This window comes from Fringilla coelebs (assembly GCF_963513975.1).
Source record: "Fringilla coelebs genome assembly, chromosome: 2".
Taxonomy (NCBI): Eukaryota; Metazoa; Chordata; class Aves; order Passeriformes; family Fringillidae; genus Fringilla; species Fringilla coelebs.
The window spans coordinates 58,853,727-59,430,442 of NC_140029.1; positions in this window are offsets into that span (position 1 = coordinate 58,853,727).

A 576,716-nucleotide genomic window follows, 5' to 3' on the forward strand; every position below is an offset into this window, starting at 1 on the left:
CACCTGCATCATATTCTGTCTGTTTCTCAAATGCAGTTTCAAACACAACTGGTCAGCCTTTTGTATCTTCTACAACACAGCTCTATATATTTAGTTAATTTATTGACATGAAACGCAATATTCCTTCATTTTCTTCTCTGACTCTTCTTCCAATATGAACCCATGATAACATGCCCCACATTCCACTAGCACCTGACTGCAAATTTAGCAAGATTTGTAATAACATTAGAACTAACTTTGTTCCTAGATTATCCATCTGCCACAAAATCTGTTTGTCTCTCCTGTTTTCCCTTTAACTACAGTAACTTCCATTACCATTCTGCATTTGCTGCAAGTAAGGTTTTCTCTCTGAAGATGAATCCAGCACAGCTCCATCATGTACTTCCTGAGAATAAGAATATAATTATTACATTTTCTGAAATTTGCCCAGAGTTGTGTATTTGTGTGTGTGTGTGTGTGTGTGTTTTTGTTTCTTTGTGTTTTTTTTCTTTTTTTAAATTTTTTCTTGCTCACATATTCACATCCTCAGAAAATTGTGCCTCAATAGCACAGTATGTTACAATACTAAGCTGTCTTTTTACTACAATTTATCAGCAAAAATGCATTAGATTTCCAATATTGCTGTGTTCAGGCTTGCATTTCAACTATTCTTTAAGCAAGAATTGTACATTATAATTTATACTTGTGCATAAAGTGAAGAATAAGCTGTTACACCATGACTTCATGCATGTAAATTAATTACATGCTTGATATCTAAAAGAAAAATAATGTTAAAATACCACTCCTCCTGTGTCTTTGAAAACTTCTAACTGAAGCCCCTTAAAAAATTTATGTATTTCTTGTTTTCATTGTATTCCTATAGTGATCCCTGCATCTTTTTGGTACATCCAACTTGACATTCCAAGGCAATTTGTTTGTGTGATGCATCAGTCAATATGGCTGGGGGACCATTCCCAATCAACAGTTTGGATGTTGACATTTTTAGAGGATAAAAGAGTTTAAAAGTATCAACACAGTCGAATCTGTACCAGTTGGCCTGAGGGACAAATATGGACTATGTACATTTTCTCTCCTGGTATACTCACATGTAGTGGACAGTTCATTTTTACTTATCACACATAATGAATCTTAAATTCAAAAATTCTTTATCATGTATTGTAAAAAGTCTAAAGATCAGGTATTTTATAAATACAGTGTAGGAAGTTAGTTTTTCATGTGAGAGGAATTACTCATAAGTAGAAACACAACATAAATACAAATAAATTACAATGGCACTGCAGACAAATATTTGTTCTTACTACTTTTCTGTCACATTGATTTACAAGGCTTCTTCTTCTAGCCTTAGATTTAAAGACATCTCAATTATTGTCAGTTTAGACCAATAACTTGATTTTGAGAATTAATTACAACTATCTTCTAAAAGTGTTTTTTAAAATCACATGTTTTATGATGTAGAGTACTGATTTGTGTCATGGAGAGGTTTTATTGCCTTGATGTTAACTCTCATTGAAAGATTATTAACTGGATCTAGGATACTCTTCAGCCATTCAGATCACAGCTTTCTTCCAAGTCATTACATATTTTCCTTTTGTCAATTCAATGTTTCCATTCAATTTATGAAATTGTACAGGCTGTCACACATTATTAATTTAACATATTCACAATCTATTCTATCTTTAAATCCAAATGTTTTAAGCTAGACTGGTGGTTAACAAGACTGAAATTAATTAAAAGATGGCAAGATTGGTGTGTTATGCTTTTATTTTCATTAGAAACCTATTGGAATGGCTACAAAGAAGGGATCCACAAATGAGGGAAATTAGGTGCTAGCTTCTCTGATCTAAGATACATGGACATGAAACTTTACATTAAATTCTATCTACCTAAAACAATAACTTCCTATTTTTCTTCTCATGTCTGCTTAACACTTAAACTGCTTTTATTCTTTATACAGCTATTATAGCCTATGTCTAGTTTGAGAATTCATTATAGTCCATGTAGCTGCATTGCCTGGCTCATTGGAGAGACAATATCAATTTTACTTTCATTATCTTAATTTTTTTAATTCCACTCCAATCTTAAGGTAAAGATGAAACAAAAGTGTGGGGTTTTTTTCCATATACATGTATTGTGTGATGCAGGCCAGCAGTGGAAGATTATAGGGTCCCCTTAGACTTCCTGAAAATAACACAGGAGATAGACAAATCTCACCTTCAAAAATTAAAGTTCATATTCTGACTTACCCTAACTTGGTAATCTAACAGTTCAATGTCTACCAGATGTCTGTCACATGACCTTTTTGCAGTCAGTAAGACACAATTATCAACCTCCAGAAGGTATTTCATGTCATGTTAGGGTGGGCAACAAAAATTACGGTAATATACTTCTGGAGGTTCCTGCATTTTTTACTAGGATATGAAAGAAGACAGAAAATGACTACAGTATAGATATCTAACTTTTAGACATACAAAATAAGGCTAAATTAATTTCACTTTATGTTTAACACATGGTAAAATTGTATTATACATGGTAAAAATTATGTTTAGACAAATCCTACCCTTGAAACACAAGTCATGGACAGCAGTTTTGTATCAAAACTCCTGGGATTATTTTTAGAACAAATTTGAAAGCCAGATTTTCTGACCAAAAAAAAAAGGCAATCCATACAAGTTTATAATATTATTTGTATTGGTTTTTTTTTCCTAGTAGAATGAAATTTTAATCCAGACTCATGACTCTTCTAAAAAAATCTGTGTTTGGCAATGTTAATTACAGAGAGTCAAAAATACATAAAATCTTGACCTTCAGCACAAATCCTGTTAAAGCACTCTTTATAACCAGTCAGGCACTTAACAGATGAAATACCAGCAGATTGTATCACAACTACTGCTGCTATCTATGACATTTTACTGAACAAGTTTCTGATTGCCAAACAGAGAAACAGTGGAACTGATAGTGCTGCAGTAGGTACAGTACTAGCCGTATCAACTCAGGGCAGAAAAAAAGAGAGATAAAAATCAGAGGTAGATAATACTATCTTATTAATTGGTGTGTTATAGAAGGATCTAGGAGGCAGTCCATGCTCCCTGAACAGTTTTCTAAAACTTGAATGGTTTAAAAAAAACCAAACAGGCTGCCGAAGCAGGTTTTAATTGGAGTTTGATATGACACCATTTGAAATTCCACCAGCATACATGCATAAACACTTACATACTTTTAAGATGCAAGCATTCAGCAATTCAGAGCAGATTTAACACAAGTATACGTGATGAGGTTCTATACATGGTAGTGGCAGCGTGGACTTCTATCTTTAATAGAAAGGTTCTATAGGTTAAAACCCTATCAAAAAGGTCGTTTGGCAGAATATGATAAATATATGGTATATGTTAAGTGAAATCATATCCTTACTCTTTTAAACATTAAACTGGAGTCTACATAAAACTCTGCCAGTGCTGTTCCATGTTCTCACCATCTCTGCCTCTTTTATCCTGAGCCCCTTAAGTGCTCTGCAATTTACATTTTTATTTCAGATTTTGAGCTTCCCTTAACAATCATCTATGGCCCATGTACATATGCAAAAAGGAATGTTAAAAATCATCTTGTCTATTTTGAATGAGTGCCTGCATGTATTTAGAGAAAATGCAAAGATCGCAACCATGACACCAGGGTTCTTTTGGTCAGAAAATCCGTTTATGGCTATCTAATCCTAACAGAGGTGTCTTAAACCTTCATTGCAGGAGAGGAAGAGGTTAAATGTTAAAACCCAATCTCTTAAACTTTGACATCCATATTGGCAAAAACATTATCACACGAAGATCTAAGGTTGTCTCTTTACCTCTGTAAAATGCAGATAAATATGCTTAGCTGCTCTGTAAAAGCACGGTAAAATATCTGGATAGACATACAAACAATCTATGGAGGGTTTTTATGTTATGACTTTTTCAAAATGATATCTTAGTATATGTTGAACCTGTCCAAGAATATAGTAATTTCTAGCAATATGGCTAAAAGTGTATTTTTCATGTTGAATGTAAGGAAATTTAACGCTGTAGAGTGGTTTATCAGGGAAAGGCCTGCTTCCACTTCCTCAAAAAAAGGACCTTAAACATCAACACATGTCAGAATCACTCAGAATCAGGAAAATTAACTCTATTATTCTTACTCACATAGTCTGTGACCTGAAAGGATATTTTCATTGCTTTAACAAGCAAAGAAATAGCCTGTCTTTTGGTTTATGCCTCCACCTGAATTTTTCACTTCATTCTTCACCTGTATGCCTACAGGATAGAAAGGAAACTGATAGTATTTCAGATTAGAACAGAAAAATACAAAATGCACAAGAAATTCTTTAGACAGATACGTCACAAAATGAAAACCATAAGAAAGAATAACATGGACTTCATAGTGCTGTACCTTCCCTTATGTTTCATCACTTTTTATTCAAGCAGTTTCACAACTGAAAATTCCTACATGGCTGAAGAATGGACTGAAGATTTTACGTCTGGAGTTTGGAATAACTTTAGAATATATATGTACAGTTCTCTATGTTATAACTGAAAATCTAGCCAGAAATAGCTGTGCTAATGAAATCAGTAGTCATTACAAGGTATTGCCAGTCTATATTTTGACACTGCTTTCTTAACTTTCACCTTTTCTAGATGTTTGGTGTATAAAGTCTCTGACAAATCAGTGGAGAAGGTGCCCCACTTGTGAGCATTTTGCTTAGTTCTTCTTTAGATTCAGAGTTATAAATCATGATGATGAGTTTCCTCCTTAAAAAAATTATTTATTCCTCGGACAGAAACTTTAACAATAGGGCTCTTACTTTGATAAAAAAAAAGAAAAAGGTAACCTTCAGAAACATCCATATTTGCTATCTCTCCAGTAGGACTGGGATAATTCCTGCTTTTTGTAGGTTGCCTGCTGAGTTGCTTCCATGGTCTTTCCTCTCTGGGCATGGGATTTGCATGCTGGTATTAATAACAGCAGCCATATTTTGAACAATTTTGTCATCTACAGCTGCTGGAGGTAATGGGACTGTTTATATGCCCAAAAGCATAACGGTGCTGAATCAGTGTCTTTAATGATGAATTCTATTGATTAAGTGAGAAATGATGACATACATCATGGCAGAGGAATTTCTCACGATCATTCTCCAAGTGCAAACTGTCATCTCCAAATGTTACAGTAACATTCATTCACTGGAAAAACACTGACTCTTTATTTCAAATTTCTTAAAATCAATTATTTGCTGAAGTTATGATAGGAAAATTATGCTTATTTTCTCTTCAAAACAGAAACTTATACAAATACTTCCCCATCAAAATAAATTTTTTTTCCCAAAAGGAATCCTGCGTTTCACAAACATTTGTCTCAAAACTAATTATCAATGAATCTTATACACATAAACCCCTCCAAAGTATCATGGCAAAGAAATAAGACATTCATACTTACATGATATTAGAAGTTTAGCAAGAAAGCTTAAAGCAGAGTGCTTTCCTCTGGGAAGAGGTTGTAGACCAAAGGAGAGGCTGATATTTGCTTTTTTTTTTTTTTTTTAATGCAAGGCAATTTTAGTTGTGGATTGTTTCTTTTCCTTTTTTTTTTCCTTTTTTTCTTCCTACCTTTGTAGTTTGGAAAGATTAATCTTCATCTCTCTGCAGTCGGCTATTTAGACTGAAAAAAGAACCAGATAGAGAATAGTGGCTGAAGCAGATAATCTAGCTAAAAATGTTGTGTACACTAGCTTGGATTGTAGACAATGCGTTGCATTTATTTTATTTTCTGGACTGAGAGAACAATAAGATTCTTCAATGAACAGTGCAAAATTGTGATGCGTAATGTAAATAGGTCAGCAAGTTGGATACAGATGGCAATAAAAATAAACAAACAAATAAAAAGAATAATTCAGTCTGAGTTCCTTGTAAAAATTGGGATTGTAAGCTTTTAAACTAACAAACACAAATTATTTTTTCTCCAGGAGGTAAAAGGAAAAAAACCCAAAAACCCAAAACTAAGTGGAAGCTTTACTGAAAGTATCAATGTTAAGTTGCTCTATCTGAATTAGAAACAGGCAAATTGCTTTTTTAGAGTCTTTCCAAAGTGTATTTCTTACAAAATATTGACTGTATGATAATTTTTAGAAAACATTGACTGTATATTTGTTAGAACTGAGCAAAATTCTCATAACCTTACAGTGAAGTCAAAGGTCCCCAGCAAAGGAAGGACATCGACCTGTTGGACTGAGTCCCAAGAAGGGCCACTGCTTTGATCAGAGGGAGGGAACAATGTTTCTATGAGCAAACACTAAGGGAATTGAGATTGTTCACCCTGGAAAAGAGAAGGCTTCAAAGTGACCTAATTGCAGCCTTTCAGTACCTGAGGGAGCCAGAAGAAAGATGGAGAGAGACTTTTTACAAGGACATATAGTGACAGAAATAGTGGAAATACCTTCAAAATGAGACAGAACAGTTTTAAAGTAGATGTTAGGAAGAAATTCTTTACTATGAGGTTTAATGAGGCACAGGAAAAGGTTGCCTATATAAGTTGTGGCTACCACATCCCTGAGAGTGTTCAAAGTCAGGTTGGAGGAGGCTTTGAGCAACCTGGTCTAGTCGAAGGTGTCCCTGCCCACTGCAAGTTGGAACTAGACAGTCTTTAAGGGCCCTTCCAACTCAAGCCATTCCATAAATCTGTGATTCTGATATTTAAATTACATTCATGGAATAAAGAGTTTTCACTGTTTAAATAAAGATCTGGAGAAAGTAACATATTCCAGCCTCAGTGGCTCTGTAATTCTGAAACTCTGTTATTTGGCAAATCTTGCTTGCAACACTTCTTGTCAAACTCAGTACCTCTTGTTCTGTTTATTTGTTTGTTTGTTTGCTTATTGCAAACATTTAGAAGACAGATTTTGTTCTGTACAAACATTTCAAAAAGAGCTTTAATTAATAGAAGTGCACAGACTGATGTGTAAATGAGTGTTCTTGTGTTTGATTACACATTCTTGAGTGCAATTATGGGTATTCACTTCAAAAGTGCTATCATAGCCCTCCACAATGTATATTCATGTCCACTGGTATAACTCCTATTTCAAACCTTTGAGCTGATCTAATCAGCCCAAATTTAAAAACAAATTTTTCTTCCTGCACATGAAGCCTATTATCATAACCAGAATCCAATCCTTAAACCTATAAATCTATAAATTATGCAACAAACTGCAGTCCAGTTGTGTTTTCCACCAGCTTGCCTTCACTTCCCAAGGTTGCTTTTACTGTGGTCTGAACACTGGCTGTTGGCTACCATCTTTCTCTATTAATATGAATGAATGACCCTTAATAAATCACAATAAGCTACAATAAATCTCACAAGTCCAAAAGAAGCTGAACACCAATAAAAGTTTTCCAGATAAATATTAGCCATACAGTTAGTGATTAAATTCCAATTTCAATTAGAGTGAAATGAAAGAAGCAAAAAGGAATCCAGTCCACCTATTAATTACAGACATGTAATTAATAATTGTATTTTGTGCTGTCTTTAAACCAGTGTGCCTAAAAGTCATGTGTTTCATGAGCACAATAAATGAAGGTTCCTCCCAAATGGCCATGGGGCAGTATGTTCTGTGGGGGTGAAAACTGTTTCTGACCCCACTAATTTTAACCTTAAAATCAGAAAAAGTTATGGAAACTTTTTGAAAACCTAAGGTAAGATGAAATTCACTTCTTTAAAAAAAAAAAAAAGGATTTCTGAGTTTGTCTCTATAAGCTTCCTTCATAGTCAGTACAAATAAGTAGTTCCTTTTATAGAGCAATCAATCTAATTCTGAGACAAGAAACTATAATAGGTCAGATGGGTCACCTTTAAGGATTCATGGGACTGCTCTGTCGTACAGTTCTACAGCTGTAAAGAGAAACTGGGAAGTCGTCTTACATTAGATGGCTAGATGGCAAAAGTTAGGTAAGATTAGTCCTTCCCTTAGTACTTATTGTTTTATATGCTTCCCAAATAATTCCAAAGCCTGATACAACAAATACAGCCTGAAAATTGTGGCTACAGTCCATATTTTTTCCAATACTGATTTAAATTTTAGATGGTGTTTATGCTATTTTTTAAGCAAGGGCAGGTCATTAAAATTATTGAAGGAGAAAACAATTAGATTTGCAAACTGTAAAGATTTATCCCCACACCTCTCTAGAGTGTACCATATATTAGAACTGCCTTAGCAAGAGAGGCATAAAATTGCTGAGTTGCAGCTCTGACCTATGCTGGTAAGAGCAATGTACAACTCTCATGCTCTTTAATTCACTTTAGTTAGAGACTTGCTCCTCTTGGTCTGAGAATTTTAATAAGGAGACTGTGGGATGGAAATACAGAAATAATTTTAAAATAAAAGGGAGCAGTTAATAAAGTCTGAATGGATAGATAAGAGAATACTGGTGAACCTGTGACTTTGTTTTTAATGACTTGCTGCAAAATTTAAGTAACAGTTTAATATAGACCATTCAAATAAGATGCCTGGTGAATAAGATGACAAGAGACTTTTCTTACCCTTGTGTTTAATTTTTATTTTATTTCTCATCCTAATTAGAAAAAAATTCTTTAATAATCAAGTCATCACAATGAGCAAAGAGTACGCTGTAATCTTGATAGTTTGGGAACACTGCTAAAAACACTTAACAAGAAGCAGGTATAATTCCTTTTTAAAATGCAAGACTGATTTGCTGACCATAAGGGTCACCAAGTTGCATAAAGTATGTCAAAGGATTGTCCCTATCACACACTGCATGAACAGAACACTTATTGGATATTTTCCTTGGGAGGATGTAGATTAAAAATTTAGAATACCGTTCTTTTGAAAACAAAAACAAGTGTTTCTGAACTTTGAGATATTTGGAAATCCATTCCATTTATGGAAGGCTGGTGGCAAATTTACTATGAAAAGTACTTGATTTTCCTTAATCAAACTCTGAAAAGTGTTACTGCTTCCTGAAAAATTAGAAACTTATATGTAATGGTTATTCTCATTCTTACAGAATATAACGCATACCTTATTTAGATCTCTTGACTCTAAATATCTGTGTATATGTCAGAACCATAAAGGAGCAATAGGTTTTATTGCCTCTGCCCAGCCTCACCAAGGACCTCTCTACACCCTACCCACAGACTCAGGAGTTGCAGCTCAGCTTAGCCCAGGGCTGCTCGCCCCAGCACCAGCAGTGTCACAGGAGTGTTGGTCTCCAGCTGTGCCACAGCCTTACCCTGTCTCATCATGGAATCTCTTGACCTGAACTTCCACTCCTGGGCTGAGTTCCTGACCTGATCCCAGCCACCACTGTCACTATACACCTGCCTGGTCACTACAAGAGCTGGTCTCAACTCTGACCTATGGATTGGCTTTCCCACCTGACTCCAGACCTGCCTCCTCACTATGGCATTCCCCTATGATCCAGACATTTCTTTGGCTCTGACCATCCTCCCTGAGTCTACCCTGCTCTCCTCACTGGGTCCTGTGGGACAATGTCTGCTGGTCTTGGGATTTTCCCCTGGGTGCCTGGTTAAGCTTTTGTGGCATCATATCAGCAGTATTGATATTAGGATGAAGGAATTTTTTGTTGGCTTTCAAGAAGCATTAAGAAACAAAGGATTGAATTACATCCTTGTAGGGACACCCCCTGGAATTCCAGAGTAACATATCCCCGAGTTGCACGGGAGCATTCAAAAGAAAGCATGGAAGTGACATGAAATAAAAGGCCTTGCTGTCCAGTTTCACTATTTTTTTTCTGATAAATGGATAAATAAACAAAAATTTCCAGATGGTCAAATCCTCTTTGGAAATATTCTTGTCCCAGTGTCAAAAAATAACAAATCCATAGTTGTTGTTTATAGTCTAGAAGGAAATCCATAAATATCCCTAAACAAATACAAGATGAAAACAAACAATGCTAAAGTTGACATATTGATTTTATTCAAAATTCAGAGAAAAATCAGACTGGAAATATGACCTCGTATTTTTATGATTGTTTTCTACATTGGTATATGAGCAATAAAAGATCTGAAAGATTTCACCAAGATTTCCAGAAAGCCACAGACCAAAGAAACACATTTTATATTTTTTCTTATTGAATTTGCATTCACCTTCTCTGAGATCTACTGTATGCATCCTCTTCTTGGCTAAACAGACCTTAAAGATAGTTTCTGCTTTCTGTTACCCTGGCAAAAGTACATCTATGTCTACAATCCAGCCATTAAGTAGTCATAGCATATCAAAAGTAGTTTCACCTATAAAAGAAATAAAACTTAGGATTGTGGCACAATAATATGTTTAGACAAGTAGATTCTTGGGGTTTGTGTTATTTTTTATCTACTTTGACAAGCTCATTTGGGAAATATAAACTTCCTGCACTTTCTACTTTTAGAAAATACAGAGAGAATTGATTCAGGTCATAAAAGTCAGTGCATTAAGAACATTAACCAAGAAAAGAACTCTTGGAGATTTATAAATTAATGTGTGCCCTACTGACCATTAAAAACCATGAACCTTGCTTTTATCCTGTTTATAAGGTTGCTGTGAGGTTGAACAGAACAAAGTTGCCATATCTGTACTCTCCACTGGTCTAATAACCTCTCATCCTGCTTCTGTCTGAACATTAACCTGTGACATGACTTGAGATGAGGCTCTCATCAATGCCAAATATCTGGCAGGTACAGGACATCTATTGTATAAAAGTGAACAAAGGTTTATAATTTTTAATACAAATCCTGCAACTTTTGTATTTATATTCCATATGTTAATGTGGGCAATCTTTTGACTCATAATGTTGAGCTCAAATACATTTTCTTCTGAGCTCCTAAATTCTTAAAAGATTAAACCAAAGGGGATTTGTCCATCACAGCAAATTACATATTTTATATGATAGACAAAGAGAATTTACTAGGATATATTGATTTTTAAGGCTTTTGCCTCTGTAAATCAGGTTTTCTGGTTTTGAGAATAATGAAATATAGGATAACTGATAAAATATTGCCATTTGCTTCTATTAGTATATAAAGACTTTGTTCCTATTAGTATATAAAGCAAAATGTAATTGCCATAAACCATAAAATATAATAGTGATTTCAAACCCCTAGTGACTTCTTTCACCATTCCTTTGATTTTATTGCTTTTATTATTCAACAAAGTTTGGAGTGGAATGGAAATTCTGGATTAAATGCTTTAAACCAGTGCCCTTCAAATCCCAGTGACAGTGGAGTTGAAAATGAGGGGCTGGGGGAACACAGGGCTGGGGGACATGGGGTGACACAGCTAACAAAACTATCCCTCCCAGACATGTGTTCACATATTAAAGGCCTGCATTCAGTAGGGAAAACTCCTCTCCAGATCATGACCCTTCACTGGTAGGTGCAGTGAACCACCTAAAGAAAAGCAGTTACTTTAGATAAACTAATGCATCATAAAACTCAGGAGAGAGATATTAAAGGCAATGAAGGAATAGATGTTGGTGAGCCGTAAATGAAGATGTAAAATAGAATTGCGTAGGAAAGGCTATGATCTATTTTCTTCATGACCTGTGCTAGGAAGCAAGTCTGAAAGATGCCAGTAATTGTATTTTTGTATGTGGAGTTGGACATGTTTTATTATCAGAGGGTGAAATTAATCAGGAAGGAAAAAAAAAAAGCGAGTCCAGAACAATGACAGCAAAATTGAGTTTTACTCTTCTCCCTGCCAATTTTATCATTGACTTTGTAATTAAAGCTTGGAGATTTTCCTGCTTTATTTCTCTAGATTTCTTTAGAAGAGAGTAAAAAAAGAGGCAGACTTAAAATGCAAAGTTCATTCTCTCCTGCTACATGCACTAGAACTGTATATTCAGGACAAAAATGTTTTGTTTGAGTTATCTCAGGCTTCACTAACCTTCAATAAATCCAAGCCCCAGTAGAGCAAAAGTGTGTACCTCGACCTTAAAATCTGAATCTGCGACTTTTGTGTGGCATCTTCCTCTCTACGCGATGAGAAAAGTTACTTTAGGAATAACGCTGCCAGCACTCTCTTTTGGTCTATCTCTGTTTGGAACATTGTCAGCAGCTTGAATAGGGGCCACTCTGCTGGTTGTGTTCTTCTGGAACACAGCCGCCCAAAGAAATAATGCCAAAGGTGGATTGTAACATAACTCTCTACATGAACAATTTTCTTTTTCATCTTATGCATCTGGTCTGCATAACCTGTTTGTTGGAGTACTTGAACGAGTACTTAACATACATATGAGAGTGTTCATCTAAGGTTTCTGGATGCAGACACTCATGTCTGTAGCGTCTTCATAATTGTGAAAGCACCACTGCCTTTCCCTAGCAAACCCGATCTTAGTTTTTTCTAGAGCTTTTAATTCTTTTATAATATAGATTTACAGATTATGCCAACTAAATTCTAAATTTATTTATTCTTTTGGGAAATGTATCAATATAAGTAAAGGAACATAGAGGCTTTGAAAGGCTGTCAAAAAATTTGCGTCTTATTTTATACAGAACAAAAATAAGACTATGTGTATTAGATATATAACACCTATTCATGCCACAACACTTAAATTAATTTCTGTCTACTGTTGCTGTTGAACCACTATTTTTTATAATAGGAAGTCATCTTCTTTTGAGTTTTTTTGATTATTTATATTTTCTTCTTTTTCTCTGACTTGTATCACAAAATGCAATTTTTCTTCCTGCTCCCTACCCTCCCTTCTATCTGTAGCAACATTCCTTTCATTCCATTTTTCTAAAAGCAATTTATGAGTGTTGTGTTTCATAATTTCCAGGACTCCTACCAAAGAAAGTCCTTGCTGGTTCATCCTTCCTATGTGAACTCACTGGTTCATGTGATTTGGTCTCTTCATTTTTCCTTGATAAAGCTAATAACATGCCACGTATGTCTACATGAAAGACCTGTGAAGGCCACAGGTACCAGGGCTGAACAGTTGATTAGATGTGTATTTCTTACATAAAGTATTTCTGAACAGAAAACAACCTCACTAAAACAAATAGCTGAACTAATAAATACTATATTTAATAACATTGGGGTTTTGAAAAACCACATTTGATAAAGTTTAAATTTATTTTTAATTTTTGAGGAGAGGCTATATGACAAAGTAAAATATCATCCACTATTTCTTACTTGGTACTGCTTTCAGAATTGGATTACCCATAACTTGAGTTTTCTTTTACCCTTAAATTTGAGATGTTCATAATTGGCATTAAAATTTGAACCTGTCCAAACAAGAAAGCAATGAAAAGCATTCAAGATAGCAATAAGAGCACACCAGAATATGGGTGAAAATCACTACAAATCAGAAAAAAGAGTAGAGGAAGAAAAGCTCACAGAGGCCCAGAAACAACACTATTTTCTGTACTCATTTTCAATAGGTTATATTCAATCTAGATGCAATAAGATTTCCTGGCATATTCTAAAACAGATGTGGTTCTGCCCCCCAAAAATAAATCAGTTCTTTAAAATGGACATTCAGAAGAGTGGAAGAAGGTTGTGATGCCTTGTAAGCATTGTATTCTTGTAGAGTGTAAGTCAGTGGTACTGTTCAGTCAACAGAATTAAAGGAAAAAACCAACACTACCATTCTGCACATTAAGCTGGTTTGGCTTAGGTCAGTACCAGTTGTCCTTGGAGAAGATGAATCTTCTGCAGAATGTGATGTTATGAGATGTAGTGCTGTTTCAAGGTCTTTGAAATAAAAGAGAAAACTAGTGTTCCTTCTTTCTCCTTTCTTTTTAGGAAAAAACACTGCAGTGACCTTCACTTCCCTTCACCTTCATGTTTTAACATAGGAAAAAACTGTAATTTCCTTGATAATAGTGCTACTTTCAAAGTCCATTATAGATATTGTAAAAGGTAATCATTCTACAGTACTAGGACCTTACAATTATTTCTAAAGACCTCCAGTACAATTAGTCTCAAGGCCATTGTATATTTTGAGGTCTCTTCTGACAGTGATGGGAAAGCTTCATTTTATCTTACAGGTCTGATGCTCACTTCTGGTTTTAGTTTGTTAATTTTGTCTCATAAACTCCCCAGTTATCCAACTGTCCAAATACCTTTGAGTGTATCATGAGCGGTGTCAAATAATAAAAAAACAGGATTGTATTACTGTTCTTGGATTGTCATGGCTACCTACAAGGACCTGCCCTTCACAGACATCCAGTCCCATCATACTCAGCAACTCAGTTAAGAAACTCACATCTAAAATTGATGGCAAGTATCTGATTCAAAGTAGGTTTTCTTCTAAATTGCAACCACATAATAAATAAAATCATATTATGTTGTGTCACATTCTTATACTACATGCTATTTAAGTCCAGGTAGACAACAATCACAGCCTTTCCCTCATCCACCAAGTCAGTCACACTGCCATGGAAGAAGATCAGGTTAGTCAAGCAGAATCTGCCTTTCATAAGCCCTTGCTGGTTGGATCTGATCCCTCAGTTGTTCTGCAAATGTTACAGGATGACCCTTAGATTGGTCTGCTCCATGATGTTCCCTGGCACTGAGGTCAGGCTGCCAGAACACAGTGGTAAAAAAGCATACATTAGAAAAGTATCTTCTAACTGTTTCTGGGAATCACCTGTGATTGTTCTGGTTGCCCTGTGGGTCTGTGTAAAAACTGTGAAAAAAAAAAAATCTATCAAATTAATAATATGGATCACTAGTTTTAGTTTCAGGAACATTTACAGGCTCTGTTCAATATTCTAACAGAGCTGTAACATGTATTTGGTGAGAAAATGTTTGTCTATAAAACCAAGGGACAATTCAGGATGGTGAATCTTAATTATAGACAGTCACATTTTACTAGAAGACGTAGAAAAAGAAGAGAACTGTGAGGACAAAGTTGCATGTGCACAGACTTTACTGCCTTCCATGATACCAGACACACAACTCTAGCTGAATCTAATGGAAGTTTGCTCTCATATTCTTGTCTTTTTCAGGTAGATCCACATTCCTAGCATCTGTGAAGGCCTTGGTTTCTTATAAATCTAAACATTAAGTGAGAAAAAGGATCAGGTTTCTTTCACTAAGGCACTCAGGTTATTCCATCTAAATCAGACTTTTACTCTCAACATGTTTACTTTACACTCAGTCACCACAGTCACTCAGAGCAGAATTCCAAACTATGTGATTTAAGGCTTCTTTGGAAGGACATGACTCTCCCTCATTACTGAAAACAGAGACCTTTAGGGGACCAGCTGGTAACATCTTTTGCATAAATCAAGTATCTGCAATTGAGTTTAAAAATTCTTGTTTACCATAAACTTGTTTTTATTGAATGTCATTAAAATCAAAATCTTGGAAGCACTTAAAAAATGTTGAGATTCACTAAATTTAGTTGTATACCTAGAAAAAACCTGAATGGGATTATTTGCCAATCTGCCAGTAGTTCCAGCGCTGAATGGTTGTAACTGTCATTAATTGCTGAAAAATCTGAATAATATCAAATACTTGACTTGCAGTTAAATCTACATTCAATGATATTTTCAAAAAGTAAAATAAATTCAATTACAAGAAGAAAAATAAAAGAAAATGCATTTCTTTAAAGATGCAAAAAAGCATGAAGATCAGATTGCATGAAAGAGGAGGACTGGGCTTCCCAGGAATAATATTTAGGAGAAAACAACTTCAGAACCTTATTCTCAGGAAAGCAGATGCTTTCTGTCCTATTTTAAAAATTAAGTTTATATTTATGATATCTTTATAATATAATTTGAGGTTAAAACACTGTAATGTGACTCATGATATTTAGTCTAGTCTTAGTCTTCCAAGATTCATGGTGTAGTCTTGGCAAGATGTGATTTCTGTGGTTTTTAGCCTAGTATGGAGAATGCAGAAATAATGAATTGTCTATGAAAAAAGAAGGAACTACCATAGTAACTACTTTTATTCTGCTGTGTAATAAAACCTGTTATTTGACTCTTAATCAGTCCCTCCTTTACCTAAAATACTTATTTTTAAAGAAGAGACATCTAATCTTACTTGAGAAATTACTACTTATATAAAATTCACTATAGCCATTGATTAGTAAAATTTTCATTCATATTTCATAAATCACTAACTCAAAGGTTAACAATTATGTATTTTTTCTAGATGGGTCTATGTTGTTACTTCATTGTCTATTTTTATGTAAAAACTGTAGTGACAGAGCCCAAGATCAGAAAAGAAATTTCTGATTCTGAATTATTCTCTACCAATGAGATAAAGTTTAAAAAGTTATGTTGAACCCTGTTGACTAGAGTCTCAAATATTTGAACAACTTGGGTACTTCAAAGCAGTTTTGTGAAGTATAAAATATTGAAGAAAAAATGGTTTATTATCTAACCTTCCTTGATTTCAAGAAGAGTTTGGTATCTAGATCCTTGTTCACTTGCAACAAGATTCTATTCTTCTGTGAGAAAAGAATTAAGTTAAGACCCAGTAAGATGTGGGAAAAAAAGTTAGCTGTGTAAAACTTATTTTCAGTATTCTAAAAATAAGATACATGTAGAAATCGTTAAGACACCAAGGCCCTTATGAAATTTATACAAAAATAAGACTATTAGCAATAAGTATATTAGGAGCATGTGCATACATTTCCTGAATCAGGGCTCTATGTTTATAGATATTAAAATTTCTTTGCATCAATTTTCAAATAAAATAAAAATCTCTTCTCATGCCCTTCGTGTATTACTCCTATTATACTGATGCCTTGTGAAGGCTGACCTAGAACAGAGACTAGATGGAGTCAAAGTAGAGCAAGGTGTATCCACTGAAGCCAAGAAGGCTTCAGTGGATACACCTTGGGCAGTACAAGAGCCCTGCCAGGGCTACACCCAAGATGAACCAAAATGGTCACAAAATGGATTACTGGTCATGGGGGTCTCTCTCACTTTTATAAGTTCTGGTCCATTAGCATATTGGAGTTAATTGTCCAGTTATAGATTTAGGTTATGAAGTCCCATCCTTCTTGTTTTTCTCTCTTCATTCCACCATTGTTTATACTCTTGGGCCTGAGATTCAGGTCAGTTGTCCTTGGTCCCCAGCTAGAGAAGGAATTGTTTTGTCTAGCTAGCTACTCCGTGAAGAGAGCTTACTATCCCCTAATAGGAAGCTCAGAAGTACACACTAAAGCAGTACAGAATATGAAAAATATAAAAGCTAAAACCTGAATCTGAAGCATCAATACTCTGTCCATCTACCAAGTGTTCTTTTTGCCTTCACTTATATACATACAAACCCAAAATTCTATGTGCCTGTAGGTAAGTATTTTTTAACTACTGATCTGTAACTAACAAATTTGAGGAAGAAAAATATCAGAAATTAAATGCAGCAGGAATTTTTTAGTTGAATAAAGAAGAAAAATTCAAATTAGTAACTCCTATTCCTTTTAAATCTACATTGGAAGGGACACTAAGAGATCTGAGCTATAATGTAATACATTTGGCAGAGTTCAGATATCCAGCAGGCATACATACTATTACAGACATGGTGAAGACATGGCATATTTTATTGTTGAAAGTGACATATGTGAAAGTAGAAAGAAAAAGGCTTAGAGATATTTACAGTGGAAGATGAACGTGAAGGACACAGATGTGTAGAAAACCAGGTTTCATTAACTCTATTCTTTGCAGAAACAAACCCTGCACTTGAAGAACTACTCCCATGAAATAAATAGGAATAATAGATAGTACTAATCACATGAAAAAAATCCACCAAAATCCTTTTCTACTTCTGAGTTTTCCTGTGATGAAAAAGACAGCTGTGTGTTGAAGTACCTTAGACATGAAGTCAAAGAGCATTTTGATAGCTTCAGTCACTTGAAATACAATTCTCATAATAAGAGGACTTTTTTCCAGGATACAGAGACCTCAAAAGAAAGAATATAATCAGGCAGAAGTAGGGAAGCATCAGAAAGAGAAAGAGCAAGCAGCTACATAAAGTAAGCTGAAGTTGCTTATTTGATTCTAGTCTCCAATCTGCAAATTCAGCTGTTCTCATAATAAAATACTTAAAAATAAATAAATATATTGTCTATTTTTTATTAAAGAAAAATAACAAGCTAATGGAATTTTTATAAGATAATTTTTGAAAAACGGTTGATATTTTTTCTAATAGGGTATTGGAGGAACTTGATCCAGAATGGAAACCAAAACAGGTGATAAAGACCAATTAAGTAATGAAATCATCAATTATTATCATCTATACTACCACTGGGATCAGTTTAAGAATATAGAATTACTGTCATTTCTTATTCACCTTTCTTTTAAATTAGAAATATCTTCTGTATTCAAGTGATTCTACTGTTGATATTAATAATGAAATTATTAATTTTTCTCAGCGTATAAAATTTTAAAGTGACAAAGAGGATCAGAATTTGTCTGTCACTGAACATCACATCATCTGTCAGCCACATGTTGCCCAAGGAAATAGGCAAGCTGTTAGCCTGTTACTAATTTTAGTTTGTCTTTATTCAGCTTGGGTTGTTCTCTTGGGTCACTAATTAAAGTTCATGTGCTATGATTCAAAATAAAAAGTTCTCCTTCCTGAAAATATCTGCTATAATGAAAAGTGACCTCACTTTCTTATCAAAACATTTATTATTTAGAGTGGAAGGTCTTGCATTTTGCCTTTACAGAAACAGAGAAAAGCACAATATTTTGTAATTTTGATTGATCTAATATTTCCCATCGTAATTACTATTGTAAAATAGTAGCTCCTGATAAGATTGTATTTATGTGCTCCCAAAAACTTTGAAAAAATAATGAACTGTGGGGGTGAATTTTTCACTTAGAGCAAAGTGAAGAAAAACATGATGTGGAATTCCATGAAGAATAAATTACAGCTTCACACTGTTTTCAAACTGCTATTCAAAAAGCCATTCTGAGACACCGTGGAAAATTGACCAACATAAAATTAAAGGCAGACTCGACACTGAATGCAAATATTTTCAACTCTTTTCTTGGTTGTACTATTTTTTGTTCTGATAACCAACGGCATGATTTGGGAAGTTCATATGAATTTTAATGAAAAGTTATTGTTAGCTTTTTTCTCCTTCTTTTAAGCCTTGATTGCAAATCACAGGATAATTTAAGTCTGAAGGAACCTCAGGGGGTCATCTGATCCAACCTCAATAAGACTTGTCACTGTAAACTGTTCAAATAGTATGGAGGATCCAGTGTAGTATTCCGTGCATAATGCCATGTAATAACATTGCTAACATAAACCCCCCCAACTCCTAATGTAATAAAAAAAAAATCAAAGAATAATGATCAAACCCCGAATATTCTCAGTCAGAAACATGGTGATACATATTTGCTACCAATGGGTATCTTTTTGAGTGTACAGATTCACACAGACTTTTTCACATGAAGTTACAACATAGTTTAAGTCTTCTATCCAAACTATCTATCTGGAGTAAAAGGCTAAAAGTAAATAGATTACCATAAGGTTTATTAATCTGATATCTTGGTGAGCCGAGGTCCTTGCTTGTCAAGTTTATTAAAAATGGCCTCAAGGTACTGCTATTCTCTGATGTGAGTACAAAGGAGAACTTGACAAAAGTTCCCAGGAGGTTCAAAACCAAACTTTACTGGCAAACTTTAGAACATCAAGAATTTGGCAAAATTCAAAACAAATATTCAATCAAAATAAAGAATTTCACAAAGCTTCGATTTAGCAAACTCTACCTGTTTGACCTAATTTGCCCATATTTCAAGAAGAGGAAATTAGGAGTAGAAAATAAGTGAAAGAAAGAATGAGAGTAAAGCAAGGTATAGCTACTGCCTGAGATCCTAGAGTACTCTCAGCTATTGTACAAACCAAGGACAAGAGGGACATGACCACTTGCATCTCAGGGCAAAGGGTTTTACCTGCACTGACCTCCTGTGGCCCGCTGGGACTTCTGGTCATCCAGCTACTCTGGGGCTAGACTGAAGCTCAAGGGGAGAGGTGTGGGCATTGCTTCCACTATCCCAGGTGTGCCCAGTGACTGACAACCACTCTGGGCTCCCCTAGAGGCTCCAGAGGGGCAGGGTGTGGAGCAGTGTATCAGTGTATGTCCCACTTTCCATAGAATTTGCCTTGCCCCTCCCTTATTCCATTTTTTTTTTTTTTTGAGCCAGTAATCTTCTCCAGTCTCACACCTTTACTTCATACTCACGTTCTTACTCATCTTCTCATACATGGCAACCGGAGGAGGAGGAGGAGTTAGGGTTGTTACTCCTGTACTAATCTGTTCTACCATTAAGAGAGAGGAGTCATTGATGGGATGGGAAAGTCAGCATTTTTTACTCTGTCTACAAAAATGGATAGCTTTTGTTTCAGTCAATAACTCTTTCAAGAACAAGATAGTTTTCCTAATGTCTCTGAAGACCGTAAACAGAAAACCATAAAAAGAATAACCATGGAATCATAGAATACATTGCGTTGAAGGGGACCCTCAAGGATCATGGAGTCCATCTGCTGGCGCTACACATCATTCCCAAGAGTCACACCATGTGCCTGAGAGCTTTGTCCAAATGCTTCTTGAGCTCTGCCAGGCTAGTGCTGTGACCACTTCCCTGGGGAGCCTGTTCCAGTGCTCAACCACCCTCTGGCTGAAGAACCTTTTCCTGATATCCAACCTAAACCTCCTCTGACACAGCTACAGGCCATTCCCCAGGGTCCTGTCACTGTCACCACAGAGCAGAGATCAGTGCCTGTCCTTCCTCTTCCTCTCATGAGGAAGCTGTAACTGCAAGGAGGGCTCCTCTCAGTCTCCTCCAGGCTAAACAGACCAAGTGACCTCAGCTGCTCCTCACAGAGCTTTCCTTCAAGGCCCTTCACCATCCGCACCAATATCAACACAAACAATATTGCTCCATTTTAGACCCAAAGAGCATTTTACCTGCATTTTACCTTCATAAAGCTGATGGTTGGGTTTTGGTTTTTAAAATACCGTGGAATTAATATGCTATATATATGGCCAAGACTGCTTTAGAGTTTAAATACTAAGAAAATAACAATGTGGGACACAATCATCAATTATATCAATTTCAGGAAAATCACATGACTAAATGCTATACTGGAACTTAGTTATGTGCAGCCAGTATAATAGGAAGGAATTAATCTGGTTAATTTTTATTCTGGAGTTTTTAATTATATTTTTCTGGAGTTTTTAATTATTTTTGTTCACTTGTGTAGACTTGACTTCAATCCATGATTCAGGAAAACATTTTTTTTTTCACACTGGCCCATATGATATGCTTGAACTTCAACTTAAATGGGAATTTACTTGTGCATCATGACTTCTTACTCTTTTATTAAACTCATTAACATCATATTCTAAATTATTACTACCATGAGAGGGTTTATTTTGGATTTTTTGTTATTTTTTTCTGACAATATTTTTAATGTAAGTGATCAGATGCACAGATAATATTTAATGAAACATATTGAATTTCAACAAAATAATTTGCATTCTTTTTTAAGAGATATGACTTGAATTTACTTAACAACATACAGGAAATTTGAAATAGTGGAACCACTGGAAACTAATGGTAATCTTTTGGCAGAAGTAGGTTTTCAATAGGCCACTATTAAAGAAAAAAAAAAGGAATAAAGTTGTATCAATAGCAAGCACAAATTAATGTTGTATTCTGCTGAATTTGAAAAAATAAATTATGTAGATATTAGTTTTGGGGTTTCGGTGGATTTGAGAATAAGGAAAATATGTAGCGCGCCTAAGAAATATCCAGAAGTTTGCACCCCCCAAATATATAAAATAAAAGCTGAAATAAAAGCAAAAAACCCATCCAGTATTTTCTCTGGGATCTTCAGTCATCTTTCTGGTTCCTATTTTACCAATTCCAACCACACCCATCCAGAAACTCTGAGTACTGTAGTTCTGCAAAATGAAGTTTACAGAGATGAAGCAAAAAGATGAAAATTCTTTTCTATGGGAACAGAGAATATTATTTGCATTTTTACCAAATGTCCTGCCACTTTTTACCAAAATCATCTTTGGACAAAGGTATAGAAAAAGAAAATACAAGCTTTACTCTAAAGAACCATATTCTAAGGATAAAGAAATAGTGTGCATGATTCCTATGTATAAGGACAAAGTAGGTGATTTTCTCTGATTAATTTTTATATGATTCTACAAAGTGAGAAAAAGATAAATACCCAAGAACAAATTTATTTTGTTTCTCTCCATAAATAGATTTATTGTTCTTTGCTTTGTTTTACATGTTTTTTTTTTTTTGAAAGAGGGGGTTTAAGAGACAATCTCACTAGTGTGATCTTTGAGAAGTCTGGCTTTTTTGTACTTCTGCAGTCATAAAATCACAAAACATAAGAGAATATGAGGCTAATGATTTTAAATCAATTTTAGAGTGAAGGATAGAATGCATAAAGGAAGGGAGCACACCTCCAAAAATACCTTTACAAAGGTTTGTCTTCCTTAAGTTGATATCCTGTGAAACAAAGCCCTTTATTAACTTTCTTGTAAGTATGGCTCTTAGTTTTGCTAGGAAGAGTATTGCAACCATTTTACAAAGTCATAAATTAGTGGCTGTAAACTTCTCAACACTGGTGTTTTGACCAATTTTCTGACTATATAAAATTTTACTTGGCCAAGGAATATCCTTCAGTGAAGACTTGCATATTTAATAATATGTTTTCTCTATGGATTGCTGTTAAAAAAACAAGGGAAAAGTGAGCAACTTAAAATTTTTTCTAATTATATTTAGGTTCATGCAGAGCTGTCTCTAAGAGATTCAGCTGAATGAAAAGCCAAGAGTTTGAAATAATCTTAGAACATACATATATGTGCAGGAATCTTTGCTATGTCTTCTTGAGCTGATGTACTTGAATTCTGAGCAAAGCTAAGGATTTTTTTTTTCTGATTCATGATTATAACTAGAACCCATAGATTAAAGCATATCCCTAAGGCAAAAAGAACTAATTGTGAGAATGGCCCAGATTAGATTTCTCATAAGTATTAATTGAAAACAAATAAGTTAGGAGACTAATGCAATCTCATAATTCATGCAGATATCTTTCAGAATCCAAAAATTACTTAGCTAATCTTCTTAAACTTGCTGAAGATCCTTGATATTGTTGTAAAAGGGTATAGTGTTATTTCAGGTCCTACAGAAGTTCCCTAAAAGACAACAAAAATCTTTAAGCCTGAAGTAAAGGACTAGACCTCTGTGTGACATTGGACTTGTACACAAATAAGGAGAAGACTGGTTTTCTGGGGGAGAAATTTTTTTTTCAGTAATTGGAAATCAAGGAGGAATGGAAATTATGTCTGTTATTAACCTCTGCTTGTTGTTACTGCGTAGTGTCTCCTCACTTTTGCTTTAACAAGATCAGTCACTTAAATGAGCAAAAATAAAACCCCAAGAACACAAAAACACAAGTAAAAGATCTCTCCCAGGTATGTCTCTGAATACTGAAAAGTGAGTAAATAAGATGTGAAACCTACTAATTCTATTGCTTTATGCTTTAATGGAAATATTTAAAGGAACAGCAAATGCAGTAAACGCCCTACAGATAAAGTAACATAGAAAAAGAAACTAAATGCTGAAAATAGATGATAGAATATGGTTGTTCAAGATAAGTTGAAGCTAAAAAGTAAATTATTTAGGTTGCTTACTAAAAGCTTTATTTGTAAAGCTTAGTAGTTCTCAAAACAGTCTATGTAAGGGTCCATTTTCAGTGCAGACTTGTACCAAAAGTTTTTACTTCAGCTCTACTTTATGTGTCACTCCTAGCAGTTACACTGCCACTTTATTTGTTATAAGACCTGTGTCATTTATCTAATAAATTTACTGCTCTGGAAAGATCTTGTCTCTTTCCAAGCTATGTTTTTGTATTAATCATCTGCTCTCAAAAACAGTACTGTTTTTTCGGTTTCTATCTAGACTACTAGAACCTACTATTTCAAAGTGAATAAGAAGCAAAAGAGACATCAAAAATCGAGTTTAACTGTAAATCAAAGGAGAGAAAAGATAGGAAGAAGGGCTCAAGATTGTCCCTAAGAGTTCTTCAGAAGTACTGCCAGGTCAGCTGCAGGAAAAAAATATTTTCATGATACAAAGTCAGAATAATTTACTTATAAACACAGAACATAATTAAAAAAAAAAAAAAAAGAGGAGCTGATATAGCTGGTGGGCAAATATAAACTGTAAACTCCATCTAGACAAAAAGAGTTTGTTATTTTCATGTTTTATTATTTTTTCACAAGACTAAGCTTCTCAATAACTTAGTTTTCTACATGTTTAAGCAATAAAGAAACCTAGGATAGATTATGCAATTTAGCTGGGCATTTGCCTCTTGAAAAAAAGAGTTCTGCCCATAATGTGTAATCTTGATGCAGTATAAGCAGGAGTGTAATTGGGTTTTGTTTATCCAATATGCATGCCAATACGTGGACAGCACAACAGTCTATTGTATTTGCTGGCAGGTAAATTTCTCATTTAGTGAGAAGATAGCTCTTCTAAAAAAGCAAACACAGAACTTAATTGATAGTGAATGTTTAATTCATTTTCATAAAAATCAATAGTGTTTCTCAAGGGGATAAAGGTGAATTAATTCATTTATCTAGATCTTTAAAACTGATGCATAGTAAATATGAGGCATTTAACAAAGGTTAAAGAGTGCTTGTTGATAGGCCTTCAAAGTAGCAACATTATTTTGATTTGTTTGGTTTCTTAACACCAGGAGGATTATTTATATTAAATTAACACTATATCATTCCACAGTAAAATGGGTGCTTCTTCATGTCATATTCCTCTTATAAGTAAATTCATAACACATGAAGCACAATCAAAACAGGAAAACCACATTTTTTTTTATGAACATGAGTGAAGACAATTGTTTTGATATGACAACCATTTTAAAATAGATATATATAGGGTACGAAATGCCAGTAAAAGTCTCAGAAATGTAAAGAAAAAAAACACTTTTACAAGCTTATTAGACTTCCTGTTACTTGAGCATTTTAGAGTCTCAGTAATAATTAAAAGAATGAAGGATGGGAAAAAAGGTAGATGTCTGATAATTGCAAGGCTTTCATACTAGTCCATTATTATTTATTCTATTTTCTATTCCCTCCTTTGATGATTCCATCACATGGGGCTTGGGGTGGGTTGTTTTGGTTTGCTTTTTCCCCACAATCTTTATTGTCTGCTAGAAATCTCAAAATTTAAAGAGTCATAAATCAGCCAAGCAAATAAAGAAACAAGCTTTAGAAAGAAATAAGCCTGTTTTGGTGGATTTAAACTTTGTTTAAAAATATGTACTAAATTTCAATGTATTGAGACCTATATTTTGCATATTTGTTTGCACAAGCATAATTCTCCCCTGCAGGACATTTCTGGAGTTTCCTGTTGATAAAATTGGTACCGAAGAATTGTAAAATTATTACCAGGAGAGGAGATGACCTTGTTGAGAGTGAAGAGTTGAAGATATAACAATAAAGATATGTTTTTTCTTCATATTTATAATAAAATAAAATTAATACCTCAGTCACTGGCATTTCTTTTATTATAAAGCCCTATTTGATCTGCTTCCCCTTGAGATAAGAATCTAACAACTTATTAACAATGGTCATGCAAATCCTGGTTTTGAACAGAAATAAGTGCCCATTGCATTTCTAACTTCAGTCTGCTTCCTCCAAAACTGGCAAAAAGGAAACAGAACTCCTGGTTCAGATAGGTCCAGCTGCACATTTAAAAGACACAAAAATTCAACTTCCCATATAAGCACTTAGTCACTCAGTCACACTGGGATTTATCTGCTGATGGACATTTCCAACGACAAAGTTGCTTTAAAGACTATTGATTATAAAAAGCTTGTGTCTTATTTTTATCAAGAATTGACAGGAATCTTAGAGTAGGAGAAGACTAAAAATTTCATCAACTGAAAATCCACCGAAAAGTGGCATAGCTACCAGACCTTAATGAAACTCAGTAATCAAGAAAAAAACTGTAACCCCAGTTCTCTCCTTCTGTCCAACACTGCAAACTAGGGAAACCTTGGAGTGTTTTACATTCAGCCTGGTAAATTGGGTATGATGCCATTTAGTCAGGTTTATGATGATTGATCCAAACATAATGGCCAGTCAATAAGATATCCAGGAATAGATTGCAAGTTGTATATGAAGGTCTATTCAAGGTCTCACTTTTAGCATGCAGCTACTATAATAGCATGAGGTAAGCAAAAGTCCAAATCAATTGCAAATTAACTATGTGCTATATCTAATACAAATAAAGGAAGCTATAGGCAAATCCAACCAAATAGCAAATGTGATAGAGTTTATTTATCTATGCTCATGCGTCAGCTACATTAAAGAGGGTAAAAAAGTGCATCTGGATGCTGTTAAAGAGTAGTTAGCTATCTGACATGTTATCTTATCTTTTGCTATTAACTACACAGACAGCTCCAAGATATCTTGTTTATATGCCCATACTTTTATTCACAATATGTAGCCTTGGCTGGTGTTTTTTTTATCACTGCAGTAAAATGGTCTGCATGTGGTTTTACTCAGAATTTCCCCCCCCTAAGGAATGCTATTATTGCAGTTGTTCTAGGGGGAGAAAAAGAAGTGAAAACTTTTAATCAGCTTCCACCCCAAATAATAAACAAAAAAGCATGCAATAGTTAACAGATATAGCCATAGATTACAAGAAATGCTTTCCTTAATTTGTTTTAATTTTTAAAGTAAATGAGGAATTAACTCACATTCATTTGTTCAGTGTTGTATTCTGATAAATATTTCTAATGAAGTTGATGTTTGGGTGAAACATTCATTCTCAGAGGTTTTTGCTGGAAACTAATTATCAGTCACCACATAATAAATAATTTCAGTTTGTATAAATAAATATGTTAAAATCAGGTGCAGTCTAATAGCAAAAATGTTACATCACTTAAAAAGCTGCACTTAGATAAACAAGAAATCAAGAGTTGATTCATGATGTATACAGATCTACACTGCATCACTCAGTCCCATACAGAGATATTCAAGCTAGCCCAGCACAAGACAGATCTGGAACAAGAAGCAGCACTGTTGTGCCAACATCGTGCTGTGCCAGAGCCAAATAATCCTGTTAGGAGACTGTGCTGCTGCCAAGACCCAAGTGTATATCTCTATCCGATACTGCACAGTTTGTTATATACCTACTAGGTTGTTTGGACATTCATTACATGGAATTGCATTGCATGGTGCAGGAATACACAGATATCCTTATTTACCTTGCAAAACACAATGGGCCTTGATATGCAGCATTCAGCATTTATTCCCCTACTGTTATGGAAAAGACTTACATTTTAAAAACTCATTATCTGGCAACAGGATTTCACAGCATCTAAAATTAGGATTGTTCTAACTCTACTTCAGAGAAAGGCTGGCACTATTCCAGGCTAGAGGGGGTTTTTTGCACTTCAAAAGTGCAACAGAGGTTCATGTAAATCTATGAGGAAAAAGTCAAACCAGGTAACCTTCCAAACCTTGGAACTTCTGGCAGCCTATCTATGACAACATAGATGGTGGAGTAAGTGTGCTATGAAATACTGGATAAGTATTCAGAGGATAATGTCTGATGCATTATAGTCTCAAGGTGAAAAAGTTACATTTGTTCAAGGAAATTAGGAGGGTAAAGCAGCTATTCTTGTATACTGCCATTAGTTTCTAAACTGACTGTTTTCAAGAGGCCTCATGTTTGCCTACACAAGCTGCAGTTGCACATTTAAACACAAATGTGTTTGTACAGAGGTGTGAATTACGTGCATGCCTTAATTATAAAATTAGCCCCATCCTTGTTAATAAAGAAACATTTGTTTCTCTGCATCAGAAAACAAAACAAAAGTCATTTAGTGGAGTTCTTGTCTGCTCTGAATATGTGGGCTCTGAATGTTCTCTTTTCCATAAGATGTTGATTCAATGTGTTGTTGATCCCTCAAGCTGTTAAACTGTACTACTGTTCTCTTTAGATATGTATATTAGAATACATTCTACATGTACACTTTAAAAAGATCCTGTTAGACAGAAGACCAAGCACCATTAAGCTAAAATATCATCAAATACAATGTAGAGTATGCACAGCTTGGGTTTGAATTGGGCCCGTTGCTTGCTGATATTGAAAATACACCAGAAACTTCCTTGTTTGATGGAAGGAAATAAGGTACAGTTTTTCTTTGAACTTCATCCACACCCTAGAAGGAATATAGTTTCATACCTATACCACTGCAATAGTAACTGTAGATGCATGAAATCAGTTAAAGGAAACTAAGGCAATAACAAGGTAAATGCTGAGTGTCAAAAAGGATCCAGATCACCTTCATGGTGGAACCACCTGCAGCTTTGTTTAATATTTTTCCAGCTGTTTCATTATTGTCTGCAATATTTAAATGTTCAAAAAGCAAATGTTGCCCAATTCAATAGACTGACAAAGTACCATTACTTGCTCAAATTGCAATAAGATAGAACATGCTTTATGCATGCACCAAGTTTTATGACCCTGTGCCTGAGTATCTTGTTAAGCAACTTTGCCTACTCACAGTGTGAAACATGATGTATTTTTACAGTAAAAAGAATAGTGGTCTAAACAGTGTAATTAGGTATATTACAAAGACTGATACCTGATTGAGTCACCTTAGAAAGTGACTAAATTCTAATTGAAGATAATGTTTATATTAAAAATCTTGGTAAAACATTTATTGCAAAGTTTTGTTTGTTTTCTGACTATCATTTCTTATCTCCTTTCAGAAAAGCAACAGGAAAAGTAGATTTCACTGCACTTTAGTCTTTTCTTAATAAAATATTTCCTCTTGTCAGAATTTTAACTCACTTTTATGATTTCTCTAAGGTAAGGAATATAAATAAAAGAGCTAGTACATTATCAAATATGGTTAATTGGAGAAAAAACTATTTTTTTCTGTGTCTAGTCATATAGGGGAAATATAGACTAGGGAACCAAAAAATAAGCTTGGAAAATTTTTTTTAATGCCAAGACCCTTCATTTCCAAGTGTCTGTTCTATCTCAGTTTGCTTCCCCATAGTTTTCAAATCAATATTGATCTTGAAGCTTTGTAGAAACCCATGTTGATAACACTGCAATTACTGTCTTTTCACCTTAATTTCTTCAAGCAAGTTGAACTTTAACATTTTCAAACTGAATGTGAATAGCCCCATCACAACAAGCACATGTTTAGAACATATTGGCGTTTCTGGAGAAGCACCTTAGATCCTTTAACTAATCAGTGATGTAGCAGTTATTACATATGCCAGTACCTATTTTACATCAGCAGAAAAAATGTGGCTGTCTAAGGCAAAGAAACCAGTTATTAAAAAAATAAAAGAAAGAAAGCCAAATATAAAGCAACATATAAATCAAATATACTTCAGTACAGAGAGATATATCAAGTATTTGTTTGCAGCATATACTGCATTCCTAAGCACAGTTTTTTTCTGGGTCTATTTGTAGTCAATAAGCATTCAAAAGATCCCAATAATCTGGGGCGAGGAAAGGGTAGGTGTTGCAGACTACCTTGCTCAAAAATGTGATTTTCTTGGTGGGGGAGTGGACAGAGTGGGAAATGGAGGTGGGAAGAGATTAATAGAAAATTGTTTTCTTATTTCAAAGTATTATGGAGATGTGAGCATTTAGGCTTCCCATTAAAATTATAGGAACCTTGAAAATCATAACCGGTGCTTCTCTCTTTTGAAATGGTAGAATTAATCAAGCTAATGTGTTGAATTTTTTTTCTTTTTTTAAAATTTGTTAATTATAATCAATATGTTTAAAGATGGCTTTCTTAAGATGAGCAGTTTGCTTTTATCCTTAGCAAGATGTTAAAATGTGCTGCTTCAATAATTTTAAAGCTGTCTTTAAAAATGCTTTTGAAATGCAAAATTCATTTAAACAATCTTTTTTCATAAATTGTTGCAATTTTAATACAGAAATATATATAGGAAGATGGAAGGTGGGAAACTTTTTTCAAAAACATGACAAATTTTTTAATCTGATTTCTAAAATCACAGCTAGTCTGCATCTCTGCAGTGCATGAAGGGGCATTTTCAGAGGCAGGTGAAAGATGACATTCTGATTAAGGCATGAGTCTGTGTCAGAAGACTAGTAAACATGGGAGTTTAGCTACAAGGTTCCACTGTGATATTTAGCAATTTATTTCCTCTCTATTGCAGTCAGCTCTTCTCTTTGAAACAGGTGTACCTTGCAGAGGCATTGTAAGAGTAAAGGTATTAACGTCAAGCTGCTGTGATGATAAAGGTTCTGTAAGTGCCCACATAAAAATAGTGAATGGACTTGGACTGCAGTTCATTCAACAATTAATGAAAAGGTGTATTTCCTTGAATATGACTATGGTGGAACTATTCAATGCAGTGACTCATTATTATAATTTATTATTTATTAAAGAATCACTTTTATCTTTAAAGGGAAATAGTCCCTGCAAATTTGTCCTTTGTGTCCTTAGCTCTCCTGTTAAGGATTATTTGGAGGAGTATTTTAAACACACTTGAGTTTCTTTAGAATTTAGAAAAAATATAGAGCCCCTGTAAAATCTTTCAAAGTACTGCAGTTATGCAGAATCAATATAATTGTGTGATTTAGATGGATATGTAGATCAGCACTATTCCACCTCCCTTACAATTCAAGGTTCTCAAAAGATCAGTTTTATATTTCCCTTTCCATATAGATAAAAATACCTATTATGTATAAATACAAGTTAAATATATAATTCGACATTTAAAGCATCAAAGAGGTGATTTGAAAATAAAAAAATTTATGCATCTTACACTAAATATTGTCAATTCTAAACCATTCTGCATTTAACTGACTGAAGGTAGGAGTAGTATTGACCAGGTCTTGTCCCATCACAGCATAGCTTATTTTATTTTGAAAATTCTTCTGCTGTTTCCAGATAGGATATTGAGATATGAAACCAAAAGTAACTACCAATTAAAAAACAAAAGTAGGCATCGAATATGAAGAAAAAAAAAAAGGTAGAGTTTTTGCACCAAGATTTGAAAATTAATATTGTTACTGCAATAAGGTTTAAGATGGCTTAGTGTCACTACTGCAGTCTCCTTATTAAGTAAACTAGAAATTTGAAATATGCCATTGAAATCTAAGTCCTATATCTTGCAAAGAAATATGAATAAAATACACCTCTGTAGATTAATCTTTATTAAAACAGAATGCAGAAAAATATTTTTCCTAAATCTTTTTTCCTAAAGTACTCCTTATTTCCTAACAAAGTTATATAGAGGAGAAAGCAAAAAGCAAGAATGCAAACCAGTAAGGAAACAAAACAAGTAAGAGAAAGCAAGAAAACAATACAGGGAAGCAAAAAATTACTTGCTTATGTCCACTGAAATTTATTTTCAAAGCAACATAAATTTAAAAATTTGAATTCCACAAAACTTCCTGAACTTTACTTTGCTTTATTTTTCATGTCAAGAAAGATGTGTCCCTGTCTTATATAAAATAGTTACAATATTTAATAATTTTATTGTAGAATATTTAAATAATGCTTTTAAAGTATACTTTGGAGCTTTTCTACTTTAAAAAAAATTGGAAAATTAGACAAAGAAAATTTTTAAAAATCAAATTTTCCATATAAGAAAATATGATTGTTCATGTCTTGGCAAAAGTCCTTTTTAACATTTAAGATATATGGTTTATTTAAAGAGATTTCTTTGAAAACTATGCCATTGAGCATTTTAAGTCTAGTGTAGCTGAAGATTATATTCTTTTACATTCAAATGAACAACATTTGTTCCTGTTAGCATTTGTAACTATACGTACTGCATACATTACTGACTTGAATTCTTAATTTTCTAGCTTCTTTCGTATTTTCAAAATATTTCATGAAGGTATTTTTTCAAGTAATTGGTAATATTCCTCTTCTCAAAGCTGCTATAAACTTCTTTGTTTGTTACTATTGCTTTATTCTAATCATGATTGATTTGATTTGTTTTCCCTGGTAAGAAATATTTTCCTTCAGAATAGGCATTAAGACAGACACATATGATTAGCAGCATACCATAGAAATTAAAAGGCCATCTTTTAAATAAAAAAACTTGACTCACTAAGTCAGAAGCTTTTTTTCGACTCCCCCCCACTCCTATGCTGTCAAATTCTAATTTGTCACAGTTGCCATAAACAGCATTTGGGAATTCAGTTAGTGTCTAGGGTGGAAACCAGACTTCTATGTCTCCTTTAGTTCATGCCCTGCTAGATGCCCTCTGAATAGGCACTTATGTTACCTTGAGCTTTGAAAATGATGAGGCAGAGAAAGGATAGTAGAAGCGAATTTAGTTTCTCTGTCATGTTCTAACAATTGTGGCGTACATCAGCATGGGAAGTTACAGATATTGCCAGCAAAATTTATCATCAAGACTGAGCATAGCCCATGGGTACACCACCAGTCAAAAGTATAAACTTTAAAACTATAAAAGTGCTAAAATAGTCATGCATTATTTCTTACATTCAGACTTACTTATTTGTTCTGCTTACCCTTCACTGTCATCGTTTGTGTGTAATGTGCAGTATGATCTGAAAGTTAAGGTTTATGGCCACACTTTAAATTTTGATCTACTTATTCTAATTCTTTTATGTTGTTATATTGTGAATGAAAATACTTTGGAGTCAGTACAAATAAAAATGTGCTTTCCCCACAATTTTCCAATGATTAAAAGAGATAGTAATAATTTTTAATTTCTGCATGTAAGCATTTCTTAATTCTACAAGGCTGGGGGAGCATAGAATTTTATGATCCTTAGAGGTCCCTTCTGTCTCTAACCATTCTGTGATTCTGTGATTCTCTAATTCCTTTTCATAGAAACAATCTGCTTTTTGGGTCACAATATTTCCCCTAATCCTTGGGCTTGCTATCTTCCCTAATTCCACAGGGGAACACTCTGCCGAAAGTGTGACTGGGTTAATTTGTATATTATCAAGAATTCTCTTGCTTTAGAGAGGCCAGATATGACCCAGAGACCACATGAATATCAGATAGATTATAAAACTTGAGCCACGTAAATGGTGACATTTATGGCTGTGTTTAATGTATTTGATGAGGCAGAAACATTAAACAGAAACATTAAACTCATCTCTGTATCTCAGCATTTTTCTCTTTCCATAGATTCCAAAGTGAAACCTGCCATCAAATATTAAAAAAATAAATTTTTCTTGCAAATGTAGCAAATTACCCTTAACTGGAATGATCAAAGCTGGGTATATTCACATGGTTTCTCTGCTGAAATTATTTATTCAATAAAATCCACAAACTCATAACCAAGGGCTCTCATACTTGAATTCTCTTCATTAAGCATTGCATTTTATGGCCTAAAAATGTTTTCAGCTGAATTTGTATAAAATGACTACATGTACGTGGCTAGTCAAGTAGATCTAGTTTGAAAAAACAACAAAAGCCACAACATTTCCTGTGGTCACCAGCAGAGTTATTAAAGGCTTGTCTTCTGCTAGAAAAAGACTTGTTTTAATGGAATTAATTATAATATTTCATCAAAGTTTAAAAAATTCCAAAATACATTGTTCTTAAGTTTACATTTTTCTTTCAACTTGCATAAATCTTGAATTTTCTTCCACTCCCTTAATTGTCTACTGTCTACTGCCTTGCCAAATTAGTTTTGGTTTGTTTTTTTTTTTTTTTTTTTTTTTTTTGATAGTTCCTCCAGGTTATAACTTCCATTAACTTCAGACTCTTCTCAAATCAGTTCTCTTTCTCCTACTGATATCCTAACCAACTGCTTTGGCCTTACACTTCATGTTTTTTTCTCTCATCTTCTGAGAGAAAACATGACCTAGCAGTAGTCAACAATATTCTTCCAGTTATTGCTCTCTGTGAGAACATGCTCCAAGATTGTGTCATTCAATTAGGCAAAAATGGTTCCTTTCACATGTAACAATTTTGGGAGTTTATCCAAAATGTTAATAGTTAGATTAGAAGCATAGAATAATGAAGGTTGTAAAATAACTCCAAGGTCATCAGTTCAAATCTTTGGCTGAATACCTCCTTGTCACCTGGAACATAGCACAAAGACAAAACTAAGCATTAAGCATAGCACTTCCAATCATTTCTTGAATGCTTTCAGATGACTCAATCATTTCCCTGGGCACTGTTCCAATGCTTAATCACTCTTTCAGTGATTCTGTTTTTTTCCTAGTATGGAATCTGTGCTTTCCCTGGTGTAACTTGAGTCCATTTCCTCTTGCCACTTGTTATCTTAAAGAAGACGCTGCCCTTAATCTTCCAACAAACTCCTTTCAGGTAGTTGTTGAGAGCAATAAGGTCCCTTCTGAGCCTCCTTTTCTCCAGGCTAAACAAGCCCAGTTCCCTCAGGCACTCCTTGCAAGGCTGGTGCAGACCCTTCACCAGTTTTGTTGGCCTCCTCTGGACCTGCTCCAGCACCTCCATATTTTCCTTGTGGTGAGAGGCCAGAACTTAACACAGGACTTGAGGTGTGGCCTCACGAGTGCCAAGTACAACAGGACAATGACTTTCCTCGTCCTGCTGGACACACTATTGCTGATGCCGGCCAGGGAGCCATTGGCGTTCTATCTCTCCTGGCTCGTATTCGACCACGGTTAACCAGAACCACCAGGCTCTATTCTGCCAGGCAGAATTCCAACAGCTCTTCCACAAGTCTGTAGCCTTGCATGGGGTCACTGTGACTCGAGTTTAAGACCCAGCTGCTCACCTTATTGAACTTGATACTTGTTGGCCTTGACCTGTTAATCCAGAGTGCCGAGATCCGTCTGCAGAGACTTCCTACTCCCTAGCAGATCAGCACTGCCACCCAACCAGGTGTTGTCTGTAAAATAACTGAGGGTAAACTTCATACAGTTGACCATTTGATGATTTTGAGTCAAAAGATAATCAGGAAGGACCTTGTCTCAGCTGTGTTCCCAGGGATCTGTGTCTATGCATGCAATCACCATGCATAAATTTCTCATGTGTACGGTTGTGATTGCAATGCCCCATATTTCACAGATGTGTTGTTATGGTAACTGAATTAAGAAGAAAACTTAGATGGGTAGAAGGAGAGTACAAGTAGGTATCTTAAATTAAAAATAAAAAAATAAAGCGGATTTATTTCTCCAGATAAAGACAGGGGGTTAATAAATGAATGGCAAGGAAAGGACAGAAACAGATACGATGTGTCATGTGAACAAAAGAAACGCTGATTCAGGAAAGAAAAGGTTTCAGAAAACTATGTGGGCAGCTTAGGCTAGCCCCTACGGCGAAACTAATTTGCCTGAGTGATACTTGTACAGCAGAAAATGTAACCTGATGTTGACCTTGTCAGTATTGCAGTCACAATGTTTTTACAAGGAAAAAAACTCCTTGAAATATGGATTTCAATAGAATGAAAACACATGGTATCCTTCCACAAAGTGCAATTTTCTTCTTTTTCTGCACAAACTCGGCATGAGAAACAAAGGGGATTTCCATTTTTCAGTTTTCTGCTTTCTTTATAAGAGTGGAGAATCGATGAATACACTTTTATAATGTTTTTTCAAGGTTTTTATATAGCAGAGGCTTAGTCAACTTTTATCAGAGTAAAGTAACCTCCCACACCTATTTTTTAGTCTCATATAGTAGGGACTCAAATTTTTGCCTTTTCTTATTGCTACAATACACTTTTAAAATAGAAGAGACAGAAAAAAACAAACAAAAATAGCATCAACAAAAGAAATAAAACCCCCCAAAACCCACAAATAAAACAACAAAAAAGTCCCCAGAATCCTCAAGAATCTTGAGGATAAAGTTACAGTACTCTGACAGCACAACCACCATGGTGAAACTGACTGCAAAGCAAAACATTATTCCTGCACAGGGTACTGAAAAAGATAAGCATTCTTCTTGCAAATGAGGTGGAGATAGTAAAAGATAGTAAATCCTGTTCAACTGCAGTCCCTTTGTTCTTCCTGTCTTTGCTTCTCCATCAGAAACCTTTTCAAAATTTTTCATTATGAGAGTATGTATTTCAGACCATGACACTAGAGGAGCATGGCTCCTTGTGTAAGGTCTTGGGGAAATGTACAAACACACCAAGTGCAGATTTGCTCCCATTGTTCACATAACCATGCTTTGAGGGTCAAAGAGAAGAACTGCAAATGGGAAATAGCTGAAGAAACTGTCTTTGTACTCCAAATAGGATGAATAGGATGGTATTGTCACTAGATATTTGACATGACAAGACAGATCCTTGTATCCACATCAGCTTATAGGGTTCAAAGAGAGAAACACAATGTTTTTCTTCATGATTATGCCTAGAAGTATAATTATCTTCTGAATTTTTTTATATTGATCTGGTAGCCACACCACTTTTATACTATTAGGCATTAGGTTTGTGTTGCAAGGAATGGAGGGGTCATTTCTGTGAAAAGTCATCAGAAACCTCCCCCATGTCTGAAAAATCCAAAATGCCATCTGGCTTCAAGGCTGAGCTGATCAGTGATGGTGGCAGCACCTCTGAGATGATAGAGTGAGAAAAAACAGAGCTGTTAAAAATTGAAGAAAAAAGAACAGCTTGAAGAGAGTGTGAATATGTGAAAGAAGCAACCCTGCAGACATCAAGGTTAGTGAAACAAGAGGGAGAGAAGGTGCTTCAGTGCCTGATAAAAGACTTCCCTGGTGTGGTGAAGACTGTGGTGAAACAGACTGTCCCTCTGCAGCCCATGCAAGTCCATGGGGGAGTAGATACCCATCTGCATGGATATCCATCTGCATCCATCTCCATCACATGGAGGATCCCATGTTAGAGCAGATGGATGCCTGAAGAAGGCTGTGACCTGATGGGAAGCCTACACTGGAGTAGATTCCCAGCAAGACCTCTGGCCCTGTGGAGGGAGGAAGGCACACTGGAGTAGGTTTGCTGGAAGGTCCCTGAGTGGGACCCATGGTAGAACAGTTCACAGAGAAGGAAAGGATCCAGGTTGGAGAACTTCAGGGAGGACTATCTCCCATGGGAGGGACCCAACAGTAGAGTGGAAGAAGGGTTTGAGGAGTCCTCCCCTGGAGGAGGAAGGACTGGAAGGGACGGATGATGGCCTGATTGATGACTGCAACTGTGATGAACTGACTGCAACCTCCATTTCCCATCCCCCTGTACCACTGAGAGAGACAGAGCAGATAGAGAAATTGGGAGTGAAGTTAACTCGAGAAGAAAGGAGGATTGGAGGAAAGTGATCTAATATTTACCTTTTATTTTTCATTATTTTTGTCTTGATTGGTGATAAAATTAAACTAATTTCTCCAAGGCAAGTGTGTTTTGCCTGTGACAGTGATTGATGTGGGATCTCTCCTTGTCCTTAGCTCATGACCCTTTTGTTATGTTTTCTGTCCCCTGTCCAGCTGAAGAGGGGAGTCACAGAGTGGCTTTGATGGGCACCAGATTGAGCCAAGGTTAATCCAGCACACTGTGTCAACATATTCAGGGTCAATGAGCAGAAAAATGGCTCTGAAATTCCTTAACCAGTATTACTTATAGAAGTAAAATTAAAACTCCCCATACTCACATAAACTTCTACACTTGCCTCTGAGCTCCTTTAGGTTGATATTTGTGGTTTTGTATTTAAAGCTTTAAGTTTATAGCAGAAAGAAAACACAGTATGAGATAAAAATTACTTTCTATAGAAAGAATTATTTTTCCACATCTCAGTAATAGTAAATGTTGATTGCCAAAGAGGTTCAGCAATTCTTACTTTTAGCTTTAAGGGAGTTGATTTGACCCAATTTTATTTAGTTATTTACTAAATTATCCACATCATTTACCTGTTTAAAGAGCTTGTTTCCTTGGATAAAATTCCTCTGGCCTAATTTTGCATTTAAAAAAGCTTAAGACTTCCAAAAGGTGGTTTGTATGATTCTACAATAACTATTCAAATTAGAACATCTAAATCATGCTTCAGCCATGATTATTTTTCTTCATTGACTTAAAGTGGACATTTGATGACTTAGTGACATATTAATGACTAACTTTTAGACTTCTGAGACTAGGTAAGATGAATAGCATGTGCAGTATATAACCAATGCATTTTACAATGAATGCATACTAAATATGTGTGTAATCAATCCAATCCAACAGAAATTGCAATAACACAGGTGATATGTCTTATAGTATCATGGTTCTCTGTATTCACTTTTAAGTACTGCCTATGATTATTACCCTCTTCTTCTACCCAGTGGTAATCTTGTTCATTCAACTAGCTCCTGTGAACTAGCATCTTCCCCTTTCCCAACCTTCCCTACATCTTCAACCATCACATTACTGAAAATCTGCAGGTTACTTTTGACCCCTACACAGGTTCCATGACCTGTCTATCATGGAGTCTATAGGTGCTCTAACTTTACCAAATTCCTTGTTCTTTTTACCTTTCCCTAGGGTCCCTCTTTACTTCCTTTAATTAATCTGCTTCTCTCAGTCATAAGGCTCAAGTGCAAGAGCAAGACAGATAACTAAAGAGACGTCTTCCTTATTTTATCAAGTGCACTGTTGTAGGGGGTAGCTTCAGGCACTGTATGAAATAAGCTTCCCAGTGGGAGGTGGGAAAAACCTACCATTGCATTTGAACCTTCAAACAACTGAGTGGTGCTGCAGTCTTGAGCAAGGCTTAAGTCTGCAGTCACTTAAATAGTGTCTCTGTCGGGGAGTTCACTTGAACAACTCTGTCCAAGAGTAAGAGTGTTCAAGAGTGCATTTTGCTTAAACATACAGGTTTTTATCTCAGTGACTTATGTCACTATTTATTGAAACTGTGTGCACAAATTTCAATTTTATTACATGTGACATAAAAAAAACAAAAACAAAAACACCAGAAGACCAAACCTGTATCAAAATTTTATGTTTTAAATGGTATTGAAAGATACCTTGGTTTTTTTCAGCTGCCATCTTGCAAAGTAACATATAGGCAAAGCAGAAATTTTCTACTGAAGGGCAAACCACATGAAAAAGTCTGTTACTGTTGCTAGAGCTTTTGCCTTGCATATGCCAAAAACATTCATCTGACACTTGAAAATAATTCAACTGACAACTGCTGGATTATGGAGGAAAAAGTAGTGCTCAAAACCCACAAAAGTAGCAATATTTGAATTCAAACATCTGATAGTTTTGTACTAGGTAAAAAAGGTATTATTAGTCCCAATATTTAGGAAATATGATGCTCTGATGAGAGAGGCAACAGACCCATTTTATTGACTTTAAGATGGATGACAGTAGTGCTAAATCGGGCATTTGACCATTTAAAAATTTAACTAACATGACCCCAGCATTTTCAGTCTTATATGACTTATTTTTCACACAGAACTTCCTCCTAACAAAAACTCAACCCCAAACAAAAAAACCTAAACACCACTAACTTATTTTTTAAGAAATTTTGAAGGGTATTTTCCTTATATGTTTATGAAGTAGGAATATTTATTGAGTCTACTTCTAGGAACATTAAATAAAAATACATATTTCCTTTTTTAATGCCTTGTTTATTTTTTTGTTACTTTTATGCATATAAAACTCAGAATCTTCATTCCTACATCTTCTACTGCACCCATGTCTTATCTTGTCTATATGAAATTACTTCTTCCATTCACCATTTTCCAGCCTAAATTCTTAGTCATTACAATGGGTTTATCCATGGGTTTCTCAATATATTTCTTCCTCTGTTTGATCTGAGAATAGTGAAACTTTTTCCAGTTCTTTCTATTGTTATTGAATTAATGGGTTACATCCATTAATTTCTATATTCCTATAAGCTCATTATGCTGAACAGTTTTCATGGTTTATTTGAATGCAACCATGCTATTGATCATACAGATAGGCAGATATTTATAAAGCACTAATTCTAAAAACTTGAAATAAGAAAATAACTTATAGTTACATTTTTAAAAAATAAACTATTTTATTCCAGTATTTTTCTTCAATCTCAGATGATTTCAGATTATGTTTGAGAAAGTTTCATTTCTTATTATAGTCTTGGACAATATAATAGCTATATCTCTGCACGCTTGGTTTAGCTAAATTACACCTTAAGACCAGAATAAAATTTGAAGGATTAAATATGTGAATTCTAAACCACCCAAGAAATAAAAAATAAAAAATGAGAGTTGTGAGGAAAATTAAAAAGCTTGTGATTCCTCTTCTTCCTCCTTGTAAGGCTAGCAAATTTTTTAAGTTAATGGTAGTTCTCAGCAGGATAAAATCAATCTGTCAATCATAGAAACAAAATAGTTTAAGGGGTTTCTTTATAGAGTCTAACATTATTCTTGAAACTCTCCAATGATCTTTGTTAACTTGTTTTACTTTTAAGATATTTTCCCCTTTTTATTTTCATTAGATTTAGCTCTGAGTTTGATCGTCTTAGAAAAGCAAAATTTCAGTGTAACACTGGAATTCAAAAGGATACAGAGAAGAATAGTTTTGCTGTTTCCTTTTAATGTTTTTCCTGTTAATCATAATTGTATTTCATATTACAAGTACTTATTTTGGTACTTTTTTACCTATAGCGGTTTTCCCAGGGTCAAAGGCAGAATATCAGTTATTCAGAGTGATCATCTCAACTGACATGTTGAAATATATTTTCATTAAAAATCACTTATCATAAAAACAGTGGCAGATTTCAAAATCAGACTCCTGTCACTATCATTCCTGCTGCCCTTGTCTCCAAATATTCTTCCAAGTTTTTTTGCAATTAATTTTAAATCATTCATTGATTTAAGTTCTTTTTTCGCTAAAATTTCAGATGCCAGAAAAGCTTTCTATCTACATCTTTAAGCTGTCCCAAATTTATTTTCTTTGTTCATATGCAACCTCACACTTTATAGGCTAAATCTGTAGCTAGTGCTATATCCAGCAGAGAAGGCAGGCATAGGAAGATTTTGATTCCCCCGCCTGCAAGTCTTTCCTCATCTTAGTCTCATGTTTTGATAAACTTCAGTATTCAGACAAAAGGGCTGTTAAATATCTGCTTCATATTAGTAATTTTGATTTTCTTTGTTCTTTTGTTTCTCAAAGTTCCATTGTAATTTTTCTTTTAACATATCTCTGAAGTATCTCTTTCTTCTGAGGATTATGGCAAACACTAATCCAACTTGGGTATTGAAAATGACCTAATATATCAGTCTGGAATGCTTCCAGCTGAAGAAAATCTCATTCTTTTAGTCTCTATATTTTCCTTTCAGAATGTTATCTGTCACAAAAGAGGCCTTTGATCCACCAGTTAGAGCTGCATTTTTGTTTTGCTTGCTGATTTTTGCAGATAATTTTATCATTTATTCTGTCATTTGTCATTTTTCCCATACAGTATACTGCAGCCAGTAGGTATGTATAAAAACACCTAGCTATCTTCTCTGTCTCAGAGACATGTACTTGTAGCTGGTCAGATTTAATGGAAATTAGTTTTGTCATAAAGAACCCAAATATTTTCAAAGCAAAGGAACTTTTCAGAGGTTTGATAGCAAACAAACCAAACCCACTAACCGAACAAACCCCAAATTGCCTGAAGTTTTGTAGAATCACAGTAAGAATCACAGAATGGTTTGGGTTGGAAGGGACCTAAAAGGTCCCTGTCCCATCTGCCAGGGATAGGGACATCTTTCAAAAGATGGGGTTTCTCAAAGTCCCATTCAACATGGTCTTCAACACCTCCAGAGGCTGGACATCCACAAGTTCTCTGGGCAACCCATTCCAGCACCTCACAACCCTCATCATAAAAATGTCTTCCTTATTTCCAGTATAAATCTATCCAGTTTCATACTAAAACCACTGAGAGTTATTCTGCCATCTGGTTTTCGTGTGACTACAAAACCCTATGTCATAAACTTGAATGTTCAGTTTGTATCTATGCTCATCTTCATGCATATAAATTTTTGTGTCATATAATCAGTTAAGCAGGAAAGCAGATATCTGTCCCACCACCAAAATTTTGCTTTAGGTGGTAGTGACCAGATTTGCCACTGCTTAACTGATTGAGATCAGCAATTTTCAGGCAAGATCACCTCTCTAGCAATTCACTACTTTCATATATCATCTCATATGATTCCTGTAGGTAGTTAACTTGGATGCATAAGGCCTTAGGCTGCTTCTGAAGAACCTCAAATTTAGGTGTATTCATCACATGCATTATCTCTTTTATTATTATTATTATTATTATTATTATTATTATTATTATTATTATTATTATTATTATTATTACTCCTCACATGTACATTACAAGAATAAATTGGGTGGAGGGGAGGTGGCTGTTTTTGGTTTGGTCTTTTTCTTGTCTTATTTCACAAGGCAGCTGCTGACTCTTTGCAGATTCCATGCTTTCTGTTTGAATCACCTGAAGATCCCATCCCAGCAATGGCTAGGACTCCCAGGTTTCAGATAGACATGGAGAGACATGGATATTTCTATTTTTGGATAGAAAGTTCTTCATGTCTAGACAACTGCAGGACAGTTTGCCTGTGAGGATGATTTCTTCATTGATGATGAAAGATTTAAGCCCTAATTCATCTTTTGTTTGTTTAGCTCTTTACTGACTTCAGTGTCTGCAAAGCTCTTTCTCTCATATGGTCTCACTCCTCTCTCTATGAGCTGTTGAAAGACAGTTTTTTACCCTTTCTTAAATATTTTGTTACAGAGGCACTGAGTGATTCAACTTTGGCCAGTGGCAGGTTCATCTTAGAGCCATCTGGAGCTGGCTTTCTCCAAGATAGGGGCAGCTTCTGTTCTCTTCTCATAGGTGCCACCTCTGCAGGACCTCCACTACTAACACTTTGACATGTAAACATCATATCCACCTACCCATGTGCCACTAAACTTCACCTCTGCCCCTGAGAAGGTGAGGGAGAAAATCTTCTAAAAGCTGTTATCTGGCACCTGAAAAAGAGTAAGGTGATTGCAAACAGTCGCCATAGATTTACCAATAAAAAGTTGTGCTTCAGTAACAGCATAGTCTTTGATGATGAGACTTTGGTGACATGGATAAACATGGGCTGGTAATCACAATCCAGAGGTAGCAATCAGCAGGTACAAAGTCCAGCTGGAGGTTAGTTAACAGTGTTTTCCCTTGACTATCAATAATGGGGCCAAACTTCTTAACTATCCTGTGTGAGATGTGAGTGTTTCCAGGAAGGAACACCAAATTTCGCAGATAGTCAATATGGGAGGGCATGAATGTTACTCGGAGGGACCTGAGCAGGCTAGAAAATGGACTTACAGAAACCTTGTGACATTTAATAGTCATTAAGTCATGCATATGGGATGTACTAACTTTATGCACTTGTACAGCAAGTGGGTGTCATGTTTTCAGTGAGGACAAATGCAATATATTTGACAAATGCAATTATTTAGAGGCTGATGAAGTTCAAAGAAGCTGTTAGAAAATAAAAAATGGAAATACAATGGAAAATTTTGAGAAATACTAAGCCATTACTCATAAAGGGAAAATATCAGAAGTCATTCTCTAAAGTATTTTGTTTATTTGATTTTTGAGGTTAAATGGTGAGGCATTTAATTAAATCAATTAAAAGAAAAAAAAGTGTTTTTCTTTTTTATTGATTCCAAGCAGTAAGAAAACATCCTAAATTATCTCATTCATAAAGATGTTAAATTGGCTGTATAATTAGTTATAGAGCAAATATCTAGACAGAAGAACATCAGCATGGGTTTGGCCAGGGATAATGTTATTTAGCTGTGCATTTGATATATGGTTAGTGATACTGTTTTATTATTTCCCTTGAGTATCAAGAGTGATTAACAAAGGAGGCAGGATGCAGGTTTCATTATTGATTACATTGTCTCCAACTCTGCACACAGATTTCTTTTTCCCAGTTTATAATAGCAATAATTACCTTATTAAAAGAATTTAAGAAGGATTAATGTAATTGAATGGCAAGGCTTGATAAGCCTTTTCAACTAAGATTTTGGTTGCCAGCTCACCTCCAAGAAATGCTCTAACTTTCTTTTTTGTGAATATTTAGGTTCATGTTCTAGATTGGTTAAAAAGCGGCCTTACAACTTCTGCCAGCACCTTCATTTAAACAGGGCAAAAAAATGACAGAGACTGATCTCAAACACATTTTACCTCTAGCCCCAGTTTCCTGACTATTCACAAAAATGCTATTTCCCACGGCAATATGTATAATTTACCATGAGGAAATGATGAAATTTTCATTCCACCTCTCAAATAAGTAATTTTCTGTTTAAATAGAACTGAAAGCAACATTGGACTAATACTAGTGAAAGAAAAGAGAATTGTTACATTTTCTGGAAAATAAGGGATCATTCGTGTGGAATCCAGCACAAACTTTCAAAGAGGAAGCAAGGGGAAGATGGATATATTTCCTTAAGGATATTACTTATAGGAATCAGTGCTGAGGAAGAGGAAGCTTCCCAAGGATGAAATTCTAGAAGAACATGTCTTGCTCTGCTACTCTGCTGTAAACCTGTAGGCAATTGTTCTATAAATACACATAGAATCATAGAATATCCTAAGTCAGAAGGTAGCCACAAGGATCATCAAAACCCAGCTCCTGGGTCTGCATGGGACAGCCCCAAGAATCACACCATAGGCATGAAAAAGTTGCCTAAAAGCATCTTGAATTCTGTCAGGCTTGGTGGTCTGACCAATTTTATCAGGCATACTTTTTTTTTTTTTTTGCCTTAGCTACAAAAGACCCCTGCTCAGCCAAGCCAGCCTTCTCCTTCAACTGCTTGACTTCTGGCGTTTTGGAATTGCCTATTCCTGTGTCCTTTGGAAGTAGTGCTTAAAATGACTGATAGATGCCAGAACCTTCAAAAGAACTTTCCCAGGGGTCTTTACTCACTAGTTTCCTAAGCAGCCCAAAGTCTACATTCTTCATATCCAGACTTGAAGCTTTGCTGTCACTTTTCCTCCTCTCAACAAAGATTTTAAATTAGTTTTCTTCATAGTCACTCTGTTCAAGACAGCCAGGAAGCACCTCTCCACTCATGAGGCCACCCTCTGCTGTGAAGCAACAAATCAAGGAGGCTATTTTCCCTTGTCAGCTCCCTGTACAAAGTTTTCATACAAGTGTTTCAGGAACCTTCTGGGCCTGTTTGTGTGAGCTGTGTTAACAGCTGTTTACATTCAGCAAGTTGAAAACCCCTGTAAGGACAAGGGCAGTTGATTTTGATGTGCCTCAGTTCTTCAAAGACTAACTCACTGACATCATTGTCCTGGCTGAGTTATCTTTGTTAGACTCCCATATATATAGGGCTCCTGTATATATAGAATTTGTGATTTCATGGAAAAATACATCTTCAACCTCAGATTTAGGTTATTTACTTTTAACAGGGCATGTCTTTTGTTCTTTTTATACATAAAACCTCAGATCTCAGAAAAAAAATGCAGAAAGAATGCATGTGAATACATTCCATTATGAATATCAATAAGTTTTGGATTATTCTAGTTTATTCGTCATTAAAACAGTATAATATTTTTCAACTAATATATTTGGATTAGAAAAAAACAAAGGACAGAAACACTTTTTCTATTTAATTCTAGGGACAGATAAGAAAGCAATACTGTTCTGTAGTTGCCTCCAAAGAAAGCTGTAATATTTACTTTTCCCAAACAAACAAAGATTGGGTACAACATAGTTACTGACTTGTATGACAGCTACATGGCATGAGGGGTCTGAGTATTAGCTGCAAGCAGTGAATATAGACAAAATTTCAAAACTGAAAAAAATTCTTGGAAGGATATACACATTAGAATGATATACACATCTGCTTGTTCTGTTTGTTAGCTGGTCACACACATTGCTGAAATTGGAAATTCTGAGTTGTACACGGAATTCTTTGAAGACTGCAGTGGCTTCCACCATGCTTTTTTTTCCATGGAAACTAGGGCAGGGTAGAAAAGATTGTCCCATGCTCAGATCTCATTCAGTATACAACCAAGAGTCAGTAAACCAAAGAGTGAAGCAGACAAGCATAAAAATATCCATCCAGTAAGCAGGTGGAGCTGAGCACTGGGAACGAAACTTGAAATGAAAGGAAGGAGAAAGAAGCATGAAAATTTAATAGACGTGATCTTTAAAATAAATAAATAAAAGTATAAAAATAATTTAAAAGACAAAGCTCAGAAAAGCAGGCTATTGTTTTTTGAACTCTTTGACATAACCTTCCTAAATTTTGCAATTTTTCTAGGTCTGCTTAGCTTTTTTCATTAATAACTTTGAATTTAGATATTGACTAAGTAGAGGTGGTTAGTTACTTTTAAACCCCATATGCAAAGTTCTGTCAAAGATCTTCCTCTGAATAGTTAACAAGTTGTAAAAGCTGCCACATTATTTGATTAAATGTGCTGCTTGACACAGGTAGTACATCCTGCCTCAGAAATTCTCATGTTATATGTAAATAGTTTTAAAACAGCAGCTGGACCAATGAAATATGGGTAATAAACAATGGTGTGTGTATGAGAAAAGACACAAGAAAAAATATTAAGTTATCTTTAATACCTCAATATAACTGTGTTCACCTCCATATTCTGGCTCTTTTTTTTTTCCAGAGCTTCCTAGGAACAGCTGTAGCCTGAAGTGAAAGGGCATCACAGGTGGCTCTTCCTGCTGTGCCAGTCAGAGCAAGAGGTGACCATAACTCCATTCCATCAACTGATGAGTGAAAATATGCAAGTAGAGCTCCCCACAAGACAGGTACATTCTTCCCTGCTGTTTTGGGAGTGGTTTTTAAATGGGATTTGCTCTTAATATGGATTTTGGCGTGTGACTTTTGGGAACCAGAGCTAAGAAAGATAGTGGGGAGTTGGGTGAAAGAGAGATAATCCTTCATTATCTCCTCCAGGAATACCTGCAGCTGGGTGTTTAGTCTATTTGTATTAATTGTAACATATAATGTCATGTTGTCTTTGAGCTCCTATAACTTGCATTTTACTTTGAGGGGTTAGTTCACTTGACTAAATATGGAATTATATTGCTATATTTTATCCCTTTGCAAATTAGGTATATTTCTGGCAATAAGGCGAAAACTTTAGCACTAATATGACCGTTTACGCAAGAAATGTTTTTGCACAGATAGATATTCCTTTCATGAAGAAAAGTCAGATAAGTGTGGATAAGTACTTTGGTACACAAAATTCCCAAAGATATAAATCACAGAAAAAAGGAGGAATTAATTTGGCTAAACATACACATTAAGGCTGTCTGCACCTGAGCTAATCACTTCAGGCTCCCTAGAAGTCAGAGAAGAGAAACAGGCACTTCTAGGTCACAATTCTTCTTATCCTAAAATAGGCATCTGAAGTAGGTCAGATGAACTGCGCCCTGAGAGTGCCTATTATCCTCTACCAACTATAAAGAGAGCCCTGGCTTATTAATTCAGATTCAATGTAGATGTTTAAGGAAGATGAGATGAGTCCCATTCAGGGAATCCAGAATGACTATTCAGAGACCAATAGGAAGAAGTGATAATTCTTGTTTTCCAGATCAATATAGGGTTCAAGATAATAACATACATCTAAACACTAATTTTAGGTTCCTAAATCATTTAGGTATTTTGGAATATTTAATCTTATTTCATGCCTTATTTTCTTTTGGCTTAGAGAAACTACTATCAACTTTTTATTACTGTATTTCAGTCTAATGATCCATGACTCATATTCTCTATCACTAAGAAAGATGAAAACCTTCCTCAACCTTAACAGACTTTTATGAACAAAAACTTAACAAAGCAAAGAAATTCAGCTTTTCATCTATTAGAAAAGTCCTGTACTACCAATAGCTTGGGAAATATAACAATAAGGACAGATCTGCTACTAGGCTCGCTAGTATAGCTTGATTTCAGCAGGAGTGCTATGAACGCTTTGTCAAATGAATATCTGAGTTTCAAATCAAGCCAAAATGCCTTGGATTTTCTCTTCCAAATTTATTTCAAGAAATAATGGAGTCCAAATATATTTCTCCTCCATAACTGTGAATCTGTTTCAGCAGTGAAAATACTGCCTTATTTAGGAAGTTTTTGGTTCAAATGAAAGAACAAAACAGTAGCTAACATAAAAGGATTTTTAATGAAAAATATTTTGAGGCTAATATACCAATATCTTAACTACAGGGCACCATTCAGACCATTACCCACTTAAAGTATATATGGATAGTTTATAACGCCTCTAATCAGTAAATAAGTAAATTTTACAGTGTCATTGAAAAATTTCTGATCTAAAAGGTTATTTTTGAGTCTCTATTTATCATAGTAAAGAAAGTATTCCATTACATTTTATCACTGTCAATGTGGGTATATTATGTTCATCTTAAAAAGAAAATCTAAATGAAAAAGAAACCTAACTCATAAATTTTATCATTTTTCAAGTTATTTGTTGGAGAGGAACTGAAATAGTAGTTTCAGATAACATTTTTTTCCCAGTCTTTGGTATCCCAAATAAGAGAAAAAGCAATGAGGATAATAGAGGAAATATTAATAGGATTTATAGCCCATTGAATTATCAGCATGCCTTCAACTGACTTTGGGCTTTTGATCAGATTCTAAAGTAAAGAAATACATTGAATTACTTTGAGTGCTTGGAGCTTGCTAACAATAGGGGTTTGAAAAATAAAGTAGGAATGCTGTAGCTTGTGAGATTTCTTCTAGTTCTGTCATTCTACATAAGGATACTTGTAACAAGCAAGATATATCTAAGCAGAAAGTAATAATCAGATAAATATTATTTAACTTCTATCATCTTAAAGTCTTGCTACCATCTAAAAATAAAGCATTTAAGTAGTTTATAAAGGCTTTTTCTACACAAAATAAGAACCTCTAGAAATTATTTTGAAATACAGAACTTCTACACTGATTTTAAGTTAATTTCACTCTGGTTGGTGGCTCTATTTACTGACCATAAATGAAATTTAGACATCTAGCAAATAAAAGTTACTGGCTTCTAAACAGAATTTTTTGTACCTCACCCTTCCTGAAACCCTTGAAACCTTGAACAGAATACAATATTAATACTTGTGTGTGTGTATTCTGGTGGGAGAGACAACCAGCAAGAAATCATTTTGTCAAGAGGAGAGAAAAAAATATCTCCTTCACTTCCTTTTGAGAATTCAATAAGAAATACACTTATTTAAGCCATATAAAAATACATTTGTTTAGCAATGTATTTAGGGTATTTCATACTTAAATCCTTTGGAATTTTGGTTTGATTGGGTTTTGGCGTTTTTTTTTTTTTAAAGATGTCCCTACAGTAAGAATATTCCTAATGTTTAACTTTCTTGTGTGGATTACTTTGGTTCTGAGCATATTAAAGCCCAGATTTCAACCTTTGCTTCCATGGAGGCATAATGGAGATTTAACAGCTTTTTTTTTCATAACTGAGAGCTGATTTTTAGGAACAGCACATTAATTTCATACCTTAACCTTTTGCCATTTATCTTAACTGAAACGTTACAGGAGTGTTGTGGTCATTAAGTGGTTTACTGGAAACAGACACACAATAATAAGAAAATGTGCATGTAATGGAACACATGGATGCAGAGTAGCACCCACATAGAAGTTTTATCTTCATTCCAAGCGCTTGAAATAACGCAAGGATGTATTCTGCCCCATGACATTGGTGTTTTAATAAAGCTGGGGTATGTAATTCGCACCATGACACCTTGTCTGTGCGTATTCTCTACCCAGGGCTGCTGAAGACACACCTAATCCAGTTCTGAGCTCCTTAGTCCAAGAGAAGCGTGGCTGTATGGGAAAAAGGAGAGCAATGGGCTGCAAAAAGCCATGAAGGGACTGGAGCACCTGACATATGAAGGAAGGCTGAGAGAAGCTGTGACTCTCTAATCTGAAGAAAAGAAGGCTTGGGGGCAATCTTATCAATGTGCTCAAGTGCTTTAAGGGGTGGTGTGAAGATAGAGCCAGGATCTCTTCAGTGATGCCCAGTGGGAGGACCTGAGGCAATAAACTGTCACTGAAATACAGGAAGTTGCACCTGAACATCAGGAAACACCTTGCACAGGAAACACCTGTGAAAAAATAACTGAGGTCCGGGTGGCTGAGCACTGGCACAGATTGCCCCAGGAGGCTGTGGACGTGTTCCAACACCCATCTGGACATTGCTCTGGGCAGCCTCATCTAGGTGGCCCTGCTTGAGCAGGGTGGCTGGACCTGGCAACCTCCAGAAGTCCCTTCCAACCTCAGCCATCCTGTGATACTGATATCAAAACCAATGCATTGTAACAATGTGCTGAACCAATATAATGAGTCTCAAACTTAGTCAGGAAAGCTAGTTTATTTGTACTGCTCTAATAATACAGCAGTGTGGTCTCTCATTCTATGTCAGCACAGCAAAATGCTTTTTTTTTTTTAATCAAACACAGATAATCAGGACCACAGATTTATATCTAAGTATTTTAATATGACACAACACACCCATAGCGAAAATTACAGAATGAAATTGGATACTCTTAGCTAGACAGCAGATTGTTACTTTTAGGTGTTATTAAAAGAAGTGAATAAGCAGTTGGCAGAGTTATCAGATCATCTGTTTGCATGTCTGTTTCTCCTTCTCTCCTTCTGTTTAACTAAAGTGTCTGTACAGTCTAGCATAGTAGTCACTGAAAATTGTGCCGTTTGTCCAAAAAAAAAATCTTTTATATGAAAACCGAAAATTTTAATTCTCTATTTGACTTAGTCTCAAGTGTTCATCCTTTTTTCATACCTGAAAAAATTGATTGCAATTTAATCCCAATAGTGTATTAAACTTTGAAAAATTTCTACTCTATAAAAAGAAGTAGACATCTGTAAGTTCCTGAAAGAGTTCATATAATTTCTTGAAGGGCTGTAAAGGAATGCAAAGGTTTCTTGCAGTCTTTTGGAAAAGCTGGATTTAGGACATGCTTGTGGAATGCATATTTTCCACGATTTTTCTTGTGCTCAGATCAGTCTAAAACTGTATCAATGAGGAAGAACAGTGCATGGAGACAAGGCTGGATTAGAAAACATAGAAAACAGATTGAGAAACATTTGATTAACACATCTAAGGCTTAAATTTTAAGGGGTTAATCTTATTCCTCCTAAAACACTCCCATTGCTACAGTTTTAGTCTAGGAAAGTTTACCTTCTAAAGAATCAAGCTTGTGATGCTTTGTCTTTAATATTCTAGTCTTGGGTTTAGTACCAGTCTTCATTTGGAAGCAAGTTACAGTTTCAGAATTTGAGGTACCAGTTTCAAGATCCTTAATTTGTAAGAGGACTTTGTATTACTAGCAGGAACCTAGGGGGGGAAAAATGAAATCATTGACTAATCAGTAATCTTAAAAAATAAAAAAATTAAAATATTTTTCCTTTTTTTTTCCAAATCAATTTTAGATAATAATTCCATAGATATTAAAGCACAAGAAGTTATCTTTATTTTTAGTTTGCTTTCTTGTATTCCTTAGTCTTCTATTGCTCCCCCACTGTTAAAACAAAAGGAATGTAATCTGTTTGAAAGGTAGCAAGAATTTCTAGCACACTTAAGCAAACTGCTTGGCGGAGAAGTACCAAGGTTACTAATAATTTGAACAAAAATAAACTACCAGCTAGTGGGGAGAGTACGAAATATGAAAATTCTTCAAAGGAAGCAGAGAATGAATCTCCATATTTTGAACAAGATGAATAAAGCATATATTCACACCTTCAGAGTATCCTGTTCAAAGGCTATTGAAAATTTCTCTTTCTTTTAAACCTGTCCAACTCATCTCCACAGGATATAATTTAATCCTAGTATATACGTATATTTTGTGCATTCCCATCTGTGTGGGCTGGAATATCACACTATGCAATCTGAAACAGAAGTGGGCTTTCTTTTTTTTTGGACAATCACATCACTTATGTTACTGACAGGGCAAAGAATGTACCTCAGTCATTGAATATTTAAGTTCTTCAAAATCTATGGAATAATGAAGACATGTCCTTCCAAGTGAACAATTGCTTCATGGGGAGCCTGTGAGTCTCAAATTAGTTAATTTCTGGACTTTAAACTGGCCCCTTTTCCTGTTGTTTAAAGCCAGCAAAGAGTAGCACTGGCAGGAAAGCTGTCTGCCAGAAAAGGGCATTTTCAAAGTCACACAGCATGAACATCTTCTTGTCAAGAGCCATTACAAGAAAAAAGTAAGTGGCATTTCAGTGAAATTGTAAGGAGGGGGGTGGGGGTGAGGTTGGTGTTTGGGGTTTTTTTGTCTCTTTTTTTTTTTTTTTTAATATTATTTGTAACCCTCTGGGTATGAAGTACCTGCTACCTACTCTGAGAATATAGGGGCGTCTCTCTGTGACAAGAAAGCAGAGGTATGTTTGGAATAATGAAATATAAGTATTATATTTCTTACTTTCTTTCACTTCTTTTAAATTTTATTTTAAATTACTCCTTTAAATTTTGATGCAGACATTTCACTTTTATTGCATTACATTAGGTTAAACATATTCTGTGATGCGACATAATTTGATGTGACTTGACCAAACCAGATGAAAATGTCTTGTTGCATCACTTATTCAAAGAGAAAAAACTGTCTGTATTTTAATTTGCTTTTAAAGCTATTCAAAAATTATTTATGAAAAGTTAAATAGGTCCTCTTATATGTCAATTTCTTATAGTCCTGTGACAAAGTAGTCTACTCTAAGGTTCAGATGTAGAAATAAAGAACAATCAAAATCACTGACATTATTTATAAAATTTGAATTTCCACTTAGTTCATAGGCATTCTATAGGATATTACATTATTTCTACTTGTGCAACTATTTTCTAAGTTAATAATCAGTGCCCATTTTAAGAAGACTTATCAACTGACAAAAAATTTTGCAAATACAAATTCCCAGTTGGAGTTCTTGTGGCAATATCAACTCCTGTATAAAGATCTTTTCCCATATTTTTCTGCCCATATTATATAAGTGCAGAGTTAGGATTGTAATCTTTCCTCTCTAGCTCTGGAAAACTCTATTATGACTCTGTTGTTTGAGTTTTTGCTTATAGATCTTCTTAGCAATTAGGAAGGTGTTTTACAAATTACCACAAGCCATGTACTTTTCTGTCTACCATTTTAAATCATCCATCAATTATTTGAGAAGAAAAATGCTGAAAAAAATGAGGAATTGGTGGCTGACACCTTACTGGCAATTAGCAGTATTGTTTCCTGGTCTTTCATATGTAGGTCCTTGAGCATCAAAACAATTGTAGTTTCTATCCTTGTGGCTGTCCAGAGACCAGGACTGCAGTTGCTAGTATTTTTTCAGACAGCTTGATGGAAACACAGGATTTTTACAAGGCATGCTGGCAATAAATAGTGATTTATAAGTGACCAGTTATTCCATCTACTGCCCAGATATGGGCATGGTCCTTCAGCTGCTCACTTTGAAAGGTAATTTGGAAGAAAAACACATCCTAGTGCTGTGTATGTACAGACCCACATCTGTCTATACAGATAGGTAAAAACAGATGACTCTCTGATAAAGGAATACCATTCAGCCCTAGTATGGGAGATTTACACCTTTGTAGTGAAATTCTTTGGATTTCCTTGGCATTCATATATTCTGAATTTGCTGCCATTAACTACAGCACTCCACTGAGGAAGACACAAATCTTTGAATCTTCAAGTTATGTACAAGCAGAGGAATTAATGTTTATCTTCACCCATCCATGCAGGTGTGTTTTCTAAAGGCCATAGCGCAGCAGGGAATACAGCCTCCATACAGTGCATGGAGAAGTTTATAAAGCATGAGGATATAGGGGGAAAAGTTAGGAGATTTCAGAAATTCTTTGTATATCACAAAGCAGTGCTCTGAGAGTCCCTAGGTTGGAAAGCCATGAATAGCTGATTACTCAGTTAGAAGTTTTTCCAGAGCGTGTATCCAAAAGGGTGTTACTGAGTGATGTGGACTGAAAGATGTGGTTTGGATAACTGGACCCCCATGTTCCTGATTGCTTTACTGTGATGAAGTTCAACCAGGTAGCCTCATAATACAGTATTGCCAGTGTAAGTAACAGGAAGTAAACTGAGTCTACCCAGGCTCAGGAAAAAGGCTTGTCAAGTCTGTTCTGAGTGTGTTTCTCTTGACCTGTCTCCAGGTCTTACTTGATTTCACTGCAGAAGCATCTCCCTAAATATGGATTATCCATTTATAATCTGGTTCACTGTTGTTTATATTTGTGTGGTAATATTCTTTGATATATAGGTAACAAGCATTTTTTCCATGTAGAAAGAGATATTTCTGCCTGGAAGGACAGTGGAAGTTTTCAGAATCAGAGGCACAGGATGCAGCACAGACAGTGAAACTGTGTGGTGATAAGGAATGGGGTCACAAGATGGTGAGATTGTGTAGAAAAAGATTGTGTAGAAAAATATGTAAAAGGCATCACACTAAGTAAACTTGGACACAGTCTGTAACTTCAGATCACCAAAGAAAAGCAAGTTGTAAAAGGCCCTATATGTGGAAAAAGAATACAAAAATGAATTGTGGAAGAGAAAATCATCAACATGAGCACCATGTTCTTTCCAACACAGGGACTTCAGATGTTGGCAGCTTGTGGTAACTCCCTCACCACCATGAATACCATGGTGAAACCACTGACCAAAGTCAGTCTGTTTGCTTGAAATTCAGAGAACATGAGTGGTTAAAAAAAAGAAGTGGTTAAAGTGTTTCTGGTTGAAGAAGGCTTTTGAACACATCCAAGGAGGCAGCCTCCATGATAATCTGTGTCAATGCTCAGTCAACCTGACCTTAATTTTTTTCACAGTGAAAAATGTTTCCTGATGTTCAGGTAGAACTTCCTGTATTACAGTGAGAGTCCATTGTCTCTGGTCGTCTCAGTGGGCATCACTGAAAGCTGTGTTGCCCTTCCACCTACTGGTACTCTTTACCTACCTTACATTATTATGAAGGGCTAAAGGCACACACATTCTGCTCTTGAGTAGAGAGAATATGATTTTTTTTTATTTCACTATATTTAACTATCACAAGAGTGGTATGATTATAAGTGGGTACTAACTCAGATTCCTTTCGTTCCTGAGTTATGATTCCACTGGGCTCCATGTAGACACAGGGCTATAAGCTTTGGACTTACGTGTGTTTCAGTTTGAAAATTTGCTGACCTAGAATGAAATACGTCAATTTGTATTTCATTTCATTTCAAAGCTCATATGTGAAACCCAGTGGCACAGCAAGCCCTCAGATACTACTGGATATAAGAATTTGATCTTTTGAAATTGGTGGCTAACTGTCCAAGAGATCTTCTCATGACAAAAAAGAATTTACAGTTATATCAAAGACAGAACAAAAATCACCCATGTTAACTGTATGTAGAAGGGAAATAGTAATTGAATGAATGTGTCCAAAATAATATATTAATGCCTTTTTCTGATAGTAGAAACTCAGATGTGTTAAAACTTGAGAAGCAGGCGTGCAAAGTGCCTTTATTCATCCTAATGGTGGGAAACTCTGGTAACTGCTGACCCATGGAGAGCATTAAGAATTATTTTACTGTAGGCTCCAGGTAGCTTCTTCTGAAATACAGCATTTCTTTAAGGTGAATCTGACAGAATTTGACATGCATAAAAAATGAGTAAACAGTATGAATGTAGCATGCATCACTGTGACATTCATACAGTCTGGGTTTGGCAACAGTTTGGTTTTGTAGGCTACTTTTGACATTTAAACAGAAGCAAAGAATCTTTCCAGAAGAAGCTGTGTTTTCTTGCCAGGTATGAATATAAAGATATATATAACGTAGCAAAGGCCATCCTCAGGCAAAAAATTCTGTAGAATTGTTGTTGGAGGTGACACATTGCAGTTGAGGTATTTTGAGGAAAAATAGCTTGAATACGACCTGAGAAGAATATACTTTGGTCTAAAGGTGAATGTTTCAATTATATGAACATGACCGTCACCTAGCATAAACCATCAGAAGCCCCCTTGACTCTGTTTTATCATTTTCATTTCACTTTTTTTATTATGTTTATTTATCAGGCTATTACACCTTCTGCTTTGTACTGAGAGCTCTGAAGAACTTTTTGTACTTTGGGAATTTTCTGCTTCTGGAAATGGTGTTCAAATTTACATTCATAATGCATACTACTCCCCCTGCCCAAAAAAATAGCTTTTCTACTCTAATCACATTTTTTTTCCTTAAGTTGAGATGAGGCGTGGATTTTTTGTTTTCTATTTCTATATTATTTGTTCTCTAGTAATATAGTACTGTGTGAAACCTCCTGGAAATGGACCTTGAGCAGCTAAAGCTTTTTACAGCTGTGTAATAGATATAAAGGTCAGACTCTCAAGAATTTAAAATACTCATAATTCAATAAACCAGCTCTGCGTGAGTTAGCATGTTGCTGCATTCATATAAATCACCTCCACATGTGCAATGAACACTAACATCCATATTGCATTTAGGTAGCAAGGTTTTTGTGTCATGGAGTGCAGAGGTGGCCCTTCATGATGATCTAAGATAAAGTCCATCATTGCTTGGAAGGTCAGCACATCTTCTAGCACCGGGGAATTTTGGGTCTTGCTCATTAAGGCATTCACTGCATGTGCTGGCTGGGTGTGCTTAACCTTCTTGATGGAAGAAGTTTAGGAGGAGTTGGCCTCTACATCTTTTCTGTTTTCCAGCCTTGAAGGTAGAAGAAATGGTCCTTTTGGCATGTGTATGTACATGGGTGGATGGATGGATGGATGGACAGACAGATGGATGGGTGGATGTTCTTTGGGGTTCTGTTCAAAATGTTTTCTTTTGTTCAGTTTTGCCTATAATGATTAGTGGGTTTGGATATTCTATTTATCCTTTTCCTCATTCTATGACTACAAAAACAATCAACGTTTTCTTTCTTCTTCCTAAGAGTAGGAAAACCTTTCCCAGAGGCATAAAGCGTATGTCTGTTGGGTATTTCTAGTTCTTTTGAGAGATTTGTTTCCCCTGGAGACATCATCACCTGCTTCCTCAAGTCCTCTGCTGCTCCAATTGGTAGCACACCTTATAAAACCAAAATTTTGGAAGAGTTTTGGCTTGACAATGGGTAATTTTTTCCCTCTTGTTCTTTTCAGATGCAACATACATCTAATTTATCTGCTTCTTCTAGGAATACAGCTAATATATTGAGTTGTATTTATTCCTCCTAATTCTTCTTCACTTTTTTGTCAATGTGCTCACTAATAGTATCTTTTCTTGTTATCCAGTAGCCAGCTCGATATTAACCAGGGTAGCCAGGGGATTAAATTGTCATTTGGGGATTTCTGTGGTGACCACAGTGAATGTTCACAGGGTAATGATACTTCAGGGAAGTGTCAGACCTAACACTTATGCCCAGAGCAAGTTGTGCATCTTTCAAAAAGCATCAGTTCACTAGCATTTGTGCTATGCATTTGTAGATCATGTGTGAAACTTTGTTGTCAGCTTACTTCTGTATTGTCTTGAAAAGAGATGCATGATTTACGGATTTCATTTTCCCCTGAAATAGCATACTTCTGAATTTTCTGCAGAATAGAGGATTCACAGGAGTCCGAGTAAACAATCTGAGTTAAAGAAAAGCTGCATAAAACTCAAGCATCGTAAATAGGTTAATTCAAGCAAGAAAATCTTCTGAGACAGCTTTATTTTGGGGTGTGAATTTTAAAATCAGACTGAAAGTGTGTCAAAATCTTTGTTTTTCCTCCACATATTTTTACATGGGTTCTAAACAACCAGGTCCGTATTCAGATGTGTGAGTTGTTTTCCTGAATTTTGGTCATCAGTGTGAGCTGAGAAGAATGAGAGAGGTTTTCTGTGGCTGGAGTCGATCAGCACTGTATAATTGCTGGTGCTGCAGTGGGCAGCAACAACAAAAACGTGCCTGTTTCACTGCTGTAGCTCCACTCTTTGTCAGCTCACCTACAAGAAGATATAACCGTGCAATTGACTGGGCTTATACATTAGCTCCAAGCCAGAATTCGTACTGAAGGATCCCTCGTGTGGAAGAAATATATGTGTAATCAGGTATATGCTTCTCTCTTTAGCTTTCTATATGCAATTGTGTGTGTAAATACAATCTTTTTATCCATGTTTCACTCCTGATTCAGGCAGTCTCTGCCCAGTGGGCTCTGTGCGGGAACCTGGTTTCCTTGAGTGGTGACTTCTTCAGCAGTTGGCTAGAGTTTTGTGTGATGATTTGACTATACAAAATCTCTGCAACTCCACAGATTCGGACCAGAGCTATTGCTGACATCCTGTGATGTCCTGTCATACAGCTGAGTCAGACAAGAATGTATTTGAGAAACTATTGTAAATATCATAGGTAGCATGTACATGTGTTCAGGAGTTTGTACTCATTGAGCTTGGAATGGGTTTGCAAATGTTCTTGCAACTAGGGGAGTAAAACAAGAGATTTTTAAAAATAAACACATACTAACATACATGCATAAGTATTTCTTAACTATCCATTAGTTATCCATCTTTTAGTTGGGCATCCAAAAACATACATATATTTGATGAGCAACACCATCTAAGCCTCACACATTAATGGAATCAGAATTACTATCTCAATATTAGAAAGTATTGTGGTACTAATTAGAGTGTTGTTTGAAAGAGAAGTGTAATCTGAGTTCTGTATTTTCTGGCTGCCTCTTTCTCTGCAGGTAATCTGATCTCATAGGGGAGCTGGAGTTCTTGCTGGAGGCCTCCATCCTGTGTTGCAGGCTGCCTCACACATTGACACTGCTGGTGCTGAAATTCCCTTTTCCTTTCCTGTCAACATCTGGGATTAAAAGGAGATATCCCCAGCACAGACACCACTACTACTTAAGCCAAGTGCTCTGGTCTGCTGCTTTGAAACAGAAAACAAACAAGCAAACAAACAAACCAGCTTCAGGGACAGAAGGGGAAGGTTTCCTAGTTTATTCTTTTAAGAGCACTAGAGTAAAAAGAAACACAGCTCTACCAAATGGGTTTAGAAAGCCAGAGGCTATACAGAGCATAACAGGTGATGGCAAAATTCAGAATCAATCATTTTTTGTATTGCATTTAGCATTGAATTTCATACATTTATAATCATTCTCTCTTCGGTACCAGCATCTTGCCCAGTATTGATATACTGGCAGGTATTATAAATTAAGCATGATAACCCCACTATTCAATGTCTACAGAAAAAACAAAATTTTTAAAAATGGACGTATAATTTATGTGATTTTTTTTTTCTTTACTGAGTTCATGGGGCTTATTTTTTCTTATTTTCATTGTCACTTAATATGTTCAACAACTTTGCATTACAGAACACGTGATTTTATTTACTTCTTGGAAATTACATTAGAGATTTTACTCAGAATAAAATATTGTTGTATGTTATTGTTCATTTCAGATCAAGTAGCATTTAACATGTGCTTGTGTTCACGTAATAAATTCTACCACCTCAAAAAAAATAAAGGTGGCTATTTTACTTCAAATTTTTAGACCATTGTTACACAGGACAAACAGATCCCATTCAAGTCTTTTTCAAATGTTTTTTTCAGGCTGATCAAATTTTTAGATACAATGCATAAATTCAAATCTTCACTGTGAAATTTTTCAGAATATGTACTGAGTGATACCCCCATTTTTAGTGGTTTAACGCTGAGAAAAAAATTTATTTCGTTTAAAATTTACACTTATGTGCTTATTTGGCTCTATTTTATTGTGAGAAATCTAATGGTATTCTTTTATTGTAAAAAAAACTTGCATGTTACTTCAGGTAAAAGGATTATATAAACTATGCATGTGTGTGGACCTACTGCCCCCACCAGACTCTTATATGTTGAAACAAGATGGAACACCTTCAGGTATAGTATTGGTGAGGGTGGAGATATTAATCCCAAGACTTAAGTTTATAGAATATTTACTAGAGATGCCTTTCAAAAGATAAATAATTTGACACTGTTAACTTGTGCTCTTTCTAAACTGGTGTTTACATTTCTGTGCTGGAGTGCATTCCCTGGCTCTCAGGGATGTCAGTAAAAGTCATGAAAGGTAAATGTCTGTAAATTACTTTCAGAGTCATGTCTAACATATGTTTTGTCTCTCCTTCAGCTGATTTTTTAATTTTGTTTTCCTTCTCAGTTAAGCAGAAGTATCTACTCTGAGGAATATTTCAGTCAAAGGCATAACCTTTACTCATCTCTATTTTTTCCCCTTCTTTCAGATAGGCAACTTGAAGGCATAATTGTTAGAGAAGCAGAAATTTCAAATCCTCACATGGTTCATTAAATAGCTAACATTCTGTTCTTATGTATAAAGAACAATGTTTTAAAAATAATTTAATTGTCCTAGCCAGATAAAATTTATTCGGCATTACTGCTGTATCATACAATTTTACAGACATGGCAAGACATTACAATGCTATTGAAAGTAAATTAAACCCTGTGTTATAGATATATATTTTTTTAAAAAAACCAGGAATATAAGGCTTTCCATTAAATTCTGCTTATCTTGAAATGCAGAAGCTTAGCATAGGGGCTAAGACACAGATAACTTGGCCTGCTACAATTTTAATCTTCACTCCATTCAGTGGATGTTACCATACATTTTTGACCTTTTATCTCTCACCCAAGATGTACATTTGATATTGAATGGTACTCTTTATTGTCAACAGCTGCTAAAGAAGTAGAAAATGAGTATTAAGGCCTGCCTTAAAAAAAATTAAATATTGAACAGAGTTCTGTAATAATATTATGCACATCCTGGGGAACACAATTGAAAGCAAACATGGATTCCAATGTGCTATGTATTTGACAACAGCCTCTTAAATTTTAATGTATATTTTTTGTGCCAAATTTTCTGAAGGGTGTAAATATGTACTATCTGTCTTTCCACACCTAACCCATACTGCTCAGTACTCAGGAGCTCTTAGTGCACATCAGCAGTGACAAGAGTTATTGACTGAATATTCATGGGATTCCTTTCATTTTAATAGACTTTCTCATTCTGGGTCACCGTAATCTTTCCCCTTTCATAAGACTTTTTACAATGCAGAATCCCTCGACATATGTTATTCCTTCTTGATTTTCAAACATATGTTGGGCAAAGTTGTAAGGCTCATAAAACAATAGTTGTTCCTATCCTGAGCAATTGCCAGATTGCAGATTTCCTATGAATAAAATATTACATTTTTAAGTACTGAAAAAATACAAAACTAACCTCACTATTGAAGAATCCCACAACAGACAGATAGCAAGTAAGCAGCTCACTCAGATGTGGTTATTACACAACAGTCCCTAAAATTATCATGCTTTTAGTGCTGCTTTCTGATTTAATCCAATTGCTATTCCAGAACAAGTGCAAGCACTAGAACTCTGTGCACCTGAGAGGGGCTGCCAACAACCTTAAATGTCCATAAGAAAAGCAGCAACACTGACCTCCATATTCCCAGGTGCTTCAGAATGTAATTAGGGGTGAAATCTTGCACACAGGATCCTGCTGCAAAATTGTTGCTCACCTCATGGGTGCTGCGTTTGATTCAAGGCTGCTGTTTGTGACTTCCTTTATTTGTACATATTCATTATATAGTGGAACCTGAATATGTATACTTTCCTTTTAATTTTCTTCATAACTAATCAGAAACTCCACCATCCTCACCCTGCCTTGACGTGTCTTTCCTCAGACACACCATACTCCTGTTCATCAGAACACTGAGATGGGTGCTGTGAATCCCTGTCAGTGCCAAGAGACACCACAAATAGCAGAGTTGACATTGGCACACTCTTTTAAAGCAGTTTTCTATTTATAAACTACACATCAGTGGCTAAGCTCACTCAAAACCCCTGTGAGCTTTAGGCAGAGACCTTTTCTTTTTACAAACAGCACTGTGTTCTGCTCAGAAAACTGATGGTGTCAAAAGCAAATGCAGAAATCATCCTGCATCTTCCACCTGACATCAGTATTCCTCACAGCTAAATTCAGTTTTAGTTCCAAAAGATTACATTTTGCTATTGTCCCTCTTTGTTAGGTACAAGCACACAGCAATTATCTGGCTTCCTATCTCTGTCTGTTTTACAGAAAGAGACAAGAATTTTTTCTTTTTTTCCATCAGAATGGAAATGTAAATATTATTATTGAAAGCAACAAATGAAAACTTTGAGGATGAAAAATGAGTTTTATCGATTAACATTTCAGTGATTCCAAATATGGGATTGTGACCTTTCCAAATTACAGTTTTACATTATAATGCAAGACTTTCTCAAAAAGAAAATAATTTTAATACTATTAGTCTAAAATAAATGTGTGCCTTCACATAATCAAAGGAAAAAGTGGATGTATTTTGCTCCTGCTGTATACATCAGAAAAAAAATGTGGGGATAGACATCAAAAGTTGCAGTTATCCTTAAGGTTCATGAAACCTGTACATTTGTAGTGTTCTTTACACATATTTCTATACTGTTTTACAGCAGGCCTGCTTCTGTACAGTCGCAGTAACTGGATTTACAGGGGCTTATTTTTATTCATAGCTAGATAAAAAAAAATATATATATATACATTCCCTGAATCAAAGTGAATTAAAAGGAAATGACATGCAAGGGGGAAGGTAGCTCAGATTTCTCGTCAGCAGTCCAATCATGAGTGACCCACAGGCAACTTGAAAGCTGCCCACACAATTACTCATGGAGTCTGCTTAGAAAAAGGCATTGCTGCCAGGAAAGTCTTTGTTACCTTGAATCCAAGTTTAGTGATGACCACCTATAATAGGAATTGGAGGGAGGAATGCAAAGTGCAAAGCACTGCATTAAACTGACACTATACATCATTTTAGGGCAGGCTGTACATTTTTATGTGATGCATTTTACAGACATAAAGAAATATATGCACTAAGTATGAGCAACAGGGTAAGTGTGAGCAACAGGGTAAGTGTGAGCAACAGGGTAAATCCTAGTCTGGTTTCTCTTTCCAGTTGTGCCAGTCTCACTGAAGGTAACAGAGCTGCCTCAGCATGAGAGACAAAACTTTTTGAATGTGCTGGATGAGAGTGGTACTTTCTCTCTCGTACCATGCTAGAGGCACACTAAACACTGTGAACTTCCAAGTAATGAAAAGCTGTGAGATCAAAGCACAACTGCTTCTGTAGCCACCATGGCTAAAACCTGATCACGGTTTAAGTGACTTCAAAAGCATTAGGTGAGGGATGACTTCAGCATTTGAACTTAACCTAGAGTGATACTTCAGCAACCTATAAAGGAGGTTTTTCTGCTGGCTATCCTTCTGCTAGGGACAGATGTAATCAGTGTTCAACCATTAGAAGGGAAGTATTTATTATTTTTTCACAAAATACTTTTTTCACTGCAATAAATCCATGTTGGGGTGCATGGAAGGTAGGATTCAAGTAATTTCCAATATCATACAAAGTTCTTTCAGTGATTTCAACAAAAGAAGTTTGGGTGTGAAGAAAAATTATTTAATGTTTTGATGGTTTAGTTGTTGGCTTTTAATGAAGTAAATACAAAATAATGACATGAAAACAACATAAAAACAACATTAAAAAGGATTAAAAGTAACACAAAATGAATAAAATATTTTCAGCCTAAGAAATATGTCTCTGTACCAGAAATAAGCTTTTACTTCTTGTTAATCCTTGAGAAAAATGTCACATTAACTAACTCTGCCAGCACTGTTTTATGATGAAATGAAATTATTCTTCCCACTTATTTGAGAGCTGATCTGAAATAATTGATTCACTTATTCATTTGCACATACACAGAATGCTGCTTTTGAACAGACTACATTAATGTATTTTAATAGTACATTGTTACGTATCGACATGTGATGTTTTTAAGTTTCCATATTCAGCACGAACACTGACTAATGTTACTGTACAATATATTACATATTAAAAACAAAACATTCCAGGCTGGTAGGAAAATCCAGAAGAAAGGAACAAGGCTGATTAAATGATTGAGCTGGAAGATGGCCTCTTCTCATCACATAAATTTTCTCAACTTTTTGCTATCTAATTATTTCCTTCAAGCGACAGGCAGATATTTTTCTTATTAATTCCACCACCAAACAACTTTTAAAAAACAGCAGTTTATATATGGCAAATCAGAGCCAATAGAATCTTTTTTTAATTAATCTGAAAAAAGTGGGATGCTTATGTATTGCTGTTTATTATACTAATTGTGTTTCATGTAACATTAAGTGTTTTCTACTAATTACTTAATTACTGAACATATTCAGGGTTATTTCTCTAAAGAATCTGTGAAGTCACCTTTTTTACTATTCTCCCATAAAACTGAAAGATGTTACTTTAAAAGTTATGCACTTGAAGAAGGACATTACAACATCAGTGCTTTTTAATAGTTAAGTATATTATAAAATCTGAGATCCTTAGCTGGACAGATTTGCACACTCTGAGAATTTCCACTAAAATTAACTTTTACCTTTCAATTGATAAACCTCTCTTGATTGTTTCCCAGCAGTCTTGGGAAACCAGAGAGGTCCCAGGAGGCTGGCAAATATTGTCCTGATTGACAAGAAGGGCAAGAAGGAGGATCCTGGAAACTACAGCCCTGTCAGTCTCTCACTTCAGTGCCTGGCAAAGTTATGGAGAAGATTATCTTGAGAGATGTTGAAAACACCTGAAAGACAACAGAGTCATTGGTCACAGACAGCACAGCTTCATGAGAGAAAAGTCCTGCTTATCAAAACTAATTTCCTTTTATGACAATGAAATTCGCCTGATTGATTAAGAGAAGTCAGTTGATGTGATAATTTTGGATTTCAGTAAAGTTTTTGATGAAGTCTTTCACAGGATCCTGATGAACAAACTGTCCAGCTCACAGCTGGATAAATACATCATGCAAAGAGCAAAATAGTTGTAGTGAATGGGGTGACATCAGAGTGGTGTCACTAGTGAGTGGTGTCACAGTGCTCCATCCTTGCTCCTGTGCTCTTTAATATCCTCATAAATGATTTGGACACAGGATTGGAAGGGATACTAAGCCTTGAGGGCAGGGAGTCAAATCAGAGGGCTGGGGAATCATCACCCATATGAAGTTTAATAAAGACAGGTGCTGGATTCTGCTCCTGGAATGGGGCAACCCTGGATGTACAGACAGACTGGGGAATGAGAGGCTGGGGAGCAGAGGCATGGAAAGGGACATGGGGGTCCTGGTCCATGGCAAGTTAAACATGAGTCAGCGGTGCCCTGGCAGCCAGGAGGGCCAACCCTGTCCTGGGGCCATCAGGTATTGATATTAGTTTGAATCAGCATCACCAGCAGGCAAGGGAGGGGATTGTCCTGCTCTGCTCTGAGCTGGGGCAGCCACAGCTGGAACACAACTTCTTGGTGAGGCAAAAAGGACGGGGAGACACTGATCTCTTCTCTGTCGTGCCCAGGGACAAGACCTGGGAGAATGGCCTGAAGTCGTGCTAGTGGAGGTTTAGGTTGGATATCAGGAAAAGGTTCTTCACCCAGAGAGTGGTTGGGCACAGGAACAGCTCACCAGGGAAGTGGTCACAGCACCAAGCCTGACAGAGCTCAAGAAGCATTTGGACAATGCTCTCAGGCATATGGTGTGACTCATGGGGATGGTGATGTGCAGGACCAGGAGCTGGAATGGATGATCCTTGAGGGTCCCTTCCAATCCTTCTGCGATTCCATGATTTTTTGATCCCCAAATGTGTGATTCCCAGTATGAAATTGGCTAATAATAAGCTTCCTTAAGGGATGTAATTCTCCAAAAGCAAATATAAAAGGCCCTGCATATTAGAGTATTATATGTGGAGGAAAGAGAAGAGGTTGCTATGTGGACATTCTTCTCTGTTCAAGTGAAAGCATTTGTTGGACTGAGATAGTAAAGTTATCCCAAATTGATGAGACAAAGCAAAGTCTTCATTCAAACTAATATCAAACTCCTATAGACTCAGACTCACTATTGTGTTTAAGAAAAGGAATTCAGGAAACTCACAATATTGTCTGAGAAAAATGTGTAGACTTGGGCTATCTCTTTGAGAACTGTAGGTAATGATATGAGAGCTACTGTAATAAGTGAAATAAAAAGGAGACATGAGAATGGTGATCTACTATCTAATTTAGATGTATGGATACTTTGCAGCTTATTTTTCAAGACTGACTCATTTACCCATTCTGAACGCATGGAAGAGGTTTCAATAAAAAGTAAGTGTAGCCATTTGATTTTGAACTCTGGTCTCCTTTGCCCTTCATTGCAAAGAGCTTCTTCCAGCTTTCTTAAGTGAATTAGTGCTAAATCCAAAAGGTTTTCAGTAATATTGAAAGAAGGGTGGTCATTTTCAAGCCCAAGTTTGTCATTATTGCTTTGAGTGTGAAATTTTTCAGAACCCTACACAGAGCATGAATTATAATTTTGGAAAATCATGAAAAAAAGAAAAGTCTCAGTGTTACTGAGAAAACCTCTGGGATCTCAGATGTCAGTTTGAGGAGAGAGATTGCTCTACCTATAAATTCATCTCTCCCAGAACTGACATCCAAGGTCCCAGAGCCTTTTCCATATTGCTAAAGAATTTTTTCATGTAATTCCAGCAATGTCGTGCATTCAATTCTTCACAAGAAATGTTCAGTTATTTATGTTGCAGACAGCCAGATATCTTGCTGACTGTCTAATAATATTAGAGCTATTGGGAGCAGATACACCAAAATGCCATATTGTTATAACTTTTCAATAAGATTTCATAAATTAAAATCCACTATATATTTTGAAAGAAAAATATCATCTGGGAAAAGAAAACAAAATAATCCTAACAACATCACAAACAAAAGTGAGTGAAGTATAACCTGTTAAAAATACTGGATGTTCACATTTTAATATTTTGTGAGTGTGTGTGCCTGTGTCTGTATGTGTGTGTCCTTCATGAGCATAAGGTAGGAGAAGTGCAAACATATCTATTTTTGGCTATCAGTCTCACTTTGGTGTTACAGCAACTTCCTCTGTGTACTGAAAGCACTCTATGATTTCAGGGGAGGGGAAAGGAGAGGAGAGAAGGGGAGAAAAAAGAAGATAAAAAAAGAAAAAAGAAAAAAGACAAGAAAAATAAAAAACTAAAAAAGAAAATAAGAAAAAGAAAAAATAAGAAAAAAAGAAAAAAGAAACAAAGAAAAGAAAAGAAAAGAAAAGAAAAGAAAAGAAAAGAAAAGAAAAGAAAAGAAAAGAAAAGAAAAGAAAAGAAAAGAAAAGAAAAGAAAAGAAAAGAAAAGAAAAGAAAAGAAAAGAAAAGAAAAGAAGAAACAGTAAAGAAGGAAATTGGAGGGTAGGAGGGAGGAAAAGCCTTCATTTGCTCCATTTTCAGACGTTCCTCTGAAAAGCTGTACAGATGGCCCTAAGGACACGAATCTGTGCAGCACAGCAAATCCCAGCTGAGGTCAGGGAACTTCATGGAGACTAAAACATCTGTTGTTGTGTAGTCAGGTGGGTAACTAGTATTTCAACTGAGAGGAATTCTAAAGGCAGCTGAGATTCTGATAATTATTATTTTTATACATTTCCAGCTGCAGTTTTGGAAGCTTAAGGGATCCAAAGAATCGTTTTCAATATATATTCTAGGATCAGAATTTTTGAAGGATAGGCTTTCTTGACTAAGGTATTTTTGTTCTGATATTATGCTTTTTGGGATTTTTTTTCTTTTGCCTGCCTTTCAGAATCACATGGCCTTATTTCAGTCATTGTCATGACTGCAGCACAATAGCTGCATCAGCCATCATTTTTGAGCAGATGCATGATTTCTGGCTGAACTGCAAAAATACTTGTTATTGTTGACAACCACTTAACATCCAGAACAAATAGTTTTTCACACTGAAAACAAAAATATTAATTGATTTTAGATACAGTTACAGCAGATTGGACAGCTCTGCAGTCTGGGAAGCAGCTAAATTGTGTTTTGTTTTCTTTGTACCAGACATGCATAAAAATCTGGGAAGTGTATTATATCTGTCACTTATGCTAGCAGCAGACTAAATTTGCCCACATCTGGCTTCATGCCCTAAAAAGAAAGTGTCTCTCCCTTTAAGCTCTGTCTTGTTTGGATTGTAATTACACAAAGGATAAAAGGGTAAGGAGTCTGTGAAGTTCTTATTTAGACATAAGTTGGGTGCATTCCCCCCTTCACCCCTCTAAAATCCCAGAAGGAAAGATGGGGAAGCATATTGCACCTGCACAGTGCAATATTTCCCTGACAGGGTTTCCTTGAATACTACAGAGGTCCCAGCACTGGGCAAGTGGCAATCTTAGCTCAGCAAAAAAGGGACACTGAATCATAGGATTATTTGGGTTGGAAGGGACCTTGAAGATCATCTAGTTTCAACCATAGGCAGAGAAGCCACCCACTTAATCAGGGGCTCATCCAACCTGACCTTGAACACTTCCAAGTTTGAAACATCTGCAACATCTCTGGGCAATGTGTTCCAGTGCCTCAACAACTTCACAGCAAAGATTCTCTTTTTTAATTTAAAACTGTTCCTGCTTTTCTTATCACTATCTGCTGTGTAAAAAGTTACTCTCCCTCCTTTTTATAAGCCACTTTAAGTACTGGAAGGCTGCAATGAGATCACTCTAGAGTTTTCTCCATGCTGAGCAATTCCCTGCTGTCTTAGCCTGTTTTCATAGCCCTCTGGTCAACTTCCACCCCTCTGACCAACTTGAGGTTGCTACTCAAGAGGTAGCAGATCCTCATCTTTATTTTGCTGATGACCCCAGAGCTGGACATATTACTCCCTGGTAGATTCTCACCAGAGCAGAGAGACAGAATCATCTCTCTCAACCTGCTGATCAGCCCCTCTTCTGATGCAGCCCAGCATGCAGTTTTCCTTCTTGGCTGCAGGAAGGCTGCACGCTGCTGCCCCATGTCCAGCTTTTCATTCACCAGAAATCATGAGTCTTTCTTCACAGAACTGTTTTTCAATGAGCTCACCTCCCAGTCTATACTCATACCTGGAATTGCTGTGACCCCAGGTGCAGCACCATGCTCTTGGACTTGTTGAACTTCATGAGGTTTCTCTGAGCCCAGTTCTCATGGTAGTCCATTTCTCCCTGGATGGCATCACATCCTGTTTTTCCAACCGCACTCTTCTCTGTTTTCTGACATCTGCAAACTTGCTGAGGGTTCACTTGATGCTGCTGTCCATGTCATTGATGAAGACACTGAAAATCACCAGTCCCAAGACCAAGCCCTGGTAGACTTGAGCACCTGATGAGGGAAACCACCCATGATCAGCCTCCACATTGACCCAAATACTTTTGCTCCATCCATCCATCCATCCATCCATCCATCCATCCATCCATCCATCCATCCATCCATCCATCCATCCATCCATCCCTTCCTCCCCGTGTCCACAGAATAGTCCACCTTTCAAACCCATATCTCTCCAATTAAGAGATAAGGATGTTGTGTGGGACTGTGTTAAAATCCTTACAGAAGTCCATGTAGCTGACCTCACCCTGTCGTCCCTTGTCAGCTGTTGCGGTCACTCCCTCACAGAAGGTCACCAGATTGGTCAAGAATGATTTATCTTACTTAAGCCAGGCTGGCTGTCTCAGACCATCTTCTTGTCTTGCATATGCCCCAGTATTGCTTCCATGAGGATCCTATCCTAACACAGAAAGAGTTACAAAAGTGTTATACAAAGATGGCCATTTCTTTAACATGTAAGATTTAAATGCTCTCATCTAGCTAGTGTCTCCTTGTTGATGATTATGATTCTTCCTTGTATGATACTGTACTTTTAGACTTTAGTGTCTTACATGTGTTCATGCCCACACAGATAAAGAAGCAACAAGCAACTGATAAGGACTCATCAGAGGTTTGTAACTTAGAAACCAGTTAATTCCCTCTCTATTAAAGTAAATTTATTAATGTAAAGAAAAAGACAACATAAGAGAGCAGGGACAGCTCTAGACTAATTGCTGTTCATATGGCAATATTCTGCTATTCAAAGATATTGCCATAGTCTTGTAGGTAAAATACAATTACTTTTTTGCCTGATCAAAGATCTTACCCTAGCCACAGCCTCATACATCTGCTGCATCTGGTTCTGGGCTCTTTGTAGCATCTGCAAGCTGTACAAAGGCATCCCTTGAAACTTTTCACATGATGGTTAAGTAGTGGTGATACAAATAAAATACTTTATTTGGGACACCATATGGTGGAGGGGATGGCTGTAAAATAGCTACATGGCAAGAGAAATTCATCCATTTCATATAGACCTACTCACAGCTTAAAAATATCTTACTTAGGTAAGACATATAGCCTCTGTTCTGCCACGCCTCTGTTCTGCCACCCTTCTGCCTAGAGATTTGAAAAACCCCTCAAAGAGTAATGAAGTTGGTTAAAATCAAAGTAATTAAGATTTTATAGGAGTAATGCCATTGGCTTTACCTGTTCCTTTTCCTCATCTGTAGAGGATTGCTTGTTTTGGCTTTCCTCAAAATTCTCTAAAACTTTTCAAAATTTCTTCAGCCAGAAATCAACTCCTCTGTATCAGTTTTCCATAAGCAGAAGTCTCAGAGTCTGAATGCAATTGTGGAGACACCCATTAAAGAATAAAGAAGGAAATGCAAGGGAAAAATCCCAACAAACCAAAGTCAATTTAGGCCTAATTTCTAAGTTGCTTTCACTGTTCACAGAAATGTAGCAAACTAGAGGAAAATAATTCTTTTTTCTTTTTGTTTCTTTAGTCATGAGTGTAGGTGTGTAGGAGAATACCATGTCAAGGTTTTGATTTTCCAACTTAAAGTTGTACAAAAGGTTAACAAGCAGAGAAAAAGAAAAAAAAAAACCAAAAAAAACCCAAAAATAAAAAAAAAACAAACAAAAAACAAAACAAAAAAGGAACAGAGAAGCATAGACAGGGGAAAAAGATTTTAGATCAGGAGAAAATGAAAAGTTACAAGGCAGCTGCTTTCAAAGACATAAAGGAGGAGCAGCAGAGGTACAACTGAGAGAAGTAGAATCCAAAGGCCCATGAAGACAAAGGCAATAACAATGGTCATGGCTTCAGGCTCATCCCTTTTCCACAGTTTTAATAATCTAACATCTCTGGAGTATATATCCATCATCTTTCAGTACCTCCAAGACAGTCCACCAGTGAACATTGAGGGAACTAGCGTTTTACTTAGGAAATAAAAGCATTAAATTATAAAAATTTAAACCTACGTTTTGCTATTTAGGATATAGAGTAAATGATTGGAGTTTATTAATTAATCTGGGCTTTTATAAACCACCAATGTATTTGAGCAGATTTTTTTCACTCTTTTTTAGAAGAATAAGTAGCATGCAGACATTTTAATAACCTCATGTCTCAAGTGTATATATTTCTAATACCTACAAAAGGCATGCTTCATCTGTCGACCACTCAATTTCTAACTTGAAGGATAGTAAGCTATTTAAACAGAAGGCAGGAAATGTATGATGAGAAATAAAGAGGTCGTTCTATTTTTAAGAACTTCGCCTGCATCTCCTGGTTTTACTTGTTAAATGTTCTCATCCTTGATAAAATTATAGGCTACCTGCTGTCAAGCAGAAATGAAGATCATATGAGTAAGTATAACCAGGTAAAATGAAACCAGGCAGCTGATCTGATTCTTGCATCTTCATAGCTTATAGGATTAAAGCATAACAAGCAGAAAAGTACAGGGATCACAGCTGTACAGATCAATCTTCACTTAGGATTGTTACTTTGACGTGATCCAAGTAAATTCCTTTTAAGATGTAAGGATGTGGTTGCCACTTATGGTGATTAAGTGTAATCTAGTTTGATTCAATATATTACAATATAACTTTCTTTCCATGTTCTTTTCTGAAGATTCAGGAAATTTTACACTTACATGTTTCTGCTCACTGGGAGCCTCTTTCTAGAAAATTATTAAAGCAATAAATTGAGTGGGGGAGAAAGGTTCCCAGGTTTCCTTCTTCAAAAGTATCAGACAAATGCTATTATAAATAAATTTAAATATTCTGCATCTCTCTCATCTGAACTAGTGAGAAGGTTGATAAAGTCCTTCGCCTAGTTTGTCTTTCTGAAGGCTTGACATCTCCTCTTGACTAGACTCCCACAAGCATGGCTGGTAGGTCAATATGAAATAGACCCAAAGCCAGACAGCATCAAAGCAGAACTCTTTGATCTTTTCCTCTGAGGTAAGAACATTAAAATGAATGACAAAGTTTAGAAAATAAAATTTAGTTTAAAAATCAAATTAACTAATACCATATTTTTTTAAATAAAGGAACCACAGGATGATATATATCATAAATGGAAAATAGAAACAATAATATAAATATAAATAATTTATTAAGAAATATTTCTCAGAGAAGCCTTTAATCAAAGCTGACTACCTGAAACCAGTGAAGCTTATATAAATATCCAAATTTCTCAGCAGGGGATAAATTAGAATGTTAAGATTAGACAATTAGTTAGGAAGCGGGCTGTTATGTCACGGCTTTTCCCTTTTTCCAGTAGAAAAAGTAGAATGCTCTTTTCTCGAAGGCTCTGATGGCCATAGTGCTCAGTTTGCACTAATGAAAACTGTCTACAAAGAAGAAAAAATTAAAGATCCCATATTATTGCACTCAGCATGGCTAATCAAATAAGATACATGAATTTACCCTTTGCAAATTGCACTGCACATATAAATTCAATTGATGACTGTGGTAAACAGTTTGTGAATTATATCATGATTAATGGAAACTGGGAAATTTCAATTCATGCTCTTGCCAGAGATATGAAATAGTGTGTGCTGTTGTATATGCCTGCCTGGCTGAAGTCTTGACACTCAGGCAAATAAATGAGTCTGGCAAGCATCAGGCCACTGCCTTTGCAAAGGAGCCTGCACATGTCTTTGCAAGTGAAATTACTTGCAAGAAAAGCATGTAAAATCTGTTGATTAGCTCATAAATTTGTACTCTCCCATTATCCCCCCACCTAAGTCAGGGAGATACACAGATAGATTTAAGCTGGGGAGGCTTACATCCTCCTCTTTAAGTTCTGAGCTTTCTAAGTCTGTCTAGTAGGAAGTACCCTCCAGGCTCCTCCCTTTTTCAGTCTGCTACTTAATCTTATCATTTTGTTGAGAAAATTATAATTTTTAGTGCATCTCCTTGCACTGAAAATCCCCACTCTAATGTTTGAGTGTTTTCCAAATAATATCAGCAATGTAAGCTCACACACCCCATGAAATCTCTCTCTCTAATTTTAAGACAAAATTCTGCTTGGGGTAAGTGAGAAGAGAGCATAAAAGACAGAACATGCAAAGGAAAAGGAGTACTATCAATGCTTTTTCTCAATTACAATCAAAGTCCAGCTATATCTCACCTCCCCTATCGTTGATCTTTGGTCAGTCTCTGAGTCCTTTCTCCCCCTGCAGACTTATTCTTTCTTAACTCTCACATCTTTGCCTCCGTTAAGTCTTAACACTTTATAGCTGGAAGCTTTTTCTTCGTGGCCTCTCCCCATGATATCACTCCATTACATGAGTCCCACACTGGCTTCTGACTTCCTTCCACAATCACTCTTGAAATCCTTTTTCTTGTCTTCAAGGTCCTATTCCTTCCTCTCTCTCTCATCTCTCTCTTATTTTGATGCCTGTGTGTATCTTATATTCTTTCAACCCAGAAGCATGACTTTCTCTAGCTTAGCTGTGAAATCTGTGCTGAAATATCATACACACATCCCCCATATTTCAGCTTCTGGGATTTGGTAGAGAACACACCAAAAAAAAAAAAAAAGAAAAAACATTCAATCCTCAACATTGCTGTAATCAAACTTAGATAAAAACATTCAGTAATTGGCTTTATCATAATAAAATTGAATAGAGCTCCTGGCAGTATTTTAACTTCAAGATAACAAACCACATAAAAGTAGTGATGGCAAAGACTAGGAGACTGAAACCCACTATTGTTTGCCAGCATATAGACCTTCCTCTCAAGCAAGCCTAATGATGTATCACACCTCCCACATCAGTTATTTTCTGAAGTTGTTTCCTAAAATTAATGAAAATGGGACCAATGCCATGCTCATCATCCCCACTGGATCATTAAGAAACAAAAAGCTTCTCCTATCTTCAGGACCTGTTGAGGTGGTCTTTGGCCTGGATTAGATATGTATTTTCCTGCCAGATCAGAAAGACACTCACAAAACCACTCAGTGAAGCTGCACAAAAATCACGTATCTTTACAAAGGTAATAGGGGAACCCCCAGAATTAAAGCAACAGGGCATGAAAAAGATTGAACAAAAAATATGGGCTTTTAAAAATATATTTGAAGAGAACACATTACTAAAAGTAGTTCCTCTAAAAATAAAAAATAATTTTGATTTCCTGTTCAAAATCTGGGGGAAGAAGGTAGAGCTAATAAAACTTCCGTTTTTGAAATTCCAGCCTGTAAACAATCTAATCTGAAATTCAAGTGCCCCATAGAAACCTTCCCAAAATCTCCATGGGCATCAGGACAGTGAGGATGTAATATCAGCTAGTGATGGAAATTTCACCAAAAACAAATGTTTTGTCCAAGAGACTGAAGATACAAACCTTGACTTTCTTAAAGTCAGCAACAAAGTAACCATGAATTTCTCAAGGGCCACAATTTCAAACTGAACTTTTGTAAGAAATATGACCGTGAAGATAAGCAAATTGTCAAAATTTTGCACTGAACATGGTATATATATATTTAATATATATATAAATATATATATATATTCTCAGGTAAGTGCATACTCAAATTTCTTTCAGCATTTGAAGAGCTAAAAAATATACGGGGGAAGTAGAAAGGTGATACATGAAAAACAATCTAAAAGTCTCATATCTCTATGTCTGTTCTACTATATACTTTCAAACCTCAGTAATAAACTGTGGATAAACAACCCAGACATTTAAAATTCATATTTTCCATTTTTTTTTTTTTTTGCTGTTTATCCCCCTAAAGCTGCCTTCCTTTGGAAAGGACACTGAGGCCTTGCTGAAAAGCACTGTGTTCTATCTCATTTTCAGCAAAAGCTTGAAAAAACACATACAGATAAATCTTAAAAGCCTTCTTCAGAGAAAAGTTGACCCTGAAGACAAAGGCCATTTCAAATGGAATAAAAGGTTTTTAAACAAGCCCATGAATATTGATCAACTCTCTTTATAAACCCCTTGTAGTGAAGAAAAGCCAATATGCTGCCTTGTTTGCTGCTAATACAGCTCTGTCCAAAATGCAGGAGTAACACAGGAAGGAGATAAGGGATTACACAGTCTAATAGACAGAGTGATGAAGTCTTCCATTGTTTCATCTCTATCCAAGCAATGGATGGCCTTCAGTATAAGAGCCTTGAGCATGCTGGTGTCCTGGCAAGGGGAGCTTTCTTCCCAGGGCAGTAGGAAGGCACACCTCACTCGGACAATCTGTCTTTGTTCAGACCTTTCTGCAGCTGTGCATGATGTGTCTGCTGCTGTGTGCTTCCTCAGGCACCTGGAGAAGGAAACAGACCAGACCTTTCATAAACATTGCTGTCCTCATTGCCCAACCTGGGAAGCAGAAAGCAACACCCAGGAAAGAGTCTGGTCCCAAGCTGTCCCTGGAATGTTCAGTAATCATGTAGCTGGTACAGGCAGCTGAACCTGGGAGCTGAGACAGCTCTGGGGTCCCACACTGTGTACATGGGTCCACCCCATTCCCTCTACTAACACTACCCTAAAAAATGGAAGTATTTATATGTGATGAGGCCATTCATCTTCAAGGGCAGACCCAGAGATCTGCTTTCTTGAAATTAAAGTACCTGCAGTAATTAACAACTTTTGCTGCTACTGAACTCTGGTGGGATGCAGTTGTGAGCCTGAAAAGATTTCAGGTGTCATTACCAATCCCTTGTGTCGTCATTCTTTCAGTTGCTCATTGACACACTCTTTCAAGAAAACACACTTGCAGGAATAATTGAACTGTGCCTTACACTCAAATTCAATACAACTTTTCCTTCAGTTGCTTTTTGTAATTCATGCCAAGGAAAGATTCAAAAAAGTTAAGAATACAGAAAATTTCTTGTTGTTTCGGAATTGAAGAGACTAATACCTCAAAATGATCTGCTGCAGCACTTCATGAAAATCAGATTTCAGTTGTCCTTGAGAGGAAGATGGAATTGGAAATGTTCAGAGCAGCAATTTATAATAAACTGCTTTGGAAACAAATGTGACAGTAACAATTTTAATGAAAAGGAGTAAGGCTAGAAAACTCAGGTTATGTTTTCAAAGTCTCTGAAGCCTCCAAATGAGCTGTTTGCTGCCTCAATAACAAATGCAAGACCTACACTTTGCAAAGAAAATGTAAAAAGTAAAAAATTATGATTGACCTGACAAAAATCAGAAGGCAAAATCATGAACTGCTTATCCAGAGAACTTATCCCACTGTACAATGCAAGTTTTTCACCATCACATATTTATTTTTCTTGTTCTATTTTTGTATATTTGTTTTTGTTTTGTTTTTCTTATTTCCCCCTTGAACTTTAGTTCTCATGGACAGAGACTTTCATTTCCATTCCTGTATAATCAGTGTCTTGCTCATTAGGGACATGGTATAACATTGCAGATTTTAAATGCTCCTGACAGAACAAGAGAGAACCTGTAAAAATTATACAGCCTGGAAGTTATTTGTTGATGTTCCATGCAATGAAGCGACTCTTTGCTGATTTCATCATTCCTGTTGCAAACCCTTCAACCTGTATGAGATATGTGTCCATTTTGTATTACTGCCATTTTTGCTAATTTTCTTGTTTTACTCCCTTGCAGTCATTGTTACTGTTGCTGCTGCTACTACTGTGATTATTATTCATGTATTTAATATTATTGATTATATTTGTCTCAAATCAGTTGACAAATTAGTGAGCTAATAATTGTTTTAGATACTGCTTAAAAAAAAGTAATAGAAAAAATTTCAAAAATTAACTTAAAGCCAAACAAACCATAAAAGGATCAAAAGTTCAGTTAATGCCTTAGTCCTATGAATGTCTTTATTTATATGAATTGTGATTCTCTGGACACAAGAGATGGTAATATATTTGGGTCTTACGGGTCCAAAAAAGAGAACAGAGAAGAAAATGAGAGAAAGGATTAAATATGAGCTAGGCTGCCATATATATGAAATGATAAAAAGGCAACCAAATCTTACATAGCTATGACTGACTATGTTTTACCTCTGATATTCTCTTGAAAGTAATGAAAACAAATGCTCTTCCATGAGATGCAGTTTCCTAATTTGCAAAGGCCACAACCCTCTACTAAGGATAGATGCTGCTAAGGATCTTCTCAAAACATAACTCAGGTTTTTTCCATTTGAACATTTAATTGTATAAACAGTAAGTAAAAGACCTCCTATTCTGACTTGGTATTGTTAGCATTTACATTTCGCAGTATTAAGAAATATGAATTCAAAACATTAATGAAGTTAAGAAAAAGAAAAATAACAGTAACTACAATGGTTTTTGAGAAAGTTAATCTTTATCTCAGAGAGCGATTCCTATTTGGATAATCTCTGTAATGACACAGCTATTGCTTAAAAAAGCATTAATAAGTGTATTTAAAAACTTAAACTGACAATGCATAAATACTTTAATAACCACTTCCACATTACAAAACTGAGTAGAATCAGAGTACAGCATATGAAAAACACTGCATCAAGATATCTGTAGTGGGTTGATCATCACTGGACATCAAGTGCCCACCAAAGCTGTTCTACCAGTCCCCTCCTCAGCTGGGCAGGTGAGAGAAATTACAATGAAAGGCTCATGTATGGAGATAAGGACAGGGAGAGGTCACTCACCAGTTACCATCACAGGTGAAACAGACCTGACATGAGGAAATTTGTTTAATTTACTAGCAATGAATTCAGAGGAGGGTGATGAGAAACAAAAATTATATCTTAAAACGCCTTCCCCCTATCATTCCCTTCTTCCTGGGTTTCCTTCAACTTCACTCTCAATTTCTCTACCTTGTCTGCCCCAGTGGCACAGGGGAAATGGAAAAGGGGATTGCAATCAGTTCATCACACATTTTCTTTGCTGCTCCTTCTCCCTTGGGGGAGGGCTCCTCACTCTCTTCCCCTGCTCTAGTGTGGGATCCCTCCCATGGAAGACAGCTCTCCATGAATTTCCCCAGTGTCAGTGTTTCCCACTGGCTGCAGTTTTTTCACAAACCACTCCATCATGGGTCCCTTCCAGAGGGTCATCATTCCTTCCAGCAAACCTGCTCCAGTGTGAGCTCCACTCTGCATGGGTCCACAGGTCTTGCCAGGAGCCTGCTCAAGCACAAGCTTCCATGAGGTCACAACCTCCTTTGAGCATCAACCTGCTATGGTGTGGTGGATCCTCCACAGGCTGCAGGTGGATCCCTTCTTTCAATGAACTTCCATGGGCTGCAGGGGAACAGCCAAACTCACTGTGGTCTGCACCAAGGCTCGCAGGGGAATCTCAACTCCAGCACCTGGAACAGCTCCTTCCTCCCCTTCCTCACTGACCTTGGCGACTGCAGGGCTATTTCTCTCACGTGTTCTCACTCCTCTTTTCTGGCTGCTCCTTTTTGTCACAAGATTTCCCCCTCTTTCTTTTCTTTTTCCCATTTGTTCTCCCACAGGTGTTACCAACATTGCTTGGCCTTGGCCAGCAGTGAGTTTTTTCTTGGAGTCAACTGGCATTGACTCGGTTGAACATGAGGGAAGCTTCTGGCAGCTCCTCACAGAAGCCATGTCTTTGGTAGCTCCCTGTGCTACCAAAAACCTTGTCATGAAAAGCCAATGCAATATCTCTGAGATGAATGCATGAGAACAGCATAGCCTCTGATACTTCTTGCTTAAAAAATAGTGAGTTATTTTCCTGGAAGCAAAAGAAAAGCTAATAATTTCTTCTCAAGTGCTTGATTATATAGAACTGGCAGAGATGGTACAAAGTCAAAATTAATGTCTTTTTTGAAGAGCTAAATTTTTTTTCACATATTTATTCTTCATTATTTTGCCTGGCTGTATGTGTGCACAACTGAGCTCATCTACACTTCCTAATAAAGTTCCCACCATCAGTCCTCATACCTTACAGCCTTGTGGGAAACTTTTGTCATTAAATCAAATAAATAATGAATTAAGAAGTCATTGACACAAGTAAGAGTAGCTGGTAAGGAAGCAAATAAAGGAATCCTGCTCTGAGTATTTTATTAGCAAAACAAAAATCAGAGAAGACAACAAAAAAGAAAAACACTCCATCTAACACTTGACATCAGAGAATTGTTACCTTTGAGCTTAAATGTTAACATTTAACACATTTGAATTGCATTTTTTAAATAATTTTGCTAAGGCACAGGGATCCTGAAATGCATGTGTAAGTCAAAAAGCTCTGCATTGGCCTGGGTCTTGCTCAAGTAATTCATTGCCTATCCACACATAGATCTTCTTTCTCCAGACTTTGTCTGAACACTGCCCTTCTGCTTTCCTGTTCTGTCAACATACATTTTTTGCCTACAGCCACTGGTCTCCACCCTGTCGAGTGCCACTCACAGACTCTAGACCTTTGCCAGCACAAGGTAATCTTACTTGCTACACTCCCTCCCATATTGTTCCTTTGTCACTTTTGAAGCACACTGCCAACAACACAGTATGAGTAATAAACATCTGAGTGCACTCTTGCATGTCTCAGTTACCACCTCTTGGTTCATTTCACTAGCACCTTACAAAACCAATAAATTAAAACCAACAAAAACAAAACAAATCCCTAAAACCTAGAACTAGACATAATCTTTTTTTCTTCTTTTTTTCTGAGTCTTCTGAAACAGAAAATCAATTTATCAACCCTTGAACTAATTCCTATGGGTCAGAAGAACATCAATGAAAACTGTGTCCACCAAAGGAAGCCATATGTGTCGTATATATACTCCTATAAACCATTGTAACTGCACAAATTAAAGATAAATGAACAGTGGGTCATCCCATAATATTTTTTTTCACTGAGTTACTGTAATTCATGTTAATATTTAATGATAATTTCCCTCATGTCTGGTTTGCAAAGGAAACCGTCTTGGGCTGCCCACAATTTGCCTGTGCTTCCAGAGTAGAGTGAAAAAGGTAATGCAGTGATACTGAATCCCTATATCAGTGGCTGATTTAACTAAAGGATTGGCACAATATTAAAAGTTCTGAAGAAGATAGGCACTATGGCAACTTGAACCTTTCCACTCAGAAGTACACAGGTGAGGGAAAAACATCTCTTGTTTTAGGGAATATAGAAACAATAAAAGAGACACCATCTATTCCCAAGCTCCATTTGACTTCCATTAGGAAAACTGAAAGGTGAGAAACATATATCACTATCAATATCTCTAAAAAGACTTTGCTTCTGTCTGCTTATCCATGCTAATATAATCATGCAGGAATTACTCAAGTTAGAGATGAAAGCGTTGAGAATTTACAGTAAAGGAGCTTTTAATCAAGATGTTTAATATCTTAGTGAAGGTTGTTGTTTTTTTTTTGAATGAAAATAACTTTCATTTTCTAACCAAGCAAGAAAAAAGGAGTATAGTAAAAAAAGTTTGCGAAATTGTTCTAATTTTCTACAAATATAACTGTACCTTTATGACTAGAAGGAAATTTTTTAAAGTGAGTTGTCCTTTTGTCCCTGCATATTATGGAAAGTAAGAAAATATGAAGTAACTTTTAACCATCCTGTGTACTCCATATTTCTAACACTACCAATCTTTATGAGAAATATTTTTTTTTTCTTCCAAATGATAAAGAAATAATGTGTGCTCAATATTTACAATGCCCTATAGCCTTGCACACTAAATTGACTTGCATGTTCACCGCTAATATCATCCATGGAACTGAATAGTTGACCAATCAATGAAGGACCTTATGTTATATAACCCCTAATTTGGCAATAATGAATATCTGTGACAAAATCTGAAAGTGAAATTCACTGTTAGTGAATTATTGAGAGTCTCAATTCAATGTATAGTTAAAAATACATTCACAGCAGTCAGTGTGTGAAGCTTAAAGCCATTAAATGTGGCCAAGAAAACTTCCAGGCTTCATCAAGGGTTTCTGAGAGGTGAATTTTTTATTCAATAGAGATTGAAGAAGCCAAGATCTCACATCTTCCTGTTTATTCTCTAATATAGCCAAATTTTAAAACTTCTACAAGGAAAATATTTCTTTCATGCTTTCTGCACCCTAATTTTTGACAATTTCAGGACTTAAACTTCTCATCAATTACTACCAATCATTTGTGGTGCATCAAAATGCTGAACAGTGGATGCTGACATTATCCCTTCAATTTTGTGCTGCAGAAGTGCATCTCATCAGACAAGATATTTCTATTATTTAGATCAAGTTTGTGCACTGAGTCCAGCTGGGAAGGCCTGCCAGTTAAGGTGGAGGAATATAAAAGTGCACTAACATATATCATGTTTCATGGTGAGATGAAATGCAACTTTGGAAACAGGTTTGACATTTGAGATTTCCCTGTGTTGGAAAGGTAGAATTTGTTGCAGACATGAAAATGCTCAGTATGTGCATCTGGAGGAAGCTGTGCACAGTTCTTGCAAGCACCCCTGGCAGCTGATAATGGAGAGCTGTTGGCAGTGTTTAGAGAGGCAGATGCTTACCTGGGCTCCTACAGTGTGCAGTCTTGGCTTGATGACAAGGTGAGAAAAAGGACAAGCCATCACAGAGTGGGGGCAATTGGCAGCTGGTACCCTGTTGGGGAAGGGTAAACGGGTCACCTAGGGCTTCTTACTCATCTGTAGCAGAGTCATCAATCTGTGCCAGAAATATGTGCTTTTCAAGAGATAAAGGAATTCCTTATAGAGAAGAATGGACAGAAATTAAAAAGTTGATAATTTAATGAGAATTAAACAAATTGTTTTCAGCTTAACATGTGCTATATTGCAGACTGATAAATATCATCTCTACCATAAAATTGCATCCAAGCTTATCTGCGTACTAAATAAAAAATGCAGGGCTTGTTGAGACAAGTAGCGGGTGTCGCACTGGCAGTGTTCAATGTCAAATGGATGTTACTGAAACTCTGTAGAGGGCACTCCCCTAAAAAGTGCTTCTTCATGTCTTTCTCTTGTTCAAGGTGTAGGGCAGGTTGTCTTATTTCCCCTTCTTATGAAAACAGATTATAGTTCATGAGTTGTTCATCATGACTCACTGATAGTGTGGAAGGTCAAAACCAAGAATGAGTACAGTAAGCCAGAAAACAAAGAATCAATTTACACACAAAGAAACCCCAAACAAAAACCAAGAAAAAACAAATGGATCACCTGAACCCTTTCCTCTTAGCAGTGTGATTTTTTGTTATCTTGCTGTGGTTGGGTGTATTTCCATCAAAGGTACCACAGCAGATCATGATATTCTGAAGTTGAAAGATCAGTGGCAAAGAACATACAGGGCATACTTAAGCATATTTAGTTCATGCTTAGTCAGCTAATTTATTCAGGAGTTAATTGTCAATTTTAATAGTGGCATACATTTTTTTTTAAACATATTTAAAAACTCAGAGTACTAAATACTGAAGCATCTTATGATTTACATTTATTTAAAACGCAATGATAGTGGAAACTTTAGGCAAGAAGGACACATGAGGTATCACTTTTCTTGTCCTTGGCTGAAGATGAAACCACCTCAGGCACTGGTATTCAATATGTGTTTAAATTTGAGAATGGCCATTCATGGATAGTGAGACAGATGTCGTTTGAATAAATTAACAGAGCCGGTGATGCACGGGTTGCATAAGATGTGACAGCACAAAGACCATTCCTTTGCCATATCCATAGGATAGTTTCCTACCCTCTTCATTAGAAAAAGGTGTCCAGGTGTTTTGATCAAAAGACTAGAGTTTTTAGGCACATCATAAGCATTTGTGAAGTCAAAAAATTTGATTAATCTGTTAAGTTTTTCTGAAAATAATTTTCATCAACAGACGTTTACTAATTTGCTCTCAGTAAGCAAACCTTTATTTAAAATCAGTGTACTTTCCAGGCTAAGCAGTGTTTTCAATCATATTCACTGAGAATTATGTATTCTGGTATCTTAAAACATTCTGAGGTCGTTGATATTGGCCAATGGGTTAGTGAATGATAGAGGTTTTTCTCCTAGTAAAATTAAAGCATGGCATCTGATGAAGCATTTAGTGAACTGGCCAATATTTTGTGTCATCATCTGGATAAAGTGTCTACAGACAGGTGAAATTTGCCCCCTGGAGAGATGGAGCACCTTGCCATTAATGAAAATTAAAGCAAACCTTCTAGATGCAAAATCCAGTGATTCCCCTCTGTATAATGGTTGTGGACATCCCAAAGCAGCACTCTAGCCAAAGCAGCACTATGGCTATTATTTTCACATTGTTCACATAAACTTATGATTGGAGCGGTATGAGCAGCATTTACTCCTGTCAGTTAACATATGAAAGCTTGGTCAGACTTACAGTCAGAATAACCCAGATCTATATGGCTTTACAAAACCTGTTACAATGAGAAACCCAGACCATTACAGAAAATGTTAATGATAATCAAAAATTACAGGTCTTGTAGTTTTTTGGACATCTACTCTAGATTTTCCAAGTGATCCTCAGAGGTTTTGTTTCCATTTAGCCAATGTCTTTCTATAGCCATTATTTTTTCGTTTTTTACCTTTCCATGGTAATAACTCACTGAATGAGTCAAAGCTAGCTTTGATCAAAATGATGAGGTATTCACCACTCATGAAAATGACTTTACCCCATAATAATACCTAACACAGAACCAAAAAAGTTACTAAATCTGAGAAAGCTTTTCTACAGACTTCTGCCTCATTTTCCCTTGATCAGTTTTGATCAGTTTCTTCTTTTTACACTACTTTGGAAGAAAGCTTAGACTGTAATGTTGCAAAGGCTGCATCTAGAAATGTACCTAAGACTGTCTATGGGAATTGCAGCAAACAGACAAACATGTGGAGGGGTGTCTTTCTTGTTTGTGTTCCAGAACAACCGATGACATTATAAGAAAAGGGTTAACAGAGGAATATATATATTTTTTTTACTTTGGATAAGTGCAAAAATAGGTTCCTATGTTTGGGAAGATCAAGCTGGACATGCATACCAAAGAAGAAATAAAAAAATATTTCAATGCATAATATGTTTAAGGTATTCCTGAAAGGGAGATGTTTGCACTCAATCCATTATATTATTTTTTATTTGGCATAGCTGTTCTCATATATTAATTTTCTCCACCTCTCAATGCTTAGTCCATAACATGTAAGTGTTTTGTGGACAGTTCTAGAATTTTAAATGATGTCAATCATCTCTTCGAAAAATGCAGTCATTTTTTGTAACTTCAAAAATTTACCATTTCTTCATTAAACATATTCCTTGTAATGACCAACACTTCTCTAAATTGCATTCTCCTATTGTAAGATTTGGAAGAGCAGAAAAAAAAAAAGAAAATAAACCCACACGTTGTTAACCATCATGGAAAAGGAGCATCAGGTTTCACTGAAGGATTGTTCCTCTTCATCGTTACATTAATATCTAATCTGCAATATTTCATATTAGTTCTTTCAAGCTTATGGAGATCAGGTAGCTTCCACACTATAGGTATATGTCATAGTCATCTCAGATTCCTGACGCCCCTAAACCTCTTGTTGAGATTCAGCACAAGTGTAAGACAACCATGATTTTTAAAGTGAGAGAGCTATTCAACATCTTTAGCATTTTCAACAAATTTCACATTCTGTTTCAAGTTACCTTCTAATATGCAAAGTGAAAAGTGTCAGTATTTTTGAGGGTCATTCATGTGTCCAAAACATAAGGGTAGATATGTATGTAGGGCCTTCACATAAGCCGGCCTTTCTTGCTAATTACTGCACTATGTTTGATCTCAAAATCATATATCTCTTGTCTTACACAAGCGGTTATGACATAAAACAGGACTACTGTGGCTTGGCTTTTCACTGCCACACATGAAATCCCTCTTTAATTAATTAGTGTTGTTATAGCAACACCTTTTATGACATTGCTTGACACTCAAGGGAGGGAGTGACACAAGGGCGAACTGTATGAGAAATCATGTGATCATGTAGTAAATTTCATTCTTGAACTCCCTGACTACATTTTTTTTCTTTTTTTTTTTTTTTTTTTTTGCTAGAATGATTTTCCTTCTCAAGTTTGTTCCCTGCTGTATTGAAGTCATTGAGCAATCAAATCACAGTGTTTATCTTATATTGGTCTTGCTCATGTGAATCCTGGGAGGAACATGCTAAAACCTGCTGTCAAAAAGTACAAACAAAGGATGTCTTTTATTTCAAAGTAGTTGCTTTTTATATTATTTTTGTTTCCAGTGATTGCACTCAAGGATAGAAAGTTTTTTCTATATTTCACTGTCAGTAATGGATATCACTCACTTAAATGGACAGTATTAAAGAGGTTTTCTTTGAAAATAGAGCTTCTGTCCCAGAAAAGGCTCTCCACTATGCATCACTTGTTGCTATGGAAAACTTTTTAACCCTCATTAATTATTAGAAGTAACTAAAACATTGAATTAAAAAAAGGAAAAAGGAAAAAAAGGTTGAAGGTCAGGCTTCATGCCAGTTTTGCTAAAGGAGGTCCCATCCTTTTACTGATGAGTTATACACAACACTGATCTTTTGCTTTCAGCTGTCAAACAGAGCTTTGTGTAAAGGAACATTCTCTAGCTCCCATGACTCTGCATGTCTATTGCTGGGGTGAAAAAAACCCCATATATGTGTGAATGATCTCTCCAATGTTGTAAAAGCCTCAGCAGTGACTCAGCTGTAGGTGCAGTTCCACTGGGACACAACAGGCTCCTGTCACCACAACTCAGTTGAATTCCCCAAAAGTTTGCTGCTAACACAGCAGTTACACTGCTAGAACAGGCAGTTCCTGTACTGCCCCATTCCCTGTCTCTTCCCCACATCCCACCACAAACACACAGTTTACCAGCTTGTTCTTTCTTTCCTCCTGGAGCCAACACATTTATGCAGCAGATATTGCCAGTTCTTTGATCAAGATGAGCAATTTGGATGTTGTTCATCTTCTCTGAAAAGGAGTGGTTAGGAGCTCCTGCTGCTGCATCTGCAGCATGGAGCCCTCTGGGCTTCATTCTGTGATGCTCTTGTACCATTAGTGAGACAATACAGCAAAAGGAGAGATGAAAGACATCCTAAAACAAATGGTCATTGAGAGCCAAAAAAAATCCAATGTTTTGCTATATATTAATTACACACATTATAAATAATTAACACTGTTGCTGTGTTTATTATTATTATTATTATTATTATTATTATTATTATTATTATTATTATTATTAAATATTGTATTTAATACAAAAGTATCTTATTTCATAAGGGATAAGGTAAAAGAAGTATATCTCCCATAGTTCATAGTGCAGGAGCAAACACTCATAAAATCTTAAGTGATTTTTGAAACTAATTCCCCATGTCATTAAAACCTTAAAAAAAAAAAGAAGGTGCCACTTCAATGCTTAAGAGAGAGCAAAACTAAGTTGTTTCTTCAGAGAAATCAACTGTGAGGCCAGGAAAGTCTAATCCAAAGTGTTAAACAATTTCTTGAAAACAGGGATTCACACTGACAGTAACTGTTAGTCTGTAGGTTCTTTTATTCCTTCTTTCTGGCCAAATGAAACCAAGTCTGAATTTTGGCACAGCTTCTACATAGAAAAGGATAAGGTGATCTTCCCACCTGCTGTGCTATCTAGTGGTTTAAATCTGCTTCACTAAGCTGAGAAATGGAAATACAAAGCCTGTCAGGGACAATGGGGAACAAAGCAGCCTAATGAAATTTCTGATCAGTATATAAAAACTAAGAGTTTCTTTCTCTTCCAAAGGAAAGTGGAAAGTGTTAAATAACAAGACAGTTTGAAAGATGTCAGTTCTGTGTCCTCTGTATTATGCATATTCTGAGATTGTCTCCAAAAATCAGCTCCAGAAGGATTTAGACAGAGGAATACCTAATTTCTGCATCTCAAGAAAACTCAAATGCAGAACTCAAGTGTGTGAGGATTTAGGAACCTCTGGGTATGTATTTCTAGTCTCCAGAAAACTTTGCATTTGATTAACAACATGCCTACAGAGATTGTTCAGGGCTGTTCTGTACCATACTCTTCCTTACAGGTATCTGCAGAGTAAGTCCCACTTCACATTACTCAGTCCTTTTTTAAATATGGCTGGTAGGCACTTTTGAAAATTTCATGTTATATGTCAAAAGCTGACAAGAAAAGAAAAAAAAAAAAGAATTGAATGGAAGTGGAAAGGGAAACTAACAAAATTGTTTAGCAAAAATGTCTCATTGCTCTTTTGTTCTACCTTCCACAGTTTTGCTGGAAATGAAATTACTATAAGCAGGGCTGAGATCCTGATTACATTTGATATTCAAATGGACATCAGACAGTTATCTTTCTGTACCAATATTACATTCACCAGTGTGTTGTCACCATAAGTGCTGACAAAGATGTGTGCTGGAAACCTCAATTAGAAAACTACAGATCTATTACAAAAATACCATAAAAACAAATTCCTGTTCTAGTCTGAACTTCCTTTCTCCAGTGGGGAAAAAAAAAGTATACAATGGTACAAGCAGCCATTTTTTGGCTGTACAGTTCATAAGTGGAACTAGATCCACATTTTTTTCCTCGGGCTGTATTAAAATGTCTCAATTAAAATTAGCCTTTTTTAATATTCTGTAAATACTACATAACATAGGAGATGTCAGTGGCAGATATTCTTTTGAATGCCACGAAATACTAAAATGGAGAGTAACTGCCATGTCTGTGATCCCTTGAAAATGAGAATAAGTATGTAGGGGAGCACCACAGATATGAAGAAATGCCAAACATGATGATAGGAGTTGTAGCTTAGCAGGGTGATTTTCTTACTTCCCCAAAAAATTGATATAAATGATTATGTATTTTAGAAAAATTGTAAGCTTGGCGTATCACTATGACACAGAAATATGTATATCAATGTTTTAAGTTAAAAGAAAAACCCAGAAACAAACCAAAACAAAAAAACCAACAAGCAACCAAAACCAAACCAAAACAAAACAACCCAACAACAAAATAAATTTTAAAATAATAAATGAAAACATGAAAACTGAAGTACTTCTGATTTGAACTCTGTCAATAAAGCACACATTGATTCCAGACAGTGGAGGTAGGGGAAAAAAATCTATATTTTCCTTTAAAGAGCATTTTAATCTGTCTTTTAACTCTTAATTTTAATTTTTTTCGTCAAAAGAATATTCATGTGTACACTACTAAAAAAAAGCAGACTGGCACGATATTTTGTACAGTTTGTTCCTTGAGCTTATCTACTTCAAGAAAACAAATAAAGCATCAGGAGTTAAAGATTTCTGCATAAAGATGAGTTTGTCTGAAATAATTCATAACAACAAGCAGTACAGAAACAAGACCTTGTGTGACATAGGCATTTCAAGTTTGAAAATAAGTGATGTTGCTTTCAATGAGATAAAGAAAGGTCTTCCATCGCTTCTCTTTAGAACACAGCACTAAGAATTTACAGGGATTAAGGTCACCTGCAGCTGACTGATTCCATCCCCATGCTTCCTACAAAGCCAAGAGAAGATGGTCACCTCTGCAAAGAACCTCGTTCTCAACACCTAAGCCTTTTTGTCCTTGATCTCCATAACATTAGTTTGGTCCACCTCTCTTATGACTGTGGAAAGAGTGCTTTCAAGATTTCTCAAGTGTTCCTACTCTTTTCCATTTGGGGCCCTTTTACATTTTAGATTCTGAAGCTGAAACAATATTCTCATCCAAATTCAGCAAGTCCACTGTTGTTCTGTTTCTGGTCTAATTATAACATCTTCCAAATTTCTTGAAAGAGCAGTATCCTTTCTTCACTCCTTATAATTTCTTTGGTGGAAAAGAAGGAAATTAATGTCAGTATAATGGTTGAATAAACATACAGCTAGATTATTTTTAAACATTTGGAAAGAGAAATACCCCTTCATATGTAAGGTTACTAAAAAGTACTGAAAATAGTATGTGAATTTTGATATTCTTGTTTTCTTCTCACAAGTCAGAAAGAAAGCTTCTCAGTCTTCAAGAAGGATTAAATGAGGTGTATGCTCAAAAAAAATGTGCAAGGATTTGGTTTCATTGTGAGTATCTGAAAGATTTTGAAAGGGCCAAATTCACGCAATGAATAATCCTATTAAATTAATATCTGAAACCAAGTGGAAATATATCAGGCTATTACTATGCTACTATAGTCCCACAGTATTCTGTTACCAGCCCAAACTGAACAGAAGACTTCATCAGGTAGTAAAACTTAGGACCACTCTCCGAGGCAGTTGCCTGCCGAGTGGGACATGTGAACTCCCTGGGGTGTGCAAGACAATCTATTGGGGTGTGGGAACAAAGGGGATTTTGTACCATTAATAAGTCAAATTAATTAAAATTTTAAAACTGATAGTAATTTTATTTCATTTATTTATTTTAACTGATTTTGACGTACATTTTTCCATATGTTTTTAAATGTACATAATATATTGGTGATGGATTAATTTTGGAACCTGCTAGAACCAGCTGTGTCATACAAGGGGAGGGACCCATGCTTCACCTCAGAGAGGCCACTTGTGGGGCTCACTCTCCTGCTGCCAAAACCTTACTGGGTAAACCTAAGACATTTGTGCATAATTTATAAATAAGCTAATATGCATATACTGAGGATGAATGCTAATATTTTTTTCCTCTTAAAGATGTGCAATCAAAAATTGAGGGACCACTGCTGTCCAGTTATTAGTTATCCTGTTTTTACACACTGCCTGGTCATCGTGAAGCTTGAGCTGATTATTCCTATCTCTGCATAGGTGATGTAGGTACTACTCTGAAACCTTCATCTATTTCTCAGTCAGGCAAATTAAGCTAAAAAGTGTTCTAAAGGACCTTCTTTCTTTTCATTGACTACCAATGCACCTGCAGGACGATTAGTTCAGATGTTGACAGCTGAACAGTAGAAGTCTAAAGATATGTTAGAGGAACCCTCCCACTTGAATCTATCTGGAACATATTCTTAATGAAGAATCAGAAACTCTGATTCTTCTACACATGGTAAGAGAGATAAGCATTTTCTCATGCTTTCATTTGTGACATACAGCATTCAGACCAGCTTTCAAGAATTTGTAATGAATAAAATTTCTCTGATGGAAGTCTTACTAGTTGCTTCCTTCAGATTAATTTAATTTAATTTAATGAATCCCCTAATAAAGCTGGTCCTTATTGGGTTGCTGTTTTTTCTACTTTTTTCATTACAAACATTTTAGTAGTAAGAAAAGGAGAGGTGCGCTCAGTAAAACCAGAAGGAAATAATTAAAATTTTTATTACTATATTAATTTTAAATGCCTTATTCACAAAGGACTAGTCAACATACTCTCTGTCATGACCAGACATCTGTAGTAAAGAAATTAATGAAAAATCCATCAGGATTTAGTGAACATTATTGACTCAGTACAATTCTAAAATTGTTTACATATTATCAAAGAAGTAGCAGTGCAAGGGCAGAGTTGCATGATTATTGCTGATATTTTTCTCTGCATACTAAATGGACACAGACAGGCGTATAAGTAGAATACATTTCAGTTCACCAAAACATCATGTTCCTTTTTCATAAAAATATATATCTTTAATATTAGCTCTGCAAAATACTTTATATTTATTTGTTTTGGTTTTTTTTTTTTTATAGTGGCTGATCTATGGCTTCTGTAAAGACTTGCTAGGAGTTGTAAGTTGTTCTGTAAAGGAATGAAAATCATAATTTGTTTCTTTGGTTTTATTTCCTTAGCACATGTATTTCCTACCCATTTTCTGTCTTTGAGGAATCAAAAGAATATAATGGAAGAATTTTCTATACTGCCTTTTTTTTTCCATTGTCTTTCAAACTGGAATTAGAAATATAGGATATTCTAGGGATTCAGGGAACAGCATGCTGAACTGATTTAGCATGCTGAGCTGATTTAGCATTCGTGGCAAACACAGGATTTCTTACATTTAAAATAGCTTTTTGTTTTAGCAGTTTGATGTAAGAAGCTGTCTGGGTCACCACTGGCTGTTCACTAGCATGTCTATGTCCAATGAGCCAAGCCATCAAAACTATAAATGCTCTGTCATATAAAGAGTAACTAGTTTTAAGGGAAATCATGATAAAATATTGTCCTAAAGGTAGATCATTTACTGAGATACGGATAAAATGCCTGAAGCCTGGGACTGAAGACTATTATTACGCAATAAAAGTAACAACTCTCTCCAGGGGAAATATTTTTATACAGCTATAGCTCAGAAAAGTCACCACCTCATTTATTACAATTTTCTCTTTCTTTCTTTTAAAATGAATGGTGTAAATCTTTCCCGGACAATTCTCTTAAACAGACTTGGTTGAATTATTCATTCTGAGTAATATTTGTTGTCAATTTAGACTTTATTTTATTCACCAACTTCTGCAAGCTGATGTGGAAATGAAAGCTTGGCCTGAGTGAAGTCAGTGAGAAATTTTCTATGGACTTCAAAAAAGGCCAAACTTCATCTTTTATATTTATGATATGCTCAAATTTTAAAATCCTGTTGATGTATATGAGACCTTGAGAAGGTACAGAGTTTGAGTCTAACCCTTAATTAGAGGGGGTTTTAATGTGGTTTTTCTTTAAAAAAATTCCAAAATTATATCAGTTTGATTACTCTAAAATAATGAAAATATTAGGGAATGACTCACACAGACAAATCTTCAGCCCACTATCACACAAACATATTGTAGCTGAAGGTGATAAAATACTAGAGAAAAAAATGTTAAAAGCTTTGTGCAGGTTAAAATCAACTCTCCAGATTTTAGTGTTGATGCCTAAATTGCTATTGTGAATTTGTCACAATTGTCTAAATTTTAGCAGACAGCAAAAAAAGGTCAAATTTAAAAGCAAAGATCATCAGTAAAAGGAATGTGATCATTAACAGCAAACAAGAGCTAGTGATTTTAATGCACCATTATCTAGCATGAAAAAAACCCCCTAACACCCAAACCACACAATTGATTAGGACGAAATATCACAGCCCAAAACAGAGGGGATTACCAACACTATTGGTAATTACCATTAGAGAACTTGATGTAAGCAAGGCTATGCATGAGATGCAGTTTTAACCTCATGTGCCCTGAGAAAAGTAAAGGCAAAAAGGGCAGAAAGCAGGACATCATCTCAGGGTGTCAGAGAAGAGCAGTGGTAATTCTTCTCCTTAATGAGACCACGATGGTATGAATACAAACTTCAAGTTATCTGGAATCTGTTGTCATACAGGATACTTCTAGTAATAATAATAGCAATGCTCTCCTCCACCCCGTAAAGAAAACCCGAACAACTTCTTTTTAAGTGGATATGCAAAATTTCCGTTGATGAATAGTCAACTGTAAAAAGTCAGTTTTAATTTTCTAAAAGATCTCTAACTTAATCTTTAATCAGTTTTCTTAGGACATTATGTGTCAGCAACAGTCATATGAGCCATCTAAAGTATTGTTTCACCAATTTATTCTTTAAAAACCATCACAAGCTCTTGGGGTTTTGTGTTTCTTTTCAAGATGCAGTGAAAATATATCTTCTGAACTATCACCCAGAATAAATGTAAATGGAAGAACTATGCCTCACCACCTGCTTATCATGAGCAATATATGTAATTAGATAGATTAGTAAAACTTACAGTATTATTTTTTAATTTTGTAAACATTCATTTTCAGATAATTTTATTTTTCTTTTTAAAAAACCCAACGCAACAGCAAAAATATCCACCTGCAACCAGTGATATTCTTTATAAAGATATATATAAATCCACAAAAGCACATAATTTCTTGTATGAAATTCTTTCTTTGACATTAAATAATGTCAAAGAAAGAATTTAGGCCACATTAAAAGGACTTGTCAATGGTGAGTTTAAAACTAAAGAAGCCACAGAAAAGAATTTTTTTTTATTTTCCCTTAAATGATGAGATATTAATGAAGCAAATAAAATACTGCTGACATTTAATTTGTAACGAACGGATGATTAGTGGATCTGTTCTTCCCTTTAGGTTGTATCAGATAAGGACAGATTCAGTACCACAGTATTTGGCAAAGCAATAATGTTTGTAAAAAGGCAGCCCACCTTTGGACTTCAGAGCATAACTGGGTGTGTGATCCAACTGAAAATCACTTGAACCTGAACATCTTGACTGCTGGTGCAGTGACATTTTTCCAGAATTCAGCATAAGGAGAAACCTATTAATGATAGAAATCTTAAGAGAAATCTGGTGGTTGCTCAAAATAAATCTCAGTATGATCTTGAAAACCTCATATTTGATGATGGAAGCATTTGGGGCATGCTGCTTAAATGAGCATAAGTTCATTCAGCCTGTTTAGCTGCCACTTTTCAATTTAGCCATATGGGAGGTTTCCAGTCGAGACATTTAATAGACCTAACAACTTGCTGTTCTAGAGAAATTTGATTACAGTGAATACAGCTCTGGCATGCTTCTTACATAGCTGGCAAGGATTTGAAACATAGGAAAGCTGTCAGAGGCTGAACTTTTCATCTTGGCTTATCACCTCACAACCATCAAGATTACATAAGTGGATACTGTTTTACTTCTATGGTTCTACTTCACCGAGTCAAGTTGTTATTATAGACACAAAATACTCTACATTCTGAAGTGGAAAATTAAGTTCTTGTCTTTGAAGATAATGGTTTATTTACCACTGTCATATGAAAAATAGCATGGTATATATCATGACATGATATGCACTTATGTAAAAGCTGGAGGAAATACTTTGGACTACAAAAAAAAAAAAAGAACCCCAAACCTGGCTTCACACAGAAATTTTCAAGATTTGAGTATTTTGTTTAATTATTTTGCATATCATAACATATTTTTTTAATAGTTCTGGCTTTGTGTTTCTTCATATGTTCATTAGTGACTATCCAATTACCTCATACAGTATCTAAAAGGGGTCAGTATGTTACAGGTAGGAACAAATTATTTGGTCTTCCTTTGGTAAGCCTATTCATAAAGTGAGTAAAGTAAAGAAAAGAAAGGTATCCTTTCTGTCTTTAAGGTATAAAGTAAGGTATTTACTAAGTTATTTTTATTTTCACCTTAATAGTTTTCAATTAATTCTTTCAGTTGACCTTTGCTACTTTATCAGCTTCAGACCTACATTGTTTGCAATATTTTGGCATTGTTTATGGTTCTAACAGTCAGACTCAATTACGAAAAAATCAGAAATAAGCAGGGAAATACAAATGCAAAAAGTTTAGGCTTAATCTGTAGAACTCTGTAGCAATTTATTAGGCAACAGTTCTAAAAGAATTGACAGCATGATCAGTTCTGATACTGACAGTTCCACTGTCATCAAACAGCCACATTCTTCTCCATTGTCATTTTTAATTATTATTTGGATATTACAAAGAGAAAGTGACAAAGTTCTGTGGCATTTTAGGAGCAGCTGCTCCTGGCATCCTTCTCTCTTCACTTTTGTGTTGGGTTTTTTGCCTTTTTTTTTCTCTTTTTTCTGTTTGGTTTTTTTTTTTTTACTTTGCCTATTTATTTCTCCATAATATTTTGTCATATTTTTTCAACTGTAAGATTAAATATTTTCTTCCTGGGATCAAAAAATATATTTTATTCATTATACATTTGAAAAAATTCCACCATAACAACAGTACCCAATTCAACATCAGAAGTGTACTTCTTATTTTAGGACAAAGAATGATCCAGAAATAACTTTTAAATTGAAATTCATGTCATGCAGCTTTAGCTGAGAACTAGTTGGTGATGAGGCTAAGTTGGCTGGGTAAGGCTTCTTGATAGTCAGCAATAAATAGGCATCTCTAGAGGGCAATTCATCCCATTACCTTAAATGTCTTGTAATGTCTGTTAATTGCTCTATCCTAGAGGCTTTTTCCCAAAGACTAAAGGAGCTCCTGCCAACGGTCCATTCACTAATTTTACTCAAGATATGATTCCTTCAAAAAATTATTGACAAACTAAGAGAAGAAGAAATAAAAGACAGAGAAGATGAAATGTGTTTTTAAGGCAGACTAGGGGAGTAGTTTTCTGTTGATTTTTAAATACACTCTACTTTTTGATTATTATCTTGAGAAAAACAGTTCAGAGAATACTCGCACTTAATTAATACTTTAAGAGAGTGATTTTACAAGATATCTCCACACCATCACTGTTTCTGCAAAAAAAAAGTTTTCTGCAAGCACAGCACATGAGAAAATGAGCTGCATTCTTGATAGGGTTATTTTTTTATGTGTTTACATGGTCTTATCCCCTTACAACACCTACATACATTTAACCTCACAGAGACACCCAGGGCAAAACAGGAAAGAATTAGGCATTTCCAGGTTTAATTAAAATGGAAAAACACTTCCAGCATAGAGGGCAGAACATCTAATATACTTGTATATACATCTGGCCTGAGGAAATGTAGCTAAACATAAATTATTCCATTGTATCAAAGAGGTTTTCATTTAGATGCAAGCGAGGGCCATGAGGGGCTATATTATTGCTGCAGTTCCTAAGACATCACTAAAAGCAGAAGAAAATTATGTTGGCAAACTGTGGATTAAGGATGGGTGAGCCAGTTTCAGAAAACAATTTGTGTCTACCCTGGAGAGAGAAACCCTAGAGGAAGTTTATTAAGGCTGAAACATTTAGGGGACTTAAATATACATTTTTCTCCTTATTTAGTATGCTTTCCAGCACGATAGAAAAAAATCTTTTCTTCTCTCATGAGGGGGAGAAACAAATTTTGTCTAATTAATTTGTTAATTAATGCCTCTTATTGACAACATCATATTCCTGGTCACGCATCATTTTATATCATTATTTTTATCTAAGACAAAAAGAGAAAGGAATTCTACAGGGGCCAAAAATATGAAATGTTAATAAATATTTTTGTTTGAGAACATAATTTATAAAGAAAGGAGGAAAGTGGAATAGGTTGCTCTGTCTTGTTATGTGTAAAAAAAAGTCCAGTAATTACATGAACTACTCTAAGTACTGCATTTTTTTGTAACTGACTGAATGCATTAATTTCTGAAAAAACAGAGGAATCCTATGATATAGTAAAAGATAGTAAAGGCAAGAAGAGGATCTTGAGATATTTTCTTCATACTTTTGCAGCACCATCACTGTCATATAACATTTAGGCAGTATTAAAATTTTGGGGGATACCTTTTTTCTATCCATACCACAGCCTCAGAAAAATGCAGCTACCTATACCATTATAATCATCCCCATTTAAATTACTCTCCTCCCCTTGAAAAAAACAGTAGCAAATGAAGTCAGAAGTCTTGAGCAATGGGATACCATTGGCCCATAGTCAGAACCCTACACTGTCCAAAGTTTTCATGTATTTTAAATTACTAGGAAAGTAAAAATTAAATCTATGTTTTGCAAAGCTTGAAAGTGCCAAAATGCATAGGTGTGGTCTACCCAGACATTCTGAAAAAAATCTGCTGTGATCTCACACCTGAAATTGTATAAAAATCTAGAGAAGAAAGAATGGGTGCTGCAATTGTGCAAGGTCCAATGAATGAGGTAAGTGAGAAGTAAAAGAGGATTGTGTTGAAAATATCTGTGGTAAAAGCCAGAGCAACATTTTCATGCAAAACTCTTCAGGGCCATGCCAGGTCTAGAATCATTTATCTGTGACCTATTGCAGGTAAAATTTATAGACACTGAAACAATTTTAGGGCTATGAAGAGTCCATGATTAAGGATGTAAATTTAAATGGATTTACTGCTCATAGCAGCAGGTTTTGCAACAGAAACAGGAAAAAGCACAATGCACTTTTTTTGAAGTCAGAGCTTGATCAATCTACACAATAAGCTATGTGATGCTGTTACCTGTTTTACCAGGGCCCTGGGGCTGATGACTCATATTGACTTTTCAAGACATTTACTTAGTCTTACTTAGAAAATACACTCGCCCACTCCGTTCCTCTTTGTGATTTACTGGAGGACTGGACACTCCGTGAGTATTTATCTTCTTTGATTGTTCGCTATATCACAGCAAAAGGATTTTAAAGTGTCAGCTTTTTAGTTGAAGCAGAAAGGTAAAAAAATCCACTGTGCCCCTTTTAAGTGGCAATTAAGTAAAGGCCTAAAAAGAGTTTGACAGGATAATATTGTAAATGTTAAACCAATCTTGAAATAACCACTTGAATACATAATATCACAAAAAATAAAAATATAGAGAGTCATAAAGCTTTCATTGTACAAGAAGTCTAGGATAAGCATTAACCTTATGCTGCATGCATCTTTCAAATATCCTCTTTATCTTCTTTTACACCCCTCTGTTAACTTCCAGTTCAAATATCCATTAGCAGTAAGTTAAGGGTTAGGAAGGTCCAAGTGACAACAAGGAATTCTTCCAGGAATGAAGGTACCAAGAGCTATGTGAAAGACCTTTCCTCACAGGACACTCAGCAGTGCAGATCACATTCCACCTACTGACAGCATGGTGCAGCTGCTGTGAGATACGGGGTCTGTTTTGTAAAACGTGAAGCATGGAAAGCTGTAAAACTAAAAATAAAACAAAAAAAAATCCCCCCCAAAAAAACAAAAACCAAAACAAAAAACAAAACAAAACAAAACAAAACAAAAAAAAAGCAAACAAAAAAAGTAAAAGAAAAATGTACCATAAAACAAAGAAAATAAAAAGAAGACCAAATAAACAAAACCATCAAAACCCCCACCACAAAACAAACAAAACCAACCAAAACCCCACAAAAACAACAACAAAACACAACCCCTAAAAAAGAAAGGACAACCAACCAGAGAAAGACTGAACATAAGTTTTGTGAGTCTGTATAGTATTCTACTGTGGCTAGAATCTCTCACCTTGCCATCTGTTTTTGGATTTTCTTTTCCTTTCCTACCTTCTTATATTATGGCACTTTTTTCATTCAACAGCACAGTTGTAGAGAAGTGGCAAAATATTCTCAAAATATTGCTGCAGATAGGCAAAAGAGATTAATTTAGTTTTCCTTTGAGATATAGTGAGATTGAGAAAAAATTTAGCACAGTACTACACAGTCCCCATTATGAACATTTATTTTAAAGGCTCACATGAATTCCCTAGAGAGACCTGGGAGGAAGAAACCCAAGATATGACTGTGGAGATGTCTGAGGTCTGTAGAGAATACAGTGAAATCAAACAGATGTATTATAAATCTTCTGAAGTAAGGAACTAAGGAATTTATTTCTTTAAATTCATTTCTAAATAAATCTGCATCTGCATCTTCTTTCTGTTTTGTATACCTCTGCCTTCTTCAGACATGCAAAAATTTTCTTCTACAAGAAGAAAAGCTTGAAGTCAAACATAGGTTCTGACTGTAGAACGAAGATATTTTGGTTGGTGAAACAGTAGTTTGAAATTTAGCTTTCCTCTCATTACAAATGGAAACAAGCAAGAAAATGTTGAAATCTGCCATTACAGGGTGATGACTGCATCAGGCTGCTTGGTTGTTGAATATGGATGTGGCAGTCCTTGAGACTGGACTATGCTTCAGGAGTACAATGCCAACAACAGAATAATATTCCCAATAACTTCTGTGGGCTTCATGAGAATAGCCTGTGTGACTGGCTGACTTGGAAGCTGAGTTATGCTGGACTTGGCAAGCTGGTGACGAATGACAGAAATTTGCTTGGCAGGAACTGCTTGTAGATGTGCATTGATTGGATATTTGGCTTTAGCTGTTTGGTCATTGTCTAGTGCTCCGATTTCTTTAAACGCAGCAAAACCTTACTTGTCCCTTTCACACCACTTCAAATACTTCATGATTATTTACTTGCAAAGTCTTTCTTCTTCTTGAGGGTAGAGGATTCTACTTCTCATGCACATCCCCATAGACATGTCAGGGTAAATCCAGGAGGGCTGGGGACAGCTGAGGCCCAGTCTGTTTCAATTGGATTTATCCCAGATGTCTCTCAATTTGAATGAATGAGACTAATGGGTTCATGAACAAAGCCAGCTCCATTGTGACAATTCGCCAACAGCCACAAACAAACAGAGAAATGAGGAAAAAGTTTCTGCAATTTCTGGAGATGGGAGCATCTCCCCTATGAAAGCAGGAACTGCCATTCACTCTTCCATTATTAACATCTCCACTGTAGTGTTATTGATATTAGGAAAGCTGTTATTTACCCCTGAAATCTGAAGGAACTACAGTATAAAACTCCTGAATGTCTGTTATGTAACTTGTTTAAAAATAAGAAAAAAGAAAAAGGATATAATAAGAAATAATCTAGCGAATTTCAGATTTGTCTATTTCACCTTAATAAATGTCAAATGTATAGAAATTATAGATAACCGTACAATTAGTAGAGGAATACAAAATAAAGCAGAAGTATGGACATGAGGAGGAATGAACAAAAGAGCTATCTTTCAGGAGGAAATTATTTTTCAGAAATCTATTAGAATTATTTTAAAGTACTCAAGAAGCATGATGAGGGTATTCATGTGGATTTAGTGCACTTGGATTTTCAAAAGCTTTCTAGAGATCTGTTATAATAAGCTTTTAAAGAAATTAAGCTGTCTCAAAATAAAAGGAAAAATCCTCTCAAGCACTAAGCAATGGTTAAGGGAGAGAAAATAAATTATAAGGACAATCTGTTATTTCATCAATGAAGGGTGACAGCCACTGTCAGGTATCCGGGCTGCTATTTGCATTGTTCAGAGTATTCTAAATGGTTGGGATAGCAAGGAAACAGACTTTGCTGATAATAAAAAATTTTCATGAGGCAAAATCTATTTCTGATTGAAAAGTTATGACTGGACATCACAACACTTACTGACTAGGTTGTTAGAAGGCAAACTAAACTGCATATCTATAAAATCAAGGTAGCAGTTATGAAGAAGAAATCACCACTCACATAAATTTAATGCTACTTATTTGCCATTTGCAATCAGAAGTTGCCAAAGATAACTAATAAAATTGGGCCAGAGATGTATCTGACACAGACATATTGGGATGTGATAATGGTGCTTCCCTGGAGCAGACACAAATAATATGGTATAAATGAGTGTGAAGATAAAACATGAGAAAATAATAAGATGCACATAGATAAAAGAAGAATTAGGAAGTCCGTTGAAAGTGAGAGGTTCTAGAGGAAATTCCTGCTATGTGAGGACAAGAGAAAACAAATACTGTAACCCTCAGTACTTATTTATTTGTCACTAGAAAAGGTTGTGAAACCTGACAGGAAAAATGAATTTTGAAAGGGATTAGACAAATTAATGAGGCAGAGGACAATAAATGTCTTTTGAAGACAGCAATTTGAAAACAAATCTCAAGCTAGGCAGACCTCAACAGATAATTGTTGGAAGCTGAGAAGGTATGCCAGGGAGCGATTATATATTATCTAGGTTTTAGTTTAAGATAAAAATGAAACTGCCGCCTAATTTAGCAAAATGGGATCCATATAAGATGTAATAAGGCATCTTAATGAACTCCCCCTTTTTATTTTTGCACCCAGAAAATAGCTGCAAAAATTGCACTGTATAAATCATATCTGTCCCTCTGTTCGCAATAATAAATGTGAACTCCTGACCAAAACAACTTTTAAAATCTGTGGTTCGTGGACAAAATAAGCAGATAAAAATTTAGTATATTAAACTGAGACCTGGAGATATCCACTTTGGTTACTTTTTGTTCATAGTAAGTAAACTACTGCTGTCATAAATTTTTTATAAAATGTGTTTAAAAAATATGGTTGAGATAAACATGAGTCATAGTGTTTATGGAACCACAGTACTTATGGAATTTTTATTTGATTTACACTATTACTCCATTTTGAGTTGATAGCTTAAAATTACCTTTGACAAGAAGGAAAATTTCAAGTTAATTCCTTGCAGCAATGCAACATTTTTAGGTTTCACTTAGGTCCAAATATTTTTCTACAAATTCTATAATTAATGTGAAGAACCTTCTGTAGTAAAAACCCCATAATATTTATTTTATATTTGGCAAAAATAATAAATTAAAATAATAGATGCAATATTTTCTGAAATATTATTTAATTTCTTATATTTCAAGAACTGTCATCATATTGAAAAGTGTTTTTATCACAGTCTTCCAGTAAGAAATCTCTCTTTGTCTAAGTTTATATCTAAATTTAAAAATTCCCAGTTGTTAGTCTTAGTAATTTGATTAATTAGATACAATTAGTCCCATAATATATTAATTAGATGTCCAGTTCTATGTATAATTATACTTGTAAATATATATTACAATAATTATATATTTTAATAAGTACGTATGTGATTTCATGTTGCATATTATAAATGTACTAAAGAAATCCCTTCCAAGAAAATTTAAAAAGTGAACTTGGGATCACACTGATTTTTATTTTTCTTTGCTTAACATATATAGCACATGTAGGGGTTTGATATTAAATAGTTCAGCTCCTCTCAAAAAATTCTGAAAACTATAGTGCCAGCAGAAACACTGATTTAATTTGTGTTCTCTGCAGGATGATACTGAACTTTGAGGTAATTTTGATATGTCAATGTTTTCCAGATACTTCCTGAAAATGTGCCATCATCTAAAGTGTTTGCATTTACTTGAAAAATATTATGTTCTTAGAGAACTAATTAAGAAGCAGGCTTACTTTTCCAACAGAGATCTGCCTAAAATGGATTTCTTGAAAATTCATATTTAGAAGACAAGGATAAAACAACTCAGTATTTGTGGTGTGATACAATACTGAGGATATAAGCACACTCTTTTACAAAGAACATTTATATAATTAGTCAAAAACAACTCCTAAAACTTAGGCAATGTGATTTTTTCTCAGATGGCTTCAGGGGCAGATGTCTGAACATCCCTGCACTCTGATGTGTGTGGAATGAATTTTTCTGGGATATCTGAGACCTGTCTGCTATGTCCCAAAATAGAGCAGAACTCACGTTCCTCAACAGAGACCTGTTCCTTAGAGAAGGCTTGAAAGCTGATGTGGAGCTGGGACAGCCTACCTTAGGAAATTCCAGTGAGGATCGTTCAAGCCATGAACACTAATACACTTGGAAAATCAGGTAATTTCTTCCTGCCTTTAAAAGAGGAAACTTGTAGATAGCAAAAGGAAAACATGGTGGAAGTTGGACTAACACCTTGCTTCTTCTGAGACAAGAGAAGGCAAGAAGGAATATGATCAGCAGTACATCTCTACCTGGCCTTAAATGGGTTCCTTGCCTTGAGAGAGCCCATGAAGACCATCATCATTGCCTACATTTATATTGTGGTTTTTCAAAACAACATCTCTTGTCTCTTTGTCTTCCTGATGAATAAGCATTTTGGTTTTGCTTTACTCAATAGATATTTCCATTAAGGAGGATGTAAATTTTGAGCAGATATTGCAATACACAGTAAAAAAATGTGTTTTGTAGGTCATCAAGAGTGCCTGTGACTCCTTTCAATGCATACATACATTTTCAACTCCAACTTGATATAAGCAACCCAGCAATTTTTGCAGGACTGATTTTAATTTAAGGAAAAGCACTTTTGACAATGAAATTGTTATTTTAAGTTCATTTTTAAATGAGGAACTAAATCAATTTTCTTATCAGCACTTTCCAACAAACACACTCACACACGTGCATGTATATACATACAGACCTATCAACATGCATATAGTTATGTGGAAGTAAAAGATAGCAAAAGTTATATATAAAACATGTAATCTGCTCCCTATGTGATTCTACTGTCCCAAATGAAATATTTTTCCCTTCACATTATACTTTTCATAATGCAAGGATATCAGTATTTTTAACTGTAGCTCTATGTATAGTTGTTATACAACTTGTCATTTTGATGAACTTTCCTGGTGAGTCAAATAACATTTTCCAAAATCAACTTTAATTACTCTTTTGTGAGATAGAAACATAAACCAAACACACCTTATTTTCTTCTTGCTTCCCCTAATATAAACTAGTAGATTAAATGAAATAATTTCACTATTTTAAGTGTGATCATTTCCTCTGTAATGAAAAAGACACAACCCATATTGTCATGTACCACAGCTAAGAAAACCATTAGGAATTCAAGATGAAGGACATGACTTTCACCTCGGCTTCAGTTTGGAAGTTAGGGAATGAGAGAAAAACTGACTTCAATACACAGTATGCTAAGTATCTTATACTTCACCAGCTCAGATGTTTAAGGATTGTAGAACTATTTTCACATTAGGTTTTTTTGGGTTTTGTTTTTTTTTGTTTGTTTTCTAAACAGGTTTTTGTTTGCAGTTTCTGTCAGACTTTTCTGATATCTGTAGATTCCATTTAATATTGCTCCCTTTTTATCTACATGTATTCATGACATGTTTAAAGGGTAGATATTTTTATAGCTATATGAAATGTGCATAAATGTTTTGAAAAAGCCATAAATAAGCCCTTTCTAAAGGATGCATTTTTCTTCTTTAATTACTCATTAATTGTCTCATAATATTTGATGATCTTGCTGCTTAAGAGACACTGTGCAAACAGTGAAGCCCAGAGACTATAAAAACTCTATTAGTGTTCATTACCACAGTGCATCTCCTAGAAGTCTAAAGAAGACATCTGGATTAAAGCTAGGAAATGACTCAATGCAGATTACAAATCAGACCAGCAGAGCAGTGTTTATGAATTCTCATCTACACAGAATATCTATTATGTTAATACTGAAATACATTTAAGGCAGCACAACTTCAAACTCATCCTTCAATGACTCATTTAGGAAAGAAAAAGGAAAGTGAAAGAAACATAAATTTTTAAAATCACTTTAATATAAGCTGGGAGAACAAACTATTATGCTGTAGCCAGAACTGCCACTAAGGAGCAAAATTAGTGATGTTTGTCTTCCCTAGTTGTTCATTGTCATAGTTAACACCATATCTAATTCTTTTAAATTTAACTTAAATATTATGTGGTTTGCAATGATTGGTGATGAGGGATTATTGTCGAATTCCTATTTTTTTTGGTCTTAGCAAATGAATGCATAGGAAACCTGAGAACATTTTTTTTGTTTGTTTTAGCTGGAAAAAATTACTGGTATAGCACTTTGCATACACTAGGGAGGCATATTTGTTTCTCAAGCTGACTATAAAAATTTACTCTACGAGGTATTAAAAACCTCTAAATTTTTAGGACCTTCTGGTCTCAAAAAAACCTCACCACTGTCCATGGTGAATAAAAAGAGAAGAATACAGAAATAAACACTTATTTGTCTTTTTTTGTGTCACAATGGTTGGTGATGGAGGGCACTTTCTCAGAGGAAAATAACCTGTTTCACAACAACAATAGCACCTTTTAACACTTAAGTCTGGAAAAAGCTAATTCTGATAAAAGCTAGCCATTTTATGAAAAAAACTACATTAGCAGTACAATTAATAAGTGCTTGGGCTCCTGAGAGCATGATCACAGCATCTGAAGATATGAAGTAAAGAAATCCAAACTGTGAACCACTGAAGCATAGACTGCAAAATAGAAGTACTTACTTTTTTTCCCTCTTTTTCTCACCGCATGTGTATTTCCCAGTGTGTGTACTACACACTTCCTTAAGGCACTGCTAAAGCTGCTTCAGGGATAATTTTTGTGAGCCACCAGGACCTATGTTAAATTTACTATGCAAACTCGGTTTGAAAGGCGTGAGGCACCTTCACTACAGATTTCAAAGTGAATTAGCATAATAAATACAGTATAGGCTTAAAATCTTCCTTTTAGGTGAATATGACAGATGTGTAAGCCATTTCTACAGTAAGTCTACTCTGAATAATTAGAAATGCTCTGGAGATAAAATTTGAGGTCATAGAAGGACATATAACAGCTAAAGGAAATGTATAAACAAAATCTGTCTATATCTGTCTATATCTTTTGTCATTTTACATATTAAAAATTTAAATTATACATTCTTCATGTTTTAGACTTAGAGTTGCTATAAGTTCCTTGGAAATCAATAAAAACTTTACCACTGCCAGGTTTTCACTCTAAGCATTCTATCTTGTGACATTTTGTTTGGAACTCTTCCCAGTGTTTGGAGTATCCACCTGGTTATTACACAGAGGGATCAAATTTTAATCTGATATTCTTCTATGATTCTTCATAAGAAACAATGTGAGACACACGGAAATAACATCATGGGTTATCTCGATGCTTAGTTTCCTAGGTTCAGTTTCTTGTATTATCATCCAAGTTATCCCCATTCAGAATCTTTTAATTATTTTGCAATTAAAAAAAAAAAACAAAAAACCCCCCACAAACAAACAAGCAAAATCCTAAACATCCAAACACACAATTATAAGGGCTTATAAGGAGCTAAATGAAAATCAGCAGGCAAATACAGGTTAAGATCTTGAATATTGATTGTGCTGGAAAAACTAACACAGTATGAGGATATACACAGATATCAGCATTCATGTTATCTTGCACTTCTCATGTAAGTAGGAAAACATGCTTTACAGTTTCCTTTGCTTTAACTATTGTTTGAGTTTAGCTCAAGAAGACATTAAGAATTTTCACTGTGAAAAACTATATTTGCATTTTCATTCTGTAACTAATAAAACAAGATTTTGTGGTTTTCTCAGTCTACTTCATCTTATGATTCTAATAAAATATATGAGAGGATTTATAAAATTCAACTTTTGCCTGTCTAGTGTAGGCCAGTCTTGACACGAAGTTAATGCAAGAAGAGGGATCATCATATTTAACCCAGAAGCCTTAAAGAGACAGGGTAAATTTCCCTTTGGTGATGTCCAGCCCCCTATTGACTATAAATAATTCTGAGATTAATTCCATCTTGAGTACATAATGATGAAGATAGATGTTCACTACAAGTTCTCAAATTTGTAAAATGATTTGATGTCCAAACCTCCAGTGAAAACAATAAAACAAATAATTTAATCTGATAATATAAACCATAAACTTGAACTGTCTTTAAATACCCAAATATCTTCTGATATCTACATTCTAACTTTCCCAATACTGTTTTTTCTTATCGCCATTAAATTTTTGTTTACAGCCAATGAATTGTCTTTGTCTTACCCCTCACTAGAGAACTAAATTTTATTTTAATGGAATATTAAATTGCATGCTGAGGTACATTTTTGAAATGCAATATTGACTGAGATACTTGAAATTCACACCACCGATTAGTTATGCAATTCAGATTTTGCTTTTGTCAAGTGAGCATTCAGGCTGAAGGTATCTTTCATGAATTTTATCACTAGTAAAGCTTGATCACTGCAATATTGACAGGAAGTAAGCACAAAGCAGGCATGAAAACAGTTGAAGTGAACCTACTCAAGAAGAGGAATTCATATTCTTGTAAATGTTTTACAGTATTCTCCCACCTTTCTTTGGTACAAAAAAAAAGGGAGTATCTGAAGATGAGTTATACATTTTTTATTGGATTAAGAATGAAGCACAAAGTACATGGGAAATTTTCAGTGACACAGGGGAAGTCACACTCCCACCTTTTTTATTTTCAGTGGCAATCTGGAGCTAAAAATCAGGGACAGGCTTTTGGAAAGCTTCCCTAAAACACATAAGCTGTTCATGTTTCTGACGTAGGAAAAAAAGCAAATTAAATAGCTATGTTTGTCAGATAAACTTTTTGTTTGCTTCTTTGACAGTGATTGATAATACTGAGCCATTTTGTCCTATTCAGTGTCATCAGCATTATTTATATTGCAGTAGACAGTATTATGCCTTTCTAGATGCACAACAAAATATCAGTTTCTCAAAGCACACAGTGCCTTACAAGCTGGATAAAAACTGACACTTGAACAGCTTGAACTCAGATGGTGAATGAAAATGCTGGAAAAGATTTTTGGTCCAATATGGATTAAATTTGGGACCTCAGCAGTGGAAAATCCTGGTTCTTTTTCCTTAGCTACAGGAGCCAGCCAACCAAGGAGAAAACAATCTATTACTTGCCCTAACACAATATATTTCAACAGAACAGTAATTTTCTTGCTACCTTTTCCTACCTCAAGATAATAGACAAGTCTTGTGTTTTGTTCAGCTCCCAATTTGAAAGAAGTTTAAAAAATGCCTTTCAGTATCTTTCAATCAGCCTTCAGCCTTCTTGTCATTCAGCTCCCACTTTATGTAACCTTCTGAAACACTTTCGTAGTAATCTCTAGAGAGATGTCATGGTTAGGACTATTATCAATGGAGTTGGCAATTCCTCCTCAAGTGTGAACACTCTTGAATGGTGATAGAAGGGAGGCCTGTTTTAGTTTACCTTGTAAACTTTAACAAAATCTGTTTGTTTTCTTGTTGTATGTCAGCCACAAAATTTCATGCAATGGCACCTCTAGCAGCGTCAACGTCACCATTTCATGTTGACAAGTTAGGTGTGTCAAGAGATACTCTTCTGATTCAGTTTGAATGACTTATAAAGTCCCACTGAAATGGAATAGAAATCCCCATTCTCCCAATGAGTTGTGATATTTGAATAAATCAGCTCTGTTAGCTGTTTTAGTGAAAATTGAAATAATTTATCTGATGTAATATGCTTTACACTGGAGAACTGTAGAAGCACTCAGGATCCACTGGGGAAGTAGTGACTTGTGAATGAAGTATTAATTTCACTAAAGACTCAAGTCTGAATGGAAGATCTCATCTAATTATGTCTTTCCTCATCTGTTCAACATAAGGGCTTAACACATTTAGGGAAAGGAAAAATAGCGCATTTGCCCTAGGAAAAAAAGGAAATAAAAGTTACATATAGCACAGGTTCTGCAACATATATGTACTATGTGTCATAGTGTTACAAAATTCAAAAGCTTCTTTTTTCACCCCTGAAAATAATTAGATTTCTGACATAATGAAAATAATCCTTCTAAATTACTTGAAATTATAGCCTGAGTGTGGAAAGAAAGGAGAGTAATTCGTGATTGGCACAGATAGATGAAAGTGGGTGGTGTGAAACAACATGTACATTCTGCTTTGGTGAACAATGCAAACACATCAGCAATTTCAAAGAACACCAAAGGAAGTAAAAAGGTGAGAAGCAACATAAAGATGCAGTTCCAGCAAAGAAATAGAGAAGTGGCCTAAAACTTTGGAGGAGAAACTCGCTAAGTCACGTATATATTACGATAGTCTAGTAACAGTCAAGTGTAATTTTTGTGGGGAAGCAGACATTAGTGAAACCAATTGGAACATAAAATAAGACAGTTCTGAAGTTCACACGCATTGTCAAAGAACTACAGGTAAATAAATATCACACATCACATAAATCATGATAGTTCTTCATATGTGAGCATTTTTAGTTCTTGAAAAACATAAGGTATTTTCATGTCATTTTTACTCTTTCAGTTGTGCTACAGCCAATTGAATTACATTGCATTTGTTTCAGGCTTGCAACATATACATAAGCAATTCCTGCACTTGAGCAGGTCATCAGTAACTTCAGAAACCAAAACAATGTGATTATGGATCCACAGTCTATAAAGACAGGAAAGAAAACCAGTAGAGGGAAGGAAAAATTAACAAAATTACAAAAGAATTATGCAAGAAAAAAGAAAAAGGCTGGGGGGGGGGGGGATGGTGTGCTTTCTTTTATTAACCTCTTTTTTTTTTTTTTTATTCTGTTTGTGATAAATTAAAGCCACTGACATAGCATTGACCTTGTTAAAATTTTCTGGTACATGGATCTGAAGAGGAAGGCTGATTCCACTTTCACTGTAGGGCTTCAGTGTAGGAAGATATTCCTTGACTTCCTCAGTGGTGTTCATCATATAAAAGTAACTTTGCAAGACTGAAGCACAGATGTGTTATATATTGAGACATAGATTTTGCTTGCTTTAAAGAACATACACCACTGTTTATCTTGAATCTGATGACATGAGACCTACTGTGAAACCATGGGGAACTTTACATTGTTTTTTGCTTGTAAAGGGTTGTAAACTGACAAAGTCAACTCTAGAAGTTTACCCAAGACCAGTAAGAAGAGGGTGGCAAGAAAAGATTTTATATTAAAAAGAAGAGCTGACATCTCTCATGGAGTTTGAAAATAACTTGTGTAAGTTTTTCAAAGCATTTATAATGTTTAGAACATTATTCTGAGCATATTTTTTCTGTTAGCTAACACAAGATGCGTCACTGAACCATAGCATTTGAAGGTGGGGTTTTGGTTGGTATTCTTCTTTTGTTGTTGTGTTGTTGGCTTTTTGTTTGTCGGCTGATTTTTCTGAAAACCCTAGAAGCTTTTGCATTTCAACAAAGAGCTGTTAAGTTACAGAGGAACAAAAGAAGGCAGACATTATCCATGGTATTAAACAAGGTTGAGTCAGTTCATTTTATTTGCAGAAAAGTATAAGAAAACATTTTTCCTCGTTACTTAGATGGCAGAAAGGTGTGCAGTTGCAAGTGCAGTGTTGTGCACAGAGGTACAGCCTCTATTTAGGTTGGCTCTTCAGCATATGAATGGACTGCGGTTGCTAAATGGACACTGCACCACTGGTGAGAGCAGATTAATTATGGGCTAGACTTACTTTTTTCCCTACTGACTAAAAAAAACATCTAGACAATTTGTTCGCGTGTTTGATCTGCAGTGTGAGTTTCTAAAGTGAGCATAGAAATTATTTAGTTGTTTAAGACAGGTATGCACCACTCATTCCTTCCATAGACATGTCCTAGCACCAACAGACACTGGCAATGGCTGCAATAGGTTACACAGAATCGTAGATGTGTTCATGGACAGCCTGCTGTTCACCAGGATCCCCAGGTCCTTCTCTGCAGAGCTGCTTTCCAGCAGGTCAGACCCCACCTGTGCTGATGCATGGGGCTGTTTCTCCCCAGGTGTAAGACCCTTGCCTTTGTTGAAGTTCAGACAGCTTTTCGCTGCCCATCTCTCCAGCCTGTCAAGGTCCTTCTGAAGGGCCACAGAGCACTCTGGGGTACCAGACACTCCTCCCAGCTTTGTGTCATCAACAAACTGGACAACATGGCATCTGTAAGAGCTTGATAATAAGAGAAAGGCTTCAAAAAGTGTTTCGTCATTGTGTCTGCTTATCACAATCACTCTTGAACACCTGAAAACTGTGTGCGGGATGGGCTGTGAGCATCCCGCCTTGAGGCACACAAAAGGAAGGCGAAACTGGTGCAAAACGCGGAGGGGAAAGCAAGCGGCAGAATCCCTGAACTTTGCCTTCCCCCCACCACCGTGCCTTGCTGCGAGCCCCCCTGAGGCCTCCGGGAGGTGCCGTGGCCCGCCCGGGGAGATCGCCCCGGCCCTGCAGCCCCGGCCGGAGCCGCAGCGAGCCGCGGGACCCCCGCCCGCTCCTGGACCGCGGGGAGAGCGCCGCCAGCGCCCCGGGGTGCGGCCGCAGCCCCGCGCCTGCATCCCGGGGAGGGGCTGCTGCATCCCAGCCCAACTGCTCCTGGGATCGGAAAGGCACCTAAGACACTCCCAACAGCAGAACAAAAGGGCAAAAACTGCTCTGCTCCCCGCTCCCCATCTCAGCAGTAACAAAAGCAGCACAGCGTGGTGGTGACCTATCCTATGCTTTTTAAAGTAACCTTATCTTTTCTAACTTTTCTCTATTTTAGTCTTTCTTTGCCTCTCTTACTGTTTAATAAAAACATATCAAATTTTTTGCCTTAAGATTTAATCTTGTTTGGATTTATCTCGGGTTTTTTTTGGGGAATATTTCAAACCTTCAAAGTTCTCTCTGTTTTATTCACTGAGTTCTCTTTACTCCTTTGTGACTAAACTGGTTCCTATCAGCATCTGCCCCTTCATCCAAGTCATTGATGGATAAGTTAAACAGTACTGGATGCAGTGTTGAAACTTGGGGTACACCATTAGTAACAGGCATTTTAGATCCTGCACCACTGACTACAACCCTCTGGGATCTGCTGCTCAGCGGTTCTTGATTGGTTGAGAATGTTTTGTGTGAATCTGATATTTTGAAGAAGTGGAGCTACTTAAAATGTTTTCTTCTTCAGATTTTTGGCTGCATGCTGAGAACCAATCTTTTAAAACCTTCCATTTAATAACTACTGACTAGAAAGAAAAGCATCCATGACAAGGAACTAAAAAAAAATAGAATACAATAAAGCGTTATGACATAAGCTGGAGAAAAGAGCATTAGTATAAGGATGCAAGGTAAAGGTTCATTTTTGATTTCCTAGCTGCCACAGAAGATAAACAAGAAAATGATGTCATATGGGGCCATTGGAACTTTTTCCAAGGTCAAATCCACAGAGACAATGATGAAGTTGCTTGAATTCCTTCATCAGCTCTTTTCTGCTTGTTCTGAAACATCCAAAAGTTATTTCCCTCCAATTGTTCTCCACTGATGTAACATTTGTTAGATTCTGGTAGAGTTTGCAGGTCACTACTGTTATTATACAAAAGCAATACATGCCCATATATCTTTCCAGAAAATTATTTTAAAACTGAGGAACTTGTTTTGCTTTGTTTTTTGGGGTTTTGTTTGTTTGTTTGAGGTTTTGTTTTGTTTTGTTTTGTTTTTTAATATTTACCTTTTTTTGCTTTAGGTTTCATAGAATCACAGAAGCATCCAGCTTAGATGAGGCCTTCAAAATCATCTAGTCCACAGTACTCTTAGCACCACCATGACCACCCCTAAACGATATCCACACCCAGTACCACATCCAGATGCGTCTTGAACACTTCCAGAGGTGGTGACTCCATCATCTTTCTAGGCAACTTATTCAAATGCCTAAACACTCTTTTAGTGACTTTTTATCCTCTAGTATTTAATCTGAATTTTGTCTGATCCCCTTTTTCCTCAAACTTAACAGCCCCAGTTCTCTCAGCCACTCCTCATAAGACTGGCACTGCAGCTCCTTCACCAGATTCATTGGCCTTCTCTGAACTTGTTCCAGCACCTCGCTGTTCTTTTTGAGCTGAAGATTCCAAAACTGAACACAGTGCTCTCTACATGTGGCCTCACCAGTGCTGAGCAGAGGGACAACCACTTTCCTCATCCTGCTGGCCACACTCTTCCTGATACAAGCCAAGGTATCATTGACTCTCCTGGTCACCTGGGCACACTGCAGACTCATGTACAGCCAGCAACCCCACAAGTCTGGTGTTGCATGGGGTTGTTGAAATGCAGTGCAGGACCTGACACTTGACCTAACTGAACATCATCCTGTTGTTCTCAGTCCATTGGTTTGGTCTGTCTGGTCCTCTCTGGAGAGCCTTCCTCTTCTCAAGCAGATCAACACTTTGTTTGCATTTCACAAACTAAATTTAAATTAGGCCAGATTGTCATTAGCACCTGCTATTACATTTCACTCTACTCACTGTGACCCTCAGTTGGTCTCACCCTTTCAAACTCAGAGGTCTCACCCTCTTCAAACTCAGAATGTCTTAGCATCTGCCTATAGAGCACTAGTGCAGTGATCATTATTGAAATGTCACTTTGTATAATTGCTATATTTATATAATTGTTTCATATAAGCCACATGTGGGGTTTGTGCAGCTTTTTTTTTCCCCAAAGAAAAATACAGCTGCAGTATAACAAGTACTCTGTTGGCAAATTTTGACATTTTTGTGAAGAGAATCTTCTCTTTCCTGCACTGCACAGGCCAGGGACAGTTCAACGTCTCTGCAATTCCAGTCTGATTTATTTGCTCAGCTTAATCAGCTTAGGGCATAAGACTGGACTTATGTACAGTGATATACCTTCCTTTCCTCACAACATCGTTTGGAATTGTGTATTTCTCTAAATAACAATTTCAAAGCCTCAGAAGCTGTATACATAAAATATCAGCATTGCCTCAGATGGCTGGACATTTCACACACTTGACTTTTCATGTCTACAAATGAATTCTCCTTTTTTTTTCCCTTTCACCCTCCATTGTCTTTGCAATATGTTGAGTCAGCTTAGCCACAAGATGCTTATAGATCTATTTGGAAATTAATGATAAAAACATTTAAAAGTCATAATTCCCTAAAAGTTTTGGTGTGTTTTCTCATTAATTATGTTCCAGGATACCTTTATTAATTTTATGTAAGTAACCATATATATAAAGGAGAGTCCCATCTGTTCAAATCAAGCAAATATGTTACACCCCTGTTTTTTGTACCTTGGAATACACTACTAAATCCTCTATGGGACAAGGGGAAAAGACAGATATCCACAAGGACTCCCAGCAGGTATCTGCTGATCACATAGATTGTGAGGATAAATACTCACAAGTCTAAAGGAAGTGATAGTTAATTAAGAAATAAAGATAACATTTTGAAGATTAAATCCTTGAGGATTTATCAGCACTCTTACATTCTTGCATATTTTGAGAAAGTGAAACTTTAGTTTGTCTATCCTTCCATTTGAATTTAACTATTGTTTGAGTGCTACTGACCTGAGCTTCTGGCTAAAGCTTCTGGCTTCATGTTCCTAAAGTTTAATGAATACACTATAAAAAAGTAATTTTAAACAATGGATTACAACAGTACACTTTATCTGGGAAGGTATTTAATAATTTCTGAAAACAAGTATTATAGCCACATCCTGACATACAAGATAATTCATCTGACCTTTCCTAAAGGAGCCCAGAGTAATTCAAATATTGAGTTGTAGATGAATTGTTCAGCTGATTAGGGACCTTATCTCAGGTGCTAGCTAGAAGTAGGGAAAGATTTATGTTGTATGTTCTTGCTGTAGAAAATGCCCTTGTACTTCTGGTAAATGTTTGGCTTACAACACATGGGTCTATCTGCTGTAGGCATGTGTGGCAGGTTGACCCCAACTAGCAGCCAAACACCTACCATGCATTTTGCTTATGGAGCTCTCTCAGAGGATGAAGGTAGAAGAATGGTGAGAAGATCTGAGGAGCAGAATAATAAAAGCATAGCAGGGAAAGCAAAGCAAAAAGAGAAATTTATTAACTTCTTCCCATCAGCAGACAGATGTCCAACTGCTTCCTGGGAAGCAGGGCCTCAGCATGTGAAATGGTTACTTGAGAAGACAAATGGCACAACTGAGAACATTTCCCCTCCTTCCTCATTTCTCTGAGGTCTTATTGTTAGACATAAAGGTCATATAATATGTGGCTTTGGCTTTTTTGGATCAGCTGTCACTATATCAATTCTTTGCCCCTTGAGCTCAACAGCATATTAAGATTTAGCAAGGTAACAGGGCAGAAAGATGGAGATCTTGATTCTGTGCAATGGCTGTTCAGCAATAACCAAAGAACTGTTGCAATTTAGCCACAAATGCAAAAACACAGCACCATATGGGGTAGTATAGAAATAAAGTTATCCCCATTTCAACCAAACTCTGTAAAATATGCAAGCCTTTGAAAATGTAAAAGAGAAGGTACCCTAGCCAAAATTTCTTGTTTGCCTGCAGAAGGGATAATGAGATCTGCTAAAACAGGAACCCTGATCAGGGGAAGTCTATCTTATAGCATGACAAAACTTTCTACAGAATAACTCAGTACATTGCAGTTATGAACATTTCAGCAACTACTATGGGAACAATAATGAGAATATCTGGGTATGCTTTAATTTGTGGAAACATATGACAAGGTGCTTAATGTCTCTTATTCAGACATCCAGGAGTCTGGGTTTCAATGTCACTCTTTTGTCTTTTTGAGGACTGCTCTTGCCTGATCCATTTATAAGTGGATACTAAACCATTTCATAATGAAGTTAAAGGAAACATCATGTTAAACATCCAGTCACCTTTTGTGCAGCTGGCTTCAGAACTGGAGGTATTGCATATGAGATGTAATGCCTTACTACCTCCCCTGCTAGCAATAAAAGACGCCTGACCTGGTTTTCACCCTTTTATATTTTATATATATTTTTATGCCTTATGCTGTTTCCCTTGAGATCATGATCTGGTGGATTAACTTTAGAGGAGGGTAAGGCTCAGAACAGTCTCAGCAGAACTATGTGGAGGGCAGGAGGAATGTGGAAATAGGACGAGAAAAGAACAAGGAGATTGCTTATCAGCTACTGTCTGGAACAAAACTCAATTCAGAGAAAATAAATTCAATTTATTGCCATGTAAAATAGATTTGGATAGTGAGAAGCAAATATACAAATGTTAAAATGACACTTTTCATCCCCCTTTTCCAAGCTCAGCTTTGCTCCTTCTCTTCCTATATCTCCAATCCCCCTCCTTAATGGCTCAGGCGGGGGTGGGGCTGTAATAATTATGTGACACTTCTTCTGCAGTGCTCCTTTATGCTCAGACCTCCCTTCTGCTCTCACCTCTATGAGCTGAACTTCTTCAGGAAATATCTACCTTCAATGTTCTCAATGAGCTGCAGTGGCTGGTACCTTTTCTTCCCCCACCTTGGTGTTCCCTCTGCTGTTTCTCACCCCCTTTTGTTCTCTCCATCTGCCTCCACCTTGCATTTTTTGCCCTTTCTTAAGTATGTTTTCCACAAGAAGCCATCATCTTGGCTGAGGGGCTCAGATGTGTTCTGCAGTGCATTAGTTTGAGCTGGCATGAACCTGCAGGACAGAGCCCCACCCTGTAGCCCCTGATGTTGACATCTGGGCACCCGAGCCCAATACACAGTGAAAAACTGAAATTATGGTCTCCAGAAATAGGTGTGGTAATTTAGTCCTCCCACCTGTGCAAGATCAGGGAAAGAATCAGTCACATTTAGTTTGTCTATGGGACACTTCTGGATAGCAGCAATCTCTGATAATGGTTTCTACTTCATATCCAGTAAGCCTTCACTTCTTCTTCCAGTTTTTGCTAATATTGTTTTGATATTATGTATTTTCATAGGTAGGATATGACAAATAATAATATTTCGGTATTAAAATTGCTAACTTCAAAACAAGTTGGTAACATAAGGTTATGCCTTTGGTACTAGTTTTCTCCAGTTGTCTCCCTTCAAGAAGTGGATGGAATGCCAACCATCTAACTAAGTTTGTATAAATTCAGTCTCTAACAAACAGAATTTCAATAATACCATTGTTCTTTCAGTCTTAAATGCAAAACAAATCTCATTAACCAACATGAAAGCCATTATACAAGAAAAAACTTTTATTTGTATTGCTTTCAGGGTCCTCTGGGTCCTGATGTTTAGTTCAGATAAGCATGAGAAACACTATGAAAGTTGTCAGCACTTGGAGGAATAAGATGACAATGACAGGGCGTCTCATGTTGATGGTGATAGTTCCTTCTTCCTCCAAAGTTTTATTGGGTCCATTATTATGTTTTCCATCATGCTTTACTCCTTGATCTTTTTCTCACTGATATAAAACTCCACAAACTACATATGGTGCTTTGTACGTGTAAGACACCTATTCTTTGTCCTTATTTTTATCCCCCAAAACATCTTTTAATTTTGCATACCTACCATTAACTTTCTGCTGTTCAGTTGCTGATAGTCCTGGAGCTTCTAGAATTATCTTGAACCAATACCTTAATGCAACATATTCAAGGAGTCTGCTGCTACCCCAACAAAGTCTTCCTTTACACTGCATCTCACTGACAATTCAGAAATAATTTGCTCTTACACAGAATTAAAACTGTCATTTTATATTCACCATTTTTAGCAATGCATGTCACACCATGCATGCATATAAGACTTAGTAAAAGTAAAACAAACTAGGTAATAGTCACCTACTCATTAAGAAATTATTGTTGCAGCTAGCCAAGCTAGGTTAAAGGTCTAATGCAGACAAGACAAATCTGGATAAAGCCGGACAATACATGATCTGAGATCTGTGTTGTAGCTTACTACTTACTAGAAATCTGTACTCCATTACTAGCAAAGGTGATCTCATATTTACTAGGAAACAGAGCTATGTTTAAGAGATTTAACTTGTGCATCACATCAATAATCATGGAAGAAAATAAAGCCAGACCAGATTTTGTCTCTAAAGGCAGCTGAATTGATAGATCTTTGTAGTAACAGGAATATAAAGGTATGGAAATTATTTTAGTAAGAAGAAAAAAATATTTTGCACATCAAAAGCCTAAGAGTAGGACATGACTTCAGCACTAGAAATTGTGCACGTTCTTCATAAATAAACTGAGGACAAAGATAGTTAGCAATCATACACATGCTTCTATGATTGCTGCAAAAATATCGTCTGATCTGTCAGCATTAGACATTGTGGTAGTGTGATCAATGCCAACAACAGATGCATGTGAGTGCTTTAATAAGGTTTTAAGGAGCAAAAGATAAGCAACTCTTTAACTGTGAGAGATGTTAAAAATTGTTTATGGAGAAAATAAGAATTTTTTAATATTTTTAATGGAATGTATACAAATCTTCAATCAGCTTAAAATAAAAACTTGAAATTGTGACCTATAGAAATCAACAAGATAAATTTATTTCCAGGGAGAAAGGTCGGTATTGACCACTTCATAACACATAACACAGACAAAGCAAATCTGAAGCAATACTTTTAGGGTATAGAATTTACCAGTATGACAAGAAAGAGAAAAAGGGTTAGGGTTTTGTCTGCTTCATAAATTAATTATATACATGAAGAACTATATCAGGGATGCTGTGGACTGGTTAGCCTATAGCTGGTATGAGCAACCATTATTATAAATAATTCACAACTGAACCTTTCTAACAAAATAAAAAGAAAACTAGCCATTATTTTATTTGAAACTCCCTATGTATTATGGAGGAAGATGAGGAAATCTGAGAAAAATATCCTTAGATATAAAAATGAAATCTTACCCAGGGGCAGCAGCTTGAAAACCACAGGTAGAGATAATGAAGTCACAAATAAAGAACTGGGAAACTGACAAAACTCGAAAAGAGCCATAAGTGGACAAAAATTTGGATGTGTGAACAATGTGTACTTTGTTCTTAGGATACTGAAACTACCAATGAGCATTGCAGTACAGTGTCTCCAAGCTCTCAACATTCCCAGGGTGTTTGGTGAGACTAGGTATCTTGGGCATCCCTTCCTGGTTTTTCATAAATTGTAGATATATAAAGCAAAGCTTTTTGTTAAACAGTTGTTTTCTTGGGTTTTGACTGTTCATCTAACTGATTCAGAGAGATGCTTCATGAAAAATACATTATGTATGAAAGATAAATATTCCAACAGTAATAGTCTACAGGTATTAAAGCCACAGAAGGAAAACTAAAGAATTATGGGAATATGTTCAGACCTAAAATAAAAATCAGAGGTACTCAGACAAAGGAATTACAGGCAAGCTGAGTGAAAATGTAAGGAAAATGATCTAGACATACTTGTTATCAACTCAACATTACTATCATCATTTTAATTAAAAATTAAACTATATGTTTCTTTAATTAAGTCCCTTTTAAATCAGTCTGTCAATCAATTGGTAAACCTATATATCTAATTATTTTAGTAGGTTTTATTTTGTCAACTGAATTATGTGAATAGTCACACTACACAAAGCCCAAGAAAGAACTTAACTCTTTGTAGTCCCTGTATTAAAGAAGAGCGATCACAGTAGTGCTCAGGTTATTGTCTGCAACAAATAGAAAAAAAGCTTCAGGACACTCACTATGATTTTCAGCAATAGCCAGAAAACTTGTTTAAGCTAGGAAAAAACTCCATCCTTCCAGACAGAGAGTTATTATGCAGCTCAATAATATCAGATAACGCATTTTTTATGTTATTATAATAACTGTCTTGGGACTTATTTTTCCTAAATCGGGCTCCTAAAAGATAGTCACACTTAATTTCATTGGTAATCATTGAAATAGTTCAGATGAGACATTCTTTGAAGCAATTTTTTAATGTTTGTTAACTATAAACAAAGCCTAGAATTATTAGATGAGAAATAGACATCACATTTTGAGACATCCACAGTTAATTTCACCCACACACTGGAAGCAAGTATATAACACAACCTTATTTAGCAAATCTGCTCTGTGGTAACAAAATGCAATCAGGCTATCTTTACACAGAATTGGACAAAAGGCAGAATGGAAATCAGTTCCTTTCCTTGTCCATTTCAAATTCAACGATATTCAGTTTGACATAATCTTTTAATGAATAATCCTTAGCATTCAGGATGGTATTCATCTCACCTAACTTGCTATATCTGAGCTTGTCATGCTAGGCCTCTGGACTGTGTCCACCTTAGTCACTGTATCTTTATCTTAGGATAGAAACAGAATGGTATATTTCGTAAATATGCCTATACATTGACTTATGATGATGTGCTGAAAAATTTCTGTTACTCTCTATGAGCTATTAAATGAGATCATAGCAGCAACTTGGAAATATGTTCTCTGCATGCATCTAAATCTGTTTTAAGAATTCCAAGCCCAGCTCGAATTAGATATTTTTTACTTATTAATTACTGAATTCATTTTGTAAGATTTGACCAAACATGAAGCAACTACTCTTATTTAAAAATCTCCTAAATAGCAATAAAAAACCCCTACAACCTCCTACAACCAACAACAAAATCTTTGTCATATAATCTCTACTCGTCTTTAATCATTCGAAAATGTTCCCATTGAAGATATGGAGAAATCTCTCTTGGCTTTGGGAGGATCATTTGGCCCAAGTTATTATAGACAGATTGAAAAGTCTTCAATGAGAAAAGAAGAAACCATAAATCCAAGTGAAAGATCTGTGTACAGAATAAAATGACACAAAAGCAGCTCATTAAGACTGACTTTGCACCTAGTTTTCGTGCTGTATGTCAAGTAAAATGTAAGGCAAAAATTACTCAGTTCTGTTTGCTGTTGCTTGCCAAAATGCAGATAGTTAGTTAAAGGAACAGCTGTTGTTGCTGCAGACAAGCTGGTCTGTAGAAATTAATTATGATTATTAAGAATAATCCTAACCCGGGTCACAGATGCATTGACATAAGTTCCATTGTAGACAGTGATCAGAAAAGTAATTTCTTCTTGTAAAATCAAGAAGCCTCCTTAGTTTGGTGAAAATCTCAATGATTTTTTTTTCATGATAAAGCTGTTTAAGAGAGATGTTTGTTTATAGTTTATGTGGTAGCGGGTGGGTTTTGACCTGTATCATCAATGTAGGAGGCAGTTCAAATGTTTTTCAAAGCAGAATGAAATTCCAAATTGCTTCAGGACAAAATCAGGGTGTAGGCCAGTATATTTCCAATTATATATAGCAAAATAATTTTGCTTTGACAAAATACCTTTGGAAAGTGCTGAGTAGTGTGGACAAAAATTATGTATTCTGAGGGGTTTTCTTATTTGGTTGAGGGGTATGATTAACAATCGTGTTGCTGTTATGTCCAAGTTAATTGCTACGTTGTATATATATACATATATGTATATTTGTGTAGATTTGCATAGATTTGTGTAGATCTAGGCACCTGGTATAAATTTTGACCCAGAAAATATTTCTAAGGTTTAAGAAGATCAAACCACTTCAAGTTTCAATACTCATATTAACATAGAGATATCAAAATAATTTCTTTGTGAACTGCAAACTGAATAAATGCCAGTATCAGTTTTTAACATATTTTCTGGCCTGTAACAGTTTGGAAATTAATTTCTGTAAGACTAGTTCCATCACTACCTGATTTTGTTTTTATTTGCTCTTTCTTCAGAGTCATCCCCATCAATCTAAGAGGTTAAGTCTTGTCACAAAATTTGAAGAGACAGACATTGGTTTTATCCTTATAAAATTACAGGTACACAGACACACAAAAAAAAGTGACTTCAGCTGGAATTTACTAGTGAGATTATTACAAGACATGAGAGTAGAAGAAAATATCCTTTATATTAGACAAGAGAGAAAAAGTGTGAAACATTTCTCTTTAACTTTACATTTGTGTCTCAGATTTCAGGTTTCCTGAGTGCCACTTTCTTTACTGCTATTTCTTTTTTCTTTCTCTTTAGCTTTCCTATTCTTTTAATTTGTTATTTCAGAGCAGACTTATAAGTTTTTCCCATGGATTCAATTTTTAAAAATAAACTGGATTAATAAACCTTGCTAAATAAGAATCAATTAAAATAGGAAACCCTGTGAAAGATTATCTTGTAACCTTTAGGATGATAGAAGTGTCTAGTGCTCTCAAATTTCCCTGTTTTAATGATCAGGTTGTTCTACATATTTTCTCAAACCAATCTCAGTTGCACAGTTTCTGAGCACTTTTCAGAAATGCTTTTAAAAATGTGATGGTCATATGTGGATACTTTTTACTTTGGCCCCTTACTCAGATGACTTCTGTACACATTTGGTAGAACTTCTGCCTCTCAGACAGCTGTATTACTCATTTTAATCTTATTAAACTTTTTTTTTCTTTTAATTTTGGGTTGAGATTTTTTTTTCCAGCTAAAATAAAATCAAGTTAAAGAAATCACAGCTTAATGGTCAGAGAGCTGATTCATTGAATATTAACTTCCATTGACTGGTTCTCTAAAACTGTCTGTACTGGACATATTCTTACCTAGTACAGAAATATGGTTATTTATTTTGGGCTATATAATCAACAGCTACAATTCTTTCAGAAATGTCTGTGTGTTTCCAAACAAAAGAGTGTTTCTACAGATTTTATGAGCTTTAAAATTGCTCCAGATTTATTAACAATGATAACAAATATAATTCAACACTGTATTCTACAGTGCAACACAGAAAAATCCAGTTTTATGTTTTGTATTCACAAGCAAAGAGAAATTTGCATTCAAATAGACTGGCAGGAAGCTTAAACTTCATTTTAGTTTTTTGGCCACAAGATATCACCCTCCTCTCTTAAGACTACTGCCTTTCAACTTGTACAGTCTGCATTATATTTGGGTTGGTTGGTTTGTGGTTTGATGAGAAGTGGGAGATAACTTTTAGTTTAACACATAATGCACATCTATAATTTTAAATAAACCACTGTAAAATTAGATATCATTAAAATCTTGCTGTGAGTAGACAGATAATGCACAGTACTCATCCAAGAAATATTCTCTAACAGACTGACACCTTTATCTAAGCACACAGACAAGAAAGGTAAAAACATTTGCTTGAATATAACTTCATATCAGTTCTCAAGGTTAAGTAAAAAATGGTTTCACCTAGATTTGGACAAAGGAATATGAGAACAGTGATAGAGCAATAATGCATTTCAGCTTAACATTAAAAAAATATGCTGAAACGACTAGTTATTCTGGCAAAGCAGACTCACTTATCCATGGATATAATTGGAAATCATTGACTAAACTATTCAAATATTCACAGGTGTTTCTAAACTGTGGGCTGGATGACTGCACAAATAACTGTCATACTTTGCAGTTCTGTGACATTTCTTCTGTGTCTCTAAATCCCCCTGAAGTAGTAACAAACCTTCTCTGTACATTTTAGACAGTTACAAGTTAATTCAACCCTCCTTAAGTGAAACAAAGGAGATTGTTTAACTGACAATGCCAGAAGAAAATGAGAATAGCAATAGAAAAGAGCTTTACCTATATCTATTATCTGCACCTATCTATATATATATCTACATCCATCTATCTATCTATCTATCTATCTATCATCTATATCTATGTATCTATCTATATCTATCTATCATCTATATCTATCTATTTATCTATCTATCCATATCTATCTATCTATCCATATCTATCTATCTATCTATCTATCTATCTATCTATCTATCTATCTATAGCTGTTACACCTAAGGATGCATCAGGATGTATCAGCAATGGCTCAAGATCCAAGTGGAAACCAGTAATGAGTGATGTCCCTCAAGGGTCTATTCTGGGACCAGTACTATTTAGTGTCTTCATCAATGACATAGGTGAGATTGAGTGCACCCTCAGCAAGTTTGAGGGTAAAACCAAACTGAGTGGTGCAGTTGATTTGTGGGAGGGAAGGGATGCCATCCAGATCAGACCTTGATAGACCTGAGGATTGAGTGCATATGAACCTCATGAAGTTTGCTAAAGCCAAGTGAAAAATCCCACACCTGAGTGAGGACAACCAGCAACATGGGCACAGACTGGGAGTCAGATGGATGGGGAGCAGTCTCGAGAAGGACTGGGGAATACTGGTGCACAAGAAATTAATTCTAAGCCGGTCATGTGTGCTTGTAGCTCAGAAAGAGAACCATGAGGACTGCATCAAAAGAGGGGTGGCCCGTGGGTTGAAAGAGGTGATTCTGTCCCTCTGCTCTGGCGAGATCCCACTTGGAGTGCTGTATTCAGCTCTGGGGCTCCAAGCACAAGAAAGATATTCTAAAGAAGCCTTTAGAACATGTCTAGAGGAGGTCCAGGAAAATGGTCAGGGGTGTGGAGTACCTCTCCTGTGAAGGCAGACTGAGAGAGTCGGGGTTGTCCAGCCAAAAGAAGTATCCAGGGAGACTGTTTTGCAGTCTTTCATCATATAAAGTATGCTTTTAAAAAAGTAAAGCCACATGGTAGTAACAGGAGAAGTACCATTAGTTTTTTGAGCAGGATACAACAGTGTAGCATCTTTGTTTTTCCACCTCTCTTTACAGTTTCATTCCAGTAACAGCTTTCTGGAGAGGACAGCAAAACTAGTCAAGAGTATATTATTGGAAAAGAGATGGATGTCAGGATGTCATATTAAAAGCATAGAGAAAGACCAAGCACATTAGACAGTCACAGGAGAACAATTTAGTTAAACATACAGTCTCTCAGATAAAGGCCATGATTATGATCTGACTGAAAAATTTGTATCATTTTCAGGTGGAAGGGGAATTAGGACCACTGAAGTTGTTTTTGACATACAACAGTGCAACTCTTGAACAGAAGTTCTAAGTTTTTATTAGAAATGTGTTTTTTTTTTTAATTCTCAGTCCTCATTGACACAGTTTTCATGTGGCGTTTCGTAACATAAATGGATTAATCAGGGGCAGAAAGGAGTCTTGTTCTGCACTGAAAGGGGAGTTACAGGTACAAGCTGAAAGCAAGTACATAAGATTCCAATTAACCTACTTTGAGAAATAAAGTTTTTAAACCTCAATTGTATATCAGTTTTTGCCACCACATAATCAGAGGTCTATGTCATTTGACAGAAAAGAGTAGTGGTATAGCACAGTTCCTGTATCTAAATTCCAAGAGGATCTCCCACACCTGATTGATTCCGTGCACTTCTCTGTATCTCAGCTGCTCCATAATCAGTAGACACACTTCATGGGTGTATGTTAACCTGCAACAGCTACTGCAAAATATCTTCACTTAGCAATTATTTCAAGTGTCTTTTTAATTGGCCCCTCTGTGTGTGCAGAATCACTGCTATCAGAAAGAACTGCCAAGGTGTTAACTATGGACATTGAAAACTGCTGCTTTGTTGTTGATTGGAAGCACAATGAACATATAAATTATAAATACTTCAAATTTCAAAAGTCTTAAGAAAAAAGCTCTAAATAATAATAAGGATTTCAGCTTCACACTTGAAAATTAAAGTAGTCATCTTAGAAATAACTGCGATGGTTGTAAAATAAAAGATATGTATTGGGACCAATAAAAAAATTAAACTAATCTACTAAGTTCATAAAATCATAGAACTGCAGAATAAGCTGAGTTAGGAGAGATGCATCAGGATCATACAGTCCAACCACTGGTCCTTCACAGGATACCCCAAGGGTCAGACCATGTGCCTGGGAGCATTGAGGAAACACTTTTGGACCCAGAGAGGCTGGTGTTGTGACTACTTCCACAGGGAGCTTGTTCAGTGTTCAGCCACCCTCTGGGTGAAAAATTGATAGCTTGATATCAGCCTGATATCAGTCTGATATCATATCCTGATAGCCAACCTGAACCTCCCCTGTCTCAACTTCATTCTGTTTCCTTGACTCCCATTACTAATCTCAAGAGTGAAGAGGCAGTAACAACTCTTCACTCTTGTGATTAGTGGTGAAGCACCTGCCTCACCCCTCCCCATCATGAGGGTGTTGAAGACAGTGATGAGATGTCCTGTCAGACTGCTCTAGGCTGTGATATGTCCAACACTGCCAAACACCATACAGAGATCAATTCCAAAACAGAGGAATCTAACACAAACATCTGGAAATCCATGTAGAATCATACACATGCCTGGTGAATTTCCTAAAAATCTTACTATGTGCACAACTTCAGTCATTGGACTTGTTTGTAGAGGAGTTCTCAAGTGCTCTATATTTGCCTAGGTAGATATAAAAGAATGGTGTTAACAGATTTTCAGTGCTCCAAATCCAATTCATCTTATTAGGTTCAGCAGAACTTGCCATCTTTGGCTTGTTGCCTCAGAACACTTAATTAATTTGGCCCCTATTTGTGATTTTCAAGGGAAAGATGCCTAACTTGCTATCTCTACAAATTCATGAACATGATACCTAAATATGGGGACAGAATCTTGAATTTTCTCCTAGGCACTGTTGTGACAGTGCAAAAGGGATGAAAAGAGACCCTTTGATCCTTTATTGTGATTTATCCAGAAACATATAATAGGAAGCACAAAAAACAATTGGATTGACTTTTCCACTTTTTAGTTTTGGTTTTGTATCCTTCTTATCCCTACCTGATACACAGTTCTTTGAGGAATTCATGTGCTTGATATTGATTAGATCTCACGATAGGCAGCACTAATCTGCTTAGAAGATCACAAAGCCAGAAGAGAACCTGAGCACAGGAGGCAATCCTGGTATGACAGGAAAAGTGTGTGCAACTAAAACTGGGACAGATGAGGGAATGAACAGAACAAGAATTTTGTATATCTTTTGGTCCCCCCTCTACAAATTCTTCATACTTTATGTCAATGCCGTGATGCTTTATGTTCTTGTTGATTGTTGTTGAAATAACTAAATAGCATTATTTTCAAATAAATATATTATAATTATTAATTATTAAATAAAATAGCTTTAATAACTTTTGGTCTACATTTGTCATCAGGAGACAGTTAAAATACATTTTCTGTTGGATAATCTATACCCAGAGAAGTTAGGCACAATCTTTCTCTGGCATACAAGAAATCCAAAGCACGAAATATTTTTTTGTGAAACTTGCCTTTCTTATATCCAGACATGATATGACTCTTGCAAACAATGTAAATGCCAAATGTCAACATTCTTATCATCGTGGGGATATCCAATAATGTTGTCCATTGGGTTATCTATGGTCTGTGGAGGAAGGAAGTGAAAAGCTCTTAATCTCTCTTGCAACCATAGCACTGAAGTAAAACATAGGAGCCCTGTGATAGGAAACCAATCAAGAATAAGTAAATATAAACCTGTAACTATAAAACTGCAACTGCAGTGTTTTCTTAGTCATGCTTGAAACCTATAGCAACCTGATAGGACTACATTTTTTTTTTCATACAATGAAAATGATACTAAAATGATACTTAAAATGGAGAAGGGGAAATCCAGTTTTTTTCAACCCGGGTTTCCTCCTAGGTGCGCTAAAGAAATGGTCCCCTGTTCATGTTCCTTTTGGCTCCATAACTGTTGCACCCCTGGTTACTTAGGGGTAACAAAAGAAAAAGGAACAACATTTGTGTTTTCACCTCATTACATTTCTCGCAGTTTCTGCTTTAATCAGAATCCCAAGTACTTCTGCTTCACTTCTGCTTCTGCTTCACACAACAGGTTGTTACCAAATTATCAAATCCATTCAACTCCCTTTCTTTTCCATGTCAGGGTAGAAATACTTCTCTTCTACAACTTTCTTCTTTGACATTCCTAATGTATGCTTGTGGCCATATTCAGTCCATCTAGTGTCTGTAGCATGATTCAGCACAGGAGCTGAAGCTGACTCAGACTGACAGCACTTGATTGATGATGCATTGCTAAGTACGCAGAAGCAGCTTGATGGAAATTACTTTAATGAGTGATTTGAATATGCCTGATGCTTGTAGACTACATAAATGTGAGATACTGAACTTGAATCAAGACAAATTAAACAGAGTTGGTGGCTGAGGTAGTATAAGGAAAAGCAGTTGATTTAGCTTGTACTGAATCATGTGCTTTCATTATTTGTAGCTGTTCTAGTAATATTTTTGCTCCACCTCAAGCATAACACAAATTAGGAGACAGATAAGGAAAAATGATCAATGTATTTATATATGGATATAGAGACTTTCCTACTCTCTGGCTGTCCTTTTTCATCAATTTTGTCTTCAGATCTCCTATGTTCTTTATCATAATTCAACTTTAAGCCCTCCAACTAGTAAAAAACCCAAACAAACAAACAAAAAAAAACCCCACAATACTTCCAGAAGCAATTTACCTTGTAAATAAGTTCAAATTAAAACCCCTACCCTCAAATTGGCAGCACGTTGTGAGCTAATGAACCAACACAGAGCCCCACTGTTTTGAGATAGAATAACATTCAGGCCCCAGTTTTAAATAGTCAGCCTGTGGGCAAACTGTTTTAACCATATGGAGCTCCACTGACTTCACAAGGGTAAAGCTGAGAGCCTAATCCTGCACAGCGTTGTCACACAATACTGACAATCCCAATTGCCAAATACAAGGTCCAGATTGTTCTCACCAAGCTTTAGGGATCTGAGGCATTAGATTCATGAGTAGCCTCCCCTTATGCTACAAAGACTCTCCAGAGAAGAAATAAGACCTGAGGTCCCCACTGGTTATAGGAGAAGACAACAGCTCCATAGATCCTAAATCAAAAACATAAATTAAAATGAAACAAATTTAGACTCTGCTTTATAAACTTCTTCTGGGGAGCAACCATAATTTGTTTTGTTTGTGTGATGCATTTGATAATTTTAAACAGAATAAATGCATATGGATACAAATGTGTGGATTTCTAGAACATTCAGAGTAGCCACTCTGAACTAATGTTATTCTTTTATCCAAAAGCTTCTCCACAACCTATTTCTGTGAGCATAGGTGTAAACATTTCATTGATGTTGTTCATTGTATCACCATAATTACTTTTGCAAATATAGAAAGCATCCTGTAGATATATATATATATATAAATATAAAAATATAGAAAGCCCACTGAAATCTAAACTCTGTTTATGCAAGCTACTATGGTGACATAATTGTAAAACACACAAAAATCAAAATTTACTTTGATCTAAATAGCCCGATCTAAATAGATAATGTTGCAACATAAGAAAACTATAAAGCATCCATAGCTCCTTCTGTCTTCCTTCTGACAACACATAAAACCCTGCTGTGGTGAGATTTTCACAGAAAAATGCAGCATTTTCTGATTAGAAAGTATCTTTTTTGTTTAGGCAAAACTCTGCCAACAACAATCGCTTTCAAGAGGGGCTTTTGTTTGTTCATTTGAAAACAAGATGGAGAAACAAAATGTAAATAATGTGCCTATAATGAAAGATAGCATAGATCAAATGATGGGATGCAATAACCAACTGGATGAGACTCATTCAAGAGTACACTTCAGCCATTCAAAAAAAAAAAAAAAAATTAAGAAAGATTCCTTTCCTGCCCTACATAGCATGTGAAATAGTCATCCTGATTCAGGAAGAAATAATTTCTTTCACATAAATACATAATTGAGATGGAGAGAATCTTTTAAGAGTGAGGGATACATGCTGACATTATTTCATTTGATTCTTGTCACTGAATAGCTAGCATGGAAAGAGAAAAAGTTATATTTTTAATAGAAAACATGTTGTTCACAATCTATCTTGAGCCCAAATTTTAAAGTAATAAAAAACATTCAAACTGTACTATTTTTCCAGCACCCACAGTCCTACACAATAGAAATACTTGTAATAGTAGCATTGTTTTTGGGGTTAAACTGCCAGGAAACACAGTGTTGCTGGATGGGGGCCAGTGGAGAGGAGCAACACCTCCAGATGGATAGACCAGGCTTTCATCTGATTCCCAGATACCTCCTTGGGTGTCAAGGGATGCATAAACTCTTTCAAAAGTCTTTCAGTCAAAACCTAATAAACACACAGTGAAAAATTTATACAGGATAGTCAGAGACAACCCCACAGAATGCATCACAGGTGTGTAAACACATAACACCACCCTTTCACCCCTAAATGCTAGTGAGCAACAGCTAGAAGAAAAGAGAAAAATCATTGATTCTGAAATCTGTGGGGTTGGTTTGGGGTATATACATCAATCCTTCTGAAAGCCAAACTCTTTCTGGATGTTATTGTTTGTGGTCCATATGTTCACAGTGTCATGGAGTCCCAGAAGGATCTGTCATTTTCAGTGCAGACAATCTTCAGGAGGTTACAAACAGCAGTGCATTAGGTCAGATTCACAACAACACAAAGATCTCTTTACGGCAGTTTTACTACTTAAAAAATCTTTAAGGGAAATTAATGTAATTAATTGCAACTTGATTGTCCTTCTCTACTGCCAAGAATTTGCTAAATCTTGCAAAAAATATCTATGACTGAAATAATTCATCATATCAATAGACAGAGGAAGTATAATGAAATCCAGACTTAAAAAGAAAAAAATATGTCTGAGCATTTTTAGACCGTATAAAAGAAAGATTTTTTTCCTGTCCTATTTCTGTTCACATGAAATTGGCACAGTATTAAGAATTATAAATAGAACAGGACCTACACCAATCATTTGCTTTTACTCTAAACTTTGTTTTTCTTTAATTTATCTACATTGTATAATTAGAGATTGCTGTAAGGAAGCAATTTATCTCACAAACACCTGACATTTCTAAATTTTCATGAGTTCTACTGATCAGTGAACTCCTTAAATGAGTAACTGCCTTAAAACCATCTCTCTGTTTCAAGGAACAACTTTACAAATGCTGAAACTTCTGCTTCTTGGCAACTGTGGTTGCACTTGAAATGTCTGTGTCTCTGGGCACTTTAAACTAATATTTCATTAGATGTTAAAACAGGGTAAGGTCTATGCTCTCTATCGATTGCCAAATGAATTGTTGTGAGACCTTATTTTTCCCCTCTAGTACATCACTTTTTCTTGCTTGCTTGTTTTCTGCCTCTCATTCTGTACAAGGGGTTTGCTACATCAGAGATTAATAATATTACTGCTATATATCATTTTCCTTTTGTGTTTTTTTTTAATTTGCGGTCGCTTTTTACATGTATTGAAATTTGACTTTTAATGTTGACGTTAATTGGGCCATCAGCTAATCCTGACTCTCCTTGACAATAAAACCAAAGGTAAGAATTTTGGAAATAAATACGACTGTAATATTAACATTCATAAAAAGTAGTTTGTTGAATTACAAGTTAGTAGTAAGAGCATGTTGAAGAGTTGTGGAAACATCCCAAATTCTCATTGCATCCTGATGTTCACAACCTTTCTTCCCAGTTAAAGGTTGTTCATGATATGGCATCAGTCATTCACATGGTAAATGAGATGGACTTCCAAGGGTGAGCAAAACTCTCAGCAGTAAAAACTGGATCTGCAGCATTTTTTTTCTATTCTTCAGCTCAGTTTCATTAACTATTGCAGAGATCAATCTCCCTCACCTAGTGCATTTCTAATCACATTTGTGCTAGATGAGAATTCATTAGGATCTGTAAATTGCACAGAAAAAGCACTGAGACCTAGCCACTGCTACTTTTATATTAAGCTACTTTAAAAGGATGATTTCTACTATCCTTTAGATTTTGGTAACCCAAGACAGAGAAAGATATGGTGATGTCATATTTCTAAAACTCAGGGGATTGTTCACAGAGACTGGAACACATTTGATGAATTTAGCTTTCATTTTGCTAAAGAGTTACTTACTAATAGCTCTCACTTTGAAATATATGAACAATTTATAAAAATGGATTGTGCATATATTTTAGTATGAGAGCAGTCTTGAACCATCCCATTTACTGACATCTATAGCAATGGGTTATATATTCTCGACATGATGGACGCAACTTTCATGGTTATGGAAGGAAGAGAAATTTAATTCATTGATGTAAGTGCTTATTCTGGCAAAAACACATTATTATGATTTTTTTTTCTAATAAGTATTCTTACAAGCATATAAATATTCATAATGTGTTCATAAGCATAAGGTGTTCTTTATATAAAGAAGATCTCATAAACTATTCTGAATTCCAGTAAAAAAATACCCCACATTTAATGAGTTCCCACATATATCACAATATTTTTTCTATTGTATAAACTTGAACATTTTTAAAGTATACACTTCTCAATATAATACATATGTAAATGGCTATACTTACATATGTATGTAGTTATATCTGGCTGAAATGGAGTAAATTTATTTCTTAAAAGTTCATTGTCATGGCATTTTGCATGAAAGTTTCACTGATCAGAAAACTAATTGTGAGAAATTCCCTAAGTTTATTCTGACTGATTAAAGAATAATTATTCCTGTCTCTGCTCTTAGGACTGGTGTAGTTTTTATTGCACAGGGGATAATCTCATATCATAAGAGTACTTTCAAGTGGGTGATGGTAGTGGGAGACTTGACTATTAGATATGGACAGGTGGGTTTGTAATGTCTCAGAAAACTGGATGGTAATTTTCCTGCTGGATGCAAATGCAGTGAACTTCACAAGATGTTCAGAAAAGCAGGTGAGGGTCCTGCACTGTGGTCCTTATTGTTAATGATATAGGGGGCCATAGGAAAAAACATTCTAGAGGCTAAATCTGGCTCCAAGCCAGATCCTTGAGCTCCACCATAGGCTTCTGTGAAATAATTCCAGTCCCACATGTGAGGTCCAGGAGGAAAAGGAGAGGAATGAAATGTCTCAATGAATGAATGAATGAGATTGTGATAGGGAGATGAGGCATTTAGAATGTTAGGAAGGGAAACAAAATAACCTACAGAGGATGAAAAACTTTCCCCTTAATCAAAGTGGAACAAGATTGCTGGCACTAAAAACTAAAAGATAACAGAGGAATATTTGAAACAAAACCCAGGCAGACAGCTAGGTGTTGGGGGATTTCCATGCCTGATATTTGTTAATGTGTAACCAGGACTGCCTGACATTCACCACAGAGTTTTGAAGGAACCCAAGTGTGAAGTTGTAGAAGCAGAAGCCAAAATGTGTAAGACATCATCACAAACTGCAGCTGTGCCAGAGGACTGGCAGGTCACCAATGTAACTCACAGGTATGGACAGGGCTCTGAGGGGAATCCTAGGAACTGCAGACATATGAACCTGGCTTCTTTCCTGAGTATCCATCTGGCAGACTCAGTAATAAAAGTTACAACCACTGAAATAACAAAAATGTGGAAAAACATAGTCTGATAGGAAAGATCAGAAAGGAAATCACCCCCAAAGCCCCTATTGTTATTTGAGGAAGTTTGGAAGAGCAAACAGATAAGAAAGATAGGATGGTAACAAAATATTTGGAATTTGAAAAATTCTCTGAATAAAATTCAGTAACAAAAATAAGTTATAACAGGAAAAGTTGTTTTTCTGATTTGAAATGAGATTAAAGAGAGCAAAGCAAGTTCACTTTCTGGGTGGAAAAGGATCACTAATAGATTCTCCATAAATCACTGTGAGGATTCATTTTATTCAACGTTTTCAGCAATGACTTGGAGTAGAATTCTGCAGTAAAACCTTTAAGTTTTTCAGGTGACAACAAATCCTTGCGTTTAAATGTAAATAAATGTAGAACAATATGTCATGGGAAAAGATTTCTAAATCATATCTGCTGAACTCTGAATTGGAGCTCAGAACCTGGAATAGAAATGTTGAAGTCAAAGTCACTGTTTTCTAGAAACATCAGCTCATTATGCAATCAAAGCATTAAAAAAAAAATTCTTGAGCACCATCACAAAGGGATGGAAAACAACGTAGAAGATGTTTTCTTAGAAAATAATAGAATCATTTAGGTTGGAAAAAACCACTAAGATCACAGACTCTAGTGGCTTTCCAGCCACTCTGTCCCCCACCTGTAGCGCTGCCTGGGGTGGTTGTGGTGCAAGGGCCAGACCCAGCATTGGCCTTATTCAACCTTGTACCACTGAGCTCAGCCTACCACTACAGGCTGTACCAATACAGGGCTCTGTGTGGAGACTTCCTGACCTCCAGCAGATTAACGCTCCTGCCCAAATTGTTGTCATCTGTGAATTTACTGAGGGTACACTGAATCGCCTCATCCAAATAACTGATCAAAGTATTTACAGGTCTGGCCTCAATACTGAGCCCTGCGGAACGCCACTTGTGACTGGGCACCAAATGGATTTAATTCCATTCACCACCACTCCTTTGACAGACCATGCAGGGAGTTTTCATGCAGTGAACAGTCACCTGCCCAAACCATGAGCAGCCATGAGCAGCCAGTTTCTCCAGGAGGAGGTGTCAAAAGCTTTACTGAAATCTAGAGAGACAACATTCACAACCTTTCACTCATCCACTAAAAGTGTTGCCCTGCCACAGAAGGGGATCAGGCTGGTCAAGCAGGACTTCCCTTTCATAAACCCATTCTGGCTGTGCCTGATCCTCTCACTGTCCTTTACACGCCACATGATGGCACTGAAAATGATCTGCTCCTATAGAATATCTTGGAGTGTATTCATCTTGGCTACTGCGCAGCTGGGTTTTCTCTACATTTCAAAGACAGAGTGGAGTTAGAAAGGGCACAAAAAAGGGCAACTGCAGCAATTATGGAGCTTCAATAGAAGCAATCCTGCCTTTTAAAATACCTTTTTTCAAGAAAAAGAGTAAGACTGAGTGTATCCTAGGTGGGTACATCCCTAGAAGGCTGACCCCTTAGTCACTTGCTGAAGAGAAGTGTTTAAGTCAAAGGCTTTTTTAAGACATGCAGTATATCAAAGAAGTTTTAGGGTATCTTGATTGGGAATTTAAATTTAATTCAGGGCCATGTCTTTGGGGCCAGAAACCTGAAAACTGAGTATTATCTTCAGCAAAACTGAGTTAATTTTCAGATTCAGAAACCAAGGGCGTGAATTACTTGCCTAAACAAGAGCAAAGTCCTTACACCACCAACATTTTTAGAATATCTGATACATCTGCACAGGTACTGTACCATATCCTCTGGAGCAGCAGATGGAGGACAAAACCGAAAAATTTGTGCATTTTAAAATTATGTACAGGAAATTAAACTGCACACACTATATCTTATCTGCAATTAAAAAACAAAACAAAACAGTACAACATATAAAAACAGGCAAAAATGCAAACAATCCCCCTCCAAACAATGCATAACCCCCCCCCAAAAAAAAGCACCAAAAAACCCCAAAAATGCACACACAAAAAGAAAAAATCAGACAAAAGAAAAATCACCTGAAAAATACAGGAGCAAATAATATTAGGGGGCTAAATATTATGTCTGTAGTCTTACTCATGTAATAGCAAATAGCAGCTTTCTCAGTTCTTAGTGATGTGGAAATGATGATGGATTTGAAACAGATGAATGCAAGTTCTACTCAGCCCAAATATGTAGATAATTATCTATGTGTTCTCCTATAGCATCTAAGCTTTACACAATATCCACTTTTACCCTTTGAATTTCTTGCTGGCTGCAGGTCTAAAGCTTTATACAATGAAGTATAGTTTACCTGACAGCTGACAAATAAAAATAGAAAATATCTTAAGCAGTATCAAACTTACTTAGAACGTGCAGTTCACCAATTTCTACAGAAGAAAATCAAATGCCATATCTCAGTTTGCTCTAGTAACATGGCTTTTAGTCAGTATGATTTCACTTTAAAATGTTACTTTGTCTCCCTTGAAAAATAAGACAACTGAATGTGCATTAAAATTGAATTAAAATTATGATAGTAATAAAAGTAAGGGATTGCTGGATAAGAAACTTCTCTTGACTACCAAATAGTTGAGCTCTCATTGGAGTTTCTGTTGTGCAACATTGTTCCACAAATTTTTCTTAAATGTTGGCAGAGTGCATCTGCATAATTCAGACTGAGAATTCATCTCCTCTCTAGGCAACTGAGGGGGAAAGGAAAAGGAGAAAGAAAAGAAAATAACAAGGCAAGACTTTGGGACAATGCCTGGGGCTTTGTAAAATGCTGTTGATTGTGTTGATTGTATTTTCTTTCTAAAAAAATGCACACAAGAAAAGAAAGGTGGAAACCTTCATCACTGACTGAACGTAATATTTTGATATTGCTTGTGCTGAATGTTTTGATTTTTATTTCCAATTTTATTTTCAGTTAGACTACTCTGTTAAATTAAAATAAAACAAACTGTCAACGCTGAGAAAGAGTCATGTTGACACGAAATGTTTTCACTAGGATTTTAATCTCTAATTTCATGGAATATTCAAGTTTATTTCAAATTTAGAATTAAACCAGACATTGATATACTTCAGTAACAGAATCCATACAACTTTTCCCCAATTCAAACAGTACAGCTAAATGGATTTAAATAAGGATGCGAGGAAAGGTAAACTTATTAAAACATTGATGAGAAAAAAATCTCCTCAAAAATATTTATCAAACCAGTGATAGTAAGAACACGTTTAATAATTCTCATGCATTTCATAAATTGTATTTAGTGTTTTGATGATAAGAGGTCTCACAATTTTACATGTCTTTTTGATATTGTTCAGATAGCTGTATTCTATGTATATTTTAGACTTCACTTCAGTGGACTCTAATTGACTTCATCTGGGGGACTAAAAGATCTGACCAAGAATTAAGATAGCAAGTAGGATTCACTTATCAGTTCAGGATGCTTGTTCCGTACAAGTAATAAAATTTATTTTTGCATTAATATTTAGTATTCTTCCATTGTTTATCTGAATGATAATGATTATCATTGCCTAAGAATAATAAAATGTTTCTTAAATGGAACTATAACACATTTAACAATAAACTCAGCCTTTGTGATTGCTCATTTCCCAATTAAGCTATTCAATTGAATATCACAAAATACTATTGAAGAAGGGAAATTGACTTTTTTTTTTTTAAATTTATACATCTCTACATATTCAGACAGAGAAAAAGAAGAATAGTGTTTGTATGGATGTATACTGATCTCAACCATAGTTTGTCTACAGAAAATTTAAAATGTTTTGTTTGTTTAGAAATGTAGAAAGTGACAAAGTAAGAGGTAACCTTTAAATGAACATGGAGAATGAATGCATGAATGAATGAATGAATGAACAAACTTCTGAGTAGCACACTTTGTAATTGGTGGTTTGCTTGTCTCCCACTAAAGGTTTTGATACTGGCTGTGGAAGAAAAATAAAAATAAAACACACAGTGGTTCTCATGTTACTGCAACCAATAGCTCTAAACCTGAGTGCTATAATTCTTGGAGAAGATGTAAAAGAGGTTCTTAAAATAACAGAGACAAATTTTGGTCTCAAATGGGAAAAAGATGCCCATAAAATTTGCACAAAACTTCATGTGTTCCTCCCAGATATTTCTATAACATATTCTATCTTTTTCTGCTTTTTCAGCCTCATTTAATTTTGAAAGCAGTTGTGATTGGTTCTGCACCTAGACTAGAAGGTACAATGCCAACATTTCCATCATTTTATTATAAATATTATATCAAAAACAAGTGACCTGTTGTTTATCGCTTTCAACTACAGTTGGACTGAAGAAAAACACAAAGGACTAATAATATTTTGCTATTCTGGGAACTTGTGCTGATACAAGGAATGCTGAATCATTTTCCAATTCCTCTTTTTCTTCTTTTTAATGTTTATTTTCCACAAATAATTGTTAGAATTTCTGCAAACAAAGAGAAATGAGAAATTCCAGATACATTACAAAACCCTTTTTAGGGGAGAAGGATTTTTTTTTCCGTTTTGTTATTTCTTAGACTTTTTGGACTATGATTCTTAAGTTTTACTGTTTTTCACTTTGCAAGTGTGTCTTTTGTGTTGATAATAGATGCATTGTTGTTTCTGCAAAGCATTCAGGGAAAAAGAATTATCTTTACATATTTTGTTACTACGTTGGGGTTTTCTTTATGAACTTTTCAAGCAGCACACCATTTTTAGAAAGAAGAATTTTGCCCTCTAAAACACTGTCAGAGTGTGAACTTCTGTATTACAGGTAATTTTTGAAAAAGTAAATTATGGACTCTCCTTAAGATTGTGTGGCATGTAATATAAAATCAAACATGATAGTTACTTAGTTGAAGGTCTGCATATGAGTGACTGTTTCTCACTTTAGAATATTCTAGGTACAGAAGAGTAAATCAGGCATAAAAAAAGGGAGATGTAAAGCAAGTTGACAAAATTTACAACATAGATCATGTATTATATGGTCAGTTATTTGTTAATTGGGACAAAATATGCAGTTCCACACAAGGCAAAAGGCCACATCTAAATGGCAAAAGGACATCTTACCAAACCTAACCTAATAATATCCAAGGCCATTTAGAGTGATTGCATAGGCCTGATTAATTTTGCCATTGAATAATGTATTGGAACTGCCTTGCAATATTTTAATTAATTGATGAGTATGTGGTTTCCTTATCCATATTTTAGCATTAGATGACCAATCATTGTCTTCCAGTCAATTAGACAAAGAATCTTTCCATAGTTCTTGTTTCTCAGTGCTAGCAATTTCCTACTGTAAGATGCGACACAATGTAAAGAATTTTACATTTGCAGTATTTGTATTTCAGCTGCTAATCTGATGAAAATATCCAGTAAATAATTCACTAGTTTATGTAAAAACCAAGCGGTATTTGGAATGAAGGAGAAAAGAAAGATACAAGGATAAAATTTCATTAATTTTTAATGCTTACTTTGGGGTCTTTTGCTTATAACTGGAATCAGACAAACATCATGACATAAGGATTATTTAGAAAAGCTATATCTCCATGATAGTGTGAACAGTAGTTGACTCACTTTCCTTGATAAATTCTAGATTTCAGGAGCCTTTGACAAAGTCTTTATTTTATACTAAGCCACACAAATATTGGTAAGAGGAGTTTGAAAATGGTTTGTTGTGGTTGTTCGACAAGATACAGTGGCCTTCAATCAGAAAGCTAAACAGTTATATATGTCTGAAAAGGCTGAAAAGACTTTTACTTTACAATGCAGGCAAACACTCAACTTAATGCAGTGATTCAGTACTGCACAGGCAGGTATTTAAAACATGGAGACTGTGTGAGAACTGATTTTTGATGCACTAATAATATAACACAAAATATTACACATTTTTTATTTTTGTAAAAGAAAACCAATCACTTGGTAAGCCATAACCATTTTTCCACGAGGAAGAAAAAGCTATCAAATCATTAAAAGAAGAAAACTATCTGTTTTATTTAAGCATCAACTCTTTTCTCTCATTTCAGAAGGCTATTCAACAATAAATTTCAGTTCTATTTCTTACCCTGATTGTCTCACCTTTCTGAAACGTAGATTATAGATGTCCTCCTTCCAGCTAGGTCAGATAATTGCTATTCTTTCAGACAGTGGCTTTGGTATAAGGAAAGGTTACAATCATGCTGTACCAGACACTAGAATTTCAATCACTCTTTTCCTGGTTTCCTTAAATACTACTCCTAACTCCGCTTAGAATGTCAGTGTTTTGGGGTGTTTCCTCCCACTCTGATAACAGATTCTGTAGATGGCAACTGCAACATGAAATCAGCAGCAACTAATTTACTTAACTCTTCCCCATTATTTTCTCAGTAGTTTATTAATTAAAAAATGTCTAGTGAATCAGTATGGACAAAAAAATTGCACACTACTGCCTATAAATAATCCTATTTCTCAAAAAATTATACTTTCTGGTTATATTCAAAAAACTTTATCAGCAAAGCAGACAGTAGAAGTGGCACCAAAATAATTTTTATATTAAATTTATTGCCATATGTCTTAATTACATTAACATATAAAACTAACTGGTGGTGAGCCAGTTTCTTTCTGAGGTTGTTTCAGCTTTCTTCCTTATTCAAATGATCCACAAATTTTGTTTTGAATATAGGTGTAAGTACTTAATATTTACTTGCATATGATTGATATTGCTAGACAAACATGCCTTGTTACTCAGAGCTGAAATATTTTTTTCTACATTACTTGGGTGCAGAGAAAGAAAGCATTTTTCCATGCCTTGCTAGGTAGAGGTGACACATATGCTTCAGCTGTTACTGTCTTGATGATTCACTTTATTCCAAAGGTTAATACAGTTTCTGAATGTCATTGACTCTATAGTATGCATGAATTTATGATAAAATTACAGGTCAATATAATATGCCTTTCCATTTTTCACTTTATGCAGAATTTAGTGATAACACAGATGAACTACTTAGGATACTAATTAATAGAAGGTATTATATTATACAAATTAATGGAGAATTTTTTCTTGAGCCTAATTTTCATTGAAAAAGAATACTGCTCAAATATCATGAAAGTGCGTCACTATTAACAGAGGAAAACTCTGTGAAGACCCTGCCCTGAAGTGACTCTCATAAAACAAATTCCAATAAAACCCCTAAACTTTACAAGCTCTCCTGCAATTAGCTGAGTGACAGACTCTCACATTTCCCCCCTTCACTGGCCACTAAAATTTTAGTATTCATCCATATTTACATATGCCAGCCTCTTTTTTCCCCTACATTTTTGTAAGAAAAAGAAACAGTGTGAATCAAACCTACACATCTCCTACCTTCCTTTCCTCTGAGTTTAATTCAGTTGTGTTATTCTTAGTACTCAGTCCAAGCAATACAAAATGAATGGCAGAAGGAGGATTATTACAGTATTATTCCAAGCATTCTTATTCAAAATTTTTTTGCTTTCCATTTTCTTGCTTTATTTGATTGTCCCAAGAATGTATAGCCTCCTGTTACTTGTTCAAAATGCAATTAAAACAATTTTTTTATTAGAGGGAAGATACTCAAAAATGTAGGGAAGACCTGTATGTCTTCAGGGTAGAAATCACAGTATATGATAGCATGCCACTAAATTTAAAAAATTCTTTATCGTACAAGGACTTAGGACATTATCATTACTCAGACAATTAGGATTTTGGGGAAAGAACTAAGTGTGATCTCTACTTGATTCTGTTCTGAGAGTGCCAAATTTGAGTCATCCTTTAGGACATTCCCTTTGCTCATGACTATGGATACATTTCTGAGTATTTCTTCTGCTGTGGCACATTTGTTCTACTGAATTATTATACTCTTCTCACATGGTGACAATAAGCTAACAGGAATTCTGTCTATGGCTAGACTCTGAAATGCATGTTTCAATATAGAGAATAATATATCTTAGACATTTCTAATAATACTGGTCTAAGATTTCTGCAATAAAGATATTTATATGGAATATATTTGTTTTAGGAATGAAACAGCATACAGGATTCCTGTGTTTAATAAATTGGCGTGAAGAAGCAATCATAGCAGTCTACAGAATCACTGTAATCTCCTGCACATAGATGACTTAAAAAAAGATCACCTGGGTTGAGTTTATTATATGAAATGGTCAACTGAATAAAGACACTGTCAAGAATTCTACTACTCTTCTTCAATGATTAAGAACCGTTGATTAATACTTGCATGATTTTGCAAATAATCCAGTTCGATTTCTTTTCAGTTTGCTGCTATGTCATGATGGGAGATGATTATTACAGTAAGTAGTAATTTTGCTTCCCATCATGATTTAGCATTATTCTTATGATTTCATACTTGGTTTCAATTATTAGCCACAAAGGAAACCAACAATATATTATTTATGGTAATGGACATCAATTTGGATTTCAGGTGTTTTGCTTTTGGTAACTTTACTGTGATAAAAATTAAAAATGTATCCTCTTTGGCCAAGTATTCAAATTCATGGAATGACTAAATTTGTCCTAAATAATTGAATGCTAGTTACTACAATTGAAAAAATACATCAGGAAAACAATTATTACTTTTCATCAGTATAATGGGAAAACTATTGACAAATAAGAAGAGTAAAGTCTCATTTTGAAACTTTTAATGTATGTAAAACAAGAATATACCAAATCATATTGGGTAGCTGTTATATACTCTGTTATTGATTTTTACTTGTCTGAGTAAGACAAAAAGAAATTCCAGGGCAGTGAAATAGAAATATGTAGAATAATGATTTTCAGCAACAAGTCTACTAGACATTGGTTAGTGAAACATAAAAGACACTCAGCAAGACCAAAAAAGAAGTCGGTTTAAGACATGAGAGTTTGAGAGTTTGTAGGATCATTGTGTTCATACTTCTCTTATCCCAGTTCACGGAACAATATGAAAATTTGCATAACAGAGTGAATGAAGGAACCTGAACACAGTAATGAATATGCTAATTGTATTGGATCATTATAGATGTTGGAAGGTTATGCCCATTTGAAACCTATTGAATAAAACATTGTACAGAAGTTACTAATCAAAATATTCTAATAGTATTATACACCTTCTATTTTTAGTTTAAGTGCAGATGGATCATGTATGCTCTGATTATACTTGGTGATAGCTGCAGAATTTCAGTGTGACCCTGACCTTGTTGTACACACAAGTTATGCACAACCAAATTTACTCTAGATGAAAGATGGGTGGCGTAGGGAGACAAACATTACTCAAGACTTGATCTTCTCTGCTAAAAAATGTCCCTAGCAGAAGAATTGTCACAAAAAATAAAAAATAAAAAAAAAAATCTAACATAATATTTGTTATGTGTGGAGAAAGGAAGAATTTTAAAGTAAATGGGGTTTAGATGATACAGGTGTAACTTATCTACACCAAGGTACCCCCATGAAATCCAGGCAAACACACATCAAGGACCCTAGATTGGCACTGGGACCAGAACTAGTGATCTTTCTTTATTTCTCCCTGTCTTCCTATTTTTCTCTCTCCTTTTCTAATTTCCTTCTCTATCTTACCTTTCACCCTGCCCATTAAACAAAACCCGCTACCATAGGGTGCTTATGCTAGAAGGTAAGGGACTACCAATACCAATTTCCATGCAATAATAAAAGTCTTTAAGCTTCTTTTATGGACCCTTTGACTTTGTCATTCTTTTTCGAGCACAAACATCTGTGAATCTTGAGTGCTCCCCTCTTCTTGAGTACAGTCTGTATTAATAGGAGCTTTGAAGCATTATTGCTTCTCTCCTACCACTTCCATAACACATAGCCTAAAGTTTCTTTCTCTCTTTCAAAACTGATTTGTATGTTTTTGTTTTGTTTTGACTCTGTCAGTCACTCTTCCCTTTACTATTCTGGTAGTACAAAAGTGAACACAGTAGCCTCATTGAGATTTCATTATTGTTTAAATGTGACTTCGTAAAACCATCATTAAATGCTTTTAAAACAACAAAAAAATATAACCTCAACCCAAAATACAGTATGGCCTGAAAGCAATAAGTGGAAGACCAAGTCAGTTTTCTCTCTCATACAGTGTTAACAGATCACGATGGCTAATAGCTTCACTCATGAGGGTTCAGCAGTGTGGAAGGAGAGAATTGGAGCACAACAACATCTTGGAAGATGGTAATGCAGACGAGTTGGAAAAAAAATCACACACCACCTCATCACTTTTATTTACTAGATAACCAGTGACCGAGAAAGGTGAAAGACAACTTTATTAGAGGGTGAAAAACAAAGAACAAGTTGCTAGTTTTACTGGAATAAGAAGGCAAGTAGTACACTTTTCAATCACTGACAAAATTTACCTTTGTACTTGCAGGTGTTGGAAAAGTTGCATAATTATTTGAAGTATACATATCATTATACATTTAAGCCATTTTGAAAAGCAACTCCAATGTAAATTTTCACCAATTTTACTCAGTATTGTGCAGGCCACTTGTTCCCATTTAAAAGAGAACAAGAACATTTTCTACCTTGTTTATGAAGACGTGAAAGGACAAGAACAATATTATTCTATGGGAAAAACACAAAGTTTTCACTCCTCTTTCCCTTCCACTCCCAACAGAAAGTAGAAGGACACTGTAGCAAAGAGTGGAGTGAAAGATCATAGCTCTCAGCAATGTCAGTGGCTCATTATTGCTTTGCATTTATGTCCCAGTACCATCTAATTAGCTAGCTTTGTGATTTACTGACCTAGCTTCATTTGGCATCTTACATCACAGAGAAATAGAGGCCCCAGTGCTATTCTGCAACGGGGCACAGCAGTCTGACATCTACACAGGCTTTATTACAGAGTAAGGCAGAACCTTCCATGCATCAGAGGGCTTCATTTGAGGGGGTTGGTTATTTGGAAGACATCTCCATTGTAACAGATACTATCACCCCTGAGTTAAAAAAAAGAGAAAAGAAAGGAGGAATTAGAAAACTAAATCAGCCAGTATTGCAAGTGGGGAAGCTTAGCTAATACACTGTCCATACACTCTTCTGGTTCATAGGTTACAGCTCAGACTTTGTCCATTTGCTTCAACAATGAAATCATAGCAATGAAATCATAACAGTGAGCTATAAATCCATGGTTATTTCCACACGAAAAAGAGGAATGTAAGGAAATATGCAAGAAGGACATAAACTATACAGCAACCACACTTTTTGTTTCTTTCATTTGCATCCTAGCAAAACCAATCATCACAGAATCACAGAGTCAGTTGGGTTGGAAGGGCACCTTATTGAGCAACTACTTCAACTCCCTGCCATGGCAAGGGGCACCAACTAGACCAGGTTGGTCAGAGCCCCATCCAACCTGCCCTTAAACACTTCCAGGGATGGGGAACTCACAACATCTTAGGACAACAACCTGTTTCTCTGTCTCACCATCCTCACAATAAAGAATTTTTTTCCTAATATCTGAAATAAACATATTCTCATTCAGTTTGAACCCATTCCCTTTGTCTTGTCATTACATGCTCTTGCAAACAGTCTTTCTCCATCTTCCTGTTAGCTCTCTTCAGGTACTGGAAGACTGCAATTAGGTCACCCCAAAGCCTTGTCTTTAACAGTCTCACAGTCCCAATTCTCTCAGCCTTTCCTAATATGAGAGGTGCTACATCCATCTTTCTGCACACAAAAACATTGTTTTTCATTTTGCCTAGACTAAATACATCTTCCAAGTCCCTTCTAAAGTGCTAATTTAAAAATATTCAATGTACAATAATATGAACAAATTAATAGATATTACATAAATATCTAAAATATTACATAAGTCAATACATGTCAGTTGTATATAACTTCTTGTCATGGTATGGGAATGGTATTCTCCAATTTAGTGTTTCCACTGAAACCACTCCAAACTATGAACCCCTCAGTCATTCTCCCTGTCCTTCCCCTGGCAGCAAGTCAGAAAGGAGAATTAAAGGCACAATAGTGAAAAGTCACAGAGTGTGATAAGAAAAATTAACTGGAAAGAGCAGTAAGATAAGAAAATGAACAGTAACAACAATATTAATGACAGAGTGTAAAAGAAAAGAAACTGTTTCTCACCCTGTGTAAATATCCAACAATACCCCACCACTCCCTCCATCACCCTACTCCAACTGGGAAGTGAGCCTTCCCACTGTCTCTAGAAAATTATGACAGGTGATACAGAATAGCCTCTGTGTCCTGGCCAGAGGTGTCCTGCCCCTCCTGGCTACTACAAAAATTAACTCTGGAACTGGGACATCACTTAAACCAAAATTCCAGGTAAAGTGTTCTGAACAAGGTATTTCTCTGTAACAGGCCTTTAATCCTCTAACATAAGATATAAGAATTTATTTAAAAAAAAAAAAAAGGAAGCTGGGTCACAATGGGATAGTTATGAGGAGTATAAGCTAAGTATAAGCAAAAAAAGTATAAGCAAAGATGACAGACTGCTGGGGGCAAAATTTTGACCTATTGAAGTCAGTGAAAAAGCTCTCATTAACTTCTGCAGACTGAGGATTTCCCTCCAGCTGTTTAACCATTACAGTGTTTTGTAGTCATCATCACATCAGTGTAATCATTTCTAAAATAAGTCTTTTCCAAGCTCTACTAACTTTGGGCGATGGGATCTGTAGAATTTAAAGGATTTTGCTTTAATTAAGGTGTAAACTGTATAAGAAAAAAATGCAAGTGACATGTTTGTTTACAATTTTTTGAGACCTATAAGAAAAGACAAAATAAACGTGAACTGAAGGAAAGAGAAGATTCCTTGTTATCCTGTATTATATCCTTCTGAGAGAGAAAAACCCCAAACCTGTTTTCCTCCTTTCTTACATGGTGGTAATTCTCCATCCTTTCCATTTTCACTGGTATTGGAGTCAGATGTCCTGTTTTCCAGATAGTCCTTACTGGGAGCCTTATCTATGGGGCTGTAAGACCTCGATTGCAGCATATGGTCCAAGATTTCTCTATTCTGGAATGTAATAAAGAGGAGCTTTCTATTTCCTGGCCTTCCTTGCATGTGGGGTTATGTCCCATTTGAGTACATGCACAGGCCTTCTTCCCATTGAAATTAAGACATTAGAAAAAATGTCAGGCTCTAATCAAGTTTTGGCCAATGTCAGGTTAATAAAGAGTCATCAAATGGCTCAGAGATGCTCTATTCAACCAAGGCACAGTCTTTTTCATTTTGCTACACAGAACACAAACTGTATATGTGAACTGCCATGCTGGAAAATGATAACCTTAGAAATTTTTATTCTTAAACCATTCTCCTAAGGAAATTAGTAGTATTTTCTCTCTGTATCCTCTCATTTGTGAAAACCTTTATTATAATGGGGCAGTTCCAAGAAAATTTCATAAAGGAAAAAAGATTTTAAAGAGATCATGTTTCAATGAATTTTTGAGAAAAAATTAGGAGATGGGTAGAGATAGAGAATCTATTAATGTCTTCCCTAAGGGACATCTGGGAATTGACCAGCTGCGCTCTTTGCTAGCCAGACACAACAGCTGTAGCTCTTAACCAGATGTGAATGTGCTTTCATTTGCCCAATTAGCAGCAGACACAAAAAGAAACTCAGGATACTGTTTGAAGGCTTATGAGGCCTCATATGAAACATGATTGGACTATTGCAATGCATGCCAGAGACATGAAATGGAAAGGAAAACATTTTGGGTTTGGTGCAGCTAAGGAAGCCAGAGGAGACCACAATAAGTTTTCTTTCAAATTAATTAACAAGGGGTATGCCAGTAGTGGAATAAAAATGTTTATAGAGACAGGACACAGATACTCAAGGAAAAAGGTTTCTTTGGTCCTTATGAGAAAACTGCTTTGAATGATGGTAGCTACCAAATGGTTTGAAATGGAATATTAGCAGAATGTTTGGAAATTTTTACTACATCTGTTTTCTGGCAAAGGTTATTGATAGATTTACAAGTGATTGTCTCAAGTGATAATCTGTCACAATTATGTGATTGAGCACTGACCACTTAGCCCTTATTGCAGGAAAGGGAAGGACATGGTTCAGTGCTTGTGCATCTTCATTCCATGGAATTTTTAATCAATTATTCATTTTAGTGTGACCAGTTATCTCAGTTATTACCTGATAGTTCATTTTATCGGGGGGATTCTAATGAGATGTCTGTTTTGCTGATGCTTTAGAGTGACTCTAATAGGTTACAAACTAATGTGAAGATGACAGGGTACAAATGAAGACACAAGAAAAGTGAGGATAATGTTTACAATAGTTGTAGTGAGGCAAAATGAATCTTTAATGATAGATTTCAAATGGAAGTGCTAAATGGGTGATTGTTAAATACTACTGAAATATTCAAGTAACTTTGTCTGCAGACTAATAAAATGCAGTTTTTAGAAAATTGTATTGATTTTATGATGAAAAAACCACTTGGTGTGTTGGATAATTTATATGAAAGTAAAATCATGCTTAAATTAGAAATCTATTGGATGCTGGTCATAACAAATCCAGCTTTTTTTGATTACAACTGTTACTATTTATGCTAGCTAAAAACTGATTTCAGAAATATATTGTATACGTATTTTTTAATTTTCTTGTCTGCAGGAGGAACTATACCGGCTGAAACTCTTAACTTATGAAGATATTTAACAATGTTTCTATTTTATCAACCAATAGTTTTCAGACTTCATAAAAAGTGAGCCTCTGTCGCTTTACAACAAAAGGTTTAGTGGAAATACATGCAAATCAAAATGTAGTAGCCATCTCTTTTGTACCACAAAGCATATTGAGGCATTTTCACATTGTTCACAAGATGTTCAGAAGATATATATTTTTGGTAGTTCAGAGCATTTAACTCTTAGGGATAACCTCCTGTGAGGCTTTTCTACAAGCTTTTTGACTCAGACTCACCACATTCTATGCACATCTAAATCTTTTAATTACCAGATGTTATTTTATTCAACATAATGGTAAATTTATATCAGGTAGTTTAAAATCCAAAGCAAAGGTATGGGCTGTTTCAATATATATAACAAAAATTTAGCTTCAAGGAGAATGATCATGTTATTTTCAAGGCAACTTGCAGAGCACAGTTTGGAGAAAAATGTTTTAACAATACTTTTAAAACAATTTTAAACGGATGACCACAAAAGGGCAGAGAATGTACAAATATACAGAGAGAAATTAATTCAAACTAAAGTAAAATATTCAGGATAGTATACTGATTCTTGTAGAAATTTATTTCTATGAATAAATTAAAGAGAATGCTTAAGTATTCTTCATGCCTCTCTTATGTGTATACAAGCATGTAAACAAATCTAAAACATGTAGGAGGCACTTTGAACTAAACTGAAGCACAGTGGGAAATTAAACTGAGGACGTTAAAGCAGATGAGAAAAAAACAGAAGAGGATAGTGTAGCTTTCTAAGAAAAAAAGAAATTTGCAGGAAAAAAAAACAAAGGAACAAACATCAAGTCTCTAAATATGATAAAATCTTGGGACCCAAGGATACTACTGAATTCCAGACACAGTTAAGAGTCCAGGGAATGTAAGGAAGAGGCCTAGGAAAAACAGATGGACAAAGTAATAAGTAACCCCCCTGTAATAAGTATTTTCTTTTAATTTAAAGTCTGAAGTGATAAATAAATAAATAAGTCACAGCATTCTTTAAAAAAAACATAGTGAGTTTAATGTATATTGCTTCATATATAAAAAGCCATCTTATTAATCTGTAGTTATAGGAGTAGTTTACAAGAAAAATATGTTTATACTCAAATATTATATTTTATTTTAAAGACCATTAGAAAGTGAGCAACATAGGCCTGAAACCTTGTCTAATTTCCTTTATTCAATGACTGTATTCCAATGATGTTCTCAGGATGTCTCCAGATGGGTATTTTGGCATAAATACAAGTTCTGCAACAGGGGAAGAAAATTTTAGTATAAACTTCAATAGGTATGGTATTGGTAATATAAAGTCACGTTATCTAAAACAATAGGACATTCTAATTATGAAGTTATTCTAATTTGTGTATGGAAAGATCTACGCTTCAGTCATGTTATTCTATTAAACTGTGTGATGTATAACTAAGCTGGTCTGTTGACCTCTGTCTTGCTCATTTCTCATTTGTGACTCTTGTAACATGTCCCAGTTACTTAACCGTAACTAAAGTCAATCTGTTCTTATATTTTCTATCATTTTTATTATGCTTTGCTATGCTGCTGTCTGTATTGATGTAAAGTTATTTTTAAGGTTACCTTGCACTAGGTGATATGCTGATACCTACCAGATGAGCTATAGCTGTATGATAACTATAGCTATATGGTAGATCTTTAGGTTATCAGGGATTGTGGTCCATCTAAGGATAGCAGCTGAACACAAGAATCAAGAGAAAAAGAGTATTCCTTCGTGTTCTGAAACTTTGCCATTCCTGACTGTCACATGAAAGGGAGGTTTCCTTGAACCCTTTTTGTTTGATCCATCTGTCAACACCTCGGGAAAGCTGACACCCTTATGCCCAACCAGTCTGTCACTGTCCCATTATTGGGACTCCACTGATCAGTCTGCTTTATTGGAGTGCAGTTCAACTAACTTGTTCTGGGACACGTGCCAACAGCATATCGGAGTCAAATCCTTTAAAGAGGCACCCCCTCCTGGAACTCTTCAATTTTAGTTGGGTATGTCATCTGTTGCTGATGAGTGCTGTCACCCTTGAAACACTCAGACTTAACAGTTTAGGGAATAATACACTTTATTAATAAACACACTGATAATAAAAAATTGTGACAGGTTAAGGTTCAAAGACTGCTGATCATTAAATCTGGCTGTAAAAATGTAATTGAAATAACATACAGAAAAGCTCTAATCACCAATGAAATCTATTTCAAGACAATCATTCAGCACACATAGAGTGTGGTTTTTAATTAATAGGCATCACTATGGGGGAGAAGAAAAGTTCAGTCCATTAACCTGATGCCTTACGTTTTCAGCTTTTATATTTTTCAGATTCTCTACTGCACTAGTGTATAACTCTGAACACCATTGACTGCCCAAGGTGTATCTATTGAAGGTCTCTAATGAATACCCACTCTCTTAACTCTGTCTAACCTCTGTTCTTGGTAGCCATTCCAAGGCACTAAACCAATCCCAGAAGTTACAGCAGAGTCTTCTCCAAATTTCCCCCAACCCTAACTGATTTTGTACAATTTCTTTACATTTAAGTAGAGCTTGAGTGACTTTAGTGACTTTTTTTTTATTATTACTGATTAGTGTAAAATTATCTTGCTCCTCTCTTAAAGATATAGTTGATAAAATATCAACTCTTGCTCAGTGAGGGGTGGTCGTACCTTGGTGGCTGGTAGCTTTGGGTTGGAAATATAATCAGGTTATAGTGAACCAAATTCATCAACAGTTTGTGGCTTAGCAGCAAGATATTTTCTCCTATCCCCCTTAGCTGGCAGCTGCTGTGAAGTTTATCAGCTACAGGATATCATTGACTTCCCATCCCTGCAAAAATTTCAACATAGCCTGGCCACAGTATGTTCACTCTGCTTTACCCTCCATTTAGCCCCACTTAACATGTACTTAGAGTTGCTGGCTGTGTGTGAAGAATCATCGTGAAATAGATTCTGTGTATGCCAACCGTCTTCCATACAGGGAGCAGCAACTGCATTTCACCCTGTATTTTCTGTACTGTTTTAATCTCTGTTATAACGTGAATAAAAATTTCCAATTTTCTCTAATTTTACTGCAGGTCATCTTCCAACACTGTTGCAGTCTTGCAGCAAAAGATGTACCAAGGATGCTGAATGATACTCATTTCCTGGCATTTGGCTGAAGATATCTGATAAATGCATGTTGAGATCAAGCATTTGCAAACAACCATGGAGAAGAAAATACTCAAACGGAATCTAGAAGGAATAAGACCATTCCTTTGTCATGGCAAAACTGGCAGGACAAATATTTATCTGGTGAACAAGCCACAGCCCTGAGTTAGGATCCTTAAACCAAATCTCTTTTCAAGTAAAGAGGAGGCACATATTTTTTATGAAAAGTGCTCCAGCACATTGTCAAGCAAAGGAAATCAGCCTCTTCCAAATTTTGGCAAGAGTAGTTTCCTTTAGCTATTAGTTTGTTAGCCAAGAGGGAAGACAAATGCTGAGATTCCTCTTCTAATGTCTTATGATCCAAGGGAAATTTCATCACCTCCCTTTTCCTCCCCACAGTCACTCCTTCTCCCCTGGATGCAGCTGTGTGATCAAAGAAAGCCTCACAAAAAGTGACCTTATCCTTCACAAACACTGCTGGGTGCAAGGCCCTTGGTGGCACCGGCTCACACAACACAACAGGCAGTAAAGTAACTGCCAGTCCCAAACTCAGAACATAAATCTTGTTTAAACACTATGGGAAAAGCTTGGCTTTGGGCAGCTCAGAAGCTAAATGCTGGGGTGTTGGCTGAAATCACAGTACCTCCTCCCACATGAAAGGACAAGAACAGCCTGCACTATACACCCACTCAACACCAGCTCCAGAAATGATGCCAGAAGAAAACCAATTATCAGAGACACATGCTGGTTAAAGGCAGTGAACTGCAAGGCATAAGACTGCAGATGAGGCTGTGAGGGAAATGTAATCATCAGTTATGTATTTATAAAACCCGGCTCAGTGATTTTGCTCAATATATGCCTGATCACTGAGTAGCATAGCAAAAAAATCTGTCACAACCAAAGGGTGCAGTGCTGCAGTACAATGTATGTGAAACCATTGCCTGCAACAGCATTGCTTAATGTTAACAATAAGAGTCTTGGCTGTAATGTTGTAAATCAAATGCTACTGAAGCCTTGTAATATATCAAGTTCAAGCAGCATAACAAAATATAAAAAAAAAAAACAACCAGCATTTTTTCAGCTTAGAGAAAGGCATTCTTTGTTATGAAATAATGTCATGGTTTAGCTATTTGGTGCATGGGTTAATGGAGAAAGGGGCAAGTGTATGCTACATCCAGTAGGTGAGAACACTATCAGTTATCAGTCTTGATCACAGAAGAGTTTCAGCACACTCCCAGCACTGTAGTGATAACACAGTGAATGCAGACTTTAGCAGTGAAGGGTCAGCATTCACCATGCATATGTCATAACAATTACTTAGGGTTCAGGGGCAGAAAAGTCAAACAACAAATATCAAGCATGACCCTAAGAGATGCATAGTAATTCAGGGTTAAAGTGCAGGCAATGTATTAATGAACTTTTATTTCTTTCTATCACTGCTTCCATAATCTCCAATTGCCAAAAGTGCCATCCCTCTCAAGTAGTAGGGGAAAACTATGGTCCTGTAAGCCCCTCTCCTATCTGCTTCTTTTCCTGTCTGCATCCAGTCCTGCTCTGTCAGTCAGTTTATGGATGAGTTCCTACACATGGTCCACATACTCCCTTTGGGGAAGCAACCAAAAAGCCCACCATCATCACCCTCCCCAACACTTAGAATAATTTGTCATGAATCAATGAAAGGAAGTTTTCATAATTATAAAGCTGAATGCAAGAGAATTCTCTCATTTCACTAAGCACAAAATATATCAACAGGGCATAAAAACATGTGAATCCAGCCAGCATAATGTGCAGCACCAGTAAAATTGAGCACCTCAAACACTATTACATGGTAGCAAAGTGGATGTCCTTCAAGATTCTCCCATGCAAACTGGGATTTCAAGTTTTTAAAAAATTCCTGAGAGTGGATTTTGATGCTACTTTTTTGTACTCTGTGGATAAAATATCAAAAGTGTGCTACCACATGCTCTAACCACATCTTCTGGCAGCTGTGTTGGCAAATTTTTAAAGACATGGAAAATAACATCTTTCTCCAAATTACATGCTGTGGGAAGTAATATTAGGGCAGCATGTGAAATATGAAGCACAGAAATGAAGCCATCCACATTGGTGTTCAGTGTCAAATCCCTAAAGGTATGCTGTGTGTCTCACAGCAGAAATAAAATATGTCTTGTGTTCCCAAGAGGTTGCAATCCAAATTATAAATGAGTTACTGGGCTAAAAAGAATAAAAAATAAGACTAAAGCATAAGAGACATCTGTATCTCTGTGACAATTGTTACGTATGTGTATAAATATTTGTGTAGAAAAATAATTTCACTTATTAGCCTCCTCTCCACCTCCCTCACTTGATTTCTTTTTTTTTTTTTTTTTACTTATCTTCTGTAAACCTTGGCATTCTGCAGAAATGAGTTTTCAGAATTTATTTATAGAAGCCATTTAGGTTTTATCTGTTGATATATAAATATATAGAAGCTATGTGCATATGCCTTTTAGGAGCTTACATATAATACAAGGTTAAAACAGGGAACTACCTTAGTTTAGGACCAATTATTAGATATGAAAATGTATATAAAAAATTAGAGACATGCAAGTATTTCAGTATCTGGTTTATTTAGAGATATGAATATTAATAGGTCTGAATATTTATTCTTCAGAATATGAATAGACAGATCAGGGGACGAAAACAGCTATACGTAAAGCAAAGTAGAATAAATCTTTAGATTATACTGGAAAGAGAGATAGAACTGGGGAGGAAAAAAAGTGGGTGTTGGGAAAAATAGGAAGTGTTTGGGGACTAAACTGATGTATTCACTAGAATTACATAACGATCTGTGCCTAAAGTGTGCCTCTATCAATATTTTCAATTAAGCCATTTTATTTGTTTCAATAAAGAAAGCAACTTTCCCTTATTTATTTTGGAAATTTTCTAAGTCCTAGAAGTGAAATTAAAGGCCTTTCATCAACATTATGTGGTGTTTTGCTATAATTAAAACTGTAAAGAATAATTATATGACAGCTTTGGATATAGACAAAAATAGAGTAAGATGTTAATACATGATATGCAGAAATAAATTATATGCTTAGTCATTACCAGTCAGGGAGAAAAAATCTTAATATCAACTGGTCATTTAGAAATGCTATTGAAAGCATTTTTTATACCATTGTGAGCAAAGGACTCAAAAAAGAAAAAGAGCAAAAGTGCCTCCATTTGCCTGTTTCCAGCAGTGAAGACAAGCTGCAGTATAAAAATGCCACTTGTTACCAGCTGCATGGAAATGCTGCGTCATCCTAGATTCAGACATCCTTGATTATACTGGTTAGGTGCTGAAAACTCATTGGATTTCAATATCAACTGGCAAAGTCAAATAACATCACCTGCTCCTTCAGCTCTAGCAATTTCAGGGTGCTCTCAATTGAGTCTAGAACTTCAGTTTAACCTCCTTTGCTATTTGGAGTGGTCAGAAAACAGGTATATATTTGAAACGATGTGTCACTTAAATGTAAGGATAGGTTTCACTCATCCTTTCAGCCTGAAGGGGAAAAAAATCTGTAGGCAAATAGAAGGCCAATTGAGATGTCCTGCACTTTTTGTTGGGTAAACCAAGTTGGCTTCTTAATTGGAAAGGAGCAGAAAAAAAGCCTTTCTAAATTCTGAAGTAGGAACCTGCCTACTGTTGCTAAGATTTTAATTGCTGATGACTGGTGCTTTCTACTGATCCCATTACCTGATTAATGGTTATTATTATTATTTGTTACTTGCAAAGAGCCTGAGGTGCTGAAGGTACTTCAAAAAGAAAATAAATGATGTGGTTCCTTCCCCAAGGAGCCTACAGTCTAGCAATATGAAAGATGACACAATAAGTGAGAGCAATAAAGAGCAGTGGCAATAGAGTGAGAATAATTACATGGTTACTTAGGTTCAGTTTATACACAACTTGATGGTACTGCTGTTTGCTTGATTTGTTTCTGCTTTTTTGAGTGGAAAGGAGTATATGGGTATAAGAGCATAGGGGAAATAAAGCAAATTAGAGAAGCAATGTCTTTTAATTCTTTGTGTGTGCTTTATATGTATGAACATGTGTGTATGTCTGTGTGTGTATAGGGTGAGAGGTACAGTAAACAGAAATGAGATTTGACTGTAGCAGCTACAAAGACAGAGAAAACAGGTGAGATACATTGTGAGAATGAAGAAATAAAAGAAGGTGAAGAAATAACAAAATGGAGATCATTGTCTTCTCAAGGTATCTTCAATGACTGCTCATATTGCATGGCCAAATTAATTCAACAGAAAGTCAGGATGGATTCTTGCCTCTGATCTGGAAAAGAGGCTTTTGGATAATGTGAAAGGTAGGTATAACATATATTAGGAGATTTAAGGCTGGTTTAAGATGCAAGTTCCTCTAAAGAACAACAGTGAAGGACCACCAGAATTTATACCTTCTGCTTACAGCTCTGTCCTTTTTTTGCGAAACTTCAGTATGCTGTTAGTTACTATAGGACAGGTAGCTTATCCAGCTGGACACTGTATCTACTCCATTACACTTACTGATTTTCAAGTGAATTTCTTTCTTGAATTTTTCAGCCAGTTTTTACTTCTTGCCTCCTGTAGCAGTAAATTTCATATCGTGTTGAAAAGAAAATTTTATTTTTAAACATTGCTGATGCAGTAAGCTTTGAGTCCATCACAGTGTTTCTCTCAGGCTCAGTTCCGGTGCTCCAGCTAAGTATAGAATCCCAGAATCATAAAGTTTAGAAAAGAGCCCTAATATCACTGAATACAAGCATTGACCAGCACCAGAATGTTCTCCACTAATTCATATCCCCAGATTCCACTTCCACACAGGTGGAAAGCTTAAATACTTCCATCTAATGTCATTTGAAATTGCTCAGCTTATTCCACATAGCTGCTGCTCCACATCATGTGTCAGATGTCCTAGAGTTTCTTAAATTGCACTGCTCTTATGTGTGGGTTAGGAGTGGCACTTCTAAAGGCTTTGGCCTTAAAAGCTCCCTAAGATCCATTCACTGTACTGGATAAATCTCTATAGATCTCTCAGGCAACTTAGACAACTAGCTTATGTACAGAAATTTACATATAAACACCTAAGTATAGGTGTTCTGAACTTGAAGTCTACCTTGAAAGGTTCCTTTACTGCCTAAATTTAAGTCTTCCAAGTACTGCACAAGATCGCACTTTGCATAGCTTGTTTTAAAAGGCAAATTTCAGTAAAGCAAATTTAAACCTGCCGTACCAGTTCTCAATATTATTAATTATTGTGTATAATTTATGTTTGTAATGAAATTACAGTATGAAATAAAAAGCTATTAAAACATAACTTGAAAATCCTACTTATTAGCAAACATGTTCAATATTTACTAATTAGTATTTCAACTTAGGGTAAAATATAATTAAACAATTAATGTGAAAATAACTTTTCATTATAAAAGATAGCAATCATGTTTTTTAATTAGGAATGGGACTAAATCATAAAGCTTCTCTTCCACCTTTCTTTTAGAATGTGAATGCTCCCAAAATTTGATAACGTTATAGGTTTTCATCAAATTTATAGCTAAGTTTGTCACTTTTTCTCTACTTAAGATTGTTCCTGAGCCACTAGTGTTTGCAAAACAATTTTTACACCTTGTCTCTGCAGGTACTGATTTTTACTTGCTGAAATATTTTACAAAACAATACTTTCCTCTATACAATATCAGAGACTTTAACAGGATTGGACTTCTTGGACTATCAAGTCAATTGTATATACTATTATCCATTTCATAAACTGAAAAATTTTCACATATGAATTTTTCCTGATCTAACTATACTTCTGGTCATGGATATCCTGTTCAGAGTATTTCAGATAAAATCTCATCTGTGTATTTGATAAGCTCAATATTACTCTTTCTACCGCCTTTTTCAATACTTCCTTAGTTTTCATTTGCCATTTTCACTGTCACATCTGATGGCATGTTGTAGTTAATTAAGGTAGTACTCTCTTGACTGCAAGAAGACTGCAATTTTTTTTTCCCTAAGCTTACTTAGAAGTGTATTCTTCCTTCACAGGGGGAAAGAAAGTCTCACTCAGGATGCAATTCATCTCATCCCAAGGCAGATGCTCAAAACTGGTTAAAATTTTCACTTCCTAAAAGTGCGTATTTCTCTTTGCTGCCTGCAAAAGAGATTGGGATGATCAATTCTGGCATAAATATCTAAAATGTGCTATCCAAGAGTTGAAGTAAATTTCACTCTGTAATAAGAGATGGGTAGATTGAGTCTTTTCTCCTCACCATCTTTTTCAATTGAAAATCCCATAATTTCTAAGTGAAATCCAATTTTCAGATAATTTTTAGTTCATGCTCTTAAATTAATTCTGATTTACCCCTCAAGATTATTCACATTTTTCTGATGCATTTATTTAGTCCTCTGCTTTCACAATGGTTTCTTAACTTCCAGTTGGTAAGTGATGTAATTCAATAAAAGGTAAAAATTTAAAAAAAGAAAGCCCCCACATATAAAAGCATTAAATAATAGCTGTCTGTCTTCCTCATGTCAACTTTTCCACAGTTAGCCTCATTCGATTCTGTTAGCTTCCTCTCTGTCCTTACACATGGAGAAAAACATCTCAAACTGTTCTTTAAATAATCAATTATCTTTGTAAAAATCTTCATTTTGTTCACATAGGCTGATAATTTCCATCTGGTACTGTTTCTATTGAAGTCCAAGATACATGAATCCTAATACAATTCTCTTGTCTAGAAAATAACTTATCAAGAAGAATGATCTATCTTATTCCATTGCTTTAATATTTTTCAACAAACTTCAGCAAATCCATGCTGCATTCAATCCCATTTTCAGTTTTTTTTTTATTTCAAAGACTATAGAAACATAAAATTGGTAAGAACCCTAACAGGCTTAAGTGAAACAAGGCAATATAATGAGAGTTTTAAAAACAGAGTTACATAATTTTTCTTTTAATTTCCAAATTGGTAAGGTTATTCCGTTTGGAGCTTAACACTACTCTTATCTGGTATTTTCAGCTAGAAATATAGTATCATTACTTTTTGGTATTAAAGAGAAAAGGAAATCACGTTTCAATCTTCCATACTTTTCTTCTTGGTGTTATTAGTCTATCAGCTTTGATATTTTTCTAACCTTTGTATTATTTTTGACCAAGCATTAGTTCATGGACTTGTCTCTGTCATCACCACATGGCTTATCTTCTACTTTCATGACTATATACCTGCTGAAAACTTAAACAATACCTTTATTGCTAATCCTTTTTAACGTTGCAGCTGCTCTCTTTAGCCTTCCATAATTTCACAACATCTAGAACACACATATGCTTATATGATCATTATGGTCAACTCCACAGGTTGCCCATTTCTTTCAAAATCAATTGAAATATTTCCTTTTTTCAATCCTGTACATGAAATTCCTAACAGATCTGAATTTAGTGTCACATGCTCCCTCACTTATTCTTCAGGATTTATTCACCTCTTTAATAGTACTCGTTAATTCTAGCTCTATTTTATCCAATCAAATAACTTAGCCTTGAAACAAATCTTTTGCATAATCAAATGCTGTTCTGACCTTGATCAGCAAAGAGTAGCCACAACTTTTTCTACCACCCAGGATTTTACTGACCAGGTACAATTTGGATCTGATGAGAAGAGCACCCATCTCATTCCTTCTTAGCTGCCAGTGTCTGCTGACAGACACTCCTTTGATGTGTTAGTAGTTAACTCATATTTTCAGACTACCACTTTGAGTAAGATTTCAAATGATTTCCTGTAATCTCCTCACTCCTTATCCACCAGCAAGGATTGCTTGGTTTTTGCTTTCATTAGATTACAAGCGATAAAAAATAAATGACTTAGACATCACACACCCAGTCTTATATGCATTAGGGTTTCTAAAGCAGAAAATATTTTAAATAATTTTATCTATGTCTGATTTGGCTGACTGCTGTGTTAATATAAGGTCATTGGTTGTCATTAATCTACCCTACCTTAGGAATCCACAACGTGTCTAAACACCACTGCAGAGGAGGCACATGCATTTAGTCCGAGTTCAATAGTCCAGTACCAGGTAGCTGATTGTCTGTCATCACTGTAGATTGCATGGACCTTTTCCTGAGGAATACACACTTTTGACTAGTATCCATATTGAGAAACCAGCTCATAAGAAACATTCCTGGAAGAGACTGCAATATGTTCTTGGAGCACAGCCCAGGTAAGGCTAATGTCTGTATCACCCCGTGACTATTCTCATAGTTTTCTAAAATATTCAAATATTCATAGTTTCATAAAAATATTCAAAAATAAGAAGAAACCTGATCAACAGGAGGAAACATGCTGTTAGTCTGGCCAATGTATTTTTTGTATTTTTGAAATATAGAGAAATATTCTGATGTGTTTAGTTGGCCAAAATCTGGAGCAGTTTGTAGTAGTAGGTGTTTCATCTCATTGCCATTCTCCAATTCTGTCATTCTTACATTATTTAAGTAAATTCCAAACATGTATGTTGTCAGTGGTTTAGAGTTCTGACTGTTACCACCAATTAAAAGTTAGTTGCCTCAAATCAAAAGACAATTCAATGGGATTTTGTTGCTATAAAATTTATTAACTTTCCTCTATCCCACTGAGGCTGGCTTTGTACAATCAGTGACTTCAACATGATAGTTAAAAAATTCCAACTACACTCTGTGGCATTTCAGTTAATTTCTCTATTAGAGAAATTTCTTTTTTTTCCAGTCCCTAATGATTAGTTGACATTCAGTTATGATGTGACTACCTGTACCAGGAGAATTATTAATGAACATTTCATAAGAGTTGCTTGGTATAATTTTGTTGGTGTTTAATTAGTCCAAAGTTAAATGATAGAATGAAGTTTGGAAGTTGAAGACTCCTTCTGAATTTGCAACATTTCTACATAATCTATAATGATAATTAAAATGTTTTTCCTACATGTGTGTTTTTATGCCTGACAACTTAAGTCGGACAGAGTCTACAATGATTTTGGCGCCTAAATCCTTCTTTCCTCCTAGAAAATCTTCCTTGTTGATGCTCATGCTATGTATTCTTTACAAATTAACAGCACTTTCATCTGGTGTTCAATACTTCTGCAACATAATGGCTGCATGCTAATAGCAGGCTGTGGTTGTCAACGGCAACAACGCAGCTTCTGCATGGGAAAACAAGTACCCTTAGTGAGAGCAGGCACACAGATCCCAGTCTGCTGGACTCCACCGTAAATTTTACCATGGCAGGAGTTGAATAAACAATAACTCTTCTGCTGGATGCCATAAGCAGACAGTAGTCAAACAGACCACACGTAAAACTGAAATGTCAGGGGCTTTGCTCCTTGGAACTAAGCAGAGGGCTGAGGAGGGGTCATCAGGACAGCTTGTCTCAGAATTAGCTACCACAGCATTGACACAGGCACCTGAAATCCTTGATGTAGTGAGAGAAAAAAGAGGGTCAGTCAGTTAATAGTCACAAACGAAAAGCTAGCAAATGAAAAAACCCTTGTCAAATCACCATTTTTTTCTGAAGCCCATATAATTTCAGTAATTTCTCCTTTGTTAGGAAACCATAGCAACTTTAAGCTCTGGTTTTGTTCTGCAGTGCAAATGCACAATTGGATTTCAAGTGTTGGGATTAAATGCTGTTTGATGAAGAAGTAAGAAAATATTTCAGTCCAGAGTCTATTGTATTGAAAGTTGAGCTCCATTTTGTGATACATTGATATGACTTATTTATTTAATTGGTTTAAACTATGTTTACAGGGAAATTAACTCTACTTGGGATTCACACATAAAAGCCAAAGGAGCTGACTGACATCATTGCAAGGCCACTCTCAGTTATTTATGAAATGCCATGGTGATTAGCTGAGATTCCTAAGGCTAGAAGAAAGCAAATATCATTACTATTTTCATGAAGAGGAAGAAGGAAGATGGGGGGAACCACAAGCCAGTTGGCTTCGCCGAAGTCTTTGGGTGGATGATAAAGCAAATAAACCTGAAAAACCTATCTAGACACACAAGGGACATGACAGTGATTGGAAACAATAAACATGGGTTTACAAAGGGGCAATCGTGCCTGAGCAGCCTGGTAATATTCCGTGATGAAATTACAAGCTTGGGGGATGAACTCAATGCAGTGCAAGGCAATGTGGACAGGCTGTCCTGCCCCAGGTTTATGCATCTCTGGGACAGGATGGGATGGGCTGGACAGGGCACAGGATGCTCTGGGATGGGTGGGGACAGCACAGGTGTCCCCAGGGTGGAGACCTCATTGCACAGCTCAGTGAGATTGTTTCTGCCTTGGCTCCTGAGCACTGCCTGGCAATGCCAGGGAAACTGCCCTGGGGAAAGAGCAGGAGGGAGGCCTGGGCTGGCTGCTTTCCCTGCTGGAGCCAGCGAGGCCCTGGCTGGAGGATGAGGACATCCAAAAGGGCAGCGAGGCGCCCTGGCCTTGGGGGAACCATGCCTGGGCTGTGCAGTGTGGGGGCTCGGGCAGGTGTCTGGGGCTCCCGTGGGAAGGGAAGGGAAGGGAAGGGAAGGGAAGGGAAGGGAAGGGAAGGGAAGGGAAGGGAAGGGAAGGGAAGGGAAGGGAAGGGAAGGGAAGGGAAGGGAAGGGAAGGGAAGGGAAGGGAAGGGAAGGGAAGGGAAGGGAAGGGAAGGGAAGGGAAGGGAAGGGAAGGGAAGGGAAGGGAAGGGAAGGGAAGGGAAGGGAAGGGAAGGGAAGGGAAGGGAAGGGAAGGGAAGGGAAGGGAAGGGAAGGGAAGGGAAGGGAAGGGAAGGGAAGGGAAGGGAAGGGAAGGGAAGGGAAGGGAAGGGAAGGGAAGGGAAGGGAAGGGAAGGGAAGGGAAGGGAAGGGTGTGAGCCCGGTGAGATGCAGGAAGAGCTGCCATTCCTGGCCATGGGATCCTGTGTGCTGCAGCCTTGCAGAGCACAAAGGGACAGAAAGGTAGGGGAGCGCAAGGCTTGGTGCCATGGTACAGGTCACAGAATCATCTGAGCTGGAAGGGATCTGGAAACATCCAGTCTCCGGCAGCCATTGGAAGGTTCTGGAAGGCTTTCCACAGTTTTGGCAGTTGCCACAGCAGTTGCTGTGGTCAAAGGCTGCACTTCCAGCCTGGCACCTGTGCTCTGGCTCTTAGAGTACCCTCTTATTCCATTCCGCCAGCCCACACCAGCTGTACTGGTGAGGCCAGGGTTTGACCCCAAACCTGAGAAGGTGATGTGGCTGTACCTGGCCCAGTATGGCAGCTGAGGAAAGAGGCCAAACAGGGAATGGTGCAAAGCTCCCAAATCCTGGAGGCACTTGCTTGGAAGAACACTTCCCATAGTGGGATCAGCCACAGCTGAGTCAGACTAGCTGGAAGGATGAGGCTGGGACCTTATTGACTAGAAATCAACTTTGCAGGAATGACTTACGAGTCGTGGTGTATAACAAGCTGATGGAGCAAAAAGCCAAGAAGATTAAAAAAAAAGATTGGTATTGCACTGGAGTTTAACTGTGGTGTTGAATTTAACAACTGGACTTTCAGATTGGATTTTTTGCTTGTAAATTTACAGGCTGTTGGTGTTTTTGAGGTGTGGGACCATACCAATATGGAAAACGTCCTTTCCTAGAAAGAACTGTAATAGAGTGAGGTATAACACAGTGAAATACAGAGCTTCATCAATCATTGGTTGGTTATGCTTTTGCTTTTTTTCCTGTTCTTTTATTGTTGTATGCTTTGTTTCATTTTCTTTGACTTGCTGCTTTCAAGTGATCACCAATTTGTAAATCAGAAACATTATCTTAAATGCCATACTGCTATACTAGGCTATGCTAGCCTAGATCCAAAAGGCCTCATGATGCCCATGAAAATTGCTCTCTATATGAATTTTTGAACATTTCTGAAAAACAGAAGTAGATATGTGTTATGTTGTTGCACAAAATATGGATACCTCTAAGTGAGGAAGTATAGAAGGTATAGATATTTGGGGTTTATATATTTATCTTTAATTTTGTCTGAACTTTGTAGCCTAGTACAGAGCCATTTGCCTCCTTGCTTTTCCTTTAACTTATCCTCCCCTTAAACTATTGCTGGAATTTATGAAAATGTGATTTTCAGGTAGAAATTAAGTCACCTAGAATGAAGCACTGTACTACACTGTTGACCTCATGCATGGTATGACTACCACTAGAGAAGGAAATAAAATAGAAATTTTTTCTTGTTTTATTTACATTTGCTTCTCACACAAGTCTCACAAGTAGTGACTCAATAAAAAGGTAAAATTAATGTAAATTATATATATATACACAAATGTGTATATAAATGCGCACTTGATTCTGGTTCACAATCATTTGCTCCCATAAAAATTCAAACTAAATAAAATCAAAATAGTAGATATAGAAGTAATTTACTTTGGAGAGTAAACCCAATATAATTGTGTGATCCTTGCTGTCTAATTTTCCCATCAAAACCTGTTCCCTCATGTGATGGAGTGCACCATTCACCAGACTCATTGTGACAATGTTCTCCAGACCAATCTATGTGAGTTGAACAGGCTGGTGTGTGTCTGTCCTGGTTTCAGCTGGAAAAAAAGTTTATTTCTTCTCAGTTCAGTTAAAGTGTTGTTGTTCTTCTCCATTACAGGGTTGTGTTTTGGACCTGTAATGACGATGGTGTTGATGACATGCTAATGTTTTTGCTTTTTGTTATGTTGTGTTTATCTTAAGTCAAGGATGTTTTTCTGTTGTCTCACCCTCTGCCAGTGGGAGGGATGCAAAAGAAACTGGGAGGGAGCGCAGCTGGGACAGGTGACCCAAACTGACCAAAGGGATATTCCACACCACAGAACGTCCTGCCTAGTATGTAGACTGGGGGGAGTTTCCCAGAAGGGCAGCCTACCCAGGTTCAGGAAAGGGACTCTGATATTGGTCAGCAGGTGGTGAGCAATTACATTCTGCATCCACTTGGTTTTCCCTTTTTATTAGGATTTACCATAACTAGTGTATTTTATTTAATTTTAAATTATTAATCTGTTCTTATCTCAACATACAATTTTTGCTTTGATTCCCATCCCCATTCCCCTGGGGTAGAGGGGGAGAGAGTGAGGAGTTGAGCAAGCAGCTGTGCTTAATTCTCAGCTGGGTTTAAAACCATGATAGTGTCACAGAGGGTTCAGTGGTTTAGTGGCCCACTAGTTTACAGTTTATAGAGAATTGCTTTTAGGTCCAAGCCTGGGTAGGTCTGTCAGCCAGGGGAAAGGAAAAAAAGGGTACTAGGGTGGATTACAAGTGTTCCAGAGACCACAACAAGGCTGTACAAAGATTACATTTACAGGATAGGTATGGAATATACTTACAGATATGTTATATTCTGTGTGTGTTACCCATGAAAATTTATATTCAAACACCATTGCTTCTCTAGGTTATTGTAGAAAATTCAATCTAGGTAAGAATATATAGCTTTTGAAATATACCTTGTCTTTCAAAGAATGGATTTTTTTTTCAGAACTTGAAGATACTCTATATTCAAACTGGTAAATTTTTAGTATTTCTGAAAATAACAAGCTTTTGACTTTTGAATATCAAATCTGATTTCAGGTGTTTATTTTTAAATTTGTGAAGCAATTTCATAAACTGTGGTCCCATTTTATTATACTTTCTATGAAAGATCAGATGGGTTTTTACCACCTGGAATTCCAATAATATGAAAGTCAATTTGTCTGTTTAAGCATGTCAGGATTAACAGAGATCAAGGGAGAATGACTCTGCTCTATATTAGTTTAATAAGTATTTAAAAAGAGCAGGGTAAAACATCAAATGTTAGAAACTGCAGCAATGTGAAGACCTTGACTGCAGGTGATAATGCTATAAACCTTTGTACACTGTGAAGTAGAGGTGCCAAAGCTGATTCCCACATTTATTCAGAGGTATAAGATTTGGTATGGGAATCAAATTTTACAGTTTAATTGAGTAAAAAGAAAGTGTGAATTTTTCTTTAAGAAAGAAATATAAAATCTCAGTAGCAAGATGAAAATCTGGAAAATATTTTTTCTTTAAATGTAAGTTGAAGGATGAGGTTTATGTTACTTCTTTATACACAAGAAGATACAAAAAAGTAATGAACTTGCATCTGTACACTCACTTTTGAGTATATATTGGATTCATCATGGCAGACATTTAGAAATGTGATTTTTTGTGAACTTTGAGTACGGATCAGCTGACTATTCAATAAAGCTGCTGCATAACACTAATACTATTTAATAAAGCTGCGGCATAATGCTCATACTATTTCTTAAAAAAATAAATGGTTACCATATTTTCCACAATTTTCACAAATTTATTTCCATTAGTTTTGCTTATTGCTATTAAAAAGAAACAGTTCTTTATTTATAACTGTAACAAAACTTCTTCTCTATATTATATGCAGGACCACAGACCACATCATAAAGACCTGTTTCCTTCTTAAAAGACCTGTTTCCTTCTTAAAACCATGTCCAGGATCCATGTCCAGAAATTAATATAGAAACTGTTAATCTTTTCACATCTAAAGAATATTTTGAAATCTTTTTTTTTCTCATAGAGGATCATGGCCCAAAATATCATTCTTAATCTGTATATATAGAAAAAAAAATACAAATATATGTATATAGATATATACAGATACAAGTATGTACAAATTCTTTAAAATTTCTGCTTTTTAGTTACTTCATGAAAAGTCCTCTTCATCGTCACTTTGTGAACAGAAAATACTGTCAGTAATTTACTTATATAATTGGTATTATAAACATTCCATTTGACTGTCTGATTTTTCCATTTGGTTGCTACAAGGGATGTCTGAATTTTCATAATGAAGAGGATGGCAAAGTTCCCAGAGGAAAGAGCCATCAGTCCATCCCTCTCCTACCAGGGCCAAGAAATGAGGAGAGACTGGGGAGAAGTTGCAAGTCAGCAGGAGAGCATGTGAAGAGAAGCACAAAGGAATTCCAGCCGCTCTAGCCAGCAGGAAGATGCCCAACTTGCCTCTAGGAAAATGTCATGGGGAATAAACATGAGGAATTAGAGACACATGCATGCCTGTAGGCCTGTGATCTTATTGACATCACAGAGATATGGTGGAATGATCCAGCTCTTGGAATGAAAGGCTCTTTAGGAAAGATATACAGGGAAGACAAGGTGAGGGTGATACCTCCAAATAAATTGCATCACCAGCATCATGCTGAACTTAATTACTTCCCTTGGCAAGCAGGTCTTGACAAAAATTCTCCTATTTCAAAACACCTTCAAAAGAACAGTGATGTCCTAATAGAACCTCAGTCAATAATCAAAGTTTCAATTTAAACTTTTTCAATATTTGTTTTTTCTAACTATACTTATCACATTCCTTAATATAACCAGAACTAATTGTACCATGGATGGATGCAAATTGTTAGCCTCATCTTTCCCTGGGTCATGGAATATCAAAACACTCATGACAAGAGGCAATTGAAACATATCTGTAGGTTTACAAAGGATCTACTTCTAGTGGACAGGCATTAGATTTATCTGATTTTTTTTTAATCGAATTAATTGAGCAAATGCATTTGCATATCATTTATACATAATGGTCCATTTAAAAATATTTTCTCTCTCTATCTATCTATCTATCTATCTATCTATCTATCTATCTATCTTCATCATTATCATCATCATCATTGCAATTCAACCAGTTTGCTGTTAGTGGATATTATTCTTGTAAGAAAAAAAAAAGCCTCAAAACCCCCCCCACAAACACAACTCAGCATTTTCAAGATTGATTGCAGAATCACTAAGATTAGCTAGTTGACACTATAACCTCGAAAGGGAGGCACAATGAATATTAAAAAAATATGTCAAGCTGTCAAGCCAATAGACTTTTTTCTTAGAATGCAAGAGCAACAATATAATGAGTATTTAGAGAGTTTGCCCTTGACTGAATCTTTGCCTGAGTGTTTACTTGGAGTGCTGTTGCATTTGAGGAATATAATTTTTTCAATTAATTTCTTGAGGTATCTAACAGTAAGTTAAAAAAGGAAGAAATGGACTATTCAATATAGTTAATCTTTAGCACTCATCTTTTTGACTGCACTCATTAAACATCATTGAGTTTATATTTGTCATCTTGAAAAATCAGGTAGCATAAAGTAGGCACTCAAAAAGTGATTGTTATATCATGAATCACTTCATACAGATAGACCATGAATGCATTTAGGATCATTATTAGAAGAATGCTTATAACATTAAACTAGTAAGGTTCTGGAATTGTCTTTTAACTAGAGTGTAGACAGCAAGAAACCTAAAAAGCTCATGTGAGCACAAGTCTCATGTGAGTTTAAAAGACCACTACATGCTGTAGTGCAAGGGGTGGCACATCCTGCATACTTAGGAACAATTTTGCCCTATGATTTCATGACACACAAATACCAGGCACGACTATTTTGATTCCCAGTTGAGCTCTGTTACTTACATATACACCCTTCTAAAAGTCTTTGAAATTCAGTTTATGTGCAAGGTTTTGGTGGCAGGGGAGCTTCAGGGGTGGCTAGTGAGAAAACATGTCAGAATTTGCCACTATGTCTGACAGACCCCGTGCAGGCCAGATCCAAAACAGACCCGCTGACAGCCAAAGCTGACCCTCCCCCGGTGGTGGAGTAAAAACTTCTGTGTGACAGAAAATGTGAGAGAAGACTATGTGACAGAAACAACCCTGCAGAACCAAGATCTGTGAAGGTAGGGAAGGAGGTTCTCCAGGCACTGGAGAAGGTGTCCACGGGCAGCCCACGGAGGATCCTTGTCAGAGCAGGCAGATGTGCCCTGAGGAAGTTGAGACCTTGTGGAGATCCGAGACCAGAACGAGCTCCTATTTAATGGTTTGACTGTACAGCTAAATGGAAGGGGACCAAGAGCTAAATTCAAGAAGTGGCTCCCTGATCATTCAGTGTCTTACTGGGAGTTTACTACTCACCTGATGTTCTGATGGCTCCAGGGTGTTCTGTCTGAAACAAAAGCACCAAAGGGAATGGGATCCAAGTAGTGATGGGAATTGCTCTGTGCTGCATGGTTTGGAAGAAAGGTGTTCTCCCTGCACCTCTTTAAGCCATGTAGACACATCAAGCAATTATTTACACCATTGGCAGTAATTAAGTTACCCCCATACTATTTGCTATATTCAGTTACTAAGAGGTATAAGTTTTCTTACCCCGCTGATTAAAAATGAAGCTGTTGATATGATACTACATGATGCAATTTCTCTGTTCCTACTTTGTTATCAATAAATACAAAATAAAAGCATTAAAATGTTAGAAAATGACAAAATTGAGGTTGTTGCCATTGGTTGGATATGTTGGAACCTTGGCGAGATTTGAGATAAAGAATTTTCAAATAGCAATGCTATTTCTAAGACTTTTTTTTTCTAACAGATTGATAATTAAGATAGTGAATATTGATTTGATATTCCTGCTTTTACAGAATAATGTATAATGTGAAATTAATCACTTACACAAACTTTTCACAAATGCTTTTTAATCTCTTGGTGAATGCCTGACTTCAAACTATGGCAAGTACTCATGAAAGGTTCTGTAGAGAAAAGAACAAAACAGCAATGTACAGAACAACATTCTGAGCTTTCAGAGTAAAGCTGGAAAATGTTGTCCATCAAATGTTTAAGTCAATCTGAACTGAATTAATCTTTTTAGTATTGTTTTTCTACCTGAACGACCCCCCCCCCCCCCAAAAAAAAAGTGTTCCTTATAGGTTAAAGAAAGGAAGGATAGGAAGATATTTGAATGTTTAATACTTGTGCCACATCTGCTTCTTGTCATGGGCCAACACCTGGTCCATATACCAGGCAAGCAAAGTAGCTTGTAGATTGTTTTAGTGTGTACTGCCCTATTCTGTTAGTATCTCTTCTCCTTTCCTTCTTTCAGTGAGAAGAGACAGAACAACTACTTTGTAAGGCATTGATTCTCTCTTTTCAACTGGAAAAGTGTAGTTCACTAAGTATCCAGTCAGTTTAATTTAATTTCCTTGTGTTTCTGTTTGAACACTTGAGATGAATTTTTAGTAACTGAAATTTTTAGTAAGTCTTTATGCTGCCAGTCAAGGCCTGGCAGAGATATTACTCATGCTACTGGATTAAGGTTAACAGTTTTATCAGTTCTGGGATCCCTTTGTGGTTTTGTCTTTTTTTGTCTTTTCACTCATATTTTATCACTTGAGGCTTGGCAAACTTATTCAATTTTGTATCAGAACTGAAATGGGATGTTCCAGTAACTTCTGAGTTGTGGGACAGATTTTGTCCACTTCTGTTTATTTGAGTGAGTTCTCCTCTACATTTATCTCTATCTAGGCAGATAGAATTCCATATACATTTCTTCATTTCTATTTTCCTTGTTTTGGTTTACCTCTTTAGCACAAAATTAGAAGAAAATTATAGGAGCAAATTGTAGGTTTAGGTTTTAAGATGCAATATATTTGTTTAACCTCATTCCAGTTTTCACAAGAGCTAGGTTCCACTTCTGCTTTCCTTTTTTAGTTTAAATGTCTGAAGAAAATTAGCAGTTTAATTTCATTAACAATGTTTAGTACTGGAATTTTTGTCTTTCTTCCTTCATTCCATTATATTCTGATCTGACTTCACCCTCAGGAAGGTTAGCTTCCTAAGCAAGTGAGAGGATTTTCCATTTTTTACTACCTATTTACCAATGCTACTTTTTAAAAGTATTTGCATCTCTTGGATGTTTTATTTTACATTTTCCAGGGAATTTAAAAACCGGGAAATTCCTGTAAGTTTCAAGAACAAAATTTTTTAATGTCCTCACATCGGGTAACTTGGCAACATAAATCCAAAACTTATTCAAATAAAGAAGTACATACTGGTACTTTTACTTCTGTGATTCTTTTTTGCTGTCTGATATCATGTTTAAAGTGTTTATTCAGAAAGCTGATGTGCACCCCTACCTTTTAAGAATTTTGTCAGGGCTAAAAAATACCAGATCATTTTTCACATCTTTTAGTTAAAAGCATTCCAAGATTTTTCTACATATCCTTTCATTGTTTGCAGTCTAATTGGATTAACAGATTACTTCCTTTGCTTTCCAAAGTATACCCTTTGTCAACTGGATATTTGTTTATTCCTCACTTTAATTAAAACTGGTGAACCTTGATTACTGGCATTATTTTGTTTTATGCACCAGACTATGCCTTCACAGCTTTGACAAACCAATACCAAAATAATTTAATTTCTCATTGGTAAGGCAAGTATCTGGTGGGGAGCCAGTGTAGCTATCACATCCAGAACATAAGCTGTTATATTTGCCATCTTCTGCTTTTAATAATTTCCTCTCAGAATTCAATAACCATGCACACGTGTGTACATTAGAGACCTGCACCTGAAATGGCCATATGTTCCAGCAATTTAATCTCTCCCTGAGCAGCCATGACAGTGACTGAAAATATGGCCTCTGTTTTGGGCCACATGCAATGAATCAAGCCCTTGATCTGCCAGTGGTAGCAGCTCTGCCCTGGCCTGCTCTGCCGTCACAAGTCTCCAGTGTATCACATTTGTTCGCTTTGACATCACACACAGCTTCTTCCTCAGTGTTTATGGCGCGTATACACATCCAGAGATGATTTTTTCCTACTTGTCCTGTTATTAAGCCTCTGCAACTTTTAAGAGGTTTTATATTACTTTCATGTTTTCATCTGAACTGTTTCATCATTGAGACTTGTGTTTGAAATTGTCCCATAAATTTCCAAAAACAGAAATTCACATTGCTTCTTTCCAAAACATGTCTGAGACTAAGATGCAGACATGGGTTGCACATCCTCTCTTTTTTTTTCTGTTTCTTCTGTTCTGGAGAACAAATGACTGAGAAATCCTCCTGTAAATTTTAACTCATTTCTGTGTTATTTCCATCATAGTATGCTGGTTGTTTTTATTTTAAACTCCCCTTTTTTGATGCCAACCAAATGAATGGGAAGTGGTCCTAAATTAGGGGTCCCTGAGAGACAGTTTTTCCAAGTTATGAGCAAATAACTACACAATCCTAAGATGCATGCAACTTTATGCCTTTTACCTTTTCAAGGTGTCATGTTTTAGGAGTGCTGTTCTTTGTTGTAGTACTCCAGCTAAAACCATGTGAAGCACTCACCCTCCAGACAGAGGCAAAAATGCAAAGATCATGCATAGAAATAAGAAAAATTTATTGGAAACAGCAATGAAATGAGAAAAAATTAGTAACAACAATATTCATACCAGAAGGTATAAGAAAAGAAAACCATTTGCACAAGGAAATTATTTACACAAAATCCCGTACCACAGACAAATATTGGACTGCTCTGTCCACCATGTTTTTTTGACCCTTCTCCCCACTGGCACTGACACGAAGTAGTTCAGAATTACATCCAGACCATGGCCAAAACCCCTCCCAGCTACTGCAAGAAATTAACCCTGCCCTGGCCAAAGCCATGACACGAGGTAATGGTATATTTTTATTTTATTTGGTTTTTAGATTAAGAAAAAAATATCCAGAAAATGAGATAGTTTTACCCTTTTTAAAGAAATAACTCTTAAACTTGTTCATTCAAAAATATTTTCCAATTTACTTAAATTTATGAATGATATGGAATGTGAATTCTACCTTTTTGAAACCTATTTTGCACACAAAAAAATTAAATATAAAAACCACACATTCTAAATATATTTGTGAATGCTATCACAAGAAGTTAGACGCTATTTGACTAATTATAGTGTGATCAAAAATACTTTGTACTGTACTGTTAATACTGGTGTTTTGTACATGTAATTGTATTCTTCCATTATCTGGGATATATCTTGTGTAGTTAAATTGTTATTTATCTTATGGAACATTTTTTCCCGAGGTTTATTAAAAGCTTGTGTTTCCAATTATGATTTTCAGCACATTCTAGCCATTCAATTTTTTAGCATGCAATGCGTACTGAAACTTCAGCCCAGCCTATCTGCCTCCTTACTAACACATGCCAATAATTGCTGGTGACCATTTATAGCTCTGAATAATCTGGCTTTCCAAGACTGTTAATCATTTGTCATTGATATTAATTTCTTTGTCTCGTTTTTTGCTTTCAACACATCACAAGTTGAAGTCAAATATGATCACACTCCAAAAAAGGTGGTCAGTTATGATCTATTTTCCTAAGTCTTTCTATTTAAACTGGTTGGTAAGCCTTCACAAGGTCATCTGCAGGACAGCAACGACGTGGTTGCTTAAAAGCAACCCACAGTTTCACAATTTCTTTGTATGACTGGAAGGGCTAATTTTGATGTCCTCAAAAGGAAGTAGAAGCCATAAAGATAACACTTATCTATAGGATGAGTATATGGATAGTTGTACAAAGCCACTTGGTTCGTGCATGTACGGTGGTTCACTCAGACTACAGGTTCAGGACAGCCAGCATTGCTTCAGCAAGGGAAAATCCTGTCTGATGAACCTGGTAGCTTTTTATGATGGAGCAACTACATCAGTTGATGATGTAAGAGCTACAGATTTAATTTACCTGGGCTTCTGAATAGCCTTTGATGAAGGAAAAAATCATTACAGTGAGGGTGGTAAGACACTGGAGCAGGTTGTCCAGAGAAGCTGGGAACGCCCAACCTCTGAAGGTGTTCAAAGGCCAGGATTGATGGGGCCCTGAGCAACATGGTTGAGTGGAAGATGTCCCTGTCTATGGCAGAGGGATTGGAACTAGGTGATCTTCAAAATCCCTTTCCAACTCAAACTATTTTATGTATGCATGATTATTGGCATGAAAAAGTTGTTTTCATTTTTGTACTTCATTAGACTGACACCCTTAACTGGTATGCAATTGCTTTTCTCTCAAAAAAAATTAAAATCTTCCAAATGTCATCATTTTAATAAGATATTTAACAACTCTTAATTTCTCATTTATTTTTGGAACAGAAGCCTACACATTTGCTGAAAACAGAGCTTAGGATTGAAGCCCTCATTAGTCCTAGGTAAATATTTCAAAAATGCTGTTGTTTTTAGGCAAGAGTGTGTTAGAAGCTGATGAGTAAGCCAGTCATAAAATCATTTTTAAAGAGCTGTGATCATGAATACATTAGTAACAGGCTGGGGATAATAAAACTATCATAAGGTGGAATTTATGGTTCCTTTTAAGGAAGGTGTGATTCTTCAAAATGTAATTGAGTGCTTAGCTGAACTTGTGTTGTACATCAGGGGTTGCTTCAATCTAAAGACTTGAGTGTTTCCTAAAGGAAGATTTTGGAACATGTCAAGAGTGGGGGAAAAAAACCCAAACAAACCAGAAAACAAAAAGAAAGGGTTCATAGTAGAATTCAGAAATTATGTCCCATAAATTTTAGTTTGTATTCCTCAGACAGCTTTTCTCGTATAGTTTGAGCTGCATCTCTGAATCAATATCACAATAATATCTCTTTGTGATGAAAAGAATGTATCATGAAATATTTGGCTAACTGTGCAAGATAAAAACCAGTTTCGGTGAGTATCCTATTCTATGGAAGAGACTGGTGTATGATCTCCAATTATGTTTTTCCAAATAACAATATTTTCCCTTACAGAAATTTGTTTTTTTCCATATAAACTGGGATTATCAAACTAGGTCTTTTTAATAAAAATGCTATATTGTAACAAAATCTTCCCAGGATTGAAAAATGGTTTGAGCAGAAATTTTCCACCTAGATATAATCATTACTTCAAGGACAGGGTATATTACAGAAAAATATTAAGACGAATGTTTATAAAATTACATTTTAACATAAATTTTATGCAAGAAATGCACTTGTTTCCCAAAAACTTCAGATTTTAGGTATTTAAGTCAAAAGGAGTCCCATAACTTTTTTTCAGAAGCTGCATAAGATTAGTACCCTGTATACCTGCCAGGGTAGGGTTTTATGCAAATATAAACAGCACATTTGCCTATTTACAAATGCATATTAGGTCTTGTGTTGTACATTATAACTAAAGTTAAACAGAATTATTTCCCTCATAAAAATATCAGATTTAGGAGGAAAAAACCAACTCATATCCCAAATAATTTTGGATCTGAAGTGCAATCAGAGTGCTTTATGGAATCAGTACCTCACAGATAAATCATTCTTAAAAAAAAAGATAAAATAAATTATACCTGACAAAATCAAATATTGCTAATATGATTTCAAACCAACCAAGCAAAACCCACCCAATGCTTTCATTTAACCCAAATATATATTGACCCCACCTGAGCTTTTGGAAATAGTCACAGGACTTAAATGATAACTAATATTGACAAAAAAAAGGTTCATTCTTCAGTTCAAATTAGAAAGTTGGTAGCATCAGGGCTGCAACCATGTGCACGTGCAGCACACTTCAGTTCCTAATTCTCCATATGATCCAGGAACTTCACAGTCAGTCATTTACACGGCAGGTGCAACTATCTTGAGGTACAAGGTATTTCACTGAACCTTCACAATTAAATGTTTGACTATCACAGGAAGCTCCTGGTTAAGAATTCTAGGCAGTTCTATTTGCTCTCTGTTGCACATTTTCATCTTTATATTTGTGGATGAACATCCTGAGCATAGCATCCAAGAGGATTCCTATGTGATTCTTGTTGCAGAGTTGACCAAATTGCGCACAGATATAAGTGGCCACTTTTGCTAGTGGTCAATAGAAACTGTAAAAAAAGCCACTTAGAATGTTAGTAAGATATTAAAGAGATGTTTCATATCTAACAAGATATAAAGCCAGCAGAACAATAGCGTTAAATGCTCCATATGTTGAGATGGTCATCTGGGAACTGAGTAAAACAGTAATTTTGAAGACTTTGCCCAACTTACCTAAAAATTTCATTGTAATGACGCTTACAGCAGTGAATCCAATTGCTGCCAGCTAGTGAATGACCACCTCCTTTAGAGATTTGATTCTCTTTATGAACATTGCCCTCTGCTAAAATCCTAATTCATTAGTGTTTGTTTGATTCTTTTTTCTCTTCCCCCTTTCAGCAAACATTCTGTCCTGAGTAACTGCACAATAACTTTAAATGTCAGGGTTAAGAAACATATTGCAATCTTCGTACATATGGAAAAAGATAATTTGAGGACAAGCTCATTTTGCAGAGTTCTCACAATAAAATCATTGTTTAACCATTAGGATGCTGGTTACAATTTTGGTGTTCTTCAGATGCATTGTCTCAAGACCCGCAAGTTTTTGCAAATATAAAACAGCTGAACCCCCCTACCCCCCACCATGGTGACACGTAAGGCTTGCTAGAAGTTGCCATTTGCTTTCATTATTTGTCTTTGAGTTTTTGTCCATCCTGACCATATGTGTCCATATTTTATCCAGGTAAATTTGTATCCTTACCTTTGTTTCCATGCTCTTTCCTTAAAACTGTTTTTCAAAAGCCTTGTTTCTTAGCTTTAGCACATTTAACCTCTTATTTTGGTTTCCTGCCATCTTTCTTTGATCTTTCATCTCTGCCAAAAGTTTGGCACATGCTTCCTACCCACATGCAAGGGGCTTTGAGACACAAAAAATATTTTTAATCCTCATCTCTTTCCTGAATGGCTCCCATATTATTTTCAGGTTTAAATAATTTATTATCCTTAGTTGATTAATAATAATATATAAAAACTTTTTCTCTTGAACTTCAGATGATATTCAGCCTGAACTACATGACTCATGGTAATTACACTCATTATGTGTAGCAGTTTATAAGACAGACTACTTGGCTTATTTGCATTTAGTGAGAAGATGAAGAAAGACAAAAGGGATAAAGTCATCCTCAATTTTTAAAATTTCACAATTGCAAGATTTATTTGTTTATTTGTTTGTTTTCATTAATATTAGTGGAAAGAGGGACCTAATATGATAAAAATCTGATGATAATTTAGTTTTCAATGCAGTAAAATTCCAGGTTAGGATAGGCAGGTAAAGTGGTGGTGGTAGTGCTGCTGCTGCTACATTTGCCACCTGTGAGCCTGCATCTGAAGAACTGTCCTCCATACATGGATGACACTAGGAAACTGGAATGAGTCCATCCTATGGAGAGTGACCAGGATAGGGTAATTGGCTGCAGCAGCTGATGCTCAAGGCTGGAAGAACTTAGTTTGATTAGCATAGAGGCAAGAAAGGTAAGGGAAAATTTTAATTTCTATCTCCAGCCTTCTGCACAAACAGGGGAAGATTCTTCCCAAAGCTGCATGGTGAAAGGAGAAGACACAGCAATCAGAAGTTGCAGTAAGGGCAGTTCCTGCTAAATATGAGAGAAGAAATATTTCTCAGTGAGACTAACTAAGCATGGGAACAAGTTGCCCAGAGAGGCAGTCCAGTCTCAGAACACTGAGATTTCAAAAACGTGCTTTGACAAGGCCCTGAGCAACATGACCTAACCATGAGACTAGTTCTTCTTTGAACAAGTGATTGGATTGCATCATTTCTAAAGGTCGTTCCCAACCAAAATTATTCCATGCATCACTAGACAGAAACAATTCATTCTGAAAATTACAAACTGCCTATCTAATTTTTCCTTTAGTCATGGAGGTAATTGACCATTCAAGTACAGATGGTTTCAAAAAGCAGTATATGCATCTCTACATAAATGAAATTATCAATTTATATTTTGGAAACATATTAATTCAATTGATTTATTAATGTTAAATAATTGGTGGAATGAGAGGATGGATGTAGGGGGGTGATGTAAACAAGTTACAAGTTTAAGGAGAGAAGATGAATTATCCTGGGAAAAAAAAAAATAGCCCTAAATGTAATATGTAATAGCAAAAATAAAAAGGAAAAAATATCTGGAAGGAAAGTGAGTTCTACAAGTCACTCACTGTACGAAGTGAACTTTTCAGTTTAAATTAATTACGGTATAAATAGATCAAGAACTTGTTTTCCCTTTCTCTTTTCTTTTCCTTTTTTTAACATAAAGAAATAATGTAGCTGCTTTGTCAATTTTGGATTAATGTCCTTTTTTTTCCCCCTTTGGCCTGCCTAGTAATGCTTAGAATATTTCTAAACAAGCAGTTAACCAGATGCCTTTACCTCAAAAACACCCCTAGCCAAGAATTAGTTTGTAAAGATACTTTGATAAGTGTCAAAACCCCTCCCAATTGTTATTCATAATAAGTAAAATGAGATTCAAGTTCCAGTTGCAAAGGCTATCTTGAGAGCTAATACCATACTGTGCACCAGAGAAGGAATCTCTCAATAACAGGTGATTGACAAGGAGAGCTATCCAGAATATCTCAAGTAAGAGAAGACCTGAAATTTGAAACCTTTGAGACACCTGAGACTTGAACATCCTGCTGAAATTTATGAAGGGATTTTTATACACCAGATACTGTATGCACAGCCTTTGCCAGATAAATTCCTCACCTCTGTAGTATTATTGAGCTGTTTGCTTCTCTGGCAAATTAATTTCAAATGACTGGAAATACCCACAGACACAAACTGTACTTTCATTAAAGTTCAAATTAATAATGACAGGCTGTGAAGGTTAAAATAGGCATTAACTACTAAAAGCTAGGGCAAAAATGAAGATTGTGGAAAATCCACCATGTACTCAGATGTGATGATCATTTTAAAAACCAGTTCATCTTGGGAGAAGAAAATTCAGTCTTAAACCAGTATACTATATATAGGTCACCCATCCACTCAGATTAAAATACAGAGTGGTTCACCAAACAACATAGCATAGAATTATCAAATTATTTAAGTATATTTTTTTCTCTTTAACTAAAAAGAGCTTCATATAATATGTGTACACAAATGCACAAGTTTGCCTACATGAAGTTGTGATATATGTGTATAAATGTGTTTGTATCTTTGCTTTCAGTTGCTGGTGCTTTCTCTAGGTTTCTATTTGTTTATTTTTAATTTTCTGTTTTGTGTGGAAAACCAACATACTGCCAGTTCCTGGATGGCCTAGGGATTGTGTGTCAACTGGAAATCCATACTGAATTTGATATTTAATGCTATATATTACAGGTGCTTTCTGAAGCTATAAACAAAATGCAGTCGGTGAGAACATAGCTTTAGCACCTGGTTTATTGTTGGCACTTGATAGAATAACTGTATTTAAAGACAGCTGCATTTGTTACACAACATGTTTTGCAATCATTGGTAAATAACATTTACAATGCTTAGAGATGAAAACTTAAAAACCTGAAAAGTTTATTTTATGTTTTCAACCTAAACAGAAAGACTGAAAATATCAGTCTGAATTATTCTAAAATGCCAAGTCTGTGACTAATAGAATAAGCTATGAAGACAACTGTTATTTATTTATATGTTGTAACACATTTAGAATAAATGTTCCAGAATAAAATCCTGATAAATCTGTAAACCCATTCCTAGTCAGAAGGCCTAGTCAGAACAGCAATCTGTAACAACTATTTAAAAAATGAAGAAATATTTGGAATTCTTACTTTGCATAGGATAAAAATGTTAGAGATATAGATATTGATATGGAAATAGATTTTATAAATAAAATACACATAGATATTATAGGTATAGGTATGGATAGATAACTCACATGGAAATAATGAAATATTTCCAGTTTTAAGGGAATCATTAAATAACATCTTTGTATAAACAATATTGAGATAGAAAACATCAAATAAATTTCACCTTATCCTCAATTCAGGAGTGGGATATGGGGATTGTAAGACATTAATTATAATATTTGAAAATGAGATAAATTCTAGAAAAATTATTAGTGTTATTCTAGTGTTTAGAAAGAGAAAGTGACATGATCAAAAATTTTGAGCAAGTAATATAGAAAGTCTGAGATGGTGTTCATATTTATATTTGTACTAGAGGTTAGAAAAATAATGAATCTGACAATTCATGTGTTTTTTATAGGAAAATGCAATTGCTCTGATTCCATTAAGATTTTTGTGAGCAATTTTTCAATGTATTGTATGTTTAAAATATCATATACTGTTTGACAAAATGCATTTGTTCTATTTTCTACATGCTAAATAGATTAAAAAGATTGCTAAGTCCTGGATAAGCCCTAGTTTAACTTTACATCTTCCAACAAAATTAAAGGTTCTCTATCTACAGGGGAACCAGGTTGATATGGTCTACATCCACATTAATGAGAAATGAAGCCTAAAGTGAGTGTATTTGTATAGTGAAAGCATCAGGGCTGCCGACTGCCTGCCCACGCACTTTGGGGAAAAGGATGACTTTTTGAGGTGTTTTATTTCCTCCATGGTTAAACAATTCTGGACAGAAAGCACATTGATAATAAATCAGAAATGGAAGTGTGGTTCTCCAAATTTAGAAGGCTTAAATTAAAGGCTAGAAACTTAGTGATGTAAAAATTACACCCTGGTACTCCAAAGTGTGGGTTAAAAACATTTGTATCTGGGTAAAATGTAATTGTCATCATCATATACAGCAAACTATGTTGGTTGACAAAAAATGCTTATTGATCTGGATGTCCATAAATAATAAGTCCCCATTTTCATTAGTTCCTGCACAAAATAATAATTTGAATATCTAATAGAAATCTCAGTTGAGATTAATAATAAGATGCTGCAGGTTAAAAAGTTTGGAAAATAAGTTAAGTGCAGTAAATCAAGATAAGTTTATTTGCATAAGAAATCATTATCACAGCACAATACTTGTATGACAATGCTGGATTGCAAATATCTTTCTCAGACAATAAACTTTGCATCTCTTATAGTATTAATAATAAAAAGCATGCCACTGTAATATAGATTTTCAAACACTTGTCACATCTGAAAATAAATTAATTAGTATGATTGCATACTGACTTACTTCTCTGGAGGAGGATGGAAGAGTCAAAAATAATCTTTTCTGAAGAAGAGTATAATTTTTTGAAAGACAGCTTAATATTCAGGGGTCTTGACACTCAACTAACTAAAAAAATTATTATAAAAGATGAAGCTTGAAAATCCAGTAATCCTTAATGAGTATTAATCTTTTAACTACTTTAAAAAAGAGTGTTTTATACTCATGGGGAAATCCTGCATAAGAAATTATATCCTGAGCATGTGCTGTTCAACATTAAAGTATCACTGGAATTAGTTTCAATTAAGAAAATTAATCTGAAATTGATTAGTGAGCATTCTGACACTGCTGAAATTTGATTTTAATATACTAAACAGTTAATATAATTTTTTTATATGCAAATATTGAAGATGTGTTTCTATTCTTATCTAATATGGATGATTACTTTCATCAGAGTTGGGAAATTGTTTTTTCCTCATTTTTATGCTGACATGAAAATAATAATAATGATGTTTTTTCTCCATTTGAAAAATTACTACACTTTTTTTTTAGGGTTTTTTTTTCCACTAAGAACAAAAAAGGTCAATAGTCTTTCATATTACATTTAATTTCTATGCACATCGGAGAAATTATTTTAAAACATGTACTTGAGAATCCTCCTTGTTCCATCAAAATTACACAAAATCTTCTTCACCTGCATGGCCAGTAGTAAAACAAAGACAATGAATAGCAGATGTCTTACTGCTTTAGGATCAATAAATTATGCAAATGCACAATGCCACAGTTTAAACTCTGTAAAGTTTTTCTTGTAGAACAAGTAGCCTCAAAGATAACATCAGACGAGCCTTTGTGACTTTGTTTTTCAGGATTAGGATGGATGCCTGAATAAAAGAAGTAAAGGGTTTAAAGATAGGTTCTAAAAATATAATAATATCAATTTGAATAAAAATGTAAAGAAGTATACATAAAGAGTGTGCGTACTTGTGTAGATTTGTGTATGTTGGTGTATGTGCCATTGATGCCACAAGTACAGCTGACATTATAAGTCATTGCAATGCTTATAGTAAATGATCATGTCATTCCTGGCTCACCCCTTAAAGTCTGATAGTCTTTAAGAAACTTTACCAGCATGACATGTCTGTGCTGGGTTTGCATGGCAAAGTTATTGTTATAAACGATCAAATCGGCAGCCAAATTATAAAAAAAAAATTAACAAAGATTTATTAGATCAATAACAAAATAGAATTTTGAAAAACCCACCACAGCCAAGGCAGCATCAACTCCAGAATTTGGCGCTGGCTGAACCTGGATCTGACTGACAGAGTGCCAGCGTCTCCCCAGGGGTTCACACCGACTGTCTCACACAGCCAGCTTATATCCCGTATATTCTGCCTGGGGCAGAAATGACAGAATGTCCTTTGTGTCCCTTCACCTGTAGAACTGGGACCATATGGATACAAAAGCCAGTCCAGGTGTCCAAATGGCTGTCTGAGCTTCTCCGGAATAGCCTTCTTTCCCATGTATCACTGGGACCATACGGATACAAAGCCAGTCCAGGTGTCAGGATGGTTGTCTGAATTTCTCTTTCACATGTAACCGAGTGGTGCCAGTACTCGAGATGACAGATGCAATCTGCTCCAGGTGCAGGTCCTCCTGAAAGGCTCAGACATTCCTGGGAAGTCGACGCTCATGGCCCAGGAAAGGTTCATTCTTAAGCTAACAGACTCGATATTATCTTAAACGTTGTCCGGGAACTAATTGAATAGAAATAAGACTCTGCTCCCAGCCAGAGTGGTCAGAGACATGAGTTGGATTTTTACAATATTTTATATAGACATATATATAAATAGCACGAATTGACTTTATATATATAACACTTATGAAAATGGAAGGGCTACAGGGGCAGCTTCCATGAAAAACTGCCAGAGGCTTCCCCCTGGTTCGTGAAGAAATGCAGTCTGTGGGAAAGACTGATATTGGAGAAGTTCACAGAGGACTATTTGCCATGGGAGAGAACTCCTTTGCTGGAGCAGAGGGACAGTGTGGGGAGTCCTCTCCTGAGGATGAAGGAGCAGCAGAGAAAATGTGTGATTAACTGACCACAACCACCTTTTCTGTCCCCCTGTGCCACTGGGAGGGAGGAGACAGAGAATCAGGAAGAAAGTCCAGCCTGGGAAGTATGGAGGGGTGGGGGAAAGGTACTTTGATATTTGAATTCACTTCTCTTTAATCTGTTCTGATTTGATTGGCAATAGATTCAATTCTTTTTTCCCACGTTGAATCAGTTTTACTCTTGAGGGTAATCTCTGAGGTGTCTCTCCGTGGCCTTACTTTGACCCATAAGCTTTTAGCCATATTTTTTCTTCCTTGTCCTGCTGAGGAGGGGAATAATGGAGTTTTAGTGGGCACCTGGCATGAAATCAGGATCAACCCACCACAATATCTTTTTGTCTTTTTTTCCTGTGTTCCTGATTTGGTAATTGTAAACCCCGTGACAGACTGAAAGCAGATGGTTTTGAGCTAATGAGCAGCTTTTGGATGCATTGGGAGTGCAGAAAGAAGAGGGTAAAGATTAACATATATTCTAGGAGTCTCACACATTTGGACTCAATGTCCTATTTCTGGCAGCTTATGTTTATGAAGTATTCTAGAAAAAAAAGACACATTCCTGTAGCTTAATCACAGACCAGGAAAATTAGAAAAGAGATATATAAAGAAATAGGTCCAGACATGCTGATGGTTGTCCAGACTATTCCAAAATTTTGTGAAATTGTTTTCTAGGAGATTATAGCCTTGATTTTCTGAAGTAAAGATTTTTCTTGTTTCAAGGGCAAAACTTACCTAAAGATCAGTGTAAATATTCCAACCTTCTCTGTTCAGTTCCTGCATCTCAATATCTAAGAAACTAATGAGAAAAAAAAACCTGAGTTATTATTTGGGCAATTAGTTTCACTTTAGCCATGCTCTTTCATAGCAGTTTAAACCTTTATGCATGCTCCTAATGTAGGAGTGCAAATGTTAAGTAATAGAGCACCCCTGTAAGCCTTTTAATGTGATAACTGGCAAACGTGACCTCCAAGTATTTCAGTCAACATCTTGGGAACCACAACGTTTGTATTGGTTTGTATTCTAATTTTACTGATTAATTTGATTCCCCTCAGCTGTTAAAACCAGATAATTTGATCTGAAAATGATGTGACACTTCCATTAAGACCTGAGCGTTACTCACATACTGTACAGTACAACATAAAAAATAGACCTGTCTTGCACAGGTTTGCAATACACAATGACAATGGAGAAATGAAATAGGAAATAAACTTGCTGTAATGCAATGAGCATGTAATGAACATAAAAGAGCAATATTATAGAAGTGTTAATAACTGTTTATTAAATATGAATGTTTACGATTTCCATCAGACAAATCTATTTCATTTATCACAGTGTACTTTGGTGACAATGAAAGCACAAAGATGAAGACAATTTATTTGACTTCATTATCTAAACTTCTGTGCTTTAATACCCCTACTATTCTAGCTTTCCTAACCTATCCTCTCAAGGATACCGTTATGTGCCTGCTATTTTCCTGGGGATTTTTTTTTTCTCTTTTTATTGTTGTGTTTGCATAGTAATAAACCACTGGCAACACCTAAACAATTTCTTAATTTATATTCCACATGTTCCTCTGAACACTTACAATTATATATCACTGCAAGGACAAAGTAGGTCTGTTCTTTACAGATATTCCCTGCTACTTTTATTGTTATATTTATTTATTAAGCAAAAGTCACAAAATGTATTTGGATTCAGAGAATGAAACATGAAGGTTCATATAAAGTTAAAAAATAGCCATGTAGAAAAGGTATAATATTTCTGTGGATATAAGGACAGTGATGCATTATGGAAAATAACATGAATAGGAGAAGGTAAGAAAACCTAAGATAAAATGCAGAAGTTTTATTCTCTTTATTCTAGATCTTTCAGATTCTTTTATACTCATTTCTTTTCCCTGTAGAAGGCCATCCTACTGTCCCCTGATAAATGCTGAATTATCATTAACAGAAATTATTTTCACTGCCTTAAAGTGGCTCTACTCCATGCTTGTCAGGACGCACCTGGAATAGTGTGTCCAGTTCTGGTCGCCACTATTCAAGAAGAATTTGCATAGAATGGAAATGGTCCAAAGAAGGGCCATTAGGAAAGGCTGAGGGAGCCAGTTCTTTTGTCCCTGGATAAGAGAAGGCTCAGGGGGCACCTCATCACAGTATTCCAGTGATCAAAGGGCGGCCATACAGAGGATTGAGGCTCTCTCCAGAAGGAACAACTGGAGAAGACAAGGAAGAAACACTGCAGGTTGCTCTGGGAGAGGTTTCATTTCAATGTAAGAAAGAAATTTTTTACAGTAAATACAATAATTTGTTGGAAATAATTATTGTTTGTGGGGTGTGGTAGGGTGCTCATTGTTGGATGTGGTAAGGTGCTCATTGTTGGATGTTTTTAAGATGCAATTGGACAAAATGCTACAAAATCTCATCTATCTCCCTTTCCCCGTGGAAAGTTGAATCAGATTGTGAGGTCCCTTCAAACTTAGCTGCTCTATGTTTCTGTGAAATGACCAACACTTTACAGATTTTCGCTTTTCTTTGTCATGACATTCAGGAGATAAATTCTTGATACTATTTGTTTTAGCTGTTGTTACTAATTTTTTTTCAGAGGCAACTGTTCCCTACAGGAGCAAACAAAGTTAAAAGCATTTTTAACTTGACAAATTATCATAGGAAGCCTCAGACAGAAAGTTTTTTCTTTTTATGTCTTACAATCATTGGACTTCTTGATGAAGATATTTCCCCCCAAAAAATTTTTGGGGGACTTTTCCACAAAATACCACTGCATTGTCTCATATGATATTGACATCATAGTGCAGTTCCCTTATGTTTCTTTGGCCTCCAGGCTCTATTGCAGGCACCAGCCTGCAATATAGTCTCTTATTTATATTTTTCTTTCCTTTCTTTTTTTTTTTAATAAGTGATTTTCTTTGGGTACAGGAAAACTTAACACTGTAAATCTTGATAGATATCCATAAGATATGATAAGATAGAAAACGTAAGTACTTCAAACAGACATCAAAAGACAACAGCTTATCTTTATGATACTCGTGTTCATCTTAAAAAATTTAAACTGTAACTGCAGGTACCATATGTTCATTCTGGCCAAAAATTACAGTGTCTTAGAGAGGAGAAATGTCTTCTTATAAAACCCAATTTATGGCTGATAAGCAATTAGAATATTTTATCAACCTTACTTGTGGTCAGAGCCTGTCATACTGATGCTCTTCTTAGAGAGAGATTGGTTAAATTGCAAGTCACAAATATGTTTAATAAATGAGGATTTTAGATTAGGACTAGAAGCACAAAAGTACTTGTAGGTAGAGGTTTGTATATGTTGCTGGCAAGAGAATGCAGATCTTCAAACAAACCTCCAAGGAATTCACCAGATATTTTTGTGTTTAGAATAAGGACAACTGTTGGGACTACAGTTAATGCACCTAAAATCAGAAAGCTTTGAATTGAAAGGGGGTCAAAGGGATGCCTGAAGAAGGTTTAAGGGGAACGAGGTGCAGATGTTTGCACACATACAGAGGAATGACAAGATTTTTCACACATAAGGTGTGAGGTTCAGACTTGCTTCCAGAAACAGTCCTATTAAGGTACTATTAATCAGGGGAAGAAGAGTGAGTTCAAAAGTACTGACATAAAACCTAACTTGTAGAATAAATTCTGAAGAGCTGGCAATGAAAGGGAGAGAGGAAATGTTTAAAGAGTAAAATGTACAAAAAAACCCAACAAACCAAACCTCAAAACAAAAATGAAAGAGACAATGGGGTAGATACTGCAGCTAGAGAAGTAATGAGGTGACTGAGACAAGGTTCAGTGAGCAATGCTAGAAGAAAGAAGGGAAAGCTTTCCTCCTAAACAGTTTATCTACCCAGCAGGACAATTAGCAGCATGGTGGCAAGAACCATGAGGCAGAAACTGGACTTTTTTTTTTATATTTTCAAGCAGAAAGAAATTTACTGACACTTTCTGCTTATTTCTGTACATTTATCTCAAGGAATACAGCCACCTAGCCCAAGCCTCACATTTTAGACAAAATAATATAATTTAATTAATCTTAATTCACACATGTTGGTTCATCAGAAAGCTCCACTGCTTGTATGACTGATGAGTTAAGATGAGAAACTTCCCAGTCTGACCATCCACGAGACTCCCTGGCAGTCACATCCCAAGGCCAGAGACTGCCACTGCTGGGTGAAATCTCCTTCACAGCAGGCGGCTCCTGTGACCAACGTGTCCCCCTTGGCTCCCCACACACCCATCCACAGTCAGACCAGGTTTCCTTGCCAGTTCAGCCCTGGGTTTCCCACAGCAGAGCCTCAGATGTCTCATTCCATAAAGCCATTCATTCACAGCACAGTAGTAACACAGGAACAGCCCAAGTTGGTACCCCCAAGGTGCACCCTTCTCAAGGAAGCCCTGGGGTTTTATACCCTCATAGTCCACTCATGAGAAAGGTTCCCTCTTTCTCAGAAGTCTTCAGCTCCTGTCCCCTCTCTTTGTCCCTCCACCTGATTCGCATCACCCATCTCATCTCCTTTATCCAAAGGGTCAGTCATTCCCAGCTCCTGCTGTCCATTCCCCTGACTGATGTCACTCACCTTGGTGGCCTTTGTTATCCCAAAGGTTGGCAGTTCACAGCCTCTCGTGTCTGGCTCCCACCCAGAGCTCCATCTGGATCTCACTCTGCAGCTTCCCAGCAGAGCTACCCAGACCAGGAGTATTCCTCAATAGATGCATGACTGCATCTTATACATTAATAAATTACTCATAAGCATTTGGGATCGGCCAAGTGAATCTATCTCAGCCCGTGAAAGAGGTCCTACAATCCTCTCTGTGAACACAGACCTTTCAGTGAGATGATGAAAGTAAGAAGTGAACATTTCTAAGGTAAGGTGAGTGGAATTGTTTTGAATGAGAACATGTGAAAAACTTTCCCCAAATCACAAAATTAATTTTTCAGCAAAACTCAAAACTCTGAAATGTGTGATTATTTCTTCAGAAGTGATTATGTTTATACAATTTTCACAGTGAGGAATTAATTTTTCCTGTAGGAATTTTTTTCCCATGTGTGCTTACACTGCCTGTGCTAATATCATTTAGAAATGAAAACAGTGAAAAAGCCCACAGTAAAAGGTGCCCTTGACTCCTTAAAATAAGCAAACTTCAGAAACACTAGAGAAGCTAACATACAGTTTAATTTACAAATATCTAACTTCCACTGAATGTTCAATTTTATCTACATACCTTTTTATGGCAAAAAATAGTGGAAGCAGTTTCCAAAGAAGTTGAAATAATCTGAGACTACCAACTTCAAGCTCTTTTTTTAACTAGTTAATAAGTTAATTATTTAGGTGTAGTTAAGATTTTTTTTTAAATCTTTGTTTTTAAGTTTTTCAACTTCTTAAACTTTAAAAGCTAGACCAGTTGGCAGAGACCTTTCTGGTGAAATCAATTCACTCTTGTGAATAGCGGTGAATAATATCCTCAGCTTTTCAAAATACTGTAGAGAACTTTGAGGGGGATTCCAGAGCTATTATATATACAAGCATGATAGGCCAGTTCCCCTTCAACAAGGGCAGCTGAGTATTCACTCAAGGTACGAGTTTCTTGTATGATAGTGGTGAATGGGGAAAGAAAAATTACCTCTCTAACTGATGTTTAGAGGAGTAGAAAAATAATCAAAATCTCTGCCTTATAAACAGAACTTTCTTGTTCCAGATCTCTACAGAACTTTGCAAATTTAAATTCCATTTCCCCTACCAAGGTCACTAATAAACATCATTGTCTAATTCCTGTTGTGACACTTTGTATCTAGGATAGTTCCACAGAGCCAGATGATGTGACTGACTTTCCAGAGAGTCACATCTAAAATTAGATGTGATGCCCTACAGAGTCTGAAATTATTCTAAATGGCAGTGCTCAGGCAACCAGATCTTCTCCACTTTGTCTAATGAGTTTTCTGAACAGATTATTTTGAGACTTTGTCCAAGGTCTTGTTGAATTTTACAAGACCAATTTAAACACATCACACAACATTAATTTTTCTGCTACTATCTTGGTGTGTAGAAATAATACAGACAAAACATGGTAACATTTTTCTTTTCTTCAAATGTTTTAGCGTTGGGAGTGGTATTGTTTGTTTGTTTTCTTTGTTCTGTTTGTTGTTGTTGAGTTTTTGGGGGGATTTTTTGGGGCTTTTTTGACATGTTCATATTTAAGGTTAAAGTATTCTGAACCATTATGAACAAAATCTGAAACCAATCAATTTTCTCTCACATACTGTCTTGAAGAAAAGTCTGCAACTGAAAATGCTCAAGAACTGCACTTGAATCTGGAGGTAAAATTCATTGCTCAAGCCCACCTCTGGTTTAGACTGTTTCTCCCTCTCTGTGAGAGACAGGCTCCATATGAAACACTGGTCATCTGGGATGCTGACTGCTTCGTATATCCCAGTCCCCCTGCATGTAATTTGTGGAAACAAGGTTTCACAGACTTACCATAAGAATCCCCTGGCTTGGAATCAGTGGCCAGAACTTCTTTTTGGAGTGTGAATATGAAAGAGAAAGGGAAGAAATTTACAAACAGAATTGAGACAATGAAACCATCAACAATAATCTGTCTGATCTTAAAAGGAGAAAAAAAAATATGCCAGATAAACTTGTTCATTCTTCTGACTAGAACTACAAAGCTAATGAACAAAGAGAATACAACAGATGTAATAAAGCTTTAATTTGTGAAAATATTTTAGATCATATTTTATGACAAAATATTTCCAGAAAAGTCATTTAAGTTGGTGGGGATAGAGAAGCCCCTACAGTGTCCTCCATAAAATATAATTATTCCACCAGGCAGAAGGAAGGGCCTAAAATATGGAGGGGGCATGGAAAGAAGTGCCTTCTTGGGATAGCAGGAGAACCCCCTGCTGGACTCCCTGACCGTTCCAGATGCCCTTACACAATTAGTATGAGGCTCTGGAATTTGAGAGTTGGGCAAATGTGTAAATTAAAAAAATCTCAGTCATGTATAGGTAATTTTATACAGTTCCTCACATATAGTCCTTTCCTTGACTGTTTTACCTGCTTAGCCAAAAAAAACAGTACTGCTGTGTACCTAGTAAAGTATTCTCTATGAAAAGCTAAACCCAAGGATGTATGCATTTATAAATATACATATAACGGGACTGTTCTCACCTTCTTCGCCTTGACAATCATATACTGATATCTAAAAGGAAAATTAGAATTTTTCTGTTTCCTTTCTTTTCATATACTGATACAACTAGTCACATACAACTTACAGCATGATACTTTGTCATCAATATCATTGAATCATGGTTTCAGCTCCTTATGAGTGAAACCTGTCTAAGTTTGGGGTTTTTTTTCCCCTTCCAGACCTGAGAGATTTGTTATTAGAGAGGAAATTCTCTTATGAATCCTTTCAAACACTTGAGGCAAAAATCTTAAACAAGTGAATATAAAATATATTTTTGGGCTTTCTAAACTAACTAATGTAAAACTTCTAAGAAATTAATATATTCACAGATGAAGAATAACTGTAACATTTAGGGAAGACAAAAATAATTTTGTTCTCTTTTTTATGTCCTAAAATTTATCTGATTATTCTAAACTTTCTGATGCTGATAATTGCTTGCCTTCAAAATTACAAATTTCTGTCCTATATTAAGAAAAACAAACCAACAAACCATGTAGGCATGTGTAGCATTCACCATATCTACATCCTGGTATTTTGAGCCCAGTCATCTCTGCTTATGCCTATAGACACTTTGAAATTGATGTGCCTTGTCTAGAATCTGGACTTCAAAGTGAAACTGGTGTCATAAAAAACCTCACTGCTTCAGATCAGGTAAAGTTTTAAACTCTGCTCTGAAAGGAAAAAAAAAAAGAAGCTTTATTTTTTAACTCACTTTCCTCTTTGAAGTCTGGCTTCAATCCAGTTTTAAAGAATCTGTCAGCAAAGTCAGCAAGGTTTGTGCTGGAGTCTCGATTTCTGCAGGCGAGTCTGTCCTCAGCTCAGCCCATAGAGATTTACTTGGATGTGGCCCATAAACAGTAGATCACTGCTGTTCCTCCTCCTCAGGAGCACACTCAGGGAGTCTGCTGCCTAGGATGGGGAGAAATAGGAAAGAATAGAACTAAACTTGATGATTTTGTTGTAGGGACTTCAGGCATTCTTTTGGCCTTGCTTCACTCTCCTTCATCCATATTAAAAGGCAGGAGGAAAGGGAAAAAAAAAAAGGAGATATCTTTGAAATCTGAACAAGGGTCTTGTCTTCAAGATGCGTTTGTAACAAGCACTTCGTGATAGTTCCTTGCTCGCTGCATTACCTCCCGCTGCTGAGTGATTCCCAGCTCCTGGAGTTCTAGTCTGAGCACATGAGAAAATTCACTGAAAGATCTACAGCTAAAGCCTGTGATGTGAGAATGTAAAGCTCTTACTCCTGCACCTATAAAAAAAAATTCAATGCTACAGGAGAGCCGCACTAGAAATGTTTTGAATTATTTTGGTCACAAAAAGAAAGCAAAATGAGGTGGGTGGATTTTTTGTGGGTTGGTTTGTTTTGGGGTTTTTTTTGGTTGTTTTTTTGTTTTTTTTTTTTTTTTTTTTTGTTGTTTGTTTGGTTTGGTTGGGTTTTTTCTGTTGTTACCAAAGCAAGCTTGAAGCATAAGCTTTATGAAGTAGCAGAACTTTTTATTTTACACTGGCCTCACCCCCATACTCTGCATATTATTCCTCTTATGATATAAAGTTCAATTGCCTTAGTTTTTAATTGTTTTTGGTAAACCAGAATTTCTTCGTGGAGTGCCTGTGGCATGATGGTGGCTGAGGGAGATAGAAGACTGCAACATGTGAGGGAGGATGCAGAGCAAGCAGGCCCACAGGAGAATGGAAGTGTCATGGAGGGACTGGACTCTTGCAGGGTACCAGATACGTCAACATTGACCTGAACAGTGTAGTATTCAAAATGCTTTGGAGCAGGATGAAGGCAAAGATTACACCAATTTTTATAACTGATTTTTCCCATTATCCTTTTTTTGAAGAAAAAGAAAATAATTTTTAAAAGTTTCTAAGACAAGACTTTTGTTCGGAAATTGCTCTTTCTACAAATTAAAAATTTTAAAAAAATAAATTAAAAATAAAAATAATTTAAAAATAAAAAATAAAAATAATTAAAAAATAAAATGAAGCAACAGCAGCATTAAAGAATAGGAATAATCAGAGTTCTTTGATAACATTAAAATTTAAAGTATTCAAGGACTCCATGTAATACCTTTTAAAAACTCCTAACCTAAATATATGTTTTCTGCTTTATCTACATGATAGAGAGCTAACTTACCATATATAATGTTATAAAGATAATAATATATGTATATTATATATGTTAAGGTGTAAGGGTATAAAGTGTAATAAAACCAGTAGAATTTGGAGTGAATTTCAAACAGAACATGGTTCAAATGCTCTTTGCTATAGAAGTGATGGATTTTAATTTTTAATGTTTACAATTCATGACTAGATTAAGGGTAAATAAGCATTAATCAAATACAATTCTTAGGTCAGTAGCAAAAAAGTTATCTGAAGCTTATTGCAATTTTCAAGGAGCCCCAAAAAATTAAACACAGGTTTTTCTTTACCTGATAGTAGCTGAATATTCAGAGAGAATGACATTTAAAAAATATTACTTATGAGACAAGGAATGCAAAAGAAGATTATCAGTAGTCAGGACTCATTAGTTTAAAGTGTCATAGATTTTCCTTTGTTCTTAAATAACCAATCCTATTTGTTTGGACTTTTTTCAGTATTATGATGATAAATTTGGGTAATCAGTTTGGAGGAACAAGATGTGGCATCTTATTTAAAAGTTTGGAATGAGTGCCAGTACCTCTCGTTTCCATGAAAAAAGATCCTCACTTAATTGTTGCAGAACACAACATGCATAAATGTTGCTTTTGCTTCTTCTACTACAGGATTCACATATATGTTTGCATTTTTTTTGAAATCTAAATTTTTACTTTAATTTAAATTGTAGGAAAAGCATATTATCTTCCAAAATTAAGGAACAGAAGATCTCACATAATTTGCTAATATTTTCTATAAATTGAAAAAAAAAAGTTGGCTTTGAATATATCTATTTTTTCTTGACTGGACATAAGTATTACATAAAAATCCAAAATATTTCTGGGGTTTGCTGATAAATTTTGTGATTAAGACCTTTTCACAATTCTAATACACAAGTAGCAGTTGAATTCACTGGGTTTTAGGGAGCAATTAATTTTAAGATTCCATTTCATTGTTCTGGGATTTTACAGCATGCCTAAATTTAAATACGTTCAGAAGGCCTGTTCTGCACTTATCTTCCACCTAAAGCCATCCTCAGTCCAGATCTAGAGAGTCCTCTTGCTCACATTCCATCTAAATGACATTTAAAGGAGCAACCAAAGATAGCCTAATAAAAAACCTGAGCCTCTGTCCTCAGATGAATCTTGAAGGTCTGAGTCTGAAGTGTAAATTCCAAGATTTCTCTTCAGTTCCCTCTGGAACTAATGATAACAAGCTTAAAGGAAGCATCCTTTACTTCTGTGGAGGGCTCCTGGGCTGAGCTGGTGGTAAAGGCGGTTTCTTAAATTTAAGCCATATGCAGCAGGTACCTAAGATACAGGAACACATTTCCACCTTTCAAGTGGGGTTTTTTGATACATTGCAATTTTTAGGCTAACATAAAAATGTTAGCAAAGTTTCATAAACAGTGTAAAACTAATGCAAGTCTTAAATCTTTTCAAGTGGTTATGGAACTTAATCATTCAAGAAGGTTAAAAAGTAACACTGCTGATAACCTGTACAAATCTTGCAAAAAAAAAAAAAAAAAGGGATAATTGTGTAGTAAGTTCTGTCCCAGCACGCCTCCTTCCTGCTCGTACCACAGCGTACTGAAGGCTGTTTGCAAGGTTCAGACTGTGCTGGGCTCCTGATTTAGCTGAGGGTGCATCTACAGTTCAAGTGTACCGTGCTGGGAGGCAAACCAGCTATCCTAGGGTACCTACTGCTTACTCATCTAATTCTCTTACACTCTTCCTCCTCCACTCTCAGGAAAGAGCAGTGCTTCTGAACCTTCCCAGAGGGTGAGTCAGTCTTTCTTAATTAGGTTCCTACATTCATCGTGTTGGTTATGAGCTGAAGCCTTCATCTATATCATGCAGAAGAGAGAATACGACATCCAGCTAAATGAGATTTTAGGGTTTTTTAAGGGAATGAGATACAGTTAGATTATACAGTAACCCAAAGTTCAAACAGTATATTTCAGTGTTTCGGCTCTCACAGTTTTTTGTGATTTTTTGTTTTCCATGGGTGCCTAAGTATTAATTCAACAAAGTCCTTTTGTATGCAATTGTATAACATAACTGTTCTCATAGAGTACAAAATTATTGTTGTGGTAATAAGTGAGTCCAGTGCCTGCCAAAAAAGGAAAAAGGGAGGGTGCGATTTTTGAATTCTCTATTCAACATAAAATGCAGAGGTTTCAATCTCTCAGTGGTCCAAAAGGGAAATGAAAGCACAAGTTGATTTTCAAAAACTCTTAATCCATTCTTACTTTTTTTAGTGGAAGGTGGATACGTAAACACCTCTAAAACTTTTATCTGTTATAGCTGTTCATCCTTTATTTACAAGATTGGTTGCATAACTAGTTACCAAAAAAAAAAAAAAAAAAAGGGAGAAGAAAGAGTAACAAACAAGAAGATTAAAGTTTTGACCTTCAACGAGTTTCTAAATATTTGCTTGTCTCTAAACATGTGAATAATCACATGCAGTTCTTAGGACTCTGGGTGAAGCATAAAAAACCATTTATTTAACACCTTATTATATGAGAATTTATTTGCTACTACATGAACAAATAGTTTAGTTCTGAACCTTTTTGAATGATATTATTTATCACTGTAATAGTGTTTTCATAGATATATATTCTTAGTATATTATGAGAACATTTCTCCTTTTGCATTAATGAAAAGCAGTGAGTGAGAAATTCAGTGGTAAATGTGAGGGATGCTTTTTAGTGCAAAAAGAGGGGGTTTAAGGATTAAGGTTTTGTGAGACCTTATAAGTTTATAGAATTTAAAGATATTTTCTTTTCCATGTTAGGATTTAGAAATCCAAGACACTGAAAGAAAAATGACAAGAAACAGTCCTTATCCTGTCATGTCCCTGTGGGTTTGAATTTTTACCATCTCTGTTCTCAGTCCCTTACATCAGGGGGAGGAGAATGAGTTAGCCAGAAAATCAGAGTAATAACACATAACTTTTATCTATGGCACTACAGTAAGAATAAATGCACTTTAATAATGTCTATACTTTTAGCTTCACACATTTCTTGACATCATTGGTGGAAGTTTTCATCCTATTCTGAACTGACAACACTAGCATTTCAGCTCTTGAAAAAATAGTAAAGTCAAAGAGGGAAGATACAGCTGAAGAAAATGATCATTAACATCCACAAGATTCCATCTTCTCTTCCTTTTACTTAAGTTAACAGTGAGGTGCTTAGTATATCACTAAACCAGTGATATATGGGAATTTGCCAGAAAACTCCATAAAAAGAGAAACATCTCTAAGAATTTTTATAACGAACAGTAAAGGGTACCTCAATGTCTATTTCAAAGCTGATTTGATGAATACAGAAAAGGTCAAACTAAAAATAACCAGACTGAATCAGTTATAAGTGTAGTAACATATGCCTCATTTAATAATGAACTCTAAATTTGCTCTGCAGTTTAAGTAGTATCATGAATGCTAATTCTGATAGTAAAGGGTTATGAACTACCTGTCTGCTTGAGTCTGGCACAAGGTCAGGCAGTTATAGAACTAATGAAAACCCTGATGTACCAAAAGGTGGATGATTGACACGAGTCTGCTAGCTGAAGAAAGTGCTGAGGAACTCTGGTGCATTCAAAATGACAGTGTCCTGAAACACAATTTACAGCACTCCATTTGTTTTGCCCAAGTGTAGCATTAAGCCCAGGTGCTTATTGCCTACATAACCATGGCAGAATTCAGTGTGTATTATACTGAACTTTTACACTTCAATCACCAGAGGAATTTTTCTGGTATGGTCAACCTAAGGCTGTTATTCTCTCAATGTGTGATTATGCCTAGAAAGGCTTTTCCACATATAATTCAGAGTATCCTGAAAAGATGAAAAGGAATTATTATTAAATCTTTGTAAGTGAAAGAAAGCATAAAACTGTAAAATCGTTAGCTAATAATTTTACTATTGATTATTTAAAATTGTTTGAAAAGCCTGTGTTCTTCTATATACTAGAAAACCCTTTGTTCCTTTCACCTTCTGGCTGTGCATTTCTCTCCCAGATTGTTGCATACCATAGGATTAATTTTCATCAATTTATTTCCTTTTTAGCAAAATCTACAATGCTATGATTATTTTTAGTTAATTCTCAGATTTATGAGAATTCCAGGATATGGAAATACTGGACAACAAAGAATATAATAGGTATCAGAATAGAAAGTGTCAGAAAATAATTAAACAGCAAAAGATTATTCAGAAATCTTGAGATTATCTAATAGATAAAACAAACAACTTTCTCCCTGGAGTACTTTTCTGAGAGGATTCATTCAGCCATGCAGGAATTTGGCCAAACAGAAAATTTTTAAAGGATGAATCCCAGCAACAAAATTGAGATGATAAACTGGAATATAAAGATTTAATTATTTAGAGCTATTCTGAACTAATTTTCAGAAGTGCAGCAGATCAGAAAAAATTGATTCAGTTCACTTAGGATTCTGATTTTAAGAGATGTTAGTAGCTGTAGTAGATAACTGGAAAGAATTTTTTCTCTATTTTCATCTATTATCTCCATATTTTGTCTCCTATCCCTCCTTACATCATTTTTCTTCTAGGTTTCTCAAAAAATTTCCACAAAACTTACTCTAAGTAAACACATACTTTCTTTAGAGCTGTAAAGTTCATGTTGGACAAAGCAGACCTTTCTAGACCTCCAGAAATCATCTTCAGTTACTCCATATAGAACAATGTGTCAAGTTTTGAATCTCCCAATTTGTCAAGTGATCAACATGAAAAAGGGGTAACTCACCAAATTAGGTGTCTAGAAGATAGGATGCACATGGAGAGGCTGAGAGAATTGAGCTTGCCTAGACTCAGAAAGAAAGTCTATGGAGGGATGCGATGGCAGTCTCTCTCCCCTTCCTAATGGGGTTTAAAAAGAACATGGAGGCAGGTTCTTCTCAGAGTGTCACAGAGAAATTACATAAGGCGATGGCCACTGTTTACAGCAATGGAAATTCCAGAAACAGTCACTATCATTGCACAAAGAATGATTAAATCAATAACAAGTAGCATGGCCAAAGGCTGGACAAAAGCTGAAGTAACCTGATATCATTTCACAGCTAATACTTGAGCAGGACGTCAGACTAAATAAACTCCATGGGTCCCTGGTAACCCAATTAATTCTAGGAATCTTAATGCTAATTGTGATGGAATTATTGGTCTATAATGCTGGAAAACCATCTGTATGACCTTTTTAATGGGGTAAAGATATAACTGAAGGTTAAGAAATTAAAATAGAAGAAGTAATTTAAAAATTAAGTTTAAGAAAGCAAGTAAAGCATTCTTTGTATTTTGTCTCTGTGTGGCCTGTGACCTACAATTCATATAATTCATACATTCTCCTGTGGTTTTCAAATATGAATCTGTTGCTGCTGGATGTCACTATAGTAAATCTATTATACCAACAGGTTTTGACCATTAAATAGAAAAAGGAAAATGGATTTTCACATAAAGGTTAGACACCAGGTTCACGGTGGTCATACAATCTCACAAGAACTGAAACAGAAAAACAACACTCATTACTGTTACAGCACGTGCAAGAATCAGACATGTACAAAGCTGCTGAATAGAGCAATTTTCACAGTGATTCAAGGCAAAGTCATTTAGCACAGATGTTTCTGTAATTGTGATAGACTCAGAAAATTCAGTGTTTAGTGGTCCTTGAACATACATTTCCCAGCTATATGGTGTATCGAGTAATTAATATAGGAAAATGGAAGAAGCCTAGCCTGGGTAAAGTATATCTCCTGGAAAGTTATGGGGAGCAGGGAAGAGGATGGCAAGGATTTATCTGGTGTATTTTCACTCTTATATGATTGGTTTACTACTAGCTTTATTATGTGGTTCGGGATTTTGTTTTTGGTTTTTTGCTTGATTGATTTTTAGGATAGGGATTATTTAGCACATGGTACTTCTTTCCAGCTTAAGTGAATCAAAACAGCTGTGATCAACCATGTTGGAATTCTGTTTCATTTCATCATTCAGCAATATGAAGAGCACCTCGGATCTGCTCAAAATAATAGGCATTGCTTACCAGTCATGTAGATATTTGCAACAACCTGAATGGCAGACCTGGCTTTCCATTAAAGTCTGACAGTATGTCTAATTTTTCCTTTGAAATCACAAACACTGGATTATGACAGAATGAGGAATATATGGAATATTCTTGAAAGAAGAGTAGGAAAAGAAGAGAAACTGTAGGAGATCACAAAAAACTAGCAATCCACAGAAACATAATAGAGGGCTTTGAACAGGACTTTACCCATCCTGGTCCAGGGGAAGGTGTTGCTGCCCATGTCAAGGGAGGATGGAGGTAGGTGATCTTTCAGGTCTCTTCCAACCAAAACTATTTTTTGATTCTATGATTTATCCTACAGGAATGTATTATATAAAATAGCAACATATGACATAAAGATAATGTGAGGTAACCCTGCATATCAACTGGGATTATGAGACTAAGTATTCAGTTTAGAACAAAGAGACTGAAACAGAAGCCAGTGGAGGAATTAGCCATTGTTGGACTATGTTAGTGGTTGTAACCAAGTGAAACAAAAAAATATACAAGACATTGTGTGGCCTAGTACTAGAAGAGGAAAGGTTATGCATAGAATCTCTACATTAATTCAATTAATGATCCCCTTTCACCATTACGTACAGACATTCTTGTTCTGTCTATACCTCCAGGTACAGTAGCAGGCTCCCATACTAGAAGTAGCACTGGTCTCACTCTCTGCAGAACTAGGAATTGCAATGTGCCATCATATCTGCCTTCTTGTCTTAAAAAATCAAGTTGTCTTACTTTTTCCATTTCTTTACCTGCCAAACAGTATTTTTCTGAGTATGTGTCACAGTCTTCAGTCATATACATAGCTGATACCAAAAAGGACTACACAAAAGAGAGCTCCTAAAGCTTCCTATTCTTTTCCTTTTTAGCTGTTAACAATAAAACTGAGAACAGTGATGTTGGAAGTGGAAAATCACAGATCATTCATCTTTTCCCCTTCCCGATCTGAACTTTCCATGTGACTGAGAAGAGCAGAATCCTCATTCATGATCCAGAGAAAGCTTTCCCTAAATATATCTATTGATAAAAGTATATGAAAGGAGGCTGTTCCTTCTTCATCACATACACTGAGGCTTGTCATGAGGTCAGAGTGACACACTCTTGTGCTGTCTCAGGGACCATTTACTCCGTAATCACTGGCATGAAGTGGAACTACTGCAGCAATAGAAATGGAGACTGACCTACTGCAGACGTCCCAGAGACTGATCTTCAAACCTCTGCTGCGGGATGTATAGATGTTACACATGAAGATGCTGAAGCCCCCTAGTACTAGATAAAAGGTACAGACCTCTCTTTTCCACAGCCTATTGTGAGATGAGGAATATATAAGTATCACAGTCTAAAACAGAGTTCAAAGTTCTGAACCCTGCTCAGGTACTCCCAGTAGTGCAGACTGTTCCTGTGTACCTAATTAATCTTTAAACATATATGGCATGGGGAAAAGGCTGTTAGGGTATAAGTGAAGAGTTTCTCCTCATGTCATTCCCAGGTAGTACTTTAAGGTTTTTCTGCAAAATAGACTTCGTGGCGTTCAATGCCCCTGAGCCAAAACCAAAATTTAGGGCAATGATGACTCATATTCTGTGTAAATGGTCACATTCAGCTGGCTGTAAAGTAGCCAGGAACTACTGGATAAAGAAAATTAACTTTTTTAAAAGTTACTTTAGAAGTAGTGACCACAATCCTGACTTGAAAGAAAAAGCTTAGTCACTTCTTTTGGGAAAAATTTCATGGTTGAAAAGTTATTCAGGGGTAAAATATATCAATTTCTCCAGTAATATCATAACCCACTGAAGCAAATAGATTATCCATTGGGTAGTCTTTTCTGCAGCACTTGGCCCTCCTGAAGTGTAAGGGATTTTTGCACAGAAATCTCCATTAAAAGACCAAATTTGCCAAACTCAGGGCATTTTCAGGGCTAGACAGTGTGTCAGATGCTTTGCTCTGTATAACAGAGCATCTGTTATTACCCTGCAGTCTTTACAGATGTTATCCAAACTCACCCTTTGATGGTTTGTAGGGTAAAATGGCATGAGATAAAGGACAGTGTTTTACAGCTCACGATAATGTCACTGTAGAATAATCCCATTGATTTGGATGTGATTTGGATGAAGTTTTACAAGTACATGGCTGTAGTAGCTGAAAGGATAGTCAGACCAGTAGTATCAGGTGTTGAATGGTGGAGCTGAGCTCAGTTTGAGCTACCAGATGGGTGGAGTGACCTGACTACCTGCATATAATAGCAAGAGAGGTTGGAGAGGTCAGTCTCACTTCCAGCATGATACATGTTATGTCAAAATGGTTTGTGACAGCTCCCACTGGCTCAAGAATGACTCCTGCTGACTGAGAAATACTTATGACAGCTCCTACTGACCCAACCAGTGGGAAACACCTCTTTAACTCAACTGGGATAGATGGTACTGACAAAATACAAGAGGTCCAGGTCAGATATCAAATCGTTGTCAGTACATTGCAGTCAGAAAATAAAGTCGTATAGTCTGCTCCTCTCCCAAGTACTTAATACAAACTGGAGTATCATAGCTTGCCTAATATGCTTAATAATGCATTGGGTAAAGATCCAAAGTGATTAATCTTCTTTTTTCTTTCTCTCTTGCTCAGCTTTCATTGGTTATAATCCTCATTATTCATTATATTTATATATTTGTATATATGAAAAATATATGAACATATATTTTCTATTTTACATAATTATTTATATAAATACATACAATTATGCTTTACTGAAACAAGCCCAGAAAAAATATTGGTACAGGAAAATACTCAACCATGAGTATTAAAATAAACCTGTGCACAACCAAATTGGAGTTACATATTCCAGGTGCTACATGAATGTGTTTTAAAAGAATGCCATGGTTCTGTTCTGCCTTAAAGAATGTTGGGTCTCTATCCCATCATTCTTTGCAAAAACTCTGAACATAGAGTAGCAGCCATAACACAGAGAAAAAAGTTCAAGCTGTTCAAACTGGTTGCCACTGAGACAGAGAGCTGAAAGTGAATGATGTGCTGAAACACAAAGCTGCAGGATGAGATCAATAGTTCTGCCTTTAAATTTTGCCTCCTCACCTTCCCTGCTTGCAAGCTTTAAAAATATGCTGCTCACAATGCTGACCAGTAATAATCACCATATTTGTAATGGAATTCATCTCCTTTTCATCTGTTGGCATATGGCTTTCAAGATGTTCCATCCTTTTTTGTCAAGAATGTATAACTTCAGGGTCAATCAAGCACAATCATTTGTGTTTTACATCAGCAGAGTTCATTTATATATGGAAACAATACCTAATGAGTTATGGTGAATCATATAATAAGGATCTCTCCTGACTTATGCAAATTTCTCACATAATTTTGATCCAAATAAGATACAAAACAGGCTTAAAATATAAAGTGAAGTCTCCTGTTGGTGACATATACTTGATCTTTGTGTGTCTTTATCAGTCATTTCTGTGTTAATAATTTGCATTTATCCCTGAAAGTTTTTCCTTTGAGAAGCTTAGAGTTGAACAGACATTAGTATTGAAAAATTTAAATCACTTTTCTGATAGAATGCATTGCAAGAATGGCTTATTGAAGTAAAATATTATCTATTTGCTCAGTCCTAGTTGTTATATATAATTGATTATACAAATACAAATTCATCCTGCTAGGATTGCTGAACCATAAAATAGCCAACAGAGACACCTGCTTACAGTAAGAACTGAACAAACTTTTTAAAGCCAAAAATATTTTTAGCACCCTTATATTTCTGCTTTATCTTGTGTGCATAACTGCCTAAGCAGCAAATTGGCTGGTCTCCTATGTTCACCCAAATCAGGACCTGGAATCCAATCCATGAATAAGATACCAGCTGGATCAGTCTTACCTGCATTGATCTTACCAATCATGTGAAGTGTCCTACCAGTCTCTGCTTCTTTCCATTCAATGAAAATGAAGCGCAAAGCATCTAGTGCAGAGAGAGCCCTCTCTGATATCAGGTTTTTGTCTCCACAGAAATCTGACCAATTTTCTGCCTCTAGGCTGAACCTGTCTGGCAGTTAAGCCCCCATTCAGTCATTGACTCCCCCCACCAGGATGCAGGAGAGACTTTGAAGGGAAGATGTGAAACAAAACCAAACCAAACCAAACGAAAACATTTGTTGAGAAAATTATACTTTTATAAGTAAAGAAAAAATAGAAAAATGTAGCTGGCTCAAAGGCAGTCACTCATTATCACCTACTAACAGGGCAATGAGCAATAACTACCTTGGAAAAAATCCTGTCTGTTTTATTGCTGAGGCCAGTGTTTATGGAATGGGATATCCCTTGGGTCAGTTGTCATTAGCTGTCCTGGCTGTGCTGTATCTCCTCCAAACCTCTTGCTAAGCACAAGACTGCTCTTTGGGGCAGCAGAGTAAGAAATGGAGAAAAATTTAAAGCCGCAAGAGCTAAAATACTGATGAATTTTAACACTTCTTTGGTCACAAAGCAAAACCACAGCATGATAAAGTCTACTAATTAGCAAACCAACTCCATAACAGCTGGACTCAGTACAAAAGTCCTATCTACAAAGACATTCCTCAAATGTCATTTGGCCCTATGTTTCATGGATCATGTCTATAGAAAAGAGTAAAAGCAGAGTTCCACCCTATTTCAGCTGAAGCAGTACAGAAGCTGATAAAATAGGCATGTTTTATTTGCCAGTGGCACCTGTAACACCATAAAACTCTCAGGGGCAGGTGCTCAGCCATCAGCAGGCAAGGGCTGCAGGGGTGACATCTTTAAGGAGAGATTGGGGTGGTTCCCCATCTGCCCAGCTGGTTCCAGCCATCTCCAGCAGACACACCCCAGGACACAGCAGAGCCCCTCAGCAGACACGGCGGCACTTCTAAAACACTTAGAAGTGTTTTCCTTTCTAAGAGAAAGCACCTTCCCTTCCCTTAGAAGGGAAAACATTTCTAAGAAAGGGCAAAACACTGCATGACAGTGGTGTGAGGGCAAAAGTGAGAGTCCTGTGGACACCAAGTTGAGAGAAGAAAGGAGGAGGAGTTGCTCCAGCAGCTGGAGCAGAGATTCCCCTCAGCCTGTGAAGAGGACTAAGGTAAAGTAGATATTTCTATGCAGCCCATGGAGGACCCTATGCTAAAACAGGTAAACATGCTTTGAAGGAAGTTGAAGCCCATGCAGAAGAACACACTGGAACAAGGGAAAAGTGTGGAGGAGAAAGAAATGACAGCAAAGAGCTGTTATGGGTTGACCCCCAACCTCACATTCCTCATCCTTCTGTGCCACCTGAGAAGCAGGGTCATGTGAGTAGAGCAAATTGAGGTGGGAAAAAGCGAAGAGGGGTGGTTTAGTTTTCATTTTTCACCTAGATCTATTTTAATTGTCAATAAGTTAAATATCTTTTTCCCCACATCGAGTCTGTTTTGCCTGTGATCATAACTGGTGGATGATCTCCCTACCCTTAATCTATGAAATTTTTCATTGCATTTTCTCCCCCCATCCTGTGGGAGAAGGAGAGTGAGACAGCTGCTGGGTGGTACAAGTAAAACATTCATGTCCATCCTCTTTATTCAAACTTTAATTCATATCCCACAGAAAGGTCCTTGTGCTAGGGGTGAACCTACTTCCTTTCTGAAATATTCAGAATTACTCAGGATCACTGTATCCTACATCTCAGGTGAGTTTATCTGTGCAACACATGCAATGAAAAGTGTATGCTATCAATGAGATGCTTTTTGCCCAATGAAAGTAGAAATTGTGGTTATACAATATGGCTGCACCAGCAGCAGCCCTACATTTCAACACAACAGAACATAGGAAGAAAACCAGCATTACAAGCTTTTAATCAATCTTCTTCCTGGACAAATAAGTATTAAAAAATAGTCTGTATCACAAGGGATGCCTAACCCAGTAAAATCTAATATTTGGAAAACAAACCCAAAAAATGTTATGTTTGTGTTCGAGATCTTGCTTCATGTAAGAAAGTGAACATGTCTTTATAACAATATCCAAAATCCTGTCTTGGGAGTTATCCTTTTGGGTCAGCCTGAAGCACATAAGCCTGCTCTCATATTCAGGCTTCAACACAGAAAATGTGAACAAAAGATAAGCTTAGACTCAACCGAAGGTTAGGGCCAGTACTTATAATATAGGGTAGAAATTGCTATTGATTTTCCTTTTGCCATTTAATCAAAATCCTCTCAAATTTGGTTTGGTCACATAATTTTGAAAAATAAAATGTAGCCCACTCATATGCTCAAAATACGCCTTTTCAGACCTTAACTAGATACACTATAGAATACCTTGTACAAACATATTTTTGTTCCTTTTGTCAACACTGCCTGGCATTACTTCATTATTACATTTTCAACACACAGAGGCAATTATAAGACTTTCTCTGAAGATTTTAATCTCTTAAAAGAATATGAAAAGATAAAAATGTCTCTAATGATTAAGACCAATGTCTATCTACTTCAGCCTCCTGCCTCTGAAGTAGTCAGTACGGGACATTAAAGAAAATAATTTAAACACAAGCAACTAAAAGCAAGACAAAACAGAAATCCACGGTGCTAAAGTGGAATAAACTCTCTCTTTGTTATGTCCTTTCAGCTTCTGGCAATATATCCTTTAAAGATTTCCTGAGCTAGAGAGTCACTTCATCATGTTTAATAGCTCTTGACGCTTTTCTTTCATTAATTTATATAATCACTTTTTAAAAGCCATTTATGCACGTGGCCTCCACAATATTTTGTGACAATCAGTTCCACAATCAAATTATGTGACCTGTGAATTTTTTTTTTTCTGTCACTTGTAGACTTGTCACCTCATAATTTAATCATCTGCCGGTAATTCTGATTGCTGGCATGGGATATATTCCCCCTTTCTGTGATGTTCTTGCCTTTATGTATTTTTATTGTGGTCTTCCTTAGTTATTCTTTTATTTTATTTTGCTTCCTTCTTTTTTTTTCTTTCATTCTCTCTCCTAAGACTCTGAGTGCATTTAAATTGTCCTTGGACATAAGCTATTCTCTACCTCTGATCATTGTTGTCAGCCTTCTCTGTACCTTTCTTAGTTCTCATATATCCTTTTGAAATGAGGGATTAGAAGTTTATATTGTATTCCAGATGCAAGTGAATTTCTATGGATCTCTATGGTTATATAGTATTTCATATTTTCTTCTAAAATCCCTCCTTAATAATTGCTAACATTCTGCTTGCCTTTGCAACCACTTCAGGGTATTGATCTGATGTTTTTTGAGAAATATCCAATGACTACAAAATCCTTTTCTTGGACTGGAGTAATGAATTTAGAGTCCATCACAGTGTTTGAGCATTTACTGCTGTTTTAACCATGCTGATTGCTTTATACTTGTTGACATGAAATTCCATACTACATTATATCACACAGTCGGTGAGTCTCATAAGTTTTTTTCTGAAGCTCTTTGCAGTCAGCTTCAGTTTAGTGTTTCTTGAATAATTGAAGAAGTAATTAATAACTGTAGCATAACATATACACTAGAGAACCGAAAAAAGATAGGACAGACATTTCTTAACATTTCACTGCTCAGCTTTGCAGGCTTAATGTTCTTTTAGTATTTTAAATCTAAGGTTTAAAAATTTAGTTATATTGTCACAAGTGAACATCAGTAAATAATTATGTGTACATACATATAATACACAAGTATCATCACTACAATGAAAAAGACTAACGTTTATCAAGGTATTCAAAATGCCAATCAGACCTATAGAAATACCTTAAAGAAGAAGAAAAGAGCACAACTTATCCATAAAAATGCAAATAAGGACACAGAGAAGCGCCTACTCAGTTTCAAAAGATCTTGTACTGCAATTTCTCCTAGACCTTGTAGCATACAAGGAAAATGTCTGAGTAGCAGTGAGTATTCTTCCGTTAAACATGACTAACAGTTGTATTGTAGTCAACACCTCTTTATTTCAAGGTGCGTTTTCAAAACCCCTGACCTTTACTGTAAAAAAAAAATATCAAAGAAAGGAAAAGTAAATTCTTTTATTCAGGCTTGGAGATTTGCAGTGTTGTATGATTGACACAGAAAAAAAATTATGTTGTACAATTCTGTGGCAGACAGGCCCAGGGCTATTCAGATGAGAGAACTAATAACCATGCTGGCAAAAGAAATTTCTTATTAAAACCTTGTTAAGGAACTACAATAATTCATTAAGGGTTATATCATTATAAAAATCCATCATTGTTATAGACTGTTTCCTGGGGCTTCAGTTTAGTAAAGTTTGACGTGCCCTTTATGCTCCAAAATTAGGTAAAGCTAAAAATGATTTATGCACCAAAAATGTTAAAGATTTTATAAAGCACAAAAATAACTACGCACAGATTCCTAACCTTGGCATAGTACCTCAGGGGTTCATAGCATAAGAAAAAAATGTCTTTTAAAATGAACTGTTTAAAGCCTTGTGTATTTAATGGGTCAAAACCTGCTTACATTAAAAACAGTGGGACTGCAAATGTCTTCAGTGGAAATAAGCTATTTCACATGGAAAAAATAATTTGAGGATAACTAAAGGTAACATCCAAATGGGCTTATGAGATGAGACCAAATTAATTTAAAAAATGAAGAAAAGAAGAAAAAAAAAGAAGAAAAAAACCCATCAAATATGAGCAACTGTGATTTAAAAAATATCATGGGCTAAAGCTCAATGGGTATTTTTCAGGATTAGTTTCTGTCCTTGTTCCATGCATATTTTCACTTCTAGCTAAAATTATGGAAATCATCTCCTCCAAGCAAAAAACCTGTTATATTATTTAAAATGAAATTAGGAAAACTGTATCAAATGAAAAGATTATTTAAGATTCCCTCCAAGAAGTAATGGGTAAACAACGTGTAAATTTTTGCCCAAATAACAGTTTGAGGATAACACCACATTATCCATTGAGGTCACCAGTAGCGCCATAGTGATGCTGGCTGCAGAGCTCAAATTCCATCCAGGACAAACTGCTCTGAACAGAGCTGCAGAAGAATGTCTGTCAGTGGCATTGGTTCATGATGAAATGGGTTGTTTGGACCTCATCTGATAGTGAGCAGTGTTACAAATGAACACTGGCCAGTCCCTCACCGGTCATCAGCCAGATGTTTATATCCAAAGTTACGCGCTTTTTCATATGCATCATTAAGATCCATTTCGTTTAATTCAATGCTCGGTTTTATTACATCTTCAAGTCACAGTACTTCCACAATATCCACACTAGCAATTTTTGCAGTTAATGCTGAAATTAATAGAAGTATATCACGCTAATTGGCACGATTCTTGGCTTTGATGCTGGCAGGCCAAGTGATGAATGGGCTGTGGAAACTGAAATAACCTCTCACTTTTGAGATGATCCTTGTCAACTGGAATTGAATCACACTGGAAAGAGAGCACTGCTGTTGCTTTAGCTGCACTATCCTTTTGGAAGATGTCTGGATTTTTTCTCTCCACAGGCAGGACATTGAAAGATATTCTTTGTGAATACTAAATTTACACATGGCCCCTTTTGCATGCTCTTGATGAAAATGTAAAGGTGATGCCATGCATCTACATCTACAAAACCTTACTTTGAGCAAATATGCACATATAAAGGCAATAATTTCTTGTTAAAGTAACCAAAATTTAAATAACAACATCATTATTAATCAGGGTCTAATTTTAATGGAAAAGGAAATAATAGAAATATAGTTGAAATTTCTGTATGTGCACTTCCTATTTTCTAGCTCTTTTCCTGGTGGTGCTGTCACTTTCCCCATGCTCTTGGAAATCCTAAAGCTGATGGTGTTATGCCACTGAATCATCAACAGCTCATCCTTTTTCAGAAAAAATGTGATCTTCCTGCTGATTGTGTCTAGAGTCCACTTGGGGTAATTTTTCTATGTTTGGGAATATGCTTTAACACCTTTCCTCTTCCTTTATTGCTCCACAGTTGGATTTACCATCTTTGCTACATCTAAATTCAATTTTACATGGCTTCAGGTCTACCTTTCTGTAACTGACTGAATTGTTTATTCGTTTGGGATCTCCAGTGCCAGTCTGAACTCAATGCCTTATCATCCCATTCCTGTGGTCCTCTACTCTGGGGTAACAGGGTAACAGTGCATCCTGTCTGTATTCCATACAAGGAGCCTTCAAACAAAAAATCAGTTCTCAGAAGTTAGTGTTTCCTCTGTGAGGGCAAAATACATCTATGAATGTTCCCATAAACACACAGATCCCGACCCTTTAAAGTGTAATTTCAACCCCATGATTGTTTGTAATATGTGTTTAATTGGCAGGAGGAATTTTTTTTTTTTTTCATTTTAACCAGGAAGCAAAACAGCTGACATTTCATATTTAGAGAGAAGTAGGCAATAAAAAAAAAAAAAAGGAGGCATGTAGGCATGTAAAAAAAAAAAAACCTCCCTTCTTCCTCTGACATTTACCCTAGAAAAGATATTTGACATCAGGGTCAGGACGTATGGAAGGATGACACTGGAACAAAAGGGAATAGGTTACCAGTCAGGTCTGAATGTAAATGAAATGTAGATACTGGGGTCTTTCTGGTTTCTTTGAAGGTCCAAAGTTGATAGCAGATGTAATATTCCTAATAACCCATTCCTGACATTAGACTCTTCTTTTCCCTGGCAATATTTTTAGATGAAATAGGCAGTGCCACCTGCTGTGAATGTTTAAACCTTTCTCTCTCAAACCTCTCTGAAAATGAATAGGCTCATTTATTTTAATGAAACTCCTTTTGGTATGCACTTCAGGTGTGTAATCTAAGCTACCCAACTCATCAGCAGAATGGTAGGTAAAACAATGTATAGAATTATCACACATAAGGAATACAGGAAAATTTGTCTGTCCAGTTTGAAAAATACAGACTTCCTGCTTTTTCATAATTATATGGGAATAATTCTTATTTCTGCTCAACTGCTGTTTTGCTCTCTTTGCTGGTTGCCAGCTGGTGTGGACTCGGTTCAATGTATTCAGTGTTAAATGTTAAGGCCCTGTGTGGTTGCATCCTAGTTATTTAGTTCAGTTAAGTTTCCAGATGAATAAATGCAATAAGAAGGTTGTGGCACTTCAACCTCCACAGCATGTTTTGTCTCACCTGTGCAAAATGAAGAAATAGTTAGGACATGCTGCAGTCTGAATTGCACTGGCTCCATGGAGGGAAGGTGTGTAAACCTGAGCAAATGCACATTTTATGCAGCTTTACAAACAGGGGACAACAATAAGAAAAAGTTAACAAAGTTTATGACTTTAACCACTGTTATTCCAGAAAAGGTCCACACCTTAATTCTGAGCAATGGAAAAATTGATACAAGATATTTTTCAAAGGACTTAGATATGGCAGAAATGGGAAACAGATGTTTATTGTACTTTGCTATGGCTGAACTTAATATTGTATTGCTATAATATAGATAGGGCAGATATGGTAACCACTCAAATGGTGTTATCTCATATTAAGATCTTCCTCAAAAGAGATGATTTTCTATTCTGTTGTAGGCATTTCACTGTAAATATAGTGAACTATAAATCAGGTTGCTCAGCATAATCTGTATAGGATTATTTTTCTCTAACTGACCCTTGTGTTACGCATCTTCCAAATAGGCTTGATGCTGCTCCCCTAAACAGTGTTGTATTCCAAGAATATTTAGGCCAATGTTTACTTTAAATAGGTCGACTACACTTGTTTTTGTTTTTTATATTACTGTCTCAGCCAAATACATCCACAGTCTGAACCGGACTAGCTGCTCAGACTTATGGCTGTCACCATTTCGTGTAGCTGCATCACACGTAGGCCATGATTCAGAGCTAAAAGGCCACAGGGCAGCATATCTCAGATGCATTAGCCATCCCAGTAAATCTGTGACTCACTGAGTTGTTTCACCTTCCTGTGGTATTGCTGGCATCTTGAGCTCTGCCTATGTGATTTGTTGTCGTTCATGACAGAAAACTGTCAAAATGAATATACAGTTAACCACCAAAGTCTAACTGACCTGAGTCACTCTTTGTCCTTATTAGCACCTCCTCCTTCCATCAATGGCTAAGTCTCTGCTTTCACTAAGCTCACTTCCTTAAAGACCAAATTGTTTCCACAAACCATCTGTCACCAGCTGAATGCCTGTTTTTCCCCAGTTAACAGCAACGAGTGCTTTTCTCCAGCTATAAATCCCTGATGTGGTTTCAAAGAATTTTGTCTTTAATTCTTTCTTCTGCTTCTATCAATTCATCATAGGAGTATATTTTTTTGAAGTCAGGGGAAATTTCAGTCCACTGGGAGATTAACAGATCAGCTTTCCCCATTCCAATTTAAAACAAATGAACAACTTCTTACCTTCCTTTCTTCTTTGTGTTAATGATCTGAGCTGTGAGTGACTCTTGAAGAGTATCTGCAATCATAGACTTGTCTAGTTCTACAGTTCCCTTCATTTTCTCTTTCTTATTCTCTTTGGTCTTGTTTCCCTTGATTATTACCACAAGGGGTGTATTTGGTATGGGCAGGAAAGAAAGAGAAGCACAACATCCTCCAGCAACAACACCTTCCTGTACTTAAGTTCTTGATTGTTTCAAAACAAAAAACACCAAAACAAGTCCAGAGGAACAGAAAATGTTTGATTTGTTTGTTAGAGCCAGAAGCTATGCTTCTTTGCAAAACAAATACACATCTGTCTTGCTGAGCCAAAAGCAAACTCAGTAGGAGGGAAGTCCAGATTTACTGATAGGACCGTAATTGCTCTGCAAATATGAATTATCACAAAACCGTTTAGAGCTGATTTGATATACTGACCTAATAATTGATTTGAATTCTGGGAATGGTATAAAAATCAGTCATGTCTCAAAGGGGATTCTGGCTTCCTTTTGTTTTCTGCGTCATCTTTAGGAACGTGCTGCATGTACCTCATACCAAAGGATTTTTTTTTTTTTTAATGTCACAGGGCAGAAAATAAGGAAAATATAAAGAAGGGAAGCAAAAAAAAAAAAAAACTAAAACAAAACCAATAACAAGAAAAAAACCAAAACAAAAAAAACCCAAACAAACAAACAAAAAAAAAAACTAAACCAAAAAAAGAAGAAAAACCTAAAAAAACCCCAAAAAAACCAAAAAAAAAGAGATCCCAGACAGTGTTTATGATCACCTTCTTTTGTAAAATTGCCTTAAACAGACAAAGTTGAAATTGGACAAAAGCAAATACTATGATCATAGATAGCTGCAGTCACACAGCAGGCATGTAGCAGTGGAGTTCACAGCTGCTTCTTTCTCTGGAGTAAGACATGCAGCACGAGAAACAGCAATGAGCTTTTAGCAAAGATGCCACAGATCAGCAATTTTATCAAAGGGACAGACTAGCTGCAGAGAATTTCCCATCCCACCTCCCCATTTCAAAGAACACACATAGAAGCATCTAGTGAATCAGAGACTACATTCCCATAGAGCTTCTTATGACAAGTGCTGTCAAAACCACATGGAAATGTATCCTCTTCGATTTATCTTCATGCTAGTTTGTTGGTGTTTTTGAAAAGTCTTTTCTTGTGGGGTTTTTGCGTGTTTGGTTGGTGGGCTGCTTGGTTTTTGTTTGTTTTTGGGTTTGTTTTGTTTTGTTTTGGTTTGTTTTTGTTTTGTTTTTGTTTTTGTTTTTGTTTTTGTTTTTTGTTTTTGTTTTTGTTTTTGTTTTTGTTTTTGTTTTTAACTAAAGAACCCCTTTACTGATAAGTTTCAGGTAAAAAACTGTGGAAATAAGTTGAATAAAAGAAACTAGAAATAAAAAACAAATGCGTTTTAATTTAAATTATTTGTCCTCTAACCTAAACACAGAAAAATTCCAGTTAGACAAATCAGTTCTTGAAATTAAATTTGACATATGGTATTTCATAAAAAAACTTGCCCTTTTCTTAACATCCGAAACAACAAAAATTATCTCTTTGACCATAGCTTGTAGAATTTGTTAAAATTAAAATCCAGTGTTTACTACACTTCCTGACTGGAGATTCTGCATCTAAAAAACAAAAAAAAAAGCAAAATGAAAACCAAACCAACCAAACCAACCCTAAACCAACCAAACAACCAAACCAAAAAAACCCCAAAAAACCCAACACACAAAACCCCCAAAACAAACAAAAAATCCAAAACCAGAATAACAGAAAAAATTGAAAGGAAGAAGGTTGTTTCTCACTTTTCTGTACCCCTAAACCAGTCTCTAGAAAGACAATATTGACTTGCCATGGAATTTTTTAAAAGAACAACAGACAGTTAATTAAAGTGGCTGTCTCAGGCCTGAACAGCAAAAATGCTTCATGTGGGAGCTGCTGGCATTTCCAGCCTGCAATGGGAAGGGAGCTTTGTTATCCTGTTTCTATCATCTATCTTTACAGAGTTTTGATTACTTGCCCTGTCAGGACAGCTGCTGGTGAACTAAAAAATACCTCTGCATGTCCAAGTGCAGGTGGGATGAGGTCCCACAAAAAAACAAGCATTCTATTTGTTTCTTAGGAATTTTTGATTTTGTTATTCATTTTTCTGTTTGAAGAAGTGCCCATCCAATGCCTAAGGTAAATGTGCATGAAACTTGAAACAATCCCATCAGTGTTTTCTGAGGACTAACCAAGCAGCTGGTCTGAACAGAAAGAGCTTTCACTGGGATCCTGATTGCTCCCCAAGCAGCTCCTTTCCTCCCACAAAGGTGCATTTCAGCAGACCTGCTGGAAGTCTTATGTGACATATAGACTCCCAGGGCAAGCCAGTCTTTAAAATCTGCTTTTAGCTCCTCTGGCAGCTCTGCTACCCCAGAGATTTCTGAGCTTCTGTTCTTTGCTCTCATGCAGAGAGGGATGGTGGTCAGGATAAACATGTAGAAAAATAGAACAATGGCACATTTCAATGTGGAAGTGAAGATGAGCAGAAAGGGAGTCAAAAGGTGAATATTTTTAGGAGATAGGAGGGCACAGGTGTCCTTTTGTATTAAGTAAAAATAAGTTCTTTAAAAGGTGTTTTTGCCTTCATTCTGCCAATCAGCATGCATGGGAATTAAACATCTGGAGCTATGGTGTGTCTGAAGTTTGAAGTTTATCTCAAAAGAAACCAACTTTTTAAAGTCCATCCCCTTGTGTCTGATTTGAATGCTTTCTGAAAAATAAGCAATAAGACAGCTAAGGACAAGCTGGCTGCTCTTTGCTAGAGAGGATTATCCACGTGTTTTGAGGCTCATACAGGGATAGAAGCCATTTGCGTCTTCACATTATAAAAGCCAAGTCAGTCCTGATTGTAGTAGTGATTTAGCAGCAGGTTTCCTTATCATAATATTCAATACTTATATTGATATAAGCTTGGTAAGAATAGTTTGGGGGAATGGAATTTAGATCCAGATTTAATTTCCCTGAATGTCTAAAAGAAAGATAAATATATACATTTCCTATGTACTTAACAGAGATTTAATCAATACAGCCAATGAAGCCTGGAGAGCAAATCAAAGGTCCAGCCTTTAAAAGTCTACCTAAGCTAAGAATGAGTTGAATTACTCTCCAGGATCTTCAGATTGTCCTGATCTACAGCCTCCTCCAAAACTGCTAGGGGACCACAGGATGCTCTTGTCCCAGCTTTCAGCAATGCACTTGCATATGAACACAAAATCCTTTGCCTGTAAAGTCCTTTCTTTGTGCTCTTGGTGTAGTGAGAGGGGGACAAGGCTACTGGTAAAATATAGAGTTAGAGGTAGCCTGGCTTCAGCCTTTGGTTTAAGGGCTACCCTCCAACACCGACCTCCCTATTTAAGCTTCAAAAGAAATTAATGATATTTTCAGAAGGCCTGAGTACTGTCAGTTCTGGCTGAAGTCAGCATTCTCACAGGATAGAGGAAGTTTTAAAATTTATTTGGGCAGCAAGTCTAAATTTAAAAATGTAGCCATATTTATTTAAAATTTAAAAGAATTGTATTTGTGAGTCATACTGACACCCAATGGTGTGAATTGGACAATGGGAAATTTTCAACACTACAAAACTGCATAAAATTTATAATCAGAGCAATATTTTTAAAAACCGTAAAAAATTCCTATGAAAGAATCAATAATCTATTTCAGGAACAAGAAGACAAAATTAGAGTTTTACACAAATTGAAGGAATGGTAACAGATGAGAAATTTCATGAGAGAACTTTAAACCTCAAAGATTTAATTCCAGAAGCACCTTAAATTCAGCATGTTGATGTCAGAGCACTCAATGCCCTACATAACATCAGCAAGTGAACTTCAGGACAGCCTTGGGATTTTTTCTGTGCTACGGCAAAGAGAAGACTGGAGAACCATTTTGTGTGTATCTAAGGCAAAGGAAACAGTAGTATACAAATGTGGACAGAGAGGAAGGGAATGCCTGGAAAAGAAAATGTATGGCTATGAGGTTTTCCAAAATTATATTTGTGGCTCTACATGTAGATAAAGAATCACACCACAAGTGTCTCATTATTTTGTTAAAAAACTCTGGAAATATATATCTGCCCACTTATCAAGACTGCTATTAATAGTGAACAAAAAATGGTCTGGAGATTCTGTAATCATACTTACATACACATACAACATTTACACAAACACATGCAAGTATTAATTACAGTTAGAAGTGTATTTAATTTGGTTCTTCTCTTGTTCTGGTATAAGCCAGAATTACCTCGTAAAGTCATTGGAGCTCTAAATGTCAATGGGATGAGAAGAAAGGGGGTTTATTCCTCGTTAGGAGGCTTTTCCTTCCTTCCTTCCTTCCGTCCTTCCGTCCTTCCGTCCTTCCGTCCTTCCGTCCTTTTTCCTGTTATGAAGCTGAACCTAAATGCTGCAAAAATTTGTGATTTGTATAATGAAAAGTAAGAAGTTCTAGCACATAATTGTTCTTTTCCTTCAGCTGTGAAGTAAATGTTGCCAAACTCCTTGTGATCTTAACTTCAATGTTCCTTACAATGGTACCATTTATTATTTATTTAATTTCATAAAAACAAGTGGAGTTAATAGGAACCACATTGGTATAAATAAAAGGAGAATCAGATTTTGAAAGGTAACATCTTGCTGTCTGTTACATAGCTGTCAAAATGGATGAAAAAACCCTGTTATGTTCCTCCAGACCATGTACCTTTAAAAGCAGAACTGTCAGTGATTGATGGAGTTCCAATGAAAGATGCAACAATTATAATGCTGTTACATATGTGAACGTCTCTCTGTACATCAATGTCATTTAGGCACGAATGATGTAAGTTGACCCAAGCAGGTTTCTTCTGCCAAAAGAAAAAACCCAAAAACAAGGAGACAAAAGCCCCTTTGAACCCTGCTGAAAACCACAAACAAACAAGAAAGAATTGCATGTCAAATACATTTAAATATAAAATATAGCAGGTATCTATAGGAGATTGTGCTGGTTTTAAAAACTGAGAGTCGAAATTAAGACTGCTCAAGCCACTCCAAAGGGTGTGGCTCAAGCCAAATAGGAGTTTTGATAGTGCCTATTACTAGGACAGATATTTCATTTTGAATTCACAAAAGAGTTTCTGGGAAAAACAGGGGGAATTTGATTATTGCCTCAAGGAGTCCATCAAATAAAAAAAAAAAAAAAGCCAAAAAATCCCATGCAAACCAAACAAAAGCAGTGAGAAAAAAAGTTTCTAAAATCTTTGAAAGAGATTTTATCTAGCAGTTCAGGAATTTACCCAGGATGACATAGACTCAAGTAAAATCTGCACTCCTTCTAAGGTGTTTTGAGTCTACAACATTCAAAAGAAGAACCTCATGAATAGTCCTTCCTGAATACTTTTTCGGCATAAGCTAACACAGGACATATTCAGTACTTCTTGCTTTTAGAGAAGCCATAAAAAGTCTTTGAAACTTAAGCTGGAAATTTTGTTGGAGCTGAACTTGTAATCAAAGTGAAAAAAACCCTCATTTCATAGCAATTACTTTAAATTTTCACTCACTCCTTGCATTCAATGTAGTATGACAAATGATGGAATGACTGCCTCTAAATATTTTCCATGCTGATGGCTAAAATATTCTTCAGTGCTAGGACTCAGTGACAACATTGTCTCTAGCTTTTTAACCTTCAAGGGAATTAGTGAAGCATTTCTTATGGCATAACTTGCTATTCATCTTGTGCAGGTAAACAAGAATGGAAGAGAGTGAGCATGGGCACCCAAAAAAAAAAAAAAAAATTGAAGTTAAAAACAAAAGGAAAAAGATGGAATAGGAATTGGACAGCATGAGCAAAACTGGTGCCCTGATTTTCCTTTTTGCCTGTTAACAACAATTACCCCCATCCTTATCTGTCACAAAGCAAACAAACAGACTTCTGGAAAGAGGGAGCAAAAGGCAGAGTTGACAGTTCTGCAGCCAGCTCAGCAGCAGTAGAATCTTCACTGGGTGCCATCTGCAGCACACAAACTGAGCTGTGTTTCTCTTTTATGACCTCTCATAGAAACAACTTGAAACTAGTAATGATTGATGCGTCTTTTATCAAACACACACAGCTAATCCAGTTACTGGATCTTTCACATTTATGTGGCATTTTCAGGCTAATGAGCAACAATTAAAGCTAGACACTGGGACATTCCCTTTTTTATCATAATTTGCTAAGGGCTGGAGCTTCAGCCGTTGCATCATCTAAAGATTTAAATTTTTTTTTCTATGACTATAAATGAGTTTTTTATTCTGCAGATTTTAAGACTTTGGTAGAATTCTTTTTGTTGCTATTGTTCACAGCTGAAGGAGAAGGTTATTTGTTTTACTAAGATAAGGTTTCTAAAACATCCTGCTTAAAAAAATGGAGCAAAAACAGATGATGTTTTCTCTCTTTTTCTAGTTATCTATTATTTTCTAAAGAAACTGAAATGCCATCTTGCCTCCTGGATAAATTATCTCTTTGTTTAAAACACAGGCAGAAAGCCTCCAAGATATAAATAAAGGTCAGTTTAGCACAGGCGTTGCTAAACACAAAGTTGTTTAGCTGGACTTTCAAAAACTTGTACATTTTCCTTTTCTTTCATTGAACACTCTCATTACTTTTACACTGTGCTGGTTTGCAGTAAAATCACCCAGGCCAGAGCAGGGACCCAAGCACTAGCACTACAGTTGCCCTTCTTGTTATTCCTTAGCACAGCTCTGTCCTCTGAGAGCTCAGACAATTGAGCATCTCAAACAAAGCCCAATTACAGACAGGGAGTTAACTCAAACACCATCCTCAGTAATCAGTTTGTTTGGAGTTCTATTATGTGTTAGAGCACCTAACAATCGGCTATCAACTATACTGTGCCAACTAAGTACAGATGTAATCTTATGATCAGACCAAAACTTCACTCATTTCATTCATCACCTGATGTTTTTTGGAGCAACTTCAAAATTAATATTAAAATTGGAAATAATTTCATTTTTATTCATACACCGTATTGAAGATGTGATTTCAAATTTCTTCAATGACAGATAATTATGATGTAGTCCTGGATATTTTGTACAGATTGGGAAAGAGATGCTGGAGAGCAGTGCCGTGGGAAGGGATCTGGGGGTCCTGGTCCATGGCAAGTTAAACATCGGTCAGCAGTGCCCGGGCAGCCAGGAGGGCCAACCCTGTCCTGGGGGCATCAGGCACAGCAGGCAAGGGAGGGGACTGTCCTGCTCTGCTCTGAGCTGGGGCAGCCTCACCTCAAGGGCTGTGTGCAGTTTTGGGTGCCACAATATAAACAAGACATTAAACTGCTAGAGAGTGTCCAAAGGACAGCAACAATGATGGTGAAGGTCCTTGAGGAGAAGCCATATGAGAGCAGCTGAGGTCACTTGGTCTGTTCAGCCTGGTGGAGACTGAGAGGAGACCACATAACAATCTGCAACTTCCTTGTGGGGGGAAGAGGAGGGGCAGGCCTGGATCTCTTCTCTGTGACAGGACCCCAGGAGTGCTCTGTAGCTGTGTGCGGGGAGGTTTGGATTGGGTATCAGGAAAAGGTTCTTCACCCAGAGGGTGGCTGGGCACTGGAACAGGCTCCCCAGGGAAGCAGTCACAGCTCCAGCCTGACAGAGTTCAAGAAGTGTTTGGACAATGCTCTCAGGCACATGGGGTGACTCTTGGTGCTTTGTAGGGCCAGGAGTTGGACTCTATGTCTGTGGTCCCTTCCAGCTCAACATATTCTGGGATTCTGTATCTAAGCTTTCAACATTATAAGAAACATTTTTCTTGTGTTCAATGAACCCATTTGTTGTGGTTTAACCCCAGGCAGCAACCAAGCCCCACACAGCCACTCACCCACTCCCCACCAGCAGGATCAGAGAACACTGGAAGGGTAAAAGCCAGAAAACTCATGGGTTAAGATAAAGACAATTTAATAGGGAAAGCAAAAGCTGCACCCACAAGATGAGGAATTGGCAGGAAGGTGTTCATCCATGCCAAAGAGAGCAGGGCCCCATCACATGTAATGGTTACTTGGAATAACAAATGCCATCCCCCCAAACATCCCCTCCCCTCCTCCTTCTCTCCCCCATTTTATATACTCAGCATGAGGTCACATGGTCAGCAATACTGCTCTGGCCAGTTTGTGTCACCTGTCCCAGCTGTGTCTTCTCCCAAACTCCCATACACACCCAGTCCACCCTTTGCCAGTGTGGCAGCAGGAAAAGCTGAAAAGGCCTTGGCTCTGTGCTAGCCCTGTTTAGCAATAACAAAAATGTATCTCTATTTTCAGCCTTGCAATCAAAACAAATCCAAACCACAACCCCATGCCAGCCACTGTGAAAAAAATTAACTCTACCCCAGCCAAAACCAGCGCATCCATGAACAAAGAGAACCAAGAAGTTCCACCTGAACATAAAAAAGAACTTTCCTGTGAGATGATGGAGCACTTGTGCAAGTTCCCCAGAGATTCTGGAACTATCTCCTTCCCTGGAGAAATCCAAAGCAAAATCCTGAGTGATGTACTTTAGGGAGCTGTACTTGAGCAGTGGGGTTGGACTGGACTGACCTGCAGTGGTCCCTTCTAATCTTAAGCATTATGTGATTCTGTCACCATTATCTCAGATGGAATTGATGCTTATCACAAGTTTTAACCCTTGAAGAGAGTTATTTTAAGAGACCAAACCAAAATCTTCCACCTTTTTTTACATTATAATTCTAGTTTGAGCAGGAGATGCCTTTGAATCAGCAGCATAACTACCAGCTCTCAAGCATAACTCTCATATTGAATTTTGTTCTAGGGTGAGGTATTATTAGGGAACAGGACATGTCTTCTTCCCCCTTTTCCTTCTAAATTTGGCAGATAGAGAAAGCCTCTTATTGGTAGCTAAAAGTCCAGTATATGTTATGACTTGACATAATAGCTTAGTGAATTAAACAAACTTCAAGTATGGAAAATTAAAAAAAATCTTTTCTTCTTTGATTTATTAATTAAGAAAAACTTTAAATTCCAGACAAAGAAAAAATGTTACTTTAAGGAAATTAAAGTAATATAGAACACAAGTTTTTGCACATGGAAACTGATTTTGCACATGGAAACATGCAATCTACTGAAATAAACTAACTGTAACAGAAACAAAATTCCAACCAAATATCTTTAACATCTCTTTAGTTTCAGTAGAATAAAATAAGCTCACATTAATGGATAAATGCACTACATTATGTAAGTAAGATTAGATATTTAGATAAATAGTATGTTCTCCCTGGATTACACAGTTACTTAAAAAGAAAAATCCAGATTTCATGTAAACAAATACCCAAATGAAAGCTGAGCTGCAGTCTCTGAAATAATTTTCAGTGACACAGATTTCTAAGACTATTTATATTTCCAAAATGAAGTGCTTTAGTGGATGTTTGAAGACTTTGGCCTTAAAAGTGTGATTTGAGAATAATGCTGCTTTAAAAAAATCTGTGTAGCTAGAAATGTGCATTATTTAGAAGCCTAAATATATAAAAATCCCAAATTATTTCACTATTTCCTGAACTTTGACATCTTCTTTATATGCACATATTGCTGCTGCCTATTTTACCCAACAAGGAAAATCACATAGTCAAGGTCACAGAATTGAAGAATGTAGTAGTCTTATTTGTCCAGGTGAGACTAAGATCCATCTTTTCTTTCCCTTTCATCGAGAAGGTAGAAGTCTCAAAGGACTGTAGTGCTAGGTCAAAAGTTAAGAGCAATAGCTTTAGATCCTTTCTTCTGCTAAGGCATCAGAAGTCTCTTTTGAGCACTCTCTTTTTTTTTTCTCTCTACATGAACTCCGGGTAGAATTTCCCTTCCTTTGGGGCACTTTTAGTTTTGCTACTTTCTAGGCTTTGAGAAAACTTACTCACTGTTCTACCTGCCTGGATCTAGTCCTTTGGTTTAAACTGAGTGGTGTTGTCATTTTTCTGATTGTACTTGGACTGCGAGCTTCATCATTTTTAGACAAACTGAACCAGGAATAAGGCAGGGGCTTTAGAGGTTTTGTGAAACTTCATAAATAACAAGTCTTGGATTGTTACCACAAAGTCACATATACTTGAACATAAGCTAAAATACTCACAAATTCCCTCTCTCCTTGCCTCTTAGAACACCTTCATCTCTTGGGCTTGACAAAGGTCCATCATAATGGGCCTCTGTATTTAGTGTTGGGTCTAACAGAAATACAAAGCCCTTCATCTTCACACCTTGTTATGGCTTTCTAATTCATTATCAATGTTCATAAAATTGTTCTAATTTGGAACGGTGAGCTTTATCTGTCAGTATAAGCATACTTTTAAGAATAAACTGAAGATATTAATAAATATTATCCTATCACCTTTTGTCCTTTTAGGAGTTCTGCAAGACATTTTATATTCATTCTGTCTGTTTCCTAAGAAATTATAAGAAAGCATGTAATGTTTGCCTTCAATATTATGAGAAACCAGAAAGCACTCAAAAATTCCAAGAAAGGTTTCTGAGCTTTGCCGATTTCCAGGTAAAAGCAAATGATTAAATGGAATTTAAACTAACTTACAGTAAACCAGAGTCAGAAAATGTGCATAATATATCAAGGTCAAAAGGTGGGTGATTCTTTGAGACAGTAGCTCTGAGAGCTGGGAGTAACTTTATTTATTTATTTATTTTTAATTGCAAAACCTTTGTGTGCAGTTATGTATCCTTTACCAGTTTTAATTAAGACAGTCTCCTGGTGGGTGCCCAAAGTAGATACATGTGGATATAGCACTCTGTCTTTTAAGAAATGTCTGAGACATGCAGTGTTTAAAATTTTTATGCCTTTGTGACTCTATGTATCCTTTATTTCATCACTCCCTTGGTAGTGTAGCTTATTTTCCAAGTTAAACAAAGGCATTGGCAGAGAAGCTACAAAGTGTTCTAATCTCCTGACCCTCACACTGACAGTTCAATATATTTTAGAACAACTAAAGATATGGAAGTGGAATTATGAAACAAGCAGGCACTTTAGAAGAATGTTCTATAAATTTATAGCTTTACTACATAGTGGAACTGCTGTAGTTTTAAAAGAGCAAGGACATACATCTGGAAAATAAAACATAATGGTAGTGGCTCACTGCAAGAAAAAGATAAAAAGATCTGTCAAATAAAATTGTACAGAAAATGTGAGATTATTGGTTTCATTGGGATTTATTAATTTGATAAATTTCAATTCATGTTTGCTAAATGAGGGAGGAGAGACTGTAACACAGGCTGATGACTTGAAATCATTTTATAACATGTTCTGGTTTTATTTTTCACCTATATCTAAAATTCATGCAGTTAGCTAGGGAAAGGTTCTCTCCCCTCAGTGGGTCGGTTCTTGCAGTAACTCAAAGCAAACATATTCTAGCATCAAATGTCACCACATTGCCATCTTACTGTGACTGACTGGAATTTACTTCCTATTGTTAGTGGGGCTGAAAATTTCTAGTAGATACTACAGAGTTCATAATGTGTTGTCTAAACTGAAAACATTTTCAGGCACTGAACTGACCTTTTAGAAAACTGCACTTTCATCCTTAAAGTGCTGGACTATTGCAATATTTCATTTAAAAGGTTATTTGAACTTTTTTCATCTTTTTGTGGAAAAGGGTAAGGATTATTTTGTGAAAGTATCTTCATATAACTCTTCTATGTCAAAAACCAAGGAAGAATACCACACATTACTCTAAAATTGCTTCAAGAAAACTAGGGAGAAAAGACCACGGCTGCTATTCTCCCTGAGAAATGAGCAGATAATTGTAATTAATATTTAATACTTGCTTTTTAGTTCTAGCTAATAGTTATTAGAGATAAAGTGGGGGTTTTTCTATGAACATTCTGAGAAAAGATGAGAAGAAGAAAATGTTTTTCTTCTATCTTATTGACTTGGAACTGAGGTAAAAAGAAATGATGAGCTGCTCACAGTCAGTCAGAAAAATCTGCAACTAAATGTCTACTTCTCCAATACCAGTTAAAAGTCCAGACAAAAAATATCTTCCCCTACCAATTTGGCTGAAAAGGGATTGATTGCTTGTAGAGCCTAACCATAATACAGCACCTGTGCATTTAAAAGAAGGAAAAAGAAATTGAACCAGATTGCAGAGTTGCCAGCCTGAGGAGTGCTGACCACAAACAGCCTTTCCCCCTACAATTTATCAGAGGAAGGGAAAAGAAGTATTAAAGATAGGATTAATCCTCTTTAGAGGGGAGAATGTGGGAAATGATTACTGCAAGAACTGGTTGGCTGTAGTGCTAAGGGATCAGATTTTAGAAAAAAAAAATAACAGCCTGCTTCCAAATGATAAATGAATATGTGAGCTTCCGTGATGGCACACATGACTGTTTTTAGACTTAGAAGAAGTGACAGAGGAAGATGAGCAGTCATGTAAGTGGCAGGGTAAGTGTATTAAAGGCATAGCATAAGAGAAACGAGCTGACATAAAGACCAGTGACCGTAAGGAGAGGTGATAAAAAAAGAGAAGGGAATATATTAAGGAAATGAGTTAACTCTTCTTGTTCTGAATCTTTTATAACTCTTAGGTCAATGAAGAAAACAGCATTGTCCCAGGAAATAAGTGGAGAAATGGGGAATTAAGAATGGAAAGAAATACAGAAGATTTAGCTGTATGTTTTGCTGGCATCATCTTCTTAGAAAACTTGATATGTATTTGATACTTTTTTTCGTTAACACAAACATGAACTTTGAATGGGTATTTGGCATTTCCAGAAGGCTCAAACACATGTGATTAAATAAAGCAGACATAACAGAGTAAGGTACAGCCCAGCCAATTATTCCTGGCCTAGCTATGTTGCCAAATAATGCAGATTACATGTAAATTTTTCCTTTGAAATTTACAATAAATTGTGTTGTCTTGCAGTCGGCTGGGTTAGGAATGAACATACATTAATGGAGAATCAGCTGCTGTATGTAATTTATTAAGCTGGTATAGCTTATATATTTCAGACATAAATCTCAAACAAAAATGAACTAAATAAAATGAAATTAAGCTTTTAGGGACTACCATAGAAATATTGGACCAACATAAAGTATTTTCTTCTAAAGAAAGTATCTTCTAAAGAAGTATCTATCATATTTCAGAAGAGAGTGTGAGACCAAGGACCATTTAAAAATGGACCACCCTTTTATGGAGGCAAGAAGCCAATGCACAAAGATGCTCTATAGTTGCAAGCTTCTGGAAGCAGCAGGTTTTACTTATTTTTGTAACTGGTACAGAGGTTGAAACAGCTGCAAGTAGATCCTGAGGGAGGAAACAGAAGCTCGGTCCACACTTTAACCCAAGCCCTGGCACAAGCAGGAAGCTGCATCTGCAAGAGGATTCATCTACTAACTAAGCAGCCAGTGTGATCTTTGTTGAAGTTGGAGCTGTTCCTACTGCATAAACATGAGGTTTTCCGCAACAGAACACCATAGGGAAGTAATTCTTTGGGCCTTATTGCCTTGCAGTTGTTGTAGCTGCTTACATCTTCTTTGTCTAGGTGCAGAATATTTATAGGATCACAGAATGAATGGTGTGGGTTGAAAGGGACCTTTAAATGCCCTCTGGTCCAACCCCACTCAATGAACAGGGATGTCTTCAGCTACATTGCATTGCTCAGAACCCAGTATAGCCTAACCTTGAAAGTTTACAGGGATGGGGCACCCACCATCTCTATGGGCACCCTATTGTTCTTTTGCATGTCTTTTTAACTCACTTTTTATGGGTATTAAGGACTGTGCATAACATAAACAAATGGAATAGTCAACCTAAAATACCTTTTTTTCCTTGATGAAATTGTATTAGAAATTATAATTTTTCTTTTTTGCTGAAAAAGTACTTGCCTCAGAAAAGGGTAGTAAGTATAATGATGTTGACGTAAAAAGCTGAAAAAGGTACCACTTTTCCACGTTGCCTTTTTTTTTTTTCTAAGAGACCTTTAGCATAGAATTATAAATAGCTGTGGAAAGTAAGAGGCCATGCAGCAGTAAATATGGAGATAAATGTTTACATTTAATAGTCAGTAATATATTTATGTTGCTGCATCAGAGCATGCATCTTATGGTTGCTGTTTTACTCCCCCAGGTCAAATACATTGCAGATGTTCAATGTATTAAATTATAGGCACCTCTATATTGAACAAAACCAAATCCAACTATAAGAGATACTTCAAAATAATAATTAAAAATCCCCCTGAAACTGACAATTACTTCCCATCCTGAGGAAATATCCTAGCAGTATGTTACCAATACTCAGTGAAAAATTGAGGATGGCAATCCTTGCACACTAATTTGAGACATTAAAAGAGATGTGAAATTAGATGAGAGAACCAAGTTTTTCTGGGAAACAATAAATTTTTATTTAATATAGTAAAGCATTGCTCTTGTTTTTCATACATACTGGTTTTGCATATTTTTAAAATAAACCTATCTGGTTGGAAGTTTTACTCTCTCCTTTTAAGAACATTTTAATGTATTGAGATTCTTAATAGATAATCTTGTTAATAAATTTCCATCAAAATCCAGTGAATGTGGAATGTGTGTTTTCCTTGATATTGACATTTTTCATGGGCAAATGTCAATTGTCATCTTTATTTTTTTCCCCAACTTTTCTTTTAGGGAATGTATATAGTACATTTTCTTTCAGATCAACATCATGGCAATACTTCCCTCCACTGAAGCGCTTAAGTTCCTCATAAGTACTGTAGATTGCAAGATTCTGGGGTCTTGTGATGATGAGACTTTATCACCAAAACAACCATAGGATTTGAAGGAACAGGTTCTTAGCAATCCTTCGCATTTCATAACTCATTGCAAATTTATGAGATGCTGAGTTTTGTTCACACATATTTAAATATCATAGAGAAACTTGTATCTGTCCTATTGGTTGTTATTACAGCAAACAGGAATAACAAGCTATTTAGGGACAACTATTCTAATTTTCATTGATTTCACCAGGGGCTCAGGCACCAAAATCCTATTCAGCCAGGCACCTACGGACAGTTGTGAAACCAGCGATCGTTATTCATATTGTTGAGCACTCACCCATTAATCAGGCTAAAACTTAAAAATTGAGAATGACATATTTGTCAGTCCTCCTCACTTCCCATAAACACTTTTGTTGATTTTCACTTATATGTACAATACTAAATGAGTGGAACAGTGCACTTTACTGAATCAATACAGAGCATGATGATTTAAAGTGTCAGGATATAAGGCACAGATAAGAAAAAACAGGAGGCAAGAATAGCAACATTACTGAGAAATGAAATAGAATCTGCTGAGAAAAATGGCATAAACGCTTGGAATGACAGTAGAGAAAGTTTTGATAGAAATTTGGATAATAAAGGCAGTCAGGTAATTCACTGATGTAGCTACAGATCTCTTGGGCAGTTAGAGCAGATATGGCAGTACACTCAGCATGGTGTCTAAGAGCTTGGCTTTAATCTTTATCAAAGGAAAAGTAATTACCTTGATACAGATTTTGAAGGAAACTAAGGAAAAACTAAAGAGGATTTTTTTTTTCCCAAGGAACTATAAATTGTTGGGAGGGAGGGATGGGGAAAGAGTGCTTGTTTTTATTTAGTTCTTTTGGTTTTCTTTTTCTGCTAAATAGCCTACATGGTTAGAGGCAGCTCTGTATATAATGCAATGACTTGAGACAGGTATGAACACAATTGATATTGAGAACACGCACTATGAAGCAAATAAAAAATCTTCAGATTTGGTGTACTTATAAGACTTCTTAGCAGAGAAAGGAGTGCACTAGATTTGATGTCAGAAAGTTTGACTATGAGGGAATGTGAAATACCCAGTGAAACTTTGGCTGATATTTTATAGCACAGAAGAAATATACTAGGGAGACTGAAATAATTGAAAAACTGACAATTAAAATTTACTCTGATATAATCCATCCAGGGAAATAGAGAGCAAAGTAAGTTAACAATGAATGTAAATAATATTGATATAAAAAAAGAGGAAAAAAAAAACCTTTAAAGAAATATGAAAATTCTAGAAATAATAGGGAGAAAGTAAGGTAAAAAGTGGAAGTAGTAAAAAACAGGAGATAGAGGATTAAATCTTATTTTGCATGGAAACAATTTAATTCCTGAATTCAGAAGCTGCATAAATAATATTAGCAGTAGTAATTCAATGCAGATTTGCAGTGCACATGCCACAAACACTTGGTTTAGGGTGGGAAAGATACAATTCTGGGATTGATTCTTTTTTTGTAGAAGCTGCTACTGGTCTGTTTTTAGATCTATGCTGAAAACTGTTGATGCAGAGGTTTTCCTTACTGCTGAGCAGTGCTGACATAGGGCCAAGGCCTTTTCTGCCTCCCATCCCACCCCTCCAGTGATATGGTTGGGGGTGCACAAGGAGCTGGGAAGGAGCACAGCCAGGACAGGTGACCCCAAATGACCAAAATGATACTATATGACATCGTTCCTACCATATGGCATCGTGCTCAGGAATAAAAATCGTGATGTGAGGAGAGGTTTGTGAGGGCTACAGATGCTTGGACACTGGCTGGGCATCAGTTGGCTGATAAGGAACAATTGCATTTTCTTCACTTATTTGGTTTTTCTTGGCTTTGATTGTTTGTGGGTTTTTTTCATTTGGTTGGGTTTTTTGTGGGGCTTTTTCTTTGGTGGTTTTTGTTTGTGGGCTTTAGGGGCTTTTTATTTTTGTTTGGGGAGGACTGGGGGAGAAGTGACTTTTTTCTTGGGCTTTTTTGGTTGGTTTTGCAGGGGGAGAAGGTTGTAAGGTTGTGAACAAGTAGTTTTGTGGTTCTTAGCTGCCTAACACAGTTGAACAATGACAGCACTGAAGGTGTTGGATGGTAACAAGGAACAATGAACCACATGAATTAAGGCACAATAAAAGGGGCTTTCTTACCTGCTTTTTTTTGGTCACACTTTTCCCCATCTCTCCTATTTGCAAAAAAACTCCAACAAACAGCTTTGTGTTTGCTCTAGACAGTTGAAAAAGAAAACTGGTGGGTTGAAAACGCTACTGTCAAATTCTGGCCTACTTAAACCATATAAACCTCTTCAATTTAAAGCCTCTTATGACCCAAGTCTTCACAAATATGGGAATTTCCATTTCACAAATGTCATTGCAGATAAACTTTGGGTGCCCTAAGTTCATACTTTATATACTTTATAACAACAATCATCCTGACCTGACGTTGGAATCCATTGCCTAAAAGTAGGTGGCTAGAAACAGGCTAGGAACCTTCTGTCATCCTTTCAGGCTTCCAGCTGCATCTCTAGAAAGATGTAGATTTCCTGCAGTTCTGTGTTGCCTCTGCCAAGATCATGCATGTCTCAAGTTTCCTCGGGCATCTAGTACCGTATTTGTGCACTCAAAGCACCCTTTGGTAAAACAGTTTATTTCAACAATTTTATTTAGAACATGCTGAAAGATACAACAGTTAAAGAAAGAAGAGAAATAATGAGGTGCATAATTAAACTGGGCTTTTTGATCAGTGCTTTCTAAAACCTAACTAGACATTTGTTATACTTGCAAGCTGTCTTGTTCCCAGTCTTCAGCTCATTTAATCAGATGTAGCTTAACTGCATCTAATACCAACAGCTACATGGTGATTTTTAAAATAAAAGATCTCAAATTCAGTTTGTAGAGTCTGTCTATACACTTCTTTGAAATCTGTTTCTAGTGAAAAGAAATTTGGCAGAACTATTTTTTTGTTTGCATGCTTAATTTAGCAAAGTTAAAATTTTCAGGATTTGATTGTCATTACTACATTCAGCAGTTATAGAAGCGTGTCAACAGAGGATGGAAAGGCTGTGTAAAACCTTGTTTCCTACATTTCTCTAGGGTTTCTGACTCAGAGTTGTAAAAACCCAGGAGTAAGCTAGTAAACAGACAGTGAGTCAGCCATGACCGTTTGCTCCTCTTTTTTATCTGTTTTATTTCCTTTCACAAAGCAGTTTATTCCCGTTTTTTCCCGGTCAAAGATGTGATCATTCCCTGAACTTCTCCAGATGCTTGTCTACTCTTTTGCTTACAAGAGGGATTATTATGTCAGCCTCCCTTGCTTTCTCTTTCATACACCATGTCATAGGCTGCTTTCCCCTGCATGGTAGCCTTAAATCAATTTCTAACAGTCTGCTTACTTGTTTTTTTGGGTTTTTTTTTGCCAAATTTAAATCAAGTCCCATCTTCCTTTGTTGAATATTCCCCTAGTTTTCTGAAAGAATGATTAAGACCATGAAAACAGGGGCTTTACAATGGATACCTGTGAGAAACACCTGGTATATTTTAGGGCAGCCACAACTCCCTTTCACCAAGCAGTCAGGGGCCATCCAGAAGTGGGTACCAGTCCAGAAAAGATTGTTTAAGCAAGGTGTCTATTTAAAGCATTGCCTTAGCAAGCCTAGCCTGTGGCTGCTTCTCAAGTCAGTGTTCAACTCTGGCCCTCAGGCAGAGGAAGGGACAAGACTTTGTTTCCCACAGCAATGCAAACGGCAAATGCAACTGGCCACCCACTTGCCAATGTGTACTGGAGCTGGAGTAGTCCAAGGGATTTCACAAAGAAGTACATTCACACAGATGGTGCTTGAAAAACATTTAGGGATAATACTTCCTCATGGAAGGACAAATGCTAGAATGTGAGATGCCCATTTAGGATTTACTGGCATCACTCTATTTAACCTCTGCTGCAGATCAACTTGGCAGCTTTAGTTTAATCTCAGATATTTTACTGCTCTCCTAAATCTACCCAGTAAGGGTATAAGTATCCCTTACTAAAAAACACTAAAGTCCAAAAATATCACAGGATTGGAGTAGATTACTGTGGAAACCAGATTTCTCATTTAAACTGAGGAAATGTTAAATGAGAAAAAGTTAAATATAGAAGCAACTGAAAGGAAATACCATTGCTGTTATTCTACAACTAAAAGATTGTAAAAAATTATTCCTATATTCTAAAAATATTACCATTTAATTATTAAACCTCTGCAGACTTTTTTCTAAAAATCAAGTGTTGAAGGACTGCATATTTTATATTTCTGAAAAAAATCCATTTTCCATATTTTCATGAAGAATATCTGTTTCTTTTGTATCTTTTAAATACTGCAAAGCATTCAACAAATAGCAAGAAAGCAACAGTTTATTTCAAGCTAGTGCTGTCTCAGTCACATGAATCCTGATATTTAAAGTATTTTAATCAATATGAAAAAATAACAGATGCTAAGCTCTCCAAATACAATTATATTTACTATATAAATCATCTTTGATACAAGCTAAAAAAAAATACTTACAGGGCTTCTCTTTGCAAACTAAGATTTTTTTCCTCAATGGCTTCATTTATTTTCTAATCTCTCTTTTCTGCAAAACCTCATGCAACACAAAGATTCCATTCCTGTCCACTTTCTAGCACAACTGTTCAGTCACTCATTCGGCCTTGTATGAATTCCACATTGGCTGCAAATGTACAAAAAAAATTTAAAAATAATTTGGAAATAGGGAAATCCTTCAGTTATCCACACCATTTCTTACACCATCATAAGTCTTTTCCTTACAGTATATTTCAAAGAGTGCTGGTCAGTCTACTTTAAGTGAGCCGGATTGTGGAAACTCCCATGCTTTGATGGACACGGTCCCGTCAACTACAAAATTTTGCTGTTAAGAAACATTATTATGGATTATGTCTTCCAATGATCCTTTTTTTTCACCACAGTATTGGTTTTAGATATTAATTTGATTTGGAGACAATTGTATATATTGTACTGCAAATAAGCGACCATTAATGCCCTTACAGAAGGCCCTATTGAATCATACATGGGATTTCTGAATGTGCACCCTGTGCTGGCTAAAATACAGCTCACTGGAAAGCACCCACTTCTGACTTTACCAGAAAAAACTGGCCAGAAAGGATAAAGGAAAAAGAAAAGTTTGGGGGCTGAAAGAAACAGAACCAGCCACTACGGTTGAATTGATGAAAAAGCTGGATAGCTGTTAGTTTAAAATCAATAGTATGTTCAGTCATGTGGTAAGTAGAATTCCACGTGGTTGAATGAGTTATTGATATGGGAGTTTATTTGTTTTGCTGTATGCAAGGTATCACAAGCCAAACGTCAGTTGAGTGATTAATGTGGCTGAAACAAAACCTTGTAGCATCAACTGGGACTTCTGTTTCAGGATGTTGTCTCTGTCCACCTATGATGGCAATGAAATAGTGTTAGCAAGAAGCACTCTTGAATACCTTGTCTTTTCAGACTAACCACCAGCAACTGGGGATGAAAGAGAAGCTCTGTAAAAGGAGCCTCTACAGTGGAGACTTTTACTTAACCCTTTCAGACAAAATATTTTTTAATTTGGTTCTTTTTAATCTTTCCTGTGATACTAGGGTTTTGCAGTTATATAACACATGACAACTACTAGATACTCATGAGTTATGCTGGAGAATGCTTTCTGAGGCATCCAGGTGCCAGTTTGAAATAGTGAAGAGGGATTTGTCTGAAGTCTGGACTCTCAGAACTCATGCACACAGGAGACAGAGCTTTCTTTTGTGAGAAGCTGATGGCACCTCTTTGTCAGTAGCATGGTCTGTACTTTCAATAGAGATGAAACAGAACTAATTCTGAGCCCTTGTTCTGAATAAAGCAAAGACAAGGCTGTATTTAAACTCAGCTGAGAAGTGAGTGTTGTCCTCCTGCTCAGGTGACACAGAGTGGTTTGCATTCCCATGGCTGAGGACCAGCCCACAACACAGTGCACTTGGTCTCTCTGTGAATGACAGATGGTGCTCCCATGTCCCTTGAGCATAGATAATTTTATGGTTAGCATTAATTAAAGATTAATTAAAGATGAGTATAATATACAGAACAATCAGAATGATGCTTTGCAGCATGCTTCCAACAGCCTGTTGCATGTCTTTGGGTATCGTGCTCAGAAATGTCAATTTTCTAGAGGCACTGAACAGGAGTTGATGATGTAGTTTCCATGAAGAACTGAAAGAGTTGATCTAACATAATTCACACTTCCTGTAGAGAGCAGATTCTCAGAGCTGCAGTCTGACTCAGTTGGAAGACACTATTTAATCTTCTCTAAAGAAGATTCCAAGAATGAATTAGGATGTGTTGTGTACCTGCTCAGAGGACAGGGCTGATGCATGTATCAGGGAGTCAAGTTATTTCACATTAATATACATCCAAAGAACATTCTGCACCTCTACTCTTGGAACCCCACTAAAGAATTATCAGCTATTTGCACTCTTTTTTTTCTCAGTATGAGACAGAGGCAAGGCTTCATAATGGCTTTCAAAATGAGTTAGGGCACTCACTTGCAATGTAGAAGGCAAAGATTCAAGTCCCACATTTGCACTAGGCAAAGCAGAAATTGGAATTGAAGTGTCATGTTGCCTATTAAGTGTTCAATGCCCTACCCACTCTTTGCTTTCCTGAGGTTGGTTCTCTATTGGGAATGGAAATTTTAGTGCTGCTTGTAAGGCAGACTTTCTAATATGTGTTTCATTAAAAGCAGTATAAAAATCAGTTCCACAACAATGTGAAAGAAAAATATTATTTTGGAAAATGCAGCATTTTTACACATATTTTTCCAACTTATTCTTTGAGATACACTTGAGTTATTAGTGAAAAACTGAAATTAAAAAATTTTAAAAAAGTTAATTTGATTTGAATTCTAATTTGAGTGAAATAATTGTCTTGCCCTTCTCCTTTACTGAGTGTATAAATAGCTAGGTCCCCAGAAGCAAGACCTTAAAGGAAAAGTTTGACTTCTGTAGCAGCCAGATATTTTACAATCCATAAATAATTCTTTGCCTGTCTAGTGAACCACTATACACAGACTCACTAGAAAAAAAATAGTATAAATTAATGCCATCCAGCAACGGAGAAATACATGAGATCCCATCTCCTCTTCTATTATCAGAAAAGCATAACATGTAACAGGCAAATGTGACACCAGTTTCAGAACTTCATAGTTATTTACAGCATATTCTAAACTTTTTTGACAATTTTAGGATACTGTCTAAACAGAGGTTGGAAAGAAATGTGATGGAAAGAGGTATTCTGAGCCAACTATGACCCATTTTAAACTTCAGTATATTTTCCAGGTGTGCTAGTAAGAAAAAAATTATTATTCCTACCCAAAACCCCACCAAATTCAGCCAAACCTTTTCTAGCCTAATTAGTTAATCAAAGGATTATGAGTTCATTTAAGAGTCCTCATTTCTAGATAATTATAAACAACTTTATCTGTTTCCTTGTTGTTTATACCATTTAAGGGCAGATTTTTGAGGAGAATGCTGTTACAGCCTCCATAAATTTCAATATATTTCATGAGGAAGGATAATAAAATCTATTTTTTGATGTTACTCTGAAATATTTCAGATTTCTGCCTCTCATTTTCTAATTTTGAGAACTTTTGTATGCCCTTTTCTCTTCACAGCTTGTGACAGAATTTTCTAATCAAACATTTATAATGATATAAAAAAAGTGTATTATTGTTTAATCATTATTATTATTAGGGTATTATTTTTACCCTAATACTAAATAATTAGTATAGTGGGCTTGATCCTCTTCCTGACTACAATTTATCAAGTATTTGTTTACAATACACTACACATTACAAAAAAAGCCTTTCTTCTGAATTGATTAGATTCTAGTTACCTTAGTTTTAATTTTTACTTTCTTTTATGTCTTTCCAATGGAAAATGTTCATCAGAATTTCAAAGTTGTCATGAGCACTTAACAGACAAAAAACAAAACCAGATCAGTCCCTTATTGTGGTGACTATCAAGTTGATTTCTTTTGTTTCCCATTATAAGTTGTTCCTCAGAGTTATGGGCACAGTTTGCTAGTCAAAAATACATCTAGCAATTATGGTACTTGAGAAGGAGCTTTTAGAAAAAAAAAACTTTCTAAAATACCAAGTTTTTATTCTGATACTTTTCCTATATATGTTCTAGAGAAAGTTATGCTTAAAAACATCAAAATGTTTCTCCAATTATTGCACTAAACTCCAGGTGAAATTGAGTAATTGTAGTGGTCCTTGATTAAAAGCCTGTAAATATTTTTTATCTATTCTTTACTGTCTACCCCATATACCTCAAAGACCTGGGAGATACTAATTTAAAGGCTTTCTGGGTTTGCTGGTTTTTGTTTGGTTGGGGTTGTGTTGTTTCCCTAACAATTTACATTTCCCTAGTGCTTTTGAATTAGACAACAAGATTCTTCACAGAAATATATAATTCCCAGTAACACTATGTTCTCTTTCAACCCTTTCTATCCTCTTCTCTTCATACTAGCAGATCTCCTTAGCAGAGTTTTCAACAATACTTGGACAAATGCAAGAATAATTTTTACTTGCTCCACTCTGACTCTCAAGTGGTGCTAAGCACTGCTAAGAACACCTGTCTCCTTGCTTTAATAGTATATATTAGTTAGTCACTGACTACCCTCTTCCCACCACTGAAAGCATTTCGCAGAAGTGTAACCTGTGCTATTCCCATCATACACTGTGGGATATCACTGTTTGGACATGGAGTACCAAAGCAGTATTTCACATCCCTCTTAGAGCACATATGTGTTTCCATCATATCACAAACCTTCCCTATGATTTCTCATAGATAGTTCCTCACAGCACCAACTCCCTCTTCTTCACAGCAGACCCAGCAAACTCCAACTCTCTTCTCAGCCAGCTAACCCACTTTTATAGCACTCATCCTTATTGGACACAGCTGTGGCCCATTAAGGACAGTCCTGTTTCTAATCTTTGGTGATTAGTACAGCTGCAACTCCTCAGGGGTGAGATTGCCTTCTGCACTATCTCTATTCTTTTACATTCTCTCTCCCCACTCATATTATATTCTCCAAAATTTAAACACTTCCTCTTAAAACTTCCTCCTATCACTCAGCAATTCTCTAATTAAATACTATCTCATTAATAAAGTAGTTGTACCATAAACAAGAACACTTTTGTAAACCAAATTAATAGATCACAGACTCACAAAATGGTTGAGGTTGGAAGGCAGCTCTGTTGGTCAGCAGGTCCAGCCTCTCTGCTCAAGCAGTGCCCCATTGAGCCCGTTGCCTTCCAGAGGCTCATATCCAGACAGCATTTTTAATAATCCCAAGGATGGAGAATCCATAACTTCCCTGGGAAACTTGTACCTTGGTCAAGGTGCTTGGTCACCTGTTTTTCTTCACACAAGAGAAAAAAGTCTTTCAGTACATTCAGACTGAACATCCTGTTTCAGTTTGTGCCCAGTGTTCTTTGCCTTGTTAACGAGCACCCTGTGAAAACCCTGGGTGTGCCTTATTTAGACTCTCCCCTGACACTCTCCCTGAACCTTATCAGCTCCAGACTGAACACTTCCAACTCTCCAGCCTTTCCATGTCTCTTCTGTACTGGTGAGCCTAGTTCTGAGCAGAGAACTCCAAGTGTGGCCTCAACAGTGCTGAGGAGAGGGTTGGCAACTCTCCTTCTAATGAAGCCCAGAATCCCACCAGCCTTCTTTGCATTGCAGGCACATGGATGGCTTATATTCAACTAGACGTCCACTAGGACCCCCAAACCTTTTTTTGACATGCATTTTCCAGCTTGGTGGCCAGAAGCATGGGATTATTTCTTCCCAAGGTACGGGACTCTGCACTTCTTTTTGAACTCCATGAAGCCTGAGAACCTGTCAAGGACTGTGGTGGTGTTCGAGGGTCCCCAGGACAAGGGAAGAAATGAGAATCTTGATTCCATGTTTCAGAAGGCTGATTTATTATTTTATGATATATAAGAAAATTATATACTAAAACTATACTAAAGAAATAAAAAGGAGATATCAAAAGGCTAGCAAAGAAAAGAAGGAATGAATAATAAAATCTTGTGACTGCTCGCAGCCTTCACACAGGTGGTTGTCATTGGGCATGAAGTAAAAACAATTCACATGCTGGGTAAACAATTCTCCAAATCACATTCCAAAGCAGCAAAACTTGGAGAAGCTGAATTTTCCCAGTTTCTCAGGAGAAAAGATCCTAGCAAAGGTATTTTTCAGAAAATATGTCAGTGACAAAGGACCCTCTAGACAGCAGCAGAAGCCCCTATCAGATCTACCACTCCCCCCAGTTTTATATTATGCTCATCCCCATCTCAAATTCCTATTACCAGGCATTTCATTGGTATTTTATTAGAGGAGCAGGCCTGGTACTTTTATCACCATGCTCATGAATATCAATATATCAAATACATGAAGTTACTTTAATCTCTGTTTGTCTCTTTGAATTTGATGAGAGTGTATACACCTGGCAGATGATACAGTTCTGGGGTTAGCAAATGTCTGTGTCTGTGTGGATGATAAGTGGCTGCATACTCTGAATGCTGCTCAGATGCTGTTAATTAAGTTTGGTTTTGTAACAGCTCCCCTTTCCTGCAGGATTTACATTACAGCATGTGGCTCTCATAATGTCTTCTTCAAATTTGACATAAGGGTATATTTTAAGGACTCTGACTAAACTTTTGCATTTTACATCGTAAACAATAAACATCCCCACAACCCATTTACAAAATAGAAGAGGGAGTGAGACAAAGAGGAAAAGAAGGAGGAGTGATGTCTTGTTTTTAACTAACTCTAGCCTTTGGGGGGGGGGGGGGAAGCATATTTCAATTTATAAGTGTAACAAGGCAAAAAAAAATTTTTGTAATTATAGTAGCAGTACTTCAAACTATTCGTGTGTTTGGGATCATATTTATAGATCAAGCAGAATTATCCATTGTAAATAAAAGAAATAGCTCCCAAGGTAGAAAAAGTGAAAGAAAAAGAATAAATAAAAGATCTTCCTAATTTATGGTGCTTTGCTACTGATGCTAACTTGTTTACATGTCACAGTATAGGACTCTGAAATATTCAACACAAAAAGAAAAAGTAAATAATCTGGCATTGGGAAATCCTCAAGTATTTCAGTTGGGAATGATTAGGGAACTTTGCACCTCAGTCCTCTGCAGTTCTTTCTTGACATAACTCTGTTGTGTAGATTTTTCTGCCGAAGTACAATCTTTAAACTTAGTTTTTACCTCTTACCCCTTACTTGGGCTATCATGGACAAAAACATCCAAGTGACCTGTCATTCACTTGGACCTCTGACATTCACTGTGTCAGCTGGCTGCAAACACAACTTAAGGCCTGGAACCAGGGAAAACCTTAGGGATCTCAATTGCAGGATAGCAGAACAGACTTCGTAGGATGGAGACAATACTAAAATTAGTACTTTTTACACAGGGTTTCCAAAGAAATGCACCATCGTAAAGTAAGTTTGCTGTCAATGATTACTGAAATTTGTTGGAATTTTTCTTTTAAATTATTCTATTTTGTTACATTAAAACAATCAGAATAATGAAATTTAAACAACCATACAAATAATTGAACAAACAAATAATTAGGAAACTTTACTTTCAAGGATGCAAGATAAGTTACAGCTGATTTTGATTTTTAAACTTCTCCATATCTGAGTTAAGAAAACTGAACAAGAAATATTTTTGTGAGGCCAGAAACTCAAAATTTTTACAATGTATGCCCATATTCTCTTTCTCACTTTCTTAAGGTTCTCACTAAGGCATTTTCAATTGTGACTTAAATTTTTTGTAACTTAATACCCTAGTCTTGAAATTGGTCTGGTAGCCATAGCTTCCAGGAAATGTCCTTTTCTCTTGGCAACATCTGGATTTTGTAAGGACAGATTTCACAGAAAGCATTTCTGCTGTGACTTTATGGTCTTACATTCTCTTCCTGCTGCCCAAAAGGGAAAGTCCTCATCCACGCTCCAAATGCAGTCACATGGTGGCGGATCTCCAGGATTACATCTCTGTCACATTTATGTTGTTGGTTTTGTTGTGTGACAAAAGCAATGGGATGTCATTATGCTTGGTAGGTCAGCTTATTTTATGTGCAGCTGAGACGCAAAGGGATGAATCCGGACTTTTAAAATATCACTTTAGGACCTTTTATAACCTGTGGGTGTGAATAGACATTTCTTGTGCGTAGTTCATTTTGTCTGAGGAACTATTTCTAAAGTTAGAAGACATTCACTTACTGTTCAATATTTTCTGAGGTAGACTCTGTGTTGGGGAAGATACCTGTTGCCATGGCCACTCTGACAAATTCTGTCATGCAAGATATCTCCTGAAGAAAAAAACAAAACAAAACAAAACCAACACAAAATTGATGGAGCTTAGTTTGTGATAAGCACTTCTCACCTTGCAGGTGCCATGTTTTGTTGAAATTTCAAGTACCATACTTCCACAATATCACTTTAAGGACCATCTTTGAGTAATACATGCTGTTATAATGCTGATTATGAAATATTTTCTCTCAGGTGTTACCAGTTATCCATAACATGTCATATAAAATCTCCATCTACACAATCTTAAGAAATATAAACATGCACTCCTACAAATAAGTGCATAATATGTGTACATGTACATATATGTATGTATATATACACATGTATGTATATGCACATATATCTTACATCCTAAAGCCTATACAAATCCAAAATGTGTGTTCATACTCAAAGCATAATTGCTTAATTTTAAAACTGAAGCAAGCAAATAATTTAAAAAATCAATGTCATAAAACCTTTTTATTTTTAATTGAATAATGTCAGCTAAATATTACCTCATAGCTATCATTCAAGTTTACAGCAGAACTCTTTTTTAATGTGTCTTATCTGATTGTTTATGTTTGCTTTTATTGCACATATCTCTTTGATCTCTCACCAGCTATAATTATGATGTTTTCAACATGTTTTATGTTTTTATAACTGCTGTGCTCCATCAGATTTGGTACTTACACTGTCAACTTCAGGCTTTTTATGTTCTTTCATCTTTGTTGTGGGTGGCCTTTGTTTATGGAATCTAATATTAGCATTTAAGTGCATATTTCAAAGGAAATGGACCACAAGATGTCAAACATGCATTCATTTTATAATTCATCCATATAAAGCATTTTTTGCTACAGAAGTGCACACTAAGTACCTAATTGATATGTTCTGTTGTTTTGCTTTTTTTTTTTTTTTTTTTTTTTTTTTGCTAATGGCTGTTATTTACTGCTGTACTTAGATGGGCATGCAGTAATCATACAGGGGAGTCTTTGCACCTACAAACATGATCATAAATTCAGTTTTCTTTTTGAGTATTTGGTTTTCTTTGTATCCTATTTGTTTTTTTTGTTTCCGTGTTTGTTTTCTTTACTGTACTCAAGAGGTAGACATCAGGAGGTAGAATTTAGAGCCCGTCATGTTCCTTGGATTGGTCTTGGAAGGATGCTTTTGCTTTCTGTCTGTCCATTTGCTTTTGCTCTCTGTCTGTTTATTTGCCTTCTTTTTTCCCTATCTCTCAGTGTGCAACATCTCAATAGTGAAAAAGGACATTTAATTAAATCTTTTAAACCCAATTTCAATAAAGTATACTGTCCCCTAAAATATGGGCAGTAACCTAGAGTCTCATAGGTGTGGAGTCGAATAATTGCTTGAAAGAAAATTCATCACCATAAGTAAGAAAAAACATATTACTTAGTATGCATATTCAATATGTATGTTATTTTCTAGCTAAAGAAAGCTGTTATTACAAATAGACAAGTCTGATTCCAACCCAAATTGTCGGGAAGAAATGTATTTCACTCACCAAATATGAAGGTCAAGGAGTCTTTTATGCCAAAATTAGTATGTGGGGTCAATGACAGTCATAATCATGCCTGAGCTTATTGAGGAATTCCATTAAATGTAGAGTAGCAGCACGGGCGTCGTGAGGAAGAACTTGAAAACAGACATATAAAATGGTAACTGTAATTATATACAGAACTTCAACATGATTATGAGTAGTGTTGAATGAAAACTTCAGTGAGATGTGTTAAGAGAACAAATCTCAGAGGAAAAAAGAACAGTGTAAATACAGGGTTGATTCAGCAGCCCCTCCTGAAAGACCTTACTGATTCCCAGATGAACAAGTTTCACTTTTCCTAGTAATTAAAAGAGGAATCTATGTAGAATCTTTTTAGTCATACTTTTGTCTCACAGAATCATGTGATATTGGAGGTAAAGCGCAGAGGCTACAAGGAATACCCTCAATTCTTTACATGTAAATTCAGGACTTCCTGCAAACACACATACTAATTTAAACACTCTCTTCTCTACAACAAGGGAAGTGAAGAAAATTCAATTATAGTCCCTATTTTACAAACATATATATATTTTTTTTTATCTATACTTTTTTATGTACTTTATAAGCAAAACTCAGGATGCTCCTTTTTCACTCAAGAGAGAATATAAAACAATCATTAGTAATGATAATATATAAAAGATACTGAGACAGCATAATGGACTAGAACAATACTGTAGATGGAGTATGCAGTGTTAACGTCTCAAATTTAATTTGATCTTTTTTATGTAATTTTGAAAATTGATAAAATTCAAGATACAGAACATTGCTTTTAAAGTAACTTATTTTTTAATACCATTTTGTCTGCCGGTATTTTTCTTCTCTCTCTTTATTTTTCCCCACAAAACTGGTAGATCTCCCTTTAAAAATAATTTAGCAGAGCCTGGACATCTTTTTTGTAGCTATTTTCTGCCCAAATATAGTAAGGATTTTCTTAGTATATTCTTCCATTTTGCTGTTTTATTCGGCATCCAAACCTTTTCTTCAATATTTAAATGGTATTTTAGGAACCTCACAAGGGTCAGCAAAAAGTGTAATGTTTCAAACTCAGATCATGCTGTGCAAGCAGAGAAATTATATCTTTTCTGATATGGAAACTGAGGCAAGGAGAGTGTTTAATAAAAAAAAATCACTTCAAGAGTTGCTCATATGCTTAAGAGAAACTGTGTATTTCTTCTCCCCATCACTTTCCTGTAAGCATTAGACCTTTTCTTAGAAGCTATTCAATTCTGAAATGGCCTGTAAAGAACCAAAATTATGAACAGAGAAATCAGAAAATTTTTAAAGAAAGGATGTAGTGGGTAATCAAACTTCAAACAGCTCTATTCATTTTTGGCATTGTCCTATCTGTGTTGTCTCTCACATGATGTAAAACGTTTTATTATTTTGCAGAATTAACACTGGGAAATGTCTTAATAGCCAATCAGATTGTATTTAGTGATCATCTCTAAATTTAATGAGGGTATCATTCTGTAGATCTGAAAGTCTAGTTTAGTTCCTTTTACTACTTTTATCATAGCAATTACATCAACCTAAACAACAGTTGGGTGACTCAACACACAGTAGACAAATTAGTAACTTCTGTTAAACTAGGTTTATGGCTCTCTTGAGCAGGACTTTTGAGTAGCAAACTGTACAGAGACCAAATTCCGTGACTTTATTCTAGAAAATTTTATTGTACACTCTCTCTGGTATTTCTCTCTATGCTACAAACATAAACCGAAATAATTTTTTGATATTCTGTGATAATCCAGTTTCTGACATGGGTATTAATTTGAGGCCTGATTCCTTTCAACTCTTCTTTTTTATTAAGATTGCAATGTAGACTGACAGTTTACCCTGAGGATTTTTTTTTTTCTTTTCAGGAATTGCTACTAGAGAATATAATTTTTGGTTTTTTTTTTTTTCCAGTTTACAAACACTAAACTGATTTTATCTGAATCTGTGTGCATTATATTGCAGAACATAAGGCAATCCCTTATGTACCAGAGCAAGTGTTTGCATATGTTCTTTCAGAACCTTTAATTCAGCACTATGTTCTTTTATCCTAGGGTGAATTTCAGTGTTATATTTCCCCTCTGGGATTTTAGAGTCCCAAATTTGTCTCTTTCTGGCTGGTCTCTTCCAGTTGAATATCCCAGTTTGCTGCTGCCTTAGTTGCACTTACAGAACTGTTGGCAGTTGTTGCTGTAAATAAGCTCACTGAAATTATTTGGGTTAAAAAGGAAAAAAAAAAGTCAGATATTATTTTAAAACACAGATCATTTAGGGATTTTGGAGCAAAGGTCTACAAATTTCAGCATAACAAGGGGCACTGAGCTACTTTGGGGAGGAGAAAAGGTCTGAGGTAGAACGGTAGGCAGAAATTTGTTATATATTTTTTTCAGCTAAGAAACAGTAAAATATCTGCTTGTGGCAAAGGAGGAGGAAGGCTGTAGGCCATTTTAGAAGGTATTGAACAAGAACATTTCCTTTACATCCTTATTTTTAGTGAAATGGATAATGCAATTTCCATTTGTTATGCTCAGAAACACAACTCAATGCAGCAGTAGCACAAGACTTGCCAAGAGACTCACACCACATACATAGACAAGTCATTTATCTGTTTCAGAATTAGTACAGTCTTTAAATATAATATGATGAAGAGCATACTTTGAGCAAGTAAAATTCTTTTACTTTTTAGCTTTCAAGAAAGTCATCAGGAGTATCTAGAACAGGAATTACCCATCACTAGGGTGTTTTTTTTCTCTCTGTGGTCATCTCAAAGGAAATAGGGGGTCTGGAGCGTTAAAAGTAGTGCAGCACCCCCTAGCACTTGTAGGCATCTTAACTCATAGCTGACAGTTTTCAAAACTGATGAGTGCACCCCAGCAGTGGAGTTATTAATCTGTGCAACAAATCAATTTAATAGCTTATGCAACTGAATTACATACTACAGCTATTACACAGATAGCAAGTGTTTCAAATTTCCTACTCAGAATCGTGGTGTACAATTGCTACAACTTCCAAATGAGATGAAGCACGGTCTTCGCTGGCCAGGTTCATCATGACTAGGTTCTTACTTCCATGTCCATTTTGAGTCTCTCTGTTTGTCTACTAAAAAAAGACTTTTGGTTAAGGGATCCGGGAGCCCTGGATCCCTTATCATCAACCCTGTTCTAATGTTTGCTTACTTAGTTCTTTAGGATTACTCCTTTTTGCCCTCTCCAAGCCACATGTCCTTTAGAAGAGACTAGTACAAGGAAGTATAAATATAAGCTAACCTCATTAGGATGCTAATTTTTTGTTATTTTGATTTTTGTTTTTGCTTTAGCTGTTTTTTTTTTGTTTTGTTTTGTTTAAAATGTAACAGCATAGGCAGAGACTGTTAGGCTTCTGTTTTCTGCCAATCCTTGCTTTACAATGAAGACTGCTATTCAGTGACTAAAGTATGACTTGCTGTAGTGAACAATTTACTCTATATGCCTAATAGTAGGAAAGGATTCCCAGTCCAGGCTTGTGAGAAAGCTGTATTGCCTTGGGTCTGAATAAAGAACACTAGCTTGAATCCCTTCAGTCTTTCTGGATTTTTTATGTCCTGCTCTGGTCCTGGCTAGCTTAGCTGTCTTCCTGGCTCTGCTGACAGTCTTCTAAAAACACATTTCTAAACACTTCATGAAAAGTCTGTGTGCTCATATTGAAAAAGAAGATTCTCTGGTGACAGAGACTGCTTAGAGAAAGTGTAGAAAACATTCAGCAAAAAAAGCATCTCCTGCAGACTTTAAAAATAAATATCTCCTTTGCATGACATCAGGTTTCCAGGCATCCTTTACATATTCTCTTGCATTTTTTGGTTTTGATTTCTTTAATCAAAATTAGTCATTACAATTACAATGAGCCAGGCATAAATCAATCCTTTCACTATTTCTTACCCAAGAACTTATTTCTTAAGTAAAACAAAAGATATTAATCCCATATATTTTAAGGACCAAATGAAAACCACATGGTAGAAAGGTGGCCTCCTTTAGGTCTCTCTTTAGGAGTGAGAATTTGTAATTTCTCCTGTTGTGAAACTCCTTCAGAGATCATGTAAAATATAGAACTGCTCTTCACTTAGGCATGGCATTTGAAGACAGTACTAAGGTTCCTCCTATTCCATAACCACATTTCCAGATCTTTAAAAGAAATGAAGCAAAATGTAGTGAAGCATGAATTTTTTTCCGCTTTAATATTTTCAATTCACAATGGTATGTCTGGCCTTGGAACTAATGAATAAGGGAAAAAAAAAAGCTTAAGGACACCTGGATTTATTTCAAAGAAGTAGAGGATTAAAAATACATGAAGAAATACTGGAAAAAATGTGAAACCATCTGGACATCATCCTGGATAACTGGCTCTTGGTGGCCCTACTTGAACAAAGGTGTTGGACAAGATGATCTCCAGAGGTCCCTTACAAACTCAACTGTTCTATGATTCTGTGCCATCAATTAAAAAATGAATTAGTGTGAGAGACAAATAGCACAGTCCAAGGACATGGAGTCAAATTAACTCTCATACTCCGTAAAAATATCTTGAAATGCAAATGAATTTAGAGTGTGTTTAAACTGATTTAGAGGTGTCCTGCCCACCTCATCCCTACTTAATGTTGATAGAAAATAGTTTATGTAGAGATGGTTGTCAAATCTGAAATGTAAAGCAAAACTATCTATTTGGGTAAAATTATATAGTGAAAAAACTCTTAGCTCAAGGATGAAATTTCTATTTAAACCCAAAGAGAAATGTATCCCTCAACCACTTTGTCAGTTCAGAACATCTATTAATCTGGTGGTCATTTACATTCACCTGAGATAAAAGCAACTCAGATTCAAGTCCCAGCTCTAATTAATGACTAACTCAATCAAATAGAACACCTACAAAGCCAAAATTAAGAGAGATCACACAAAGAGTCTTACATCAGTATAATTTTGCAGACTCCAAGAAAAGTAATTCTTCATTTTACTGATGCATGATGAAATATAGCTTGTTGATCATCTTAAAAAGTGTGTTAGCATGCACTATTTGCATGATTAAGGCAGGGAATAGCATCACCACAGATTGTAGTAATAAATAAATATATAAATATGTGCTCTGTTTCAATTGAAAACATAACACTTTGTAAAAAATGTCCTTAAAAATTGCATAATCAAAAATAAAAGCCAATGTTCTTGTGATCTTTCAACTTGTGAATTTCTATTTCTGGCTGTGAATATTGTGTCAGGTAGGCCCTGTGACTGTGGCTAATCATGTACATATTTTTTTTTTCATTATTAACCATTTCACTAATGATCAGGTACCTCATGAGAGACTGTTTCTCTATGTGCTTCTCATTCACTTTGCATATGAATTTTTCAGAAAACATTTATTTCATTTTAGTACAGGAAAAAAATAAAATATTCATAAGGCTGGAGAACTTTTTGACAACTTATGACTATGTGGCAACAGTCTCCTTTACAAGTTACCTGTAATAATTACTACTCCTTTTATTGAAATGTTCTTTAAAAGCAATTTTCTATTCAACACCTTGGGTAATTACAGTGGGAAATGATTGATAACATCAGTTGATATTAAATATTGTACTGCTAATCACCATGCAATCTTGCATGCACTTATTCATTAGTTACTTCTTTAATTTGAATGGCTGACAATTTACACAGAATGCTTCAGTTATATGAATTATCATATTTTTATTCCCAAGAGAAGGCCTGCACTTCATTAAAACAGAATCATTCACATTGCTTTTCTTTCATTTTCAAGAGTGAAGTACTTTGATTTGAAAGTTCTGTAGCTGTAGTCAGGCAAGATATTAAGCTCTTCACCGTCAAATAACACTATGCAATGCTTGTACAGTACAAAGGCACTTCTAGAATAAACAAAGTCACATTGTTACACACTGACACTAATAAACAGCTGATTGTGGTCTCCAGGAGAACTTTATGCTTCTGTGTCACATTCTAGGAAACGATGTCATGCCCCCAAATGAGTTCATGCTATTAGCTGAGTGCTAGAGTGGCTGTAGATGTCATTTACTTTGTAAACGGCTTCCCTTCATCACCCGGGACAGACCATAATGTTTTAACACTGAGACTTAGATGTGATTCACACATTTAAATCTGATGAGTCTTCCAAAAAGAGCATAAATACTAAATCTAGTAAATCAGATTTATTAATGGGAGTTAAAATTATTTTGGAAGTAACTCCTAGTAATTTGGTGGAGACAGTATATTCCTCGTGAAATATGGAACCATCTGTTGTATGGAATCTCATTATGTGATAATGCAGTGATACACACTGTATAAAATCTGAGCTTAAAAATCTTTTTTCTATTCCAGGGTCAATGTGAAGGTATTTCCTCACGAACACAAGTATGCATAAAACATAGGAAATACTTACAGACTTGCGTTATAACTTTCTTACAAAAAATTTTTTCTCTAGGAACATTAGTTTTATGGTCCCCTGAAATTAACCTTTTTAACCTCCCCCCGCTTCCCCACAGTGCCAACTGCTCTTTTCTCTCTACACTCACTCACTAATTAACAAAATTAAGTCAGACTCAGAATATTTGTTCCGAACGTGGATTTAGCTCAAAGTTTTCTCCCCCTATTTTCTATCAGCTTTGTTTCAAAGGCTTCTGTGTGGGCCTGGTTTTTCTGTTACCTGTTCCTACCAACTTTACATGTCTTAGCAAGAGAAACTCATCAAGAGTTTCTGAGAGTAATGACATGAAAGATATTTTGGAGAAATATGCTTTGTTCAGCTATGACAATAACAGTTCCAACTTAGGCCAACTTCAGACTCTTCACACTCAAATAGGAACCCATTTTTTAATATTTTCATGTCACAGTTTATATATATATGTGTGTGGTTTACACAATCAAAAGTTTACAGTGATGAGGTAACTATTTCAGAGAAGTCAATATGAGGTATCGATTCAATGCCTTCTGAGAAATACCAAGATTTTTTACATATTTATATGAGCATACCTATATCTGAGATGTAAAGGTGATATTAGCATGATAAATTTAATTTCTTTTGTTATTCTGAACCATGTTCTACCTATACACAATGAAACTATTATTGAGACTAAACTCTCAGGGTAGTATTAAATATATCCCTCGTTAAAATAACTTAATTTATTTTATTCTTTCATTCAAATTTGGCAACAGAATTTTACTCTGTCACACAATGTGGCAGAAATCCCCTGACTATTAGCAAGTTCAGTGCTGTAAAATCACATGATCCATCAGAAATAAAAATGGAAATTTCATTTTAGTGAAAGGCTTAGATTTTTATTTTTATGGAGAAACATAAAACTTCTCACTAGTTCTGTTACTTCATGGAACTTCATTTAAAAATCCGTATTCTTATGGGCACAGATAGAACTTTATGGACTTTTTAATTAATTTTTACCATTTCTCATTAGTGTCTTCTCCTCCTATACATTTGGAATCACTAGCATTGAGACTAAAGTGGCACTACTAGAATAGTAGCAGAAGGATCTGGTACTAAGTCTGCTTCTCCACACACATTAGCATTTAGAAGCAATAGCTCCCCCAGGATCTCAGCAGAACCACAGCGATGTACCCAGAGGCACAATCTGTGACTCCATCCTACATCCCTTGCTTATCAGTCTCTGATGAATTCCTTTTATAAGAAAACTTTAGTGCAGTTATATGAATTTTTGTTCTAAAAGTTGCTTAGCTTTTGGTTTGTTTTGCTTCCTTGACTCACATTTCTCTAAATGCAAACTTTGGGGTTTGTGAGCCTACACTCTCTTAGTTCTCAGTCAGCTCCGGTATCTCCTTCAGCCTCTCTTAAAAGGATCTTTTTTTCTCAGTCCTCATTTCCTGTGTAGTTGTGCACAGGACAGCTTTTTCCAGATAGAAGCTACCCCTTTAGGACTTTAAAAAATGTAAATCTCTAAAAAAGTTGTTATGCAAACACTCCAGGTAAATTGCCTCATTTTATATTTTACAGTGAACCTCCTGAAGAAAATTGTACTTCTTTCAAATAGCTGGACTTCTGACCCTCAAGAGTTTGTATAAATAGTGAAAGTTCAACTTATGAACTTTTCCTGAAACAGGAGAGTGTAGACACTACTTTGAGTGTCCTCAAATCTGAAATAAAATTTTCCAGAAATATCATTCAAGTTTGGATTGAAACATACGTTTTTTGTCTTAGAAGCACTGTGCAAAGAACTCTCCCTGGGAAAAAAAATAAAAAGAAAAGTACCAGAAATAAAATAAATTTAAAAGTCCAGTCTGAGTGATTACAATTGATTTATCTGAGAAAAGCAACACTTTACATTTGGGCACAATGAGAAGTTAAATTTGAAATATTTCACAGGCCATTTGACATTAAAAAATATTTTATGCTACTAAAATAATTTAATATTTTAAGGAACTCTTTTCAATATAAATACTTTTAATTTGTTCATAAATATTTTCCTATTTTTTAATCTGCTTTTGATAGCACTAGGAAGAAGAATAAATGATGTGTTCAGGTGACTATGGTTATTTCGGTTGAAATAGGTAATAAAAGTAAGGAGAAGTGCAAAATAACATAAACTTTAAAAATCACACATTTAAATATTACTCAATTGTTTTGGGGGTTGCTTGTTGGTATTTTGTTGTTTTTTTTTTTCCTGGCAGTTTTTTGCTTGCTTCTGTTTGCAAAATTCTTCACAACTCTCAGTCATAAGATCCACCAATATATATATAATTAAAATAAAAGTTTCTTTTTATTAGTAACAAACAAGAAATTCAATATAGGAATTCCAGGACAATGTGACTTCTACTTTAAAATGATGTTTTTTCTCTCTGTCTCCTAGTGATTAAGTGCTATCAACAAGAACAGTCAAATTTTGTTATATTATAGCTAAGCCACATTTCCAAAATTCCTGTTCTTCTTCTAAACAAGTAGCTGCAGCAGTATCTTCCAGGGGACTATTGTTTCTTTCATTCTATTGTTCTGTTTGGATTGTATCACAAATCTGACAAATCAAACCTCGTACTGTCCTCCACATTTTAGGATTATTAGGAGACAAGTATCATAAAATTTAACTGTAGACTCCTCTCACAATTTTCTGGTGAGTAAGTTCAATTGTAAAACATGACTGGGAAAGTTTCCTGAGAAATCATGGACCAAAATCACTACCTCAGCAGGAAAGGAAATTTGAGTGTGGTCTGAAAAGTGTATGTGGTTTATGCCATCTCTGGCCTGTTCTACTCTGATAAGTGAGTTATATGACTTTTACATATTAACCCAATTTACAAAACTTTAAAAACTTTTGTTTCTGCTTGACCTGTACAGTGCTCTTTCTGTCCCCGTCCTTCTGTCCTTGTATCATTCTGTTGATCTTGATATTGATGGTGCTTGGGCTATTTTTTATTTTTGTGTTTGCTTAGAACTTAGGATTATTAAATGCTTCTGTAAAACGTGCTCATAGATATAAATACATAAAAAGAAGAAGACCTTTTTCTACTAGCAGAACTATGAGTTCAGTCTGAGAAGAAAAACAGCTAAGGATTATCATGGTGAAATCATTTTTCATCATCTTTTTTTTCCCCTAAAACAGAAATAGAATCTTTTTTTTTTTCCTATGTGATAGGGAGCACTCAGTGAAAAATTGGCACCATCCAATTAATGTAGAATCATTAGTGCTTTTTATGTGTTTTACTAGACAAAGTGAATGGCATACTGTCCCTGACATGTTTCAACTTTAAGATTATGAGATAAAATACTCTTTTTTTTAATATAAATTTAAAACAGTTCATTGAGTTTACATTTCCTTCCTAAACTTTCATTAAATTCCAGATATTTCTACAACTATGTTCAACACTGGAGAGAAATAATAAAAGGGGAATAAAAAGGAAGAAAACTAAAGAACATCAGAAATCAGCGACAAATTCTTATGATCTGGAATTGCATTGCCTCAGAAGTATTTCAGGAAACCTTACACTTGACCAAATATAACTTGTCACTGCTGCAAGCTTGGTATATATGCTCTGATTCTTTACTTCTGCGGTGTTATAAATGTATTTTCTTCTCTGCATCTTGACAGCTTTTTGAAAATTTATGTCTCCTCATTTTCTTATTCTAAATTGCTCTCTATGTTTTCAGGCAGCTCTTTGGTATCACTAACATACCAAAGCATGGAAGAGATTCAAACCCCTCTACATATTTGCATCTTTTCTTCTTTTCTCAATAATGTATGAGTGATTATAGTGCTCAGGAAATGGAGATGCTAATAACTCGTCTTTGAACCAGAGCTAACAGGACCAGGTGTATACCTGTTTCCAGAGAACTGCTGGCAATCCACTTCTTACATGCCTTGGTAGGGGTCTCTCTAGTCCTGAAGTTCTTATGAAGAAGATTGTTAATCCCTTCACCAACAGCTGGTATGAAAAAACCGAGGAAAAATATTAGGCTTGACTAGTTCTAATTTATAAGTGTCATTTTCTCTTGTGATCCGTTCATGATCTGAGTGTGAATTAAAGGGTAATATATTGACCTACGGCATGAGCAAGATCCTGGTGCTTGCTGCTCTGAAGTTTTACAACTAAACATCAAGCTATTCATTTGAATTCAGTCTCACAGCTCTAAAGCTTTCTTTCTTTGGGCTCCAGACTTAACAATTGTTTGAGAATTTCTAAATGCTGAATAATTGATATCTATTGGCACATGAATAAAAACACATTCTTGGTTTTATCCCAAGATATTCTTCTATCTGGGTTAAACACAATCTTAGCTATACAAGCAATCCTATTAAAAAAATCTTTCCTTTTCTTATCTTATTTATTCTATCTTATTTTAGTAAGCAGTAACTTCCTCTTTTCTCTTCTCTTCTCTTCTCTTCTCTTCTCTTCTCTTCTCTTCTCTTCTCTTCTCTTCTCTTCTCTTCTCTTCTCTGAAAATCTCACAGCATCCACAAGCATAAATAGCAAAAAAGAAATTAGAATCTTTCTATGATATTTCTGTATACCATTATTTTCTTCTTTTTTTTAAAATTTCTTTCCATCAGAAAAGGAATTTACTTAACACACTTAAAATATCTCCAGTGACAGATTTTCTTCTCTCGTGAAAGAGTTTGTCTTCCAGGAACAGGATTCATGGGGCCTGATTCCCTATTGACAGGACTGTCCTTTTCATAATATTAAAACAGGTGGAAAAAAGAGGAAGAATTCTCTAAGAGTATTATTTTATAACAACTACTCAAATACTGATTATCTAAGTGTAGTTTACTTTGCTGGTAAATATTAAAGTTGGCCAATAGGAATGTTTTCAATGAAAAGTAGGATGCAATCAAGCAAAAATCAAGCAGAAATATCAAATATCCAAAGCACCATCAATTGTCTTATTCTTGATGGATGCTGTTAATTAATGAACATACAATTTCTTTTTGTTGAACTCCACTGACTGCCCCACTGATTTCAAAATCACAGACTCAGAAAAACTCTTTAATACTAGGCTACACAAACTTGCTCTAAACATTCTAAAAAATGATTGTGGCTATGCAACTATTCAGAGAGAGTCCAACTTCTCCAGCTGATTTACACTTAAATCAATTATCTTTCACTTCTGTCCATACTTTATACTGTACAAAATTTGGACTTTTGAGTACTTTACCTAAGGAAAAACTGGAAAGTTTTGCAAACTTGCCAAGGCAGATATTTATAGCAGAAGACCTACAACCATTCAGAAAAGTAAAACCCACAAAGGATTAAGGTTATAGGTGTAAAAAGTATGCTTATCTAATGTGTTTCCTTTCATCATTCTTATTTAATAGTTTTTATCATTATCTTATATTCACTATTGATTTTTTAAACTAAACTTTGACCTTTGTAGGTTAAATGAGCTCTTAGTGTGGGCTTATAATTGGCATGTTAATGAGCACTGTTTCACAGTCTCTAAGAGTAAAAAAGTAAAGGTAGCTAGAAACTAATGAAAAAAATCTTGATTTGTTGAAATAACTGTGTCTCTAGTATTAAAAATTATGAACCCTAGAATAAAATAATATTTGACATAGAGAAGCCATTGGCAAAGTTCTCAAATGACTGATTGTCATCTTTGAAAAAATCACAATAATACAATTTGACTAATTACAAAAACAGCTGGGTGGAACTATACAAGTTTAATCTTGACTGACTGCATGAGTCAGAATCGAAACTATTTCAGTCAAACACTCCTGCGCTTTGAGATCTGTCCTCCAGGAAGAAATCATTCTTTGTAATAAGATCTGTGTACATCAGCGACACCCCATCTGGTGACTTACTTTGCTCTGTACAGCTGGAAGAAGGAAACAGAATTTTTACTTTAACACAAATCTGTGTTTGAATCATGCTGGAAAATTGAAGAAATCCCTTGTCCACTCTAATTTCCATTACAATGAATAGAACCTATTTGTCATGCATCTTCTCAACTTGAGCAACTGTTGGGTTGATGCCACCTATACTATAACTGTTCCCCTTGTGTCACAATCTTTCCAAGGACTTTGCAAAATACTTCCCATACACTTACAGTGAACCCACAATAAAGTCTTCACATTATAGAAAACTTTGATGAAAACATAAAGTAACAACTCAATCTCTATAAAAATGCAATTTGTTTCTGTGTAGTAAGTTTCATGTAAAAGTTTGTATTTGCCAAATATTTGCAAATTCTCTGGTTGGACTATGAAAACTAAACCACCCAGCTTTTCAAGAATCACACTATTGGAGCCGTTTGAGGAAGTGAAGTGATAGTTAAGCATGATGTATAACAGGCAATCAGGTACTTACACTTACTCCCTGGCTCCCTTCCTAGTTTAGGAAGCAGCCTAGACATATATTGACCTATGTAAGACCCTGGAAATGCATTATTTAGTTTCCATATAATGATTAATTTTGGCTTCTTGAAAACCGTATAAAGATATATATCGATAGAGATAGATAGATAGATAGATAGATAGATAGATAGACACATATATATATATATATATATATATATATATATATATATATATTAGAGAGCTTGAGGATAACTTCATAACTTCCATATTTATATCCAGATGGTCATCAAGGCAGTGGGAGATGCTGTGGTCATCTGTCAGCCCTGAGTCACTCGTTTTCTTAGACTTTTCAGCTTTGGACTGGGGGAAAAGACACCTCATTTTCTGCTAATTTCTCTGCTCCTTTGTTTGCTTTGAACTAATGTATCCCACCCTTGACCTGCTATGGATAAAAGAAACCTCATTATTACAACATCATGATTTTCATTCCTTCTGCAATCACTTTGCATGATGTTCTATGCCACTTACACCACTCTGGCCAACTTCTACCTTTCATTGTAAACACAAGTGAGGAATATTTGTTGAGGGAAGAGGAGCAGAAGAATTTAGTTACTGGTTTTTAAAAATAGCCTGAATATCTATCAAAGCTACCAGAATGCTCACTATCATAGGTAAGAATTTTAAAATAATGGATCTCATCTGTGCACAAATTGCATCAAAATTTGTAGATAATATGCAGATGCTGAACAAATAAGTTTGACTGAAGGTCATAATTCTGAGAGGATTGAATTTCATCAAATTTAATAGGTTCCATAAACAAAACTTCACTAAGAACATATAATACAAAAGCAATGATCTTAATTTTAATTTTAATTCTCTTTAAAATGGAAAAAAATACCCCAAATATTCACAGTATAGAGGAAGGAAGGAGAATAAAGGTTTCTTCAGGAAACTCCTTCCACTGAATTAATAATTTGATTAATTAAAAATTTTTTTCTGCTGATTAGGAACAGTGATATTTTCCCCTGGTTTGTTTTTTATTTTTTCTCACTGAATTTATTTTCTCTAATTAATTACTTAAAATAAGTACCATTTTTGTCTTAATTCAGCATACAGATATGATGATTTTCTTTCAAAAGTTTGCATTAACTTTACAAAATATGTAATCTAATCTATCATTACACAGGCTCAAAAGTTCCATGAGTTCTTAGTTGGATGTGGGGGTTTTGTGCTTCTGGGTCTTTTCTTGCGAAAAAATTAAACATTTCCCTAAAAATTATCTTGAGCTCCCTCATAATTTCAGACATTTCTTGGACTTTCTTTACTTCTCTTTTACTCTCTGTTTCCTATGATATAGCACGGTACAAAAATGTATGTATTAAAAATTCGGGGAGGCCAGAAAAAAGTTGGTTATGGTCAAAGATTATTCTGGGAAGGTGTACTGTCAAACACAGTGGAGTGCTAGGCAAGAAAGCACATGGCATTCCTATCCATTTTGATCCACAAATAAAACTGTGTATCTTAATATGATTCTATGGGCTCCCAGAGAAATCTTAGAAAATGTGCATTGAGGGAAGATTTAGAGGTAAGGATATCATAAATCATGCCATTCCTGTTTGTATATGTCTGTACTCTGTTGTGACCAACCCACAACTTTTCTAAAGACAAATTGCCAGGATCTGATGAGAACTAAATTACTTTCTGAAAACTAACCTTTTTTTTTCCTAAGAATTTTTGTCAATGTCTACAAACAACTACTTAGTGTGTAAGAAGGAGATTGAAATTCACATTTTACCAGCAATCTTTACCAAGTGAAACTAGCCTGCATGATCAGAAATAACTTCAATCATGTCATTGAAGACAAAAGACAATAAGACAGAAGATACAGTACATCATGGTTCCAAAACAGAACTGCAGTTTCCTAGCTCTGTTGTGCAAGCCTCGCGCTCTGTTTGGCTGCTCACACCCTTCAGTACGGCAGGGAGCTGGTATCTGCATAATGACTGTGTGACTATGCTAAATATCTGCCTGGCTACCCTAGCTAAAAACACATTTTATAAACAAGTGCACACAGGAGGGTGAAGACAGATTCAAACTCTTTGGATGTCTCCAAGTTAACTGGAACCATGCCAGCCCTGTTTCAGGAAACTCTGTTATTGAACAGTGTGCCCAAGGAAACACCTCCTCTTAGCAGAACCTGTTGCCTTCAGCACAGCTCCATCTCCACCCTATCATACAGCACTGGCCTGTCACAGACATATTTTATGAAAAATCCTTTTGTTAGGATCTTTTCTCCTGAGAAGCTTCCACTTCTCCATGTTTTGCTACTTTGGAATGTGATTTGGAGAATGGTTTACCCAGCATGTGAATTGTTTTTACTTGATGACCAATGACAGCCACCTATGTCAAGGCTATAAGCAGTCACGAGATTTTATTATAATTCCATTCCTTACCTTCTTTTGCTAGCCTTCTGATAAAATCCTTTCTTCTATTGTTTTTAGTATAGTTTTAATACATCATCTTCTTTTAATATAATATATATCATAAAATAATAAATCAGCCTTCTGAAACATGGAGTCAAGATTCTCATCTCTTCTCTCGTCCTGGGACCCCTGTGAACACCACCACACTGGCCTAATTCACACTGCTCTTTTACTGCATTTTCCAGTTTTTTGGAAGAGGTGAGGATTTTCCATTCATGACTGTGCAAAAAAACATACCAAAGATAAATAGAATAATTAATGGAAAAGGCAAAGAATGAAAACTATTCTACCAGTGTTTGCTTAGTGAAAGCAAAATGGTCCAACTAACATAATTTTTCTCTCTTTATATTTTGAGCCATATTGCATATGCATGTTTCATTCCAAACCAGAGACTGGCAGGATTTGAACAGTGTCTGTGAACTGGCATTACTTTGCATGTAATGAATAGATACCTCTGTTTACCTTATTAATATAACAAATGGTCCATTTCAACAAATGTGCCACCACCTGCTGCCTAATCAAACACGTAGTTGCAAATTCATCTGAAATAAAGTTATCTTTGTTGATGAGAGCACCCTCCCATGAATTGTATTTGCCTGCATCTTAAAATAAATGGTGACTGGAGCAACATAGGAGATATGTTTAGAAAAATAAATGACCTATACCCTTATATACAACTTTTTCTTTTAAAGAAAGAAAAGGAGGAAAGAATAAAGCTAAGAATCAGATGGATAAAATCAATATGAAATTAAATACCAGCCAAAAATGATAAATTAGAAATATTTCCTTCATATACACATATATCTCAGTGGGTTTCTTTTCAAAATTAAAGTCCAAATCAAAAAAATACTAAAACAGAGAAGAAAAATGAATACCTTGTGAGCAGTAAAAACTATGATCTGACATATCATCTCAGAAGGAAACAATAACTATATATTCATGTGATAAGAACAATATCCTTATATTTATGAACTGAGAAAAATGATTGAAAACAATGTCTTACCATGTTTTCAATAGGCAACCGTCATCTTGCATAAAAGTATAATTTGTGACAGTTGCAATACATTTTTTATTTATTTGGAAAAAAAAATCTACAGAATAAAGCACAGCTATGATTTGCTGCCTACCTGTTCTTAATTATAATACCAAGCTCCATAATAAATCACAGGGAAAAAGAATGAATACCCTAAGGCAGATTTTAGCAGTCTCTGCTTCTTTCACACATTTATATGGTGGAAAATTGAGAGGATCACAGAATGGTTGTGGTTTTCTTAGACGTCTGGAAATTGTATAGTTCAACTTCCCTGCGCAAGCAGGGTCAACTTGAGCAGTTTCTCAGAGCTTTGCCCAGTCAAGTTTTCAACACCTCCAAGGATGAACACTTAAACCTGATGTCTGGGCAACATGTCTCAGAGTTTAATCACCTGCACCCAACACAATGCTCACTATGTCCTAACCCACAGCATGTATATTTGAATAATCTAACTCAAAGGCACTGAAGGTCACTTATGCTAGTTCTTGGGTGATACTTATCCCTTTGGAACAAAACTGGTGTTAATTTATAATCACAAAACTTCTGAGTGACATAAAAAATAACTGTATAAAGATAATTCTAATAATTACATTCCTGTTTTTTTAAAGTTGTAATACATGTCTATCCATTTACTTCCCTACTCTTTCCCAAGCTTTCTTTTTTCTCAGTGTCCTCTTCTGTCCTCATTCTTCAGTGTACCTTATCACTCTCTCTCTTTGTTGAACAGTCCTCTGTCTTTCAATTGTCATTGTCATGATGGGCATTTGGAAAGCATTTTAGAGAAAGGATTTGCTTCACAGTATTTCCTAAGCTGTGTGGACACATACATGTCAGAATAATGTCTCTTGCTGTCATTCCTCTGCCACTAGTGTGTCCTATACCTTAAGATTTTATTCCTTCAAACTGGGTTTTCCTATTTATTCCATTCATGGTCTATTATTGCATCTCCTTGATATTTTTTCCTAACTTTTTTCTGCTTTGTGCATATTTTAATGAAAAATTAATGTAAAATTTCCTTGCTCATATCATAGTTCTTCAATTGATTGTGTTCTCTTCTCACCACTTTCATTGCACATCAAACGTTAAAAGCACAGCAAGGAAATCTATTTCTTACAGATACATCAAATGATTCAAACTAACTCTTCCATTTAATATACAGTGCAGAGGGTTTGAACTCTTCAGCTCCCCCAGGAGAACTATGCAGAAACTCTGCATAATCCTTCACAAGTGTGGAAGTACAAATAATGTAGCAGTTCTCAGCTCCTTAAAGTTTCTAAATGTTCTGTTTCTCTCCCAAGTCTTATTCCAGAAAAACAGTTGTAGTTTGGCTGATACTTTCCTTTTCAGTTGGAGGGGAATATGGGGGCAGGGGAGTGTGTAGAGAAGGAGAAAAATAGCTTTTGTTTTTTTCTGTATGCACAAATGTACTTTGGGCATATTTTTTGACCTTAGAGAGATTTTCACTCTTTGCTTTTTGTTCCACAATGACCTTTCTTCTATCTACCCTATTCCTCTTCAGTCCATCCTTTCTTTCCTCATTGTAAAAGAAATTCAGATTGTATGGGATAAAATTTGGCTGATTCCAATTAGTACCTTGAACTTAAGGTACTAATTAAATTAAATTGTTGAAATGGGCTCCTCTACAGTTGTCTGTGCGCGACAAGGGCAGATGCAGCAATTGCAAAGTTTACAAAGCAAATTACAGTTTTTCTGCGCTTCCACACAAAACACAGGTTTATCCCTCACACAAAAATACCATTAGTTGCCTAAAAGGATTTATTGCATTTACTTAATTTCCCAAAAGCTGTGCACTGAATCTGAACAAACTATCCTGTACCCCTCTGTAATTTGTAAAAAAAATTCATACATCCTTTGGTATTGAGATAACAATCCCTGCAATAGTTTCTCTACTCTTCATTAAATACCTGGCCTAGCTTGACTGTGATGTTGAACTACTACCTGGCCAAAGCTAAATGAAGTAAATTTTATGTTTATTATCTCCAGACACAATATTGCCATTCATCACTTCCTGTGTTTTACACTGTGAGTCTAGGTCATTCCTCAGCAAATTTCGGTGCATACTATCCATTGAGAGAAAAAAATAAAAAAGGAAATAGATAGATAGACAGATAGATACAAAATATACGTGTGTAAAAGCCCAAGAGAAATGCAATCCATTTTTCATTCCATCTTTTTCTTGCAAAACTGGACTTTAGACTTGTTTAAATACAACAAAACAAACTTAACAACCTTCTCGTTGTTGTCCTAATGCTACAATCCTTACAGACGTCAAACTGATAGTTCCAATCAGCTAAGGTATTGCAAATAAGAAGATGGAAGGCATCCTGTCTTATCAGAGTCTACTGACTGTCTCACAGAGCAGTAGGTGTAGTTTATTGCATGTTATTTTTTTGTTTTATATTGTAGTTCAATCAATTTGGTATAAGATCATGGACTAAAATGAAAACTTCTAGCTTAAGTGGACACAAATCTGAGACAACCTCCTATAAACAGCATTTAATCCACTGGAAAACTTTGTTTCAGTATGTTTTTTTCCTCCATAAACAGAGAGTTGTTTTGGATTAAGTGTTGTAAAACAGCCCAGTTTACTCCAACAGATAATCTGCGATGCATATCTTATCTATAAAAATAAGCACCTGTATGGGACCTTAGTAATAACTGTCATCCAAAAATCTCTCCATGAAAAAAATTACTGCTTTATTGAGACATGTAGAAGTGGACAAAAAAGGGAAGAAGCAACTTCTCATGCATGAAATTAAATTTTTCTGCAAGAAATAAATAATGTGTCCTATGTGCAATATCTCAATTTAATTATCTAGTCATAATCAAACCAAACAGGAAAAAATGCTGTAGCTTTGTATTCTTTACAGAGAATTCAGCTTTATAAAGACATTTTACTTAGACTGAGTTAACTCTTTAACAGTGAAATACTGGGAGTTTACAATTTAATTAAAGAAGAAATCTTGAAAGTAAGTGGGAAATATATAATGCCTTGTAAAGCAGACAATGGTTCCCAAAATATTCATGACACTTTGCAATGCCTTAGCAGTGCCCTATCCGTCATGTTGCCTTTATACCATTCTTAAAAGGAAAGTATTGGGTTTTTAATGAGAATAATACATTTTGCTTCTGTTGCATCTTCTTCTAACATAATCAACACATTTTACTCCAGATGCAAACAAAAGATCATCCCGTAGGTGTCAATGTTATTTTGTAAGGAAGTGACACTTGAGAGGATGTGAGGGTTTTTTTCTAATTTTTCTGAGACACCTGTGAATTCTGAAATTTATGTAGTTTGAGAGACCATATACTGGGGATTTTGCATTGAACATTTACTATTAAAGCATTAGAGGCAGTGGAGATCATTCATTTACTACAGTGATGCATTTACTTTGAAACATTTTGAATGTCATCTATGCTTTCCATATTTGTCCTATGCATAAATTTTGAAGGTTGATGATATAAAAATACCGGGAGCTTTAGATTATAGACACTGAAAGAGTCCATGCCCTTTATTTTGCAATGTATTTCTTTTTATGCTTTGATCAAGATCTGAAAAGATGAAAACATATGTAATCCTATTCTTTTAAAAGAAATGAAAATTTTTCTACATAGCTTAGAAAAATTCCACTAAATCCATATAATTACACAACCAAAAGAGACCCTGTAGATGAAAAAAAGACCATTTCACTTTTTTTAAAGCCAGATGTATAGAATATAATATGTGAAATATTCAGTATTTCAGAGATATTTCAGTATCTCACACAGCAAAACACGAATCTCTTTAAAGGGCTATAGGAACTGAATGAATGCTGGCATTAATTTAAATTCTCTTACTCTGAGAGTATCTATATTTCCACTGGCTAGGATAAAAATATCTAGGAGATATTAACTTTGATTCTGATATATAAGAGGGCTGATAATGGTCTGGGATTATCAAGACTTTTACCATGGGTATTTTATTGCTTAATTGCCAACCAAAGGCATTTTATAACCCACAGTGCAGTATTTGGTTCTCACCACTGTCAGAAATACACTTGATTCTGGTGTATTCCCTGTGCTGTGTTCCTTTATTCTCATTTAGATTTATTTTTCCACAGGATGATACCAGGTGATAAGTTACTGCACAGTCACATACTAACCCTACTAAACTTTTATTACTCTTTATGCCTGTCTTCTGCCAACAAATGATACTCAAAGGTCTGGCAATAGCAACCATCATCTTCGTATTTCTAAAACAATGATGACTCCTTCATGGTTATATGAGAAATACAGTTTGTACCTGCTTCCAGTATGTTAATATATTTCACTGCTACCATGTTAGCTTTGTCATTTGTTTACTGCTATATAAAGAATCATTCCATTAAGGCAGGGCCTTCAACATGAAGGCAGTTTGACAGTGAAGTTGGGGGTTCTGAAAGAATAAGTCACCACTAATTTTAATTTCTTTACAGTAACCAATAAACCATCAGGTGTTAAACAGATATAAGAAACTCATCCAAGGAGGAAGTAGTAATAACAAAGCTTTCCTCCTAATACTTCTACCTTTGGGATGCTATTTTATTTCTGTGTTTTAGCTTAATGACTGCTAAAGTACTTGGGCACCAGTCCTAAAGAATACCAGCAAGCAATAGTGTCTGGATCCCTTCCATTTAATTGCAAGAACCCCACTCTTTTCATTTCTCTTCATAGAAATAAATATCTACTACCACTTTGGAAACAATACTTATTCTCCTAAAAATGCCCTTGGGAAAAAGCAACTCGAAAACATGACAGAGAAAACATTTTTTGGCTTTCACCGTAAAAAGACTCAGGGTTGATCAGAGCCTGGAGGTAGGTCTGCCTACAGTTTCTCCTTATAAAATTTCCAGAGGGGGGAAAAAAACAGCTTTAAAGGTCCAGAAAGTGAGGTCTCACTAGACAATAAACTAAGATCATTAACTTATTTTAAGCAGAGAAATCTCCAGGTCTTGTTTCAGTTGCCTAAAGGCAGCTAAGCAGCTAAGCAACTTGAGCATACAGAGCATATCCAAGTTTTCTTGGTTAACTTCAGATGTTCTGGGCCATTTTACCTAGGCCCCCCCCTGTTCTTTGAGGCTGGGTATCCTGGAGCCCTTGTGAGTTCTTAAATATGGAATAGCAAGCAGAACTAAAGACTGATGCCAGCTGAATTATGCCTAAACTGAATAATTAAAAAAAAAAAAAAACCAAAACAAAGTAGCATTTTCTCTCCTCAGACCCATTTTTTTCAAACAAATCTTTGTTCCAGTACAAGTGTCTGCCATCTCAGTGATTTTCCTAGGCATAATAAGTTTTTCCGTGCCCTGAGAAGTCGCCAGGAAGGCTCTTTGCAACAGCTTGAGTCCTGTATGCCCAGCCTCTGCTAGGGCCATCCAAGGCCACCGCTCATCTCAAATTTCTCAGCTTCTGCATGAGCTCTGAATTCCTAGATCTTCCTAGAACAAGTCTGCATGCTCTTTACCTGTACTTCCACAAGGATCTTTGACTGAAGAAGCTGAGTTACACGGGAAGCGGCCCTCTATTCATTTGGATCTACCCTTAATTAATATCATATTCAAATTTCAAAGGAGCCTATCATACATGCTTCCTCTCACTTTTTCCCTTTTCTTCTTTGCAGAACATACAGCTTCCAGAAAAAGCTCATTATAGATTGAGAGCTACTGAGATGCTCCAGTGGTGAAGTGAAAACCTAGGGAAGCTGAAGCTGGATTGCAATATTGTTGAGATATTAGTAAATCAATGGTGTCTGTATCCAGCAGCAGAGGAGGAGGCATCCATACTGATCAACATCAGACAGCTTTTGAAAAAGAGATTATGAAGCTGGAAATGATGTAATTCCTGAACTAAGAGCAAGGACTTGCATTTGAGTAATTCATTTTGAAAGGAAGATTTTGCCTGACAAAGCAGTCCCAATTATTTTATGTGATACAAAGTGAGAGCTAATTAGATGCCCAAATTATTTATACAAATTAAGCAAAAGCCAAAACTCTGAAAGGGGTAATTAAATTTATTTGAAATTAGTATTTCATTGAAGAGGCCTGGAGAGTTGCCAACGGCAGGATGCCTCCCTCAGAAAGCCTGTTCTGCGCTATTCTGTGAATCTGATGGATGCTGAAATGGTTCAGAAGGTACAAGTTTCCTGGAGCAAAAAAATATCAAAACACCAAGGACTCACAGTTTGAATAGTATTTCCTATATTTGTTCAAGTAGCAACAAATGCTATTAAGGGATTATGGAGAGAAAAAAAAATGTAACTGAAGAAACAAGATGAAAAAATTCACCTCTTTCTCAATGGAGGTTTAATTTTAATGTTAAAGACACCATTTTAATGGTACAGCTATATTGAGGCCTAGACAGAGTGGATAGACACAAAGGATGTGTCTATCACACTCCTCTTCAGGGATGTATCTAATAGCCACTATAGCTCAAGAGGGAGCTACTTATCCTTTTTCCTAGTTGATGCAAACAACTTCACTTGTGCTAACTTGTTTGTAGTAAACTATAGCAATTTTTTACCTTTAGTCCATCAGAAGTCAGGCCAAAACATTATTTATCCTTTTTTCCTTCTCAAAGATCACTCTTCTTTTATTTTTCTCACAGCAAAATGTTTGAAGTAACAATTTTGATCAGCTCTCATGCTCGTGCATAAGCAGCCAGTGTGGGTTATGTACACATTCACACCAAGGCAAACATCAGCCAGCTTTGTGACTCTCAAGTCTTGTCACTGCAGTGATGTGAAGTATTTCTGGAATTTTCTAGAGAAATGAGCACTTAACTGTTTCATGACTTCATAAAATGCTACCTTGTTAAATCAGAAAGTAATCAGTAATTTTTTAATTGTCTCAATATTAAATTCATAAGAATACATTTATTACTGTAATGAGAAAGTGTGAAAACTGCTTTTCACCATTTTGTGTGGAAAGAATAAAGAAAAGGAACCTTTTCCTTCAGACTTGGGATTGCATAAGAGAAAAAGTAGTACTTTTGAAAAATCAGAAACTATTTTTTGCAGTCTAACAGAAGCTAGAATATCTTCATCTTTTGGATAAAATCAAAGCACAAATGCACTCAAGTATTGGGGTTTACCCAAACCAGTGCCTAATTGTTGAGATATATTCAAAATTAGGAATTTCTATACTGAGTTTACCTAAGGTACTTATTGTGGTTTAGGAATGGTAGTCAATAATTTAAAGTTCCTCCTTACACTCTCCAAACCACATTGCCACTTGCTCACTCCTCTTCCTCTCCATCTTCTTCCTGCAGCAGGATGGAGAGGAGAATTGAAGGCACAAAAGATAAGAACAAATTTCTGGAATTTTCCCTGTGGTTCCCAGTGCTCTCCCTCCAGCTAGGAATCAGCTCCACGCTTACTTGACCAGAAGGAAACCCTCTTCACAGAGATTTCCTTCCCCACACCGTCAGCAGTGACATAACATATACTGTTTTGCCAATTTGTATCATGGTTAAGTCCTAGAAATCCCACTGCATGACTTCCTCAAATCCTTTGCTCAAAGTCAGAGCAAGAAAAAGTCAGTTCTTGCTCCATTTCCTTTTTATTTCATTATTGACTATAGTACCTATATGTGGTGGATCTCTTTAAAATCTGTAAAGCCTTTCATGGAATCTTGGACTATGCAACCCAAACAGATTATTTTTAGGTTATTTTTGAATGAAGAATAAAATTTACCTAACTTCTGGAAATCATCCCAAATCCACTGAAAATTATTCCATGTTTATATAAGGATGCTTTTTCTTTTCCCCAGCAAAGTCAAAAGAAATAATTATGAAAAGGATAAGACTATGTTTGTAAATAGTTTCTTTTTACCTTTGTAAGCATTTTACTCAACACTGAAAATGTATATATGAATATGTACATGCACATCTTTGTATGTGTGAACCATATTTTTAGGCCAGGGGTTCTTTCTTTTTGTACATTTTATTATGCTGCTCTTTGAAGCAGTAAAATTAGTTATGGTACTTTTATTGATGTTGATTACAGGGATGTCTGATTTCATTTAGTGTTCGTATTGCACAGTAAGTGTCTTTTATAACCACCTTACTTTCACAGATGATTTGTCCCACTGTAAAATCATTAAGGACATTCATTAGAATTTGTCACCCTGTTCCAGCAAACTAATACTTTTCAAAATAAAGGTTCAATTGTTTGCATTTAATTTCAGTCATGTTTTCTTTTGGGCTTTAAGCCATTTTGTATTTAACATACTGCTAAGTGACTCTGGCATTGCTTAGCATTGTAAGAAGTCTTTCATTAGTATTCCCGGCTGCTGATCAGAGTAAGATTTAGAACTACCTTGTTCTCAGTATCTTCAATGCCACAACCTCTTCTTCTTGGTTTGTAAATAATTCACTGGAGTTTGTTTTCTAGGTGTAGGGGAACCCTTGGGAAAGTCTATTCTTTCCTTACTGAAAAGGTGCTTTGGAGTACTCATGTCCTTCAGATGTCATTGACCCACTTTTGGGCCAAATGGGATATAGTGGGTGAAAATCTGTATGAAGTTGAAAACTCAGAAGATAATGGTCAGTGGATTAATCTGGCAATCAGCTAAAAAGAATTTTTTTCAGGACTTGATGCAAGGCCTCATCAATCCTCTCAATGATGGAACATAATGGAGTTTTAAAGACCTCACAGATGACATCAAACAAGGGAAGGAGGTAATATGATAGAAAGATGGATGCCATTTGCTGTAACTTCAACAAGCTGGAGGAATGGACTGAAAACATTTATGAAGGTTAAGCAAGACAAATGCAAATCCCACACCTGAACTGAAATAACTCTATGCTACTGCAAAGTTAGGAACTGACTGGATAGAATGCAGAAGGGTACTGGAGAATTCCAGGGGACAACATCTTAAACGCGAGTCAGCAGTGCACCTCCTAGGATTTTGTGGTGTTATTGACCATTTTTCCACTAAATCTTATAAGACACCAGCCACCCATGCTAGATTGGACACTTATTGTTAGGTGCCTACAGATTAGAGCATCTACCTTTGAGCGATAACTTGGTGTCCCCCACCTTTTTTATAGAACTTGAAGGGAGCACTCCTGGGGAACAATTCATCCCACCTAAACTAGATTTCAAAAAAATCTAGATCTCAACTCTGCTTGTTTCATCTACTACTTCAAAATACATCTCAGAGCTGCTTATTTATATCTGCTCATTAATGAAAGAGCTAATAGGATTAAATGATGTAGACATTAGTAATAAAATAAGATGAAAAATGCCTAGGGTTTTTTATTAAGTTGCAAGCCATGGAAGTAGCACTCATTGAAAGTATTAAGTAAGTTAAAGAAAACATCTTTTTCCCATGCTGCATCAAGCGCATGCACCTTTCCAAAGGATGTTTCTGCTGTTAAGAATAACCTGAAGCAATTATACAAATTTTACTTTACTGGAAGACAGAATTAAAATGTGAGTCTTCCTGGAAGTGGCTGAAGGGCACAGCTACAAGCCAACAGATGGCAACTTCAGTTCCTCTCCCATTCCCTTACCAGAGTACAGTAGTAGCTGTAATCTGTACTACCAGGGTACAGGAACTAGCTGTACTTACTGTGTAAAAAGAACCAGAAAATGTCAGTGAACAAAGCAGCACTAGAAACCCTAGAGATGATAAATGTAAAAAATGGAAAAGGGGAAATCAAAATATGCATATGGCAAGAAAATAAACTTTAGAAATTCAAGGGAAAAAGTCTTGGTCCAGAAAACTCTGCATTCAAAGCAATCTATAGACTTGAGAAAAGTTTAGATAGAAGACAAAACAAGCAAGGTTTCCAGTAAAGACATCTCACATAAGTCACTCAACAATGGGGACATGTTGTGCTTACTGTTCAGCTCACAATTAAACAATATCTTCTTCTTTTAAAAAGTGTAAAATCTAATGTCAGAACACACAGAGGAGATGGCATTTGAGAAAAAAATATATTCTGAGAAAGGAAACTCAAGAGGAAGAGTATTTTTAAGCACATGACATATCTTTTTATCCTCATACCAACACACTAAAGTACCTTCAGGCCCTAGAAACCTGTTCCTGCTAGTACACAACAGGAGTTTGCCTGGCTCACACTGACTCACTGTATTGCTGACAAAACATCCATATGCTCATTTGTACTCAAAATGCTGTGTTGGATTTGGCAGGGACGCTGTTGCTGGTTGTCACTGCAGTGGTGAGTTCTGCCCTGACAGTGTTTCTCAATAGTTATGGCGCCCTATTCTGTCCTAAATATGCAATGTTATTATTTTTCTTCCTCCTTTTCTAGTCCACTAGTAACTGGAAGAAGCCTTTGATTTTGTGTCAGATATTACTTTTCATCAGTGTTTGCATTTGATTAAAGAAAAGAAGAACGAATGTACTCATCTGCAGTGTGCTGGAAGGCTAAAGCACTAATTAATCACAGGGCAAGGACGGCAGGATTTATCAATAGCTAACTGGAGTGTTCAGCTAACTAGGGTGTCTAGGCTGAATAAAGCCACCCAGCTGCTGCATACACACAGGACCACAAGGATTGCAATGCAGCTTTTCTTTCTTCATAGCATGTATATTCATACAACATCTGAAAATTTACTAATTGCTCTTAGGGTGTAATTTGGATTTATATTAGTATTTTTAGGACATAAGTATTTTAGGGTTATTGCGTTAGGGTATTATATATGTACATGTTTTTCTTATTCACCATGCAGATCCACTATTACTGTCATGATCTCTTTTGCCTGAATTTAACTGCATCCCCTCCATCCAAAGCTTCACTTTCAAAATATGTCAGACGAACTTCATTTACTTTCTGTTCATTTTCATCAGAGTTACTGCAAACTAGTTTTCCCTTAAAATTTGAATGAAAGTAAGACCTTTCTTCATTGCTGATTCATGAAAACTTGCAGCAGGGATGAGATTGTTTTAGTCAATTGAGTCCTGATAAATTGAGCACTTCAGTTTTTCATTATTCACACATTTATCCTGAAAGCTTTTGTACTGCATCTTTCCACAACTAATTTACAATAACAGTGAAGTGTGTGAGTTCAAAAAAGTTCCCTTAACGGAACTGGTCTATAATAATTAATAGAATAAAACTGATGGAACCAAGATATTTATATAAGAATTGCTCAAGCATATCAATTGACCAAGGGTATAAATGCCTTCATTTTTAGTCCATATAATATAATGGGAACATGTAATCCTGCAAAGGAATTCTATAGATTGACTTTTTATAGGTTTTTAATTTGCGATATAATTCTATAAGGCTATTTTGTCAATAGGAGGAAAAAATCAGTTACTATGAAAGCCTTCCACCTTCTATTTTTACTCTGTTTTTTTTTTTTTTTTAACTTCAGGCACTCTCCATGTGAGTGAATTATATATACTTTTAGAATGGCAACGTCAACTGATGTCAGGAACAGCCACTTTCTCAAGTCCCGGTGTCTCTGGCTGATGGATGTGGCTGCCACTTTCCCCTTTTCCCTTTGTGATGTCCACAAGCAGCAGCAATGCTGAGCACACAGTCCAGAGACACAGTCACAGCCACCTTGCACAGTCATGGACACGTACGACAGAGACTCGTAGGACACAGACATGTCTGGTCACACAGAGGGCCACAGATAAGGTGCTGCCCCCTCCTTCAAGACTCACACCCCACACAGCAGACAGGCTCACCTCCCTTCCTCCTCTTGGGCTGGCAGAGGAGAAAGTCACTAGTGCAGCACACACCCCTCACTGCCCAGGTTCGAAGTACACACACATCCATGAGTTATCCCAGCACGGGCATGTTCCCTGTGCCAGCCTAGCACTGCTAGGAGGATTCTAGCACCCCTTACCTGCCTCGTGGGTCCCTGACTCACTGCTGGGTGCTCACTGCACACACACAGCACTCACACATTCATCCTACAGGCACCCAATGCTCACAGGTTCCTCTGAATATCAGCACAGACCCTCCACCCTGACACCTCTGCCTGGACAAGGGACACTCTCCTCACTTGGCTTCTAAAACTGAGGTCACTCTTTTACCTGTGAATGGCCCATTTTACGCCCTTTTCTGTTTACCTCTTATTGTTCCTCCCTAATCTGCTTCCTCTGCACAGTTGCCCCCCACTGTTTTAGTCCCACTGACCCCCTCCAACACCCAGGACCCTCAGGGTTGCATGGTTGTCAATTGCAAACCCCAGTTTGCCTGCAGCTTCTCAACAGCTCATCGGATACGTGGCTGACCAAGTTTGGTTTTTATCTTTGTCTGCATTATGCTCACCTGTCAGCTTTGTGTATTTTTTTCCTGCTTCCCCTCTTTTCCTTATTTTCCCTTTTGACAAGATCTCAGATCAGATAACTGTGATGGAAGAAGTTCTCTCACACTCCCAGAGATCCTATTCAATTAGTGTGACAGACCAGGTCTGACTTCCTCTGTTTTCATTTGCCAGTCAGGTTTGTATCTCTGAATGCCGTTCTTTATGTCTTCCTCCTTTTATTGTTCTCTCCTTTTACACTGAAAAGTGCTTGGCTGGACACCTCAGAGGAGCTGAGGATTCTTATTTCCACAAACCCCATACAGGCAATAGCTGAACAAACATACCTTTAGCCTTATAACAGTAGGACTATTGCTGTGGTCATAGAAGCCAGAGACATGGTGAAGGCAGGTCTGTGGTCCCTATTGTTAAAGTAATTTATGCAGTTGAAAAATAAAAAAAACTCCAGAGCAAATCTTCTTACTGAATGAAAATCAACCATGTCCCAGCAGCATATGTGCATTTCTCAATGTATTTTCACAGCGTCTGCAAGAGATTTTCCCTTTCAAAAATAATCAAAGTTTGTTTGTTTAGAATAGACTGATTGTCTCCAAGAAAACAGCATAGGGGAAAACAAGCACCCCTATTAAACAGAAAGACTTCCTACGAGCAAACATGGAAAAAATTTATGTATCTGAATTGTGTTTGTCTCAGTTTTTGTATCAGTGATATATATTTATATACTGCCCCAGCCAGCTGCCCAAAGTACCACTACAGTTAATGTGCAGTAATAGGTTTCTTCAGAATGAATTCAGATATTTCATTTCACCCTAAAGTGGTCATAGGAAATAGGTCAGGTAGAGCAGTTTGCAGTGCTTGCCATTCTCCAGTGGTTCTTATACTGTTTTTAACTGATTGATTCAAATGTAGACCTTTACAACAGCAGGCACTTTAAAATGTTTCCAAAACTTAAGGCAGAACATTTTTTAAAACATAACCTCTGCACTTCGATTTCTGAGTTCTGATTTTTTTAAGAATCTTTAAAAGGCAAACACAAGTACTGGAAGTAAAGTATTTAGAAACTAAACCCAGAAACTTCTCAAATAAACTGACTGTGATAAGTGGAGGCAACTGAGGTAATATTTAAGATACACTTGGAAATCAATTTCCACTTTCCATGTCAGAGTAAACATAATTTCTGGGCCAAGATTTTCAGAGTGTGAGAATCTTGTTTTTCAAGAAATAATTCCCAAGTCAAAGGCCTTTTCAAAGATAAAGAAACCAGAAAGTCTATACAAGTCCTAAAATAAATCCTAGAAGCTCTATATGAATTTACGGCATACTACATTACTAATTTCTTGATCCAAACTTCTAAATAAAAGACTTCTTCTTTGTTTATTTGTTTTAATTTCAAACATTTTTAGTAATATATGTGATACACTCCAGTACAGAATATATGATAAGGTCTTTTAAACCCTTAATCTGAAAAAAAGCCAAACAAAACACAAAACATGGAAACCCAGTTTTCTATATTAGTATGTCTTTGCATTATCTGAATTTGGTGCTGTATTTGTTGTACTGGATGTAATTGCTACATGGATCTAATAAAAAATCTTTTATTGGGGATTTAAATGCCATGCTTCTATTCACCTTCACTAGAATTTTAGCATCTATACATTTGAAAAAATGTTCTATATGTAGTACTGTGTTGCAAATTATATTTATAGCAATTTTATATATATATGTGTGTATATACATAGAGAGAGAAAAGCTTCTTCAATTCATGTCCTAAAATATTGCTAAACATGTATGAACATGGAAATACATTTATTGGTGTTATTTTGGCTTATAACAGAAATATAAAGGGAGTAGGGGAAAGTATGTCAGTTGTCAAAAATCTTTCTGAAGAAAAGCCAAATACACAGCACATCTCTGCAGATGAGTTCACAAAGGGAGGAATGTCTCTTTGGAGGAATGAGGCTCAAGGTGTTGTCATTACTGTCATGGAGTCTAATCAGAGGGAAGCCACTAGCTCTATACCCTGGGGGTCAGTACTGAGTCCAGTCCTGTTCATCAGGGTCACAGGGCAAAGTGGACCCTCAAAAAGTTTTCCAGGGACTCAAAACTTGTAGGAGTGGTTTAATATGCCAGAGGATCAAACTGTCATCCAGAGGAACCTTGGCACCCTGAAGAAATAGTCTGACAGGAACCTTGTGGAGTTGCATAAGGGGAAGTGCAAAGTGCTGCACCTGTGCAGTAACAACCTCACTCACCAGTACATGGCTGGACCACCCAGATGGAAAGCAGCTTGTCAGAAAAAGTTCTGGCTGTCCTGATGGACAACAAATTTTACATGAGCCAATGATGTGCCTTTGACAGAAGGAATGCCAATTATATCATTGGATGCATTAGGAGGAGTGCTGCTGTCAATACTTAGTGAGTGTTCATTGAAACTGAAACAAGTGATAAAGAGCCCATATATACCCTTGACAATTTTACATTACCCACTTCAGCAGTTTTTCTTATTGAAAAGCACTACTTGAAACCAAAAAAAAATCCTCTGTCTGCAGTGACCCATCCCCAGTGTATAATTCAAATAAATAATGCCCACAGTAAAAACTGCTCTGTTCTCAAGAGTAGGGACAATAAGGAAGGACATTTAATTGCTGAATTAGTATAGGGACATATTGGTTTCTCTGTAAATAACTTAGAGGTAACTTGGAAGTACTAGAGTGGGATCTGTGTAACCATGCCTTGGGAAACTAGCAAGCTCTGATGTCATCAGAAACACAGAAATATATGTGCATCCAGACTGACCTATCCATACATTAAGAAGAACATATTTTTAGAATTCTGCTATAGTGACATGCTTCAGTTTGTTCCATAAAGAACAAAACCCGATCAGCTGTTTACACACAATGAAAGCCAGGGTGTCAACTTAAAGACCTGATGTTATTCCCTGGAAGATTATTCTGTTCTAAGATTAGTCCCACCGATGGAGTGTGTACAGCCAAACCTGACTCCAAAGAGCTTATCCCAAAAGTAGGTGTTTAATATATGCATGCAATATGATACAAAATGTGTCAGTACCATTAACAGGATATGCAAAAATGAAATGTCTTAAAGTGATTAAAATGCAACTGTAAAACATCCTGGATGAGGTAAAGTACAGTAATTTAATACAATCCCAGTTCCAGAGAGAAAAGATATGGAACACGCTACAAAAAAGACAGCTTACTAGCTTAATGAAAATATGAATAATAAAGTAAAAGTAATTAAGTAGGAGCTCAGTAAGACAATTCCCATGCTTGAGACATCACTAGTAGAGTCTAAAAGCTTCTACATCTTCTTCTTGTTGCACCTAAAATGCTTGTGAAAACACAGCGCCTGAGGTATAATACCCATGTTCAGTAACCTTTGGGATTAAAATGTTTTCTTTAGAGATCCTTGAAAACTGATGCACTAAAGAAATGGGAAGACCTTTCATTCACTGCTAAACACAATCTTAGAAGGAGTTTTGCCATAAAAGTTCCAGTTTTGATCCAGCTATCGTGCTCAATTCACAGTTTAAAACTATCAGTCAATAGCATACAAACTTTCTCAGCCAAAGTAGGAAAGCTGTTATTGTGTAAAATTCAGCAAAAGTCTCGGTGAAACAGTCATATCTTCATATACTTTGTTGAATCAGAGCTTAACTTGCTTTTTTTAGCACTGAATTTGGGCCTTTTTAATTATTAGATATTTTATCTAAGCTAAAATTCTTATTTTTCTTTCATAGTGTCTTCTATTGTGTTTCTTTCTAGCACATGCTTTTAAGATTTTATTTGTCCGTTTTGCCTCTTTATCTCTGGTTTCCTCATTTCCTTTATTTAATCTAAATTTATCTGCAAGGCCTCATAGGCTTTAAACATAAAAGTGAACTGATGGTGGGCCTGAGCTATGATGGAACCAAAGCATCTTTTTTAAAGTTAAAGGTTCACCTCACTTAATTTAGACTATAGGAACATACTTATCTACATGCTGGATGCATTCCTTACACCACTTTCTTCAAGGAGGACCTAAAGCTCTACTCACCTGTCCCTACTTCGATTCCTGGTGCCATCTGAGATGCCACTCAGTACCCAGGACATGCACATGGAGATGACAGTCACATACTGTAAGAGATCTCTTGGAAACATGTACTGTGCTGCAATGGCAGCTGGAGGCCAGGCTGGACACACCGACATGGTGTTAGATATGTTTATGTGGGTAAATGAATTGAGCTACTTGACTTACAGACAGACATCAGAACCAAAAATACCTGTATTTCACTGAGCTGAAGCTACTGTTGTAAATTATATTCAAAAGGCATGACTCTTCTCCAAGACTTTGTGAAGAGTGATTTATAACCTGTGGAATACATCAGGCAAGTGCTTTCAAATGTGTGTTGAGTAGCAATCAATGGATTTATTTGTCAGGCTTTTTTGACATTTCTGTTTCATTCTAAAAATCCTCAGTTCATGTACAGAAGATCCCATCCCATCCCAGTTGTCATATAACATGGTGTAGCTTTATTGTTTTCTTCTTTGTATGGGATTTTACCTACTATCTTCTTTTTCACTTTCACTCCGTCTTCACATTCTATTCTCTTATCTCCCTTTCCTTCCTCCTTTCCTTTCTGTTCCCTTGTCAGGTGTCTCCATCTGCCTGTTTCCAGAAGAGAATTATATAGACTATTATATGCCCCAAGGGATAATAGAAAATTAGGATTTTGTCTTTACATTTTGTTGATGATGTTGTTGTTGCTATTATTATTATTACTATTTCTACTACTACCACTATTACCATTATAAAAAAAGGACTAAAGAAGCAAGCAAAACAATGGTGTGTGGGGTTTTTTTCCCTGCTGCAACTTAAATAGTTTACAGCAAGTCAACAAAATGGCATCTCATCAGTCACATTTTTTAGCTTTGTGAAAATTGCGCTTAAAGACAAAACTCATCAGCCCTGGAATAAGATGCCACTAAGTGTGCCCAGACAATTCAACAGAGCCAATATGAAAGCAAGAGACCACTGGCCAGAAGAGTGAGCCTTCCATGTTCATGAAAGGAATAAAATGAAAGAAAATGTCCAGTGACATGAGGGTGCAGCATAATTGATAAATTCCATATAACCCTTTAGTCAACAGATGTCTGTGGCCATAACCTCAGTTTTTGAAGAACAGCATAGTTCCATGGCAGACTGGAGCTGTACTGATTGAATCCAGTTCAGAACTCAGTCCAATTATCTCTGTATACAATGAGTCATTTGCACAGCTGACCTCTGGGAATTCCTGTCACAATGCATCTATGGATAATATTTCATTGGAGTTCAATATGGAGCAAGTCTGAGCCCTAACTGAGGATCTTAACCAAATACAGAGAGAAATACAATATAGATTATGATTTACTGCAGTCTGCTAAAATCACTCTTAACAACCTTTGCTGATGCTGACAGGTCTGAGATGTGATAATGTAGTTGCAGGATTTCTTGAAGCTATGAACTCTAAAGAAACCAGCAAACATGCAAAGGGTACCATCAAAGCAAGCAGTGGAAGGAATCCAAAGATCCGTTAAAGTACAAAGACAATTCCAGATCAGAATGATTCCAGTCTTGTCTGGATTAAGACATAATTTTAAATTATTTGTGATACTATTATGTATTAGTACTGTGCAATTCAAACTTGAGAGGACTTTAAAACATCCCTTGCAGAGATCATCGCAGTCAAATTCATTGCATCATGATCTAAATTATGATAGTTCCATTATTCTTGCTGTCTACACAATGCTTTAAATTAAAACCTGCCCTAACAAAAAGCTCTTTAGCATACTGTACATAGGTATTATTTGTTTTTTTCTTTCTTTAGAAAATACAGATTTCTTTAATTCGTGTTTATAATACAAGGAGTGGAAGAATTAAATTTTTATTAAATTTTATTTTCCTTAAACTTAAATAATAAAATACACAAACATAACTGGAATTTTTCTAACATAAAAAAGTGGTATGCTGTCTGCAAATCACCAATTCATTTGGGCAAGCATATTTCATTTATCTGACATTTTCCAAGTTTCATATACATAAAATAGATTTGCTTGGGATTTAATATTGAAAGTTAGCCACATTTATCGTAAAATTTGACAGAACAGTAAGAGTTGTGGTTGCCCTAACCCTGGCAGTGTTCAAAGCCAGGTTGGATAAGGCCTTGGATGACCAGGTGGCTTGGTTTAGCTAGTGGAAGGTGGAAGGTGTCCCTTACATAGCAGTGAGGATTGGGATAAGGTCTTTAAGGTCCATTCCAACCCCTTAACATTTTTTTGATTCTATGACTCTATGAATAAATAAGATATTGATTTCTTGGACAGTGTGACAATTTTATCTTTTTTTCACATGGATGCAATAAGTATTAAATCAACCACCTCTAACAGAGAAGCCAGTGATCTTTATAGTATTTGCAGGTGAAAAAAAAATGTTTTTCTCCTGGAAGATAGTAGAAATGGGAATCACTAATTTAACACAGCTATTTCTATTTAGAATAACTGATGTTATTCCCAAAATAATTATCATAGATTCACCACTCTTGTTATCTAGTTGAGTCAGAAGGCTTGTGTGTATGAGGCCACATTTGCCTGCAGACATGCTTGGGCCCCTCTATATGCCAAATGTGCCACTTGCCTACTGCAGAACAGTGAAATCCTCCAGCAGCTCCAGTTTTCTTCCAGAATAATCTCTTAACAGGTGGCATCTTGTCATTGTCAGTGGCTCGCCATCCCAGAGAGCCATAAGGATCCATGCAGGGACTGATGCTCTTTCTTTTCCTGCGAAATCTAACAAAACTAGCCAATAACAACCTCTTCCCTTTCACAGACAATTCCACCTTATGTCAGCTGGTTTCTTCCAAGTCACATCAGGCCCATTCTGCTGCAAGTGCACCGAAAGGACTTATGCTGTTTGACAGCTAAGCCATACACCAGCTAATCGCCATCAGTGAAAGCAAAATGCAAGAAAAAAACTCCTTTCATTTCTGGTGCTGCTTCTGGTCATCCCACTCAGCAGTGTGAGCTGTTTTTTTTAGCATTCTGTCAGCCCTGTGAAGATCAGTTTAGAAATTAGAGTAGACACAGCTAGCAAATAGCTTTGAATCACTTTGAGTGTAATTAAGCGTGAAGCATAGCTGAGGGCTTTATTTGATCCAGACTGGTCATTTTATTGCTAATGTACTCTGCAGAAAGTTTCTATATCCTTACTGTGGTGGCTTTCTACAGCACTGACTGAATACTCATGCTCTGTGCATTTTATTTAAAAATAAATGAGAACAATTAACTTTGATTTGTTGTAACAGTTGCAAAGGGTATACGTTGAGGTTTGCTCTCGTGCAGTATTTGCATGTAGCTGTACCAAAACCTTCCACTGAACACAGCAGAACTTGCTGTTGTATCTCATCCCTGAGGTGGAACAGGCACATTAATGCTGTAGTAAATATGATGAATCACAGTTCAGTCATCCTAAAAGAGTCTAGAGGATGGATCTAAAGACTCCAGAGATCATTCTTCTGTTCAGAGGAACTAAAGCAGCCATGCATGAGACCTTCCTCAAGGCAGTGATAAAATATAATTTCTCTCTTAAACTCCTGGATCTTGCCCAGCCTATTCAGATAGATATACTTGTGAGTTTAATACTGCATGTGTTGCATGCTCATTAATATATACTGTATTACTAAAAGAAGTTAATTATTTTTTGTTATTTAAAAAAAGAAATATTAATTTTTACTTAAGTTCATCATATCAGGATTCAGTTCCTTCCTTTTACAATATGATTTTTCATAGAAAAAATGCTGATTTGAAATTTTTTGTCCTAACCATTACAGAAAGTCTCTTATCTAAGCAAGTTCTGAAATTTTATAAGTTACCTTTGCAAGAAAATGAAGGAATTCATACCATGTAAGATTTTAAAATTAGATTCAGAGAAGATTTCTTATTATTATTTCTAATCCACTAAACCTCAAATCATGACATAATGATTTTAACTTGTTTCATCTTATAAAAATGCTTTCTCAGGTAAATGAGTGATGCAGTACAGTTTCTGCTCAGTTAAGCTGGGTCAAAACCAACACTATGCAGGTCACTGTATCAAAGCCAGTGCAAGCATTGCGTAGTAAAACAAGTCATCTTGAAAACTTGCCAGATGGCACTAATGGTTATTCATGAATTGCTATAGTAATTCAGTCTCTTAAAACAAAAGTCCTTCCTAGTGAGACAAAAAAAATGCTGGCACAGAGACAATTGATTTGTTATGTTTTACTGTCTAAGCGAAAGATTTAGGTCGCTTAAGCTTTCCCATCTAAGGCTAAGTTACATGTCCATGTTGTCATAGATCTAGAACAAGAAAGACTTTTCAAAGGGATTATAAAGGTGATCTTAGCTACTATCTGCAGACTTCTTTTTTCAACTGATTGCTTATTCTGTTGCCCACACATAAGGACACAGTAGCATTGAATATACCCAAATACAGCTCATGGGACCCAGAATGTCCAGAAGACTCCTGATCGTCTCAAGAGCAGCTGATGGCCCAGCAGGGAAACTTCAGAAAACTCGGTTGACTTTATATGCCAATGTTCAGCAATTAAAACAAGATTCAGTCTGTCCTTGACTGTAAAAAGTATCATCTAGTTACATGTGTACTTAATACCATGGTTTAGTGATGATGGACTTGGCATTCATTGTTAGGTTAATGGCTGGACTTGATCTTAGAAGTGTCTTCCAACCTAAATGATTCTATGATTCCAGAAAAGCACTTAAGACACCAAATTATGAGTATTATCCTGCTCTATACACAATAAATACATACCTTTACCTTTAAACATCTGCATCTGTTAGGTGAGATTAATCTGGTCCAAAAGTCCTAAATTATGCATCAAACTGAATCACATGCAAAATATTGTCATGGTTTAACTCCAGCCAGCAGCTAAGTGGCAGGAGAAGAGTGTACAAAACTAGGAGGACAATAGACAAAAAAGTATTGAGATGAAAACACCTTAACAATTAAAAAAATAGTTTTATAATAATAATAGGAGAGAGAAAAGAAAATCCAAGTGATGCAGTGTACATTTGCTAACCACTCTTCGGTGCATAGTCTGTCCCTGAGCAGAGGTTGATCCCTCACAGCCAACTGCTCCCAGTCTGCACACTGAATGTGTGGCATTCTATGGCATGGAATATTTAATATCCTTTTGGCCAGTTTGGGTCACCTGTCCCAGGTGTGCTCCCTATCAGCATCTTGTGTACCTGCTTGTTGGAAGAGCATGGGAATCTGAAAAGTTCTTGACTTGGGGTTAGCACCATGTAGCAACAACTAAAAATTTGTGGGTTTCCAACATTAGTCTTCAACCACTGTTACAGCTACTGAGAAGGAGATGAAACCAGGACAAATATGAACCAAGACATTGTATGTTCTGCTAAATCAAGGTCTGTGTAATTTTGGACAGAGGTAAGAATTAGCGTGTGACTGTCCTGGTTAGAACAGGGTGAACTTTTGCAATAGAAGGAGGAGCATGGCTAGAACCCTGAGGTTATTCTATGCCATCTGACATCATGCACATGGGGTGGGGGGAAGCAGTGTCTTCTGGTTGGGCAGTGTGGTGGAGTTGTTGGGATATTGCCAGCTTCCACATGGTCAGCATTCAGATGTGAATCAGTCACCTCTCTTCTACACGCTTTTATTAACAAGAAGGGGGAAAGAGTGAGTGAAGCACAGTTTAGAGTGTTTCAGTAGGAATTCTACGTTTGGAAATACCATTCCTAAACCACAAGACTTAAATACATACAAATGAAACTACACAAGCTTAATAGAGTTGGATTAAGAACCACAGTTCCTGCTGGGGAGTTAAGGCAGTATTTTATTCTTCATCCAGTCTTAGAACTCTTCACAATAGTCTCTACAAGAATACCTTTTACAGTACAGATGAATATGGTTTAGAGCCAAATTCAGATATCCATGTGCGTTTTATATATCAACATATGAGCTGTAAATTCTCTGCATAAGCAAAGGAAATATGACTTAAGTCTTGCACTAAAACGCAGGGATCTTGAGCTGAGATGTGCTGAGGCATCTGAGAAATGCACAAAAGTGATGACTAAGACACAAGATGTGCAGAATCTCTGTATATAGGTATAAGGCTCCTATATAAGTCGGGCATTGAGATTTCTGAATTCTCCAGCGGCAGCTGGAGATCAGAAGGGAGAGTAAAGGTGTTTCAAAGTGCAGTAAGTATCCTTGTATTCAGATAATCAAATAGATATCTGGAGCCTATTATGCCATTCTCACTAATGCATTTCAGTGAATACAAAACATCTGATCCATAAAATCCCATTTTACACTAAAATATTTAACTAAAAAGATTTTTAAAAATCTGTATCTGAAAAAGATCAAAGTCCAAACAGCAATCTATATCATTGTTTTCAATGACATTGACTTGGATTCAATCATTGTTCAGTGCAATGAGAAGTTTTGTAAAGATAAATTAAATGGACCAAAACTTCATTTATATAAAGTTACATGAAACTCAGGTCCACCTACCTTGTTCTAAGATAGTTGTAATCATTTTATCTATTTTAATATTTGCTTTTGATGATTTGGGACTGAAGAAATAATCTGAAAAATATTTTACTTTGATTAGCTTTGTCAGCTGGGGACTTTATTTTGCAGAGGCAAATGTTAATAATGGATGGCACAGGGCTGAATCCCACTGCAGTAAAACCCATAGGATTAGTTGGTGGAATAAGCAGTTCTGGTTTTGGCCACTTACTAATATGCCTAAATGTATTTGCTGTGGGGAATGAGATTTTAAAGGAAGAAATAAATATGCATTGTAAGAGCTTGTTAAGTATTTCAGTAAGTCACCTGAACCTCTTGAGAAATTATTGGCAGTTCACATGTATTGTCTAAGTTCTTTTGTGTACCTGTGTGACAGGGATGTAATTCTCCCCTACATGGATTTACTGTAAGCCAGAGGCACACATTGCCTGTGAATGAAAGTGAGACTTATAGAAGCACCCATGACTAGGCAACCAGTAATTTCCCATCATTATTCTAGCACAAAGCATCTTTATAATATAGGAAAAATCTATAGCACAGCTGTTGGAAACTTAGAGGTGAGAGTTTCTTTTTTATTTTTAATTTACTTTTTTATTTCAGTTTTGCCTTGTGCAGAAGTGGCTGCCTATTTCAATAAATAAAAAAAAATTACCATGATGTCACATTACATTTCATAAGCAAAGGTGAGTCCATTGCATGTTCTAATATCTCAGTTTGCATTGTGCCATGTGGTGTGACTGAGCCGACTCTAATCCACAGCAATGTGAAGCCTGTAACAAATGGCTTGTGTCCCTGCTGCTCCCCATCAGCCCGGAGAGCAAAGACACAGAGAATTATATAAGAACAGTGGGTGGAAGCAGTTAATGGGCTTTTTGCTGCTGGCATTTCTCAGACAGAAATACTGTCAAACAAAGCCTGGCATGCAGAAATCATTATTTACTCAGATGTGATCATATACAGTTTGACAGGTATCATTCAGTTGCTGACCTGCAATGCAAATAAGAAAAAAACCACATTGCCAAAACAAGGTTAATTCTTGTTCTGTGTTCATCACCAAATCACTGTCAATATAAAATGGACACTCTCTGTGCAGCTGTGGTTATTTGAAAGACATTCCTATCAGACTTTTACATGGTGCATTAGGGGTTTATTCTGCATGATAGAGTGGAGTTTTATTTCCCTGTTTTGAAGGGGGTCCTTAGGGAATTAACTGAGCAACTGGGCAGTGAGAGTGACTTTCTGACTCATGTTTTGTGAAGGAGAAACACACAAGGAAACAACTTTCTAGTTAGTTTTCTGAGGAACTAATAAGTGTGAATAAACGTAAGTATTAATCTAATTGGCCGCACTTTGGAAGCAGTATTTCCATGACAGGTGACAGCTATGATGTTCATAAACAGCCCTATTTTTGAAGCATTACTTAATGGAAGTGACAAATAGTTCAAACTGAATATATAAACTGCATCACAGTATAACACCTCCAAGTGACATATTGATCAGAGCTTAAATGAATTGGTTGAATTAAATTTGGGTCATGCGGTGAGTGGCTTTTTTAGACAAGGCTAGAAGAATGAAAGCCCTCTGACTGAAATTTGAAAAAAAACCTCTGTTTTGAATAAAATGAAATTCTAGTTCTGCCTTCCCTCTCCTTTTCCTTCCCTGCCACACTACTGTATCAGTACATCTTGAAAGGTTTAAAGGAAAGGCAGATGCTACCTTTCAAAACGTTATTGAGTAATTTTACATTAGTGTACTGTAGCGTCATTGTACTTGATATTGAGATGAAGAATATGTTAGCTCGAGGTTGTGCATCATTTTCTGTGATCTCAGCTGGAGGTAAGATTGTTCAAAACTGGCACAGCTTGAATATTGATACAAATACAATTATAACATTCCGCTAACAGAACTGAAAAATTGTTAATCAGTTTTATTAATAATTATGTGTAATTCTAAGAGTCCTGACCCCTACTGAGCCATTTAGGAAACTCTACAAAACAAAATGTGCTATAAGCATATTTCCACATGAACAGCTGTATGAAGAACTGATCCATCAAGTTGTGTGAAAAAGCAAATTTTTTTAGAAACGTTTTGAATAAAGTGAGATATTATTTCCATTCATAACATAGATGGGACGCAGAGGTGGAGATTCTTACTGAATACTGCAGTAGTGGTATAATGTTTGCTACCAACACTGCCATGGTAAAGGGAGTAGAAAAAGGAGAAAAGAGATGGGAGGCAAGAGGAAGGCAAAAAACCTGAAAATTTAAGCTCTTTAGAAAGGAAGTATTGTATTAATTCAGTCCTTGTTTGAGGTGATTTTAAGGAGCCTTTTGTCCAGAAATATTCCAAGCAATCTCAACTGAAAAACAGTTCCTTTAAATATGTTTGCTTGGGTATTCATATGTTGAGGTACTCAAAATTGCTAGCTCCTTATAAAAGTCTTTGTCATGACTCTGAAGAGATACTAAAATGTTCATAAAGTACTGGTAGTTTCCAAAATTTGAAAATACCTTTTTCTTCCTACTGGCTTTTAAATAGGTGTAGACCTGTCATTCTACAAAGAAATAATTATTTTCCATTTGAGTGAGAGTATGTTTCTCCGTGAAGGCTTGGAGCAGCTCCTCTGCTTAAAACTGAAGACATTCATAAGAAGTCTTAGAAAAATATACAACTCTAGCACATAGTGTGCACACATAGCAGTCAGTATCTGCCAAAGGGCATGGATACTCAGTTTCATTCCAAAGTCTCTTCTAGCGCAGTCACTACAAATTTTCCTTACGAATTTTATAGGTTTCTTTTAGAAAAGTCTGTTATTAACCTGTACTTTCAGAAATCCTGTTTATCTATTTTGTGTCCAATAGCAGAATTTGTCTCTTTCTTGTCAGACTCTCACCCACACTGCTTCTGACACAAGCCAGGATGCCACTGGCCTCCTTAACCTCCTGGACACCCCCTGGCTCAGGTTCAGCATCTTCAACCAGCACTGCCAGGTCCTTTTCCACTGGGAATCTTTCCAGCCACTCCTCCTCCAGCCTGTGGTGTTGCACATGGTTCTTGTGACCCAAGGGCAGGACCCAGCACTTCGTCTTGTTGATTCTCATGCCCTTGGCCTCAGCCCACTGATCCAGCCTGTCCAGTTCTTCCGTAGAGCCCTCCTACCCTGCAGCAGATCAACACTCCTGACCAACTTGATGTCATCAGCAAACTCTCTGAGAGTACACTCAATCTCTCTTTGAAAGAAGAAATCCATGCCTCAGGAAGAGAAAAAAAAAATCATCATACCTTCAAATAATTTTATCTTTAGATTTTCTGTCAGGGATATTTATGCATCCTATCTTAAAAAGAGACTTATAAATTCACCCATGTTACCTATAGATAATAAGATCTAGAATTCTTTAATACACTTTACAGAAGAGCTAGGGAAATCAAGAATGTTTCAGTTTAACATTAGTAAAATAAAAGAAAAAAGAAGCAAGAAAAGCTTGATTAGGTTGAAGCAAAACTTCCATATATCAAGCACAAAAATTAAGCCTGAAGATGTCATAGATGGTCTGGTCTATTTGAAATGAAAGGGTTTTTTCTCATTTTCAGGCTATCTATTTTTATAATAATTTTCATTTTATATTTATTGACAAATTAAAAAGAAGAAAAAAACACATACTTATTTTAAATAGTAAGCAGAAATGTTTTAACATTTCTATAAATCAAAGTGTTAAATTAAAGTTTGATGTTTTATAAGTGTTGATGAGGCTTATCTAACTTCTTGTAGAAAAAGACAAGCAAATAAATTTAGTCCCATTTTGTGAATAGTACTGGTTTTTCTTATTTTATATATTTTGTTGAATTCACTACTAACTAGCAGAATATGCCAAATAATATTCTGTATCAGTTTTCAGCTAAAACCATGCAGCCAAAATGTAAATAAGTTTGAAGTTACATATTTGTGCTGAAATAGTTGAAAATTTACCAGATTTCAACAAATTATTACCCAAAGAACTTTGACATAAGAGAAGCACCTTACAACTAGAAATCCTCTTCATTATAATGGATATACTATTCAGAGATATTTTAACCATAGAAAGGGAAGCAATCTCTGAGGAATTATGTTTTTTAATAACAGAATTAAATATATGCTAGCTAAATACATAACCCTTTTCAGTACTAGAGCCTCTTTTCTCACTTGATAAGACATGAGCAATATTTTTTTAATAAAATACTGTATGAAAATAAGCTTAAAGGGCAGCCTGTTGGATTTTGCATGCCTCAGCTCTGATTCCACAGGTGTCTCTTTGCCTAGCAACATTATTTATGCATTTTTTTTAGTTTACTTTACAGGCATGCCAGCATTCACATGGTAGACCTATTGAACAAAAGTACAATAGATGTAATACATCAATACATTTGAGCTGAACAGCTTTAATTAGGCCTTCCTGGTCATTCCATCAATTCACTGGCGTTCCATTGGGATTTGGATAGCACCATGCCTTCTGTAGTGCCTGAAAATTATGGCACTCCCATCCCACTCTGCCAGTCACATCACAGGGTTAGACAATCAGCATTAAATCACACAGCAGTCTGTATTCCAGAACATAAATTCTCCCCTAAAGTATTATATTTGAGACACTAAAATCTTTCCAAGTTTAATATCTATTTGAAATTCAAGCTATCATGAAATTTTCTGTGCAACACTCTGTTGTTGCTCAAATTAAAGGTGTCCTTCACTTGAAGATTTATGCTTCTCAGATATGACAGATGTATTTTTTGCATTTGTCTGGCAAATGGGATTTGCTAGAACTTGCAGACGTTACAAACCCCAAAAACTGCTTTTCTGCTGCTGCAGTAGCTCTCTTGGTTTGCACTTCATTTGAGAACTATATGCCAAACAGATTATTTAGGATTTAACAACCCTAAAGCAGGTAATTTATTCACACATATAAACTTATATCAGGATTAAATTCCTCATATTTATTCCTGGTCACACAGTTGCCTAACCTATTCACGGTACTAAGGCTTGTTTATTTAGATGCAAAGGATGAATCACAAAATAAAACAATGTTTGAGGTTGGAAGGGCTCTCTGGAGAAAAGTTTTCTGGTGTTCTGGGTGAACCTCCTGTGCTGCAGTTTGTGTCTGTTGACCCTGGTCCTGTGACCAGGGTCATTAGAAAGACCTGAGTTCTGTCTTCCTTAGACCTTCCTTTCAGGCATTCATATACACTGATAAACTCCCTGTAAGCCTTCTTTGCTCCAGGCTGGACAGCCTCTCAACCTTTAGACACACAAGACGTACTCCAGCCTCTCCTTCTTTCTCACGGCCTTTGTTGGACTGTGTTTAATGTGCTCATGTCTGTCTTGTACTGGAGAGCCCAGAACCAGACACAGTACTCCCAGTAGTAGTGGTAGTAGTACTCCCAGTAGTAGGTCTCACTAGCACTGAGTAAAGGGGAAGGATCATTTCCCTTCACCTGCTGGCTGCACCCCTAATGCAGCATAGGCAATCATTTGCCTCCTTGTATCACTGCTGGTTCATTTGCAGTTTGCTGGTTCATGTTCCCCAGCACTGCCAGAACCTTTCTTGCAGAGCTATTTTCCAGCCAGGCATCCCTGAAATATATTCATTCACTGTGGTTGTTCTTCCTCAGTTGTGAAAGCTGAGCCCATCAGTGATGGCAGTAGAACCTCTGGGATAACGAATTTAAAGGGAAAAACCTACTGTGCAGCAGCAGGTGAGAGGATTTAAAATACGCGTAACAGGTCCATGAAGAAAGGGGGAGGAGAGATGCTCCAGGCACTGGAGCAGATTCCCTGCAGCCCGTGGTGAGGCAGGCTGTCCCCTGCAGCCAGTGGAAGTCCACAATGGAAAAGGTATCCATTTCACAGTCCAAGAAAACACTACCCAGGAGCAGGCGGGTGCGCCCTGAAGGAAGATGTGACCATGTAGGAAGCCCACACTGGTGCCAGCTCTCGGCAGGACCTGCAGGCCCATGGAGAGAGAAGCCCACACTGGAGCTGGCTCATTGGCAGGATTTTTCACCCCAGGGGGACCCATGCTGGAGTTCCTGAAGGACTGCACCTGTGGCAGGGACACACTCTGGAGCAGGTCATGAAGAACTGAAGTCAGTGGGAAGGACCCGGATCGGAGAAGTTCAGGGAGCATTCTGTTGGAGGGACCCCGCACTGGAGCAGGGGAAGAGTGTGAGCAGGAAAGAGGCAGAGAAATATATGAATAACTCCTATGCCCTGTTCCCTGACCCTGCTGGGAGAGAGGACAGGGAGAAATTGGGAGTAAAATTCAGGCTGCATAGAGAGGCAAGGGGTGACGGGAAGTTTCCTCTAGTTTTATCTCTCATTGCACTAATCTGATTTAGATTGTCAAGAAATTAAAATAATTTCCCCAAGTTGAATCTGTTTTGCCTGTGACAGTAATTGGTGAGTTATCTCTCCCTGCCTGTGTCTTGACCCATGAGGCTTTCATGATATTTTCCTTTAGCCGTATCCTGCTTAGAAGGAGTGATGGAGCAGGTGGGCACTAGTAGCTAGCTATGGTCATTCCCACCACAAAGGTAAAGACATAGATGTGTTGCACTCTGCTAGAATTATTTCATGCTGTAAAATTGTTATTCTAGCTCCAGACGTGGCGATGCACAATCTGGCATGTGGCAGATTATATATGATCAGTCTAGGTCCTGTAGCAGGGATAATGCTGCATTCAGTTCCATACAGAGTCCAGAGCAACCAGCTTCTTCCACATCTTGGGGAGTTCCTGAAGGAAGTTGGACTGAGATTTTAATTCAGGCTATATGGATTAAAACAGCAGTCCACTCTTTTCAACATTTTATAGATATTACCTTTTTAAATGGTCTCAGAGATTTTATTCTTGTTTGGTTTCTTTCCATATGAAATGTTCTAATCTGATATTTCTTTTCTCTACAAAAGTAAAAAGGATTGATCTGTAACTGCTTGGGTGGACACACCCAAATTTTAATGAGCGTAACCTTAGCAGGATTTGAACAAGCCAGTCTTTCAGCTATGATATTGACATTCATACATAAATCCTCCTAGTATTTTTTTTCCATTTTTTAGTATATATAGATACATTATTTTACTCTCAGCATAGGTGTCCTATATCTTCTAGTTAATGAAACAGAAAGATACTAATATTTCGCTATTGCTGTTTTGGATAGTCAGTAATTACTGACTATTTAAAGTAAAGGTCAAAAATATTAATCTGTATATGTTATAGTAGTTCATGTCAGGAAGTCACACGCATTCAAACTCTAATTAAAAGCACAGGTAATTTATTACGCTGTATATAACTCTTCTCCAAATTAAATAGCGAAGAAGATTTCAACAAAATTTGACAGTATCTTTACCTTGCATTAGGTGATATTTTTATTTATTTTATTATGTCTTCAGAAAACATGTAGGTTTTCTTAAAAAGTAATTTAAAAAAACACCCACTAAATTAGAACTCCATACCATTAACTTCAAGCACACAGAATTTTTTTAGTTTTGCAATGCGCTATCAAAACCTAATATCAGAGATAACAAAATATATACATACACAACTAACTTCATAGTATCTGAGTACTTTATGTACTTCAGCTTCCGTAATTCCTTTTGGGTTTTTTGTGGGGTTTTTTGGGTTTTTTTCCCCACAGCATAACTGTTTATGTTTCAAGCACCTCATAATTGCAATTCTCCTTACCCTTATTACTGTGAGTACATTCTCTTTGGTGTCCCTAGAGTTTAAATTTTATTCAGCTGTGACTCCAGAAGCTCTGCTCTGCTGAAATAGTAATTTCAAGAGCCTTTGGCCACTTTGTAAGTTGAACTGGAAGGGCAGAAGGGTATGTTGTGGTGTGTGAAGTGGGGTCTTTCACTATCTGACAAATCCCCTGACAAGGGACAGTCTCAGGCTCAGAGTGATTGGCAGCTCCTGCAGCTTTTGGACCTGAACAGCTGCACATCGCAGCTGAGCTGAAAAGGGTCCTCTAATTATCACAACATTAACAATCCACTGGTTCTGGCCAAAAGGGACCACAACTGAGAAGTCGTTTTGCAAGCTGCTTAAAATTTTTCATAGACCACATGCAGTCTGCCCTTTGTGACATAAGACAGTCTAGTAGCAATAAAAATAGTGGTAATATGGTAAGTAATTAAATTATGCTAGAGAAATACAGTCAAAAGTTTATTAATGCTTTTTACTGTGAAGAAAAGGGCACTTTTATATAAGAAAACACTGAAATACTGCAGACAGTTTAACCTAGTTAATTAAGCTGGTTGCTGGCTATTTTTAGAAGGATAGTAAGGATTGTTTAGAGGTGTTTAACACATTGCAGTCATCTGAAGGAAAAAGGGAAGGAAAATAAACCTGACACACACCACTGCACAATCTGTAATTATGGCAGGATAAGAATGAAGAAGGTAAAATGAAGATAAGCAGAGCTTTATGACATAACATGGAATATCTATCTGACAACTTAAGTACCCTTCTGTTCATTCTAAACTGAGATTTTTCCCCGAAAAAACCAATTCTCACATATAATATTTGTGCTAATTTAAATTCAGAGCTAGCATAAACAAAAAACCTTAAAAACAGTAATTAGAGAGTATATTACAAGCAAGCAAAATGAGAAACAATATTAAAATTAACATTGATGGTTATGTATATCGCTGGTAGTTGTTAATAGTATTTAATGTCAAGAACCAAGGTAAAATTCACTAATTTTAAACAATATACCACTGAAAAAATTAACAAAGTTCACAAATTTTGATTTTTTCCTGTCTTTCTAGTTTCAAAATAATTTGAAACAAATTACTTTGTTTCAAAATACTTTGCATCACAACATAGTGTATGTTGTGAACATTTTTTATTTTCAATAAAGAAATTTATTGCCTCAGTTTAACATGTGAGATAATATCTGTGGGGATTGTGGATATCCATCCTGAGGGACTTTCAAGATTTGGCTGAACAAAACCACAGCTGATGTTCTATTGCTAGTAATATTCCTACTTAAAGGGAGGTGGGACTGCATGAGTTCCAGAGATCCTCATATTCTTAGTCATTAATTACTCAACAGAAGTTTAAAAAAAATGCTTGGGAAATATGTGAAACATATAATAAGACAATAGCCACTGAAACCTTTGCCAAACAGAAAAGTGGACGTGAACGTTACCTAATTTACTATAAGGAAAATTAGAAACTCATTTTGTAGATATATTGACCTGATATGTTTAAATGATTGTAGTACTTGAGGCTTACCCTCACTTTTTAGGTACTTATAAACAGGCCAAAAGACTGTTTTTGGAAAAAAAACCAACTTCACATTTAAAAGATTCATTAAAGTTAATGGAAATGTCTCCAGATTTCCATCAAATTGACCTATCAAGATTGTAAAATACTTTGGTGGTTGCCATGAAACAATCAGGGTTGGGTTTTTATTTTAATTTTTCTTTTTACATCCTGAATTTTGTTATTTTATTTTATTTTATTTTATTTTATTTTATTTTATTTTATTTTTTTATTTATTTTAATTTCATTTCATTTATATTGTCTCTACCTCTTTAGGAAACCACCAAATATCCACACATACCAGCCTCACATTTTCAAAAGCAGTACATTAATATTTTTTTTTCACTTGAGCTGTTGTCAGGATTAATTAGTGTAGCTACCAAGAATAAAAAGAATTTGTTATTTTAAGACAGCGTTGAGTAAAATACCACAGCTGTCCCATTAACTTCAGCTGGATTTTTGCCTGAATACATAATACAATATTAGTTTATTATCAGCAAACAAGGTGTTCTGCTATATTTTGATTCTCCTCTTAATGGGAGTCTGGATTTTCTTTTTTATTATTTGATTTGATGCTTTTGTTCAGCTTTTAAAAGCCAAAAGAATGAATAAATGGAAACTAAGAAACTGTCAACTTCTCCTTAAACAACGTGATGGCATTGAGAGCTCGTACTGCGGAATAATCAGAAGTAGGGTAAATATGACATTCCTTATGCATATGCTGCAGAAAATACAATTTCTCGAGCCCTTGTTCCAGGTAAAGTGGAATAGCGTACTTTTGGCTTGATATCAGCTAAACTCCAGGTTAATCACACTTTTTGCTATCAGAGAGTGATGGCATGCAGAAGCTGAAGTGAGACTTTGCATTTAATGGATGAAATTCTATTTGCTACAAACTGATAGCGGGTTTGGCAGCTGAATGATGTATTTCCGGAAATGGGAAGATGTCCTAGAAGTAACTCATGGCTGTTTCCAAAGATTTATTAAAACTAAGTTGACACTTGCATCACTGATAGAGGTAATTTCGGAGCTCTTGAAATTCTACTGACCCTAAGATAATGAAACTACCACCTTGTGCACATTTGTATTCTGTGGCAGGTAGCACGGGCTCATGGCTCGGAATGTGAAGCACTATCATTATGTGCTGAAGGAATTCACACCAGTAACTGAGGGCAAATGCATAGACTCAAAGATATTTCAAGAAAGGTAGATACAATACTGGGAACCAAATGAGAGCTCTGTGCAAAAACAATAACAAGTTATTTGGGTTGTTAATAAAACTTAGGGGTCTGTAGGATGAGTGCAGCCTTGTAACTAAGCCATTTTTAAAGGATTATTTATCCTGTATCACAGCAAGAATTTATATTATGCCCTAAAACAAATCAAATCCAGTGCATATGAAAAGTGCCATGAAATGCGCTTAAAAAAGTCTTGCTGGGGAAGAGATGTGCATATTTATGAAATAGACAGCCATGGGCTGTACAAATTAAAGCTTTGCTTATAATCCCAATAATGTTTTTAACAGTATTTTCAGATAAGAAGGATATGTGTTAAAGGCTGATCAAAAGTATCAAATATTTGGGCTCATTCAAAATGCAGATTTGCCATGTGAAATGGGATGATTGCTTTATACTAAAATGCAGCAGAAATATTAGTGAAAATCAAGAGAAATCACTGGAACATTTCACTACTTTCATCAACTTTGTCAAAAACTCCAAAGCCCCTATATCCTTCTCACTATTTAATAATCATCTGCACTTTTAAAGTGTTGAAAAATTTACAGAGATTAGAACAACAAAAGTAATCCTGTAAATGGTCCTGAGGAGACTGATCACCACTGGATAAACAGGAAACTGGTAATAAGAAAAAAAAAATTAAAATTCCTCTAAAACTCTGAATCTGGAGTGAACATAGAGAATTTTTTCTTTTACAAGTCATGCCTTTTATTCAGCTGCAGAACATGTCAGAAAGCAGAAAAACCATTTTGTCTTCATCAAAGACAGTGAGTAGTAAGGGGGAGAGTAACATTTTGAGGAAACTAAAATTGAGGCTATGTATGTACAATATGGTTTATGTTGAATGTAAGGGTTTTTCTGGGACACTATTCCATCTGATTGTTCTTTATGCAATTAGTTACCTTATTAGATGACTTTGGTGCTGGATACTTTTACTGAAAAAAACTTCTTTCTGGTAAAGCTTGCTATTATGCTGGTCCCAAAGTGTCACTTGGATGGAAAGTTGGTCTTATGTTCATAAAGAACTAAAATAAGACCTCTCATGTTTAAAATATCCACAGAGCCTGTATTAGGGTCTGTGCTACACCTGCAAGCTGCATTTAGCTTTCAGTTCTTGCATAGGATGGACATTTGATCTTGGGTTTGTGTTCCTCAAGCCACACAGTGTCACAGCATTTCCCATTCTTCAGAACCATGTTTGATTTATTGAATAAATGAGGAGAAGTATGGGGACATGCTTTTTAGAACTCTGTAGCCCTTACTTTTCTTTCTGAAGCTGCGCCTTGAATCTGAGTTCTCTGAATCTTCATTGGGTTTGTATAGCCAGGTTTTGGCAGTGAGGGGGCTACAGAGGTAGGTTCTCTGAGAAGCTGCCAGAAGATTCCCCAGTGTGCAATAGAGCCCATGGCAGCTAACTCCAAGACAGACTCACCACTGGCCAAGGCCAGGCCAACCAATGATGGTAGTGATGCCTCAGAGATAACATATTTAAGGAAGTGAAAGGAGCCCACATTAAAGCAGCCTGCTCCTGAAGGAGCACACCACAGAAAGGGACCCGTGCTGAAACAGGTCGTGGCAAACTGTAGCCCATGGAAAGGACTCCTGTTGGAGAAGTTCAGGGAGGATGGTCTCCCATAGGAGGGAACCCATTCTGGAACAGGGGAAGGACAGTGGCAGAGACAGCGTGTGATAAACAGACTGTAACCTCCGTTCCCTGTCTCCCTGAGCAGCTGGGAGGGAGGAGGTAGAGAACTGACAATAAAGCTAAACTCAGGAAGGAGGAAGGGGTAGGGGAAATGTGTTTTTTAAGATTGTTCTGCTTCTCATTATCCTTCTCTTGATTTTGATTGGTAATAAATTCAATTAATTTCCCTACATCAAATCTGGCTTGTCCATTATGGCAATTGCAGAGTGAGCTCTCCCTGCCCTTCTTTCAAATCATAAGCCTTTGGCAATATTTCTTCTTCCCTGTCCAGTTGTGAATGGGAGTGATAAAGCAGCTTTAGTGGGCACCTGGCATCCTGCCAGGGTCAAACCACCACTGAATCTAATAATTCAATTCTAAAGGTAAGTACAAAAGCCTATATGTGTATAGTGTTCATTTACAGGGAACACAGAGTGTTTTCATTTGATTGTGGGGTCCTAGGATTATTTTCCTATTAACTATTACTATTATAGTTTACCAACACTGAAAAAATTATAGCTGCCTTTTTACATCATATTTTAGCATAGACTTTTCATGGACCATCTCTATTAGAGGTAATTGCCAGGAAAATTTTAGTTACATTTCCAGTTTTTTACTATCTATGAAGTATACAACAACATTTCCCCACTTTTTCCTCACAATTTATTTATTTAATGAATTGCAGGAAGTGAGCAATTTTCACTGAAATCAGGTTTTTTTCAGTGTAGCCTAAGCTGATTACATATCAGTTTAATATATTCACAAAATGTCTTTGAGAATTTCTATAATGGGACACATACCATAGTTTAATTTTAAAAATTCATGCCAGTTAAATCCCACTGCTTGAAGTCGTTTGGAAACAGATTCAGCTAAATAGATGCAACCACTTTTAGGGCACTTTTATGTCAGCTTTATCAGTTAATTCACTCCAATTAGAAAATATGTTAATGCTCCACATTTTGCAAGAGATCTGTCTGCAAATACTAGGCTGGAGCACACATAACTTGCCTCGGTAAAATAATCCTAGATATTGAGGAAAAGCTACAACAGCAATTAACAATTATTAAATAAAACTTGCAAAATATATAAAGTTTTATTTTTTACACGATTTCACACTTGTGCAGCAGTAATGGCAGCTACTCATATAAGAAATACACCTGTCACTAGCGAAAACAGAAGTCAGATTAAAGAAGACCTATTTTCTTAAATAGATATAGAATCAAAGAAAATATTGTGGCTGTTGTTTCTGTTAAAGGACCAATTGTCTTACCACTTGTCAAGCCTCATTTAGGTTCTGTAGCTAAAAAATTATTAGTTAGTTGCACATTGGAAAAACAGGCAAAAATCAGTTTTTTCAAGGTGCAATATTTTAGGTCTTTTTTTATTATTTTCAATAGATTAATTCAACTTAGAAGGGGACTCTGGTAGTCAAACTGTCCAAATCCCAGCTCAAAACAGGGTCAATCTCCAATTAAAAGACATGTATATTTAGATGGTAATACATTATTACACTGCTCAATAATTTAGAGCTGCCTAAGTTTATTTGACCATTTAATGAGCATCCATTTATGCTGATTTTCACAGATGCTTACTTTAGGAAAATTATAAATTTGCCAACAACAAAATTTCAAAAGAAGGATTAGTGAGATGTTTGGAAGTATTTTCTCCAGCTTTCTTTTATGCTTTCCTCCTTATAAGTGAGGAAGTATCTGGTCTAGTCACAACGTTCTACCATGTGCTTTCATGCTACATTGTTACAATTTGAATATATAGTTGGAATATATAGTACTTGAGAAAAGGAAGGAGAAATGTGCAATACCAATTTCTTCTTTACTTCCCAACAAATGATGGTCTATTCAGGAAAGCAGAATTATCTTCTAAAAATGCATTAATTTTTACATAACCTCAATATGTTTACCAAAATTCATTTTAAATTTATATTAAAGCCATGAATGCATTGAAATTACTGCCTAACAAATTATCCATGGGCATATTCCAAATAATTTACTTCTGCACTTACTCTCAGGAAAGCTTAGCTAGATCAAAAGCTTATGACAAATGGTTTTCTCCTTATTTGCAACATCCTTTAGAAAAAAATTCAGGTCATCACTGACAGGTGATTTGTGATTGTGGATCTACACAATGCACTACTGCGTTATGACAAGCATCAATCAATAATGTGTCAGTCACATATTCTCATAGTCAAAAAACCCAGTCATATAACCAAATTAATGTGCATATTTAAATGTGGTTGCAATAATAAAAATAACCTAAGAAGGGAAAATTTTGCTTTGAGCTTCCTGGAAAGCTGCACGTGCTTCAGATCCTCACACTCAAATGCCTTATTTAAATTCAGTTAGTTAGTTTGGAATTGTTTTTTTCCAGGCATGGGGTATCTCTTTGGGAAAGAATTTAAAAAACACAGGCTATATTTACAGAAAAATACCAATAATAAGTTATTTTATGAAGAGATAAATGTTTGGCCATTTCCTTACTGGGAAATATTTTTTTCTTTTGATATAGAACTTAAGTTAGTTTCCATTGGCAAAAAAATAACTGGCAAAGTGTTTTACTGGAATGGAATAGAGGGATATCCACCAATTTCATTAGTTAAACATCAAGCAACACTGCTATAAAAATACAAAGATAAAATTCAAAAGTTAAAAAAAAAATTAATAGGCTTGGACCTAAATTTCTGATTTCTTACCATGAAAGCAAACAAGTAAGGATTTTTTTTAACACTCACTTTGCACTTGTTTATCTGGCTACAAAAGGAGCAATGCTCCTCCTGGAAATTAATCATGGACTGGTATTCCCAATAAAAATGGTTTGAGATGGACACAAACAAATGCACTTCTTTCTCAAAGTTCACATCAGTATGGAAACATTGCTAAGCCCATCTACATAAAACTTAGTGTTTCATATGTTACTATACATCCTGAAAAATCTGAAATACACATACAAAGACCTAGTTTTGCAATCCTTTGAAAGAGCAGAAAAATATTGATGAGAATGAAAACAGCATAACCTATGCATGAGGAATTAAGGGAGAAAAAACATTGGTCACAAACTTGTTAAAAAGTTGGTCCTTTCTTTCATAAAATAGCTTTTCTCCTGCTAATATATTTCATTGTTACAAAGGTCATTGTTTGTTTGAATACAGGGAAATAAGCTGTGAGAAACAGTTTATATAATGCAAATGAGAGAAGTTTGGCAGAGACATGCATGTTAATAAGCAAAGTACAATTCTGACCACAGAGCTGCTTGTCAAAAAGTTTTCATGATCTATGACCATCATGTGGCTAAGGGTAAGGGAGGTTGGGTAATTGATAATGTCTACATTTTACATAATTTTTCTTCTTTTCTCTGGAAAGCGCTTTGCACAGCAGCTGAGGAGATATTCCCTTTGTTTAGCTGATGAGAAAACTGCTCAAGGGCAGTCAAAAGGACAGAACCAAGATCCGGGGGCCCAGTGTGCTTCACTGACCCTACAGCATTGCAGTTTACAAATCTTTTATTTCTTCTTTGACCAGCTTTTCGCCCAACTTAGACACAGAGCCCGAAAAGTACCTACAGCAAACCTTCCTTAACCAATCAGATGCTCAGCTTCACAGTGACATGAAGTATATAGATAATGTTTTCAGCAGTCAAGATCAAAGTCCTTTCCCAGTGATATCAATGAACCCTATTATCACAAAAACTAAGGAATTCTGTAGTGAATCATCCTTTCAGGTTTCAAACTAAGCATTCAATGAGAAATAGTGGTATTAAAAAAAAAAACTGTAAATAAACCACTTTTTTTTTCTCTAGATTCTGAATGACATTTTCATTTCATCTGCTATCCTTCCCCTGTAAATCAGTGGCATAAAAGTACTGTATCATGGCTCTACAGACCTCATACCTTGATTTAATTATATTTTCTGCTGTTCTGGACAGTCTAAACATAAACTGGAGGTAAGACACTATCTTTGGATCTGATACATTTACAGTCACTTTACATTAGCATTAAAGTTTACATTTATATTAGCACTCAAATACACATCTTTTTTAAGACATTTATACCCTCAGCGACGACGGGCTCTATGAATAACCCATTTTAATATAGTTGTCCTCACAGTGCTGCTTTAGGGATGGAAATGATTATCACTCATAATTTTTGAGCGGAACCACAAAGTCTGTGATATGAGACTTGGCTGCATTTCTAAAATCATCATTCCTGATGAGGACTTAGCCATAAATCAGATGCATTTCTGAGTAAGATGTAGGCATTAGCATTATGAATCTGACTTTTCCTGTGCAGGTTTAAGAACACCACTCTTTTCAATAATCTTGTAATGAAAGTGCTGTCCAGGGAGATGGGAAGTAGGAAAAATTTGAGTCAGAGAACCTGCAACTTAGGTGCCCACCTGCCACCACAAGTAATTTTGTACTAAAGATTAATGAAGAAAAAAAAAAAGAGAACACTACCACACTATTTTTAGCAGTAGTAAAGCAGTTTCTGTTTCTTAAAGTGAAAAAGTGCTGTGAAGGCACTGAAATATTCACATTTGCTTTACAAGCAGTTTCAGTTTGAATTGTTTAAGGTCGTACAAATATAATGCAACACACATGTTCAGCCTGTTGAATCAAGAGTCCAGACCAATACTCTTTCCCTTATTATGCAGTAGTCTTAGTAAAGTCAATACCCTTAATTTTATGCTACACACTTAGTATGAATAATTATTCTGCTGAATCAGGGACTAAATGCCTGAAGACACAGTGAGTCTATGAAGTGCAAAAACACTCAGGTAGCATAAACGATGTGTATCACACAAGAACTAGCATACGTTTGGCTTTTAATTGCTACTACAGTTCTCAGCAAGGCTATCAGCACACTATTCCTTGAAAAATAGGAAGCTTACAGAAAATAAAAGCTACAATATCAAAACTTCTTTTGCTTTTCTCCAGTAGTAGATTCCCACTGTTTAGTTTTTCAAGATAAATAAAGATGCTGGTAGGAAGTAGCAGCAACAGAAATTATCTCCAACAAAGACAATGTGTGCTTTATAAGTTGGCGAAAATTGCACTTTAAGTTTTAATCTTGGCAATGCAATCAATTTTTGCTGAGAAAATGGTAAACATGGGTCTTTGCTGAAGGTCTCTTTATGCTGAAAATTACTCTGTAGTCTTTGTTGCTGCAATAGAAATGCACGATTTAGAGAGGGATAGAGGAATAACAAGCAGTAGAAGGAAATACAGAGAAATATACATTGTCACTTGGGTGTCTCCACCACAACACTGTGATGAGCTGAAGAGAAGGAGCTGCTAATTAAATAATTGAAAATTACTACAGAGGAAACAGAGGAACCAAAGGAAGGAGAGAAAAATCAAAGAGACAGGAACAGTTAATGCCTAATTCTGTTCATAAACCATTATACAGATTAATTGAATTCAATAAAATTTTTCACAAAGTTGTATGCAGAGGTACTACCATGCTCAGAGTTGTCTGACCAACATATATAGCCTCAAAAATAGTGCAAACAAGGAAGATGTCAGGGGAAGGCTAAATTCTCTCACACAGAAAGAGACCTAAATGCCACTTTAGATTTCTTACAATAAATCTTCCCATCATAAGCCTCTAGTTGGTTCTCCCAAGAGGAGCAGAAATGCTTGTTGCCTTGTCTACATCCCTGGGCCAATGTTTCAGGCACTTTCATGGTCTCCCCTGGACCCACTCCAACACGTTCTTGTCTTTCTTGTGCTGGAGCTCCAGAGCTGGAGGTAGTACTCCAGGTGGGGTCTCATAAGGGTGGACAAGAGGGGAAGAATCATCTCCCTTGACCTGCGGGTGATGCTTCTTTTGATGCAGCGCAAGATACGGTCCTAACTCATAGAAGCAATCCTGTAAAGTGAAACAGTGGGTGGTGAGCACACATTTCAGAGTTCTATAATCTGGTTCGGAGATAAAATTCACATTTGTGGCTAAAAAGCTTCAAATACATTTACTGAAACTACATTCTGGTTAAATTTAATGCAAAAGAAAACATGTTTTATAGAATCTAGGTCAGTTTCATAATACAAAGCCAAATACAGAAGATGAGAACAACCAGAAGGCACACTCCAAAAGTTCATTACTGATCTAAGCTAAGACTTTTGAATAAGTTTACCCTAAAATGAACAGAAATGAAAAACAGACATCTCTCATAGGCCACTTTCTAAAATGGCTGCTGAGCATAGCTGGGACACACTGGAATATCTCAAAGGGTGTACCAGGGTGTTGTCAGTCACTCCGCAAATTCTTCAACAGATTTTAGATTCTCTGGGTGTCCCAATACAGGTGTCTGCCTATCAGCCATAGCACTTAGACTTCTACTACAGACAGTGGAGATCTGGTGGTTGCTGTTAATGCAAACTGCTGAGCTCCTTTGCCCACCTGAACACAGCTTTCACCTAGCTTTCAGTTCTTTTTCTGATTTTCAGAAAAAGATTTTCATGAGAGAAGTTTCTCTGGTTACTTCTAACCAGACTTGTACCATTCTCCTTATAAAAGTTCATTTTTATTTTTTTATCCCAAAGGATTATAATCTTTTTCAGCACCACCTCAAACAACTTCCTACCTAGCTACTCACAAACTTTCCTACTGTGTACCCATTCCTTTAACCTCCATACCTTACTCTAGGCCTCATATTCTCTCTTTATCAATCCATGTCTTTTGTCCTTTGAAATTATATCTGTCCCTTCAGGCATCCAGCATTGCCCATGGATATGATGGATTTGTCTTTCTCTGCCAGCCTGTTCTCACACAACAAGGATCAATTTCCTTTCCTCTCCTTTGCCAAGAGCTTATATTTTCTGCTTCCCCTTTGCCAGACTTACCTTCAGAGTTCTACTTACTACCGTCAATACTTTTTTCATTGCCTAATACATGAATTTCCTTAGGAACATGTCTAATTTTCCCTATTATTTCTTTCTATCTCTATCTCTCTTTTACTCTCTTTTTATCTATTTGAAGGTTATCACTGTCTAATCTTCCCATTTTTCTGCCAATGGCTTTTTTTTGGACTGTTCCTTGAGACCTTTTGGTTACCACAGTTCAAACCACTTCCAGAAGGAGTAAGGAATTTCATTTATTTATTTCTAATCCTTTGCAAGGTTTTATTATGACATATCCTGTCGTATGTCTCTTCCACACCAGCCACTTGCTCAGCTATTTCATTTTCTACAGGAAATACATACCTTAAGAATGAAATTATTTAAAAGCTGACAATCTCAGTTCAAGTAATTTAGTAGTGATTACACCGATAAATATGATTTACTTATCTCCTTTCATATGGAGACCCAAAGTGTGTTGAATGTCATATCATACCTAACTGCACAAGAAAATTATTGTCTTTATTGTCTTTTTACAAACTGAGAATATAAGGTACCCCATTATCTCTGTGAAGTCACAAAAAAATACCAAAAACTGCTTCAGTGGAATTTTGGGTCTTGTTCATAATAGGAAACACTTTTGTAGTTACTCATATGAATTATGACATAGACTTTAATTCGCTCTCCTGTGTTTAATATTTTTGTTAACTACCAAATATATGTGCATTGTTTATAAACTCACCTACATTATTATCTCTGCTCTTTCTCCCTGTCTTCTTAGACACCACTTCAAAACCTAGAAAGTGTTATATCAAATGTTGGAGCAGTAGGGTATTTACAAGTAAGCATTCTCAAAAGAGAGATTTGCCAGTCAAACTATAAAAGGGAAAATTCTACATTCTTTCATTAAACAATACCACACCAAATTTTATTACTTAATTCCATCAGGAAGCACAAAAAGTCATGTCAATAGCTTCCAAAAAATGTAATTTTGAATATCAAGGAAATAAATGGACAGAAAGACACCAAAGAAATCTGTGAATAGAGTCCAATTTTAACAGGAGAAATAAGAGGATTGGATTTGTCTAATGAAAAATAGATGTCTTCAATATTAACATTTTCCAGTCTTTCTCTGAGACCAACATAACTCTGCTGTACTTTTCCCCTCATCTAAATTTAACTATTCCGAAAAATTTCGCTATTATCTTTTTCTTTCCTGCTTTTCTCTCTTTTCCCCTGTATCTCTGCAGGGTTGTCTGGAGCATTTTTTACATGCCAATTTAGTTGCAATATTGTTACTCTAGTAATACCATCTTGAGCATGCTCCTGGCATGCTCTCATTGATTCCTGTTGGTTTTTTTAATATGATTATGATTTTTCATTTCAAAGCTAAATGTAAATCAACAAAACTGCTGATAAATTATCAGAATCTTCTTTCATCCTAATCCTGTTTTCAGTTCTACATCTGCTGTCAACAGTTCTCCTGTCTCACAACTTTTGCTTGTTCTTTGTAACTTTCTGGAATAAGTGCTTCCAGTGGGGAATTAGAAAGCTGGGTTTTTTCACCTAGGCCTGGTTGAAATATAGGGGGAGTATTTCATTACAGAAGGTCATAATGTTTGAGAAGATGTGCAAATTTTTATAATAGGTACAAAATGACTTGGTTTAAATATGTAAAACTTAAATTTCATTATGTAAAATTAACAACCTAGGAGAAGATTAAATTGGCAGAGGGAGCTAAATATCTGTTTCACAGAAAATGAAATAAATACTGTGGGCATCTAAAATTCTAAAGTCTTTTAGCCTTGCAAACATTTGAATCATTTGGGAAAGAATTGCTGGCATATAGTTTCTTACCTCTGAATTCTAGAAAGGTGACCAAGAAAGTTTTATCTCTTATATATGAAAGAACGTCCCTCCTGTCTTTATTTTTTTAACCAGTCTTTGAAATTGTTCAATATTTCTTCTTTTCAGAGTTGTTTTTCTTACCTCATATCTGTTCCTGCTTTTCCATTTTACCATTTCAAGACAAAAAATATATAGCATAAAGGACAGTATTTTAGAAATAAATTACTTAAGAAACAGGTATTTGGGAAAACTAAGTAGCTCATGGTGATGAGCTCTTACTTTAATATGACATTTGGATAAGCACCTGTGTTCCTTGTATGCATAAATAAAGAAATATTGAGTAGAAATAGAAAGCTGATCTACAGCACTAGAAAAGTTATTACTAGAATATTATGTGTGTTTCTAATGTCCAAATTACAAAGGAAAATAGAAAAGAAACTGAAAGTGAAAATTAGGGCTTGGACAAAAATGTGTTGGGTCAGAAAAACACTTTTCTAATCAGTTATTAAAACTGAGTTTGGTTTGGTTAAATTACTTACAAAAGACAAAGAACCAGATTTGATCACTGTCAGCAGAACTGCGACATTACTGTGCAATGTAAGTGCAGACAATCTATTCATACACAAGCAGATTCTGAAAGACATAGGGCAAACGTTGAAATTACGATTCTGTCCATATTCAAATATTTTACTGTATAATGATTTTGTATCCTCTCAAAAGAAGGAGCCCACAGCAAACCATTTTACGGCACTGGTACCCATACTGGTTAAAGTATGATGGCACAGAGGTTGGTATCTGCTAGCAGCTCTTGTTGTTATGAATAATGTCATAGAGCCATGCAGGTTGTAAAACAGCCTTTAGCATCAGCAAGTCCAACTGTTAACCCAGCACTGCCAAATCTTTTACTAAACCATGCTTCCCAGTGCTCCATCCAAGCCTTTTAAATAGCTGCAGGGATGGTGACTCAACCACTTCCCTGAGGAGCCTGCTCCAATGCTTGATAACCCTTTCAATGAAGATTTCTTTCCCCTGGCACTACTTGAGGCTGCTTCCTCTTGTCCTATGGCTTGTTAGTTACATCAAAGAAGATTTCAGTCAGTAAAGGTGTGATGTAAAAGTGTAACGAGATCTAGAGACTGAAAGTGGGATCTGCTATGTATCCACTACAAAGGCAAAGAGCCACTAAAATAATTTACCTAGAAATAATTTACCTTGATGACTTGAGGCTTGGATTCAATGTTGTTTTAAAGATCAATCTCTAGATCAGCTTTGAAATACTGATTTAATATAGCATCACTGAGGAAATTTTATGGTCAGGATACATGTTAGTAAACCATTAAAGATGGTCTGCATAAAGATCTCTTGGATTATCTGAATCTATGAAAAGAGAAAAAACCCCTCCTGATACAGACCTGCAGAACAAAAGTAAATTATTTTTCATTAAAAGAATATTAAAATTTCCTGAAAATTCACTGACACTACTAGTGGTAAGGTGGCCTTAAAAAGTGGTCTGCTTTACTTTCATCCAATTTTGAGAACCAACACACAGAGTAAAAGGACAACAGAAGTTCCCCTGGCCATGCTGAAGGCAATATTTACAGAGCCACTGGAAACCCTTCCATTCCTGAAGCCTGCTAATATTTCTGCCAGCTTCAAGAGGCCCCTCATTGTTTGAGATTCTGCAGCTCTAAGGCATTGTTTAAATGATTTGCTCAGACTCACTTCTGGCCAGTTTTTGAGCAATAGTGATCAATCACAATTGAGTTCCTGGTACTGTGTCACAACAAACTGATTAAACTCTCCCTAAAGAAATCACAGCTGTTATTGGGCCTAACGATATCACCAGGACTTTAAATTACCAAGGAGATTATATTTGTGTCTCAGAGAAAACATTTTAATTTGAAAGCTCAGCAAAGAAAGGGATAAAAAAATTGTTCCAGCAATGCCTAGTGATCTTTGTAGGTATTTAAGAGTAGCACATTTTCTTTCAGAACTGTAGTGTAAGAAAAAGTTCTTCTTGTGATACTGGCTTGTAAGGTGTTCCTGTGCCTTTTACTGTTCAACTGCCCACAAGCAAATAATCCTTGTTTTGCAGGCAGCATGCACAAAGATAACATTGGCTGCCTTAGCCAGTCCAGAGCTGCTGCTGAAGGGCTGCCAGGACCCACTGCAGCGATGACTCAAGCTGATAGCAGACATCCCAGCCTGGAGAAACCCCGCTGATTGCTAAGGGAGAGACTCTTAGGAAAGTAATTACCATTGCGTAACCTATGATCTAAAAGTTCTGGCTTTACCTCATCTGTAAATTCAAAATTCTCTATTATGGAAAGTAATGACTAAATTTAGGCCTGGAAATGTTTTACACAGAAGTACTGAAAGTCACAGCCAACACACATGCTTAGGGATTACATGCAATGTAACTACATCCTTTAAGTGTCTCATAAAATTAACTGCATTGACTTATACTGAGTTCAGATTTCATACTACTGCTCTGTTGCTCAAAATAAAACTTGATGGATCAATCAAAGAAAGTGTCCATGATCTCCAAGCAAAAAAAAGAAGCAAATATTAGCTATATTTATTTAAAAACAAACACCACAAAAAACCAAAACCAAAACTGAAAATAAAAACAAAATAAAAAAATTAAACATAGAAAATCCTCCTAAAAACTCGGAAGAACATTTGGATTAACTATTTAGATGAGTCTGTACTCAGGAGATTATATTGAGATGAGTTCCCTTTACAGCAATAGACTCTAGGTCTGTCTGACCTGTGCTAAGATAGTATCTTGGATGAAGAGGCAGAATAGGCCTCCAGCAATATCTGACAAATTTGTGTAATTTAGAGCATAATTTAACACATAATTTGAAGTAGCTTTTCCCTACACTCACAAGATGTTCTCGTTTTGCTCAGGGCAAAGGAGCAATGGCAAGGAGTGTGCTGGTGCCATCTTTGCATCGTACATCACTACTTGCCCATGAATAGATGTCTTGATTCCCTTTTCCAGAGAGCTTGCCTTACCATTTTTATATTTTAAGCAGTCACAAGCACAAAGGAAAGGGGGACAAGAGCTAAGCAAAACTCAGAGGCATGATGAACAAAATCTGATTGGAATTAGCCTGCCAGCTGAGCAAAGCTGCAATTTCCCAAAACATCTGCCTATAACACCCCCAATTACATAGAACAAGGTCAGACAGAAAGATTTGATAGATCAGGCTTGTAAACACAATATTCAGACTCATCAAAACTATTAAAAAAATGAATTCAACCAGCCATGTAGCCACACACAGGGGAAGAACTTTTTCAGTTGAATTTTGCAGAAGTTTGAAAATTCAGTGTAGTTTAAGCAGATGCAGAAGTAGTTCAGCTTCAGCCTGATTTCTTCAGAGGTGATGATTTTTGGTTTCTTGACAACTCAGATCCCAAGTGTGCCTAAAGGTAAGAGAGACTAAGAATGCTGGAACAGGACAAGCTCTCATTTCAGATGTTCTTTTCTTTCCCCATGCCTGTTGCACTGCCCCTATCCACAGAATTCAGGGTGCAGGCCAGTGGCTCATTCAGGCCATAACCCTAAGCCAGGACTTTCAGATGGAAGCACAATACGAAATATAGAAACTGTGTGTTCTCTTTGCACATGCTGAGGTCCAAACCAACTATGATTCTGTTGTTTACACTCAGAGCTTTGAACCCAAATGTTATTTCTTGTGTGTTTGCCACATGTTCAGCTTTGGCTGTATTTGCTGATGCTTGCTGTGACCCATCTCAGGTTCACTGACCAGCCAGAGCAGGCAGAATAAATGTTCAATATCAAATAAAAGCAAGCTGGGGGGTGAACCTGAGACATAAGTCCTTGTTTGTCCACACCATGAATTGTTGGATTGCTCTTTTTTTTTTTTCAAATGCCTATCCAAGACACATCTGCTAACAAAATATTTCAGTAACATGGATACAAACAGTTCTGAACCATGTGATGTGGTTTCTAATCCTGTTTTAATCAATATTGTAGACATGGGCACTGTACATCACATTTCCAGTCTCATCTTTTGCAAACTATTTCTTTATGATGAAACCACAGCAGAAAGGAGTGACTCATACTTATGAGCACCATCCTACTGTGGATATTCAGGACATGCCCAGCACAGGAAGAAACCTGGGAAGTGGGATGTGCTCTTAGGCTCTGCTGTACAAGATATCACTTTACTGAATTAAATTCTTTTAGAGTGAAAGGGAAGTATTGACCTATTTGTAAAGTATGAAAAAGAGAAAAAACCCTTCATCCTTTAAACATCTGTAATATTAGGTTGATGTTTGTAAAACTTTTTCTTAAAATTAGGTCAATATAGTGATTCTTCATAGGAAAAAAAAACCAAACCAAACCAGAATTATTCTGTTCTTGATTTTCTTTTGAAATTTTTTTCAGTTCTTCTCTTCCCATATGGAAAAAAGGATTTATTTTATGTTAATGTTTTATATTCCAATAATGCATTAATATTAATATATTAAAATACCTGAAAATGATACAAAGCATCAAGCCTATGCTTTGTCAGAAACAGATTTTCATTCTTTAGTTTAGGGACAAGGATGTAAGAAACAGACAATCCTTAAGTTCCCTTATGGCTCTGAGGATGGTTTGAAAGTGTAGTGTTTTGAGGTGTGTGGTAGAGAAAAACAAAAACCCATGAAAATAATGACTGGCATGCACAGCAATCACAACATCCTATGTTTCAACTTTACCTTTTTTGAACTGGTCGTTTGGAGAATGGTGTGAGGGAATGTGAGTGGGTATTTTTGATTTTTTTGTCTTATAACCTCAGTTTCTGGAATCAAGTGATTATAGCAGATGCCAGATTTTAAATTCTCATTAGGCAAATTCACAACTTTCACAGCTGAGGAAGATCTTAAAGACATTAATTAACTGTTATAATCAGTCAAAAAGCCACCCTAAAGGTTGTGATTTTCTCAGGTTGGAGTCAAAATTTATGAATGTTTCTACTGGAATACAATACAATAAAATGACACAAACTCGGCCAAGTTGCTATATGAGAGCATCATGCTGTAAAAGACTGCAGATTGAAACCCAGTTCATGTATGCTATAGAAATAATCAGAGAAAGGGGCTATGCTCGCTGTGGAGCCTATGCACACATTCCCAAATGAAAAACAACATGCTGTTCACAGTGATTTAGAACTCAGAGCTTGGTAAGCAGAAGTGAAGAATAACAATATAGGAGCAAGATCTGTTTGCAGGCTAAATGTGACTGACATTTTTATTACCTACAAAACTTTTTTTCTGCAAGTTGTTCTCCTAAGGCATATTGAAGATACACACTTTTCCCTTTTGTGTGCTATTCAGAAACCTACAAGACATCTACAAGAAACACAAGCTTCTGTGTGATAAAAATAAAAAAATCCCAGAAACAGTTTTAATTTCCACATGAGCACCTTGGCTGGCCAGACTGTTCATCTTCACCACTAGTCAGCTACACACCAGTGTCTTGCCTAAAAAACACCTCTCACTCCTCTTTGCTTTTCAGACCATTTTGCATCATGAACTTTCTTCAAATTTCATGTACAAAAGCCTAGCAAAATTCCCTGGGAACTGCAAAAACTCTCCCAAAATTTCACTAACCACACACAGGCACACAACTGCAGAAATTAAAATTACTGTATTTTTTATCTTCTTCTTTCCACACAGCTTTTAAATGCAGGTACCCCTGGTATGGACTAAAGCAGCTGTTCAACACCAAGAGGAATATTGCTACAGTGCTACTCCTGTTACAGTGCTATACCTTTCATGTTCTTAAGAGGAATATAATTGCCCAAGTGGAGAATGAAATATTTCCAAATAGTAAATCAGACAGACCCAAATGGGTAGAATGTACATTTGGTGAAATATGTAAAGGTAGCAAAAATATCTTTAAAATTATTTAGAAAACACTCATCAACTCTTCAGAGCATGAAAGGTTTACAAGATATTACTGTTAGAGCTGATTGAGAATTTTTTTTCCCTACAAAAAGGGCAAATCTACTCTAAAACACACAATTAATTGTGCATAAAATTTGTTTGACCTATTTTTTTCTTCTAGTTTTTCTCACAAAGTCTGGCCAAACCAGATAGATTGCAAGAACATTGTAAAGAATTTATTTTCAACTAAGTTGGCATTTTTGGAGGGCTATTTCTTACTAATATAGTTTTTGCAAGAATTCATGCTGAAATATTTTTAGTGAGATAGAGTTCAGGAAGATTGCAACTTGAAATCCATAATTATTAAAAAGAAGAAAGAAAGGAAATAACATACAGCCCTACTTAAACTTAATTGCCTCAATGAAAAAATACTTACATCTGTTCTCCTGAAACCCCAGCTGGAATGCTGCATCCATCTCTGGGGTCCTCAGCACAAGGACATGGACCTGTTGGAGCAGGTCCAGAGGCCACAAAGATGATGTGAGGGTTAGAGCTACTCTCCTATGAAAACAGGCTGAGGGAACCAGGGTTGTTCAACCCAGAGAAGAGAGGGCTCTGGGCAGACCTTATTCTGTCCTTCCAGTAACTAAAGGGGTCCTAAAATAAAGTGCAAGACTGACTTTATTACATGAGCTGATATTCATAGGTCAAGACAGAAACAATTTTTAAATAAAAGAGGAGATTTAGACTAGATGATAGAGAGAAATTATTTACTCGGAGGGTGGTGAGGCACTGGAACATGTTGCCCAGAGAAGCTGTGGATGCTCCATCCCTGGAATTGTTCAAGACCAGGTTAGAGGATGATCTGAGCAACCTGGTCTAGTGGGTGGCCTCTCTCTCCATGTCAGGGGTGTTGGAACTGTATTCAGTTCAATGTTTTTTCCAACCCAAGCTTTTCTATGGTTCTATGTGCCTATAAATCACTACCTTTATTCCCATTTGCATCAGGATATTTTATAGAGAAATAGCACAATTCAACATACAAGCCCATTCTTATAAGTAAGGAAGCGAAATAACGTTCACAGATGAAACCCAGTTTGTGTTGAACCACAATTAGGATTTACAGTAAGTGTTACTTCATTCTATTTTCACCTTCCTTTTGTAATGTAATTGGTCAAAATGACCTTTAGTGAGAAGTTGAACAATCTTGTACTGCTTATTTCAGACAAACTATTTTTTACTGTTAAATATCAACAGAAAGAATGTATTGCTAGTACTCAGCCTGAACATCCGAAGTAAAGGCATGCAAAGGGAATTTCTGAGAGCATAGTTAATTATTGCTATTAGGTGCACTGCAAGAGAGTGAGAAAGCCAGACTCTGTGACTGCTAATGGAGTTCTCAGGGACACTGATCTTGGTACAAGACAAGTCATGGTGCTGGTGACCTTCACCAGTGGATTATGGCAGTGACACCCTGGAGTAGATCCATAACTACAACGTGTATCTGTTGGATGATTGGTGCTTTGATAGCCACATCTTTTCAGGGAAACGCATGACCTGTTCTGACCTCAAGAAAAGAACATGTACCAGAGGAAAAGGACTCATGGTAGGTTAATAAGAGAAGGTTATGACATTTTCAAAATGAAGGAGAAAGCAAATTAGGTTGAAATTAAGTCAGATAAATCTATGTCTGCATGAACATGGGTATATGTGCTATAATTTTTTATATTTACTTGTGGACACAAACGAAATGGATTTTTATTTTTTTTTAGCTGCACAGATCCATAGAGTTGGAATTTTAGTAAAGGGGAATGGAAGAGCCAAATCTACTTTTGAATGTCAAACAATTAAAATTGATTAGGGATGCAAAAAAATTCTTGACTGTGACTGTTATCTTAGGTTTTCAAAATGAAATTTAGTTAGCAGGTGTAAGACCCCAGTAAGAAATGTGCAGATATGACTGATATTCTCTGATAAACCAGAGAAATACCTTTCATTTTTAAAATACAAACAGACCACAGAGTTTTTGTTATTGTTATTGTGCTTTCGGTATGTGCAAACATAAGGTCAACAACTTACTATTTTATTTGAGGAACACATACAGAAAACATACCAGAAGAGAAATAAACTCTTGAAATTGCAGCTACCACAAATGCATTTACTAGCTCTATTATAGAGAAAGAAGCATACAGAGCAGGGAAAATATACAAAACTTTTGAGACAGTGACCTCAAATAGAAGACTTTAGCTATCACCACTATAGTAGTCTTTGTGAACACATCGGCATAGCCAAAATGCCAAAAGAAAAAGGTTTTAATATCCAAATTTCAGGTAAAGTTTGGAATATAATTATAAAACGTGTAGAAATTTTGATGATGAACAGATAGTTGTTAACTTGTTCACACCAAAATCTCAGGGTCTGGCTCTTAAATCGTGGTATTTGAAGATAGATGATGTCTTAACTTGGAGAGAACTGTTTATCTCTGTTTTTCCTTCTCAGATATAAACCTTATGCTTAAATTAGGTAGCTAAGACACAAAATTACTTTCTCCTGAAGTACAAGACAGATACTGATACCATTTTCTTCTCTAGTATATCTCACTTTGCTGACTAGACAAATGATTTGAAAATTTAATTTTAGAAGACTTAAAAAACATATTTACATATCTGTAATTCATTTTATGAAGACCAAACCCTAAAATTTTAGTTTCATCAGATACCAAGTTTATCTGAGAGAAGTGGCTCTCAATCTGTTTTGTGCTAAATTTGCTCTATTTTGTTTAATTATCTATCAAATGGAAATTAGGTTTTATTATGAGGTTCTTCACATGCCAGTTTATTTCCATGCCATTACTTAGTTTGGAAATTAATGCATTTACTTTGTTATATTCCACCTGTCTTTAATGTAAAGCCATATCTAATGGATATGCTCTGGGAATATCAAGGTGTTTCCACATTCCAAAGAGGGTTGGCAGATAGTCACAAAACCTAAACACACTCAGCCTACATTCTAAGCTACTTAGATAAAAAAATAACACTAAAATATTGGAATCAGGATTCTGAAGTGTTCAAAAGTATAGTTTCACCGTAAAGTATGCAGTCCACCTTTTTTATCCAGCCATCGTTCATTTGCCCCCCCCAACACTGGATATTATTTTCTGGATTTTTTTTTGTACAAATGAATCAGCTAGTTCCCCTGGAAAGTAAAATGGGTAGGTTCTCTGAAGACCTGTAACCAATAAAAAAATTAATGGTTCAGCCAACACCTCAGCACAGAGATTGAATTAGCTGACTGGTACGCATCAGAAATACATTATGCACAAAGCCAAAGCGAACCAACCACACCTACAAAAAAATAAATTCACTTCCCACGTCATTAAAGAGATCACTGAGGGTAAATTATTTCACCAAAATACACACAATTACATGTATTTATCCTCAAGCAAAGTGGGGGATTCTACTGGAGTAACTGAAAGAAATTTGAATTTAACATGATCAGGAAAGCAATCATAACTGAACTGTATTTGTGGACCAACACACACACTCTTAAAATGTAAGAGTAATAATGGAGTTGAAGGAATTAAACTCATGGCATCTAAAGGAATGAAGAAAAAACATTACACATTTGTAGATCATAAAATTGCACTTGAAAAGCATTTTAGAAGAATTTCCAGGAGTAATCCCTTTCATCCAAATGGAGTGATACTGGATTCCATTCATGGATAAAACTTGTGCTCAGTATAATAGATAATTTGGGCATGTCTCAGTGGAATATCCCATAGCTATAAAGGGTTTTTGTGCTGGTTATGACTGGGATAATTTTCTCAACAGTAGCTGGTATGGGGCTGTGTTTTAGATTGGTGCTGGAAACACAGCTGATATTCCCAGGATGTTTTTGTTACTGCTCACCAGTGCTTGCACCAAGTCAAGGCTTTTTCTGCCCTCACCCCATCCCAACAGAGAGTGAGTTGGGGGTGCACAAGCAGCTGGGAGGGGGGAACAGCCTGGACAGCTGCCTCAACTGGCCAAAGGAATATCCTGTACTATATAGCATCATGCTCAGTACATGGAGCTGGGGGGAAGAAGAAGGAAGAGGGAGAATATTTGGAATGATGACATTTGTCTTCTGTTAACTGACTGCTAACATGAGAGAGCCCTGCTACCCTGAGGGCGGCTGAACACCTCCCTGCCCATGGAAAATGGTGAATGAATTCCTTGTTTTACTTTGCTGGTGACTTCTTTACTTTTTAAACTGTCTTTATCTCAACCCATACATTTTCTCACTTTTACTCTTTCGATCCTCTTCCTTATCCCACTGTTGGGAGTGAATGAGTAACTGTGGTGATGAGTTGCTGGTTGGTGTTAAAGTACAACAATGTGTAACAGCAGTTCTTTCAGGAAGATTGAGGCAAGGGTGTTGCAGTCCACTCCTGGGAAATCTACAGTCCTCTAACTTCACTAGGGTCTCAGGGGAGTGTATGTGGCAAGAGAAGTTTTGAGTGCTTAAATTCAACAAAAAGCTGGAAGAAGACATAAGACTGTGATTAAATGCTTAGTTGACTTGGGACATCTAAGTTCCTCACTGGAGCAAAATGAAACTAGATACAGCTGGCATCTTAGTTCTGCTGCAGCATCTGAGTATCTGAGCATTTATCAACATATGGTTCACTTCAAACTTGAAAGGCTGTGATTGTGGGGAGCAGGCTCACAGTCAAACATCTATTGCAGTCATTTTTTCATAACTACTGGGTTTTTCACTAGAACAACCTGTGTGAATTGATTTATCCACTCCTGCATTCTCCTTCTACTTCACAAAGAGCATTTGAAAATATAGTTTGTTGACCTGTTGTGCATTTACCCCAGACAAACAGTTCTAACACAATGTAACAACTTTGGTAGTGCTGTCATGGTGGTGGGCGTATTCTGTGACCTGGAAAAAGCACTCCATCAGGTATTGCTAATACAGGACCAGGAGTACTCTCTCACCTCATCTAATTTCTTGTACAGACAGTAAAAGCATCATTCCACTGTAACTGAAAGATTAGAGAAATCATCAGACAGCATTTGTCAACATAATAATATGTATCAATGTAGATATTTGAAAATTTGAAACTCTTTTGCATGATGAAAAAAATTGTAAACAAGAAAACTAACTTTTCTTAAAGTACATATACCTTTAATCTTTTGAGCTGTTAGAACAGATTAATTGCAATCCTCCTAACATGATGTAGAGAAGATATTCTACAACACACTTGGTAACAGATGTTTACTAATCACTGATAAATTTTGCATATTTAAAGGGAGAAATGGCTTTTAGAGACACTGCTGATGTAATTATAAGAGCACACAAACCATCTGAAGATTTGAAACAAAATCTAACCTGGGGATAAATAAAAAGTTACTGCAGTTTTGAATCAGGAACTTGCCCACACTTAAGCTAACTTCTTTAAAAGTCAAATGTCATGTAAATATTAGAAAAAAATGTTCTTTGCATTGCACAAACTTGCAGTTCTGTTTTGCATTTTCTATTTTAATAAATAGATAAATGGGCACTTTAAAAACTTTTAAAAATCCATTCAAATGCACCTCTTCCAAACAATGCCTTCTAAAAAGAAATGCCAAACTATGAACATGGTACTTGCTTTGGAGACAGAAGCATCCAGCCAGAGAATGATTCCATACAATGCAGGCAACATGTTCACTTAAACCAGACTGGCAATTTCTCATATTCCTCATAACCCTGGACGGACATGAAAGGAGCAGCCCAGTTAGGCTTTCTGTATATTAGGGGACTTTTCTTATTACACATGGATTAAGGAAATTAAATGGGTTTTTAGACCTGCCGCATTCACTGACTTTGGAGAAAATCACATTTATTGCTTTCATCAGGAAAGTGCTAACTGGTACTTCAGTGTTATAGAAAAATTTACTGGCTAAGGTAAGCAACACTGTAGACTAGAAAAATTTGTTTACATAGAAAACTGAGGACATAATTCTGTTAACAACCTAAACCCTAGGGCAGAAATGCAACTCCAGACAGCCTAACATGAAAATTCTTCTTCTTTTCATTCTTTTCAAGTACTTTGTGCCTGTTAGGTAGCAGAAAGATTGTCAGATAAACAAAATATGAAATCCTGCTGGATATGTGATGCTTCAGTTTTTTTAAAAAAAGTCTTTTGTCCAAGTATCAGAATATTTTAACAGAAGAGTCTTCAGCATGTCAGAAAATTAATGCACCTATTGAGAAAATTTGCTTTGTAATGAAGAATATCTGGAATGAAACAAAAGGAACTTTTTAGTAGGACATACAGTAATCTTTACAGCAGTTTGCGTGGCAACAACTGAACCCTGCAACTAGCTGCGAGGAGCTGAATCATATGCATATTAAAATATTCATAATGCTGATAAAAGGATTATTTTTATCCTTTAAAGGTATGAAGATATAGCAAATTCTTGGACATTTTGAATGTAGAAACTTCTGCTGGCTTGCGAAGTTCTAAAGTTGATTGCTTCTATAAAGACAAAAATGTCAAATATATTTCATGCCATATCCATAGATAAAATACAGATTTACATGTAAATAATGATTTATTCTTATTTTCTCTTTTAAGACATTCATGTTACTAAACAAATCTGACTCATGCACTAGAGAAGTAATATTATAAAATGAACAAGGCAAATGCATCATGGTTTCCATGAACACACACAAGAAGTTTGTGTTCCACTATTACTCACATGGCCAAATTATTTGAAATGTAAATGACAGGAGAGTTCATCCATAGCAGGTTTACAATACCTACATATTTTATTAACTTATGAATAAATGGTTATAAAATGGAAAATCAGACAAGGAATTCTTTACTGACTGTGCTCACCCTGCCCTAACTCATCCTGAGCTAGGCATATCTCCATCTTATTTGGACTCCAGTGACCCTTTCCTTAAACTTCCTGGCACACTTCCATATCGCTGGGAATTTACTACATAAGGACTGGCTGCAACCATATAGCTGATGTGGATTAATTGATGTTAGATCTAAACCAAGATTTCACAGTAGTTAATTCATAGCCTAACTCAAAATGGATCTTTGATTTCCCTGGAGACATGGTGCTAAAGAAAAAAAAATAGATACAGCCATACTTGGTAAGGGTTCAAAATTCAACTAAATTTACTAAATATACAGAACTTAACTCAGAGAAGAAAAGCAGACAACTGTTCCCACACTAGTGAGGTTTAGAATTACTTACATGTAATCACTCACAACAACTCTTTGTTGGAACAATTTATAAGTTTTTCTTGCTGAGAACAATATCCTACAAAATAAAACCCCATCTCTCATTATGTGTAACTTGTGACTTGTAACTTGACTGAGCAAGTTCTCCCTTTCTTGACTTGGGATATGCTGATGAATTACTTCAATCAGCTTCTGTGCTGGTGGAAAACATATTTAAAATTAACTGACTGTAACATCTGTTCCAATGCTGTAAAGTGCTGCATTTGGACTATGGCTGACACATGCAGTTGCACAGAGGACATAAGTATGCCTTATGTCAGACAGGACTTCTTGTGTTCTTAGTGGTGTATTCTGAAAGAGCAGGATTCAGCTCAACCATCATTTAGTTAACCAAGCTCTCTCTTTTGCTGACAGAGAATTAATTATTTCCATGAAACAATCTAACCTGTTCTAAAATATTTTCCCTCTCCAGGTCCTTATTTCTCTTCATCAGTGTTGGAAGAAGCCTAAAGAGTAGCTGAGATTTCTTGATTTTAAAAAGCTGCTGGAAGTCAAATATCCTAAGAATACATCACTCCCTACACTCTGGCTGTAATATTTAAAGGTTATATTTTGAATGAAGGCTTAATATCTGGACAGCTTTTTCTGTTTTCTTCTTCTTCCTATTTGAAAAATAAAATGCAAAAAAGAGCAGAGGGAAAAAGCACATGGGGATTTGCCAGAAAGAAAGGTGAAAGATCAGAAGCTCTGGAGTGCTTGGCTCTGCACTTATATATATATTTTTTTATGAGAAGTTGATACTGTTGTTTCTAGTGTTTTCCTCCTAGTTGATGAACTTGTGATGGAAAGGTGTGTGTAATTAGAGCTGTCAATATTGAATTCTAAACGCACAGCACACTATGAATTTAATCTAAGTTTCCCAATCCCCAGTCCTCCCTCGCCACTGCATCTGGGAAAGGCTGAAGCACTTGACTGCTGCTGTGGCAAATTGGGTCCTAATAAGTATGATGCTTTACTGCTTCTTGTTTTTTTTCTGAGATACAACTACAGCATTTCAGAAGAACTCACCTGGGCATTAATTCAACAAGAAATGTTGGTAGGAGTATTATATTTTCCACGTTTTGATATCTCACTGAATGACTTGCATATAAAAGAGACCTGGCAGCTGGTTTGTGTCAGTGACTGATGTGCTTGTCATTTCTGACTCAGATTCGGCAGATTCACCTCTGCCAGGCTTAAGAATAATATTCAATTTGCAGTTTTCTATTATTTTGCAATTTTAACTAGCATGAAAATAAAACTTAGAAAATAAAAAAACCACAAAATGAGTCTGTTACTAAAGTATTTATACTTAAATGGCATAGGTTGTGTTTAGTGTTGAGAAAAAGGTAATCTCAGTTCATGTCACCTTTATCAGCAATAACATGTTTATTCAGAGATAGAAAGGGTCTAAAGTAAGGAATATTAATTTTTAGTGCATCAAATTAGTTCCAGTCATATGTTTGCATCCTTTGGGAGCTCATTCATAACTGATAAAATGTAACCACCACTAGATATGATATATGGGGTACTTCAATAAACACCTTATTTAAGATGGATGTTTTTATGCTATGTAGAATCTCATCAGGGATCAGCATGAATTCATATGTTATGCAGAAATAAAAAATGCCACAAGTTTTTCACCAGAAACCATGGATGCACAAGGCCACCCTCCAATCCACAGGTAATTTTATTATTTATTGTATCTTGTATCTGCTGCTGAACTCAGAAAAGAAAAAGAAAATGACAGAGAGAGCCCACACTATTCTCATAATTAATGCAAAAAAAAAAAAAAGGAGTAGTTTTTCATTTTATTTCAGAAAAACAATTCCTCCATAGTTTAAATGCCACCAGATGGGTTCTACTGCTCTGAAATAATGGTATCATTATGGTGTATAAAATGACCAGAACTGAGGCTTCTTCACTTAAATCACAGCCATGGTACAACATACCAGACTTTGAAGCACTGCTTTTCATGCAGAACAGAACTAAAAATATTTTAGAACCATTTACATCAATGTCTCTGTGTTTTTCTTACCAAAGATTTCATTAAAAAATTTTGTAGTAAGAATTTAAGCACATGCAGAATTGTAAAATATTTGCACTTGGTATTTTGATCCTTGCACTGACTGGAATCAGCTGCAAATTCCCCATCAGTCTCCTCAACAACACGACACAGGGGAAACTGAACCGTGAAAAATTAACCCTGTTTGACCTTGCTGCACTGCCCAGTTTATCTGCCTAAAACAAGGCCTGGCCTCCTCTCCCTACACTGTGGTGTATCTGACACATGCAGTATTTATGCCCTGTAAGGTGGCATTGCCATTGCTAGCACGAGGCCATAGGTTTTCTCTGAGTTTACTTGGTTTGCAGGGGCATGGCTTGCCAAACCTGCTCTCCTTGAGCTTTTCTTGACCTGCCCACAACATTGTTTCTCCTGGCTAATCATGACCACAATTTCTTTAAGAGCCTGGATGTCTGTGGATAATTTGCTTGTCTATGGCTACATTTCCTTGTAATATAGATTGAAGCAGATAGAAGTGACTATTTGAAGAAAGTGATTTTTGGCCCTAACAGAACAAAGTGGAGAAATGCAGCCCTGGTGTGATAACAAAAGGTCTTCAAGGACCAATGCAGAGGTGCACTGGCATAAGATGAGCCATGGGGAAAAGACTGGAACCAACAAACCCACAGCTAAAAAAACCTCATGACTGTCAACTCATCCATGGTCAGTTATAGCAATGTGGAGCTGAATCTGGGCAAAACTGGTTTAGGGGTAAGCCACTATATATGGTCAATTTGGATATAAAACAGAGTTCATGATCAATGAAGACAGAGTAAAGGTTTTAAAGCATGTTAACAAACATAAAAATGGTTCCAAGTGGATTCTAGAATGACGAAGCCGCTAAAATCATATTCCTGCTAGAGCAAAAAGAACAACCTGTCAACTGTAGTGTTTCCCTCTCTAGCAGTCCAAAGCTATTTTAAGAAGTTATTTTAAGTATTCAATAGTATAAGATCCCAAAACGTAGTGGAAGGGAAGGAAAAATACATGAAAAAAGAACATAAATAAGTCTGTATTACAATTTTAATTGCATTATTAATACTATTAAAATTTCTTTATCCATACAAGTATTATAGCTGCATTATCATTCCCTCTTTCTTCTTCTGTAAAATTAGGATGAAATATGATTCTTGAACTGCAGTGTTAAAATATCAGTTATATTGAAAAAAAAAATCTCAATTTGATGTATATATTTATACAGTATGCTTCATCTTTGCCCAAAAACCAGAATTTGAGCATAACATACAGTATAAAGAGCTAGTGTGAGCAATCAGCTGCATTTGCAAATCAATTTAAAACAGCTTGAAGACTTTCTGGACAGCATGAAACAATCATCGGAAAAATGGGGATGCAAGAGTGGCATTTTACAATTGCAGAAGGGATGCTGAGTAAAATAATGATACTTCTGGTGGAAAAGTCACAAATACAAGTTTCTCAATACTTAGAAGTGCATTAATGAGAAATTGCTGAAGCTGTTTTCCCAGGTCGTTTTGAATATGAATACTCAATGCATATATTTACGTTTCTGAACATATTTTACTTCCCTGTAATCTTTTAGGAAAGGAAAAGTCCTTATACCACAGTAAAACATGATCTGAAAATGGAAAATTGTCCCCTTTGAACAGCCATGAGTAATTACATTAGTCCCACAATCTTTAGAAATGCCTTCCTTTGTGCTCTCGTTTTGCCTTTCCTCGTTCTAAGCCACTAGACAGGTAGATGCTGACTGGTGACAGCAGAGCAGCCACAGAAACTCTGAAAACACTTTTGTTTAATGTGGCTGGAACAATGACATAGTCTTTCAAACACTTTGACATCCCTCACTCGCTGACATTCTGCCTAAAAAAAAAATCCCCGTTGACTGGAGCAGCTGACACATGGACTGTAAGTCATGAGATTCAGATCATCGTAGGATCTGCTGAATGCCTCCGTGCATTGTAGATGACAACAGGAGCCTGAATGTCAACACAACGGAGCACTGAAGGAACACAATGGCCCAGTGTGATGCTTTGGACATTTATTTAGGCTTCCATACATTTCCATTTTTCTTAGTCATTCTCAGCAAGGAAGGAAAAACTGAAAATAGAAAATGGGGGAGAGAAGGAAGGAAGGAAGGAAGGAAGGAAGGAAGGAAGGAAGGAAGGAAGGAAGGAAGGAAGGAAGGAAGGAAGGAAGGAAGGAAGGAAGGAAGGAAGGAAGGAAGGAAGGAAGGAAGGAAGGAAGGAAGGAAGGAAGGAAGGAAGGAAGGAAGGAAGGAAGGAAGGAAGGAAGGAAGGAAGGAAGGAAGGAAGGAAGGAAGGAAGGAAGGAAGGAAGGAAGGAAGGAAGGAAGGAAGGAAGGAAGGAAGGAAGGAAGGAAGGAAGGAAGGAAGGAAGGAAGGAAGGAAGGAAGGAAGGAAGGAAGGAAGGAAGGAAGGAAGGAAGGAAGGAAGGAAGGAAGGAAGGAAGGAAGGAAGGAAGGAAGGAAAAGAAAGAAAGGAAGGAAAAGAAAGAAAGGAAGGAAAAGAAAGAAAGGAAGGAAAAGAAAGAAAAGAAAGAAAGAAGAGGAAAGAGGAAAGATTTGGTTTGTCATGTATTCCAGGAGGGTCACTTAGCAGCTGTATAATGTCCAGCACTGATAAATCTCTCAAGTACTGTAGCTAGCTAAAATAAATCTCCCAGCTCTTTGGGGAAATTACAATTGCTGAAAATGCTGGTAGTGAGGGAGAATTTTATGTGGTGCCACAAATGGATTTGCAGACATTGATGATCAGACAGCAATTGCTGAATACAATCAAATACTTAACATGGGCAGAGCTCTGCAGTGTATAAATGGAATAAATCTAGCAATGCTACCTTTCTGGACAATGAAAATGCACCAAGTGTATGCTGTAAACCATATTTTATCACAAAGATGTGTAGGGAGATTAGATTTCTCCTTTTTCTGCTTGATTCAAGTTACTTAGGAAACTTCAAGTTTGCAGCTACTTAAGAAGGTTCCAGTTATAGAACAAAGACTGAGTAAATGAATACTTTGATTTAGTAGTAAAGTTTTTGGGTCTGTTTGGAAACTACACATGGGGAAGAAAGGATCCAGAAGGAGACTAGAGAGTAGATGCCTACAGTCTATCACTAGTAAGTGTAGGGAGGAAATTTGGTATTAAAAACACCCCAAAATATCCCAAGGCTATTTAATGTATTTCAGAAACAAGACAAAACCAGGAATAAATGAGTTATCCTTTTAATCTTAATGTATCTTATCCTATCCTATCTTATCCTATTTCATCCCATCCTATCCTTCATATTTCTGTTGCTCCCTAGTATCTATTTTGAATAGTACATTCCCATTACTTTCCTGAAATATGGAACAGAAAACAAATCTTTCACATAAATTTAGTAGATTAATTAATCTCCGACATCAATGGGAACATAAATAATTTTCATGTGAATTCTGGGACAATTAATAATTAGTTTTTTAAATGCACAGTGAAAGCTGAGGGAGGAAGAAGGACTGTAATACCTAAGTTACTTTCATCCATTTGTAAATGAGAGCAATTACGTTCCACATAATGGTTGAGAGCCTAAGTTCTTGAATGTTGGCAAAGACTCCAAGATCTTTAGTTGGAGTGCTGCACAAAAGTTAAGGGATTATTTTTTTAATGCAGAATTTTATTTTAAAGTGGTTTGAAAATGTTTCTGATTATTAAAATTAATTTTAAAAAAGAATCTAAAGAAGGGATTGCTCTCCTTTCCAGTGCTATAGTTTTGGCATTTTGTTACAACTAAACTATTTTAAAGTTTGAATTTTGAAAAGAAAACATTTTGAAGGGCTTTTTAAAGAAGTGTTAGTACTCTAACAGCTCTCACTAGCAGTACAGGTAAGAGACTAAAAGGCTTTCTGTTATAAACCTGGATTTTCAGGATTAATTTATCATCTTTTTTCAAATCCCATTGGGTTAAAACTTGTCATACAAGCTGTCAGCCCATATCTAATATTTTTTTCCTAACAAGAAACGTTTCAAATACTTCAGAAAAATTTTAGATATGAACCCAGAATAGAATTTTAATTGGCTTACATGGGTTTTTTTGATGAGATGAAGATAGAAATGCTGTCAGGCACCTTTGCAACAATGCACGCTAAACTATTATTGTTATGTATTCTAGATATTTAAGGTAAAATCAGCATATAATTTCCCACAGATGCCTAGGACCCCTCTTGTCTCATGGGTGAATGGAAGATTAATGAAAAGATTAATGAAGTAGGCTTGCAGCCTCTTAATGTGGATTTTACAGGATGCTAGTTAAAAGGATTGTGTTTAGTTACTGGAAAGGCTGATTGCAACCTGCAGTACTGAAGCCACATGAATCATTGCATTAGCATATAGAATTGAGACAACAAGCAATTTTAAAGGTACTTAAAATCATTTCTTGATTGATTAAATTCTTCTCCCAAGCAAGAACATTTTACTTAATGTCAGTAAATATGAAAAGCACGGTCTCAGTCCTGAACAGCTACTTAGTCCTCTTTTCCCTTCTCCGGCATGCAGCGATACAGATTTGTTACACTGTATTTTCCAAGCACCAGAAACCACTCCAGCGTCACCACCTTTTACTGTGGCACTGCGAAGACAGAAGACCTTCAAAATGGTGCTCTGATACTCTGAGTAAATGGAATATTGCTGTATTAAAGGGAGTGTAGAAACATGCCACAGTGGATGAAAGACTGCTGGCCTTTTGGTAATAGATCCAGGACAAATTTTTCACAATAGTCTGTGTAGGAGATCAGTCTATAGACAGCTGTCCTCTTCTGAAAGGATCTAGCAAAGAGCAGTGACATAAATCCCTTCCTCATTCCTGCTGGGTTCACAGCTGTATTCTGACCCTACCTGTTTCAGAGGAGCAGCGCCTTTGGAGCACTTCCCTAATGCCTAATGTCCCATCATCCACTGTTAGAACAAAGATTATCAAAACTCCAGAGGCAAGAGAAGCCTCGGTGCTACTCCACACACATCTGTTTACAAGTGTAAGTATTTGTGTTCATGTGAGTGCACACATTAATCCAGGTGAAGGTGGCGAGGAGGTAACCTACCCTCCTCTCTGTCAGACTGCTCAACTGCAAGAGCTCCTCTCTTGCCCTTGAATGGGGGTTTTGCTTTTGCTTCTTTGTTTTCGTTTTCACCAGTGAATGCACACAGACTGCAAGGTTCAGAAGACAGGTGGAGGAGGGAGAGAAAAAGCAGCACATAAATGTTGATTTCACAAGGGTTGTTGGGTATTCATTAGAAACATATTTATAGCCACTCCCAATGCACATGCTGATTAAATTGGTCACACATTTTTTGCTGCTGTTTGCTAAACATGCTGTTGAGTTTTGCAGAATACCTATCAGTTAAATCCCAAATGGAGTTCTGCTTGAATTGAACCTAGGTTCTTAACCATATGCTTCATGCTAAAATGTTAATTGGAAATATTTATGGCACTGAATTGTGGATAACTGTTTTCCATACATACCAATTAGTTACTTGTTTCTTATTTAAATTATATTTTGTAACCTAAGAAAATAAGGAGACTGACTTTTTAAGCACTTTCCATGCACAAATATACCACTGAAATTAGCTCAGTTGGGTACAGCACGGTGCTAATAACACCAAGGTTTGTGGGTTCAATCTCCATATGGGCCACTGACTTGAGAGCTGAACTTGAAGATCTTTGTCCCTTCCAACTCAGAATATCTTGTCTATATATTTATTGCATGTTTCTCTACAGATTTCTGGGGCTAAGGAATATTTGTAGACAGAGATGACTTTGTGAGATCTGGGAATATATGATGGAAAAGAAAGATATCTTTCTCCTTCCATCCAAGGGTGGAGTTACTGTAATCTATGCTGCATAGCCTCCTTCAGCCTATGGCCTTGGGCAAGGTGTTATTTGTTTTCCTCCCATTCCCTACTGCCTCAAATGCAGCTGCGTTTGAAGTTTTGTAAAACCCTTACAACTCTTTGATAGAGCATGAAAGAAAAATATTTCAGAACTTCACTGAAATTGGGATGGCAATTACATTGTAAATAGCTGAAGAGAGGCAGTTTGATGTTGAAATGGCACTATCAGATTTGTTCTGATACTTTGCTTAAAAGAAATTGGTTTTTTACAGATGGAACTGTCTCATCTCATGTAGTAATTTAAATAGTTTCTCTGTAACTCATTGTGAAAACACTATTTTATTAGTTTTCTGTCTCAAATTCACACAGTTTTAAATGGATTTTAATGATCAATTCCAGACTTTTCCATTCCAGTTTACCACACAAATCAAAGGTATTTCAAACAGAAAAAGATTGATTTTTTTTCTCTCAAAAAAGACTTTTATACTATTTAGAAGACTTTTATACTATTATTCTAAAACCAACATTATACTTAAACTCCCTGTAATGACCTTTGTACTAATAGCATTGCAAAGAGGTTCTAGAGAGAGCATAACTCAGTTTCCCCTGGATCTGTGGGTAGTGATTCATACTCAGCATAGGTCTGTGCTGTCTTGTGTTTGATATAGTCATTTAGAACTGTGCAACATGGATGCTGCAAATGCAGAGTTCCTGCTGTTACTCAAAATTACAGTGAGGGCACAAAGCAGTAAAGCATTAGTCCCTCCCTGACTGGTGAATAGGACATTTGTTAGATTAATCTAAGTCTTTGCTGTACTTCTTCCTTTCTGAAAACTTTGACAAAATCTCTAAAAGCAGAATTTAAATTCTCAAAGCCAAATTAAAAAAAACAACATATATTACAGACTTTGGAAACTTTCTAGCTCTCTTGGATATACCAAATTAATCTCAGAAATATCTTGGGAGTAGAACGTTCACATCAGTGTATTCACTGAACATCCAAATAGTGACTTCTAACCTGGATTTACCAGCACTTTGGGCATTTTTTTTTTTGCAATAAAGTCATCTGGGACTTCTTCACAAGCTTCAGTCAGACAAGATACATATTTTGTGTCTTTGCTTAAATAATGTTCTTTGTCGTTATGCTTTTAAAGCACATTATTAAGCCATTCTCTTTACTTTTTTGCACGACTCTTCCATGATATCACAATCTTTATTATTTCCTTTATCATTGCATCTGAATGAATAAGTGTAATTTCATTAGTGGATGAATCACTAACATGTACTGATTTATCAAACCTGTAGTGGTATTTTTTGTTGGTACTCTTTCAGCCTTGAATGGTAGTTAAGCATTGATTCCTTGCCTGCTGCTGATAAAAATATCTTTTCAACCAACTGTTGTCAGTATTCTCTGTTGTACATGAATTCCTCCTGTATGATAACATCTTTTGTGCTTTGTTGTTTCACTCTCCTTACCTTTTCATTCCCTCTCAATGTCCCCTTGAGCGTGGAAGAAAGCTATAGCCCCATATAGCCTGCTTTCCTCACATACCCTATTCCACTGACAGAGGCAATGTGCTTATGAGATTGCCCCTGAGAACCTGTGTAGGTTTTTAACTGGAAATACAGTTGTGTCATTCACATATGCATAAATATATGGACATCACCAAAAAAAAAGAGACAGCTTTTTTTTTAGTCATCAAGAATATTTGTTGAATTAGAAAGTCTGTGCACTTATCTAATCTCTGTGCAGCTACCTCTTTCCTTGCTCCTTGACAAGATGATCCTTATGACCCTAAGGGGATCATTAACTTTAAGGTTAATACCTGAAAGGCATTTTGCTTGTGTGCCACCTAAGTTGAATATAATATAAAAATACTGAAATTCTACCTGAATATTTTTTCTGGGGGGTTTCTTTAAAAATTTCATTGATTTACAGGAGGATATATCTCTCTGAATAAACATAGTTTTTAAGTATGGCACAATGCTATGTGGGAACATACTACATTATTGCAGGTTAAAGGCTAACACTGAAAAAATAATGTTGATTATTATTATTAGTAGTAGTACTGTTGGTATCACAGTCTGATGTTTTTGCTTCTGTTGGGTGTGCATGCTGGGGCAGGGGGTCTACAGGGGTGCCTGCTGTAAGAAGCTTCCAGAAGCTTTACATGTGTTCAACAGAGTCAATGCCAGCCAGCTCCAGGGTGGCCAAGACTGAGCCCACAGTGGCAGCACTGCTCAGGTAACAGAGCTACAAAAGGGGCAGGGGAGGGGGTAAAATGCACAACATCTGTAGGGAGCAGTGAGAATATGCGAGAGAAACAGCCCTGCAGACACTGCAGGTGAGTGAAGAGGAGGAGGGAGGAGGTGCTCCAGGTGCCAGAGCAGAGATTGCCCTGCATCCCATAGTGCAGCCATGGAAGATTGTGGGGAGCCCTTCCCTGTAGGAGGAAGGAATGGCATTGTAAACGACAATACAACTCACCACAGGCCCCACTCCCTGCTCTCCTGCCTCACTATGGGTGCAGGAGGCAAAGGAATTTGTGAGTAAAGCTCAGTCTGGGATGAAGGAAGCGGTGGAGGAAGATGTATAAAGAGATCTGTGGAGCAAAGCAAGTCCTCATTATCAGCCCAGAAAAAGGCATCCAAAGAACAGATTTGGTGGAAGGTAAAGATTTTGTGGTTTTTACAGCCACACAGCTCAGATATATTAGACAGAAGCAGAAAGGAAAAAAAAGAGCTTTTCCAATTAAAAATAAAAAAGTTTAGAGGAAAAGGATCCCTCCTAAACAGAGCAAGACAAGAAGATAAAGAGACCCACAGATACTGGAGATACTGGGAGAAAAGAAAGGTGTTGGGTTTCTCCTTACTGAAGATGTAGTTCAGAGTGGAAGCCAGCCCACAGGGAGGAATGGAGCATAAAGCACAAAAGCTACATGTCCCATGAGTCTCCAAGGGAGCTCAGTCAGCACAAATGAATGTCAAGCTGGCACAAAACATTTAATTTCAATTTAACCAATGGGGAAAAAAATGAAAACAATTAATGCTAGCAAAATCAATATTTTCAGGTAAAAATTTGGACTAGAATAGAGGACACAGGAGCCAGTGGGAAAGGGTTGATTCCCTGGACTTTGTTTATTTACTCTGGCAGGTGTGTTATTTTTCTAATTTAATCAAAGAGCTATATAAAGCTCTGATGTTGGAGAAAGGCAGAATACTGATTAGTAGGGAAACTTGGGTCTAGTAATTCATTTTAAACAGCAAAAGAGAAGCAGTGCTTCTTGAAAACATTCCAGATGGGATAGCTTAAGCTTGTCCCGAACTTCTGTCCAGATTAGTCCCACCTTCTCCCAAAGTCCTGATCAGAATTTCTCTCTGAAGAGAGATGTGTTTTTGGCAAAGCTTCAGATCGTTAGATTGCCTTACTTCTTACAGGCAATCTGAACGATGCCACACCATGCCAGTCTTTCTGGGTCCTGCATAACCACCCACAGGCTGTAGGAGCGTGACTTTGGATGCATTCAATCACTCCATGAGCGTTGGGTGGGACTACAACACGTACCCTTAGTGTCGGGCTGTGGAAGTCCCAGCCTGGTGACTGCAGCACATCCTTCAAGTTATTTTGGACACCTGGAACAGAAAAGAATACCAACCTCATCCCCAAAAATTGATAATCATATCCTATAGTCATCTGGTACCACTGAGGCCCATATAAAGAGTCAGAACCTCTCCTCAAGTCTAATGAGCAGTGTAAGGATTGGGAATGGGGGAAAAGGAATGGGGAGGGGAGGGGAGGGGAGGGGAGGGGAGGGGAGGGGAGGGGAGGGGAGGGGAGGGGAGGGGAGGGGAGGGGAGGGGAGGGGAGGGGAGGGGAGGGGAGGGGAGGGGAGGGGAGGGGAGGGGAGGGGAGGGGAGGGGAGGGGAGGGGAGGGGAGGGGAGGGGAGGGGAGGGGAGGGGAGGGGAGGGGAGGGGAGGGGAGGGGAGGGGAGGGGAGGGGAGGGGAGGGGAGGAGAGGAGAGGAGAGGAGAGGAGAGGAGAGGAGAGGAGAGGAGAGGAGAGGAGAGGAGAGGAGAGGAGAGGAGAGGAGAGGAGAGGAGAGGAGAGGAGAGGAGAGGAGAGGAGAGGAGAGGAGAGGAGAGGAGAGGAGAGGAGAGGAGAGGAGAGGAGAGGAGAGGAGAGGAGAGGAGAGGAGAGGAGAGGAGAGGAGAGGAGAGGAGAGGAGAGGAGAGGAGAGGAGAGGAGAGGAGAGGAGAGGAGAGGAGAGGAGAGGAGAGGAGAGGAGAGGAGAGGAGAGGAGAGGAGAGGAGAGGAGAGGAGAGGAGAGGAGAGGAGAGGAGAGGAGAGGAGAGGAGAGGAGAGGAGAGGAGAGGAGAGGAGAGGAGAGGAGAGGAGAGGAGAGGAGAGGAGAGGAGAGGAGAGGAGAGGAGAGGAGAGGAGAGGAGAGGAGAGGAGAGGAGAGGAGAGGAGAGGAGAGGAGAGGAGAGGAGAGGAGAGGAGAGGAGAGGAGAGGAGAGGAGAGGAGAGGAGAGGAGAGGAGAGGAGAGGAGAGGAGAGGAGAGGAGAGGAGAGGAGAGGAGAGGAGAGGAGAGGAGAGGAGAGGAGAGGAGAGGAGAGGAGAGGAGAGGAGAGGAGAGGAGAGGAGAGGAGAGATTAACATTGACAGAAATCTCATAGTGTTAGATAAGAAAACCTTAAGATGACTGAAAATATTGTCAATATGGTTTGAAATGACACCATCATCAAAGGTATTTTGCAGGCCTGCTGATTTTTTGAAAGCAGATCAGTATTCAAAACCTTAGGTAAGTAGTCTAATTTTGTTTTAAGACAGAACTATGTAAAACATAGTTCTGTCTTTTCAAGGTACATGCATTAACATTAGTAGTTAGAGAATCTTGGGAGGTTTGGATGCTTAGTCAAACTTTTTCTGGTCTGCAAAATCTTATGACAATTTAACCCTTACAATCTTCAAGTCTTACAAGAATTCATAAAATTAAATACAATTTACTTAGATACTAAAATTTTCCAGTAGACTGCAATTTTTTCAGAGGCCCACATTAAAAAAAAAAAAAAAAAGCTTACTGGCTGACTGCAGACTGCAGACTTTTGGAGGCTATATACACAAAATTGCCATGTGTTAGTTTTTTTCGTTGGTTGGTTGTTGTTTGGTTGTTGGTTTTTGAGGTTTTTTTAAGGAATAGAATAGAATAGAATAGAATAGAATAGAATAGAATAGAATAGAATAGAATATTTCAGTTGGGAGTAACCTACAATATCCATCTAGTGTAACCATCTCACTACTTCAGGGATGACCAAAAGTTAAACCATTTTATCAAGGCCATTGTACAAATGCCCCTTAAATGCTGACTGGCTTGGGGTATCACCCAGCTCTCTGAGAAGCACGTATGCATATAACAAAATAATCACCTCTTCTCACCACCTGGTCATGATGGTTTGGTGCACCCCATGTTTGGTGTTTGTTTTGCCCTCTTGGCTGACAGGGCTGGCTCACACTGAGCCTCCAGCCAACCAGCACTCCCAGATCCCTGTCTGCAAAGCTGTTCTCTAGACTACCCTCTCCCAGATATTATATTGTTAAGCTTGAGGAGGAGAACTACAGATGGGTCTGCAGCTCAAACTCAGAGACAGCCTCATCTTTATATAGAAATGAGAGGCAATCTGGCGAAACATGTTTGTTATACCAGGCAGAGGGATTTCTCTTGATTGCAAGTTACAGCACTAGCTGCAGGACACACAAAAAATGTTTTAGATCTCGTCATATCCTGCCCCAAGACTTTCCCATTAATTCTTCTTCATTCCCTAGTGGAAAAACTGATCTATGGTGACTTTACATGAGCTGTTATTCAGCACAGCTACTGAAACCCAGATATGCTTTGGATTTTGCACACTTCAAAATGCAGGAATAGAGTCTTACCAGAAGAATTTGGCCACCTTATAGAGTTTTTAAGACTGGTTGTTATCCTAGTTGTAGCAACTGACTGTGTGCATCCTTAAAGTCTGCTCCAGTTACGAAACAAAACACACAAAGGTTCTTTAAGTTAATGTTTTTACCTCTCCTGACAGCCTGAGATCAGATCTCTAGTGAATAAAGCCTTTGATCTGGCTTCAGAGAGCCAGGATTATTCTGAGACAACATTTCCCTTTAAATGACAACATATACCACCACTTTTTCTCTATACTTCCGAAACTCTTGGAGTTGTCTTGAGCTGCATAAACATCACTACACAGGTTTGAGACAACCTGAGCTGTCCCATCTGTCCTTCAGCTGCTCTTCCAGTAAGGTATAGTTTTCTATTTTATTTTACAGCGTTTAGAGGTGATCTCATATTGTCTCTGGCATTTCAAACACGAAAAGATTTCTGTCTTTAGGCAACTGTGCTGAGCATTTAAAGGCTGAAAATGGCAAAAATGTGTAAAAGGCTCTGATCAAAGTTAATGTTTTCTTCCTTCATTGGAGTTTATTCTCTCCCACACTCCACCAATTAAGTGGGAGAATGCCTAACACCTACAGAAGAGACATGGTACTGAGGGATATGAAAATAATTTAGTGTGATGTCTGTAAACTGTAAGAATTTAAAATACATTAACATAATGCTGTTTGTGTTTCTGTCTCTGTGTGTCTTAGGGTGCTTGGGATTTTTTTTTTCACCCAGTGAAAAAAGATATTTAACCTCCTTTTGAAAATCTAACATACATTTTAGCAATACAAAAACACATGAAAAATAACCTTAGTGTCCCTCTAACTATATCTGTAAAACTGCTCACCTAACTCTGCAGTGTTTTCCCCTACATCTATTCCCCTACATCTACATCTATAACATCCAGGCATTTCCTTCCCCTTTACAGATGTGCAAAGTAGGATAAACATCAACCAGCTCAGAATGACAACATTTTACACCCAAGTAGGAATGACTCTGCATCAATGTAAATGACAATGAGGTGAAAACAGCTAAAACCTAGCTCTATAAATAATGACAGAGTCTTAAATTCAATCCATTTTTGAAGAAACAAACTGCACTGCAGAGCATGTCTGCAGTTCCATAATACAGAATAATTTTGAACTAGTATTTATCCTTTTTTTCCAAAGCAGAAGATTTGAAGACTCCAGTATTATAAATCAAGCAGTAACCTTAATTGTGTAAGTGAATTTACTTTTACTATACGTTTAAAAAAATATTACATATACAAGCTAAATAAAAGAAATAAGAAGTAGATTTTAGGCTTAGGTGCACTATGGATAAGTGGTTTTTCCCAGAAATTATTTCCCAGAAATTATTTTACAGAAATAAATTTTTAATTAAAATGTAAAATTTTTCCTTTACTTTTTGAAACATGTATCTGAAATGTCCATGTGCATTATAAAAAACTTCCTTATTTATAATTATTTCAAATTTCTTGTAACTATTATCAAGATTTTATTACTTTAAAGAATGCTTAGTCAAAACCTAATACACTTTTTCTCACTTTAAAATCTGTTCAAATTTTGGGTGTTTTTTCAAAAAAATGAATTTGAAAATAGATTTTTAAGCAAAACAGTTAGTTTCATTCTGCCCAGTTTAAAAAGGAAAATGTAGCATTTAAACAAGGGGAAGGAAAAAAATCCCTTTTCTTTGCTTAAAGACACCTTTCAGACTATTTTTCATTCTTCATTATCAGTAAAAGAACACAGAGGGAGATTTCCAGAGATGTTGTGAACAGGGGCATATTGGAAGGGAATGGATATACACTGCAAGTCACATCAGCTGGAGCTATCTGCACTGGGACATTTTCACTGCTGAGTACAACAACTTCTAAAATTGTTCCACTTGCCTCGGCCACCAAGAGGATAGCACAACACGAAACAGATAGGCAAAATGAAAAAAGTATAAAGAAAAAAGAAACCCAAAAAACAAAAACAAGCAAACTCATTTGAGTGTTCTGTTTAGGAGACAGAACATTGAAGATCACAAGAAAATAACAAAATCTCATCTCCAAGCATGGATGGGAATGCAACGTTACCAAAAGAAAGAGGACAGACTGAAAGGAACTGATAAATGTGTGGTAGAAAACTTTTAAACAGAAAAATAGTGTTTAAACCAAACACATTTTCATCTTCCTCTATGTATTTGATTCCAGGTATCCATTCAACATGTTTTTCTTCATCTCTTTGACTCATGCATTTGATTTAAAGTTAGCACTCACTTGGAAAAAAAATACAAGCTCTTTCCCAAAACCTCTTTGAAATATTTCTGTCATTCTGGGCTAGATTAAGATAAAAGTTTCCCTCACCAGCTATAGTAGATCCACTGTAGAAGATCATGGCCTCTCAGTGCATATTTTTCTTCTAGGACTGGACAATGCAATGCAGCTCAGATATAACACTCCACATTATAAGTCACCCAAATTTAGGTGAGATGAATCTGATAATTCCCATCTTCTCTTTGGGAGCTAATCAACTGCTATGTATGTGATTACATATTTCTTAGACCAGAAAAAAACGGATAGGTAGCTGAGAAATTTGGGTCAGAATATTTCATGTTCATGTTGCTGCTCCAAGTTACATCCAACATTCCTTCTGAACAATGAGTTATTAACTGCTCTAAAAAAGGGAACATCTCTCACCTAAGATAGGTTCACATAGATTCAGAAAAACTTTGCTTAAACATGTACATACTTACTTTTTTTCTTATTCTTGAGAATGTTTTGCAATCTATTGGGTTTTATTATCTTTACACAAATATACAATTCTTTTCACAGACATTCCTTCTCAAATCTCAGTTTCTGAGATCTCTTTTGTATTCTGTGATATTTTTGGAGATATATCAAATAATTCTTTGAAGATTTAAGCACAGAAAAAAATCAATATTTATGTGTAACACTAAGAGTGAGCAAAATGATAATGACAAAATCTGTAGACTAAAGGATTTTGTATATTTTAAGTAGACATTTTTTTCCAGACAGAGATGAAGATATTTTCTCAGTGATCACATCTTGAATTAAAATGAGGAGCTAGGAATTTGACAGGCTAAATTAATGCAGAAGGAAACAAGTAAAGGTTTAGTAGTATTTTTTAAATGTATGCTGAAATAACAAAAAAAATATTTCTTTGAAAATTTTCAAATTTACAGATTTAGTAAACATTATCCACAGAATGGGAGGAATATAATGCTTTTTAATGTTGCGGTATAGAATTGAATAGATGAAACAGAGACATACACCTGAGCACATAGCAAATTTACTATTTATATACAGGACATCAGTGTCAGTGGAAATTACAAAGCAAGTAAGCAGCATCCATTTTTTGTGTATTTGATGTGTAGAAAGATTTTATTGTTTCCCAGTTTAACTCTCAGTAAACCAAGTAATATAACATACCCTGTACTGAGCAGAAAAAAATATAATGTGCCTATACTTCAGCTTTCTAAAGCATTAAGGTGGTAATTTTATATCTACCTTTCTATCTGACATTTTAGTCTCAATTAATATTGAAATAATTTCCAACAAATACCTGCTTTTATTAGCTGAAGTAGCCCATTCTGTTTTTACAGCTAACCAGAAAGAACCTCATCCTAAAGAAGGAGATGAAAATGTATAGGGCTCTAACTTAACATGAAACTATTCTCCCTCAGTATCTATTGAGCAAAAGCTGAACACCATGGACTCAGAATTCCTTCAATGTAATTGATATTTTGAGATGGGTGCTCCTGCCAAGTGCTTCTTAGTGAATACAGATATACAACAAAGGCAATGACCACAAGTTGTGGCTCAGGAGGTTCAGATTAGACCCTAGGGTAAAAAAAAAATCCTAGGAAAATGGTGCAGTACAGAACTGAGCAGTCCAGAGGAGTTGTGGAACATTCTGACTTGAAAGGTTTCAGGACCTAGTTAGGTCAAACCACAGCTCACATCATCTACTCTCATTTTGTGTGGGAGACTAGAAAAGCAGTCTCTAGAGATCCCTTCTGACTAACATTTCTTTGTTTCCATGATCATTAATGATTTTTGTCTGTGTACTGGGTCTGCCTGGACTGGAGCTACCTTTTCTCTTAGCAACTGGTGAGGTGCTGGGGTGTTTTGTATTTGTAGCTGGAAAGGTGTTGGCACCACACCAACCTGCTGGCTGCTGCTGAGCAGTGCCTGCACAACATCAAGGCTCCCTCTCCAAACACCACATCAAAGGCTGAGAGTGGGCAAGGGGCTGGGATGGTGCATAGCTGACACATAGCTGTCCCAATCTGATCAAAGAGATGCTCCACACCAGGTGACGTCAGGCTCAGTGAGAAAGGCTAAGAAAAGTACAAGGATGGGGCATTTGTTATTAAGGCATTTGTTTTACAATGGAACTCCTACCTACAGTGAGGCCCTCTTTCCTCTGGAGTGACTGGACATCTGCTGCTGATGGAATGTATAGAATACATCTTCTGGTTGTTTGGGGTTTTGGGAGTATTGGTTGGTTGGTTGGTTGGTTGGTTGGTTGGTTGGTTGGTTTTTGGTGGTTTTTTTTTTCTTTGCTCACCCATGTGACTTTTTGCTTTATTTTTTTAAACTACCTTTATCTCAACCCAAAAGTTTTTCATCTTATTTTCTCCTCTTGTCATGTTAAGGAGGGGAGTGAGAGGCTGGTTTAGTAAGAACCTAGCCCTTAGCTCAACTCATTTCAGCCTAATATCTGATAAAAATTATAACATGCAAATATTTTTATGCCTTACAGGAGTTATTTTAAAATTTGATGCCAATAACAGAACTCAAATCACAAGGCACAAGAAACAAGGAATGAGACACCTTGGCTGTGTATTTAGGACAGTCTTCTGGACTTTTACACTTTGAGTAGAGGAAAGAAGAGTTCAATGTCTCTTTCAGCAATGTTTCCTATGAGTGCCAGTGAGACTCCAGGCATTTCCTTCCCCTGTGTGGGCCCTGAAAGCCTCAGCTGGTCAGCTCTGCTGTCTGAAAGAAGGGATGGGGTAGCTCTCAGTCCCATCTGCATTGCATCTCTATGCTGGGGGTCACTTTAGCCTAGCATATAAGGCTGTTCCTATTTCTGTCTTTTTTTTTCCCAAATCTCTAGCATAATATCTGAAGCATTTACCCATCTTTTAAAGTTGCTTACAATTGGTAAAGAGAACAAAAGCTATACCATATAGGCTATTTTCTATATAGAATTAGTCCTTTTGGGCCATTTCTTCATTCCTCTCACAACAAATTTTTGCATTCCCATTCATAGATCCAGCCCTAGGACTCCAGACTCATGAATGTCACACCTACCCACACAACTAGCTGATATTCCTTCACAGTTCTTGTTCTCACCATAAGGCTCTGCATGTCTTCCATCTTCCAACACCTGGATCTTCTCCACATATTCCTCATATAATCTAGATTTACATTATTTATTTCCTTCAAATATACTTTATTCTCTTTTTAGTGAGTTTCCTTTTATACTATTTTATAATTTTTTTGACAACATTATTAGATCAGACTCCTGCACTGTGAAAGTCTTACACCTCTATGCTTCTCCCTATTCTGCATCCACCTTCACATCCCAGCAATGCTGATAGGGAATAGTTTCCTCTCCTAGCCTAGAAGGAGACTTGCTGCTCCTCCCATTCCTCCCTTCCCTCTACTAATGACCAGGAAGTGAGACGAACAAGATTGACAGCCTCTGAAGCATGGAAAGTGCCATCTGGGCTTTGCAGATTGAAAATCTTATTAGTTTTGCTTCCAGCCAAGTTGTGCACATGGAGCACAGCAACTGGAGTAAGGAAAAGTGCAACTAGGGGAAGAGGGAAGACCAGAAGGGAATGAGAGCAATCACTAGGTAAAAATTCAAATAAGAAGAAATACAAGGAGATAAAGGTAGCTGGTCGAGAGAAAGGTTATAGCATCCCATTTAATCCTTCCACCTTGCTGCCAGTTTTTCACAACCTATATCCTAAGGTAATGTCTAGTCTAGATCTACAAAGAGAGTTAGGCTTTGAAGTCTCACCACAGATTGATAGTGCCTCACTGACCAAATGATCCACAAAACAGACTGCTGAGTTGTTTGGGTGGTTTAGCTGCAAGACGCATTTCAACTTTTGCTCTTATATTTTCCACTGTGGAACAGATTAACGTCTTGCTGCCTACCTGCTCCCCAGAGCTATTAGCTGGCCCTATATTCTGCCTTTCTGCCTGAGGCTTCCACTCTTGGGGCATGCCTGAAATAATGTTCAAGAAGGACTTGGTCAAGGCTCCCATTGTAGACAGATCTTGCACAGGAATCTGATGCTAAAACAGCTTGAGTAGGAAAATGAAATGTCTTCTTCAGTCCCTTGGGACTAAACATAAGTCTCTCAGGAGATTACAGTCCTTTTGTTCTGTGTCCTTGTCTTTCTTCTTCATCCATATGTCCTGAGTTTTCCTTTCAAACTGTTCTCACACAAGTGCTTTTCACATTAAATGTATTCACATTTGCCTTCAGGTACTGCAATGCCAGCGACTGAATTGCTGCAGCCCCCAGTCCTACTGCCTTTAATGGGTGTAAGCAGGAATGTACAGACACCTCCCTGGGTGATCTCTCTCTGCATGAGGCACAATGGCAGCTGCACATCACATGGCTTTCCCTTTTCCCTCCCTGCCTTGAAGGCTTCTCAGAAGCTCATGAGAGACAGGGCAGGAGCAGTCAGGACACAATGCCCCCTGGCTGCACTTCCTCTGACAGATTCTTCAGCATCCTATTGACAGCTGGTGCAAGTTATATCAGCCCCACAGCCATCATAATTTTTGCAGGGGCTGAAAGCAGACTGTAGAATCAGGAAAGCCATAATCCAAATGCACTAGCTAAAAAAATACTCACTATTAGTTATGGAACGGACCAGACCGTACTGTGCTAAAATTGAATTTCCCCCCAAAGTCCTATCTTTCTCTGTACATTTCTTAAGGGCTCATAACTGTCATCACAATTATGCCTCCAATGCTTTGCAATGCATATGTTAATACTTCCTTTGCAAGCACACCTGATAATTCTGGTAGAGCCTCGCAGCCTCAAGCCTGGCTTTAAATATTCATTCTCATTTATATCTTTCCCTTAATCCTTACTTTTCTTTTCTGCATTCTTCTTAGAATCCAAATAAAACTGTGGAGTTTTAAAGCTTACATCCTTCTTTTTCCTTCCTTTTTTTTTTTTAAAGTGAATGGATGAAACAAATATTCTCACTAACAGAGAAATTTTAGTCTCTTATCTCAGAAGCAGCAATTTCAACTTCACAGCTCTTGATCCAGTGCTTACACATCTTTCCCCTACCATCCAAGCTTAACATGGAACTACTAGACAACATCAACACATGTTAGTTAGTCATTGAAAATGGCTGTAGTTGTGGAACATTATGTAGATCAGCACAAAGCTTCTAAAATCCAGTGCTTCAATAATTTTGTTAAATTCACAGTTCAGATACACCACCATCAACACAAGGTAGCCCATAGAGCATGAAAATAACATAGGCTTATTAACCAAGTATTCTAAAAAATCCTCAGCATCTCTAAGAAATAAAGGCAGATGCTGAGGCAGGGGAGAGGCTTCTCTTGGACACAAGGTTGTTGTGTTGTGTCCACACAAAATTGTGTGACACAATTTTGTTGAATGGACTGTTGCACATTTGATTAGTTCTTCAAGGCTGATCTCATGATTGCAATAATATATACATTAACAACAACAAAAGAAAACCAGATCAGACAGCCTTTCTGTTCTTTAATCTATTCCTAACATTTCATGTCTTGCACTCTTGGTTGTCTCTGAACCCTGTTTAAATAGGATATGCTGTCCCACACTTGTACCCATCTTGTTTGTAGCCTCATTTTCAAAGTAGCTGTGTGGCCTAGCACTTAGACAAGGGCATCAAAAATCAGGGGTCACTAATATACTTCAGGAATGTCCAAACCAGTGAGCCCCTAAAAATGCTTTGCATTTTCTAAGGAACAGGAGTTAGGGAGCTTCTTGGAGCCCTAAGTGTTTGCTAAAAACCTAAGCACTGGGCAGGAACATCATGCAGCTAGAGCCCTGTGGGGAGTGTTTGTATGGCCTCAATCAGAAAGATCTGAAGGATAAGGTAGGTGCTTATTTATCACCAATAGTGTGAGAGTTTTAGGTGCATCATGGACTCGGTGATGTTTGCAAATGGGCACATTCTGAAACTTTGTCTGAAACACTGGTGGACAAATGCAAATAGTTGTTTCTTTATTCTGTAGCTACTGTGTGCTGCCCAAAGTAGCTGTGCTGTGGGCAACCTTATTGCAAGGGAGGCCACCATACTGCCCAAACGTGGCACAGGACGTGGCACACATCACCCCTGCTGGATGCCCAGTGTGCTGTGCAAAATGTGTGCATTTGACTGCACTTATCTATACAGACTCACTGTTAAGTGCCTAGATCTGACCAAATTACAATTTAGAAATTATTTAAGAGAGACTGAATCAAGCCTAGAGTAGTAATTATCTCTGCTGTGATTAATGAGAAACCAGTGTTTTGGAACCTGACCGTATTCAATCACCAATCAAAACTGCACAAGGCATTCATTCCTGTGAATACAAATACATGGAGGCCTGGCTTCACAGCTGGTGCAAATTGGCTTAGCCCCACTGACTTCATGTAAATGGGTTTTAACTAGTCCAGCTGAGGAACTGGCTTAGAAATCTACAGCCCACCCAAAACACACACTTTGATTTATCAGAAGAGGGAAGAAAAAAAAAAAAAAAAAAAAGAGGTCCAGGTTAAAAACAGTTCTAAATAAACAAAAAGTGCATATTGCCATTTTAAAATTACTTGAGCTGTGTTAATGAGCACTGCTCTGAGAAGGCCACCCTAGGAATACATACCCCAGTGTGCAAGTCACCAAAGGCTATTCCTGTTATTTTCTGCCTGTTTCTTTGTGTAAGCACCAGCTGCAAATACAAGCAATATAAAAGATATAAAAAGATGGGTTTGTACACATGTTGTTCAAAGATGTGCTTGCTCTTGATGATTATGTTTTTAGTGGTAAACCTCTGAAACAGTCTGCCTCAGCACCAACTCGGCTCACTTAGAAAGGGAAAATGTATGCCTAAGGCAGAGGCCCATCCAGATGAAAGGCAGAACATCCTTCTTCCCAGGGAGCTCAGGGGGTCAGTGCCTCTCCTCCCCACCAGGCAGTGCTTGTTTTCCAAGACAATACACTCTTTACACCAAGATGTAGCAGGTGCTGTACAGAAGGGAGACAAATTCTTACTTTTTTCACAGGGGATAAGATAGAGTGTTCTCTGGGATAAAACTCTTCCTTTACACAGGGTAATAGGACTGTGGCTGTACTGAAATGGGGACTGAAAATGGAGCAGGGGGTGGAATATATTTTCTTGCACCCTTTTCCCCAAGATCCACAAACAGATCGGAGCACATAATTCTTATTACATAGTTATGGACAGTGATAAAAACAGCAGTATCCATTTCTTTCTCCTAATTCTCTTTAAAATAGTAAATACTGCTATGTTTAGCCACAAGGCAGTAAAAGCCTGTAATTCTTTTTCCCACCTGCCATCTGTCCTTATTCCTGTCAATCCTTTCCCCTTCTCCTCACCCTGCTGCTACAGGCAGTGCTGTTTTGCAGGTAGCTAGGAAGCTTTGAAGTTTTCCCTCAGAAAGCTGATTATATAAATGTTAGTATATCTTCAGCTTTAAAGCAGTTGGATCATCTCAGAGCATTTTACTAATTTTTCAGAAGGTTTTATACTGTTTTTTTTCAGTGGGGATTTTTCAGAGATTATAAAGGGAAAAGATGAATCCAGAAAGCAAGTGAAACTGTCAACAAAAGCATTTTGAGGGAAATGGTATATTGTGACAAGATGTCATATTCAGATCTAGATTGTGCCCATGCATTTTCCATAAATATCAATTTTGCTAATATTGTGAATAGTAATTGAAAGGGTTTTTTCCCCCTATTGTGCTTGGAAGAATAGCAATGTGAATAAAATTTCTAAAAATATTTTATCCATATTTCTAGGAGGAAATTATAATAACCATGTGAACATCTTCCTTTGATAAAGGTTTGGAAGTAAAGGAGGTTTTTATTTTTTTTTTTAATCAATGTGTTAGGAGGGATTATTTGTTTGTTTTGATTTTTATGGAAATATAAATTTTGTTGTACTCTCCCATAGCATGATGATGCTTGGGGGTTTTTGTAGGTGGGGAGTGTCATTCTGAATGTAGTGTTCTCCACAAACTCAATGGGGGATTTTAATGAATAAGTATGTTTTGAAAGAACTGTCATTACTGGGATCTTTTATAATGTGTTTGAAAGCTTCTCCCAGCACTCATGCTTGCTGTCTCCTGGAAGAATTATAATGTATTGGAACGATACAATCTGTCTGGAGATATATTTTAAATACTTCTATCAAAAGCATTCTGGGTTATTAAAACAGTTTTTATGCAAGCAATTATACCATGCAATCAATGAAAAACACTCTAAAAGAGACACTCAAAAATATTCAAAACAATCAGGAAAAGTAACAGCTTTCCCACTTCATTTCTTCCTAAAATCTATTGGCATGTGGGATCAAATCCCTAAAAAGAAAGTAGTGCCCTAAAATGCAAAGCCATGTCCTCAGATGTATTCAGGTACCTATATCCAAGCGATGCCAGAGGAGCCAAGTGCCTAATTTCCTCTTGATTCTGTGTGTTTGTCAGGTTCAAGCCTCAGATGTGCATTATCTTTTACCTTAACTGCCAGTTATCTTTTCTAGTTAGTGCTAAGTGCATCTCAAGATGTGGTGTCATTTGCTACGCACAGCATTAAACAGTGAGTTCAAGAACACAGAGAGAGAATGGTTGTCAGGTGGCTTCCAAGTAAAAAATATTATAAAATCAATTGGTATAGCTGCCATGTAGCAATAATAAATCAACTACCAAAATATGCAGCCTCAAATTTTGCTCCAAGATTGTAATTTTTTTTTAATTAAGAAATTTTTCTATTTTTATTCATTTTCTTTTAGATAAATAAAAATCATTGTCGTGACTATCAGAAGTCTTTCAAATACTGTAGTAATCATACCTTTCTACATTTCTTGAGCTGTCTAATGATGACATCAAACAAATGTACTGCAGGTGATTATAAGGTAGGGGTTGTTTTTTTTCTATCCTGTGAGAGATAAAAATAATGTAGATAAAAGGAACAGATCTTTTATAAGACAGAATTCAAGCAATTTGAGGTGGAAACCCATAAAAATCTCACAAGTGTTGTTTAAATGATGAGTCACTTCAGCAGCATAAAAGTAATCTATTTATCTACATTTCTACCAAAGGCTTTGAATTTTTGTATCTCAGATAGCAATACAGATATTGAAGTACTTTGAAAAAAAGTTCAATTTTGCTTTAAGGCATGAGCTCTCTTTTTAATGTGTTTCCCCTCTTTCGCAACACTTCTATTTAGCATTATCTTTTATTGCTAATTTTTACTACGCCCTAGCATATATATTTTATAAATACATGTGTATTTCTATGTTAAAGAAATACTATAATCAGCAGTTTAGACAATTTACTTGTCAAATAACATCATGTGAATAAATGTCCTGGCCTTTCTGATGTTAAATCAGAAAGCCCAGTGACTAATTAGAATTTAACCCAAATTTATTAGTGACTTGTACTGGTAGTATAATTACATGTTTTTCTTCTTTTTCATCTGTAAAATTCTCTTTCACTCAGGACACATATTGATACTTCTAGGTTTATTGTTGTCCTTTTCTGTTACAAAACTTCATGAGAACCATCATCCTTATTTTATAAATGGGGACACTGAGGTACTTGAAAATAATTTGCAATTTATCAGGATAATTACAGGGAAAGCCATAAAAAGGATGCAAATCAACTTTGTCTGGTTCAGTACTTTCAGACATTGACAACAAATACCCAAATACAGTGACAACAAATACTCAAACACAGTGCTAAAATTTTATTTTGATTTAGATAGGATGCTAAGTTTATATCCCAAGTCTGGTTTACAGTAAAATAAGAATTAAGCTTTTAACCCATTTAAATAGGATTTAGAAAATTTGAATTTATGTGTGCACATGTGTTTGATTTCTTCACTACATGATGCTGTTTTAAGTGTGTCATTTTTGAAAGTAGACAAAGCAGGCTTTTCCATACTTGTCCTATATCATGCATTCAGGGAACTATCAGTATAGTACCTTGATTACCAGATAAATGCTGGCTGTTGTCTCCTCTGAGCTCTTTTCACTTTCAGCAGTATAATTTTATGTTAAGGTTTAGTGGCACAATAATTGAATTGCATAAATCTGTTCATTATGCCATTTAAACTGTGAATTTCTGTTGTAGGCTCTGGGAAAATGAGCTTTATAAATGCTGCAATGCACACATCAAAAAAAAAAAAGAGAAACAAGGAAACTGACACACCCACACCCACCCGAGACCAGATGTTTTCATTAAGCATTGGATGTGCAAATACACACATTATTCTTTTTTTTTTAATTAATGTATAATTTGCCCTGTAATTTTCAAATTCATTTGATATGGATTTTCTTTTTGAGTTAGATCCTTCTCTAGACAGGTTTACTAACTAGAGTCATAATCTTTTGATTTTGTCTTTTCATTTACTCCTTGAAAAGAAGATACATCATTCTGAAGCCTAATTTAGACAATGCACAAACTTAATTCTCTTTCCTCACACACAAAGAGGGAGATTACAAGCGATACAGTATTCTGCTAAACATTTAAAGTTTCTAAAAAAATAGAAATATTAGACAGTAAGCTGCCTGAAGCAAATTACAATGGGAAGATGGAATAATGCCCATGAATTGGGAAAAGAGAGGATTTGTGTAAGAATGATCCTTAATAACGTGGAACTGACATTTTCCAACCTGCAACCGGTTCTGCCCCCCCGATTTCAAGCAATTTTGTTATAGCAAGAGTAGGAGGTTAACACCACATTTTCCTATCCGCCTGCATGTGCCACATCTGCTCATCTGAGTTCTTGGCTCATTTGCATGCTCCCGCCACTCACCCTGGAATTTATTGTGCTAGGACTGAATCTCAGACTTGGCTCAGAGCCAGAGCCTACTTCTCCATTCTCCCTTTATAGCTAATACAATATGAAAGTCACTAACAAAAAGACTTTCATGTCAAATTACAGGAAAAAAAAATCTCAATTGCCTAATAGGATTTTAAATTCTTATCATACTGGTGACTTTCTGTAAGTAATAATATTTGAAAAAAACGACTTAGCTGATGTTTTCTTCAAATACTCTCTATGCATTGTAAGTTTTCTTACGAGCTGTGATTCACTGCTCTTCTATTACTACAGAGACAATACAGGGCAATGGATCACAGTTACACAGCCCTTCTCTTCTATTCCTGTCCAGCTGGGCTTAACATCCTATCCCAAGTACTAGCGAAGGTTGTGCACTTATTTCTGTTTGGTTTAGATGTCAGGCCTATTCTCTGTACATCCAGGAAGCTGGGCTTGTATGTGTATATAATTATATATGAAGAGTAGATGTACATATATTCAACTATAACCACAAATGTGAGTGTTGAGACAGAGAGAGAGAGCTATGTGTATGCATCCATGTATACTTTTATCTTTGGGAATACTGCCCCTCTAACTGTACTCCTGTTCATGTTACTAGATTTGCTATTATGTTAATAATATGGAACTGCAGTTCTGCCCAGACTAGTTCTGTGTCCAGCACCAGAAAGCAGTTCCATTGCACTTCTATAATGACCTTTTCTTTCCCACCACCTCTACACCTCTCCTTCAAATTCTCAAGAGCAGTCTGGACAGATATTTGGGTAAGGAGATTAAGTCAGGCTTTGGTGCCTCTCCCCAAATACTCCCACACTCCCTTGTTCCAGCAAAGATTCTGACACCTGCAGATGTTTGTAGAGAGCAGGACTGTGGGAAGAGAAGGTGTTACAATGGTGATCCAAGCTCACCAATGCTGAGTCATTCCTGATTATTATCCCCATAAATTATCATAGTTGAATTATGTAGCTCAATAATTTCTGATAGCATAGTTCTTCTGGTTACAAAAGATTTCAGATGGGATTAGAATGACAGTAGAAATAAATGAAAAAAGAATTAACCCTCAGTTCTATAGTTCTCATCTAATTCAGACTCCTGATATAATTTACATCTTCTGGGAAGCCTTTGACACAGTACCCCACAACATCCTTTTCTCTAAACTGGTGAGAGATGGATGTGATGAGTGGGCTATTAGATCGAAAATAAAGTGGTTGACTGGTTGCATCCAGAGGGTCAATGGCTCAGAGTCCCAATGGACATCAGTGACAAGCGGTGTCCCTCAGAGGTCTGTACTGGGACCACTGTTATTTAATATTTTCATTAATGACATAGAAGGATTGAGTTCATTCTTGAAGGAATCAAGTGCACCCTCAGCAAATTTACCGATGAAACCAAGCTGAGCAGTGTGGTTGACACACCTGAAGGATGGGATACCATCCAGAGGGACAAGTTCAAGAAGTGGGCCCAGGGGAATCTCATAAAGTTCCACCAGGCCAAGTACAAGGTGCAGCACCTGGGTCAGGGCAGCCCCCAGTATCAACACAGGCTGGGGAATGGATAGATCCAGAGCAGCCCTGACGAGAAGGAGTTGAGGTGTAGAGGAGGTGCTGGTGCGTGGGATGTTGGACATGACCCAGCAATGTGCAGTGGTGCCCTGAGCTACATAAAAGATCAATGTGGTCAGCAGGTTAAGAGAGGTGATTCTGCATCTCTACTCCACCCTAGAAGAGCTGGGTTGGATGGGGCTCTGAGCAACCTCATCTAATGAAAAGTGTCTATGTCCATGGCAGGGGAGCTTTGAACTAGATAATCTTTGAGGTCATTTTAACAGAGACCATTCTATGGCTGTGATCCTTCTGTGGTGGGGAAAACAGAACATCTACAAGAATAAGGCATCATTTTCATTTGAAATTTTTAATCAAAAGTATTAGATACAATAGTGATAGAAGTTGTGTATATATTTTTTATAATTCAAACTGGTTTTTAAGAACCTTACTTTGTTCCATTTGAAGTAGTTGTGTATCCATGTAGTGTCTCAGAGGACTCAGATGGACTAGCCATTGAAGTTACCCATTGAAAGAGTAGAAGAGGTCCTAGCCTGTTTATAGATAAATACAGCCTCCTTCAGTCGCCATCACATTACTCACTAGTGACTGCCAAAAAAGGGTGTCATAGAAACAGATGCACCTTCTACCTTCTGGGCCCCTCTTTAACCTGCTTTTTAAGTAAATGAAAGATCTATTGGCAGTATCATACACTTGAATTTCAGATTAGCCCTCTTCTTCTGGATTAACAAGGCTAACTGACATGCACACTGGGACTGAAATTTTGTAGAGGAAAGAAATTTACCAGAGGAAAAAAATCCAAATCAGATCTTACCTAATTTTATCTAGGCATATCTATTGCATCCTTTAGGACAGGGCTTTCATGGTAAGCTTTCTTAATAAAACACTGAGAGACTAAAACTCTTCTCAGATGGAAATCACATCCTCTGAGACCTAGAGGAATGAACAGGCTTTTTTGGTTATTCCTTACTTGAGAAATTTGAAGCGGATGTGGACATGTGGAAGAGTAACAACTGCAACTCTGAGCTCATCTTTTTAAGCACCTCAGTGCTCTGCCCCTCAATCTGCTACCCTTGGATTTTGGCCAACTTTATATATGCATTATATTATTTTTAAGGGGCATATCTAGGCTCTAAATTATTTTTAATCCCTACAGAAATACATGTCTAATTGCTGGTTGGATCTGTATTCAGAGTGGTGGATGAGTTCCTTGATGAATAAGAAGCTCCAATTTACGTAAATAATTTTGACACTTCAAATAAATTATTTTCCAAAATATGCAGCAGACAAGAAAACAATGCATCTTTGACTACATAAAGGCATCCATTTTCTCCTAGGAACATGATGAACAAATTTAGGAGCATTACCTCTTCTGCGTAATCTGGACCTAATTTTGAGTATTGTGTTGAAAGGTTTTAAAGTTTCTATTTTGCCACCTCAAATGGAGTTGCTTGAGTTTTAGTAATGACACATTGTGTAGGTAGTCAGTGTCTCCACAACTCATGAAATTTCACTGAAATTTTTTTCATCCCCAGCATCCCATCAGTATGCTGACATTAGCAAGTCATTGATCTAAACAGCAATTCATTTCAATGAAATTAAAAACTACAGAGAAGCTGGCAAGAAAAATAAATAACACAGTATTTAGTTTTCTGACTGTATTTAAAATCTCTGGAGACCCTCAAACTAAGATGACACACACACAGAGTAAATCCCAGCTGCTGTTGTGAACTAGTAAGAAAAACCAAATCTAACAATAAAACTCCTAAAACAGAAGCCACAGTAGAAATAATTGAGTACTATACTTTCCACTCATTTTCCCCTTTAAATTTAACGTGTTTTGCTAGAAAACTGTTACAGCACCATGATGGGCTCAAAATGAAAGTACTATGTTATAGTGATATGTACCTATAATAATATCCAATATAAAATGTTGAAGTTATATTGCAGCATGATTAGCTTGGGTAAGCATTCTCCTACTGGCAATAAAAGATAAGGCTGTCTTGAACAATTCTGCTAATTTGCCTTCTAATTTTACCATAGGATAATGGAAGCCAAGGATAGAAAAGCCCTGTTGGGCTGCCTAGTTCATGTTGCTGCCAATGAAGAATTCATCATTATATTCCGGCTTTTAGCACTGATTATTCTTTTACAGCTTCACTTTGGAGTCTTTTCTATATTATCAGACCTATCAATATGAGGAATTTTTTGTTGCTTTTCAGCCTACATCTGACTGTTCTTAATTCCAGTCCATTAAACATAGTGACAATCCCTTACACCTCTGTAAACCTTTCCTCAATTTCTTGATGTCAGCATCCAGGTACAGGTACAACACTTGCTTTGTGGCCTTCAATGCTGAACCCTATCCAGTGTTACAATCTCTTTCTGAGGAATTTTAGCTTGTAATAAAATAACTTTAAAAATTTAAGTGTTTTCTTGATGTGAACAGATAGGCTTTTTGTTAGGAAGCTGGGAACTGTTCCATCTGGCCTGCTGTGGCAGGGGGCTCCTCCCTGTCTGTTAGGGATGCCTATTCAGGTTCCAACTTCACCATCAACTTTCATTTGTTACTTTGCTGGTTTAGGTGTCTTTAGCTACTTTCATTGTTCAACAGTTCTCTCAAAGTTACCTTCTGGCTTTAGGAACCTCTAGAAGCAGAGGTCAATGCATTTTACCAGTTTTTTGTGGCAGCCAGAGCAGAAGAGAGTCCTAACCATTCCTGCCCAACAGTTACAGCACCCTTATTTACAACACCCAGAATAAGCCTACACAGAACTGTTGGTTTTTCAAAAATGCAAATGCTTTTAGAATAAATAAATTATATTTTTTAAAAAGGGCATGTAGGAATAGTTTTGAAAAATATGGTACTTTTGGAAAAATTGCAGAGAAAGAATCAATCCTTCATAAATATTTAAAAGTATCAAGTTCCTAGGCTATGTCTGAGCCAGTGTTTTGCCTTAAACATATTCTCAGGATTTTGTTTTCTGCCACAAATCTCCCATTATAGTATCCTGTGTCCTCATTACTTTAATTTCACTTCCCTGGGTTTTGGTTCTCATGAAGGATTATAACTGTAGGTTCAAGGTCTGTGAACCTGATAAATTTGCTCTTATTTCAGGTTTTGTGCTTGTGAAACATGCAGGCACAGGGGGGAAAAAAATAATGAGAACTGGTTTAGAGGCAAAATCAGCTCAACCTCTGTAGGGAGACTCTTCTCAGCTACTGATGGCTGGAGAAGTGCTTGCCAAACCACCACTTAAGCCTCAGAGGAGGCATTACAGGAAGCCAGGCCTGTGGGTCTAGGAAATCTCAAGTCCTTGGCTATTTCATATTTTGTGACCCTAACATTGCACACTTTTTGATTTTAAAGGGCCATTTTAGAAAAGATTAATCAGAAGCACAGAGAGAAAGGAGGGGGTCAACTTTTGTGTTTTAAAACATAGGACAGCAAAGGATCATGTCATGATATTCTTAAACCACTGAAAAATATGACCACCCAAGGCAGAAAAAGAGATAAGGAAAAGATGGAAGCTTGTGATTATTTTTGTTTACATTTTCCCCCCTTTAACACTGTTTTGAGTGAACATTTATTTTATATTTTCTGTTAGGAAATAGGGGTGTTTCTATCACGTCAGCCCCAAGAGGTATGACTCTTTCTGAGCTGGTTGTTCACTTCACCTGCTGACTTACCAAAAGCTTCCACAGAAATACTTCTCCAGCTAGAAAGCAGAAAACAGGGCAGATCTAGGTCTCTAGCTGATAATCTAGCTCCCAGACTCAGATAAACTTTCAGGGAAGATTGAGCAAAACTTGAAGAGAAAGCAAAAGAAAAAAATGAAAGTATGGAAAGAGAGACAAGGTGAGAGGGAAGAAGGGTGGAATGGGAGAAGAGAGACAGGAGACAGAAGAGTATATAAACCAAAGCAAGAAGCAAAGACTTCCAGAAAAATTTTGGGGAGGAGGTTTAGTAGCCAGGATAAGTTTTATCTGTACATGAGATATTTCGCAGCAGTTCTGCTGAGGAATAAGGTAAAGGTGCCATCTCTCAAATATTACTCTGCTTACAGAGGGAAAAGTGTAACTACTCAGTCATTTATATCTTTCCTACCTGAGACAGTGCCAGATGGTGCCGTGTATTCCCAGGTTAATCATTGTGTGAGAGACCTGGCCCGGAGCCAGACCCACTTCACAGTCAACTGTGAGAACAAGCAGCGCTGAACCTTACATAAGATTCACAGCAGAGCCCCTGGATTTTAAGCAGACATCTGGTATGACTTTTCATATTTATTTTCTATAATGGTTCAAACTGAGCCAAAATGTGGCATTACACCATGCCAGTCTTCTCTGGGATATTTATCAATTTCTGCAGAATATAAGCTTTCACGAGAAAGAAATCCTGTGTTCTTACTGTCTGGGATGAGATTTCCAGGCAGGTAGCAATGCAGGGCTGAGTCTCTGAGCAAACAGATTGAAACAGTGCTTTTGGGAAGCAACTGTCCTTTCACTGTGCCACACAAATAAAAAGCATGAAACGTATTGCTGCAATTCTATTTTCCAAGGGCTTGGACAAATGAAGGGACTCCCCACAAATTCATTTTCTGGTGCAGAGAAAATTGCTTTTGAGTCTACCACTCTGTGACTGCAGAGTCCCACTGCCCCCATGAAAGAGGGCTTTGATTTAATCTGCTATTAAAGCGCATAGTCAGGTGAGAGGTTATGTGTATGCACTATGAAGGTGTCAAAGTGACAGTGAGATGGCTCAGCATTTAACTCTCTGGAAGGGGGAAAATTTTCCTTTCATATCAGTAGGCTGTTGACAAGGAAGAACAGTGATGTTTTGGCCAGCAGTATTTGCTGTATCACTGATAACAAAAAGGAAAAAGAAAAGGCAACTAGGCTTTTCTGAGACTTTGAAACTGGGACTAATGAAGAGCTGAGAAACATAGCAGCAGGTTCTCTCCTACACACACATACACACTCTAACAGGAATTTATCCAAGCAAACGAAACAGAGCCATTATAATTTAAGGATATTTCCCTTTCCCCAGTACTCACACTCAGTGCATAATTATTCAGTAGAATTCCAATACTGAATAAAGTCAGTAAGAGAGTACTGCGCATTTCTGAAATGCAGATGATGCACATAGACATGGAAGACTTAATTTTCTTTGCTAAAATATTTTCTGATTCTATTTTTTAGAAATATACATAATCTTTTTTTTAAACTTTATTTTATTTAGGAATAAAATCTGATTTTGCCTTCTTGCAGATCAAGTTAAAATACTATGTTTCTATGCTTTATATGAGAATGCCATCAAAATTGAAGTATACTGAGTACACGGAGTATACTTCAGTATATGGAGTATTCTGCAGGAATGATCATTGCTGAGCTTTTTTACCTATGCCTTTTGTAATAAAACACTTATACTGTTTCAATAGTATGGCTGTGGGGCAGAACCACATGTTGAGGGGAGTAGCATTACAATACCTTAAAAGGCTGGCATAGGAATTCTCTATGATATCAGATATTCATTGCCGCACTCCTTGAGCCATGCAATATTTCCTCTCTCCTCCTTGCACACTGTGGGATGTCTGCTGTGTCAGTTTTATACAAAATTTCTGATGGAGCTCCCAGCCAGGTGGTCATCTGTTTGAACAAGTAGAATACAGTCTGGCCTAAAGTTTTTACATAAATATGCATAAATAGAAATACACATATATATGTGTATATATACAAATATATGCATGAATGTGTGTATACTCTAAAGAAATATATTAAATTACCACTTAAATATTTTTCCTGTTCTTATCATTTGAATGTTAATAAAATGATCTAAAAATATTGCCACAATTCTTGATAACTGCTACCTGACACATTTCATAGTGCATACTTTATTTATCCAATGTCATGCACAGATTAGAACTTTTTAAAGGAGGTAATAATTTAAAAAAAAAAAACCCTGAGCACGTGGCAGCGATTTACAATGGTTGCATTCACTGGAGAACTGTGCTGCTAATGGAGATATTCCAGTCAGAATGGATGCCCCATTGTGTTAAGTGCTGTACAATCAAACCCTTCGAAGTCAGGACCTGCTCTGCAATGCTCGCAGGCTAATTATCTGTAACAATAGAACATGATATATTTTCACTGATACTGGGACACTCAGTGCTCACTCAGACCCCCAGCAAGCTTAGTAAGGCTCCAACTAACACTGACAAGCATTGAAGCAGGTCTCCAATGTGATCTAACAGTTCTGTGAACCAGCAAGCTCAACAAGCAGGCAAAATATGAAAAAAATGGAACAGGATAAAAAAAAAGGAAAAAAGTGCTGGAGTACCACAGAACATACTTTGTTGATTTATTTTGACAAGGCTAGTTAAAAGAATTTATGAAACTTCATAGTAACACTAATTTAGCATTCAAGTAATGAAGACTTGTTAATGTGGGGTCTTCATTATAAAATTCTGCCACTAAGCCTTTGATTAAAAGATTAAAAGGGTTGAAGCTTCCATTTCATTTATTTCTTTATTTTGATAAGTTCATTTGGTTTGTAGATTAGTACATTGAGAATTTCCTATTGTATCTTATTGCCCCTGGCTCTGTAGCATAAGACAATTCAGGACTACATACAATATATCGCTTTACATGCAGTAAATATTTGAATTCCACTAAAGCCTGGAAGATAGAATTAGATATCTAAATTTCTCTAAAAATTCATGGTTTCAACTCTGTTTTTAAGTGAATAAGCTATGCCTTTTTTCACTCTTCTCCCACGCCCAGAGTCCCCATATCCTGCTCCCTCATATGCAGTTACCTAGAAACAGATAGATAGGGGCTTCACTAATGGCTAAATCAATAAATTTGTGATGTTTACCTGGAGTATGAGTATACAGGGCTTCAGTCTGCTGTGGCCAAATAGACTGAAATATTTCTTCAGTAAATGCTAAGCCACATAGGAGTTACTTCAGGAAAAAGTGTGACAATATATTGCCTAATTTCTCCTATCAAAATATCAATAATGATCTTCCCTGTATCTGATGTCCTTTTTAAAAAGAAGTTTGGAAAAGAAAAACCCTTTCCAAATAGGTAAGAAATAAGTTTCTAACCTTTTACATTCAAAGAAATTAATTGTTTCTTGAGCTAGTCTTCTTGGATGATTGTTCTCTATATAAACATCTTTAAAACCTAACACATATTTGATCCTGTCTAAATCACTGGGGCTCCTCCCTGAGTTTGGATGACAACCCAAATCCACTTGCACTGAACAGTCGCTACTTTCATGGGAGCTAATGTGTTAACTGGGATAACGTCTGCTCACAAGCACATCTGTAATGATGACTGCAAGCTTCTAACAAGTGAAAGACCTGTGAAAGGAAATGATCCATACATGTTCTTCAAGGAAACCTGCAATCATTAAGATTGTCCTCTGCATGGATACATCGATAGCACAGTTACAGATTCTGTTGCAGATCACTTAATCTTCTAGGTTATATGGTAGAGAAAGACAGAATTTATCCTGGAGAGCAGGATGAAATGTTTCCACAGAGGAAGCTATCATCCATCTGGATTCCTAAGGAGGAAAATAAATAAATAAACAGATTCTCTGTATTCTTGTAATCTGCTATTTTAATAGCTCTGGTTATGTACATGCAGAGATTATGTTAACAAGCTATTTCTGTACATAATCATAAGTGAGACTAATCTATTCTCACTGAACTTTACAGGAGTGGTATATTTTCACCATGTGATTGATTAATTTTCAGTGGGAAAAATATTTTGAAAATCCAGAGATTTTTTATTACTAAAAAGGACTTAAAGGTTTTATAGGACTCAGACAAATGTTTTTAATCCTGGGAAAAGATATTGTGACTTCTCATACATCTTGTAATTTTACAATTTGTGGATCTTTTTGTTCCATGAATTTTTTTCCTACTTTTTTTTTCTTATTTAAATACTGTATTTTTTAAAGCAATATACTGCAGGCCCCGACAGCCACAGTTTAGAGCATAAAGCACCGCTTTTATTTTTTAAAACCTTATAAATCTTTTTTATTTTATATTTTTTTATATTATATGTCTTTTGCTTCTGTTTTTTTTTTTCTTTTTAAGAATGGTTGGCATTTGTGATATTAATGAAATTTTAAACAGCTGCTGTTAAATGTGTCAATATGTTATTATGACCACAAACTGCTATAGGCAGGCAAAATTAGGACTAACTGCCATAAAAAGCAGTTACAGACATATTGCCAAAGAAAAGGTTTTCTCATCTTCATACATCGAATTCTAAGTACGCTACAACGTGCTCTTTCAACAAGCAAGATGTGATTCTGCAAGTGGTGGAAGAATTAACCAGAGAAATGCTGGTGTAAGAATTCTCCTTGAGTTCATCAGGCCTACAGTTTTTGCTTTGGATGGGATTCATGTCACTTAACCCCAAGCAATTTGAAGAGTCAAATTTCCAATCAAAGTTACCCAAACTGCCCCAAATGTCAGTGAAGTGCTGCACACAGAGGTGTGGGAATCCATCACCCCCTGAGGTAGCTGTGTCCAGCAGGTGACTGCTGAGGAAGTCCACAAAACGATGTGTCTGCACTGTCTGCTTTCAAGAAAGGCAGTCAACAGATCTTTTGTTGATAATACTATGGCATATTATGAGAGGGTTTGAGGTGTCAGCTTTGCTAATTGTCATGGATCTCCAGGGAGAGAGAAGATGCATCATGAACAGACCTTTTTGACGTCTAAAAATATCTTCATGGATCTTGCTAATTTTCCATTGTCAATCATTACATCAATGAAACTAACCAGTGAAATAGGATTACAAATTGGATCTGAATTACCATGGGTTTTTCTCTAGTTGTGGGAATGAGAGAAGTTCTTTCAGGAAGGAGCATTTTGTGTGACTGTAAGACATCAAGACCTCTCTTTTGCTTTCTCTTGTATATAGGTATACATAGTCAACAAACAAGACGGTGTTAAGATCTGAGACTAAAAGGAAAAAGTATCCAAACAAATGCGCATTTTGCACTTCACAGCACAATACCCTGTACAGAACCAAACTAGGAACAGTTCTTTGGAAATTAGAGAGATTTCAAAAATGTCTGCATGATTTTGAAGAAAGGAGAGAGAGGATGTTCTATGAAAGCAGGTTGCAAAAACACAGTTTGCTGCCATTACTGCAGAGCACTTGCCCTATATGATGATGATGATTTGTTTCCCCTTTTGTGAATTAGTGTCTTAACTGTCCCAATGCCTCTCACTTTCATTATTTGAGTTTACACAGACTCCTGTCCTGAGTCTCCTAACTGATTTCTGGAGACAGAGATTGCATGTAGCCTTAGCCTCCTGCTCTCTGTTACAGCAGTGGCTCACGTGCTGTAGCAGACTCACAGCCAGGCAGACAGGGCCACTGCAAAAGATGTCTCAGCCTCCTTGCCACCATCCCTGGTTATCACAGCAAATGTGGGTGTGAATGTCAAGGAGTTTTCTATTTATGAAGCTTCTAGTTCATTTTCAAGCATGGTATTAAACACTGACAAGTTTTATGACCCACAGTGTTGCAAAGAGGTGGACTTGCCTATTTATGTACTAAAATACATTTCCTCCTATGTCACGTGTGCATGAGAAGGGAGAAGCCTGGCAAAACTGGCCCTGTATATTGTGTAGCCAGTGACCAAGTGGTCGTTTCTTGTCTATTCCCTGCTAAAAGGATGTATGCTTCATGAGAAGCTAACCCAGTCTCAGTTCCAGCTCTAATTTCTAGTCTGAGAACCAGCCCATTTACAGCCCTCCAAGGACCAGGACATAAGCATTAACCCAGAAGCATGGTACATCTAACAGTGAATTTTTACTTCTGGGTCAGAGGACCCTGTAAATGGTTAGGTTCGGTGTAATGTGGAATATCTGAGTGCAGCCAATGTCTTTTAACACTCACTAAACTTTTTCTTTGTGTGGAAATCCACTTGTATCAAGATAATAATTTTAGGAAAGAAGCATTTACTTTCCTCTTCATCAGTATGCAGGTAATAACTGATAACTGCAAACAAGCTATGAGCCTGCATGATAGAAAATAATATATAAATTTATCTGATAACTTGAAAAAAAAACCACCAAACTTTTTAAAATAGAATCAGTTCCATTTCTTTTATTTTAACATTTAAAATGTACTTTTTTTCCTTTTTAAAAAGGACTCCATTTGAGGTCATTTGATGGAAGGGTCTGTTGCCTTTTTCAGCTTTTAAAAAACCACTTTTCATGAAGGCTGACATTTGAATCTAAAACTAAAATCACAATAGGTTTTTCATGCAACATGTTATCTCAGAAGAGGTTCTCCTGTAATACAATGCAATAAGCATTTACAAAGAAGCCATTATGATCATTTATTTTGTGAAGATGAACCCTGTTCTAAAATGACAATTTTTATACATTACTAAAAGGAATAGCCAAAACCAATTTTCCTTTAGGATTCAAAATGATTATGTGAAGTTTATTACAGAAACATTTTAAAAATAATTTTAGGGAAAGCTTTTTCTTCCTTCCTTATCCCTAGATGACAGCTGCATGAACTTCACATATAAGAAAACAGTGGGAGGCTCATGTGAATAAAGGAAGACCAAAACTTTTTAATCTGACCAGAGAGAAACTCTCCCAAAGCCATTATAAGGAAAATACTGGAAAATGCAGCTGCTGCATCAGCCAGTGTTCTTGGCCCCTACAAATAAACAATAAGATGGAATCTTCTCTTTTTCCTTTCCTGACTAGAAGTAAAAACAGACCTGCAAGAGGGATTATGAAGTGGTGAATTCCCTTCCATGTATCCCAAGAAATATGAAGGTGCATAGAAAGGAGAGGAAGAGGAGAGAGAGGAAGAGCAAACAGAGAAAGACACAAAAGGCCCTGGAAATTTCAGCAATCTCAGACATATGGTGAATTCCAGTCAAATAATGGAATTGCAGACATTTCACCTACATCCAGTTGTTGGGAGCTGAACCACAAGAAAGAATGATATAGTCTGTGTTCATCATATCCCACCAGCTCATGAACCATGCAGAAAACATACTCAGAACTGAGTTTCAGGTCTTCTGCTGGGTGTTCTGGAGCACGGCCCTCACACACCATGCATGAAGGGGCAGAAAACAGTTCAGGAAGATCTCTGTCTCTCAGATATGACAGTCTTGTTTTCCTGAGGATAAAAGATGGGCAGACTGGGAATGGGAGATGTGGGTGAGAGGACACAATGACTTTTCATTTCACTTGAAACAAACAGTATTTATCTGGCACACACACACACACACACACACACACACACACACATATATATATACGTGGAACAATCACCATGGACCTTACTGCTGGAAAAAAAAAAATTTGTTTTAGAGACTACCTTCACTTTTGGTAGTACACTTCATTTGTCTTGCAGGGTACTGCAGAAAGTGATCTTAATATAATAATACAGAGCTAAACACAAAAAATGCAAATTCATTTTTAGATGCACATATTTACGAAGTGAATGCAGGATGTTTAACATCTTCCCCTTTGGCTTTATTTATATGGCATTCATTCTCTCTCCACAGGTGAATGAAAACCAACAGGCTCACACAACCTGTTTACAAATATGTCCTGTTTTTATCTATGATTACTTCACAGCACTCCCATGCTTCTCTGATGTGCTGGGCTTCAGTCACAGCCCTGATATAAGCAACACATTACTTTCCCAACCAAAGAAAATGTAATTTCAGTAAGCTTGTCAACAGCAGGGCCCAGCAGGTAGGCAAAGCACAGAATCCAAAAGAGGGTCATATTTCCTGGTATTTTTTTGCTAGCAGAGAAGATTAGAAGATAACACCTCTCATTTGAAAGAAATTAAGCAAGTCTTATCTGTGCAATTTATCCTCAAAAGTTTATGGTGAGAGGGAGGTTATTAATTCAACATAAAAGTAGTGCAAGTATTAAAACTGTTTGGAAGTGACGTGCTTCATAGCACTGTACACACAGCACAGCTCCTCGACCTGAAAGTCAGCCTTAGGCTTATTGTACAAAACTTATTTTAAATTCTGACAGCCATAATCCTGTAAAAGACTGTTCATATTTCCTCTCTCACCTGCCTCTTCTCCCTGTCTACTTGTTTCCTTCTCTGGATGGGGCAATGTTGCTGGTTTTTTCTGCTTCTTGTTGGGATCAAATTATCAATCTACCTGCCATTCACTGGATAAAAAAGACAATGAACACCAGAGAGCAGCCACCACATATAAACTCATTATTCCCTCCAGAAATATAATTAATCTGGCTTTTTTTCCTTCAGAAAAAAATTTGCCTTGACAACATAAAAAACAGTAATTAGAGATCCCTTTACTTAGCAGAAGCATTGATTTCATGTTCTGGAAATCTACAGTTACAGGCTTCATAAAAATAAAAACCTTCATGAGATGGTTCACTTGCTTCTCATGTACTAAGAATTGCCTATTGAAGTTATCTGAGGTCAATGACCCTTTGCATCTGAAGTCTTCAAATCATAATTTTCTTAGCATCTTAAAGCTGTGTTGCCATAATAAGTATAAAAGAGTGCAATAGTCTCTGTTGAATCAGAAGGAAGGACAATTAATGGATTTTGTTTTCTGAGACAATTAATGACATTATAAACAGGAGAAAATAACGCTGCCATACTCTCTCCTCTTCACTGCTTCTAACTTTGTTTAATATAAACTGCTTAAAGTGAGTTATGTCACTCTGGGGTTTTGATAAAGTCTAAATATTATTTTAGAGGGTTTTTTCTCCCTACTATAAAGTCCTATAAGGGGTGAGCTCTTAGCAAAGAAGCTTTTGGAAAGCATGTTACTGGACCAGCCCAATGCAACAGACTTCTGAATTCTTCTTTCCTAGGTGCAGATGCCCAGCTGGGTGCACTTGGGGAACCTGAGGGTCCCTCCATCCCACTCTCATGCGGGTGGCTGCTGCTGTTTCTGTTTACAGGTTCAGGCAGCAGCAGTGCTGACAGTGTAGCCAACAGACACACATTGAGGCAGTATGACCAGGTAAACAGACAAACACAACATCCATGTTGCTCCTGTTCCAAATCTGCTACCAAATCCACTTCCAAAACTCAGACTCTGCAACATCCCAGTGTGTTACACAATAAGGACTTTACATTTAAAATTGTAAAGCAGCTATGTTTTTTTCCAGCTGGGATTCATGGGGTATTTTCTACCATACATGTGGACCAGAGGAAGGGGAGAAGGTGTGAGGAGAGAATGGGTGGGTGGCCAAAGCAGGGTCCAGGAATGGAGGACCATGACCCAGAAACAGATCCCACTGAAAGGAAACAGTCAAACACAGAGATAAAACAAACTAGGGCTTGCAGGTAGCACAGAGAAAAAAAGGACATGGTCAGTGGTGGGAGAGAAGGGTGGGAGGCAAGGCTGTGGCAGAAATCAGGAAAAGAGTAGAAGAAAGGGTGAAGCTGAATTACAAGTTGACAAAAAAAGAGAAGAAAGGGTGAAGCTGAATTACAAGTTGACAAAAAAAGAGAAGTTTAGAATTATAACAAGGTAAATTAGGACTTTGAACAGAGAGGGGCTAGAAAGGAGGCTAAAATAAAGTTGGGAAAGATTAAAAGCATTAGGATTTATTCCCCAATTCAGTCATGACTTATATCCGTTATTTTTCAGTCTCAACCGTACTATATAGGAAACAGCTGGATAATTCAGTACACTGGTGAAATCTGTACCTCACTCTATTCTCTTGGTTGGTCCTTATGCAATATGACAACCTTGCTGTCCTCAGTCAACGAGTCATACACAAAACTTTCTTAATAATCTTTCAGTTTAACAAATTAAATATGCCTCAAGTCCCAGCTAGATATTTTAATTTATTTTAGATATATTTATTTTTTCTTGTTTTTAATAAGCGTCTGGCAGATCTGGACTTACTTGCAGTAGCTATCTTTTTTTTTTTTTTGTTTAGTTTGGTTTTTCTCTTACAATTACTTCCCCTGATGCCTTACTGACCTTTTGAATTCTCTCCATCTCAGCAGCTTTGTTTCAGGAAGACAATCCTCCCAGACAAATCCTCCTCCCCCTTTCTCCTCCTAACCAAGTACTGGGTAAATAGATCCATATTATCAGCAGCAATGCACTGCAATTCAGTCAGTTTTACCAGGAGCTACCTATTAAGTATTTTTTTTTCTTCGAGACTTTTCACAAGTAAATACTTTAACTAAATGTCAAGCTGCCATCTAACTTTCCAGAAGGGACAAGGGAAGATTTCAAGGACAGTGCAAGGACTATTACCTAATTATATTTCATATACCATATTACATAGTGGTTGAGTTCTCTAAGTGTGGTGATATTTATCAAGACAGGAGTATAAATTTAGGCATAACTATTCTTAGGCATTTTCCTCTCACAAATTTTTTCTTCGTGTTAGATTAAGCCTGGTTGAGATAAGGGTTGTTTTGAAATGTAACTGTATTTGTAAATGGCATAATTATTGTTATTTTTAGACAACATAATTGATGCAGAAAATAAAGTCCTGAAGAACTTATGTAACCAAAGATGTATGCATGGAGGTAACATAATCCTCTGCCTGTCTTGCATTTTAGCTGTATTTTACTGATTTAGGGGTACAGCCAGAAATAATTTATTGTTTCATTATAGGTGAGATGGTAAATTCTTTAGAATAAATATGTCATTTGAGGTATCTCAGTAAAAGGCACAGTCCTGAAGACACACCCTGAAATGTCATTTAATTTATTATGGAGAAATAAAAGGCAAGAGCTGTTAAAATAAAATCCCATCCTTTTAGCAGTGCTAACTGTATCAAATTCATTGGCTTTACTAAAAAATTCATATTCAAACCTGGAGTTTTTCATTTATTATTTGAGATGGATTCTCATTTTGTAAAGTGAGAACAGTTCATTCTTATTTCCAAAATATACCCTCCCTTTGTATAATATAAGCTTTAGTCTACTGCACTGTCTAAAATAGAATATAGAGATTCCATCACCAGTCAATTGAGAGAAATAAGTAACTCTAATAAAGTTAGATTAATTCTACTTATTCTAAGAGGGAGTAAAGATTCTTCTCTCTTTCTACTTACAACAGAGAGCACCTAAATAATTCACTTTGATTAGACAGCTCACTTTAAGATGGCTAAAGTTAGATGAGATAAATCCAACTTTAAACCTCCTGCATCTGTTTTTTCAACTGATTGTCTTGTGAAGTTACAAGCTAAGGACTAAACTAAATTAAAATACTGTTTAAGCTACCATTACATTACATAGTACAAGTTGACTTTTCAGCCATAGCCTTTCACAGGAAAACTTTACTTTTCTATTAAATTCAGCTCTTTCATTATCTTCTTTGTATAATGAGGAGAAGGATACAGAGACTATGTGACCTAAAACGCTATTATATTTTCCATTCTGTGGCATTTCACCTTAATACCATTACAAAACACAAGACAGAGTTTTATTTTCTAGACTTTTGCAAAACACTGCACAGATTTAGACCTTATAATTTTATAGTAGCAAATACTAGTTTTATTTTTGGGATTTTGATATTTTTATTTTCTGGAAGATTGCAAGTTAAGATACAGTTCCATAATTTTAAGTCCAATATCTCAAATACTGTATAAAGTACCTTAAGGCACAATTAGAATACTATTAATGAATTTAAAAACTCACTACTTAGCTAATCCATTGTTTTCACAGAAATTCATCCTTTTTTTGCTGCTAGATATTTACATTTAATTGTGAGGTTATGGCTTAGTCTTCGCACTGTTTTTCATTAATATATTTTTGCAAATATGTTCCTCTAAGATATACAAAAGCACTGAAAACCATAGTCCTCTTTTAGTTATCTGTTGTTCCCTGTCAGAAGGGAAGGAGGCTGATATTTCATCCTGTGCCAGTTTCATTCCAATATTTAATCAATAACTTAGTTGATGGATGACAGCCCAAAGCTGAGTGAATCAGGAATGATGTTGAAGGTCAGGATTCAAGATTTCAGAATTACCTTTAAAAAGTGGGAGGAAAAAGTGGGAAAAAGCTGAAAAAGGGCAAATACAAGCTCAAAACATACAGGATCAACAGTATCCTGGAAAAGGATTTGGGAATTACTTTTGACCACAATCTTAAGACGGGGAAAGTGCCTGATAGGGGGTGAGGAGCTGGAAGCTTTGTCAATAGGGTAAAGGAGAAGGAGAACTTCACAGAGGGACATCAGGTTCCAAAAAAAAAAAAAAAGACAAATATAGAAAGAAAGTGTACTACAAAGGGAAGCAGCAAGAGGAATAGAGCCAAGAAGGAATAGAGATACACTGAGACTGCAGGAATGTGATTAGGAAAGCCAAAACCCACCTTGAATAGAATCTGATGAGTGCTTTGAATAGCAACGAGACATCTACAGGTAGAGCAGCAGTAAAAGAGAGATTGGAGAATATGTGGGCTGCTGAAGCAGACAGAGGACCTGGTAAAAAGTCATGTGGAAACATCCTAGGTAGTCCATACCTTCTTCTTTCTGGTCCTTACTAGTGAAATTTGCTCTCTTCAATCCCATGTCCATCTGACTAGTGGGAAAGTCTGGAGCAAGAAGGATTTGCCTTACCTGGAGGAGGATTCTATTAGGGAATATTTAGGAATACTGGACAGACACAATTCCATAGGCCCCAATGAGACGTTTACACAAGTGCCTGAGGGACATGGCTGCTATTACTGCAGGATCACCTCTAATCACCTTTTAAATATCTTTTGCATAAATACCAGATTTGTGGAAGAACAGACATCAAAGACAGACTCTCACTGACAGGGTGGGAACGAAAAAACAGAAGTATGTTTTACTGTGAGGATGGCTAAGCATTAAAACGGGGTTCCCAGAGAGGCTGTGGTCTTCCCATCCTCACATCCTCAAAGATACTCACAAAGCAACTGGATATGGTCCTGGACAATCTGCTCTAGCTCACCCCATCAATCTCAAACACCCTGTGATTCTCTGAATTTATTTCTGTAAATAAATTCAAATGCTGCATTACAAATTGGGTGAGTTGTGTTACATTTCATATCACAAAATGTACTGACCTACTACTTCTGAGGTAAAAAATCCTGCATTTTTTGCACAGACATGTAAGATTTAAACTTATTAATATTAATTTCATTTTATGTAGACAGCTGCATGATTTTATTGTTATTACCTCATTTGGTAAAAACTTACATGGTAAGTTTTTGTTGTTACCTCATTTGGTAAAAACTTTGGTGAAAACTTACATGCTGATTTACTCTGTTTAATCTTTGGTTTTAGTCCTGAAACTTTCTTACAGTTTGAATTTCTAGTTGCTTGAAGAATTTAAGAGACCATGACAAATCAATGGAAAAATTATAACATGGCCTTCTTCTATTCAATGTAAATTTTTTTTTGTTTCTATTTTTTTAAATTTTAATTTAATCTAGAGTTCGTTAATTATCCATGGCAAAGATATGTTACACTGCCTATGTACAAGTACAGAAGCAGTGTAATTACCAAAGCAGGTTATTGTAAAGGGCAAAAAGGCAAAAGTAGGAACATTAGACTAAGGAAATCCAGGCAAAATATTGCATAAAAGTTCTCAAGTGTTTGGGTTTTTTAGATTTCATTGACCCAAAGAAGTGACTAGTAGCTCATTCACTTGTGTAGTTTCAGACAATATTGGGTATTACACCATATCAAAAATATGATTTGGAGAGAGGTTTGTCTAGATAAGTTGAAGAAATTCTCTTCTGTCTATTAAACAGCCACTACTGGAAATTTTTGCCACTGAGAGAGTGTATCTATAATGCCACAATGGTAAAATATACTTCAGTTTGTCATACTTTATTTATCAAAAGAGAGAGCCCGTGTTGGGAAATAATTTAATCCCAGCACTTTGTAACTTCTCCAGTCCAAGGAAATATAAATAACTACTTCACATGACACTTCTGTTGTTTCAGAAGGCATTATATTATGTCAGGATCAAAGGCATCTGCAACTTCAAAGGGTTTTATTTAATCTGTGAATTATTGCTTTCCTTCCTATGTATTAGAATGAGCAACTTGTCTGTATTCAAAAATAGAGCTATAAATACTGGTTCAATTTTAAGAAGTTGAAAAGATTTATAGATGCCAGTGAAATAAATAATAACTGAAATTTTCCTTCTAAATGGTAGTACAGGTTAATGTTAGTGATGGAACCTTTTAAAATTGCTTTACGTATGTACTATCTTATAAAAACAAACAAGCAAGCAAACAAACACACTTAACTTTTGGAATATTTTGGTAGTTCCAGAAAATTCATGCTTGGCTTTAGATATTCGTAGGAAAATGAGTTCTTAAATGCATGCAGGTTTACATCCTTGAGGTTCAGCTGTCTACATTGAAAAGGCTCTGTGACTCTCCATGCACAAGCATCTTCTCCACACTCTCACCTCATTCAGATGTTACCTACACTGTTTTATTTCATTTGACTTGGCAGAACTTGACCCCTAACCAGTATTACCTTCAGATGTTGATCAAAAGATATGGTGGCATTATCCTGAAGGGTCTTATCTTTTCATTTATAAGTGGACATCCAATACCTAAAGATCTGTAATTGAAATAGAAAGAGTGCTTTGGTTCAATATGGCCTCATTGATCCTCCTTTTCTTTGTTTAGAATAACAAGTGGCCATGAAAACACTGTTATTGTTATCTCCCATAGGTTTTACAGGACAAAATATTGGTTTTGGTTTTTTTTTAAATGAAGGGGAAAAAAAAACCCTTAACAGTTAATTCATACCAGATTCTCAGTTAGCTGATCACTAACACCGATAATGTTAGAGAAGTTTAGCCCTAAGACACAGTATACTAATCCTTTTATAAAAGATTTTAAAACTACCAGTGCAACATCTCGAACACTTAGCCAAGTCTTTAGGTGATTTCTCTTTGAGTCTAAAATATTGAAGTAATGAGTAATCAGAAGTACATCAGGACAAAGGCTTCTCCAACAACCAAGTGCACATCCCAGTGTATGGCTCATAGATCACAGAGCACTTTGGCAGTATGTTCTTACATCCTCTGCTCTCACCTAAGACAACCCTCGTGGTTTGTTTCTATATGGCTCAGATAATGACTGTGGTCAAGTGAAGAAAGTCACACAACATTGTTGCTATTTTGCTTTTTTATTTTTTTCAGTCATAACATAGCACTGTTGATCTCAATCAGGTCAGACGCCCTGTCAGAGCCCAGTCTTGACACATCAATGACAACACATATCAGAACAGTCAAAAGCTTACAACACATAATAAAAACTGAATTGAAGTCACACATGCTATCCTCTTGTGGCCTGAGTGGGATTGTAGGCAACTGGTGATTTGTAGGCTCCATTACTTCCCAAATGCTCAGTTCATCTAACCCTTGGCAGGGTGTCAAGGACAAAGAATAATCAGTCTTCAGGTACCACTTTTGAAATGCTATGCCCTGCGCTTCCTTCAGGTGCCTCATTCTTTCCCTGTTGTCAAGATCCATTGATGAAAGCTGACTACTTTCAAAGGCCTCTGACAAGTGAAGTATCCTCAATACATGGAGAAAATTATATTGTGCAATCAGTACTCACAGAACATACCCTGAGTGATGGATGAGTTACTGCTCGGCAACATGATGGTGCACTTCTCTTCTAGACTCGAGACAAAGCCTTAGAACAGCTAAAGAGGTCTTGGACCCAGGAGGAAAATGATCACCCTGGGAAGACACTTAAGGAGTTTTTAAACCTATTTCAGACTTCCCATAAATCTGGCTGCTGTCGTAGGGATGGCAACAATATCCTATTCTTACAGCAAATCCGTGCATTTAAAACAGGGAAGACATACTGCAGAAGCATGAAAATGATGTGAAAATCGATTGTACTAATGCAGGGCAGTGCTCACAGAGCAATAGCTATTAAGAAGGCATTTCTGTTTTAATACATTTTTTAATCCTTTTTATATAAATACGCTATGCAGTGTTATAAAACATTGCCAACAAATAGGGATTTAAGATGTTTCTCTTTATTCCCTTCTTTCTTCATTTTTTATTCATAGCAATAGATACCCTATTCTTTGAAGGCAATTTGAGTAAAAAATCCAATGATATTGCTCTTAATGCATAAACTTGAATACCAATTCAGAGGCAGCTAAACTTTCTCAAGTAGAATGACTTAAATTTCATACCCCCTACTTTGGGTTTTTTCATAATCTGTATTTGGTTTTGAACACTTCTAAGCTTCTAGAGTTTTTTCAACAGTGTGGTTTTGCTATTGTTTGACATGTTTTTCCACGTCTCCCTTCTTCCAACAACCCCACCCCCCCAAAAAAAAACCCAACAACAACAGCAACAAAAAAACACCAAAAAAGAAACACAACCAAAAAAACCCCATAAGCATATAGCATGTGTTATAAGAACATATAAGCATATGTTCAGATATGAGCAAGGGCATAGGTGCAGCTGGTAGCCTTTAGGGACCCTTAATTACTCTATGGGTATAAAATCACTGATCTGAAAACCTTTGTTTTGAAAACAGGTTGCTGTTTTGTCAGGAAAGCATGTCATAAGGCCAGAGGTAAAAGAATGCTGAAGATAGAGCTGGTCTGCTGGACAAAGGTAAGGGCATTCACCTGGAATGGAGTAGAAAAGAACTGTGTGTGCTTTACTGCTCTTCTTAATATGTCCATTTTAAAATGAATGTTATTGGGTCACAGAATCGTACAATGGCTTGGTTTGGAAAGCACTCTGAAACCCAACTAGTCCAACCTCCTGACATGGTCAGGGACAACTTTCACTAAGCTGTGCTGCTATAAGCCCCAACCTGACCTTGAACACTGCCAGGGATGGGGTATCCACAAGTACTGTGGACACCTGTGACAGAGTCTCACCACCTTCACAGAGGGGAACTCATGAGAGTGGAGTAGAGGGGCAGAATCACACTCCTTGACATGCTGGCCATGCTTCTGTTGATGCACCCCAGTATATGACTTTTGGGGCTGCAAATTCACCCTAATGGGTCTTGTTGAGCTTCTTGTCTACCAACATCCCCAAGTCCTCCTCAGGGTCGCCCTCATTCCATTCTTCATTGAGCCCATATTTAGGCTTGGGGTTGCCCTGGTCCTTATGTAGGAACATTCATGTGGCCTTGTTGAACTACATGAGGTTCACACAGGCCCACATCTCAAGCCTGTCCAGGTCCCTCTGGATGTCATCCTGTCTCTCCAGCATGCTGACTGCACCCCACAGCTTGGTGTTGTCAACAAACTTGCTGAGGGTGCACTCAATCCGTCTGTCCACGCCACCAACAAAGATGTTAAATGGCCCTGACCCCAGTTCTTGCCCCTGAGGAATGCCAGTCATCGCTGGCCTCTGCTTCATATACTTCATGTACTCCACACACTTCATATACACATCCTAAAACTGCTGCACACAATTGCCTGGGGAGGGAATGGATTTTGGAACTTTTATCGTACAAATAAGGGAAGATTCTTCTTCTTCCTTCCCCACTTTCTCAAGGTACGTACATTTTATGCACATGCAGGCAGCCCAAAAAAGGCTGTGGGAAGCCCTAGAGAAAGCAAAGACATGTATCTTAGTATCCTTTAAACTAGGTGAAGTATCTTCCAAGAAAGAAATCGTTTTCTCCCAAGCACCTGATCAGTAAATAAACATATGTGAGCTGTTGTTGTTGTTTTAATGTGGTTGTGCAGGATATGTTTGCAAATGCAGGACTAAACCATATGTCAACATTTGCCTTTATGTACTCCTGGAGGCTACCTGCACAGGAATCAGTCAAGTAACTTCAAAATGGCTATAAATACGTGCACCTCCCATTATGTTTCACACAGTTATATGCACAGTGGTTGCCTGGTGCATTGGGCCTAATTTACATATCTTGCCTTTTGCAAGCTGAACATAATTTGGTACACTGTTTAAAGTTTATTATTCCAGTATCGTTTGATGTTCTAATGTACGTTGTGTGCCAGCATTTAATTTACTACTAATCTTTTAAAGAATTGAGTAAGGATCATAGTAGCCTCACTTTGTAAAGGCTTCTGTAGAGAACTTGGTTGCTAGCTCAGTTTAACAGGAAGTTAGAGTTGCAGTTCATTACAGAACAGTGAGCTCCAGCTCTATTGAATTACTGCCAGGGCATATTTACAGGCTACAGTCATAGACTTTACCCTTCAATCAATGTTGGTCTAAGGGAACACTTCCTGAAGTTTGTTAATGCTTTCTGCTAGCTTGACAAGTGGGTGTAAGCTAATTCTGCCAACTTCAGTACCTTTCTGAGTGCTGCTTTGAGGCCAACAAAACATCCAAGTATTTTTTCTGAATAAACAACTCATCAAAACATATGAGAACAGAAGGTTTCAAGCATGCAAAAGCAATTGGCACAGTAATTTTAGAGTTAATTAGATGCACGATGTTATTTTATTCAAGCCCCCTAGACCAAGGGCCATCTGCATAACAATATTATATCTCTTATAGCCTCCTTATAACTCTATCGAGATGTGTATTAATGTCTCTCCCTTTACTGTGTCTCTGAAATGGAAAGGGAGCATTTCAATAGATATGAATAACATGCTGAAAAATTTTGCAGCCAACAGAATATGCTTTTACATTCTGTTCTATATATCTGTTGCTGTTTTCCACTTTTTTATTCCAGCTTCTTTCTATCATTTGGGATGCCACAATTATTGGTTCTATTGAGGAATAGCACTTGAAAAAAAAAAAGGGACCAGAGCTCCAATGAAGTAGCACCATTATAAGCAAGAACAGGAGTGCATATTTCTCTAGTCTTTATTGCGTTACATGTCATGTTCTTTTTCTGAGACATAGTGTCTTGGACTTCAGGGAGTAGGTGTATCCTATATTTTTATCCATATCTTGTGAGTAAATATGAAAAATAAATACCATATGCCTATTTATTTCTTTTACTGGTGCTGGCTGGTTGGTGGAGTTTCAGCTCTCTGGGTGTCAGGGGAGAAAGTGCAAGTGACAGAAACCTGCTGCTTATGTTTGCTAGCAGTAAATTACCATCAACTTGCTCTCCAGTTGCTGCAGTAACTGGGCCAAAGACATACAGTAAGACCCCATTCTTTCCTTTAGCTGCCTATGGAGTTGTACAGCTGTGGTGTAACTTCATTAGGGGTCATCTGTGTGAGACAAACTCCATCTCACCTTACCAGGGCAGGCGGGCCATGGTGAAGGGACAAAATGCCCCATGACAGAGTCAAGTGGCTCCACGTATTGTTGTAGACATTTGAGAGTAAGATGGCTCAGAAAGGTGGGTGAGGTTTAGTAAAAATGTCATACCAGCAGTTGCTCAAAGCCATGCAGTAGATTGACTATGTCATTATTTGTACCATTACTGCAGCAAACAATTTGCTAGAGTGGGAAATGTAGTCATTTACACTTGGGAAGTTTCTGTTTAGAGTAAGAAACCCTTACATTATAAAGCAAACTGTTGGATTATTTGCCCCAATTTAATTTTGATTTAGCTCCAAAGACAATTGCTGTTATAACTTCAAAGGACAAATTCAAGAATCAAGTAATATATCATATAGAAGAATTTTGGCTTTTAAAAAGGGTGCATTAAATCTTTCTAGATAACTGAACTAAGCTCCACAGATGGTTAAGTATAGAAAAAAATTGATTTTTTGACTATTATTTATTTAACTAGAGCAATTTAGAGATCCTTGGCAGTGAAGAAAACCAAACATACAAAGCTGCAATAGCAAAGGTCTAAGATATTAGGAGCTCATTATTGTTCAGACAAATTAAAAAATCACAGTTTTCTACATTCACATCTAGAATTAATTTCTTAAAATGAAACAATTTTTCTGCTTAATCAAATATGTTAAAAAACTGTTCTTCAGTGTAAATTGCTGCCACATACTTGGCATAACAGCTCTAGTGCCATAAGCAGTACTGGTGAGCAATAGGAATATTTCTGTTATGCACGAGAATACAGATCTATATATTGCTCCAAGTCAATACTGGGTGGTCTGAGCTAGCCTGTGACTCCTGCTCTGGAATTGTACTGTCCTCACTGTTGATATTTAGGCAAGCAAACTCTCAAATTTTGTGTAGTCTGTGGCTTAAGTGTTTTTAGGGTCTGAAATGGGGAATTCTCCTTATATGTTATCTGTTTACCTCTCCATTAAGAACATGGGGAACTAGTAGGACATAATCAGTCCACTTAGAACTCACTCCATGATTTTCATTCAGCATTATAGTTCAATAGCAGTGAAAGATATGTAGAAAGTAGGTCTAACTTGTTCTAACCCCTCTTTCTAGAGAACATTTTATATTTTCTGTAAAATCAAATATATTAATATTATGTGAGCATGATGCTGTACCACTGCCATTGCACGATTAGGCAAGAAACAAATCTTGGAGATTAAGAAATCACTGGAGATGAAAGGATTCAGAGTTCTAATCAAATGCAAATTTTATAAATCATTTAGTGGACTTTGAAAAAATGTAGATGATTCGCCATCCAAATTTGGATGCCAAAGGACTGTAGATGGGAGACAGATGTTGCTCTGCTTTTATTGACAGTTATTGTTAAGCACAGAAGAGAGACCAGCTCTGTAAATAGTTGTATCCTTACAAGAACCTACAAGAGATGAGCAGGGCTATAAGGAAACGTATGTAATCATTCTCTGCACTACACATAAGATTTTCTAAAGCAAATATTTTTTTACCTTCCCTGGGTGTGGGTACCCCCAGATATTAATATGTATCAAAATAGCTGATTACCAACCTAATTTCCTAATTTTTAAAATACTTTTCAGATACACTTCATAATATCAATTACTGAGACATAACTTAAGGGAAGAGTATAGAACCAGAAATCAGTTGTGAAGATAAGGTAAACAAAATGTAAGCTTTTCATTTGAATGTGAAATTTATGCTCAAGATGAGAAGGAGAAAATTACCATTTGGATTGGTCCTTACCAATCCAAATAAAACTAACAGGAAGAGGTTTATACATGCCATTTCTACTTCAGCCTTATGTTGGTAACAAAATTGATTTGACATTCGCATGGCAAAATGGTATAAATGATGGCTATGAGAAAACATTCTCTATAAGACACACCAGAACAGTTAATAATATATTCTGTATAAAACAAATGCATTGGATTTAATGGAAGGAAATTCTCATTCTGTATAGTCATAATTCAGAACCAGTATGGAGAACAAAAAAAATAGTTTCAGCTAGTGCCTGGAAACTGTGAAAATAAGTTCATTTGTACACAGATGAATGGTACCAGACTCCTTTTCTTGGATCCTTGTGGACCATGAAGACTGTGATCCCTTGTTGCTTTGTTAAGATGGTCTTGAGTGACTGGAGTTCCTGCTCCTCCCGAGAGTCATCTGTGTATTAGGAGGTTTGAGACTCATGAAATCAGTCCTTAATTGTTTCAATGAATTGCAGCAGTTGGAAAAGCACATTTTTCCTCCAATTTGTATTAAAGATCTCATGGTGCTAGTTCATTAGTACCCAACAGGAATAACAACCAATCATTTCTCAGCACTACTGGGGATTTCATATCTCATAAAAAATGTATTCTTTAAAAAAAAAACCTCAACAAAACAAAACAACAAAAGGGCTTAGTCTTTGTTGCTAGTTCAATTTTTATAACTCTTTTTAAGTACATTCACCTTCACTGTCCCATTCTCTATTCAGATTTAGCCAGGATGAATAACAATCACAACCTTCATTTCTTACTTACCATTTTCCTGCAGTGCGTACGTCCTGCTTCACTGCTATCCTACTGTAAACCACATACCTGTATATTTTATTTGTTCATGTAAACAGACTGAAGGAAAAAAAATCACAGGAGAGTATAAAGTAACAAACTCATTTCCATGTCTGAGAATTTTCAAAAAACACCTACTTGTCTAAGTCACAGGTTTTTCAGAGACAAAATCCCACTGCCCTTCACTGTGATTCTAAGTATTTCTCAGTACAAAAGGGTCAGATTTACACAGGTATTTGAGGGCTTTAAGTTTTATGTGGGTGCTTGGTCAGATTTTCTGAAAGTGTCTTGCTAGTCCACTCATTGAAATTAATGTCTCTGAAATCAATAAAAGTTAAGTACACTGACATTTCTAAGGAGAGAAAAATATAGCTGAGTATCTGCATATTTAAGCACCTCACCTTTCTGAGACACATTTGAAGACCTTACTAAGAAGCCAGGTCACATACATACATGCTTTTGAAAATGTTAACTTAGTTCACTAGTTCAGATCCATTTCAGCCTGTCCTTGAGCAGCTGCTGTTTTGACTGCATAGTGGCTTTAGCAAAGTGCTATAGCCTCAGAGAGGGCTAGCAAAAGGTTTCTTGTTTAGTCTGCAGGTAAGGAAATTGCAGATCACTCTGTGAGTGGGAAGCGCCCAGTGGTTGCTAATATCACTTATTTCTCAGAGAAAGAGTTATTTTTGGAAACTGCTGAGCCTCAAACTCAGATCACTGTCTGGTCTCTACACTTCCTGTCTTCACCCTGCCCGGTGTGGTCAACTTTGCACCCATTGCTATTTCCTCCAGACCGCTTTCTTTTTGTATGCTCCAGTAACAAGAACATGTTCTGTCCTTGCCTTTCAGTCCAGGTGCCTTATGCAATCATTTAGCCAAGAAGGGGGGCTGCACCATGCAACGCACAGGGTATGGAGGTAAATTTCTTAAGCAACAGTGAGATAGAAAAGCAAAGATACTGCACTGTGAAAGCATAGACAAATCTATGGGAAAAATTTAGTTGCAAAAGAGACATGAAGACCTTTTCAGCATCTTAACTTACCTTCTAAATTGTCCATCTGCTCATTAGACCTGTATATTCACACACTGGCATGCAGATGTGGATAGGAATCTTGACTTGCTGGCCACCTCTTAGAACAAAATGTTTTCAGCACCAACCTATCTTCCTCATCCATGATTTCTGTTGGTCAGCAGTCAGAGTGTGCATTTATAAAACCTTATGACAGACTCATAAACCTCTAGTATGATAAGGTAGTTAATTCTGTGCAGTAAAAGGATTGCTCTCTCTCCACACAGGGGAACAATACTTCATTTCACAAGTGTGGAGGGGATGTCTATGGTTCAAATGTAGTTCTTTTTGTTTAGGGCTTAAATTGAAAGAAGCTGGGGAGAAGAACTTAATATTTTTCTTCTGTTCTTCATGTTTAATGGGAGATACTTTCCTTTAAAAGGAGTCAGTGATGTACCACAAGGCAAGAGACTTCCAGGTATACTATCTATCATATAGTGAGCCACAGGGGTCTTTAATCCCCTGTCCTTTTCCTTTTTTTTTCTCTAGAATTTGGGTGTCATTTTGTATGCAATAAACAGCAAAAGTGGGGCTTTATATTTATATTCTATATATTTATATTATATTTATATATATCTATTATATTTATATAGATTCCAGCCTACTTGTATTTTTGATTTTCCGGGATATATTGATATAATACATTGAGCTCTTTGATCATCAGAAAAATTCACAATTGCTATTGTTTCCTGTTAAAGATGATGAATTTAACAAAGTAATGGACTAAGTTCTCTTATTGTCTTACTGTGGGGTAAGAATAATGAGTTTAACAGAGAGCCCTCTGTTACTGCCACAGCTCCTACAGTACCTATTGAAAAAAAATTGGATAAAAGCAAAATTAGACTCTAGTCTCTCTTTGAATATCTGTGACAACCCTATTATACACCACCAAAGTCATCTTGCTTCATCTGTTCCACCCTTCTCTTGCATTTCTTCTGTAGTATGCTACACTTCTTTTGTCCTTTACTGTCATTTTGCCTGAATCAGAATGGAACTATGGAAGTTAGACAGAACTCCCACAATTATTTGTACCCTGAATTTTAGATTGATGTAATAATGCAAAATATAGGTTTTCATGGTCCTTTTTTTTACTGAGTTGACAAAGAGAAGAAGTTCAGAAATAATTTTTCCCCTCACTGCTTTCATATCTGAATCATATTGTATACATATTGTATACTTAATACAGTGCCTTATGTTTATGTCCCCTGGGTAGTGGTGTCAGCAGAGGACATGAACAAACTGTGTTCCTAGAGGGAATAAGTGGTAAAGCTAGTAAAATTTAGAGTCTGGTAATAGTGACAGTATAGAGCTGGTGGTATTTTCCACCTGTCTGGGGCTGCAAATAATTTCTAAAACTTACATGTAAAGTATAGTTAAAGAAGAGCATAAAAAATTAGTAGTTTCTTAAAGAGAAACACCCTACAAGACAGAAGGTCTTGGAGTGTGTAAAGATTTATTACAAAGCAACACAAAATCTATAGTAGAGAATAGAATTGCAATATTCTAGGCAGGAAAATATTCTTTTATCATTTTAAACTGAAACATATAGTCTCTAAATCATCTCTACTCGTTTGATCACAGTAATGAAAACTTTGACTCAAAATTCTCTTCTCAGGTGCTTCAAAGTGTGTCTGTTCTTTTAACTTACATCAGCTGACTCCCTGATATACACCATAGTAACTGAAGTCAAAATCTCCACACGTTTTTCCAAAGTTCTTTCCCCATTATGTTAATCTAGTTTTATTGCTGAGTCTGCTAGTTAGATACTGTTATTTTTACTGATGTCATGTGTCCTGTTTACTGCTCATGAAATCAAATGGCTCTGTCACTTCTGACTAAACAGGAATATCACCTACTATCATTTCTGCTTAGGAAAACATAATTTCAAAGTGGCAAGAGTTGTAGAAGTGTTAATTTGGGGGTTTTTTTCTGGGATACTCCTATTTCCTGCTTAGAGTTTTCTAAGCAGTTTTTCTTGGGAGCAATAAATGACTTTTAAAAAGAAGGAAACTTTGTCCCTTCCACAAGCTATTTTCAATGAATTGCTATTCTTACCTGACCAGTTTGTGAAAAGTTCACTAATCAAAATTTGTGCTCCTTTGTATGTCATTATTATTCATTTGTGAATATATCATCATGTTTAAAGTAAACACTGTGAGGTTTAATTTTCTGAGAATAATTGCATTGAATAGAACCAACAATTTCATCATTGACATTCAGCACCAGAGGTTTGGAAAGATAGGGAGCAAAGAAAACCGAAACATGAAGGTAGTAGATGAAAAGAGTTGTGAAGGGTGGCAGGGCATGATTCATTAGCCATCATATATAAAATTTCTTTTTTGGTGCATCCTAACTAAAGCATGCTGGAAAATGCAGTGTCATATAACCATCTATAATTATGTCTGAAAAGGTTTGATCATTTTTCAACAAAATACAGTAATGACCTTACATATATGTTCTCACATATTCTAAGGAATGGAATGAGAAAAGGAAAAAAATTCTAAAGACAAATCAGTGTACCAGCAACTGAGAATAACTTCTTAGCTCATTTAAGATAGCAAAACTCCATTGTCTATTGCCCCATACCCACTGAGAGAAGGAATTGCAAATGTGAATTAAGGATTAGATGTAGTATCAATATACCTTAAAACAGAGAATAAAAAGAAAAATAAAATCAGAAGAGGAAGATTCACTTGGGAAAAGGCCAGAAAGCTAAGGTAAGGCAAAGTCATGTAACTTCTTGATTTTTAATAGCTTTTTCTACAGCAGGGAATAGCATAGCCCCACAGTGTTAGACAGTAATAGCGAAATATTACATTTAAATAACTGGCATTCTATGTCTATAAAAGAAAAACATATCCTACAGTGAAATATCCAGGTTGATTAACAGGTGAAAGCTGTCCATTCAATGCTTAAATCATAATAGTGTGTCCTGGTATCCTATTTGGAGCTGCCTTGTTGTCTGTTACGAACTGAACATCCAATTTGAGGATGAGCACTGTCCAGTAGCACTGGAGGCCTCCACAGACCTTATTCAGCCAGGATAAATGAAAAGTTCTTGAAGTGTTGATCAAAAGGCTTGCTTTCTCTCATCAATCAGCTTCAGATCTTTGCTTTCAGGGAGAAGCAGAGGCCACCAGGAAAAAGAGGATGAGATCAGGGAGGACAAGGCAGGAGCAGTGATCTGACAATTAGGAGTAGCAAGTCCAGGTCAGGATCAGGGGTTGAGATGGTGATCAGAGTCAGAAACAGCCCGGTGGTCACACAGCACCAGGCTCAGATAGGGGAGGCACAAACCCAAAGGTGGGTGTAGCTGCAGTGCTGCTTCAGCGCAGCCCAAGTGGGAGCTGGTGGTACGGCTCCCATGGAAAAAGTTGTGTAGGACCTTGTTTTTAGCTTCTTCACAGCATTTCTTACCAGTCACCTGAGACTCAATCAGATAAATTCCTCAACTCAGCCATCTTCTAGGAGGGTAATGCACTCCAGACCCTGGGAGCCGTCATAAGGCTGTGCTCAGGAGCGCCCGTGACTAATTAATGCAGTCCTTCAGGAAATTGCTTATCCTTTCACAGAGGTTGTCAGCCAAAGTTATCAGTGCCATGGGGTTTGTGTATCCCAGCCTGTCCACACCAGTCCACAAACTAGATCTGAGAGAAGACGATAACTACAAAACAAAGCTAAGGGGAAGCCAATTGGAGCTACTGCATGGCCACAGGAAGGTGCATTACCTGCACCAGGGACAAGTCTATTTGCAAGTGGAAATCAGCAGTTCCAGACGTTAAATTTCACAGCTGTGTCCGCCTCACATGGTCACCTAGGCTGGATGCACAAGGCAGCAAACTTTCAATGGCATAGCATGCTAAAATCTAGGCATGCCCCGCCTCCTCACAGTGCCATGCTTCATACTAAGCATGAACACTCCTGGCATGAGACATTGTAGTTCCTTTAGCTTGAATCTTCAACTTATGCCTCCATAAATTGAAGATTCAAGTTAAAGGAGCTACAATGTCTCAGTAGTTCCTTTAACTTGAATCTCTGCAAGTGGATCTCTGGACAATTTATCAATTTATAAGGTTCTTGCTGCTCAAATATATGAGGAACAAAGCCTTTACTGACAGTAAAGAAAAAATCTTACTTGTTGGCATCAGCATAGTTTTTCATAGTAACTGGTAGATATTAAAGCTTTCTATCTAATCTTTCCAAATATGCAAATTTTGTGCCTTGTGAATTATTCACAAATGAAATTGGAAAAAAAAAACCAAAACCAAAATGACAAACCACCAAACAAAATAAATTTACAAAAAACAAAACAAACAAAAAAAAATCCCCAAAAGATCTCAAAACTATGTAAAATGAAATAAGTTATTGTTTTTATTTCTATTTTATAGGAATTCTCTAAATTTCTACAGATTTTGGGATGGTATAAAAAACCACTAAATATTAGCTACCAAAGTTTCTTCGGCTCATGAAATAAGAATGGGTCTTATTATTAAGATTCATAGGCCTGCTCATTTTGGTCAAATGTCCAGGAGAAAAGTGAAAGGGCAGAACACTGTCAAGATAAGATACTGTCCCTGAGGTCAGAAAATACTGTGAGTTTATTTGTTTTTTTCCTTTTCTTCACGTCTCATTCTCTACTTGAGCTACACTACAAAAACATGCAATGCTCCAGAGGAAGAACTGTGTGAGTGGGTGGGGGAATCTGTTCCTTTTGTTTGTTTGCTCATTTCTTACCTCCAAGGAGGAACTCACTGTGGCTGCTGTGATGTGTGTGTGCACATTTTGAACTAGTACTTGCCTTTTAAAAATGCATTCAACAAGGTGAAACCCACTGAGTGAGACTGGAGTATGGAGAGAGACAATCACAAAGTGTGAGGTGACTCACTCATAATAGCACATCCCAAGATCATTTTAATATTTTCTTTTTCTTCCTCAAGTCAAAATTCTGTATTTAAACATTTGGAACTTCTGATTCTGACTGAGGATCAGAAATTCTTACATGTAGTCCTTATTGACCTTAGGGTTCTTGTGTTTTCACCCCAGCAAAAACCAAGACAAGGGTCAAGAGGATTGAAGGGAAGAAAAGGTTGAACTATTTCAAATTTTATTAAGAAAGCTAAAACAAAGAACTGGGTTTTTTTTCAGAACTTTCAGAACTGTATTTCATAACAGCACACAGTAATAAAAAAAGTAAAAGAGAGAACATTAGCTGTCTAAAATTCATTTTGCATACTATTTGCTTCTCTTTTTTTTTTTTTTTGTGACTTAATAAAAAATAGAGATCTATTTTCTCTTCTTGGGGTGCTGGGGAGGGCATTGTGATTATCCCTCCACCTATTAACTGATGAGTTAATATTCAACCAAATTCAAAAGGGGGATTTAAGTCTCTGGGGTTATTATTAAGTTTCTATAGTTTATCACAGAAAGCCAGAAAAAGGAGTCTAAAGCAAAGGTCCTACAAGGGTGCACTACTTGTCAGATCTGAAAAACTTCAGTGAAGACAAAGTCAACAATGCCACAGTTGCTGGAAAGTCAACAACAATGCCACAGTTGCTTCAAGTGGAGGATGTGTTATAGATAAATAGAATGGTTTGGATTGGAAAAGACCTGAAGAATCACCTAGTTCCAAATGCCCTGGCATGGGCAAGGATGCCACTCATTAGATCACATTGCTCTAAGCCCCATCCAACCTGGCCTTAAATGTTTTCAGGCATGGGACAAATACAACCTCTTCTGGGCAACCTGTGACAGTGTTTCACCAATGTGACAGGAAAGAATTTCTTCCTGATAGCTAGTATTAATCTACCTATTAATCTACATTATTCTAATTTATTTTAAAGTTATTTCCTCTTGTTCTATCATGACATGTCCTTGTCAAAAGTCCCTCCCCAGCCTTCCTGTGGCCCCCTTTGAGGTACTGGAAAGGTGCTATAAGGTCTCCTCTGAGCCTTCTCTTCCCCAGATTGAGCAACTCCAGCCTTCTCAGCCTGTCTTTATAGGAGAGCTGCCTCAAAGCCTCCAATCACCTTTGTGGTTTACTCTGCTCCTGCTCTGGAAGCTCCATGTTTTTCTTGTTTTGGGAGCCCAGAGCTGGATGCAGCACTGCAGGTGGGGTCACACCAGAGCAGAGCAGAGGGGCAGAATCCCCTCTCTCATCCTGCTGGCCATGCTGCTTTGGATGTAGCCCAGGATGTGGTTGGACTTTTGGGCTGCAAGGGCAGGTTGCTGGGTCATGTCAAGCTTCTTGTCCACCAAAGGTGCAAGGTACCAGCAAGCTCAGGGAGAAACTGAACCCCTGCCTATATGGCTTACTGTTTCATGCATGGGATTATTAGTCTCTCCTGCATGGGGACCTGGCTGTCACACTGCCCTCTGGGGTGCCTTGCCATGTCTCTGGGTATCTTGCACAAATCAGAGCTCTAATAAAAGCATAATCTAGGAAATAGACATTTGCACTAAGAAAGTTGAAATTCAGTGCCCTATTGGCCATCTGTGTTACAGAAGAACTCTCACTGCGCAGTACCTGGACATCTCAGGTAAGTGGTTTAGCAAAAAGGGATTAAAACCACTTTATGGCAAATTATGACACTCCTTATTTTAGCAAAATCTATACATTGAATGGCAGTCTTTTCACAGGCATTAGCAATTCTTTTGTTTTTTTGGATTTTCATAGCTGCCACATTGTCAGCTTTTCCAATTTTAATACAGCTTTTAAAAGCTTTGTTGAAACTGAGATGGTGAATAAGGACTTTACAATTAAAATGGCAAAGCAGGTTTTATTTTATGTTTTATTCCAGCTGGGATGCATGGGGGATATTTCCACCGTACAGAGATACCTGGTGAGACAGGTTTCAGGTTTAAGTACACATTGGTCCCCCAAGCCCACACCTCCCTGCCTGCCCATTCTCTGCCCACTCCCTGCCACCTTGTGCTTCATATTATAATTAGTCTTCTGTGGTGCCATGCCTCCTGTGGGTCGTGGGCAGGGGTCTTCTGATGAAGAAAGAGGTCTTCCTCGGTGTTTGACCTCTGGCTCCAGGGAGGAGTGGTGGAGGTTTGGCTAAATCCCAGGTCAGTTTGTCCTGGCCAAAACCAGGAGTCTGGTTCTTGCTGGCTCCTTAAGCAAAAGGTTCTGCTTTATGCATTTCAACAACACTTGAGTCTTGCTTTATTGAGTTTTCACAATATACATCTTATCTTTTTGGCTTTTACCTAGCAGCTATATTCTTATGTGTTCTGGTACAAGTTGTTTCTACCAGTTACATTCCTGGTACAAGCCACGTTCTGTACTTTTGCAAGCTTGCTAAATAAGCAATATATATTTCGGTTTTCCTCCACCCACCTAAGTATATAATATGCTTCTAAAATTCTGAATTTTCGTAAACATACATATTTCCCATATCAAAACAGCTATTAAACACAAACAATTGCACAACAAAATTAACTGTCGTAACCTAAAATATAAAAGTAAGTGCTTGACTCTTGTAGCCTGGAGAAAAGCTTGAAAATGATACCTGAATTGCAATTTTTCTTTAAAGTTTACGCAAACATGCAGATAGTAAATAGAATAATTAAAATTGCATGAAATTATTATATAGATGCACAGTAATAAATGATTAAAATATACAGATATCCATTAAAATCACATTATATCAATGCAGCATCATCATATTCTGGGGCCTGCCTGATGATTTAGTATTGACAATATTTTTATCAATACAAACAACATTTCCTTTGCTAAAATGCTTTTCCAAAACTGCATCTGGTTTAAATTGACCTCCCTTTATCGATTTACATCTAACAAGGATTCAGCCCAGTATTTTAAAATTTTTGCTTCTAACTTAAGGCACTTTTAGTAATATAAATTGATTACTCATAACTATACAACCAATTGACTCATTCTGTATTTCATATTAATCCACTATTTGTAGGCTGCCAATGAAGTTCATAAAGATCCTTCTCATAGTCCATTAATATTGACTCTCGGATTTAATGAGTTCATTACAATAACCATTACTGTATTATTAAAATGCAGAAGGAAATGTAAGCCTGTTTCATGCAAATAAAGACTGATATAATTAATCACATGATACTTTTATTATTAGCATTATCATCACCATCCAGGATTTAATAGCCCTGTTTTATGTTTCCGGATAACTTTGTATGAGACTGCACAAAACCAAACAGTACATAAGCAAGGTATAAGCAAGTTGCAGGGCATCAATTAGACAGGAAGATTTAAGAACACTCTGACACATTACAGATTAGTTAAGATATTTTTGTCAGTCTAACAAAACCTAATTTATACATTTGCTTTTATTTTTTTCCTTTTAATTTAAGGCTTATTTTGTGATTAAAATTGCTTTAATCTTGTTCTCTGGTAATAGCTGGAGAAAAAAAAGGGATCTCTAAATCTTTAATCCACATTCTTAGAATCAATTTTACATTCGTCATTTAGTCACACACCCTTTTGTAGTCTTTCTTTTTAGTTCTTTGTGCTCATTTCTCTAATAGCATTGTGCAGCAGTTCCTCTTTCTACCATAACTCAGCATAGATCCTAGAGATACACGGGGACAGGGTTTTGTTGAGTCAGTAGAAAACAGACTTTCTTCCAGAGCACTCTTTGTTATTTTTCCTATGATATTTGATCAAATAGAAAAGCGCACCCATTTTTCAGTTTTGTTAAAGAAAAACCAGAAATGTTGAAGTAGAAATTTTGGTTCAGTATTTCCAGATATTCTGTCAGTGGTTTTTTGCTTTGGCACCAAAATACATGGTGATACTTAAGAGTCATACAGCATCAAATATATAAAAGGGAGGCATTTTGGACCTCTGCCCTCTCAGCTTTATACTTTGGCTATGTCTGCATGGCTGTTTCAGATGCCAGTCTCACAGCGCTTGGGCAATGTGTTCAGGTTTCTGGAGTGTGGTATCTGCAGCTACAGCAATAAACACACCTGAGAGAACCCCTTTGACTCTGAGTCCAGCCTGTAGCCATGCTGTATTCTCCAGATCATAGTGGCTGTGTTGCAAATAGGGAACGATCCCACCTTCATGCTAAGTCACCAACTACTGCTAGAAATAGTTTGGGAGGATGATGTTTGGCACAGGAAATCACTCCATCGAGGCAGTTGTAATGATTTAGCAATACAGATGCTGAGCTTTCAATGGTCAGAAATATTCCTATTTAGTGTTTACCACTGCAGATGAACTGCAAGAATCAGGCCCCTAACCACAGTTTTCAAGTCCCTTACTTTAAATACTTACAATGCCTATAATTGGATCAAACCCTTAAACTATTGTAATTACTAAATGTTTCTTATTTTCCTGCTGTGAGAAACCATTCCAAATTAATAACCTAAGAGATAAGTTATTTACATGGTTTTTCAAGGAAGGGCCTGATCCCGCAGGTACAATTTTAATAGGCATTCTGTAGAAAAGTACCTTTGCTGCCAGATGAATTAAGTACCACTTGATGGAATTGCATCTCCCTCGCATCCTATGCCAATAGTGGATTTATTTCATAGTTTGTGAAGAAAAACTTTGTCCCCTGAGCCAAAAAGAGGCCTCTCTCAGGTTTGCCAAGAGCTATGCTAAGCCCATCTTTCTTGGGAATCATTATTTGCTTATTTCCAGGAATGGAGCTTGAGAGAGACACTTGTAAATACACCAAAAAGAATTATTTACTGTGGGAGTCCAAAACATAAAGTCTGTGTTCTAGCTTAGTTCGAATTCCTGTAGAGGCAAACTGAGCAGCAAAAATCAGGAAAGCAAATTAACCATGTGACTTGCAAATATGGACTAATTCATTTTTATAGAGCTTGGGGCAGGAATCTGTTACATTGCCCTCTGTGAGAAATGAACAGGAATGAAACTGGTCCATTTCTGCTGATGTCACATGGCAACGATGATTTGTCAGAAGACTTGCCTTACAGGGTATTGAAGGTATTGAAAGCTTTCTGATGGATTTACATGCTCATTCAGTTACTTAATACTTTTTCATGGACTTTTAAAATCTTCAAAGGCACACATACACATCAGCAAGATCCACTTATATCATCAAGGTGCGCCTGGATGTCACAGTCCCAGATGTGCTGACAGTCTAAAACTATGGGAAAGAAATTATCACTAAAGATATTTGCAATCTACTTTATTTTCTCTGCTTCAGGTGAAGCTCTTTGCAGTAAGACCTGTGCAGTTTCCCAGTGATAGATACATATGTGAACTCCTGTACTCCAGCAGTGAACTTTAGCTGCTGTTACTTCATCTGCAATGTACTTTTCTATTTCTTGCCTTTTTAGGGATATTCTCATAGAAATTATTGCCATACTTCAAATATTGAGTCTGCTTTGTGGCTTCTGAAGCTGAGCATCACCTATAGCCGCTCCCCAAAATCATACATGGATGATGAGATCCAAACATACAACTGCCCAGGGAAGTGGCTGAGTCACCACCCCTGGAGTTATTTAAAAGATATGTAGATAAGCCACTTAGGAACATGGCTTAGTAGTGAACTTGAAAGTGCCAGGCTAACAGTTGCACTCAATCACCTTAAAATTGTTTTCCAGCTTAAATGATTTTATGATTCTATGCTTAGTTTCAGTAAGCCAAACCAATAAACCAATTCAAAAACTGTTAGGTGATCTGACTTTATAAATTTTATCTGTGTCTTTATAAAAAGGTTATCAAACTTGTGATTAATAGAAATTAGGGCTGGGTATTTTAAAAGTGATTTAGCAATACTTGATAGACCTGACACAAGACCAGGGAGTTTTTCACAGACCATAAAAAATTCTCTGACCCACATCATTATTCTCCCAGGGATAGCTACAAGTTTTTTGAACTGAAATGAAATCAGCTTGGGGATAAGCATATTGGAATTGAGTAGCAAAAGCAAAATATACTGGTAATCCTGGCATTATTTACTCTTCAGTATTTGAGTAAAGATAGGAACTTTTACTCAGTCTCAATATATTCTAAGCTGCTACTTAAAATTCTCTGCCTGTAAAATAGTGTCAGCTACTATATTGCTGATATTCAAGAGGAAAGGAATAGCACTTTTAAAATATTACTGCTGTCAATCTCCATATTGTACTGAAGGCACAGTAAAATGCACTTAGATAGGTGTACATAAGCATGTCTATTGCTTGGATAAATAGTTTAGATTGTTTCTATATGTGACAAAACTGTGTTAAACTATGCTAATAAAATATTAGACTACTTCATAAACTTTTTAAAATGTATTTTCAGAGGACAGTCTGCCTGACTTGACTATTTTTTTAAGATTGCATTGCTACTCTGCCTGTTACTTTTCTTCTATCCACTATGAACATGGCAAGCAATATTTTAAATGGTGCAATAAATATTTTGCTAAAATTGCTATCCCAAATGTATTCTAATATATATAATAATGTCAGGTTAACATATGTGTTGTTATTCTTTCCTAATAATTGGGGTTTTTTTTCTGATAATAGGTTCTATTAAATGCAAGAGCCTTTCTTACTTCACTTCTTTGGGAAGAGAGTGGCCAGCAGGTTGAGGGAGGTGATCCTTGCCATCTGCTCAGTCCTTGTGACACCACATCTGGAGTAGTGTATTCATTTCTGGTCTCCACAGCTCAAGAAAGACAAGGAGCTACTGGAGAGAGTCCAGCAGAGAACCACAAAGATGACAAGGAGTTTGGAGCAGCTCTTATGAGGACAGACTGCAGGATCTGGACCTGTTTTTTGTGGAGAAGACTGAGAGAGATCTCATCAATATCTATAAATAAACCAAAAAAGTGGTGCCAGACTCCTCAGTGATGCCCATCAACAGGACGAGGAGTAATAGGCATAAACAAAAACACATGGAGTTCCACCTCAACCTGAGGAAGGACTTCTTAACACTGACAGTGGCAGAACACCGGAACAGGCTGCCCAGGGAGGTTGTGGAGTCTCCCTCTCTGGAGAAGTTCAAAATCCAACTGCATGTGTTCCCATGTCACCTACTCTAGATGACCCTGCTTTTGCAGAAGGGTTGGACTAGAGGATGTCCAGAGATCCCTTTCAACCATAAGTGTTCTGTGCTACTTTAAGTCACGATATAGTAAGGGAGATGGGCTGCATTCACTAACTAAAGATAGATAATAAATTAATAATATCTTTTGTATTAAGGATTGGAATTCACCAGGAATTATCAGGCTAATTTCAATAATATTTCCCAAAGGATCCCTCTCTGGATTTGACATTTTTAGAAAACTCGGTCTTTTCTATTTTTCTCTTTAAAATAAATGGTTGCAGTGACATCTGCCATCCTTTTGTGCTTTTCCACATTTTCACAAATTTGAAAGGCCTGAAAAATAGAATGGAATTCTTTATTTACAGATAAGAACATATTCACTGCTTGTGATCAATAGTGTTATATCTAAAGATTCAAGCAGCTCAGTTAGAACCATAACAGGCTGAGTTTATTACCAGTAAATCAATATGATGTCTCTTAGCCATGCATCTCTTTCAAGAATCTGTATAGTATAATGATTATCATTATAAAATAAAGTCCAGTCTCTCTTTTGCTATCTTCTGGTTTTGATCTTGTAAAACTGGGAATTGATTTTCCTAAAAATCAATATTATGTTTCCACCATGTGGCAGATACACCACTTAGCAACAGCTACAGGTGCCAGCCCTTGAGTGGAATTGGGAATGAATACATGCTGAGGGAGAAATTGCTCAAAAAATTTCAAGATCAACATCTCCAGGCTAAAGAGCTATTTATTTTCTGTGCCATGGGTGCAACACAGCAGCCTTTCCTGAGCAAACATGATGTGCATTTCCAATTGATTTTTCTGTTTTCCTCAGCAGATTTAACCATCAGCAAGAAATATCTCTCATTCGTATGCTGGATTTCCACAGATGTGAATAAATCCTGCTCATCTCACATGAGTGAAAGTCAAGGAAAGCTGAAAGCCAGCTGCTGCCCTAAAGATAAGTTGAAGGTTCATCTACTTTGATAATGACAGTCATATGAAATATCAGACATTTATGCTCTCAGCAATCCTTGTCACAACTTTATTCATTTAGACAGACTTGATACAAGAAGAGATGTAAAGAATCACTTAATTTTCTACAGGTATTAAAGGGCTATAAGCCTTCATTAGGTAGATGAAGACTGCTAACAAATCCAATTGTCTTTAGGCTATGCTGTGCCTCTGAGATCTCATCAGTATCCAAATCTGTCATAAAGCATGCTTAACAAAAAGAAAAAAATACTGTCTTTTTTAGATAACTTGCTTGCTTCATTAAGATGCTGTTACTGACTTCTAACAGAGATAGGAGACTTTATCATTTTTATCTTATTTTTTCCTCTAAAAAGCCAAGATACCAGGTCTTTCACAACACCACCTTTGTGAAGAGTTCTAAACAAACTGTTTATGTCTCACAGAGAGAGCTCTTCCAGCTGTTTGTGTCTTCAAGCAGGTCCCAACAGGAAAGCATAATTGTATTCCCAGTGGCTATTTTCTGAGCATGAGTAGTGAAGTTTATTCCCAGAGTCCAAAGATCAAGAGTATTGCTACATATGCACTACACAGGGATTTTTCAATGCATCTGGAAATATTTTTTTCCCTTTCTTTCCCTCTTTGTTTTTGGGATTTATATTTTGTAATGTTTTTAAGAAAAAACTTCACATTTCTGATAAAATGGCAGTACATAAAAAACAATAATTGCCTTTTTTATTGGGTTTGAGTATCAATACATCATCTAGAGAATGAAGTCAAAAAAGTGCAGTGTCTTCCCAGTTTTTCCACTGAGTTTGCCTATGGTAACAGATTTTCCCATGGTCCCCAGCTGCCATCCAAATAGCCAACATACTTTGCTTCTGCTACATACTTATTTAGCAGATATGAAAACCTGTCCTGTCATACTGAAACATTTGAATTGTTTCGACATCAGTCTTCAAACAGCATTACCTAGTGTATTGCTTTATGACTCTACACATTTGGGTTGCTATGGAAAGAATGAACTATCCCAATAAATCTCTCTTTATGGGCAGTAAATTCAAACATGATCAAGTTTCTGAGGATGCAAAAGCTTTATTGGCAAAGATCTCATTCTCCATGCTTTTGGCCATTATGTCATGCCCCATTACCATCTCCACTGCACAGCTTTATAGTTAGCAGGAAGCTTAATTCAAGATTGCAGTAGTTTGCTAAGATTTTGCCAGGACAAAATTGTTTAGATGAAGGTCTGTAGTTACTGTACTCCCTGTTTTAAAATTTCTCTTTTGGAAGATTATGTCCTTCTTTTAGTATCCAATGAATTTAAGAATATCAAAACAGTATTATAGTGCATGGTTTTCAATATTTTATTTTGCTAACACTATTATTTAAAATATTATTTTATAAGGTAATAAATCATACCCTAAGATATTTTGTTATATATTCACATATTTATCATATCCATTGCTCAATAAGAGTTCTTTCCTCCAAATACTACAGTGTGTATTTTAAGATAATGTTCCCAATTTAACAAATCACAGATATGTCTGGGCCTCACAATTTCATTATTGTCATAAACAGCACACAATTATTCCAAGTACATTTCTCAAACAGAAAAAAAACAGAAAGAAAAGTCATCTAATACCTTACATCATCTTTATTTATAGGAAAGCAGCATGTGGCAATCATGACACGAGAGATTAACTGTTCTTCAACACCCAAACATTTTTCATCTGAATTTTAAACCAGAGTCCCTCAGCATGGGGCTAGCTGTATTCTCACTTGAGAGGATCAATGCATAAAGTTTCTGGGAAGACATGGAGATGTCTGTTTCAGTAATCAGAGTTTGAGTAGTATAATTCCGTGCACATAAAGTTACTTCATTCTAAGTCATCATGAAATGTTTCTATTTCACAAAGCTGTCTATATTTGCAAAAGTTAAGGCTAGTTTTCTTTTTCTATTATTTTGTCCATTGCAGATCATGCATTTCAAATAAAGGTAATGTATTCCAATAGTCACTGAGTTCAAAGCCACCACAGATACAGGTAAATCTCCTAAACAAAATGGAATATTATTTACATTTCTTTTTGTTTGCTTGAGTGTTTTGTTGTTTTGCTGTTCTTTTTTTTTCATTTCCATTTACTATGGCTCATATGGTGAACTTCAATCAGTTTTGAGCTCTGATTTTCTCTCAATTAAAAATGAAATTGTTTCTGCATATTTTCTTGTGATTTCTTAGTCATTTAACTTAGCAATCTAATGGTTGAATAAGTTAAATGTGATCTTCAAATGCAGAGTGCTTCAGATAATTCTTTTCTATACTTCTAATAGCCTAGCAGCTGTGTTAAAGACCTTTCTCATTTATAAAATACACATATAAATATATCCCACTATATAGTGATGATAAACACAGCATTTTTTTATTTTTCCAGAGGTTCTGAACCAATATATCTAAATGTTGATGACTTCCTATCATGATGTTCTGATAAATTTTGCATATTTCTAAAGCTTCACGTAACATTTTAATTTTGGCATCTTCACAAACATATGAAATCCATTAAATTTTGGTAGAAAATTACCCAAAACATGATAAATGTATAAAAGCACACTTGATAGACATACAAATTTATTTCAGAAAGTTAGGAAAAAGTATTTTGAAGAAACATGAGAAGTTGTTGCCTGCTATATATACAAGTGTATCATGTCTACAGTGAAAATGCATGAAATTTGTAAGTGAGCCATCCAAAATCATAACCTTTCTCCAAAGTTAAAAAAAAATCAAATAGAAAAAAGAATTTTAACATTCTTTTATTCAATATTTTTGTTAATTATAGTGAAAAATCACTGTTGTGATATACAATAAAACTTAATCAGATTTTTTCTTTCCACTTCTATTCCACTTAGTAGATCATGTTATCTCTTCATCAAATAAAACTGGGTGGGACTTTAGAGGATTTGGCACAGAATATTTTCTCTGTAGAATGCTACAGGAAGATACTAATAACCTATGGAAATGTGTCATTATCAATTCAATTTGATAGTCCTTTCTATGCAATTTCTATTAAGATCTCTCAAATCCATTTAGAATTCTATAATGACTTTACCTCTCTCATCTCCTATGTCGGTCTTCTGATAAAAGAAAGAGAATTTTATGACAGTAGCCTTACATCACAGTCAGGGTTGGTCACAAAGTCGAAAGGACTAAGCAGAGTTGGTGGCTGCTCAACAATTAGAATAACCTGTCTGTCCACGAGGTGCGCCTGCCTACATGAGCATGTGACTGAAAGGACTGAACAAATGTGGGTAAGAATTAATGTACAGGAAAGACTGTGGCCCTGCAGACCTGACTGCTACAATATCTGTGTGCATTTTAGAGAAGCACCTACCCCAGAACTTAAAGGCTGTATGAACTTAGGAAAACCTAAGATAATTAATAAAAACAAGAAGGACAAAAACAGAGGTATGTTTCAGACCTTTCGCAGGTTATAAATATTTTAGTCCAGTACTGTAAAAAATCCTTCTTTTCTTGCAGGAGTGACATTCCCAAGAACTTTTGCCCTTTGTGATATGCCACTTAATCCTTTCCTTGAGAAGAAAATTATTGGGCAAAACTTCCCTTCAAAATGAAAGTAGAATGAGGTGCTGCCTCTGCTCTTCCATACAGCACTCCACTCATCCTTGACATAGAAACAACAACTGCTCATCACACATCTGCCCAAGAGAATTTAACCATACATGTCTGACATTCCACAAGATTCTCCTTGTCTTCTCAATGTGAATTATTCAGGGATGGGAGGAAGTAAATGGCATATTTCTGTCTCTTTTTTTGTTTGGGGTTTGTTTTTTTTTTTTTTTTTGGCTTATCTATCTAAGTAATTTGTCAATAAATATTTTTTTCGTTCAAAGAAAAAAAGGAAGCAATGAACATGACTGTGAATTTTGACAGTGATGGCAAAACATTTTGGTATTGAGTGCCAGATATATTTTGAAAGGGAATCTTGTTGATGCCAAACCAAATGTTTCCTGAAATTAAATTTGGCAGTCTAAATTTAATATAAAGCATTCACTTCAAAGAAGACTGAAACTGAGACCCCTCCCTTCTAATGAATCCCATGTTCCTTGACTGAACACTTAACACTGAAGACTTACTATTTTTCTCTTCATACATAAAAGTACATGACAATATACCCAGTTTGTTGCAGCTGTGGATAACTCAAGGAACTGAAATTTGCTGCACATCTTACTGTCCTTTGCATTCTATCTTTTTTTTTTTTTACCTCTTAGTAAAGAAATATGTCTCTTTTTTTCCCAATATTATGCTGATTTTCTTTGTTAGCATTCTATTTTGACATGAAATGTAAGGAGTTAATAAATCATTAACAGAAACACTGGAATTCCTGGAGAGAATTAAACTGAAAATCATATTTAGGCTTTGAGGTTTTCCTATATGTATGAGACTGTGGGTTTTTTTGTTAGAAGAGGTTATTACTATTATTTACATTGAATGCATGTCTATTTAAGCCAGTGGATATCAGTCAACAATTCATGTAATAACTTGATTCCCTAGACAAATTTGAATATCCTTTCTCAGGGTTTTTTGTTAGTTTCTTTGTTTGTGTGCTTGGTTGATTTGGTTTGGAGGTTTCTTTGGTCTTTTTTTTCTTTTCCTAGGAAAAGAACCATCCTATGTCTTCTGTCATTATTAATATCCATCAATTTTTGGATCATTCACAAGTAAGGGAGTTCATAGAGCCTTCTTTGGGAAAAAAACCCTCAGACCAAGACTCAACTTCACACCTTTCGTCTCATTACAGTTCAGATTTTATATTCTGTTTGAAGAGAGCCATAGAGTGCCCAATGCATCGATAGATGACAATATTGTAATGACACCACTTGAAAGAAAAGAAGAGACTCTCAAGGCTCACAAATGTAAATTATTCAAGAATAAGGTGAAACAAGAAAAGATGAGAGGAATTCACTTTCTTTAAAATTCTAAGTGTTTCAGTACACCAGCCCTGGGCAATTCTTTCAAAGCTAGAAAGAGAGAGGAGATTGGTTTTGCAAAAGAAGACCCAAGGACAAACTTTAAGTGTGATTCTGTCAGAGACCGACTAGGAGGGGCTGTTTGAGTAAATATCTAAAAATTTTTGACAATAAACCCCCCAAATTACACAGTTAAATGCATTAGTAGACCTAGGAATATCTCATTTTAACTAGACTTTCTTCACATGAAATATCTATTGGAAAGATAGGAATGATAACTTCCAGGCTAAAGGCAATTAAGATCTGGATAGCTGTGTTGACCACTGTGCAAGTGTGGTACCTGATTTTCAATGGTTCTTCTTCCTCGTCTATGTGTACCTCCTAAATATATGCATGAACAACTCCATTTTGCTGGATGGCTCTCTCAGTTCCTTTCTGCCAGCATGACAAGACTTCCTTTTCCATAATTATCATGGCAGTCTGCTTATAACCTCAAACTCTGTATTGCATGTCATCCTGTCATTGCTGCTGAAGTCCCAGCGTTGCCTAATTCTGTCTATAATTTATGTGCACTGATACTACCTTCCAACTGAATGCTTTTAATCCATACCAGTACCAGACTTGGAGCTTATATTTTCGAAATCACTCTGAAGTCTCAGGCATGTAGTGACAGGACAAGGGGGAATGGTTTCAATCTGAAAGAGAGTAGGTTAAGAATAGATATTAGGAGAAATATTTTTACTGTGAGGGTGTTGAGACACTGGCACAGATTGTCCAGAAAAGTCATGGCTGCCCCATCCCTGAAAGTGTTTAAGCCTGGCTTAGACATGGTTCTGAACAACCTGATCTAGAGAAAGGTGTTCCTGACCAGAGGTTTTGGAACTAGGTGATTTTAAAGGTTCCTTCCAACCCAGACCATTCTGTGATTCCATAATATTCCACAATCCATTTAAAACTTCATTACTCTGTTTTCTGAGTTTGACTATTAGTTATCAGGTCTTTATGTGGGGTCCTAAAGTGTTTTTAAAAAGATTCTCGTTAGTAGACCACATTTATTTATTTATTTTACTTATTAAAATGTCTTGGAGAATTTACAGGATTCAAACATTTTTATGTCAGTCTCTCCTAAACAAAAACTCTGGGTGTTTGGGGGCTTTTGTGGTTTTTTTGTTTGCTTTGTTTTTTGTGTTGTGGTTTGTTTTTTTTGGGGGGGAGGGGTCTTTGTTTTATTTTGTTATTTTTCCCTTCGTTTGGTTTGCTTTGGTTGGATTTTTTTGTTGTTGTTTTTGTTGTTGGCTTGGTTTGGGTTTTTTTTATTTCTTTCTATCCATTTTAGTCCTTATATTTCTCATTTCATGTCTGTTTTCTCTCTAGTTTTACCTGATAGATGTCAAAGTTATTAACATTTGAAATGAAAAAAGACAAGTTCCTAAGTTCAACACCTGACATCCAAATTTATTATTGAATTTGTTATTTATTATTAAAAATGTATTATAAAATTGAATGAGCAGAGCACATAAGCAGGAATTACCCAGGGGAAGGCATAAGTCATTTTGTGACAGGTTACATGTACCTAATGCAGCTATTCACTTTTTTATTCATGAAAAACTGTGTGGATTCTACGTTAAGTGTTGAATACCTTGATGGCCTTGACTATTTTTGCAATTGAAGGCATCTTCACATATATTTACCCATATGTCATGTGGACCTGTACCCATTTAGAAAAGATTAAAATAAAACATGGAATGTCAACCCTCATTACAAAGCTGTGCCATATTTTATTTTAAAAAGCAGATTGAGAAATGCTTACTAATTTTATTTATTAATTATGAAACAAAATCTGAGAGACTAGATGTTGAGAGAGGCTAGCCATGCCCTGTACAGCAAGAATGCTAGCATAAAATAACAGCCAGTGTATAGAATATTATTTTCAATCGCTCTTTATAACATTTTTTCCCTTCAGTAAAGCTATAGTAAATTTGTCACTATAATTTACTTACTTTTGGAAATGCAGTTTCCGGCTGTCTGAAACTGTATTAACCTGTAAGTCCAATACTGAGGTTAAGACTTGAACACATTTGTAGGGGGGAATTTGCAATGAAGTTACTCTTTTCAGAAATATGGAAAGGCACAAATACACCCTCCTTAGTCTTGAAATTTAATTCTCATATCTGCATTAAAGAGGTGTTGCTCAAAATTATGTAATGTCTCAAAGGACAGAAAAATCCGCTAGAAGGACTGTACATCTGAAGAAATCTTTATAGGTGACTGTTTCAATTCACTGACGCTAGAGTATCTTTAAGTGTAAGCGTCTTTAAGTTTGCTAAGTTTGCTCCATAGTCAAGCACACATTGCAGTGTTGCTCTCTAAAGCCTTATAGGATTAATTCATTTAAGACACCTCAGAATGTTTTTTGGTTTGTTTTGTGGATTGGAGTTTTTTCGGTTGGTTAGTTTGGTTGTGGTTTTTTTAAAACATGTATACATTTTTGGATTAGTCTTGGGTTCACTTATATAAAAAGTCAAGATTTCTGCTGATCAGTATTCCCTTTCCATAAGTGAAAAGAATCCTGAATATCACTTTTCCAGAGTCTGCCCAATGTGACAGTAGACAGCCTTCTCAAAGTACAAAACTATACAATTGTTTAAATAATCACTATATCAGAATGCACCAATCTGTGCATTCTGTTGCTCTGCAACCAAACCAAGTTTCTCACTTGCACAATCAACCTTTTTTTTTTTTTTTTACCAAATTAAACTTTAATTTATGTTTTTGAGACTATCTGAATGTATGCAGGATACTGTAGAAGAGAATGGAAGTGCCAGTCTGAACTGGGGTTCCATGAGGTGAAACCATACAGAGAAGTCACAGGTTACAACACACTGGCTGATGTTAACAATCATGCTCTTGGCTTTGTTTGGTTATCTCCAATTATTACAGTAGATGAAAATCAGAATTTCCAGGTTGTGATACGAGAGTTGTGTTTCTCTTTGTCTTGGCATTCAACTTCTGTCCTTTAGGAACTTGGTTGCTGGAGGAGGTGTAGTTAGACAGTGTTATGGTAAACCTCAGTTCTGCAGTGTTTCATCAGGAATAGAGAAACATGACTCTCAAAGTCTGCCCAAACCTTATTTTTTCTTCCCTTAATCCTAGAACTGTAAACAATACATTAATGAATAATTTTCATGTTTTTTACTGCAAAATTACAAATAACTCGTGTCTGGTGATAAATTTACTGTGTCCCTTGCTGTCAATTGTGAAGTAACTCACAAGCATTATTTTCATGTGCATGCTGCTAGGAGTGTTGGTCCTTGTAAACTTGTGAAGAATTCAATCATCAAACACCATGAGAGCTCAATTACTGGTTGCTATCTTCTACCAACCTATTTGAGAAATAAATAAATGCATGGCCCTACATCTGCCCATGTTAAAACAATCTGCCTATATTTCTGCTGCCTCTGTTGTGCCTGAATAGTTCAACAGAGTACAGTTACTTCAATCTTTTCAAATTCACCTTTAATGAAAACTCCAACAAGTCTCACTTTACCAGCTGTTTGATGGGTTTATCACCCTCTTATACTGTTTTCCCAAGAGTTATCTTTGCATTACATATAGTATGCTGTGGTGTAACTCATTATAGCATTTTAGAAACAACATCATTTATCCATTTTAAAGAGCTGTATAATATTTAATAGTAAATATCTTTTACTAATGTTTTCATCAGGACAAAATTTTTAGCTAACGCAATCAGCACTTGGGATTTTGAAACATGAACTTTAATATGATGAAGTTGGAAAGCATAAAAAAGGAGAAGGAGAAAGCAGTATCAACTAAATTCTTTGTTATGCCAAAGAATCCCCCTCACTGTTCAGTGCTCCTAAATTTAAAATTAGAACTGTTTCACTGCACCTGAATTACTTTGGCTCAGATAAGTAATTCCAATAGATCGGCTTTAGTGATAATCTTCTAACTTTAAATTTAGACTCACTACAATGTCTGGTTCCTTCAGAACATAATTTTCCACCTTGAAGAAGTTGTCCTGTGGAGCTGCAGCTAGCATTAAGGGGGAGAGAGATTAGTGATATTATACAGTATATTCGGTTACTCAAACCTTGAGTCATTTTTCATTTTCATTTCAAATGTTTATATACAAAGTTTCATTTTAGAGAATGTGTCATATCACAGTTATTAATGGGAAAAGTGACTGAAAGTTCAAAAAGCTTTACACAAGCAAAGAGATAATGGAGGCAGGAAAATACAAAATTGCAAGTGAACAGAGGCTAGCAAAAAACTTGTGATCAAGGCTAAGGAAGAGCCACAGAGCATAGAAACTCATATAATGAAATAAGTTTTAAAAGATTTTTAAACATCCACCTACTTGAGATGAAGTTAATGAATGTGATATGAGAAGCTAGAAAGGTATCACATTTTATGCTTTGCAGGCACATAATAAACTTTGGGATTATAGATAAAAGATGTTAAGTTCTGCCAAAAGTTGAGTCACTTTTAACTTCTTGAAAATAATCTGATTATATCTAAGAAATTCAAAAGCAACTAAGGGACTTAAAGGACTAAGTGTGGATTTGCTTCCCCCGATTTTTACTCAAACCTCACTCTAGGCAGACTTAAAGGTTGGAAAACTCCTAAACTAAGCTAGATGTCTGAAAGCTGCTGTCCAGTCTACATGAATCATTTAAATTCCTTCCATTGTGAACAGAGACAGACACTCCAGAGCTGTAGTATTGGACATTTCTGATTTTTCAATAAAGTTATTCATACTCTTTCTCTGTGAATCATCTGTGCTATTCTCAGCGGTAACATTTTATAACCTTTATTCAAAATACAAATATTTACCTAAGGTACAGTGCAGCAGAAAATAAATACAAAGTTCTGCAAGTCCATACCCCACCTCAGTACCCTTTTTCGCCTAGTCAGTCCTGTCATTACCAGAAAAGGATTGGGTATTTGTGTTATACAGATCTGTCTTCTTTTTTGAAGAGCTCTCTCTACTGTCTTCTGTCTACAAAAAGGCAAAATTTCATGCATCAAGGCTCTTCCCATTGGAACTACCCTTTTCCATAGAGATGGCAAATGAAACGCCGGTTCATTAAATTGGTGTTTAGTTGTATTTGTCTTATGTATCATTTCCACTCCATTTGTCTGTCAGTTTTGCCTAAACTGAAATCTTAGTTAATCTAAAACCAGAATACATTTCTATATTTTTCCTCAAGGGTCATGAAATTTCAAAAGGTTTTAGTAGACTTAGTTGACATCTTAAAACACCCCAGGATACTACAGTACTCTTGGGTAAAAAAGAAAAGGAGTACTTTATGCAAACAAATGCATGCCAATAGGAAAAAAATCGACAACAAACAAACAAAAAACCCCAAACAAACAAAAACCACAAAAAACCAAACAAAAAAACAATAACAAAAACCTCGAAAAAATGAACAAAAAAAAAAGGAAGAAAAAAAAAAACAAATGATGGAAGTAGAAGCAGGACAGAAAGATAATTACAAGTGTGCTGACCTCTGTGGGACGGGCTGTGTTTCAACCAGTAGCAAAACCATTTCAGATAATGGATGTAGCCCTCTCTGTTGGGACATTTAAAAAGGGATTGATATGAGGCATTGTGTGGAAAAGTGCAGACTATTACTGTCTTCCTTCAAAACAAATAAGCAAGCCAGCTTTATATGAGCTAGGTTTGAGTTTCCTAGGTTGTTGAGTATGTACACATCACTGTACACAAAAGATACTTAGGGTTGGGAGAGAGTACTGAAGAGACAATTAGAGTGGAAAAATTAGTGTAATTCTGCTTATAACCAATTCCAGAAATAGGACTTCAACAGATGAATGTATTTGTTTTGGGAAGTAGAGAAAAAGAGTAAAATCTTCAGAAAGTCATGTGGAAAATAAGAACCCTTTAAAAAAGAGTAAGTCAAGCTTCCAATGCCTAAATTAGACTCAAATCACTAGAATATTTTTGTGAAAATTTGCCCTTTTTTGTATTAGGGTCTGTTCGTTTATTTGTTTGTTTCATTGGCATATAACTGTTTTTGTAAAAAGAGCTGCAACATTCACAGTCTGTGCTGAACTTTCTGTGGAAAAAAAGGATGTCAATTCAACCCACACACCAGAAATAGCAGAACACAAGTCAGACAGTGGGAAAAAAACAAACCAAAACAAAAAACTACATGGAAAGATTCAGGCAATTTTATGTAAGCCATAACTCGAAGGTGCAAAATGGAAATTCTCAGAAAATGCAGTGGAAGGCTGAAGCACCTATGCTAAGAGTATAAATGTTTGGGGCTCCTTCTTTAATCAATGAAGACAGAAAGAGGGGAAAAAAAAATGCCTAGAGTGTGAGTAAGCCTGTCAGAGTCGTGACCTGTCCTCTGGAGGATCTTCATGTGCTGGTGCTCCCTCATCCTATCCAGAATCAGACCAAGTGGGAGACGGATTTTTCTTCATCAGTATCAGACAAGTGTTTTGGGATGAAGTAAATCACCTTCTTGGAATGCCATGTTCTCTCCATTAACAAGAAAGGAAGGTGATTCAGACCAGTTTGAGCTTTGGCAATGATCCCTTAAACACCAGAATTTGCATTCCTAAAGTATATATTTTCAGCAACTAAATTTAGATGGAATGAACTTCAGCTCTAAGGTTCTGAACCTTTATTGCTGAAATCAGTAGGAGGTGTTTTATTGAGTCAGCTGGCTGTGTAAATGAGACACATATGCTTAGTCAGTGACAATGTAATTGTCTGTCAAAGGTAGATAAAACCAAAAGAGCAAAACAACAAAAAACACCTGAACCAGTCCAAAATTCAAGAGTAAAAATAATGTGATAACAAAGATGAAACAATGTGAAGTTCCCATTTGATCACCTGGTCTGCCAGATCAAAACCAAAATGTTTATTAATGAAAATCAGAAAGACACAATCAAGGAAAGTTAAATTATTCCATTCTATATATTGTATCTTAGTTCCATTGTATCTCCCTAGATCCAATTTTGAAGATTATTATGAAAAGATTTTTCAATATATCTGGGCTTCTGTAATTTTCTAACAGTTCAGCTCTTCATCCCAGACAAAATCAGGAGGTGAAAAGATGCATTTCTTCTTCTCTATTTATAGGTGTAGAAGGCAAAGTCGAAGAAATAGGACTTAAGAGGTTTAAGTTTGCTTTGAGGATATAGTCTGAGATATATTTTACTGAAAGATATTGAAACTACAGCATATCTTATTGAAATGGCAGAGGGGCACACATAATAGATAATATCTAGAGGTCTTTTCCAGCCAAACCAGTATATGATTCTGTGATTCCATAAGATTATTTGTCCATCATTAGAGAATTTATGGTACTATGGTTTTTAAAGATATTTTGATAAACTACTGCAGTATGTTGCAAATTACTTTTCTATTGCTCATGTGATTTACAGAATAAGTCTAAACTGGGTGTTAATAATTGGGTGTTAATTATTTTTTATAGCTCATTACTTAAGCCACCACTTAGAGAGTCACCTTCACAAGTATTCTGCAACTGTCTGATGTATTACCAAAAGTCTGTCTTCTTGAAGCTTTGCCTTCAAGAAGACTGACAAAGAAGCACAAAATCATTTCACAAGTAAATAGCTGATTAGATGTTGTATTTCTGTCTCTAATAACACATTGTCTCCTACATGTGGTTTTATGTTTGCATTCTTTTGTGTAAATATCAATAGAACATGCAACATTGAAAATACATCAATCGCCCTAGATAACTCTTTGTAAGCAGCTCATGAGAAAATGGAGATACCAACAATGATGTCCTAATTTGTTCCAAATTCATAAATACGAGGGTGCACAAACGTGAACAGCAATTTCTAGTTCCAGATACTCAGACAGACACAACCTTTTGGACGAATCTGGTTTCCCCAGTTCTATTGCTCATCCTAACTCTGCTTTAGTTCCAATTTCATGTCATTTTTACTTTAGTATGTGGTGAAGCTTAACAGTATATCACACTCTAATAGATAAAATACTCCTTCTCTCCAAGCAACTCTATAAAACTAAGTGACCCTGCTGAGCTGTGTCCACTCCTTTGCATAATATTTAGCTGCAAGGGGAAAGCAGAGTTGAAAAGTAAGATTTGCTTTTAAGATTTATAAGGGTAACAAACTCCTCTGGAGCAGCAGTTACAGAAGTTATGAAAATATGTCATAGATATCATTAACTGTCAATGACTTCATCCTGAAGCTATTAGCTAGTAATTTGTAATAGTAATAACAGTTTTGTCAGAAGCCATACTTAATTACATATATAAACTTCAGTTCTCTTAAATTAAAATGTATTTCACTCTAACTAGAAATGTACTATGTTCTTGATAAGTATTCTTAAGCTGACTCTGTTCAGTATCTTTCCTTATGAGCTTTTTTTCAGCACTATGACACTTCATGGCATAGTTCTGGCATTCAGTAAGGACTGATTTTGCTTTTCATAAGTTGAACCACTCTGAGACAAACTGACATTGTTAGCTAAAAGAAAACTGGCATTTCTTCATTAATCAAATAATGATGGATGGAAATACACTGAATAATCATTATTTCATCAAGAGCAAAGGCAAGTCCTAATGGACATGAAATAACCACAGTGGTCAATGACTGATTTTAGTGTCATTGGAGTCTTATAATTAACGTTCCAAAATGAGAAGTAAGACGCATTTCTAAGCTCTTAATCAACCCAGTGATAGAAGCTGTAATGATTTGAGGTTGTACCTATGCATTACTTATCCATTGTGTGTAACAATGGCAATTCTTTCTTTGTAACATGCTTTGTTTTGAAGGTATTGCTTGCTTATGTTTCTTATGCCTTTTCTGTCTTTCATTCCACTTTCAATATCTGTGTTCTACCTTGGTGATCATTCACCCTCAGAAAAACTCCACTGGAGAAAACTGTAGTTAATCCAAATGATCAAATACAACTCCTAGGTTTACCCTGGGGAAGATCATCTGGTTGAGATCTTTATCATCTGGTGAGGCAAATGTCTGTTTCTTCTTGCTCATATGCAGTCTTCATGATCTGTGAGCTCCAAGTGGCACCATACAATTGTGTGTTCCATAATATTTCAAAAAGGAAAACACCATATCTACTCTAAAAATTTCCCACATAGGACAGACAGTTAGAATCCAATACAGAATCATGTCCTTCCACTTCTGAGGAAAAAGCTCTAATCATAATGGTATTCTGCAAAATGTGGCACTTGAAATACCATCTCTCTTTTTTATTTTTTTTTTAAGAATTGCTCCTGCTCCGTTTGGCATCATGGCAGGCTGGAACTCAAGTGAATGTACGCTCCCCATATTGCTTCTTTTACATTTTATTCCCTGAACTTGATGGAAATGATAGACATCTGAAGGTATTCATATATATATATATATATATATATATATATATATATATATATATATATATATATATGTGTATGAGATGGCTCATAAATATAGATGCATAGATATGGCATTAAACTAATGCCTCAGGCACAGCATCTCATCCTTTGGATGAAATCCCACAATACACTTGTTGAAATGGCACACTGGTGCTGAACTGGATGCTTTGCGAAGCTTACTGTGCATGTAGAGCAACCCCCTTAAGATCCCCATATTTTTACTCTCTTTTTCCTGTCTGTGAGCTTTGAGTAATCAAATAGTCCTGTAAAAAATAATTAACTTGCACTTGAAAAATCATGAAAGGTATATGAAAAGCTAGAAGTACCATTCAATTCCACCAACATAACAACAAGGTAAGGAACTCATTTGGTATGTTTGAAACAGGTCTGCAGATGATCTTGAAAATACAACAGATTTATCTTGTCCTTCTGTGGTGAAGAAATCATCTTCCAAAGTATCCCTCTAAACAAAAGTGTAGACATTCAAAAGAAGGAAAGAATGTTCTTATTTGTTTGGGATATTGAAAAAAAGAAGAAGAATTAATTTTAAAAATGTGATTTAGCAAGCAACAGAAGTACTATCAGAGAGGGTTGGGAAAAAGTAGATTTATGATGATGCAATCAAAGCACTTTACAATCTGAAGGTTAAAAACAAGAAGCAATAATGATGAGAAGTAAAGGGACACAAAAACATTATAAAGGTCATCTGAAAACCTGAGACTGTCTCTGGTAGGTTTTTACTTAAAAGATCACATACAACTAAAAATACCCTTTAACCTACCTTTTTAACCTTGTAACTATGAGGTGTAATTAAATAAGGTTAAGTGTGACAAGTCCTAGAATATGTAGCATGTAATAATAAAATCTTACTAAGAAAATAAAAACTGTAGTTTAATAGCCTCTAAATAGTTTGGTTAGGAGGACTGATCTTTAATTATAACTGCCAGGTCATGTTTTCCAAATAAAAAAAGAAATAATTATGCAGGTTCCATAGCTGCTGTTATTGATGCCAGCTAATGTGAGTTTAAAGCCTTGTAGACTTAACACAACTGCACAAATGTTATTACTATAACAGAATTGCCAACATGGAAATTAAATGGATTTGGATATCAAAACTGTTTATTCACAGATATTCAAATCATTTTAAGTATTACATAACCTCCCTATCTTGCAGACAGGGAGATGGCAATGTCTGTAAGGAAAGTTAGGTAGGTCAGCTCTGCAGTCCCAGCTGTGCAGTGCACAATCCTGAGATGAGGAGCCCTGGAAACTACTTTGGTGGTCTCTGCTCCCATCTCTTTGAATGTCCCTCAGGGTTCTCTCTTGGGTATTCCTGTAGTCTCTCATATACGCAAGAAATTTTTCTGAAGCCATTTCTCCCCCTGCAGCTATGCCACCTGTATGTCACCAAGAGCATCTTTCAGAACACTTTCTGTACGTCTTGCCAAAAGTGTCATCCCAAGTGGGCCCCCAGGACTATCTCCCCCATGTATCTGCCCCAAAATCCTACCTACATTTTTCCTCCAAAACCTGTTTTCCCAAGAACCTATTTTCTATGTATCTTCCTAAGACTCTCACCCTTTAAGACTCCTCCAACAGATGCTATCAACATCTGCCCAAGTACCTTTCATAATGTCTTCTAAAAAAGCATACCACCCATGTCTCTTGCCCCTAACAGCTGCTTCTCTTGTGCAAATATGTGTGAGCTGGAGCTCCATAGGCTTCTCTATATGGCTGCAGAAATAGCCTTCTCCATCACCACCCCTCAGTGCTGCCAGCTATTCCCAGTACAAACCTGGCTGATAAAGCCACCAAACCACAGCACGTAGGCAAAGACTGAGCAAGAGAGAGGAGGGATGGTGCTACATGGCTGACCATAACTTTGTGCTGCTGCCCAGCCCCAGCCAGGGGAAAAGACAATGCCAAGTGACCCATTCCGCACCTGGAGCTCAATATAGCTGGACAGTTGTCACCGGGTGAGTTCAGGGTGTCTGTACAGTACAGGAAGGGTACTGGTTTTGTGTGACATGCAGCATATGCTGCTACTGTGCATCAACTGATGTAGCTTTTGGAAGCATGGATTTTTATATCTCCACTCTGCCAGTGGACTCTATGTAAACCAAAACTTGTTTGAACTACATTCACTGCATGGTACTTCTTAGCTCTGTGTTTTACCAGGACAGAATAGCATCTATGTTGAAACAAATCCATAAATTCAATTTAGCCTGTTTTCTGCATGCAGTACATGTGGGCAGACTGGCAATATTTAAATGGGATTTGATTTGTCTTGTTAGGATTATTATTTTTAGATGGACTCTTTTACTGCATGGATCAGTATTCATGTTTAAAATTCATTCCCTAGCATAGGTCAGATAAAATTGCACATGATTGTTCGTGTTTGGATGAGCACAAAAGCAATTCTGTAAGAAATCCTTCTGTGTGCCAATCATTTTGTGAAAATGCTTGTGACTTTGAAATTTGTTTGTGTAAGTGATCCTGCCTGCTGCATTTGATTGCCTGAAGATATGCAAGTAGGTTAAGAGATGCAAACATGGGTAAAGCAGAATAATCTAAAAATGTGAATATTCATGTAATCTGAGAATTCTCCCCCCATAATTACAATTTCTTAAAAACATGTTTATTGCATTTCAAGATACATCTATTTTTATTATTTATTTATTCATTTATTTATTAGTGGTGGAGAGAAAACTGGATAAGCATCTTTTTTTTTCTTCTCTTTCTATGTTTAGTTGCTAATCATGTTTTTCTCCCCCTCCCCTGAATGCAACTCCGACTTTAGTAAGTGATGTTGGTTTCCCAGTAACTTTTGCAAATAAATTTACTTAATTAAATTTCAAAACATAGGATATTGGGGTGAAATCCAATCTGAGATTAAGACACCTAGATTTAGAGAGTTTATTCTACTGCCTAAACACAGATGTCTATACAATTTCAAACAACCTGTCTACCTCTAATGGGTACTTCAGAGGAGCATGGATCTCCAATAGCTCCTGTGTCATATCTGTCAGACCTGTGCAGATGTCTTTGATACTCTAGGGCTTCTAAAATTGCAGTAGAAACTGAAATGAGGCTCATGGCAGAGCAATAGACTTGAAATATTTTTAGTAGCTTTAGTAGCTTTCCAAGTGAGATTCAGTTACCTAAACAAAGGCCCACAGTGCCATATGAAATAGCTTATCCAAAAAATCTGCAAAAAGCTGGCAGATATGATACAGTACCTGCAGAAGCTCACCATATTCAGAGTGGCATCTAAAGACAAACCAAACACATAACAATGCATAATGAATTAGGCATAAGACACTCAAATGTAGAATCCTGCATAAATTGTTGTTTGTGGGGGCGTGGGTTCTCAAGAAGTAAACTCTACTCTTATCTGCTCAATTTCACAAGATTTTGTTCTTTCCTTGTAAAATTTTTACTTTTCTGTAAATGTTTCCTATCAATTATTTGAAATATTTAGACTTTGCTTTTATATCATGAACATTTTTTATAAAGAAATATATTTCCAATACAGGGGTATTCTGTCTACTTCCTTCTGTGATGGATGTCCTCAAGAGAGTACAAACATTCTTCTGTACACTTTCAGTACCTTTTTCCAAGATGTAACTGCACCTAGCCATATGCAAGAAGAAATTATTAATTTTGTGTTCATGGGATTTCAGCATGGGAATGACATTACCCATTTAATTTTTTGCAAATATATCAAAATTCAAAAACCCTTCTGTCTTTAAGAAGGAAAGCAAAGACAATCAGAGACTTATATCCTTTAAAGTTACCTACTAAATTATTTATCTGGAAACAGTTTATCCACCAGTCGTACATCAGGCATAGATTTAGTCTCAGAAAGAAATTCCAGGTTTTATTTAAAACAGTTTCACAGGGAATAAAGTGCATAGTCCTATGCATTTGATGGGACCTGGTGTTTTGGAGGCAATGAAACTTGTATGAGGTTAATTCTTCCTCACAGTGAGGTTACTTTGATCACCCTCGCTGGGAGTTCTGCAGCATGTATTAGCATGTATTCTAGGTTGATTTAGCGATGTAAGGAGTCATAACATAAATAACAGACACTTCTGTGGAAAACCAATATAATCTGAGATAATGAAGGTTTCATAATCTGTAGTGTTCAGGTCAGTCAAGTCTCTGGATTTGACCTGTATTCTGAATGTTCTGCTGACACAGTTTAACCTCAGTAAGTAACTAGGCACCACACAGCCTCTCTCCTACTCTCCTACAGTTTAATAACTAAAAAACAACCCTCAAACTAAAGAAAACAAAACCAAAACAAACAAAACAAAACCAATAAAGGGTAACACAAGGAAAATGTTATGTAAAGGACCCCAGGTGCTCAGCACCAACAGACCAACATCCAGCCAGTTCCTTGGCAAGATCTACCACATCCAACCTCTCTCTCATCTCCCAAGTTTATTGCTGAGAGTGATATCACAGTGTCTGGCATTTCCCTTTGGTCAGCTGGGGGCAGATGTCCTGGCTTTGTCCCCTAACTCGTGCATTCCCAGCCTACTCACTGGTGGGGCAGTGTGAGAGGCAGAGAAGGCCTTGACTCTGTGTCAGCATTTCTCAAAAATAATTGAAACATCTCTGTTTTATCAACAGTTTTTATCACAGATCCAAAACACAGCACCATACATGCTACTATAAAGAAGCTAAACTTTATCCTAGCCAAAACCAGTGCAATATTCACTCCCTTTTCCACCCCATTTATATCATGTTCACATTCCACACTATAAAACAGATCCCCAAGAATCACTACCTCCCACCCCATCCTTTTACATATACATACACAGGTGTCATTCCCATAATTTATGGACCGCCCCTGTGAAATGTCTATAAAATAAACCTAAAATGTGCTACTCATACAAATGTCCACTGAGTCTGTTTAGCCCATGACATGGGTGTCCATCTGTTATGGTGGCCACTCCAGACAGGAGATTTCTGTGTGTTGTGCAGCATTATGGGGCACCAACACTAGCTCAGATCAAATCATTGTCCCTCTTGCACTGCATCTTGGGAGTCTCATCCTCCTGGTCCAGGTGGTTCCTGCTGCACTATTTCCTATAGCATGCAATTTAAATCACGGGTTGCAAAAATTTAAAGGTACATCCATTACAATATCTGTCCCAGGGCTGTTTGCACCAGGTCATAGGATTTAACATTCCAATTAATTCCTCCCTCATCTTCTACTTCATCTTGGTTAGCAGCAAGAGATTTCTGCTATAATCGCTGTGACATGTGGCAACCACAGCACCACATAATACTGGCATCACAAATCAGTGTCATTACACAGTTCAAATAATGAGTTATGTTCACTCAAATGAACTATACACACTAGTTGAAGTCTCTTAACTTGTTCCATCTTGAATCCAAGCACAGCATTGCATACTATAAAATTAAGAATGGCAAGAGCAATTTCAGAAACTGCAGTCAGAAAGAGATTTAATATATGCTCTCTATGTAGGAAGCCAGTAGGTTTTTTTCATTAGCAACAGCACTACATTGTTTTTCTTTCACAGCTCTGTTACATTAGTTGAATACACTGCATTTTTATTAACATTAAAATGTTGGATAAATTACTAAGGATTTTCTGTTCCAAGGGTTGCAGTAGTTGGAAAAGTTTCTTTCATATGTCAGATAAGAAGGGTAGTCCAGTACGGAGACTGAAAATAAGGGAGGGATCAGTTTGCAGACCTATATATCTTTGTATAAAACCACTTTACTTTTGATCAAAATCTCTAGTGTAGGATTTTCTATTTGTTTTTGTGCAGAAGGATCATAAGATGCTCAAATGTGATTTCTGGGCAAGGCACACTTCCAGAATCCATTGATAGCTTTGCAGCCTACTCCATTCCTTGTTAGGCTGTTCAGTGAGTAGGCAATGAAAAATCTCCTCTGCAGAGAGATGAATTCCACCAGTAGCCTGGAAAATGTGCTCTCTTCCCTCTGGACTCACAGAAGATTAATGCCCTCCAAGGCTTGCCTAGCCTTAAATAACATTGAAAGAAGAATAGCAAGCTCCCTGGTCTGATTTGTCCTAATCCAGAAAATTAAAATCCATCAGCATACAACTGTCTAAAGAAATTAAATTTGAACTAGCAATAATGTTGTCTTTGCTTATATATCCAGATAGAGTATGTGAACATTCCATAATCCAAATTGTTAAAAGATATCCTGTTACCATGAAAATATATTTTCAGGTGAGAGAGCAGAAGGATTAATTTTCTTTAAGTCCTCTTACGGATAAAAGGCAGACCTACCCTAAAAAGGTAATAACATTTCTATTGGATCAGACTAATAGTACCTCTAGTCTAATACTCTGTCTCAGAAAATAGCAATAAGAAAAGCTATTCAAAGAAAGTATATAAGCCTGCTCATTTTCTGCTGCCCATCCCTGCTGTACTTGGGATTGGAGAGGGAAAATCCCTTCCCCAAGTCCTTTTAGCATCCCTCTATGGATCTGGGAATTTGCCGGAACATTCTCCTGCAGGAGAATTTGGTGGCAGTCAGAATCAACCAGATCAAAGAGGGATTGAACAAATTCCCAGATTTACTGCCCACCATGCAAAAATGTTCCTTCTCTTACATTTTTAACTGGTCTCCTATTACTTCCACTGAGTATCCTAGTTTCAGTATTTTGGGACTTGGAGAATTATAGTACTACTTCACATGATCATTTCCTTCCTGCTATTTTCTTCTATCTGGACAGAAGTTAATGTTTCTAGTATGTTCTACGTCTCTTCTGTCACGTTTAACCTTCTGCCTCTCTAAGCTAAACAACCTCAAGTATTACAGTCCATTAAACAGCTTTTATCCAGATTTCAACAGCTCTGGATATTCATGTCAAAAGAGTGCAGGGAAAACAGCATTTCATTGAAGAGTATCCCAAAACTGGATATAGTACACCAACTGAAACTTTCCTTAATAAGGCTGAAGGATTCATACATCTTGATCATACTTTTATTTACATTTTAGAGTAGAATATAGTTTTCTATCTTTATGTAAATGAGAACCCCTAATAAATCCTTCTATTTTGGTGATAAAAAAAAACCACTAATAACTTTTCTAAAAATTTGCTTATTCGAATAATTTCCACTGTTTTTTCCCTTCTTTTTCTTTTTTTAATAATTGCAGGTTTCTCTAAACAGCATTTTGAGAAAATCCTTTGTGTCAAAGACCTTGAGATATTTTTCCCTGAAAATCTTCCCAAGGACTCACTCCAGCACTTTCAGAAGCATGCGCAGATGTGATGATTAATTTAGACCTTCTTATACCGGGGAGACTAGTATCCTTAGATATCCAGACTGCCTTGACTTTCAGTGAAAATTCAGGACAAGAGTCCAAATTGAGTGTGGTTGTGAAGGCCTGATTTTTGTCCTAAAGCTGTAAGATTTAAGATGCTTCTTCTTTTGATTTCCCTCAATAATAAATTGTGTCCCTTGCCTCCTGATTCATTATCCTGAAGAAGGGTTTTTCCTCTCATTTCTTTTTCTCTCCTGATACATAAACAAAGAATCTATAATCCAATATTTAAGACCAGATTCTGGAACTGAAAAAAAGGAAAGTTTTCTCCAAGTTCAACCAGACTGGTAGGCTGTGCATTGACAGCTGTCTCACACAGTGGATGAGCATGAGCTTCACACCAAGCAAGAGGAACCCATAGGCCAAAGATTCTTCCTCACTTCCTTTCCTCCTCCATCCTCAGCAAATCCATGCCTGAACAGAAGAGAGAATCACATGTCCTCCTCTCTAAAGGACAGGAGAGCACAAGGCATACCTTATTTTCATTATTTGGCCTACATCCAGACACAGTGGTGTCAGGATTTCTTGGTTGCTTGAACCAGGTTAAAAACATCAACCTGCCTTTCATCTAATCAGTGCATTCTAGCTCTGATGAGCACAGACAGGTTTTTGTTTGGTTTTTTCCTTTAATGAGAATGTATCACCAGTACAGACAGCATTTGCGCAGCTGGCATGAATATCCCTGCACCTGATGCCAACTTACCTCATTTAGCAGAACAAGCACATCATCGTCCTGCTTAAAATGAAGTCTGGTTAGATAAAACCATTTTAGAACAGTTAAACTTTTAAAAATACAGCCTAAAAAAGAGCCAAAAGGCTCTCGGGGGTTACTGGTGCACGTTAGTCATACACTGCCATACCCCTGCAGCCTGAAGGTAAAAGGTGCTTTTCTGAAAGTATAATAAGCCCGTAGTGGAGGTGGACAGGGGATGCCAACACATAGACCAAGTCTTAATGACTTTACTAGTATTAAATAAAAGGCAATACACAGAGTAGAGAAATGCAAAAAATAATCATGAGATAAGGGAAGCATGGGAAACTAGTTTAGCTCAGCCACACAGGGAGGCACCAGGAGAGGGATATTAGGGTCATGGCCTTATTGAGTCACAAGCTAGAAAAATAATAGTTATAAATGAGTGTAAATCCAGCAATATTGCATTTGTCAAGCCTAGGATAAATAATGTTATTTATACTAAAACAAAAGACAGCCTAGTAAGTTTTAGATTTAAAAGAAATAGGAAAGCCATTGAAGTTTTGAACCTAATCTGGATCTCAACATCTAAATTGGAAGTTGCCAATCTTTCACTTCTTAGAATTTCAGTCAGATTTTGATGCCATCAGGGCTGCTGGGAAAACATACTAAGACATTTTGCTGTGGCTACACATAGCTGAATATCCAGAGCACTGGCATAAGGGCATAAAAGTGGCAGAGAAGCAGAAGAAGACATCAAGGGAAGCTACTGAGGCAGTTCTTGAAGTGTTCACCATGGTAGGAAACATACAAGCATGGGTCTTCAGTCACTGTCCTGATTATTCCTCTTGTTTCCTCTGAAATAAACCTGATGCCGTGGACTGATAGACTCCATAGGCTGGATCCAATCTCTGGCCTTTTAATAGATCAAAACATTCTTATGAATAATATCCCATCAAGTTGTCAGATGGTCACACCATTTATGTTTTGAATTAGAACCTGAAAAGTCAAACTTCAGAGTTTAGACTGCTAGTTTATTCTCTGTGTCCATCAACTTTCTGTATCTGGATAGAATAGGAACAAATCAGCACAATAGACATGAATATAGAGATTTGCACATAGCCTTTACTCTGAAAGCATTGATTTAGGTACATATTACCTCAAATATATTTTGAATATATTACTGAATATGGAATTTATATTACTTTTGGTCATCTTGATCTTAGCTGTAGATCAATAATTTAATGATTACAAAATTATAATCTTCAACTGATATGATAGGTTATATTTTTATCTTTAAACACTGCATAAAGTGTTATTTGTATTACATTTTCCAAAATACTCTTACAACAAATTTTAGATAAGCCGTTTAATATTTACCAGTCACTTTCAATGGCTTAGTTGAAGCCATCTAAGTCCATGGTCTATAAATTTAGAAGTCCAATAAAGCAGAAATTTTATTTTCTCAGATTCTTTTTCCATTAGTGTCATCAGTCACAAGTCAAGTTCCAAATTAGTGAAACATGACAACAAGACTGAATGCCAGTATAAGTCAGACTTCTTACGCCATTTTACGTTCATTACACATCACATCACAATATACAGCATTGTAAATTCTACTTATGTTTGTTTTGGCTGACTTTTAATCTCACTGACTATTTTTTAATGCTGCCAGAACATTTTACCTGCCCCTCCTTTACTCTTTTTGTAAGTGTACTGATAATATGCATCTGAAATATCTTTCAGGTCATTGGCATAATCTTCCATGTACAGTTTCTTCTTCTACAGAAGGTTATATTGTGTTATTATGATTCTGTCTATTGACTTTGTTTATGCATCAGCATCCTAATTATTGTTGCTTTTATTACTAGTATTAGTGCTATTATTATTTCGTCTGTGAAACAAAGAAGGATATATCTGGAGGCTGAAATCAAACCTCTTGCAGATTCTCTCAAATGAAATTTGTGCAGTACTTCCCTTCAGAAATCTGTACTGTCATATGCAATATTCATAATATGGATAGATACTTCATATGAGAATAATTTAATTGTCTGTTCTCCTCAACCATTGTTTAATGAATTCCTAACAATCTGAGGGCAAGCTGTTGGAGAGCTATTATTAAATTTCATATTTGCTTTGCAGTTCTCCGCCGCTACTTCATCTATTTAGGAATATAATGAGATTAACTTTTTCTTACAAATAAAAGCTTTGAATATTTGTTGTTTACAAAATGCAAAATTTAAAATTTCATTACAGATACTTGCTGGTCATAAAAAAAAAAAAAATTGCCATTAATAAATATTTTTACTTAAATCCAAATTTTCCCTTCAGGAAAAATATTAAAAACAACAGGAAATATGAAATTGATAGCTTAGCAGGCACTAAGAATGTTTTACAATCTCCAGAAAAATTATTCTAATGATGTTAATTTCTGTAGGAACTAGCCGGTTACGGAAAAGGGATACTGAAGTGTGAACAAATGGGATGTCATTCACTAGATTATTATTGTTATTGTTGTTGTTGTTGTTGCTATATACAAGTCTAGTCTTCCTCCTTTTATTCATCTCTTCTATAAACAAAATTGATTTAATCTTTTTTATCTCACTTCTAGTAAAAGTTTTCCAAATATATAAGAATTCTCATATCACTCTTTGGACTGTTTCTCCTCTCCTATGTAATTTCACATAAAAATGAACGCTGCAGCAATGAATACTGAGTTTTTAAAATGTGTCATCAGTGTCTTATCCTTCAAAAAATTGTGTATCTTTCAGTATCTCAGGTGGTTATAGAGCAGTTCTTAACTTTTTCAGTATTTTCCATTATTAATCAATTAAAACTCTAAGCCATTTATAAATTTATTCAATGTATACCTGTATTAAATACATGCATTAAATACAAATACATCAGTAAAATTAACACAAAGTCTGCAAGCTGTCCCAGGAACAATCAATACAAATCAGGAGATTCTCAGTGGACAAGGGAAGGGTTACACATGTCATCTCTCTGGATTCCTGGAAAGTCTTTGGCACGTTCCCCACAAAATCTTTCTCTCTAAATTGGAGATGGACTTGCAGAGTAAACTGCATAGATGCAGTCACACCCAGAGGGCAGTGGTCAGGAGCTCAGAGTCCCAGAAGAGATCAGTGGTGTCCCTCAGGGCTCTGTTGAGGTACCAGTGTTACGTAATGCCTTCGTAGACAGAGGGGCTGAGTGCATCCTCAGCAAATTTGCAAATGACACCAAGATGATCGCTTCAGTTGCCAAACCTGAGGGACAGGATGCCATCCAATGGACACTGGACCAGACTGAAAAGTGGGCCTATAGGAATCTCATGAGGTTCAACAAGCCCAAGTGCAAGGTGTTGCACCTGGGTCAGGGCAGTACCCAATATCAACTCAGGCTGGGGATGAATAGATTGAGACCAGCTCTGTCGAGGACTTGGGGTGGATAAGGGGTTGGAAATTACCCAGAAATGTGCACTTCCAGCCCAGGAAAACAAAGATATTCTGGGCTGCATCAAAAGCAGCATGGCCAGAAGGGCAAGGAGGGGATTCAGCCCCTCTGCTCCGATTAGACTCCCCCTGCAGCACCGCATCCAGCCCTGGGATACAGCAAGTCAGAAATTACTCCATTTTAGATGCTGCAACACTGAGCCTTAGATAACCAGACTGTCTGCTCACTACATGTAATTTTATCACTATGCAACAGTATCACTAATACAGCAACTTTTCCCAGAATTGCTTTTTTTGTCTTTTCAAAAACTTGTATAATTTTGACAGATTTTCCTGAATATAGACACTTGTATTTAATCTAAGTGGTACTTTAGTATTCAGCATTTTTATGAATCTAAGGAAAGGTACTTTAGTATTCAGCATTTTTATGAATCTAAGGAAAAGAAGTATTTCACTGACTTTAGGAACCTAAATACTTATGAGGATCTAACTCATGCATAACCAATAGCTCATGAATCATAAAATGTGAAGGGTTGGAAAAGATCTTTAAGATCATCAATTCCAATTGTTAACCTAACATGGACAGCACTAACTAGTGCTAGCCCACCACTAACAAGTGAAGAAATACTTCCTTATATCCAATCTAAACCTCCCCTGGTGCAACTTGAGACCATTTCCACTTGTCCTATCCCTTGTTACTTGGAAGAAGACCAGCAACTACTTTGGTATAAACTCCTTTTAGGTTGTTGTAGAGAGTAATAAGGTCCTCCCTGAGCTTCCATTTCTTCAGGCTAAACAACCCCAGCTCCCTCAGCCACTCTCCTCATAAGATTCATGCTCTAGACCCTCCACCATGAAGGGCAGCTTCATTGCTCTTCTCTGGACACAGTCCAACACATCAATGTCTTTCTGGCAGTGAGGCACTCAAAACTGAACACAGGGTTTGATGTGCCACCTCATAGTATGTGATATGAGGCTTTAACAAAACTAGCAGCAGTTTGGTATATTCTCCCAAATATGTAAAGGCTTGAGCTGTTGCACAGCCAAAAACTCCTCTGACAAGCCTCAGAGGAGCAGAGACACAGTCAGTATTGATGTCCATGAACTTGGAACATCAGTCATGGGATTAGCACATGAATAGTAGGTCCTTTTTCTATGACTCATTTATCATAGAACCAAGAAAGTAATGTGTACAAGGAATGTCATGCATAACTCCCTAACTGCGTGCAATTTTACTGCAAACCAATCACCTTATCCATAAATGTGACAGTCCAAGTGAGTGGTTTTGAGCTCTCCCTACTAGACAGCCTGGCTGCATGGCAGCGATCTCCCATTGAGCTGGGATGTCTCTCAAGGTTGCTTTTCAAGGCATAGGCCTTTCACCAATAGTAGATCTTTGGCGAAACCTGGTTTAAATTCTCTCTTTAATGAATCCCAGATGGCTCTACCTTTGGGCAGGAAAGCCATAAGGTCTGAGATACCTTACCTGAGATCAAGAGATCCTTCCTTATTCTAGGTGGAGAGACCTGTTTTGAAAACGGAGTCTCAGAAAGTGACTGATGGCATGCTGAATTAATAGAAACATTACTAATCATGTAGGTATTCATTATTAATTATTACAAACTTTGCACATAAAATCTTGTAGACATAAGTTTTTGACCAAGTCTGGGACTAAGTCTGGATCTACCTACTCCTAGACTCCTCCCTGAAAAGTAGGAGGATACTTTCAGCAAGAAGGTCCTATCAGAATTTTGTGACTCAGTGGGAAGACCTTCATTGTCTTTTTGCATCTCTGATCTCTGCAAATTATTCTATCTCAATTCTATCTCAACATTCCTTTCTATGTTTCTCTCACATGGTAACTGATGGCGAACCTTGCTATCAAACCTTAAGTCACCCTTCCATAAATTCCTATTAAAACCACTTTTGCTAATACCTTTGAGGGTGAGTCTTTGAGAAATCCAAACCACTCATTCAATAAAAATTGATGTACTCAGTAGGATCCTAAATCAGGGTTCACAATACCTGTGCCAAATCCAGGGTGAGTATCACTTCCTTAGTCCTGCTGGACACACTATTTCTGGTACAATCCAGGATGCCACTGGCCTTCTTGGCCACCTGGCCAAGCTGCTGGCTTGTGTTCAGCTGGTTATTCACCAGCACCCACAGGTCCTTTTCTGCCAGGCAACTTTTCCGGCCATTCTTTCTCAAGTCTGAAGCACTGCATGGAATTGTTATAACCCAAGTGCAAGAACTGGCATTCACCTTGTTGAACCTCATCCAGCTAGCCTCATCCCATTGATCCAGCCTTTCCATATTGCTCTGTAGAGCTTTCCTACCCTCCAGGAGGCCAACAGAACAGCCCAACTAGGTGTCCTCTGCAAGCTGCCTGAGGATGTACTTAATCCCCTCCTCCAGATCATTGATAAACACAGGAGACCCAACTGGCCCCGACATGGAACCCTGGGGAACTCTACTGGTACCCGGATGCCAAGTGGATGTAACTTCATTCACCACCACTCTCTGGGCCTGGCCATTCAGACAGTTTTTTGTGCAATGAACAGTGACACCATCCAACCATGAATGCTGTGGAAAATGGTGTCAAAGATTTTGCTAAAGTCTAGGGGAGACAACACCCACCGCTTTTCCTTCGTCCACTGAGTGGGTCATTCTGTCATAGAAAGAAATCAGGTGATTCAGGCAGGACCTGTCTTTTATAAACACATGAAATTGAGCTGAACTTCAACTGAGCTAGAATTCAAGTATTTTCAGATTTGTTGAACATTTTTTGTTAGCCCTCGTGATATCCTTCCAAGTGCCTCCAGGCTAGAGGAGAATATAGACAGAGAGTGGGAAATATATATTTGAAATATTTTCTATATTTGTGTGTGTGTTTGTATATGTGCACTGTCTCCAAGTATGGTTATATGCCTGTTAAAAATAAAGCAAGCTGGGGTCATAAACACCTGATAAACACATCCACTATTTGTAAAAAATCACCCATATAACTGCATTGTGAAGCTGCTCATGCAGTGCATCAAAAAAACCTCAGCACAATGTGTTGTATAATACACTGTGTTGTATTATACCAGGTCAATAAATACAAAGCAATGAAATATTAAAAAAGAGGACTTTATAAGAATTATGATACTGGCTTCATGTTTCAAATAAACAAATTATGTATCAGTGCACTCCATAATGAAAAAAAAAATCCCCAAAGTTTCACTTTTCTCAAAGAAAACTGTTTTCTTTGCAATAATTGACTTACCATTTTTGTGTCTACCTATGTATCTCCCGAAATAAAGATGAGAAATAAAATGCTTCCTAAAATCCTCTGTAAAGGCAGTATTTTTTAACAATCTCTGCTTTATGTTTTTCTCTTTTTTAGGGTCAATAATGTGAGCAAAAGGAAGAGTAGAAACCACAGAGAAACTTACTGAGTCTCTTTATAAACTCCACACTTACAAAGAATTTCAATATTGTCAGAAAGATCTTTTTCAATCAAAAAGTATGAGACTCCCAAAAGAACACAACATTTTCAGCAAGTCACGGGATTTGCAGCCCTACAGTGATGGGCAGCAAGACTATTCCAATTTAATACACACTGCATGTGTATTAAAAAGCAGATCAGACACCACTGCATTTTGTCTGAGTGACATTCAGGAACAGTTCAGCTTTTACACTCATGCAAGCACAGTTCTCATTAAAAGAGGTCTATCAGTTTCCGAAAGTAACAGTAATATTAGCACAATGCACACTGCTCCCACCCACCACCTACAGTCCAGCTGTCCGTCTGTCTGTTCCTCTGTCTGGAAACTTGCTGGCATGCTCAAGTGCTGAACCCTCTGCATTCTTTGGCTAATGACTTAGCCAGCGCTTCCAGACTCTCAGAAGAGAGTATTGGCATTTACAATACATGTCCTGCTGGCTGTACCTACTTATGCACACAAGCTTGGCTTTGTGCCTCAGCTCTGTTCTAGTCTTGTAGGCCAAGCTTAGCCCTGGTTTAATGACTGGAGCAACTTCAAAGACGTTGCCCTCATATGAGATATGCTTTGCTGAAGGGCTCATGCTCACCCTTTTTCTTTCAAGCTCCTCTTCTTAAGCTTTCCATCATTATCTGCTTTTCATCCTCATGCCTTCCACATTCTTAAATTAAACCACTGGCTTTGCCATGTTTCATTTGCAACAGCATGAGATTCTCATTATCTTTGTAGTAGGACTTACCCCATCTTGCATTGCACATTCTTTCATCTCTGCTCCTGATATATTGTCTGATGTAAACTCCAGGGTGGGAAGGTCTGGGTTTTAAATCTCTATGAAGTGCTATTTGAAATTAAAGTGATACATACATATTTAATTAGAATATGCATAAAAATAATTACCAATATTCTTAAATGACCTGAATACAAGATGTTCTGCTTTTAGATCTAAACTCCTTTTCTTTTCTAAATATAAGCCCAGACATTTGCATCAATATTTAAAAAGATTTGGAAGAGAATGTCTGTAAAAAGAAACTTCCAATAGAGATGTTTATTCATGGCAAAGTATTTTATTCCATTGTGACTCACACTTTGAAGCTGAACAAATCCTCCATGTAACAGAGCAGACAAGGACAGAAAGTTTATTGGGATCCATACAACAACCTTGTACCTCACTATTCCAGCTGGAATTGTCTGTCTACAAACTTTTATGGTCAGATATAGCAGACTCTGCCTGACTTCAAGACATCCAGAAGCACTGAAGTCCAAGACAAAATGAAATTTCCTTAAAGTAAACCTTGTTGTAAGATGCTGAATCAGACTCATCACAGGGATACAGAGGCTATAGAAGTGCTGAGTGATATCAGAGCAGAATGATCTCATGACTCTCTGAGAAAAGAGCAATCACAGGTTTGCTTTCTATATAGAAATATTCAGACACATTCTAGTCACCAGCACACAGAGGCACTAAGTGAATGAAAGCTTGGATAGGCAAGTCCTCAGATAAGGTGTGGGATCGCTGAATTTAGATCCAAATCTAAAAAAACAGTATTATTTGCTAAATAGGTCCAGGGAGGTTTTGTGGAGTCTTTTCACTTACTCTCCAAAAATATTTCCCTGGGATAATGCGGAATTAATGGAAAAGGATTCTAGACATAAGAAGATTTAGTAAAACATAAGAGAAATCAATAACAATAATGAATATGTTAAGGAAAGAAGCCTAAAACTATTTAAAATTTTCCGCATGAAAATGAAACCTTCACAAGAACGAAGACCATAACCTTTCCCCCACCCCCTACATGAAAAGAAAAAGAGAGAGAAAACAAGGAAGACCACTAATGGGGAAACAGATGAACACAGAAGAATAATTAAATAAGAAAAGGTCAGAAAAAGGCCCAAAGATGCATTTCACAGGTGGATGTGTGGCTTCTATATCTAATCCTGCTCTACTGCAGCTATGTTCTGCCACTCTGAAACTGAGACAACAGGGAGGATAAAGGCAGGAAATAATTTGTGTTGGACGTGATTGAAAAAATACATTTTCATGATGGCGTTTTGAGGTGAATTGGCTGAATGCTATTCAGGAGAATGGTTACACCAGCTTTGTCCAAGGGTTTATCTAGCCCAGTCCCCTGTCTTCAGGTGGATCCCAGATGCATGCCTAGGTAAGGCTGAGTATACAGGTGGAGTCCTTATGATGTTCTGCTACCTTAGGCTATTGATGTCTTTCCAGTAATCCCCTAAGGATACCTCTTCCAAGCATTTGTCCAGTTTCTCTTTGAACCCAGGTAAAAGTCTTGCATCCACAGTACATTTTTATCCTCACTGATTGCAGAAATATTTCTTGGGTTTTTTTTTCCTTTGTAGGTTGTTGTTGTTGTTTGAAACTTAATCCTCATAACTGCACTTCATAACTCCTGTCTTTTGTGTTGGAAGAGACAGGGAGCTGTTATGGTCTAACATCCCTCTCTCTTCTTCTCAAATCTCTAGCTCATCTCCTTTTCATGCTGAACAGTCATATTTTATTTGTGCCTCCCTCGTGCAGATTTTATTCCACACCTCATTGTCCTTTTCTGCCCCTACTATTTTATTGACCAATCTCTCAGCATCATAACTTCTCCTTCAATCCTCAGTTTTCTTTCATTTTTATTGCTATGGAAAAAATAATGTTTTCAACAGATTTTCAACTGTTTTCAGTAGACTTTTATCTTCACTGTTGTTCTCTGGATGTTGTAATTACGTTGCACACACAATTGAAAAAGAGAAAAGTCATTCAAAAGTAAGAATTCTTCTTAAATTTAAGAGAAGTGAATGAGGTCTTTGAGGCTTTTTATGTTAAAAAGCGGAAAAAAATTCTTTCAAGCACACATCATTTTTCCCCCCACTGCATATTTGTCCTACTCCCACATGAACTTCCATTACTCACTTCCCAAGACATTGAACTAATAACTTATGTACCTTCTCACCCTGGAGGTAGGTCACTTACAGCCTTCTGGCTAAGCAGCATCTATCACAAGTTGGTTTGTAGTTCCATAGTTGTGTTTGTTGAAGAAGTCTTTCTTTGCAATACAATAAAGAAGTAAACAAGAACTATAAAGTGAAGAACAATTCTTTACAGATTCAGTTCTCCAAAAGAAGATTTACTATCCTCCCTTTTATAAGATTTCATCACCTCATATATTCACACCCTAAAAATATGCAGAAAGGTTTAGGAAAGGTGGGTCCTGCTTGATCAACCTGATGCCTTTCTATGATGAGATAGCTCACTCAGTGGATGATGGAAAGGTTCTGGATGCTGTCTCCCTAGACCTTAATAAAGTGACATAACTTCTAAGCGCATTCTCATGAAGAAGACAGCAGCCCATGGCTTGGACAGGTGCATCCTGGGTTCAAAACTGTCTGGACAGCCAGGCCTGAGAAATGGTGGTGAATGGTTGCCTCATTCAGTAGGTGGCCAGTCATGACTGGTGTCCCCAGATCTTGGTGCTGTGGTCAGTCCTGTTCAACATCTTTACTGATGATAGGGATGAGATGCACCCTCAGCAAGTTTATGGACAACACCAGGTTGTGCAGGAGTGTTGATTTGCTGAAGGGTAGGAAGGATTGGCAGAAGGATCTGGTAAAGCTGGATCAATGGACTAAGGCAAGTTGTATGAGGTTTAATAAGGCAGGGTGCCAGTTCCTGCACCTGGGTCACAGATAGTCTGCAGGCTTGAGGAAGAGTGGTGGAAAAGGACTCGGAAATGTTGGTTCACAGCCAACTGAACATGAAGGCAGTTGAGTCATCACCCCTGGAGGTATTTAAAAGACGTGCAGATGTACTGCTTTGGGACATGGGTTAGTTACTTGGCAGTTCTGCGTTTACTCAGTTGCACTTGATGTAAAAGTACATCAGTTGTACTTGATGCTCTTAAGGGTCTTTAGCAGCATCAATGACTTTGTTGTTCTATGATTCTATTGGAGAGGTGAGAATGTGTTTCATTTGTATGGAGAGATCACTTTTGGGCAACAGAAAATGCAATCAGAACGTACCCTCAGTGTGTCAGGCAATAGCTGCACCGAGACCTGACTGACTGTCATCCCTTGAGACCTGATAGAAAAAAAATATTAATGGGGGTGACATTCACCTAACTGAGTAAGTCATTGAACCTGAAGTTACTTTCCCCATTTACAGGAATCAAAACAGCCTCCCGAATTCCCAGCAGCCAGCCATTTACCAGTTTCAGCAGAAAACTTATCTTTCCAACCTTTCTTTCACCCATATTGACCTTAGGATTGAACACTACCGGATTCACAATATACTGTAATAGGTCGCAGCAGTTATCAGTACTGTATGGCTTATTTACATATCAGGGGACAGCTTCAATGAAAGTTACTTGCTTGCATTATTTCATTTAATAATAAGTGCCTTTTTCCTTCTTGAAATGGAAGAAAGTATCTGGTTGGTCATGTTTTAAAGCATGATACTGTATTGTTTTCATTCTTTGTTCCACAATTTCAGTTGCTTTTCTCTTAATTATGGAAGTGTCATTAAATATGACTTTTAAATATTTTTAAATTCTCTGATCTGGGCCGTTTACCATCTTAGATAAGCTCAATATATCTGAGCTGATAGATCAAGGGAATCTATTTAGTTGGGTTAAATATTTAATGTATTTTTTTCCTGAACGACACCACAAGATCCTATGAGGCAATGCCCCACTTAAAGCGAATATGGAGAATGTGTCTACATTAAACAGAGAACTACAATTAAGAGGATTGGTATGGATTTTGTGTGATAAACTGATGGTATAAGTGGAACCTAAAGCCGTTACATGTATTCAGAATGTATATGGGGTGGAGAAATAATCAGTCAATACCTTCCGATTCCAGTGCAGTGTATCTTTTCTAAACAGGCTATCACTGACCAGCTCCTGCCCCTCAGATCCCACTTCAAAGCTGCACAATAGCATAGACTAATTAATTTGCTCTTTCAAAGTGTGTAGTGGCTGTGCAGAAACATATGTGCTCTTCCATATGTTATTACAGTTGACTATAGTTCTCAGCTTGCAGCCCATCTTTTTGTTATACATGGCCCCAGACAGTATAACTAATGTGACTCATCTCTTTTTTTCTGTTTCCCTAAAATCCCTTAAATATTACTATATTTACTATAAATAAATAAATATTTATGAATAATATGAAATAAATAATAAATATATTCATATTTTTATAATGAGGAGCCAGACCACATCATTATGATATTCATTTCTCTAGGTAGTGCTTAGATTAAGGTAGAGGTATTTAGGTTGAGAATTTGTAAATTCCTGTGGTGCTGTACAGAAGGCACAAACGTGGCCAAGTCAGAGGCCACTTAAACTGCTACTGTGTACTACGGGCATGTTCACACTGCTACTATGGCTATTACAGCAAGTCCAACTTGCCTAGTCCACTGATTCAAGACTGAATGTGGGACATGGTTTTCCACACTGTTTAATTTCCAAACTGTTTAACGTGGGACATGATTTTCCATACCATTTAATTGCTACCCGACTGCCTGTCAAACTTTTGCACATGCCAGCTAACACCCTTACAGCAAACATCTGGGCACATTTTAGGCTCTTAGCATGATACAGGGAATGTTCCAAATGTCTAGTGCAAATAAGGCTCTTCTGTCCAGAGGAAAAAGGATTTGGGGTGGACAAAATTTGTACATTTGTAATTTGCTCTCAGAGATGTATTAGATACCCAAGGTGGTTCCACATGAATGAGGATGAGCACGAAAGATAGTGCAAAAGTGCAAAAAGCTGATGAAGCTGCTGATGAAGCAGGTTTGCTTCCACTCCCAGAAACAGCTCAGTGACTCAACACTGCTTGTCAGAAAGCTCAATAGAAATCTGACCTGTCATTTTCAGAGGAACAAATGTACAAATCAAGGAGTTAAAGTTAGGGTCATATATAAAGCATCAAAGTAAAGACTGACCTGTCATTAAAGAACTTTTCCTTCCCAATTCTTTCATGAAACAGACTGATAATTCAAGTGTTCAATCCACTACAGTTTAGAGACCTGAACTAAATGAAACTCTTATACCTGTCCTGCCCAGTTATGTATAGCTTATGCTGTTCTACAGATGGATTTCTCATAGAAAACTATTTGCGTATGTACATAGTATATCTGAGCCCTCAGCTGCTTAATCACACTATGGACATGGAGTGAAAAAAAACCCCAAAATCATTAACTAAGTCTGTATTTAGAAAATAATACAAAAAAGCTGTTTGATTTTCAATGAGGCTAAGAAACGCAGCTTGAAAGGATAATACAGACACCTTCACAACTTTTGAAACATTTGGCTTTAAATTTATCTATTTTTCTTTCTCACTGATTTCCCTAACTTCAAACCCTGTTTGCCAGCGTGTGTGCTCAGATTATTGCCTCTAGCATATGCTCCTCATGCTTCAGTCAAAAACATATTGGCAAGTTTATTTCATGGCCAAAGCAAAGTGTACAGAGTGAGGTGCAAAGCCACATCCTGAAAAATTCAGATTCAGAACATAAATCTAGATGCCCGCTGACACAAAGTCAATTCTTGTCTTAAAAATAAACTGTCTGGCTCAAGCTAACTTATGAAAAATTACACAAGTATTTCTAAACTCCCTATCACCTCTACTTTCTTATGAAATTTAGACAGGACATGAAAACAAACAAGATGAAGAAAACACATGTATTCTTATCTGAGCTACTTTCTTAATCGATTATTTCGGTGACCTAAGTAGTCAAAATCTGTTGTTTTTCATGGGTGCCTTGCCAGTATAAGCTGCTGGACAGAAAGACTGCAATATTTTTACAAGACTTATAGCTGTAGAAATCAAATAGTTTTATTGGCCCAAATACAAGCTTTCTTTAGGAGCAGACAGTTCTGCTTTCCCAATATCTATCTATCCCTAGCTCTTTTTTTCCTTTTAGTCCCCTCTTTTATTAGCTAATATTCATATTTTGACATCACTCATATAACTAGGAAACATTTGCCTTTTTGTGGTTCCTCTTGGGAGAAATAAGTACATTCCTTTCCTCCTAATTGTTCCATCCTGAAGAGGGGGTGGGAGAAGGGATGGAAAATATAAAATGTTTTCCTTTTCTGTTCCATTCAAGTCAAAACTCCTTAAAGATGCTGTTGACTTCCCCCGGTTTCACTTCATTCTAGATAACTTTTTCCTTGATCCCTTCCCATCTGATTTTTGCCCTCTCTGCTTCTTCAAACTACCCTATTTCTTTTTAAAGCAATTCATGACCTTGGTTTTTCATCCATTTTCAATTAAAGGAATCAGTATTCTCCTCTGCATTGTACAGGTTTTCTGTTCAGGGTTGCCAACTGACCCTTAGTTTAGCCTAAATCCTTTCAATGCTGGTTTTGTCTTCTGCTTTTTACACTCCTTGATTGTGGGATTCACTTCTATCCGATATTAGAACTGTAAAGTCAGCACAGCTCTTTGGGGAACAAAAAAAGAACTTTTCAATTTAATTTTAAGACTCACATCTCAATTTCAAGTTCAGAACATTCCTAAGTTTTTGTTTGAGGCATTTTTAATATAAAGTGTTTGGAGATACTTTGTATGGACAGCATTGTAAAAATTCAATTTATAGGTGTATCGTAAGGTGAACTCCATTTCTTATAAAGCCCCAAACACAGATTTTGCCTGATCTACTTCTATAACGATAGATTTCCTACCAATTTTTGCATGACTCATGTAAGCTTGTGCCTTTCACATAAAGCAAACACATCACAATCCCTTTTTGATTGTGTTTAAAGGGTGGCAGAGTTAACGTAAGAAGCCAATCAATAGCCTAATGCTTTAACACTAATGGGAGTTTTATACATACAAACATCTGTAAAGACACACAACCCTGGGCTAATATGTAGGGTATTATTGTGTCTTAATTTGTAATTGCTCCTAATTACAGCCTAGTCTAGAAAGCATTTATTTACAAATGAAGGAAGAGTTTCATGCAAACCAAGTCAGATTTACTAAATCCTCATCTAGCACACACAATTTTCAATGTCCATATAACCCTCTATAATACAACTAATCTATATTTTTTTCCATGTAATTGAACATTCGATTCACATTTCTAATCAGTGTAATATGATACAGTAAGTTCTCTGTAGATAAATGGAAAGAGATGCACACAGGAGAAAACAATTCTAACCTTACATACAGCATGATAGGCTCTGAGATAGCTATTGCTACTTAGGAAATACATCTTGGGTAATTATATATGTTTCTGTGAAAATATCAACTTAATGATAGTAGCAGTCAAAAAGCAACTCAAATGGTATGACTTAATGGAAAAAAAATCAGAACAAAAGAGAGAGCTCTGTCATGCTATCATATAAATCCATTGTGTGCTTTTATCTTGAATACTGTGGGCTGTGTGACTCCCCCATCTTAAAAAAGAAATATATAAAAGAACTAGCAAATGGAAAAAAGGAACAAGGATGATCAAAATATGGGATTCTTCAGCCTGGAAAATACAACAAAGGTCTGCAAAATTATGCACATCATGAGGAAGATGAACTCAGAATGATTTTTCATTGTCTCTTCTAATATAAGATCCAAAGAATCTTAAACGAAACTAGCACAGGAGGCTAGAGAAAAGAAGTTTTTCATAGTACGGCTAATTAAACTTTGGAACTGTATTGCACCAGACATTGTGTATGCTAGACATTCACAGGAATTCAATAAGAGAGCAGAAAATCCATGACTGGGAAGAGGAGAGAGAGGGGGGGAGGGAAGAAAACCCAACATCAAGAGCTATCAAATATTAAGATACTTTCTCTGGCTCAAAAAATCCTTTAGCAGTAATTGATGGGAGCAGGGGGAATATATTTAAGAAGCTTACCTCTGCTATTCCTATAGTAAGAAACAAGATAATGGACAAAGATCTTTGGATCTGAACCAAATTATGGATTTGATGTTTTGGTTTTAATAATTTATTTCTCTTTGCCACAGAATTACCATTTTTGGCATATATTTCTATTAGTGGAGTTTTTTGGTTTTGGAATTTTTTTTTCCTAGCCTTGCAATTATTTATTTAGCATTACAATCTACTAAGGAGAATTTGTCCATTGTCCCTCAATATCTAATTTCCACTAAATCTAATGGAGTTAGCCATCTAATTCACTGTATTTATAAACGCCAATTATCATCTCTGTGTAACTTTGATAAATAACATTAAAAATTTTTACCATTGTTAATTTGTAATATTCTCCTTAAAGTTTATTTGGTCTTCCTGCAATTTGCAAACAAAGAGTCCAATATAGGCATCTGATTCAGAGTGCAAACGTATTAACAATTTAAGCACAGAACTCTGAAAGGTTAACCAGTCTCACAAGGATGCTTAAGCTAGCTAAATAGTTAATAAAAAGAAATAGTTGCTTCCAGCAACCTTCATTTAATGATCCCAGAACCTAAGAAGGAACCCACATTTCTCATAAATTGCAGGAAAACCTATCACGTGTCACTGGTTTCTAGACTAACTTCAGGTGCTTGCAAAAAGGTGTGTAATGGGCTAGCTGTCTAGGTTGCCTGTACATTTAATACATCCTTATGAGAGTAAATAAGCTCTTCAACTTTGGGCACGTGGATTGTGCAGAATCATATGATGGAAAATGTCTGTTTCTGTCTGCAGATGACAAAGGGATTGTCATCTGCAGACAAGTGTCTGGATGAGTGTGCAGCACCCCCTCCCAGTGAAAAACATGACCCCTTGCAAGAGGTCATTGTTCATCTATTCATCTATTGAAGGTACTTCCATTGATGATAGAAGGACAGACACTGACTTAGGTTGGTTTTTGGTCTACAAACTGCCGTCTCTTGGGTTGATTGCAAAAGGGTCAAAAGAACTGACAATTGTTTTAAATAGCTTGCTAAATTCCAGTTCATCCAGGAGAGCAGGACAGAAATTGGGTGCAGTTCCTGAAAACATGCTAAGCTGGTCATCCCGCACTCTTTCAGGATTATCAACATTGTGATGCCCACCCAGAGAGGCAGATGGATACAGGAAAATCAAGACAAATTCGCAAACAACTGGAAACACCTTGCTTTAGATTGATCTGTATTTCCTTATTGTAGGCAGATCTCTCTAAACATTTAATGTATCTAAGTAAGCCAATGAAATTAGCTTTTTTTTGTTGATAGAAATAGGCTTAGCACTCTTAAGTGACAGTAGAACATTTTCTGTGAAAATATGGTTTTCTTATTTTTGTGTTCTTGTTCGGGGCTTTTTGTTGTTTGTTTGTTTAGTTTCTTGTTTGCTTGGGTGTTGGGGTTTTCTGTGGGTTTTTTGGTTGGCTGGGTTTTTTTGGTTTTGTTTGCTTGTTTGTTTTGGTTTGGGGGTTTTGTTTGTTTTATTTCTCTGATTGGGGTTTGGGGGTTTTTGTTGGCTTTGATGGTTCATTTTTTGTTTGGTGGGCATATTTTGCCTTCCTTTTTTTGTTCTTTTTTGGTTTTTTCTTCCCTGATTGAAAAATTTGCAGTACTGGGCAAAAGCTTACATCTCCAGGGCATCATATTGCCTAATCTGGCTGACTGAAGTCAGGACCTAGACTCACTGAGTAATATCCAATAGTTTTGCTTCCGTGTAATTACCGGAGCAAACTGGATACAGAGTATAACAGAGAGGCCTTTAGAGTGTGATATTATTGCAAATAAGGCATTTCTATACTATCCTTTTTCAGACATTTCCAAATGATTTTGTCATTGTTCCAAGTAGAATTAATTGCTATGTTTCTATGAAAACTCTGCTAGTTCTCATGGTTCCTGTGACTTGATAATAATTGCTGTGGAAATGTCTTAGGGCAAACTGTTCTTAGTAACCAAGTGGGAATTTAGTATGCAATGGCAGGATACATAATAATGACTGAAGAACAGTGCTGTGGTGTGAAAGACATAGCAGAATTCTCACCAAAAAAAAAAAAAAAAAAGAAATATTGAAATTCAGAATGTGTTTCTGAGTAGCATACCTTAATACCACACTAAATTTTCGCTATATTATATTCTGATGTGTTGGAGCCTGAACTCTCTTTTAATTTAAGAGCAATTGTTAAAGGCCAATGGTTGCATATGTGTCAGATGAAAAAAATATTTAGTTTTTTTCCCACTTTTTAATCCTCTTTTACCTATATAGCTCTTCATTTTATTCCTCTTCATTGACAGATCATTACATTATCCCTGAGCAGGAAGCATCATCAGAAATCTGATTGCATCATTTTGAGAGGTCTATGATGTCAGGAAAATCCAAGCCTCCAACACCATTTCTAGAGACAGGAAGGAATCACATTCTATTCTATTCACTCCAAGGCAGGGAAAAGGACCCAGTGTATAAGTGTCAATCCATAAGTCATGGATTTAAAGGCTATATCTAACAGAAAACCAAAGCCTTTCTGAATTATGTACTTTAGTAACTAACGTTAGTCAGTTACCTTTTGCTGTGGTCTGTAGAAAATTATTTTGTCAATTTATCCCTGGCTTCTTCATTGTGGCGACAATACACTACCCTACTGCTAATAGAGTGTCACAGACACAAACCTATCATCTTACACTTGCCTTAATTCAGTTTCACAGACACATAGAAATATAGAAAAAACAGGAGACAAAGGTGGTAGCTGTCTATTTGGACTTTTCCCATGGAAGATAACAGTTCATGGATTTTTTTTTTTTAGCCTGGGGATACCCCTTGGCTCATCTACTGCTGCCCAGGAGTTGTTTCCAACATGAGGTCCTAGTCTGTGATATGCTGAAATAAAATCTTCATCATCCTGGGCCTATAAACTGTTTAATAACTGCGGCATAAAGGGAGGAGGCAGGATGGAAATGCAGGACATATTTTTAGAAGGTGTGACCCCAGATTCCTTAGGGGTATTTTTGGTTTGTTGTGGGTTTGTTTTTTTTTTTCCTCAGTAGTATCATTTTAATAACATTTTGCTTCATTATTTTAATATTCCTCCCTGCATAAAAAAATTATTGAGGCATGTGGTAGGTTGCAGAATGCAAGGAGTTATTCTGATCAGTACTGAATGTTGAAGTTACCTACAGCTTCTGATAAGAATACACAAGAGATGATTTCTTTTTCATTGTGAAAGCAGCTGCATTGAAATTACTGATCTCCTTGCCTAACCCAGATTTATTTAGAGAAATAAAATTGTAATCTGTCTCTTCCAATGAGAGAGTAGAATGCTGTCCACATAGTATACTAATCCATTTTAAAGCAGGGACACTGTGCATAATTTTTTACATAAATAGAAAAAAGTAATCTTTTCTACTGCATATGCCCCTTTCAAGTGTTGTGCCGGTTTAGTCAGACTAATGCTGTTGACGGAAATTTCTCCACTCAGATGAGAAGGAAAGATGAGAAGAAGCATTGCAATGGTGATAGAAAAGCTTTATATAATGAGACAAATCCCAGAATCTCTAGGGAGCTCATTCAGCATGGAAACCATTTCATGTTTCTTTCATTATGAGAATGATATTTTAGCTATTAAAAGTACAGAAGTCAGATTGTCCATGAAGTTACTTTAATAGGATGATTCTGAGTGGATTGCCATTTGGTTTTGAAAGCAAGAGGATGGAAGCCTATTTTTTCAACCATACCATGCTTCAAACAATTCCAATCTATCATAGGCTTTAGAACCTCTGATTGTATAAACCTGTCAAGGCGTCAAGGCATTACAACATAAACAGCACAATCTACCAGAGCTGCAAAGCTATTATTTGGTAGTCTATTTAGTTTCATAGACTTTTTCCAATTCCCTGACACCTTAAACAAAATATGACAGGCATTTATACTACATAGTATACAAGAAAGATCACTTTGTGGAAAAAAAACCCTTATCTAGGGGCTTCACCAATGAGGAGAGAAAATACAAAATAATGGAAACTGGCAACACTTTGTGATATTTTGTATTATTTTTTGAAGTACACAAGTAAGGTCGTAATTCGTGTGATCTTTGCAAAGATATCTTTACTGTCCAAGCTTTGTTTTACACAAGGAGAGAGGCTGCCTATCAGAGACATATAAAATGACCTATGCTACAATAAAGTTGAGACAAATAGAGTTGTTTGTTCTGAAGAGTCAATTTTTATTTTTTGTTGAAGACTTTTCTTTTATTCTGGGATTTGTTTTTCTCTTTTCTGTCCTCTGTCTTTTCAGGTATTACAGAAGATCTTGTTTCAGTACATAGTCTGAAGTGTGGTGTCATGTACACTGACATCTCATCCTGGGCGAAGAGGGGGTACTAGATAATCCTTAGGAAGAAAAAGAACAAAAATTACCCTGAAGCTTACAGCAAAACTATCTTTGGCTCAAATATCTATTTTCTATACGGTAATTATCCTATGTAAACTGAGCTCTCCTAACAGAAAATACCCCAAGGTGAGTTTGAAACACAGCATTGTAGTTCATAGAACTGGACCAAATTTCACAAAAATAGACCATTAACAAGTCTCCCCCAGTATTAACTTGAATAGCACAGGATGATCACATGGGAGAGCATGCTGATATGAAGAGAGACAAGTATACTTTCAAGGGACTGAGATTTGAAATATTGATTCAGTCACATTAATTGAATTTTTGCCTTGAGAAGTGATTACAAAAATGTTTCTCCAATATTAATTTGTATCTGCTTTGGATAAGATTAACATTAATTTCTTCACCAGTCCCCATTACTCTTTTATTATTCATTAGCATCTCCCTTTGCATGTGTAAGAGACCTTGATGAAGCATGTTTATTCATAGACTAACCTTTTTAAATAATTCTAACAGCTCTCTAACAGAAACCTTCCTGGCATGCTGAATATCTCATCTTTGTTTCATTATTCAATCCTTGTGCTCTATCCTCCACTTGAGATGCTGAACATGAATCATACTGCTCTTCCTACTGCTCTCTTCCTCCCACTGAAATGTCCTCTGCAGCCTGATCCCACAGGATAGCTCTGTTCACAAAACACTGCAGCAAATTGTCTCCTCTCCTCCTAGAATCTAAGACAGTATAATTTCCACAGAGCTTGAGAGCAATTATTGATTTATGCTGTCCTTAGTTCATCACATATTTGCTATCATGTTTTGATTCATTGTTCATTTACCTCTCATTAGAATATTTGGCATACGCTAGTCTTGATGAGAGCTCTAGAGGCAGAATTTTATTTTTTGCTTTGTATTTACAAACTTGTGGCTATTTTTTGAAGCAGACAACAGGCAGAGAAAAAGGGGAATCATAAGAAAATGAACAAATCAATTAATTTTCTCTTTCTCTGCAAATTTTGTATACTTATTGCCAGTACTTGCTAGTTTTCAATGAAAATGCATTGCAAAATTCCTTAAAAACCCTTATTTTAAAATACATAACACATACATGCAGTCACGTTTCTGATAAGCCCTCCTTCCACAGCAATTATATGTAGCTGCCTGCAGCAAAATGCTGTCATCCCTTGCATTATCCTTTTGTATTTATCTTGCTATAATACCCAAAGGCCCTAATAAAGAAGGTGTTACAAATGCAAGGTCTGATTCCTGCTCTAAAGAGCTTACGCATTTTAATTTTCCACCCTAAAAATAAATGAGTGGACTATTTCTTTCCTTTTGCAATTAAATTCAGGAAGAATTTCAGAAAAATGCATTGATAGTGCACTCAATTTCCACATATCTGGAAAAATAATCTTTTTAATGAAGGAGAAAAAGTATACATTTATGTAAATTATATTTTTTTAACAGTAAAACAGTATAACTAGATATTTAAGTAGCCAGAACTGCAATAGCTTTTACAGAATTCAAAAGAACGAGATTTGGTTAGCAATACAAATTGTTTTTTCTTTCCTTTTTTATTTTTTTAATGGAGGAAAGAAGCCTTCATAAGCCTAATCTTTTTTTTTTTGAGGTGTTAGGATGGGTAGGTTAGGAAAGATAAATTACCCTAGGAGCAAATTCAGTATTTGGAAATTCCTAAATGCAATTATTAAAATATGCCTAAATAGCAGGTAAACAGGAGGAGAGCTAGCATTTCAAAATAGAAATATTTTCAAACATTAAATTAAACTTATTTGCAAAATGGAAGTAAAATTTTTTGTGGTGGGTGCTTTGTGGGAACACACAAGGAGAGCCCAGGGCACTTATTATTTTGTCTCTGACATTAGACCCATTATCTCAACACACAGAAATGTACATCTCTGATTCCTATTAATACAAATATAAATACTAACTTTGACTACTAACCACCCACAATCTCCATAACACATTCATTTTTCCCACTGTGTCCGTACACTATGTCACCCAGAAGACATAGATGAGTAAGCCTAGGCATTTTGTTGTTTTAAAAATGAAGCAAATGGAAACTTAAGTGAATAGACAGGAAGAAAAAGTACTTCCCTTGGCTAATGAATTGACCTGAATTCTGCTCATCCTAAAATGCAGTAACTGAGACAGCTTTTCCACCCGTTTCAAAATGCTGACTTCTGAAGAAGGAATTCATAAATTTCATTAGACCATTTATTTCATTTGCTGTTCATTTTCAACTGAGGACTGAAAGGGGCTTCTACTAGGAGGAAAAAAAAAAAATCCCACAAAAAAACCTGAGGAATTTGATGCCTTGGATAGTCATGTGTAACTCTGTAATGGAACAAGTACTTCATCCATGGCCTACATACCCTAAGGCCTGGGTATTTAATATATGTCTTTGTTAACACAGTCCCTGACAGCTGTGATGCCTGTGGTGAGACCCTTGAAACCTGTTAAATGCAGGGCATCCTTTGTGTTGGAAAAGGTGAGCAAGAAAGGGCTTGGTTTGCGGAAACAGCTCTCCTGAATGGAAGGCCAAGGTCCTTACACTGTTTGTAGATGGCCCCTGCCTGCTTAATCACCCACTGCAGAATTTACATTTTGCTATCCTGAACTACAGATTTCTTGCAGCCAGTACTTAGAGCTAGTGACAGCTGATCTAACTTTCTTCAATTATTTTTTCCATTCCCAGTAGGCGCTTTTCCAGGGTAGTACAAGTATACTTTGACTTTTCACAGACTTCCTCAGACTGCAGCAATTTTTGGAGTTTATGGCTCTTCAGTGTGGAACTGGCTTTGTGGCTAAAGCAAGGAGAGCTCACACCATGTAAAGAAGGTGTCTTTTGCAGATTTCCGACTTCGCCTTTGTAGGCAATTGTTTTCTTTGGTGGCTTGCAGACTTTTAACTTACAAGCCTTTACCTTATAGGTACACATTACTGAGGGATTCTTTTGGACAAATATATACTAGAGACTTAACTTTAATTTTAACCTTTCCTTTTATGAATGGAATTCAGGCGTGTAGCAGTCAATTTTCAAATCTCTGTGTAGGTTTTTTTCAGCTGCAAGACTCACGTTAAATTCAATCTGCCATATGTTATATTGGCTTGCAGGCTGCAGATGTTGGTTTCATCATGTAACTTACTGCAAAAATTGTTTCAACAGCTCCATCTTTTGAGGAAGGGCAATGATTTTAGACAAATGAAAGCTGACTAAAGTCCTCAGCTAATCCACATTCCTCTCTCATCTTGTGTTATGTCTTCAATGAGCACAACATTTTTAAGCCCCTTACCTCACAGTCCTTATAGCAGCATGCAAGAATGAAACAACTGTGGAAGCCACAGCATCAAGAATATGGAGTGTCCAAGTAAACATACAAAAAAGGTCAAAGGCATTGTATCTAAAAAAACGTGAAATAGCATGTAAGGATGTATAATGACACTATTGTTGCTTTATTAAAATAATAGTGTCATCAATGTTGTTTCAAACACCTTTCAGCACTGTCTCATCCACAGGTAGGAACTGGGATGAAGGATTTAATTTCTATAAATGGAAATCTTTATCTTTAGGATAAAGATCCAAGCCATTTTTTCTTTTTTAATCAACATACTTTGTGACACTTTCTAAATAAATATTTCAAAAATGTTGTAAAAAGCATTACTCTCCCCTCTGGTACTAGGGAATTATTCTCCCCTCATGGAGTATTAGTGAATACCATGAAGTATGATAAAATGTACTGATAATGCCTATATGTATTTAACTTTGCTCACTAAGTTATTTAAATATTTGTAATTGACGCCTAGAAGCAAATGCTAAAAAATGTTTACACTACCTTTATTTTTGTTATCAACATAAAAGATGGTGTAAAAAAAAATTCTTAGCATGGCCTAATATCATTTAGGAACAAAAGAAAATTTCTTTCATTTTCTACTGGATAATCAATGGATGGATCTCCCTGTGGCTGTAGGAAGGACTCTCCTTACTGACTGTACACAGTGGCACAGGATGGTAAGAAGGATTTAGTGCGGAACAGAAAAAAAGCTCATCAAGCTGAAGAGATACTTTGCTACCACCTCCATCTCCACCTCCATAAATCTCAAGAAGAAAAAGCAGCACAGGCTTGAGCAGTGTCGTAGGGATTTCCTGGCCAAGAAACCTCTATGCTATAAATAATTACAAAACACAAAATTCAGGAAAATTTAAAAGAATTTAAAATTTCCTCATCTGAGTCAAAAAAAAAAAAAAACCAAAACAGACGCCTCACTTTACATAAGACATGAATGTGCAGGTTCTAGATCTTCAGACTGTCAGAGTGAGGATTACATGTCATATTTAATTGTTTCATGAACTGGACAGTATCTTCTTGTCATAAAGAGGAATTGAGAGGCAACTGTCAGCAAAATATGGTGGTGCTATTTGCACCACCCAAATGACTGGATAATGGTTTGTTAGGCCTTATCTTGGAAGAGGGAGAAAAAGGAGATAGATGCCTTTGCTGAAATTTAAAGAAAACTTATTTTTGAAATAGACAATTACAAAAGTAAGTGACATTGAAAAAATTCAAAAACAGACCAAACTGGTTTTGGAATCTCAGCATACAGAAGGTTTCCAAGTTCAAAACCGACAAAATAGCCAAAATGGAAAAGGAAGAAAAATAAGAAGTGGGAAGGCAACCAGTGGATTAGGGGCTGCAGAATTATGGAGACTTGCACTTTGGATGCTGGACTCCATTGTTCAAATGGTTGTGAAATATCAACCTAGACGATGCACTCCATCATAAATCAGCATCAAAGTCAAACCTGATTTGAATTCACATGCTACAGAGTGGGAGAACAGCAGATAGTCTTCAACTCCACTTTGGTCTGAGAGCAAATTGGAGAATACACTAATTTGCCACTGAGGAAATTTTAAGCAAAATTAATATATACACACTAATTCAAAGACAGCATTAGAGGTATTGAAAGCATCTTTACAGAATGATAAGGGGTTTGAGAGTTGTGTGTATCCTTTAGGGACTGTTGGGAATTTAACAAGCAGAAATAAAGGCAGGTTGCTACCTTCATTTTCAAGCCCTTTTTGTACATATGATTTCAATGGGCACTTGGTATTGCAGACTCTTAAGATGTTGTCATAGCCAGCTAGGGGTTGGAAAGTGTATATACAGGAAATTAAAGAAAATAAAGAAGAAAGCAGGTCACTTTTGAAAGAGAAAGCTGCAGTCAGCTACATTTCGTAGAAGTATTTAGGAGGAAACGCACTAGAGTTTTCTCATATGCATTTGCTGAATGTAAGGAAAGGCAAATGCAGTGGTATCTGCTGAGGCTTGTGATCCTCACATCTAAGGCAGGTGGGTTCTTTCCCAGGAATTTAATAATTCTTCTGAAGTCTTTCCAGAAGGTGAGAGAGCACTAGTATACAGTAACAATGGAGTTTTGACAAAAAGAATCTCTGACAAGAAGATTTGCTTCCAAGGCCAAACAAAAGGGATAACGGTTTCTACATTTATTTTGCCAATGAAAACCAGACTTTCCCCAGGGGCTGAAAAACTGTTTACAAAAATTCATGGATTACTTCCTTACAGGCCTGGCAATGACTCAAAGCATGCATGGTGTCTCCTTCAATGAAGGCTTACTCCAGGGTCTCTGTAAAGTCATTTCTGTTTTCTCTGTCATTCTTTCTCTCCTCAATTCACTGCTATCTCACTCCCTCTCCTTCTTCACTAAAAAGAAAATAACTGTAATAAAATAAAAATTAAATAAAATAAATAAATACAGCAACACAAAGCATGTTCAAATAATGTTTGAATGTTTCAATGATCATAATTTTAACCATTTCACAAACCTGAGGAAAGCAGAAGTAGGCATTCATTATAATGAGCTACCAGGCAAAAGAGAATACAAAACTAAAAAACTAATCATGAAAGGAGTATATGATTGCTTTTTTTCTCATAGACCTTTCTGTTTTCACATAGAAATAATTTTTGTGCCTTACTTGTTAAGAAAGACAAGCTTATTGAAAAACACTCAATTTAAGGCCACTCATAATTATTTCACCTTTTTCTAAATGACCTTGAATTGTTAAGATTCTGCATAAGAAAACAGGAACAGTATCAGACTACACATATAGCAAGTGATGTCTATAAAGATAAAATTTTATGTCTTGTAGCTGCTATGCAATAAATAAGAGATACAGAATAACAGGAAAATCTGTATTTGGCCCACAGAAAATAATGCATTATAAATGTAAAAGATTAGCTGGAGAGGAAGAGGAGGAGAAGAGGAAATTTGTTTCCAGGAGGAGACTTTATATCAGAAATTTTAGCCAGTAGAATATTTTTATGGACATCTTTTTTCAATTCCTGAAAATAGGGGTTGATAATGGAAATGCTGACAAACATTTTGGTGTTCATAGTGTTGTAACATCCTGTTTAATGCAACCAAAATTGCAAGGTATGCTTTTTATCCTTTTCTGCTAAGAAGGCAGTTACACAAGCATCTTGTTGAAGTAGTTTATAATATGATTAAACAGGCAACAGTAAATCAACTGGTGATTGAATCCTCAAGAGAGAATGTATTTCAGTTAAACTTGTGAGTAACCATATTTCTTTATATTTAAAAGCCCTATAAACAGGGTACAAGATGGTGTGATACCACTCATCCTAGACTCAGGTTGAAAATTAAGGTGTTCCAAAAGATAAATATTCTATTTTTGTTCTTTTCATACTACCTTAATTTTAATGTTCACAGAACGTGATGAAAGCTGGTTGTATTTGCATTTTATTGAATCTTAGGGAAGACTAAACTTCACACATCTGGTGAAGGCAATCTTCTAAAGTGTTTGCTTATGTAAATTAAAAATAAGATTTTACCTGCTACATTTCTAAGTAATTTATTTGTGCTCACAACTGTAACTAACAAAGATTACATTTTTGAATCCATATAATTCAATTTGTACTTTAATTCATGTTTCTATTAGCATGTTTTGTTTCTAGCCACATAGTCCTATGTTCATAAATATAAACTAAAAAGAGCTTGTTTGCAAAAAAAAAGAAAAAAGTGAAATGATAACTCCCATAAATAACAATTCTTAATTCTGTATTTCTTCTCTGACTAGAAACTTCAGACAAGAAATTTGCTATGAAATTCCATACTTTCAGGGAAGCTCGTATTTCAGGATAATGATTCCAGTTCAAATATATATCATTCATTATTCTTCTTCTATGTGTGAAATGGTGAAAACTAAAATATTTAACTTCATGTTTAATGTTTCACTGTAAATCAGTTGCAGCCACCTTGTCCTAATTGTTGTTGACTCTTTTGAATGGTCTTTAACTGATGACTGTGTTTGTTAATGCAGCACCCAGACCTCTAGGAAATGCTCCATGCCAACAGCATCAGGCTACCCTTACACATATCCTCCTACCTTTCTGAGCTGTAAAATGAACATGCATCTTGAAATCAATTTAGCCTGATTTATTTATTTGCTGCTTAGTTGTGCTATCAATTTATACTCTTCTGTCCTCAAACTGCTAAATCAACACATCTCCATACATTTCACAGCCTATCTTGGTTAAAAGTCACGTGAGCATTTCGCTATCTGTAGCTGATATCCACCTCTGAACTACTGAAAATACGCAGGCCCAGGAGGTCTTCTGCGTAGCCTCTAAGGATCCCCCTTGCTGCCCTATTATTTGCTGCTTATCAAAAATCTCCACTGAAAGTTCTCCAGCCCCTTTTCAATCCACATATCAGTATTCATGCCCAAGTCTCCACAAATTAATCTGAGGGTGAGATTTTGTGAGAGATTTGAAAGCTTTACTAAAACCGAACTACAGTGCATCTGCCACTTCCCTTCACTCACAAACCTAAAAATTCTGTGCAATACAAAGTAAATAAAGTGAGCCTGGCAAGATTTATTCTTTACAAATCAAGCTGTGTATTGCTCATGGTTATCTTTTAGAAAAATTAATTAGAGTAACAGGGCAGCTATTGCCAACAGTCAGAATAGTATAAATCTCCTGGGGACAGCTGTTCCTGTGAATTGCATTACAAATTGAGAAAGTAGGCACTCTCAGACTTCAGGAACTGGAGGGAGATAGCAGAGAAGCATTTGCAGCAGGTTTAAATAATAGGATCACTATAGACGTAGTATAATGCAACCTTAAAGTTTTTTAACTTAAAAAAATAAATTAAATTCCTGAATTTGAAAGAGGTTCAAGGAAAAATTCACTGCAGCTCAGCTCATAAGAATAGAAAGTAGAGAAGTGATGGTTTATCCTAGCTGAAAATTAGTTAGTAAACCTGAATGAGAAAGAAATTTCTCAAGTTATCAGTGCAGGCACAGGAGTCAGTAGGTTTGTCTAGGAGTTGCTAATGCACATCCTAGGATAGGTAATTTAAAAAAAAAATGAGTTCACATTTATACATCTTTAAAAAACGTAAATTTTAAGAGATGAAAGTGGTCAACCTCTTATACAGCTCTGTTTATATATATGTCGAAGTCAGGTGGGATTTGTACATAATTTAATTGAGTTTCTAATGAAATTAAATGGAGAAAGGCATCTCAGATTAAAATTAGCTATAAGTAGTCATATATCAAGTAAAAAATAATGTCTTTACTTTCCTTCATGAAGCTTCTATCAGGTCTTTCCTTCAGCTTCTCAGAGTCCTTCACAGTGAGAGCCCTGCCATGAGTGTACTGACTACTTGCAGCAATTTTGTGTGGTATCAACCCAATCATGGTGCCTCCATTCCATCAATCACCTAACCAATGAAGACATGGAACAGCATTAGCCCCTGAATTGTCCCTTGAAGAATGCAATTTATATAGCCATTCATCGGTTCAACCCAAAGAAATCAGTTGCTATTTGAAATTTTACTTTTGCAGTCCATCTCCTGAGGGCTAAGATTAGTTTCATCAATGTTGCAAAGGATTTCAGAGTGAAAAGAAATCCAGATCCAAACTTCACTGTTTTTTTCAACATAATTCTGAAGTCTACCCTGTCATTGTAAAGCACAAACAACAATTCAGTAGAGAGGCAGAGGTAAGAGGCACACCAAAATAACTATCGTTATGATTAGATTCAAAGTCAGAGTGATTTGCACATATATAACTAAGACTGTTTATAAGAGTAGTTTCTGGATTTTAAGAAATTAATCAATTTTATTAAAAAAGTGGACTCATGAATCTTTGTAGAATTCAAAGCTCTGTTATGTATTTGTTATTTCATCCCTTAACAAATTATTTGCCCATTTGTGACAGGAATATTAAAGCAATTTAGTAGAAGAACAGGGTTTTTTTTTTCCTCTTTTTTAAAGTTTTATCCAAGCAGTAGCCTTTGGCTTATATAAATTATCATAGCTCAGTGGTTACAGTAGCTTTTACAATTTACATTAGAAGGCTATCCAAGGCAAAGTTTTACATAGTTGTGGAAATTTTAAAGTCATAATAATCATCCATTCTTATACTGGCTGTGTGTATAACAAAATGCAAATAACATAATCCTAAAGTACTACCACAGTAGAAAAATATGGAATTATTATGGAATCACTGCAGTGCTTAAAGTGGTGAACAGGTTTTGCTTCAGCTCAGGGCAAGAATTAATTTTTCAGGCTTTTCAAAATCTGAGCCTCTCTGTATTCAAATGATAGGTAAGGTAATGTTTTGTGATCTTCTTCCTAATTTCTCAAAACCAGTCTCGGGGGAATAAACCCTATTTGCTTTTCTTACTTTCCACTTCAAGTAGATTTCTTCCTATCTCTTTTTTTATTTTTTGGTCCAGATGAATCAGATATTTTTGCATCAGTATTAAAGATGCAAACCCAAAAGACAGTACAAGAGGACTTATTATATAAAATATCAGCTGTATCAAAGGAGTCTGTTTTAGAAAATAGGTTTTCAAACATCACACAGTACAAAGGGTGATAATATATAATCCAGCCCACTCAGCAGGTCAAGGAAGCTCAGGATGTGATTAGCCTGGGGTGGCCCATCACATTTCGAGTTGTAGCTTATGTCATTCATGCATATCTATATGAAATATTTCCTCACAATAAGCTTGTTCCTGTAAATGAAAGCTTCCATTTTACTTCTTCTTACTAAAATGTAAGTAAAAAGAGATGAGATTTAAACCCAATCAGAAAGTATCTGAACACCTACCACAGTCCAGGGCTAACTTTCTTGGGCTTTATAGTTTTGAGAAAGCTTTAGTGAGCAGTCAGCATATCCTCCTAATCAGCATAATCGTATATGATCAGAAACTTATTTGAAAACCATATACCTATGAAAATAGCTATACTCCTCTAGAAGAATTATATGGATCCTAAACATATTAGCTACATTTTCAGTTTCTGACATACTGGCAGAATCTCTTACTTGTTGAAATCCTGACTTTGGTGGGCTCTTAGATCTCAACTTTGAACCCTCTGAATTTGCAGTAAAAGACAAAGAACATTTCACTTCCACAAAGAGTGCAATTATTTTCCAATATGTCCATTTCATGCCTAACGCTTCTTCCCTGATTTTTCTTATGAACATTGACAAATTGCCAATAACCATAAATATAATGCATATTTGTGCTACATAACCTTGCAATTCTGATTGATAATTTAATGTTAGAGTGAGAATAAAATCAGCAGTTTTTCTCTTCTTTAGGAGACAGAAAGAATCATTTATCCTGGTTTCTTGAGAGCACATTGGAGATCAACAATGTCCATAGCCTGCTAAACTAAACCATGAAGATCCACAGAAGAATGTAATCTTCTGTAAAATATTTTAACAGCAATATTCTGCCCAAATGAACAGGAGTCCATCTATAATTTTCACCTGTTGAGTTACAATGCCAAGTAAGATGCAGCGAGTGGAACATCAAAATACTCACAAATGAAAGCCCACCTATGAGGGGTCAGACTCTAATTTTTAAATACCAGTTTAATTTCAACTACAGAATTGTCTAGAGCTTGACCGATGGGCTTTCCTGGATTATCACATGTATGAGAGGACTGCAATTAGAAGTGGCTTTTAAGGGTCCAGTTTAGGAAAAGGGAAAAGAGGATTAATTTTCAACAAAGATGTTGGCTTCAGAATAGTTATAATTTTTTAAAACCTTTTTGAAGTCGATGGAGAGCAGCATTTCTCTATCCAGTACTTTTCTGCTGTTTCCCTTTTAACATGTAGGAGAAATTTCTTGCAAAGTGGAGGCAGTAGAGGTTTCCTGTCTCTCTAAAACAGAGACAGGGAAACATTACCTATAGTTCTACCAAGACATGTGTCTCCTTCAATCCATCCCCTTTTCTCTGGCTCCGTCTGTAGTGATTCGTTCTCTAAGGAGATCATAGCAAGAGAAATAAGAGATATAGGAAATACTTTGCAGTCCTCCATCTGAGGACAAGGAGGAGAAGAAAAGCCTCTAGCAAAAGACAAGTTAGCCCATATGAAGACATACATGACCACAGTAGGCTGGAAGACCAGTAGGTGATTCCAAGAGTCAACAGCTGAGGTTTCCTGGGGACACAAGTTTCTCTTCCACCCTGTTGTTTGCTAGTTTCACTGAATGTAGAAGACACTTATAAGCTTCAACTTGCCATTTCTAACACTATTACTAGGGAACTCACGTTTCTCCTAAAGCTGAAAGTTGCATCACCACATTAGGCATTAGTTCCTAGTGGCCTTTATTTTTGTTTAAATTGCTCTCTTCAGGAGCATGCAATTTGCATATACAGCAAGAATTACACTATAAAATTGATATTAATACCTAAAAAAACCCCATGGGGTTAACTCTAGTAATGCAGGTAACAGGTTTCTGCGTGCACCTTTGGCCTGGGCTAGCTACTGCTCTCCCAGACAGCACCAACACATGTTATGGTGGAGGCACAAAAAAAGGAGAATGCTCCCTAAGCCAGAGGCTTGACGACACGGACTATGTTTCAGGAGATGACACAGCTGAAATGTGCAAAGCTCAGGAGGCCATAACACCTGCCCTTGGAGACAGCAAATGCCCCTCAGGGTGTTTTTCTTGTACAATATGTGTATTTTCTTGCACAAATGTGGTGGGTTTATTTATTAGTAGTGAGTAGGTGTGATGGTGAAAAGCAGCTGTCAGGATGCAGCACATGCCAGAGTCTCAATGGGACCATGTGCTACGGAGACCCCCATGGGTGCTCCCCACCAGGGCAGTCCCTGACAGCCAGGTCCTGCCCCACTGCCCTGGCCCTGTTGTGGCACTGCTGGGGCAGGTCCTGACAGACCTGGGGGGCTGACATGGGGTCCTGCACTGTGACAAGGTCAGGGGAGGCCTCAGGAAGCCAGCAGGTACAACTGGACTATCAAAGACCCGATGGCACTGCAACAGCAACAGGAGAGTGCCATTGGAGTTTATTCCCACAAATATTTATTTTCATAAGAAATTCAACATCATGAGGTTTGCTTCCTCATAAGGTATGAAATTGAAATGGGTAGGAAAAGCCACAGAAAACTGCTGACATTTCTGCATGGCTGTGCAGCCTTCTATAAAAAAAAAAAAAAAAGCAATTTATTTTGAACATGAAGGTCTATAAGTTCAAGTAAAGATCACCATAAAGGATGTGACCCACAAGATGCTAAAATTGCCTCCTGTCTCTTCTGTTAGCAGCTGAAGGCCTCTATGGAAATTATTTACAATATATGTCCGGATGGGACTTGTCCGGGCTTGTCTAGCCTTTGCTGCTTGGCCAAAAAGGCGGCAACTGCGGTGTGTTCTCCTGAGACACCTCTGGCTGGTGGATGCTGCAGCTGGCCCTAGGGACATGCCCAGACAGGCAAAGCTCCGGTTTACCTCTGCGCAGGTGCTTTAAGGGGAATGGTGAAGGAAAGGAGTGGATTGCGCTAGAGAGTCCAATCCAGAGTTTATTCCGATGGCAGGCTTCTGAATCCCGTAACAGCTCCTAACAGAACCCTGAACCGCCTGGCTGCTAGCACTCTTTAGCCTAAGGAGAGAGGGAGGGAAGGAGTAGGGATCCCACCCACCAGGTGCACGGTGGGCAGGTGTCAGGTGCAAGGGACACCTGGGTGGGCCAATGGCCCCCAGGCATGCAGGGCATCTTTTGAACTCTGCCAATCACTCGATGCCACTTTGGAATGCCAGGATTGACAGCACCAGCAGGGGTCAGGGGTGGGGAGAAGGAAGGTGATTGATACCTGGGAAAGGACAGAGATACCTGAGACAAACTGTGACAGCACACTGCTACAGGCCTCCACCCTGAGCAGTTTTCAGAATGACAGTGAGCAATAGCAAAATTAGCGAAGAACTGACCTTTCTTTATATCCTGGTTTTGTCTGGGATAGAGTTAATTTTCTTCCTAGTGGTTGGCACAGCGCTGTGTTTTGGACTTAGAATGAGAAAAATGTGTTGATTACACACTGATGTTTCAGTTGTGGCTCAGCAGTGCTTACTCTAGGTCAAGGACTTTTCAGTTTCCCATGGTGTGCCAGTGGGGAGTTGCATGAGAAGCTGGGAGCACACCTGGGCCAGGTGACCTGAACTGGACAAAGGGATATCCCATACCATAGGCATCATGGTATCAGTATATACGCTGGGGGGAGTTGGCTAGATGGGCTGATCACTGTTTGGGCATGGGCTGGTCATCAATCAGAGGGTGGTGAGAAATTATACAGCGCATCACTTGTTTCTCTGGAGTTTTCTTGTTTTCTTTCTCTATTTAGTTGACTTCCTTTTCATTACAATTATGGTTACTACAACATTATCATCATCATCATCATCATCATCATCATCATCACATTCAATTTATTTATTTAAATTATTATACTGTTATCTCAAGGGTTTAAACCCTTTTTCCTATTCTCCTCCCCATCCCACTGGGTAGGGTAGGGAGTTTGAGCAAGAGGCTACATGGTACTTAGTTGGCAAATGTAGCTTGACCAAGTCAAGTTATGCATACGCCACAATTTTGATTCAGTCACTGAATGAACAGTCTGTGCCAACAGCGATGCTGAAAACTATTAATCAGAGTCTAACACTAGTCTTGCAGGTATTGGAGGTCTTATGAAGAATCCGCATCTAAACCAAGGATCAGACATTTAGACAGGAAAGATTTGTGAACAATTTTCTACTGTACTTTATTTTGATGGACTGATTTATTTGATGATTTTTTGTTTGGTTTTTATCGCCTTTTCTTGTGCCTCGTTTGAAATGCATTTTAATAAATGTAGAAATTATTTTAATAAATGTAGACAGTCTCTCAATGCAACTTATTCTGTCCATTTAAAAAATCATCACTCGTGTAGGCAGGTAGATGATGGCTGCATAGTCAGTGACACTTCTCACAAACACAAGGGGAGCAAAGTAGCCATTTAAGCAGAGGTATTAGACAAGGAGGATTAGGGACCCTTTAGAAAACTCTAGCTTGTCCTCTCCTGAGTCAGTAAGACTATTTCTGAAGCATGGATTGTATTAAATCTCCCACAGCTAAGATTTTGGTGCAAGAAGTTTCTTTAATACTTAAGGGTTTTTTTGACATTACATTCAAAATAAGTGCATGGATGTGAATAAACCATCATTGTTAAAAAAAAAAATACCCATAAGTACTTTCAGGCACACTAACTTAAAAAATTCTTTCTATGAGTATCCATGGCTGTGAACAAGGATTATTCAGATGATTTTAAGAAGAGTCGGTGCTAAAATAACATAATCCTGCAAAGTATTTCCAGGGCTTTTAGATTGTATCTACTTGCATATCAAAGTGGATAGCCAAAATTATACTGTGTCTTGACTGTAACTCAAATAACATGTCGAATATTATCATTAACAGCCAAATCATATCTAGGAGATAATTTCTAAGGGCAAATACTGTTCACAATAACCTGTAATACCCAGCACTGAAATAGAGTAGGAGTACTGAAAGACTCTGCTTAAGGTGGTAACATTTGGGCGGGCATAATAATTTGTTAAGCTGTCTGAATTACATCACACTTGTTCACCTGAGAAAGCTGAGCATGGATCACAGAGAGTAGCACAGTCTGAGTGACTGCCTACCTATAGCAATATATTTGAAGAATAAAGGTTTAATATTTCCACTGACCAGAATTTCAATGCTTACATTATGGCTTCATGAAGATTTATCAGCTGACACTGTATAAATCCTTCAAGGATTTTTTTCTGCTATCCCCAAGCAAGCAGTGAGAAGTAATTATGTTATCTGAGAGAAGAAAAAATGAAGGCATGATAAAAGTTTGAGGGTTTGGTAAGTTTTTTTGTTTGGTTGGGTTTTTTTTTAGCATAAGAAATAAGTAGCAAAGATCACTGCTTTTGCTGTTGTTGTGGGGTGATTTGGGGGGATTATTTTTCCCCACCTATTTTTTACCTTTTAGCTCTATTACCAGTTCAACCCACGTGTTAAATTCTTCTTCTGAAACTCTTCTAATTCCATTTTGCTTTAGCTTCAATACAAATTGAAGCTGCTATTAAGGATTACCTTCATTTCAGGCAGCCTGGGGTGGGACTGCAGATGAAGTGGAAGCTTCAGGTTGAGCTCTAGGTGGATGGAACTCAAGGCAAGAGGTCATGAACTGCATTTCAAATGGCTGTATGTAAAGAGACATCTGCCTTGGGAAACCTGAGGTTGAACTGGTCAGGAAACCTGCTCTGACTGGAGTGGGTGTGTGGGGAGCCAAGAGGGACATGTCAGTCATTGCAGCTGCCCTCTGCAAAGGGTTTTGGTCCCAGCAGTGTCAGTCTGGGGGGGTGGGAGTGGGACTGCCAGGGAGTCTCTTACCTGATCAGTCTGGGAAGTTTCCTTAACACTGCCACACTTACTTCAGTTGAGGTGAGCTGCTCTACTGACTTTCCTGCAGGGAATTAGTTTAACATTTTCCCAAGGAGACCTGAACATGGTCTCCCAAAATAGCATTGCGATGCATTTTGTGTGGAAATTTCAAAACCCACACAGGTCAAAAACCAGAAAACACACCACAGAGAATACTGTGGAGAACGTTTCTGTATGGGCAGGAAGATGGACTGCTGGACTTAATCAGCTCTCTGGTACTGTGGCAACTTCTAAGAAATCAGATGAGATGCTGATATTCAGAGCTGGAAGTGTGATTTTAGTTCTCTATCAGTTTGGGGTCTTCATTGGATGCCTCTGCACTCACAGTGAACTAGGGAGACATATGTGTATGTATGTATGTGTTTATCAGCTGCTAATCTTCACTTGGTCAGTGTTGCTGCTTGGAGCCCTTGTTCTCTTAGGGGAAGTTGCTTCTGGAAATGACATTACAATTGCTGTAAAATTGAAGTCATTCCTGGAAAACACCTCCAAGTATCTGTGATATCTCAGTCACTTTTATAACATGTTAAATTATTTATAGTTCATAGCATTGCAGGTGGAAAATACTATTTCCATTGCAATGCAGTGATTGCTGATCATTGGGGCGATGCATAGCATTATTGTTCATCTCTGTGGTAGAGATACATTCTCAAATATTCATAACTCCGTGGAAGGAATATTTTTAGCTCTGAAATTCTACACAAGTATTCAGTCTGTAAGTTCTTGTGTAGACACATGAACACAGCTACTCATTGAAGGTGTTGGTGAAAAGAAAAAAGGGAAGGGAAGGGAAGGGAAGGGAAGGGAAGGGAAGGGAAGGGAAGGGAAGGGAAGGGAAGGGAAGGGAAGGGAAGGGAAGGGAAGGGAAGGGAAGGGAAGGGAAGGGAAGGGAAGGGAAGGGAAGGGAAGGGAAGGGAAGGGAAGGGAAGGGAAGGGAAGGGAAGGGAAGGGAAGGGAAGGGAAGGGAAGGGAAGGGAAGGGAAGGGAAGGGAAGGGAAGGGAAGGGAAGGGAAGGGAAGGGAAGGGAAGGGAAGGGAAGGGAAGGGAAGGGAAGGGAAGGGAAGGGAAGGGAAGGGAAGGGAAGGGAAGGGAAGGGAAGGGAAGGGAAGGGAAGGGAAGGGAAGGGAAGGGAAGGGAAGGGAAGGGAAGGGAAGGGAAGGGAAGGGAAGGGAAAGGAAAGGAAAAGGAAAAGGAAAAGGAAAAGGGAAAGGGAAAGGGAAAGGGAAAGGGAAAGGGAAAGGGAAAGGGAAAGGGAAAGGGAAAGGGAAAGGGAAAGGGAAAGGGAAAGGGAAAGGGAAAGGGAAAGGGAAAGGGAAAGGGAAAGGGAAAGGGAAAGGAAAAGGAAAAGGAAAAGGAAAAGGAAAAGGAAAAGGAAAAGGAAAAGGAAAAGGAAAAGGAAAAGGAAAAGGAAAAGGAAAAGGAAAAGGAAAAGGAAAAGGAAAAGGAAAAGGAAAAGGAAAAGGAAAAGGAAAAGGAAAAGGAAAAGGAGCATTATTAGTGGAAAATATCTGTTTTTTTTCTGGCTCCATAGCTCCCATGAGTCATTTTCACTTGCGAATATACTGAGTGTATCTACTATTTCAGCTCTAACATTTTGAAGATCATGAAAAAAAATTCAACTCATGCAGGTATTCCACAGAACCACCTCTTGAAATATGCCTTCCCGCTTCTTATGCTCTAGTGATCTCTTTGGGATGTGCAATTTTCTGTATTACCCAATCCTTTTTAGGCCTCTTTTCAAAAGCCAGAGGTCTTGGAAAAGACAGACAGGTGACTTAAGTTTTGGACTCTAAAACAGGTGATCAAATGTCATACTATTATGAAAAGTTAAGAAAAAACCCTAACGCAAAAACAATACAACAATACAATTCATTTTTCCCTGGGAAATTTCTATTCAGTTTCAATTGTAGCGCTGTTGGCAGTAGAGTGATAATTAGGCTGTACACATCCATAAATGAGCTCTTTCCTCAACCCTCTGTGTTCAGTTTAAGCATCTAGCCTTCTAACAGTTGATCTGACACATCTCTTTATTCTCTTCAATACAGCAGAGGGACATGGCAATAGTATGATAGAGCCCTGGACTTCTCTAGTCAAAGCAATGTTCAGGATGGGGACATGTATGGGCCTTGAAGCATCAAAAGATTTGGGGAGAATCTTCACTGATTCAGACTGAATGCTTGTTAACTTTACCATGCAGCAGCAATAGCTCAGCTGTCCTGTAAAGCAACTGTATGCCAACAATAGCACAATTCACAAAAGGAATTTCTGAGACACCTGTCAGCAAGTCTAGCAGTATCTAAATTGCAATGACACAAGAATTAGGCATCTCTCTGGACCCACAAGGAAAGAAAAGAATTTCCTAGTCCTTCCTGAAGAGCCAAGGAAATGAAGAAAGTACAAGCAAAGAGAACATGACAGTGAACAGGGTGACAAAAATACCCAGTTCTCCATAAAGTATTCGGAAAACTTTAGGTCATCTCACTGATGTTTTTCCTTTGAAAACCCAGTTTTAAAACCACATATTTAATAGACATGTTTCCTAACTACAAATATATATGTATTTTTAATTTCTCCTGAATAGTGAATTCAATAACCCATCTCATCTAGGCAAGTGTAACTGTATTATCAGTTAAAAATACAACAGGTTTCTTAACACCATCAGTGACTCTAAAGGTGTTTCATGGCAGTAGTTTAGCATTTTTCTGAGAATAATATGTTTAAATATTATATTTTCTTTATTTTTCTGCTATCAGTGAATTCCCCCTCTTACCCTGAAATTCCATGTTTGACAGTCTACTTGAAATTCTCATTTCAGTTAACCAAACATTTTGTGGGTTTTTCATTATCAGTGGATGATGGAAAAAAATACTGACAGCACAAGGTTCTTGCCATATACTTGCAAAAGTCAATATCATATCACCATAGTTATCATCTTATCTTCACTTCATGAGCAATGCACTCTTCAAATGTTCTAACACTGCACCAAGCCAGATTAGAAATATGGATGAATCTAAAGTGGTGGTGTCTCTTCTTTGTGGGTGTACAATCTTAATTTGACCCACAATTTTTCAGAAATAAGATATTAATCAAAATCTATCATTCAGCTATTCAACATAGAATTCTATGTACACATTGTTTGATTTGTTGCTTTGGGTTTTCTTTTTTTCGTGGTCTGTGTTCATAGTTAATTCTGACAATTGTCACATTTTCAATAAAGGAATAAATATATATGTACTAGTGATAATCCAAAGACCCTCACTCCAGGATACAAGCTCAAACTGATCTCACAGGATTGTACGAGTACCAACAATCATTCCTTTCTAATGCAGGAAAGCAAAATGCATCTGAGTAGATGTTGAAATTATCATTAAGCATAAGCAATATTAATCCACTAAGACAAATCATTCTAGGACATACCCCCACTCTCAGGCAGTCTTTTGTTTGAATGTTGATCCCTGAATCCCAAGTCAGTGATTTCCTCTTCCGCTCTCCAGCACCCTACTGCTGCATCTCTCCTGATGTCTCACGAGCTCCACAGTTCATCCTTGGTTCTGCTTCCCCTGATCCAACTCTGCCAAGCAGCATTTCTCTTAGCACGAAACACTCAGATCCTTTTTGCATGTAAAGCAAGGCATGGAAGGAAAATGAGCTGATGGAGACTGATATGAAATTTATAGATGGGACAGGGGACAGAGGAGATACGTGCAAGGTAAGTGTGTGGACTCAGCAACTGTGATAGTTAACAGCCACTTAACTGTACTGCTGATGTACCATAATTTCATTTGTTTAGTGCCCTGGCTTTGCCTTTATTGCCTTCAGAAAGACAGCAGACAAACAAGGAAAAAAATCTCAGTAAAGAACTTTTTTTGTACATCTTTCCTTAAGAAAAAAAAGTGTTTACTTTGTTTTCATTTGAAAAACAACAAATCCCAGAGCTGTCTGAGAATGATCTCACCATTTTGAGATTAACTAGCCAATACATACATACAGCATCCAAATCAAATTCCAGTCCAGTTCTTTAGATACCCAGCAAACAGTATCACGCAAAGTGGGTGCCAAAAGTAAAGGAATACTGAATGCTTCCTTCTCTGACTGCATGTGCTAAATAATCTGACCACAATGTTCTAAACCACACAGAAATATCATATATTAAATACAGAATCTTTAATGATTTGCCAAGCTTGAGAAGTTCCTATACCACTTCATAATCCATGGAAAGATGAACTTGCTCTTTTTCTTGTTGTAGGCTAGTAGTCATGACACAACCACCGCCAATAGCTCTCAATTGCTGCCGTCACAACTTCTCAAAACCAGTTCATCATCACAGTGGTGATCCTTGTGTTAGCAAGTAAATGTCCAGAATGCATCAGTGTGACTGACCAATGAGACCCCAAAAATGAAGAAGGCTCAGAGGAGATGCAAAATGCATCTACAGAATTCAGAGTCTGATGCAGGGTATGACTGACCACAGCTGTCACAAAGAACCTGACTTGTATCTCAACACAGAAGGGACTGGAGAGTGTCTTTTGTTTTAGCTATCCAACTGCTGAGTTGGGCAGCTGATGGTGTATTTCTCCCCAAGTTCCTTAAAAGCTTTTGAACATCTCTCTAAGTTAGAGATCCCCAGCACCAGGAAAGAGAATATGTAGTTTAGCCCAACATAATGCATAAAAAGTAGACAACTCTGAAAATAATTTTGTAGTGAATGGTGGTCTTTAACCCACCTAATCCTTTCAGCTAACTGAGAACACCCAGCATCATGACAGTGAAAATATTATAGAACTCAATAATGGAAATTACATTGGTAGCATGATTGAAATATATCTTGCAATTACTATATTTTGCTAAGTGTAACTTAGCAGTTATCATTGTGATTTCAATATATTTTATATTACCTTGTTAAATCAGAAATCCCATGTAGTACTTATAACCTAAAAATAAGCAAATTTTAGAGTAAACTTTGTTAAACACCCTCCATGTGTTGAATGTCTGAAACAACCTTGTCAGAGTGTACTGGACTCTGACAGGCAGTAATGACTTGACTTTAGGGCCAGTTGGCCATAAGTTCTATTCACTTCCTCCAGAGCTCTACTATTCCAAAGTTAAGATATAGTAAATTAAGGTGTAGGTAATTTGACCCACATATAAGTTTTTTTCCATCAAAGTCTTGCAACAGAAAGTAAACTATAAGGATTTTTATTTCTTTAAGGCTTGCTTAGTTCTTTTTTAAAGCACTTTGTAAAAGGGTACTTTAAGGTCTTATGTAAAAGGAAATTATTTATTCAGTGCAGGAATGCTAACTCAAAAACATTTTTTTCCACAGATATATTTTCTTTGATTATCACTTTCTATTCACAGCAGTACAATTTTCTGTTCAAATAAATAGAGGTGATGCAAGTGAAAAAAATAAATTGTAGTGTCCTTTCCAGAGGTATCTCTTATTAAAAGACAATGGGTATTGTGCAAACCAGCATGCTGCTTAAGAAATGTTGGATACTAAATCCATTTGGTATCACACAGATCAAACATGGGTGATTAATTACAGACCTAATAGGAAAAGTAAACAATCCATCCTCACTGCAGAACAGTAAGCATATATCTTCTTAATCACAGTGGGATTATAACATCCTGCTCTCCACAGGTGTGTAACTTGGTGTCACCAGCATCTGTCATGAATCATATAGAGTTATTATTCTCATTTTACAGTGAATAGAGATGAAAACAACTGTACAGTATTCAATTCCTGATTGCACTAAAAGGAAAAAAAAATAGTTACACTGTAATATTTCTTTTTTGTTGTCTCATTTGGCAATGTTTTTTCCAGCCATTATCATCATTATGCAACACATAAATTCACTTATCACTGGCACCTAAGCTTATTAACTAAACAGCAATTATACTGCTATTGAAGAACTATAGTAGAGCACATAGGTAACACATTTTCTTTTTTTACTATGCTGTGGTATTTCTGTTAAGAGCAAGATGAAAGCTAAGTACATTTCACCTAAAAATATAAACTTCAAGGTTTTGCTCTGAACTGGTTTTTTTGTTTGTTTGTTTTTTGTTGGGTTTTTTTAACTTGAAACCTGTCTTTTTTCCCCATCATCTTGTAACCATTTTTACTTTACCCTGATAAATGCCATTGCTAGATGCCAAACTGGAAGTTATGTTCTGCTGTAAACACTCTGTATGTGCTACAAACTAGAAGAAAACTTAAGTTACTCAGGATCCAGGCTGTCGCTTCCATCATTATCACACTGCCATTCTTGCTGCACTTTCCTAGAGGAAAACACACCATGTTGGGTGTGACAGTAAGGGAGGGGAAGGTACTGCAGCTCCATGTTCCCATGCCACCCCAGGCAAAGACTGTTCCCAGCAAATACACACACAGAATACCCCTTCGGGCTTCCCCACCTGCCTTTGTCCCTTTCTGCTACTTTTTGGGCATGTGGTTGAGCTTTTTTGACAAAACAGATCTGTTGTATCCCTGAATTATGTTTATGGAATTTTAAAGCCTGTATCCACTCAATGCAAGACAATTAGTTTGTGACCTGGTTGCAAACTTGTACTCTAGGCAATGTATTTTGTACTCTTATTGGTAACTCAGTGACTCGGAACCCAATCCAAAATTCAACAAAATGTGTGAAAAACTCTTCTTAATTTTGTCATCACATTTGCATATACATGAAGCAGAAGTGGATTTTTCTGTTTGAGTCTGATCCATGAAGCTAAAGAAATTCAATCCTTTAGTACAACTTTCTTGATTTTGACAAAGTTTGAGGAAGATGGTGGTTTCCTTCCTTATTTCTTCTAATACGGGATTATCATGGATTGAGGGTAATAAATTTAACTATATTTAAAATACCTATATAAATATGAAAGAAGAAAGTTCTTGGAGGTGAGATCTGTACTTTGTGTCATCAAAATAAACCTTTGTAGACCAAGAGTTCTTGTCAGTTTGTCTGTCATTTATAACTAAATTGCTTGGTAATTGACTCAGAAGACAAATTCATGTGTGCTGATTTGGGTAAAAGAAGTCGCAAATGCCAAATTCACTCTCTTTAATAATGGAAAGCCAGCATTCAGTTAGAGTAGCTGGTTGTGTTCTGCAGGTTCTGCTCACTCTGCAATTATTGCTTCATTTTGTTTTGAGTGAAAGAACATGGTGTCTAGTTGTATTCTAAAATGAATCCTTTCTGTCAATTTTGCTTTTCCTGCTTCATAGATTCCTAATGATGGGTTGTAGTGAAGTGCAGAGAAAGGTATATACTGTGTTTGGGAAGCAGTACTTTTTCATACAGTAAGATTCAATATTCAGTATGAGGTAGATGCAATAATCCAGACTCTGCAAAGCTGGTGTAACTAGAACTGCTCTTTCTTTTCATTTTGCCTTCCATTTCTCATACATAATCCAGGCCTGTGCCCCTGCCCTGGCCAATTGTATAATAGCACTTTGTGGAAAAGCCATGTCACTAACTGGCTGAAAATCTGATTAAGTGCAGACAGATCCTAAGGCTAGGAAGACACAAGGGTATTTTGTAACTATCAGATTACAGTTTATTTGGTTCTGATGCTTTTTATATATTCCATGCCTTCTTGACTAGCAGATCTTTAAACTGCCTAAATCATGTTGACTCAGCATTTTTAAACATATGCACAGATAAAAAGAACATCTGTTTAGAGGGTTTGCTGAATGATGACTGAAGTTCTTATATTTATAGAATGGAGGGTCGTATACTTTTAACAAGGTTTTGATACTTTAAAGTAGAATCTAACTGCTCATCTCTTACCCCTTTATTTCACTGCTGGTAACATAACAAAATCAAAACTTAATTGTAAGTACTTACCTTGCACAAAACAGATCAATCTGTTCCTCTAAGTGTGTCACATGAGAACAGCAGTCAAGTTCAATTGATTTCAAAATTATGTGGCACAACTATCATAGTATTTTCCTTAAGATAGTTTAGTCAATACCTTTACTACTTTTAAAAAGAAATATTCACTAGGCTGATTACCTTTTTTTTTTCACCAGTGTACTCATGCCTCTTACAAATAACTTGTATAAGTATGGATTGGGTCCATTAAAAAGTATAAAAATCTGAGAACATACTTTTCTTTAACTTGAGGCTTCTGCTTTTGCCTTGAATATTCTGAGTCTGAGCTCACACTCAGCCCATCAGTCTTACTACCAGCTCTAAAAGCTCCTGAAGTGTCCTACAGACTTGCAGGTGATTATATAAAAGTTAAAATAAGATGGGTTTAGAAGGATTAAGTGATTCCATATGTTATCTCAAAGACCCGTAGTTCAAGACAGAACAGTTCAAATATTTCATTGCTTTTTTCTTTGATAAAAATGTAGGTTTTAACCTTTTGGGAAGTCTTTTTCTACAGTGTCAGCAGCAGTTCTAACCTGTCAGTTCAGCAGTACTTCACAACTACTGCAGTTCACTTTCTGTGTGATAGGGAAAAGAGAAGTGAGAATGATACTCAAGCTCTTCCAGGACCGTGAAAAATGCAAGATATGAGTGACCATATCTTGCTATGAGATATTGAAACTATAAGGGTAGTTTCAAAAGGCAGTTGAATGAGGACAGCTTCAAGGCTTCAAGGCAGAGTAGGTAATAAATAGAAAAATGATTACAAAATGAAAAAGTTCCTCTGTGATGTGAGAACTGGTTCAGGGGACATGGGCTTAATGACTTCCTCTGTCATAGACTGCCTCAGAGACTTTAGGAAAATTACCTAATCTCTTCTGAGCCATGATATAGAGATAGTGCATTCCTTTTGTTTTGACTTTCTTTCCTTTCCTTTCAATTTAAATTCAAAAAGAATTTTTCTTATGATGCACCTGGAGACATCTTTTAGCATTGTCTCCCATAACTTTCTTATTGACAAAATAAAGTACAGACTAGATAGATGGACAGGAATCAAACAAGTATTCTCTAGAGAGCAGGCCAGGGTCTTCCCTGTGCTGGACACAAATGGTTCCAGTCAATTCCTGCTAGCTCCCCAAGGGACCCACCACACAGGACACAGCTGAGCCCATCAGCAAAAGTGGTCGTGCCTTTGTAATAAGATATTTAAGAAAGACAAGGAAGCACTGGAGAGAGGGAAAGAGGAGGGAATTAGAGGGAAACACCACGCTCAGATGAGCAGGACATGTTCCATGGCAAGGCAGGCATGCCCCAGCAGGGAGGGACAGCAGCTTGTGGAAGGCATTGCAGAGGAAAATTTTCCCTGATGGGAATATAGCATATGGATGATCCCATACAAAAACAGTTACACCTTCAAAGGGATTGCACCTTGTAGAAGAAGAGTGACAAAGGAGGAGCAGCAGAGAAAAACCCCTACCACACCTGCAATGCCAGTTGTCCCACTGAAAGGACTCAGATTAAAATACAGCTTGGCAAAAGCAGAGGTGTTTTTGTAAACGTGCTTGTTTCCTTCTTTGTTTTTCTTTCCCAATATCCTAATCAGTTCTCAAATATCTATATTATGTGGAAATAAACGAAGTCAAATTCCTCACAGTCATGTATCTACTGGCTATGTTAGTAACTGCTAAGTGATGTCTCTGCCCCATGAGCTTTCTTATTCTTCCTACTTGCCTGTCAGAGTTCATGCAGCATCTGGACAATACTCTTAATCATTGTTTATCTGAATATTTGTTTTGTATATTAAACCAAAAGCATCCCAATAAGAATTATGAGTCAACAAATATGGAAAATAATTTTTATAGAAGGAACTTTTTTTCTTATAGTGAAGATAAGGGTAAAAACCTTGCTTGAAGAGTTACTGCCTTCAGGTGTGCAGATATCAAAATTAATATATCCTGAACAGATATCTTCTAGAATATTCATCATACAAAAAAGGCAGTTCTTAGGCATGCAGAGGGTAAAATACTACATTCTAAAGACTTACTTTATTCATTTGTTCAGTATTAGCCACAGACATTTTCTATAGCCATTCTTCTCAAAGAATTAAACCTGCCCCTTAGACCTGATTCATTTTCCGCTATCCTCTGCAGGTATGTTTGGTGCAAAAATAGAGTTATTATTAGATTAATGGTGTAGACTCTGTTCAAATGTTACAGCTCATACCATTAGGACAACTGACATACTGCAAAGTTTTATAGTAGCAATGCCATTTGGAAACTTGGATTCTTATCAGAGACCTAACATTCAGCTTCCTTGATGACCAAACTCAGTAATCTGTCCCTATTCAAGCAGAAGATGTTGCATTTCTCTAGATCATATAATATTGCAAAACCCTACAATAAAATTGCAAAGTAGTAGAATAAATACACTTACTCTACAGTAATGAGGAATCGATCTTGTTTTTTGGCTAGGCTGGGTTTTTTCCTAAAGTTGAAATAAAAGTGGAAATGTTCCTCAGCTACATGAGAGTATCACTTAGAATTATTTCAGAACTGTTTCTCGAAAGCATTTTCTGGTCTTTAATTTAAGCAGGTCTCTATCTAAAAAAAAAAAAGTACGTAATTCTCCACTCATTTTACCTGTCTAGCCGGAAGTAATCAAAGACATTAGTTATTCCTCTTCATATTTACATCTGAATAAATCCAAATAAATGGCCTACAAATTTGAATAATTTGTACACACGACAGCAGAATTTACCCAGTTTTACTTTACAGGAGAAAAGTTCTGACTAGAATAAAGTTTACTTTCGTCATAGTAGCCCCTGTATTATATTTTGGGTATGTGACTATAATGATGATGACAACACATCAATGTTTTGGCTATTGCCAAACAGAACAGCATCAAGGCTTCATATCTTTCTCATGCTGTTCACCCAGCAAGTGAGCTGGAAGTGGAAAAGAGGTTGGGAGGGCACACAGACAACGCAGCTGACTGAAACTGGCCAAAATTGACTTCAGCATATAGACATATGTCTTCCCAAGATGCTGTTCTGCATGCTGTGGTCCTGCTTTCCAGGAAGTGCCAAAACATCTTCCTGCCAATGGAAAGTAGTGAAGGAATTCCTTATTTTGCTTTCCCTGGGCATATAGCTTTTCTGCACTTATTAAACTCAATCCATGTCTCAATCCATGAGTTTTCTTGCTCTTCTGATACTTTTTCTTATCCTGCTGTTGGAGTGAGTGAGTGAGTGAGTGAGTGAGTGAGTGAGTGAGTGTGAGTGACTGACTGACTGACTGACTGACTGACTTAGCTGCTGTTCAGCATCAACACATAACAAGCACCCACATCCTCAGAATCATTCCTTGGAAAATAGAAAATACATATTTCTCAGGATGGTCCAGTAAAAACTAGGACTTTTCCAGGGAATCATCCTAAAGGTTACACGAAGCTGTCATGTTACCACTATAACTAGATGGGAGGAATTTAGTGGCAGATAAGAGCATAGGAGGGTTTTTTTCTGAGAAAAAAGAAGTCAATGAGAGATATCCTAGTGGCAAGTTTCACTGAACCACCATACTAAAAATTGAGTTGGTTTTGGACAGGCTACAGGCTGAAATAAAAATTTAGAATTTGTACAGCAGATTCATCAGCAAAACAAGTTCTTCAAGCTGTCGCCAGGCTGGCAAGAAGTAGTAGATAAACCTGGGATGCACTCTCATGTGGGGAGAAGTTCTTCATATGGTTCTTGATCTATCTGCTACTCCTGGCTTTCATATGGACAATTTCCTGCTAGAAATTCAAATGAGGAAAAATGCATTTAATAAAGAGTATTATGTTTTTTGCAACAATTTAGTCTTCCATTACCTACTTCCAATCCCAAGCTAACTTCCTTTTTATAGCTCTCATACTTCCCGCTCCTATCAGAAATATCAGGAGAGGAGAGGAAAAAAAAGAAGTAAAGAAAAAAGAACCCACCTGGGAGTATTGTTACCACTCTACTTTGTATCTGAATCTTAACAAAAATGTAAAATACATATTTCCCCTGAAAACATAAGAAGGATTACCTCCTCTCAAATGTATGGCATAAATTGGGCCAAAAATTTGTTGGTTTTTTTTTCCTATTTTGTCCTCACACCACAGCTGCACCTTATTAATAAAATAGATGTAACCTGTATATTTTGCCTCTTAATTATTTTCTAATTTCTTGACTGCTCTGTATCTTTTCATCTTCTGACTTCTTTCTATGTCTCAGCATCATTTCTGCCTTTACCCCCTCTCTCCCAGTTTCACCTCACTTTATCCTACGCATCCCATTTGCTCCTCTGTATTTTTAAACAACTCACTGATAGATATCTACAGATTTATATTCCTTTCTCTCCTTCTCATTTTGGTATTTTCTATAAGTCAGTCATCCTTTGAAGTATTCCCATGTGTGCTTAAACTCAGGGGCCAATATTATATGAGTAAATATAAAACTCTGTCTTCCTTTTTGTTATAAAACTGCCTTTGACTTTTGTAGCTTTTTTATGTTTTGCATTTAGTTGAGATTTAGGATTTGGGAATATTTCAAATATTTAAGATCATTGGGAATTTAGGAAAGAGTGTGGATATAAAACACCTAGAAGAAGGACAAAAAAAAAAAGAGGCCTGGATTCTGGGTTATGCAGAGAAAGTTTAAGAAAAATAGGCACTGGAGTCCTACATTCCCAGAGAACTCTGAGTGATTTTAGATATGCATCTTCCATGTCCTACTCCTTTGTCCTGTGGCAAAGCTGTTGTGTTGTGAAACACAATGTCTGCTAAAGCAAATGAAAAAATAGCATTTGACACATGGTTCCTGTGTCACACTGGGGGCATCGTGTTCACCAGCTGATGACCAGCCAGCTGGATTTAGCTATTTATCCAAGACCAAATCCTCTATGGGTGCAAATCATTAGGGCTCAATCAAAGATGAGAACTGTGATATTTTACACCGAGTAGCATTTCTCCACGGAATTTTATTTCTCCAGAGGCAAAAAATACATTGTACCCATTGTACCAGGGGGACCAAAGCCTGGCCTTCTGTGCCCAGTCTAAATAAGAACTATTTCAAGTTCTTATCTAGGTCTGCATATATATACAATACATATATATAGAAATAAATCTATTATATAGCATATGAAAAATATACATTGACATTTCTATAACAGATCTCAGTATTCATAATTTATAATTACAATGTGCATTTCAGCCCTACATTAAAGTTGATATCATTTAGCATCTTTTTGATCTATTCATGACTTCAGAATTTGGGGACATGCAAACTGGAATAAGGTAATGTATTTGTACAAGGCATAAAATGGGAGTTGTGTTAATCATACTCATGTTTTTCAGTGTGGTGCTATGTGTTTAAATGTAAAAACAAAAATTATTCAGTCCTATTTTTATACCATTTTTTTTCTAACTGACTCCAGTGTCTATTTCACTGACCTTTGATTAAGGTTGAGAGTCAACTTCACACTACAAAAACCTGGGCCAGGATCCATCTACTGTTGACAGGTATGTAAAGATAGGTTTTAAGTGTGAGTCATAGATTCCAGGTCCACTTTTCAACTAAAAAGTGATCTTTAGTCAGTAGAGTTGAGGAGTGAGAGAGCTCTGACTGCTTGTGGGTGGGTATTTTCAGGTAGGTTTGGCTGTTTGGTAAACTCCAGCAAGTGAATTGAGTAAAGGCTGCCTCCAGAAGTGAGGTTAAGCACTCATATCAGGTGGAAGTTGGGGCAAAATGGTGGATAGATATGTGTATTAGGCTTGTGTTGGAGGGATAATGTCTTATATGAGAGGCTGGGATATTTAGGTTAAATTTATATGTCTTTATGAGTGAATCACTGGCTAAAAACTAAAGATATCACTACACTGGAATGTGAAACCCTACAGGGAAATGAAAAAAAGTTTAAATGCATTATTTGTGCATATTGGCATTATCCACACTTGGTGGTTATTGATGGAAATAAAAGAGAGAAAGGAGGAAGACAAGAAGGGCATGCAGAGTTTGTGGCATGAACTACTAAAGCTAAAGCAGGTGCAGACTTCAGAAACTAATTTTCATTCTCTCCAACTTTTACCTGCTTTCTCCTAGAAGCCCATTTTTGCTGTATCTTCTGTAACAGATGAAAATTTCAGTGTGTGCTGCAGTTCTGTTGCTCTAGGTGCTGCTGGTTTTCTTGCATCCCTGAAAGCTTACAAACCTAACTTGAAGGCTAAGCTCTTTCAGCAACATTATCTCTGATATTCAGTCTTTTTAAACTGTCACATATTTATATTAAATTATTAAAAAATAACCCTAAACAATAAAAGAAATAAACTCAAATTCTCTTGCCTCATGAAAGTTTTGTGGGTTTTTTTGGAAAGTCAAAATTATTAAAAGCTAGCATACCTCAATTTGAAAAGAAGGACAATTTCAGATTTTGTCTTGGAGTAGAGTTTAACCAGTCTGCTTTCAATTTCTATTACCAGGTCCAAATCTCTCCTCATCCACACGGTTCTGCAGAAAGTAGTGTGCCACCTGGACTCCAACTGTTTGTCTAAAAGGTCCGTGTCTTACACGGCTCCAGCGAATACTTTGGAATTTAGGGTGTCTCAAAGAGATTTGATGCTTCTGTGTAGAAAACAGAAAATCCTGACTGCTTGGTTTTCTTTTCCCCTTTCTTCTTCTTTTTCTTCCTTAATGTAGCCAAGCAAAGATTTGTTTTAAAAGTTCTATGCACAGCACTTGGCAAACCATTTGACCATATCAATTGAGTGCAAACAAAAAATTTAAGCCCTCCACAGGGAGTGAAAACATTTATCTGAATGCTAATAGATAAATTGTATTCTTGAGGCAGGGGTTAAAAACCTTGAGCTTTGTGTTTCACTTTGTTTTGTTTCTGTCCTGAAATCTATTTTTAAACAAATCAGGCAAACAACACACCTTACCAAGCACCATGGGGAAATGAATATAGGGATTCATAAGTATTCTCCTAGTTTGTATGCATGATTCACTGTCTGGTGGCAAAAATCAATTTGTCTCTTTAAAAAGGCCCCCTTGGGGCTAGAGGAATGCAGAGCTGTAATGGTTTACTGTCTTGAGAGCCTTTGTCTGATGACAAACAGAACTAGAATTGACAACAGAGAGTTATAGTCATGGGTAAAATTATTCATGTGTTATGCCTTTCCCCTCACCTGGCTTTGCAAAACTGCACCTGCAAAACAGTGCATCTGTGTCATTCATGTAGTCACCCCAACTGCATGCTTCCCTGGTATTTACAGGCACTGACAGTGCTTGCATTTTTCTATCCATTTGTATGTGCTGATATCCCTTTGCAAATCAAGCACTCTGCTGTCTGCACAAATGTTCAGGCACTGCTAGATATTCAACCATGCACAACAGAGAACCCCACTGAGAATGTTCCAACCTCTATGTCACACAGTGAAGTGTATGAAAGAAAAGGTGCATGTCTGCACACATTTCATTACCGCACAGGCAGCATCAGAGAGTGGAGACAGCATTAGGCACAATCTCAGAAAATACAAGTTTTATTCACTGTTCAAGCCTTGATCCACTGTGTGGTTTTAAGCACATACTATTACCTGTCTGTAACTTCTCCCCTTATATGAGATCTTATTTTCTTTAATTAAAAGGTAAAAATCTGAAATACCATCCCTTTTTACTGTAGCTAATGCAGAGAGACTTCTGTCTCTTACAGTCACAAGTTATTTTTGTATTACAGTTAGGATTAATCAGTAATACCATCTCCAATTTAATATCTATCTGCCAAATGTCAGTGGAATATTGCTAGTTGATACAACACAAAGGTTTGGCCCAGTAACAGCGAATTTTTTTAAGCACCTTGCTTTTTATCTACACATAAAATATATTACTTAAATTTTGCACTGAAATTAACTAAGGCTTCAATATATTAAATGTGGCATAGGAAATCACAGACTGTGGCAATGAAATGCTGAACTGGTTAGGAAAACTTTTGAATTCTTATTTGTTCTGATTGAAAATCTTGAAGTCACTTGTATGTTTTGTAATAAAGTTGTTGTAGTTTAACCCAGCTGGCAACTAAGCCCTACACAGCTGCTCACTCACTCCCCACCCATGTGATGGGGGAAAGAAGTGAGAGAGTAAAAGTGAGAGAACTCATGGGCTGAGATACAGTTTAATAGGTAAAGCTGCACCCATAAGCAAAGCAAAACAAGGAATTCATTTTCCACTTCTCGTGGGTAGACAGGAGTCCAGGAAAGCAGGGCCCTATCTCATGTAACTGTGACTAGGGAAAACCAATGCCTTCGGTCCAAACACCCTCTCTTCCTTCTTCTTCCCTGCAGCTTTATAGGCACCTTTATAATCACCTTTATAGCCACCTTTATAGGCACCTCTATAGGCACCTGAGCATGGTGCCATGTAGAAGGAATGTCCCTCTGGTCAGCTGGGGTCAGCTGTCCAGGCTGTGCCCCATCCCAGCTCCTTGTGCACCCCCAGCCCTCTCTTTGGGGTGGAGTGAGAGGCCAAAAAGGTCCTGGCTCAGTGTCAGCCCTGCTCAGCTGTAATAAACACCTCCCTGTGTTATAAGCACTGTTTTGGTCACAAAACCAAAAAACAACCAAACAAACAAAAATTACAAAACACAGCCTCCTGGAAGCTACTACAAAGAGAATCCATTCTACATCAACCCTAATCTGCACGAAATTGTAACTAAAAAGAAATATTTTAGAAAACCAAAGGAAAACAGAGAGAAAAAGAAATTATTAAGAAAACTTCTTCCCCCCCCCCCGCCTTGAATGTGTGTTTGGTCAAACCAGAAGTATACCAATTCAATAAAATTGAAACTCTGACTATCAACCCTTGTTTCAGTTAAAAAGTAGAAAAGGATGCTTACAAACAAATAAAAAGTTGTTTGTCCTCTATTAAGGTACTCAGAGAGATAAAGATATGCTCCAAGTTTATATTACGTGCAGCAATAGGCTGTCACTGTACAGATGATAAGTTCTGTTGGCACTGGATGCAGAAAAATAATTCAGTACAGAATTAGTATGGTATTATGCATAAGGATATTCTGGATTAATTGTACAACCAGATGTTGTGTGAATTCAATCAAGAAATGTCTTTTGTCACCTCTTTTCAAACAGACATGCCAGCTTCATTCCCAGTTGAGATGAGACTAGGAATCCATTGCTTACTCTATTAACAATAGACAATTTTTCTAACAATGAATAGATTTTTTCCAGTCTTCTGATGAAATTGTTGAGTGCCAGATATAGCTGTGATTTTTTTATTTTATTTTCTCTAGAGAGTAAGCAAGAGTTTAATTTAGGCCTGAGGATCTTGTTTTGAATGCATCTGAAACAGAAGTAAACTGCTCAGTAGCATATGCCCACAGATAATATTGTAGCCTTGTCTTACAGGTGAAAGCATATACCCCAGTTAAAGGTTAAATAGGAGATAAGTGATAAGTGAAAAAAAATCAGCATCATACAAGTATACATTAATTCAATGAAAATCACTCAGTCCAGGTCAGCTAGAAGATACCACTGATGACATTCAGTGATATCAAAATATATATAAACTCACATGATTTCTCTGTTATATACTAAACAGTATGCACTGAAAGCAGAAAAAGATGTTTAGAAACCTAGAAATACCATTTTTCTAACTTGTGCAGTATTTACTTCTCTAAATTAAACCTTTTATTTATGGCCTCAAGTCCACTGTGGGGTTTAGAGTTCTCTCTTCCTTAAAGAAGAAGCCACCTTCTTTCTTTCCTTTTATACAGTGTGAGTAAATGAAAAGCATTTTAGCATTACCTACAACCATAAAAAAAAAAAAAAAAAAAGAGACAGCGTCAGGTATTCTCAGCACCTTTCTCCTAATCCTGTGGCTTTGCCTTTGCACAAACTCAATGAACTGGCATTGCATTATTCTACACACATTTACTGCAGAGATGTTTCCTGCAAAGCAAGGTCAGTCAATAAACATCTTATGAAGCAGTTAGAGAATGGAGAATTTGTTCCACAACCCCCTACTGCCTCCAAAAGCTTTTTTTTTTTTCTTTAAAGACCATTCTGATCATAACCCATTGGCATCTTGCTTAGTAGGAGCATCCCATGGCCTGCTGGGCCAGCATAACTTAATAGGAAAGGGAGGTGCTGATGGGAAAACACGCACAAGAGAGATGAGTTGTAAAAGTGTAACTGGCACACACACAGAGCAAAATATCCCTCAAGACTCCAAAGACTTCTCAGTCTTGAAAACATTTACAACCAAGCACAGTGATTTATACCCCAATTCCAGCAGATTTACTCATGAGAGCAAGTAATATGCTCAGTAGTAATTAACAAGCTTAAATTTTCTCTGTTATTTTCACTGACTCTCATGCCTCTTCACACTGTCAAAGAGGTGTGAAAGAAGAAGGCCTGAGAACAGGATCTTATTTCATGTTTTTGTGCTAAGACATTTTTGTGCTATCAAATCCAGCTTTGGAGAACAAATGTCACCAACCAAGTAAAAATCAACAAATGTGTAAATCCATATGTCCCCATCTCATTTATCTCATCATGTGTGCCCTGAAAGTCCCCCAAAACAGCATTCTTCTAAATAAGTTGTGAATTTCAAAACTGAAATTGTAAAGTGGGCAGTTTGTCTATTTAGTTTTTTCAGTTTTCCTTTGCTCTGTATTTTTTCCTCAAAACCCATCTGCACAAGCTGACAAATGTAAATTGCTGCATGAAGTCAGGTACCCAGGTGTCATCTGCAAATAGACATTCATTAAGCATGGGTTGGCTCTAGAATATTATAAACAGCCTTCTTCTTCCAAGTTTTAAGCCATCATCTTAAGGTTCCCTACTCAGAATAGCACTCAAAGTGTTGTTGAGCTTTAAAGCTTGTGCTGAAGTTTCAGTAAATGTATACTGAAGTAATGTCTTATTTGGTTTCTTAACACCAAGCTCCATTTTTGCTACTTAAATGTAAATTTAGGGCTAAAGCTGCCATATACAATGAAATAAAAGAAAATTACTTTTCACCTTACAAAGGGAATTACGTGACAGAACACATTTAATATTGTACTGTGCTTGCATTCCTAGGAAAATTAAGGGAGGAAGCTTTGGCTGAATTCAGACAATATTGTGTGTACTTTCATAGATGTAATTGTTGAGAAGATTTTCTTCTCTGTAAATATTTGAGTTAGGACACTATCATTTGAAAAAAGGTAATTTTGTACCTACTTACTTCCTTTTTAAAAATTTACTTTATTCCCTGTCTTTTCTCAAAAATTTTATCCAACTTTACATCATGGTTTTGGGTTTGTTTTTTTAAAATTTCATTTGGTGTGAGTTACAATGCTTTCCTCTACAATCAAAGGTATGGTTGTGTATTACAGATAGACACATTCAATGCTTAGGGGTAGATATACATTCCAAGAGGAATCTCTACAGTACAGCTTTTGCCTTCGAGATATTTTGGGATTTAAAAAATGATGAATCACAGAACTATTAGGATTAGAAGGGACCTCTGGAAATCAACCAGCCAAACCCTCCTGCCAAGGGAAGGTCACCTAGAGCAGGTTATGCAGCTACATGTCAGGTTTTGAATGTCTCCAGCAAGGGACACTCCCCTGCAGCCCATTCCAGGGCACTGCCACCAAGTTCTCCCTCATGCTGAGGTGGAACTTCTTGTGCTTTTGTTTATGCCCGTGACTGCTTGTCCTGTCATTGAGCATCACTGAAAAGAGTCTGGCACCATCCTCATGGCACCCAGTTTGAGACTTTTATATGCATTGATGAGATTACAAGACATTAAAAAGGCTTAAGTAACTATCTGTTCTTTCTAAGCTAAGACAGTCACACATTTCTCCTATAATTCCCAGAGATGTTAAGTATTGATAAACATCTTTCCTTCAAAATGTTGGCCGCCTAATTTTCCCTAGAAAAAACAATTTCATTAAATCTTCAGGTTTGTAAATCTCATTATTCAAAATTAGTATTCTTGGTGGAGCAAAATTAATTAAAGTTAAGTGGTTTTCAGTAACCAGAGGAAAAACCTCAATTATCATTCAGGTCTATGGCACAATGACCTCCGACTTCATTGCAGGCAGGATCCAAAATAATTTCTGGTATTTATACTTTTCCAGCCAAGTCCTCATGACATTCTTTAACAAATAAGGAATCTTGGATATTTTCCTGAGAAGAAAGAAATCTGACATGGCAGGATATTTGGTTTTGCCTGATATCTCCTTCTTCCTCACAATGGATGACCCTGGAGAAACCAGCTGAAGCAGAGGTCTCATAACACCTCACAATGTCAGAACAGTTCTTGAGAGAAGGAAAAATTAGGCTGTAAGATTCCAGTAGTTCCTGAAGTTACCTTTTTCCTTTTCTTCCCATTACTGTGCCCTGGACTGCTGCTTCCCACACCTGCCAAAGCACTATTGCAACCCCAACTCATAAGTGAGTGGCTGGAACGCTTATGCAGAGGTGAAAGGAGGGAACAGGGCAAGGTGGAGCCTTGTGCAAGGCTGCTGAAGGGAGTCCCTGTCTCCCAGAGACTGCTGTCCTTTCCACTCCTCAGCTGCTGCTTTGGAGCCCTTACCTGAGGAGAGGCACCCCTATGTGGGGACCACTGATCCAGAGATCCCAGTGAGGAATGTTCAGGTAGCATCTTCCACATAAACTCAGGGTGTATAAGGGCCTCCCAGCCGTGCTGTTAGACTGTGTTTGTTCTGTCTCACAAAGGCCCCTATCATGATAAAGGTTTTAAAAAGTGCCATTAAGGACAAACTGTGTCAGGTTACCAAACCTGATACCTGAACTCTGACACTTGAGGGGAGATAACACCTGCAGACAATTACAGCTTGGAGCTCTTTTCATTTTTGCATGAAACCTCCTCCAGAAAGGACTCCTGGTTAACACATCATCTTTATTCTACCACAAGGGTAAAAAGACACTGCTGTAACTCATTCCTGCACTTAGACACATTGATTTCTCTTTCTGACTTACTGGGAAATTTTGCTGTGTTGCCAGAGAACAACTCAACAATTCTGTCTTTGTGATCTGTGTAGGTACTTCTAAGGGCAGAATTTAAAGAAAGTGTTTCAAGGTTCCCTTTTCAATGACCTAATATTATTTCACTTGAAATAATCTGAGCATACTTAGTAGCACTAGATTTTGATAAAAAATGCTCTTTGAATAAAAAATATTTTATGCGTAAGTCACATTGTCACTTTATATTAACTTTCTTATCCATTTCACCTTTATACTGTCCTCTGTATTCATTCATTTTTAACTAAGTTATCTTTTTTCAGTCCTGAAATAGATTCTTAAAAAGACAGGAGTGCCTGTGTTAGTCTTAAAGAAAGCTATGCTCTGGCAATTAAAAGCTTCTTGAATTCTTCATAAGCAGAACCATGTTCTTACTGTAAACTAATACAGTTAATGTATAACTCTTTCACATAGCTTTACATCCTTGAATCCTTTGCAGAAAGGCACTTCAGTACTACAAGGTACTTTTGCTCAGTGATTTTGACCTCCTGAGAGTTTTTCTGGTACAGAAAATTCCCTAGACAGAAATATTACTTTATATCAAAATGTACCTGATCAAATACAGTATAAATATCAAATTCTGTAAACTAAATTTTGTGAGCTTCTTGTGTTGGGTTTTGATTCTGAAGCACTAAATGTGACATTTCTGTAAATAGGCTGCTTCTGTTACACATTTCCTCAAACCCTGACATGCTCTTAGCTAAAAGGATCTCCAACCTAAAATTAGTAACGGCAGCACTCAGCATCTCTAAACGCCTGTTGTGATTTTTCCCCCTAATTGCTCAATTTTGATCTAATATCAGATAATAGAGACAGATCAGTTAAGTGTAGTGCTGCATGATGCCATTTCTTTGGCTGCAGCAAAGAGGAAGACTGTTAGCTAATGTCCTTTCTATCTTCAGAATCAGTAGATCTCAGACCCTGCTGCTGTGGTTTATGTCCAGGAATAATTGCAGCACACTTCAAAAGAATCCTAAATGCACTTCAGAAGTGACCTTAGAAGAGATGTTCTCCTTCTGCATGGGACTGTGTCAAGGATCACAGCATGCAATGAAGGAGCTGCACTGCGTATGACTTTTGGGAATGATGCTAATGATTTTGAAGCAACTTTTAAACAAACACCTGGTGTCTCAACAGCTCATGTTACCATGTTGTCTGTGGTGTTACAATAGCTCATGAGAGATCACACAAATCTCCCAGTTAAGGTAAAGTAATTTCATTACAAAGATCTTTGTAGTGCTGCTCCACATTCCCTGTTTTCATGAGTGCCTGTGGTACACGAAATGTAAATGGAAAGCACATAGCTAAGAAGTCTCTTCTGGTTAGTTCTGCACTAATCTCAGCTCAGGTTAAGGAGTACCTTTGTATTCTTGAGATAGCTCTACTCCCTAAGCAGCCATATAAAACATTTAACAGGGCCCTGCTCACCCTCCCAAAATTTTCTACTGTGGGATTTTAAACAGCAACATAATAAACCTACCTGCAAGGGCACTGCATCCACTTTCATTAGCTTGGAAGAAATTTAACTCTACAGTATGCATCAAAATCCCTGCTGTGAATCTGTCATCTTCCAAGTGCAGTCAAAATAAGCTCTATAATCTCTTATTCATTTTAAAATCAAAATTATTCAAGCCTCTGATTTTTCCTTTATTTTTGAGCAGTAGTCTTGGTGATTTTATAAATCCTGAATAAAAATAACAGATCATTATTCACAGTCCTTTTAGTCTTCATTAGCATAGACTGACTCACCAGCTTGCTAAATAAACAGAACACATAGGTTAGACATATGTTTTTTCACCTGACTTATTTCATGATGCAGAAAGTACTTCAGTTCTATTTCAGCCCTTTCCTGTGTGAGAACAGAATGCACCAATTAATAATGTCAAATTACAGCCAGAAACCCATGCCTGAATGAGCTTGTCAGGACAATGAGACTTTTCCGCTTATTATTTTCAGAAAATTCAAGTGAAAGAGAGAAGCTGTGAGTAGTTGTAAAATTCTCAGTCCCTTTCAGCGCTACAAATAAATTTGTGTAAAAGCTTGCATGCTTAATGCTTTAAAATAACATAAAATCAAATTTAAAAATCAAGCTTTATATATGAAGCCTTTTAAAAATGCCAATTTTTATATGCTTGGCTATGATAGTATCAGCTATTTAGAAATTAAATTAAAATGTTTTTTAATTTCTATTTATGCAAACCGTCCTAATCCCTATTCCACTTTTATCAGTATTATGAAGACAAGTTAACTCTAAAAGAGAGCTGGAAGGTCTTGGATTTGGTGTAGAGCTCACCAAGAAAAAGAGCCAAGAGAGGATTTGCCTGCCTTTTGAATAGTGTAGCTGTCCTAGACCCTGCCTGGATATGGCAGATGTGAAAGAACACCCTGTGTCCTACAGCTGCTTATTTATTCCTTATCATTGTCATGCAAAATAAATAGAATTAGTTGTTTTCAAAGTCTGGGGGGATGTCGACCTCAGAAAACAGAGCACGCATTATTGTGTCATTGCTGAGTACCACAGCACTTACACAACAGAGAATTCCCACTCTGAGAGCTGGGTTAGAAGAAATGCAGTTACAGAGAGCGAGTACGATAATAAGAAAGCATGAACTTGCTAAGAGCTCTCTTTCCCCAACCAGTCTTCCAACACCTCCCAAAGTCAAACATCTTGTGGGTAGCTTGCTTGGCAGCTGGCTGAGCTGCTGCACGCTTGCTGGAATAACTCACCCACAGATGTCTATGCCTACTATCCTGGCAGTGGCCAGACTTTGGAGCGTGTCCCACAGTTTGCAGCAAGAAGCAGCACTGCAACAAGGACTGACTCTTCTCCCACAGGCTTGGTGCTTAATTCAGCTGTACTACAGCCATTCTCTTTATACTAGAGGAGTGCTTACAGCATTCTTAGAGCAGGTTAAAATGGAAACCAACTTAAAAGTACTGTTATTACATCAGTGTATTGTGGAGACAATTAAAAAAACTACGTTCCCTATTCAGTAGGAATAAATGGGTTTTTGCTCTATCTTAGTCTATCAAATGAATCATGGTAAAGGAGGAATCACATCCTTCCAGCCAGGAGAGTTGATAATTGTTAAATTGGTTAGTTGTAAGCACAGTAAATAAAATCATTCAGTCACCTGCCATCATCCAAACAGCAGTAGCTGAACCATCTGTGGGCAGTGTCTTGTAAGGAGATTCAATAGCTCAGCTAAGAGCTGAAAAATCAATCTTTCATCTAAATCAAATCAATTGATATCTTCAGCTAACACATAATTATAGAAAATTTACTCTTTCTTTGCAATTATTTCATGCACCATTGTGTTCAAGACATCTCTGCAGGAATAGCAAAACCTTCTGGGAAAGCCTCTAGTGTGGACACACCTTTGACTGTGTGGAGGCAGGTGGCAGCTGCAGGTCTGCCTCAGGTCAGATCTGCCACAGGACATCTCAACATTTCTATAGTGCTTTTTAGTGTCTTTCTTCCATGCTCAGAAACCAGCTATGAAGCAATGCATCATGGAAATGTAAAACAAACGCCACATGTGCAAAAGATGCCTGTTTAGATGAGGCCACAAACCTTCCCCTGCAGTTAACTTAATAGAATTATTGCAGTTTCTTCATTAGCTATCATGTTCGTAGTATTGTCTCCTTGAAAGCAGGAACCATTTAAATGGGGAAGATAGTAAAATATTGTTGCCCTGATTTTTTAAGATTTTTCTAAGCCTTCTGATGTTTACATTCTTGTAACGAACTTTCTCACACACTTTATGTAAATAACTTATTGTTTTGCATTCTTTTAAGGAGGAAGAGAAATTTAATGGACTATTAGTTTGTCCAGTGTCATGGGAGAGGTGGCACTTTCACCCTCCAATCCACTGTCACTTTTTGAAATCTGTAAATGTTAGAGTCAGAAATTTAAAAGTCTCTTTTTACCTTTAAAGAGCAACATGTCCACCTCATGTTATTTCATATCCTATAGTGACAAAATATTTACAGGGCAGCCAAATCCAGCGTGACAATTTCCCTCAGAAAAAATACGCCTGTGTTTGTGAGAGCTTGTTCTGGTGGTTGAAAAATATACTTTGGCTTTATTTATTCTGCCGCTCTCTCCATTGTGGAGCAGGTTGGCACCTGCCCTTCTATCCTAAGGAAAGGGCTAAGTACAATTGTGCTGCTCCCAGAAACCCCAGCAGGGAACTAACCCGTGCCAGCCCATTTTTTGTTGTGACTTATTTTCTCTCACTGGTCAGCAATTTGGAGGTCACTTGCATGGAAAAAGGAGAGAGCGGCTTATTGGCAGCTACTCTGCTGCCATGGTGATTCCTGGAGTACAGAGAATAGTGCATGAAGGATCATAGTGGGATACAAGGAGGTAGGAGTCATTGTTTTTATACAGAACACAAAATAATAGAGGAAGAAAGGTAATGTAGGTCTGTAGTAGCAAAAATGAAATAACATTTTATATATCAAAGAAAAAGAAGTCAGCAAAAGAGATGCAGAGATAGGAAGGACAGGAATACATGGCAAATTTAATCAAATTGGCTTGTATCATTTTAAGAAGCTGTAGTGGGACTGAGGAGATTTTTGTTTGCTTTCTTTTCTCATAAATTCACAGACAGAAAAATGCTGGCCAGCTCTAAGAAAGGGGCATCAGTCATGCAGGCATTTAGCCAACATTGCCAATGGGCCCTATGAATGTCAGGTGCAGTTCAAAAAACTAATTAGTTTGTTTTCCTTCAACACTTTATTGAAAGAATGTTTCATTACAATGCAGATGGTGTTAACTTGCAACACAAGCTAGTCAAAGTTTTTCAAAACATCCCACATAGACCCTTATCATAACCTGCCAAATAATAAATGCTAAACTCACTTTAGTAGATAGAATTCATACTGGTAGCAGGACGCTGACTGTCAGACAATTTACAGCTTTTATTATTTCAGATACTTTGGGTCCCAAAGTAATTAGTCTTGTTACCTCTGTTAACAATGGATTGGCACTTGCCACTGTAACTAGCTGGATTGATAGCTGAAAAGTAAACCACTGCCTTTGTGAAAAGAATATGGTTGAAACACATCCTACCATGAGTTTTTTTCTGCTGCTGCAGCCCCTCCTTTCCTTCCTGCCAGCAGCAACTACAGCAGGGCCTCAGAGCATGAACAGGTTCAGGAAAGCTGCAGCCACATGCTCACTCCTCTGTCATCTTTCCCAGTCCAATTACACATGAATTCAATCTCTGTGCTGTACTTTCTTGCCCAATGACTTTCTCTGAACAGATTGCTGAGCACTTTCATTCCTTTCTACTCCTGCCTTCATTTTGGCTGGATCAAGACATTTCAAAAGTCAGACTGGATCAGCTCCTGCCAACTCATTAATCATTCATTAAGTCCACTTAATATTCCTGGCCTTTCTCTTGTCAAGTTCATTGATTCAAGCCATAGTGAAGCTCAGGTCCCGGAAGGGTGATGTGAGCTACCATGAGTCCTCTTCACTGAGGGTGCCATTGGCATGAGGTGCTGGTATCTGATGAAAGGCAGTTCATGGCACAGCTGAACCACCGAGCTCACACTCTAGACAGGCAAAGAAAAGAAAAAACATGTCTTTGTGTGGGTTGCACAACAGGTAGTTACTGTCTTCCATGTGAGAGGAAAAATGCTGGGCTACAGATGCAGTGAAGGAGGTGAGAGGCTTGGCCAGGCACAAAAAATGCACTTAATACAAGATGCTGATTGCTCTGCTATTCAGACCTGGAGGGTGGGCATTCAGTACCGTGCTCCTTCTGGCCTACAGCTTGCAGACTTTACACTGATCTTACAGGACCCAAAAATCAAGCTCTGGAAAACCATTGTTGCTGAACAGAAAAGAGTTTGAATGCCAAATTGGACAAGAAGAAAGGGTAAGACTCTTTTTCCTGGTGCCAGTCTTGTTACTGACTTAGCAGTCTCAATTATTAATACAGTAGTACTAAGAAGTCCTAGAAGAGTAATAAGAGTAATATTAATTCTATTATTTTCTCCATATGAAAGTATTTTTTCCCATTTTCACAGTAAGATCCAACTTAGACTCTTACTCGATACAGGGATTCACACACTTTGCAGGCAGGAAGAAAATAATATAGAGATTAGCAAAATACAGTATTTTTTAAGTGTAGTGATTTATTGTCAATAAAATGTACAGATAAGCAGATGTGCTTTTAGATAGAAACAGTGTAGAGACCTTAAAAATAGTAATATTCACAGCAGAGTTTCTAGTTTTGTTCTTGACTCAAATAATCTAAACAATAGGTTAATAGACTTAACCTTTTCACTGGAAGGCATGCTCATATGTATGCAAAATAAAATCTTTTACAGGACTGATGGCATAACTGAGGTTAAAATAGTCTTTTATATCCACAGAGGTTTTAAAGACACAGCCATAATTTTTACTATGATATTATGATTGAAGAACTATCATTCAGAAACCCCTGTAAAAATTAAAATTTGCAGAGGAACATTGTTTTGAGTATATCAAAGCATTCAATTTTTCATAATTTCTAAAAAGTTTCATTGGTATATAAGTAATTTTCTCTTTATGTCCTATGTTTCTCAAAAAATGATATTTTTTTATTTCTAATTCAAAAACTTTTTGATGCAGTATTTATTTCATTGAAATTCAACACTTAGTATGGTGGATTTTTTACAATGTTTGAGCTTGACACTGTGATTGGAGGTTGGTTGAACTGATCACTGATTCATCAGTCCTATAAGCCAATATGTCTTTGGTCTTGTCTGTTTCTAATAAGCGAATGGCCCCTCGCAGAAATGCATCCCTCTGGTTTTTGTAGGTCAGAAGCCTGGGCTCAGATCCTGGTTACACTATTCTATAGCTCTCTTGCAGCCCATAATATTTGGGTTTCTTCCACAAGTAATCAAGATTCGTGGGGAATTGGTGTACATCCCAGTCTGCTCAAATGCAGAATGAAAACTTGGGAATTAGAACGACTACTCCCAGGAGGAGATTGACTTCACATCTTCACAGTGAAACAATTTTTCACAATCTTCTATTAAGAACCTTTCATTTGGATCCTCTGACAGACATTTATGAAAATAACAAAAAGTGGCTAGCTTTTCTTTTGCAAAACTCTTGACTTTGCAAAACAACATATCAAGGACAAAAGGAAGGGAAAACAAAATTGTGAAGGCGGATATTGTGTAAAGGGGAAGAGAAAGAGCAGAAAAAGTGCGTAGGATGGGAGAAATGAGAGATCTGGGGTGGCTGTTGCCAGACAAAGCATCTGCAAACACACCTTTGCTGCAAAGTGTTCCATACCAGTGTGAAGTAAAAGAGGGTCTATGAACCAATGAACCTGGATGGAAAAATAATCAGAGGATAGGTCTACATTTAGATTAAGTTTGTTGGAAATATTCAGTCTCTTCTCTGTATTTTCATACTCTGAAATCCTAAAACAGAAAACCAAACCAAACCAAAACAGAAAACAAAGCAAACCACTAGCTCACCAGAATGAAATTCAACTCACAACTAGGAAGAGTATTTGCTTTTAAATATAATTGAAGTAAGGACAAAGTAAAATTACAGAACAGCAAGGCATGAACCCACTGCATTTTCTCTGTGTGATACTGTTCCAAAAACTCAGTGAAGCAAGATGCTCATACTGTGTAAAATATTAAATTATTCATTTGATTTGTATTTAATGGTTCCAAAAAACCCAAGCTGGTAAAACACAAACAACACTTAGTGCACCTTTCTTTTTATTCTTTTTTTTTTCTTCAGAAGGCACTTGTTCCAACACCTTCATGCCAGCTAAATTATTTCCCTCAAGTTTTGTTTCTATCCAACATTAGTAGAAAGGTGTATAGTCTTCTATTCCCACGAGGCACATATGTTTTCACACCCCCCAAGCACATTGCTTTCAACTGCTTGTTAAGTAGAGCCAATGAAACTGAGAATTCTTAAACAAAATACACATTAGCATGCCTCTTGTTTTCTTAGGTTTTCATTGCTCCATTTACTATTTAGGACTTCATCCCACTCCTATTGAAGTGAATAATGAAACTCCCATTGATTTCAATTTGAAAGCCTCTCAATTGCATTAACATCTAACTGTTGAAAAAGGGAAAGCAGATTTGTGTAATGTTATCAGCCTAAGTTTTTCTTCTGTATCTGCTCTACATTTCTGTATTGTGGAAGTTACTGCTTTATCTGGGATATTTTATACTTGTGGCCATGTTTGCTTGTCTTTTGCACAGTGCTTCAAATTTTATCCAAGTCATAGTGCTGATAGGAATAAAACAAAATTTAGAATATGCATCCCACCTTTAAAATCTTGCATGTCTAGTAGTTATCAATTATTATTTAAACTTTTATAGCAGAAGGAGAATAAGAGATGTTAATCTGGTCCATTTTCTGTTTGATAAAATAAGTCTCGAACACCAGCTACTGCAGAGATAATTACCCCAAGTACAAGGGCTGCCCTGTCCATTCTTCTGAAGTGACTGATAGTTTGGGAATGTTAGTGCCACTTCCTCAGCTTCCATCAGCTGCACAAGCTATCTCCCTCCTCCCACTTCTAAACACCTCTGTGGCTCTAGGGTTGTCAGCAGAGCACATACCACTACCCATTCCTTCTCTTCCTCTCTTTCAGAGTCCTGTTACCACTTGTTTAATAACCTGCTCCACTAACCTTCACCACCTCCCTTCTTTTCCATCCTTCATGCTTGAATTATTTTATGTGTTCCAATTCATTTGAAGAAGATGTTGATGCCAGTGAAAATGTAACTGTCCAGAAAGAGGCAGCATGCACTATCACCCTAAAACTTCTGCATTAAGCATTCAATCTCTGATGATCTGGCTGAGATCTTTCAGAATAGTGAACAATTCCACAAAGGTGGCTTCCAAAATCCAGTTCTGCTCTCTTTCTTCTCATATTTTATATTACCCCATGTGTTGAAACTACATCTATTTCTCAAATCCCAACAAACATATGTCTATCCCTATAACAATTCCTTTAGGAAAAGTTCCTTTGAAAAAACTCTTTGACGAATCACAGAGTATGGCTTGCATATATTAACTGACATTTTTTTATAGTCATAATGAGATCTACTTGAATTAGTTTTTTATTATATTTTTTTAAACAGCTAAAATTCATTTTCTTTTCTTCTTTTTGAGAAAATTGCATTTTGAAGCTCAACAATTTTCATATCCTCCCACCTCCTCAAGATATATTGAAGTAAATGTAATCAGACTTTTTCTGAAGAAAAATATTTCATTGGGGCTAAGTAGAGGTTTTGTATTTATGCGTGGGTGATATGTACTTTAAGTAGCAGTGATTTTTCTCTTGCCTGGGCCAAGCCTTCTTGAGCTCACTGGCATTGGTCCTTAAAGCCAATAGAACTGCTGTGGAGAGATGCAGCTTCACTTTAGGCAATTTTGAATGATTAAAGAAAGAGGAAACTCTAAGCATTGTAGCTGCTTCTTGCTCAAATTGAAAAACATTAAAAATAATTAAAAGTAAGTACTGAGGTTTTGAATAAGGATTTGAATTTTTCTTTTCGGGACACATCCACCCACATGTTTTAGTGGAAAACAAGTGTGCTTTTATGTTATGTTTTTAAATTTTCTTCCAGAATTCATAATCTCCACAGGAAGTAGGCTTTCTTTCTTTTGAATATAGAAAAACCCTGGTCCCCTGTTTCTTGTGGTGACAAGTACATTGAAGAATAGATTCTTCTTTCTTTTCCTGATACTCTCAAGAACAACTTGCAGAGTGACTTACTGCTCACCTTCACAGATTGTGGCAAAAAATACCCAAAAGGAGCAATCAAGAAGTTATTCAACTTTTCTAACATTTTCAACCAGATGGTTTTGAAACACTGATATCCCATATCCCTCGGTTGTTTTTGTTCATTGCCTTTAGCCAAGAGGAGGTAGAAAGAAAGATCTCTTCATCTGCTTAGCCTTTCACATAATGTATTTTTTCAGTGTGTGTTTTTGAAGAATGAACACTTTGAAATTTTTAAATTTTTAAAATTTTAATCTCAAGATATCTCATGTATTATTTAATATGTTTTCAAAGGCAGAGATTTGTCTCCTCCTTTCCAGATCAGAACAACAGTTTGGGTCACTTCTGACTTAATTCTAGCAGGTGAGAACCTCTAGTGCCAATACTGCCAGCAAGTCATAGCCGTACTCTGACACAAGCGGTCATTCCAAATGACTGCACATTGATGAGACCCTTTCCTTCTAGTCATTTTCCAAGTGTCCTTTGAACAGGAGATATATAGATGCATACACACACACACATATATATATATTACTTCTTGACACCAATATAACCATAGATTTTTTCCAAAGGAAGTTGCCTTTTTCTCCTCTCATTATCATAATTAACACTGTTCTCTAAATCCTGCTCCCCATTGGAACTAAATCGTCTCTGGAAAAATATGAAAAAAATTCCCAGAAGCAGGGGTGAAAAAAAAAAATCTCCCTTCAATTATATATTACTGATTAAGGTGCTGTGAGTAAATATATATTTTTCCCTATCTAAACTCAAAAATTTCCTCGTGCAGTATTGGATTCTGCATAGCATTTTCCTGCTTGGGATTGATGATAATAGACTTACTTTATTTTATAGACTTGGGGAAAATAAACATAAGTGGAAGGTGAATAAAAGACTCAAAACTTCACTTCATGTAAGAAATAGCACAACTATAAGTGCCATTCAGCAATTCCTGAGTGTTTGTATATTGCACACAGGCTGACAAACTCATGCATTTGAAATCCTTTTGAGGGGAGGACTACTCACAGATGCCTCAGCTGTACTCTTATTATGCAAATGTATGTTGACATAAAGTTGCCCAGATATCTGAGAACTGCATTACCCTAGTGATTCCCACAGCACTGCCTTAGATCCTACCCTTCTCTACTAACATCATTGTGCTTCCATTGCGGGAGGCTTTGGAGCATACTGATGCAAAAGAGCAGAATTTGCCCCTTAAAGTAACAGAGAGATTGACATATGTTTTCTCCATCCATTTGGCTAACCTACAATAAAATGCCTGGTGCTTCATCAGAGTTTGTAATTGATTGGCCAGTAAACAGCTTGTTGATAATAACATATTCTCGCCATCTGATGTTTTCAACAATCCAGTAGCAATCTGCAGCAACGCTATTTACACTATGTTCCCTGCACTGGGCATGGATCCAGCTCTTACCACCACCAAGAACAAAGAAGCAGGAGGTCTGTCATAACCTTCAGAAGTTTTTGTGAGTAATTTTAAGGTTTTCAGAGATAGTTTGGCTTCAAGCAGAGGATTTGAACATGGAGCTATTTTTCACATTCTTTGTTTTATGTATCATAATGGGGAAAGAAAGATGTACAGAACAAGTTTTCATAATAGGTAAGCATTTAAAGGACATTGTCTTTGACCTCCTGCAAAGACAGAGGTTCAAGCAACGCTGAGAACATCCCATTAGTCATGTTAGGTGACCTTGAACTGATCTTCTAGGTTGTGTAATGGAAAGTATCTCAAACCATGTGCTCTGCTTGTTCAGATTGTCTGCATTTTCTCCCTTTGGGATCCTCCTATGGAACTGAGATCACAAGGGAGCTTGATGTATGCACATGTTTGTTTACACACATACATACTAACATGTAGGCAGGTTTCTACTAGACCTGAGTTTGAAATCCAAGAATCTTCTTAGCTGAGTGATCCCTCTTGGGATTTTGCTCTCTTTGATCAAACATTTTTAAATTATCTACCAAAAGGGACATGCAAGTAGTACCACTGACAGAAACTTAGTGGAAGCAATGTCTTTCCCAGGGGCAGAAACATTCCTCAGCTCTCTATAAATGTTTAGTACAGGCACTGAGAGTACAAGTGCCAATGTACTGAATTGTGAGACTGAGGAACATACCAGGATGGAGGTGTGTCCAGAACAGAACCTGAAGCTACTGAAGAACAGTCAATTACCTTCAAAGTACTGTCTAAATTTAGGCACTTCCATTTCTATACAACAGCAAAGCAGGGGTTGAGAAGATCTAAGCCTTACACTTCACTTTCAAACTGCCCATTTCAAGCCCTCATTTCTGTTTTAACTCTGAGCATATTTTCTTTAATAGAAGTGCATATTCTGCATGTAATCATAAGGCTTAATAGTGATCTCAGGCTGTGCTGTTATCAATCAAATCCCAGTGAGTTTAACAGATTTATCCGGCCTTTTTATAACATTGAAAATGTTACCTTTCCCCTTCCCAATGGCCATGATAATCCAATATTTGCTAAATATGTATAGAATAAAAAACATGGCACCTATGTTATGTAGAATAACAAAGACATAGCACCTATTCAACACTTGCATTGCTTGTCTTTTAAAATATCCCCAGCTGCCCTGTTTCCTGGAGTTCCCTTTGAATTCTTTCAAGAAAAATTAATATCCCAGTGTCAGTGGTTATTAGGTTTAAGTTCTTTGTTGTAGCCATAACAAGGTCTTCTTAGATAAAGGAAATTTAATGTCTTCCATAAATTTAAAAAATATTTTCATATAATATTCGTGTACAAAACTATAATCATGCTGTATTTCAGTGTGTTAAAAAATGTAAACCTTGCCCACACTTTTTCTTAATTAAAAAATTGCAAATAAATAAAAACATTAGTATTCTACTTAGTAAGTTCTTCTTTGAAGATATCACTTTAATTGTGAAGATTTTCACTTACACTATCTAAGAATCCACACAGTTTCTTTTAAACTACTTTCTTTATGAATACTCGTCTGAAGCCATCTCACAATTTAATCTCCAATGGAGCTTTTTATTCTTTGACAGCACATTGGCAATGGACCAGTTTGGGGTTTTTTTATCCTTTTCACAGTTTCTTCAGCTCAGCTGTTCCATATAAGCTGCCAGCATTTTTAAATGGCTGCTTTCATTATTATTTAATGTGTGTTGGTTTCAGCAAATATTGTAACTACAACTGTTGCTTATTATGGGTCTTTTTTTTTACCCTATAGTCAGTCAATTGGCAACATTCCAAACTCCTTTTTAATTTCCTATGACTAGAAAACTGTGCTTGCAGGGTCTACTCACTCTTTCAGATGTTTGACATCATTACTATTTAATACGCTCCTTGAAGAAACGTTGTTGCCACAGCACTTCCTGACAGCTTTACTGTTCTGCTTCCTCATTAAATACAACTGTAATTGTGCTTAAAAAACGAATTGTTTTGAACACCACTATTTCCCACTCTGTCCAGCAATACTGTAGGAGATCGACTCGCTACAAATTTGTTATCTTCCCTGAGTTTCCTGACAACAACTGCACCAAAGACCCAATGTAGTTCTCAGATTTTCCCAGAAAACTTTAGTGTCTACTCACCTAGGCAAGAAATATGGACAATGGAATGGTTCAGCACCTCTGGTTCATGTTTGCTCTGTTAGTTTCAAAAATGGAGGGATGAAGAGGTTTCAAAAGTCACTGGAATCTTGCCTTAGTCATTTAAGAAATTCAAAATTAACTAGTGCTTCCAATTCTATTTAGAATACTTAGATCTGCAAAGCCATGATAGAATTTTTACATGGCCTTTGAACCTTGAGAAAACCTTGTGGGTTTTTTTCTCATGATGACTTACACAATAAGTAGATGTCCCTATCAATAATGCACCAAGGAAATATAAATCCTCATATTTGCTAAACTTTTCTGTTCACTGCCTAGCCCTCTATTGATCCCCCTAGTCAATTCTGCTCTATGTCTTGAAATTTCCCCACAGGCATTAAACAAAATTCTATTAGGGCGCTCAGCTGTGAAAGAAACCCCTTCCTCATCTTCCTTTTCTTTGTCTCCTCTGCCTCACTTGTCTCATTCAGGACTAAACATACTCCTAAAAACAATGAACCTTATTTATCTAGCATTTTTATTATAAGGGGAAGAAGGAAAAGGTATTTGTCTGAGACATTAAAAGCAAGGCGAACAAGAGGGTAGGAATGGAGATTAAAGTCATGCCAGCAGTAAAAAGAGCCTTGCATGTTGATAAAATAGGAGAAGGTCCCTTGTTAGGTGGGACAGATGCAGAACTACCAGAAGGTATATGTGTTTCTTTTTTAAGCATTTTTCAACTATAAACAACATGGAATCCTTTTCTCTATGATACTCTGAAGCTGTCTGTTATGTGTAGCTGAAACTCAGGTTCTAATCCCTAAGCACGGAAAAACCTTCACCATGGGGCAAAGATTTACCTCATGGAGAAGCAACTTTCTGAGGGAAGGATGGCAGTTTGAGACTGTAACCTGCCACAGGAACTGGGGCCCCTTTAAACCCAATAATATATTATTTGAAATGTAGGATCTTGCCTTTTCTATCAGAAATATAGTGACTTAATTTACGATGGAACAGTATGTCCTATCAAATGCATTTTTTTTTATCCTGTCTGTTCATTTACTCCTCCTGGGGAGAAGATATGTGTATGAGAGAGAAAACAAACCACATGTAACAGATATTGCCAGAGTTGCTTAGTGAACTCCAAGAAGTTATTCAAACATTGTTATTTGATGGCCACACATTATTTTATTCAGAAACAGGAAGTAGGTCTTGGTAAACTTCAGTAGCGCAGACCCCTATGGTACTTCATTCAAGCATTTGCATTTATTGCAAGGAAAAATAAGTATTAATTGTCTACCATATTTCAGGATATTTTGTTTTAATCTTTATAATTGTGCAGTAGTTGCAGTTTTGAATTCCATTATGCTACCTTCAAGTTTAGGTAAGAAATGGGTCATTTTGCATCATGTAGCATCATAGTCCAAGTCATCAAATAACCTGTTGTTACAGTTATATCATTATGCAAATTAACAAAACAGTCCATGAATTCAAAATTAAAACAGTTTTTATATCAGGAAAACATATTCAATCTGCATTTCCATCAGATATTTATCAGACTAAGTATCTAATGGAAGTGATTATTTGAATTATGCATGACTACTTCAATTATTTAAAACCCACACATCTCTAACAAAACAATTGAGTTCTACCTGTCTAAAAAAAGCTTTTTCAAACTTAATATGAAGATATGGAATAATTAGATATACACACACTAAGAACATGTAATTGTTTGTTTATATTTTCCAATTTCAGTTCACTAAACACTGTTGCATTTGCATTGAGAATAAAATCTTTTACAAATGTTTCTTTCTGCTATGCTGTTTAGTTTTAAAAATCCATTTTCATGTACAAAATTACCATCAAATTTGTTTACATCAAAACAGGAATTACATAAATTAACTTCCCAATGAGCTCTACCTTAAAAGAATATTAAGGTTGAAAAGTTGAGTGCTCAAATGAAGAACTCACAAAATTAAGTCTGCCTGTGTTACTCACATGCACATATATCTTCCATCCCTTGTAAATCTGTGGTGTTTCTAAATCCTCCAAAAATGCCTCTTCAAATTCATGCCCATTCAATGGTCAGGAATAGCAATTATTATAATGAAGTCGTTATAGTTTTGTATATGTAATATTGCAATTTTAATTCCATCTTAAATATACAATGATTTTATGTTCATCGTCCAGTGCTTTATTTGTTTTACAGAATTCATCTTACACCTAACACAAAAAATCAATTTAACCATAAATTTTAATACAGCAATTTGCCACATCCATGAGAAGGAGTCAATAGGATAAGGAGACAACACAGAACCAGGTAGACAACACAGTACCAGGTAAATCAGATAGTAAGTTTCCACATTCCTTTTCCAGTGTTTAAAGTTAAGGCTATAGATAAGAGTTTGGCTGGACGAAGAAGAAGATATGATTTTTTGTAAATAAAAGTTATGTTGCAAACAAAATGAATGTTTTTTCTGAGAAAATTAATACTGGAATTCAAGTGATCCGCTCCAAACACCAGACCTATAGCTCCTGGTAGATCTAAAATTAGGAGTGTGAAAAATGTCTCTTGTATTTCCCTTCAGATTCTTAATGATTCATTTTACTGATGCATTTTCTCTTGTGTTTATCTTGTCACTGTTTTCAATTTCATTCATATTTACACAAAATATGTAAATGCAGTCCCAACACATTAAATAGCACATATATTTAGAATGTTAAACATACACTGTACATCAAAAAATGCTCTGGAGTTGCTCCCAACAGAGTTTTGCTATCTAAAGTTAATGAGTTTTAATGTACAGTTTCCTTGTACCTTTCCTTTTTCTGCACATCAATCTGTTCATGGCATCTGTCAAGCATGCAATAGCAGGGAAATATTCTCTGGGGCTGTCAGTGGAATGACACCTTTCTCCTTTACTGGAGTTTGAAAATAATGCCCATATTTCTCTGAAATTCTCCAGGCAGTGTATGAGATGTGATGATGTTGCCTTACAAAACCAACACCATCTGCCCAGGCAGATTCTCAGAGCCAGTGACACGTAAAAGATTTTATCTGATCTCTGATGTCAAAGATATTACATTAGGTTATCAAACTTCTGCTCGACTAGATGACTTACCTGCACACCTGACATTCAAATAAAATGGCTAAATAGAACAGTGACTAGGGTTAATTCACTGTATTATCCCAATCAATTATTATAAGCAAGGACTCTAATATATGAAGAACAATGCAATTACATGTTCAAATAAAGGAGGGAACACTTTGGCATTGACACACTGCATGGCAGACTTCCTTATTGAAGCTGTATGTATTTTAGCATTCCTAAGAAACTTAGAAGCACACATTGTATCTGTAGGCAAAATACAGACCTGTACTTACCCTGCAATTAATCATTGCAAGCAAGCCCCCCCAGGTTTTCATTTTGAAGCTAGCAAATGCTTTGCGGTTTCCTGAAAAAAAAGCTCAGAATACTCAAAATTAAGAATTTCACTCACTTCTGAACAAGGCTCAAATGAGTTGGCCTCAGTTATTCATTTATGCAACTGTAAAATGGGCATACTGTCCCCATCTGTCTTAGTTGATGGAAAGGTAGTTATCCATATTTGTTTGTTTCTTCAGTAAATTGTTCTTGAGGATTTCTTGAAGAACCATTCTTAATTCTAATAAGCTAAATAAAAAAATTGAAGTAAAATTAGAACTGCACTTCAACCTGAAGACAATGTGGATTTGCTTCTGATAGTTGCATTTTCTCTCCAGGCCAATTGTAAAAGTACCAAATGTCAAGGCATCACCCTTTACAGATGATATCACAATTTTTCCCAAACAAATTGTCCTTCTTATTAACACTACCACAGCACCTTCAAGTTTGATGACTTCAAATGATTCCTCTCTAACCTGGTGATCTCATCTTCTGTAATTCCATTTCTTCAAACTGGCTCACCCTTGTCCTTTAACATTAATGGCAAAGAAATTATGACTATTCAGTGAGAACTACACTCACATTAAGAGAAAAACATATTTTTAACTATCATTTTTTCCCCAAGGATATATTAAAAATCGTAGTCAAAAAATAAATGAGGACATAGCACTGATCTCTAGTAGGAAAGAAGATAACCGTGTGCTTAAGCAACATTATCTCCAACAGGTTTGAAATGCGCTGGCTAAGTGTCTTCCTGAAAAATGATGATTGATTCAGTTGGTGCCAGTGTGTCTGAATTTTATTAAGTCACAGAAATGGGGGTACACTGTTTTCACTTTTCTTGAATGTGGCACAATGTAATTTCAACATTTCATTTGATGAGTAAGAACATTTTCTATAAAGAGTTGATTATTTTTCTGCAATATGAATCCTTTCCCTGAAACAAAATAATTAACTTCAATTTTCAGAGCAACTCAAATTGAATTCATTGGGAGATTCAGGTTCTTTTCATACTACATCTCTTTTACCCCCTCATATGTCATAAAATGGACTACTATTTTTAATACAAATATTTAAGCTCAAAATCTATTCTAATGTTATTGAATACAAAATTAACTAGAAGAGAAGAGCTAATTTGATGGAAGTCTAGGATGGCTATTTTGATCAGTCATTTGTAAATAATTTTCAAAATATAATTTCTGAACTCACTGCCAAAACAGGTTTCAGCTTAGAGCATTCCAGCATTTCCTTTCAGAGATAATTATGACCAGACAAGATTTCTTTTTTTAACCAAGTGTACATCAGTCTAGAAACAGGAAAAAATAAAAATAGTTCAATATCTATGCAGCAAGGCTTCTTTTATTTAATTCAAAAGTAACTGTTTGTGCTTCTGTAGTTCCTTCTAATCTTCCTTTTTTTCCTGTTTTTAAAAACAATTCTTTTTTTATGCATCATAGTAGACAAGAAAAATATTAAATCTGAGTTGTTCTGATTCTCTCAATAGCAGAGGAAGAACCAAATCCTAATGACTGGCTTACAAAAACAGACCTTTATTTTATAACTAAACCTAGGAGACCTTGGCCCCATCAGGGTTAAAGCTGAAAAAAGTACGTGTAGGGGATCAGCATTAAAGCACTTACCAAATATTTTTTTTCAGAGAGTATCACAGTAGCCCCACCAATTCCGGCGAAACAGAATAGGGGGGGAAAAAAATTGTACTTTTCATCAAATGGAGTTTCTTTTTACTACTCCTTTTGCAAATAAGTATCCATTTATTGCTGGTTTGACCAAGGAAAATCTTTCAACCTTAGGCTAATAGTCTGTAACTGTGAGACATGAACTCCTCTGCTAACCCACCTTCTAAAACCCTGCTGCTGGGACCTGGAAGTCACCTCCCTGGTTCAACACTCTAAGTAAGAAAGCAAACCATGTCAGCACAAGTCACTTAAAGAGCAGCATCTGTGCTTGTCTTTCCTGTCGTCCTTTGGTACTTCAGACACGCTGAATAATTGAGCTTGCTGGACTCCTACCAAGTTATCTATCTCTGACGACTGGTGTGCTGTAAATTCATGTAGAAAACTATTATATTCCACTGAGCTGCAGCTCCCTAGATAAAATGGTAAATTTTCCACAGATCTTCCTGTCAACTTCAACCTGAAGGTAGGATTTAGGAAGGTTACATTTCTCTGCAAACAGTCAGCTGGAAGAGGTTTTTCAGCAGCACTCACTATTTCCCTTTAGTAAAGCAAGGTGAGAGTTTTTTCAGCCCTTAAAGAAAAATAAAAATTGAAGACATTTATTATGGTTACAAAACTTTGCTGTAACAGTTCCAGAAATTTTGTCTTGAGGTCACTGCATTGTCAGAAGACCTGAAGAATTGCTTCTTTGCATGGAATGTAACAGTAATACCAGGTTTTAGCAGCATTCCAGCCAGCAGTGAAGGAATTTGGCAGATATTACCTTTACAGACTCCTTGTTTAATGTTTGCTCTTTCTCTTGTCTATGCTTCCAGTTGAACTCCTTTAAAAAAAAAACAGACAAAGGAGTATCAGTCTCTAAAATTGATGACCCTGAAGACAAATAATTTTGGGGCAGAGTCAGACTCCCTGCTACATTTTTTACTAAAATTTTCTTGGGTGAATAGGTGTATTCTATTTAGATTCAACTTTTTTTTAATTTGATTTTTTTTACTCCCATTTTTATTTTGCACAACTGTGAGAAGCTCAGTAGATGAAAAATGATACATAAGGTCTGAAAGGTCCAAAGTCTGTGCTGAGTAAGCGTCATTCCAATCTGCTGCTAAAGCTAAGTGGTCAGGCACATGTTATTACAAAATTCCTGATTCATCTCCTTTCATTAGAAAACTTTCAACAGCAGCAACAAAAAGAAAAAAATCCTTTTAATGGTTTTTTCTATTTTTTTCTTTTCTTTCCATACTAACACCCACTCTGGTGCTGCGAGTTTAGAAACTGCTTTTTCCGAGTCTCTTAGTGGTTTGCACTACTCCAAACACAAAGCCATTGACTGGCACTTCAGAAAGTGATGTGAATAACTCACAGCATATTGGTTTTGACAACATAAAATAAAGGATTTGCCCCCCTGCTGTTATTGCCTGGAGGTGCTCTTGTAGAAAATAAAAATAGCTTCCAGAGGTAAAACTTTGAGGGGTACAATTACACCATTTGTGTAAATGGAAAATCTGTGAGGGGAAAATGACATAAACTCTATGTTATCAGGGCTCAGAACTACCACTGGTTTTTTGAATTACATGGCCACCTGTCACAATTTTACTTGAGATGTCAGTGAAATGGTAGGAGCCTGTCCTAAAAATGGGATGAGTAGCAGTTAAAATATTTCATTACTGGTGATCTGCATGTCATATTTTTAGAAATAAATACTGCTGAGAAGTCATTTGCTTTCTTTTCTCACTGTCTCATAAAGCAACCTGATAAATACCAAATTTTATTTTCAGTAAAATTATGCTTTAATACCTTTGTTATTCAATCAGAAGCATCACTAAATAATGCACCAAGCACTAATAATCTGAATAAAACCAACAAAATCAGGGTTTGCTTTTAAAAAGCACATTTAATCTGGAAGAAACTCTAATTGCATTACAGAGGTAATTTTTTTGTCTACTACTTGTCATAGAAGTGGATTTTAACACACTTTCTTAACATGCTATATGGATCATTCAAACAGCATACAATACCCAGGAATGCCTTCATGCTGAACTGCAGCCATCTTTTCAACAAGATATAGTTATTCTTTAAAAACACACAGCAACACAAGCAAGCTTTACAAAAATTAGCATGAAAATATAAATAGAAATAATATTCTAGTGGGAAGATCTTGGTTTTCTGTTTTGCCCTGAGTACAATAGCAATCCTTTTCACTTACATAATTTCCCAGTGGTTAGACCATTTATCAAAAAAGGAGACTGTCCCAACTCTAGGCCCTTGTCAATGACCTGTCAATGGCAACAGCCTCGGCTTTTGTTGGTCACTTTGCTCAAATGTGCCTTCTTTTTCCTTCATGTGACCTGCCACAGCCTTGCTACTCTGTAAAACCACCTGCTCTTATTTCCTTATCACATCTACAGGATTCACTGTTCCTGTTCCTCAGAGAATGTCATCTATCTTTTAAATTCCTGGCTGCATACTTCTGGATCTCACTTCAGTCTCAGCGACGGATTTGCAGTCCAAATACAAACAACTTTCTCAACTCATTCTCCTTCTACTCTCCTGTATATTTGGCCCATCTAACATGTCCAAATATGAATTTCAATACACTTTGAAGACATGCTACAGCTGGTTGTCTGAAGAAGTGTAACTCAGAATTGATAGCCATTTATGATACTAATGTTTCTAATCTTTCCCTCCTCCTTGTTTCCTTCCAGCTGTGCTGTTCTATGTGTGTAATTATGTCATAAAACCTTAAGTGTAAAGGCTGTGAGCCCTCTTGGATGAAATTCCATCCAGAATAAATCTATCTGTCCCCCCATTTTACATATTATCACTGAGTAAAGTAAAAGAACAAGAAATAAAAAATAATATAAACTTATGCTCCATTCCTTGAATGAACGCCTGATATCACACATGGGTGAGACTGAAGGGGCAAGAGTGGCAGGGGTTGGGGAAAAGCAAGAACTATATCTTCCCAACCCCTTGTTATAGCATCCAAAACTTATAACTGATACAGAACTATTTGCAATTCTAACTCATCCTTAGCATTTCAACATGCTGAATCCTGAAAGATAAAAGGAACAAAGGGGAAAACAAGGGATGCAGCACATTGATAATACAGATTAGCTCTTGTCTCCACTACTCATCCTATTTTTCTTTATTGCTTCTGTTTCACAACTTGTTTCCACTTTTTGGAGTCACTTAGTGATTATCATGATGACTTCTAAATCATTTTACTTTAATTAGTCAGGCTTTGATTCCAAATAATTTTCAATGTGGCCCAGTGCCAGTCAGGGTTGAAAATAATTTCTGTCCAGTATCAGTTTCAGAATGCAAAACAGGTCAATCTTTTTACAGCAAACTGGTGAAAGATGAGGGAAGGTTTTGTTAGAGGTTGATTAGAAACAGTTCCACAAGTGACTTTTTCCTCATTGAGCACCAAATGAAAACAGTTAATGGTTTATTTCCTTTGTGGCATGTGGTGCCATTGTAAGATAGTTGTTGCTATATTAATTGCATCAGCTTCTTAGATTTATGCCTTGATGTATATTCAATCTCTTTCCTCAGCGCTTTTTTCCCTTCCTTTTTTTCAGTGAATTTTTTTTCTTATGCTGTTTTTCCACCAGAGTTGCTTTTAGACTTAGACCAAAGGGCCTTTTATTTTTTCTTTGCTTACAATTTTTATCGTGCAAATTTGAAGTTTGACAATAGTGGAGCAAGATAAGAGGCTTTCCCTAGAGCCTCTGCAAATCCTTTTCACAATGCTTTGGAATTCAGACAAAATTGCTAAGCCCTTCAGATTGGTATCTATTTAGCCAATGAGAATTTGTATTATGATCTTTGTTATAAAGAACACCATGGGACAGCAAGAAAGTACTTATAGATTATACTGAAAAAGTAAGGAGTAGAATTTTAAGTTGCTTTAAATAACTTAAGGGCAGAACATGAAGCACTTACTCACATTGGTGAAATACGAATCACTTGAAAAGAACCGCGGAATTAAGTCTTAGAATTTGTGTAGGTATTCTTCAACATGACAAAAACATCTAAAGTCCAGACCATAAATTACTTTCAGTTTTGCATCCAGTAAATGATGCATGTAAGGTCCTAAATTTCATCTTGAATATAACACTGAAGAAAACTATTCTTTAAGTGGATAGTCATAGTTTGTGATTTATTTTACCTAACTTAGGACACTTACAGTTTCTTCAGTCAATAGAGATAGATAGACCTTCAGAGGTGACGCATTATTTTTGATTTAAACAACAGCTAACAGAAGTTACCCTACATGCAGAGTATTCATCCAATTCATGATGTATGGTATTCATCCAATGAATAATTAACATAGTTTTCTTTTTTAAAAAAATCCCTTATTTCTAGCCTGCACATGGTTAGCTACCACATGCAGCTGTTGGATATCAATATGTATTTTGCAAAGAATGAAGAAACATCTATTATCAGAAGTTTATTTCCAATACATAATAAAACCACCCTTTTGAACTAATCTTGGACAAACTGAATAGCTTTAATTTCTAAAGCCCTCTCTTTTTCTTCAAGATTTCTGTGGAACTTGTAGGGTTTTTTTTCTGTTTCTAAAACATTTTCATGTTTTAATAAGAATTTGAATAATACCCCAGAAATGACAGTTAAGATACTCTTGATGAACTTTGGCAGTTTATTAATGACTTTTTGGATTGCCCTAAGGATAGTGAATTTATATCAAATTACTCAAGGTTATGGGAGTTATTACTGTTACAGAGATTCCAAAAATATAGGGCAGGAAACCTATTTGGCCATATAGGTATGAATGCCACCAGAGAAAAAAAAAAAAAAAAACCAAAACAAAACCAGAATAATTTTAAATTTAATATTTTGTCTTTAGAAATTTGAAATGTAAAGTGTTAAAACCACAATCTAATAGCTGTTTTTCTAAATAAAGTTATTTTTTCAGGATCCACAGAAATAGAACTTCACATCCATGCATAGGAGGATCAACGGATGTCATTGTTTGATAGGACTAGAAGATGATGGAAATAACAAATGAAAAACAAAGTTCTACTAGTATCAAAGAGAAAAAAGAGCACAGGACTGAAATCCTGTTCTCTCCATGAGAGAAATTCAACCAAAAATTATAAAAAGACATATATATAAATACTCACATCCATCTATATAATGAAATCTTACCTATTTATAAGCATGTGCACAAATATATACAAAAATACAAAAATCATACAGAAGTCATACAAATATCTACAGCACAAGATATTGTGAACCATACATATAATAAAAAGCTCTGTTCCAATGCATTGATTTAGACAAATCATTGTAGTAATATTAAAAATTTTACACACATAATTCAAAATTAAATTTGAATTTATTTGATGTCATGGATAAGGAATAAAAAATAATATCTAAATGGACTATGATGCCTGTAGTGCCCATTCCCATCTGCAATCTCTTTAAAAAACACCTTGGTTACAGGAACCCCTAATTTACACAATTTTACAGTGATATAATGCCACAACAGACTAAGAAAAATATTATTTTTGCCCTCCAATATCACCCTGTATATAAGTATCAAAGCTAATGCAATCCTGTTTTAGGTAGTCTTAGTTGCTTGGAAGATTAACAACTGGAAACAAAAGAAAGTCTGGACTCATTTTGTTCAGGGCTGCATAAATCCAAAACAGAGACCACATTTCCTAGGAATTTGTAGAGGTGTTAATTCTACTCTATCTACTGATTCTAAATGCAATTTCATGGCAAGCAGAAAATATTAAATTCTCATAGTTAATTCTATATGAGAGGGGAAAAAAAAAGCCACACAAATTTTTATCCCCTACAATTTGAAAATAAAGATATATGGGAGAGTCCAGGACAAGCACAACAGAGGAAAAGCAGGATCTGCACAAAGAAGGACCTGCAAAAAGAAGAAGACACCACGCCAAATGTCATAAGTTTATGGCATTTTGAGAGTAAGCAAATATTCCTGAAGTACAAAAGAGCAGGAAGAATTAGTAGGGATTACTTGGCTCTGAAACAGAGTATAGTTTCGTAAAGGTGAGAAAAGTTTGGGAAAGGAAAAGGGCACACCAAAACAAATAAGGTTCAACCACATCAGGAGGAGTAAAAGAAGGTTTACGTGCAGCAGAGGAGAAAGATGAGACAACTGAAAGTAGTTAGTAGCAGTAGAAACAGAAAGGCAAGGTAAAGAATGAGAGAGATGGAAGGAAATGAAAGAAGCAATAGAAGGATGTGATTAGGAGAAAAAGTAGCATGATGGATTAGAAGAAATGTATCCCAGAGATCCAATTTGGGATTGCACAAAGCTTTATAGAGGCACAGAGAGATGAGAATAATCAGTGGAGATAAAAAGAAGAGACCAAAAAAGTGAATGAACTGAGTAGGATTAATTCAACAGGTAGAAGCAGTTAGATTGAAAGCAGAAAGCACTTTAGAACTGTTCGTCAAGGGATGAATTGCATTAAAGATCTAGCAACTGTATTTTCATAGGTATAGCCTGGCCCTGAACATCTCCTTGGATGCAAAGCAGCACTCAGGGCAATAGCAAGACTTGAGGCTCCTCACCTCACACCCTCATTGTGTGCCATTCCCTAAGTCTTGTAACTGACAGATTCTACATCTGAGCCTCCTGGTTCCTCAGCACTCCACCTGTGTGGGTCAGCCGCCCTCTCCACAGTGCCAGACCCTGTCTCTCCCAAGGTCCAGGAGCTGACTGGCAGAAGGGAACACACCTGCTCCTATGGTGGCAGCAGCCACCACCTCCTCCCACACACCCTCCACCATCTGCGGCTCCACAGGATCTGAGGAGGAAGGTAGAGGAGGAAGAATCACAGAGGGGTGGGACTCAACTCCTCCCTACTAAATGCAAAGAGCCGACGAGTCTGAAGGCTGTGGGTACACACTGCCATTCATCAACCACATTGTTATACAAGCCACAGCACTGCCCAGTGACATTTTAAATGAATCAGCTACAGGCTATGCACGTAGGATGATGGATTATGGAGCAGGAGCAGGTAAAACACCTTGAAAGAAGAGCACAGAGAAATAGACCAGGGCTCTGAGGAGCATCCCAAGATGCAGGAGGACAGAGCTGCCGGCACTTACCTGCTCTTTGCCTTACCTGTGCAGAAACATCTCTTCTTGATACACAAGCTGCTGGGACAGGTGTGTCAAGGGAGGCAAGGAGGAAATCAGAACTGCCCAAATCAGGAAAACCAGTCAGAGAAGACCCACCAAAAAAAACCAAAAAAAAACAAGCAGTAAATTAACTCTGTCTGATGATGGTTTCACAACCTATTGGTGCACACTGCTGCTGCCCTTACAGAGACTCTTTGAACTTCCCTGAGGGAATAAATACCAACCTGAAAGGATTAAAAGCAGCCCTCGCCTGCTATACATCCCCTAGAAGGTATTCTGGTTGCATATCCCTGGTGCAAAGCAGACACAAATTTGCTTTGAAATCTGTCCGTGACATGTACCTTCAAGTGCCGTGCCCACAGCACTCAGTGTGAGCAGCACCTCCTGTGACAGGAGGGCTGACTGCCCTGCCCAGGACCTTGTTGAGGAGAGGGATAATGGGGTGCCTCGGCAGGAGAGTGTAAGATCTCCTTAAAGCAGGGATATTCTTTTTGTCATTGATGAGGACATAAGTGGGAGAACATGGCTGCGGCTGACAATGACAATTGTCATGGGAAGTTAGAGGAAAACCAAGGTCTTTTACTAAGTAGAAGAAAAGGTAGCCTTGCCTGTCTTGTCACATTATCCAACTGGCATGAGATCTAACAACTCGGGCTAAAGCTTGAGACCTTGGTAATAGTTTTGCAACTATTTTGACAAAGGGCTGTGCTCGAAGGACTTAAGAACAGAGCCTAGAAATTCAATAATTAAGTCCTTTATATTCCAAAACTTTAGCTCAAGGAAAGAAAATAGTTTGACTTGAGAAAACACCCATCACAAGCTACAATTAACTGGCATCTTACTGCACTGGGAGTGGGATGCTACCAAGCAAGGGCACCAAGGAACACTTTTGTTCCAACAGACTCTGTGTCTTGATATAGCTGTAGTAATTAAGATTAGAGACTGTGAAGAAGAAACAGATCACTAGACAGAAAAACACCAAAGTAGAATTCTAATGTCAATTTGAAGTTAGTTGAAAAAGGCTTAGGGCAAGGTATGGTATTGTTGCCTTTTTTTTTTTTTAATTCTCTCTGTGTGATAAATGAGGTGACAAAATAAAGCTAATTTATCTGTCAGAAAAGGCTTCTGTATAATGAGAAGAATTGGTGTATGTGTTTACTAGATTGCCCATTTTGATTTCTCAAAAGAATATATAAATGTTTTGTTTCTATGATCATCCTTTCAAAAGCTATGTATTGTGTCACTCTTCCTTCCCAACAAATTATTAATAAAGGGATATAAAATTAATTGCTTAGCATTTAGTTCCAAATTTCATTAATTTGTTGTCAGTATTTTCTTTAGGTAAGTGGCATCTGAGCTAGACTGTCCTTTCAGGCTCTATTATAGAACATTGCATTCAAATTAACCATGATATTTCTGTTCTTCTGCGTGCCTCCATACTTTCAAAAAAACAACTGCTAATTTTATAGATGCATGAGTGTCTATAATATTTTATACAAATATATACATGTCCAGCTTAGTGTCAGGTGCATGCTAAAGGTGTCTGCCCTCTCCAGCTGCCTTAGTCCAGCTGCCTTCTCCTTCCTGCCCAGGCTGACACTCCTGTGTTTGCAGGTTCAACCATTTAGAAGAGCTTACCACATATCCCAGAGGCTCACAGACACAGGCACAGCCTTACACACACCCAGCAGTTGTGGGATGCTACAGGTGCTCATCAACACCCCCATGTCTGACTACAGCAGCGAGCACAACATTTCACTCACGCTCCCAAGGCTCTCAGCAGGAGCTGGCAATTGCAGTTCCTGCAGCATGCATATACATGGCATAAAGGGTGAGATTCCCCCAGGGAGAGAGTCAGGAAATCATCCAGAAAAGAGGACAGCTGGCTTCATCAGGTGCAGGGGGTCAGCTGGGCAGTACTGACTGGGCCCATTTTACACATGACTGGCCCCTTTTACACTGCTTTCTGTTAATCCATACTTGTTCCTTCTGGCTCCTCCCTCCTCTGCACAGAGCCCAGCACTGGGTACAGTCCCACCAAGCCATTCCAACACCCAAGCCACTCAGTCACTTGCTCCTTCATCAGTTGTGAACTCACTTTGTCTGGAGCCCATCCGTTACCTTCACTGACCAGGTTCATTTCTGACTATTGTCTTTTTTAATGCTCGTTGGTTAGGTTTTATTTCTATGTCTGTTTTCCTCCCTTTCCCTATCCTCCACAAAAAAAAAAAAAAAAGACAAATCATCCTTACACATCAGATATCCATACTGATTAGTGTGAATATCCATGTTTATTCCTATTTCAACCTGTCTTACCATGCCTCAGTCAGGTCTGTATCTGTTTGGTTAGGTTTTTTATGGTTCCCTTGCCCAGATATTCTTTAAAAAATAGAATATTCCTTCCAGATACTATTAGACTTAAAATTTACAAAGTCCAGGTGGATTCAAACTCAGAAGTTTGGGTTTTTTTCCTATAGCTTGAAAGCTCAAATGGAAGAAAAAAGAAACACTCAGATAGATGTGTACTCTGACTACCTGCACAGAAGAAATCACTGTATTGAGAAATGTTCAGACACTGAAGAAGCTGAATAGTCTCTTTGCATTTCTTTTGTATTGCTTCCACTCCACCACCTTGGCATATCAAGCTTGCTCTTTGCATAGTGAAATTTTCTGAAACGCAGTCTAAAAAAGCCAATCAACTCCTCCTCTTTAGATTAAAAAAAATAAAAAGGGAAAATTCATCCCAGTCTGCTTTATGCATCAACCTATTCATAGAGTTCTAGTTAAGGGATTTTTGAAAGTTTACAAATCTCATTATCAGCAATGATTAAACATGGATGGTTAACCCTGGAGATGAATTTGGGAAGAATGTTAAAGCAGTGATATTTGCCTCTAGATAATCAAGCCTGGGAAACACGGTTTAATTTGTATCCATTCTAAGCAGCTTCAAATGTAGGGCTTCCCTGCATGTAGTTCTTTCCACCAATGTTTCATTTGCAACTAATTTTTATCTTTGCAAATTACTTCTAAGGATTCAGCCATGTTTTCCTTGTGCACCTCAATTAAGTCAGTTCCTTTTAAGTATGTGGGTGCAAAGGGGGTATATTTTTCATCACATTAGTTTTGATGCACTACAATTCATCAGAATATACTCAAAACATTTTCTATTTCTAAACAAAGAATAATATGCAAAGAGTAACAAATGCAGTTTTCATTGGTCACATAGCTTCCTCCTTCACAAAAGCCTGACTTGTATATGATTTTAAAAAATGGTTGAAGCAATGTGGTCTTTCATCGTGTTCATTGAGCAAAGTTACTGTTATGACATTGTAAAAGACTAAACACACAACACAAGTAATTATGTGCATGCCAGTTTGTGGATGAAATAGTGGAACAGCTGTTTCATGACTCAGGTCATAACTAATAGAAGACATAATTAACACAAGCTAACAGGTTTTTAGAAAATGGGTGCTGTTAAACTAGTGTCTGACTATTAAATTGGAACTCTATTTAGTAAAGAGAAGACAACTACTACAATGTGCTCAAAACCCTGTCCATCCCGTTCCCTTCTTCCCTATCAAAAATAGCAAAAGAAATGCTTAGTGAACACCTAAGAAAATTTGGTGGTTCATATTTAATTTTAATACAGAGCAGCCTTCATTTCTACTACAAAATAGGTTAAACCACTGATCTTTGATCAGCCTCAATAAGATGCACTCATATAGACTGGAGTCAAGATCATGATTTTTTGTTCATGCTTTTCCCTTTAAGCCTAGTTTAGTTTCCCTTTTCATTGAGAAAACTTTTTAAAAAATATTAAAAGCAGGGGAGCATTAAATTGTCCATAGGCATGACTACATGAAATTGGAACATATTTGGAAATGTTGTACTTTAATCCCATTAAAATAAAGGGAAAAATAAACTTTTAAAGCACAGAAGTGCTTTACTATTTCAGAAATATCACCAAGGTGACTTCTGACATATTTGGGGCGTACCAATTCTAGATGTGCATACAAGTAGGATTTGTTTTGATTCCCACCATTTTATGTCAATATAAACAGTCACAAAGTTCAGAAGCTATTGTGAACCATGAAAGATTTCTACTGAAGAAGTGAAACCTTCTATAGAGAAAAGGAAGGAAATTGAGGCAGCTCTATTGCACCTCATGTGAAACACTGCAGGTTTCCCCAAATCACATTGTTCTCATTTTAGATTTGTTTTTTGGTTTTCCCCATCATGCATGGAAATCAGAAAGGACTAGAAAAAATGTCCTTCAAGACTTCCATAAGACACTTCAACCAGGCTTTGTTGTAACTGTGTCCCCAAACAGCTATTGTATCCTCTGTTTTACATAGGTCCAAGAAAACCATACCATGTCTAACCAATACACTGGACTCAGAAATATGCTTACTGCTCAGAGACAGATTGTCAAGCTGTGTCACACCATCCATCTTGGCCAGGTATAAAGTCAAATTCACAAATTGCACGCAAAGCAAAATAAAATTTAAAAATCTGAGTATGGTTAATTATGTGGTCAAAAGATCACTTTGTGCTCTCTATGAATTTCAAAATATCCTCCTTGATTTTCAAGGGCTTCAGACGCATTCTGAGCTCTAGTGTAATAATTTGACCACCATATTAAAAAAATATTTTTCTCTCATAAATAAAAACAAAGCAAAAAAAATCTAGAAAACTATTTATATTCTAAACAAGAAAAATACTTTTGTCAAAGGATGTGCAGCTAATTACTACAGCTAAGAGAACACAGAAAACCTGACTAACAGCTATTTGTTTTGGATTGAAATTCTATCAATCTTCTGTGCAGCATAAATTTCCATGAAGTTGCTGGCATCTCATTTTGAATCAATGTCTATGCTGAAGCTTCAGTCTCCAGAGCAAGGTTGGAATGCAGAAGTGTTTAGAATAGGAAGCCACTCACCAAAAAGTGAATAGTTCAAGTGAAAAATTTGCTAACTTCTTTTATAAGCATTTTACTCATGCTAAACACAAATGTCATAGGAAAATCAGAATCTGATTGTATTTCATTAGTGAGGAACAAATTTAAAAACTCGGTAAGATTGTTCAAGTCACACATGTACAAAAATCTGTACAGTTACAATCACAGCTGCAGAAACTGAACATCCCATTCTCACTATTGTTTTTGTTCTTGCTTTTTTTTCCCTTGTAAATGTTCTCTACATAGCAATGTCATACTCATACTGAAGTGTCATCCTTCTTATCTTGCAGTGACTCAAGAAATTCATACCTAAGATGACTTCTAGGCATCATTTACTCAAGATGTGAAAGCTGTTTTTTACTCTGAAGGCACATCACCAACAGGATAAAGATTCTGGACATGGTGTTGACTGAATAAAACAGTTGCACAAACAAAAATAATTGAACTCACTTTCTCACAGTTGTCTTGACTCTACAGTACTATCAAAAACTACTTGCTTAAAAAATACCTTTTGTTTTTCTGTAGTAAAAAGAACAAAGTAGAGCATCTAAGTAAAAACTGAGCATTTATTGCAATAAAAATTTCTATTTTCTTTAATCTTCACATGAGATACTGTGATCTGAGACTGATGCTGAAAAGGTTTGCAACAAGTAATGCTTGCTTCACCTTCTACATCAACATTCTCCAGATGAATGGGCCAGACATCATCTCTGAACTCAGGTTACAAATATGTTAAAGATGTCAGAAAAGCTTCCTTGTTCCTCAATTCTCCCTGTGTATGCACTGACTTAATAAAAATATAGATATGTACACACAACATCCTTTGGGTTCCTTATTCCTTTTCACTGAAGGCATACAAAATAAGAGGTCTGCAAGATCAGAAGTCCAGAACACCAAGAGCTACTGCATGAGGCATCAAAACCTCAGTGCTGTTTGGAAAACTGCAAGTCCTTGGAATGAGCTTCATATCCAGGCCAAAATTTTCACTTGTGTATGTTGAAAAGTCAACACTCACCTTCCTATCTCAGTGACTCTGAGACAGTCAAAATGCTGATAAAAGCCTATGGATATGGATTCTTACCAGTACTCACCAGTTTTCATATACCACTGTCAACAATTCATTTAAAACCATTATGTGATTTAGAATGAGATCTAGGTTTGAGTTCCACTTGGTACCTCTGTACCCACCCAGTGGCTTCAGACCATTGCTTGAAAAACAGATGTTTTGGTGGTTTATGAGGTTTCCTTGGGGGTTGTGGGTTGTTTGGGCTTTTTTGTTTTGGTGGAGCTTTTTCAACTCAACCTTCTATTTCATATTAGCTGAAGAAATATTTTCCTTGGCATGGCCCTTACAAGACAATAATTAAAATATTATGGATCTGAACGTCCTGGATCTGAACACTATTAACCACAACACTCTGGGGTTTGTATTGCTCATTATCATATGCTCATCCATAGATGTGTCAGCCTCTGTCCTTACAAATTGCTTTAAGGTCATGGTTACAAAATGCAAGTAAGAGCAAGGGAGAAAGAAGGTGGAAAACATGCTTGTACCTAATACTGGGAAGAGTCAATTTTGCTTGGAGCATCAGATCAGATAGCTTAGAAAGCACTAATTTAATGGTCTGCATCCAATGTGCTCTGTTCCTTATGATCCAGGCAAGTTTGTTCTCTGGTATACCCTAGAGGGTTTTCACACCATGTGAAGAAAGAAATAAATTTTATAGGCAATACATCCTTCCCATAAAATACCTGAACTACCTCATTTTTATCTGAGCAATGATGCAAGACAAAAGGAGCTGGCCACTTACAGCACATATGGTATCACTTCTGAGGAAATCTCTTTTTCAGGTGCCATCATTATCCCTAAGTTTCTACATTTAAGAAGCACCTGGCCATTCTGTGTAAATGTTGATGATAGGCTCAGCTATGGCAGTTACAAGTATACAGCAATGAAAGTGAAGTCTTCGGGTGGCCCAAATGAATCTGATGAATATTTAGTCTGGAAGAGGAAATCAAAAGCTAAAAATAGTGATATTTAAGAATCAGAAATTCCAGGAAATATAGAAGCATTGCTCAAATCACTCTAGAGGCAAAAATTGTACAAAAGCATTGAAAAAGCTCTCTCATTTTGAAGGATCTCAATAGTTGACTAGGATGCCAGTGTAGGAGAAATACATAAACCTCAGAATATACCTTTTGCAAAGATCTTGCATTCAGAGAGATAGCCAGAAATGAGAAAACAAAAATGAGATATTGGGGAATAAAAAACGGTATTTCTGACACTTCTCTCACCTTAGATCTGTCTAGACATGATAGCAAAACAAATTTTAATGACATGATGGAAAAAAAAAAGAGAAATGACCAAATATGGGAAATGGTTATGGGAAGCACATCCTAATCATAAAGATAGTAGAAGAAATCTGGCAATTGAGGAAAAATCTGTTTGAGGCTGGTTTTGTGTACCAATCGATAGCAGGTGTCAACTACTCCTTACTGAATGTGAAGATCATTTGTGGGGTGGGGAAGGATCGTGGAAGGGTTTTAAAGGTGAAGCCAAGCAGCTTGTGTTTGAAGTGTCAGAAAAGCAGTAGCTAGTGAAGGAAGGTGTGGAGAGAGGTGAAATGGTTGAAATGACAGGCCAGGAAAATGATCCCTTCAGAAGCTGAGCAAGATTGCATTTGTCAAAGGGGGAAGGAAAAAAGGGTGTTTCAGAAGTTGAGATGTGAGATATTTCAGCTGTGGAGATAGATAGCGAAGCCACTTCTTAGATATGGTCTGTAAAAAGAATCTGTGAAAACTAGACATTACATGAAAGGGAGGATTTAGAAAGTGGATTCAGTCAAACGGGATAATCATCGTTCTAGATGTCACCATTTCCTAAGGAAAAATTCTTCCAAAATAAAAATGGCTGATTTTTCAATAACTGGTGGCTGTTCATCACTATAAAGTCCCTTTGGAATATACTTATCTTTGCTGGGTTTCTATATTCTGGTTTCCTGCATTTCGATTTCCTCTATCACTATTTTTCCTTCCTTTGTCATCACTTTTAAAGCATAGTCAGATTCAAAGTATGAGTGATTTGCAGTGCTGGTGCATGACAAAATGCAGTTTTATGATGAAAAACTTAAGCACTTTCTAGCAAACACATAATTTAGGACTGAGTGCTGATGCCATAGCTTTGCAGCCAGGAGTTCAGTCACTGGCATCTCAGGTCAATAGCTACAGGAAGTTCTAGATGCTTCCTGTGTGCAGTAGCATTTGATGTTTAATACTTCAGGAGACATCAGAATCTTTAATAGTAGGCACTAAATTAATTGTGTGGTGGTGTCCAGAAGGGTAAGGTAGATAGATTTTTAGCCCAGAGACATCTGCTCTGAAAATCACTGGGAACCAGCGCTGCTGCTTATAATGAGCAGGAAGTTATTTGGATAACACAGCTACTAATTTCACTCAGATACTCAGAATGATCATAAGATCACAACAACATCTATCAGCTTTTAATGCAGTTACTGGAATCTTGGGCACATGTTAATGAGTAAAACACAAAGTAAACCCAAATAATTACATGAATTTTCCATAAGGTTTAGAAGGGTTTTAGTGACATCTTCAAGAGATCAAGGTCTCCCTGACACTGGATTTATGTCTCTCTACCATGAACTGTGATCTTAGACCAGAACAACACAGCAGTCCTGTTCAGATTGGATTCCTGTCCAGAACTTGCCATACACCTTTCCATACGATATACTTCTGCAGCAATTTATAACATTTTTCATTAGCATTTAGATATAGCTGTGGGTTTAATTTCTGCATTTTCAAATGAAACAAACTACATTAATGCTTCATGTTTCTCCTCTTCTACAGCCCTTTATGTGCAGGCCATTGACAAAACGTGGCAGAGAAAGAAAGGAGATTATTAAGGGGAAATGTTCAGGACTAGTTTCTTTTTCAAATGGCATGACTACCCAGGGAACTGTTGTTTAAAAAAGGATTTATTTTTCACCAGAATTTCTAATAATATTGTTAACCAGCTTTGTGTAGTATTTAATTCTGGGTTACATAGTTTACAAACAGTGGGCAAACTGAAATTTTTAGGTCAAACTGTCTGGTGATTACATACTATATAGAGAGATTGATGCATAGCTGTCACTAGCAGCCCTGTTTTATGAATTATATCCTTCTGGAAAAAGCTCCAATTTTTCATATTGATTGAATGAATGCTACTGAGGATATCAAACTTCAAATACTACTGAGATATACTACTTCAAATCTCAGCACAAAACTCTGAATTCAGATATGCTTTTGGGCAGAGGCCTTGTTCCACTTTAGTATTTCTAGCTGGAAATTTTAAGTATTGTTGTACTTCCTGGAGTGTCCTCATACCTTGTAATATTATATGAACAAAGTGGGTCTCAAATCTTGTTGGGTGTCTGGAAGGAAGGCAAATAGACTAAGCCAATAGTCTAGGCATATTTATTTAGTGAAAAAGTGCCCTGAAAAAATGTTTGATTCTGTTCTGGGACATCTGTATAAAACGGTTGTGTTTTTACAGAGCAGTTCATCTCTGCACTGATTAGCCGAAACCTCAAGTCTGAGAAAGAGCATTGCCGCTTTATTCAAATGAAATTAAAAGTATTGATTCATATAAATTTCTGAATTCTCCATCTAAATATCAGTGACAGCTAGAGGAACAAATAAAGTCAAGGCTTTATTTTCTAGACCATTCCAAATTAAGGAAATAATTTACCTAAAAGTAATTTTTATTGTGTAATGGCAAGAAGGAGGAAATTCTTACTCTGTTTTTAGAAAGAGGCAGGGAAAAAATAAAAGCATTTCTCCAGCCTGAATAGAAGAATTTAACCCAAATACTTTGAATCTTAATCCATTCTTTGATCATTGACTAAATTCCTCATTACAAGTGATCGTGTCTGCATTTGTCTTGGGATTCCCTGTTCCTGCATTCCACAGAAAGATTTTTATTCCGTTGTATATTTTTATTTTATTAGCACATAAATACACAACACTATTCTAAGTTGTATTTGAGAATACAAGATTTTTTTTATCATCTTCCACGGCAGTTGTGTTCTAGAAAATGCCCCCAGTTGCCAACATTGAAAAAAGATGAAAGTCAGTCATTCCAGTTTATGCAGTCCAATATAAAGGGACTGGATATGCTCTCTATTGAATGAAATAGCGCTGGAGCAGAGAGAAGGCACTATTTTCCTATGTGACATGACATAATTCAAGTGATATGCTCCTAGAATACATCCTTTAGTTATTTTCTTGGGTGTTTTGGGCAGAAGGAGCAGATTGGTTTGGGGTTTGGTTTGTGAGGGTTTGGGGTTTTTTCTGAGTTTTTAAAATCATTCATGTCAGCATGGTTTCTATACTTTTGAAAAGGATAGTGGAGCTGGGGTGAGAAATTATATGTATTTCCTTCTTATATTTAAAGTGCTTTGACTTTATCTTCAGTCCTTTTTTGATCTTTTGACATGCATCTCTCCAGACTTGCCTGATATCTATTCTAAGCGGTGAAATGATTGATCACAAAGTATTTCAAATACACAGTGTTTGGAGAATGTAATATCTAATACTCTCTTAATAAAACCAATACATACAACACAGGTTTTATCTGACACTAATGCATTTTTAAATCCTTGGACTCATCAATATGATTGTGGCTAAAATGCTACTAAAATCTATTTGGCACTCCCTCCTCGTGTAGCTGGCAGGAGTAGGCTGTACACAGACCCCTTGGCCTTCATTTTCCTCTGCCTATTTTTGCAGATGAGTCAACCTTTGATGCTGACTGAGAGTAGAGCTGGCAATTGCTGGGCCCAGATGCCACACTCAGGGCTCCAAGTCCTGAACAGAAGGATTTGTAGCTGGCTGCTGCCATGTGCTAGTTTAGATTCACTGTCTATAACCTGGAGGGTTTATATATAATTTGCCTGCTGCTGCCTTGGTCATTGGTATCCATGAGACATTCAGTGCTGCCTGGCTATGATTGAGCCTACAGTCCACAGCTTGTGCGTGTCCAGCTTTGTGCTCTACATTTTCCACTCCTGTCACACAGCAAATGTGTGCACTGGGTGGAAGAATAATTCTCATGCCAAACATGCACACAAGCAGTGGACAGAAACTTTCTCAGGAAACAGAAAATTCTGTTAAGTCTTTCCATAAAGTCACACATTTTAGATGTTTGAATGCAAGTCATTTCTTCCAAAACAAATCTTTGTGCCAGTACAGTAATTCAGGTTGAGGATCTATAAGTGTCCTTGAGATAAATATTTTTTTAAGGAGGTTGATATTCAACTTTTTGAACAACTACATAAGAAAAAAATAAAGAAGAAGACACTTTCTTTATAATCAAAAAAGTTATTGATTCTGAAATAGGCAAGCTGGAAAAATAGCCAAAGGTTTCTCTAATGCAATCTTACAAGAACTTCAAAATAGATAATACCTTTTTGAGTTAACTGGGTATCTAATAACTTCTCCGCATGTGGATCAGTCACCACCAGCAGCCACCATATATATAAAAATTACTGCAAAAATAACCCTTGCTTTTATGGAGATTATATAATTCTGCTATCAGGGAGATTAGGGACAAGGAGATCATATATTTTATCATTAGTATGTTCAGTGCAGTCATATATTCAGTACAATAAAAGTCCTATTTTTTTTTGATTTTTTGTTTTCCCCAAGTCTCCTAATCAGGTTCTTTTAGTAGATTTGATTGTGCAAATAATATTCCCAATTATGCTTGTAGTAAGAAGTAGACACTTGAGTAAAAGACGAAGCTGGCCCTAGATTAGTGAAATGGAGCATTCTGTAGGGGAAAGAGGCAGCACAAGAAAAGAGGCATTAGCAAGTGAAAATCTGCAAGAACTCAGTTAAAATTTGGATAAAGCCCTATGGGATGTAGCAGTAAAGGCCAAAGGAATAGAAACTAAAAAAGTTTGCCATTGACACCAAACTGGGAGGAGCTGTCAATGCTCTCAAGGGCAAAGAGATCCTGCAGAGAGACCTGGACAAATCAGAGGGCTGGGGAATCATCACCCATATGAAGTTTAATAAAGACAGGTGCTGGATTCTGCTCCTGGAATGGGGCAACCCTGGCTGTACAGACAGACTGGGGAATGAGAGGCTGAGGAGCAGGGGCATGGAAAGGGACCTGGGGGTCCTGGTCCATGGCAAGCTGAACATTGGTCAGCAGTGCCCGGGCAGCCAGGAGGGCCAACCCTGTCCTGGGGCCATCAGGCACAGCATCACCAGCGGGCAAGGCAGGGGATTGTCCTGCTCTGCTCTGAGCTGGGGCAGCCTCACCTCAAGGGCTGTGTGCAGTTTTGGGTTCCACAACATGTGATAACCATTAAATGGTTTGAGAGTGTCCAAAGGAGGGCCAGGACGATGGTGAAGGGCCTTGAGGGGAAACTGCACAAGGAGCAGCTGAGGTCACTCGGTATGTTCAGCCTGGAGGAGACTGAGGGGAGACCTCTTCCTCATGAGGGGAAGAAAAAAGGGCAAATACTCATCTCTTCACTCTCTTGACCAGTGCCAGGACTCTGAGTTCAAGTGTTTAGACAATGCTCTTAAGGCACATCAAGTGATTCTTGGTGTGTCCTGTTTAGGGCCAGGAACTGGACTTGATAATCCTGATGGTTCCCTTCCAACTCAGCATATTGTATGATTTTATCATTTTATGATCTCTGTTCCTTGGCAGAAACTGCAAAATCCTGATGTGTCTGGCTCCACAAAGAAATGGTTCAAAAAGCTTGTGCTTTCCCTTGTGTTCATAACATGATGTCTGATACATTTTCCATAGTATACTAGAGGCAACTAAACTACTACTCAGTGATATGAACAGCATAGGACCAAAATTTCTGCACTGAGACAATATTTTCCATGCTGATGCCTAGTATTTTGAATAAAAAGTACATCGAACAAATTTTTCAGTATAAATTTGACAGCAGGTATAATTATTTTTCTGGTTCAAACAAAGAATAGCTATTTAAAAAGAATTTTGACCAGATTCGATCACTTCCCTAAAGAGTAACCCGTAAGAAGGCTCATTTGCATACATTAGATTAGCTGTCTTTGCTTTACATGATGGTGTTAAAGAAATCAGATCCTTTCTTCAGCTTGTCACAAAATCCAAATTGATACTATGCCATGTATTCTGTTATTAGCTATTACTTTATTTGTAGATCAAGACCCTAAAAAACAGATAGGATTTAAACACAGAATTGAATGGTTGCATTAACTTTTTATGGTTTGCAATCAGATAATCTGTATCAGATATAGAGACAGAGAAAGACATGGAAGGAATATGAGGAGTATGATAGGCAGCCTCGAATTTCAGTACTGCAGCTGGTATTTTGTAAGCATCACAGCAAAAGGGAGATTTAAAGGAGGAATTAAAGTAGAATAGCAAAGAAGCTTATCTGATTGATTTTGTCTTTTTCTTTCCTCTTTCACTTCAGTTTCCATGAGGCACAATATCATTAAGATCTGTGAAAAGGAGTTTTCAGAACCATTACACATAATAAATGCATATGGCAAAGCTGAAAAATGAATACTTGTGAACAGTAACAATACATGAGCTGTTAGTGCTTGTCTTGTCTGTGCACATCCAACAGCTGTGCTGCAAAGCAGCACTAATTAATTCAGAATCATTCAATGCATCTTCAACTGCTATAACTAACATGAATGTTAGTCATTCTTCCTGATGATTCTGTTGAAGGCGATGGTGAGGGTTAATTATTGCTGTCTGAAATATATCTGTCCAGAAATAATTTGGTTGTATAATGGTTATGATGTAAATTCAGATTTTTTTTCAGAGGAGTTGTTTGGTGAGTCAACACTGTCTGAAAAATAGAAACTTTCTAACATAAACAAGTACAAGAGCATTTCTCAAATAGTGCCCATTTATTCTCATGTGCCTATTTTTAGGTGTCTCTTTTTCTAATTTTGAAGCTTTGGGTTATTTTTTGTTCCTTTTTTTTCTTTACAATGTCTGTTCTGTCTGCAAGCTACAGAGAAAATAATGAAGAGTCCATTCATTCTTTTTTCTTATGACTCATCATGGCTGATGATATGGATTAGAAGAATGCACTCTGAAATCATGTTTTTCTTGTTATTGTACAACAGGAACGCTATACCTTCAAAATGTAAGAATTCCAGAATTTTGAAGAACTCTGTCAGGCTCAAATATATGACATTGAATATAATACAAAGGGAATGTAACCTCAGTCATTTTCAGAGTTACTTCAAGTAGCTCTAGTCCATGTTTTATTTCCAGAATTTAATTTTAACCTTTAAGGATATGTATGTAGCCTGTATTTAGATACACATATACATATATGCTGGTATGTTTACATAGTTGTGTGTAGGTCTGTGTGCATGCCCAGCTATATATATGTATGTGTGTGTGTATACATACAAGCATGCACACATATGTGTATAGTTTTGCATATCTTCATGTTTACTCCTCTGATTCATGAGGGGATAGATATTCCCTATCAGCTTTGGCCTCCTAATTTCTGGTGTACAACAAACATATTAGAAAACAAATGTTCCTCATGAAAAAGAAACCGAAATGACTCAAAAAGCTGATGGACCTAGCACAGCATCCCCAAACACAACCTACTGCATATAGGGAAACTTCAAACTTGTTGTCACTTAACAGATCTCCTGGTCAGATTCCTACAAGCTAGGAAGAGATACAGATACAAATCCAAGAGTATGTATGACATCAGATCAAATTCTCTCAGACTGAAACAAGTGTCAAACAGTACCTTGATATGCAAAAAGAAGGCCATCAAGTTTTCTTTCTTTTATTATTGAGTGGTCAACTTGTCATTTCTTGGGAGATTTCTGCTGTTTTCTCTTTAAAAACCCCTTCCTTTTTAGAGGCCAGTCTTTGTAATGCACCTAATATAACAAAAAGTCTAGTTTTCTTTTACAGTAAGAGTAAACTGCCTTCAAAGTCAGATTGGGTTAAATCAAGTTTGATGAAGAACAACAGGTGTACTTGCAGGGTTCTTAAGAACTGGCAAATATGAACCCAGAACTAAACCTGTCTCATGAGGAATTCTTGTGGAATGTTTTTGAATTTTGTAGAATCCTGAAGGGCAGGCCTTTACACATCTGAGAAGTTAGCCTCAGTGACTAGCCAATGCTTTCATGAAGATGTTTTAAACATATTCAAGAAGTTCTATACTTACAAAGGAGTTTAACTGAGAAGGGAAAATGTGAAAAATCTCAACAAAATGAACAGTGATGTTGAACAGTGCATGCTGTCATTTTCTATTCCAATATAAAGTTGAACCACAGGATATTTTAGTTCTACTGCAAGAAAAAAATTTTTCAAAAGTCCTGAATGAAAATAACAACAACAAAAAGGCAGAACAAACAAAGAAAGAGTCCCTGAAGAACTCTTGTCTCAAATGAGTTAGGGTTTTTTAAATAAATATTCCAAACTTTAAGGAAAAAGGAGAGGAAATTCAGATGAGGATTGAAGAAGGTAGTTGATTAGATGTAACTAAAGGCAGAGCCACTCTGTGAATGGGAAATACAGGCAGAGGTATACTGAGAAACATCACCTGAGAATGCCAAAAACAGAAAAACTGTGAATTAGAAGAGACAGAGGATAAAGGAGAGCACTACTACAGCCAAATCACAGTTGGACTTGGAACAAACCAACAGGGACAAGCATGGTTCAGGACTATTATTTTGTGCTTAAAACATATCTAAAACATTGTTGCCAGCTGATCCATAACTGCCATCTGAATGTTTTTCAAAGGACTACACAAGTCAAAATAATTGTTTGATTTGCAAGTCACCATTCTTATGCTGCTTGGAGATTGCCTAAAGCTCCAGGTCATGCAACTGGTGCAAGAGAGAGGGGTGAAACAGATGCCAAGTCCTCGCTGCTGACACTCCTGGGAGAAGAATTTTGTTCCATTTCTTGTATTAAAGGTGGCAGAAAGTAACAGAAATCAGTGCTGATTATTTTGTGGGGGTTCTGACTAAGAGCGTGATTGCTCAGTGAAAACAGGGGAATTATCAAGTGGATTAAATTTTGGAATAGATATAAATGTTTACACTTTAATATAGCTAAATATTGCAGCCACCACTTCATACATAATCAGTTGGTTAAATCAAAATCTGTGCCAGGGAGACAATTTACTAATTAATTGTTTAAATCATATAACTACTTCTGGATAATAATTGAGTAGGTTTTTTAAATCCTGTGTAAAGAAAGAAGATGTAATTTAAATCTTTCTATAAGGAAACCATAGAAATCATAGAAAGAGTATCATTGAAAGGAACTTGAAAGTTCCTCTAGTTCCAACCCCCTCACCATGAACACGGACATCACCTACTAGATCATATTGCTCAGAGTCCTGTCAAACCTGGCCTGGAACACTTCCTGTGATGGAGCATTTACAGCATTAAAAAATTATGTTTTTGATGCATAGAAGTTACATTTTTATTTTGAGAATTGAGTGTATGGGTAAATTAACATCAATCATAGCAGAGGTTCCATATTTTTTGTGAAAACATACCAAACCAAAGCAAAACCAGAGAAGTTTATGAAATTAAATATTACTAATTTTTTCCAAATTACAAACACTGTGATGAGTCTCTGTTAAACGTATTTGTTAACCACCATAGAGGAAATCAAGGAAGTGTGTATCCTGGTGTATAATGAAGTTTTACAAGTGTCTTGAAATCAAACTCTAATCATTATCTTTCCTCGGAGTTGTATTTTAGTAGGTAATGTTATTGACATTACTAGGAATTGATGTCTAGCTGGTCAAATAGTCTTAAAAACACATAGCAGATGACTAAAATCTGACTTGGATTATTTATTTTTCTCAGCTTTAGTGTGGCTACCATTAATAATCTTAGCATAATTCCAATGGTATTTAATTTTTTAGCCTTTTAAGACCCCATTTCCTAAAGTCACATAAAATATCAGCTTTAAAATAATAAGAAAATAATTTCTAATTTTTGTATTTGAGAAGAAAGTATTAAAAACTCAAATTTTGAAGATCTGCAGGACAATAGATTTCCAAAATTATTCTTTAAACACTTTGTGACAATAAATATACCTTAAAATCTTTTTGCATGCAATTCACGATTCTAAGAAAATCATGTTAGAATTAGTTCAATCATAAATTACCAGTTGCTGATATTAGCAACTAGCAGGCTGAAAATCAGAATATCTATGACATTAAAATTTTCAGGATCTTAGATAAAGAACCAGATACTTTTGAGACTATATATGAAAGCAAATATCTTCAAAAAGATATTTTTGAAAAGTTTCAAGCAGCAGTTTGAAGCTTTTTTCAGAAGAGAACAAAAGACACTTTGATCTCCAGATGATGCTTCTATCAGTAGTAGCTACAAAAAAAATGATTATACAAATAGCATATTTCATTATTGTGACATTGCAGCAGCAGAATTATTTTACATGTCTGTTATAACTAAAGACAAATTGTAAAAAGAGAATGCAAAATGTAATTTTTGAAACTTTCAAAAGAATTTTTATGGAATTTTAGAATAGTTATTTATTCTCAGGAAGAATTTTCTTCCTTGTTTTCACAGAATTTCTCTGGGAAGACAGCTTTTTCTTCCACTGTACAACTATCTTGTGCAATGTTTGGACTATTTCATCTCATGACCAATTTATAAGCTGTAGGTGACTACCATAGATAACACTTAAAGTTAACTGAGGGTCTCTCTCAAGATCAATATTTAAGAGCCAAGACAGACTTAAGCTCAATATTACCCCTTTTTATAAATGGAAAAATTCCATCCTAAATTGTTCTCCTACTGCTTCAAGAGTTACATGCAATTCTTCTGTTAGTAAAAAGATTTAGGAATATAGCTCTCTGCATGCTGAGATGAAGATTTGCCACTAAAGTCTAATTTGATTTATCAATCAGCCAATTAGTGTATTATTAAAAATTCACTGCAGGGTCAATCTCTTGTTGATTTACATAATTAAGTCATCTGCTTTCTAAGCTAGGGTGCTTGGTAATCAGTAAAGTCTGTAGGCTAAATTCCACCCTCCCCTTTCTACACAACTTTACAGCAAGGAGCTGTCTCATAGACTTTGGCAGAAATACTCCTATAAGTAACATACCTCATGAACGTCATTGTCTATGAAACAAGAGCAGCAGACTAGAATGATTCTAGAAAGGCCTAAATTTCCATAAAGGCATTAAATGAAGGGCAGGAACACAAAGGAGGAAGAGCCTTTCTTTTCTCCAAGTAGATTCAAATTAATATGTGATGCTATGCAATGATGTCAGTTTGCAATATTAAATTCTAGCTACCGTCCATGACAGTTAACATGAAACTTAATTTGAAATTGTTGGCCAGCAATGAGACTTTCAGAAGAGCGACAGTATAAAGGTATGATGGAGAAATTACATAAAATGTGAAACATGCACAGAGAATTTAATACAAGTACTTAAAGACATATAGGACTAACAGAGAAATACTTTTTATTTTGAGACTTTTGGAAGTCCTTTTAAATCTCAATTTTTTTTTTTTTTTTTTTGCTCAGTTCCATGTAAATTGAAACTGCAATGGAAGTTTCCATAAAGTTCAACAAAATTTCAAGTGATCAGAAACTTCATTTCTGATGATCCAGCAAATTCATTGTTATGTGTGTTCCAGTGCTTTCAGTGGAAACAAAGTATGATAAGCACTAAATACTTCAGAAAACTGCTCCCCACAATTACTGTGTCAGGTCTTTGCTGGTGGATCTCACCTGCTAAAGATGAACAAAAAATATTGATATCAAGAAGTAGTGAGTATGCTGAAAAATACCATACAAACAGGCGTAAGTTCATCAGAAACTTATGCAATGCAGTGAAGACTTCTGACTTTTTTATTGACTAAATGCAGACTTTTGCAAACCTTGATGATCAGATGGTTCTCAAATCAAAAGATGTATTCTAAATACTCATTAATTGGGATGATAAATTGAAATCAAGCATGTTTCTTTGGTTTCTGTGCTATTTGTAAATGAGATACTTGAGGAAATAAACTTATAAGAAAAAAAGTCTTTAAAATACTGAGATGTTCAGGAAATAATGGTTAGTTTCTCCAATGAATCATATCAAAGAGCTACCTTTGGTTAATGGCTGGACTTCATGATCTTAGAGGTTCTTTCCAATGCAAGAAATTCTATGATTCCAGAATGCTATATAAAGGATCCTTTTTTGTGCATTTCACACTTCCAACAGACAAGCCATGAGAAATAAAAAACAGCACTTAAAAAGATTTTTAAAAATTGACTATTTGAATCAGTCATAGATATTGCTGAAAAAAAACCCAAACAAAATAACAAAAGCCAAGAGAATTATTTTTTATTACAAGTTACTTCCTAAATAACATCTTAAATAGTGCCCACAAAATTAGTTTCATCCTTCTTTTTTGTTGTGTTTTCTGAGGATTCCACTTAATTAATACTTTGCTATAACTCTCCCTTATGCTGAGAATTCTGTTAGTTCTTTAGTAATGTCCTTTATTTTGAACTTAAAAGGCTAAGGTGACCTTCTGTGGAAAATCAAGGAGGTTCTGCTTATTTGAAAAGGACAGAGAGGAAAAAACCTCAAATTGCAGTATAAATTTAGGAGGTTGTGAATAACAGTAACGAAACCTGTATGGTTGTTCAGGTCTTTCTTTCAAATATATTATTATTTCAATCTTTTTGATTTCAAATCCTTATGAGACAGGGAAAGAAGAAATTTTTATGGAAAAGTCAAGGCATCCCTTAAAGGTGTGCCTAGATGTCTACGTACTTCAACTGGAAAATAATAAATGATTCACACTCATAATAAATACCTTGAAATACAAGACTTTGACCTGTAATTTATTAGAAATGATATTATGATAATTGTCATCCACAGATAGCTCATATACCACCCAGGCATGCCAATATTTTTACCCTACAAATTCTAAATGGGATGAATTTTAATATGTAACATACGGAAAAAAAAAGATTCAAAAAATCATAAGAAACTGATAATTCTTTCTGCTGTTGCTGACAAGAATGGGACTATGATCATTTTACTCAAAAACATTAAAAAATAAAATTGTCAGCAGCTATAAGCTAAAGATATCCATTTTAAAGTGACATATGAAACTGAAAAAAGAAAACTTGAAGAGTAAAAAAGGAATGAAAGTTGTGAACACTAACCTTTGTGTTATGAATATTAACAACTGATACATAAGCACACATAGAAACAGATGCAAGGCTTTGACATTAGTGCTTCTTTTTCTTCTATGTTCACAGAAAAGGTGTTGCTTTCCTTCTCAATAGTTAAGAGATTCATCCAAAGGATAATGTTCAAGACTGCACACATCAACATGTTGATTATTTTTCCTGTGCAGAAATACATTATGTAGTTTATAGCATCATCCATGCAATGTATGAATACAGGCACATTCTCATTTGGAACAGTGGAGGTTAACTTATTTAAAAGTAATTGTCCTTACCTGTTAGTCTGCAGGAGCTCAAAATGATTTAACTGAACACTGCCAGTGACAGAATTATGCACCTATTGCTGTTTCTGTAATTTGATGCACAAAGCATTTTCCAGAGAATCCAGAAGGAATAATTGCCACAAGAAATTTGTGGCCAAAGACCAAAAAATATGCAGAAAGTGAATATGAAAGTCATCTACCACATGTAAATTTACTGTGAGCAGCACAGCTGAGATATAATGTTTCAGCCAAATAAAGTACCAAACAAGTACCCTGTCCTCAGTAATGGGCAGACTTGAAAGCTTAGGCAAAAGCATAAAACAGGGCAAACTACAAGGCAAGTATACAGCATGTCTCAGTGATCTATAATGTCAGTAATTCTGCAAGACAGAGAAAGCATCATGCTCAAGTAGCACTAAAAATATCATCTGACGGATGAGGCACAAGAGAGACAATAGTGCAAGTGAGTCCTGGATTTGGCTTAGCATTCAGAACTTTTTTGGCTGAAGTCTTTTGAAAGTGTCCTCTGATTGTAAATGCTCACCTCAAAGGCTGCCAAGAACAGAAGCACTCCACATTAGCCAACAATAAAGTCCATCTTCTTGCACTTTTCTCATCTGAGGAAAGGAGAATAAGAGTCTTAATTTCTGTGGCTTTTTTTACTGGGAAGTAGAAAGACTTTATTAAATTTTGTGAAAATATGACCTTTAAATACATCTAAAGAGTTATCAATATAATAAATGGCTACAGTTCATTACCATTTGAGTTAATTAAGTTAATTTACTTCAAATCCCAGTGCCCTCTCTAACTCATTCTCTGCTAAGTTGATCCTGTAGCAATAGGACAAGGAGTTGTGGTTTTAAACTAAAAGGTAGTAGATTCAGACTAGATGTGTTGAAGAAATTTTTACAGTGGGGACATGTGACTGTGTTCACATGGTTCTCAGGGTGAGGGAAGAGATGACAAAGTTGACTCCATGTTCAGAAGGCTTGGTTTATTATTTTATGATATATATTGTATTAAAAACTATAGTAAAAGAATAGAAGGATTTCATCAGAAGGCTTAGCTAAGAATAGAAAATGAATCAATAACAAAGGTTCAGACTGACCGAAACAGTCCGAGACAGGTGGACTGTGATTGGCCATTAATTAGAAATAATCAGATGAGACCAATCACAGATCTACTTGTTGCATTCTACAGCAGCAGATAAGAACAGTTTACATTTTGTTCCTGAGGCCTCTCAGCTTCTCAGGAGGAAAAATCTTAAAGAAAAGATTTTTCATAAAACATGTTAGCGACAGGGAAACACTGGACTTGGTTATCCAGAGGTTTTCTACATATCCCATCCATGGAAACATTGAGGACAGGTTGAATGGGACTCTGAGCAACCTGAAGATGTTCCTGCCAATTGCACTGTGGTGAGGACTAGACAAACTGTAAAGGTCTCTTCTAACCCAAACCACTCTATGGTTCTATGAAATGTAGTCTGTAGTGATGGATGTAAAACTATGGCACTTGGTGTAGTTACTTAAAATGATCATTACAGGTGTGACCTAACTCCCCAAAGACAGAATATTCCTGCAATACATGTACTTTGTGTCAGGCCCTGCCTGGATGTTTTGAAGTGTATTTCAGCTTCTGTAGCATATGAAGAGAATGCTTCCATAGATGACTGCTTATAATGTGCCCCTACAGTGTGCCCACCAACAACACATGGATTCAGATAAAATTTTAACAGTAGATGTATGACAAAATAGTGTTCCAGTATTTATTTCACCTACCTACATGGAATTATTTAAAGTATACTAAACTTTTGACTTAAAAAGTTCTTCATAGCAGAATAACATTCACAGAAGCTATCCAATCTTCAAACTTCAGTATATATCTCCAAGTTAGTCATCAGATTGCAATTAGTGCAATTAGGCTCCATTGTGCCCATAGCTGGTGCTAATTTATGCTGCTTTAGAGAGTATAAAACCATGTCACTAATGTTTAATTAGAAGGGAAGGGTACATAGGTGGAGATATTAAAGAATTATAGTGCCATTAACAGAACAGATACATAGAAGTAAAAAAGATCATCTGCCACATCAGCAAAGCAGCATTTCACTGCATCTTAAGAATCCTACTGACAACTCCAGAGACACTGGGTCTGAAAAATGCATGCCAAGGGGATCACAGCAGGGTACCAACATTGCTGCCTCCACTCCTTTCAGACTTGGGCCACGCATGGTAATGAGGACTTTAGCACCATGATGCCATTAGGGTTAGGGGTGGGGTTCAGAGAGCCGCACAGTCTAGAGCTCCAGAGAAAATGGGACTGGAAAAGGTATTTCAAGGGGATCATGACAGGGTTCCTACACTGTTATCTTCACATCTAAGTCACCAGTGGTGATGGAATTAGCTGAAGTTGTCTGAAGATAGGGTGAGATCACCTCACTTGTTTACCATAGACAGAGACTGAAGGGAGACAAGTTTGCAGGCTGCAGTTTCCTCACCAAGGTAAGGGCTGGGGTAGGAGCCAGTATCTGCTCACTGGTGATCAGAAAGAAAACATGAGTGAATGGCCTGAAGTTGTGTAAGGGGAGATTAGGGAAAGGTTCTTCATCCACAATATGGCTGGGCACTGGGAGACATTTCCCAAAGAAAAGACTGTGGCACCAGACCTGCAAGATTTCTAGAAGCATTTGGACAATGCTTTCAGGAATGTGGCACCATTCTTGGGGTGACTCTTCACAGGGCCAGGAGTTGGAATTTGCTGGTCTTGGTGGGGTACTCTTTGATTCTACAGTACTAAATAAAACCCACTGTGTTTTTGATGGATATTAGGTGGGCAAGTTTTGCCCTTCCCAGCTATTAGTATCAAAAGATCCAGACTGCAAATCTGTAGCATGTAATTTGGTTCAGATTCAGACTACTCTTTTTAAAATAATTTCCCTAGTAGCAAAGTATTTTATAGAACATAAGTGACATCTTATTACCCAGTTCAATCTGAGGGATATATATTTTATAGGTTGTTAATATATATCAACAAGATTTTCTTTCTGTATGAATATTCTGGATTTACTGTACTACTTGGCTGAAACAAAACCTCCAAATCTGTTGATTTCTACAAGCTGTAGCAATGTTATTTCTAATCTTACATATTTACAGCTTTGGCTCCTCTTTTATAGCAGCATCAATTCCTCACAGAGCAGCCCCCAATAACTAACTGGATTTGCAAGCTAACCAATGTATTTATGTAAGCAAAGAGAGCCAACTGCCTGTAGTCTGACAAATCATAAAAGGAACTGTGGCATGCTCTTATATTACAATGAAAAAACTTATCTATCAAATGGAAAATTGTAATGCTTGCTGATATTTTCAGCTAAAAGAAACAGTAGCACACCCCCTTGATCTCACCAACCATTTTCTCTAAGTACCTACAAAGCAAAATTATACACCAATCTAAGAAGTGCAGAACAGTTTGTGTGTGAAATACTGCAATCAAGTCTTCTATGCATACATACCATCTTTTAGAAAATGCCCATTTGCAAATCACTGATTTTCAGTCAAACAAAGATGTAATTGAAGGGACCTGACTTTGTTACCAGCTGAATGAAATTTTCCAACATATATATGTGACACAAGTGCCATTTGAATGAAGGGAAGGGAAGGGAAGGGAAGGGAAGGGAAGGGAAGGGAAGGGAAGGGAAGGGAAGGGAAGGGAAGGGAAGGGAAGGGAAGGGAAGGGAAGGGAAGGGAAGGGAAGGGAAGGGAAGGGAAGGGAAGGGAAGGGAAGGGAAGGGAAGGGAAGGGAAGGGAAGGGAACAGGAGGAGAGGAGAGGAGAGGAGAGGAGAGGAGAGGAGAGGAGAGGAGAGGAGAGGAGAGGAGAGGAGAGGAGAGGAGAGGAGAGGAGAGGAGAGGAGAGGAGAGGAGAGGAGAGGAGAGGAGAGGAGAGGAGAGGAGAGGAGAGGAGAGGAGAGGAGAGGAGAGGAGAGGAGAGGAGAGGAGAGGAGAGGAGAGGAGAGGAGAGGAGAGGAGAGGAGAGGAGAGGAGAGGATGAAGGCAAAGTGGGAGAATGAGAAAGAAGGAGAAGAAAAGGAGAAGGTAAGGGGAAGTCATGCACAGGCTCTCAATCTCCTGTCCTGTGAGGGCAACTGTCCAAGCACTTATCTGGGATTTAAAGCCCTAGATTTCCTCTCCTGAGCAGTCATTCAATCTGTGTTTCTTATGATTTTTTAATATCCAATCCTTACAATTTTAAGTTTAGCTTAAATTAATGAAGGCCTTTCACTCTATAAAATTATTTGCCAGCAAAAAAAAAGAAAATACTATTTTGTTTTCAGAATCCAGACTTTTTGTTGTGGGTTTTTTAAAATGTTTTCATTTAAATCAATGCTTTAAATCGGTGTTTTAAAATATTTATGTAGGTAAAATATTCTCAACTGAAATTGTGCCATCTGGATATGTGAAAAATAATTTTTTTCACAACAGATTTTGATAAAGAGTGAGATAAAAAAAATACCTATTAAAAAACATCAAACTGTGTACTTTGAACCTTGACTTTTTGGCAAAAAATGAATTGTTCAGTGGAAAGATATAAATCCCACCCATCACGTTTTTTTTTCCCTATGCTTAAATATGAATTTTCGTAAAGAGATATTATTTAAGCATAAACCTTATTCATACTACATCAAAAAATGTGGAAAAAATCTGAGTTGATTTATAGTTTTATTTTCTTATTATAATTGAAGCTGTTTGTTTGTTTGTTTTTTTGTTTCCTTACTTTTTGGCACTTAATTCTGAATGCTGTAAACATATTATAGTACTTCTCATTTTTATAGTCTAGCAGCTTTAGAATGGCATACTTATGGTTTCCATGCAGCTAAGGTAAAGTATGCACAGCTGTATTCCTTATTGGAAAGAACTCTAAATTTAACACTAAAACCTGTCAAAGTTTTCCCTTCTGTAACTGGAGGACCTTTCATGACCGGCAAAATTAATAATGTCTCACCTCTGTGCTGCTGTATGTGCCTTTCTGTTTCTCTGATGTGGTTTTTCTTCCTGGAATGACTGCATAGACCAGTTGCACATCACATATGCAGTAAGGCTCTTGTCTTAATCCTGCTGGATGTGCACTTCACTTCTGCCACACAATGCAATAAATCCACTTTTTTCTTTTAAATTTGACATATTTTCAGTGTTTGGTTTAAACAGGTTTTTCATAGCCTCTTGTTTTCTGATTGAGACCTAAGATTCCCCGAGTTTGTTATTTTCCCAAAGACAATGAGGGATAAGGAAGTTAATTTGCCAATGTAGAGGAAAACACTCTGGGGTGGCTCAATTGTCTTAACAGAACTTCTTTTCCCCGAGGACTCATTAATTTTTTGTCAATGGCATAGCATGCTTTGTGCTTGGAGGCCGTTTAAATGAAAGTCTGGAACTGCATATGGCACACCTGAAGCTGGTTTCAGCTTAAAATAGTGACCTATATAGTAGCATTTATCTCATCTAAATTTGTCTGCCAAAAAGTTGAGAAAAAGCCCAAGATAATTTTCAAGATTTGTTCTAATGTTAATGAAAGAGACAGGTGCCTTCATGGGGCAATATTCCTGCCATCATTTTGGCCAGTTGTGTAGCACACTTGGAAATGGTGGTCTCTGGTGCCTGTGGAATTATTCTGGAGGGTTAGTTTGCCATGGGCTGGCTAACTTAACATACACAGTGAATTGTTCTTTGCTTTAAAAATTCATTATACGCATCTCAAGGTAGGATGTCTTATCTCTGGCTTGTTTCTAAGCCGAAAGTGTTGAAATGTTCAAGTGCCCTGGGTGAGTTTTTTGGGGTATGCTTTTGGTTTTTGATCCTGGCTTTAAATCAGCAGGAGAGTACACCTGTACACACCCAGCTGTATGGGTATATGTGTGCTCTTTATGTATGAGTGACTGCTTTGTTCTTATGCCTCTGAAGCCAGTTGAAGGACAAAGCAAATACTGAAAGATTAAATAAACATGAGACTAGATATTGGGCTGCAGCAGGGCTGAGTTGGCACCAAAAGACTCTAACAACTAGCTCATACCAAACATTGTGCTTTCATACAGGAGGAATCTCAGGAAATATGCAGCTGTCATGAAGTCTCTTTCATCATCCCCAGTCTCTAGAAATGGAGAAAGTCCATAAAAAATGGAGAAACTGTCCATAAGCACAGTGTTTATGACTACCATTACTGTCCACTAAAGCCATGCACAGCCAAGGTCTGCTCTGAGTTGTCTGCATTCGTGCTGGGAGCTTGGATTGTGCAGTTGGTTATATTTGATGGAAAACAATATTGTATAAATGCCTAAATTCTACATGAGCACTTTATCTGCTCTTGCAAAATAAATTTGATTTGCACTCAATTAATGACACAAGTGTGCTTCACTGAAAAGTATCCTAATCCAGTAAGTCTTATGATATCTTCCATAAAAGTAAAATAAATATGTTTTCCTTGAGATGCTGAAGTAATAAAAAAGCAGTATATTTTCAGTCAAATAATTTAAGTCTTTTAGGTCTTTTCTTGTCTCCCATGAGTTCTCTACTACTTTATCAAAGGAAAGAACAGAGAGAAAAAATAACTCAGAGGAAAAGAAGAAAAGAATCATTGCTTACCAGCTTTGCAATTATATATATAAAAAAAAGGAAGAAAAAAAGAGACTATCAGATAAATTTTCTTATTGCTAACAGTAGCAAAAATCCCCAGAGGAAAGGATTTTAATGCCATCCCTAGAAGAGAAAAAAATCCTGAGCCAGCAGCTTAGTATTACAATACTTTTTAAGGTTTCTCTAGGGATGCTAAGGAAGAGAAAATAGATATATATATATGTAGTGGTGGTGAAGAAGGCCTAGACTTTGATCTAATGCAAATTCCAGTTCAAGTTAACTAGTTAAATCTCTTCAGATACTTTCATCCTGGAGAATTCCTGAATACAATTGTGCAAGAATAAAATAAAGAAAAATATAGAACAAAACATGTCACACAAAAATATTGTCCCATCAGGAGCCCTTGTGTTTCCAGAAGTAGAGCCTCTCCTGTGACTCCAGGTGCTAAAGTGTGAAGGAGCACTATGAGCCCTTTATCTTTTGCAGAGTGTAACCTGCTTTCTGGTACGTTCTGGCAATTGCATGTTCCCTTTGAAAAAGCAGTAAAGAAAACTGCCCCTTAATTTATGGTACATAAATTGCAAAATTGCCACATCAATCGCCTTAGTGCAAACCAAAATGCTGTGATTTTTGCCAGTGAAAATTTATGGTAGACAAGGTGTATTACCTCACAGCAAAACATCAAATTACTTAATCCTCAAAGTCTGTTCCTCTTCCTTGGTTATAAAAAGATGGCCATATTAATGGAATTTATTCTGGTTCTGATTCACAATAATTGAAGTGCAACATTTTTCGGAAGCAGGGGCCAGAGGTTAGGCATGTCTGTGAATTTGACTCCTCAAGTTTAAATATTCAGCATGCTAGATATCAAGGACAATAACCCCCCAGTAATGGCATTAACAATTAGAAATTTGCAGCTCTGAAGTACACAGAGATTCAATCAAAAGCTTGTTTCTCAAATACTTTTGGGTTGGGATGAGAAAAAGAAACAGCAATCTGCAAGAAAGGAAGGAAACCTGAGAAGTTTAGCTACCCAGTTGCATTTTAGAGATGTAGAAAGTACTAAATACACAGAAAGGCTTTATGGGATATTAGACGATTATTTAGGTGTTTGCTTCCTGATGATAACATTGGTTATGACAGTGAATCATTATAGATATATCGATGCAATAATATCACAAGATTGCCTGATAAACACTGCAGAAATACTGTTTATGCTGTTGGATGCTGTGAAAGCAGCTTTTTGGTTAGCTGGAAATTAAAGCAAACTCTTCAGAATATAGGATCTTAAAGAAATTCAGGTGGAGATAAACAACTTTAAGATAAAAGAAATGAAAGAACCTGATTTAAGTTCAGAGGACAAACAAGCACATCCATACATAAACAAAAGTGGGCATGCAGTCAGACTCAAGAGACTTAATAGATGAAACATGGAGGAGGGAAAATAGAAGGCTGCAGTTCAGTGAAGATCCTTAATTGATTAGAATGCCCACAGCAGTAAGAGACAACTGGAGGAATCAATTAAATATTACAGATGAATTATGACAAGCATAAAACTCTTAAATAATCAAGTGAAGGTAAAAAAAATAGACAAGTGAAGGTAAAAAAAATAGACAAGTGAAACAGTTCCAAGATAATGAGATATACTAAAGATCTCCTTTTTGTGTCATGCACAGTCAAAAGTTTTCTTTCTCCACATTGCACTTCTTGTATTCAATGCTTCATTTCTTTGTGGAAATTAAAAGGGCACATTAAAACAACTGTGAATATTCAATATGACCATCACGTTCAAGTGTGTCAGGAAGGGGTGTTCCATGTCTCTAGCTCAGTCTGCTGGTCGTGAGAGGAGGAAAAAAACTTTCAGGTGAAATATGGTTTAGCAAATTTGCATAATAAGATTCCATATCACCCCCTCACACAGAAGCCATAAATTTCTTCAAGCTGGCTATAAGTTAACCTAACACAGTTATACACTAACCACTGACATTTTAGATAGAAGTAACTTGTTGCAAGCTTTAATAAACTCTTATGACTCTCAAAAGGGACAGGCAGGCATTTGTAACTGAGGGATAGACTCAGTGGAGGTTGTAACCAAGTTATTTAGAGACCCTATAAGCCCCAGGAAATTTCATCATGTTGAAAAAGAGTTCTTAGGACTCGTGGAAGCCTATTTTGAAGAATATTGGTTTACATAAACTGCTGTAGGTATGTTTGGGTTTAACAGAATCTTAGAATATTTTGGATTGGAAGGGGTTTCTGAAGTAAAATTGCACAAAGACAGGAATATATGTACAGTTATAATGTACCCTACTATAGTGCAATAATACAATAGTTTAACTTGCAATATATTCCAAGGTTGTAATTTCACTTATCCCAGAGCATTTCAAGTGCCACAGTAAAATTACAAGACACTTCTCTTACAATAACATACATTCATATATGATTTTGGATTTTGGTTTTTTTTACCTGAGAGGATTGAAGAGCACCTTAGAAGCCACCTTCAGCTTTCTGTGGGTATTTACTTCTCTGAGGAGAATACATGACAATGTTTTTAATATCATCATATTTAATCTTTAGCTGCAGTCAATCTGTATCTTCTGCTTAAAAAGCAGGACACTACCAAAGACAACATGAAAAGTCACACTGATGTTGATTTCTGTGAAGGTTCACCTCATTTTCAGCAATTTTAAATGAACACAAACTAAAGGGAATTAAATTGCACACACACAGTTTCTCAGGATGAAGGTTAAATGCACCACCTGAACACTGACCTCCAGCCAGGAAAGGTAAGTATGAAACTTTACACTTTTACTTTTGTGACAGTGATTATGCTGCTGTCTGTGAGTAGACAGAACAAGAATTAAATATTATTTATCATTATCTACTACTTTGTGCACACAAACACACACACCTCACAAACACACGCAGCATGTGGATCATTTGAACAGATATAAGTGGGGGAAGAAAGCCATCACTGTGAGGTCAAAAACTGGAACAAGCTGCCTGGAAAGGCTGGTGGTAGGAATATTTTCCTCAGACAAAAAAACCCTCAATCAGAATGGGCCCTGATCAACCAAGCCTAGCTGAACCTGCTACCTTCTTGGGAACAAGAGTGTAGAACAGCTCTGCTGGTCCTTCCCAAACTAAATGATTCTGTAATTCTATGATTATGTAAATCATAAATCCTACTTAGTGTGAAAACCTCTTCTGTACTGGGAAAAAAAACCCAGCCTTCTCAAAGAAAATCATTCCTCTGAAATCCTGCAAGAAGATGTAGCTCAAGGAAAAGGAAGCTTTCCAGGTGATCTCCTTCCATATGAGACTCCTCAGGTGTGATTTCTTCCAAGTGCTGAAGAAGTACTGCAAGGAAAAGCTGTAACCCTTTTGAATGACAGCCATGCACTACATATGTATACTGTCCTAAGCAAGATCTTGTGAACAGTTTTCAAGACCTTTCAGAAGTCTATTTTAGACAGGCACTAGGATCTTTCATAACCTGCCACTGGAATTACTTACCAGTCCCTTTATAACTAGTTGTTTTCACCTTCATGACCCCAACGACTTTATCCCTTGTACAAGAATCAGTAAAAACCTCAAAAAATAACTGAAAACATCTATTTTCTATAATTCTAACTCAGAGCAGAACTATTCACAGAAAAAGGTAGGAAAAGATGACTACTTTCATGGATTTATGGCCCCATCTCAGGGTGAATACTGTTTCTTGATAATCAATAAATTCAGCTAACTCAGGCTTTTCCAGCTACTGAGGTAACCGTGGATCCAACCATTCTCTGCAGGTTTCTTTGGGAGAACTCAGATATTAAAGAGAAGAAGGAAACCATGAGGAAATGTGTTAGAACTACTGAAGCATAATGAATACATTGTGGTATTCTGACTGCATTTATCCCAGCCTGCAGAAAAATAGCAATACCAAGGCTGTACTTTAAAATGGACAAGGGTGAAGTGGTTACCAAAACAACCAAATCTGTCTATGGTAGCAAAACATTGTTTGAAACTCCAGAGCAAATATTACATCATGGTAGAAATTTTCATATTGCTGTTCCAGTGAGGGAAGGAGCAAAGAACACATGGCAATGAATTATTGTAAGTTTCTGCAAGACAGACTTACAAAGTTAAATAGGAAATATGGTTTCTCCTGGAAGATAATGGTCATTGTTCTGAACAATCCTACCACGTACTTATTAGCACCATCAAACACCAAGTATGATTATATATATATGTTCACAAACACAGATATATCTATATGGTAATTCCTAATCACAAATTTTGTAGGAATTAATCTGGAATTTAAAAAAAAAAAGAAACAAAAAAGAAACAAAAAAGAAGTCAAAGTTCCTTGGAATAATACAAACGTACTCATACACAAAGTCAATAGGACTGTATACACACATGCAGGCTTAGAGACATAGGATTTGCCTCCTTGATAAACCAAGAATAAAGTGCCTCCTTTCCACAGAGCTGCCCAAACAGCAAAAGGTGCTTACAAATTGGATATATCAATAACCTTGGAAAGGCTAATCCACTGGACTCTTGCTGCAAATCTGCAGGTTGTAAATGGTCTGCATGGGATTCCTCTTGCTTAACTAAACTTCTCTGTAAAGAAATGTAGCTTCAGTGTGTCATTATTACTGACCACTGAGTGGTCAGTCACCATTCATTAATTTTGGGGTTTTCATTTCAGACATCAAAAAAAGTAGAAGCTGTGTTTCCATGATATTGCAGCTATTCCCAAGGACTATGTATGGGAAGAAGGAGCATAAGTATCTGCTTATACTAAATGCCAGTTTTGCCCTCGTAAAGTGCACTAAAGAAAATGTGATATTATCCACATTACCTCACTCTTTTCTGGTCTCTTTCTATCTGCACATGCAAACATATAAACAAAAAAGATATAAAGAAAGAGAAAAAGATGCATATTTATTTTCCATTTTCTTTTCTTCAAAGCTTTCCAGGAAAAAAAATTCTTTTACATTTCATTTTATTTTCAATCTTTTTCTCAGCTGGGTAGCTGGGATTCCTGCTTATGTAATGAGCAGCAATACAAATTCCACTTCATACTGATACTCTTCTTCTGATAAAATTTCCCTGTTTTCTGATTTACAGGTGTGTTCAAACATCCTACTGTTAGGATTGTCTTCTTATGTATAGGAAGAAATAATCCCTCATTTGCTGGAGAAATCAATGTAAAGTCATTTGTGGCATTTGAATATGTTAATTTGTGGGGGAATGGATAATTTTATTTCAATACACAAGAATTTACATACTTTCCTATACTTGCATTAAAAAATTGTCAAAAACCACTGCAACAGTAAAAATAGAAGTAAACCTCTAATTTTCCAAAGAAATCTTCAAACACCATGTAGAGAAAACACACTAAGCCCCTCAATTCAGATTAATCATAGGTTACCATTTCTTCAGGCTTATGAACATGGTGAAAATATGTATCTTTTCCATGCAATATTCTGGGGCTATGTTTGATTCTTTTTTCCCCTTCAGAAAAGAAATCAAAGAAAAGTAATTAAAGAAAACAGACAATATGACACAACAGAAATATATTAAAACCCCAAATATTTATACAACAGTGACTACAGAACCCTCAAACCCCCAAATGTTATTTCCACTAGTACAATCCTTCTGGGTAAGTAGTGTTATCATTGGTTTGAAGACCTTTAACTAAATCCACATTAGTGCTGTAGGCATTGCCTTCCTAGTTTAGAAGTCCTAAATCATGAAGTCTAGGCTTTCCTTTGTACTTTTAACTTTTTTAATTACCTTTCAGGCATGATGAAATTCTGAATTTCTTGGAAAGGAACCTGGGAAAGGAATCTGGGAAAAGAGAGTGTGCTTAAAACTAGAAAACACTCCTGGGTATTTTTTCCCCTCAAAAATACCCAGCAGCCTATTTTTCATGTCATTTACCTGAAGACAATCCCAATAATGAGCATATTTGCCTTCAAACCCAGTCAAGATGCTGTTCACATCAACACTGTCCTTTGTTGTCCATTATGAAATAAAGAGAAGAATATTTTTTTTTTTTAAGAGATTCTTGAAGATGCAGATTTAAGATAGGGAGACATCTTCAGAGAGCTGAAATAGCAAGCAGCGCTGCACTGGTAACTACAAATCTAATCCATTAGAGTGCTTCTTTTCATCTTACCTATGACTTGTGAAGTCACACATTTTTTACTTCACATCCCTCTGTGCCTTTAAATTCTTCTAATGACTTTTTTCTCATGTTGAATTTCAGTGATAATAATAACAGCAAGAGAGTATTAATTATCTCAGTTTTGTCGTAAGTCAATCCAAGATGTCTGGTACAAACTGATGTTATTAAAGAGGGATTTAGATGTCAGAGCTTTAGAAGTAAGCTTAGAGAACTTGAACTTGATGATGTTTCCATGAGGAAATTGTTCAAGACCAACTAAAACAGAGCTATTGGTGAGTTATTTCAGGCCATATGCGCAGATGAGCTATGAGCTATGTTTCATTGGAGTTTTGAAAGTAATCACTCACTCCAGAGTTTGCAACTCTACCCTCCAGATAAACTAAACTTGTTCAACATGTGATAATACTGAGAGGAAACAAATTTAAGGATGTCTTCTTCTGGGACATAATTCCCTGTATATAATATGAATGGGAACATGTGTGTTTATTTGCATCCAAGCTAAATAGAGTGACAAAAAGTGTTTTCCAAGTTTTGGAAGAATATAGTCCAGATTAACAAGAAAGTCATATAGTGGACACCATGAGAAAAAACCACATACTTTCTCCTTTTTTTTTTCTTTTTTGATTACTGTTTTTATAGTGGTTGACTGAGAACACAAGAATAAAAAGACCTCAAGGTCTGTAAGAAACAACTTTTGCAAAGCTCTGAGTGGCACTATAAGTGACTTGCTATATTTCTATTTTCTAAACAACTTAATTACTACTCACATATCATAGCAGGAATAAAATTCCTTTGCTTGTTTGAATTTACAAATCCTTCCCACATAAGCTCAAAATTTATGGCAAGAATTAGGTGATATGAAACTTTGTTCTTCTCTCTTTCAATACTTTCCAGAATACTTTCTCTCAGCTACTAGTCATGACTGTATGGTTTCAAGCTGCCTGAAAAATTCAGTAAACATGTCATTGACAGAAAAAATAAACAGTTTTGTCTTCCCAGGGAGATACATACACTGCATCAATCTTTTTTCACTGTAGTTTTAAAAGACCATTGGAAGCCATTCCTTCAGGACAGGAGGCCGTGAGCACAAACTGCAAAATTCCATCTGGACAGAAGAAAATGCCCTTTTACTGTAAGAGAGACTGAGCACTGTCAGATAGGTTGTGGAATCTTCTTGGAGACATTCTGAGCCCTACTGGAAATGGTTCTGCACAGCCTGCCCAGGGTGACCCCGCAGGAGGAGGATTGGACTGGATGATTTCCACAGGTGCCTTCCAACCTCAGCTGTTCTGTAATTCTGTGAAAATCTTCAGAGATTCACTAATGATGATACAGTATAGATGTGTAGCTGGAAAAATAGCAACTTCTGCAGAAATAACAACCTAGCAGAATCCTTATTATGGATATAACTCTTAAAGGCAATGTCCTTGTCTTCTGCTCTTTAGAAGATGTGATGGATGCCACTCCCTACAAATTATCTCTACCCCTCTTTGGATGTAATATTATCGGGCTCTTTGGCTCCACTCTCAGTGGAGGTTCAGTACATTTTCAGCAGCTCCCTCATTTGGACAATGTGGATGAGGGTACTCAGAATGCTATTCAAAAGTGCTTGAAGATTTGTGGATGTAAAGCACATGAAAAAAGGAGACACCTTTCCTGCTGGAAATCTAAAACTAAGCAAAGCTTTTAATTCTTTATTTGCAAATTCAGTTCTAAAACTTCCTGCATTTCTATTGTAGAAATCAAATCACACCTATCAGAAACTTCAAAGTTACATATATTTTATATTAGCCATTAGCCTGGTAAGCAATATTCTGCAGAGTTAGCTCTGATTCCATTCCAAACAGCAAACCTCGTTAGCTACAATGTTTTGATGTGCTTTTATCCTTCATTAGTATTTTGGAGCTTTTTTCCCCTCTTCACTTTACCTCTTTATAGCAAAGCATCTCACTCTCTTCTAATTTATGTATAGTTGTGCCCAGCCTCAAAATGTCATTAAGTTGATAGGTCACACTTTAAATTAAGTTTGTCATATAAAAGTGTAATTTAGATCCAATAAAACAGTTATTACCACTTTTAATTAGGAAAAGTAGGAGTCGGGTCTGTCTGAGAGACATTCTTAGACATAACCACGCAGAGAGCCAGGCTGCAGGTTTTTTCATTTGAGTAGAATCACTGATTATTGCAGCAGCCCTATTCAAATTCAGCTGAGGGTGCATTCGTCTGTCAGCAGAACAAAACTCAATTAAGAAAAGAAAGATATTTGGAAATTACAGTTTCAAGTGTTCATTGGATCTCGGGTTTTAGTTGATTGCAATGGCTCTGTCTCAGATTTAATAAATGTGCAGTATCCCCCTTGCAAGTGGTTACAGATGCAATCTTGCAACATCCAAGATCATGCAATTGGGATGAAGGCTAATATTGATCCACCTAAAAGCAATGGATTTTTTTTCCTCTAGTTGGTTAGTAACACTTGTCACACCCTGAGCAACAACTTATTATCTGATCATACCTGCCAGTTTAGAAAGTACAGGTAAACACAGCAATAATTTACAGTTATTTTCGAAGGGAGATGCATCTGGAACAGCAAACAAGTTATGCGTGGTATATAGCTGGATATGTAGGATATAACACAGGATATAAATGTGCAATTTGCAAAATGTCTGCACTTGACAAGTCGGCTTCTGCTGAATGTTACTGGTCCTCGGCATTTTATCAACAGTGAATACATTGCCTGTTAATCTAAGAAGCGAATAAAATACCTTTGGAAGTACAATAATCATAAAGCGACACTGTTTTTATTTTGGAGACTAGTTCTAGTAACAAGAGGACAGATTTTAGGTTAGTGGAGCTGTACTGAGTTTAAGAGTGTTACAGCAGTGACAAAGAGGTATCAGGCCTGTGGCATGGACTCATCTGCAATTTTAAACCCTCACTAAGATGGGTTTTTTTACATGCAGTGTCTTTAACACAAAAGTACAGATGTGCTTGTGGCTGCAGAACAAGGATACCTTCTTTCACCAGAAAACTAAATGGTGAAATATAGAAAAGAACATCAGTGACAGAATAAACAGTCCTCTATCCGAAAGCAAATACATATCTAACATGAAAAACTGACATTTGCCTTAAAATAGAGAAGTTAACTGTTTTATTTTATAATGCTATCTGGATCTGTCTTCACAATTCCAAGGGATGCACAGTGTCCCACTTTTTCACAACACATTATACTTTATCAATTAACTTTTCAGGGTTTTTTCTGCAAATTTTATATAGAGAGAGACAGATAGGTAGCTCTCTATATATACATATATGCACATATATATACACAGATACATATACATGTGAATACACAGTCAGAGGGACTTTCCAAGAGAGCGCTTTCCAAAGCTGTTACATTTTCAAAGGACTGACTGAGTGTTAGAAGTCAGTATTTTGAAAAACTAGGTATATTTTGTATATCTTTAGTCACCAGATATTCTTGTTATCTCATATTTTCCATACAGTTGCTCCTTAAAGTATTAGAGTGGCAAGGTCATGTGCTGTAGTAGTTCATCTGTAAGGGGAAGTGATCAGCTCACCTCTGTAATTGCTTTTCTAGAGCTCCAGGCACAGATTTGCCATGAACCTTTAATTCCCTCTCATACACCACCTACTGCATCTTGTCTCCTGCTCTGCTCCTATGGCATAGGTACAATTCATTTTCCCAGCATTTTGTTGCAACATCAGCCTGGCTCCACAATCTCATATGCTGGATGCAATAAATCACCCACAAGCAGAATTTCCCAAGAGTCTAGGATAGATTGCTTTTTTCAAAGTTAAACTTCATGCTGTCCTCTTGTCTAATATATGCCCTGATATTGAGAAAGTCCCCTTTCACACAACCACCTTCAGTTCAACCACTAACCACTGTTTGCATCTGCCACTGCATTTGTTGAACAAAACACCAAATATTTGCCTCTTCTAATGCGCCCTATTTTTCTGATCTGAAGAATAGCCAAGAAATGATCCTCAGGGACAAATGTAAGACTAAAGTAAGGATTTAGTGATATCCTTCTGGTCTTGATCTCCTTGTGGCTTAAAAAGAATTCCTTCTTGGATTTGTAGATAATATGTACTCCTTTATTTATATCTTGGTATTTTTTTACTATTTGTTGAATCACTTTTTTTGACTATTTAAGTTTCCAACATCTGTAGACTATGTCAGTGGTTCGAAACTAAACAGAGCCAGAAAATATGCCCAGACTAGAACTACATCATCTGCTAAACTGTTACAACAGTTGCTAGCACAGTTTTGGCTTGTACCAACTAGAGCTCTTTCAAATAATTCCCAGGCACAATTTGGGAGTTAGGCACAAGCTAACTATTCCAAAGCTAGACCATTCCCAATAGGTAGTTTGGATGCAGTTATTCTGTCTTGGAGGCTACAAGACTTTAGTGCAAATACTAGCTGTTCCTTGCCAGTTAGCCTCAGCGCCAGAAAATTACAATCTAAATGTAACTATATCTAGCATATCTAGTCTAGACTACTAAATATAGCAAGAAATTACCCAGTTTACTCCTGATTTGTACTAAAACCAATGTTTTCAGACTATTCCTAATCTACTACTACATAGCTTTTTCATTTCACATTCCCTAATTCTTGTTTATTTACCTTGTTCATGTAATTGCTAAGCCACATAACCAGAAGCATAAAATAGCTGCAGTATTAAGAAATAATCTAAGGGCCAGATCTGAGGCTAATGTAGCAGAAAACTAAAGCCAGATGAGGTGTCTTTACTTAAATGTGGTGATTTACTAAATTATTATTTTTGGCAAAAATGTATTGAGAAAGTGTTCAGATGTGTAACATTTAAGTATGTATATAATATATCAAGATAAACAATTAAATTTATTAAAAGACAGTGTAATTGCCTGAGAAGTGGAGTGCCTGTGTCTTTAAAAGCATGCTAGCATACTGCTATATCTGGTAACTCAGTTAGGAAATATTTGGGATATTTTATTAAAAATACGCTTTCTGAAATTCAGCCGTCAGATATATTAATTTGGAGGACAGCCAGGCTCTCTGATCCTATTAACCACATTTGAAAATCCTCATATGGCTGGAAAAATATAATATCCATCTCACATTTCAGAATAGTAATAAGGGAACTCAGTGAGTAATTCACAATTGAAGAACTGCAAAGTCTGTACTGGACTGGCACGTGCCAGGGGACAAGGGTAACCTGGTAACATTGGCCTGATAATTCTGAGGACCCCACACTCTCCCACAGCTGGGGCTTTGATTCACTCAGAAGCTTTGAGCCAAGACCTCTCTGTTGATCATTGCATGATGAATCCCCAGCATGGGAATTCTTCTTGAACTGCTGAGGAGCCACCAGTTGCCCACCATGCTCAAAAATTCACACTTCACATTATAATAAAAAAACTAAAAAAACCTGTCTATGGTCTGGATGAGAATACTAACAAACCCACACTCTTATCACAGGGCTGCATTCATCACAAGATCTTTCTTTCTGCTGTACAGAGAAAAGAAATGGTATTTTTTATTAGACACAAATTATAGAATTAAATAAGGATGAATGTTTCTAAGTCTAGTCATTTTTAATATATTTTTCATCATTTTCAGTTCCACTACAGTGAGGTCAAAGTTTATACCAGACTGTTCTAATGCCAGAAATGGCCAATAGATAATCAGCTATTATATAATAGATAATCTGTACATTAAAAATAATCACCTCTCTGTTGAGTCCAATAGCATGTATGTAGCTTGAGTTAATAAAGCGCCATCTACAAAGCACCCAGTCTTTATATGGGGGCAAACAAAGAGAGAAAGGATTCACTAATCCTCAGAGCATGACAGATCACAGCAACCACTCCCCACCCCTCTGCACCACTGATGGGAGGAGGCAGACAATTTGTGAGTGAAGCCGAGCCTAGGAAGAAGGCGTGGGGGGAGAAGGTGTTTTAAGATTTGGGGTTATTTTTCATTACGCGACTCTGATTCGATTGATAAAACAATAAATTAATTTTCTCCAAGCCAAGTCTGTTTTTTACCATAAACAAGTGAGTAATTTCTCCCTGTACGTATCTTGATCCATAAGTCTTTCATTACATTATCTCTTCTCCATACAGCTGAGGAGGGGAAGGTTAGAGTGGATTTGGTGGGCAACTGATATGCAGACAAGGTCACCCCACCACACTGACACTCATAAACCAAAACATGAAAGAAAGACTCTGATCCTGTGATTTAAGAAGGATTGAGTAAAAGTAGAAACAGAGTTGTTCAAAATTTAAAAAAAAATAGAAAAGAAAGTTCGCACATTCAAGCACAAATATCTTCAATAATTAGCAATAACAGCAAGGGGAACACAATTACAGGCAGACTAAATTGCTTTTTATTTAAATGTTCTCTTTTTAAAATGTATCCCAGTGTGAAAGTCCCTCTTTAAATTAGTGAGAGCATGCATAATCTCAATGTCTCCACTGGGGGTTGTAAGAATATATGTCCTCTCACTTGCTTAGTTGCGCATTTAGGGGATTAGAAGAAAATTATACAGCCCTGGGTACTTTATAATGACAGATATCAATAGTAATTTAGCTAATTGAGTGTATTCCAGCTTTATTTTAATTTACTGGTGTTTTTCACTTTATTCTTTGTTATTTAGTTCTGCCTGACTATTTCACTATAACTATAAGCCTTGACCCTGCAAACTCTTGCTCATAGAAATAGACTTTTCTTCCCATATCAAGAAGGAGTTTTACAAGTAGATCTGTAACCATTAAAGGACACTTAAAAAACTAGGGCAAAGAAATGCCTATCTCAGTTTCTAAAACTTTTTTAATCTACCAAGAAAATAAATCCAAGAAATACTTCTGCATAAAAAAATTTTTAAAACAGAAGCAATTTCAATTTTGCTTATATCATTCAACTTTGTGCTCTATTTTACGTAAAATACAAAATTAAACATGAGTGAAAATATCATTGACCTTTCAAATTTGTAAGTACTTGATGGAATATACTGAAATTTACTGGTTTTGCCAAGTTCCAACAAAAAGGAAGAAATCGCCCTGCTTGGAGAAAATTTGTCATGTTTTACTGAATATTCTGAACATGCTACAAATTCATCTGAAGGTAATAATAAAATCTAAGCAAAACTACTACCAGTTTGTAGGAAAAGAGGAAGGTTTAAAAACTGAAACATGACCTTTGTAGAGTATTTTCTGGAAGGATTAACTCCTGTAATTCCCGTACAGTATGAGAAAGACTGTCTCTTGCTATATCTGCCCTTACTGTAACATCACTGTACTTCAAAACTCTTACAGTATTTAAGACAGTGGTGTACTATTTTGACTTGGATAGAGTTCATTTTCTTCATGGAAGCTTATGTCATGGTATTTTTTTGGATTTGTGTTGAAAACAGTGTTGTTAACATAGGGATGTTTTAACTACCCTTGAGCATGGCTTACACAGCATCAAGGCCTTTGTGGTTTCTCAACCTCTCCTGATAGGGAAGAGGTTGAGGGTGCACAAGTGGGAGGGGACACAGTTGAGACAACTGACCATAGCTGGCCAAAAGCATATTCCAAATAAGATGACATCATGCTCAGCAAGAAAAGCTGCAAGAAAGAAGGAGAAAGGGGGAGAAATTTGGAGAGATAACATTCATCTTCCCAGTTTGTTGCATGTGAACGTGATGGATCTTTCCTGGAGATGGACAAGCACTTATCTGCCCATGTCACATGCTAGAAAGCAACAGTTTTTGGTAATCTGTTACTTCCATTTGCAATGTAATCCAGAGAAAATAGCCCATACCAAAATGACAGAATTTTCTTTAATAACTGAAAAGGATGTAGGTCAATCTCCTCGCAGATAATACTATACTAAAGAACTAAATTGCATTGGGGGTTTTGGATGTACCCTCTGCAATCAATGTTTTTAGCTATTTCTTTTATAAGGTGGAAGACATACTTCTTATTGTGATTAAACTGCTTCCCAAAAGTATTCCAAAACTAGAATTGCAAATATGCTTTGGTGGTGCTTCAGTTTGCTTGTTTGTTTGCAAGGCCTGACCTCCCAGTCATAGCAGTCACTGTTCCCTGAGTCTGCATAAAATCATATCTTTTCAGCCTGGGATTGCTACAGCAGAAGACACTGAACACATCCTTGATGTGATCCCCAGTGGTCATGTTACTCTAAAAAATGCACAACCCTTGGCAGGCCAAAAAATCGTGCTACTCTAACATTGCTATGTTTGTTTCACTAAAAAACACTTTCTACTCGAAAATTAGACGCACTGCGCTTTTAGTTCTACTAAAAGACTGACAAGGACTGAATTTTAGAAGTGTGTTTATACTTTAAATTAGACCATACCCAAACACATATTTGCTAATAGACATTAGCAATTAAAATAACTTTATAGATATGCACTGCCCATAGAAAACAATGGGTGGAAACCACACATTCAAAATCTTTTTAGGACAATGATAAATATAAATCCCATGGGACAGAAACATGCAAAATGGAAATTGTCATAACAGAACCATAGAGCTGGAAATATTAAAAATATAGGTAATTTTCCCTAGGAAGGTCCAGGACATACCTTGGACCTTTACCAAAGTTTCTAAAAAGTGTTTTAAGTACTATTTTTCCTGAATTTTACTGAGTTTTGGAGGATCAGCTTTTCTGAGTTGGTGTAAAACTGTTAAAATATTAACAACGTGAATAACCTGACACCACAATACCTTTCACTAATCTAACCCTGTATGCATCAAGAGATTAAAAAAAAGACAGTAACTTTGAGGATAACATTTCTCCTTCTGTGGACTGTGCTGGAAGGGAAAGCAACGAGTGAGTGCATTTTGAGACCCAAAGAGTTTTTTGTTGCAGGGTGGAAAGCTGATGTAACCTTTTAGACTGTAATCCACTTACACACTGAGCAGCCTTGCCCTCAGATCCATGAGAACTCCGTGCAGTGTAGGCATGTAGTTCATCCATCAGTACATGAATGTTTCCTACATTATATTCTTGGGCACTTTATCCAGTACAGTGTTAAATTATTCACATGGTGGGCTCCCAATCCCTCCTCAGGGAGATTACTATGGACTAATAGACTTCACAGGAAATTTCATTGATGTAAAGCCTGCATTTTTCTTGGTTCATTTTCATTCCGTAGTTCCTAGTTATGCTCCCTTGGACCTCTCTAAGCAAATCCTGTGTGTTTAGGTGTTTACACAAGTCAATTGCCTGCAGACAGACATTGCATCCTCTAGTAACCAGTGTCTGGCCAGTGGTACCCACTCTCTTATATTTCACTCTTTCTTCCTAATCTGTCTTCTTCAGTGTATTTTTCTGTTGAGTTTCTTGACATGGTAATTAGCTGGTGGATTAGCAGTTATCCTGAAATCTCCTGTTTTAATGTGTTAAATATATGGACTAAGGACTAACTTAAAATTCTACTTCCTTGAATACTTACTTTATTATCCAGCATCAAGGATGTTTTGAAAAATTGATGTTCTTATTGAAAACACACCAAAAGTTGAAAACAGAAGTCTCAGTTGGGAGTACATGATCTAGTGACCCTCTGTCTCTTAGCATCAATCTTCTGCCATTAATTTTCTGAAACATACCATATTGACAAGCATGTCCACAAGTTATTTAGCTGTGACCTGCTACTAGTATTCAGTTCTTCATGCCAAATGGGAGCATAATGTGACTAGAAGTCCCCTGAAATATTGCTGAAGGTTGTTCTTTGAGGCAGATTCTCGTACTTGACTGTCCTACATATTTCAGTCTTGTGTACTATGGAATTCCATTGATTCCTTCCTTCTTTTTAAGAGCTTTACGAGATGAAAATTCAAACCAAAATTCAAATTCTTCCTGAGAAATGCAAAACAGCAAAAATCGAACAACTCTAAATGCATAACTCACAGGTGTACTGTAATTAATAGGTATATTTAGGAATAATTACATGTGCTTCTCATTTTCTTTTAGTGTAAGCTTTTATAAGCTATGCAATTAAGTCTCTAACAGCACCTTCCAGCTTAGTGACTTTGTGAACATAAGAGGATAATTTTATTATTTAAATCATTATAAAGATAAATTATTCCTTTTATTAGTGAGAAATATGTAATTTTTAAGGAAATAGTGCAATGAGTTTCTCCTGTCTTTTTAGAGTTCTCAATCTTTCCACCAAGTTTTAGTTTACATCATTTAGTTATAATCCCTGCTAATATTTTGTCCCAACAATTAAAAATGCACTGAAAATAAAGCATGTAGATAATTAAAATCAACCAAGATTCTCTGTATTTCTAATTTGGATGCAAATTTTAATGAAAAAAATATTTCCAGGGACAATGGAGGACATTTAAATCACTATTTTTAGGCCCTCAGAACAGACATTTAAGTTAGTATAAGTGTGCAGGTTGCCTGCAGAGCGAATGGAGACTTTCAGCTATCGAAGACCTCAATTATTCTTTGGTAACATGCAATGAAGAAAACTGATCTGATTTAGGTTCTTCTGCTAATTAATTTATAAACAACTAATAATTATGAGTTTCATGTTTAGGACTAATTTATTAGTCTAAAGCCAGTGTACATGTTCTCCAAGTGATGTAACCTGAAGTCAGTTTGAACAATGCATTTAGTCACCAGTACGGCCAGGGCATCAGAAGTCAAGAAACTTCAGGATTCTATTACCTTAGTTGGTCCACTCCTGAAGTGCACCCGAAGTTTTCAAAATTTAGTGGGTCAAGGTCTATGGTAGCATAAGCTACCTTTTTAATCCACTTGCTGCATTCCTTTTAGGGTAATGAGAGTAGAAAAAGTTGACGGGAAGACTTTAGTACTGAGCCACAGAGGAAGAGGTATGAGAAAAGAAACCTCTGATGCCCATCTCTGCTGTGGCAAAACTTCCTGATGGAAGCATTTGCTGGTCTCTTTTTTCCTTGAAACACTTAATCTTTTTTCTTTAGGGAAGTCCACACTGTAATTACAGAAATTGTTAAGCTAAACCTTCCTTTGATTTTTTCTGACAAATATGCTGGTCACAGTAGTAACTGCACATAGCCAAAATTAAAACACCAACTGCCATTGAAACATGCACAAGAAATAAATTGTTTGTGTCTAATTTAAATTAAAAAATATTATTTATGCTGTACTTTGGAAATTATGTGGTGACAGATTCATCATGTCTGTGGATCCCATCTAACTAAATATCATTTAGCATGATTGAAAGAAGGGAAAAATGCCAAGTGAAAGTATCATTTTATGAAGACTTTAACAGCTTGTATTCCCTCCAATTAACTGAAAGGAGGAGTAGCAGCACCACACACTGCTTTGTGCACCCACATCCTTCAGTGAGCACCTGCTACCTGATGGGGGCTTTTCCCACTTAGGTTTGACTGTCAAGGAGAAAGCTAGCAATGTGAAGAGGTTTCATGGGAACAACTATCTTGTTATATTATTTGTCACTTTTGTTACAACTGTTGAAAACAAAATAAAGTAGCTGCTCTTAAAACCTTCTGTAAAAGATGAGAATGACACTTTATTTAAACCAGATCTTTTCCAGTCTCCAGCAGCAGTTGCTTCAGAGGTGAGTGCCAAAAGGTTGCCTGTAGATTAGGGGATAGATTTCATGGAGTTTTTTCTAACTCACAAAAATGTCAGTGAATTATAGGATTGAAATGTAGGGTATGTATGCCCCTCATGCACATAACTCTCTAATGATCTATACTAATATTTGTCTAAATATTTCTCCTCTTTCTTTCTTTCTTTCTTTCTTTCTTTCTTTCTTTCTTTCTTTCTTTCTTTCTTTCTTTCTTTCTTTCTTTCTTTCTTTCTTTCTTTCTTTCTTTCAATCTTTCTCTTTTCCTTTATGGATTTGATAAATTCTGCTATATCAAGAACACAGGGCTACAGGACTACTGTATGTAGTGTGAAAAATTCAGGCTATGACAGTAACTGGAGGCACCTAAGGACTTGGCTCTCTCAGATGCTTGTGACCGCATGTCACTCTCCTTACCTCAGCCTCACTTCGGAAGCCATATAACCTTGTTATAATAAGTCCTTTGGAGAGGCAAGATTTACTGATTCAGCCAGAAGACCAGAGTTCAAAGGTTTTTTTTATTTGTAACTCAGAGCATGAACAAAGGTTCTTGCACTTACCTGAACCCAGGAGTGTAAACATACCCTAAATGACACAATTTGTTCCTACATGTATGATGAATGTTGACCTCTGATGACTTTTGCAGTAAATAGCAGCAAAAAATATATAACTCTCTCTTGCTCTCACCTACTAGAGCACCAATATTTTCTACCATCAGGATGACAGTTTTTAAAAGCATACCTCAAACCCTGCACTCATTTAAACAAACAAAAAAAAAGATAAAAGAAAAAAAGCAGAATTAAAGGAGGATAGGAAAGCCTTTCACAATACCTATTCAGACCTCCTGCATTTTGGAGCATAGAGTGTTCTCAGATAATAAATAAATGATTATATAACTTCTGTATTTGTTTCAACATTTAAAACAAATGAGCAAGAAAAAAGAAAATAAAATAAAACCAAGAAACTCCACACCTCTCTGGGCGAACAGCACCCAGAGAACAAAATATGCCAAGAGGAAGCCCCTGTGATAGCTAGAATTCTGCCTGTCTAGGTTACAGATTTAAAGTAGATGTTGAATGTAGCTAATGTAGAATTGAGCTAGCAGCAGAAGATATGGAGAAGGCAAATCAACACGAGGAAAGACTTGAGAGCTAAAATCAGTAAAGATCACGATAAAGTACCACAGTGAGAATTTCAACCATACATTTGGGGGATTTATATAGATTGAACTTCATGAGATGAAACAGTTTTGCACTAGGAATTAGAAAAAAATTGTACCATGAGAAGGTACAAACAGCTGTAGGAACTGTTCGTTCATGGCTAGCTACTGTCACATTATGATGCATTATCTCCATTAGGGCAATGTGGGATGCTCCACCTGGCACTCAACATTGTTGACTGATGGACAATGCACATCTGTTCCCAAAATCTGTAACCAATGGACAGCATACATCTGTTCCCAACATCTGTAACTACACAGCATCTGGGCTTTTAAAGGGATCCAACAATGAGCTCCACTGACTTATTAACTATGCAGCTCTTGTGGCACCAATGAAAAGCTGAAGCAGGCATTCCATCATCACCCTAGCCTTTAATTCTATTATATAAAGAGAGCAGGCCATGCCAAAGTGTGATTTAGTGCACTTAAGGTCTGGATTGTCTTCTAGAAGTGCCTGCCTCTGTTGCCCACAGACAGAGCAAAAGACAACACACACTTCTGACTCAGTGGTCTTGGTTATGTATGTGAAGAACACAGGATGAATGTGGGCTCTGCACTGTGCTCAATCAAGTCCAGCATCACAAAGTCTTTAAAACGCAATGAGGTATGAGGCCGCAGAGGAGTGTTGAAGAGGAGATGTGATTTAATGATACTGTTCTGGTCTGCTCATTTAGGAGGAATTTTTCTGCCAAACATTCACCTTAGTTCATCTGGAATGATGCTTTTAGTGCTGTGAATGCTTTTATATGCACCAATAAATGAAATGTCCCCATGAGTCACAAGTTCTGTAGATTCTCACACTCATTAATTAGAAAAGAGGTCAATTTGATGAATGAGAAAGCAAAATCCTATTTGGTCTCACCACCCACCATCAGAAAAAATGAGAAAGGAAGATCCAAAGCTCAGATTTAAGTATTAAGATTAAAAATGCATCTTAATTTAATTGCATTTCACATCTAAATAAGAAAAAAATTTGACTAGCAACAGTTCCTCTTAAATCACTTATAGCTTTGTGTGCTATAACACAGATCTTGTATAGGTGAAGACACTGTGGACATGAATAAAGATTTATAGACTAGGCCAAAAGAGCACAAAGAAAGACAAAGCTCATGAACCCTCTCCCAGACAGAATCTGAACTGTTCAGCTTCAAACCATAGGCTATATCCATCTGATATTCTTGTTTCTATTCATTTGCAGAATAATGGTGCTCAGTAGCACCAAACACTGACATTGTCCAAGGACAGGAAAAAAGTCAGTCAAGGAGTCAGGATCTAATTTGTGAAACAATGCAAGTAGTCAGAGATCATACAGAGGGAAGGTGAGGGTCTTAGGGCCAGAGACATTAAATCACAGGCGAGTAGGATGTATAGATCCAATTTCAAAGTGACCTTGTACTTAAGCATATATTTTCTTTTGCTCATGATTAATTAAAAACATCAAACCTGTGATGAGAGATGTGAATGATTTTGCAATAGATTGTGTGGATAGTCCAGAAAGGACTTTTTTCATTGTTGTGTCTATAGTCATAGTACAAGTAAAATAGGGTGGGAGGTAATAAATTCAAGATTATGATCAAAATCCAGTCCTTAGGTATGATCTTAGGTGTTTACATACTAATTAGCATGCAAATAAAAAACTCCGGTGCCACAGCTGAGAATCACAGAATCACAGAATATCCTGAGCTCAAAAGGGACCCAAAAGGACCACTAAGTCCAGCTCCTCATCCTGCACAGAACAACCCCAAAAATCACACCATGTGTGTGAGAGTATTGTCAAGTGCTTCTTGAACTCTGTCAGGCTTGGTGGTGTGACCACTTCCCTGGGAATCCTTTTCCAGTGCCCAACCACCCTCTGAGTGAAGAACCTTTTTCTAATCTTCAGCCTAAACCCCCTGACACAACTTCAGGCCATTCTCTTGGGTTCTGTCACTGGTCACCAGAGAGAAGAGATCAGACCCTCTTCTTTCTTCCTCACTTCAATCCTTGAAGAAGCATCAGTCCTTGTAAGGTATCCATAATTTCCCTCTCTGTCTTCTCTTTCCTAGGCTGTGTTCGATAACAGTAGCAGCTGCGCACATCATGTAGCATTTGCATACACCACGGTGTCAACTTGTGTGTTCCAATCTTATAAATAAAAAGCAAACTCAGTAAAATGTGCATTTCTGCTTCATTAGAAACAAATCTGGCAAAATTTTGTCCAGACTATCACTTATGTCTCTCCACAGTAACAGGTTCTGAATAAGACATGCACAACTCAAAAGATCTATTTCCAAATTATTAATAACAGCTATAAATCACATGTCCATTTCTCCTTTAGCAGAAGACAAGAGATGAGCCCCAATTCAAAAGGGCATGTACATCAATAACTATGTTGATATAAAGTATCAGAAAATTAAAATAATACAAGTTTTCTAAGTGGCGTTGCCCAAACCATCCTGTACAAACCATTTGTGACACTTTCTCTAACACTACCACTTCAGGAACTTTGTAATTATCTGAATCACAACAAAAATTAAATGTCCAAATACCACTAATATATGATAATTTATGGCCTATTCCTTCATGGCAAGTGAGGTATTACATGTATTATGCTTAATAAATCCTATTCCAATTTTGCAGAATGACAGAATGGTGGAGGTTGACACAGACCACTGCAGATCATCTAATCCAATCCCCAGCATTTCCAAAGACCAGGTTGCCTAGAACCATGATTAAAACGGTCTTCAACATCTTTAAGGATGGAAACCATACAAGTTCTCTAGGCTTAAGCACTGTCACAGTAAAAACAAGTGTTTTCTTGTGTTCAGAAGGAATTTCATGTGTTTTGACATATGGTCATTGCCTCTTGCCCTGTCACTGTGTACCACTGACCAAAGTCTAGCTATGACTCCTTTCCCTCAAGTTATATGTTTATACACATTGATAAGATCCCCTGGGACTTCTTATCTGCAGGCTGCTCAGACTTAGCACTCTCAGCATCTCCTGATATGACAGAGGCTCCAGTCCTCTCATTACCTCAGTAGCCCTTCCCTGGATTCTCTACAGTATGTCCTTATCTCTCTTACATGGGGAAGCCCCAAACTGGACCAGCCATTCCACATGTGTCTCACCCACCCTGAGTGGAGGGGAAGACTCACCACCTTTGGTCTACTGGCAGCACTCCTCCTTCTGTACCCGTTTGCTCTGGACACAGTTGGCTCATGGGCAGCCTGTTGCCCCCCAGGACCCCCAGACCCTACTCTGCAAAGCTGCTCTCCAGTCTGTGGGCCCACTGCATGTATTGGTGCATGGAGCTTTTCCTCTCCCCTTGCAGGACTGCTGAACTGCATAAGATTCCCATCTGCCCATTCCTTCAGTGTGACTAGGTCTCTCTGGATAAGAGTACAAATATATCGTCTATCAACCACTCCTCCCAGCTTTGTGTTCTCTGCAAACTTGCTGGCAGCATACTTCATCCCATCATCATCAGGTCATCAATGAAGGTGCTAAATAGAATCTATATTGGCCCCTGGGATACAATGCTGGTGACTGCCTCCAGCTGGACTTTGTGCCAGTGATCTTTGAACCAGGTAGCTCAGCCAGTTTTCTCTCCACATCCCTGGCCACCCAACTGCCCAGAACAGCCTATAATTTTAACAGGTTACATTAATATTAATATGCATTATATCTTGTTTTAATTTATCAGTGCTAAACAGCAAAGCGATTTGCCTGTTGTCAGCCACATAGAGTCTGCTGTGATAAGTCATAGCTGCCCAGGTATCAAAGGTCCAGAGCAAGCCCAGGGGATGAAAGATGTTATTGACTGGTTATGTCTCCCACCTATCTGAAGTCATGTCATCGCCGCAGACAGGGCAACACATAATTCTGACTCACCTATGGTCAAGGAGTCAAAATCAGAGGGTGCACTGTAGAAAGAAATCTAACAGCAAAATATCCTCCCTTGGTTACAGAAAAGGGATTGTTGTGCTGAGGAGGGACAGCAACAATGTTGCTAACCTGGAACAAATATACTTATCACAACTTTTAGAAGTATAGCCGTGGATAAAGTTGGACAGCTATTAACTGAGCAAAATCCCAAAAGGAGTAGAAGTCTTATGTTCTAAATCTAGAAATTTGATATTTCCAAGTCTGGAAAGATAACCTAATACTCCCTGTAAGTGCTGCTTTTGGGTAATTAATGTAAACCTAAACGAGACATTTAAGATAGAAGTAAGTCAGTTCCTTTTTGTCTCAATGATTATAAAAAGTCCTTAGGGTGGCTAGGATTAGCTTAGATGCCCAGTTCCTAAAGGTAGACATAATGAAATCCACAGTCTGAAAATTATTTGAATGAGGAAAACAGAGACCTTTGGAAGTGCACCTGTACAAATCCACAGAGAAATAAGTCTTAAACAGAATAAATGGGTTATTTATGGAGCTTAGTGATCAAGAGTGTGATGATGGAGGTGACAGTGACAGAAGAAAAAGAGGAGGGGTGAAAGCAGTCACAGGGCAGGACAGTAGATCACACATGGACTTGTAAAGTTGAAACGGGCAGCAATCTAACAAGGAGATGTGAGATTTCTGCATCACTTGATGGAATAAGCAGAGGGAGGCAAACCTAGAGCAAGAACTTAGGTCAAGATCTAGGAGTCACAGTCATTAAGCATGTGAGTGGGTAAAACCAGTTTAAAAGGTACATATAAAATGTGATAATGAAATATGTATTAACTTAATTAGCATCATCAGAGACAAATCATTCTCTTTTATGTATTTAACTAATCTATGTGAATGGAAAAAGGTTGAAAAAAATTTAAAATATAGACTTAGGACAGCAAAAAGACATTCATGCTCCAGACAGTTGTCAAACTAACCAGTCAGCCTTTGATGACAGTGTTTAAGAAACCTAAAAATGTAACAGCATGAAGGTTACAATGGGTAACTCCAAGGTAGGAAGTATTTGTTCCTGGAAAAATTGCCCCAAATGTGTTTGAGAGAGTTACAGGCACTTTCCAGGAATTAATATTTAGAATGAAAAGATGAATCCATTTTTTCATATTTTCTATGATTTTTAAGGTTTGTGGTTTACTTTGATAGATTGAGTTCTTCTCTTCGCCCCACTATCAACATTCCTATGATAATACAGCATCTTCATAATGCTGATATTCATGTCTTTTAGACAGCAAGTTCTTCTGCTTTCTCCTAAGGATTATGCCTATCCATGTGGAAATATTCAACTCTGAGTGGTTCCCGTCTTGCTGCTCCTGGATATTTGGCTGTTTTCTGTGTTATTTTAGTCTGCCTCTGAGTCTAAATATTTTGCCTTCTGCTTCCCTTCTACCCCAAGCAAGTAAAGCATCATCTTAACCTTAACTTGTTCTAGGAACATTACCCCAGAGTCTTGAAAAGATTCTTGATTTTGGATGATATTTTATGTTTTTTCAATTGTTTGGACTGCAAATCAAAGGAACTGCTCTATCTGCGAGATAACTACATCAAGAAAGGCAAGAAAATAAATTATAAGAAAGTTATGAGTAAACTGCTTTGAATAAAGTGGGAGAAGCGCAGAGGGAGTACTGTTACATTTTGCTTCATATTGTCCATTTTAAAAGTCTTCACTGTAAGCTTTTATCAATATAACCATTTATTAATATAACCGTGTATCAATATAAGCAATTATTTATATTGATAAAAAGACTACTCCTGTTTAAGGAAACACAGTATTTATCATTGTGTTAATAAAGAAACATTAATTAAACCAGTATTCTGTATCCAACAGTAGCCAACCGTGTGGACTCCAGGGTAAATGATCAGTGCACTGACTTGTAACGCTCTGCATCTCAAGCAGTGACCTATGTTGCATGTTTCAAGAGTAACTTTATTATCACCGAAAATTTAAAGCACTGCATGTATATCATATTATTTGCTGAATTCACTACAAACTGTTTATTATTCTTTGACGATTTTTTCATCGTGGGATGGAAGATGCCCTGAAGGGTTGAGGAGAATGAGTATACATATGTAGAACCCAGAAACATTCGATCTCATTAAGCAATGAAAATTGTCAGTGTAGCACAGGAATGAAAGAATATGACATTGCTAGTCTTATTTACACAGATGATTACAAAGAGATAAAGTAGCTGACCCAGACAGCTAATAAATACAGCATTAAAAACACAGCATTTTCTGCCTTATTTTTTTTGACCTACTTTTCTTCCCCATAATTGTAATACACTTATATCTGAAGTTCACATATTGGTTGCATCCATTATTTTGGCTTCCTAGTTATTTGTTAAATTTAGTGAGAATTTGTTTGATTAGCTTTGATTTAGTTCCTCTTGGGAGCCCTGAAGGACTGAGAAAGATAAGCATATTAGGTCCTACACATGTACTCTGTCTCATTAAGGAATGCAAAGTGCTGGGTTAAAGAAAGAAAGGAGAAGAAGGGTTATTCCTATTTACACTGATCTTTGCAAAAGCCAAGGCATGATTCTCTATGTTGCTAAATTTTATTCTGGTTTAACTATTTCAAGTAACTAAATTCAGCAAACTTTGGAGTTTATTCAAAACCAAGGAAGTTGAATACTTCTCAGTATATGAGGTTTGCATCCTTAATTAAATGTTTAAAAATGACTGGACAAAATCTTACTTTTTCTCTCTAATTCTACTTTTTCACATCACTTTGTCATAATAAGAGTCCCTCACTAATGTGCACTTCAGATCTTGATCTTTGAAATATTGGGTGCTGGCCTTAAAAAAAACCTATACATTTCTTTAAGAAACAGAGAGACTATTTCAACCATTAACAAAGAAGGTAGCACTTGGTACTCAGTCTTCTCATTATAGTTACCTAGGCCTCTTTCAAGAAGTAAAGCAGAAAGAAAATAATTCAAAATGTTAAACCTTTATTTTTTGTAACTATTTTCAAACTGAAGTGTGTGATTTATTAGATTTTCTATGTACTCTTTGTGCAAAGCTGACTATTTCCACACTGTGTGTCAGGCCATCCTAGGCAAACTGGTGAAGTCTCCTTCTACCAGCTCATTAACATTTCTGTTGCATTTTTTAAAAGGAACTTTAGTTATATTTGCAATGTATTATAGTATTTGCCCCCGAGGAAGGCAAATGCAAATGCATTCTTTTCAACATTATGATTATTTTTTCTGTATTTTTTCCAAACCTCTTTCTACTTTCCCATACTTACATAATTAGCTAGATAAACACATAGAGAGGTACACATTTCCTTTTACAATTTTTCCTCTTTAGAGTATACGTATTTTATCTTCATTGAGAATTTAAAATAAAATTCCTGATATACATCAACTTTGAAAAGTTAATAAGTCACCTAGATGTATATTCAAATATAGAATTAATTCCTAATAGTCTTCTACCTCACTGGGCATACGACCTTCCTTAAGTAAGGACTGTCAAAATTACATCTCCAGTATGCTCAAGATTGTGGAATCATAGAATGGTTTGGGTTGGAAGGGATCCTGAAAATCATCCAGTTCCAGCAGACCACATTTCTCAGAGCTCCATTCAACCTGCCCTTAAACACTCCCAGGGACGGGGCATACACAACTTCTTTGGGCAACCTGTAACAAACCCGAGGGTTTGCCTCACCACCCTCAGAGCAAAGAATTTTTCCTAACATCCCATCTGAGCCTACCCTCTGTCAATTTAAAGCCATTCCCCCTTGTCCTGTCCCTACATGCCCATCATGATGACTTTTCCTTTCACGCCCAGGGGCAGAAATACAGGCAACCATGCTGGGTCTCCTGAACAGCTGCCTCACTTTTATGAAAACATAAAGGTTAGCTCTTTTAAAAGATAAAGGATAGCTCTTTTAAGAATTAATTTTTATTTATGATGAAGATTGAGCTTCTCATGTAACCTCTTGATAAAAACAGCTTTACCCATCTGGAAAGTAATTGTCACTTGTGAAAGTGTATATAAAAAACCAAAAGTTGATAATGCTTGAGTTTTTTATCCTACCTCATCCTTACCCAGCGCAGATGATTATAATTTACAGGTTATAATGTTATCAGTTTATGAATGCATGACAGTCTTGCTGTATTCAGTAACACACTGAAGGATTACAGAAGCATAAAATGAAATTTTCTTTAAAGGAAATCCAGTCCCTGAAGCCAAGTCAAATATCTCAACAGAATGATGAGGATTTTTGTAGGCAACTGGGAAAAAATCACCACTGGTCAGAGGAGATCAGGCTGAGAAAGATGCCAAGGCAAGTGTCTAATCAAATGGAGAGACCTGTATCCAATGAAACCTGTACTTCATGTAATAATTAATGTATTTAAAATTAGACACTTTTCTCAACATGCAGTCAAAAAGATGACAGGACCTTGTCCTTTAGGGACAGAGAAGAGAATAGCTTTCACAATTTCAAAGCATTCCCTACCAAGGTGTTGGAAAAGCCATAAAGCCTCATCAGAGCTAATGTTTTGAATCCTGGCCTGTCTCCTTTCCCAAAAATGCCTCACGTCTCAGACACTTGATGAACACCTACATTGTGAGCCCACAGAGGGCTGGGATCAGCACAGAGCAGCTGCCCAGCAGCCAGGTGTTCTTCACAGCCTGGTGGCCAGGGGCAGGATTTTTCCCTTAGTTACCACTTGACACTTGTCCAGGTGTTGTTTTCTGCTGAGACATACTGAGATATTACAACTTGCACCTCTTACAGTTACTGTGGGGCAACTTGTTTGTTAAACAGACAAACAAAAGATAAATAGGGGCTCACTATTAAAAACTAACCCTGTGTCTGTGCTGTACGATTACTACAATGTCTGAGGCCAAATTTAGTGAAGACTATCTGTGCTTGACTAAGAAATGAGAACATTACATGGGTTTTGTTTTGAAAAAGGCACTGCCTCCTTTCTTTTTTGACTTTTATCTATAGCAGTTTGCATTCCCTTGTACTTACTACTGTCTGGCATGTACCATAATATCATCCTATCCCTTTAGTTTTGTTCGCTTTCCTTTCATACTATCTCTTAATTATCCCTTTTGTACCTCTAGTCCGTGGTCTCTGAGTCTCTAATACATGGCTGCACCAATTTCACCACCCTCAAGGCTAGTCAGGTTAAAGATTAATGAGCAGACCTTACCCAGAGGCTTTACAAAGGTTACACATAATTACAAATGGGTCTTTTATGCAGTGCTGAATATGTGAAAGCTAAAAAAAAAAAAATTAAAAAAGAAAAAGATAACAGAACTTTTAGGATTTAAGTCAGCCATTTAAATCTTTTCAAAAAAAAAACCACAAACAAGTCAAACAAGTTAGGAAGTTCTACCTTTTGTTCCAAAGATGGTGAGAAAAACAAAAACACCATATGGTGGAAGTCAGTCTACATCTCAATCTTGCAACATCACTGCCTACTAATTCCTCCTTCAAGTTAAGTAAAATGTTTTGCGCTAAGAAGATGTAGAGACAAAAAGGTCTAAAACTGGTGGTAACTCTTCAGTTAACTAAATTCTCATATTCGACCATTTGTTAAAGGAAAAAAACAACCAAGACATTTCCCCTGTAGGAAAAACCTTAAAAGATTGCTTAGCCTAGCTGCTTGGTGAGAAAGACATATGCTGGCTAATTATCTTAATCTTGTGTCTTCTTAACTCACAGAAATACCTTAAAATGCAAACTTAGTATCTGAGACAACACTTTCATAAGTGCAAGCTTAAATTTAGGTTCATAGAACCATTGTATCATGCTAACCAAATAGTCTGACTTTAAGTTCTAAATTCCACCAAGTACCATTTAAGTTAATGGAAACTGCTTTGGAATCTGTCTTCAGGCACTGCTTCTTTGCTCCCTTGTTTTAAATCATTCAGTACAGAACACAAATGGAGATAATAATAAAAAACATTTTAAAAAGACACAAAAAAAAAAAAAAAACCACCTACACCTTTCATATTGTAATATTAGTGTTTAAATAATGGGATAAAGCTGTCAGAAATGTCCACGAAATTTGATACTTCAGTATTTGCTTCCAGTTCTGGATTGTAAGACTATGTTCTCAGAGGTGCTTTGTCTCCTCATTTTCAGTTAAGGTTAGAGGCGACTGAAGCTCTGTGGAAACACTGCAAGTTTCAGTATCATTACTGGTGAAATGACAAAACCTGATTACTCAAGAACACTTTTATTCAAAAAGTGGCACCATTCACTAGTGATATCACTCTTCAGGAGTAAGAGAATTACAGAGAACCCATAAAACCACTGAAGTCCTACAATTGTCTCAAAGTGATCCAAGCCCAGATGCTTTGTATGTTTATTTGGATTCTCATGTAAACATTTGCAATACAGGTGCTCTGTTTTCTTCCGCTATTTTCTTCCTTCTCTTTTGCCTTCTTTTTTGCCTGGAAGCAGCATCTATCTAGCCTTTATTCTAGTCATACATGAGTTTAACTCTTTCAGCAAAAGGCTGTTGAAAAGATATAACCCAAAACTTTGCATTTGACCACTAAGCAACTGGAGTTCTTATTTGAAACACAAGATAAATTGTTGGATTTCATTGTCATTCTGATTATTAAATATAACACTTTAGCATTGCATGGTCAGGGACCGGGTCCCTAAGGGATTAGACACACATTATGCAAACAGCTAAACAATCTTTGGATTAATTTAAAAATTATAATTTATAATTATTAACTTGAAGCTCTTATGTGGTTTATTATTAGTTTATTAAATGTGAATGCCAGAATTTGACATAGAGCTCAGATTATTTTTTCTCCCACAAGTGAATTACTGCAACTCAAAACAAACATTACCACTTACAGTTTAAAATTTTCATTTCTGGAATTGTTCTTTCTATTCAGTAATAACATACTTTTATAGCTGATTACAAAGTAAATTTAACATCACAATATTTTTTGAGAAGGAAGCAAATATTGAGAACCAAAAGGAAAGTAAAACCACCCAGACACATAAGAGAGCACTGTTTTTCACTGCAAAACTTGTCTTAAAAGTGAGACAGGTTTATTTAAGCTTTTTTATTAAAGAGTGTTGAAACTCTGCACGATATGTAAGGTACTTCTACATATATAACTAGTTTCTATCTCTTTTCTAAACAAAGTTGAGACACTCTGCAAGTAAGGAAGTGATGATCCAAAGTTAAAAAAAAAAACCAAAATATGTGAAGAAAAGAATCTTACAGCGCTTAAGCTGGAGGAGAGTTAATAATTAGATTTTTAATTTATTGTAGATTTTTCACTACAAAATTATTGCTTAGTGTAAAAGAAGCCATGCGTTTGAGACCAACAGACCCTGCCCTACCAGTAAGAGGGAGCCAAGTTCCCTTTTGTAGCATAACCAGACTCTCTTGATTTTTGCTTTTTATTTGACTTTGAAGTAAATTTTTTGACAAAGTATTTCTTTCTTTTCCAAGCCATGAATAAGCATTTCTTATTTTAAGAAGATAATTTCCAGCAGGCTGAGGGAGGGAATCCTGCCCCTCTACTCAGCCCTGCTATGGCCACATCTGGAGTGCTGTGTCCTGTTCTGTGCTCTTCAGTACATGGAGCTCCTGGAGCAGGTCTGGTGTAGAGCTACAGAGAGGAATAAGTGACTGGAGCATCTCTCCCATGAGGAAAGGCTGAGCGAGCTGGGCTTTTTAGCACCAAGAAGAGATGACTGAGAGGGGATCTCATCAATATCTATCAGTATCTGAAGGCCAAGAGGATGAAGCCAGATTTCTTTTGGTGGTGCCAAGCAGTAGGACAAAAGGCAATGGGCAGAAACTGATGCACAGGAAGTTCCACCTGAGTATGGGAAGGAACTTCTTCACTGTGCAGGTGACCATGCACTCCTTAACCCAGAGAGGTTAAGGAGGGTCTCTCACTGGAGATATCCAGGAACCATCTGGCTGCAATCCCATGCCATGTGCTCTGGGATAGTCTGGCTTGAACAGGGAGGTTGGACCAGATGACCTCCTGTGGTCCCTTCCAACCTGATCCATTCTGCAATGAGTACAGAAGCAGGAAATAACCTCTGTGTCCAGATTCTCAACATTCTTTTTGGTGGTATACCAAATTAAGATTTCCCCTGCTGCCTTGGAGATGAGAGAAAGATGGAAAGAAAAGAAGAAAAGAAAGTAGAAAAGAAATTTTGTGGTGGCTAATGATAGATTCTGCTTTTCTTCCAAAGGCTATTCTAAAATTACAAAGATGTCTCCCAGTTCCCATCAATAAAAGATACAGCACAATTCTTTCTCCCCGGACCTGCAGAGCTGAACCTTAGTCATACAAATAGATCCACACTGGCTTCAGTGAAGCAGCTTGTAGGTTTGATACAAACACAGACATAGATTCATATAAAATTCTGTAATTATCGATGTGCATAACAATTTGCAGGACAGCCACCTCATGTCTGTGTCTGACTGGCTTTAATTACATTAAGCACAGAGAAAAATTCTTGTCCTCCTGCCAAGCTGCCACACTTTTAACTATGTACGAGGCTTCTAGGAAGGAAAATAAGCCTGTGTGCAATCTTTCATATTCATGGACTTCTATTGCTTATTTTACTTTCTTCTAAGCTTGAAGTAAACAGGTACCTCAGTTATCAATATGGAAACAGAGAAGTTTGTATAGATTACAGTTTGCATGAAAGCAAAGGACAGCACAGCATGTTTTTTGGTGCAAAGTAGGAGAGTTGAGGCATGAACCACATCCTTATATTGCGACGAACTCGTTCTGCTGGAACTTCCAGTGTGCACAAGAGGCAGGTTTGAATGTCCAGCTGCATTTTCCACTCTTGCTTTTGAAGGCAGAGTGTACAAACTGGAAACGTTTTGATTCCTAAACAACATACTGAAAAATATCTTGAGAAAAAGTGGAAAGAATGAATAGAACATGTTCCTTTCTCTAAAGGGAGCAGTTAAAATTACTGACAAAGCAATTTCATTGCATGGCTGTGGTTTCTACCACTGTATTATGACTTCTCTTTTTGTCAGTGCCCACACCTGAGTACCTACAGATCCATGGCATGTTACACTCTTACATCAGTATGCCTGAGTACTAAAGGTATTACTACAAGCCAATAATATGGGCTGCAAGGCATCATGAGATAGTGACTCTGCTGCATTTCCTTTAAAGTGTGCTCCATTGATTTGGTGGTTTTTCCTGCTGAGTGTGTTTGTATCTTGATGGCTTGCATATCTCCAATCAAGTGACATAGAAAATAGAATTTAGATTATATGTTTTATTCAATTATAGATCCATTTAACTTATACTAAATTTGCTTCAGTTTTCAGATGGCTGTAGCACAAGAACAGTGAACTGTACCAGATTGGTTTACTGCTACTGAAAACAAAAAAATTAAACAGCCAAATTGAAGCCTTTCTTCATCTGAATTTTCTCAAAGTCTGCTTTTTGGTGACTTGAATGTCATGACAATTGTCTGATGAGGTGACACATGGGAGTGTCCTCAAACCATGGGCCATCCACCAGCAAGTAATTTAAACTGAACAAAATCACAGATCTTGAAGGATGGTAAAAGCAGTATAATAAGTACTACTGCTTTTAACTCAATAGCATGGGTTTTATTCAGCATGGGTTTATTCTTGCATTCTAAGAAATATGTAAGCTAATGATACCTTCCATTAATTTAAAATATCTTCTATCATTTTTCCTACCTTTCATGTGGTTCTTTTTATCCCAAAACCACTTTGTTGTTCTCTGAAAATATACATATAGAAAAAATGATAGCTATTCTGCATGGTGGAAATATGAAGAGATTTTGAGTATATTTGAGGTCAGATGGATTTTGGAAACATACAATATAAGTAGGGTGCTTCCATATTTAATGAACACTGCATTTGAAGCAACAGAAAAAGGGAATACATGCAACGTGCAGCCATTTACCTTAGTGCTACAGTGTTATGCTTAGCCTGAATGGCCAGGGTTTAAAAACTTGTGCAGCCAAGTTGAAGAAAGGTAATATCTAGTGCCCCTAAAGAATATGTATTAATTATTGGAGAAATGTGGACTGCTAGGACAATAAACTGGGTTAAAGCAAATACCCAACAGTTCATCTCCAACAATGGCCAGCAACAGATGCCAATAGAAAGGAGTAAAATAGGTCAGGCATACAATGATGCTTTCTCAGCCTCAGCAATATGTGGCTCTTGGCTTTCCTAAGCCAGAAATGTCATTTTGAGATGGTGTTTGGGGACAGATTATTAAGAAATGGGGGGCGGGGGAGAGAAAAAAATGTCTTTAAAATTGAATGCTTGTACTGTAAGGCATCTATAATAAATTTCTAAAATACTACTCAAATTCAGTTTTCTTATAGATTGTTTACTAAAGAAAACCTACAGGAGCCTGTAATATTTATTGCTAATTGGGGGTGGGAAGGTGGTAAAATTATGCAGAGGCACTGAATGTTTTCATTAAGCGATGAAACCTCTATGCTATAGCTCACAGTACCTCAAGAAAAATTATTCCCTTGCAAGTTGGTTACTATTCACATGTACTGATGTACCTACTCTTGTGGGCTATTGAGAATTAGAAAAATTATTGAAAAAAATCCTGAAATGCCACAGATGTCCCATTTCAGAGCACCAGAGCCACAAAACATTTAACAGGGGAAAAAATTCTAACCAGCTAAAGAAAACCACAGCAAAGCAAGCAAACAAAACAACTCACCAAGGAGCAAAATGAAAATAAGGCAGCATGCTGGATACACACTGTCATGTAACCTTTCTACCGAGTTCTTACTTCCTCTCACACTCTACTTCTCCCCTGAAAACTCACCTAAGGAAAAGTAATCTCAACCTAGAATCAGCTTCTTGGAGACATAACCCCACGAAGGCATACTGGGGAACATTAATAGATGGGTGGATATATGGTACATGCAGGATGAAAAAGAAATCTTAGTAACTTTAATGCTAATCAATAGAGCCTAATTGAAAACAGACCTCACTGACATGTTCTTTTGAGATCACAAATATGTTCTTTTGATATCACAAATATGACAAAATCATCTAAGTCATTTGATCCAGAAGTTCATCACATTCTGAATAATAAAATTGATGTATTACCAAAAAAAATTCATTGTGGTATATTTTCAATGAATTAAAACTGGCTGATAATCATCACCTAATAGAAATATTTTTAGTCACATCTCGCCATGATCTCTTCTTGCCTCCACACTAGTCAATATTGTTATCAATGATCTGGAAGAAAATATCATTATTGGTAAGGTCTACAGATTACACAAAACCAGTAAAGTGGTAAATTAGGATAAGGACAGGTCAGTTTGACAGAGCAATCAAGTTCACTTAGCAAGATGAGAGCATGTGAGCACCATGCTTTCTAAAGCAATTGAATTTAAGGACAAGCATCTGTGAAAATGGAATTTAGGTCAGAGTTGAAGGAAGGAATGGTTTTGAAAAAGTGCAGGTTTTGAAGTGATAAATAGGCAGCGTTTCCAACATGACCGCCTGGTGAAAAAAAAAAAACCAAAAAAAAAGCCAAGCTGTATTCAGAAATGTTCAGCCAAGGATATTCAGAAATTAAAAAATAATACTGAGAAGTTAAAACTATTTATTCCACTGTATATAACCAATAAAAATATTAATAAAATAGAAAAAAAATCTGTTGGCTGCAAAAGAGGATGTTTATAAATTGGAAATGTTTAGTGAAGACATGAAATAGATGCCTAAGACCTGGAAAATCTCACTTTTCCTACAAGCCTAAAGTTGAGTCCTGTTAATGTGCATGGGAAACATTATGAGTTGGTTTGATCACTGTGCATGTCAGCAAAAAATTTCTGGCTAGCAAAAGATTAAAAACTCTTCCACTGCTTTAGAAGTTAATCTAGACAAATTTAGAGGATGAAAACATGATTTTTTAACAATAAAGCTATCAATTGGTAGAAGAATTTATTTCACAACATGGTAGAACCTCTGTTACTTGAAAGCCCTACCTCCTGTAAAATATATCCTTCACTCCATCCAAACTTGTAGATCCAGGAAAAAGTACTTACAGAAAAGATGCTCACAAAAATCTGTACATGAGTGATCTAAGACGTTGTTATAGATGAAAAAACAAAAAGAGAGAAAAAAGAGGCCTGCAAGGAACCAAGAGGAAAGATTACTGCACTAATGCTGATGAGGTATACCAGGATATACCTCATCATACCAGGACAATCATTTAAATATTTCTCAACTTTTTACACCTCAGTATTCGTCTCTGCAGTTTTAAACAAGGCTAGAAGCCACAGAAGGAGAGAAGGGGACACGTGTTGGGAAATAGATTGCTGTATAATTTGGACAAGTTTGCTGCTGTTGAGGCACTGAGAAAATGAATGTCCAGTCACCTGTGGTTGACGACCCTCAGCCAGCAGTGCAGGCGAAAAGCAAGTGACACAGGTCAGAACACAAGGGGAAAGAATCATGTGCAGGACTGAGTCTACACAGGGATGTTGTAGGGTTGGATAAACATTTTGCACAGTCTGGACAGAATTGTCATTTCTGTGCACTTCATTGAAAACACACTGAGCTCAGCCAAGCAAGGGAAAACACACACAGGTATTGAAGAGGTCCCCACAAAAGGTGGCCACCTACAAGGTGTGTAGCTGTGCCCACCTGTAAGAGGTGAGCAGCTTCTGATGATCCAGTCTTCTCAATCAGTCATCAAGTAAAAGTGGCACCATCACAGAGACAAGGCAGAGGCTTTTGTATCTCATGTACCCCTCAACTTCCACATTGTTGTCATGTTTCTGGGTTATGACTTGTGAAAACATGTAAATAATTTCATATTCATATTCCACAGACAGATTAAATCATCATTTTGTTGTGAGAATGTTACCTTGTTTCCTTTTATTTTCTAAATCAGAGTATCATGACCAGATATAGGCAATCTAATGATCTCTAGGGTTTTATTTTTCTGTTCTTATCTCCAAATCAAGAGGATTTGGGCTATTTGTATAGTAGTCTACAGGAGTATTACAACTGGATTATCTTTGATGATATTTACTTAATGTACCCAATACAGATCGAAAGCTCATAAAAAGAAAGCCACCTGATCCACATCACAGTCCAGACAGGAGAACCTTACATACTTCAGGCTGCACTGTGGGCTTGCATACACTCTCTCTGAAAACCATGCATCAGCCAATCAATGTTTCCAGCAGCTGCTAATTAGCACCATTCCAGACTGGACTGCATCATGAGAACAACTCAGGACAGCCTGCTTGTGCGACAGAAATATGTTCTCAAGAGAAGGGCAGATTCTGCCTGATAAAAGTTTTCTAAGTATTTGAGCACCAGTGTACCCATGGCAAATAAAGCCAGGTCAAGCTCTGTCCTGTTTATAGCTGCAATATATAAAGGTCAAGGAGGACAAGTCTTAGAGAAGCCAGTTTGCTCATAACTGGACAAATACTTCTCAAAGCAGCTGTTTTAGACAGACAATAAAGCTCTCTGAGCATGACCCCATCTCTGAATGCAATAATACTTTTGGGAATACTACTCCAACTCCTGAACTAGTATATACTGAGGCAGCTACCTTCCTGTCTCCTACCTTGCTAGAGTAGGTAAAGCTTTTTAAACCTGCTAATGACTATTAGTGTCATAACACAGAGGGAAAGAAATTTCAGCCAGACACTCAGAGAAACACGTCTTTATTTTTAGGACCAGAAAAAGCACTTTCACCAACAGCATCCTCCTGGAGGTTTTCAGCCCTGTCAGAGCACATGCTCAGCACCCAGGAAGAGAGTATCTTCTATGACTGTGAGCTTGCAGCTCAACTTCACAGCTCTCCCAGCAGAGCAATTGCTAGTACATATTGCCTCTGTGCTGTGTAAATGTACACTCACCATTTTACTCCATTTTGCTGGGTTCAACTTTTATTCCAGAGACACACAAAGGCCGTCATCACTGGTAAGAGTGTTTATAATGGAGGAAGAGCAGAGACCCATTCTGAGCTGGGTCTCTGGGGACCCAGCAAAGAGACCCATCTCCTTGATCCATCACATAATTTCTATGTGATGACTGAGGATTTCTAGGTGGGCTCTCTGTTCAGCAAAAACCTGCCTTGAGTATCTCACTGGTATCTCTGGTAACACAATATGGAAAACAGTGTCTGCTCTATAACACAATAAAATTGACCTATAGCTCAGTCTGTTTCTGCTAGCTGAAGGTTATTTTGCTTTGACATACCCTTGCAGTGTCCTTTGCTTTAATTAATAATGTTGCTGCCATGTATTATGAAAGTCACTCTTTTGCACATACTGGTATCTTTCCAAATTAGGCATTTTAAAGTTTAAGCCTTAAGAAATGCATAGAGTATTTTCAATCAAAAGTCCAATCTATTTACATGCACAAGAGCTGAAAGATTTTTCATGCAAGTGGTTGTACTCTTAGGTTTTTATTATTTCTGCTTGAGCAGAAAGCAATAAATATGTCTTGAGACAAGGGAGAAAGTTAATCAAAAACTGTCCTTTCCTCTTTGTGCTAGACCCTGTTTTAAAACCAGCTTGTCTTTCATGAACAAATTAATTGGATTAGCTCTGCTTTAGCCACAAAGGACAACATTCTGTGTCACAAGCATATTTGTATAATGAACCATCACTGCATCAGTATAGTAGGGGACTGATCCTGAAATTGTATTCAAACAAGTATTATAACTAGCATTAACATTACAATTCAGTTTGTGGGATGCAAATAAGATGATTGAAATGAAAGAAAAAACTCTATGGTGAATGAGGGTACAGAAGGGAGGCTTATCCTACATAAGCCAGCTAGTCAGAGGGAAGGTACTCACTGTCAAAAGATATTAAAATTGTGACCCTAGAGACATGGTCAATGAAAATTTCACCCTGGTTTGAGACAATGTCAACAAAAGGAATAAGAATTTATTTTAATTTTTTTTTATTTTGAAAAGAACAAAATAGCCATGTATATCTTACTCCTCTTCATCATGTTAATAAAGCTTTAAGTTGAAACTATAACACAGTTCATTTTACCCAACACGGCTCATTTTTGTTTATGTTAATGGCTTTACCTATCTCATAATGGCATGCACTCCAACCTCTATACTTTACAGCTTTCATTGATCCTCATTTATGTTTTATAAAAATAATTTTGGGGGGCTTCTGAGCTCAGAATGGGTCTCCGTCTGCTACTATAAGAAAAAAATGAATAAGAAATAGAATATTCATGAAGGAACCTAACCTATGAAATTGAAACAGCTGTAGTTTATTAAAAAAAGTTCACCTTTAAAAATTAAAGTGATCTTTTGTTTCTGTTGCTGGCTATTCCAGGGCTGGCTATTGATACTGAAAGTCCTATAAATTACTTATTTCCAGGGCATTATTATGCTATGTCCTATATGGATCATTTATCACAGAATCTTATTTGATGTTTTGCTTAAGTGTTCAATAATCATAACACTTAATGAGAAACAATTGGAATTTGTTCTTGATGAGTTCCCAGTAAGAGGACTGACTTGTCCCTTAGTGGTCAATGAAAAGTTGCCAGTGAATTAGACCATAAGGACAAATATCCTCTCCAAAACATATAGAACATCTAGTCATGGCAGATTTTCTGTTGTTCAGGAAGTTGATTTCACAGAGTTATTACCACCAATTACTGCTATTTTACCTCCTTCCATTACACAAGGGCAGCAGCTTAAAATAAAACCATGACTTCTCATTCTGGATATTATACAAACATCAACCAAGAAGTAATGAGGGTCCCAAGAAAATTCCAGCTGCAGATTAAGAAGGAACATTTCTCACTAGTCAGCACATCCTGAAGTTATAGATTTGCAGCTGTTGCTAATCTAAGGTGGGAAGGAAGCTTTTGTACCTACATCTGGCCTGAATTCATGCAGGGTACCATGCATGATGGAGGGTACTGTATCATAGGCTTCTGCATCCAAAGGAACAGATCCACAGATGTCTGAAGCTGGGTCTGGAGGTTTGGGCATTCTTTAAAGAATCTTTCTATGTAGTCACAACCTGTGGCTTGCATAGACTCTTTCTTTCTTCTTTTTTCTTACTATATTGTTTGTGAACAAAGTATGGGTGATGAATTTTTAGCATCTGTATATATCCACTTGTGGAATCTAGATACACCTTTCAGTTATGAGAGGCATAAATCCTTATTAACTATTAACTACTGTTATAGGTAGCATAGAATTATTCAAGCAATAAAAGAGTTTATTTTTTCCCTTGGTTAGTTGTAAATGAGCCTTGAGGGAGCCCAGGAGTTCTAAGTTAAGCTCATTTCATACCTATAGCAATAGCTTTAAAACCTAATCCTGGATATGTTTATACATTTTTAATAGGACCCCAATTTTACATACAGTATCCTCCAGTGGCCTCAGCTGCTGCAGAATTCTCCTGAATAGTTTTTTACTGTTAGGCTCAGCAGCTTCAATGCTTGATTATCTTTCCTCCAGTTCAATATCTTCTCTTCTCCTTTTGTTATACACCGACAAGGGGACTATATGCAGGTTCTCTGTGGAGAATGTCTTGTACGTGAACATGCAAGCAATGTGGAATCGATCTGGCTGAATCCAGTATTCAAGGAATTTAATTGAATTATTGAAATTCAGGGTTGAACCCCTGGGACATTGATCCTGTATTGTCAGCCTCAAAACCGAGGTGCACTGGCTGCTTGATAATGTGTTCATACGATTTGCAGTAGAAGGGGTGGTGAATCAAAGCAATGACAGTATCACTAACTGACAGAAAACAGAGGAACTGATGCTGAATACATTTAAAAATAAATCAATATAGACTGGCCTGATTGAACAATTCTGGCAATGTGTTGTGCTGGCATGGCTGCTGACTTACCAGTTTAAGAGTAGGCTCAGGATTCATGGTAGCTGGAAAGCTGGAGAGGCCTTTTGCTGCAGCAATGCATTTAACTTCAAGACAGAGAATATTTGCTCATCTGTTTTCCTTGCCAGAAGCTAGAAACTATTGCTGCAGCTGCCAAGTGAAACAAAGCAGGATTAAAAGAGAAAATAAATGATAAAATAATACCTACAAAAAGGTAACAAATAAAAATCCAAAGAAACAGCTTTCATCTATACTAATATAAGTGAATGTGCTTTGCTTATTTTCTGCAGATATTAAAAAGATCATTGAGAATTTGAGGCTCAGGTCAACTAAAAGAAAAAAAAGAGAGAATGAGAAAGGAGTTTAAAAACATTAATGCAAATAATGCTCAGCCTTTACCATCTCTACTGAGACCTAAGTCACAACCTTCCTCAAGTCTAGCTGCTGGAAAAAGGAGACAAAGCAGAGAAAGCTGCAGGACTATTCTGCCCCATTGCTTGTTGTTTCACCCATTATCCTCTCTCATCAATTCCCCTGCTTCATTCAATTCATCATTGTCTGCTTCCCTTGAAATGGGACCAGAGAACACTTCTCTGAGCTGGATTGCACGGCTGTGGCTTTAGCAGCTGCCAGAGGAGGGCAGTTTTACAGCCCTTCTGCAGCCTTATTCACTTTGGGGGGAATAGGTAATAGACAGTCATTTCTTCTATTGCCATGATGTCCTGAAGCCCTAAAGCCCTAAGCCAGCCTTCCTTCCTTCCTTCCTTCCTTCCTTCCTTCCTTCCTTCCTTCCTTCCTTCCTTCCTTCCTTCCTTCCTTCCTTCCTTCCTTCCTTCCTTCCTTCCTTCCTTCCTTCCTTCCTTCCTTCCTTCCTTCCTTCCTTCCTTCCTTCCTTCCTTCCTTCCTTCCTTCCTTCCTTCCTTCCTTCCTTCCTTCCTTCCTTCCTTCCTTCCTTCCTTCCTTCCTTCCTTCCTTCCTTCCTTCCTTCCTTCCTTCCTTCCTTCCTTCCTCCCTCCCTCCCTCCCTCCCTCCCTCCCTTTTCCCTCCCTTTTCCCTCCCTTTTCCCTCCCTTCTCTCCCTCCCTCCCATACACAGCCAGTGTATTATCAGTGGCAATGTCCACAACTCCAGGCCTTCAGGGCAGATTCCTCCCTTAGCTGATGCCTAATGCTCTCCATCCCTGTGAAGTCAAGGGGCTCCATGGGGCTGATCCCTTTGTGTGTGTATTCCTCTGTATTCAGACTGCTCACGGGCATCAGTGCTGTGCTGTCTGTATGGGACCCCTGACTCCAACGAGAGCCAAGGTCATCCAGCAGTGTGCTGGATCACTGCCTAACAAAATTGCAGTGTGTGTTATTATCTGCCTAAGGCCAAGGTTTTGGGGAATAGGGTGAAGTGAAGGAGACAAAAGTAGGTGCTTGGTGCACCCTCAGAAACCACATTTCAATACTCAATCAGAGCTGGATGTGGATGTATACAAAGATAAAGTGAAAATTACTCTAAAGCCAGAAGAAATCCTTGTCTCTGAGGCCTTTGTGTTGTAAAACTCAAGCCAAAAGCCAAGAAGTTATACTGTCTGCATTAGGATGACTCACCATGTTATATGAGAGGTAATATCAGGTCAGAGTCCCTCTCTCCACACCCTGAAACTCCCCATCATGCAGATCCCCCTTTCCACCCTTGAATCTAGAAGATATAAAAACTCCACTGTTATTTTACAACATGAATTGGTTTGTATTTGTTAGATATTGGGGTTGTCACTGCTTTTCAAGCAAGCAAGAGGGTATTTTAAAATCCATTTACTTCAAAATGTATTCCCAAACAATTTTCAATTTTCATCCTTTCTTGTTTGTTTGTCTGCTTCATTCTACCCTATTCATATTTTCCTTCTGTGAATTCAAAATAATAAATTAATTTATTAGAAAAATGACACTGTAAAGGCTGACATAACAGAAGACAGACGAAGCAATGTTGAAAATGATTCAAAATAAATAATCAGTGCTGTGTCAGGGGACACTACCTTCAGTCCTGGCAAAGCATTTGCTATCCTGAAATGATTAATGTTACGCCAATTTGAAAACAAGCAGGAGTTTTGGCAGCAAGAAAGCAGAAAAGCCTTCTAAATGGTAAAACACTTAGTTTTCAGAACTCACAGGGCATGTCTATACTAGTGTATGAAATGAGTCACACTGTCTGTTCTCTGGCCATGAGGGGAAGTGACAAGGCAAAGTCAGCATCCCCGCAGCTAGGAAGCTCTTCCCCTGCAAATGGAACGGCTCCTCTGTCCTTTGCACCCAGGGCTGCTCCAGATCATACCCACACCCATGCTGATAATCAAGTAATGTGTCAAGAAACATATTAACTATGAAATCAGGTGTAGGAGGTAGAAACAGGACTTGTGTCCTTCCTTCAGCTCATGGGAACTTCATAGCCTCTTATTCTCACCCAGGTAAATAAAGCGAGTGACCCTTTGCAACACAGGAATTTCTGCAGTTCTGAGGAAAAAGAGCTTTGGTTTCAAAATATTTGCATTAAAAAAAATTAAAACAAATTTAAAAAAAACACCATGCAAACATGCAATCAAAGAAACAAACAAACAAACAAAAAAAAACCAAACAAAAAACTCACCCAACAAACAAAATACCAAACAAAAACCTCCCAACAGCCTTCAAGTAATTCCTGTTTTCTCTTCCCACGTAGCTCTTTGGGAGATGGGACTGTACTTTTTATGGTAATAAGTTTTATTTAATAAAAGCTGCTAATGAACCTCAGTATCTTTTTTCCCACTAAGGACAAGAGCTAAAGCTGAGTGAAATCAGTGGAAACACTCCTGAGGAACTTAACAGGAAATGGATCCAACACTCTTGATCTTTTGCTTCCCCTGCAGTGTTTTTATGTTGGTTCCCCTTTCACTTTTTCAGTATCATCCAATTACCATCTTCACTAACATAAATCAAATACTAAAATATGATCAGTGCATTCAAGTAAGTACAGAATATACTCACATGCTAACAAGCGTGAATTCAGAAAAGTTAAATATGTTGGTTTGTAAAAGCTACTTTGCTTACACTTCAGTAACTTTTTATTTAGAAGAGACTTTGCTTTTGGAGAATGCACTAGAACATTTCCTGCATGCTTAGAATTTCTTTGGTCTATGTGGAACCCACTATTGTAACCCATGTACAGGAATTCTGGGGGCTCTCTAATACAGTACCAGAATTATCATGTAGATCTTCACTGGGGGTAAAAAAAAAAGGCACTCTGTGAAAAAGCTTTGGACTGGGCAAGTGCTATAGCAATACACTGTTTATTTGCAAAAATACAATTTCTTGTATTACACTCCAGGAGGGAAAAGAGAAAGAGAGGGAGCAAAAAATATCTTTAAGTTCATTGGTCTCAAGCATTGCTTGGTGCAAAGGAAAATGAATTCCTTTTCCCTCTTTTGTACAACAGCACAGAGGGAAATTACCTAGGAATGTGAATCATTTCTGTACTGCTTTTGCTGAAATAAGAGTGCTAATACAGGGGAGACTAGACCAAATAGACCTATGTGGAATGTTCAAAGCAAAATTTAAAACACACATGACACACACCATCGCAGCTCCCGGGACCGTAGAGGAATTGCAGTGCTCTCTGCTCACCCTGATACATCCACCAGCACTTTATCAGCACGGATTGTTTTCAGCACTTCTGCATGCCAGGGAGAGCTTCAGCATATAGTGTTGTGAAGTGCTTGTGTGATCCTAGCTGGTTCAGATGCTCAGAAGAAACCATCTGGATTTCATGTGCTTAGATATTTTATGGGTTAGTATTGACAGAAGACATCAAGTATTGACCTGGCAGGCAGCTGCCAAAGAGACTTCCAGAGTGCTTCTCAACTCCTGGACTTCTCTGCATATCCTAGCCAGATCCAGCTGGACTCCTTGCTCATCAGCACTCCTTATGCCCCTCAACATGATCAAAACTGGATTTACAGATTAAAAAGAACAGCAAAGTCTTCCTAGATTCCCAGAAAAGAAAATATCTTTCCCCTCGATGAAATAAAACCAGATTATGAAAGTAGTTTACTGTCAGGGTTGCTAACAGGGCCACTTGCAGGGGAAGGGGATCCAGGAGGTTGGGTGGTGGCAGGGCAGGCACAGGGCAGTGTCCTGCCCAGCGTGGCCACAGAGCAGGGTGCCTCAGCCAGGCCAGCAAAGTGGGAACACGGACAGACAGCACTATGAGCTGGCCCTCAGACCAGGCAGACACTCCCCTAGATAGGGAGTGATGCCCACAGGGCCCTGGGAATTAGCTTAGGTCGGTAAAACAGCACAGGGGGAGATCTACATACAGGTATGCAATCAATCATACATCTCACTGATGTGCACAGAGCAAACCACAGTGAAAATTTCCCACTGGATAATTTCTTCATCATTTTTATCCTTTCTGTTACTTAGTCTTCTGCAAGTTTCAGCCTCATTGCTCATTGCTTACTGCTTTGTCCAGGTAAATGTGACTTTGATTTCGACACACCTGGTCTATATGCATAAGGACAAGGCAGGTCTTAGTAAAATCAGATCTTTTTTGGCTTCATTTTCCCAACTTCAACATGAATTCTCTTGCTCTGGGGCACTTTTCCATATCCAGCTTTCTTTCATCATAATCAATCTCATTATCAAGTCCTTTTTACTGATAACATTAAGGATTTAAACTAAATCAGGTTTTCTGCCACCACTACTTCTATTACTAAGATTTTTGTAGAACATCTTTTTTTCCATTTTTGATACCACATTTATTATGTCCTATTTAGGTCAAAATTGCCCCTTACCTTTAATGGGCATTCTTTAATTTTTATCTGCTTTTATCATATCTTTATACAAATAGACCAAAGTACTCTTGATTTTTATTTCATTACATTAAAAATTTTGACAAGATTTGGCCACAAAATAGGCTTGCTGTTCCTACAGCACTGCCATTAACTCTTTTCCTCTCTCTACCTGCTCCATTAGGAGTTTTTATGACTGGAATTCTAAACTCCATACCAGATAATGTCTCAACAGTGCAACTTATAATTAATACTTAATGCTTTCGTTTTGCAAAAGCCTCGCTGAATACATCTGAGAATTGTATTTCCATTTTTTACTGCTACATGCACCTAGGTGGTGCATAATAATTCTTTGACTGACTAATACCCCTAAGTCTTCCTGTTTTAACCAGTGGGCCTTCTGATTGAAGAAATTCTCCTTGCTCCCTATGTTCATTACCTCGCGTTTCAAACTAATTAAATCACATACCTTGTCCCAGTTCTAAAGCCTATCCATTTCTTCCCATGTGATATTCTGATCATCTTCCATATTGTCAATGTCTGCTACATTTGTATTCCTGGAAAAAAATACTTTCCTACATCTTGTATTCAAGATATTGCTGATATTTTCCATAACATTGGGTCTGATTCTGTCTGGAGGAATTACAGCCAATGATTATTTTTACTTTAGAATAATTTTTGTAGTTCACACACTATGATCCTGTGCTAATCTGCCTTTTATTACCAATGTGCAATTATTTCCATGCACACAGAGTCCAAGTATATTATGTGCTAAAACAATCGCTTTAGACAAGCTCAGTTATCAAAGTTCAGTTAGATGCAATCCACTTGCTGATACAAAGGCCATTCTATCTTTTTCATTCATCTCCATATATTTAAATATAATACAAAAGGCGTCTTTAATCTTCATATACAACTAATATAAGATTAGCAGGTTTTATTGGGCCATTTCTAATACCTTTCTCAGACAGACCAAGTATGGCTCAGCTCTAACTGTATCTTTACCACAAGCTACAGTCACTGCTTCCAGCTTCTTCTGGAGTTCCTCGGCTATTCTCTCTCCTGAGCACTCCCTGGTCCATGCCTGAAGAGTTCAGCTGTCTCAGCAGGATGCTCTGAGCACCAAGGCATCCCACAAAGGCAGCCCCAGCGGCTCCAGGCTTTCTAAGGGGGAGCCATGTGCAAGCAGGTCTTGCTGGTTCAGTCAGGGATCAGGAGTTCCGAAGAGGCTCAGCAGCCCTTATTGCTCTCGACTGAATCTCCTAGGAAACAGCAAACTGGAGCTGTATTATCTTTTCCCTGAAGCCTGCCGATCTCCAGGCTTACAAATAGGCACAAACAGGCAGGAATAAAAATACAGACCCTTGTGTGGACCACCCTGCCTGGAGAGATGCTGGGAGCACTGTGCAGGGTGACCCCAGCTAGACATTCATCCTACAGATGTTGGGTTTGCCTCGGGAGGGGGTGATCTAGCTCTGTGTTGTCAGTACAGGAAGGAAAGATAAATGCAGAGTGGAGAACAACTGATGAAAGGCTGGTCCTGAGACCAAAGCTCTGTTGGAGGTAACACAGCTTTGTGGAAAAGGTGTGCACTGAGTGGGGACTGAAAACTCCAAAGACGACTATTCTATTTGCAGGGAAAGGAAATTCTATTGAAGCTTTTGCTTCAGTGTTTGGATAAAACTCATCTTTTTCAAAGCAGTTTTTGAAAATATTGGACTATTTATTAATGAATATGGCTTTTCAGTTCAGGGATGTCATCTTATCATGGATGATAGAATTAAATAAAAAATAAAAATACTTAATCATACTTTTGTGGATTATATCAAATCCAAGCCATAATTTACATATAACATAAAAACTAGAGAGAATTTATATGATTTTATGAGTAGGAAAATTTTAAAATATTTTTTAAAAACACTTGCCTTGCTGATAAACACAATGCAATTGTCACAGACACATATTGTTTCTCTCTGCACATGAATAATAACAACAGGGCCAAACAAGAATTTTCCCACTCTTTCATTTTCCTTGTGTCCACTCATAGCTTCTGGATTTGGTCCAATTGCACCTGGGCTCATTAGTGTTTATAATCCAAAGACTCCTGGTGCCACATTCACTTGGCTCTGGAGTGAGGTGTATCCACCATTGTGCCAGGTGAACATTTATAAACTGGGGCAAGTAGGATGTAAAATAAAGTGGAGGGCATGTGCAGAGAACAATAAAAAAGCATTTATTTAGAATGGTCCCTGCCAGAAAATCCTAAAGAAGGCTAAAGCCTTCTTGCTGCAAACAGCTTGGCATTTACATAGCTTAACTGTCAGAGTGTGTCTCTACCCATTCAAGGATAGAGCCCAGTCCATAAAATTATCCATGTGCATAACAGCTGATGGGTTTAGAACAGCAGAGGTAAATGACTTATAAACAGATCTCACAGATGGCAAAACTGTTCAAAGGAGGTTCTTTTTCTCCACTGGTGTGAAGTTGACTCTGAGGTACATAACTGCTGAAGCCTGAGAGAGGGTCAGAGAGCAGGTAGGAAAAAAGAGGTGGTGGGCATTTTTGCCTTGCAGCCTTGAGCCCTGCATACAGCACACCATCCAGGCAGAGTTTATGCAGTAGATGTCAGCTCCCAAACTAAAAATATACAGAATTGGAGGTATTCAGTGCTAGAATAGTGGCTTTTACAGCAAGGTGGTCCATATTCTGCATTTAATTTCTGGAGTTGAATGTGGCTTTCAGAGTGAGTTCTGCTGAAGAAAGGCCATTATGGGATCCTACAAAATAAGCAAAAAAATCCATATTGTTCAGAAAGGGAGAACAGGAAGGAGGGAGAGACAAAGAAGGAGTACATATGCATAAGTAGCATACCCTGCTAGAGAATAAGTAATGACTGTTCTTAGTTTTACAACACAGTACCACAAAAATTTTCCTGAAAATATGGTTACCACAAAGAAAAATAATACGAAGATGCACTGAGATTTACAAATGCTTTTTTACCTGATTAGATTTACTATGAATTCCCCAAGGCTTCTCTCTGCTTTCAGGTCTCTTTACTTTCAACGATAAACCAATTGCATTGATAATTTAAAAATCCACACGATTTCCTTTTCAAAAGAAGCAATGTCATATACAGCAAATTGAGGCTTCATGACATTTGAAAATTATTAATAAATAAAATCAGGTTTAGAAATCAGAGAAAGCAATGTCCATGAACTCCCCTCATTACCATAAGACTTTATGTTAAAAATAAAAAATAAATTGCAATGTGCAAAACTGAAAATATTTCTGCACTTCCAGTTCAAGTCACAAAATATATATTTCCTCATTTATCCTCGCTATCTTAACAAACAAAAGCTCAGTAATATGGGGAGAGCATTCATGCATGAGCTTGCAAACACAGCATGTAATAGGAAGATTTGCAATGTTCCAGGCAAGTATTTTGTGAGCTTCTTCAGTTGGCATGTTGTTTAGAGTGCTGGGTATTTAGATTCCATGATAATAGGCTCTACATTGGGGAAAAAAAAACACTAAGAAACTATCTATCTAACTTTGTGGTAGATAGATAGATAGATAGATAGATAGATAGATAGATAGATAGATAGATAGATATGAGTTTATTGAGGTTTTCAAATCCTTTTTTATTTTTGAGGCCTTTTCTGACCATTCAGCTACAAGCAGAACTTACCAGCTTTCCCTATGTCAAGTATGTGTTATGATATAGATTTCTTAATTTGATAACTTGTAGATATTTCAAAAACAGATCATATTTCTAGGCTCGGGCACAACAGTCAAGAATTAAGAGTACTGAATATGACTTCTAGAATAATTTGGCTTGAAATTCTTCAAGGGGAGAAACTGGATTTTTTTAAAGTCCGGAAATTCTTTTTTCAGCAAATGTTGGCAATAACCAAGTATCCATGGGAAAAAATATTTAAGATAACAAGAGACCTCAATGGTATGGTTTCTCATACATCTCTAAATAAATGCAAATTTTATTTTGTTTCTAGACTAAATCTTAAACACTGGTTACTAAGCAGTAATAACTAACCTATAGTAATTATCCTATAAAAACAAGACCCCTTCCTCTTGTTACGATTACAAAAATGCAGCAGCCTGTTATGAATAGGTGCTGCTGCACATCAACACTGTTGGACTGTATCTTTGTTCAAAAATGATGGCTATTTCTGACAGCAGGATATCTGCTAACAAGAGTAGCCACCCCACTCTCAAATCTAACAGGCGAGCCTCTTGCATTTTTATCCTATTCTTAGTGTGAGATAGCTAAATGAGGCCACCCCCTGGCCATGGTTCACCTTTTGGTAAAAAACATCAGTGATTTTTGTGCTTGACTTCTATTTTACTGAGACATAACTAAGATAGGACAATCTATGCCTTTGGTCAGTCTGCTTAAGGCAGCCATTGGAGTGGCATACATAGTAACCACAGTGTCCTAAGGACACAAACAAAGCAATTTTTGTATGGACTGATATATTTTATTACTAACTAACACACTTCGGAAAAAAATACAAACCCCCAAGCAAGACAAAGACTCATGAGCCTGAAATGATCTAAAGAAAGACTATTGTGCCTGGAAAGCTGCTTGTTTTGTTCATCTGATAAAATATATTTTCCTAATATCTGTGCATTACCTAGAAAGAGTCCTTTTAGTTCAGGAGTCTTCCCAATCATTTCAATAGCTACAAAGTGGTACCAGGTTTCATTTCTACCAAATGTTCTACCCCATCTTTTGTCTATTGAACACTGCATCTTTCTGCCAGCCTAGGCAAGATGTTTTTGTATCTCTTCTGGAAATTGCTCATATCCAAAAACACTGATCTAACATCCTTCTTGTGATATAAACTTATGCTAAGCAATGTCTCCACAGTTCCCAAAATTACATGTGCCTGTATCATTATGTATTCTTTGATCATGTTGAAAGGATGAATCCATTGTGCTTGTTTATTAGCCCCAACAACTGTGTTCAGTACATGGGTGGAATCATTCCCTTCAGCACATTAATTACAAATTCACACTAGGGGTTCCTTTGTGTTCTGAGAGAATACAGTTCTTTGATTACACAAGACCTAAGTGGCATTTCAGAATATCAGCATTAATAACTCATTCCTACAGATCTACCAGGTAGAATTAAAATTAGGAAGAAGGATTATAACTTGTCAAACTATGTTTCTAATTAATGGAACTGTGTACAACAACTACTTTGCTCCTTCACAGATTGCACTGTTTTCCTAAATACTGTTGTTCTGATGTCACATGATGAAAATCTGCAGTTTTGAAAATCTACCATTATGAATGTATAAGCGAACATAAGCAAATATATTAAAAACAAACAAAATCTGCTATAATAGGGTTTATTGCACAAAAAAATTGAATATCTTTCTGCAGAATGTTTATAGCCATGAATGATTTCCGATTATTTAACTGGTATAATTTAGCAGAAATAATACTCTTCTTATATGGAATTAATAATCATTTCCCTAAAAGCTTTTGTTAAAAAGATTTTGTTATTCTTATGGATAAAAAAAAATATTCTCATGGAGACAGAACAGGGAGCTGAATCTTTCTGTGTTCCAGCAGTATGGTTGTGTTTTGCTTAGAAGCTATTAAAAAACCCACTCCCTTTCATTGCTTTTTTACCCTATTTTATTAGTGAAAGTGGATAATTTAAAACCTTTATGGGTGGGATATATCCCTTGTAAATTAGGCATCTAAACTCCTATTGTCTAAGTACAGAATAATTCCTCTTTTCCTTGGGGTTAATGACATGCATAGTCAGTCTCAGACAGAAATCTGGCAAAGACCAGATGAATTCCTCTTTACAGATGTTTGTTTCTTTCTATTAAGTACCACAAGACCTTCGGGTGATGAGCTCAGGTTTTAACTTTCCACCTTCAATATGCATGGCAAACATTCCATCACAAATCCACATAATTACTGTCAAATCACTATTTACAACATGACTCCCTGGTGAAACCTACAGGGCTTACAGACAATGGACAAGCTGTTAGCAAGCTCAGACTTCTTCTGCGATAATTTGTTTATTTTGTGGTTATCTTATCCACCCTTTTCTCCCTGGTGGATGTTTTACACACCTATGTGTATCTTGCCAATCCAAAAGCAAATCCTGGCTCTGTGGAAAATGGCAGGGCCAGGATCTCTTATTCTCCCTCAAATATCATAAGATGTACGGAGCAGTTAGGTCTCACTCCTTAAAATGGTTCACTAGCCTCTACATATTATTGCTCAAACCAAAAATCTAGAAAGCACATATAAATAGACTGATCAAATAAAATAACTGTGACAGTAAAATCAGCTTGTTCTACTTCTAGAAAAAAAAAAAAAAAGAAACGAACCCACAAACCAACACAGAACCCATACAGTGTAAAATTATCCTTTCAATGAAAATTGAGTTTTTATGGTTCCTTATTAGAGACTTCCCTTACAACTAATTATATTAAATTTCTACATTCTCTGCTTTTTCTCATCAGTAATCTCACAATCTCCAAATCTGTGAAAGTAAATGCTTAGTCAGTGTGTAAATTGAGGACAATTATCATTATGACCACACAGTAATACAAAAATAATTAGACCATTGCTAGCAGCAAAAATATAAATCAAATCAGTTTGTAATAGGAACATTAATAATTTGTTAAAGATACAATCTATTGCATATGAAGATGGGAAAGCAGCTGAGCTGAGCTGCTGAGCTGAAGACAGTCCTTGTTTTGAAATAAAGAGCACAGAGTTCAGTGTATGTGCATCAGTGATAATCTAGGGGTGATTGTGTTCAAGAGAATTTACAACCTATTCCAAATGCGTGAACTCAGTGGAACTGGGAAATCAAATGGCTGAATGGTATTTATTATGCTACCCTTATCTTTGCCAAGGTGGAAAGAAAGACTGGAACAGTTCACTTTGCCTCCAGGCATCCAGTAATGAGCCAACCAGTGGTGCATTAGGAAGTAGTGGGCAAGTGGCATTATCATCAGGTGCATTTTTAGTAGCAGAGTCAAGTAGCACTGGGAGCATTATAAGTAGTGCAGTCGAGTGCTAGAGCATTGGTTATTACAGCACAGAATGCACAATAGCTGGAAAGCTTTGGGAAATATAACAAGCAGAGTTAGGCCTGAAACATCCACTTTAAATACTGTCAAACTTTGAACAGCAGCAGCTCTAAACTCAGACTTTCCCTTTGGCACCTAGGGATCAGTCTAACAGGCAAAACCTGAGTCTCAAATTTGAACTCCCCCAAATCCTAGAAAATCCTGGATGCATTTCTGATGACAAGCAGCATGGTCCAGATTCTTTCAGACTACAATAGAGAGTACAGCTGAATGCCATAGAGAACATTTCAAAAAAGGAACTATTTGGCATGGTAAGCATTAGTAGTCAGGGAGCCAAGGAAATACCAAATGTGCAATCTAAAAATTATAAAAGAATTACTTAATTACTAAAGTCGTTACAGATAACAATACTCAAAAAAAAACCTCTTGACAATATCAGGGATAAAATTAAATTTTAGGCAAAGGGATCTGTAGGATAAGACTTTCAATGGGAGGAGGCTCTACTGCATCACAGTAACTCTGTATTATCAGGCTGTCAAGACTAGTTTTGGGAGAAATGTATGCCAGGTGGAAGTTACAGCACAAGGACTACTTCCCGGTCCCCGTTTTTCTGCTGCCTTTGCCCAGAATCTTCCCTTCCCCATATGTTCTCCTCCAGGGACCAATTGACCTAAAATACACAGTGGGTCTGTTCCAGCATTTCAGTGGCAAAGCATAAATTTTGTGAATCAGGAAGGGGTGAATAGCTGAATCCAACACTAATCTATCTTTCTCTTCAGAGTGGTTATGAGAGGTGCTGGGATGAAGGGATAAACACATGGTGAGGTGATATACAGCAAAGCTGGTCTAATAATCACAGAATAGAGCAAAACAGGAAATAAATGTGGAATCATGGATGTTGTTAAAATATTGATATATTTTTAGAGCAGGTAGTTACCTCACAGAGAATCAGAGAATCACTAAAGTTGGAAGAAACCTCCAAGGTCATCGCATCCCACCTTTAACCTGACACCATCAAACCATGTCTCTAAATGCCACAACTACACATCATATCACCCTCCAGGGATAGTGACTCATCCAAATTGCATCAGCTTGAACAGCACATATTTGGACTTAGGGTATATGTGCACTGGGGGCATACCATCAACAGAAGCGACTTTTGATTGATATGAGATCTGGACTCTGGTCTTCCAGCTCTATAGCACCAGTGAGATCATAGTAGTGCAGGGAATTGTTGAAATGTTCTGAATGGGAGACACGACAAAGCCTCCATATCTTTTACTGTTCTCATTTCTAAATCCACACAAAGCTGTAAACCTTCAGAATGTTTCTGCAGCCCTAACCTGCCTAGGTCGGCTGGCAGCTGAAAGTCAGAGGACAGGCTAGATGGAACATCTGTATAAAGCTGAAGTCCTCCACAGGAAAGGCTGGGCAGACTGTGAGGAGTGATCTTCATTCTCTGAGGTGAGACAGCAGTGAGCAGCAGGAAGGTTAACCAGGAGTAAGGTCTCAGGAAATACTACTGAAGGGTACATGGGAACTTTTTTTCCAATGTCCTCTGACAATTGCAGGTATCTTGGACTGAGTGCAGCTTATATCTGCATTAAAGCCTGCAAACAGGAATGAAAACTGCACAGTGATAAATTCAGAGCAAGTAATTGAGAGTCCACTATTTATTAAGACTCTCCTCTGTGTTTGGTGACAAGGAAAGGCTTTGGTGATGGTATCAATCATGATAGGCAATGAAAATGTGGCTGGAATCTTCAGTTGGCCTCATAGGGAGATTTGTTTTATCTGATGCACAAAAGTATCTGCTAGCAGCATTATCTGTGCTCACAGAGCATTGGAATATTTCTCTGCAGATAGTCAAGAGGTGACTCCCACATTAGAAAACTAAAAACTATGAAAACCTAGACACTGAAATCTTAGCCATTTAAGTGGGAATTGGAGACTGAAATCTGAAAATGCTAGCAAACTGGTGCAATTATGTTGGATCAAATCAGAAAAGCAGCTCATAGCACATTAATAGAATCACTGTAATTGCTTCAGGAATACAAGGAGTCCAAAGGACATTTTCTTCTTTTTTCCTAATACAATAATATTTGAAATCTGTCAAAAATAGTTTCTCTTTTAAAGAAAAAGAAAACCTTCACTGTTCCGGCAGTTACCGCATTTCCCACTTTTTCTTATGTTCTGTTACTTTCAGCTAAAAAAAAAACGTAGAGAAAAACAAGCATGTCATTGGCAATTGTCTTGCTATTCATGAAAATGTATGTATTAGTATGTATTACACTACATGCAAACAGCTCTTTGCTGTCTGTGCTCTCTTTCAAATAAAATTGGTAAGAAGAGAATTCATAAGAAAGTTGCAGTTTAGTATAATGCTCTTCTTCTTCTGTTTTACTTTAGCACTGGCTTATACAAACACATTTGCTCTTGAAAGAGGGTTTCTGCAAGGCTGCTTCAGGGAGGCACCTGTGCTTTTGCAGTGCCTGGACTGATACTAAAATCCAGACTGTTCGGATCTGTAACTGGTAACAAATTGAGCTGGTCCAGCAACAAATGTAGAAATAATGCCAAGATAACTTTCATTTTTCTCATTTATGGGGTATGATTCTTCTTCAGGTGTCGGTCATAACTGATAATGTGCTGCAGCTCTTGTAAAAGAGGTACACGGTCTGTGCAGATTCATGTCTGAGCTTGGTGGGTGCATTTCCTCATATACCTTACATTAATTTTTATGAGATATTTTCTCTCTTGGAATTCTGGACATTGTTCCCATTATTCAGCTGTTTTCTACATTTGTGCTGTCTGCCTACCTGTTTCTGCTGACAGCAATCGATTGGGACTAGTCCTTTGCTATGCAGAAAGGAGACCTTTCTCCTCTGAACTTTAAAGGGAGTCACCCAGAACACTTTCTCCTTACAGTACCTTTAACTGTCTGCAGAGTTTTGCCCCTGTTTATGGTGTGTTTTGATGGATGGGTTTGTTGATGGGGAATCCCCTTGTTAAAACAGAGAAGATAACAGGCTTTCAGCCATATTCTCTCTCTGTTACTTGGGCCCCTTTTCTTTACATAGCTATCTATGTTCATGAATTAGAAAAGGATTTAATTTTTACACTTTTTTTTTCTGTGCTAGGGTCAATATTGCCAAAAAAGAAAAAAAAAATGAATGGGCAGACAGATAATGATCATAGTCACAAAAGATATGTTTTCTTGAGAATGAAGTCTAAAATATTCCCCCTTTACAGCCCTAAATAAGCTATTTCTCTCTGAGTGGTGCAGACAAACCTGTGTATGTCGGGGCTCCTGCTATCCCTGATGAGAGTTTTAATGTGTTGACGTCCTGTTTCTTTTATTGTCCTCCACTAAACTTTATTCCCCCAGGAGCAGAGGGAGTGAAGAAGACACCACTCAAAGCAGCAGCCAAAGAAAGGACTGTCAGTGCAATGGGAAGCCTTGCCCAGGGGAGGGAATTACACTCTGAATATTAGTCATGCAGATTAGCCCTTCTCAGGGGGAACTCTAGAGAGACTGGCTTACAGCACTCTAACAAATGTTGTCTGGTAGTTCCATCACTAAAAATAATGTTGCTCTTTCAACTTTGCAATGCACAGTTTGAAATTAAGAAGTTTCCATGTTTTGACCAGGGCTAAATAACATGAGAACTTTATGTACACCTCAGTGTGTTAATGTAAGAAACCTTCTCCTGAATTAGGACATATGTCCTCAGTGAACATATATGCAATTCATTTGAGATTTTACACATAGTTTTAAAAAGAAATTTACCCATTTTTTCCTTTCTGTTTAGGAATATTTTTGATATTTGTATCTTTTAATTCAAAAAGACTATAATAAGATTTTATTTTGTTTCTTGCTAGTACCTGTATAGTAAAGAAAAATGCTAAAGAGTAGTTCTGGTGAAGAAGAGGAAAGAGTAATACTTTCTGTATTTTGTAACAGTAACATGTGAATAGTAGAGAATATCTAAGTGTCTTTATATATGGTTTTGATTTACACAGATAAGTGACATCATATTCTCAGAACATAAACCAATTCATAAATTTCAATTATATCCTTAAATCTCAACATCTTGAGGACTTGAGAGGTGTAATTGCTTAGGGAAAATTTTATGTTAGTGAAATAGAAATATTTACACTTATTTTAATAAATTTCTAATCCAAACTCCATTATAACCTGAGTCACTTCATTAACTTCAGTGAGATTCAAGGATCAGGCCATTTGAGCAAAAAGATGAATAAACAGAGGCTGACATTTCTTCTTAAGTGCAGGCTATGTGAGTTTTTTGCAGGGTTCTCCACTGTAAATGCCCTTTTGTGAAACCCTGAGATGTAAATTCAGGGACTAACATCTTCAGCGCTTTGTTTGATCTCTAGTGCCATGCCATGATTTAAGAAGAGGCAGTTTCTAAAGTGCACTTGCAGCTGACTCAGACAGGTCTTTATAGTATTGATTGCAGGTAATGTTTGCTTTATGTACTGTTCAGCACGGTAATCCTAGATATATTGAAAGTGGGATCAGGGATCAGCATAAAATGATGTGACAATGTTTGGAAAAAGGATATACCCCCCACCAGATCTTTGTAATTACAATACAGGGAAGTTTGATGAGGCCATTACTGTATTAATTCAATCTCTATAAATGTTACTGTTAAAAGGATCAACAAGATCCCCCTTTTAATAGGAAAGGCTTACATTTGGATCACAAGAAGCTTTTTAGTATAGATCCTCAAGATTTCTCATTGATTTGTTTAGGCAGATGTCTCGAGCAGTTCAGAACTATTCCACGGTTCCATATATAATGAGGTCCATAGCATTAATTATGTATGTAATTTCATTAGAAGAAATGTTCTTTTGCAGCTACATGCAGTATGCTACATTTATTCACACTATAAGAGGTGCCACTTTTAAATCTATCAACATATATCACTACCACAACTGAATACTGCACTGTGAGAACCTTAAACTCCAGCATAAATCTGCACTTTTTCCATCAAAGCCTGGTCTCTGTCATACTGACAATATTCCTGATGCATCTGTCTGTACTCAAGTTGTAGATAGCATAAATTACTAGCTGCCAATATATGGTGGAATTCTTTTCTTTTTCTCCAAGATTTCTCTGAGAGCAAGGACTTGGTGTTAAAAACAAAATATCCCAACAAGTCAGAAAAGGTGAATTCTCAAGAGGCAGAGGATCAACAATAAGTTTTATATAAAACTTATGCCTATACTCCCCAGCAGAGCTGGAGCAGAAACCTCCCAGTTCCTTCATCCACTGTGTGCGGCTGGGTCCCTGCACAAAAAATTGGAACCTGATCCATGAACAGAGTGGGACAGTTGCAGTTTCCCTTGCTGTGAACCTGCCAGTGGAGAAAGCAATAACAGATAGCAGCTCTCTGTTAGAGCTATTAAATAAGCTAATACAGCTGGAAAATGCACAGTGGTATGTATAACATTTACAGAGCTGGTTTTAGTGTAAGATTACTCAACTGTTCTAGGATTTATAGCTGTTGAACTACAAATATTCCCCACTGTGGACAGAGTTGTGTCAATATACCAATTCATTTGGGAGGTTTTAAAATCATTAGGGAAGGTTTGCAAATGATATACCCTCAAGATTCACTGTGTTTTACCACTGTGATTTACAACTTGAGATGCTTTTGCATGGGATAATCCAAATGCTGCTTAGAGCTCAATCACTTGAAAGTAACTAACCTGTTAATTCCTGACTGATCTATGTCTAACCCCTTTGCACTGCCCAGGATGGTTTATCTTCAGGATCAAGAAATACAGGCTGAAATCCCATAGTCATAGGAACAAAATACCAGTGTGGCTGCTAAACAAAATGAAAAAGAAAAGCTGCCTTAATTGCAAAGCTGTGAGTTCTACTGTGAAACCGTGGAGCTATGCATGGTAAAGTACACCTACTTTTTAGTGGTATCCCTACAAGTAAAATTTCAATGTTCAGGTGAGAGGAGGAAATCTGTTTTCTGAGTTCAATTACATTGAAATTATTGATTGTCATAAAGTCCAACATTTGGTTTTATTTCTGCTTAGCCTCAGTCATTTTTAACCCCCAATCTTCCTGTTAAAAAACCTTTATGTGACTGATTTTCCTGTGCAAGTTCCCAAAACCTGTTTAAAATTCAGGTTATGACTGCATACATTTTGATTAAGTAGGTATTATTTTTTACAATTTCATAATTTGGGAGGGAGTGCAAACCAACTACAATAGGTTACAAATGTTTTTTTATGAAGGGGGTCTTTTCTCTGCCAGTACCTGTGGCCTATATTCTTGCTCCCACAGAGATGGAAGTTTTGGTGTGGCTTTCAGCTTCTGATGTCATTCATTCTCCATCTGAACATATCTGTGCTATTCCTGCCAGGGAATGCCTATTGAACACCTGCTGTGTTGTCATAAGTATCCATGACAGAGTATGAAAAATTTAACACATACTCTACATGAAACAGTCACCACATTAAAAAAAATTCCCTGAAATATGTATGTTAAACCTTGGGCCACACTAAATTAATTATGTTTGCTGTTCCATGGGCTCTTGTCACCTTTAGCAGCCCAGAACACAGCATCAGCGGTGGACTGACCTCACTTCAGGGTACCTCATACCCTGGAAATGGGAGGTATGTGTAGGCTGTATGTGCACATGTGCCAGGCACAGTCCTTGAGCTCCAATCATCCACATATTTGATACCTGGAGGGATGATGGAATTGTGTCAGCAGCTGCACTGTAGATACACACAAACGCTGAGCTCATCTTTTCCTCCAAGTCTCTGATGAAGAAGGAGAAAAAGTTGGATTTCAGGTTCCCGTTGTGCTACCTGTACCTGAAAGACTTAACCCACCTGCAATACAGATTTCAGAAAATACAGGATGAACTGCTGTACTGATGGAAAAGAAGCAGTGGGAATTTTATATCCTATTTCTTCTTTTGGGAAAAACAGCTATACACACACTGGCTGTTCAATCTGGCAGTAAGCCCCAGACCCTCAGGGAAGACAACCAGTTTATCAGTACCTCAATCACCACTCCAATTTGCCATGCAGAAACGCTCAGAGCTGCTGCCTGACAACTCCTTCATGGTGGTTCTGTGCAAGATCCAGGCAGGGGCACCGTAACTGCTACAGGAGACCAGAGCTTTGCCTTGATCATTCCTTTCTTCCAAACTACCCACTATATTGTGATAAGGCAGCACAGAGAGGCAGTGGTGTCTGGAATATCCCTGTATTTGAGGAGAAAGGAGATTCCTTACATCCAAAATCCCTGTAGCTGAGGAGAAAGGTGATTCCTTGCATCCCCTGAAAGACATGCTTCACAGGGGACCTATGACCCCACTCACAGGCAGCAGTCCCTTAACACATCAGGGAATCCGGTCTCTCCCACCAGTTCACTTGCCAAGTTCCTTTCTATGCTTTGAAAGGATATTTTTTTAAACGAGTAATGAAACAAGTGTATTTGCCATCCCCTCCTCTCTTCAAATGCTTGTTGCTTTGGAAAATGTATTTTATCACAAGCTACAGGGTATAATTTGGTGGGATCCCCCATGCTAATCTATTGGCAGTGTATCACTGAAGTGTACTTAAAATTAGGCTCCACTATGAAAAGCCATGTGTTGATTAAGCACTGCCAGCACACTTGTCACTGCCTTGAACATAAACAAAGCAAGTCTCTGCCCCAATGTGGTTACAGAAAGGGCATTCCAGAATCAATCCCTGTACGACTGGTGCTACTCTGCTGCAGTCTGCAGTATGCCAAAGGTGTGTGCTGTGCACGAGAAACTGAGGGGCAGGGGGGGTGCCCCATTTTTCTCACCCAGAAACTTATCAAACCCTACAATATCTCTAACAGGGATGCACAGGGAGCTGCAGGCAGAGAGCCAGGCAGTCACTGAACGCTGCATCCCCAGTCACACACACACACACACCAGATGTAGCACGCTGGAACAGTGGTGAGAGATCACAAAGACACCTTCTCCCTGCATCCCTTCTCCTAACACCACCACTTACAGGAACCTTTTATTTCTCTATATCGAGCGATTTCCACTAGGTTTGTGAGTGGGAGTCATGAACGTAGCCCGGCTCCGTACCTGAAAGGGTCTTCTTGCTTCCAGCACCCTTTTTCACGCTGGCCATTTCTCCTGCTTGTTTTTAAAAGACTCTCTGCCCCGGCTGCAGCGGCCCCGAGCCAAGCCCCGGTCTCGGCCCATCCCCATCCCCATCCCCATTCCCATCCCCATTCCCATCCCCATTCCCATTCCCGGTTCCCGGCTCGGGGCGAACTGCGGGCGGGCTGTGCCACCTTGTGGCTGTTAGGGAAAAAAAATAAAAACCAACCCGCTGCTCGCGTTACAAATTAAAATCTCCTCTCTCATAAATATCAACTTGTTAAACTCTGACTTCAGTTTTAAAAGGCAGAAAATTAAAATGTATACCTCTGTCTCAAAAAATTTCGGTAATTAGACATAATCCACAGGTGTTATTTTAATGATGCCAGCTCTTCAGACACACGGGCTGAGCAAATGTAGTGTGCTGTTAACGAATTATGTTGTCTTAATTTGCCAATTTAAAAAACTTAAATGTCCTGAACAAATAAAATCATTATCTCGGATTTCTTCCCCGTACCTGCTGCCTCGCTCCATCTGATGCCTGGCACTCTGGGTTTGGCTGCACGGAGCAGCATTTGGAGGGCTCTGGGAGGCTCCAGCCGCCCTCCGGCACCAGACAGCAACTGGGTTTGCAAACCGGGGATGCTCACGCCATCCTCGCTAACAATATCTGATAGTGGCTTTAAAAGCCAGCTTGTCTCCCTCTATTACCTTTCCAGCCCGTATCTTAATTGACCAGGGAGAAAGCGACGCTCAGGCAGCCTCTCCTGCTGAAGGGAGCTGAGCTGATTCCCCCACCCTCCCTGCTTTAGACAGCAGGCAGGCAGGGGTGACATCTTCCCTTTCAAGGAAACACCATGCATCTCTCCGTGCCGCCGTGGCCAATGACAAACTTCCATCCAACTTTCTCCTCTCAAAAATGTAAAGTAAGAAAACAAAATCTATGCATCATTTAAAGATGCCCCAGGATAGCTTTGAATTATGCAATCCACAGCTATGTGAGCTGCTGTTTAAGGGATTCTTTGGCTCTTTTGTGACACTGATCAATCCTCTCTTGGTTTTATTTAAAAGACCCAGTCACTGAAGCATTCAAACCACATTATTCACATCTCTCATTCACATGCCTGGAAAATAATGCAAATAAACACACAAGAAAGAATGAAATATATGCTAACTAGCTACACTTTTCACAGGTTGTCCCCTCTGTAGAAATCATTCGGAGAGGAAATAATGGGAGGATTAAAACCAGCTTTCAGTCTATTTTAATCCAGGTTCAGGTCATTGCCCTTGTCATTCAGAGGGTTTGTTCCTAAGGTGCAATCAAATTGCACAGGTTGAGGCTGTTGTGCAGAAAGGTCTGCTGCTCTGTGAAAGGTATTCCCTTGGCCTGTGTCTGAGCACTCCACAGGCTGTTCTAAATTACCCTGGCCTTTAACATCACAAGGTGCCCAGAAAAGAGATCAAGCACCTGTTTAACAGGGCATATCAGCCACCACACCATTTCCTCTCTCATATCTCTGCTTACCAGTGCCCAGCAGCTGGACAGTGGAGTGGAATGCCAGGACCAACTCTGTGTGATAAAGGTGTGCCCGGCCCTCTGGGGGCTAATTATCTGGGTATAATTTAAAGCAATCACCAGAGAATCTGCTCCCAACAAGGCTGTGTGTCAAGGACTGACAGTTCAAGCAATTTTCAAACATCCACAGCTGGGGTACTTATACAGGAGGATTTCAGAGCCATATTAAATTACCTGCCTTGGAAATCCTGGTGCTGAATACAGACTTGGGTTATTGATTTTGGACGACTCCAAACACAAATTCTACAGACCAGCTTCAGTTAGCCTCCTCCCCTGGGACCAGACATGGAAAATGATGCTGTCAACCTGCTGCCCACCCTTTCCAGAAGCAGCTTTAGCCCTTTGTCTCTTTCCTCTCCCAGCAGCAATCTGACTTTTCCATAGCTCATCCTACAAGGTTATTTACCACTGTTTGAAGGACAGCTGGGAAAAATCCCTAAGAGGGGGACTACGTCCTAAAATCCAGATTCAGACCCCATCCAGCAAATTCTAGTCATCATGAAAAGACAGATGCCCTCTCACAAACACAACTAAGGCAAATATATGTCAATGTACCCTAGAGGATGCTATCCTGTACTGGTATTCTGTGGACCTGGACTGCAGCCTTGTTCTGCCTCTGGCTTACTTTGTATGCATTTTCTCCACCTTGCAGTCAATTTTACAGTAGCTTCTAGCTCAGGCACTTAGGCATTTGAACTGCCAAATGAGGTTTTGAAAGGTGTGCTCACATTTGCATATATTTTCCAAGAACATGTCTTTATTTATGCCTCTCTCTGGTAGTAAATTTTAATCCTGCTAACAGCAGGAATAAATGTAGTGGGCAGAATAAAGTAGATTCGAGGAGCCTAACTTTTTTTCTTATTCTCTTCAGACAATATATAGCCTTTCAAGCTTGCCTTTAAAGGACAAAAAAACCTCTACACTGAAAAAGGTTGCTTTTTTTCGGTTTTTTGCTAAGGCATAGACAAACTTATGTCCCTCTGTAGAAAGGGAAAAGGAGATTGAAACAGCCTTAAGACAACTGAAGTATCTTTTATTTCCTATACTATTTAACGATGGTTGCTATTACTTTCAGAATCTAGTATTTTGCAGGTAATAAAAAGAGTGAAAAATCAATCAAAACAACAGAGCTCATTCCTAGAGGACAAAAAATCTTCAATATATAACTGACTGCCAGAAAGCAAGTGTTAAAATATCCTGCATCAGGTAGAAGTGCTGCAATAAGGAATGGAGACAAAACACAGAACTATAAAAGAGACAGCTCACATTTTAATTGAAGAATTGAACAGCGGCTGACAAGGCTCTGTGCTCTGTTTCCGTGGTCGCTTTCAAAAGGCCGAGCTGCAATGCATAACACCCAATTCAGGCTGCAATGCTCCTGAGAGGGTTCAGGGACACAAACTGCTTTTATTATTGTTAGTTAGGCATCAGCAATCCGCTGAAAGTGAAAATCAGGCTTTCCCCACTAGGCACGCTTGGGAAGCTGACACAAAAATCTTACTAGAAAAGGTACAGAAAGGAAAAATAAGCAGAAGGTTTTACAGAGTCTTAGTGAGAAATTATTGTCATTGCTTCTCAAAGAGAACAAGGCTGTCTTTAAAGCCTCAATTCTAATGCCATTAAAGTCGGTGGAAGTTTTAGAGATACTTGAATAGCAGAGTGATTTTTTTTTTTCCCTTCTTCAGTTTTCCTTGCAGATCCAATTAATACAAAAAGAAATTGACTGGTTCACCTATTGTTCAGGTCTCGCTTGCCTTGCCGTATGTAAAGCTTGCTCCTGAGGTCTGCAGAGCCATATAGCATTTATCACACTTGTGAGCACTCCATAAATAAGTAGTATGAACTGTAATGAGAATACTAATGAAATGTGTAGCTTTGTGATTGAAAAATCTCCTTTCTTGAGTTGTATTTCTTAAGGAAAATTAAAGGGATGATTTGTAGCACCTGATGTCACAAAGCCTCCCGAGCTAATATACTGGTTGCCAAGTCACAATATTATGGAAACATTGATATTTTCTATGTGACACAGTCTTGTTATTTGAGAGGTATTCCACTGCCAATTAAAGATCCAACAGCTGCCACTGGCTAGGCAAAATTTCATTTTAAAAAGAAGAGAAAAGAAAAGAGAGAAAAGATGTGAAAAGGAGAAACGTAGCACACAGGCAGAGAGACTTTCAACATGCTTCAGAGGCGCATAGAGGGGATCCAGCAGGGCACATGCTGCTGACAGAGGAGGCAAACAGAGGGGGGGAAGGCAGAGGGCTAAAAGAGCTGCTGATCCCAAATGCTACCTTCAAAAAAAACCAGGAATTGCCATGTGGCATATCTAGTAAATGAGGCTCAGAGGATTAAAATATCACATCTGAGGCTCCACAAAGAATTGTTCTGGATGGAATTAACATCAGTGCTTCTGAGTCCTCTTGGTGCTCAGCTGTGTGTCCTTCTCATGTAGCAAAGAAAAGGGTTAAATGAAATCATAGAAGCAAGTGACTTCAGCAGATGTCTGACCTACTGCAGAGATTGCTGTGGAGATCTGCCATGGGAAACTGTATCAGGGCACACAGATGAGGCTAATTGCTCCATGAGGGACAGAAGCCAGGAAATACACACACACTAAAAAAATAAAATTAAAAAAAAAAATTAAAATTGTATTACTTTTTTGTATTCTAAATTTGGACAGACCCAAGGACCAAAAGGGAGTGGGAAAAAGGAAAGGGAGTCTGTAGACAATCCTTTTGCCTTGCATTTGTTTGAAGTCCGATTTCAAGCAGCTTTTTGCATCTCTTTGAATTTAGACTGCATTAGCAAGCACTCTGACGAACATTTAGGCAGGTAGCCAGTAGGGATCCTGACATATTTAATGTCCCTTGTTCCTTATGTATTTTTCACTTTTTAAACATAAGCCTGTGAAACCAGGCATGTAAGTATTTTGTGTAATAAGACCTGTAAGGTCTTATTATCTCTGCCTTCCATTTCAGAACCTCTTCATTTCATGATGATGCTGTGGTTTTGGATTATATCACAGTGAAAAAATCTTTGGAGCAGAGACACCTTTGCTATGTGTTGCTAGGCTCCTCAGCACAGTAGATCTCTAATTCCACCGTTATCTCTATTTTCATATTTTTGGGACAGCTTTCGGCATAAACGTGTTGACAGGTGCTGCTCTTGTCTTCCACCCTGTTGGGTCATAACCATAAAATAGATATTCAGCTCTAAAGCAGCTGGATGCTGATGGGAACCCATGTTTTCACAAAATGTTTTTGGAGCACAGGTTTAAATTATGAGTTTAATAACATATAATGGCATGGAACTTCTGTTAGTTAAACAACACAGCAGAGGAATTAAACATATCCTTCTCAATCAGCCCTACAGCAGCAGAAAGCATTTTATATTCAAGTTTTAAACAACCTACAGAAATTATCAACAGATTCTATTAGACTTGGTCAGAAAAAGCTTTGGCAGTTGATAAAAAAGTTAGCAAAGCCAAACTAAACTGATTTAATATTGTTACAGTTCTTCTTCTAAAGCATATGTTGTTTAACAGCTTTTGATGCCAAATTTTAAAAAAACAAGCCAATTTCATTTTCATGAAAACATGAAAAATTTCATTGCCACATTTTTCTGTGAAGGTTTTCACTTTGATAGAAAAGCAGCTTTTGGTTCAATGAAAGTTGTGAATGCCTCAAAACAGATGTTTGCTGATAAATTAATCTCTATAACTGAATAACCCTTCTGTAAAGCTATTGATATAATAATTTTAAAAAGTAAAATCCTGTTATAAACCCTTCCTACATGGAAAATCCTTTGTCTAGCACAATCTATATTTTGTTTTAAAAATTTACCACAAAAGAGGGTGGGTGAGATAAATCAACTTTCACTGTCATTTTTTCCCATTATCTCCCTTCAAGATTGAATGAGAATGTTCCTTTCATGCCAGTGCAGAACTTTCCTGTCACCAGTCTCTCGATAGTCTCCATACCATCAGTGCAGCGACTTCAACACCAATTTTGTGGTTGCCTCATTTCTGGGACTACCTCCATTCAACGAAGCTTCTAGGACTGTGACTGCAGAAGAAATTACAAGAAAATTACCAGTAAATAATTAAAACTAAACCTGGACTTAATACAACTAGAATGCCATCTTCTGAATACATCTATAAGCCATAGTTAGGAAAAAGACATTTCTCATAATGCAAAGGAAAATAAGAAACTATTTTAATGTCCAAGTTCTCTACTGGAACTATGTGCATATGGGATTA